Source organism: Muntiacus reevesi, chromosome 8 (assembly GCF_963930625.1).
Source record: "Muntiacus reevesi chromosome 8, mMunRee1.1, whole genome shotgun sequence".
In the NCBI taxonomy this organism is placed as follows: domain Eukaryota; kingdom Metazoa; phylum Chordata; class Mammalia; order Artiodactyla; family Cervidae; genus Muntiacus; species Muntiacus reevesi.
Window position 1 is genome coordinate 14104819 of NC_089256.1, and position 576716 is coordinate 14681534.

Sequence of the window (576716 nt, forward strand, 5' to 3'; positions counted from 1 at the left end):
GTGCTGGCTACAGAGATGAACAGGATGTGCCTCTGTGTCCACTCTCACTTTGGGGGTCACTGGAAGGTTCTACCTGGGGACATTGGTGTGCCAGCCATGACTCCTGGCAACATGGGGCCCATCAAGAGCTTGTGATAACATGGTCAACCCAAGAGGGATGCAAATGTTGTGGGAAAGGAGAGGAAGCATCTTCTTTTCTCTCAGGTGAGTGATACAGGTCTATCTGCTACTGCCCATGGGTTGTCCAGCCCACCCACCCTGAGGTCTGCAGAATGTGTTGCCCCCACCCACCCCCAACTCCCATGCCTGATGCTCTCTGAGGACTGAGAGTTTGTTCTTAGATCTCCGTGCTCCTGTTCTGTTCTGTATATGAAACTGCTGATCTCTAGAGACACTTGGTGGTGAATAATTCAACATTTGATCTCAATCAACTTGAATGACTTCCTTTGATAACCTTTCTGTGACCTCAGTGACTCCCCTGTACCACCACCAGCCCCTAGTACTATTGGTATTTTGGACAATACAAAAAGTCTGACTCCTTTTGAAAATGACCCTGTGACGTCTTTATGAACTGCAAGGTGTGGCAGTGAACACAGGGCTCACTCTGACAGGTATCTTCTTTGAGCCTTCTTGGTGGCAGTGAACCCTGGGTGATACCTGTCTGCTACTGGTACCCCATCACGCTATGCTTCTCCCTTTATTCACTTTCACAGTAGGAATTAATCATGCTTAGTCAGTTGGTGCCCCAGCCATTATTATTTCAGAAATGATAATGAGGTTCCCAGGCCAGCCCATAAAGGCCTCAGGAACGAAACATAGCATTAGCATCTTTGTTAACTGATGCCTTATAGATTCTCACCCTCCTGCCTGTCTCCCCTTCCAGCTCTGCCCATGCCCCTTGATATTCCTGGAGTCCTAGTCCTCAGTCCTCATTGGTTTCTATTCTCTTCACAGATGGATGATCAAAGGTAAGTTCTAATGCTCATTGGATTTAAATTATCCTACATGTCCTTAGTGCACTTCCCTGCTGGCTCAGACAGTAAAGAATCTGCCTGCAACGCAGGAGACCTGGGTTTGATCCTTGAGTCAGGGAGATCCCAGGAGATGGGATTGCATGGCAACCCACTCCAGTATTCTTGCCTGTGGAATTCCATGGACAGAGGAGCCTGGAAGGCTACAATCCAGGGGGTCGCAAAGAGTCAGACATGACTGAGCAACTGCTAGTACTACTACTAGGGGTCCTTGGTGTGAGCCCAGGGAACTGGTTCTACAATTAACCTGGTGAGGGGTGGGTACAGGGAAGTAGAAGGAGGTGTGTGATCTCAGGAGTATGTGTACCTGCTCAACATCTAAGAACTTCACCATTTTTCAGATGGTGCAGTAAGTACGTGTCTGTAGATTTATCTATTCTATCCTTCATTCCTATCTTTGAGTACTGGAGAGGAGCAAGCAGAAAACACAGGGAGGTGAGTCATAATCTTCAAGGCTTTCCCACAACTCACTTCCATTCCAATAACTCCTGATCCAGGAACATCATGGATTAAGCATCTCCCACCTGCCTCCCATGTCACCCCCCCACCCCTGTGACCCTTCGTGGTTCAGGTGGCTCCCCTGGGAGCTACACCCTGGGCTGAGCAGCACAGCTACAGATTTCATTTCTTTAAGCTGGTTCTTAGGGCCACAGACCACTGACTACTGTGCAAAGTGTGTTTTTAAGGAAGGATGTGAATTAGAATTAATCCTCCTCCATAGGGTGATGAGGCAGCCTAACTGAAATTCATAAGACTGGGGTCTTACTGTCACCAGCCTTCTCCCCAGGGACTCTTTCGACAGTGTGAGTGGAGTCACCTACCGCCAGTGGGCACAGATGCCCCGTGCAGGAGACCAGCCTCTCCCATCCCTCTCGCCAAGAGTGACAGGCTTCATTCCCCTCTTTCTGAGTAACTCAAGAACCTCGATGTCTATCAACCCCCGAGTCAAGGGCTTTACATCCACTGTCACTAATTGTTAGGAAGTCAAGTTATTGCAGTGGTTCTCACAGTGTGGTCCCCAAATCAATGGCATCAGCACGACCTGGCAACTTATGAGAAGTACACATTCTAGGGTTCCCCTCCTGAGATCTGCTGAATCAGAAAACTTGGAGGTGGGGCCCAGAGATGTGTGTTTTATTGACTACACCCTCCAGGTGATGCTGGTGCAGGCTCAGGTGTAAGTCCTGCTGGGATGGCAGGTGAGAGTGCGGGGTCAGAGGCTGAGCCACAGCCAGCCTCCACCATTCTGCGATCTAGGTAAGGTCTCTGTCCTTCAGTTTCCTCCCCTGAAATGGGGGACAGTAAGGCATCTGCTAAAGGTTAATACAGGTAAAGCACTTAGGAACATGCCTGGCAGGGAGAGCCTGCCCCAGAGTGTTAGCTAGGCTTCTTCCAAGGCATTAATAGTGATCACCAGCTGACTATTCACTTGAGGAGACTGAGGTCAGAGAGGTTAGTGACCTGCCCCATGCTCAGAGGGAGGGCACGGGGTCTCACTCTCCAGAGACGCTCAGCATCATTGTAGACAGTTGTGTTCAGGCTTGGCCACGCCCCTCCTACTGGGAACTAGGCAGGGGGTGCCTGAGCCTCGATTCTGTTTTCCCCTTGGGCATGTTGGATTCTTTCTTTCTTTAGTGGGATCTTATGGACACACCTAACCAAAGGGCTTGCCGTGACCCTCACCTTGATCATGCATTGTTCACAGCCAGGAGGTGGAGGTGAACTGGCTTTGGTGGAGTCACAGTGAGGATGTTGGGTTCAGAAGGCTGCTTGAGAAATGTGGTGACAAATTAGAATTCATTCCTGTGGAAAACTGAGAATAGATTAGCCAAATTGCCTAGGCTCATGAGACATGGCATGGATTGAGGTCTTTGGGGATAATTCACAAATTATGCATGGAATTAGTGAGCTATTAATGAGGGAGGTTCTCTCCTCTACCTGCTGTATGGCTGGATGGGGCCCTTTGCAGCCATATGCCAGTCTGCTGAGACAGTTTGGATCATCTTCTCCCAGTAGCCTGCGAAGCAAAGGATGGAGCTTTCAGATGGGCCCCCCCTGCATCAGAGCCATATCCCCAGGCCCATGAACCTCTCTAAAGGGACTTGAAGGTAAGTGTCTCTGCAGGTAAAGTTCCCTAAGAATAGGTAAAAAGGCTAATCTCACCTTAAATATGTTTGAAATTACCTAAGTGGGAAACCTAGCTTCTTTCACTGCCTCACCGCACCACCGCCCACCCCCCACCAACTGCATGTTCACAGACCCCACAAGGAAGCGCCTGGATTAGCCTTCAGTGGCTTTCACAAAATTCACTTGGATGTGAAATTCTCCAGTGCAGTGTGTAAACTGAGCTGAGGGCAGAGTCTGTGTTGCTGGTGATGGTTTATGTTAATTTGCCAGTGACTTCTTGTGCTGTATGTTGGAGGCTTTGGAGTCTCCCGTTTATTTGGCTCTTCTTCACACCAGTGACGCTAGCTTCCCTGGTGACTCAGAGGTTAAAGCATCTGCCTGCGTCTGCCTGCAATACGGGAGACCTGAGTTCGATCCCTTGCTCAGGAAGATCCCCTGGAGAAGGAAACGGCAACCCACTCCAGTGTTCTTGCCTGGAGAATCCCGTGGACAGAAGAGCCTGGTGGGTTACAGTCCACGGGGTCGCAAAGAGTCGGACACGACTTGAGCAAATGTCTGTATGTCTGTGTGTGTCACACCAGTGAGAGTGGTTCTCACACATTCTGCTTCTTGGGTGTCGTGGGGTCTGGGATGTGCCCCCCACCCCTTATTAGGGGAAGAAAGGCAGTTATTAAGGATTCTCCCATACCACAGGGAGGGACCCACTGGCGTCTGGGAATACACACTCTGACACCATTCTATGTAAACCCGGACATGCTTCTGCTCATTTTAATTAGACAGATAAAATTAGCAAGGAGATTAAGGTAAAAGGAGAAATTAAAAATATTTAAATGTTAGGTGGAATTTACAAAAGTGAATTGAACAATGAGGTACAGGAAGGAATGCAGAGAAACACAGACACATCTGAAACGTTCCTCGGATGCCACACAGCTCAAGCCAGTCCCCAGACGAGGGGAAGAACTCTCTTCCTCACCGTCTTGAATTAGGTTCGGGGGATGTGGAAGAACATTCTCCAGAAACACCTTCCTTCTCCTTCTCTTCAGATGTCACCAAGAATAACGAATCAGTCAGTATCATTCTCAAATGGCCCACACTGCATCCAATTCAAACCACTCACCTGTTTCCTGTCTGAATTTGCAAGCCCTCCGGAGATTTTTTTTCCCCTTTTCATTTTATTTCTCCCTACTCTCTCTCCCCACTGAGCCAACAGGCCAACGGGGCCAATCAGAAAACCAGACCGACAACATGCTCCAGCCCCTGTGGATTTTCCAGGGGCAAAGACTTCCCAGTTCTTTCTTGTTTGCATCTGTTACGAACAAGCAGTTACTTGATAACACAGACATACATAGGTGTGCCTTTGCACACGGAAACAGGTTTTTTTTTTTTTTTTTTTCCAATCTGTGGTTTCTTTTTCCTTTTTGCAGAAAATGCAAACAAAAGAAAAACAAGGTTTTCAATTGAAGGTACATCTCTTCTTCAATATGAAGACATTAGTTGAATTGGTCGGATCCCCCATGCAGTGGTCAGCAAGGTCCTTTGGCAACTGACAGAACAACTGGAGTCTCAGGAGCTGGGGTTTGTTTGAAGAAACTTCCCTACACGATCATGAGCAAAGGGAGATGGATGTGCGGGGAGGGAGAGGGCTCGTGGGGAGGAGGACGAAAGGAGAAAAGAAAAGAACGTCATTGGTGAGGAAGAAAATGGGAAATTACTTCTGTTTCTTCCCTCGACCTCCTTCCCTTTCTTCTTGTCGGTGGATGACTCCAGCCCACCCAGGGTGCGAGCTGAGTTCACTCTTGGGGTCTTTGATGCTTACTGTTTTGTCTTCACTTCCACTGAACATCACCTTTATGTACTTTTATCCTTACATATTTGGTTCCCCACGGCACCTTGAACGTGCACCAGTCACTGAGAAATGAAGGTTGCCTATTAGGAACAGGTCCAGCATATGCTTCATTATGAGAACGCATTTCTCAGGTGAGAAGCCAGTCTCTCCAGATCATTCCACAGTGGTCAACCTCTGGTTCCCCTTGAGTCTAGTCCTTCTCCTTCCTCTCCTCCCCACAGAAAACAAGAGCTGTCATGCCATTGCCGTTGGTGACTGACTCATCTGGACCCTCATAGACAGAATGCTGTTCAGGATCTTCTTCTGATGACCTGCCAAGGTGACCCCTATTCTCAGGAGGTCTCTAGGAGGGAAAAAGCCACAAAGAAGGGACATTAGTGCTTTCTACTGGCCAAAATTCATCGCAGAAGGCAAGCTTCTAATAATAGTGGGGTAGGCAAGGAAATGTGTTTAGAATCCAATGTGCCCAAGTTTATCCGAGGCTGGCAAACATCTAACTTAATATTCCCTTTCTCAATCTCAATTTCTCCATGCAGTGGCCCCTGCTTCCAATGCCCCCTCCAGCTTAGAAGACCCTGAAAGCGCTGTGCATTCTTCTTCACCTGCAGGTTCTGGAGCAGCCCTTTCATTGTGTCCATGACCCTAGGCAGACTAGAACTTTCCTCTGCTATTTTCTGTTTAACACTCCAAGCACACGCTGTATGGGGCTTCGGTTATTCGGTGAGGTTTCTGCCTAAATTAGTGATTGCCCATTGTGATTGAAAAGATGTAGGGCTTGCCTGGTTTTCTGATGTTTTCCCCTGAGTTTCCATTTTCTGCTTCTGTTAGAATTTTAATGTCATGAATTTTTAAGAAGGGTGATCTCAAAATAACTTTCAAATATCTGCCCAAGCAGGAATCCAAGGAAGATGTTTAGGATAGGGATTTGGACTGGATTCATCTTTGAGCTGTGAGTCTTAATATGAACAAGTTTGTGGCTTATATTTGACTTTGGGGAGACCATGCATCTTCCTTTAGCTAATAATATTACATTATTTGAGTGCTTCCCATGTGCCATATACTAATTCATTTATACCCATGGAAGCATTTCATAAAAACTGCCAAACCACTCAGAGTCGATGATAATAATTTACCAGCGATCATTTCTCACTTGTGTCCTGCGGGTAGACAATAGACAAGTGCCTTATATATACTATTCCACTTACCTCTCACCACAAACCAATGAGGTGGGTACTATTATTATTTGCACATTTATAGACAGGGCAAGCAGGGCTCAAAGAAGTTAAGTAACATGTTCAAGATCACACAGCAGGTAAGCAGTGGTGGAGCTGGGATTCAAACTCGGGATGGCCTGGCTCTCAGTTACCCTACACAGCTGTTCTCAGAATTCTTCTAACATCCTGACTGTATTCCCTGAAGACCTCCCTGGCCCAGCAGAGCAGATGGCTCTGAACACTGTACATGAGACTCATGAGGAGGCCCCTGTGCTGGCTTCCTGTCCACACCTGGGCCCTCCCAACCCCTCCTTTCAGCTGGTGGTCAGCTCCCCTTGGGTTGTAGCTGGCCTAGATTGTCAAATTGTCTATGTCTTTTCAGCAAATACTTTTGAGGGGTATGCTTGAATTCTGAATTCACAAATTGTCCTGAAATCTACTTTATTTAGTTACTCATGTTCTTTTTCTGCCTTTTATCACTCAAGAAGCAAAGGAAATTGCTCCAATAGTGTGTGAACATTCTTAACTTTGAACTAAATCCTTTTATTTTCGGTTTCACTTTCCTTTTATTTTTCCCCTAGCTCTTTATCATGTGGCTGTTCCCAGACTGAAGGAATGACTCCACTTGATTCCTTAGGCTTGTGGAGGATCAGGGGATGCAGGTCCTCATACTCATCCCATGACAGTGGCAAATCAGATACAGTCCTGCGTTCACAGACACACACTCCACCCCTAAACTCGGGCATCCTTTTTAGCTCTGTAAGATGGGGAAGCTGGTTTTCCACTGGGAAGGGCTTATTTTTTGTTTTTGGTGTCTGATGACAATTCATGATGGCAAGGGCTTTTTAAGGCATCACCGGGAATTGAACTCAAGTGTGAAAAAATGAATTCTGGTGTTTAGTGGATCCAAGGCTAGAGGGACATCCAAGCCATTTCCCAGGAGAAAGTGGAGGTTTCATCATTTCTGGAGGGAATAAACCTGAGAGACATGAAGCTAGACTCTAGGAAAATTTATTGCAGACTAGGAGTCTGGGACAGAAGGCTGAGGGTCAATAAGCTGTCCCCCTGACACCCAACTGCTAGAGTTGGAAGACCCCCATCTCTCCCCAGGGACTCAGTAACTGGCCTGCCCCAGGATGGAATCCCAGCCCAGAGCACTGTGTCTGAAACAGCACAGGTGATCAATCAGTGTTTGTCCATTACCTGGCAGACTGACCAGGGGAAATATGTGTCACAGGCCACCAACCCCAGCTGTAGCAGGGCAGCTGGTCAGGTCCCTGCCGGTGTGTGTGTGTGTATGCATGTGTGTTCAGAATTTGACTCTTGCCCACTGTAATTCAGATGCAGATTAGAGCCAATGCACATTAGAATTAATCCGGATGCCCAGGTGTCACCATGTACCAAATCAATCAGAAGAGCTGGGTGTAGAAATCAGGCATCAGTAGTTAAAAGGCTCTCAGAAGACTCAGTGTAAGTGCAGCAAAGTGCAGCCCCGTGTGTCCCCGGGTGGACAGATGGGAGCATATGGAGCTGGCAGTCAGGAAAGCAGGCTTCAGTTCCCTCTGTCACTCCTGACAGCCCAGTCTCCAGGCACTAACGCCATCGCCTTTCTGAATCTCTGAATGGAAGGGGTGGAACTAGATACAGATTTCCCAAACTGTAGGGCCACAAAACCCTGCCTTCTGAAATACAGTTCCACGGTATTTAATAATTTTCCATGGGCTTCTTTATCTCAGGATTTTTCATGGCCTTTACAGTGCTAATATGTGGAGTGAATCTCCAGGAGAGTGATAAAGTACTCAGTATTTCCTAAATTTATTTGACCATGGGACCTTTTTTCCAAGGAGAACCTATTAACATTTCCCAGAACGGGTGCTGCTCAGAACATTCTTGGGGAAATGATGGACTGCATGGGTCTTTAAGATCCTTTCTGGCTCTCATCTTATTTGAATAATTTTAGTTTTTGTATTCCTTCACACTCCTGTGGGGGCTACAGTTGGAAAATAATTTGTGGGGGCTGGAAACGTCTGCTTATTTACAAGCGCTATCTGAGGATGAAGACAGGCTCCGGGCGCATGGGCAATTGCTGCTGAATCAGTGCTCTGCCTCTTCCTGCTCTGATGTTTAAAGTGCTGGCTGGCTGTGTTCTTTCCATCTGGATGCTCTCTTTGATGGGCTGAGTTTAAAAACTTAAACGAAGGAAGGGCTCTTGGTGATTAGGCAAATGACATATGGCAGTGGCTTGGAGGAACTCTCATTTGGGACCTGGAATAAATCTCAGCCTCCCCGCCTCACCCCTCCATCTTTCCCAGGCTCTTCTCTGCCAGGCCTGGTTCTATCCCGATGTGGGGCTCTGAGGATGAGGCCAGACCCGCACCACAAGGGACAGCAGCGAGGGAGCCTTGACCGCCACCCTCAGGCAGGACAGAGGCGATGCCCACCACTTACTCTGACGTCATCTGGGTGACCAGCTGGAGGGACGTGAAGCCGGCAGTGAGGAAGCTGTCTCTGTACTGGACCATCTTGATGGCGCTGAGCCAGTCATCCACGGTGGTGAAGGCCGTGAAGTCTGGGATGGAGCGGTCGAGGAGGGGCTGGGAAGGCCTGCGAGACAGAGGCGAGCAGTGACCCTACAGCTGCAGGGGGTGTGGGCAGAGCCACACTCTGAGCGGATGGTGGACTTCATGGAGGTTCAGTGCCCCTGGTGGGATGAAGATTAGTGGAGGAGACCGGGGCTGACCCTTCCTTCTCTACACAGTTCTGGGCTGGCACAGCTCCTTAAGGCCAGGTGGCCCATCTCCCTGTCCATGGACTCCACCCCAGGCCAGTCAGCCCAGACCTGCAGACTGACACAGCATGGAGTCTGAAGGGAAGAGAAGGATCACAATTCCTTTGTAAACTGAAATCTAAGAGCTTCACCAACCAAAGACATGGTTCTTTTACAAATATATGAAGTTCACTGCAACCTCCCCAATATTGGTAACATTCTTTTCTCCTGATTCCGTCCTCCACTGATTGAAAGGAATGGAATAGACCAGCCCACCACTGACCTTCTCTTGCATCCTCTCAGAGCAGACCCTCAGGTACCACATCCAGAAATCAGGGTGCCATCTTCACATCGCCCTCACCTTCAGCATCCACGCCCAACCCCTCACCAAGTCATAAAGATTTGACTTTCAAAACCTCTCAAACTCATTTGCTTCTTTCTACACAATTAGCCTGATTCAAGATGCTATCTCTACCATGGTTACTGCCATGTCTTCCTATCAAATCTGTCTTCATGCTCCCCTCAACATCAAGTCCACACTAGCCTGTACTCTTTAAAAAAGGTGTATGTGATCATGACAGGAACCCCCATCCCACCCCTGATTCATGTCAAACTTGACCCACTTCGGTGGGTAATCATTGCTATGAAAACTCAGAGGCCTTAACAGGGCCTCAAGGCTCTGAGCATCTGGCCCTTGTCTATCTTGCCAGCCTCAGTGTCGTCTCCTCACAATTAGCACTCCCAACACACCGGCCCTGTCCTTCACATGCTCGGGCCTCTGCACGGGCTGGAACCCTGACCCTCTACTCCTACCTCGCTTTCACTCAGCTAATGCATCCTCGCCCTTCAGCTCTCAACTGAAAAAGAGGCATCAGGGTCACCTCCCTCATGCAAGACCAAGGTGTATACTCTCCAAGTATCACACACTTCCCTGCCACATTGGCCAGCGAAGCATCAATTGGAGTATCTTTGGGCAATCATCTGATTAATGTGTACTGCTCCTAAATGATTCTGAGCTCCATGGGGGCATGTCCATCTTGTTCATTCTATACGGCCAGCAAGGTCATGGCAATTAGCACATAAGCACCCAATACACTCTGGTCCAAAGGATGAATTAAAAAACAAGTTAACTCTGAAAATTAGATGAGTGATATACAGCTGACAGTTGCTGACAGTAGCTGACAGTTCTGTGCATTTGCTCGTAACAAACCCAACTGCTCTAAATTTCTCTGTCCCATTGCCGTCAGGTTGGCCAAGGTTCCAAATCGGCAGCTCCCCCTGCCTCATACACTGAAAGGTGTCTTCTGGAAACAGAATTGCCCAGAAGTGGGGTCTCATATCAGTCAGATAAGATAAGCCTAATAATTACAGAGTCTGTGCCCAGTCTATCTGAGGCCAATGGACATAGAGAGCCAGATAGCTATTTGATCATCTGTTTACAGCCCGTGCTGGGGACAGGGGATATGTCAGAAAAGTAGAGGGGGAAAAGGAAGGGAAGAGTTTTGGAACTGCTTCTATCTGTGGATAAGCTCAGCCATCTCTCCTTGCTCGCAGTGGATGGAAGGCTAGCAGCCTTGCTCAGGGCTCTGCCCAACTCTGAGACCCCACCCTCACCCCCACCCCCACCCCGAGGCACCACCCTGCTCCAATGGACTCACACGGCGGTGATGGTAGCCACAGTCTTGAGACTTGCCGGGTTCCGGATCATCTTGTCCAAGGTGTTGACAATTTCTGCGAATCGGGGCCGGCTGTTACGGTCCTTCTGCCAACAGTCCAGCATGAGCTGGTGTAGAGCAGCTGGGCAGTCCATGGGAGGGGGCAGCCGGTAGTCCTGCTCAATGGCATTGATGACCTGCAGCGACACACACGAGAACAGGCATGACTGCCAGTGAGTCACTAGCCAGTCATTCACAAGTGAGCCTCTGAGGGTGGAGCCTCCTTGCCCCAGGAGTCCCCATTCTGTGCCCCTATGCCTCCCACTATAATAGACTTTATGGGCACTTGGCTTCTGCCCCTAGACCATGAGTTCCCAGAAACCAGGGCCTGCATCTTATTGTGTCTTTGTGTCCCCAGCTACTGGGACAGGGCCTGACATATACTAGATGGCTATGAAATGTTTGCTAAAGGACGGTTGGAGATTCTCCTTTGAGAGGATACCAGGCGCAGTCTTGCCTTCCCGGCAGCTGGTGGCACCAGGACAGATGAAACAATGCATGTAGAAATGCAGTGAACCCACTATGTGCAAAGCATGGTGGGCCTCATCCTGCTACTGCTATGGGAAGGGGGGGGTGGGGCGCGGAGACCACAGTGTGATGGAGAACCTGCTTCATGCCAGGGACCCTCTAGATGCTTTCTAGACATTATCTGCCTTAATCTTGTCTAGATGCTTTCTAGACATTATCTGCCTTAATCTTGTCTAGATGCTTTCTAGACATTATCTGCCTTAATCTTCATGAGGCAGCAATAGGAATTCGATAGAAGATAACTTAAACAAACTGGTTCAGTACAATGACAATGATAGAAATAACAAGGGGATCCAACATGAATATCTTCAGTCAGGTTTTGTTAATTTTCACAGATTCCAGAGGATAACTTTGTAAAGATTTTAGGATCTGTAAGCACCCTTTACTTCTCAGCTTCCAATTCATTTAAATTAATTACACCTGCTCTCTGGTTTTGGAAATAGTAAAAATAATTATAAGCGACCCAGTGCTAAACATACAAATTTATTATGGCACACTCATAGCACAATGGAAGGAATGGAATACAGTGCAGGCCTTAAGATGTTGCAAAAATGTACCTATTGAAATGGAAATATACTCCCATTATAATATTAGGCAAAAGAGCAGGCTGCCTAAGTACTTAAGATCATACATATGGTATGATCTCACTTTTTTAGAAAAACAAGAATTAAAACAAACCAAAGACTAATAATTATACACATACATAGAAAAGTCCTTGGAAGCTAAGGGTGGACGCCTCTGGGCGGGTAGAAATATGAATGCCCTTTGTGTTTGTCTTTTTGTTTCTTTATATGTTTATACCCTATAATAATTAAGCATTGATTTTACATTAACATAAACAGCTAAAGACCTTTAACAACATAGGAAATAATTTGGAGCTCAGGAATTTTCAGGTATTTTTGCTTCTACTTTAAAAAATGTCAGATTCATCTCAACTGATTATTCTTTTTTTTTTTTTTACTTTGTAAATTGGTCAGAAAGTGAATATTCTTGATTAGTTTATACTGTTACAAATTCTATGCATGGTATTCAGGGCATGAGGGGGAATGAGATAATATAATAACCTGAAGTCAATCGAGATAATCAAGGTGTATTATTACTTCTATTCAATGTGGCAAAAAAAAATCCACAATGTTTCAGAAAAACAAGCACACAAACCATACCAACATGATCACTTTATAAAAAACCAGCAACTTTTGAATAATACGTTATACCACCAACAAATGTTTATCTCGGCCAGACTGTTGTCAATGAGATTACCTGTTACCTTCTCAGGAGTCCGTTTTAGCCCTATTTCCCCCATGAGGAAATGAACATGCAATCAGGGAAGTCATTTACCTGAGGGCATGCAGCTAGGGAGGGACAGGGCTGGGAATAGAGGTATCTGAGTTTAAGTTCTGAACACCTTGAAGCCCACTCTTTCAGACTCCGTGGGAATGCCACAGTGATCTCAGCCTGGAGAACAGTCCTTGGAGCTGTTTGATGTCTTCATGGTAGGAAATGGGGGTATGCAGGCAGCTAAACCAAGTAACCCAAGAGGGTGAGTAATGGGGCATCCTTTCTAGCTCCTTCCAGGCAGTCAGGTGGAGGGGCTCAGTCACAGAGTTCCCACTCAGCGTGGGGACAAGAGGGAATACCCGCTGAATGGCTCCATAAGCTCTGGATTGCCTAATTTACAAGCTGGTGGGGCCGGTAGGAGGGGTTTGTGTCCAGATTCAACTTCTTTGAGGGGGTTGGGCCCCCCAAAGTCTTCCAATGCAAGGCAGCTCATGTTCCCCTAAACTGCTGGCCTCGTTGCTCAAATTATCTCATGGCCAGATTCCCATACACCAATGCTCCCCAAAACAAGATTCCTCTTCTGTCTGCCCAAAGGCAGAAGGGGCACTGGAGGCAAAGCCCTTCTGTGGGCACAGCTCAGAGGTGCGACCAGCTGACCTAAGCGCTCCTGGCACAGCATCGAGAGACTGGCATGCTCTGACTCTTCTGTCTGGGAGCTTTAGACCGGATGCCATGTAGCCGCTTTGCCCTTGTCTCCTCTACACACCACCTCTTTAGAATCTTCGGAAGACTGTTCTGGTGTTTGATTTTGTGTTTCCTCTCTTTGTTTGATGTGCTGACTTTCTTTGCAAGGGGACATCAAAGAGTCACTGATTCCTCCTCCCTGCAGGTCTGAAGGCCCACGCATGGTGTTGGTAATGGTGTGGCATTGCCATTGAGCACACAGACCTTGGAGATCTGGGTTAAAATACTAACTCCAATTCTTATTAGCTCCAGAAACATGGGAGAGTCACTTGACTTCCTGAAACTGCACAGATACAAGGAGGCGGTGTGCGTTGAGTGCCAAACATGAGAGTCATGGAGAGGATCCCATCATCACATGGAGGCCGTCACTGTGGCCATGGCTATTACAGTGGAGGTCTTCTCTGCAGAGAGTGTTGCTGTTCTGCTACCAGCCATCTGGAGGTTTAGGAAGATGGTGTTTGGAAAGCACCAAGAATGTGTGGGGACTTGTTAAATAGTACCTCTCTCCCAGTGTCTCACCTTCTTTTGCTTACAAAACTGGACTTGATTCCATCTGCTATTTCTTCTGGACAACTTTGCTGTTATTGCTCGAGTAGATACTTTGGGAGCAGTGATGCCTCTTACACATACAAAAAATTAATAAATAAAAGCTTTACTCTCTGCTCCAAAGAAAAAATATCAAATCATTAGTTGGTATATGGGTAACATTAATCTATGATTTTTCCCAAGTGGTAAAGAATCCACCTGCCAATGCAGGAGACCTGGGTTTGATTCCTGGGTCGGGAAGATCCCCTGGAGAATGAAATAGCAACTCACTCCAGTATTCTTGCCTGGGAAATCACAAGGACAGAGGAGCCTGGTGGGCTACAGTCCATGGGGTTTCAAAAGAGTCTGACATGACTGAGCTACTAAACAAAAACATTCATCTACTTATGTCCTTCCTTGAAGCACTATACATGTGAAGATTTTTATTCTCTTTTTAAGGATTGGTGTTTTCTAAATTATCTGAGTACATATAAGTTATATTCAAATTAAAGCATCATTATTTCAAAAAAGTACTTGTGGTCCTCTAATGGGGCTTTGGGATCACTCCTTGTCACACCTGTCTCACTGGCAGCTGTGGAGAAAGCCAAGAGGAGGCAGGAGAATTGGGATTTATAGTCCCAATACCAGTGACTGCATCCGACTGCGTCTGACTTGTGAACAAAGATGTGACCCAAACCTGGGGTCAGAGGGCATCCTGCTGAGCAGACTTGAAAATCAGAGTAAGTCCTGGGCCCCTTGGGCTTCCCTGATGGCTCAGACTGTTAAAAATCCACTTGCAATGTGGGAGACCTGAGTTCTATCCTTGGGTTGGGAAGATCCCCTGGAGAAGGGGACAGCTACCCACTCCCATATTCTCGCCTGGAGAATTCCATGGACAGAGGAGCCTGGCAGGCTATAGTCGTTGGCGTTGCAAAGAGCCGAACAGGACTGAGTGACTTTCACTTCACTTCTGCCTGGGCCCCTCTCCTTGATCCACGCAGGATGAGATAAATGGATGTTGAAAGACTGGCGACTGAGATGAGATCAGATGGTATTTCCAGAGAGAAGCTGATGGTGAGTGCGGCAGTGAGAGCATCTCGGGAGCTGTTACGGAGCAGGCCTGACTCACTTTGAATGGTCTACAGCAACAGGTGCGGTGGGCTGCCTTTGCTCACCTGTACCCTGGGATGGCAGGTGCGGGGCTGGGTGGGGACGAGGGGCAGGTAGTCTGGACCAGGGGCCCAGGGCTGGTGCTCCTCTGTGAAAGGAGCAGGACCCCTCCCCTTGCCCTCCTGTCCCCAGCGGGCCTCCCAACTGCCCCCAGACATGCACTTTTCATTAGTGAGTTGGGTGGTGGGCGGGCTTCCTCGACCTTCCATGTGGAGAGTGAAGTGGAGGAGCTCAGAGCAGTGGAGGATCCAGGGCAGAGGGGGTTAAGTTGAGCTCTGATGTTTCAATAAAACCGCAGCTCCTCTCCACAGACACTGCCACTCTCATTATCTCTGTCAATCAGATCCAAGCAGTAGAACTTCCAAGTTCTCTCTCTGGCTGACAAACTCTCTGTACATGTTCAAAGAACTTCCTGGGCTCTGGAAGCCCAATTACCAGCACTCCGACTTGCCTCTGCAATTCTCTTTCTTAAAGCCTTTCAATTGTCATCTGTAAAATCCTTTACTGCCACCACCTCAGTGGTTTCTGATGAGTCGGGCTGCAGCCGGGAGCCCCTCCTGGTCTCTCTCAGGCCGGGTCGGGGGATGCTTCTGAATGGGCAAAAGTCACTCTCTGCCTTCCACAGAGAGTAGACTGGTACTTGGCAAAATAGTGAAAGGCTTTATTTTAGGGAAAAAAAACAAAAAACGAAAGGAGAATAAAACTGCTCCTTTGCAGATGTTCCAATTCCCTTTGAGGCCCAGCTCAAGCATTAAATATCTGGAAACCTTCTTTACCTACCCCCAAATGTTCCCAGAGCCCTATGTATATGGTGTTGGACTGTAAACCCCCAAAGAATAGAGCCAGTGAGCACAATGCTTAGTCACAGTTAGCAAACTCTGAGTGTCTGTTGAGTGAATAATTTGGGATTTCTGAAAGTCTAATATCAGAAACTCCATTTGTTTTCAGCAGAGGTGAATACATTTGCTGAGAACATCCTGAATGTCAAATCTTGCCTGTCAGAGTTCCCTAATCCATTCCACATGTGCTGAATTGTTCTTAATCGGATTACAGTCTCTGGGCAGGGCAAAATGGGTCTGCTTTTTCTGGCTAACATTTATTACTCATCTAGCTGACAGTGTGGACGGAACCAGGGTGCAGCTGATTTCATGAAAGCAGCCTCGGCATCAACCCCGACACTTATTGATTCGACAGGCTACGGGAGCAGAGGCAAAGCATGGAGAATCAGAGATAATAGAGGATCTAGATACCACCCATGATCGGCAGTAGAACCTGGCTGAGGAGACAGCTGTTTTGCCTGCTCTGGGCTGAAGTCACTCTACCCTCCCGAGCAGGGGGCATTATCACTAAGCACCCAGATCCTCTTCTGTCTCATTAGAAAGTGTTTTCTGGGTGCCCAGGTCACCACCTTTCTCAACCTTCTGAGCAACAGCCAACCTCTGACTGCACAGAGGACTGGTTGGGGGCCAACTTCTCCAGTTTACCAGAGCCTTGGGAGCCCCCGCCCATGATGGAAGTGCTTCTGGGGTGGCTGTTTTCCCCATCTGGACTGGGCCAGCCCTGTCTCTTTTTCCTTGGAAGTTGGGGAAGATAATAACTGCTCCCCAGTGATGGGAAGAGCAAGTGAGAACAGAGGTAATGCAGATATTGCAGACTTCGATCCCCTTAGCCCCAAAGGAACTGTATATATTTAGAACACAAGAAGGAGCGGTCCCAGGGATGGGGTGGGGGGAATCAAGGTAGGATTTTGATTGTGACCTTATCGAAGCAAGTCATCCACAAAAGGTTATCCACTTTTTGGTAATTATGGAGCAAAGGGTCCCATCTGGAACACCCCTAAAATGCTTCTGCTAAAAGTATCTCAGATGATGCTTCTCTTTCCTGTCTCCCTATCCCTTGGGGGTCAGGGAGGGGTGTTGCTGACCACTCAGCTTGGTCCCCTCCCAAGACCCATATGGAGATGACCAGATCTGGGACTCTTGATCAGCACCTCCTTCACCGACAGGTGCCAAGGATTCAGAAGAGCAGATTCTCAGGAAAGAAGGACCTTTACAACGAACTCCTCCGTTTAGAGCTGAGACACAGAAGTCACAGACAAAAGCTGCCGCTGGCTCAACACAGCGCATCTGTCAGAGCAGAGCAGCTGGAAGCCAGGTCCTGCCAGGCAACCAGCACTGCTTCCTCTCCATCACACATGGTGACAGAGGGCACACAGGCAAGAGCTTGGCAGAAGGGTACAATTCCATGGTCAACTTTGGACCTAATCTATTCATGATTCAGGCCATTCAGAACCAGCCCATCATCTCTCAGATTGGTCAGGTCACATTTACAGGCTTTGGGGTCATAGGAACCATCACATCTCTGTGCTGGGTTCTTGATTAGTTCAAACATTGGTGCAAAGGAGGTCCCTGCATCCCCTGCACCAGACACTTCACATTCAGGACCCGAGGCCCAGTGAGAAACCAGGTGGGCCTGGCATGCCAGAGCCCTGGGACCCCTGGGGTGAGGGTGGCAGCAGCCAGGAGCGGCTGACACTTACATCTTGGTTGGACATGTCCCAGTAGGGCCTCTCTCCAAATGACATGACTTCCCACATGACAATCCCGTAGCTCCAGACATCACTGGCAGACGTGAACTTGCGGTAGGCGATGGCCTCTGGAGCTGTCCATCTCACGGGGATCTTGCCTCCCTGGGGGAAGGAGAAGCCTGGTCAGTCCAACCACTGAGTCCCCAGTTGAAAGTCAGTAACAATAAACTGGGCACACACGTCCATCCTTCCACCCCTACCCCGATGTCTTGCGAACTAGGACAGCGGGGTTCCTAGGCAGAGGAATCACACCACGTGTGGGCACGCCACATTGCTCCACACCAGAGGTGGTGACTGGGCCTGCGGTTGCATTCACCCCTCAGTTCCCTATGTCCTGATTCTACCGTCACCGCGGGTGAGAGGAACAGTGAAACTAACATAGAGGCATTACCATAACACACTGTGTGAGATCATCTACGGGAGCCGTGACAGGTGCGGCTCTGCTGACCCACAGTATTGTACGTACGAGTCACAACACTTGGGTCAGAAGGGAGCTAAGCAAGCAAAACAGGAAGACAGTGAAGGTAATACCTCCAGACACTCCCGACCACAAGATCACCCCCTGCCCCCCGCACCCTGTGCTCCAGCCCCGGGGGACAGGCCGTCCTCACTCTGCAGTCTACAGGCGGCCCCGGCTGCCCCTGGTTTTCCCCGCCCGGCACTGAAAGATGCTGGCTCTCCTCCCTGCCCTTCTGTGAGGCTGACACCCAGAGCTGCAGACACTTTCCCAACCGGCCACTCTTAGGTTTGTTTCCCGGTCTTACCCTCCAGCCACGCCACCCCGCCCCCCTCCCACAGGAAGTTTCCAGCTTGGCTCTCGGCTTCATCCTCAGGTTGTCTGCCAGATCTCAGCCTATTTTACCAGCTCAGCCACAAAGTCATGTCCGACTCCTCGCGACCCCATGGACTGTAGCCCTCCAGGCTCCTCTGTCCATTAGATTTCCCAGGCAAGAATATTGGAGTGGTTGCTATTTCCTCCTGCAGGGACTGTTTCTGACCCAGGGATCAAGTCTGCATCTCCTCCATTGGAAGGCAAGTTTCTCACCACTGAGCCACCTGAGAAGCAAGGGATTGCTATCCATCCATTTGTACATGCGCCCTGTCAACAGATAGGCAGTGGGCACTGTTGTGCCAGGCCCTTCCTGAGGAGCTGGTGTCCCAGAGCTGAGCCAGCTAGGAGCTCTGCCCTGAAGCTGCAGGGGGCATGGGAAGGCAGACAAGAAATGGAAACTCCATACGTACTGTTAACAAGATGGAAAGTGATGAGGGGGAGGCGGAGGGGGGTACAGGGTGTGAGAACTGGAGGAGACTCCCTAACACAGGAAGGGTTCTGGGAAGCTGGCCAGGAACAGTCAGAGGGCCAGTTCTCTGGAGCCTTTGGCCAGATGTGGATACCAGTACCGTTCCTTTCTACCTGTGTGACTTAGGGAAAGTTACCTAACCTCTCTGTGCCTCTGTTTCTTGTTACCAAAATGGAGGTAATGACCACACTTACATAGTCAGGTTGTCATGAGGAAAATGGGGTTACTATCCATCCATCCAGTGCTGGGGCAGGGCCAGGCATAGAGGGTCCATGCTATCCACTTGGTAACTAGTTAATCAGGCAGAGCATGTGGAGGAGGGAAGTCCAGGCAGAGAGGAGCACAGGCGGATGTTGTGGGTAGCAGGTAGCAGGGAGGAAGGTAACTGCCAGTAATGTAGGGTGGTCAGAGAATGGTATTCTGAAGGGGGATATATAGAGAGGGCAGCTCTCTCGGGCACTGATGCCACTCACGGGGGCAGAGTTCATCATCCTCTAGGGAAAAAAACGATCCTCATTTTTAAGTCTTCACGCCAAACACTGGACTTCACTGCCCCAGCTCCGTTGAGATACCTGGGCTCTGCCTCCATAATACATGAGGCCTACAGCTCCCTCCAACCCCTTCTCATCTGCCCCCTGCCTTGACTGAAGGAGGCTATTTTTATACTGACCATTCTCATGATCTGTTCAAATCACCAGAGATACACATTGGACTTCAGCAAAAAATACCTTAAAATTGCATAAGTGGTTAATCTGAGCACTAGTGAGAGAAAAAGGAGCAAACTGCAAAGTGTATTTTTATCTGGCTTCCTCGCTGGGGTCTGGGAGGAACGAAGGCATTCTGGCCCCAACCTCCCCAGGCACACATCCAGCTTTCCGCAACGAAGACAGTCCTGATTTCCCCCAGGACTGTGGCAGGCTTTTGTGGTGGGAGAGTCCTCAACTCAAATGCCAGCAACGTGACAAATGCCTGGAGGGCTGGCTCAGGCTGCGGAGGCAACAGGATGCTCTGTTTTCACCATCCCCCCAAACATGAATGAATTTATTGGTTTTATCTCCTCGGTACCATGGTTGGGAAGAGAGGTGGAAAATCCAGCCAGTGAACCAGGAGTTGTCAAACACAGTGTCTGACAACTCAGAGATCCCATGCTGAGCGCCCCCTTTGGGTGGGGGATGTTGCCACAGCCAGAGAGGACCTGGGGCACCCCTGGAGCAGAGGGTCTCTCAATACAATACACCCAGGTTACTTAATGTAGGAGAGAGCAGGATTTAATTAGTGTCAGGCTGTGTGTGTGAGAGAGGGAGAGGCAATGAGACTCTGAGTGAAAACTTACCAGTGTGTGTGAGAGAGAGTGAGAAGCAGAGAAAATCTGGTCATGTGGGTCTGTGGATAGGAGTCAGGGCTTATCTTTTGTGCCTGTTTGTGTAAGGGAACGGAGAAGGGAGACGAAAGCGTGCTTCTCCTGAATTTCAAAGAGGCGATTTGGGAGTCTGAAGGTGTCCTCTCTGCCAAGTCTGGGGCAGACCCCAGGGCCCGCTGTGACAGCTGTTGCACCTCCCTCCTGCATGTGAGTTGGCAGTACCAGGCCCGCTGGCGAGGTGCCTCAGCCCTCCTGCCACCTTGCACTCTTGGGCCTCACTGAACACAGAGTTCGGCCTGTCACCACCCTGCCTCCACCCCAGAAGGTGGCAGAGCCTTTGAGAAGAGTGACCCTGGACAGGCAGGTGACAGTTTTGTCACAAAGGTCCCCCCACCAAGAGAGCAGGGGCCGCTGACCTCCAGGCAGGTAGGCGGTAGGGAAGGGGCTGGGTGGTTTCTTCCCCGGGGGTTTTAGAGTTCCCTCTCGGCTTTGCAAACATCACATCATCAGCATTGCCTTCAGATGCTCAGAGGTAATTATGATGGATTATTTAACTCATCTTCAATTACATGAAAGAAAATCTATTAATGTAGAGGATGGTGACCAGCCCCACGCAAGGGATTAGGTGAAAAGGAAGCAGAATGTCACTGCAGCTGTCGGGCCTTCTTCACATGAGGAAGGTCCTTCTCCCAGAAGAGAAGCCTGGACCAGAAAGACCAAGGTCAAGGTGCCCCTGTGATGGCCAAGTGCTCTGAAGGTCCTGGTTCTTGCCAATGGAGGCATGAGGAAGAGGGATAAGGAAGGAGTGATCTGCTCTGCTGGATGGGAGGAAGCACAAGGGATGAATTCTCAGGGGGCAGACAACAGCTGAGGCCCACTGGAAGGATTCTGCACCCTTGTGGGCCCGAGGGGCTGACACTGGGCTTGAAGAGAGCATTGTCCCCTGCATGGGTTCCTCCAAGCACCAGATGCCTCGATGTCCCCCAGGGATGCTGAAGGCACAGGTGTGCATTCTGCAGGGACCAGGGACTAGGTTCCCTAGAGCTGCTATAGGAGTCACTGTTGGGACATGGGGGAGAGAGAAGAGAAAAGGGTAGGAAGGCAGCTCGCCATCATCGGTGTACTTCATACACTGACCTTCCAGGGAAGGCTCGGCATTCTTCACAAGTATGACACTTCCAGAAGTTTGTTTCAGAATAATCATGCCTTAACTCAGGTATGAGACCAACTACAAAGACTGTGTGTGTGATTTGATAAACTAGAAAGTGACGTCTGGCAGCAGATTAGTTATAACCCAGCCATTCAGGGGCACCTGCTAAAAACACACAGCCACACCTACAACTAACAGTGATGCCAGTAGGTAGAAGGTTTCAGCCTAGAGGTACTGTAGTCCTCAGGCTCAGCCAGCCTGCAATAAACATCTATGCAGCACAGGGCAAGCACCCTGCCGGGAACCTGACAGGAATGACACTCTGCCCCACTCTCGGGTGATAGAGATCCCCAAGGCCGCCCAGCCAGCTCGCTGCCTTGCTGCAGAGACATTAGAGAGGTATAGCTCATATCTCTGGTTCTAGCACCCAACCGACTGTGGAGTTTTTCAGATTACAGTGTGAAAACTACAGGTTTCTCTTCCTAGCTATTCAGTGTAGAGATGCCCAGAAAGGCAATGTTTCTAGCTGTCTGGGCACTGCTACAGTACTTTTCTCCACCATCAGGTGTGGACAAAGTCTTAGTGGAGATATTACAGGAATCCAGACACTGATGAATATTGAGTATTGTCAGTCATAGAATCATTGGAATCATATTGCAGAAGGCATCCCCTTGAAGTGATAGGTTTATGACTGAGACGTCATGTAGTGGCTCTGAATTTCATAATGCCCACTCTCAAATAGGTTTATAACATCTAAAACATACTGGGGTTGTTTTGAAGATCCAACATGATATATATATATATATATATATATATATATATATATATATATATATATATATATATATGTGTAAACCACTAAGAATATTATTGTTACCATTAAACAAGAATTTATGGAGTGTTGTGAGTTGAGTTTGCCTCCCCACCAAACCCAAAAATGATACATTCAACTTCTAAATTCTTGTACCAGTACACGTAACCTTATTTGGAAATCTGGTCTTTGGGGATGGAACTGTAACCACAGAACCAGCTACAATCTGGCCCTATCTGTTTCTAACAAGATACTGAGTCATTTTTCAGAGGCAATAGGAGCAAAACTGAAAGTCATACAACGGAATTGTATGCAGAGAATTTATTGATCTCAAATAACACCCAGAACCAAAGTTTCTCCACCCCACAGAACCAAAGGACCAGGACATGATGGAACCTGAATGCTGAAACCCTTTCAGAAGCTAAGGGTTCACTGTTCATGAAGACCAGTTCTGCAGCTCCTTTACCATACCATAAACGGCCACGTTCCAAAACCCTCTAATCAAAACCTGCCCCACCAGTGGTCCATGTACCAACCCTCCTCCCCTAATTTGTAAAACTATGACCCAACCCTGGATCTATCAGGGAGATAGATCTAAGAGCCCTGTCTCCTGTCTCTTTGCTGGTCGACCTCACGATAAAACTTCCTGTTCTCAAATGCTAGTGCCATAGTATTGGCTTCTATGCACATCAGCCCTTTGCTGGGTAACAGGAAGTAAAAGGTGAGGTCATACTGGATTAGAGCAGGCCCTAAATCCAGTCCCTGGTGTCCTTACAGGAAGGCCATGTGAAAACACAGAGATGGAAGAGGGCATGCGAAGTGAAGACAGAGACAGCAAAGGGAGTGACACATCTACAAGCCAAGGAATGGCAAGAGTTAACAGCAGCCACCAGAAATGAGGGGAGAGGCCTGGGTCACATTCCTCTCTGGAGGTTCTGGAGGGAACATGACCCAGCCAAAACCTTGATTTTGGACTTTTAGCCTCCAGAACTGGGAGAGAAAAAAATTGTTTGCTGTTTCAGATCAGTACAGTAGTTCAGTCATGTCCGACTCTTTGCAACCCCATGGACTGCAGCATGCCAGGCTTCCCTGTCCATCACCAACTCCAAGAGCTTGCTCAAACTTATGTCCATCGAGTCAGTGATGCCATCTAATCATCTCATCCTCTGTCGTCCCCTTCTCCTCCAGACTTCAATCTTTCCTAGTATCAGGGTATTTTCCAATGAGTCAGTTCTTTGCATCAGGTGGCCAAAGTATTGGGGTTTCAGCTTCAACATTAGTCCTTCCAATGAATATTCAGGACTGATTTCCTTTAGGACTGACTGGTTTGGTCTCCTTGCAGTCCAAGGGACTCCCAAGAGTCTTCTCCAATACCACAGTTCAAAAGCATCAATTCTTCTGTGCTCAGCTTTCTTTATAGTCCAACTCTTACATCCGTACATGACTACTGGAAAAACCATAGCTTTGACTAGACAGACCTTTGTTGGCAAAGTAATGTCTTTAATTTTTAATACGCTGTCTAGGTTGGTCATAGCTTTTCTTCTAAGGAGTAAGCATCTTTTAATTTCATGACAGCAGTCACCATCTGCAGTGACTTGGGAGCCCAAAATAATAAAAAGTCGGTCACTGTTTCCATCGTTTCTCCATCTATTTGCCATGGAGTGATGGGACCAGATGCCATGATCTTAGTTTTTTGAATGTTGAGTTTTAAGCCAAATTTTTCACTCTCCTCTTTCACTTTCACCAAGAGGCTCTTTAGGTCCTCTTCACTTTTTGCTATAAGGGTGGTGTCATCTATGTATATGAGGTTATTGATATTTCTCCCAGCAATTTTGATTCCACCTTCTGCTTCATTCAGCCCAGTGTTTCTCATGATGTACTCTGCATATAAGACAATATACAGCCTTGACGTACTCCTTTCCTGATTTGGAACCAGTGTGTTGTTGCATGTCCAGTTCTAACTGTTGCTTCTTGACCTGCATACAGATTTCTCAGGAGGCAGGGCAGGTGGTCTGGTATTCCCATCTCTTTAAGAATTTTCCATAGTTTGTTGTGATCCACACAGTCAAAGGCTTTGGCATAGTCAATAAAGCAGACATAGATGTTTTTCTGGCCTCTCTTGCTTTTTTGATGATCCAATGGATGTTGGCAATTTGATCTCTGGTTCCTCTGCCTTTTCTAAATCCAGTTTGAACATCTAAAAGTTCACAGTTCACATACTGCTGAAGCCTGGCTTGGAGAATTTTGAGCATTACTTTGCTGGTATGTGAGAGGAGTGCAATTGTGCGGTAGTTTGAACATTCTTTGGCATTGACCTTCTTTGGGACTGGAATGAAAATGGACCTTTTCCAGTCCTGTGGCACTGCTGGGTTTTCCAGATTTGCTGGCATATTGAGGGCAGCACTTTAACACCAACATCTTTTAGGATTTGAAATAGCTCAACTGGAATTCCATCACCTTCACTAGCTTTGTTCGTAGTGATGCTTCCTAAGACCCACTTGACTTCACATTCCAGGATGTCTGGCTCTAGGTGACTGATCACACCATCATGGTTATCTAGATCATGAAGATCTTTTCTGTATAGTTCTTCTGGGTATTCTTGCCACCTCTTCTTAATACTGAATTTGTGGTATTTTGTTACAGCAGCCCAAGGAAATGGATACACTGAGTATATGCCATTTTATCAGGCACTATTTAAAAATATTGCTGTTAAATTCCCAGGTCCACCACGGGCTACTACTGGGGGGGTGGACGGGTGATGGTAGTGGGATTTGGGGGTGAGGGAACTTTCTAACATTAAGGCGGAAGCCCAGCAGATAAACCACAGGGCCTTCTGTAATATCTCCTCGGTGCTGTTGATCAGCCCACTTCCTGAAGGACTGCCCTTTGCCTAGCAACATGAGCGCTGTAGGGTGGGGACTTCAAGGACAGGTCCTTGGTGCTTCCACTGATGTGGTTCGGAGGACCACAGTCAGAAGGCAGCTCTGATGATGATGGTGACACGCCCAAGGGAGAACCCACCCTCACTCTGCTAGCAGTGTCTGCAGACCCAGGTGGTCAGTCCAGGCCTGCGTAGCTGCATCTTAATCACATAGCACTAGCTGAAGACCGGGTCAATATCTTTTCCTGACATACCCAGTAAACCTAGCACTGCTTCTGGGATCACTCTGGGGAAGGTCATTACTATTATTATTTTAAAATGCCAATAGGTGATCCAATTTCTTCAGAATCTCTGGGAATGGTGCCCAAGCACTGGTGAGTTTTAACATGCTTCAGGTGATTCTAATGAGTGGTCATTGAGCACACGCATTGGTCTGCAGCTGTGGTTCTCAAATTCGAATGTGCATCAGAATCGGTCCTGTTAAAACACACATCACACGGCCCTAACCTGGACTTTCGATTGTACTAGCTCTGGGGCTGGCTTTGAGAATTTACATTTCAAACAAATTTTCAATGTGGCTCCTACACTTTAAGAATCACTAGCATAGACCAATCAAGCGTTAAGTCATGGATTGAGTGAAGTCTTATCTCAAATACCAACTCTGGTCATTGTTAACAGTTGGGTTGAGAAGGATTCTAAGGCTTCATCTGGACTCAGCAAGGAAAAGTGCCATGACTGCTGAGCGAAGCCTGCCACAAGTGAGGGAATGGTAGCCTATATATGGCAAGTATTTGCCTTACTGCACGGAACCTCAAAAGATCTTAAAATGGTGGGGGGAAAGGCCAATAAGCTGGCTTCATCAAAGTTTCCATTAAGTGTTTTTAAGGCCCGAGGGAAACAGAGGGTTAACTGAGGTGAAGTTTACATCATCTATAACAAGCAGCCCTCTGGAGTGGCAAGTGGAACACTGCCAGCAGCAGTGACTGTCCTGAACATGTCGTTGAGCAGCTTTGATGAGGCATCTGTCCAGAAGGGGCTCCTTGCAGCCCTCAGTAGACACTTCAGAACCCGATGCCCCTGCCCTCAGGGTACATCCACGGGACACGCTCTCCTGCTCCCCTGTTCCTGTCCACTGCATGGTGTCCAGAGACCTAACATGATTCTAAGTGTTAAATTAAGAAGGCATTTTAGAATGAATGTCTCTATTTAAAGCACTCTGAAAGTACACTGACCCATTTTTCCCAACCTAATCAGCAAAGTGATTTTTTCTCCAGATAAGACCCATATCAGCCTAGAAGGAAAAGAAGTTTACGCTGAAAAGGTTATCTTTCTCTTAGCGTTACCGGCTTCTAACAGCCAGTGGAAATGGCTTCTGGCTGCTGGATTGCAACTGAGTCTATATTATAAAGAGGCTGTTCCTAGTTCCCTAGGATGCCAGGAATTTGCATGAAAACACTCTCCATCTCTCCATCTTCTGAGAGAGTTCATCTGGCCCCACTGCTTATTTCTTTCCAGAAGCCACAATCTTGATGGTGACACTGTAATTTATTACCATGCTAAGGATTATGATGCAACATACAGAGAATTAGAACTTTAGGTGGGAAACCGGCTGCGGGAACAGGTGAGCTTTTGGAGAGGATGCTCTTATTTGTCATGCAAATGGCACACAGAACAGAGAAAAGGGCTGGGAGAAAAGACAACCCAAAAAGACACACTGCGTTGGCTGCAGACAAAATTGTTTCTAAATAGAATGTTTTTCAAAGCTTTTCTTGAAGCATTAGCTGCTCCTCTGAAATGAATGACACAATGTATTTCGTACTAGTAATAAAATATGTGATTTGAATAGCTACAAATGGAGAGATTTACAGTCGGTGGGGTCCTGGCTGCCTCTCCCCTGAGCTTTGTGAGCGTTGAAACCCTTCTGTGAGATGCTGCGAAAGGTAATTGCAGCCCAAACATCATTTTCCAGCAGCGAGAGAAAGGCCTATTTGGACATAAATTAACTAAAAATATGCGGATGATAGTGTGTGTTTCATGTGTGAAGAACAGAAAGGCCATTTGGTGACGTTTCCCAGCTGGAAAACACACACACACACACATACACACCCTGTTTTCAACCACACAGGCGTTGTTTCCCTGTACTGTACTGTCAGGGTAAACAGCTGTCTTTTACTAGCCACCCCCAAAGTAGCCCCTGATGGCTGAGATGTGGGCATTTAGTTGATACATATATATATACATATACATATATATATATGTATCACAGATTTCTCGAGTTTATAATTTAAAAGAAAGGGTAGAGAGACAAGGGCTAAAAATTCGCTGGCTGCCTTCATTCATTGGACATGCAGGCTGTCTGTACCCTCCGGGCAAGGGCAGGGGCGGCAGAGGGACAGAGGGCAATACCACTTCTGCCCTGAGGAGGGCGCTTCGCGGGGAGTCCAGCAGTGATGATCAGCAGGGATGGCGGGGCTTGGTCTCTGCTGGTGCAACCCCCAAGCCTGGGCCTCGCTATCAGTGCTCCTGAAAAGTCTGCGCCTTGAGAGCACTTGGGTTAAGCGGTCTAATCTGCTTCAGATTCTTCACACCGTGCCTACCCAGAGGCGGACTGCTGGTCACCCAGGGAGGGACCCGTACCCCTCAAGGACCTGCTGAGCAAGGATGTGTCTGCCCAGCTGTGAAGCAAAAATACCCCCGCCCCAAGGAGGTCGGGTGGGAAGTGAGCCTCTTCGCCCTCCATCCAGGGATGAGCAGGGCTGACGGGGAGGCCAGCCAGTCACCCTGCTCTCTACCCTTCCCTTCCTGGGCCGATCCGGTGCGCAGGGCAGGAACTGAGCTTCTTCCTGGAGCCGCCATCGTCACGGCTTCACTGCTGCCGGTCAGCCTCAGCCCCACCCTTAGAGACCACAGCTCTCCTCTCCTTTTCGAGGCAACCTGCTTGCGCTGCCGGTGACCCCGGACCGGGTCTCTGTGGCTCCTGTCTCTGCCAACAGGCTGTGCTGGTGCCCCGCCTTTGCCCCAGGGGTCTCCGCTGTGACCTTCAGGTAACCACACTCGCCCCCTCTCGTCCGGCCTCTGTCTGCGAGCTTCCCGCTGCTCTGGGGCGCGGCTGCACCGCCCGTGGCAACGCGGCGAGGCCTCCGACCGTGAGCCGCGAGAGGAGCGGCCGCAGGTCGCGTGGCTGCTCCATCTACGCGGCCATCCTGGGGACCTCTGTCCTGCTCTGGGAAGCCCGTGGGGTGTATTCCTCGACCTCACTGAGCTGACTAAGGCCTTCCATGTTTTCCTTCCTCTTCTGTAAGCATCGACAGACGGTAGCAACTCGTTTTCACAGGTATACTAGGTGTTTTCCTTTCTTTTTTTTTTTTTTCATTTATTTTTATTAGTTGGAGGCTAATTACTTTACAATATTGAAGTGGGTTGTGTCATACATTGACATGAATCAGCCATGGAGTTGCATGTATTCCCCATCCCGGTCCCCCCTCCCACCTCCCTCTCCACTAGGTCTTTTCCTTATGCACAGGGTAATATGCTGCCTCACCAATGTCCACTGGCCACGCTTCTAGCCTCTCTTCCTGTTCCCACCCTCCGGCAGCTATTTTAAAATAATCAGTCACATTAAATAGCTGAAGTTCCCCTGGCCTTCTGAACTGCCCTCCCTTCTTGGCACGGCTTCCCCCTCAAACAATCCCAGCAGTTATAACCAAGTCACTTAACCACTCTGTCTTACCGTCTCCACCTGCCAATAGGGATAATAATGCTTAATTATCTCAGAGGGGCGCACGAGGCGCTGCTGACTGATGCTGGCAGCGTGTGAGATGTGCCAGCGAGGCTGCTCTGCCTGCCTCCTGGCAGGAGCCCTGTTCTCCAGGCCGCCTGTCCTCTCCGGCAGCAGTGAGGGAGGGCAGGGCCAGCCCCAAAGACCATTCCGGGAGGCCAGCTCCTCCAGAGCCCCTTCTTAACCAGTTACATGAACCAGGGGAGGCGAGGATGGCGGCCATGGGTCCACACCTGATAGAAGGTGGAGGCGGCACTTGAAAGCGGCTTCAATTCCTAATCCCATGCAGCCTTTTCCTCATAGCAGATAATGAGAAAGAAGCAGGAAAGATAAATGGAGATAAATGTCCCTGAATATGGAGGACAGGATCTTTTCTATCCAAAATGGGGAAAAAAAGAACTGATTTCTGTTTCACTTTTACAGAGCACAGAGCCACTAGTTTCATCATCACCTCTAGACTGTCCAAGTCCCAGTGAGTTTAGGCCTACAAAAGACCATGTGACTCTATCGCATTTTTGATGTTTGGAGAGCCTTTGTTAAGATATAAGAATACTAAAGCATACCTCAAAGTAAAATGAGAAAAAAACACGTGTTGCTTTCTTTTTCAAATAAAGCATTAACAAGCAGAGTGTACTGACTAGACCTAAACTAAGAAGATTGGTGGTGGTCCCCACATAAGGAGGGGCATGGGGTGGTGGGGGGAATCTCACAAACTGTGGCAGGAGTATACACTGGCAAAAAAGTTTTAAGAAGTGAACTTTTTTCCTACCCGAATTTGAAATATGCAGTTCTTAACATCACCATGAGGGGCAGCTGAACATCATGTGCTCAAATGTGGTACCCTGAGAAGGACACACCATCATTTATGTAACGCATAAAGCATAGCCCAGTTCTAAGCATGAGGAGAGATCAGACAAACCCCAAAAGAGGAAGCTTCTATTCAAAGTAGGGGCAGCATTCTTTAATAATGACAATATCACAAAAAACAAAGAAAGGCTGTAAAAGTGTTCTCGATTAAAAGAGACTTTATCAACATGACAATGAAATGCAATATCTGATCCTGGACTAGATCTTGTACTAGAAGGAAAAACTGCTAAAAAGAACACTGGGGGTCAGTTAACAGTATTAGAATACAGACAGATTTAATAAAAGTACTTTATCCATGTTAAATTACTAAAGTTGACAACTGTACTTTTACAGTTATTAACTGAATATTTTCCTATTCTTAGGAAATACAGAAATATATACTGAAGTATGTGGGATACTTCATGGGGATAAAAGCCATGATATCTGCAGCAGGCCTTCCAAGAGTTTAGAAAAAAACTTTTTTGGTGGGGAGCAGACAAATAATAAAGAAATGGGGTGAAATGATAAGAACAAGTAAAAAATCTGGGCAGAGGTTATATGGATACTATTTGTATTATTCTTGGAACTTTTCTTTAAGTTTGACATTACTTTAAAAATTAAAAATGTGCAAATTCTTTGGCTCAGCAATTATTTTTCTTGAAGTTAATCATACAGAACTAGCTATGTAAGTGTGCAGAGTCATCTATATAAGAATATTTAGTAAAGCGCTGTTTGAAATAACACAACATCAGAAGCTGCCTAGATAGCCATCAAAGAGAGTTTGTTAAAAAAGGAAAGCTTGTTAGTTTCTACAGTTCATTCATATGAAGGATGCCTGATAAAAAATCTGAGAAACCTACAGAGGTAGCAGCAACAGGTTTCCAAAAGCAGGAAGTAATGCACTAAGCAGGGGAAAACTCATATCTATGATACATTGTCAAGTGACAAAGCAAGGCAATGAATGGATTGGTTTGTATATTGAGACTATTTTTGAGACCATAAAAAATAGAAACACAGACACACATACAAGCTGGGAAGGAAACACACCACACTATTCATGACAGTGACTTCTAGAGATTGGGAAGGGAGATTCTCCTTCACCGTTTAAACACAATTTTAAGTATTTATTTATTTTTTAAGCATTGCTTTTAAAAATAAACCAAAATATTTTAAAAACAAAGAGACTTCTTTGGGTCCCTTTGTTCAGATGAGCTGATGTTTCAAGTTGGACCCATGAGGCCCTTCTTCCTGCCTGCTCTGATCGGTCCTCCCCGGGTGTGGGGGCGGGTGGGCAGTGAGTTGGGGTGAGGACAGGCATAAGTCTGTGAGTGGGGCCTGTGATAACAACCACTCAGAGCCACAGGGGAAGGGTCAAGTCTGGGTTGGAACAGCAGGAACTGAAGGGTGTCTCCCTCCTGCTGTGAAGAGCCCAGCTGCACTGGGACAGCCATCTCACTCCCTGGGTTTATGGATTTCTACTCCGCTCAACACTGACCAGACTCCTACTTGGTATTTCAGATCTCTAGCAAGCATGTCACTCATTAATTCATTTCTTAAGTCACTCCGCAGTTACTGAGCAGCATGCGGAAGCTGAAGTAAACGAGGAAGCCAGGCCAACTGCGGGGAGAGACAGATGCAGGGCTGGCTGAGACAACGAGGCCTGTGGCAGAGGCTTTGAAGAGCCACTGATCAGCCTGGAGGAGGGCACTGATGTGAAGGCAGGTATAGGTTGTACAAGCAGTGTCGAGAGCACGGTGAGAGCGAGTCTGTAGGCTGAGCTGCCCACGGCTGTTCCCAGCCTCTCATGCTCCTTCCTGGCCTTGGATTACGCTGCCCCAACTGGGCTTGCATACAGAACCTGCTTGGGGTGTGCTGGGACCCCAGCCTGATTTAGACTTTAGTCAGTGCTGCTTGTATCTTGTCTGTTCTTTCCCTTGATTAATCTCTCTATTTTCTGATCTACTTTAGGATTGATAGTTTTCTCATTTCTTAGAAAATCGACTCCTGGAGAGCCTCACACATTCCCAGGCTCAGCTTTCTCCCAACTTGCTGGGTCTAAACCCCCGGTTTGCCTCCCTGCCTATCCTGCTTGAGCCCATAGGAGCCCAGGGCTGGGTGGTTTGGGACCACCTGGATTCTTCACAGTAGGAAGGAGAAACCCATCAGTGTCTGCACCCTGAACTTGACCTTTTCACTGTGGCACTTAGTGGCCTCCCTAATCTCGCCAGAGCCTTGAAACTCTGTCTGGAATTGCAAGGTCAATTCCATTCCAAATTTTCTGTAATTGTGAGAGTCATGGGAACATTCCCTGCTGAAGTCCAAGGCTCTTTCTCTTCAGAGTTTAGAACCCATTTTATTTGGAGCTGGTAAACTGTGCGCACCTCCAAAACAATTCCCAGATCCATAGTCTCCTGAGGCCTGGGAACCCACTGTTTTATAGGAGCCCAAAAAGTTCAGGAGACAGTCTTCAACCACAAGACAAGAGAAACTCTGGCAACTTCCCAAGACCTGTGGCCTCTGCACATGGTAAGCAGAGCCTGCTCATCTGGGCTTGGTGGACAGCTTCCCAGTGGTTCTACATCCTGTAGGAAACATTTCAGTATCTCTGGAGGCCTCTCAGACTTTCACATTTCTGGGCCTTCCAGTGTTGTGTTTTACTACCTGGGACCAAGGATGGGTAAGATCAGAACAGGGCAGGGTGGAGTGGGGGGAGGGAGGGCATCCTAGCTCTGGAACAAAGTAGGCATGAGGCAGAGAAGCAGGAATTAATGAGCCAGCATATTTGTGGGACAGATTGGAGTTTGTCTGCTTCTCCCCTCTTCTACCCTCCCCTCAAGTAAACCAAGTAGATCAGAAGTGTGGGCACCTTTGAAAGGTCATAGCCTAAAACAGGAATTGGTAACCTGGGGACAGATGAGAATGTTAATGTTTCTGGCCAAAGACCATTCCAAAAGTTCTCAGGCAAAAATCATAGAGTGTGATCTTCAGAATGTTATTAGGTTGAGATTCCAAGCATGACAAAAGAGCATTTATCGGTTTATGGAACCAGCATTGAAAATATTCCCTTTGTCAATGACAAGTGCGGTCTGGTGCCTAGAGTTGGAAAAGGTAATTTTGCAGCTGTGGTAGTACAGACAGGTTAAGACAAAAATCATCAGTGAACGCTAAAGCTGAGGAAGAGAGAGTGGGTATTTTGATGAAGAACAGGGTATTTTCATAGCCTCACTGTCTTCCCACAGACTGCGCATCAGTTACAAGAGGAAAAATATGTAACATATATTGCATGTAAATATACACTGGAGAAATTGGAGAAAACCTTGAATGGGTAACCAAATTAGTAAGTCCAGCGAGGGGGCACATAGGCATGATGTGTCTTGAGATATGATACTTTAGGAAGAACACACATCACTTACATAGGCTGTGGCCAAGAATGTAGAAACTGAATCTAATTGTGATGAATACCAGAAAAAACTCAAAGGAATAACGTTCTATTAATGAGAAAAAAGTGACTGTACTCTTTAAAAAAAGTCAATGTCAACACAGACAAAGAAAGACAATGGAAATATTCCAGATTGAAGGAGACTGAAGAGATATGAGGGCTAAGCTCTGATTCTGGACTGCAGGTCCTGGAAGGCAGTCCCTCTTCATAGAGACTGATTTGGAGAAAATTAAAAATCTTATCCATAGTGTAGGTGTCTTCATCAAATTATCCAAATAAAAATTTCTCTGAAATATCATTTTCAAATGATCAGGTATCTAAAGAAATTCTCTGACCAAATAATGGCATTACCTTTTGAAATTGTTCCTACAGAAAAGCCAGTGATGAGTGCCTCCAAGCATTTTTATCATGACTTCAAATGTAGGCAGTAAAGAAAATACAACATGGATAATAACCTGGCTTTGATGCTCCCAAAATGTAATAAAACTTCCCTGAATCTTCCTTAAAGACTGATGGTGGGCATGATCTGAAGAGTTTCTTTTAGGCCTGAAAAAATATTGATATGATTGGTGGAATAAAAATATGGAACACATAAAATGACCCACTGTCATCAAATTGGATGATCTATTGTCTTCAGGTACTGTACTAGTAGTGGCCAATCCCTTGTCTGCAAGGAAACCTTGGTAAGAGTTCAATCTAAAACAGAGTAGAGTAGGTGTGTGGTTGAAGCTGGGTGGTAGTCTAAACCTAGCTAGGTTTCCCCATCTCCCTGGCAGGGCCCCAACCCAACCCAGTTCCTATAAATTCTAGGATACGGAGCTGACATTATTGACCACGTGAGTTGAAAGGCATTCTAGTGATTCACATTTTTTTCTTTCCTTTGATTCACATGTATATTCTAACATAATTGCTTCTATTTTGATCTTATTAAGAATTGCAAAAATATTATTTGTTGCAAATGGTTGGGCCCAGTGATGGTTCAACTATTTCTTAAGCCTAAATGAAGGATATGCTTCCTGTAGGTGACTGAATGAACTCTAATATCTTAATACAGGCTTTTTTTTTTTCTATAATGCCCTATATATTTTTTGAAAAAACCTTACACTCTGCAAAATTGCACAATAAAACAAAAGAGACTATGGGGAAAAAATTGCATTTGGAGAAGACCACTCAAAATATAACAAAAACACAACAGTCCTAGTAAAAATAGCAAATAGGTAAAGTAAAATCTGCATTTGCACCAGTCAGTTGATCCTTTGCAATCAAAACCTGGATTTTGTGCTTCTTCTTTGAATATGTAGGTCCTGGGAGGCATTCCCATCCCACAGAGATCAGTTTCATTAAAATTAAAAATCTGACACACAGTATAGACTTATTTATCCAAAATATTATAATTTAACATAAAGGGCATTCTTCCATAGTCTCCTCACCTTTTTGTCTCAGCTTTATCAGGTAGCGGAGTAGAAAATATAGTGGTTCTAAAAACTACTAAACCAGCCACTACTTGCACTACAGAAAGACTTTTCTGTTAATTTCAACTTTTTTCTTAAGGTCTTCTTATGATGCTAAGGTTTTTAATATTAAGAAATCTTGCCCCTCATTGCTTTATGACATGAGTATCCCAGGAAAGGCTCATACGAGAGCCATTATACTGACATTGTTCCCCCATTAACCAACCACATATTGAGTGAGTTTGCATTGAAGAAACATATGCTATAAGAGAACAGCTATATCTCCATTTCTGTTTTTATGAGGAATCTCAGAGGAGGTGAGAGCAAATGAACATTTATCAAGGATCCACTGGGTACTCTGCTGGACACTTGGTATATTTAAAACCGTTTGATTTTCACAGTCATACCTTATTAGAAGTAGGTTCTTACCCTTGTTTTATAGATTAGAAAACAGGTTCATGAAGCAAAAATCTCACCTGGTTTACATAATATATTAGTAGCAGATCCTGGATTTGTACTTCAATCTCACTGCCATTCAAGTTTGTACTCTTTATATTACATCAGTCAGATTTTAATGCAAGGATCCCACCATTTGCATTATTAACTGAGTGTAACTTTATTGGAACAGATTTTCTCCCCAAATCAGGTAAAAATATTTCACTAAGATTCAAAATAATTGATTCTATTTCATCGACTTTTATAGTAATCTGTATTTTGTTACATTTTACAGGACTTTAGAAATTTATTAAAACACTTTCAACACAATATTTTTCCTTTGATTTCTACAATCAATAGTTATGTGATATAGAAGGAGTAAAATATCCTATTCCCATATGACAAATAACAGCCTCAGAGAGGTAAAGTGACTTTTACCATAAGTTAATAATTTGGCCAGGACTCACCATGTTTTCTGGCTAAAAATTCAGCCTTGTTCTTATAAATGCTGAGGGGATCACCCTTCAGAATTATCTACTGTGAAGCTCTATGCTTTGAATTGTTTGTCATTAGAGCTATTGGACCGAGTTATGCTACACGTTTTGAAATGTAATGAAAACATTGAAAAATAAAGCAAGGAAAAATAATTTTAGTGTGTGTGTCATTTAAGATAATGATTACTGGTAGAATGATGCATATCAAAAGCCAATACAAATAAACAACAAAAAAACCCTGAATAATGGATTTCAAATGATGATGTATTCTAATTTACTAAAATAATTTTCTGATACTGAGAACTATTGTGGAAAACTAATCACTATTTTAGAATAATAGAACCATAGCACGTGTAATAGCAAGTAATTTAGGAGGAACATATGCTCCCTTAAAGTGATACTAAGGAACCAGCCCTTCCCCTTGCCCAGGCTTTTGCTCCCACCTTTCACCCCATTCCATCCACTCCTGTCCCAGTGTTTCCTGGCCAAATCTCTGCCCTTCTAATTTCTCCAGGTAGAATATCTAACTACAAAGCCATTTCATACTATTTTATCAGTGATGATGGTTTAAAAGCATATGAACTCCCATTGCTGGGCAATAGAGAATGGAGCCTCCCTGGATTTTCTGCCATCCTCTACCATCCTTGTGCATGCTCAGTTGCTCAGTCATGTCTGACTCTTTGCAATCCCATGAACTGTGGCCTGCCAGGCTTCTCTGTCCATAAAATTTCCCAGTCAAGAATACTGGCGTGGGTTGCCATTTCCTTTTCCAAGGGATCTTCCCAACCCAGGGATCAAACCTGCATCTCCTGCACTGGCAGGAGGATTTTATTTTTTACCACTGAGCCACTGGGAGAGATCCTTCAAGTGTGCAAAATCGCTTCCAAAGAAGTTAAAAAAAAAAAAAAATGATGGTGCCTAAAGTCAAGGCCCCATGGCCACTCCTGGCTAAGGCATGGGCCAGAGCCCTGGGGCGTGTTCTCAAAACATACACCTCTAATGGTCAAGAAGTAAAAAGATGTGTGCAGACAAGGCAAGTATCTTGTCCCATCTGGCATGGAGTAGCAAGATGTGAAGCTGCTGGGTCAGGCCCAGGCAGAATTGGGCTGAGGCTTTGCATGTTAATAGAAAACTCTCAGAAGGTTAATGAATAGAAGGTCAGCCTTGTTCTTGTCACTTGGGTCACCTTCTCTCATTTCTCCCCACTGCTCAGTTCCTTGGCCAACAAGAGAAGAAAGGAACGAAGATCTGACAGGTTACTTTGAAAAGCCAGTCACTGCTGACCAAGAAAAAAAAAAAAATCCACCTCCAAGAAAGAAAGGGCTGGCCAGGAGGAGAGGCAAGCAGCTTGTAACTTACAAGCTGAATCCATGGGCTTTGAACTTTTCTTTATGCCTTTTTCCCTTTTTTTTATCAAACACCCATATGGCATGTGTTCTCTAAGTGAGCAGTATTAGTAGAAGTCTCCACGGATCTTTTCACCAGAGTCTTCTTTTTCCGTTTTGTACTCTCTTGCTTTCTCACAGGAAAAGGGTTTCCTTGAATGCTTTTGTGGGAGGATTAAAATAAAATCTTCCCTCTGAAATCCTCCCCACATATTCCCCCGGAGCTAGAGTATATGCAGGATAAGGCAGCCAACTGACCTGTGATCAGCTCTCTGCCTGCTCTTTCCCCTTCTCAATTTGCTCTCTCTTCCTCTTACTTATACTCTGACTCACTCTTTCTTTTACCTCTGGATCTATAAACGACTCTAGAAGAGAGCTCCTTGACTTCCTTCAGATTTTTAAATTCAGTTTTCCCAGAGGAGATGTAATATGCTCAGCCTTGATGAAAATCACTCTTGTTTCCATGTGCTCTCAGAGGGCTAGATGGAAGGGCCTGGTTTTCCTTTCTTGGATAAACACCTTGCCTTCTAGAGATTCGCTAGTCCCAGAGGCCTCTCTGTGAGGAGACTCTGCCCTGCGCAGGGCTCATGAATCGAGCCCTCTCAGGTGCTAAATGCCCTACTAAACTGGGAGCAAGCACCTCGCTGTCCCCAGTACCAACTTCTCTAATGACACAGAGGAGGCCTGCAGAACTAGGGGGAGATTGCAAAGACTCCAGAACCTCCTTCTTAAAAGGACACAGGTCATTAGATTTAGGGCCCACCTTAATCCATCCCATCTTTACTTGGTTATATCTGCAAAAACCCTATTTCCAAATAAGATCACACTCACTGGTACTGAGGTTAAAACTTCAATGTGACTTCTTTTGGGGAAATACAATGCAACTAATAACAGGGTCCTTCCAGGGCTAACATGCCATGATTTTACTGGTCTGCACACCCTCTCCCCAAAACCAGCCTGTTTACAAGTTGGGAGCACACTGATACACACATTACTTTCTGACCTCTCCCATTCTGATCTGTTCCCCTTTCTGGAAAACCCTCAGCTTCTGAGCCCTTGTAACCTTATTCATTTACCCATCCATTCATCCATCCTTCCATCTATCCATCCTTTCATCCATCCATCCTGTAAACAGTTACTGAGTACCTTTTATGTGCCCAGTTTTACTGCTGAATTTGCCTCTAACTCATCCAGAAACTTACTCCACCCCTTCTCTCATATCAGCTGAAAGCCATCTCTCTTTTCTCTAAGCCATGGCTCCAACTTGTATTTACTAAGCATCCAATCAGGAAAGTAAGCTTATATCTTGGTGAATGATTTACAGATACTACTGCCAATCAACATATTAAATATAAATAACGTTTATTCTCCTTCCCTAGCAGAGGTCCTTGGCTCTTGCAAGGAATCAATGATCCTTGATTGACAGCTTCATTGACTTCTTGACTCACTCTTTGGGACTTCAACTGAGAAGGTGAAATCTGGCTCTCCACCCTGTGCTGGGTGTGCTTCAATCCAGGCGCCCTCAGGTTTCAAGCCTTCATTTCTGCATAGGGGCCTCCAGCCTATTCCCTGAGGGTCTGGGTCAGGGTCTCATTTACGGCTCCTCCTCTCTTCCTACCCCCAGTCCCACCCCTAGAGAGCAAAGGCTGGAGCAAAGCTACTGGGAGCCCACTTGTGTGGCTCATGGTCCTATCCCATGAAGCTGACTCACCTTTCCTCATCATTCCCACACCATCCCTTTTGAAAGTTTTTCTTCCTGTACAGCTGATTCTCCCCCAGCTGTGCTATGCACCAGCTTTCCCAGCACTCTCCTCCCCTCCACACCCTGACCTTGCTGAGATGGTCCTCATGGGGCCCTGGCTTCACTCTTTCCCTAATGAACACCTTTCCACCTCTGAGTTTCAAGCCAGACGTTCCTTCCTCAGAGTATGTAACACATGCTTGATATCTGTTTCATCATGGCACCTAACAATTGTAATTATAGCATGTAACTACTGTAATTACATGGTTAATTGCATTTGTTGTTTAATGCCCATCTTTTTTGCTAGGAAGGAAATTCAAGGAGCTCAGGAAGCATCTGTTTGTTTCATTGCTGTATTTTGTACACAATAGGTGCTTAATATGTGTTTGCTGAGAATGACTGGTGGAGGCATTGCAGGGGCCTGCACTTTCCTACAGGTGGCCGGCCCCTCCTGCATGAGGACAGGCATGATGACAGGCACATAGGGAGGAGGCTTTTCCTGGCTGAACCCACACATCAGGCTCAGAGCAGAGAGAAGTGCTGGCTGAGAAACCTGACCTGGGCCTCGCTCCACTCCCCAGGGTACGAGCTGGCTCAGGCTCTGAAATCCCATCCTGATTCCACTCATGCTAATAATACACTGGCCTTACTAATAATAATTATGCTGAGTCTTTTTCAAAAGGGCATTTCAGTCAGGGTCTAATATCCCTAACTGAGCATCTGGTGACAAAATGATCTTGGGAGAGAGAGCAGTGGAGCAGAAGCAGGGTTGCCGCTGGAAGAAGAGTGATGTCAGTGGCAGAGCAGGGGCTAGGGAGGCGGCATTTGAATGATTCAACCCTCAGCTTAATTAATGCAACTGGGGAAAGTCCAGGGGACCGGGATTCGGTTTTATTCTGGCTGCAATTAAAGCGGTTCCCCTCTTTTCTTTCCTTGTTTCTGTTCTTCTGCACTTTGTCATCCACCCAAGAGAGAACCTGTTACCCTAGTTCAATGATTGAAAGACGAGCAAGGAATCATAATTTGAAAATGGCCTCCTGAGGGAAGCCCGGGATCAGACCAGGAGGAGAAGTATGATTTAAATGCAAAAACCGCCGAGAAGGGTGAGGAGAAGGGAAACTGGACCTGAAGTCACTGGGCAGACAGCCAGCACACCTTTCTCATTTGGAAGGACTGAGCTCCTAGCCTGAACCCAAAACATTAGGCAGAGGGACAACCTTCTTAGCGGCAACTTCTGAAGGAGAGCCTGCAGAGTGCGGACGGAGGGGGCTCTCTCCTGGAGCCTGGGAGGAGTGATTGTCTCTGCGGTAATTTTCTGCTTTCCAGCATCTTTTAAGTATTAAGTGCACTATATGACAAACAAAACAACAGCAACAAAACAAACGAAATGACCCCCAAACAAAATAGAAGGCTTTAGCAGTATCACTGACTTCTCAGTGGTAAGGAAAGGAACAGCCTAGCCCTTGCCCGGCAGCAGCTGGGAGGGTCCCTGTCTGCATGAGCTGTCTCAAAGTAGCCCTGGGGGTCTGTGTGTTCCTCTGTGTCTTTGATTGTGCTAGGGTATCTATGTGTGTATACTGCACTATACCTGTGTAGGTGCCTGTCCACACGATGTGTGTGATGCTGATGGAAGTCACTCACCACAGGCTTTAAAAAAATTCACATATACATTCACACACACTATTGAGAAAAGAGGAAGCAAGGGAATTCCAGAAAAAAAAAAAAAAAAAACCAGCTACTTCTGTTTCATTGACTGCTCTAAACCTTTGACTATGTGGATCATAACAAACTGTAGAAACTCTTAAAGAGATGGGAATATCAGATCATCTTACCTGTTTCCTGAAAAACCTGTATACAGGTCAAGAAGCAACAATTAGAACTTTATATGGAACAATGGACTGGCTCAAAAGTGAGAAAGGAGTATGACAAGGCTATGTATTGTCACCCGGTTTATTTAGCTTATACACAGCTTACATCATGCGAAATGCTGGGCTGGATGAGTTACAAGCTGGAGTCAAGATTGCCAGGAGAAATATCAACAACCTCAGATACGCAGATGATACCACTCTAATGACAGAAAGTGAAGAGGAACTAAAGAACCTCTAGATGAGGGTGAAAGATGATTAAAACTCAATATTAAAAAACTAAGATCATGGTGTTGGGATTCACATCACTTCATGGCAAATAGAAGGGGAAAAGGTGGAAGCAGTGACAGATTTCCTCTTCTTGGGCTCTAAAACCACTGTGAATGATGACTGCTGCTAAGAAATTAGGAGATGATTGCTTCTTGGAAGGAAAGCTATGACAAACCTAGACAGTATATTAAAAAGCAAAGACATCACTTTGCCAACAAAAGTCCACATAGTCAAAGCTATGGTCTTTCAAGTAGTCATGCACGGATGTGACAGCTGGACCCTAAAGAAGGCAGGGCACCAAAGAATTGATGCTTTCAAACTGTGATACTGGAGAAGACTCTTGAGAGTCCCTTGGACATCAAGGAGAGCGAGCCAGTCAGTCCTAAAGGAAATCAACCCTGAATACTCATTGGAAGGACTGATGCTGAAGCTGAAGCTCCAATACTTTGACCACCTGATATGAAAAGCCAACTCAAAGGAAAAGACCCTGATCCTAGGAAAGATTGAAGGCAGAAGGAGAAGAGGGTGATGTAAGATGAGATGTTTGGACGTGAACTTGGGCAGGCTCCAGGAGATGGTGAGTGACAGGGAAGCCTGGCATGCTACTGTCCATTGAGTCACTAGGGGTCAGGCACAGCTTGGTGACTGAACAACAACAACACTATTGATACTATGGGGATCCCAGGTGGTGCTGGGTGATAAAGAACCTGCCTGCTAACGCAGAGGACATAGGAGATGTGGGTTCAAGTCCTGGGTCAGGAAGATCCCCTGGAGGAAGGTATGGAAACCCACTCCAGTATTCTTGCTTGGAGAATCCCATGGACAGAGAAGTCTGATAGGGTATGGTCCATAGGGTCATAAAGAGTCAGACATGACTGAAGTGACTTAGCATGCACATTGATACTATATATAAAATGTAAGCTACTGAGAACCTACTTATAACACAGGCAACTTTGCTCAGTGTTCTGTGGTGATTGACACAGCAAGTAAACCCCAAAATGATGGGATATATGCATATGTATGGCTGATTCACTTTACTGTACAATGGAAATTGACACAACATTGTAAAGCAACTATACTCCAACAAAAATTAATTTAATAAAATATTCACAGAGGCTTCCTATTTTCACCTAGAATTCCCCTAACAATTTGTCACCCATGAGGGCTGAAGATTGTACCACTGGCTCCTGGTGAACAGAAAGTCTGGGCAGCCTGGACGCAAGACGGCTGTGCTCCCAGCTTTGCCCTCAGTCCCCTGCTTGTTCAAGTACAGTGATACAGGTCTTCCACTCCTTCAGAGTATGTCCAAGCAAAGGCGGTCTCAGACTGGTTTGTGGTACCCGCTTCCCCTGTGCAGAGTGGGCTCAGGACCTGGCATGGGGAAGGGGGAGGGCCTCTAAGGCTGAGGCTCTGACCCCTCCATTGATTTTCTCTGTCAATTCCCTCTTTGAAAGTCTCCCAAGCAGGTTCCTAGAGAAAAAAGACTCTCCATCTCAGACATGCCCCTCAGGCACCCTGGACAACTTCCCTTCCTTAAGCACTTATTGGCTTAAAGAAGATGGAGGCTAAATAAGTGCAATGTATAAAACCTCTGCACGCTGAACTTCAGTGACTGGACAGTAACCATGTCAAAGAAAATGATGGAGGTGTTAAGTCGTGTAAGTTTGGTGCTATGGCATAGAAGAATCTCAAAGCTGAGGGTAATCATCAGTCGGTCTCCAACTCCTCAAAACCAACCTCAGGATCTTCAGGACTGATTCAATCAGTTACGCTTCTCACCCCCACCCCCATCCAAAAGAGAGCTGATGAATGGGGCTGGGGTGAGGCGTTCAGATCTGGGAAATGGGTTAATAGGTGGAGCAAAGTAGCAGGGTCAGATGGGGTGCTGAGACCTGGAGGCATATGCTGGTGTGGGGCTCTGTGGTGGGGACACTCACAGGTGCGGTGCCCTCTCTGCCTTCTCAGACACAGGTGATGCTGGACTAAGGCAGGGGGGCTCCAGTTCCTGCAAAGACACAGTGCCCAAGGGTGTCCCCAGGACCTGCATACTCCCCGAGGCTTGGGGAGAGAGGAAGAGGTCTAGGATGGCTGAAAACACATTTTCCTTCCTAGTTTAATTGGACAGGGGCTCAGTATCAGATTTACTCTGATTTTTGAAAAACAACTGACATGTCTTGCAACGTAGGTTTGTGGGGAAATTTATGCTTCCTCAAACAGTTTCAATGCAGACATTCTAAAAGTGAGGCCCAGCACTAGTGGTATCAGCATTATCTGGTTCTTGTATGAAATGCATATTCCTGGGCCCTATCTCAGGCCCACTGATCAGAAATTCTGAGTGCAAGACCCAGAAATCTATGCTTTCCTAGCCTTCTAGGGCATTCTGGGGCACAGGGAAGTGTGAGAACCATGGGTTTTATTTTTTAAGATTTTTCTTTTATGTGGACCATTTTTAAAGTTTTAATTAATTTGTTACAATATTGCTTCTGCTTTATGTTTTGATTCTTTTGGCCATGAGGCTGTACCCCCTGCCTTGGAAAGTGAAATCTTTCAAAATTCTTCCATGCCGATCCTGTCACGAGGGGCCTCAGTTTTCCTTTTGAATATCAGCTTTTCCTGGGTTTCTAGAAGCTCTCTGCTCTACTGTTTTCTGTTTTGGAATGACTCGGAAGAGGGAAAGTCACAATCTTTTTTACTAGCCAGCCCTGGCAACGTGTACCGGGGTGTCTTTCTGTGGGGTTTGGATTCTGAGAGCCTGGAAGCACTGGTGGCAGTTCCCACAATTATTGCAGACGCTGTAACCAGCGCAGGACTTGCATTAGGGGTTGTTTCCAGTTTATCACAGGGAGTTGTATGAATCTCATGATTCTTACAAATCCTGTCTTAGGGATGAGGAGACCAAAGGCTAAATTTATAGGGCATACTGCTAGTTGCTCAGTCATGTCCGACTCTTTATGACCCATGGACTGTAGCTTGCCAGGCTCCTCTGTCCATGGAATTCTCCAGGCAAAAATAGTGGACTTGGTTGCCATTCCCTTCTCCAGGGGATCTTCCCAACCCAGGGATTGAACCTGAGTCTCCTGTATTGCTGGCAGATTCTTCACTGTCTCAGCCACCAGTGAAGCCAAAGCATAGCTTGAATCCAAACCCTGCACATTCCTACCATGTTCAAAGAACCATTCTGCAACCCCAGAGTGGGAGAGAGTTCTAGAAAGATCTTTTGGTCACCTTCCCAGCCCACATTCCTGAAGACATGGGCAGCATATCATGGAATAAAGGCCAATTTTTTTTGTGAAAGGAGAGGCCCTAGAGACTTCAGCAGGAATTGATCATGGCTAGAATGGATGCTGTCTCCCAGAAACACAGTGAGGATGCAGGCTGTGGCTAAGGTGATAAGTCACGGGAATAATGGGAGAGGACAAGACAAGGGTCCTGCCTCCATGGTGATGGGTGACTGAAATTCATCACAGGGGAACAAGGGCCTCTGCAAAGCACACGTGGAGCAGATTCAGGAAGAGCCCTGGGGCGAGGTGCTCCAGAGATGGCTTCGGGGGACAGACTGACCCTTGTCCCATAGGGAGGGTGGACCCTCCATGTCCAGTGCCCCCGGGGTGGGGGGCACTGTGTCTGACACAGACGGAGCAGATTCTAGAGGAAGGGGCCCAGCTGAGCCATCCCAGAGTCCGACTTCATGGAAAGCAGGGGTGGCAGTAGGGAGTGCGGCATGTGAGGGAGAGCTGGGCAGCCCGGAGATCGGCTGGCTGATCACCTGAGAAGATGGATTCTACTTCCTGCCAGGAAGGGCAGATGCCCAAGAAGCAGCTCTGTTTGAGGTTCACAGATGGGGACAGAGCAGGCAAGGAACATCAGCTGACATTTGAACAGAAAAAGCCAGAAGGAGGGAGGCACAGGCAGGCTTGGACAGAAGGGAGTCTCAGAAAAGCAGAAACACCAGAAACACTGGGAGCCGAGGCTGAGACAAGAGGGCTGAGAGGCAGGCAGAGCAAAGGGGAAGGTGCTCTGGAAGATCAGAGGCACCTTGAAGACAGAGTTCACTTCACATGAAACAGGGAGGCCTGCAGGGAACAGCATTGAGGGAAGGCCTGGGCGGGGCCAGAGACTTCCTAGAGAGATAGCCTGGGGCTCTGAAGGATGCGCAAGTTGACACTGCTTTAGCAGAAGGAACCTGGCTGAATACTAAGGAGCTCACATACTCCGAATACTCTGAATACTAAGATTCTGACAAAGGGATGAGATGGGGCCTCTTCCTACTGATCAGAAAAGAAAGCCAGGCATGCTGGAGCAGAACTTTTGACTTACCCAGCAGAAAGCTGCCACACAGACAGGGTCCGTGGAGCCCTGTGAGGGCTCTACCAGTGTGGGCTGAGAAAGCGTGAAGGTCAGGTTTGTGAATTGTGTTTGTGAGCCCCAAATGCAAAGAGTTAACCAAAGATGTGGCACTTTCCTTGATATGAGTGCCTTTTTGTGCTACTAGTATGTGAACTGTGAAGTCAAACACAGAGTGGGTCTGTAACTCAATCATGGTGTCATGGACTAAATGTACATGTCCTCCCCAGATTCATATGAATTCATGTTTATATTTATCACATAACCTTCAATGTGATGGTATTTGCAGGTGGGGCCTTTGGGAGGTAATTGGGTCTAGAGGAGGTCATAAGGTTGGAGACCCCAAGATGGGATTAGTGTCCTTATAAGAAGAGGCAGCAGGAAGAGGAAGAGAAACCAGAGCTGCTTGCTTTCTCTGTCTCTTTCTCTGCCTCTGACTATCTCTGCCATGTGAGCATAGAGCAAGAAGGCTGCCAACTGCAAGCCAGTAAGAGGGCTCTTGTCAAGACTAAATTTGCCAGCATCTTGATCTTGGACTTCCCAGTCTCTAGTTTCTCCAAAACTGTGAGAAATAAATGTTTAATGTGTAAGCAACCTAGTCTATGATATTTTGTTATAGCTGCTTAAGCAAACTGAGACACATGGAAATGTTATTTTGAATACCCATAACAGCATTCAGACATATACCTGCCAAAAGGAAGATGGTGCAAATTGTTGCAGGTGTTGGAGTCCAGCTAAGCTCATTGATCTGTCTCTCTGGAATGTTAGGAGCAATTCAGAACTCCTCCCTGTTTTAGTGGGCTTATTTCAATCATAAGAGCACAAAGGAACAATTCTATCTGTTCATTATACCAGGAGCCTGATGGGAAGGAAATGCTCCTGGGGCTAGAAATAGCAATTTAAAACAGAGAAGGAAGACCTGGGGGGAAGCATGGTAGAGAATTAAGACAGAATAAGAGATGAAGGCTGAGGGCCTGGTAGGAAAAACTAGAAAACTTTAATAGCTATGACTGAGGTCTTCACTTATAAAGTAAAACAAGATGTGTTAGAAGCTGACAATGTTTAAAGATCTTGAAAGAATTGCATAAACAGGGAACTTAATATGGAGCAGAGCTGGCTTAAGGGCTATTTCATGGATCTGCTGATTAAGGGTTATTAATAAGCCGAAGGTTCCATTTCTAGTGTGGAGGAGTATGCCTCTGACAAACAGATACTCTGCAAATTAAAACAAAATACAAGAGAAGAGAAAAGGAAAGAAGAAAAAAAAAGAAAGGAAAAACTACCTGAAGGTTCCAGAAACTGAGCAGCACAAGGTAAGTCTTACTTTTTGCAGTTTTGCCCTGGGGCAGCTGTCCACCCAGTAGCTAAACCACAAATGGAAAAAACCTACCATCTTTCTGGCTGATGAAACCAAGGAAGGAGTCCTGGATAATCAGGGATGCTGGAGAGCTGGGGAAGAATCCCTCAACACAAGAGAGCCAGGGAAATGGAATTCCAAATTCTGGGTGTAAACTTTCCTCAATTCTATGGCTGACTCCTAAACCATGCAGGCATAAGATAGACTGAAAGCCACAGAAACTGAGCTGTTGCCCACTGCAGACATAATAGAGTCTGCAGGTTGAGTATAACATGTTAATTTCCTGCTATATCAAAAACATTAATACTCTTTGGGTCAATGTTACAGAATTCAAAGTCTCTATATCACATAATAACATTCATAACACATGTAATCCAAAACTACTAGACATACAAAGAGCCAGAGAAATGTGATCCATCTTCATGGGGAAAAAAGATGCCAACCCCAGGAAGACCTAGATTTATGATAGTGGTTACTATGGCTGTGCTCAATGGGGTAAAGAAAAATATAGTTATGATGAATAAAAAAGACAAGACATCTCGGTGAACAATTAGAAAGTATAAAAGAAAGATTCATAAGAAAGTATAGAGCTAAAAAAAATACAATATCAGAAAAAAATCTCTTGAGGGACATTTTCAGAAGAATGGAGATGGTAAATGAAAGAATCAATGAATTTAAATATGAGGAACGGAGAAGAAAACAAAGTGGAAAATAATGAACAGAGCCTTAGGAACCTGGGGTACAACCTACACATTGGTAATTACAGTCCTAGAAGAAGGGAAAAGGGGACAGGAAATAATATATGAAGAATTGTGGTTGAAAAATTTCCAAATAATAGTGAAAGACATAAATTTACAATTTAAGAAGCTTAGAGAATCTCAAAAAGATAAATTGAGGGGAGGTGGGAAACATTACCAGGCACATCATAGTCAAACAGAAAATAATGGGAAAATCTTAAAATCAACCAGAGAAATATATATCCATCCTAGGGTAACTATGAAAATTGTGAAGAAGTAGAGCTGAAAAAATATGTAGACAAATGAAAGTTAATAGCCTGCCCACCTCTGCCTAAAGATGGGGTAGTGACAGTGATGCAACATGGCCTGACCTCCACATCGCCCAAAGGCCAGCAGAGCCAGTTGGCAAACATGACACTTCTTTTCTGGATCTTTGGGAAGGAAAGGGGAAAGAAAGAAGGAGAAATAGGCTTTCTGGGACATCAGGAATGACCTAATATGAGTAGGGAGTCTGGCACACTGTGGGGCCAGGGAGAGAGCCAAGGTGTCCCAAGCACTGGGCTCACAGTCTAGAGACTAGACTGAAGGACCAAAGCTACATGAACAGGCTCTGTGACTGAGTAGCTCATTTGATCACTCTGGGCCTCAGATCCCTACTCTGCAAAGTGAGGGGGAAGGATTTACAGTAAATTCTTAGTAATTGCCTCTCTAGAGGAAAGGGACAGTTGAGCATTCATGCTCCTACTTCATTTTTGTGTGTTTGTGTTGTTCACTGTTGAGCTTCTTCATGCTCAGAATGAATCCCTTTGCCCTCTCTGTCCTCTCCTGAGTCAAATACATTTACACCCCCTGTTTTGATTCTTTATGCTGATGACTCCTCAATGCACATCTCATTTGGACTTCTCCCTCATGCTCCAAACCCATAACCAGCAGCCTATTCAGTAGCTCTACTTAGCCTACAAGCACATAAAAGTCAAAATTTTCTAAACAAGAGTCTCAAAATTTTGTATCAGAATCGTCCAGGAATCTGTGCCTCTGTGCTCCTTATTAACTCCAGGTAAACTTGATACCCACCAAAATTTGAGAAATACTTATTTAAACTAAACCCACAATTCACTCAAAACCTGCTATTCTCTAACCAGTTTCTTTCCAGCATCCCCATTCAATCAGAGAATGGCACCACCATCCACCCAGAGGCACAGTCCAAGATGCCAGGTGTCATCCTTGGACCTCTGTCACCCTCACACCCAAGTATCACCTACTATCAAGTCTTTTCCATGTTTCTCTCCTGATTCCTCTAGGTTTCATTCACCCCCACTGCCCTTAGCCTCCTAATACACATTGCTTCCACTTTTGCCATCTGTCCTCCACATTTGAGTCATGGTAAATGTTTTTTAAATATATTTTATTTTAAACAAGTTTCAATATCTAGAAAAGTTTCAAGATTACTACCAAAAATGCCTATACACTCTTCATCAAGATATTCCATTCAAATTCTTAAAAATTGTCACAGAAATGCCCTAGAGGGATCATATATATTACCCAGTTATCATGCCTCTTTAATGCCCTTCAATCTGGAACAGTTGTTGGCCTACTTAACTCTCATGACTTTGAAATTGCAAGATCATAGGTTAAGCATTTAATAAAGCATATCTCAATTTTAATTTTTCTGATGTTTCCTCATGATAAGACCCAAGTTATACATTTTGAACAGAGTATCTGAAATGCTATGTTCTTTCACTGCATCTTCTTAAGTGGCACAGTGTCTGTTATTGGTGGTGTGAACTCTAAACATTTGATTCAGATGGTGTTACCAGATTTCTCTGTAAAGTTACTTTCTACTCTTTTGTAATACATATTTTGGGGGAAATACTTTGAGGTTATGTAAGATCCCCATTTCTCTCTCCAGTTTCACCCCAAGTATAAGCATCCATTGATGTTTCTTAACTATTAATCTGATGGTCACCAAAGAGTGATTTTTCTACTAACATCATTCTTTCCACTCTTTCAAGAAATTCTTTTTATTCATTTATATTCATATCAGTGTTAACTACACAGTTCCTATCTTATTCAGTAGATTATAATCTGCTACCATCAGTATATATTAAGTTCTAAATTATCCTATATTTGGACACTGGGAAGTCCTTCAAGCTGAGTATTGTGTTGTTTTGACATATTACCATTATTCTTTGAGTACTTTCTTAATTTCTGGCACAAAACAATGTACATACTTCCTCTGTCTAGGCTCTGGAAGGGGCCATTTAGCTAGTGAGTCCTAGTTGCTGTTAGTATATAAGAGAATATAGAATCCAAGATCTGAGTGCCAGGTGTACTTTTTGCTACATGGGTGCCATTGCTTTGAGGCACTCTCAGCTCATATTTATTTATCTCTTTTTATATTGAAAACCACAAGTTTCACACTGATACCTCCAATTCCAGTTCAATTTTTTTAAACATGGAGAGGCTATTTATTCAACAGCAACTTTGAAGACAAAGCCTCAGAAGTCTGAGGGGATACATTTTCCCTATTTCTGCTTCAGTTCACATAATTCATTCTAGCTGAATTTCCATATTTGTACCTCCTTTTCCAAAAGCTTCCATTATCTCCAATATAATTTTCAATATACCTTATATATAGCTAATATCCCAATCATACTGGGTTTCCAGCTCCCTCACCTATGAGTCTCAATTCCTGCTAGGGTTTACTTCTCTAGGTCAGGACATCTACCTAAACTGGACCTGCCAAATGGCCTTTTGGAGAAAGAAAGAAGGAAGGAAGCCAAGAGAGGTTTTTTGTTTGTTTATAAAGAAGGGAGGGAAGATATTGGAAAGAAAAAGCAAGAGGAAACACCAGGCTATGTTTCTAAAATGGAAATTAATCACCTTTGGGTCATGTGTGTGCATCTGTGTACACGCCTCTCTCCCCCCACCCCTACCCCCATACACAGAAAGACCAACCGCTCATTGCTCTAAGGCAGTGAATTCCATCACAAATATCCAGGAGGCCCCATCTCGTGTAACTACTGCTGACCTCATTGGTCAGTTTCCCTTCTTTGTCCAAATGCCAAGTACAAATGTCCTCTCTCAGCTCTTCTAAAATTCCACCTTCCCTGTTGACACAAGCCCTTTGTATGTACTACTTATGTTTCTCAGTTCTCTGACCTACCTCATGCATTTGGTTGACTTATTCTTCAAATCTCTGCTGGAATCCATCTCCTCTGAAAGCTCTCCTTAATTCCCCTAGATCTAATAAGGCTGTTTTTCTTATGTATTATTTTCTTTATGCTGTCACAGAACACAGTGACTCTCATCTCAACTGTCAATTATGCACTTATTTGTGTATGCATCTGACTAAGCTTCCTTTCCTCATTCAGTTGTGAGTAATGTGAGAACAGTAATGCTGTCTCTTTTCAATCCTAATTGTGCCTCCAGATTGTAGCCCAGGATTGGCACATAGTAGATGATCAATAAACATTGTTCATGTGAATAAACTGCATTTTTAGAAACATAGTTTAGTCATCAAACATGATAATTTTCTATATTTTGAATAAAATGAAAAACATGGAAGAATAATATGGTAAAATGGATCCTGAAAGCTGTTAGTTTTAGGAGTTTATAAGCTTCATCATTTAGAAGAAACATATACAAAGTCACAACAGATGATCTAAATAATGTGTACAGGACAATAACATAGGAAGCTTTACATCCAAGAAACTTTCAATGTAAGGCATATACAGATTCTATGTTTGGCTCACATTATATGACTCAAGGTCATCAAGATGTCAGTCTTTCCAAATGTAGAATAGTGTTCCATTCAAAATTCATAAGTGAGTATATATGTATTACTAGGTAGTTTTAGGTAGATCACTAGACAAAAGTGATCTTAAGTTGAAAGAAAAGACATTTGAAAAGAGCCAAGATTTTTGAAAGAAGAATGAAGATACTTCAATTTATCCAAATAGTAAAACTCTTGCTAAAATTAATATAATCAGAATAATAATATCAAAGTAAAACTTGATAAAGCTACTATAATTAGAATAATATGGTTGGGCATAAGAGTAAATAAATTGACCAACAGAGGAGATTTTAGAATCAAAACATAGTTTATGTAAGGAACTTAACATATGATAAGAATGACATATGATCCAATAAAATATAGAAAATATCTTCAAATATGGTGTTGATATAATTTTCTATATTTACCTGCATAAAAACACAATAAAAATATATGTCCTAACATATTCAAGATCATATTTGAGAATAGCCCTGGTGTCTGCCAACAAGAGAATGGATAAATAAACATAGACTGTTACAGTAATTAAGAAAAAACTACTGCTTCACTCAGCAACAGGAAAGGATCTCCTACTCAGAATGCTAAAAGAAAGCAGTCAGGCATGAAGAGCATCCTGATTCCATTTATGAGGAGTTTTAGAAGAGACAAAAGAAACCTATAGTTGAGGGTTTATGAGCGGGTTGCAAGGCTGAGCCTAGGGGTGGAGGGAAAGGAAGAAGTGTAGGCAGCGGGTCGAGGGGGTAAGGTTTGGGGTTGCTGTGGCGGGGCTTGCTTCCTCACCCCGATATTGCTTTTTTCTCCAGGAAGGGCTTGTCCCAATCGGCTCTGCCCTACCGCCGCAGCGTCCCCACCTGGCTGAAGCTCACTTCTGATGACGTGAAGGAGCAGATCTACAAACTGGCCAAGAAAGGCCTGACTCCCTCTCAGATCGGTGTGATCCTGAGAGACTCTCATGGTGTTGCACAAGTACGTTTTGTGACAGGCAACAAAATCTTGAGAATTCTTAAGTCCAAAGGACTTGCTCCTGACCTGCCCGAGGATCTCTATCATTTAATTAAGAAAGCCGTTGCAGTTCGAAAGCATCTTGAGCGGAACAGAAAGGATAAAGATGCTAAATTCCGTCTGATTCTGATTGAGAGCCGTATTCACCGGTTGGCTAGATACTACAAGACCAAACGAGTCCTGCCCCCCAACTGGAAATACGAGTCATCCACAGCTTCTGCCCTGGTTGCATAAATTTGTCTATTGTACTAAAGCAATAAAAATCATTGTTTAACAGAAAAAAAAAAAAAAAAAAAAAGAAACCTATAGTTGAAAAAAGTCAGAACAGCAGGCACCTCTGTATTTGGGACAGGGGAAGGACATGAGGGAATTTTCTGGTATGATGACAAAGTTCTCTATTTTGATAGAATTTTGGGTCACATAGTTGTATGCATTTGTTAAAACTCTGTAAATGTACACTTAAGATCTGTGTACTTCTTTATATGCAAATTTTGCCTTAATCAAGGAAAGAAGTATAAAGAAATATATACATTCTAATTAAAAGACATATGCTAAAGTGTTTATGGGTGATGTGTACTAATGTCTACAACTTATCTGGAAATATATCAACAAAATAGGGTGGAGTGACAAATAGAAAGAGGAATGGATTAAATAAATAGTTACATGATAAATCAAACCTATCAAGATAATAAAACAGTATAGGAAATTTTAAAAGGCATTTTATAACCTTGGGATGGACAGAACTTTTAGAATAAGCCAAAAAAATCCAACAAGTAGAGAAAAAGATAGATATTTTTGACCAAATGAATATGAACCACTTTTGCAAGTGAAAAGGGTATCATAAATAATATTTTAAAAAGTGTATTCTTTTAAATACAAAAAAGAATTGTACTGGGACTTCCTTGGTGATTCAGTGGTTAAGAATTTGCCTTCTGATGCAGGGGACATGGTTTGATCCTTGGTCTGGTAACTAAGATCCCACGTACTGCAGGGCAACTAAGCCTGAGTGCTACAACGAAGACGCAGAACAGGCAAAAAGAAAAAAATAATAGAATAAAATAATCTTTATAAAAAAGAATTGTACTTTTTTGTACAGGAAAACATGAAGGAACTACTTGTATCATATACGGCAGAAAAAGGGTCAATATCTCTACTATAAAAAGAATTCCTATACATTTCTAAGAAACCAGAAAGTAACCCAATAGAGAAATAGGTAAAGACATGTGTATAGATAACTAGTGAAAGAAGAAACATGAATCCCAATAACTATGCAAAAAGATCTCTAGCAGTCAGTTGAAAATTCAATTAAAACAAAACAAGTTATCATTTTTCATCTTTGGATTAGCAAATTTTAAAAGATTGATTACTTCCAATGCTGGCGAGGATGTTGGAAGATGGGCACCATACATCTCTAGTGGAGTGTGAAGGTTTACAAACTTTCAAAGTAGCAACCTGGAGTAAGAATCTCCAAGAGACACACAAGACACAGAGAAACAGGCACAGTATGAGCCCATTTTTATAAAACAAAAAATTTCGTTTTGAGCAAAGATAAATGTGAAAGCAGACACATCTAACTGTTGAAACTGATGCTTCAGAACAGGAGTTGGTAAACCATTGCCTAAGTACCAAATCTGGCAGGTCACCTGCTTTTTTATAGCCCAGGGGCTAGGAATGGCATTCATACTTTTTTAAAGGGTTACATTTTAAATGGTTATATAATCATGTACATAATATCCTCATTTGGCCTCTTAGCCAGCAAAGTCTAAAATATTTTCTTTACGGCCCTTTAGGAAAAGTTCACCAAAGCCTGCTTTAAGGGAATTGTAGGTTCTTATTTATCCTCTTTTCTTCTCTGTATTATTCTGACTTTTATAATAATCAGGTATTGTTTTTGCAAGTTTAAGGGATATAGCTGGTGGGTAGATTAGGAAGATCAGTCACTTTTGATGCTGTTATGAATGGATGTATGAAGACAAAAGGAAACCAGGGAGACTCATTAGCAAGCTACGGTAACAGTCCAGGTGAGAGAGAATGGTGCTTTGGAATAGGTGGGGTCACAGTACAGATGTGAGAGTTGGACCATAAAGAGGGCTGAGCACTAAAGGATTGATGCTTTCAAACTGTGGTGTTGGAGAAGGCTCTTCAGAGTCCCGTGGACACCAAGGAGATCCAACCAGTCAATCCTAAACAAAATCAACCCTGAATGCTCATTGGAAGAACTGATGTTGAAGCTGAAGCTCCGATACTTTGGTCACCTGATGCAAAGAGCTGACTCATTGGAAAAGATCCTGATGCTGGGAAAGATTGAATGAAGGAGGAAAAGAGGACAACAGAGGATGAGATGGTTGGATGGCATCACTGACTCAATGGACATGAATTTAAGCAAACTCCAAGAAATGATGGACAGGGAAGCCTGGGGTGTTGCAGTCCATGTGGTAGCAAAGTCAGACACGTGACTGAATAACAGCAGAGATGAGAAGAAAGGAGCAGCCTTTATAGAAACCTATAGGAATAGGGTAGGGCTTCTCTGGTGGCTCGATGGTAAAGAATCTGCCTGCCAATACAAGTGACACAGATTTGATCCTTGGGTCGGGAAGATCCCCTGAAGAAGGAAACAGCAACCCACTCTGATATTCTTGCCTGGGAAATCTCATGGACAGAGGAGCCTGGTGGGCTACAGTCCACGGGGTCACAAAAGAGTCGGACACAACTTAATGACTAAACAACAACAACATGGTATTAGTGGAAGGACTGAACGTGGATGGAGAGGCACAGACAGAATTCAAAACTGATTCCTAGGTTTCACCATTAGCAATGGTGCAACCACTGTGTTGAAGAGATGGGGGAGAAGAGATTGGAGAGTAAATCAAGAGCTCCATTAAGTTCTAAAGGGAATTGTGTGAACTAGGCAGTTGGACACAAATGATTATAGCTGTTCAGGCTGTAGAGGAGGAGGCTGAAATAGAAATACAAATTTGAGAGTACGCATCATGTTGTTGTTCAATTATCAAGTTGTGAAACTTCTAGCTTTCTGGAAGTAATGGAGACAGAGAAGAGGACTAAGGCAGGACATAGATGGGCTCCAGGATAGGCATTTACAACTGGCCTCCTGTTTACAATTCATGGGCAGGAATAAAAGTGGGCTTCAGGCTGGACACTTACAACTAGCCTCCTGTTTGTACTGCCTGAGACAGAAGATAGGTGGGCCCCAGGTAGACTTTTTCAATCAGTCTCCTATTTGCTCTCCAAAATGGAAGTAACAACAGAAACAGGGAAAGAGCCAGGCTTTGTTTCTTGTGGACACCTTAAAATAACCATCATGGCAGGAACAGAGAAGGGCTAAATTTTATTTGAGTAAAAGATCAAGAGATCACATATTTCCTTCCTTGGGGCAAGGGAGACATTACACATGAGCAGAGAGATTCTTTGGGGGTCAAAAGTCAGGGGATGCCAGGTCATAATAAGTTTTGCTTCTATCCTCCCAGACACTTTTGTGTTGAAATCTATCTCAGCTGAGGAGTGCATGTGCACCTAGGGGAGGGTCACAGAGTTCGGCCATGTGTCTTACTGCATGTATTCTGCTTTTGCAAAAAATGTTTTACTTTTCTCTTTACCTTCTACCTCTTCATCAGAATTCTTTCTTGTCAGGGTAGGTAAGGACTGGAGATTTAGGCTCTAGTCACACTTCTGTGGTCTAGTGGTTAGGACGCCTGGTCAGCGAATTAAAGTCTCATTTCCAACTACCACTTACTGCTGCTGCTTACTGCAAGCTACCACCAGCTGCTGCATGTGCCCCAAATCAGGACCAGGAATCCACCTGATGACACAGTACTCAACCCAACTGGAGCCTGCTCCCTGTAGATGATGTCTTTCATGCCACTGACCAAATGTTTGGACTCCCCCAAATCATCCTTTTCAAAACATCCTCTTTCATTGGCCAGGAGCAGCACAGCTTCAGAGGAGACACCAACACTTCCTCACAGCCCATGCCCTAACATTTGCCTGAACAACCAGTGGCTATCATTTCTTCTGGATGAATGGTCCACCCGGCATTTGACTTCCCCAGAGGAGAAATGAGCTCTGGTCCCAGTCCCTCCCAGTATGCCCCACCATGGGTCCCCACTACGTGCAGCCACTTTTTACTCCTGTCATGCTTTGACCTGGAAAGACCCAGAAGGACTCACCAAGGAGCTGGTGTAGGTGGGATCTGAGGTGTCATCCTGGAGGTAGCGGGAGAGGCCAAAGTCGGATACCTTGCAAACCAAGTTACTGTTGACCAGAATGTTCCTTGCAGCCAGGTCCCGGTGCACGTAGTTCATCTCCGACAGGTACTTCATGCCCGCGGCGATGCCCCTTAGCATCCCCACCAGCTGGATCACCGTGAACTGTCCGTCATTTTGCTGTAATAAGACACCAAAGGCATCCAGATCAAGACTGGCTTCAGTGGTGACAAGGAAGCCAAGCTGCCGGGGTCCCACTGCTAGTCACTTCTGTCAGTGCTGGACTAAGCTGCTTCCACCTCCTCCCGGCCCTACTCCCATTCTCTTACCTCTCCTCCAATACTCTGCCTTCTTCTGGCCAAGCCTTGTGGATTTCATCTTCAAGTTACGTCTCAAAGCCATTCACTCCTCTCAACCTTCACTGCCACCATTCTAACCAAGTCATCTTCATCCATCACCTGTAACAGCCTCCCTCCACCTGCTCCCCTCTGAAATCCATTCTCTAAGGGAAGTTAGAGCCATCCTTGTAAGACATAAATCCATTCATGTCACTGGCTGGCTTAAAGCACTCTACTGGCCTCCTATTGCATTAAGGGAAAGTGCCAATCTCCTCAGTTAGGCCCACAGGGCCCCAGGGGATCACCTTATGCCACTTTCTCTTGTACTCCCACGCTGAAGGCACAGTGCCTGGTGATGTTTCAGTTCACTCCCTGGCCAAGCCCTTCCTGCCTCAGGGCCCTGATACAGGCTCTTCCCTCTGCTTCTCCCCCACAGTCAACACCCACTTGCCTCAGATTTCCACGTAAATGTCACCTCCTCAGAGAGGACGTCCCTATAATCAGTCCCCCCATGTACATAACTAGCACTTTCATGTTACTATCTTTCAGTGCATGCTCTTCCTTCCCTTCTTAGCACATATCAGGTGGTTTATGACATGTGTGTATGTATGTGTGTGTGTATGATATGTACGTGTGTATGGCTCTGTGTCTGCATGTCTCTGCTGCTCTGAGATAAGAAGTCTGTCTTCTGTAGTCACCACAGCACTCCCAGTGCTGACGACATTTGAGCAGACAGATGTAGCTCAACAAACATTTGCTGGATGAATGACTGGTACGTTACTTCCTGGCCCCAGAATTAAATGTTAAGATGTTTTTCTGGACACTGGGATAACACATGTGCCTCGGAGGGCTGGTTGGTCAGGAGAAGTGCATAAGCCATATCTGGCTATGGACCTTCCCAGCAAAGAAGAGCTATTGCTGCCCCACCTCCTGCCAACCTGAAGCAGTGTCTTCTTTCCAATAAGTTTCTTACCTGGCTGACCTCCCTCCTCCATGGTTACACGATAGCTTGTCAGTGAATGAATGTGTGTCTTCCTCTACCTCCCCAAAGCCACTGAGTTTGGACATTGCCCACCCGGGTTACATCAGTGGGCCCTGGACCGTGATGCCAAGAACACATTTTCCCAATCAGTCCAGCCCCAGCTGCTCCCTAAAGTGCTGTGGCTTATGTAAGTAGAGCACGGTCCAGGCACTGAGGTGCTCTGACTGGGGGAGAGGTGGGAGGAGGCAAGATACCCTGGGTTAGTCTAGTTACTGCTGAACACAAACCTTGGACAAAGCAGCCTCTCCCTCTGCCCCAGGGTCCTCCTGTGAAATACAGGAAGCATAAACAATGTGAGGAGCTCCCATTTATTGCACATTTAGTCTGTGAGATGGCATACAATACACTCACAAGCATTATCTCACTAATATGTATGGGACACATCATTTAGGCATGTGGTTCTGCAAAAGTAATTTTCTACACAAAAATAAGTAGGGAAAAATAAAACTGCTGTTATTAAAATGTTACACATTTTTTTCTTCAGGAAAAAAAAATCCAACAATTGAAAAGCTTAACAATGGTGGCATTAATTGTTGAAGACTCTGTTCCTCATGCAAGATTGCAAGGCCAGGGATGGTTATGCCCCTTGGTCAATTGAAGGAGTGAAGCAATCTGGCACTCCCTCTCCTCCTTCCTGAGCACACCTCCTCCACCAGAAGGAGGACCCCCCAAACACACTGAGTCTGACACACTCCAAGTTTCAATTTCTCACTCAAACCTTAACCACCTCCCAATCTGCCCAGAATGCTTTCCCTGCAATATCTGCTTCTAACCAACTCCAAAAGAAAGTGCAGGGCCGCTTTTTGGAAACTGATTGGTTTTCAGCACATGGTGCCCATCTGCCAGAGCTGGATGTGCTATGAGTGATGCAAATCTTCCTTACTAATGAACTTCACTCCACACCTCCTTAAGAAGCTAGCCCTGCTTTGCCCAGCACCATCATTCTCTAAGTGGGTCTCTGGGGATCTGCCTCCCCAGAAAGTTGTCATGCAACTTTCCTATATTAGACAATGTATTTCAGCCACAAGCCACAAGGGTCGATTTTTTTCAATTCAGTTTGTTACTTCTCCTCTGTAAGTGGAGACAACAATGTGGTTAAAAATAAATGTCTCCCTACAGAAGGCCACTTGCAGACAGATGTTGGGGAGGGCAATGATGGTGGCTGGAAGCAGTTCTGCCAAGAGCAGCGTTGAAAGCATTTGCAGATTTGTGTCTGTGTTTCCACTTTAAGTCATTAAAGACTTCAATGAGCTGCTTCATTTCTGATTTGAATATTCAGATCAGTCATCTTACAGATTCTGGTGTCAACAAAGGATAAGAAATGGTTAACAGTCCAGGCTTTGGAGCCAGACAAATCACGGTAGATCTGGGCTCCATCTCTTACTGGCTGCATGCCCTTGCCTAAGTTATTTAACCACCAGAGCAGTGATTACCACATTTGTAAAATAAGAGTACAGTGAATCTCTGTTCCTTAGATTTGAGATTGAAGGTTAAATGAGATAATACACACAGAGGGACTGGCTCAGTGCCTCATGAATACTAAGATAGCAGTCACTATTGCTGACATTATCAGTAAGGCCATAATGTCTTGATAACTAGCTCTCCCATGAACCCCAGGTGCCTGGCAAGAGAAACAGAAGACACCTCAGGCCAAGACTGTAGGTTCCTCCTGGCCTCTTGGGTGTGTGGGGCAGATATCTTAGAATCACTGTCTTCATAGAACCTAGTTCGCTGAGAATTCAGAGTTCAGCAGGTTGGCACACCCACCTGAACTGTCAGTCAGTCAGTCAGTTCAGTCGCTCAGTCATGTCTGACTCTTTGCAAGCCCATGGACTGCAGCACGCCAGGATTCCTTGTCTATCACCAACTCCTGGAGCTTGCTCAAACTCATGTCCATCAAGTTGGTGATACCATCCAACCACTGCATCCTCTGTCATCCACTTCTCCTCCTGCCTTCAATCATTACCAGCATCAGGGTCTCTTTCAATGAGCCAGTTCTTCACATCAGGTGGCCAAAATATTGAAGTTTCAGCTTCAGCATCAATGAATATTCAGGACTGATTTCCTTTAGGATGGACTGGTTGGATCTGCTTGCAGTCCAAGGGACTCTTAAGGGTCTTCTCCAACACCACAGTTCAAAAGCATCAATTCTTCAGTGCCTAGCTTTCTTTACAGTCCACTCACACATCCATACATGACTACTGGAAAAACGATAGCTTTGACCAGACTGACCTTTGTTGGCAAATTAATGTCTCTGCTTTTTAATATGCTGTCTAGGTTGGTCATAACTTTTCTTCAAAGGAGCAAGCATCTTTTAATTTCATGGTTGCAGACACCATCTACAGGGATTTTGGAACCCAAGAAAATAAAGTCTCTCACTGTTTCCACTGTTTCCCCATGTATTTGCCATGAACTGATGGGACCAGATGCCATGATCTTAGTTTTCTGAATGTTGAGTTTTAAGCCAACTTTCTCACACTCCTCTTTCACTTTCATCAAGAGGGTCTTTAGTTCTTCACTTTCTGCCATAAGGGTGGTGTCATCTGCATATCTGAGATTATTGATATTTTTCCCAGCAATCTTGATTCCAGCTTGTGCTTCATCAAGCCTGGCATTTCACATGATGTACACTGCATATAAGTTAAATAAGCAGGGTGACAATATACAGCCTTAACTTACTCCTTTCCTGATTTGGAACCCGTTTGTTGTTCCATGTCCAGTTCTAACTGTTGCTTGCTGACCTGTATACAGATTTCTCAGGAGGCAGGTCAGGTGGTCTGATATTCCCATTTCTTTAAGAATTTTCCACAGTTTGTTGTGATCCACACAGTCTAAGGCATAGTCAGTAAAGCAGATGTTTTTCTGGAACTCTCTTGCTTTTTCAATGATCCAATGGATGTTGGCAATTTGATCTCTGGTTCTTCTGCCTTTTCTAAATCCACCATCTTGAACATCTGGAAGTTCATGGTTCATGTACTGTTGAAGCCTGGCTTGGAGAATTTTGAGCATTACTTTGCTAGTGTGTGAGATGACTGCAATTGTGTGGTAATTTGAACATTCCTTGGCATTTAGGATTGGAATGAAAACTGACCTTTTCCAGTCCTGTGGCCACTGCTGAGTTTTCCAAATTTGCTGGCATATTGGGTGCAACACTTTCATAGCATCATCTTTTAGGATTTGAAACAGCTTAAATTTCCATCACCTCTACTAGCTTTGTTCATAGTGATGCTTCCTAAGGCCCACTTGACTTCACATTCCAGGATGTCTGGCTCTAGGTGAGTGATCACACCATTGTGGTTATCTGGGCCATGAAGATATTTTTTTAAATAGTTCTTCTGTGTATTCTTGCCACCTCTTCTTAATATCTTTTGCTTCTGTTAGGTCCATACCATTTCTGTCCTTTATTGAGTCCATCTTTGCATGAAATGTTCCCTTGGTATCTCTAATTTTCTTGAAGAGATCTCTAGTCTTTTATATTCTATTGCTTTCCTTTATTCCTTTGCATTGATCGCTAAGGAAGGCTTTCTTATCTGTCCTTGCTATTCTTTGGAACTCTGCATTCAAATGGGTATATCTTTCCTTTTCTCCTTTGTCTTTAGCTTGTCTTCTTTTTTCAGCTATTTGTAAGTCCTCCTCAGACAACCATTTTGCCTTTCTGCATTTCTTTTTCTTGGGGATGATCTTGATCACTGCTTCTTGTACAATGTCATGAACTTCTGTCCTCCAGGAACACTATCAAATCTAATTCCTTGAATCTATTTGTCACTTCCACTGTATCATAAGGGATTTGATCTAGGTCATACCTGAATAGTCTAGTGGTTTTCCTTACTTTCTTCAATGTAAGTCTCAATTTAGCAATAAGGAGTTCACGATCTGAGCCACAGTCAGCTCCCAGTCTTGTTTTTGCTGGCTGTACAGAGCATCTCCATCTTTGGCTGCAAAGAATATAACCAATGTGATTTTGGTATTGACCATCTGGTGATGTCCATGTGTAGAGTCTTCTCTTGTGTTGCTGGAAAAGGGTGTTTGCTATGACCAGTGCGTTCTCTTGGCAAAACTCTATTAGCCTTTGCCCTGCTTCTTTCCTTACTCCAAGGCCAAATTTGCTTGTTACTCCAGGTATCTCTTGACTTCCTACTTTTGCATTCCAGTCCCCTATAATAAAAAGGACCTTTTTTGGGGGTGTTAGTTCTAAAAGGTCTTGTAAGTCTTTGTAGAACTGTTCAATTTCAACTTCTTCAGCATTACTGGTCAGGGCATAGACTTGGATTACCATAATATTGAATGGTTTGCCTTAGCAACAAACAGAGATCATTCTGTCGTTTTTGAGATTGCATCCAAGTACTACATTTTGGACTCGTCTGTTGACTATGATGGCTACTCCGTTTCTTCTAAGGGATTCTTGTTCACAGTAGTAGATAAAATGGTCATCTGAGTTAAACTCACCCAATCCAGTCCATTTTAGTTCAGTGATTCCTAAAATGTCAATGTTCACTCTTGCCATCTCCTGTTTGACCACTTCCAATTTGCCTTGATTCATGGACCTAACATTCTAGGTTCCTATGAAATACTGTTCTTTACAGCATTGGACTTTACTTCCATCACCAGTCACATCCACAATTGGGTGTTGTTTTTGATTTGGCTCCGTCTCTTCCTTCTTTCTGGAGTTATTTCTTCACTGATCTCCCATAGCATATTGAGTACCTACCGACCTGGGAAGTTGATCTTTCAGTGTCCTATCAGCCTTTTCATGCTGTTCATTGTGTTCTCAAGGCAAGAATACTGAAGTGGTTTGCCATTCCCGTCTCCAGTGGACCATGTTTTGTCAGAACTCTCCACCATGACCCGTCCATCCTGGGTGGCCCTACATGGCACGGGTCACAGCTTCATTGAGTTAGACAAGGCTGTTGTCCATGTGATAGTTTGGTTAGTTTTCTGTGATTCTGGTTTTCATTCTGTGGCCCTCTGATGGATAAGGATAAGAGGCTTATGGAAGTTTCCTGATGGGAGAGACTGACTGAGGGGGAAACTGGGTCTTGTTCTGATGGGAGGGACCATGTTCAGTAAATCTTTAATCCAATTTTCTGTTGATGGGCAGGGCTGTGTTCCCTCCCTGTTGTTTGACCTGAGGCCAAACTATGGTGGAGGTAATGAAGTTAATGGTGACTTCCTTCTAAAGGTCCCATGCATGCACTTGGGCACTCAGTGCCCCCGACCCTGCAGCAGGCCACTGTCAACCCACACATCCCTGAACTGTAGCAGGACCTAATAACAGAGGCCTGAAGTTAGGATCAATTAATCTATAAACTCTGACTTCTTCCCTTCCTTGGTTTCTGTATGGCAAGTCATACTTCACGGAATATGTTTTCATCCTTAACACTGGTCCTGCGGAGTAGGCAAGGCAGGTGATATTACTTTGTTTTTATACAGAAGATAAAAGAAGTCCAGAAAGTTTAAGTGATCAGCCTTAAGTCATTCTGTGTGATATTCATTTATTAAAAAATCTAAGTCCAAACAACAAATTGCTTCTCCACTGACATTCCATCTTTGATCGATTGGGAATGACTGCCTGTGTGGAAAAGTCTGTGTATAAGCTTTGTCGGAAGAAGAGCTATGATTGATTAATGATGTTTGCCATGGCCATAGAAATAGAAAGGAGAGATGTGAACCACACATATGCTATGCTAATCTGAATCTTTTCTAATTCCTGTTCAGTGCCTTTTCTACCTAAAGAGAATTAGTCCTGAATATTCATTGGAAGGGCTGACGCTAAAGCTGAAACTCCAATACTTTGGTCACCTGATGCAAAGGACTGACTCTTTGGAAAAGATCCTGATGCTGGGAAAGATTGAAAGGAGGAGGAGGAGGGGACAACAGAGGATGGATGGTTGGATGGCATCACCAACTCAATGGACATGAGTTTGAGCAAGCTCCGGCAGTTGGTGATGAACAGGGAAGCCTGGCATGCAGTCCATGGGGTCACAAAGAATCAGACACGACTGAGCAACTGAACTGAACTGATGCTAACTCTGCAATACTTTTTCTTTAAGATCTACAGGGAAATCACATATCATGATAAGACAGTCACACTAGCTGAGTTCATAATCATGGTGAAACTAAGAGATATGAACATTAAGTTTTTCTGACATGTCCAACTGTTTTATATTCAGTTCATTGATATAAAATTCCACAAAAGAACTTCCAGAGATAATGAACATCAACATACAAAGATAAACAAGATAGAAAAAAAAAAAAAAAAGCCCAGATTTCTTAGAACTCTGGGAAAGGATCTGGTTCCATGCTGAGCACATGGTAAAAACAGTTTATAGAAGAAATACAGACTGGGTGAAGTGATTTAAACTTTCTTCCCTTCACAAAATGCTTTCTGCTGAAATTGCTTTTCTGCAAATTCACTGAAGCCACTTGCTGGCCCTTTTATTAGACAGGAAGGATTTAGGTATTTCAACTTTCATTGACAAACCCACTTCAGGAAATGAAACCCTTATTTGATTTGTTTGAAGAGAATGAATCATAGATTTTTTTTACCTGAAAGAGCCCTTTCAAGACCATCCAGCTCAATGCCTTTAGTTTATAGATTGGGAAATTGAGTTAACAGACTTGCTCAAGGCCACATGGTGACTCATAGCAGAGCCCAAAGCAGGGCCTTGGTCTCAGAACTTGCAATCTGGGATTCTCGTCCTGACAACTGGCTTGCTGTCGTCTAGCTCCAGCCTATGAATGAGCATCCCATGAATGATAAATGCCCCCAACTAACATTGCTCAGTGCTCATTGCTTTTAAGAGTTTCCCAGTTATAGCCATCTTTGAATGAACCAGCAATAATCACAAAGCCTTGCTTTAGCCATGAAGGCCTCACAAAGCAGGCCAACCTTCTTGGCTAGGGCATAAGGCATTGAGAAGGGCTTCAGCACTTGTGCCTAAGATGATGGAAGAGCTACCAGATTGAATCCCCTGAATCTGAGTGCCAAGAAGGAAATATTTAATTATAGATTTGCATGCTACCTAATCCATAGCACATTTTTTAAAAATATGGATAATTATGACCCTACTGAATGTATGGTTAAGCGATAACAATGTTTCCAATCCCTCCATAATGTGAAGGATTCTAAGTCCTGCAATGAGAGAGGAGCGCTGAGTGGACTGTGAGAAGTGGTGTCTGATGTCTTCACTGGACCCTTGAAGCCCAAAGTCTCTGAGACCCTGACTCAGAGCTGGAGGCATGGCCACAATCCAAAGCTACTACGTCTGGTGTGAAGGGGCCCCTTTGTGGGGTTGGGGGAGGAGAGAACAGGTGCACAAATTGAAGTCGGACCCTTTTCCTTTTTTCTCTGAATGGTGATCCTAAAATTATACTACCTCCCAGAAGATGGACCCTGCAGAACTGAACTGATGACCCACTTTTCAATTTTATCAAGCAGCAGATACATTAATTAATGCTGCTATGCTCCAGGGTCTGGTAGTAAGGCTGAAATTAGATTTATAGATTACCTGCCTCTACACCATGCAGGGAGTCGGACACGCTTCATTTCCCACCCCTCCTGGCGCTGCCTGCTCTGGCCGCTCCCTTTCTGCCATCTTTCCCCTCCATTTTCCTGTGCTCCTCTCTTACCTCGAGCTTTTCTCCCACTGCCTAGGCTGCATCATCATGAAAAATAACTGGCATCCAACTTGTCCCCATGTCCTGTGCCCCCAAATGCTGCTCTGTGTGCAGAGCAGCAGCGCAGAGTTCTGACTTTTTGCAGGCTCCTGAGAATGAATCACTTTGCTTGCCGGCATGTTCCAGGGAGAGAGTCTGATCTCAGTTCCCAGCTTGTGTTGAGAGTCTCTGAGAAGCACAGACAGGTGACTTGCAGGAAATAAATGACTCCTGAATGGGTCTGGAGGCTGGTTCCAGAAGATACTTCTTCTTCTAACATTACCGCCTATTCATGTTTATTGGACTGTCTTCATAAGCAACATGATCATGCCCCCAGGGGAGCATGGTCCATGTCCCACTGTGACACAAAAGGTCTGGTGACAAGGACAAGAGATCCATGCACACTCAGGATCCTCCTTCAATCCTGCCACACCCAAATGCTTTTGCTCCAGAAATGGTTTTTCATTCCACTACCCTCTACTCGGTGCTCACGGTGCTAGGTGCTGGGGTTACACAAACTATATCCCACACCCTCAAGGAGGCTGTACCATGCAAAGTTTACATGGTCCCCATCACTTATATCATCTGCCCCCCCCCCCACCCTGCCAAACAAAAGCCACTACTGACTATTGGCCCAGATGAGCATAAAGCATGTTCTCCCCCTGCGCAGGCAGCTTCAGTATGTACAAGTGCAGCTTCTAGACAAGTCCTCAGCTTCCCATCCACAGGGAAGCCCCTAAACTCTACTTCTGGGCTTCAGAGCCACCATGCAACTGCTGACAGATTATCAAACAGGCCACCCTGACTTCGGCCTCTAAATACACAGCCCTATTGTTCTGTCAGCCTATCTGCTGTCTGGCAAATTCCTCCTTCTTTAATACAAGAAAAGTTCTCTCTCCTCTTTGAAGCCATCCCTGGCTTTCTCAAGAAGGTTTCAGTTCTACTATATGTGATACCTCTGTCCTTCATGCGTGGAAACAAAAAGTCACCCCAGGGATTGGAGCCTGCCTGGCTCCTCCGTCCATGGCATTCTCCATGCAAGAATACTGGAGTGGGCTGCCATTTCCTTTTCCAGAGGATCTTCCCAACCCAGGGATGGAACCCAGGTCTCCTGTGTTGCAGGCAGATTCTTTACCATCTGAGCCACCAGGGAAGCCCATCATCACATATGTGAAACCTCTGTGATTCATGCATAGAAACAAAAAGTACAATCCAGGCAGATGATTACTAGAAGCTTTGGGCACGAAGGTCCTAGGGGGCAGGGGCATCTCTGCAGGTTGTATTCTCTATGATGGACATAGCAGGACTTCCCATCCATTATGTGTAAGAAGACATCAGGTTGCAGTACCCATTAAAATGTGGGGAGGGCTTCCTCTCCATGAATCTGGGTAGGCTCACCACCGTGGTTGAAGGATGCTACGTGACTGTTCAGGCTAGGTTACAGAACTGATACAGCTTCTACCTTCTGTGCTCAGGATGCTTGTTCTGAGGACCCAGCTTGCTGTGAGGAAGCCAGAGATGGCCAGGTGGAGAGATGCCAGCTGACACCCAGCATCAACTATGAGACAGATGAGTAAATGAGTCTTTGGGCGATTCCAGATCTTTGCCCTTGAGTTGCCCCTGCTGACAACACATGCAACAGAGAGGTGCCTACCCAAATTACAGATTTAAGAGCAAACTAAATTGTATTGTGCTAAGTCACTGAAGTTTGGGCTGATTTGTTCCATGGCATTAAAGCAATCTCTCTCTCATCAGTATGGGCCCAGTTCCCAGCACAGGGCATGGTCAGAGCAGTCACCTGGTGAATGCTTCAATGACTGACTCCTGGTGAATGTTTCAATGAATAGCCCTTTGATCTGCAGCCATAGCTACTGTTTGGTAGCTTTGGTGACATGCACAGCCAGCTACTTGGTATTACCCTGAAGCCCTTGCTCAGAAGGCCTTGCCCCTGTACCCTCTTGCTCCTAGGCTCCCCAGCTAAGCCTTTGGTCTGTGGTTAGACAGCTTCTATCCCCCAGACATGAGCACTATGGCCACACTCATGCAAGTCCTCTCTGAGTAGCTCTGAGATGCCCCATAGAAATGAAAGTGCTTCTACTGTGGCTGCATTTGGGCATTCTGACAATGGTCCTTTATGGGTCTCTCGGCCATAGGCCTTTGGGGCCCCCATCCCTGCTCCAGGCTGGGTGGGAGCCACAGCTCTCCATCAACCCCAGAAAAGACTTGTGGACACTTGGGACACATTGTTCCTGTGTCCTGCCCAGAAGCACCTCCTCAGAGGCCAGAGGGCCCAGGTATCAGATAAGGGCAAGGTGTTTTATCTCTGAATTGCAAATGAAGAGAGCTGAATGGGAGGGCGGCTGTGCTGGGGAGAAGGCAGAGATGGTCACTGATGTCTGCATGAATCACGCAGGACAGCATAGCAGCTGGAAATCTCTTCAATCTCCATGATTCATATGGATGCCGATGGCCATTCTCTGTCCTCTATTCATTCTTACTCATCGAGGCCTGGCTCTGTGCCATCCTTCTACGGAGGGGTCCATGTGCTCTGCTTTGTTCTTTCTTTTTAGCATAAAGTCTGTTAACCTTGTTAACATCTCCAATGCCTATCTGTATTTCATCAGGGATTCCTAAGTGGCAGATGGTCCTCATGTGGACACTTCTTCCCAGCCCACCACGGTCCCCCAGCTCCCACCAGGACCAGTATCATCTGTGCTGTTACTCTGAAGGGTAAAGGCAAGCTGAGCAGTTCTTACCCTGAGAAAAGAATCCAAAGCGCCATTCTCCATGAACTCCGTGATGATCATGACTGGCCGGCTCTTGGTGACCACACCCTCCAGGCGAATGATGTTGGGATGGTCAAACTGCCCCATGATGCTCGCCTCACTCAGAAAGTCCCGTCGCTGCTTCTCTGAGTACCCAGCCTTCAGCGTCTTGATGGCCACATAGATTTCCCTCTTGCCCGGAAGTTTCAAACGCCCCTTGTACACCTCTCCAAACTCTCCTGCAAAAAGAATGCAATTATAACCCGCTTTCTCCTCATCTTGTGCTGCCATGAGGGGAGGCAGCTTACCAGGAACAATGGTGCTCCAAGTGGAACAGTGATTAGAGTGGCAAAAAGCAAAGAGTGACCTCTCATTATAACTATGATGGCCTGGCTCTTAGCAGTTCATGGCAAACACAGAAGAAATACCCAAATACGTTCTTTACCTCGGATTTTAGACAGCTTGGATAACTGAAATGAAATTTCAGACTCTATACGGGTTTATTTTTCCTCACGTTTAGATTTTCATTTGTATCCCAGCTGAACAATTGAGATGAAATGGTCAGTTTCACTGTGGCAGAAACATAATTCATTTTTAGCAGAGCCTAGTATAAGAATATCCAGGGGCTAGGGACATGTTCAGGTCCTCCAATCCTCTGAATGAGATGTATAGTGTTTATGTTCCTACATTGCCCTGAAAGTGTTTGTGTCTATTGGGTCCCTGAGAAGCAGACACTGAGGAGTTAGGAAGGGAAGTTAGCAGACTCTGTGCAGGATAAAGGGGAGAGGAAGCGGGATTGCCCAAGCCCCAGATCACAATGCAGACCCGACATTATGAAAAGAGAGGAGGAAGGAGGAGAAAGCCAGGAGAGGCCCAAACTGCAATGCAGACCTGACAGTCTCATCCAACCCAATGAAGAGCTCCAGAATAAAGAGTGCCCATCCCAAAAGACCCTACCCTAGCATCCCACTGTGCTCTGTCACTGACTGGGGTTTTGCCAGAAAGAGTTGGGCCCTGCGGGAAAGCCAAGGTAGATCCTGAAGGCACTGAGGTGGGAAGCTGGCAGTTACCTGCACTCCCGGCAGCTGAACAGAAAGCAGCTTTTTCAAGTAGACACGAGCAGCACACCTCCATGGGTTCTGCAGCATTTAAACATTTCTGTAGTAAAATCACCAGGAGTAAAAACAATTCTGGTGACACTATTTCACAGCTGCTTAAAAAATCTGTTGAATCTTGTTCACGTGCTTTCAAAAGTCATGATTTAACTTGGTTTTATAACTTCAGTGCTTTCATGTGAAGCAGTTTAGAATCTACTTGTAAGTGCATCACAAAGATGGGTGTCAAAGGCCTGATAGGAGAAACATGTCTTTCTGCCAGGAGAAATTTCTTTGTCACTTTCAGCTTCTGGAAGACGATGATGGAGCAAACTGTGAGCAATCAGATAAATTACTGGCCGAATTACGAAAGCAAGTTAACATCTGTGATTTAGATGGGACTTTTTTTTTTTTTTTTTTTTTTTTTTGCTGCTGCATGGATTGGAAGGAAGCTGCATGAAAGGGCTTTGGATGTAAAGCTGCTCCAGAGTCAATGGGACTTCTTAGACTCTAAGTCTAGAGTAGAGGTTGTCTTAAGCACCATTAGGAAGATTTCAACATGAACTTAAGATAGACAGCATGTGTAATACTGGTTTTGATACATGATCATACTGTTCGAGGTCAGACCAAGTCCCATTCACATCCGCACCTTGCACCCACTGCACTGCCTGGTATATGGTAGGCATGCACTAGAAGTCGGGGTATCACATTTATTATTATTTGTTTGGCTTTGCACATCCTTGGGTTACAAACTGCTGGAGGCTCTTTCTCTGTCTTATCCAAAATAAGTAGAAGTACCAGTATTAACATTTTTAAAGAAGACTGTTTACTGCAGCATCTCCTTTAACGTAAAACACCATATGACCACAACCAGGGGAATGGTTCAAAAGAGAACCGTTAAAAATGGTTAAAAAGAGCATACTGCAGAATGCCATGAGCTACTGAAGACTAATAGATGAGTGAGATATACTGACTTCAGAAGATGTCCATATTATATTGCTAAGTGAAACAGAAAAGAAGAGAAAGTTAAGAATGTGGCCCATAGAATATGTCTGTGTGTGTATGCCAAAAAACATCATGGAAAAAATTCATAGCAAATTTATTTTAAATTTCAAATTGTTTAAAAAATTGGTTACACTGGAATGGTGGGATAGGGATGGGAGAGTATGGATTAGTAAACTTTATTTAGTTGTTTTTCTGTTATTTAAATTGTTACAATAAGCATTGATTTTGCAGTTTGAGTAAAATTTAAAGAAAAGTATTGAATAATTAACCACCTGTCATATATCTGTGTGCTTGCATATGTACATATTTGTGTGTATACATATGTATGCATATGTGTGTATACATATACGTATGTGTCTATGTATGGATATACATATATGTCTATATGCATGTTTGCATATATTGTATATATGGCTGTGTCTCTATATATGTGAATGTGAAAGTCACTCAGTTGTGTCCGACTCTTTGCAACCCCATGAACTATACAGTCCATGGAATTCTCCAGGTCAGACTACTGGAGTGGGTAGCCTTTCCCTTCTCCAGGGAATCTTCCCGACCCAGGGACTGAACCCAGGTCTCCTGCATTGTACACACAGATTCTTTACCAGCTGAGCCGTAAGTCAAGCCATGTGCAATTCCCCAGTAGAAGTGGAGAGACTGCCTTTTATATCAAGGTCAACAGTAAGGTGTGAGGGCTCTTGGAACTAAAACTCTGTGGTTTTCCTTTAGCTGAGTTTTTACCAGAAAAGAAGAGGTAACTTTTTTCTTGTTGGATTCAGAGATTGACCAAGGGCACGAGAACTCCCCTCCTGTTCACCGGGTTTTATTTAGTTGTACTTTCTCTTTCTTCTCCTCCTCCTCATGCTTATTTTAATTCTCTTACACTTTCCACTTTGATCAAGGGCTTCTGAGGTGGCACTAGTGGTAAAAAGCCTGCTAGTGATAAAGTCTCCTGCCAATGCAGGAGACTTAGGAGACAAAGTTTGTATGTATATACATGGGTGCCTGTCCATAGATATATATGCAATCAATTCTCTGACACCTTGACCTAGTAGGTATTCAATAACTAAGAACTGAATGACTATATATGCATATTTAATAAGTATACTAACTGAAGAATATCAGTATTTATTTCTTATTATTGCACTAATGAGTTCTATTTTCTTTCAGTAAAAAGACACAGTTCAGAGTGATGGGAAAACATGCTAATATTTCTTCTTGGGGGAGATAGTACACCGATATGTCTTGACCACCTATATGCCAGGCACTGTGCTGGGCTCTTTGCATGCCTTATCACATTAATTCTCACAACACCTTTATGAGTTGGGTATTATTATACCCATTTTACTAATAAAGAACCTGAGGCACAAAGGGAACATGCCTCAGACCCCACAGCTGTGAGGCAGAGTTAGGGATGCTGCCCATAGCTCACACCTTTTCCTGTCACATCACCTCTCAGAAGGCGTGTTCAGTTAGCAGCGCCACAGGGAGGAGAGCTGGGGGGAAGTTACCATGCAGGGACCACTGCGCCCCAACCGTGCAGGTCCTAACCACTCACATGCAGTTACTGTCACAGTGACGCAGTAACAAGGGGACAGCAAACACAGTGGGGCTATCTTCTAGACAAACGGCATACTCATGGGAAGCTCTTGCCTGGCTTGCTAGGTAAGATTAGAATATTTAGGAATCAGAATATTTATCAATTCCTACACATAAGTCTGGGAGTTTGTAAAAGCACCCTGGGTGAATTTACTATTCCCCACAACATACACATAAACCCCATAGTTGAGGACTTCTGTTTTATACAAGCCATTCTCAAGGATGGCTTCTCACAGCAACCCCCCAAAGAGCTTACAAAGCACAGGGGCCTGGATCCCACCTGCAGGAATTCTAATTAGTTGGTCTGGGTGCAGCCTGGGCATGGACATATTTAAAAGCAGCCCACAGGATCAGCTACATAATTTGTAGGGCCTGGTGCAAAATGAAAATGCAGGACTCACTGTTCAGAATTCATTAAGAACTTTAAGACTCTGGTGGCAGAGCATTAAACTGAGCGTGGGCCGTGTTGAGTATGGGGGCCTGTGCACAGGTCACAGGTCCACGAAGTCAGGCCTGGCTGCCCAGGTGGGTCTGAGGAGCAGCCAAAGTTGAGAGCCATGGCTCAAAACCACCCAAGCATATTCAAACAGATCCGAGAACTGCCAAAGGCCCTGGAGTACCTGGAATTCATCCCTACACCTTTGAATTCTTTTGAAAGCTGTGCTTGCATATAAGCTGCCTCTCACTGCACAGGGTCTAACACACAGGGTGGGCTTTGTAGCTGTGACCGGGGAGAAAGAAGAAGAGAAGGAAGGAAGATGTGGGTGAAGGTGTGGCATCGCAAAGTCCTATCTACCCAGAACAGTGTGGGCCACGTACATTCCTTTCCTAATCGACAAATGTCATGTTGTTCTTTAACCTTTGTGGCTGACTGGTCTTCAGGTGTAGCACTCCTAACACTTTAGCTCTAAATTATATCCTCTATAGGGGGTCTCATCATATAGTTTTTTGAAATTATAAAGTAAAAACGTGAGAGGATTTTTTGGGCAGTGAAATTTCTCTGTAAGAAATTAAATGGGGGGTGCCTACCATTATAAATCTGTCTAAACCCACAGCATCAAGAGTGATCCTGCACTAAGGACCTTGGTGATAATGATGTATCAGTGTAGGTTTGCCAGTTGTAATAAATGGAGCACTCTGCCTGGGGATGTTGACAACGGGAGAGACTGTATGTGTCAGGGGGAAGGGGTTATATGAGACATCTCTGTACCTTCCACTCTATTTTTCTGTGAACCTAAATTGCTCTAAAAAAAAAAAAATAGTGTTTTTAAAAAAGTGCTCTCCTTGGATAGGGAGAGATGGGTTCTGTATGGTTACCATATAGCAGTGTTACTGCTCTTGGAAAATCTGCTCCATAATCACTGGAAAGCAGTGACTTAAAGGATTGTGATTCTGTAAAAATAACTCCTTTCTGGTGTCTGACAAAGAAATGACTTCATATTCTCCAAGCCCAGAGGTTTTCAAACCAGCAAATGCAAAAGAAGTCACTTCATCCACCATTCTCACTCAGAGGCTGTCCTCCACCATGTAATGAAGTGGCCCCCAGAGCAGCTGGGGCAAACTCTGGCCAAAAGGAGAAAGTCTGGAGAAGGAAACTTGAGTCTACACCACTCCCCACCCCCTCATCCTGGCACCACCCCTGGACTTCAGGCAGGGTGCTTCCCTTGTTCAGCCTCAGATTTCTCAGCTCTGTTGGACAAAAAGAACTGATTAACTGTGGGCCCTCCCAGGTGTGGGGTCTATGAGAAAGTGCATTGCAAACTCCAGACTATTGAAGATACAGCTGGGTGGTGATTTTAAAAAGACAAACCAGGGGTGGGGAGTGGAGAATGGAAGAGAAAAGGGTTTCTGCAGCCAAGAAAGTAGGGCATCTTGCCAAGGGTGGTGAGAAGTCCCTCTGCCAGGTATCTGGGCATGGACAGTGTCTCCAGGAAAGCCCTGTGCACTAAAGTCTGCAGGTTCTGGCCCCTCTAGCACCCCCACAGGCTCGTAGGGAACTGGAGTTGATGCACCATTTTTAGTAATAAACAGAAAATTAAGGTCATCCGTCACTTACAATCTGACAGCTGTCACCTGTGGTCTTTGACTTCAGGTTCATGTACTATGTTCAGGGAACTATTTTTGGACAACTTTCCTGCCATTAGGGTCAGAACTTGAGGTTTGTGGTGCTTTGATTTGCCATGATCTGAATTCTAAACACAACTGAGCACACAGACACATCACAGGAACTCTAAAAAGCTTCCTTTCACACGAGCTCCAAATCATAGCCATCAATTTTCCATATTTTTAAGAAAAATTCTTAATCCCTAAAACCTATTTTCAACAAATTCAGTATTAGCATTATATGTATGCTAACATTATATGTGTGCTAACACACACATACTATACATAAACACACACACACACATTGTTGTTTAGTCGCTAAGTCATGTCTGACTCTTTGTGACCCTGTGGAATGTAGACCACTAGGCTCCTCTGTGCATGGGATTTCCCAGGCAAGAATACTGGGGTGGGTTGCATTTCCTTCTCCAGGGGATCTTCTGGACCCAGAGATAGAAACCACATCTCCTGCACTGGCAAGTGGATGCTTCACCACTGAGCCACCAGGGAAGCCTATATATATACACACACACATAGATATACACATAATTTTAATTTTGGCCATTCTGTGTGGCTTGAGGGATCTTAGTTCCCCAACCAGGGATTGAACCTGGGTCATGGCAATAAAATTGCTGAGTCCTAGTCACTGGACTGCCAGGGAAGTTCACAGAGTTATATTTAAAACAGATATTTATAGGAAATGACTGAGTAGTGGTTATGGCTAGTTCTTTCTATGCAGCTCCTTGACTGACAGTAACGGCAGCCAACCTAATTTTGGTCTGGCTGAACTGTGATGGGCACAGTTCTCTGCAGCTGACCTTGGATCCTCTCCTGGAACCAAATCTCCTCTTGGCTAAGACCCAACTTCAGCTTCAGGCCAGTTTAGTGCCAGTGGCTCTTAGCAGTGGTTCTCAAAATGTGGTCCCTGCCCAACAGCACCAGTGTCACCTGGAAACCTATTAGAAAAAGCAGCTTTGGAGCCCAACCTCTACCCACCTAGATCAGAAGTTCAGCAGGCAGGGCCAGTGACTTGGGTGTTAACTTGCCTCCAGCTGATTCTGATGCCTGGCTATAGTTTGAGAACTGCAGGCCTCAAAGCTGTCTGCTGAGGGTCATTTTGTCAGTTCCTGTCACTGCCCTCCCAGACAGCTGCTGAAATGATTCCCTACAAATTTCAACTCCTTGCCAGGTCTCTTCCCTATCTTCCTTGACAAAATGAGGCAGAGAGGAAAAAAAAAATGGTTTAGCAGCATTAAATGCCTCAACTATTATATATAAAATCAGAAGGAAAGAATTTTCAATTTCTGGAAATGAAACATCCAACCTGCCAGCAGGTATTTCAAGCACTAGCTGTTGGCTATGTGCTGCTCGGATCCACACACAATTGTACTCTTTTCTTTAGCATTTTGAAGTCACAAACTGCCTCAGGGAGGGAAAAAGGGAAGTAGAGCTTCATGTAACTAATTCAAGCTTCCACCAGAAAAGAAAGTTTTAAAGAATTCATTTAAACTACGTTTAAAAATATGATTTATAGCAAGTTTTATGACACTAGCCTGTGTAAGATAGGTATGGCTAAACTAGGGATAGTAAAACCATGGCAGGCATTCTACCACCTCCTGATCCTATACTCAGAACAGACATTACTAATTGATCACAATCCCACTTCTCCTTCTCAGCGGAGTTCCCCAGGTACCCATTACTAGGCTACTGGGGTTGGCAAATTAGATGACTCTAATTAGTAGCCATGATGCTCACAATACCTAATACCTAAATGGCGAGGGTAAATCTAGTTTTCTCTTTTCTCATAGCTTCTTGTAGTCATTAGACAACCATACACCCAGATATTATTATTTTTAGATTGAACCCAGGTCTCCTGCATTGCAGGCAGACTCGTCATCATCTGAGCCGCCAGGGAAGTACTTAACATAAGCAAGCACATACAATTAAAAATGCTAAATATTGCGGCACTCATTTTTAGCCTTCTTTTTTTTTTCCAATTTATTTTATTTATTTATTTTTTCCTATTTTTTCTTTTATTTATTTATTTTTTTCAGTGGGTTTTGTCATACATTGATATGAATTAGCCAGCTTTCTTAAGTCAATAACTGGTTATATTAAAATAGGAGGACCAGAGGATGGGACAAAGGTATTTTAGGAAGAACCTGCTCTTCACATCACCATATGAGCACACTGAATTCTAGGACAGTACTGCCATTCCCAGCCAGTGGCTTGGGCATTCCAAACTGCTAGGTAGAGTTTGACATGAAGCAATGTCTCTGTATACTTAGCTGCTCTTTTCCAGGACAGTGACAAAAGTGGAAGGTAGTGTGGGAGTTACATTCACTGGATTAAGATCAATCATGTCTGGGTTTCAATTTTTGCCCTGCTATTAACTCAACCAGTAACACAGCCTTTGGCCAGTTGTTCACTGAATATTGATATCCTTGAAAAGAGAAGTGAAAGTGTTAGTCGCTCAAGTCGTGTCTGATTCTTTGCAATCCCACGGACTGTAGCCCGCCAGGATCCTCTGTCCATGGAATTCTGCAGGCAAGAATATTGGCGTGGGTAGCCATTCCCTTCTCCAGGGGATCTTCCCAACCCAAGGATCAAACCTGGGTCTCCTGCATTGTAGGCAGATTCTTTAACGTATGAGCCACCATCCTTACCAGTTTACAAATGCATATGTAAACGCATGAGTGCTTGTGCGCATGTGCGCACACACACACATAGACACACACACTAACTCACAGGGCTAACAGGGTCATTATGAGGGCTGAATGAAGCATGCACATGGTGAGTGTTCAGGGCATGCCAGCTATATTAATTATAATTACTGACAACATCTATTTACTTTGCTCCTCGAGAGACCCTATAGTCAAAGCTATGGTTTTTCCAGTAGTCATGTATGGATGTGAGAGGTGGACTATAAAGAAAGCTGAGCACTGAAAAATTGAACTGTAGTGTTGGAGAAGACTCTTAAGAGTCCCTTGGACTGCAAGGAAATCCAAGCAGTCAATCCGATAGGAAATCAGTCCTAAATATTCATTGGAAGGATTGATGCTGAAGCTGAAGCTCCAATACTTTGGCCACCTGATGAGAAGAGCTGACTCATTGGAAAAGACCCTGATGCTGGGAAAGACTGAAGGTGGGAGGAGAAGGGGACGACAGAGGATGAGATGGTTGGATGACATCACAGACTCAATGGACATGAGTTTGAGTAAGCTCCGGGAGTTGTTGATGGACAGGGAAGCCTGGCGTGCTGCAGTCCGTGGGGTCACAAAGAGTCAGACATGACTGAGTGACTGAACTGTAATCTAGAAACCCTTCCTGCTGTGACTCCTATCCAGTATTGGTATTTTCTACCAAATCATCACCAAGAAACCCATTCTTTTCCTCACAAAGAAGAGATGGGTCTTTGCTGGCCCCATCCTATCCGTATACACCACAGATTCCCTCTTCCCAGCTCTCTTTATCCAGTCCTCTCACCTAAGCCATCTGTGGAAATGCTGGGTCAGCATCTGCTGGAGTAAGTTGGGGGGTGGGGGGTAGTTATTAATTGAAATACAATGGGCATGTCTCCCCTTTGATGATCCCTTCTGGTGACACCGTTACCTATATTTTCATTGTTGTGCTCAGGGCTGCTACAAACAGTTATGCAGGTTTATGTATCCCACTGTACAACCCAGGAACACCATGCATGCTTTAGGGCCCAAGTATATATGGAAGCCTTAGTTTATGTTCTGGGCATGTCTACAGCTCAAACTGATCAGAATCAAGCAGTGGATCAGAACTCCACAGGTCAATGGAAGGTGACCTGTGAGTGACTCCTATGAGTCAAGAGTCATGGTTTCAAAGAGTTGACACTCTCCAAAGATAGCAGATGCCCTCTCTGAAAGGACTTCAATAATTCCCATCACTGAAAGGAAAAGAGGAAAGATCAGTCTTCCTCATTCCACTAGGCTCCTTTCAAAGCACTGAATGACTCACAATCTCATGTGACCTCTCTCTGGTTTCTCTGCATACTCACAAACTATACCCAGTTCTTCAAAGTCTTATCCCTATTATGATTTTCCTCCAAGGACATTTTAAACTGAGCACCTTAGTGCCACAGCAGGCCAGGCTTGGGACTAACAGAGACACTCAAATTTCATCACTCCCATGGAACTTTGAGCATGGTGATAAAAGAGGAGCACTAAACAAATATTGGGACTTCCCTGGTGGTTCAATGTTAAAGAATCCCCCCGCCAATGCAGGAGACACAGGTTCGACCCCTGAGTTGGGAAGATCTCCTGGAGAAGGAAATGGCAACCCACTCTAGTATTCTTGCCTGGGAAATCCCATGAACAGAGGAACCTGGCAGACTATAATCCACAGGGTCACAGAAGAGTTGGAGATGACTGAATGGATAAACAACAACAAAACAAACATTACATAATGATAAATGAACTAATTATACAGTTGACTCTTGATCAACATCAAGAGTTTGAATTGCACAGGTTCACTAGCATAGAGACTTCTTTCAATGAATAGGTACTATAGTATTACTTAATCCATGGTTGGTTGAGTCCAGGGATGTGGACTCATGGATATAGAGGGCTGGCTGTCAAGTTATACACATCGATTTTCAACCATACAGAGAGGTCTGTGCCCCTAACCCCTGTGTTGTTCAAGGATCAAGTGTAATTCAGTCCTCTTGGTTGGTGTCACATCTGGCTCACAGTTATTTTGATTTCTTTGTTTATTATCCTCAACAATGGTAGAAGAAACTTTGGAGGTTGGTGGAGTTATTCAACCCCAAAGTTTTTAGATTTTATTCCATTGGCCTTTACTGGCAAGCATAACCACCAGTCCCCACACCCTGGTGGCCAGGCCGCCCCCTTTTCCCTTTAAGGTATTTAACCTGATGGCCATCACTTCTAGTCACAACCTCCATGCCATGTATCCCCGTCAGCTCCAGCCATCAAGCCCACTGGCCCCTCCATTCACCGTGTTTGGGTACTTTCTGGTTTAGTTTGGTTTATTTGCTGCAGAGCAGCCTTCCTTACCAAACTTGATTCCAGCATTGACCACCTCAAACTTCCTCCATGTTTCCCAGCCCCATAACTGGTCTACGTGCCTCTGAATTCTTACAAACCTTTCCCATCACCCTTTCAAGCTCAATCAACACAGGTTCATCAGGTTCTTCTCCCACCTCATTTCTACCGCCTACCCTGCTCCGAGACTACCTCACTCACCGTTTTATATAGGATAAAATCCATGCCCAACCTCCTGATCGCTAGATTCCAGACTTAATGCTTGATTAAGTCACCTGCGCTCAAGGATCCCCTTTGTAGGAGCCTCCTCTCAGCCTTGTTCTCAGAGTGTGCCACACAGAGCATAAGCCCATCCAGCAGCCCCAGGTTCTTAGGGGCCCCCTAGGTGCCTCTTCCCTGCCTTCTTCCTTTGGCTATCAAGCCTCTCCTCCTGCCTCCAGGGCTGTGTGTTCTCTGACCCCTTGTCTTACCTCTCAGTCCCATCCCCTCCTCCTGCAGAGTAGGACTTTGTGTCAACACATCAGCCGGGATTATTAGGCGCTGAGTGTGCTTTTCAGCATCCACCACAGTTTCAGGCATGGAATCAATGTTTAATGAATGAGGATCTCTTTAAATTCTCAATCTAATCCTTCCTGCAACAAACACAACCCTCTCCTCTGGATCTATATGCAGCAGGAATGGGCCAGTTCCTCTGCAACCTCTTTGAAATTATCTTGCACATTCTGGAAGGCCTGGGGTGTGCTAAACTATCAGCTTTCCAGGAAGTGAAGAAACAAAACCTTTGATTTGTAGCATTTGTCAATTATCATGGTGTAAATACTCCTCCCATGGCTGATGTCAGACTACCAAGATGTCACCAAACACAGGGCTGCAAAATGATGCATACAATTGGCTTCTGCGAAGTAGCACAAACTGGCTCAGCACACCACTGCTGCAAGGCCATGGTCATTTCCCTCCTTAAGTTATTTAATTTTCCTCTGCTGTCTCATTCTCCCATGAGTTTCCTCCAAACTTACTTTTCCTACTAGTTTTCAACCTTAAAAGCTCAGGCCAAAGATGACGTTCTTTGCAAACTCCTCCTGATCTCCCCACTCACTCCCAGAACAAGGAGCTGGATGCTGCTTTCTGTTGGCCCCAAACTTCACATTTGCCTGTGTTGTGGGATGTGTGAAACAGTGAACATGTTACTGGCCTGTTTCTCAACAAGACTATCAGCCTTCTGGGCAGGAGAGTGTCTGTTCATCTCTGGGACTCAACATATACAAGCAAAAAGTACTTAATAAGAGCATGTTGAGGGAAGGACACAGGAACAAAATGAAGGACAGGGAAAGGACTTCTGATTCTCCTTCTCATGTTGTATTACTATTTTGGAACCCAGATTTGGTCCCCTGAGCTGAATCTGCCAGGTGGCTAAGGGAAATATTGCCAACTACACTACAAATGTTACCTTACAAAATTCTTTTTTAAAAAACTTAACTCACACCAGTTCTTTTAGCATAAAGTGAAGTCAAGCTCAGTGAGGCAAGGAGTGGAGAAAGCAGGAGTGGTGACAGAGAGGAAGAATCGGAGGATAGAGAGAGACTGACTCCAGTCAGGAGTGTCTCCTGGTGAAACTGCATCAAGTTCCACATAGTAAATTCACATCCACAGGGATGAGCTGTGTGATTTCTGAACTGCAAGCAGATGGGTATCAGGTAGAAGGCAGTCAGCAGCAACTGGACAGAAGACTTTATCCCAAGCTGCTGGGCATCTTCTAAACTGCTCCATGTATTCATCCCTCCCCAGGACCAGATAAACCATGGCAGGGACTAAGTCTTCTCTGAGCAGAATGCACAAACATGGCAGCATCAGCAAAGGCCACCCAGAGATAGAAGGTAAGCGATGGAATAGGGCCATGGATTGTCCCTTTATAGGCATCCAGCAGTCGGTGAGCTCACTCCAAGCTGCACCTCCCCGCAGGGTCATAAAGTGAGAAGGCTCTTAACTCCTCCCCTGACAAAGATGGGAACGGGGCTGACATGGGCTCTCTGGGATGAAATGCAGTCCAGAATGCATTGCTCTAAGCACTCGACATAAATAACAACATTAAAATCACTAACACCATTGCCACATGACATAACAATAATGAACACAGAGGAGCAGGGTACGAGATCAAAAGCTTTCACTTTCAAGTTTACTGGAGAAATCTGAGTCCCTTCAAGTTATCCAGTTTATCTGGGATCCAGCCTTCTAAGGCATGATCCTTAGGTCTGTTGGTATCTAAGGGGGAAGAGAAAATTATCTGCACAGAAGTGAAAGTCATGGTTCAGTAACATATTTAATGAAAGTCAATGGGAAATATGTATAGACTCATGTGGATCAGATTATGGTCAGCTTGCTGGAACACGTGAGAGGTTGGTAGAAAGAGGGTCATGTGTCCTACAGGGAGGGTCCAGCACCCACCACAGGGATGCCATGAGGTTGGAGCTCTTTAAAAGGGAAATCAGAGCAGGAGAATGTGACTTAATGGGGCAAGCTTTCAAATATGACTTCCAATTTCACAGATGGCTTTTTGACCCCTCACCGCATTAAGAGAGGCAGTGAATGGGAGGAGGGTGACTTTCCCCCTAAAGATAATATATGGAGTGGCTGTCTGGAAGACTTTGACTAAACATATTTTATGGAGCTTAAACTATTGGAAGAGGCAACCCCATAGCTCTCCAAATATTGACATTAAAAAAAAGGCACTTTCAGACATAGGAGCTATGGGAGTACACAGCATATGAGTGAAGAGAGCCGGAACAATGTCTAATCTGATTTAAAGAAGAGACGACAAAGAATGCTGTATAAGGAACCACAAGTAGGAAAGAGGATGCAAAGCAAACACATCTTTTAAGAAGATTCAGAAAAGACCACAGAGGGGGCACTAAAGAGATTATTTCCAAAGGAATGATATTTTGGGATATTTTTCTCATTTATATCAATAAGGCTGGATCCATTATCCAACTGACTCAACTACTGATCTATTAAAGGAAGATGAAAATGCTAGACCAGCCTTTAGGTAGAATTTCCTGAGAGCATCTCACACAGTTATTCTCTGCTGGGCTGGGTTTGTATTCCAATGTAGGAAGATGGATAAGAACATGCATTTCTTGGGAGGGAAGTCTGTCTTATATTACCATCCATATCACGGATCTTTTGCAGAAAATATGGATATGGGTGAGTTTTCTTCTGGAAATAGTGGTCCTTCTTTAGCTCATCATAGTCTGTCTCCAAATCCATGTATATCAGAAAAGGAAATCTGAAAGTGTGGGAATAAACGTTGGCCCAAAGCCATGGAGATCAATTGGAGTCAGTGCTTGGGATACTAAGCTCAGCTTCTGAAAAGAGAAGTGCATTTCTCAACTTATCACCCTATTTCTCTCTCTTTATTTGCATTTGGTGTTCCATTTCCAGAGCTATTTCTGAATCTTTTAAAACCAAAGTTGACTTCTCTGCAACACCAAATAAGCTTGGACACCATGAACGAGGTCCCCAGAAGATCCTTAGACACACATTGTAGATGACTTACATGCACCCTTTGGGGAGAAAGATGATAGAGATCACCCAAAGTGGTGAAAGAGGATGTCTAAACACCAAGAGGGAAGAAAGGGAGGGAGGGAAGAGCCATACCTGCTCCGATGACCTCTTCGATTTTCACAAAAGAGACATCAATCTCCTTGGCAAACTCCCGGACAGCTTCATTGGGGTCCTCGTAAGTGAAGGGGTCAATGTAGATCTTCATCCCTGGGGAGCCTTTTTGGAGGAGATAAGCAGGGTTAACATCCCAAAGAGGACACAGCAGTCATTAAGCACTGGCTGGTGTCCCCAGCAGTAATGGTCTGGCTGGGTTGGGGGCGTCTCTCCTACACGTCCGGCTGCCTCACTTTTCCTTGTTGGACCTCCCTGTCTCCCTTCCCTCTGGGCCATGTTAGCCTGGTTCTCTGTCCTCTACTTCTCCTCCATATTTTCTGTGTTTGAGCTCTTGATGAAATGTGGAGCAGATTACTTATAAGTGACAGATCGGGACCAGTTCCCACACCAGGCGCTCATAGAAGGCAAAGAAGCTGATTGATGCCAACCAAATGCATTAGCAGAAAAGTGGTGGTAAAATGGCAGGGCAGATATCAATATTTATCAACTTGACAACTTTCCTGAGTGGAGGCCACCGTTAAGGTTATAACTGACAGCTGTGTCCAGGGTTGGAAGAGGTATGAGAATGGATTAAAAACAAAAAAGAAATGGCTATTAGAAAAACCTCAAGATAGGAGTGCCAAGCCAGTAACCAGAACAGAAAACGTGAAGAGAAGAGCATAGAAAATACTGAGAGAGAAAATTGTAAAGTCTACACAGAATAAATGAGGTGGAATGAAAGGAGAAATGGTAATTGAACCCCCATGCCTTCAGACACAGTGAAGTATGAAAAGTGAATAAAATGGTGAATGAGAAATACATAAAGGAATATGGACTTTGTCACTGATGTTTACAGTGGCAAGATAAATAGGTGCGCATGGGGACAAAATAGAGAATTGTCATTGCAGAAAAAATACATTCAAAAAGTGGAAGAGAGGGGACGAAAACAGGAAATGGAACCCAAGAAACAAATGGATTCATCACAACGTCGTTTTTCACCGTGTTGGACGTGTCATTAGGCAAGCATGGATAGGGATTTCCTGGGGGTGGTGAGATGGGAGGTGGGCTTCAAAGGCTGAACAGGACTTCTAGCATTGCAGCCTTGTGAAGAGCAGTCGTTTTCCCTTCCCGCCGCTGCTGTCTGGTTCCTGAAAGAGGCAGGTCAGCAGGGCAGGCAGGTGGGGAAAAGCCCCTGTGCTGTGGCTGTGGATAAGGTACCTTAGGTTCCCTGAGCTTTGCCCTCTCAGCACACACTCCCCACTGCAGCTCCTTCTCAGCAACTCCCAGCCTTGAAAACACAGTCTAGTTTATATGTGTATAAATATATATACATATAATTTCTATATTATAAATTATCACATAATGACATTTCCCATCCAAAAACTTCTGGTGGCTCTATGGTGACCCCAAATGAATGTTGCCCTAGTCACCAGTTCAGGCCAGTTTAATCCAGATGGAGAAGGAAGATGCAGCCAAGAACTCAAAGGGGAAATGTTTTTATTTTATTTTTTGGGGGGAAAATGTTTTTAAAGCCAGGTACCCCGCCCAGAGGAATTACTTTTTCTGAAATTTGGTTTATTCCCAGTCATGAAATAAAAGCACTCCAAGTGTGCTAGACATCAACCTAAAATGGTCTTTGAAAACTTGGGGATGACAATGTTGACTTTGGAATCTATTGATTGAACTTTGAACAAAGAAAATCCTCATCTTTATGATATAATGTCCTAATCCCTTGGGTAGGGGTGGAGAGAGAATGGAAATTTTACTTTAATAGCAGTGGACAAAGGGGAAAGTAGAACTAGAGGCTCATCTCTTTCTCCTTTGGTGTGGAGAGCAAGTAAAGAGCAAGAAGGAGTGAAAGCACATGGAAGTCTAACAACCCAGACCGGCATGTTTAGGCAGTCTCACTTTAGGTTTCTTCAGAAGCAACAACTTATAAGGCTGTGAAAGCAAGTAGGTGGTGATCCCTACTGGGATTATCTGGGAGGTGATCCCAAGAAGTACCTGCAGGTCAGCGGGCAGTAAGGTAGGACGGAAAGGCAGCCTAAGAAAAGTGTGCCCTCAAAGCACTTACCGCCATTGGCTGTGGGTAATCGACACAGGCTTAACTCCCACCCCAAGGAACCTCTGAGATCACAAGCTTCAGAGTCAGCTAGGGTGGCGTGAGCTGGAGTGGCAGCACACGACTCCCGTCAGTCATTGGTTGGGGCCTGCTCTGAAGGGTCCAGGGCCAGAGAGGCGCTTAGGTGAAGAAACACAGATGCATTAGGCGGAAATTGGCCCCTGTGTGCTGGAGGGCTGAGCACTGGAGACAAGGCCACAGCAAAAGACCCACTCAAAATGCTAAAGGGGTGGCAGGCCAGTGTCAACAACCTGTGACTTCTCCCCAGTTCTGGACTGAGATGAGAGAAGGCTGAGAGGCCAGAGGCGGGGATCTCAAGGTGAGGTCAGAACTCTGAAGCCTCGCACTAGCTGGGCATTTTGCAGCAAGACCACATACATCTCTTCTATCATTTGTTTCTTCTGCTGAAGGAGGAGAAACACCTTCCTCCCGGGGTGGCTGTAATGTTAAAGACCACATTGCAAGTGACATATCTAACATGCTGCTGGGTGTACAGGGAGGGCTCACAAGCTGAAACGCTCATGGTTGTTATCAGTAAATTGTTCTAGGAAGTGTATGGGGAGGTAGGAAGCTGGGCTGGTGGGGGTGGGCAGTGGGGATGAAAGCTGCTTAAGGTTATATTAGTTACTTTAAAAATACCACCATGCTATTTTGGATTAAGGGCTTTTAAATGATGTGTGCTAAGCTGTCCTACAGGAACTCTTCCACGAAAACTAATTAAACAATCTAGAATGTGCTGTAATGAATGGTTTGCAAGTAAAGACATATGTAAGGATGAATGAGAGAGGATTCTGAGTTAATGAGCTCCACAGATATTGGTCCTGATCAGTTCTGGGAAGGAACTATTCCCAGAAGGGAGAGGTTCATCTCTTAATGGCGCCAGGATTCATTCAGGCCAATTATGTCCAGGCAAGTGCATCTTCATGGGAGAAAGTCCACCTTCTAATCACTGTCTGGTTTATTCATGAACAGGTGTGCCACCTCACTGGCGTGTGGAATTAAGGTGTGTGTGCGTGTGTGTGTATGTATATGAGTGTGTGTATATATGGAGTGTGTGTGAGCAAACAAATGTATATGCATGTATGAATGTGTGTGTATGCGGGCATGCACACAAGTCTCATCTGCTGCTCTGGGCCAGGCATGGGCTTTGGCCATCACCAAAGTCTTTCACAAGAAAGCCTAGGAGAGCTGATGTAATGTCAGTTTAGAACATCCTGCACCTATGCAGGGTAGGAATCGGTCTTTGTTTTCCCTGAAACTGAGGGCATCGCTGTTAGATTGAGGAAGGAAAACTGAAATCAGAAGTCTAAAATTGATTCAAACCCAGTTCTTTTGCGATGACAAGGGTCTGATACAGCCAGCCTAGGAGTGGCCCTGGCTGGACTCCTCTGCTGGGGCGGTCCCTGTTCCTAAGTCTGGAGACCCATTTCGCTGAACATGTGCTCTAAAGGCTCTCCCTGCATCCATCTTATCCCGGGATGACACATCTCGCCAGACCTCTCTCCCGCATCACAGTTACCCTTTCCTAGTCCCAGAAGGAGACGTGGGGGAAAAAATGCCTTCAGCTACGCAGAACAGGTCATTTGTCTTTTGGCTCATTTTGTGTTTCTACATAAATCCTGCATCAGCCTGTTCCTGCTCCCACTTGCCAGTGAGCAGTTTTTAATTATCAGGGAAATGGTATTTAGTGCAATGAATCACCAGACAGTGAACAAGGAATTCACGTCAGCTGCGGAGTCGGGCATAGCCAAACATTTGGAGACAGGGCTCAGAAAATGTTCTCAGATTGTGAGTGTTGGGGAAATATTATTAACGGCAGTTATGATAATATCAGATGTAATATAGCTCTATAATGTAAGACATTTTATAAAGCTCCGTTCAATGCTTCTCATTATTATTAGTGTTAATATTGCAATATTTATAATATTTTATAGTTTCTGGTTATTTTCATTATTTTTAATATAGGTTATATACCTTTGGCACAAAAATGGTATGCACAGATCTAAACTGATTGATGGTGCCAAGAGAGAGAAAAGTCTTCAATTTTATGATATTCTAGTCTGCTAATTTCTATTAAAGGTATGATTTGCAGATATGTTTGCTCTTTGCTCTCAAAATTCATTTAGGCTATGACTAGGGTCACAGCCTGGATGGCCAAAGCTTTAAAGGACCATAGTCCCAGGAGATCTGCAAAATCTTAAACATGAACCAAGGCTTTAAAGATATTAAGTTTGGGGGAAAATGACTCAGCCACTATCCAGAGCCTTCCTACATGGTATGGAGCAGTCCGTGAAGCACAAGAAACTGCTGGCTATTGCTGGAGACTCTGGATCAGGAGATCAGGATGCTCTCAAAAGGGAAGAGACTGGGACAAATTTGGGGGATGCTGGCAGATTGTGGGGTGTATCTAAAAAGTCAGCTTGAAACATGTTTGCAAGTGCCAAGGTCTCAGGACAGGAGATCACAGGCTGGGAAAGGGCCAGTTCTAAACAGTTGGTAACATGTGGGTATTAACAGTGGAACGAGAAGATGCAATGCTGCCATCCACCCCTCTTGCACATTCAGAAAGTATAAAAACGGTACCATGAACATTTTGTGGGTCCCATGACAGAGGCTTCAGGGGTGTCAGGAAGAGCCCAGTGCCTTCCTGCTGGTGAAAGATTCCTGGAATCCCACAGCAGGGTCCAGAAAGCTAGTGTATTAATTAGGCCATTTTCAATCTTTGATATCTCGTGTCCCAGCAGATCTGATGGAGCCATGGGGAAGGTGGAAGGCTGCCCCTCCTTTCCCATTCTGGAGCCAAGGCAGACCTTGCCATACTCATAATTCACCTAAATTTAGTCCAGGTATCTAAGCACAAGAGGGAAGCTGTTTAGGGGTTCCTGGGAGGGACCTCAGCCAGTCCTCTGCCTCAGGATATTGATCGCTCCTCATTTTCTCAGTGCTAACCCATCACCCAGCTGTGCCAGGACCGTGGGAGCCACAGGGAGCTCTCAGGTCACTGAGACATGAACTAACCGAGGAGCAGTGCTGGAGAGCCTAGAGTCAGGAGTCCACAGCTGGAAACGAGCTGTGAGTGCAGCAGAAACCAGAAAAGGCTGTGGATGCCAGCCTCAAAGTCAGAGACCAAAAAGGACCAGTCACGTGGTCCTTCACTGACGACGGACAAGCTTGGAGTGTCAAAAGGCATAGCTCAGAGTGATACCTGCCACTGCACGAGTGAGGAGAGTGTGGCCAGCTTGAGTGTGGAAGGAAGTGGGGTCCGAGGTGGAACACTGCTGATACACTAGTGGGAGGGCCTTGACTACCATCAAAGGCATCCGATTGCTGCCACTGGACACACAAGCTGACAACTGTGCCAGCAGCAGGGGAGGGATGTACTGAGATCAAGACATCGGGGAGTTCATTTTGTTGGCAGCCCTCACCACTCCCATGCATTGTTATGAGGAAGGGGCTGGAAGCTGAGAAAACAGCTCCGAGGTTGTTGCAGTAATTAAGGTGCAAGATAACAGTTTTTAGCCAGAGCCTCACAGTGACAACAGCAGAATAAGCAAGAGAAATTTCAAAGGAAAAACTGACAGCACTTGGTGAGCAATTAAAGATGAGGAATGAAGGAAGGACCAGAAGAATCTGAACTAATATCAAGACTTCCAGAATCAAGTGATATTATTAACTATGTGATGCACTCTGGGAAGGAAACTTGACTGTCCAGGAAGCTTGCACACGTGGTTTTAGACTTTGAATGCACGGATGAAACATACGGGTGCCTAGAAGTCAGTCTGAAAACTCAGAATAGAAACAGAGCTGCAAGACTGGATGTGGAGTGGTGGATGTGGGGGACACGTGAATGACAGCTGAAGCTATTGGGATGAAGGCTAAGGACTGGGCAGTTTCCTAGACCAAATCTACCAGGAAAGGTGGATGGGCACTAGAAACTTTGCTCTACCTGCTTCTTGGGGCCAAGGCCAGGAAAAGTGGGTGGATGTCTTTTTCCATGAAAGAATGGAGGTCATAGGTACTCAGCCAAGGTCAGAGGAACAATCCAAGAGGTGGGGCCCCAGGGTGGGCAACAAGGCTGCGGGGAAAAGCACTGAATCTGAGGAGGCTCTTCCTTCAACCTTCTGTTTGGGGGTTTTACCACATTTCAAGATTTGTTCTTGAAAACACAGTCATTGCCTAATACCTGTCTCTAGGAGAAGGAAAGTGGATGACAGGCTACTTACTTCTTGATAGAGAAAGGTATTTCAGGAAAAACAGTTTAACATCTCTCTACTTCTTGGGTATCAATGACCAAGACAGGACTGTCCTTCCAGACAAGGCACCCTGTCTCTGGGCCACTGAAGTCCTGTTAGGAACCTGAGGGCAACGGCCCAGGAGCTGGGGACTCAAAGAGTTAACTTGGCTTCTAGAGCTCTGGCTGAGAGCCAACAGCAGCCACATGGGTGAAGCCAGCTCATTAAATTTATTTGGCACTTAATAAGCACCCACTGAACACTCAGCCACCTTTTGCACCGAAGGGCCTTTCCTCCTCTTCCCATAGGCCCTCATTTACTCCTGTCCAGGTACCTCCAGGAGAGGCAGTCAAATGCCCAGTCTGTCTCTCTCCTCCAGGTATACCTGACCTTCACCCTGGTGTCCAAGGTGATTTCCAGCACACTGGAGGCTGTGTTCTGTACGGTTGGGAAATCCCTCCCACCCAGAGTAGGGCAGGCTGGAGCTAGAGGAAATCTTGGAGCTAGATGTGCTTCTGGGATGAATCAAGTCCAATGTCTTACCTAAAGCAGAACTCCGCTCTACAGCATCTTTTACTGAGATCTGTGTCTGCGAGAGCAGAGAGCTCACTCCTCTCTTTACAAAGCAGCCTGTCTCTGCATGGACAGTTCCAGTTTGGGGGGTTATTCGTACACTGAATCAAAGTTGGCCTACTTGGATCTCTCACTGATGGTTCTGTTTATCCTCACAAAGCACAAGAGCCTCATCTTTCTTTGCCATGATGGTGTCATGCTTAGTGATAACTCCTAGTCCCTCCCTGCATGTGACAGTTGGACCATGAAGAAGACTGAACATCAAAGAATTGATGCTTTTGAACTGTGGTGCTGGAGAAGACTCTTGAGAGTCCCCTGTATAGCGAGAAGATCAAACCAGTCAATCTTAAAGGAAATTAACTCTGAATATTTATTGGAAGGACTGATGCTGATGCTGAAGCTCCAGTACTTTGGCTACCCAATGCGGAGAGCTGACTTATTAGAAAAGAACCTGACACTAGGAAAGATTGAGGGCAAGGGGAGAAGGGGGCAACAGAGGATGAGATGGTTGGATGGCATCACTATCTCAATGGACGTGAGTTTGAGCAAACTCCAGGAGACAGTGAAGGACAGAGGAGCCTGGCATGCTACAGTCCATGGGGTCACAAAGAGTTGGACATGACTGAGCAGTAGAAAAAAAAAAAACAAACAAACACAGGTCCCTGACTGCATTTCCCAAGCACCAAATCAGTTGGTGTCTCTTGAGGTCACGACTTGGCACCCTCCATGGGCCGGCTGCTTTGTTGACAATATCCTTCTTGACATGGGGTCCCCAGAACCAAGAATGTCCCTTTAGATGTTTCTCACCCGTGCAGAGGACAGCATGTCCATGTATTACCTCCTCTGATCCAAACTTTAATCTTGACCACAGAGTCGGATAGACCGAGTTTAAAACTTTATGTTGCAAATCACTAACTCCAAGACTCTGGACAGGCTACTGGATTTTTCTGAGGTTGTTTCCTCACATGTGAAATCTACCTCATGGGATGGTTATGAGGATTAAATTAGTTACTGTGTTTAATACAGTCAGTGCTCAAGGTGGAGGCTTTTGGCAGTATTTTTCTGCTTTAGTGGCAGTGCTTAGCCTTTTTTACTAGTTTTTTATCACTCCTAATAAGCATGTGATCAAATAAATATGTTAACTTTCTCATACAAACAAGTCAGCAAGTCAGGTCTCCTCCTTTTCTTACTACTTTATTTTTGTTTTAACCAACACTAGCTTCTAGATTTATCCCTCTAACATTTTTTCTTGCAGGTTTCAAATTAGCATTCAGAGCTGTTGGATAGTTCTGAATTTTTATTCTATCTTCTATGATGTTACTGATACCTCCCAACTGTTACCTACAAACTTGATAAGCATCCCTAGGCTTGCACCTGACTATGATTTTAAAAAACAATCAAACAAACAAGAGATTGAATTGGACAAGGACTAAGATAAAACTGATGACTCCCTCCCTGGCTGACAGACTCACTAACCTACTTTCTTTCTGTATGAAGACCAACTCTGTACCCACTTTACTGTACTTTTTCCCCTTAGGAGATCATCAAATATTTTGCCAAAATAAAAATCCACTACACATGCAATGTCTCACAAATGCACAACCCTAGTAAATGAGATGAGGGCCCCATGGTGGTGGTTTAGCCACTAAGTCATATCCGACTCTTGTGACCCCATGGACTGTGACCTGCCAGGCCTCCTCTGTCCATGGGATTCTCCAGGCAAGAATAGGAGAAGTTGGAGTGAGTTGCCATTTTCTTCTCCAGGGGATCTTCCCGACCCAGGAATCAAACCTGCAATGCAGGAATCTGCCTGCAATGCAGGAGACCCTTTACCCACTGAGCTATGAGGGAAGCCTATATAGCTTTTCTTAATAGTAACTTTTTAAATAATCCTGTATTTAATCTTTAACAATCCCCAATGATCACTGAACTTAGTTTTAAAGGCCCTGAACGTGTCTGCTTCCCAGTTTCCTGGGTGTTCGGCAGGGATTGAGCTCACACTTATGTTCTGAGGTCCCTGTGTTCAGTCCTCTTGCCCTGTGTGGAAATTAGTGTGTGCTAATCTTTCATTTTGGATACATATCTCATTTGTTTTCAGAATTTCTCAAAGCTTAATAAAAACAGCTCTGTGATTATAACTGCAGTTGCCTGTAACACGGACATGATTCTGTCAGGGCTGCTTTCTGAAAACCCTTGACCCCTTCCCAAGCCCTCATTTCTCCCCACTTCTGCTCACTCCATCCATCTTAGAATTCAGTGCAGTGTTAACTACCATCCAGTGTGTAGTTATCCAAGTCTAATAAGTGCCTGGTAGCATTTCCCAAATGTAGCATCAACTGGAACTTTTCTAAAGATAGACTCCCAAGCCCACCTGGATCATCCCATCCAGCAGGTTTTTAGTCAGCCACCACCTTCTGAGGACTGTCCCATGGAAACCATAAGAACTTACCATCTGTCTGCCTCTTTCTAGACATGGGAAACCCACACTTACCCACTCACCCTTGAACATGAACCACAGGCTCCCAGGCTCGTCAGCCCAGCATCTGGCACCATATACATGCACTTTCTCTTCCCTACGTGCCTTCCCTCTAGTCACTGTCACCCCAATCAAATCCTCCTTTATGAGTCCATTCTCTGTGCTGCAGGCTCAGAGCCTGCCCTGGAAAGCACTTAGTATTCTCAAATTGACAAGATCTGTTGCATCTCCACAGGCTAGAGAAGGCAATACATTTGCCAATATTTCTATTATGTCTCCTTCAGCCTTCGCATCAGCTTGAAAGGCAGGTCTGGGAGGACAGATGCCAGCAGACTCTGTATGAAGCCCTGTGCCCTGCCTGCAGGGAAGACGGGCAGGGGCCTTCTTGGGTACTGATGAGTGAGGCTGGGGAGCTATTGCAGGTTTCTTGTCCCTTCCAGGGCAGGAAGCGCTGAGACGTCTAGGTTAGCATCCACGTCCACCCAGTGAGGTGCATGCATATAGGAAGCCCAGGAATGGATGGGTGCATTTTCAGATCAAGGGCATCTGCATTTCCGCCTCCTACAGTGGGACCCAGAAGAGGAGCCAACAAACCACCAACTAGGACTCCTGAGACTGGGCCTCATATTTTGACTTGCTCCTGACCTCCAGCCACCTTAAGCCTCTGCAATATGGAGAGATGACGGGCTTTGCAGCAGGTTTAGAGAACCTGAGGTCCATCTCTGCCACCCATGAGCTGCGAGACCTGGCAAAGTCATGGAACCTCCCTAGATTAATGCCTGCCACCTAGAGTGGTTGTCAGGGTTGGAGGGAGTTGAAATGAGCTACCAGAACAAAGTTCCCCACGCATGGCACTGGGAAAGCTTTCTGTAACTAATTATTCCTGCCCTCCCCTGTCTCGGGCCAGGTCTGTCCTCCATCAGAGCCTTGAGTTTCCTCTTCTGCTGTGTGTGCACTGTCTTCCCCAGCTCCACATCCCTTTGGCTGATTCTCCAACAGTAATAGCATTAGTCAGAATGACGGATGTCCGTGGGAGAAGATGCACTGATGCAATTCAGTGCGTGAGGCTATGAGTTCAGAGAACCAGAGTGCAGAGAGGAGCCAGGTTTCAGGGACTGGATAAAAAGAGAAGGGTTATGAATAGAAAGAAAGAGCATTTATAAAAGGAGAACAGATTTAAAAAGAAGACAGACTTCTAAGGCAGCAGAGGGACTGAACTCTGGTGCAGGAAGAACTCCGTATGGCCAAGTCCTGGGGATGAAGAGTGCACAGCTTGTCAACACTGTGGCCTAAGCCATCCTCAGTGGTTTCTGCTACTGAGGACTGGGTGTTGGGTCTTCTGTGGACCCTGAGAACCAGGGAGGCTTGGTTCTCTTGGCCTTAGAGGTGAGAATTCCCCAGCAGGAGGCTGTGAGCACTTTGAAAGCCTATCTGTGCGTGTGGGTGACATGTGGTGGCCCAGGAAAGCCAGCCCCTCCAGAGAAGGAAGTCAGGTCTGAGGGCGAAGAGGCCAAAAGGCAGCATGACGCACCCCAGCTTGACGCTTGGGAACTCTCTGTACCCCAATGAAGGGTACAAGGTTTAACTCATGTGCCTTTAAAAGGAGGGGCTCCCTCCTAGGGTACCCCATTCTCACTCTGGGCATCTTTAGTTTTCAAAATGGCATTCCACCTTTTGAACCCAATTTTGTGTCCTCTGCTTTCAGGTGCACATGGCCATCTTTAAATGTTTCTTTCATCCAAAGAGTTCAAAGGATACCAAATCTGAAATCGACTGCATAGTGGCTGTCAAGGTGGCCAGGCATCAGCCCAGAGCAGGGAGGCGGGGTGATGTCAGAACCCCAGGAGGCAGAGGCCAGGAGGCGGGGTGGTGGAGAGAGCCCACCAGGTAATCCTGATGCACTCTGGAGGGAGCACCTCCATGTGAGAATCACAGACAAATCAAAGTCTCTGTCCTTAGGAAGCTAAAGACCTGCCTGGAAGGGAAATGCGTCAGTTTATGTTAAGTAAAAGTATCTGAAGATTTTGCTTTGAGGTGCAAAATCAGAATGTGAGCAAAGGAGAGAGATCACATTAGGATTTCCCTCTAAAACCAGTGACGTCTGGTTAAAATGGAGGCGCAGGTGGCCTGCTGGGGGAAAGAAAGAGGGATAGATGGACCTGGAGTGTTGCAGGAGCTGTGCCTGTAGCCTTAGAAGGGGGCTGCTCTCCCAACCTCCCTCCCCCGACCCCAGTTTGTGTTGCTGAACATGGGTGTGAGCTGGACCACCCTGATAGAGCCTCGGGGTCTCAGCCAGTGCCTAGTCCACAGCCCCATCCCCGCCATGACTTACAACAGCATCCCAGCTGCCAGGGGCTTAGTCCTTTACAGACCCTTGGTAGGTTCTTGGTCTTGGATTGAAAACCCTGGGAAACAAAGCCATATCCACAGAGTAACCTTTGCATAGCCCCAGCCTTGCTCTCACTCGAAGACGAACTCCTCCATAGTGAAACTGCCACGTGAGCACCCAGGCATCACTCTCTTGCCTGGGGTCACCTCGGGTGAGAACTTTTGTCTCAGATGCCATTTCCACTCCCAGAACCACCCAGAGAAAGCCTGCTTATGGTGCGTGTAGACAGAGCCTGTTTTCCAAGCTCACCACCCAGGGAGCAGGAAGAGGGGGCTGGTAATGAGGTGAGATGCAGCTCACGGAGGGAGCCAGAGGCAGAGAGGGCAGAGCATGCAGCGCCGGGGCAGGTTTCTGAGTGTGTCCATGGAATTTGAAAGGAGTTATTTAGAAACAGAGCATGTCTGCTGTAAGGATCTAAGCATTCTGCTTCCTGGAGGCAAGAAGTAGCCCAGCTGACCAGTGGGACCTTTGCAGACCCTGCAGTGTCGTCCTGACACACATCAAAGAAGAATTCTGACATAGGACTTAACGTTGCAAGTCGGTAAAAGGAAATTTTAGCTATAAAAATATTCTATATAGGTTTTGAAAAAAGAGAGTAGATAATGAGTGAAAAACTTTTGAAGGCACTGCTTAAAAGAAAACACTTGGGAGATATCCCAACACTTTGGCCTCTTGGGCTCTGCTATCTTTTTAATTCCCTCCGTTCAAGTTCTCTGGCTTATCTGTGAATTTGGTTAACACATTCCCCAGCCGCCCCATTGGATAAGATAAGGCAGAAGATGTTAATAGAGAACCCTCCATCTTTTTCCACTGAGTCTGATTTCAGGATTCATTGACTTGCTAAACCCAATCTCCCTGCATTCCGTGTCCTCTATGGGCTTATCAGTGAGGAAGATAATCTACCTGCTAGACATCCAATAAGTGCCCATGATGGGTAGACACAGATGGTGTGGACAGCCTTGGTCCCTGGGAAACCAGCCTCTGGGCACTGGTGGCTGGGAGGGGCTCGCAGTGGGGACGGGCCAGTCTACCTATGAGGAGCCCCCAAAACACTTGCTTCTCGACTCCGGAGCTCCGGCGGTGGGTGGCTCAGGCGTTCTACTCACCTCGGCCCGTGCTGTAATGCTGGAGCTTGTCACTGTACACAGCTTCTTTGCTGTAAGCACGCTTCCTGTGGACATAAGGGAGAGGAGCTCTCTCAGCCAGGGTATACCCACACCACTCTGCTCCCCAGACCTCCACCCAGGCCCCCTGTTCTGATGGGGGCTCACCCGGCTTCTCCCGGGGTTGGGAACTGCAACCGTCACTTAAGCGGAGCTCCTGTCGTGGCCAGCATTCTAGCTTGAACACCTCCGTGGGCAGTGGGGTCTGCTTTCAAGTCAAGGTCTTTCAGAGGTCAGGCAGGGCCAGAGTCTCTACAGAGCTTGGTGAGAGGCCCTAGAGGATGCCTGCTAGCACTCTGGTTGCGCTGTGGAACTTCTCGGGAGGGGCCAGCTGAATCTGGGCTAACCACTCAAGGCAGCAGCAGCAGCAGTATTAAAAATTCACAAGAACTTCCAGACCCACGCTCCTGTAGGACCCGCTCTTGCAGAACTCCTCTTTCCCTCCTTAGCTCCCTGCTGCCCACCTGCACCCTGGGGCCAGGCCCCAGGTCTGTAGCCAGAGGATGGGTTGAGGCACAGGGCGGGATGTTTCAAAGGGTCAAATGAAATTTTGTAACTGTCACTCCAGGAAGACCATGGTGTGCCGGGGGGGCTAAATGAGTGGGTGAAAAGGAGGTTGGGGGACGAATGCTCACAGCCTTGCCCAGCCCCTCTAGAGGATGTATCCCAAGCCCAGAGAAAATAAATAATCTGGAAAGTTCTAGGCTGCCCATGGACAGAAAAAGGGTGATGACTGGTGAGCCTGACAGTGTGTCCCTAAACGGTCAGGTCCTGTTCAGTCCACATGACCGGGGAGGGCCCATGAGCCAGCCTTCCTGGGTCTGAGGACAGCAGGCAGGAGTGGGGCCAGGGGTCCTACCTGCTGCAGACGATGGAGATGGCCACCAGGGACACCACGAACACCACCCCAGCCGCCGCTGAGCCAGCGATCAGGGGCAGCTGCTCCCGCAGCTCAGACTTGTAATCATCTAGCAGAGAGAGAGGTATTAGAAGCTTCCTGTCTGCCCTCTGCATGGGGCTGCTACTCAGCAATGCTACCAAGGACATCAGAATGTTTATAGAGTTTATAGAGTTTCTATATTTCAGAGCTGTAAGCCTGACCCAAACCAAGAGTAATCTTTAAGTCACACACACTCACAAAAACAACCCAAAACAAATAATAACAACAATAAAAGCAAGGTAACAGTGACAGAGGACCTCACAACTAAGAGCTGATGACATTGGTCCCAGAGCAGAGATAACTGTCTCTATGCCCTCATACGGAAGGCCTCTCAAAGGTCTGTCAACCATACTAAGGATATATCTAACAGGGGGTATGGAAACCACAGCTGAAGTACCTTCTAAGACACAAAGTTGCTGAGATGCAGCCAGTCAATAGATTGACAATAGAGGAGGCTTAAGAGCATCTGCAGCCACCCAGCACCACACCCAGTGCTGCAGAGAATGAAGACACGTCGAGAAGCAGCCCAGAACTCTCAAGTTCACACTCAAAAAGAATAGGGTCCCAGCTTCCGCCAGTGTTAGAAACACATGGGGGAGTGGCTGCCTGTGGGTCACAGAGGTGGACAGAGCTCTCTCAAACCCCAGCTTTACCATGGGGAAGCTTAGTGATCTTAGACAAAGCATCTAGTCTTTCTGACTCTCAGATTCCTTATCTGTTAAAATAAAAATTTAAATTAAGTCACGGGATACATATTTCAGTGTCTGATATATCACAGATGCCCCAAATACGAATTCTCTTCTCCTTAATCCATACAAACCACTCGACCCAGGGGCCTATTGTTATTATCGTGGTTCTTCTCTCACTTGGTATCAAGGAGCCATCACAAAATTTCAGGACTGAGGCAGGTGGGGGTCAAGCCATGTATATCCTATTACAATTGGGGCTGCCAGATACAGCAAATGAAAACACGGGATGATCAGTTACATATGAATTTCACGTAAACAACAAATAAGGTTTTAATCTAACTATGACCCAAATATTACAGGGGAGATACTTAGACAAACATTATTTGTTATTTACCTGAAATTCACATGTAACTGACCTGTATTTTATCTACCCCACTCCCATCATTCTGAGGTTCCCTGCTCTGCAGAATCACCCAAGCCCAATCATTAGACCCATTTCCAGGTCCCTCCTCAGATCTACTGAATCAGAACCTCTGAGTGAACAGTAGGGTATCTGTGTGTTTACCAAGCACTCTGTGTGGTTCTTATGCGCCCTGATGTTTGGGAACCATGGTTCAACTTTGTGGATAGGGAATGAGACTTGCAAAGACAAGGATATTGTTCTAGAAGTCTCCCACTCTCTAGAAATTAATTTTAAAGAGTGAAGGTGGAGTTTCAGTTTCCCTCTGCTGAGAACTTTTGTAACGTGTGTTTTTAAAAAAGTTAACTTGGCAAAAATAAAATAAATAAAAGGAACCACAGGGAGGAGTCCATGTAAATTAAAAACTTCCTAAGCCATGTGACCTTTGGCCCTTCAAATTGATGTCTAGGTGCTTCCAGAACCAATATCCTTGGGTTTAGAAGTCTCCTTTACCCACAGTGTAGAAGGATGGTTCTCAAACACTGGGGCATAAGAATCACCCAGAATGCTTGGAAAACATGTAGATACACAGTATATACTGTATCTATATATACAGTATATACTGATTTGTACTGCTGTATAAATCAGTTTTTAAAAAATTAGGCAGCCAAGTCAACGGCTGGCAGGTTGTAGCTAAGTGCAACCCAGAACCACAGCAGCTCTGATCCTTGTGGAGGTCACCAGTCTAAAGCATGGCCACTGACCCTGGGTGGGATCCCACAGGTACTCCTCGACCCAATGACCCTATCACTAACAACCTTCAGACTCACATTTGTGCTGCAGGGAGGCCTGAAGCCTCAGTGAACATAATTATTACTGATGTGTGAACCTCAGTCATTAAGACAAATACTCTCCAATTTGGCCACTTACCAGAACTCTCTTACATCCAGCCCCTCTTGGGTTTACAAAACTTAACTGCCAAATGTAAAAGGAATAGCCTTCTTGGGAGAAATTTGTTACTTCTTGATTTGTCTAGCAGAATTGCCAAGAGACCAGTGCTCACAGCTTTTTGAATTTTGGGCTTTTAATCCTGTGTACCTCTTGATGCCAAAGTGCCCATAAATCTAGATGTGAAGTGAGGTACAAAGAGAGGAACAGAGTCCTTAAGGAACTGAAGATGGACTGCGTTCTTTTCACACCAGCAGCATCATTAATCTGGATAAAGTGGCTCACCTTTCTACCCTAACTCACCATCCTCAAAATATGAGACCAAACTCACCTAAAATAAACTCAGAACTGACTGCAAACTCTAATCCTATAGAGGACAGATAGCTCACATTGAAACATCCAGGTACAGATCACTGGGAAGTGATAAGCCCTGCGTGGGGCAGCAAGCCTCTGTCTCAAGGCAAAGTCCTCATGCTAGGATGCCCACCAGCATTGCCTTCTCTTACAATTTTTCAAAAGAAAACAGATATTATAAGTTTTATATGAAGTCACTTGATTTTTAAATCTTTCCGATGACTTTACAGAAACTGTTGACCTAAATAAAATGTTTTTCAAGGGCATAGTGTTTTCTATATAATTTAAGTAATAAAGTAAAAAATTAAAGCCTTTCTATTTGAGAGGCTGGGAATAGACTGACACTTGGGAGCTACCAGGAAACAGCTCATCAGTGAATAAATATAGATAGATAGGTAGTAGAAAAATGAGTACATACACTATGGAAAGTAGCTAATGTAACAGACACCCATGCACAACTCTGAGGTTACAGGGAAACAATTTTCATAACAACTAAAGGGGGTGATCTCAGAGGAGTAGCAGAGATTGTGACAACAGGGAACTAATAAAGCCGAAAGGTGGAAGTATTTTCAGGGACAAGATTGTCTAGCCTTGGAGACAGCTTGGAAAACAGTGGCAGTTCTCTCTGGAGACACCTCAGCGGGACCTACTGGAGGTCACATGTGAAGCCGTTTTAAATATTCTGAGACGTGTGGGACAGCGACTCCTCCAGTGTGTGCCTCTGTTTTCTTCCCGGAGCCCTTGACTCATGGTGAGGCTGTGCACTCAGCTCCCAGCCCCGAGAGCCGAGGAGTGAAGTGCGAGTGAGGATGAAACAACACAGAAACCCAGAAGAGCATATTGTTTAATTTTGTGTTGGGCTCACTGCTGGGCAGACACAGGCGCACATGTGGGAGTCTCTGCGCGTGCGCGGTAGAGACCCGGGAAGGAAAGCCCTCTAGATATGGAAAACCCGGCCAGGCTGCAGACAGATGCTCTGCCTAGTGAATGCAGGTCCTCGTGGGGGCAAACCCTTCCAAGGCAATTCCACTGGAATCCAGTTAGCAGCTGGCATCTCGGCTGTGACCACTGCCTCCTGGGGGCTCCCTCTCCCCCGATGCCCGCCCAGATCCAGGTCGCCCGCCTGCCCCTTACCGTCCGTCAAGGTCTGGAAGCACATCTTGCCGCTGAACTTCCCGTAGCCGGCCACGGTGCGGGCGCGCACCTGCACCACGTACACCATGCCGGGCCGCAGGCCGTCAATCCGCGCCGTGTTGGTCTGGCTCCTGGCCATGGAGGAGTTGAACTCATTGTGTTCCTGCGGGAGAGCAAGGGAAAGGGGCTGGCAGCCTGCTCCTGAGCAGTGGGCTCCTCGGTTCTGGGTCCTGCAGATCTGCTAGAAGTTGTCCCCAGCCCCAGGCCATCCCTCCAAACCCCACAGACTGGGCTGGACTTAAAGAATAATAAACTGACTCTGGACTGTGGGGAGGTGATGCTCTGAAGAGAGGTCTGAGTAAATGGCTGAGCTCTCAGGGCCTGGCAAGGGGAGAGTCATTTTCTACCCTTTCCTCTCCAGGGATTAGAGACAGAATAACAAAGCACATGCAGCTTTGCAAACCCCCTCTCACCCCTGACCTCAGTAGAAGCAAATGGCCGCGTTTGCACCTGCCTGCCTCTCTTTGCGTTGCTCCTGCTGAGCCCTGGTCTTTCTTCTCCTGGTCACTCCTCACTATGGCTGTTCTAGATCACTCCTTAAGAGACCTCAAGTCCTTAGACAAATGACTTTGTGTTCACTCTGCTAAAAAGCTTGAGGCCATGCGGGACTACCTCCCACACCTGTTTCTGCTTTCATCTTGGCATGTGTCTGTCTGGGTCCCCACTGTCCGAGTTCCTCTCCATCAGCATCTGGGGAGGCACACCCCTTCTCCCAGGAGAACATGGCCTCTGTCCTCACTCCTCCCACTATTTAGGGGGTCAGTCCCACTCTTCCGTGTGTCATGCTCTTCAGCACCTTCTGTCCGGCCCGCTACAGGCCCTGTCACCTGCACATACGTATCCTCTGGTGCTCACAGACCTGCTTGCGTCTTCCTTCCTTCTGACTCTCCCACCCATCACGAGCACCTTACTGTGTCCCTGCTTGTGCTCTCTTTGCTGCTCATCTTGTATAACATATGGTTTGGCCTGAACTTTTGTAGCTTCCTATCTTATCTGCCACTCTCTTCCTACCCAATCCAAAGTTCTTTTGTAAAAAAGATCTCTGACTCCCTAAAGTTATTATCAGATAGACAAAACTCCTAACTCTCAGTTCAGGGGCCTTTCGTAATGAAGTCAATTCCAATCTCTCACATCCCCCTGAACCGCCACCGTGCTGCCTCTCTGGGTACCATAGCCCTGGCCTCCAGACCTTTGCTTAGGTTGTTTTCCCAGTCTGAAATGCCTCTCTCCAGGGGCTCCTCTGCATTCTCCAGTTTCCTTCAGCCTACACCCCTCAAGATCTCGTCTTCTAGGAAAGCGCCCCTCACTGTTCCAGCCCAAGGACTCTCTTCCATGCTGCCCATCATCTTTCTACCTCACCCACATGCACCAGCCCATCTCTAATCATTTCCATGTGACCACTGTGGAGATGGTAGCTGTTCAGAGTCTAGGTCTGCCCCTGTTTTGCACTGTGAATCTTAGAAAAAAATGGAGATTTTAGGTCACCAGGAAGGAGGCCTCAAGTCTCACATGCAGATCTAGGGCACTGTGATGAGTTCTAGGCATAGCAGTTCAAGAGGCAGGGTGATAAATGAGGGGAAAGTTGTTGACCAGTGTGGTCTGTGAGCCACATCCTTAGTCAAAGGACAGAAGAAATGTTGGGAGTTGAACCGGGACAAAAGAATACAGTACAGTGAAAAGAAATTACCATCGTCTTAAAATATGCAGAAATCTACTGTGCAAGGGCAGAGATGACCTGATACGTGATCATTCATTCATTTGGCCAGACAACACACTACCATGTGATGTATGCTACCAAGGACTGTGGGTATCAAGCCATGGTCCCTGCCTTTGGGTACACAACATCTTGTGGGGTGGGGCTGAGAACTGCAGTGCTGAGTGAGTGACAGGGCAGAGGGCAGCTCAAGGGGTTATGAGGAAGCAGTAGAGGGCCCTCCCAGCCCAGACTGATAAGGTGGTTGGGAGGGACTCAGAGAAAGGGTGGCATGAGTGAGTCCCGAAAGATGAAAGAAATTAGCCCCATGGACGAATGAGGAGGGTAAGAACTGAATAGAATATCCTTTGAGAACAGAATAAAGCATGCAAAGGTGAGGCCGAAAGGAGATTAGGCACCTGCAAGTAACTGGGAATCTCTGGAGGGTAAGTGGCATGGGGGTGGTGACGAGTGACTTGGAAGTGGTTGTAAAGGACCCCAGGTGAGAGGCCAGAGCAAATAGACAGTTGAAAGTTACAAAGAGGCCCATGCTCACCCTAAGCAAAGTGATATATCCACTGGCCTCTGGGCGAGATGGCCTGGGAAGGGATCACCCATACATCATTTGATTTATTTAAAAAGCAGGTGGATTCCTAACCCCACTCCACCCCCAATAAGGAATTCAGCAAGAAGAAGGCTGTCCACTCTAGAAGGGGTGCCATCTTTCATCATTACTATCTTGACATACTGAAAACATGGTCTGAGACTACGAAAACAGGGTCCTTGCAAATTAGAACAAAATCCCATTGCTCCAAAATCTAGGCAGCTGCCTGAATTCTCTGGTTTTACTGTATCGGATGCAAGTGTGCACTGCTTGAAATATGTGAAACATCTCCTGGGCAGCTCTTTTCCTGAAAAATGTGTGCTGGTGTATTGGCATTTGGATGGCGAGAACCCATAATCACTTTATTGTCCACACATCCTTCAAGAAGTTCAGTGATTAAAATGAGTATCAGTCCTTGTTCTCTCAAAACCATTCATCAACCTCAGGCAGATAAGAGTGAAGAGCAGAGTTGCTTTTCCTTTTCTTCTCCTTCTTCTTTTTTTGGTTGTTTATGATTTTGTAAGTGTGAGTGGGACAGATGCTGCAGCTGTTGAGGGCAGAGACCACATCTTTCTCCATCCCTAACATGTAGCATGGGGCTTGCCTTGCCTGGGTGTCCAACACCTCAGTGCTAAATGAGTAAATAAACAGTACACTTTGGACCAGTAATTTGAATCCATGAATGGGGCACAAGATATTGCCAAGGTCTGAGTGAGTTCCTGTGAGAAAATGAAGGGTAGAAATAAATTTGAAGGGTAGAAATACCCAAGGCCTAAAGCAGTACGTCCTCACCTAGTTAATATGAAGGGCAAGTCCATGTCTAAACGCTTAATCATTAAGACAGCCAAGAGCAGCTGTAGACGTTCTCCCTTGGTTTGCCTATAAGCACTGACGTCAGGAGTGAAAAGTGCTACAAGACAGTAAACAAGAGAGAATGATGAATGGAAGCATATTAAAATGGGGAAGATGAGCATGGGAGCGGCCCTGGGAGTGTCATCAGCTTGATGGCATCTGAGCTCTCTATTAATGAGCTACTGGAGGAGACGAAAGCCTCATTGATTCCACTCACAGTACTGAAGTTGACAGGTGTCCCAAGCACAAACCAAGAGAGTGATGTGGAGTGGGAGACCCAGACTTGGAAAACTACAGCCTATGACCAACTACCTGTTTTTGCAAATAAAGTTTTAGTGGATCCCAGCCATGGCCATATTCTATTGTCATCTATTGCCCATGGCTGCTTCCTGCTATAAAGGCACAGTTGAGTAGTTGCATTAGAGAGTATACCTGTAAGCCTAAAATATGTACTACCTGGTCCTCACAGAAAAATGATACTGATTCCTAGTTTAGAAAAAGTGGCATGGGAAGGAGGAATGATGAGTTCTATTTCTTTGGACTGAATCCAGGACATCTACTGGGCTGAGTTCTGTTTGTGTTTGCATCTTCTAAAGACCAGAATTCCACAGCCTTGTGGAACAGGCAGGCAAACTTCTGGCTGTAAGTATTTGGATTGAAAATTAAGATACACTCTCTTATTTCTGAGGCCACACTAATTTTGAGCAGCATCAACTCAATTGCATCTAGTCCTTCATTGAGCTCAGAAATATACTGAAATATAATAAAAATATCTACAGTTCCAATTCTGTGGTTCCCTAGCTGTGGCCTGTGAGGTTAAGGGTAGATCATTTGGCCTTTCTGTGACTTAGTTCTATCATCCATAAATTGCTTATACTCAACTTTCAAGTATCTTTTATTTCTTTTGAGGATCAGAACTAATGTATCTGTGAATATCTGGCATATAACTGGCACTCAATATGTGATGACTTATTGTCATTGTGATTATTATTTCAAAATACCCTCACAAGATAATGTCCTTTCTTTGGAAATTAGAAATGGTCAAGGCAATGTAACGGATTTTTATATTTGAGCACTTCATAAGCAAGTGAGAATTCTATCATAATATATTAAATGGTAACCAACGCTTAGGCAAAGAATCTTCTCTGTTCTGAAAGAAAGCATTCTATCCTCTGGGACAATGATCTGCCTCACTGAAGTGTGGAAGCCCCCTCTGGCATTGAACTGCTGTGCATGTGTTCTGTTAATAATTAGCATAAATTATTGAGAAGTAGGGACAGGATCTATAATGGGAGAATAAGCCTCCTTCACAGCATCAGAAGTCGAAGTTAATTGCAGTTTGTTTGGTGAGGAGGCTTGCATAGACAGGGAAAGTCTGTGGAGGAGTTGGGCGTGGGTTGGGGAATGAGGAGCGGGGGGACAGAGGCCTGAGCCTCATGGTTTCGGTTCTGAGGCTTTCGCCCCCTCCCTTGGTGACTGCCCTTGGCACAGCAGGAGAGGAGGAGGGCAGGTGGTTTCCCATACATCTCACCCCTTCCCAGCACCGCCACAGGCTACAGGACAAAGAACCCAGGCCAGAGACTCCCTTCCTAGCTGTGTGATCTGAGCAAGTTGGGCTTGTTTTTTTAAACTTCTTTATGTATTTGTTTCTTTACCCCAAACAATGTTATTAATATTTACCATATTGGGCTGTGAGGGGGAGAGATTATGTTTAAAAAGCCTCTGGCACCCAACAGGGGCACACAAAGGAGAAATTATGATTTATTTGAGATGAGCTACAAGGCTCAAGTTCATGTGTGTATGGGAAGGGGACTGGGTGTGACCTTACTGGTGGCTGACTCTGCATCACACCATATATGGTCAAGCATGATATTCTATTGAAGAAGGTCAACAGAACTAGGTATAGGTCAACTTGAACTTGGTCCAGGTCAACTTTGGTGATGAAATGAGATCATGAAATCAATAGGTCCAGATTGGTCCAAAACATTTTTGGATTTGTCCAACATTTACTTCATTAAATGATTTAAAAAAAATAGCAAATAAGGACCCTCAGTGCAAAGCTGAATGAAAATAATGGTGGCTTATGAATCCAGATCATGTGAATTACTCCCAGTGCCCTGAATTGTCAGAATCAACCGTCTGTGAAACTCAGAATCTTCTAAATGAGTAAAAATTTGCCTAACCGTCACCTTGCTTGCAAATTCGGCTGTAACAGCTGAAGGGCACACTTTCTTGCAGGCTAGACTGGTGATCCATCTGGGCTTCTGCTTTCAGGGAAGTAAACTGGTGAATTTTACAAATATGAAAACTGACCTAGAGTAAGTGGTTCAGTAACGGGACCACATCTGTGTGGTTGTCAGTTACGGACAGCTCTGGAAATGAAGGCTCCCTTCCCAATGCAGTCATGCTCCATTTCAACACTGCCTCCATGCTGGAGTCTGCAGGTCTTCATCCTAGAACCTCTTCTTATCTCCAATGACCCACTGGACAGTCTCACCTGGGCTCAGGACTTCTACACACTGACAACTTCCAAGTGGTCCTCTCCAGCCCAGTCCACGCCCCTGAACTCCAAATGTGCATATCTAGCTGCCTGCTGCTCATCCCCACTTGGCTATCTCAGAGGCATTTTAGACACGAAGCTGAGTTGGTCCCTTCCCTCAGCCCAGACATGCTCCAGCCACAAGTGACCCCTTTCTCATTCATCTTAGTGACTCAGGCCCAAACACTCCCAGTTGAAAATCCAACCTTTTGGAAATCCTGTTGGCTTTGGCTTTGGCCCCCATCCTTGTCTTAGATTATTATAATCAAGCAGGTCTATTTTCAGTGGAAAAGTTTGAATGGTCCTTTTAAAGTACAAGTCAGATTTTGTTTCTCTTCTGCTCCAAACCTGCTATGGATCCCAATCTCATTTGTGGGAATGCTCAGGTTCTTATAGCCCAACATGAGCTCCTGCTCTGATTACCTCTCCCCTAACTATTGTTTTCCTGTGCTCTTATGAGTCCAGTCATGCTGGTCTCCTTCCTGCTCCTTGAACCAGCAACATTATCTGGCTGCAGGGCCTTTATATAGGCTCTCTATCTCCCACATGCCTGCTATACAACACCCTTTCCTCCTTTGGGTCTTTACTTAGAACTTACCTTCTCCAAAAGCCCCACTTTTAACATTCTATTTATTTTTGCAACTACTCCTCCCCCAAACCTGACCATTCTGTTCCCATTTACCCTGATCTACTTCCCCCACTTTAAAGTCCTCATTTTCTAACATACTGTATGATACCCTTATTAATTATGCTCATTATTCATTTTCTGTCTACTTGCATTAGAAAGTAAGCTTCTTGAGGGCAGGAATCCTTGTTTGATCTCTAGTATATCCTAGAAGAGTACTTGTCAAATAGCAGGCACTCCAAAAAAAAAATACTTGCCAAACAAATATAAATGAATAAATGGTGTTTGCACAAATACTGTGTTGGGTCAGTATATAAGAAATACTGTATTTTCCTGGGATGTTGCAAGTGTTATAGTTCACCATGGTGGAAGGAAAGACCTGCTTCCCCCACAGACAGGTCAGGGGTCAATACCACAGGGCACCGTTTCCTTTTTCTTGGCAGAACATGCCCTGTTGTAGTCCCCAGCAAGACGTGTGAGAGAACAGTCAAAGAAGATAATGTACAAACTTCTATTTCTATTAATTTCTACCTCTCATTTTTTCATTTCCAGTTAGATATTTCAAACTATACATACATTAGTAAATACATGCATATGATTTATAGATAAAAGATCTTATATTTGAGGTACATGATCAAAAACTTTGAAAAACACGAATTTACAAAATCACAAAATCTTCAGAAAATTCAGGGGACACTGGTGGGTTTGTAGCACAGCAAACACATGTAGCAAGTGCGTGACTGGGAGAATGGAATTGGTCTTCCCCATCCACGACAGCCCAGTGAGTGGCCCAGACAGCGGGGTGGGGTGTTGGGAGGTTCTCTCTTGAGTTGGTGCAGAAAGTGCCTGGGTGCTGGAGGCCTTTGCTGAGGCAGAGCTGGGGAGTGCTCTCAGGGAGCCTCTGGCCTCTGTCACCAGATTCCTCCCCCCATCAGGACTCCCTCCAGCCTGTATCCCTGGGCCCTCAGCTGGCTACCACCCACACAACAGTGGCTGGCCCTGAATCTTGCAAGCCTGCAGGCAGGACTGGCTTACCTTCTCATAGTACCGGATCTCATAGTCCAGGATGATGCCGTTGGGTTGCTCCGGCTGTGGCCATGACAAGGTGATGCTCCTCATGGTAGCACTGACCTGGTGCATGATGGGAACAGTGGAAGGGGCTGCAGAGAGAGGAGGAGATGGGGCAGATGAAAAGACCCCTGATGATATGAGAAAGGTTGTCTTTCAGAGATAAATAGGCAGAGAAATGTTAGTGGGTTGGAACTCTGCCTTTTCTTTCTCATCAGCTCAGCTGGATCTACAGAATTTCCTGTAGGTTTTGCAGAATGAATTGAGTTTGGGTACCAAAGGAGAGAAAAGGTGACAACTAAAGACAGGAAAACATGTATGAGGGCAGTCTCTGGAGTGAACAAGCAGAAGAAAGGTTTAACCAAAACAAGAGATGGCTGGAAAAACCACAGGAGAACAGTATGAACTGACAAAGCCAGAGTTAGGCATGAAGGGCGTGACCAGAAGGAAAAATCTATGCTTCAGGTAGTGGATCACGAGGAGTGATGGACTGTTTTTGAGCAGATGGTGTTGAAGGAAGTCTTGCAGTAATGGGGTGAGCCATCACAGAGAAGAGAATGTGGAGGCAAAGTCTGTTAGCAAAAGAGTCAAGCTGGTCAGTGCTGAATTGCTGTGCAGTGGAAAACAGCATTCTAGCAAACATCTTCTGAGACTGCATGGGAGATTTTGCTGTGTTTCAAAAGGAAGAGAGGCGGCATCTCTCCAAAAGATATGAATACAGGCCAGCAACAGAGTTCCTTTTGACTTCTGTCAGAGTTTTCCAAATGAGGGCATTTGCTATTGAGTGCTCACAAATATAAATGAAGAAATGATACACAAACCAAACATTTGGAAACAGAATAATAATTTCAAAATCTGTGAAGTGCTTCCGAAATCTCTGTTTAAAAAGAATATTATTTATTTCCCAATTCAACATTTTTCACACAGTGTAAGTAAAATGAAAACAGTCTGGAAATAATAAATGAGGGCTGTCTGTCTAGGAAAGAAGCGGGTAATGGATGAGGCTGCAGTCTGCGCTCTGTTCAGGGGCTGTTCCGTTTAGTCCTGGCACTTCTGCAGTGATGAAGGTCGCTTCCTCACACGAACTCCACTTTACAAGGTTTTCTCTGGGGACTTTGGCTGAGTGGCATTTACTGTCCCGGATTTAAGTTAACAGATTCCCCTCTAGGACCTGAAATTACAGAGCACAGCTGCTGGGTCACAGGGCTCCCCCATTCTCCGTTTCTCCATGATCCTAAGACTCTCAGCAGACACCTACTGCATGAGGCCCGTGGGTGGGGTGGAGAAGCAGGGAAGATGCAGGGAAGATATTAGAAAGATGCTCATAGTCTGGGGGAGCCATAAAGAGAGCACAGAGTGAGAGGTGCTGTGATGAGCCCTTAGAATCACAGTGTTCATCTGGGACTTTGCCCACATCCCATTAGAGACCTTGTGATGTCTGTGAAAATGCACCCCTCAGAGCGCCTACTCCTGGGAGCATAACTGACTAATGGCCCCAGCTGCAGCATTCTGAGATATATCACTGCATCCATGTGGAGCTGTTTCCCACACGCTGCTCCCACCCAATGACTGAAAGTGATGGGGATGCTATGACAGGTCCATTCTTAACTCTTCTGATGGGTAACTTATGCTCAAACACGCCCCAGTGGACTTCCCAACACTTCCCTGCAACTCATGTCTGTCTAAGGCTCTTCCCACTCAATCCTTCTTCCTTCCCTCTCTCCTTTAGAGGGACCAGATCTTCACTGTGGTCTGATAGCTCTCCCAGCCTCCTCTGGCCTCCACGCCGCTTCCCCAATAAACCTTCGGTATATCTGGTTTCATCGGGGCATCTGTGAATGGAGGACCTGAATTGACGCAGTTCTGAATCCCCCTATCAATTATTCTCTGCCAGCCTTGCTGCATCCCTGGGAACAGGAGGCTCACTGACAACAGGAGTTGCTGCTCCAGGCCTGGGTATCTCTCACCAATGTGCATGTCTTCCTTATCCTTATCTGAAATATGTCTTGGAGCTTCCCACTGGTCTTGGTTCTGCCAACTGAATACAGAGTGTTCTCTCTTTCACAGAATGGCTTGTCAAATAGCTAAAGAAACTAGTTGGGTCTCCCCTGAGTTTTTCCTGCTGAAAAGAATGGCCAGATCCTATGGAAATTTCTCCCATGATATGCTGCCACCTGAGGTGGCTCTCTTCCAAATGAGGCTTGTTATCTAAATCTCTTTAGGCATAAGGCCCTGAGGTGAATCCAATTCTCTCACTGCTGTTCGAACAGCAAAGATTAGAGTAAAACTAATACCTACCATGACCCGTGTACTATGCATCTATTCATATGACCATAAGCCTTTGCTTCAAAAACACATACCTGCGATTTGATTTTGAAACCACTGTCAATATAACCTTTAGGTTTTCCCATGGTATGCTCCTCATCTTTTGTCTATAGAGTTGGCTTTTCGCTTGGACTACAGGGATTTACATGTACCTTCACGGTGTTGAATTTGGCCTATTTGTCAAGTAAGTGGAAATAATTTTTGATCCTGCCTCAACTATCACATGCATTTTCTCTTCCTCCCAACTTAGGATCATGGCCCAGATCCACTTAATTAACTATTTAAACAAGTATCTACTGAGCATCTGTCATGTGCCAGTAATCATTCTAGGTTCTAGAGAGTCCATGGTGAACAATTTAACATTTCCTGTCTTCACAGAGCTTATTTTCTAGTGGAGGGATTCAGAGACTAGACATAATAAATATACAAATTACAAGGTATGTTAAAAATATCAAGTACAGTGGGGGAAAATGGAGCAGAGGAGAAGGGATACAGAATGCTATAATGTAGGAGGCCAGCTGGGGAGAGGCTGCAATTCTGAATCAGGTGGTCAGTCAGGCCCTGCCTGAGGAGCAGGTGTAGGAGCAAGGGATGGAGGAGGGAAGAGAGGGAGGCAGGTGGATACTTGGGAGGAGAGCCCACGAGAGGGAAATGTTAGGGCAATGTTGTGATCTGGGAGCAGCCAGGCAACAGTAAAGAGCCAGTGGGACTGGTGCAGAGACGAGGCCACAGATGGTAGGGCCGCAGGGACACTGAACGAGGACCTTGGCTTCTACTGAGCGAGATGGGGACTCACGAGAAGGTCTTCAAACAGGGAAGTGGCATCATGTTTCATGTATCACCCTCTGTTGTGTTGCAAATGGAGCGCAGAGGCTGTGGGAAAGCTGAAAGAACTACCCTAACACAACTGCAATAGTCCAGCTAGAAGATCATGGTGATCTGGACCAGGCTCGGGGTGGTGGAGGCAGTGAGAATGGGGATGGTCAGATTCTGAATATACTTAAGACTATCTCAGTGGATGTGGGATGTGGAAGAAATGGAAGAGTCATCATGACTCCAGGGTTTCTGGTTTGAGCAGCTGGGAAGTTTTTGGGTAGGGGCATAAGGGAGATTAGGGAAGACACTGGTATAGGCAGTCTGGAAGGAAAGACCAGGTGCTCTACTTGGGACCTGCTTGCTTTGAGACATCTAGGGTGTACCAGACTAGTAGATGGCTGAGGACAGATGCATGTAGAAGAGGTCTGGGCTAAAGATATAAATTTGAAGTCACCAGTAGGTCATATCAAAAGTACTGGAAATGACAGAAATGACCAAGAGAAGGAACAGAAGAGGTTATATAGTCTAAGATTCAGGAGATGAGGGAAAGCTGCCAAGGGACCTGAAGAGAAACACCAGTGTTCTGGAAGGAGAACCAGAGAGTGTGATCGCCCAGAAGCCAAGCAGCAGTGTTCCTAGGAGGACAGGATGTGTGAGGTGCCGCTGTTGAGTTACTAAAGTAAAATTAGGCACCGAGTATGGATTTGGCACAGGCTGGATTGTTAATGGTGGGGGGCGGGTGGGGGTGGGGGTTTACTGTCTCTCCAACACCTGTGTTCACTGTGTGCAGAGCCCCAGGAGAGGATGAAGCTGCTTCAGGGAGAGTGAGGCTGTGTTCTGGAGTTTGTAGAGATGGTCTGAGATCCTGCTGGGTCCACCAGGATGGGTGGGAATGGCCTCTTTGAATCTTCTCCCCACCATCCCAACCCCTGCCCCCACCCACCACACTGAAGGGGCTACTCTTTCAGTCCTCTGTGGAAACAGGCTCATTTGACATGATGTTACTCATATCAGGGCCACCTAGCTTTTCAGGATCCTTCTGCCTCAAAGCTGAAGCATTATGTATTAAAAATTGGAAAGATTAATCCCAATGACCAGAGGATTTTGATGGGCTTGGTTCTTTTCTTTGCCTCGAATCCCTGGAAAGCCATCATTCAAAACTTAGCATATTTGCCACCCAAGGTGCCAGGCCCCTGCTCTAACCACTCAGGACAGAAGGACAAGTCAAGTCACAGTCCTGCTTGAAGGTCCCGGTTGGGGTTAAATGACAAAGAGACCCTCATAGGGTGGGTTGATCCAGAATCAAAGGATTCAAATCCACAGACAGGAATGCCCCTGTTACATAGGTGGCAAGGGCCTCCTGGTAGCCCATCTGCAGCACACAGACCCAGGAGAAACTGCCAGAGGGTGACAGCCATCACGGCCAGCATTTCTCAGGTTTATGGTGATGACGCTGTGGTCACAGACCCCATGGCAGGCTGCTTATCCTCATATAAGTCATTCTAAGTGTCCTACCTTTTAATTGAGATGGGATTTTGCATAGGGGAGAAAGTGAGAAAGTATTACTCCACTTCCCTGAAGATCAGGGGCAGTGTACATTTGGTACTCTGTCATCAGTCATTACCTACGGTGACAACTTCTTTTTCCTTCAAGTGCAAATGCCACCTCTAAATCCAATGTTTCACATGCAAGAAAATCTTCAGACCAAACAAAACTAAAAAGTGCTCAGGTATTCATTAAAATACCAACTGCTTTTAGCAAAACTAAATCAGAGTAAGATAGGAGGGAAAATTAATTCAAAGAAGCAGTTCCTGGAACTCCAAATACAGTGGTTTGAACAGTATACCCTGGCCAGCTGTCTTTTCTCATAAACCTGCATCCTCAGATGAAGGGCTAGTTTCACTGAACCCTTGAAAGAATTTCTTCTTTGCAAGCACACAGATCACTTTTGACTAAACTAAACATTCTACAGAGAGAAAGAAATGAACATTATTAAAATTTAGCAAGTAAGCAAATATAGACCTTTCTTTAGAAAAAGCAAGGACAAAGAATTAATTTAGGGGCTATTTGGAAAGAAGGTACTGATCAAGAAAGATGTATTTGCAGACACAGAAACCAGATTGGTGGTTGGCAAGGGAGAAGAGTGCTGGGCAGGGATGGACCAGGAGTTCAGGATTAGTAGCTGTGAATGATTATATATAGGATGGATAAACAACAAGGTCCTACTGTATAGCACAAGAAATTATATTCAATATTTTGTGATAAATCATTATAAAATATATATATATATATATATATATATATACACGTGAAAGCAAAAGTCACACAGTCGTGTCCAGCTCTTTGCAACCCCACGGACTATACAGTCCATGTAATTCTCTAGGCCAGAATACTGGAGTGGATAGCTTTTATTCTTCTCCAGGGGATCTTCCCAACCCACGAATTGAACCCAGGTCTTCCGCATTGCAGGTGGATTCTTTACCATCTGAGCCACAAGGGAAGCCCAAGAATACTGGAGTGGGTAGCCTATCCCTTCTCCAGCAGATCTTCCTGACACAGGAATTGAACCAGGGTCTCCTGCATTGCAGGCAGATTCTTTACCAAGTGAGCTATCAGGGAAGCCATGCTGAGTCATTTTGCTGTACAGCAGAAATTAACACAACACTGTAGATCAACTATACTTCAATACAATTTAAAAAAAAAAAAAAAGAAAGATATGTTCAGCCTAAAGAGCCAGTGCTCAAAAAATCCAAACATACTCAAAATTGCCCTGAACTTCTTCTCAGTAAAATAAAGAGGCCAACCCAATAGGAAGCCAGGATCCAAAGAGGAGAGTGGAGAAGCAATGACAAGTGTTCTGTCAGGCACTGAGGAAAATCTGTGTGAAGGTTCAAACAGAATCAGAACCAGGAGTGTCTGAAAGAGTGTCTAGAGCCAATAATAAAAAGCCCTTTAACTGTGTCAGAAGCAGAAAGAGACTTAAACGTCATTGGTCCAGGGGCTCGGGGATGGAGAACATGCAAAGGCAGGTGGGCTGAGTCCTTTGTCTCTGTTGTTGTGAAGGCAGACCTTAGGGAGACCTTCCTCCCAAACTTCTTTTGAAGCAGACAGATCTAAGCTGGTATATCACATTCAGCAGCAAGTTTGCACAGAATGTTCCTGCCTGAACTGACAAATGAGATGTGGATAAATTGCAGGGATGTAATGGTCCCAGTTGCAAGTTATGAAAGAACTCACAGGTGACGTGGGACAAGTGTCAGCCCAATCTGGTCATAGGTCACTGCCGGTGGCATCATGGATGGGGCCAGGTAGACCACCTACTAGCCCTCCATTTGTAAGGAAGGGCTCCAATGGAGATTGGAGGGCCTGCAGCCCTCTGAGACTCCAGCTGTGTCTTCGGAGGGTGGCGTGATTCTGTCTGGAATTAATAACCCCAAATCTGGACCATGGAGTCTTACTGTGGAACCTGATTTCCTATCTTGGGTTCTCCTGGACCAAACATTTTATGTTTAAAATATTCCTTGCTTGACCTTTTAATCAAGTTACAGACTCCAGTCATGTTCAAAGTTTTCTCTTACTCCTTATTTTCTCTATTTAATAGGGGCAGTTTTCTCCCAATGATTAGGCATCTCAGATTCCAAATGCTAGAACAGATTGATATTTTTTTCCCTAGGACAATTACTAAATTCTAAAGCATTATCTTTCCTTATTAAAAATTACTTCCTAATGTCTTCATTGACTTTTACGTTCAAAGAATTCTTTCAACATTTATCACCATAATCCACTTGGGGATATAATAAATGATGTTAAAATATTTTATTTAAGATAACCAAAGTATTTATCAGTAGTTTTGAAGAAAAATAATAGCAAAACATGCATGCATTTAAAATTAAGCTGATCTATTATATCAACCCTGAATGTTCACTGGAAGGACTCATGCTGAAGCTGAAGCTCTAATACTTTGGCCACCTGCTGCAAAGAACCAACTCACTGGAAAAGACCCTGTTGCTGGGAGAGATAGGGGGCAGGAGGAGAAGGGGGTGACAGAGGATGAGATGGTTGGATGGCACCATCAACTCAATGGGCATGAGTTTGAGCAAACTCTAGGACAGTGAAGGACAGGGAAGGCTGGCATGCTGCTGTCCATGGGGTCACAAAGAGTCAGACATGACTTAGTAACTGAACAACAACAATAATTGGAGTGAGATGTTTGAAGAGGTTATGAAAATATGGAACTTGAATTGTCAGAGTTCAGGAAATCTCTTCTAAAGGGGAAAACAGTGTTTCTTCTGCAGGTAGAAAGCATGCCAGGGGCAGCCTTGCTGTGAGGCCCTAGAGGGTCACTGCTGAGTCCCCTCTGCTTGGCCTCAGGTAACAAATTTAGCAAATGTCCTGGAAGACACATGGCCTCTCCAGTTAGGGGTTCTCCTGTCTGAACTTCTCAAGGAGGCCCATGGATAGGAGCGTCCATTGCCTCCCTCACAAAAACTCATGCTGGGCTGGCTGGTGCAGCTTTCCTCAGTCTTCCCATGAAGAAATGCTTGCACAGTGGGGGGCGGTCCTCAGAGTGACCCCTCAGAGTGATACAGCTGCCTCAGCCTGAACAGTGTCCATCTGAGATTTATCACCACTTCCATCATCCTGGGCATTGCTGTTTCTGGGACAGACATCCATCACTTGATGAACATTTGGGTTGTTTCCACATTTTGACTGTTGTGAATAATGTTGCTAAGAACATTCATGTGTAAGTTTCTGTGTGGACCTATATTTGCATTTCTCTTGGGTACATGCCAAGGAGTGGAACTGCTGGATCACATGGTAATGCTAACCTCTCTTATTCTTTCTAGAGTAGCATTTCCCAGCTAAATCATCCCTACATTAGTCACCTGCAATCTATACCATAGAACCCAGCTGTGAGGAAAACAAAGAGGGTGGTAAGGAATGGTAAGGAGCCAAAGTCCCAGCCCAGAGCAGCAGGAGTTAACAAAAATGCAGATGGATCATGCTCAGGGCTCTAGAAATGCTACTGAGAGAGGGGGGCCCCTATTCTGGCTTTGCCATCTGCTTGCTGTGTGGTCATGGGTTAAGGTTACTTAACTTCTTTGGACCTTAAATTCTTCAACTATAAAATAGGAATATTAGCCCTGATATTATGAGGTTTTCAAATATCCTGAGGATGTGCCCTGTGTGGTCCATTGTTTCTTCCAACTTGATCCAGTCTGCCAACACTGGGGACTTGGCAACGAGCCCAAAGTCTCCTTCTGGGTCCACCACTGTTCACAGATGCAAATCAATCCCTGGGCATAGGTCCTCAAGGTAAATGTGAAAAGCACAACTCTGTGACAGGTCTTGGGTATTTGTATGATAAATATCTTTGAGGGGATAAATAAACATGTCAACCCAGTCAGAGTGGAGCGATGAATAAGAATGGGCTTAGAGAACAGGAAGGCTAACAGCAGGGTTCCCCGGAGGTTGGTGTGACAAATGCTCCGGAAGAAAGATGGTTTCCTGTAACATCTCGAGATGACCTGCAGTTTTGCTGGGAAGTAATCTAGGAAATAAACGATGGGGTGCCTTGTCCTTGAGGACAAGGAGAGCTTGTGACTGTGGGGAGGGAATGAGGCAGGACCCAATCATCCGGTGGTGTGAGTCAGGCCCAGGAGTCATGGAGGGTCCCTTGGCTCTGTGCCCACATTTCTTCTGGTCTGGTCACCCACATTGACTGACACGTAACACCCTGTCCCTGATCCTTGTCTCCCTCTGGGCCTCTTCATATTATAGTACAGCCAGATTAACCATCCCAAAGCTCATTTTACCTACTTCCTCTGATGTTCCAAAACATTCACTGGATCCCCACTGGAAAGAGATCTCTAACATTTCACAATGTGGCAGCCTCTGGCCAGTCCAGGCTGCCTCCCACCCTTGGAGGATGCGCTGCTCTCATCATCTCACTGCTCTACTCACTGATCCCAGCAGAACTCAGCTTTGGGGATCTCTGCCTGGAGAACCACCCCCTCTGCCCACCTCTCTTCATAACCCCACCAAGGCCCAGATCACTGCCCTGATTTAGCTGTGTCAGACCACGCCTAGCAGAGTGTTCCTTCCTCCCAACTCAGTCCTTATTTTCAATAAAGCTCATTGGACTGTAATTACCACCTTGGGACACAATGCACTGGGACCTAACTTCCAGGTGATCAGCTCTGCTCTCCATCACTGGAGTAAATTCTTTAGGGTAGAGGGTAAATTCTTTACCCTCTTCCCACTGTGTTAGCACATAACAGATGCTCAGGAAAAGTTTGCCTTTACTGGAATGATCAGGGGCTCTTCTCCAAAGGCACTAGAAGTGAAAGGGGTCAAAATCCCAGGTTTAAAGGCTAAACTTGGAGAATGACCTACAAAGGAGAAAGATGTGGGGTGGGAAGGCAGAATTGTGATTCTGCAGCCTGTACCTGGGAAGGAATATGGAGTGAGTCTGAGTATAAAGGTCTCAGGGGAATGGGGACAGGAGTGCTTCTAGATCACGGAGGCAGAAACTGGGGAGGCTGGGACCATTCCCATCTCACTGGAATGTTTCAGCTGAAATGTTAGCCTAACATGAATGGTTTTCTAACTTCTTTTCTTTTTAAACTGTGGAATTCTTTCTCCCAAGAAAAGATTCCCTGAAGCATAAAATGTGAAACAGAACCATGCAGTGCTGCTCTGGGTGATTCAAAAACAGGGGTCCCAGAACCTTGAGGCCAGTTCACTTTCTATCTCCTCAGCCCAGACTCTAAAGTGTTTGTGGAAGGAACCAAAACTGCTGGGCAGCCCCCATCAGTCCCCTTGAGACCTCAGATTAACTTTTGTGAGTTCCTAAAAGGCACTAGTGATGAGGTTGAACCTAAGGAGTTGGAGGTGGTTGGTTATCTTTTTCTTTACATGAAACACACCCTTAGAAAAAACCCCAAATCTATAAATGTCAGCTAAAGACATCAGACCCAATAGTACTGATGACAAAGAATAATTTGCATACGGAAGAATTGTGCAAGTGATGAACTGTGTGCAGAGGAATCTGTTTCTTCTGACATCCCTATTCTAGGAGCGAATTTTGTTGAGAAGGTAATGCTTAGATAACAGGTTCCTCTTCTGTTGATGAAAACTCATTTCATTGCACAAATAGGCTTGAATTTTACATTAGGAAACCTGACTCATTAAATATTTTTGGTGCAGTAACATTTCTGGTCAAACTAGATTAAACAAATAAGCAATTAGTTTGGAGACTGGGTATGAATACAAAAGCAGAATTCATTGTTTTTCTAATTGTTTTTCCCTAATGTGGACATTGGTGTCTTTGCTTTCACTCTGAGCCCTGCCTTGAGATGCCCCAGACAATCCGTTCCAATCTCCCTCTGTACCTTGACTCCCCTGGGGACAGAGGACTGCTCTGGGTGGGTGGCATCACTTCCATGCTGTTGTAGAGTATTACCTGAGTCTCATCACGGGCTCAACCAAGTGTGAGTCAGGGAGAAAGTGACGGTTTGCAGCCTGGGTACCTGAGTCAGCCCCACACCCACAGGGAGGCACCTCCTTCACTGGTCCACCCGCTAAGGGTTTGGTTCTAAGCCAAGGGGGCATGTGACAGTGGGGGCTGGGGCCTGGGGGCTGCTCTGGGGGTGTGGGTTTACAGCAGAGGCCTTTGTTTTTGATAATTACCCCCGAGGCAATTATCTGAAATAACCCGAGAATTCTCTGGTTCTCTCCTGGAATCCTCTACCTGCTAGTTCTCAAATATATTCCCAGATCAGCATCACCTGAGAACTGGGAAGAAATGCAGCATTTTGAGCCCCACCCCAGACCTACTGAATCAGAAACCCTGCAGGTGGAGCCCAACAGCCTGAGTTTTAACAAGCCCTCCAGGGTATTCTGGGGCAAGCTCAACTTTGAAAACTGTTTGTCTAGAAATCAGAATGTTACATTTTAAAAGGACATCTGGGGTTATTCAGTTTTCTGTCAATTCTTACAATTTATGGATTATAGCACTGAGGGAGAGAGGGAAAGCTGACTTCCTTGTCCCTAGCAAGCTAGAGCAGAGTCTGAAACAGCGTGGTTCCTGACCCTGAGATGGACTCTCTCCCCTCCCCATATACTCAAGCTCCTAGCATCTTCAGAACCCCTGGAGGATGCACAGCATGGGCAGGGTCACATAATTCATGGCTGCAGAGACCAGGGGCTCCACAGAGGTGAACGTGCGCAGATCCCTATGCTAGGAGGATGAGACAGCCTAGTGAGTGTGTCCTGGGGCCGCTCTGCCTGCTGGGCCATCCCTCCTGGCAATTTCTGTCTCCTGGGGCAGCCAGAAGGTGCGCTGGTAAAAGGAAGTGACCCTGAATGCTGTGCCCCATGGCAGCAGGAGGCTGTGAAGAGAAGTGTGAGCGATGGGGATTCGTGTCAGGTGATGTCCGTCCTAGGCAGGGCCCCCAGGGTGGCTTGTAGGGCGGCTGGGGCAGGCCGTTCAGCTCCACCTCCTACTGGCCTGTCAGCCTTTGTCCTATGGGACCAGAGCAATGGTAGCCTTGGTTTGCTGAATGCTTGATCACAGGAGGCACCAAAGAGGCCGCAGGGGAGAGCAGATGACACCCCGTGGCCCTCTCACTCCGTGATTCTCACCCACACACCTGCAGCAGGGCACCACCCAAAGCCTGTCGTCACCACGCTGACACCAGAGGGGAGCCATGCCTGCAGCCGCTGTGACTCTCCTCCCTGGGCCTGGAGGTCAAAGTCTTCCGGCCTCAGGCCCAAGATGTCCCCTGCAAGCAGGATTCCATGGGCACTGCCCAGCGGTGAGCCATCCCCACACTCCGTCCCCACCATATTCAGGGCCTCCATCCCCTTGGCCTTGACTTCCTCCTTCACCACCCTGCACACCTCTGCCCCAGGCCCTCCAAAATGACTGCTCAAGAACCAGAAAACTCCCCACGGCCTCCACCGGGCTCTTTCCAGAACATTCCCTCCATGTCTTCCTTAGGGAACAGTAGCTCTTCCTGCAGACCCCTCCATCCTGCGGCTCTCCCCAGCATAGTGGTTATGACTGCATGCCCAGCACACCTCAGGGTCAGGAGGTGGGCCGTGTCCTCCTTGTGCCCCATCCATCTGCACCCTCTGCACAAATGCCCTTGGGCTGGACCACTTCCCCGAGCCTGGGACGGCGGTGCACTCCCTTCCACGTCACTCCCTGACTCACTGAAGCCTTGGGCTTCCCTCTCTGTCATCTTCTCAGTCTGTGCCTCGCCCTCCTGTGGGTATCTCCAAGGTCCACCTGAACAACGCACACTCACTCCCCAACCCCCACAACTCCTCCAAGTCTGCCCCTTCCTGACATTCACTTGGACCTGGCCAAGCCTGAAGTTGCTCCAATTTCAAAGCCACACATCAAGTATACTTTTTGAATGCAAGCAGCCTGCCCACCCGGGGCAACCTCTGATAACTCCACCCACACCCCCCAGCCCACCCCCCCCACAGCCTTAACTGTTTCTGCATAGCCCTATCCTAATTCCTATCCTGCTTCATACAGCTTGGGTTCCATTTTGCAATAGCGTAATTGACAATACTCCCCTAGGCAACAGGAGTGAGTTGCCTTCATCTTTCCATAGCGCACAACCAGTAAAACTCAACCTGAGACCCACCATCCTCTTTCTATAGGGCCTGCTCTGAGCAGCCAGACACTGCTGAGAAAGCCACACAACAGGGCAAATGGGCAGCTTTGTAAATGGAAGATCACCAACTTCAAATGAGCCTTCAAAATACTTTCTAGAAATGCTGAATTTCTCTGGTCAATTCCATCTCCCCTTCTCTGGAGTGCACTGCCTAACATTTTTCATTCTCCTTCAACCCCAAAGCCTCCTCTTTTATTCTCAGCAACCAAGCTTATCTCCCACCTACAGAGAAAATAGAAGACTGAATGTCCAACTGCATACATAATATCTCTGCTTGGGCACTCAGAATCTCCACAAGTGACACATGCACAGAACCCAGTCCACCATCCCTGGGCCCTTCTGGGAGCCCCTCTGCGGCTCCCACATATTTGCAAATCAGCCCTTCATTCTCCTGCTTTGGTTTCTTTGTTTTCCATGTAGGCTGCCTGAGGAGCCCATAGAAAAGCTGCTCACTGAGCCAGACTTCCAGCACCCTCCCTGGGGAGCCGTGGCCTATGAGAACTCAGTTTCCCTGTGTTCCCTCAGGCGGCACCCACTCAGCCTTCCGGAGCCTGTCTCCCTGCTGAGCTGCAGCGCCTCCTCGGAGCCTCGGGGCTACTTGTTTGAGCCTTGAACCTCAGTGACCCTTCGAGGCCTCCTTCTTTGCACTCCTTGTCTTCTCCCCCTTCTAGGGCATCAGATGAGCCGACAGACACCAGAAAGCCCTGTCTCCACCCAGCACCCGCAACACCCACCTCCTCACAAGCTTCCCTCCCCACATGCAAACCCATTCCTGCAAACAAATGGCAGTGCACTGGGTCAGGAGATGCCACCAAACTGTGAACATTATGTCAGGCCCAAGAGGACTTCCTGGGACACGGGACACTGCACAGAGGTACCGGGATTACTGGAGCCGTGAGACCTGGTCTTTTCCCTTAGGGGCCCTGGTCCATCAGGAGAAATACAGTTCATGTGCACAAACGACTCGTGCATATCTAAGAACTCGGGCATTGTCCTTACAACTAGGACAGCTCAGATGACAACACATGCATGGGGGTTTCTATGGGGCTCCCAGGGTCATGAATGGGTGCTTGTTCCCCTGAGCTTTTCTGGATACAGAAAGCATTTATTCTGTCCAGAAAAAAAGACAGAAAGGAAGAAACACAAGCACATATTCAAATCTCCAGGGTTCAATACTACAGCTGATGTTGCCCTGCAGCTCTGCTCTCAGAGGAAACTGAGCCCCAGACCTGGGATGCTGGCAAAAAGTGCCCCTTGCACTAGAATAAATCTGGGGTCCAGCATTGCCTTTATTTACCCAGAATGCGTAATGTGTCTTTTTTCCCCATCTTTCATATCCGCTCAGAGAAGATGTTAATTTTCTGAAATTAAACACTTAGCTTGATTACTGTTTTGTTAATTGCTGCATTCAAAAACCCCTGGTGCTTCTGCCTGTTTAACATGGATAGTGCTGTGAAAATGATAGGCGCGGAGCCGGCATGCAGGTGGACAGACAGCAGCCCTGGAATGCCACCCTGACATCCCCGCTGGTGCCTGCTGGAGCAGCTGGGGCCCTGACTGTGGAGGAAGGGGCAATCCAACCCCCGCCCAGCGTGGCTGAGTGTCTCCCACACAGGGCCGTGTTTTGGAAGAACATTGTACCCAGGAAGTCCAGGTCTCAGCAACATCTGGGAGAATGTGGGGTCTCAACTCTAATCACAGTGCCTGCCAAGAGATGCCAGAGGAAGGAAAGACCACAGAGAGAATGCAAGCTACACCGTTTGTTGATGTCTGAGATGAATTTAAGAATGACTGAGGCATCCATTCATATGTTCATTTGATAATTTATTAATTCATTCAATGAACATTTCTCAAATGCTATTATTTTAGGCACCTAGCTAGACACGGGGAAACCATAGCCACACAGATGGATATAGGACCCAACTCTCCTGGAGGTGACATTGTTCAAGGAACTGACATTTACCAGAGGACCAAGGAGCCGGCTCATTTGCCTGGGCCACCCTCTTTGTCTGGGCTACAAAGCAGACAGAAACTATCTCTTGATCCAACTGGAGGCTCCCTCTGTAAAGAGGGTGATAACAATCTCATTCGGACTTTGAACAGGAGAGGATCTTACTACAGTTCACTGCCGGCAATCTCCTCTTCACCTAACAAACTCTGTACCTAGAGCGCTTGGCCCAAGAGCTAGTAAAATGAGCAAATAGGTCCCCAGGGCCCATGGGGCCCTCCAGTCATCCTCAGAGCAATGCAACTGCTCTCAAGCTGTTAGCAGCATCCCTAGGCATGGCTCAGGACTGGAACAGGGAGCATACCTATGCCCAACCACTGAGTGGCCCAGCACGTGAAATCTGTCCACAAGAAGTTCCAACTGCTCAGATAATGAATAATATAATATTCCACCCAGTATTGTCTCTGTGTGGGTTTCCCAGATGGTACTAGTGGTAAAGAGAATGCTGGAGATGCAAGACATGAGGATTTGATTCCTGGGTCAGGAAGAGCCCCTGAAGAAGGAAATGGCACCCCACTCCAGCATTCTTGCCTGGAGGATACCATGGACAGAGGAGCCTGGTGGGACACAGTCCCTGGGGCTGCACAGTCGGACACGACTGAGCAACCGAGTACACACACTGTGTGGCCAACAGCCTCCCCAGACTGAGAGCTCTTGAGCAGCAGCATGTGATCACATCCTAACTCTCACAAAGTGTGAGCTGGCACTTAGGCTGTGGAACCCAGCGCCCAGCTGAGATCCCCCTCGGTGCCCTTCTGGGCCTCTGAGCCCAGTTTCAATGAATGCTGGGGACTAGAACGCGAGCTCTCCAAGACACAGACTCCTGTCTGTGCTGTTTGTTCCTGTGTTCTTCGTGCTTGGAACCATGAATGACACAGAGAAGACCTCAATAAATATTTGTCTAGTCAGTGAATGAGAGCCCCTAGAAGCAGAAGGCAAGCAATCGGCAAGTGGAAGGCAGTCGCAAAGACTGTGGTGAGTACATTTCCAAAGTTAACATGCTTAAACAAACAAACAAATCCCCCTCTGAATGTGGCTGAATCTCACTATGTTCCTTTGAGAGCACTGGGGCTCCTGGTAATACCTGACAATCAGTCCCTTACATTTTCCCTCTAGGATCTATAGTGGAGGAAGGGACATGGTTCCCTGCTGACCTAGAAAGATCACTTGCCCACCTGTGGATCACCAGGACATATTACAATCATTGCACATCAACCAAACATATGTCATATGCAGGGACTAACGAAGCATGGCAAATATTTATCAAGACTTTGTGCCTAGTGCTGTGTGGTCCTTCTCTCATGAAGCTGGAGTGGGGTGGGAAGTCTGAGTCTCTGCAGAGGTCACCATCTAGTGCAGAACCTAAGGCTGCCAGTAGTGGAAGCCCATGACTTTGGTCAAGGGCAATGCTACATGCTGACCTGCTCAGCTCAAAAGACAAGAAACTCTATTTGCTAATGGCAGGACCTCTCTGAGGCTGCTTGGACGTTCCTTCTCAATAGCAGGGCTTCAGAAACAATAAAAACAACCTTTTTATGATAAGAAAGCAATGAAATGAACTATGAAATTGAATTGAGAACAGTAAAATTTTCATTGACTTTAGGTTTTTAAAAAACTTTTCCTTATTAACTTCAATGAAAATTTTCCTTAAAGTCATTCCCATCTTTTTGAAGTTTCGACTCAATCTTCTCTCTGCTCTAGAGCAAATTTCACCTGCTAATTTCCAATGAGACCAGCCCTTAAAAACAGACTAGATTCAGCATATGGATCGTAACACTCTAAATTTTCACAGGCAGGAGTGTAATATTGTTTTAATATTTAATTTTGAGATTTACATAATATCTTTCCTCCAAAGAGCTCGATATATTGCAATATCATAAAATTCCTTTTCATATTCAAAGATTATTCTTTATGCATGCAAATACTATATTTAACCAAGGAATAATGCAAATTAGGTGATGTGTTCAGAGGAATTGGTGGGCTGGGTAATTCATGTATGGGAAAAGTAGCATCTCTGAGTGACTTTAATTGTTTGGGAACTTCAAAAATGCCTTAAAATGGACAAACTAGGGGCTTGTGGCGATTGACAGAGTGGTATAGAATTTTTTAAATAAAATTAAGTAACAGGTTGTGTCTGTGTTGCAGGCTCAGGGGATATGTTAGTATTTTACATGCAGTCAGCACAGCAGGCCATATATGAACTGTGTGTAATATAAATGTCAGATAGAAATGCTGCTGATGCGTAGTGCAAGGGAAAAGTGCTGCTTCTCCAAACACAATGAGGAGAGACAGTCAGGCTCCTTGGAGCCACAGAAGGAACCTGTTCTGGATACACACATCCCATTCCAATCTCACCCTCTCCATTAACCCCCTGGGACACAGATTTCCCTGCTCTCCTTTCTGGTACCTACTCCTTTCGTGAAGAATGGCCACACTGACATCTGTCATTTATCTTATCTAGATGACATCAGTCCCAAACAAAGGGACTCGGGGCTTTGGAAAGAGAAAGACTGGGGGGAAAAGGCCCAGAAAATTGCTATCTGGCTCAGGATACATTCTCAGAAATGATGCTCATCTCCCAGTCCATCACACGGTTTGCAAAGTGATTTTCTATCCCCTGTGTCATTTGCTCGTCACACAGCACTAGGAAGCAGGTGTCATTACTCCCATCTTACTGGGGAGAAAGGAGGGATTGTGGCAATTCAATGGATTTGCGTGAGTGACGTGAGGAGCAGACAGAGTGACCAAGCCCAGGACTCTCCCACCCACTGCACAGCCACCACCATGAGCCCAGGAATCAGGGAAGGTGACTTCCCCATGGCGGGATGAGATGGTACATCGCAGCACACTCACCATTTAGGCCTGGGTAAATCAGATTAGCTCTTTAAGTCTATGGGTAAGTCACAGCCAAAAAGTCACATCCAGAATTGGATTTGTCTGCCTCTCAAGTGTTTTACGATTTTCTAGTTATTTGTCAACATTTTTAATCTGGATTTTCAGTTTCTAGGATCTGGCAGCACTGGGTATGGCACGACTTGCTGGAGCTGAGTACGGGCTGCTCCCTTATCCCCGTCAGTTCTCTGTGGTCCCCACCCCTCTCTCCTGTCTGGCCCTGGGTTGCTCCTCTCTGTTACCTGCCTGGCCTCATGGGTCTTTGAGCGTAATCTCTCTGGCTTAAATGCTCCCAAATTTACTGACTTTATGTTACCACACTACAAGTTGATTTTATGGATGTGCTGGTCTGGTTTGTCTTATTTTTTCCAACATTTCCTCTAAGGTCCTTGTCCCCAACTCTGACACTCTGAGTCTAGTTGGCAGAAAAGATAAGTAAAGTTTGTCATTCACTTTAATTTTGTCTGACAGCTGGATGATCCAGCCATCATTATGAACCTGGGGCCAGGCGCCAGAGAGTGACTGCAGGAGTTAGTGGTGATAACAACCTCTCTGCAGATCGCTGGGCCACTGCAAGAGAGAGAGTTCCACCTGATCTGGTCTATTTTAAACTCAAGGCAGCTGTATTCAGTGCAAGGCTGCATCCCTAAAGACCTCACGTAAATCTAAGCTTGCATAATTCATGACCAACCCTGACCAAAGATGATGGACATTTTTTTGACAGCTAAAGTGGCCCAGCTATGTGGCAATAGCTTAGAGGGAGCTTACAACTTACATGGCTCACCATAATGCGATTTTTGATTTGTCCGAGAATAAAATGGATACAAACCTGAGTATGAAACCTAGAAACATCATTTGCTGGCTGTGAGAGGCTGAGCAAATTTCAAAAGCACTCTGAACCCAGTTTCTTCATCTGACCCACCTCATTTTAATAAAGAACTTGATAGGGACTTGACACATTGGAGTTGCTCAAAAGTGGTAGTTCTCTGCCACTGTCTATGAGCTGGATGAAGATCCTAACCCTGATACCCTCCAAGTGATTCAAGATCCTTGAGTAGTCTGACTATATACCTGACTGGGGTCATAGCAGGAGGAGGTGGAGCTCTCTGGATCTCAGGATTCAATAGACCCTTTGGTGTCCCCAGTCATGCTTGTTTCTGAGGGAAGAACTATTAATATATCTAATGTGTACCGAATGGACCAAAACATAACTATAAAATCTCCTTAGATCACAACCTTAGAAGCAAAAGAAGTGTACTGGTGACTTTCTTAGATAGAATGATGTCAACCATAACCCTTTTTGTCAGGTACAAAAAAAAAAAAAGTCAGCTAAGATGAGCTGTCTGCCTCCATTGGGTAGGGCTTATGAGGGTGACACAATGCAACATCAATGCGGTGTACCTAGGAAGCCCAGGAAAGAACAGAATGACAAAGACTGACTCTGCTGGAGAGGAAGGATGGCTCACCCAGCCACCTGTGGTCCATAGCTCCTAAACAAAGGAGGAACCACCCCAGAGGAGTGCACAGTAACCAAAAATAGATAATGATGTTCAGATCAAGTTCAAAATACTTGCGGCCATACTTGCGGCCAACTTGTCCAAACTCTTCCCTCATGTGACCCAAACATCCATTGTCAGGATCCAACTCACCTTGGGAATGATTGGTACCCCTTAACAATTGCACGCCTATCTCACATCTCCATCCAGAGGCAGGGGGAAGCCTTTAATGGTTCTGCTGCTGCTGCTAAGGGGCTTCAGTCGTGTCCGACTCTGTGCGACCCCATAGACGGCAGCCCACCAGGCTCCCCCGTCCCTGGGATTCTCCAGGCAAGAACACTGGGGTGGGCTGCCATTTCCTTCTCCAATGCATGAAAGTGAAAAGTCAAAGTGAAGTTGCTCAGTCATGTCTGACTCTTAGCAACCCCATGAACTGCAGCCTACCAGGCTCCTCCATCCATGGGATTTTCCAGGCAAGAGTACTGGAGTGGGGTGCCATTGCCTTCTCCGTTTAACGGTTCAGTGTCACAGAAGAAGTTGTGGAAGGTAACCGGGTTGCACACTGAGGTCCCCTGCCCTCAGCAGGATGGCACTGTCTGGCTCTGGATAGCCCCTCTGTGCCTGTAAGCTCTGACATGGGGAGCCCAGAGGCACCATCCACCTTTCAGGGCAGGAAACTGAAGGCAGAGGCAGAATGGATAGCCTGCTGACCCTTCTAATCCTAGATTCCTCACGCCATTTGAAGCCTCTGTTTCCTTACTGGAAAAATTGGGAACAATAACACACAAGCCATAGAGTAATTATGAAGATCAGATGAGTCCATGTATTCCAAAACTGTAACTCAAAAGAGACACGAACATGAATAATAACTATCACTCACCTACTCCTTAATCAGGACCCACTTAGTAGTCTTCTGTCATTTCAGTTCGGGCTGTTCCATGAAGGGAACAGATGCTCAACGAACACTTAGCAGGTGACTTAATGATTGATCCCAGGACTACTCCTGGTCAAATTCTTTACCTGCCATCTATCTGAAAGTGAACGTGTTAGTTGCTCAGTTGTGTCCGACTCTTTGCAGCCCCATGGACTGTAGCCCATGAGGCTCCTCTGTTCATGGAATTCTCCAGGCAAGAATACTGGAGTGGGTAGCCCTTCTCCCAACCTTCTTCCCAGCCCAGGGATTGAACCCATCTCTCCTGTAGATTTTTTACCATCTGAGCCATCAAATGAGCCATCAGGAAAGATGTGGCCACAGGTACTGATAAGGGGTCACAACACACCCAGAGATGAGGATAGGGAGGCTGACCCGGATCTTGCCAGAGTGGAAGAGCTCTGAGGGTGCCCTGAAAAGGGGACAGATATGACTTCTTGGTGATACAGGGGTTCATCTACCTCATCCCTTAACAGATTTGAGTGAGTCACTAGGAATCTTTTGATGGTATTAATCTCTCTTTCATCTTTTATAAAATCTGGAGCTTCCATTCATGTTCTTAACGTCCTCTTGCAGAGGTATAGGTGCTTATTTTGAAAGTTCTCATCCTTTTAGACAAATTATCTCTTGGTTGAAAATAATTTACATTCACATGTGGATTCACCAAAGCAGCACATTGTTCCTCAGTACATTGTTTCTTATCCAATGGATAAGAAATCACTGGTTAACCTGATCTTTATTTTATAATAACCATATGCCATGAAGAAGAAGTTGCAGCTTTACCTCATCCATCATAAACTTTCTGACACCCTAATTCCAGAATTCTCCAAGAGAAGTCATTGCTTGGATGGTGACAGTGGGGCTAGGACTACAAAGTCAGGAAAAGTTAAGAATAAAGAGCCCATCAGAGGCGGAACAAAGGACATGAGAAATGCTTCTGGAAGGGCCAGTGGGTAAGGATAAAAATAAATATTTTGAACATTGGTGATGCAGGGTCCCTTGCAGGAGCCCTGGTCTCTCGGCCCCACACAGCCCAGGAAGGTGCAGATGGCAAGCCAAGCAGATGGGCAGGTTCGGGAATAGCAGGGTAAGGGAAGGGAGGGGCAGAATCAAAGCAAACCAGTGTAAGTGGCAGGTTTGTTCACACATGCTTAGAGAGAGAAAAGACAGCCAAGCCCAGCGTAACATGACAGCCTGGCAGGATTATTATTCCCAGAAGCTGGGACACTAAAATATTTCAGCCAGTTTTCTGCCTTAAACTCTCCAAGGGAAATACTGCTAACAAAGGCTGCCCATGTTACGTGCTCATCATGATGCAGAAATTACCATTTCCTTCTCTTTGGGTAAGACAGGCTGTCACACAACCTTTGTCTCCATGGCATTGGGGCTGTGGTCACCAGCTGGAGGCTTCCACACTTCCACTCTTATTTTCTCACTACACACGTATGCATGTAAACACGTGACCACACGCATACATACAAACACGCACACACGAACACACACATGCTCTCAGCAACAACGCAGCCATCTGGAGAGCCATGCTCTCTGATGACACCTTTTTTTCTTCTCTGTTCTGACAGCTTAAACCCAAGAATCATCTGCCATCAAAGATGCCTGGTATTAAAAGAGGCAGAACGAGTCTCAGGACTGGGGGAGGGAGCAATGAGGAGTAGGAGAGGATGGAGAAGGATAGAAGAGGTCAAGAATTGCGAGCTATGTGGAAGGAGAGAGAGCTCAGCTCCTGCTATTCCACTAACAAGCTGTCCTTTTAGAATTTGCTGATTGAGAAAAATCCATAATTCCAAGTAAGATCATGGTCCACTGCCTATGATTCTCATCATTGTGTATAAGAGGTGATCTAAACATCCCCTTTGAACCTTCCCCCCAGGGGGGACATTGCTCATTTCTATCTCCTTTGGTGTTTACTGCATGAATACAGCATATGATGCTTGGGACAGACCACCTTGCAGCTCTGCACTTTGTGTCTATGCCCTGGAAATTTTTCAGTTAATGAGTTTCATGGGAGGAACAATGGTGTCCAAGTGTCACTGTATCCCTCACAGTGTCTAATCCACAGCTTGGCACACAGTAGATGCTGAATAACTGTCTCAATAATGAGGGAATAAATAAATAAATGAGTGAGTACATGAATGGACTGATTAAATGGATTTTAAAAAGGGATTGTTGCAAGAGGTGTGAAATGTAATAAAAGGAAAAGGTCAGAAGAGCAAAAGACAAGGAAATAGAGAAGAGAAGAAAATGTGTTCTGAGCTATGCAGTACAAGGATGTACTGGCCATCAGGATCGATCTATTACAAACTGTCTGAAGTCACTATAACAGCGTAGCACTCATCTGAGCAAGCTGAAAAGGAGAGTGCACTCTTGAATTGCATGGGTTTAATTGAAAAATAATCTATGAAGGCAATACTAACACGATTTCTAGGAAGTTGCTTTCATTGGGTTTTCTAAGAAAGCAACACTGGTGTTCTCAAGATTGTACATTGCTTCTGCCCATCCACCCACCTACCCATCCATCCATCTGTCCATCCATCCTTCCAAGGATGTTCCTTGAGCCCTAGCTGAAGGTGCAGAGCACTGGGTCCCACCTGGCCTGAATATACATCTGTGCTTTTGTACCAGGCACAGGAAAATCCCTCAGAATCCAGTTCACTCGCAGAGGTGAAACCCTACCTCGCCATGGTCTCAAATGTCCGTCGCCTGATACCTTCACTCCTGGGAGGAGGCCTGAGGACAGACTAACGGGTTGGGTGTGGCTGCAGCTTTGTTCCTGCACGAGGTGGCAAAGTGTCAGCCCCACAGGTGGACAAAAGGAGCACAGACCCCTCAGACTTACCAGCTTGGTTTGTGGTGATGTTGACAGAGACGTGCTGTGGGGGAAAGGGACTCTTGCTGGACACCCCATTGACAGCCTGGATGTCAAAGGTATACGGGGTATGGGCCCACAGGCTGCTGATGGAAACGCGGCACTCAGTCAGGCCCAGCTGCCTGGGCACGAACTCCACGTTGTCATCACAGCGGGAGCAGCTCCGGCGGTCTGCCCGGCACTTCTTACAGATGATGTTGTAGGTCACGTCATCCCGCCCACCCGTCTCCCGAGGAGGGTGCCACTCCAGAATGATGGACGTCTCATTGACGATGGAGATGACATTGCGGGGACCTGATGGGACACCTGTGGGGAGACAAAGAAAGGCCCAGTGAGGTCGGGTGGAAGCTTGGCCAGCTTCTCTCCATCCCTCTTTGGTGTGATCCCACCCTCCTCACATACATACATCCCCTCTCCTCCCTCAACTCTAAACAACCATGTCCCAATCCTTTCTGAGAAAAAATGACAGATGGAGATGACAACCTGTTGCCAGCTCCCCTTTGAGTCATCCCAGTGAGGCTTTACTTCTTTGAATCATGTCTGCCAAGGGAGAGGAGGATACAAGCCCTTTTGTTCTCAGGACTAAGCTGCATCCTCCAGGCAGCTTTAGCATCAGTGACATGTATGTATACTAGACTCTTATTGGATTCCATGTCTCTTCTTAACTTGTGTAGAACTCAAGGTTTGGAGGACAGGAGTGACCTCTCCTGGGACTCAACATATTCAGGCATCTTGCATACAGTCTCACACAACCTGGGATCTATGTGGTATGTGCATGGCAGCGGGAGTGTTTCTCTGCAGGATGGGCTTCCAGAACACCTGGAGAAATGAATATTCACATTGTACAAGCATTGGTGCACAAAGCCATGTTGGGTAGAAGATTCACACAGCCACTATTTCTTACCCCACGATACAAGAAGAGCATAGGGGTCTGTCCCAAACACTCTGCTAGCTACCAGAGCTTGTCTTAAGCTGATATGGCACTCAAAATGTTGGTGGTCAGATCTATTCATGGAAAACAAGAGATCTGAACAGACTATCTCTCTTACAAACCAGTCAGGCTCACCGGGACTCAAGGAAGGCAGCCTCTTTTCTCCAGACAGTTCCATCCCTGGCTGCTGTTCACACGCCTCAGCCTTTGCTGAGATGCCTTGTTGCAAAACTCTAGAAAGCTTGGTCCCTAGAAAGAGGGCAGAATGCTGCTAAATTCATGGCTGCAGTCCCGAGCATTTTGAGATCCAGTTGGAGAATCTCCTGCCCAAGAACAGAATGGATCATAGCCTCCGGTTCCCAGGATGGGCTCTGCTTATCCTCAGTATCCACCTGATGGAAACAGACTCTGCCTGGAAGCCCCCCCTTCTGAATGGAAGGCCTGCGGGAGCCACTGCTCTGGATAGTAACGCATTCATAATTCACGCACGTGACTGTCGCCAGCTGAACGGAGACATGTGTAAAGCGGTTCATGCTGGAGACAGGAATCAAATGCCAACACACAGAATGAGGGAATAACAACAAGGTCGGGGGGCACCAGGGAAGGATTCTGTGTTGAATCAGTCAACAGCAAGCAGAGAGAGCAGAAAGCAAATATTAAATCGGATTCTATTAAAACATGAAAGAAAATCAGTACTGTACTATATAAAGCCTATTAGACCTGAGCTAAAGCATAGTTTTCATGCATGCTTGTAACAGGGCAGGATTCATGAAGCATTTTTACTGAGGTCTTGCAAACAGCATTCAAGAATCTCCCACCCATCTGGCCAGGGATAAACATCTATCTCTTTTGAAATCAGTGCACAGGTAGTAATGGGCAGGCACTGGGGATTGCCCTAGGTGAACTTCTATTGGGCATGGCCAGCCTTGTCTCACACCACATTCATCATTAACGTCCATATTGGCCAGTGCCTGTCTTAGACATGTCTGTTTGCTCAGATGGATGAGACTCAGACCACAAGCTCCCGGTGGTGAATGCCATCGCTGTCTGACTCATTGTCACAGCAGACAGCCTAGCCTCAGCCACAGGCCACTGTTTCTCATAGTCATAAAAATTACATTCACCAAGCACTTGTTCCACGCCAGGCATGGGGTAAATCCTTTAACCATATTATCTTTCTGCATCCCATGGCATCCTCTGGTTATCACTCAGAAAGCAGCCTTGGGCAGAGGGGCAGAGACAGTACTGTTAGTGAGAGTGACCATTTACCCCTTCCATCCATTGGAGACGCCTCCCCCCCCAATTCCAGTTACCTCCTCTTGTCCTTGAACTTCAACTTCATCCTCTCCCCTGACTCTACTCTCTCCACTTAAATTTGCATAAGTCATTGCCATTTAAAACCCAAACATGGTCACCTGGAATATCTTTTTCTATGTTGAATGTCCTCTCTTCACTCTCCAGCCAAACTTTCCCAAAGTGGAGTCACACATCATACAGGCTATCCTCTCTCCCTGCTCAACCACCTGCAGTCTGGTTTCTCTCCCACTCCTCTATCATGCCTGCCTTTTTTTTTTTTGTTTTTTTGGTCAGGGGTAGATCCAACCAGTCCATCCTAGAGGAGATCAGTCCTGAGTGTTCATTGGAAGGAAGGATGTTGAAGCTGAAATTCCAATACTTTGGCTACCTGATGCAAAAAACTGACTCACTGGAAAAGACCCTGATGCTGGGAAAGATTGAGGACAGGAGAAGAAGGGGACAACAGAGGATAAGATGGTTGGATGGCATCACTGATTCAATGGACATGGGTTTGGGTGGACTCTGGGAGTTGGTGATGGACAGGGTGGCCTGGTGTGCTGTGGTTCATGGGGTCACAAAGAGTCGGACACGACTGAGCGACTGGACTGAACTGAAAAGGTAGTGTGGGGGGTTCCCTACTTGACAAATCCAGAGAATTTGGTCCTTACATTCCTAACATACTGTGTGGTCACTGGCCAGAACATGGGGACCCAACACACAGTTCATCAGTGGCATCTCCTTTCCTCAAATCTTTTCCTTCCTCTGTATCTCTATCACCTCACAAAAATGGGTTTCACCAATTTTCCTGCCCTAAAGCAAAGCCTCTAATCATTTCTTCAACACCGCTTTCCATCTCTCCCATCCATTCTCATCCACCAGGGTGTGAGTTTCAAAATGTACATGGGATCATACCATTCTCTGCTCAAATACCAGTTATTTAAAAGTTTGCCCTCCTTTCCATGTCCTTCAAGTCCCCATATGGACTTGCTGCTCTTGATTTCACCTCTGGGTGAAATTTTGACCAACAGGAAGCTCCCGCCACATCCTGTGTGCACTGAACTCGCTTCACATCCCTAAGCCTCTGCACTGCATTTCTCTCCTTCATCTGGAATTCTTCCCCTTCTGTCTACTTGAGGAACACTTGCTCACCCTTCCAGATCCAGCACATTTCACTAGGAGACTTCCCTGATGTTCACAGCCATGCATCTCCCCTCTGGGCTTCCATAAGTCCATTTCTAGCTGTGTAACTCAGAATCGTATGGAGGTGAGAGCTGGACCATGAAGAAAGCTGAGTGCCGAAGAATTGATGCTTTTGAACTGTGGTGTTGGAGAAGACGCTTGAGAGTCCCTTGGACAGCAAGGGAATCAAACCAGTGAATCCTAAAGGAAATCAACCCTGGCTATTCATTGGAAGAACTGATGCTGAAACTGAAGCTCCAATACTTCGGCCTGATGCAAACAGCTAGTTCACTGGAAAAGACCCTGATGATGGGAAAGATTGAAGGCAAAAGGAGAAGAGGGAGGCAGAGGATGAGATGGTTGGATGGCATCACCAATTCAGTGGATGTGAACTTGGACAAATTCCAGGAGATGGTGAGATACAGGGAAGCCTGGCATGCTGCAGTTCGTGGAGTCAGACACGACTTAGTAACTGAACAAAAACAACTTAGAATCTACCATCACACTGTGATGGGCTCTTCCTCTGCATTCTCACTACACTATGGCCTCCTGGTGAGCAGGGGCTGGTAGCTGGCTTGTCTCCATGATTCCCATGTCCAGCACTCTGCCTGGTGGGGGGCGGGGGGGCATTCTACCAGTTTTCGACCTCTGGTCAGTGTGCAAGGCTGTAGGTCACACGTGTGCACACGTGTGGGGTTGGGGGAAGATGCAGGAGCAGTGAGGACCTGTTGTGCCCCTGAGTGGTAGAGTGAAATGAAAGTCACTCAGTCGTGTCTGACTCTTTGTGATCTCATGGACTATACAGTCCTTGAATTCTCTAGGCCAGAATACTGAAGTGGGCAGCCTTTCCCTTCTCCAGGGGATCTTCCCGACCCAGGAACTGAACCAGGGTCTCCTGCATTGCAGGCAGATTCTTTACCAACTGAGCTATCAGGGAAGCCCAAGTGGTAGAGGGTTTGGTAAAATACAAGTGGCAGAAGAGAAGCTGAACCATCCCTGATCCATCTATGTCCCTGGGAGCTGAGGAGACCCACCCTGGTCGATATTTTTTCTATGTTCATTTGCTTCCCATTCAAGAAGAAAAGCAGTGGGTTTCCGTGAATGATGAATTTTTCATGTCTATTTAAAACAGCCTTCATATGAAGCAAGCACGTCTCATCCATGGTTGCGCTCCAGAGCACATGCATCTGTGGACCATGAACGGGGGTCTCTGGGAGCCATGGTTGCTGAGTCCAGGGCTACATAAATCTGAATCATTTCCTTCCAAGGTCAGGAGCAGACTTTAATGGCTCTCCCTGGAGAGCAGACTCAGACAGCCAGGAGAACCTGAACACCTATCTTGTGATCTCAGAAGCCAGCATGGTGCCTGGGTTCACAGCGTACCCTTGTGGAGGTGAGGTCTGGGCCACAAACAACTTCTAGAACCTCATTCACTATTTATTTGTTCACTCACTCACTCTTTAAATAAATACTCCTGCACTATTTGGGGCACTTGGGAGATAGGATAAAGCAAACCAGATGAGCTTCTGCTCCCATGGAGTTTACATGGTGGGGAGGGTGGGGAAGTGACAGAAAAGAATAAATAAAGAGATAAAGGAGATGAATCCAGATAACAAAAAGTGCCAGGAAATAAAGCTGCCCCTAGGCTCAGATTGCCTCCCTGCAAAGCTTAGCTCCTGACCCTTTTCCTATGAGGTCCCTTCCAGGACAGGCAAACCAGGTCCAGTATCTGGGCAGCTAAAACTTTGATGGTTCCCAACTCCTGTATGGTCCTGATGACAAGGACGCATTTTTCCAAGTAGGCAGCTTGGACCCTCCTGCGTCTGGACAGTGTGACCACAACAGAGTTGGCCTCCAAATAAATATTCCTAAAGGAAGTGTCAGGGCCACTTCCTACTCATCTAGGCTGTAGCCCCATGTTTGGAGTCCTCCCCCTACAGAGAGAATTTGTCTAGCACCAGGTCCCCAGCAACATCCTTAGGAAGGAGGCCAACTGAGACCAGTAAAAAAAAAAAGAAAGAAAGAAAGAAAGAAAACCACCTTTAAAAGGCAGAGTGGAGAGGGAACCAGAGAGAGAAGAAAATTTGCTTTATCCGTCCTCAGAAGCCCTCAGAAGTGTGCTGGCAGGGCTCAGAGCCAGGGTCTCCTTGTCTAAGCTCCCTGCTCTCTCGTCCGCGTCCTCGTTTTTCTTAATTACATACAGACAGGCTTTTTGAAGCCTCTCTGATCTGTTGCCACGGTTACTACTGATGAAAGCTTCCTGCTAAAAGGGCTAGGAAAACTCAGTCCTTTTAAAGGATGGGAAAACTGCTGAGCTGTGATTCTCTGGGTGGGAGGAACACGGTGGATTCTGGACTATGGGGGTGGGTCTCCAGGGTCTTCCAGGATGTGCCTGAGAGGTTAGCTCAGCCCACATGAAGCATGGATGGCACTGGGAATTCAGAAAGTTAGGCAGAATTTATCCTTCTAGAGTCATGAGCTACCCCAAGTGTTGTCACACTGAGATGGAATCTCTTGCTTCTTAATGTGTTTTGAGCCAGATGAATTTTTTTTTAAAGAATTGAGAGACAGAGTGGGTGGGAAAGAGTCTGTGAGTTTATTTGTATAAAGCTGGAAATAAGAGCACTCTTGAATAATCAGAGGGGAAATAAGCTTAAGACAGGTAAGCCTCAGAAGCCAATTTTATCGGGAATCTTAAAAAAGCCAACATCCTAGTTTCAGAATTTAGATGTGAATTTCTGGCTGGTCCAAAGTACAGAGCAGGCAATGTCCAGCTAACTGTGCATTGCTGTTGCCAGGGTCTGTGTCCTTGTATCCCTCAGCATGGAGAGCAGGTGAAGATGACAATCATAGGAAGGTGATATACTCCTGGGAGCCCCCTTGTGCAGGCTGGAATTGGACTCCTCTGTCTACGGCCAGGTCCTCCCTTGTTTGTGAATGACCCCTTGAGGAATCTGATGAAAGTAACAAAGCTTTTCCTGAGAAAAATGAACATGTACTTGAACATATATGCATGTTTTCAGAGACTCAGGGATCTCTGAAAACAACCGACAAACCTCTTAAATGCTTTCAGCAACAAAATTTAAAAAAATATTCTCTTGTTGGCAAAGCTTAGGAATGTGAACCTCTAAGCCTTAATTTTCTACCCCCATGCCCAGACCTGTGTGGAGAGCCCATAAAGATATAGAGGTTACAGGCTATAGTGTTGGGGAACCCATATGTTTATTAATGAGACAAGATCCCTTACCTATGGATTATTGGGAATTGTGGACACATTTAGCTAAGGATCAGAGCAAGTGATCCAGACAGAAAGAGTTACAGACAGATGTTTGAGGAATGGTAGTAAGATCAATGAAGGACAAAATTTTTCGAGATGGTGTCTGGGCATCTTGCCCACAAGATTGGAGCTGTACTTGGGGAGAGGCACCTTGAAAGCTATTTGCTCTAATCTATGCCCTCTGGGCCACCTAACCCTTCCTTGCAAGTACCCCCTAGGCAGAGGCCTAGTCTTGGGTGTAGGGCTGCGTCTCCAGCATGGTTCCACACGTTCTGTCTTTTTGGCTTAAAATTTCTGTGTGCACTTAGACATCTGCTTTCTGGGCTCCCAAAAGGCAGTCTGACTTTGGCACAGTATCTGGTCTTGCTTGTTCTCCTTCCTCCTATGGACAGGGAAATCCCTCTTTTATACTTTTAGAGCAAACTGTGTCCTCTACTCAATATTCTCTTAGGAGAAAGGGTTGAAATAGGGTCTGTGAATGAGCCAGAAAGGAGATGGGATACTCAAGACTCTGGGATGCAGAGGTAGTGTTCTCATGGCTAAGAAGAGTCAAGATTGTAGTTTGGAAAACTAACTGCATATTTTAATGTGAGTTGGGGGTTAAGAAGGGATAGAAATGGAGATCAGAAAATAACATCATAGACAGAGGTGGCAGAAAAAAAAGTGAGGGGTCAGGAAGACATGTGAGAAGCGGGACCAAATGGGTTATCAAAAATGACAGTACTATCAGGACATCTCTACTCATGGCCCACTGTGATATACCTACTTTAAGAAATTGTGTCTGAGTGATTAGAAGGCTTCCTAGAGAAGAATAAAGGTCTTTGAGATTTTATGGAGAAACAGAAGTCAAGGAGAAAAAGCATACGTGGAACTGGGGGCTGTGGAGATCTAAAGAGGTCTTATATCAAAGCAAAATATGCAGGACTCTAAGTTAGGCTGGTGGTTATGCCTTTGTCCTCTGTACAGAACATAGGGCTAAAAGCGGAATGGGCTGGAGTGTAACATAAGCCAAAAAAGGGAAAGTTTGCAGCTGTCAGAAAGGTAGTAGAGTTACCAAGTAAACATGAGGTCAGCCTCATGTTCAGTTTTGGTTCCTTCTTTGGGTAACTTGTTATTTGAAAACACTGTCAAACCAAAAGCCCTCTCTGGCTGCCATGTGTAGCTTTGACACACTTCAGCCAAAGTTCAGCTTGGTCTTTCTCTTGCACTTCTCTTTTCCTCCTGAGGCACCAGTTCCTCTTCCACCATTCCTTCACTTAGGTGCAGCTTTCCTGGGGAAGACTAGACAAGAATGACCACTATGCTAGAGGAAAGTGCTGGGATGCAGTGGACCATGCTGGTTCAGCACCTTGGAGAGGGCATGAGTCAACTTGCTCTCACTCCTTTCACTGGGATTCCCTGGATAGCAGTGGGCAGTTTCTAAAGATCCTCTCTCGGGTACCAATAACACCACAATAACAGGAGTCTGTGACAGCAGGGGTTGGAAGGTCTTGTCTTTGGAGGTGGGATGGGTATATTACTATTTGAGGCCATATCAGGGGACCAAGAGTAAGCTATCAGGAATCTGATGAAAAGCAGTGGCATCAGTGGACAGACTGCTGAGGCACACTCCATTCAATAAAGAAGCTAAGAGGGGCTTAGGATCTTTGGAAAAAGCAGACCAAGTGTTGGCTATAATTCATGAGTGACAAAGACTAGACAATTGGAACACTGTTTTGCTCAAGGTGAAGATGGTAATATCTCAAATCCTAAAGTGGCTTTTCCTCAAAGGAAGTTAGTTGTCCTGGGGGCTGGAGGCACAGAACTGGAAAGCTGAGTCAGATCTGTCTCTTTGCAAGCTCAGGTACACTGGTTACTCCCCTAAGAACGTAGGCTGTCTCTCCTGAGGCAAAGAGGAGAGGACATTGAAACCTGGAACAATCATGTTGCTTTACTTTTCTTAATTGCCCCAGGGGCAATTTTATATCACTTTGAATGAGTTTAAACTAGACCCCAGGGACATGCCTTCCTGTGAACAGACACCTATGCCATCTGCAAGGACATAAGAAGGACAAGGCTTTGATTTGGTTACATGTGTTTGTTTCATACCATTGGGTAAGTGATTAATTTTGGTAGTTCGTCTAGAAGATCTCTACAAGGATCATCTGAAAGATCAGAGAGGTGGCTGTGGTTTCCATTTTAATAGAGTTCTGCATGGAGTTGTGAATTTCATATCAACAACAAACCCTACATGCAAAGTACTATCATAGGCATTTTGGTACATAAGTTAATGAAGCCTCATTTTCCCAACATCCCATGAGGTAGGAACTATTATCCCCATTTTACCTATAAGGAAACTGTAGCTCAGAGACATTAAATAACTTGCCTAAATTATGTGGCGGGTGAGTGCTGGAATCAAGACTTGAGTACAAGTCTGGATGTTCCCAAAGCTCATCCTTAACAACTCTTCCCCCCAGGGTGGAGGAACCTAAGAGTGCAAGGTGCAGGTGTGATGCAAATACAGCCAGGTGCTGGGGGTAGGGGTAGGAGGAGTCTTGATGCCTCCTCTCATGAAGGCAGGAAGCTCTTGTTTCTGAACCATTTTAGTAGCTTTCCTGTAGAAACAGAGCAACCGTGGTTCCAGGGCTGTGCTGAGCATGTCTGCATGTGTTGCTCATTAGGGTCTTGGAAACACTGGGCCTGTACTCAGGCAATTCCCCTAATCATAACAGTTAGTAATAAGAAGAAACGACTAGTCAAAACAAGGAGGGACCCTGCTGAGAGGGATTTCAGGAGCATTAAAGAACCCAGTGTTATACATTTCTCCAAACACCAATGTTTGCAGAAAGTATTTTTTGTTTCACCGGCTTCGATGGAGCTAATTGTGTGGGAGAGAGGGGGTGGATTCACTTTCTGGGAAAAAAAGCCCCCTCTCCCTGGCCCAAATTAAAGCCTGAGCATCTAGGTTTGCCCAGGGTTGCAGAAGCCCTTGGAGGATGGCTGAGGCCCCTGCCTTCGTGAGGCAGTGCATCCCAGCAGAAAGGGCTTACGACCATCTGTGTCACTGCCTGTGGGGACAGGAGGCTGAATCTTCTATTTGTGGCCCCAAGTGAGGCCAGAGAGAGGGAAACTTAGATAGGATGCCCCCTGCAGATTCCCTGGGGACACTTCAATCAAGGAGAGAGAGTGGTTATGTCATCTTATAGACTTTGTCTTCAAGACCTCCTTCCTGGCCCTGAAGTGAGGCCTCAGGGCTTTCTGAAATGGTGAAAGGTGCACTGGAAAATTGGGCTGAGTGCCAGCTTTGTGACTTCGGGCAGGTCACTTGCATACTCTGAGCCTAATCTTTCACTCTTGGCTGATCCATCCATGTTCCTGAGACTCTACATTGCACTAAGACCCATGCATAAGATTATGGTATGAAAAGTTCCCTGGTGTCTACCTGGAGGAGCTCAAAGTGTGCAGGGAAGGCAGGCACGTGCATGGCAGTCACACAAACCACTGGCTGACAATGCTGGTGGACACACGCCCCCTGGGCCTGGAGACGGCCGCGCACTGTGCTGCAAGGGGACAAGCAGGGTCCCTGCTCTCTTCTCACTGATGACAGACTCAAACAGCTGCATATATGTTGAAGCTGTCAGTGTATCTTAGTGTGTTCCACATGCACTAAAGACTATCTGGTAGTTACCCAGAAATCCCTGTCCATCCATCCACCTTCCAGCAGAGAAACAGTGACCATATACACACCTGTGCAGTCAACAGAAGACACTGTCTGGCACATTTGACATGAAGGCCCTCTGAAGACATCTTCCTGCTTACGACTTCTGAGGCCCCAGACAGACTTTCTCTATGGAATTTACCAGATTTAAAACTAAATATGCAAAAAACTAAGATCATGGCGTGTGGTCCCATCACTTCCTGGCAAATTGGTGGGGGAAGAATGGAAACAGTGACCGATTTTATTTTCTTGGGCTCCAAAATCACTACATGGTGACTGCAGCCATGAAATTAATTTCCTTGGAAGGAAAGTTATGACAAATTTAGATAACATATAAAAAGCAGAGATATCACTCTGCCAACAAAGGTCCATATAGTCAAGGCTATGGTTATTCCAGTAGTGAAAGTTATTACAGATGTGAGTGTTGAACCATTAAGAAGGCTGAGCACTGAAGAATTGATGCTTTCGAATTGTGTTGGAGAAGACTCTTGAGAGTCCTTTGGGTAGCAAGGAGATCAAATCAGTCAATCCTAAAGGAAATCAACCCTGAATATTCACTGGAAGGACTGATGCTGAAGCTTAAGCTCCAATACTTTGGTCACCTGATGCATAGAGGTGGCTTACTGGAAAAGACCCTGATGCTGGGAAAGAGGAGGGCAAGAGGAGGGGCAAGAGGAGAAGGGGACGTGACAGACAATGAGATGGTTGGATGTCATCACTGACTCAATGGACATGAGTTTGAGCAAGCTCTGGGAGATAGTGAAGGACAGGGAAGCCTGGCATGTTGTAGTTCCTGGGGTGGCATGATTTAGCGACTGAACCACAAAGCTTGTCTACAGGGCTCCTACCCAGGTTAGGGAAGGCTGGACACACCTAGACCCTGCTCATGGCATCTTTGACTCAAGTATCCCCATATGGTCCCCACAGATCTTCCCCCTGAAAGATCCATACACTAGGCCAGATCCTGCTAGGCATGCTCCAAGGTGTTTGCTGTCACCAGAGGCAACAGTCTAAGCCAGAGTCTTCTTGAAGTCAAAAGACTTTGGGACATACATCAGTCTCTGGCACAACAGAAAGATAGACCCTACTTTGGCAGAGCCTCCCACAGAGCAACATGTTTTAGAACATCATTTCTAATTGATACCAACTCAGACCCTGAACCACTTATTTGATTTAGCATGTCCTGACTCAGCCCAGAGCTTGGTAATTGCCCCCGTGCTGGTGCAAGTGTGGAGGCTGAGATCAGGAAAGAAATCCAGAACAAGAAAATGGATGCTATGGGTCTTGAGATACGGTTGGTAGCCACTGGGTCAAGGTCTGTCAAGGATGAGGGTCACGCACATGATGGAAACCTTAAAGGTAAAGCACCTCAGCTCCCTCAAACTCCTTATAGGTCACAGCCTACTGTGAACTCTCAAATACTAGGTACTAAATGGAGAAGGGCATGGATTTTCCAAGGTAGTTTTTAAAATACTATATCCATCTGGGCCAGACTGGACAAGCCCCTGCTGCATGTGGGGAGCTGTAGAGGGAGGCAGTAGCTGGGATGAGGTCTCAAGGCTACTGCATGATTAGCAGTCATCTCCTCACCATCCCCAGAGAGAGGGTGGTGACCATGAAGGAGTCTTGCATCTCCACAGTTCTTCACAAATAACCAAAAGCCCCTTCACTGTGTGACAGAATTTTTCCAGTTGTCATAATTCTTTATCATTTTTAGAGACTGTGCAACAGAAAGGCATCAGAACAATAGCTGGGAAGAGACTATGGGTTACATAGTAATGGGTTATTCATTTAGTTTTCTCTAGGAAAACACAGAAGATAAAGAAGAGTTTTCAAAACAAACTTCAGATTTGCTATCATCCCCCTGGGGCTTCCCAGATGGCACAGTGGTAAAGAATCCTAGCTTGCTCTCTCCCCTTTTGATTCCCCCTCTTCTCCTGGTCACCTCTATCTCCTTCCTCCCTCTTCTCTTCTGCATGTAACTCTGTGTACCTCTCCAGGTGTCCCTTATGTGGAGGAGCTTTTCATCATTAACCTAGATGTTTTTATCATCAGTGCTGTATAGATGGAGAAGTCTTGAGGCTGTAAGAATAAAACTGAAAACCAGAAGCAGAAGGCTTAAGTCCAAATCCTGAGAACACCAGAGAACTCCTGAATCCAGGGGACATTAATCAATAGGAGTTCATCAAATGTCTCCATACCTACACTGAAACCAAGCACCACCCAAGGGCCAACCAGCTCCAGAGCAAGACATACCACGCAAATTCTCCAGCAACACAGGAACATAAACCTGAGCCTCATAATCAGACTGACCAAAGTCACACCAAACCCAATGAGATCTCAAAACTCATTACTGGACACTTCATTGCACTCCAGAGAGAAGAAATCCAGCTCCACCCACCAGAACACCAACACAAGCTTCCCTAATCAGGAAACCTTGACAAGCCACTTGTCCAACCCCACCCACCCACATTGAGGAACCTCCACAATAAAGAGGAACCACAAACTGCCAGAATATGGAAAGGCCACCCCAAACACAGCAACATAAACAAGATGAAAAGGCAGAGAAATACCCAGCAGGTAAAGAAATGGGATAAATGCCCACCAAACCAAACAAGAGAGGAGGAGATAGGGAATCTACCTGAAAAAGAATTCAGAATAATGATAGTGAAAATGATCCAAAATCTTGAAAACAAAATGGAGTTACAGATAAACAGCCAGGAGACAAGGATCGAGAAGATGCAAGAAAGGTTTAACAAGGACTTAGAAGAAATAAAAAAGAGTCAACATACAATGAATAATGCAATAAATGAGATCAAAAACACTCTGGAGGGAACCAACAGTAGAATAACGGAGGCAGAAGATAGGATAAATGAGGTAGAAGATAGAATGGTAGAAATAAATGAAACAGAGAGGGGGAAAAAAGTTAAAAGAAATGAGGACAACCTCAGAGACCTCTGGGACAATGTTAAACGCCCCGACATTTGAATCATAGGAGTCCCAGAAGAAGAAGGCAAAAAGAAAGGTCGTGAGAAAATACTCGAGGAGATAATAGTTGAAAACTTCCCTAAAATGGGAAAGGAAATAGCCACCCAAGTCCAAGAAACCCAGAGAGTCCCAAACAGGATAAACCCAAGGTGAAACACCCCAAGACACATATTAATCAAATTAACAAAGATCAAACACAAAGAACAAATATTAAAAGCAGCAAGGGAAAAACAACAAGTAACACACAAGGGGATTCCCATAAGGATAACAGCTAATCTTTCAATAGAAACTCTTCAGATCAGAAGGGAACGGCAGGACATACTTAAAGTGATGAAAGAAAATAACCTACAGCCCAGATTACTGTACCCAGCAAGGATCTCATTCACATACGAAGGAGAAATCAAAAGCTTTACAGACAAGCAAAAGTTGAGAGAACTCAGCATCACCAAACCAACTCTCCAACAAATGCTAAAGGATCTTCTCTAGACAGGAAACACAGAAAGGGTGTATAAACTTGAACCCAAAATAATAAAGTAAATGGTAACAGGATCATACTTATCAATAATCATCTTAAATGTAAATGGGTTGAATGCCCCAACCAAAAGGCAAAGACTGAATGAATGGATACAAAAACAAGACCCTTATATATGTTGTCTACAAGAGACCCATCTCGAAACAAGGGTCACATATAGACTGAAAGTGAAGGGCTGGAAAAAGATATTTCACACAAATAGAGACCAAAGGAAAGCAGGAGTAGCACTACTCATATCGGATAAAATAAACTTTAAAACAAAGGCTGTGAAAAGAGACAAAGATGGACACTACATAATGATCAAAGGATCAATCCAAGAAGAAGATATAACAATCATAAATATATATGCACCCAACATAGGAACACTATAATATGTAAGACAAATGCTAACAAGTATGAAAGGGGAAATTAACAATAACACAATAATAGTGGGAGACTTTAATACCTCACTCACATCTATGGATAGATCAACTAAACAGAAAATTAACAAGGAAACACAAGCTTTAAATGATATAATAGACCAGTTAGACCTAATTGATATCTATAGGACATTTCACCCCAAAACAGTGAATTTCACCTTTTTCTCAAGTGTACATGGAACCTTCTCCAAGATAGATCACATCCTGGGCCATAAATCTAGTCTTGGTAAATTCAAAAAAATTGAAATCATTCCAAGTATCTTTTCTGACCACAATGGAATAAGATTAGATGTCAATTACAGGAGAAAAACTATTAAAAATTCCAACATATGGAGGCTGAACAACACGCTACTGAATAAACAACAAGTCACAGAAGAAATCAAAAAAGAAATCAAAATATGCATAAAAACAAATGAAAATGAAAACACAACAACCCAAAACCTACGGGATACTGTAAAAGCAGTGCTAAGGGGAAGGTTCATAGCAATACAGGCTTACCTCAAGAAACAAGAAAAAAGTCAAATAAATAACCTAACTCAACATCTAAAGCAACTTGAAAAGGAAGGAAATATGAACCTCAGGGTTAGTGGAAGGGAAGAAATCTTAAAAATTAGGGCAGAAATAAATGCAAAAGAAACAAAAGAGACCATAGCAAAAACCAACAAAATCAAAAGCTGGTTATTTGATAAGATAAATAAAATTGACAAACCATTAGCCAGACTTATCAAGAAACAAAGGGAGAAAAATCAAATCAACAAAATTAGAAATGAAAATGGAGAGATCACAACAGACAACATAGAAATACAAAGGATCATAAGAGACTATTATCAGCAACTATATACAAATAAAATGTACAACTTGGAAGAAATGGACAAATTCTTAGAAGAGTACAACTTTCCAAAATTGAACCAGGAAGAAATAGAAAATCTTAACAGACCCATCACAAGCATGGAAATCGAAACTCTAATCAGAAATCTTCCAACAAACAAAAGCCCAGGACCAGACGGCTTCACAGCTGAATTCTACCAAAAATTTAGAGAAGAACTAACACCTATCCTACTCAAACTCCTCTAGAAAATTTCAGAGGAAGGTAAACTTCCAAACTCATTCTATGAGGCCACAATCACCCTAATACTAAAACCTGACAAAGATGCCACAAAAAAATAAAACTACAGGCCAATATCACTGATGAACATAGATGCAAAAATCCTTAACGAAATTCTAGAACACAGAAACCAACAATATATTAAAAAGATCATATATCATGACCAAGTGGACTTTATCCCAGGGATGCAAGGATTCTTCAATATCCGCAAATCAATCAATGTAATACACCACATTAACGAATTGAAAAATAAAAACCATATGATTATCTCAACAGATGCAGAGAAAGCCTTTGACAAAATGCAACATCCATTTATGATGAAAACCCTTCAAAAGCAGGAATAGAAGGAACATACCTCAACATAATAAAAGCTATATATGACAAACCCTCAGCAAACATTATCCTCAATGGTGAAAAATTGAAAGCATTTCCCCTAAAGTCAGGAAAAAGACAAGGGTGCCCACTCTCACCACTACTATTTAACATAGTTTTGGAAGTTTTGGCCACAGCAATCAGAGCAGAAAAAGCAATAAAAGGAATCCAGATAGGAAAAGAAGAAGTAAAACTCTTACTGTTTGCAGATGACATGATCCTCTACACAGAAAACCCTAAAGACTCCACCAGAAAATTGCTAAAGCTAATCAATGAATATAGCAAAGTTGCAGGATATAAAATTAACACACAGAAATCCCTTGCATTCCTATACACTAACAATGAGAAAATAGAAAAAGAAATTAAGGAAACAATTCCATTCATCACTGCAACAAAAAGAATAAAATGCTTAGGAATATATCTACCTAAAGAAACAAAAGACCTATATATAGAAAACTATAAAACACTGGTGAAAGAAATCAAAGAGGACACAAATAGATGGAGAAATATACCGTGTTCATGGATCAGAAGAATCAATATAGTGAACATAAGTATACTTATAAGATTCAATGCAATCCCCATCAAGCTACCAATGGTATTTTTCAGAGAACTAGAACAAATAATTTCACAATTTGTATGGAAATACAAAAAACCTCGAATAGCCAAAGCAACCCTGAGAAACAAGAATGGAACTGGAGGAATCAACCTGCCTGACTTCAGTCTCTACTACAAAGCCACAGTCATCAAGACAGTGTGGTGCTGGCACAAAGACAGAAATATAGATCAATGGAACAAAATAGAAAGTCATGAGATAAATCCACGCACCTATGGACACCTTATCTTTGACAAAGGAGGCAAGAATATACAATGGAAAGAAAAGACAATCTCTTTAACAAGTGGGACTGGGAAAACTGGTCAACCACTTGTAAAAGAATGAAACTAGAACACTTTCTGACACCATACACAAAAATAAACTCAAAATGGATTAATATCTAAATGTAAGACCAGAAACTATTAAACTCCTAGAGGAAAACATAGGCAAAACACTCTCCGACATAAACCACAGCAGGATCCTCTATGACCCACTTCCCAGAACATTGGAAATAAAAGCAAAAATAAACAAATGGGACCTAATTAAAATTAAAAGCTTCTGCACAACAAAGGAAACTATAAGTAAGGTGAAAAGACAGCCTTCAGAATGGGAGAAAATAATAGCAAATGAAGCAACAGACAAAGGATTAATCTCAAAAATATACAAGCAACTCCTGCAGCTCAATTCCAGAAAAATAAATGACCCAATCAAAAAATGGACCAAAGAACTAAACAGACATTTCTCCAAAGAAGACATACAGACGGCTAACAAACACATGAAAAGATGCTCCACATCACTCATTATCAGAGAATGCAAATCAAAACCACAATGAGGTACCACTTCACGCCAGTCAGAATGGCTGCTATCCAAAAGTCTACACGCAATAAATGCTGGAGAGGGTGTGGAGAAAAGGAAACCCTCTTACACTGTTGGTGGGAATGCAAACTAGTACAGCCACTATGGAGAACAGTGTGGAGATTCCTTAAAAAACTGGAAATAAAACTGCCATATGACTCAGCAATCCCACTCCTGGGCATACAGACAGAGGAAACCAGAATTGAAAGAGATACGTGTACCCCAGTGTTCATCACAGCACTGTTTATAATAGCTAGGACATGGAAGCAATCTAGATGTCCATCCAGCAGATGAATGGATAAGAAAGCTGTGGTACATATACTCAATGGAATATTACTCAGCCATTAAAAAGAATACATTTGAATCAGTTCTAATGAGGTGGATGAAACTGGAGCCTATTATACAGAGTGAAGTAAGCCAGAAAGAAAAACACCAATACAGCATACTAATGCATATATATGGAATTTAGAAAGATGGTAATGATAACCCTATATGTGAGACAGCAAAAGAGACACAGATGTATTGAACAGTCTTTTGGACTCTGTGGGAGAGGGCGAGGGCGGGATGATATGGGAGAATGGCATTGAAACATGTAAATTATCATACGTGAAACGAATCTCCAGTCCAGGTTTGATGCATGATACAGGGTGCTCAGAGCTGGTGCACTGGGATGACCCAGAGGGATGGGATGGGGAGGGAGGTGGGATGGGGGTACAGGATGGGGAACACATGTACACCCATGGAGGATTCAAGTCAACGTATGGCAAAACCAATACAATATTGTAAAATAAAATAAATAAACAAATAAATGGGAAAAAAAAAAAAAAAAGAATCCACCTGCCAATGCAGGAGACACAGGAGATGCAAGTTCAACCCCTGGGTCAGGAAGATCCCCTGTGTCAGGAAATGGCAACCCACTCCAGTACTTTTCCCTGGAGAACCCCATGGGCAGAAGAGCTTGATGGGCTACAGCCCATGGGGTCACAAAGAATCTGACATGACTGAGTGACTGAATCCCAGCACCGCCCTATGTGGTTCTAAAAGAGACTTGTGTTGCCTCTTTCTGGGTGTAAAAAAAGGCCCAGGATCCTAAGACAACAATTCAAGGTCAAGAGAACAAAAAGAAAAGTTGAAAAAGGCAGGTATACCTCCCAGGAAGGTATGGGTCATCCAAAATCAAGTCCTGATTCTGACATGTCATAGACACACTCATTTTTGGCATGGGAAGGAATCCTGGAGGTTAGAGTGTGTCCATGGCGGTGAATGCCCTCTACTGTCCCTACCTGGTTGACCAACTTCTATTTGATTTCTCCAGTGATGGGAAGCTCACTATTCCCACCACCAGGAAGTCCTTTGCTAATGGTAATCATAACCTCTTTGAAAAATATAATGAAAAAAAAATTACCTATTCACAATAGCCACAAATCCCATAAAATTCATATGATTAAATCTCACAAGGCTTGTAGAATGCTTGTATGAAGACAACTATAAAATTTTACTTAAGGACCTAAAAGAAGACTTGAACACATGCTCCTGGAAGAAGGGATGTAGATCTAAAGATAACAGTCATCTCCAAAGTAACCCATATATTCAGTGCTTTCCCAGTCCCAATGTAATAGGATTGATTAATGAGTTGTGCCAAGCTGATTTCAAAGTTCATCTTGCAGATAAAAATGTTTAAGAGTTGGCAAGACATTTTGAAAATGAATAATATGTACAGACTTCTTTTACCAGTTATTGAAATATACAACAAAGCTACTATCTTCAGAACAGCTTAGAACTGGCGCCAGAAAAGACTAAACAATCAATGGTAAGGAATATAGATGAGTAGAGACAGGCACTTAGTCTGTAACAAAAGAGGCATTTCACTAACATTTTGGATAATTCAGATGGAGCTGATGGGATGCTATTTTTAATAAGAGAAATAAGAATACCAATATCAGGTCTTACACAAACTAAGTTTTAGATGAAGGAAGGAGCTAAAACTAAACACCATATAAAGAACTAAAATAAAATGAGAGTGTTTTTATATATTAAAGTGGGGAAGACATACACAAAACCCAGGCAAAAAGTCAAGACTGAAATCCCCCAAATCAGAAATAAAAAAAGGTCAAGTTTAAGCTCAAAAATTAAAAATCTCAAAAATGCCAAAAATGTATTCATAGAGTTAAAAATAAGTAGAGGACTGCACAATCCCAAGTGGCTCAAGAGGTAAAGAACCACCTGCAGTGAAGGAAATGCGGGAGACATGGGTTCAATCCTGGGGTTAGGAAGATCTAATGGAGGAGGAAATGGCAACCCACTCCAGTTGCCTAGAAAATCCCATGGACAGAGGATCCTGGAAGGCTATGGTCCATAGGGTCACAAAGAGTTGGACATGATTGGGCACATACACAGAAGAGGGCTGGGAGACAAGATGTCACATTTAATTGACAGGCATCTAGAAGTCAATTTTTAAAAACAGAAAAAGGGCAAGAACAGTCAATTTCCAGGAGACAAAATAAATTTGTCAATAAATGTATGAAAAAGACAGTGATTTATACTAAGGGAAACACTGTCAAAATTTTTAGGAGGTCAGTCAAACTGGCTAAAGCCTGAGTCTTGATAACACCCAGTTGAGCCCGTGGGTGTAGAAGCAAGATGTACACCACTGGTGGGGGTGTCACTTGGTCAAGTCCTAGTCCTCTGGGACAGCACTTTGATTGGCTTTCTGAGTATATGTGCCCAGCAACCCAGCAATTCTATTTCTAGGTTAATTTCCTCCACAAATATAGGCTTGTGTGCCCTCAGGCTATGCTGAGCATTTTCATTTTTATTTATATTAGTGAAACGCTGTGCTGACCACCTATGGGGGACTATATAACACAGCAGAGGTGACAGTGCCTCCATCCTCTCCCCTCTCCCCGACTGTCCCCCCTCCCTCATCTTCTGCTTTCCCCACCCACCAATTCTCCTCTCTTCCCCAGTCTTGCTGAAGGTCATTTCCAAGCCACTTCCTTAGAGCTCACAAGATGACACTAGACCAATCACACACACAGTCCTTCACTGTCTCAAATGGGCAGCAGCATTAGTTTGGGGTCAGGCCATCTCAGAGGCAATGGAGCGCCCTCCTAAGGATTGAAGCCTAGCCCTGAGGGTAAGGAGCTCTACCTGGTCAGGTCTGGGCAGAAATCAGGCCCTGCCACCCACGAACAAATGCATGAGCTAGGGCACTAGCCATGCTGGACGTCAGTTCTCTCATCTATACATTGGGAATAACAGTAGTACCACTTTATATTCTGTGAGGGTAACTGAGAAAATCCACATCAGGGCTTAATCAGCACCAGCTATCATGTTAGACGTACTGTTACTTGCTTGTGCTCTTGATCCAGTTGGTTGTGGCCAGGGGTACCAGGCACATGGTACTTGGGATCCACTCAGAAAGGGCCTTAGCCATAGGCTATGGTGGTGCACAGCCTTCACCATGCTTGGGGTGCAGGCATGGGTGTGATTGACCTTAACAGAGCTGCCTGCAGCCCTTTCACTGGAATGACCACAAAGCCTACCCTTTGCTCACAGTACAGTGACTTTTCACCTCATGTGAAAGTTCCTCTGTGCTGGCTAGCAAATAGCATCCTTGAGGGGAATAGAGTGGCTTTCTAACTTTCCTCACTGAGCACTGGCAGGTCTTGGTGGTGACCTGGCTTCCCACTGCCCCCTCCCCCAACCGCCCACCTTCTCGGCATGTCTGATGCAGCACAGCCAGCCTGGATCTGCAGCCAGCTGCAGCCAGCTGCATCTCAATCTGATCTGCAGCCAGCTGCATCTCAATCTCACTACACAGGTGCCATGCTGGTCTCTTTCCACTCAACAGCACTGAGCATCCTTTACTGCCACTTACAAGGTGAGCAGAGCTTGGTGATAATCCAGAGGATCTGCTCAAAAACCCCCTTAGACATCTTCTTGCAAGTCTAAGCCCATAGCCATGAGGAGATGGGGGAAACAAAACATCATGACCACCATTGCCTCAACCTTCTCTCTACAGAATGGGAAGGGAGGACAGAGGGACCTTTGTGTCCAAGTGGCATTTGGCCCTATACCCATCAACCCCTGAGACCATTCACTCTTCTTAATGTGGTCTCAGAGTCAGAGCACCTTGGTTGTGCTTGGCAGAGGTAGTTTCTGGCATAATTTGGAGGGAATACTGGTCCTTCCACAGTTGACTTAAGACTGGAGCCTGCTCTGTCTGCGCAAAATCATCCATGATCATTTACCCACTGGGGAGTCTAGACTTTAAGCCCACAGCCAACCCCTTTTCAACCCCAAATGTGTACTTTACAGCCAATTGCATGGAAATTTTCTCAGAAGACCAACACAGAGTTTCAAAATAAATCGCTACGAAATGCTAGTGTCCTGGTCCTATGCCACACATAATTCAAAGAGTATGGACAAGCTCACACTGACTACAAGACTCATTTCTTTCTACTTACCCAATTTCCCATACAATTGAGAAATCTTCCTGGCAGGAATACCTCTTCGTACAATTCCAGTCAGTGTACTTCACTAATTACACAGGTAGCTTTGCTCACTTGGACAGTGTTCAGAATACATCCTTATGCTAACTGAGACTGGCTTCCTTCTAGGAGAGTCAAAGACGCCTGGAGCCCCTGGTCTTGGTCACACCCAAGCAAAGCCATCAGTGACATCTGTGGGTCTCTGGCTCTAACTGCTTTGTTTCATTCACATGTTTTTACCAGTCAGGGGATATAGAAGATCACGCTCATGATTTGAGAAAGGGTTGGCTAGTGCCAGGTTTCTAAAATGGCAGCTAGAAGGTCAGAGAATGAAAAAGAGGGTGGAGCCAGGAACCCCACCCAGTGTAATGGAGTTGAGGGTGGGTTCTGAGTCCAGCCCTCAGGGAAGCTTAATGATCAGTAACAGAGAGGTGTAGTAGGCTCGTATGGTACCAGGACTGATTGGCAGTGGTGAAATTGAAAGCTGATTGCAAAGAGAAAATTGGCTGAAAGTCTAGGAGTGAGTCCCAGACTTAACCCCCCTAGGGGACTTGGGCTTGGCCTCTGGTGTCAGAATTGGATCAGGATCTGATTCTGGGTTACATGGATGGAAGAAGGAGGGAGTAGGGGAACCAGGACCCTAGTCACATCTGGGGATCACCTGTGAGTGGCTGGGGACCAAGATGGTCTACACCAGCAATATATGGACTTGTGATCACATCATGATGGGGTCAAGATGGGCATGATGGTATAAGATTCCAGTCAACCTAGGATAACTCTCCAGAAGTGATTGCTCTAAAATGCCCATTCCCCCCACCCACCCCACATTTTCTGTTCTGATTTTGGAATGTGCAATCCAGATATGACTCAAACCATATTCATAATAACCAAAACACAGACAAGTTTTTGAGACCTTACAATACATCTGATGCTGAGTTAGGTATATACATCACCACAACTTGGCACAATGATAAACAATATCTTCATTTTATGGAAAAGAAATGGAGTTTGAGAGAGGTTAAGGAACCACAGCAACAGAGGGGTAGAGTCAAGAGTGAAGTCTGGTCTGCCTGATCCCAACAGCAGGCCTCTTACCACTTGGCTATGTTGGGCACCTACCATGTAAGTCCTCAGAGGGGATTAAAAAAATCAGATCATCATGTCAACAGCATCCAGTCCAGTGGACGGAGAAAGCCCTACACCTGAACAGATCTGAATAGAAGATTCAGAGCATGCACCTTCTTTCCTGGGGATGAAGATGCTGGCAGAAGAGAGACGATGTACAGCCACATGCCTCTGACTGTCTCCTCTTTTGAGGAGGAGAATTAGAGCAGGGAAGATTTAAGAACCCTGAGCCACAGCTGCCATCCAATTCAAGCGTCCATCCCAGGCCAGCCCCGCCTGGGACCAAAACCTGCAAATTAGACATCAAAGCCATTGCCTGAAGGCCACCAAGGAGCATTCAGGGCAACAGTGAATCCTACAGCCATGCATTAGACAACTTTGTTCTGATTTTCAAAATAGAAAAGAGAGTAGATTAAATGAATAAATTTTGCCTCAATCCCCTCCTACTTCTGAAACTTCATAGTTAAATCAATGCTTTCTGAGTCTTAAGGAAACAGTGACAAAACCCAGAATGGGCCTCTAAGTATTCAGTTCAGTTCAGCCACTCAGTCATGTCCGACTGTTTGGGACCCCAAGAATCGCAGCACGCCAGGCCTCCCTGTCCATCACCAACTCTCGGAGTTTATTCAAACTCATGTCCATCAAGTTGGTGATGCCATCCAGCTTTCTCATCCTCTGTTGTCCCCTTCTCCTCCTGCCCCCAATCCCTCCCAGCATCAGGGTCTTTTCGAATGAGTCAACTCTTTGCATGAGGTGGCCAAAGTATTGGAGTTTCAGCTTCAGCATCAGTCCTTCCAATGAACACCCAGGACTGATCTCCTTTAGGATGGACTGGTTGGATCTTCTTGCAGTCCAAGGGACTCTCAAGAGTCTTCTCCAACACCACAATTTAAAAGCATCAATTTTTTGGTGCTCCTCTAAGTATAAGTCTGGACAAATGACATTGTTTCTTTGTCTAAAAGTTTATGAGCCTTTAGAGAAAAAGAATATAGACAATGTACCTAGATTTCAAGGACAGTAACTGAAAAAAGTACACAGATACTTGTGTACCAAAGGAAGAAATGTTAGCTAAATGATAATTCCAGTGCTTGGATTCAAGCTGCTTTGAAAATAGCACAAAAGCAGAGTGTACAACTCCAATAATAGTAGTAAAACAAAATAGCTTACTTTCATTGACTGCATCCTGTATGCCAAACACTGTTTTAAATAGTGTTCTAAATATTACTCCATTTATACCCTTGACAACACAGTGAGGCAGATGCTAACACTACACCCACTTTATGAATGAGAAAATGGAGACAGAGAGCTATGTCACTTGCCCCACATCACACAGCTGGAAAGTGTCAGAGCAGTGCTTGAACTCAACTCTAGAGCACAGACCGCAAAGCCCACACTCTCAACCAATTATGCTAATATTTGTCAGTTGAAATCAGTTTTCAAAATGGTGTATACTTGAAAGAGCACAGTGCCCAAACCCTTAAGGCTGAAAGGTCTGAAGTTATACATGTAAGTGCGGGAAAGAAAAGACCCAGATGGGCAGTATCTCCCGAAGAGACAAACAAAAACTTTGAATGTTTGGAAGTAAAAATATCTGATCAGAGCCCATGGTTTGAGAGGCTGCACCGAAGTGAACAATCAACAGGATCTCAGTCTCAGAAGAGCCACCAAATTTCTTTGGACCCTTCTTGGAGGTCAGGGTCATACGTTTCATTCTGGCTGCCATATTTTAAGAGTTGGATTGATAAATGTGAGAGATTCAGAATAGGCAGCCAGGACACTGAGGCTCAGGAAATCATGCACATTAGGGAGCAGATGATGTTTGGCCTACAGTAGGTGATTGAGGAAGGATGAGAAAGTTGTTCATAAGCAATGGAACCAAAGGTTCCACTTGCAGGACACTGCTCCTCTGTGATGGACCAGGGGTGAGGAGGGGAGGAAGGCAGTGCCTGATCCAAGGTGCAGAAGCTCTCTCTTACAGTGATAGGTGATGGCTGCCTAGCAATGGAGTAGAGCCACCCTGCAAAAAAAAATTCAGCTGTTTGTCATCACAAACACTCAGAAAGCTAAAAATGAAATGACCACTTCTCAGGGTTGTTGGACAGATGAGGCTGACACCAGGGAGAAGTTTGAGAGGCAGGGTCTAGAAGGCCACTCAAAGTGTTAATAATCTGTGACTCCAAATGCCCATAAGACGAAATGTTCTTAAGATGAAAAACTGAAACAGAAATGTCAGCGCTTATGCCCAGCTATTAGCTTAAAACTTAGAGCTACATGATGCCTCCTAAGGGTTATATTCACTTGGGCCCAACAACTGTGAAAAGAAATTGTAGACTATAGAAGTGTGAAAGCCCAAATACACAGGCAATGCTGACCCTTCTTGAAACAGCAGTGACAGCTATAAATAGCTTTCAGCTCACTGTCACATGCCCTCAATTCTACATCCAGGTGTATACACTATCCGAATCCAGGTGCTCAGAGAAACAGCTTACCCCATGACACTTGTTCCTCCATGACCCTTGTTGGAATTTCACCTCAAGGAAAACACACATTACCTCCACTTCAAAAGTACAAATGATATGTTTTTACGTGGATCACATACCAGGGTAAATCAAGGAGCTCCTTTACCTACAGAAAGGGGCACACTGTGGAACTTTTCCTAAAGCCCTGATCAGTAATGAATGAGTAAAACTAACCTTGAGTAAAGTAGCCCTCTTTTAATAGGTTGCAACTCCTAGATGAAGAGAAACGTGTTTTTGAAAAGGTTGGCTTTGGGGAAGTATTTAACATCATCCCCAATGTGTTGGCATGTGAGCAAGCAGTTCCCAGTTTATAACACTGGATTCCTGTGCCCTGTGGAGTGCTGTCGCCCTAGGGGAAGCTTCCTGCTCTATTGGACTAAAGGGTCCCTCCCTGAAATGATGGCACCCAGAGGCTACCTCTGGACCTTCTCACTAGGTGATGAGAAGGACCATCTGAGGGGTGAGACCCATCACCCCATCACTCTGCTCACCTGATCCTCCATCTGAGCTCAGGATACCGGTCCCCACCAGTCACCAGTCACTTTGCTTCTGCTTCAGTTTCCCCTCCATCCTCCCTGAGCCTGCTCCAGCAAGGCGGTGCTCTCTCATCTCTACTCTCTCTCCTCCATCACTGCTCCCACCACCCAAGACAGAGAATGGAATGGAAACTGAGCCAGAGCAGGTGAGGGTGGTTCTGAGAACTAGTGAGATCCTCCCCTGAAACACTCAACGCAGACACACACTCACATCACACCCACTCCTCTTCTCTTCTTCCTCGGGTATGTATTCATACCCTCCCAACCCCCCATCTCTCCAGTCTGCTATACAAGACACTGGTGGGGAGGAGCAGGTGCTTTGATTCCACTCGGCAGGAATTCACTCAGTGGCCTTTTTCCCCAGGAGTCATAAAGCAGAGGACAGAGAAACATGACCTAATTCTAAAGCAATGTTCTCAAACTTTAGTGAGCTTCAGAATCACCTGGAGGGCTTGTTAACACTCAGATCTCTGCCTCCTCTTCTCCCTACTCCCCCTCCCCAGAGTACCTCATTCAGGAGGTCTAGAGACAGGTGAGAATTTGTATTTCTAACAAGTTCCCTAGTGACACTGAGGCTGCTTGTCCAAGCACTGCATCTAAAAACAACTGCTATAAAGGAAACCATTACTGGCCATCTTGTCAAGCATAAGCCAGCAGGACCCAGGATCGGTGGAAGAAGGTTATGATCTGATGGCCTTACAGACTTTTCACAGAGGCATGAAGACTATCAGAACTGGCTGCAGAGGAGTTCCTTCTTTCTCTGTCATCTCAAGGCCCTTTCCATCCCCTGAGTCCTGCTCCCCTCTTCTTTATCCTGCCTAGAAAGACCAAGTTTGGGCAATGCCACACTCCTGGGCAGTCCATCCAAGGACTATGTTCCCTCTATCATAGGGACCACTCTGCTGCCCTGGGACAGTTGGGATGAAAGAGGTTAACAGCTGCCAACAAAGAATGAAACATGAGCTTAATAGAGAGAAATGGGGATAGGCAGAGATGAGAGAAGGAAGAGTGGACTCAATTCCTTTGCTATGGGAGACAGATTCAAGAGCAAGAGTAACAGCAAATCTCCATCACCCCATGGCCATCTCCAACATCCTCCTAAGAGCTACCAAAGTGTAGTTCTCAATTTGTGTGACATCGTGGCACTGGAGGCAGACAGTCGTGAATGTTCATCCTGGGGCTGCCATGACATCCTGTCATTAATTCCCACAACCTCCTAATCTGAGTTCCATCATGCCCAATTCAGCCAATAAGAAGCCCCAGTTCACAGAAGATGTCACATGTCCCAGGCCACACACTTTAGGATCTACACCCAACATGCCTGCCTTGCTGCTCAGCCTCTCTGAGTCAGGAGGAAAGTCAAAGGTGGTCACCGGAGGACCACAGGGACTGGCCCGCCAACATGTCTCCCAGAGAGAGGACAGCGGTATAGGATGATAATTTCTGGAGCCCCTTCTAACACTCCACCTCTATGATCAAAACTTCAGAGGTAACCCAGTGCATTTGAAGAAGAAATAAAGAAACAAGACAAGCACTAGCTTGTCTCTGTGATCCATCAAAGTTTCTCCCATGTGGGTGATGGAGAAAAAAAGGGTTTTTGTGGTCAGAAATGTAACAAGGCAATTATTTTTACACCAATCCTTTCACATAGTTTTTCACAGACAGCAATTTTATAAGACATAATTATCTATTTTCACCTGCTTCATAAATTCCTCCTTTCCATTTCTTCCCCCATAAATAGAAATTACTTAAAACTGAAGACATGTATTTTGGTGCTCACAGGGCTGCATACTTCCTCATGCATTCCTGGCTCCCACCTCTTTCCTGCTGGCCCACCCATCACACTTCCAGGACCATGAGACCCTCCTGCGAAAGAAGTGGGTCTGACCCTGAGGAGTCATGGAGTCCCTGCTCCCTGAGAACTGAGAGCCCAGTTCCTCAGCCACCGCTCCTGCCCAGTTTCTCAGCATCTCTCAGTTCTGGAGGTGAGCTGCACCTGGAATCCTCAGATGCTCTGTCTGCGGCTCCCTCCTCCGACGGCCTGTCCACTCCCAGTGGCCGTCACCTTCTCATTTGTTTTCATTGAGAGTTCCAGGCCAAGGTGAATGGTGACTGTGATCTGAACTGCATGATAGATCCTGTTGTGACACTTGGGGCTGGCATCAAACCTGTTCTCCCCCTGAGGACATCATTTTTATTTTTAGATCTCCAATCATGCTGGAAGCTTCCATATCTGCTGCAATCTTCACACTTTCCAGGGATGTAACCAAAGCAAGTTCTAACACTGATTGACAGTTTACTATGAACCAGGCACTGAGCCAAAGACTGCATAATATGATTTTGTTTAATCCTCATAACAACCCAGAGAAGCATGCATTATTATGAGGTCATGAGAAGAAAACAACAGAACGTAAGAAAGGTAAGAGATTAGTTCAATTCACAGAAACAGTAAGAGACAGAGATAAGATTCAAACTTCTGTCTGTGAAGTGCCAAGCCCACCTTCCCAATGCTACATGCAAATCAGTGATTCAATCAGCTTTTCCAGGACCTATTTAAGGAGATTGGGGCAATTTGGGGTGCCAAGACTGCCCAGGGGGCTTCAGGAGGAGGAAGCAGAAGGAGAAAGGTGAGCAACTTCCTCAGTTGAAGTCAGTAATCTTGATGTTCAGAGTTCCAGCTCCCCAGCCTAGAGTCTTTGCAACCCTTCCTGGCTGGTGGGGCTGGACATTCCCTTTGACCTCTCCTCCTGCCCACTTCTCTAAGTAGCCTACTGATAATTCCTCCTCATTAAAGGTGGTCCTCACTGAGCACTTCATATAGCCTAGCTTCTTTCAAGGGGTTCTGCTAGCAGGGGTTGGGGTGGGGGTGGTGTCGCCTGTGATCTGTGACCTGCCTCTAGCCATGCCTCAGCTCTCAGCTGACCCCATCATGGCTTAGGTTGTCCTTCTGTCTGAGGGTAGCCCTGACATGCTGCAGCACTGGACCCTAAACCCTTACATCAGTCTTCTCGGTCCTCCCTTCCTTCCCACCAAACTCTGCTGAGAACAAGGCTTCTTCCTGAAAATGAGCACATGGGGCCATGGCAGAACAAGGAGACAGCTGGCCAGGTATGATGCAGCAGATCCAGAATGCCAGGACTGGCAGAGACTCGAGGAGGATGGAGAAGAAGGAAGAAGGGAGCTGGGTGTCCAAGATCAGCAGCAATAACATCATCACAGACTCATTCACACAGCTCCCTATGCCCCTCTTCTCTGACTTCACTAAAAGCCCACTCCAGCCCTTTGACACAGCCTTGGGGTGCATCCAAGATCCTGCTGAATCCATGAACTTTGTCAAGCAGGGCTGGACACTTAGGGCTGCTGGGGCAGTCAAGGAGATCCCAGGTTCTCCCCGGAGATTAGAAAGAAAATAAAGAAATGCCCGCACAGGGCTATGAACGTTGTCATGCATTTTAAATGTTTAGATTAATTTAGAATAAATTAAAACTTTGAACACTATAAAAAATACAATAAATATATATGAATATATATGTGGTGCTTGTTTCACAAGATTAGCAAGAGTCATAAAAACATCAATTTTTTAGCAAACTACAGATATTTTTAGCCTTGTAAAAGAGTACATTTTAAATCACAAAATTTTGTGTAAAATGTCCAGTATTGTCAGTGAACAACTATTGATACAACCTCATTAAACGACAGTGGCAACAGACCATGCCTGAGGCCTAGGCTCTTGGAGGCTTCCCACACTGTGTCCCTTTCCCCCATCACATCCCAGACCTGAACACTGTAGACACCTGCCGTCCTATATATTTTAGAAAGACAGAGCTCCCCTTTGCCTGGTTCCTCCCAGCACCTCATTGGGCCATCACCATCCTTTGTTTGCCTGGACAGAGGTATGCACTTGTGAAGTGAACAAGCACCTGGGCCCTGCCCACCCACACCACCTTCTATCAGTTGGCTGGGCCCATGCTGACTGCCTTGCTCCACCTGGGCCCTGCCCACCCCCACCACCCTCTATCAGTTGGCTGGGCCCATGCTGACTGCCTTGCTCCACCTGCAGAACCAGCTGAGACCCTAGGCCATGGGGCAGCACTGTGCCTGGCCTCCACAGCTCCAGATATACTCCTTGTATCTGAAAAATTATTTACACTGGTGATGTGCGATGCCTTTTTAAGAGAACAGATGGCACCTCCAATTAGAATGCTTTAAAAGGAAACCCTAATGAGATTATAAAAGCCAACAAATTGACTTTTTCATACAGTACTTCCCTGGCACACAATAAATCAAATATATAATGAGGCTCAATAAAATAATAGGTTTATTTACACTTGTTTTGCCTAGCATTGTGTGCCAGCCAGCCCAGCCTCTGGGTCCTCTTACCCACTGCTGGCCCCTGCCAACCAGAGCCTGGAGCTGGACAATGCGTCCTTGAGCTGCTCTTGGCCAGACCTCTACAGGCAACTGGGACTCTGATTTGGTGACATTCCTCCACACCCTGACATCCTGACAAGCCCTGCATTCACCTCCCCACTCTGGGTAAGATGCGGAGATTGTGGTGGGACATAGGGGCTAGAAAGGTGTGCCTAACTTAGAGCCAGCTATACCGGTGCAAGAGAGAAAAGCTTGAGAGGTCTGAGTTTAATGAGCTGGACTCAGGACAGGGGTGAGCAGTGGGCAGTGAAAGTCTACAGTGTGCAGAGTGAAGGCTCTTGGACGCTCCTGTTTATACGAGGAATCAGCTCTGTTGGCTCAAGCACATCAGGTCAGGTGACGGAGAGAGAAAAGGGAGATGTCAAGTGAGAGGTAGAAGAGAGAGGTGCTATATAGCAATGAGCTTCACATCTGTCATCGCCCTACCTTCTCTCGAGGTGGCCTTCTTCGGGGGCTGGATGGATTTATAGTGTGTGTACGCTGGAGTTGGAAGCTGGGGTCCCAGACTTTTATTTCCATGAGTTTATCTGCAGAGGGAGGCTGGCCAGTGAGAGAGGGTCCATGAGAGTGGAGGGGAATGTTTTCAGGATGGAAGCTGTGAGAACCTGGATTTTGGCAATCATGGAGACTGGTCCTTAGTCTGGATATCCAGGAAGCAGAGATTGGGCCTAAGTGGCTTCTAAAGAAGTACATGAAACCATGCTTATCAGGTTCACAGGGACACACAGAGGAACCTCAGAAATCAGTACAGGGGTACCACAAAAGGAAGATTGGGACTCCAGTCAGCAGAAATGGAACCATTTCTGTTCATATCAACCCAGAGAGATCTGGGAAAAAATCAATTTACAAAAGGATGAGCTTTTTCTCAGTTCAAATCTATAAGCATTGATTGACCTCAGAACTTTGATCTAGAAGACACTTTCATTCTTCTTCTTTATCCAGCAAAGGTTATATATACTGCAAGGCCAGAATTCAGAAATTCTACCTGGAGTTCAGTCATTTTTTTCTGCCCATCAAACTGCAAATATGTATGAAATGTTTCCTCCATGTCTTTCTATACTGGGGTGGGCGGAAGGAGTTTGGTCAGAGGAGGGGAAGGAAAGGTCCTTACTCGGAGCAATCTGGGCAACATTACCCAACACAGAAGAAAGTTCCAGCATAATTAGAGGTTAACCTGGAGCACTGACTCCTGAATGCAACAAGAATACTGAAAGGGAAAAGTATCCCTGTTTTAGGCCTGCCACACTTAGGAGAGGAGTTCTTGAAAGTGCTGTGCAGGGATAAACATGCTTCTGATCTCCGCCTGAGGGCGAATTATGAGGGAGAACAGGGTGGGGAAACTCTCCCCTCCTCCAGCCCTCCGCAGGGAGCAGAGCTGCCCCACTCCAGCTTTGGCAAGATGACTGCCCCTCCCTCTACAGCAGAGAGTGGGAGAGTGGTGGGGCTGATGCACAGACCCCAGCCCCTGGAATTTCTGCCTCAGGCATCCATGCTAGACTCTGGTCCTGTCATTTGACAGAGGCGTGGATGTACCATACAGGCACCTGGCACACGAGGACCTTCACTGGGTAACCAAAAAGACGAGTGAAGGATAACCGGACACTCGGCTGTACAGTAGAAACTCACAAACATTGTAAAGCAACTGTGGCTGCTAAGTCAAGTCCAACTCTTTGGAGCCCGCCAGGCTCCTCTGACCGTGGGATTTCCCAGGCAAGAATACTGGAGTGAATTGCCATTTCCTTCTCCAGGGGAATCTTTCCATCCCAGGGATCAAACCCGCATCTCCTGCATGGCCAAGTGGGTTCTTTACCACTTAGCCAATACTCCCGGATAAAGTTTAAAAAGCAGAAATACTTAGAGGCAGACGAAGGTTTCTTGAGCCTGGCTGGGTGGGGAACAGTTTAGATACCTTACGAGAAAAAAGTTGAAACAGAGAAAAATCAGCAGCTGGCAGACAAAGTGGGAAGCAATGGTTGGGATCAATGGCTACTGCTAAATAGGAATTTTTGTTTAAAAGTGTTAATCACGTTAGAGTCTCTTTTCACTTCTCCATTGAATGTTCAGTAGAATCTACTCCATTGCCACAATAAGTTATCAGTGGTTACCTCTCGATATAGATAATATGGTTGCATTTATTTTCATATTTACTCTTTTCTGCTCAAATTCTCTCCAGTCAACATGCATTAACCTTGTAATCTGAAACTATAACAAATGTTGTTTTATAAAAATCTATGTTTAAAAAAAAAGAAAATTTTTACTACACAATTAGTAAAATCATGAGAGCTCTAAGGGGAGCCTGGTCACAGAGATACAGGAAGCCAAGTGAAAAGACAGGATATTCTCAGCTGTGAAGACCAAGTGATCTTCTCGGAGGAGGTGACTGGAGGTTACAAGCAATTGTTCCAACATCTTGGTGTACCTTGATTTTGCACTCAAAGAACTCTCCATTTGACATTTTTAACCATCTGATGGACAGAAATTGTCTTGCTCAGGTAGGAGGAAGGCCCTCTCATCTGGGAGGAGGGGACAAAGAAAGAACATAGTCTTGACCAGTACTACTGATAGAGGGGCCCTGCTTGCTCAGCAAGGAGCTGTCCATTTCAGCACCACAGTCAGTATTTCTGCTTTGTACCTTGCAATTAGAGAAAGGTGTCTTAAGTCTTCCCTGCCCCAGGCCCACCACTTGCACTATCAGACAATCAAACTCCCCAGCCCAGAGCCCCTACTATACACTTACTAGTGCATGCCACTTCTGGGGGGTCAAAATCCGCTCGGTAGTAGCCGGTCCGGCAGGTGCAGATGGGAGACGCCTCTGAAGGGGATCGGCTATTGGAAGGGCAGTGAGAGCAGACCTCAGCTTCCTGGCTGGCCTTGAACATCCCTGCAGGACAAGCTGGAAAATAAAGATGCCTTCTTAGAATTAACGGAAGAGGGGCCACAGAGGCCTTTCCCCGGAACTGGAAAATGAACCATTCTGCCCCCTTAAAGGACACTGAGATATCCCATTGCTCAAAGTGAGCATTTCAGATAGAGGAAACCCCTATTTAAAACTTCCAAGTCTTCAAACATCCTTAGTGAAATATATTTTCCAAGTACCAATGGCCTCTCTCACTTGAACAATATGAGTAATGATTCTTCCCTTTCAGATGTGTCGAGAGATTTAATTGAGAAAATGAATATAATGTGTAGCTCAGTGTCTGAGGCATAAGTGCTCTATAAATGGTTATCCCCTCCCTCTTCCACCTGGTTAACAGTCAGGGCCTTACCCTGATCCACTCAGTGAAGGAATTCCACTGGCACTCAGATGGAACGATGCCCTGGTTGACAATGGGCTGGACCTATGGTTCTTAAATGTCACATTGCAACACACATGAGGGACACTGTGAGCTGTGTTAACACTTATTATGAATGATGGTAAAGTGCTGAAATTCATGAGTGATTCTTTAAGAAGAAATTAAAGTGATTTCAAGGTTACTGACTTAACAACATCATTCTTCCTTAATTGCATTTTGAAACGCTTGGAGGTGGGGGTGGGGCAAAGAAGGATGGCTTTACAGGCAGTGCACCAGGGAATGTGTTATGCACTTGGTGTCATTTATCATGTACATGTCAGTGGGGAAGTTTGGGAACGCCTGGTACAACCCAATGCCCACTAGAGCTGTCCACATACATAAGGCACTTATTCTCTTTTCTCCATGGGTCAGCCTGTGAAAAGCCATGCCCCCAGAAGTCCGGTTCTAGGCCATTCCTCAAGCTTTTACCATGCCTCATCTCCAGAGACCTTTGACTCCAGACATCTGGTTCCTGCCTTGCTGATTCCTCAGAAAATTGGCCCTGCCTCTCTGCTTCCCTCAAGCGCTTTCTCACTGTCTCAGCTCCTGACTCTTCTGGTCCCCAGGAAACCTGCTCTGGCTTATCCTCCTTTGAGACCAAGCAAAACTAATTTCATGGTCAACTGGTTCTCTTACATACTTCACTAATTCATTCAACAGACACTTAATATGATCCTGCTAAGAACTTGATCCAGGGAATTCTGAGAACAGAACCTGCCCTCAAGGAGTTCCTGATCCAGTGTAGTCACACACCACAATACTGTCTGATCACTGCCAGGGGGCTTCCCAGGTGGCACTAACGCTAAAGAACTTGCTTGCCAATGCAGGAGACACAAAAGATGTGCATTCAATCCCTGGGTCAGGAAGATCCCCTGGAGTAGGAAATGGCAACCCACTCCAGTATTCTTGGCTGGAGAATCCCATGGATGGAGGAGCCTGGCAGGCTACAGTCCATAGCGCTGCAAAGAGTCAGATACAACTGAAGCGACTTAGCATGCACGCATGTGATCATCGCCATAGCAGAAGTTCCACTACTAAGGTTTCTGCTTATACAAAGCTCATCTTCCCAAATAAACTGTTCCCTCCTGGAAAGTGCAGAATATTTTTTAACAGTAGCAGTAGCCACCATCTGTTAACATTCTTGTTAAGTGCTTACATGCGTTCCTCTATGGGATAGCTATTATTAGCTCCATTTTGTTAATAAGGAAATTGGGACACGGAAAGGTTAAAAAAAAAGTTGCCTAGAATCACACAGCGGGAGAAGTAACAGTGATGATATACATATAAACTATTTGGAAAATATCCACATCTCTTCTACAAAGACAAGAAAGAACTGTTTCCTATGCTGGATAAGTTTTCTCACCCCTTTATTTGAAGAGAGCTAAAGGGTTTTGGCCACTCTGGAAGTGCCTGGGGCAGGAGCTCATCTTGAATGGGAGGAAATTTTTGTCATGGAATGTTCTGGAATGACGTAACTCAAGCGTGTTCCAAGGAGTCCATGTCCTTTGGGTTGTTAACACCTGCTACTCACAAAAGGGGTCTGCAGTCAGACACTTTGAATCTGTGGATTTAAAAAGGTCATCTCATGTTTTAGTAAGAATTTTCCAGAAGTTCCAAAAATGGGATATAAAATGCTGTATTTTCTCACCAAGAAACCCTACTTTGAAGCACATCTCCTGGGATTCAAGTTCCATGGAACACACTGGGGTAAACACTGTCTAGATGCTTCAGTAACCTTATCTTAAAGATTTCTGTTGTAACTCATGTAAAAACGGGCCACTCGCTACAAATCTCAGCACATTCAAAAGAAACCTCTGGGTAGAAAGCAAAAAGAAAAAAAAAACCTGAAATCTCTACTAAAGGCTTAATAAATAAAACACCAAAGGAAAACTGAACGGTACACCCAAAGCGTCCTAGAATTTGACTTGCAGATTTATCCTTTCAGGCCCACACAGTAGTCTCTCCCTCTCTTTCCTCATCTTTCCCTTTCTCCTTTCCACTTCTCTTCCTTCTCACCCGTGAGAAGCACTTGGCCTTTTCTACTGTGGATCACCCAGCATTACTGCCTCATCCAATTCTGGGGGTAGAGAACATGTAAATCCCAGGCCTGTGCTGCCCAAACACAGCAGAAGCTCTTCGCCTGGAAAGTGGGGCAGGGGAGCATGGTGACTCATGCATTCACTGGAGCCCTGCCACAAGTAATTTTCTTAATGTATCAGTCCAAGAGAAACAAGGTGTTTTCACTTTCTTTCCAGCATTTAAAAGCCTTCTTTCTTTACATTTAATACATTAACAGCATAAACAGCCATCCTAATGTCCACAAGTAACAAGGGAGTTAGAAAGTGTCTTCCTCTGAGATCTCTGCTGAAGGAAGGCAGAACCAGAATGAGGTGACTCCAGAACGAGGTGATTCCACAGAGGGGGGCAATGACAGAGAAGGAGCCAAGCTGAACTTCAAAAGAGAGAAGTTCAGAGAAGGGCTGGGGTGAAAGGCCTTGGGAGGGGGCAAGACTCCATCCCCACTTAGCAACAGTCCTGGGTCCAATTCCTGGCTCAGCTGGATACTACCTGGGTGATCACTAGCAAGTTATGCCATCCTCATCTTGTTTATCTGTATAAAGAATCCATAAAAAAGAAATTTAACACTTCTCACAAAAACTCCCACAGGTCATTAGAATTTATTAAACTCAAATATGAAAATTTACCTAGGCTGAGTAAGAGTTAAACAGTGCTAATTCTTCTTTGCCTTCATTTTTCCTGTTCCTTTTAAAAACAAGCTTTCTTTTAAGATTGAAAAGCTTAGAGTCCCAAAGTGGGCAAATCAATCCTGGGACCAAATGGAAAAATGTGTTTCTGCACAGATTACTTCTGTTTTGTATAATGGGAGAATCATTATATCTGTAACATATATGTTATCGATAATCACAAAATAGATGAATCTCATTAATATTCAGATTTCATAAGTTAATATTGTTTTAAAATCTATGTCTAGGCGTTCCCTAATTTATAAAGAAGCTGTATTCCTAGGTTCATTTATTGAACATTTAGACTAACTTGTCAGCATACTTGGGCTATATTTTCTCATAGAATTAATGCTTTAAATAATGCTTAGAGTGCTAGGCTAGTCCACAAAACCTTTTTCAACTCATCTTGTATCAGACATCACTGAAAAGAAATAGAAGTTAATAAGATTGTTACTTTACTAGAAATTTAACATAGAAAAATAAATAAGAAATTTGTGCTACCCCTTGAGGAAAAGCATGGAGCTGCTGTTAAAGTCTAATAAAAAAAATTTAGACCAAGGGAAGCAGAAGCAATGGCCTCAGCCCAGAGAAGTCATCTGAGTACATAAAGTGGCTGAGAGTAACACAGTGGAGAATGGTAGGGGCTCTGGCCGCTACACACACCTGACTGAAGGCTCAAAAAAATAATAATTAAATGATGTGATCACCTAATCAAGCACATATCCAAAATTGTCAAGCAATTTTGAAGTTGATAACACAGTTACTTGCATTAATATCATTTCAAAACTCAGGGGTTGCCTTTCTCTTGATTAAAATATGATCAGCACTATTTCTACAATCATGAACTTCTCATTCAACTAAATTTTACAGATCTAGGTGAGCAGGCCCAGAGGGTAGGGGACAGACTGCGGGAAGGGCCCTTCCTTGGGGGATGAGAGAGCAGGCAAAGGAATGCGGGCTTATTCCCACACAACACCATCAGTGTGTGTGCACAAGCTTGGGGGTGGGGGGACCGGTCAGGCAGGAAGTGCTTGACTTGCAGGATCCCCCACTATGAGATGAGGACCAGAAGAAGCATTTTCCGGTGGCAACTAACAGGTGAAATTCAAGGAGGCTACGACAAAACTCGAAGGGCAGAGGTGGAAGAACAGGAGAGGTAGAAAGGGAAATTAGGTCAGAGAGTGCCCAGGCCCATCTCCACCGGGAGCATTTCATCACTATTCCGGGAGGTGTGTGGGAAAGGAGGAGCCGCAGGGCCTTGCTGTGTATTCCCACAAGACCTCTGTCCGAGGGACACCTGTGACTTGGAGGGCTGTACGTTTCTGACACTAGCACAGCCCAGATTGCTTTGTTTCCTTAAGAAAAGGGGTGTTGACTTCCATTGACTCCATTGCAGAGGATCACGGTTCAGACAGGTAAATGCAGCTTTCAGGTGGTACCCCCGCCCCCACCACGCACACACATCTTTCCCCGCCCCTGACTCTGGCAGAGAGCAGCAGACAAGACATGAGTACCAGGTCCCTAAGCCTGTGTGTATTTTCCATCCCCCAAGCAAAGTACGCAGCATTTCTCTACCCCTGCAAGCAACAAGGGACTGGTACATGTGACCTCCAGCGGATATCCAGAAGGGCACCTTGAAACACCCACCCAACTTCTCAGAGCCTCAGGATGTAAGGAATCATCTAGAGCTTACAATGCTCTCAAGAACCCCCGCCCCTCCCCTCTCTGCACGCAGCCTCCCCGTGACACTAAATCCATCACCAACAGTACTATTACTTTATAAAGAAACAGATTAAGTGTCTCATAAACAGTGCAGTGATTGAGATAATGGAAAGCGCCTCTCGTCCCCATCTGCAGCATCAGGTTATGAAGCATTTCCAAGCAGCCAGGAAGAGGAAATTAATAGAAGCAAGAGGGAATAACCACTTTTATGCAATTTCCTCAGGAGATAGTGGACCATCTAATCTTTATTGGAGCCCTTTAACCTGTCACTCAGCACTCACCAGAGCCTCTTTAGCTCTCACAATTTTTCTTGATATCCAAGAGAGATAAAATGAAAACCTCATAACATTATTTTATAATTTTTGTACTTGGAGGGTGCACATTGCTTCTACCCCTCCCCCTCTACTGAGGCCTCACGAAACATTTTTATGCAGCAGGAATGTGGGAGAGCTTAACTATTCCCGGTGCATGGTCCAGGGGGTCACAGCTTCTCTGCAGAAAAGGAAATCTCTCCGTGCATTTTAAATGCGATGCTTCCCTCCACCGCCGCCTTCTGTCCTTGGTTTTTCTTTTTAATAATCTGATTACTTCCCCTGATCTAATTTTTTTCCCCAAATGAGTTTGCAAAGGTTCATGCCAATGAATATTCATCCCCTGTTTAAGAACCGGGTGCCTTTTTCTCAAGGCAGGTGCAGCTCAGCAGCTGGCTGGGGAGGTGTGCCTGCCTCTCGGGGTGACAGTGAGAGGGGCGAGGCTCCTGCTCCTGGTGAAGAAGAAAGAGGTTCACAGCCCTGAGCTCACTGCCTCTCAACCTCCCCTTTCCTCTCGAAACTGCTCCTGCTCTTGAGGAGCCCGCTGGGGTGGGCAGTGGCTGAGACACACCTCTGCAGCCCCAGGATGGGCGTGGTGGGCGGGACAGGGGGCGGGGACAAGCCCTTTCTGCAGGGCCTGGGCACAGCTCTGCAAGGCTCTTCTCTGAGGTCTTTTGGCCTCAGGTGAGCCCTGTTTGTACACTCATGCCTGCGACCCAATGCCTCCCTCATCTTCACTTTACAGAGGCTGACCCCAGGGGTTCTTGACTCTGGACCTCCAGGCGTGAAGCTCTGGGGAAGGAGGTGTGCTGGGGTTTCTTGTTTGTGTCATCAGCAGTCTGTTCGTTTCCCAGACATGGGTCTCCCTGAACAATCTCAGGACAGCCCAGCGGGATCCAGGCCTTGTGAAACCCCCACATTCCCTCATAGTGAGGGCAACACATTGCCCAGAGAATTGGTTTCTGGGCATCCACCCGTCGGATCATCCAAATACTGCACTAGATGGCAAGATCTCTAAAGCTTGATGCCAGGTGTTTCCCTCTTTGCATTTTCCTCTCCCTGGTACTGAGCACAGGCCTTCCACGTAGACACATGCATTGGCTTTGTGGTGGCACAAAGGTGGTGGCACATGCACAGGCCTTGAAGGATAGGCAAAAGTTGATGCAGAAATGCAAAGGGAAAAGGCAAAGGGAAAAGAGTACCCCACGCCTCGGAGAAAACAGGGACAGCACTTGCCTGGGGAGCTTGGAGGGAGAGGGAACCTGGCAGTAGGGGCTGCCCGGCACACACAGCATTCATGGGGCCACAACGGGAAGTGGGCTGGGGCATGCAGGTGTGTCGACCTGCATACATAGGGCCAAATGGGTCACCAGCCCCTGCCTTCACGGGCCCAGTGCCAGCAGTAATAGCCTGTGCAGAGGGAACACTTAGCTGTGTCATACACTCGTATCACTCTTAGTGACACTTGCTGAAATTGATGAATGCTGCAGGCACCATGACATAGGCGAGACTGTAACTTCCAGTGCTATTAAGCGGCTCAGGCAGTAGCAGCAGCAAGCCTAGAACACGTCAATCAGCAGGGAAGTTGTTAAAGATGTGGGGTCAGGGTCAGGGGCGCTTAGCCTTGGTGAAATGGGGACATCACTGGTCAGAACTGAAGGATGACAAACAGGAGCGCAGTGTCCCAAGGAGGAGGGGCAGAAATCAGATCCTTGTCATCGATGGTGCCTTATTCCTAGGGAACAGCAGGGCACAGCACAGCCAAGACCAGGTTTGGGGAGGGACTGGACTGGGGATCAGAGCCTCTCAGCAGGGAATTCAGGGCTGCAAACACTGGCCCAAGTCAGTGTTTGGGTAGTGGGAGAGTGTAAAGCAAACCCAGGGGTTTTCTATGACCTAGGCCAGCGATTCTCAACCTGTGGTCTCTAGACCAGCGCCATCAGCAGCAGCACCTGGGAACTTGCAGAACTTCAGAATCCAAGACCCCACTCCAAATCTACTGAACCAGAAATGCTGGGGTGGGGCCCAGTGATCTGAGTGTTCGAAAGCCCTCCAGGAGATTCTGACACAGCTCCAGTTTGAGAACTGCTGCTCTAGGATCTCCAAGTAGAGGAGAAACATCCTGGCCTTGGGGTCTGTGAAAACTGCCACTCCCTGGTTATGCGATCTTTTGCAAGGTACTTAACCCTCAACCTCAGCCCCTAACCCTGTATACAGGGACATTAGAGTAACTTCCTTCTTACAGTTCTGTGATGATCAGTATAATATATGCAAACATACTGGAATGTAGCATCTCCTCAATAAATAGCAGCTAGGTGTTTTCTACAAGGAGCCAGACTGAATGTTTTCAACTATCATTCATTTTAGAGTATTTAAATTGGCCACTTAATATAAACTTGGAGCCATGGTAGGCACTGAGATCTACCAGTGGATGAAACACACAAAGAGCCCTCCACTATGAAGCTGACTTCCTAGTGGAGGAAGATAGACTCTAAACTGGAAATTCCAACAGAGGGAATCAGTGTAGGAGGCCAGATCAGGTACTAACTGAGGCTGGGAGGGTCTCAGACATCTGACACCTAAGTAAAGATATAAAGAATTAATAGAAGCTGAATAGGTTGCAGAGGTAAAGTGGGTTAGTGAGGGGAGACAGAATACCCTTCATGTGGAGAAAGCAGCATGTGCAAAGGCCCTGGAGAAAAAAATATGACTCAGTCCATAAACTGTGAGCAATGTTTCTATGATCCATTGTTGTATATGGAGTGGGCAGGGGTCAGTTGATGAGGAGGCTGAGTCTCATGTCAGCCCCTAGATTTGATCCTTAGGTCATGGGCCACTGTTGAGTTTAACACTGGGGGAAAAACACAATCAGATTTTTTGTGTCTGAAAGTTCACACTGGCTGCTGGGAAGAGAATGGGTCAGAGGAGTGGGGGACAGTTAAAGAGAAACACAAAAGCCCAGAAAGAGTGATAATCACTGGGGTAGTGGGAACAGGGTCAAAAGTCATTAGAAGAGGAGGAGCTGGTAATTAACTGGGCCTCCCTTATTTACCAACGGTATGCACAGAGGCCCCACTGGATGTCAGGCACTGGGCTAAGTGACCTGGTGATGGCTTGTACCCATACTTTTCCTACCAATGCCAGAAAGCCTGCCCTCCACACTTCATCTACTTGGACCAGGCATTTTCCTCTTCCCGGAGTTCTCTTTTAAAAACCCTATACCCTGGCATTGAGTTCACTTTCCCTATGACTTTGAGGGGGTTGAGAGTGACATTAGGAAAGGGAAGAATGGGGAAGGTGGGGTGGGAGCTCCTCCTGGAGCTGGCTGGGTCTGCTCCCCACCACCAGCCAGCAAACAGGGCCCTTCACCCTGTGAAGGAGGAGCCTTCACCCAGGAATCTTTCAGGACCTTGGACAGGGTTGGGGAGGGGCCTCTAGCTGGAGACCCAGCACCCAGCTACTCGATGTCACTGGACCCTGAACGTTGCAATGCTACCCGAGTGCCTTCCCAACAGGCCACCTGGACAGCCAGTAGCTGCTGGGGGCCCCATGGAACTGCTTCTTAAGCTTTAGCCTGACAGCGCCCTTCCCCTTTTATAAGCTTGATTCATTTGAGGGGTACTTCCTGTGTGCCCTGAGTTAGACATAAGAGAGTCACTTTCTTTACACTGGGAGAGGAGAGGGCTGTTGTTGAGGAGTGAGGGCAGACATGCAGGGAATCAGATGTAGAAGGGGGCCTGGAGGAGCCCTTGATCCATAGGCAGCAGATGGCCAGTGAAGACGGAATTCTTCAGATGTGGGGCTCCAGGGGCAAAGCAAGGCCTCCTGGAGAAAAGCTAATGTCACAGCCAGGTGGTGAAGGAGGTGGGTGAGCACATGCTAGGGGTGGAGCAGGGGAAGGAGGGATCTGTCCTTGAGCAGAGAGCAGAAGCATGCTGCCAGCAGCAGGACAGATTCATTGAAGGGAATACGGCCTCCCCACTTCCCTCCCCATCACCCGAGATGCTCCTCAGGGTCCCCGGGACTCGACAAAGCAGAAATGAGGGTCAGATCACTTCAGATCTTCCAATGGGCCTCTCCTGATCAGACACTCTGGGCAACAGGGCTGCCAGGCCTAGGCTCCCACTGCTGTGTCAGGGGAGGGGGTGGGCAGGGAATCCCCAGATGCCCCATCTCTAGGCCCTGTCCCCACCCACGTCAGAGCCTGCCTGCCAACGCTCTGAAAGCACTGTCAATCTGGTTTCTCTGGGCAGCAGGCAACGGGGACATATGCTTGCAGTCAGGTGGCTTCCCACATTTTCCAACTGAAGTGTTTATTTTACCCTTTGAGAAAAGCCTTATTTTTAAGTATTCCCTAACACAGACCTTGATGGATTCCCTTAAAAAAATAATTTATGACCAAGTTTTAAGATAAACGAAGGTGACTTCTTACTGCATTTCTCAAGGCTGGACAATGACGAGAAGCCACCCTCGCTCTTTCTGTGGCTGGGGCAGGGCTGGCCACCTGCACGCACACAGACAGCCAGACCTGGTGAGTCATCACACCCAGAAAAAAACATCGCTGTCCCCTGTTCTCTCTGTTTCTCCCAGTGACAATGTAGGAAAAGAAAAATGAAAAAACCACATTTAGATGCATCACACAAATTGCATTTCCTCTCCAAAACCTGACAAGGCAAATAGCACTCGTCTCTTAGGGAAGGTTATTGTTTCTCCTTTTATAAGCTTCCTCGTTCCAGGGTTTTGGTGAGTCCGCAAATCACATGCAGTCAGGGTGGAGAAGGACCTTAGAAACACCCTAGAAGAAGGTCAGCCAGTATAGCTATGATCACCACCTCCCATGTTGTCCATGGCAGACATCACTAATCAATCATGGCACTCATTCCCACTCAACCCAGATCAGAGCTCAGAATCTTTAACACAATGCCTGCCCCACCCCACCACCCCCCCGGGCAGTTGCTACCGATGGATCAGAGTTGGCCCATCCCAGATCTATGATGGAGAAACTAAGGCCAGGAGAAGGCAAGGGACAACTTGGTCAGAGATGCACCAGAACAAGCCTCAGGGAACCAGAACAAGCCTCAGAGTCTGCTCCACCAACCTCATCGGGATGAGCCCGCTGCAGCCCTGGGGGATCTTACCCCACCCCTGCCTCTGCCTGCCTCGACTCCTTTTCTTTTTCGTCTTTGAGGTCAGCCCCACTGCACAGCCTCCTCTCCAGCTGGGATGCCAGGGAACCTAATTATTCTCTCTGTGTGCATCCGAGGAAGAGTTGCATTATGTTTAAGTAAGTGTAGCTAAGAGGTGCCGCATCTCACGAGAAGGTCAAGTGCTGCATATGTATAATATAAGATTAAGATTTTCCCCTTCTGCAGTGTACTTGATAAAATAATTTTGCTGTGACCTTTACAGAAATGCAGGAGTAGAAATGGGCACAGTGGAACTTCCAGCTTCTCCCCTGGTCACAAAGTCATAAACACCATCAATCTATAACACTATTACACACCATTCAGGTGGGACGAGTGAGCAAAAGAAATGATTTTTATTTTTATTTTTTGGTAATGACAGGACAAAAGCATTGGAAGCTGAAATTCTTAAGATGGATTACCAGAGCCGTGTTGACAGATAAAGGACAAGAGTCCTTTCCTCACGCTGCCCTGGCCTAGCCTGGTGGCACAAAGAGTGTGGCAGGGGTCTCCTGCAGAGTGTCAGAGGAAAGGGGCCTGTCCAAGGTCACAGAGGAATCAGTAGGGTCTGACCGGCTCTCCCCTGCCCTTGTCAAGAGGGTGTGGGGGACTGGTCTCAGCTCCTAAACTGCGGTGACAGTGGGTATACCACTCTGCAAGACAGGGAGTCAACTCTAACAAAAAGAGAAAGAGCTGTGAGTAATAATCAATATTGAAATAATAAGGTTATATGCATCCCAAAAGATTCTCCAAGTAGGATTGAACATGACATTTATCCAAAAGGCTGAAGGCAGACAAAGTTGGCAGAATATTTTGGTCTGACCCATGACTTTCGCTCGAGAACCTCACCAAATATGAACAGGGAAACAGGGCTTGCAGATTCTAGAATAGGGAGGACACCCTCCTTCTGTGCAGCTGAGCAGAGTCATCAGAGGCGCTGGACCCCTGGAGGCTGTGTGAATGGCCCAGCAGCTGCTGTAACTCAGAGCAGCTGGAAAAGGGCTCCTGCTGAGGGAAGGGCAGAAAAGGGGTGAAGAGCTATATTCTCTATGGTGACCATTTATTCCCAGGTGCTGAGAAGTCATTTCCAGCATGCTCTGCGTCCTCCCTATCTGCAGTTCCCGGATGTAATGATATAGTAGCATCACCAGCTACCTTCAGGTCTGTCAATTAAACATGATTGAGGGGGAAGCTTGCAGTAAAGATCAGAGGTGAGAGGGTGGCACTTAGAACTTAGCTCTCAGTGCCCACCTAGGAGAGACCAAAAGAGCCATCCTTCTGAAGGCACCAGATGAGGGAGGGCTTGGGAAGGAGCAACAGGTGCAGATGCCCAAGGAGGACCATGATGTAGGAGTGGGGAGAGCTGGCATGTTTCCAAATGAAACAAGTCCCGGGCTGACGGGTTCATAGGAGTCTAGAGGGACAGGAGACCACTACCTGAACCCTCCGCTGGGATCAGTGGAGACTAGCTGGATAGAAGATCACTACCTGAATCCTCCACTGCAGAGGATGGGGCCTGCTCTTCCTTGCCTACCCTCTCCCTGCAGCAGAGGCCTCATATTAAATGAGAGACCAGCCTTTCTTGCAGAGCACAGTCAGGGGGTGATGCTGAGTGCTCTCCTCCCACCCTGTGCAACCTTCTAAGGCAAAGGTTGTGAGTGTCAAACTGATCTCCATTGGCTAAAACTGGTTACAAAGTTGTATTAATAGTAATAAAAATAACATAATTAATAATAACAATCAGTGCTTAAATAGCACATTTATCAAGCACCAGGTACTCAGGTGCTCAGCATGACTTCATTTCATACTCATAACAGTCCTAAGAGACATAAGCTACAATTATTCCCATTTTGCACATCAGGAAACTGAGGCTCAACACAGTCAGCGGCTTGTCCAACGCCGCAAGTCAGTGATGGAGGCAGGCACTGAACACAGGCTACCTGACTCTAGAGACTTCAGAGCTCATTGGTTGGAATGTTTTAAAATCAGGTAAATTTCCTTGCAACCAATAAAAACCAGCGTGTATCACATTAAATATAAATTATGGCAATGTGACTTCCTGGGGAAGGGGTGTCAGCTTCTAAGTTACAAACGCTACTACTCCAAAGTCATAAGAAACAAGTTCTATCTTTTTTTTTTTTTTTTTGAGGCTTGTTTTCTTCATCTGTAAAAATGGAATTAATTGGCCCTATCTCATAGAGTTGTTTTGATCATTAAATGAGATAATGAATATAAATATTTGGTGCAGTACCTAGCATATGAGAACTACTCAGTTAAAAGTAGCTGCTTCAATTCTATTCTCTCAAATCATCCTACCCTCACCTTCTCCCACAGAGTCCAAAAGACTAGAAAAATAAAATAAAATAAAAGTAGCTGTTAATATTATTGTTATAAAATTATTATTGTTCACTATAAGTAGTGTGGGCTTCCCAGATGGGTCAGTGATGACGTCAGAGATGCATGGGTTCAATTCCTGGCTTGGGAAGATCCCCTGGAGGAGGAAATGGGCACCCATTCCAGTACTCGTGCCTGGAAAATCCCACGGAGAGAGGAGCCTGGCAGGTTACAGTCCACGGGGACACGACTGAGCACCTAGCACCGTAAGTGGTGTGCCGATGTTACACTTTTAAAAATCCAACATTTGTCCCACTCTATGGAACATTCCCATCAAGGTTTAATAATCCATAGGCCTTGGCTTGAATTGCTAAGATTTAGGAATATAAACCGAAGCAGATGTAACTTCTGGGCAGTGACTGTCAAGGGATAAAGTTAGTTGGAAAGTAGATATTATGGCTGAACTCAGGCAGCCATCTTGGGCCATGAGGATTTCAGAGCAACAAGTTTAAATATATCTGGGTCTCTAGTACCAGGTTACAGAGTACCCTACCAGCCTGGATATATTTTACATGACAGAAAATAAATCTCTATATTTTAAAAAAATTATCTTACATATTTTTCTTTCTCATCGGTCACTGGAATCCTAACACATCATTTCCTTTCAATTAAATTTTATAAGGAGGATGGTATCATTTCCATTTCACCGGTAATGACATTCGGGATCAGAGAGGTAGAACAACTTGCCTGATATTTCACAGCTAGTCTGTGGAAGAGGCAGAATTCAAAACCAGATCTGCTTGGCTTCAAAGCTGATACCCTTCCCAGATATTGGGTTGGCCGAAAAGTTTATTTGGGTTTTTCAATAAGACTTGAGAATGACATGTTCAAATGCACTTAAGTTCTGATGAGAGGCTTGGGAGATGGATAAGGTGTATTGCTTGTCTGCTCAATGCAGGCATCTTGCCCTACTCTCCCTGCTTCCAAAGGGAGGAGGGAAAACCATCTATGGTCCATGTCATATGCTGGCTCTGATCCCTCTGAGTCCCTGCCTGCCTTCATTCCTGACCAGATGTAAAAGTGTGATGTATGGATGTAGTTTCTGGGCATTCTGCAGAGGCCTGCTCTGAAAGGCAAATTCATCCTTCCTGTGGCTTCTGCTAGGCGGAAGGAAGTGAAGGCAGTGTCAACGGTAAGTCTGGCTGATTTTCCAGAAGACAGGAGATGAGCAGCCCAGCAGCAGGTAGCGGGTGGTAAGCATTCACTAGTACTACCTACTCCCACCTCTAGTAGGCGCCACCTTCCTAAAACATAAGATGTTTGCTATGAACATGACATATGGGTACCTAGAATTATTATTGTTTATTATACCCCAGTCCAAATATGGCAAAGGAGGCCACCACATTTATGCCCGCTTCCTGAATAACTTCAGGATGGGACAGTGGTACAGAAGTAGACAGCCTGTGGTCCACCAGCATCGGGGGCATAGAGCAGTGAGTGCCTAGGAAATGGCATGCATTGAAATCTGGATTTCACCATCATCGGGCTAATAATCATTATAATCCTATGAAACTTCATTACTGAATTCCCCCTTTACCATTTCTACATGTAACACTCATTTGTTAATAACCAAGATAAAGGTCCATAAAACAATATTGCTCCCATGTAACATGTCTTTCTCCTTGCTCTCAGTAAGACTCCAGAATTTCATCAGAGGAATGCAAGTGCCTTCCTAAGATGTGTCAATTATTTCAAGATGACAGGTATTCGATTCCCAAATTCATCAGTAGGGGCTGAGAATGTATTGGTTCATCAAGCAGAGCACATTTCTGGAAGCACTCTCACCATTTGGGAATCAAATAATAATTGCAATACCAACACCTTGACTTTCTAATGCATTTTTTCAAGCTAAAGGATTTCGACACATTCCCCCACCAAACCCATTCTTAGATTCATCTTCTTTGTAGGTTTCTGAAATAGTGAAGGCACTAGTTTTATTTCTTCCATTTTGCAGAGGAAGAAATTCAGATTCGCAACTCAGAAACTGAGTGATTTACATAAACAAAGCATATTGGAGGCAAAGGAGAGATAGCAGATCTTTCACTCTGGGGCTCCAATCACTTGACTACACAGCTTCAGAAACATCACTTCTTGGATTCAGGCCCTGAGCTGGATGCTGGATATACAGCACAGAGTAAGTCAGAGCCCCCATTCTTAAGGAACATAAGCGTAATGAAAGATGCTGATAGTAATGACAAATTAACATGACTAATGGGAAAATAGAGGCATGTATAGAAATGGGGAGAAAAGAGACAGTCCCCTCTCATATTAGTTGGAAGAGAGGACAGGTCTTTTGGAGATGACAGTTCTTAAGCATGAATAGGAGTTTACTAGGTAGATAAAATGAAAGAAGGCATTCAGACAAAGAAAATGGCATGTGTAAAGGCATGGTGTTTGGGAAAGAGTCAAGGATGTTTAGTCCCTTGTTGGTGCCCTTTGAGAAGACTTCCTCTTCAACGGAAGAGATATCAGCTGTTCCAAATGGGCTGAAATTAGTCTTGGAGCAGGTCAGAATGCTGTACTGAGTCTTGAAATAAGTAGGAATCATGGATGTTTCAGAACACTCATCTCCATCCCCCATTGCTGACACTCTCCTGATGAGTGTCTGCCTCACTCTCTCATACAGTCCTCTTGCCCGCCTCCTTCTGACCTCCCAGAGCTAATCAAAGAATCTTTTGGACTTGGCTGGTTCTGGATAGTTGGGTATGGGTATTGCAGCTCTTGATGGGGCTGCCCAGACTTCTGAACCCTGAGATAAGCACCTTTCTGATGTCCTGAACACACCTGAATGCATTCTCTGGGATACATTCATCTTTTGCCCAGAGCAGAACGACACGAGTGCAAAAGGGCCCATCTGGAGAAAGAGAGAGAGAAAGTGCCACGGACGGAATGTTTGTCCACCACCCTCCCCAACAAGGGTTTTCCTGGTGGCTCAGATGGTAAAGAATATGCTTGCAATGGAGGAGACCCAGGTTCCATCCCTGCATCTGGAAGATTCCCTGGCGAAGGGAATGGCTACCCACTCCAGTATTCTTGCCTGGAGAATCCCATGGACAGAGGAGCCTGACGGTCTTCAGTCAATGGGGTCACAAAGAGTCAAACATGACTGAATGACTCTGTCTGTCTCCCCACAAATCTATACACTGAAGGCCCAACCCCCAGTGTGATAGGTATTGGGAAGCCGTGCCTTTGGGAAGTAATGGGGGTTAGACTAGGTCATGAGAGTGGGGCCTCCATGATGTCTCTCTCTCCACCCTCCTTCCAGGGAACAAAGAAAGAGCACGTGAGGACTTAATCGGAAAACAACGCACTGTCCAGGAAACGGAACTTCCCCAGAGACCGAATCTTCTAGTACCTTGATCTTTGACTTCCCAGCCTCCAGACTTGTGAGAAATACATATGTGTTATTCAGACCCCTCTGTCTGTGGAATTTTGTTAGAGCAGTGCCGGCTCAGATGGTAGGATGAGTTTCCCTTTTCGCCAAGGCCCTGGTCTTCCCTCCAGGCGCAGACTGATTCCTGTCTCCTGCGGAGGCCTCCTCTCTGCTCCAAATCAGGCTATACTTCCGTCCTACCCAGGCAAGGCCCAGTGTGGATTTATGATTTAATTTGTGTGTATGGCACTAAGAAATGATTTCTGGGCTGGTCACTTAAGAAATGATTAAAGACCATCATTTCAAAGCCGCAGCACTCCCTGGGGGAAGGGAAGCGGCGCGTGAGTCAGAAGGAGGTGTCAGCAGAGCACGGGTTAGATGGACGCATGACAGGGGAGGCCAGTCACCTGGGGGAGAGGAGGCAGGAGGGCAGGGCCTGGATGCCTCGTTTCTGCGGCTGGGAGGGGTGGGCATGCCGGAGCCCTGGCCACGCCCCAAGACGGGGTGAGCAGGGTCTCCCATCACACATTCATGATGCTATCTTTGTCCAGATCAGCAGGTACCATCTGAGGCAAGTGCAGGCAAAGCCCAGCCCAGGCTCCCTTCCTTGGCATCTTTACAACCTCAGAGCAGTAAACCTGGGCCTGAAGGGGGCGGAGTGTGAAGGCAGAAAACAACTCATAAAGGCCTCCACCCTCCAGAAGCTCTCTGCGCACTGACATAGACCGGAAACCTGCATGCGGCAGCTCTAAATCACCTCGCCTTCTCTTCCCCGCGGACAGCCAAATGTCACACTGTGCCAATTTATGAGGTGTGGCTGTAAAGTTCTGAGACCAGCTAATAAGCTTGGGAAGACGCACTCGGCTCCCCTCGAGGAATTCCTCAAAGTCAGGGCTGTTCTCAGCACCTCCTGTGTTAATCAACCCACTCAGGCACAGGAAAACACAGCTGAGTCCTGGATCCGCCTACTCCGGGCTGCACATTCAACACGCCGCCCAGGTGTCACCAGAGGTGGCCATGGGCCAGCAAAATTCACCCTAAGAGTTGACCCCAAACACCAGGGTTCCAGAACCAGTTCCTAAATCCTTGCTGCCTGTGAGGTCATGGGTGAGACCCACTGTCGCCTCTTTGGGCCACAGTGGGCTCATCTGTGAAATGGGATGGGTGGGGAGTAAGACCAGCTCTGCACCTTCACTGTTGACTGGGGTGGTGAACACATAAGACTTGATTTTCACATGAATTACACCTCCCACAGGTGCTAACCTGAGCCTCTGAAACATTCGTCATGGTAAATGACACTCTGATTTTTGTAAACTCCTTTTATTCTGAATAGCAAAATATTAGCTGCAGGAGCACATTCTAGTTTGTTTTACAACTTCTGCCAGCAGAGTGACAGAGTGGTTCCTGGGAAGAAAGGGGCTGAGCCCCAAGCCAGCTCTGCTGCTGAGGAGTGTGAGCCCCTCTCTGGACCACACTCACCCTTTTGGTGAAAGGAATGGTTAAAATGGAGTCAGTGACCCACCTATTCCTCTAACACATACTTGCCCTTACAGTCATCCACCTATCTTCCCCCTACTTGGCACGCTCCTTTATTAAGCAGGGGCCCAACAATACACACAGGCAAGCAAGAAGCAGTCCCAACTACCAGGCCCTCACACCCTGGCCTGAAGGACTGATCCCACGTGGGTGCAGCCAGTCCAACCACCACCACTATTCTTTCCAGCTGTACCCGTGGGTCAGCTGGGGCTACCCAGAAATTAAAGGCCGTGTTCACCCAGCAGGTCTAAGGCAAGGTGGAGACTCGGTGCATTCAGGCCTCCTAGAGAGATTTTCCCATTAGTCTGTACGGCTTCTTCATCAATAATGATATCAACCATAATGAAGACAAATATTTTGCAATGAACTGTCGCTTTTTCACATGGGAAACAGCTATTCAAATTAAAGGCACTTTGGTCTCTCTCTCTCTTCCCCTTTACTACATTTCATTTTCTTGGCATATTTCTGAGCTTAAAGAAAAAAAAAAAAAAGGAAAGAAAAATCTATCCTGAAAAGGGAGAGAGAGGATCATGGATTATCCAGCAAAGAGTTTACTCACTGCCTAAATTCACTATTTCACAGTTCTGCTGCCACAAACATGTGCCTGTGTGGGTACTCACTGAACTGCCATCATAACCTGCTCCTTAGAGGTGGGGGGGCCGGGATGGGACTGGGGACCATGGGGACCTGGACTGCAAGGGGTGTTCTGGGCTTCCAAAGAAGCTAGGGATGGGGCCAGGTGATACATGTGATGGATACACTTGGCCTTTATTATCATTATTATTGTGCAGGCATTAATTAACTTGACCCATGTAGCACTAACTTGTCTACTACACACAATTAAAAGCTTCAGTTATAGAGATGGGAGAACAGCAGGAGGGACCCTCACCACCTCCCCTTCCCGTTCCCCAAGCTTTAGAGAAGATGCCCCTTGTGGTGCAGATGAAGCAACCCACCCTCCACTCACTTTCAGCCCATTTCATGCCATTGCTGCTGGGATCGGGGCCTTGCTCAGACGGTCCCACACTCTCTCTGTGTTTTCAGCCTCTGTCTCCAGGACGCAGCCTATGAACTGTCCACCAGCAGATGTCCCACCACCTGTAACTTCTCTAACCTCCTTCCCCTCCCTGCATCCACTTGTCACCACATCCTGTCATCTCTGCATTCCGAGCTATCGTCAAATTCCCCAATTTCTGTCCCTACTGTGGTTCAGGCCCTTGTCTTGTCACCAGCTCCTTTATCTCCCTGACTGTGGCTCACCTCCCCCACACACCTGCCAGAGAAATCTGCCAGTAAGCCTCCAAGGGCACCTCTGACTTGGCAATGACGTCCTGTGCCTAGTTTTGGCTGATTGCAAGCCCCTGAGGCTCAATGGCCCTGCTCACCCTTCTAGTCTCTTTGTCAGCCTCTCCCTGCCCTAAATACCCACGCCCGCCCAGCTGCTGAGGCGCTCAGGGCCCTCCTCCTGGAAGTACTGGGTCCTCTGCACCTGTTCTTGACTTCTGTGTGCCCAAACCAGGGGGGTCTGTTTACCTGCATGTCCCCCACCTCCACCAAGCTGCTCCCAGTAGCTGATGCATCCTGCCAGCACCTAGATAGCACTCACATACTCATGTTGACTGAGTGAGAAAGTGGGTACAAGCAAGACAAACTTTGATAAGCCCAGACCTCTTCTTAGCTTTTCCCACCTCCCAAGACGTCACTAACACGAACCCTACTCTCTGCAGGCTCTTTTCACTCATCTCTGTACCTGAAATGTGACCACTGTCTCCGGTTTAGCTTACATGCCACCTACCCATCTGAGTGCCCCTCATTTCCTGGTTGGCATGAATATCTCCTCCCAGAACTGCCCCCACTGCCCCACCCTGGCCCCACTTAGCCCTGTCTGTGCATTTGTGTCCTGTCTGCGTTACACTGTAGGATATGGAGCCAGGGGCCCAGGGAGGGAGCCTGGCCCCACCTCCTACCCGCTGTGTGACCACACCAGCCACTAACCTCTCTAAGCCTCAGGCTCCCCACCTGCAAATTAGGAATAAAAGTAGTTCCTATCTGCTCGATATGAAAGTGTTAGTGGCTCAGTTGTGTCCGATTCTTTGCGACCGCATGGACTGTAGCCTGCCAGGCTCCTCTGTCCTTGGAATGTTCCAGGCAAGAATACCGGAGAGGGTTGCTATTCCCTTCTCCAGGGGATCTTTCTGACCCAGGGATTGAACTCACATCTCTTATGTCTCCTGCACTGCAGGCAGATTCTTTACTGCCTAAGTCATCAGCGCTTAATAATAGTATATAATGGTAGTGCCTAGAGTAAAAGTGATAATCTATGTAAAATGATTTGTAAATGAAGCAGTCACTGCCATCCTCCTCCTCTTCCTCCTCACCACCACCACCACCACCTGTCGGTCTCCCTCACTCGTCAGTATACTTCTGAGGGCACAGCCTGCGTCCAGGTCCCGTGTGTGCTTCTGTGCCAAGATGCTGCCCAGCCCAGGTGATGGCTTCAGGCATTTGTTGAACTGAACTCACTATGAGACTGCGCTCTTACTCCATTGGCTCTCGGGCTCCCACATCTGTCCATGGTGGTCCGGCCGTCCTCCCACGAAACCCCTGGCTTTCTCCCAAGCTCTTCTCTTGGCCCTGAACCAGTTTTAGGGGTCCTCTGAGTGACCTAGGATGCCCTGTAGCTCTGAGTTTACCCCACCTACCCATGCTGGGGAGAGCCGGCATTTAGCGCCCCTGAGACTGGGCCGCCCGCTCAGATCTCCCTACTCCTGCTGCTGCTCCACCTGCCTCGGAGGGAGGCGCTCAGGCCTAACCTCCCCTTCCCCTTCCTCCCCCAGAAGTTGTGCAGCTCTGGACTCTGCCCACAGCAAATCCTCTGTGCCCTCTGTACCCTCCTGCCTCCCTGATGTTGGCCCCACCTCTGCACATGTGACCCCTGCCTTTCGGATCTTAAAGGGATCATATCCCACCTCATCAGATTGTCTGTTAGACAATCAGCCCCCCACACATCTCCAACCTTTTCAGATCCCCTTAGGCTCCCAGGGGCTGGAAGCAGGCGAACTACATTTCCCAGCATGCTGTCCTATGGGGGTTGGATTAAGCCCACCAGTGAGTGACCTTCCAGCAGAGGGGTGGAGGCAGAGGTGGGGAACAGCCCATGGGTTTGGTAGGAGTGAAGTTTCACCTGACCTCCACCTGTTGTCCCTGCGCTTGCTTCTGTGCTAAAGGCAACAGTGACTGTTGCCAATGCCATCTTCTGGCTACTGACTCCCTGAATGTTAGGGGCCAACCTGAAAGTGCTCATGGGTCTGCCTGACCTCTGTCTCCTGTCTCTTTCAAGAGTTTTGTAGGCATCTGTGTGCACGTGTACATGTTCAGCTGTGTCCGACTCTTTGCGACCCCATGGACAGTAGCCCACTAGGCTCCTCTGTCCATGGAACTTTCCAGGCAAGAATACAAGAGATTAGGTTGCCATTTCCTCTCCCAGGGGTCTTCCTGACTCAGGAATTGAACCCATGTCTCCTGTATCTCCTGCATTGGTAGGCGGGCTCTTTACCCCTTGAGCCATTGGAGAAGACTTCCCCTATGTCAAACTGATTCTACTTGAAATACCTGGAATATTTCTATATCAACTCTCTTTATCCTCCCCATTCACAGCTTTTAATAAAATATTTAATAGGTTGAAATAATTCTTCCCAAAGCCCCCCTTTTATGCCATACACTCTGAGAAGGTGTGAGGAGTATATTCAAAGGTACCAGGAACACGAAATTCCTCAAAGACTTTATGTGCTTTGCTGATGATGGAGGGGGTGGGGTGAAACTCTGGGCATCCCTCCTCCTACCTCTCCTCCCCTCTTATCCACATGATTCTCCCCCTCACTACACTGGAGAGAGAGAGGATGGAGATTTTGCAGTGGAAGATATCTGACTGAAACAGAAAAGGTTAGATGTAAAGGCAACAATCAACACTGAATACAGTGTGCTATACAGAAATCATGTAATTATGCCAGTTAATCCTCAAAACAGCACCACAGCCATGCACAATAACAACAGGAAATGGCCAGTGTGGGCAAGGACTTGCTCTGGGTGAGTGATGCACTCAGGCTCAGCTACCTTGTCATGTTCAATTCTCCACCTGGCCCACAAAGGAGGTGCTGTCATGACATCTTTTAACAGATGTGGAAACACCAAGATACAAGAGATTAAATAGTTTAACCCAGGTCCTACAGCTGCCTGTGGCAGAATCAAAATTCAACCCAGGTCTGTGTCACTCGTGCACCTGTTTCAAGTTAAGGGAATGTGGGGTTTGAAGCTTTAAACCACAACCTACAGCTGTTTTCACTGGCTCTCAAATCCTAAAGATGCCAAGTTGTCCTGCCAGCACCCCCTCTCTGAATCCATCTCACACATGTTTCCCCCCTTTCCTTCCCCAAAACCACTCTCTTCAGATGGTCCAAACAGTACCCTCTGGGAGTTTCCTGGCAATCCAGTGGTTAGATTTGACACTTTCACTGCCACGGGGCCAGGTTCAATCCCTGGTTGAGGAACTAGGATCCCACAAGAAAAACAAAAACAAAAAAAACAAAAAACCACATAGCCCTCTGAAGATTCTGCCTTAGCCCCACCCCAGGTGTTCCCAGGGTAATTTAATTAAAGAAATTTACCCTGTTTTGCAAAGGAAGTTTGAGTTTCCCCAGAAACAATTTCTTAGAAAGAATCTGATTAACCTTGTAAGTCAAGCAACAGAAATTTGGGGTTGGGGACAGGTTGTTCCTGCTCATCTCTCCCCTGCCCTCTCTGCTTTCTTCCCTGGCCCCAACTTTCCCCTTCTGAAATCCTCCTCCAGGAAGTCCTCCCCTGAGCCCAAGATCTCGTCCTACCAGGGCAGTAATCACCTTTTCTGCATGACCTTCCTCTCTCTCTCTCCAACCCTGCAAGTCACTCCCCAACCTGCAAGGATGGTGCAGACCAGGAGGTGGGGCTGCTACAAGGCCAGTGCCAGGAGACAGGGTGCCTCTTGAGCCCCATCAGCCCCCCAGAGCCACCCCAAAGAAACAGGGTATCTATTAAAACAGTGCACATACTTTATAGATCTAGAAGCCAGGGCATACCGCTATGCCCTTTTGTACCCTGGGTCCCCTCTAGACATATGTAGGTGGGCCTGGGGTGGCCATTTCTACTCAGACACTCCTGTGGTCCCTACATCTTGAGCAAGGGAGGTAGCCGGGTGCTGGTTGACAGGAGAGGAAGGCAAAGCTGCAGTGAAGAGTGATTCCTGTCGGATGCCACCACAGTGCCTCCGAGAGCATACACGGGGGATGGCAATTAGCGTACATACAGCCACACACGCACAAATTGCAGAACCATTATTTTGTAATTTCCATAACGAGGCCTTTGGAATAACAATCAAACTGAAAGGAAATGGAAGAAGAACTGCCTAGAGGGAGCTCAGGACTGTCTGCCAAGGGCCTCTCCCGCCCGGCTCTCCACCATCACCATCTCAATGGATGGCTGGTCTCCAGGAGGTGGGAAGCAGATTGAGGCCTCCTCTCTCATGGGGTTGGTAGGCAGAGTCTTTCAGATCACTTGCTTTAATGGAGTCAGGGAATTTGTGGCAGCAGAAGCAGGTGTAAATCTCACATAGCACCAATTAATTGGAGGCATGGACCCATTGCAATGGAGGCATGAGTGCCCTATGGAGAGAGCTATGGGCCTCTGGATGGAAGTTTGGGTCCCAACTGGATGGAGGCATGAGTCTGAACTGGATGGAGGTCTGGTTCCCAATTGGTTGGAAGAATGGGTCCCAACTGAATGGAAGCCTGGGTCCCAACTGGATGGAGGGGTGTATGAGTTTCATTTGGATGGAGGCATATGTACCATCTAGATGGATGTACAGGTCACAGTTGGATGGACACATAGGCCCATAAGCAGATTATCATCTTTTTGCAGGCTGAGAGCTCCTATGATCAATTCACTCTAGCCTTCTGGGCCATCACTGCCCAAGTCCAAGAGACATATTAATTATTTAAGAAGAAATTATGGAGGGTAACTCTTTAGTGGTTGGCTGGTTGGTTTTTCAGTTTATGTCTGCTCCCCACCTACTTTCTAACACAGGCACTATTTGGGGCTCAGAATTGTGGAACTGGATGCTGGATATCTGTGGCACCTGCTCACAAGTACTGTTACCCCCAAGGATCTTCTCTGTGGGTGGAGAAATCAGAGAAAAGGAAACGGGGTCCAGAGAAGGGAATGAACCTGCCAAAATCTATGAGAAGGCCTCTGTTCTAGACGCTGAGCACATGGTAAGTGCTCAGAAACTACAGGCTGAATCTGAAGCCACACCAGAAGTTCTCTTGAATTTCAAGACTCTTCTGCTACTGGATTCAAGGGTTATGCCCTTGTTGCTGTGAGCCCTTACCCTCCCTAAGAAAGAGGCAAGATTAGGTTTCTCTGGGTACAGCACATTCCAACTCTCAAACTCCCTCTGCTTCCCTCTACCTTCCTCTTATAGGCGGTGTCTTCTCTGTCCACACTGGCCTTACAGGCTGCTCTTTTGGAAGACCTCAGCTGGCTGTGGCCGAAGAAGGTGATGGCTTTGCAGTATGCAGTCCATGGGGTGGAAAGCTGCTGGCCCAGGCTTCTTCTACCTGCCTGCACATTGCAGATGTAGGCGATCATCTTGCGAATGGCTGGTCTTTCCTGCCACCTGTGGCCAGGGAGCTGGGGTGAGGGTGCATTGCCCAACCAGTCCCTCTCTCTCTAGGAGACAGGCAGCCTCAGGCCCCATGGGCCTCCAGGACACCTCCCTGGCAGGACCCAGGCTCTCCTCCGTTCTAGAGTATGTCAGCTGCTTCTCCCACTCTTTTTCTTTCTCCCTTGCTGGGCTCAGGAGATGAGCTGGTCTTGAAGGCCTCCAGCCTTTTCACACAGGACCTTTAAGAGTCTGACTTCTGACACCATCAAGCCCACTCTTGGCAAGGACCCTGGCGGGGGGGGGGGGGGCGATGCAGGAAGTAGAGACTCGTTGTTCAAGCTCCAATCCAGGCTCTGCTGCCAGTTACTTTCCAAACCCTGGATAACCTGTTTTACCCTCTGGACCTTAGTTCCATTCATCTGCAAAATGGAGTGATAACAACAGCACCTACTTCAAAGATTTTTGTGGGGATTAAATGAATGGTTACTGATTGCATACTTCTAACAGAATCTACCAGGTATTAAGCGCTCCAAAACTGGCTCAAAGTTCTGACAGGCTAGTCCACACTGAATGTCTAAACCAATGGCAAGGTTGACCCTCCAGGGGGGTCTCAACTCCTGAAATTCAGCAAAGTCAAGTCCAGAAGGCCCTAGCTGCTCCTGACTGCCAGTTTCCTGGTTATACCCCCAAGTTGGGCCTCCCGGGCTGTCCATTCCCTCCCGTGTATGAATATCTGATGGTTTTATGTTTGCACACATCCCATGCAATGTTCCTTCAGCACCCTCTCAATCCACCAGCTCCTGCTACTATGTCTTCCCCTTCCCTAGGTTTGGGACCATTTCCCAACAAGTTTACACCCAGCCATCTCATGGCCGCTCACTGACACAAGCTAGAAAGCAAGTATGCCTGTCAGAGGAAACACCTTCCAAAGACAACGGAGAAGGCAGGAGGGATGGCAGCCACTGTGACGGGGTGGAGGGGGAGAGCTGTGATGGATGAGGAGGTGCAGAGAGCAGGAAGGCACCCGTTTTGTCTGCGGGAGGGAGAACAAGCTGAGGAGAAGGGATGGTGAACAGATGCCTCAGGGTTGAGCTGCAGAGCTACCAAGGGCTGCCTCTCCTGCAGGGGGCAGTAGAAGGTAGGCAGGACTCAGCTCAGTGGGCTGGACCAGGTGAGGTCTGCACCCTCCTTCGAGGCTGCACCCACTCTCCCCTTCTCTCTGTCAAATGAAGTGATCCCTTTGCCAAAGCATATTGTGGAGTCTAACTCCCTCCCTTCTTCCAGTAGCACAACTGATAAAGAATCCGCCTGCAATGCAGGAGACCCCAGTTCAATTCTTGGGTCGGGAAGATCCCCTGGGGAAGGGACAGGCTGCCCACTCCTATATTCTTGGGCTCCCTGGCAGCTCAGATGGTAAAGAATCCACCTGTAATGCAGGAGACTTGGGTTCAGTCCCTGGGTGGGTAAGATCCTCTGGAGAAGGGCATGGCAACCCATTCTTCAACCCATTGTATTCTTGCCTGGAGAATCCCCACATACAGAGGAGTCCATGGGGTTGCAAAGAGTTGGACATAACTGAGCGACTAAGCAGAGCAGAAAAAACAACTTTATGGAGATATAATTAACAAACCATAGCATTCATTGCAATTATACAGTTCAATGATTTTTAGTAAATTTATAGAACTGTGCAAAAATCACCCCAATTCATTTTGGAACACTTCCATCATCCCTGAAAGTTCCCTCATGCCCTCATGTTAATAAGTCCCCTTATGTCAATAGCTTCTCCTATCTCAACTGTGGGCAACCATTGACCTATTTTTCATCTATAGGTTCCCTTTTCTAGATATTTCAAGGACTTGCTTTATATGTTCTTTGCATCTGGCTTCTGGTGTTCTTTCACCTGGCATAATATTTTTGAAGTTCACACACAATGTAGCATATATGAGTACTTCATTCCCTTTTACTGATGAATAATGCTCCATTGTATGGATGTATCACATTGTGTTTACCCATTCACCAGTAACAAACATTTATATAATTTCCACTTCTGGCTGTTATAAATAATGCTGCTGTGAACATGTATAGCCAAGTCATTGCGTGGACATATGTTTCCATTTTCTTCCATAGAAAAACCTAGGAAAGGAATTTTTGGGTCATATGGTAAATTTATGTTTAAGAAATGACCAAATTGTTTTCCAAAGGGGCTGTGTAATTTACATTCCCACCACCAGTAATGTACAAGGGACCCATTCTTTAAATTTAAAATTTAGAATTATAGCCATGCTAGTGGGCGTGTGAAATGGTTGCTCATTGTGTTTTTGATTCGCATTTCCCTGCTGACTGATGATGCTGAGCATCTTTTCATGTACATATTAGTCATTTTTATATCTTCTTTGCTGAAATGCTTATTCAAATCTTTTGCTCATTTTTAAATGAGTTGTTTGGATTCTCACTATTGAATTTTTAAATATTTTTATTTACTTATTTATTTAGCTGCGTTGGGTCTTAGTTGCGGCACACGGAATCTTCCGTCTTCATTGTGGCAGGCAGGATCTTTCAGTGGCGACATGTGGGATCCATATTCTGAATATAAGTCACTTATCAGACAGATGATATACACATATTTTCACCCAGTATGTGCCATGTCTTATAATTTTCTTCATGAGTCTTCTGAAGAGCAAAAGTTTTAATTTTGATGACATACAACTTACCAATTTTCTCTTCTGTGGACTGTGTTTTTAGAGTCATATAAAAGAAATGACCTTTGCCCTAAGGTCACAAAATACTCTCCTAAAAGTTTTATAGTTTTGATTCTACCATTTAGGTCCCTGACCCATTTTGAGTTGTTATTTGTGTATGGTGTGAGATAAGGTTCTAAGAGTTTGTGTTGAGTATGGAAACCCAACTGTCCCACCACTGTGCCTTCTTTCTAAATGGATACCCAGCCCACTTCTTGAGATGCTTTCCGATCACCAGTGTGACTCTGACTATCCATTCATCCCCAGATGCCTCAGATGGGAGGAAACAAACACTGCATATCTGGTGCTGAGGAGAAAGGCCCAGGGATCCTCCTTGCAGGGTGCAGAGCGTACCTCTTCCCTCTGAGACTGACCTGCTCACTGTTTACACTCAGGCTGATTCAATGATGGAGGAGAACCATGAGGTGATGGAGGCGGGGGCTGGAGAGCAGCCTTCGTACCAGAAAGAGAAGGAATACACCAAGTCCCCTTATCAGCCAAACCCTTATCCTTGGCTACTAAAAAGCCCCGCCAGCCCCTAGCTATTGTGGCTAGAATTGGGAAGCAGGAGAGACAGATATCACAAGACACTTCATCTCTAGACACTTCATCAGATCCACATGAGCATACACCGATCTCTCTGGGGACCAGCGTCGCATGCTGCTGACCGAGATGGGAAAACGTGGGCCCTGTGATTGGAGGGTGGGGACAGAGACGACAACTCAGCAGCAGGCTTCCTCTTCAGAAAGCTCCCAGAAGACAGGCTCTGGAGGCCAACGCAGAGGAACCCGGTGACAGACAAAAGGAAAATGCGAGCAGACCCTCTGGCACTCCAAGTGTCTGAATTCCCAGATGGGCAGAGCTGCCAGGGCGGCAGGGACAGGGAGATGGGCGAGGGTGTGGCTCAGCTCCAGAAGAAATGCAGCGAATGCAGAGGTGGGGAAGGGGGGTCGTGGCTCAGGCATCAGATGCCCCTGCTCCAGGGACCACACTTTGGAAGCAGCCTCCTGCATCCAGCACCTAGCCTCTCTTCCTCAAGAGACCACCAGACATTCCCAGAAATCTACCCTCATCTGGTGGGTACTCACTGCTCCCACCACATGCCAGAGCTTTCAAAGAAGACAGCACACTGGATGGCCCATGTGTTTCAGCCGTGGCACTTTCTGCGCCATGAGTAGGGGCTCTTCCTCCTGGTCTCTGAGTCCCACCTCTCCCTTCCCACCCTGCCTCGCTCAACCCCTCTGATGCCATTCACAGGGCCTTTACCAAAGGTCACATGCTCTGAGGAGAAGGGAGAGCTCCCCAAAATGTAAGAACTGGAAACAGCCTTGGTAATGACATGGTACCAACCCTACATGTTCAGATGCAGAAACTGAAACCCAGAGGGGAGGTGACTGGCTCAAGCCCACAGTACAGGAGCCTGGACCAGGCTTGATCAGTGCCACTGCCTCTGGGCCAGGGGACCAGTACTTTCCCAGGTGATAAACACATCAGTGGGTTTTGAAAATGAAGTCACTCAAGATCTAACTGAAGGCATTTTGTTCAGAAGCAGATGGATAAGCATATTTCTAAAAGCAGGGACTATGTCAGACTTATTTAGTTAAACCCTAGAGGACTACATAAATCATTAAGAAACAGAATTAACCCTAAAGGAAAATCTTCCAGTGGTTTTGCATATAAAATCTGGGACTATAAAGTCTGGAAAGAGAGACCTGAGAGTCTATAGGACATTCTAAACTTGCATTCACTCAAGTATTCATGCATTAATTCAACAAATATCTGTTGACAGAAATGCATCACTTTTGTTTAAATCTAAGAGCTCATGATGATACTGAAAATGAAAATCCTCTCTGATAAACTTTGGAGGATGTAGGGACCAAATCATTATTTTAGAAACTGACAAAGAATCAAGCATGTATCTGCCTTTCCTATATAAATTATACCTCAAGGTAACCAAGTCATAATGAGGGTGAGTTTCTCCTTATAAAAGTATTTCAGCTAATATATGCAGAAGGATACACAGAAGAATATTAACACTTTGTCAAGTCTAATGAAATACTGGATCTGGGCAATGATAACGCCCACCTTTAACATCATGGGGAGACCAGCAGACACCATATGCCTCCTGATGGAACAATGAGACAGAAGCATCCTTTCCAAAGAAACACATCCAAATCTTATCAAGTCTCTTAAGTCCAATTTACAGAAAATGCAGGGGACAGAGGAACATCTTAAACAACATCACTGGAATGCAATTAGCAAACCTAGAATATGGGACACTTTACTGAACAAACTACCTGGTTTTTTCAACAAACAGATCACAAGAACAAAGCAAGAGAGTTTGAGGGATTAAACAGAGTAAAAGACATTATAACAATTGCAATGTAAAGACTTTCTTTAGATCCTTATGTAAACAACAACAACCTGTTTTTTTTAAAAAAAAAAGTGAGACACAGAGAGAACTCTGAAAACTCACAGGATATTTGATGATATTAAGGGATTATTGTAAATTTCTTTAGATTATGATAATAGTATTGTGGTTATTTTTTCTGAAGAACCCTTATCTTTCAGACTTACACACTGAAATATTTATAGATAAACTTACATGATTTCTCGGATTTGCTTCAACATAGGGCAAGAGTTGGAAACAGACTGACCTTGCGTTGATAACAGTTGAAGCTGAGCGATGAGCAGAAGTGGGTTCATTATTTTATTCTCTCTACTTTTGTGCATGTTAAAACCTCCCATTATAAATAAGTTAAAAACCTATCTTTGAGTTCTTACTAGGTGATGGTGCAGAGGATGCCACAGTGAAACCAGATGGGAAATATAACTATTTTCGTGAGTCTCATGAGGCTTCCATTCTAGCAAGGGGAGAGAGAGAGGAAGAGACACACAATAATTAAACAAATGCATAAGACAACATCATGCAACGGTAAGTGCCTTGAAGACAACAGAAGAGGGAAAATGACAGTGATAGGCTTCTGTGGTGGCTCAGACGATAAAGAATCTGCCTGCAATGTGGGGGATCCAGGTTTGACTCCTGTGTTGGGAGGATCCCCTGAATAAGGAACTGGCAACCCACTCCAGTATTCTTGCCTGGAAAATCCCACAGACAGAGGAGCTTGGCAGGCTACAGTTCATGGGGTCACAAAGAGTCAGACATAACCAAGTGACTAACAAACAGGCACAGAGCATGAAAAATGCTTTAGACTTCAAGGTCAGAATCAGACACACAAAAGATCTGGGAAGTACCTTTCTAGGCAGGTGTGGCAGGTATAAAAGAACCTGGAATGACCATGAGCTGTCTGAGAGGCAAGAAGGCTTGCATGGCTGCAGCTCAGTGGGCCTAGATGAATCATAAGGAGGAGTGTCAGAGAGGAGAGAGAGGTCAGGTCACAGAAGGCTGGTAAGGAATTTAGTTTTCTTAACAAATACAATGATGATTCTATTAAGGGAAAGAAGATGGCAGTCCTGGCTGGGCTCTGTGCCTGAGATGGAGCAAAGACTGGAACATATTTTCAAGATGAAGCTGACAGAACCTAGTGGTGGATAGAAAGCTGGGTTGGGGAAGAAACTGAGGAGCGGAATTAAGAATGACCTAACTTATTCAATTCAACAGCTGGATCTGTGCTGATGCTATTTATTGAGATGTTGAAAAGTGGGGAGCAATTAATGTGAAGGAGAAACGCAAGAGTTCTGCATGGGTGGTATTGAGTTTGAAATGTCCGCTAGCCATCCAGAGGGAGATGTCAAGTCGGCAGGTGAATATATGACTCTGGAGCTCAGATCTGGCTGGAGATGTAAATTTTGGGGTCATTAGCATATAGATGGTATTCAGAGGTAGGAGCTTTTGCACTCACTACCAAAACAAAGAACTAAGGGGACGCCCCACTTCCTTTCCAAAGACATCTCTGAAATTTCAAATAAAATGGTGTTGGAACAGAAAGAGGGGTCAAATTGCTTTAAATTGTCAACCCCTGTGTGTGTGTGTGTGTGTGTGTGTGTGTGTGTGTTAGTCGCTCAGTTTATGAAACACCATGGACTGTAGCCCTTCAGGATCCTCTGTCCATGGAATTCTCCAGGCAAGAAAACTGGAGTGGGTTGCCATTCCCTTCTCCAGGGGATCTTCTTGGCTCTGGGACTGAACCCAAGTCTCCTGCATTGCAGGCAGATTCTTTACCATCTGAGCCACCAGGAAAGCCCATCAACCCCCAGAGCCCATGTATGTAAGACTCCATAGATTCTGGTCCAGCATATTCTCTCTTCATATCCTGCAGTTCCCCTTCATGAACTCTTCAAGAGTCACACAAACCCTTCCTCTGACTCAGCATATGCAACTCCTACCCTCTTTGAGGACTCTTAAAAAGTCATGTTATTCTCTTGAAGGCTTCCTGTCCCTCACACTGGGTGGAAATAACCTTTCTTTCTCTGACTCACACTGACCTGCATCTGCCTTCCTCTGAGATCTGCCTGCTCTCAACCTAGTGCGGTGACTGTGCGCAGTCAGCCTCAGACAGACTGTGATGTCCCCGGGAGCAGAGGTTCTGTTAGTCTCACTTTTGTGTTCCGACACAAAGGGGAAGGGCGTTTGCAACCAGCATCTCCTTAGTGGTTGTTCCAGTGAAGGGTCCTCCGTTGTGGAAGGTTTATAAACCTTGTGCCAAGGCAGAGCCAGATCGGGTCAACAGAGGAAATCGGGCAGGAAGCAAGTCTCCTTGGCTTTTGAGGAGGATCCTATGTAAGGAAGTGGCCTTGCTCACTCCCCAAGGCCTCTAGTTGTGTGGGAAGAAAGAAGACAAGACCAGGCAGACCCCCTCTGACCCTACGGGCCACACTTCTGCAGTGGTACAATGAACACTTGGCCTCAGGCATCATTTTTGATTATATGTAGAGTCAGAGCTTACCACCTGGGGTCCCCGTCTATCTACCTGTCTCAGGTGTAGAATTCCCCCTTTCATGCCCCAAACCTATGTCACACCCTGCCATCCATCCCACAACTCTCAAGGTATATTTTAAGGGTGCAGAATAAAGCAAACATTTGTCTAAAACTGCAAAACCAGGGAGTTAAATAGAATGCAGAAAGTATCAGACATACAATTATTGAATAAATTAATTACTTGACTGTACATCATTTTTACTTTATTACTATCTCTACCCACTCCATCCCAAAATCCTCACAGTAATAAGCAAGTGACCCAGGCTGATGAAAAGAGGAAGGTCACCAGAAACAGTGGCCCTGCCAGTCCATTCCTAACCTCCCTGGGCCCAGTACTCTTGCCCAAACTCTAGGGCTCAGCCTCCTGTTAGCCTGGTCAGTTCTACTGACAGTAATGCTGGTCGATGAGCCCAGAGACACCTGGCTTTCCACCTTGGACATAATCAAAGGTCAAGTCCCACTGATCCAGAACAGCTCAGGTGAGTTATGGTTCCTTGGCTACCCAATGCCAAGAGGAATGTAGGAAGCCCTGAACATCAGACCAGCCGAGAGTGAAGACCTGAATGCTTTACAGGCTGCCCAGCGTCCCTTTCTATAACCAGGCCAGCTTGATGGACTGTTTCAGGCGCACAGAGGGTGAAGCATACTCTGGGAGGCAAAGCACTCTGTGCCAGGTTGGACAGAGTGGCACCTGACCCAACAGTATCACACACAGACAGAGGTCCAGCTCTATGACTGTCATTTCATTTACATGATGTGAAACTGGCATTCCATTTTTTCCATAGCTCTTTCATAGTTAAACTAATTTGGGAAATCCTGCACAGCACATCTCCCTCCTACAGATTCAAGCTAGATGTTCCCAGAAAGACTCCAGAAAGTGTCGTAGTAAAGAGACCTATTTGTGTTTAATTTAGTGGTTCTCAGTCATTCACGCACATGACCATCTTCTCTCACACTGCTACAGGATGCACTTGAGGAAATGCTACCTCAACAGCTCCACAATCAAACCATTCTAACTTTCTCTTTTTTTTTTTTTCAAACATGACATGTCAGTGGGACTCAAGTGGTCATCAGTGTCTTTAATACAAGGTCACCAATGTCACATTTCAGAGCAAACACTGGAGGCTCAGAGTGGTTCAGTGAGTGGCCTAGGATCACACAGCAGGTTATGGGAGAACTAGCAAGGGGACCTAGGGCTCCAGAAACCAGACCAGTGCTTGAGCTCTGGGAGGATGCGTGTGAGCAGGCACACCAGGCCTCAGTCTGCAGAACTTGGGTCAGCCTCAATCCAACCTGGTAAAGCCTGACCCAGCTCTGAGGCCTGCTCACTAGCACATCTGTATCTTCCTCATCAGAAGACCAAACAAACTTCCCTGCCCCAGGACAGCCCCACTGGCCTCTACTGCTTCTGGAAGTCCTGCTCTAAATTGTCTTCTGTGGGGTTCGAGGTTCTCCTCCATTAACTCATAAAAGGCAGGCAGCCTGACAAAGCAGCAGCAGAGATCCCTTAGAAAACCCTTGCTGAGAACTTGCAAAACTGATGACCCACAAGAAGGCTTGGCTTGATCCAATAGAACACAAGAAGGTTTTGTTTTCAATTGAACTGATTGTCTTAAAAAGAGTGTGCTACAAAAATTTCTTCAAAAGGATGAAAGGCCTAAATTAAGACCTAAAACTATTTATAAAATTCTCAGAAGAAAACAGATATAAATCAAGTTCTTGGATTTAGGTAATGATTTCTTAACTGTGACATCATCAAAATTAAACTTGTGCTTCCAGGGATACTATCAACAAAAAGGTGAAAGAACAACCCACAGAATGGGAGGAAATATTTGCAAATTATATATCTGAGAAGGGACTAGTATCCACAATATGTGAAAACTTTACAAATCAACAATAAAAAGGCAAATAACCTAGTTTAAAAATGGGCAAATTGGTTGAACAGACATTTGTCTGGAAATGTATGAATAACCACAATAAGCATATGAAAAGACATGCAATAACATTAGTCATTAGGGAAATGCAAGTTAAAACTACAGTGAGGTACTACTTCATATCCACCGGGATGGTTGTAATCAAAAAATGGACAATAACAAATACTGGTGAGGATGTGGGGAAACTGGAATCCTTATGTATTGTTAGTGGGGGTGTAAAATGGTGTACATGCCCTGTAAAACAGTTCTGCAGTTCTTCAAAAGGTTAAACATAGAGTTAGCATATGTACTAGAATGCCCAATCTCAAACCCAGGAGAACTGAAAACTTATGTCCATGTAATAGCTTGTGCACAAATGTTTATCATTATTATTATTTATGCACAAATGTTTATTATTATTCATAACAGCTAACCCAATGCCCATCAACTGGTGAACAGATTAACAAAGTGTGGGATATCTACAATGGAATATTGCTCAGTTATAAAAAGAAAAGTGACAACATGGAGGACCTGGAAAACATTATGCTGAGTGAAATAAGCCAGTTACAAAAGACCACATACTGCATGATTGCATTTACATGAAATGTTCAGAATATGCAAATCCAGAGAGACAGAAAGTAGGTGAGTAGGCAGAAGGGACAGAGGAGAGAGGAATGGGGAGTGACTGTAATGGGTGTGGACTTACTTTGGGGGTGATGAAAATGTTATGGAGTAAGATCATGGTGATGGTTGTACAACTTTGTGAATGCACTAAAAACCACTCTAAAGGGTGAATTTTATAACATGTGAACTATCTCAATATTAAGAGAGAGAAAGAGAGGACAAGCACACAGGTGTTCCCGTCTTTCCCCATGGCCTTCCCCCTGGCTTGGGTCTTTTTGGTACTGCCTCTGGGAATTGTGGCCCAAACTGGTTTTTATCCTATGCACTAGCTCCCTGAGGCCCAAAGACCATATGAACTTGTCCAAGGTCACATGTTAGCAGTGGTAGGGCTGGAACCAGAGCCCATGTCCCCATACCTGAGAGCCCCTGAGGGCCTATTCAGCTGCCCTAGGAATTTGAGGCTGTGGAATGCTATTTGGAGTAAAACAGATGGTTTGCTCTTTTATGTCTACATTATCACCACCTCCATCCACTCCCATCAGGAAGCAAGTATCTGTCACTCTTCAAACAGGTAAAAATCCCATGCCCCCATCATGCAACAAACACTGATAGTGAACCTAAGAGGCTTGGGAACTTTTGTTCCCCTAGGGTGCAAGGCACTTCCTGGGCCTCACCTCCTTCTCCATTGAAAATTCCCTTCTCTCCTCTTTTCTCCATCCCCCTCCTCTCTCTTCGCTCTGCTTTTTGAGTTGTTTCAAGTAGGTGAGAGTTCACTTCTCAAGTAATGGCAAATTGGGAGACCTCCCTGTAATGGGGTGAGCGGCCAGGGATCAGCCTATAGCAGAAAAGTGACCTATGTCATAATATCCAGAGAACCCGCTACTTCAGACGCTCTCAGGTGACACCTAAATTCTAAATGTCAGCTTAGGAACTATGAAGCAGGAAATGATTGTGTTCACTCCGAGAGGGCTCCTTCTGTCATAAAACTCTTCCTGTTTCAGAAGTAAACCTTGTGGAGGAGTTGAGCCCACGTCCCCGGGTTTTACCATGGAACAGAATTTGGACAGAGAATCTGCTGCCATAGGGACCAACCTGATGCCCTGTACACGGAAGAGGCAGGAGAAATCTTTGTTGATTTGAGTTGTTGGATAATATCCATAAGGATTGCTTCAGGAATTTGAACAAGGAGTTGATCTTAAAAATAAATTGCTTCTTCCCAACTGTATTCTGGGAGGTGTCATTACATGTTCTGAGCAGAAAAGCTTCCTGGGCTCAAATACGTTTAGTAGAAGGTTTATATTACAACTCCCTACTGGAATCTTTAGGAAGCACTCCAGAATATGAAAGAGTATGAAAATTCTTGAGCCTGCAGAGAACATTCGCCCACATTCCCTGCATCATCTGACCACAGACCCTTTTCTACAGAGCCCCCTTGTCTGCTGAAGAAACAGGAGCTCTGCAGTCTAAGTAGGAGAGGCCATGGCTGGGCCAAGAGTGCTGCAGGACAGCCAGGGCTGAAGGAGCAGGTTGAGCTCCTGATGCTGGGGCTGGGCAATCAGCAGCAGCAGGTAAGGTGGAGTTTGGGCTGAGACACACAGATCGGATGAGGGGGTTGGTGAGAGGACCCCCAGGGCCACAGACTGATGCACACCCTCAGAAGCTTTATGGCGGCAGATGTCCAGAGATGCTGCTGGGACTACGTTTATACATCACCAGGAGAGCTGTGTCCAGGAGATCTGGACAACGGTGAAGACAAGCTAGCAAGGAATCCCCTGTTGTAGCTGGGCCCTCCTCCTCTCCAGGTCGTGGAGTGGCCACAGTCAATGGGGTAGGGGTCAGGAGGGGAGGAGAGCGGAGCCCACTCTCCAGCCAGGTGGGCCACCCCACCATTCCTGTTCATGGCACCCCCAGCAGCAGAGGAGTAGACGTCGGTGCTGCCGTGAGGGCACTTTAGTCACCTTCTGCCACGTTCATCAAGCGAGATTGACAGCAGAGGGATGAGGGAGACAGCGAGGCAGACAGAACACACTGGCCCAAACCCATAAGCTCGGCTCCAGCACTCAGCACACACTAGCTTTTTGGTGGCCTTATTTCTCTTTCTTCCAGCCTGTACCCCTCCACCAGTTGCCTGACTGCTCCCGGGGCTTGGGTGCATTTCCTTGAGTCCTGCCTCGCCCCAGAGAATGCGTACCAGCTTCGGAGGGGCCGCCTCCTGGGCAAAATCCCAATGTTTCAGTATCTGATTGCTCTCTGCAGCCGATCAAATGTGATTTTCCAGTTGAGAGAGAAAAATAAACTCACTAAAGGAAGGGAGCTCAAAGTGAAGCATCCTAAAAGACAAAGCCCGAGCACAATGCCCGAGCAGCCCACAGCCAAGGTCGTCCCTGGCTTTCAGGAAAGGCAGCAGAGGAAAAAATTTAGGGCATCCCTGCCAACACATGTGTATGACACACACAGTATAGGTGTGTGTACGAGCACATACATCCGTCCAACATGGTGCACATATGTCAAGGGATCTGATTTTTGAGATTGGAAAATGTGGCCACTACACTCAGAAAACCTGCAGAGAAGAAAGTGTGACCAGAACGCTGTGGGCTTGGGGTAGAACTCCTCTGAAGACCTAGACAAGGGAGACTCACGCCCAGCCTGCCCTGCCCTAAGGACAGAAGGCAGAATGGGGGTTGCCGAGAAGAATCACAGGTGAAATGACCCGGTGGGGACCTCGGTCCTCCGGGAGTCTAGAAGGATGGTTCAAGGAATGCATGAGGTTGGGGAGTGGGGGATTCCAGCTCTGGTGGACTTGCTAACCCCATCAGTAGGTCACACCAGAACCTCCCCAAAGAGGAAGAGAATAATAGAATAGGAAGAGAGGAAGGAGGAAGATTTTGGGAGAGAAAAACATCACTGTCCCTGGGGCAGGATGGGAATGAATTGGGTGGCCTCAGCTCTGGACACTGGAGGCTCAGAGGCTACCCCTAAATTTCCTGCTCTCCATACCGTTCATCTGCTCCCAAACCCCTCCAGCCTCTGACCTCTTGCTCTTTCGCCCCCTCTCCTCTAAGCCTTCCTCATCCAGGGACTTCTGCTGGGAAGGATTCTCCCAAGAAATCCTGGGCTGAACGTGGCCCTGGAGCCCATCTGTGTTGGCAGAACACCTCTGACCCTGCGCCAGCTCCTGCCCCAACTCCCACCTCACCTGCTCCTGGGACCACAGGCAACAGGAGGGATGTGTCTTTGACATATGTGGGGTCTCCTTTCCTGGGGGTCACTGAGCTGGTACAGAGGGGACTCCCAATTTCACCGCTCTGCACATGGACGTCCTTCTCTCAGTCCATGTATGAGGGGCAGGTCCCCCTGAGTCTGATACTTTGGCAGGAATCTTCTCCCAGCATGGCGGTGGCCCATGTTGCTCACAACCTCTATCCTGCCCGCTCATACTCCTCAGATCCCCTGCTTGCCAGCAGCCCTGCTCCCAGGGCCCAGGCTCTTCCCTCCATGCCTGCCTGTCTGCAAGGCCTCTGAGAAACCTCAGATATCTGTGAGGCAAATGCATTTGGAAGCATGAAATCTGTTGGAAATCTAATGAGACCAGGAGAAGAGAAAGACAGAATTTAACTTCTTTTTCCCAGTCCTGGATTTGATGCTGCCATCTCCTGTCTGCCCAGATGTGGCCCTCTCTTTGCTCAGACATGCCAGGGGTGCCATCAGCACACCTGAGCTCATCCCCACGTTCTCTGCTGCCTCGGGGAAGAGAACACAGAGCATCTCATTGGTTTTGCTTATGACGGGTCCTGCCAGAGGCTCCAGGAAGTCCACAGGCCTGCGGAGGGGTGCATTCTGGGAAGAGCCTAGCAGGACTGCTCCGTTTGAAGAGGACAAGGAGTGTGTGAAGTGTCTGTGGAGCCTCTACAGCCTGAGGGTGAGCATCAGCTCTGCAGGACGGAGCCTCACCCTTACTGTGTGCAGAGTGCCCTGTGCGAGCTTGGAAGGCAGAAGGCTCCAGCCCGATGTTCCATGGTGATGTGCCAGCTTTATGGTACTGCAGTCACCAGTCCTGGTCTTGGAAGTGAGTGGCACTCTTTCTCCGGGGAGTAAACAGCTGATGGGTGGGTGATCAGTGCCAGGACAGAGGATACAGGGCAGAGTGCTGTCCCAGGAAACCCTGGGCAGAAAGGCCCTGGGGAAATGCTGTGTTTCCTGCTTCCTATCCTCTAGGCCACAGGTCTAGGTACATGGATGGAGAGAGTAGGAGCCTCCCCACAGATGGAGAAGAGGGGCCCGACTACATCTGTGCTGTGGGGGCCTCACCATAGAGATGAGGCAGCCATCTCTGTGGACACCAACCAAGTAAGTACAGGATGGTGCCAACCTTGACTGCATGACCCCCTTCACTCTCAAAGAGAATTCTGCCGCTTGCAAACTGAGCAAAAATCATGCACAGGTCCCAGTCACCTCATCTCCTTGTACCTCAGTGTTCTTATCTTTAAAAAATGAGGCTCACGGCAGCAATTCCATAAAGCTGCTTCACAAGCAACCAGGCAGCATCGAGCACAGGGCGGGCCCATGGGGGTGCGCGGGACATGCGAGCCAGCAGTCGGATGGAATGTCCCTTAAATATGGACCCCAAAAGACAGACGGAGAGCGAGGTACAATATGTTCTCTGAAGTGTTATGCGTCATCATTTTCTGAAAAGCAGACACAAACCAAATGTCCGACATTATGGAAATTCACTTTCTGTATGATATTATACCCAAAGGTAGACAGCCAAATGGACAGTCATTAAAAAGAAGGTTCATGATGTTTTACATCAAATGTTTGGACTACATTGTTAGGTACCTAATGCTAATAAACCAGATAATGAGGCTACAAGCTAAAGTAAACATACCAAAATATTAACAGAATTACGGATACTTTGTTGCCTACTTCTTTATTATGTTAACTTTTCAAATTTTTGACAATAGACATCTGTTAATTGCATAGTTATCTTTCAATATCCGTAGGGGGTTGGTTCCAGGACCCCTGCAGATATTAAACTCTGCAGACTTTCAAGTTCTTTATACAAAACAATGCAGTATTTGCAAATAACCAATGAGTATCCTCCCCTATATTTTAACTTACCTCTAGATTACATAAAACACCTAGTACAATGCAAATGATAGGTAAATAGCTGTAAATACTATGTAAATATTATGTAAATATTTGCCAGTGCATGGAAAATTCAAGTTTTGCTTTTTGGAACTTTCTGGAATTTTTTGGGGGGGATATTTTTGATCCATGGTTGATTGAATCCATGGAGGTGGAACCTGCAGATACAAAGGGCCAACTGTACATTAAAAATATTTAATTTACTTGGTCAAAAATCAAAAGTGAGGCCAGGGGAATATTCTCGAGGCATCAGGACACACAAAGGAATGAGGTGCAACAGGACAAATGGATGCTTTTGAAAGAAGCAGCTCTAAAATCAGGAAAATACCCAGAAAGGAAAGGATGAAACCCATGTGGAGAAAAAGAAAATTGAGCCTATAATAAATTTGAGTTTATAAGGAATAAATATGCAGTGTTTGTGGAAATTGTGTTGCATCTGGCCAAAAATACAATAAATATGTATATAATGTAAGTCTTTTATAATAAATCCGGGAAGATCCAATGAACCAATGTCAAAGCCAGCAAGCACTGCGAGGAGTCTCAGGCCCCCCATGGACAATCAAGGTTCTTAGTACAACAATGGTGGGTTTAGGTGGCCATGCTCTGAGGCCATTGCCCTCTTCTCTTCCGTGGGAGGCCATCTGTGCCCCTCAGGGTAGGGGGACGCAAGATGCACAGCATGCCCACCCAGGCCCTTCCCTTCCTTCCACAGAGCTCTGTGGATTTTCCCCTCTGCACCTGGCTTCCCAGGGCTCCGAAGACTGCATTCCATCTTTCGATCCGCTTTCGTTCTGCTCCACTTTCAAGCCAACCTCCACTCCTCTGGAATGAACCCAAAATTTAAGGGCTCAAAAAGAAAAAGAATGATCATTTAAGAGGGACATAATGTGTGCTAGGTGTCACGACGGGAACTGGGGGCCTAGCAGCAGATGAGACAGTTGTCGTCTCCCAGAGGTTAAACTAAAATCAAGGTACCTTGTGCCAGGTCAGACACAGAGTAGAGCCTTCGAGCCTTGAATGAATGAGTGCGATAGCTTAAAAATTACTTTATCTGCTCCATTAGTCAGAATTGTCTAGAGAAACAGAACCAATGAGGGGTGTGTATATGTTTGGAGAGAGAGAAAGAGAGAGAGAGGCAGAGGCAGAGACAGAGATTTTAAGGAGTTGGCTGACACAATTGTGGATCTAAATATGCAGGAGAGATCAGCGTTCTAAAACACAGAAAGAGTTACAATTCAAGTCCAAAGCCTACTGACAAAATTCACTCTTCCTAGGGGGGGTGTCAGTCTTTTTTTTTTCTTTTTCAAATGTAGGCTTTCAATTGATTAGATGAGGGCCACTCCTTTCCAACAACACAAGAGATGACTCTACACGTGAACATCACCAGATAGTCAATACTGAAATCAGATTGATTATATTCTTCGCAGTCAAAGATGGAGAAGCTCTATCCAGTCAGCAAAAATAAGACCTGCTGCTGACTGTGGCTCAGCTCATGCACTCCTAAATTGTAAAATTCAGGCTTAAATTGAAGAAAGTAGGAAAACCATTAGGCCATTCAAGCATGACCTAAATCAAATCCCTTATGATTATACAGTGGAGGTGACAAATAGATTCAAAGGATTAGATTTGGTAGACAGAGTGCCTGAAAAACTACAGACAAAGGTTCGTAAAATTGTATAGGAGGCAGTGACCAAAACCATCCCTAAGAAAAATAAATGCAAGAAGGCAAAGTTGTTGTCTGTGGAGACTTTACAAATAGCTGAAAAAAGAAGAAAAGCAAAAGGCAAAGGAGAAGGGGAAAGATATACCTAAGTAAATGCAGAGTTCCAAAGAATAGCAACAAAAGATTAAAAAAAAAAGGTCTCCTTAAATTAACAATGCAAAGAAATAGAGGAAAACAATAGAATGGGAAAGACTAGAGATCTCTTCAAGAAAATTGGAGATATCAAGGGAACATTTCACAAAAGGATGGGCACAATAAAGGTCAGAAACAGTAAGAACCTAACAGAAGCATAAACAATTACGAAGAGGTGACAAGAATACACAGAAGAACTATACAAAAAAAGTTTTAATAACCTGGATAACCATGATGGTGTGGTCACTCACTTAGAGCCAGACATCCTGGAGTGTGAAGTCAAGTGGGCCTCTGGAAGCATTACTATAAACAATACTAGTGGAGGTGATGGAATTTCAGCTGAGCTACTTCAAATCCTAAAAGATGATGCTGTTAAAGTGCTGCACACAGTATGTCAGCAAATTTGGAAAATGCAGCAGTGGCCACACGACTAGAAAAGGTCAGTTTTTATCCTAACCCTGAAGAAGGGCAATGTCAAAGAATGTTCAAACTACTGTACAATTGTGCTCATTTCACATGCTAGTAAGTTTATGCTCAAAATCCTTCAGGCTAGGCTTCAGCAGTACATGAACCAAGAACCTCCAGATGTATAGTCTGGGTTTAGAAAAGGCAGAGGAACCAGAGATCAAATTGCCAGCATTTGTTGGATCATAGAGAAAGCTTCATTGAGTACTCTACAGCCTTTTACTGTGTAGATCACAACAAACTGTGGAAAATTCTTAAAGAGATAGGAATACCAGACCACCTTGCCTGTCTCCTGAGAAACCTGTATGCAGGTCAAGAAGCAACAGTTAGAACCGGACATGGAACAATGGACTGGTTCAAAATCGGGAAAGGAGTACAGTAAGGGTGTATATTGTCACTCTGCTTATTTCACTTATACGCAGAGTACATCACGTGAAATGCCAGCATGGATGAATCACAAGCTGGAATCAAGACTGCTAGGAGAAATATCAATAACCTTGGATATGCAGATGAGACTATTCTAATGGCAGAAAGTAAAGAGGAACTAAAGAGCCTCTTGATTAAGGTGAAAGAGGAGAGTGAAAAAGTTGGCTTAAAACTCAACATTCAGAGAACTAAGATGGCATCCTGTCCTATCATTTCACGGAAAATAGAAGAGAAAAAAGTGGAAGCAGTGACAGATTTTATTTTCTTGGGCTCCAAAATCACCATAGATGGTGGCTGCAGCTATGAAATTAAAAGACACTTGCTCCTTGGAAGGGAAGTTATGACAAAGCTAGACAGCATATTAAAAAGCAGAGCCATCACTTTGCCCACAAATGTCTGTCTAGTCAAAGCTATGGTTTTTCCGTATTCATTTATGAATGTGAACAACTGGACCATAAAAAAGGCTGAGTGCCAAAGAATTGATGCTTTCTAATTGTGGTGCTGAAGAAGACTCTTGAGAGTCTTGTGGTCTGCAACGAGATCAAACCAGTCAATCCCAAGGGAAATCAACTCTGAATATTTACTGGAAGGACTGATGCTGAAGCTGAAGCTCCAGTACTTTGGTCACCTGATGTGAAGAGTCAACTCATTGGAAAAGACCCTGCTGCTGATAAAGTAGAAGGCAAAAGGAGAAGGGGTGGCAGAAGATGAGATGGTTAGATAGCATCATTGACTCAACTGACATGAATTTGAGCAAACTCCAAGAGATAGTGAAGGACAGGAGAGTCTGGTGTGATGTAATCCAATGAGGTTGCCAAGAGTTGGACACGACTTGGTGACTGACCCACAACCCACATTATGGAGGGTAATATGTTTTATTCAAAGCCTACTGATTTAAATGCTAATATCATCTAAAAAAATCTTCACAGAGACATCTGAGAAACATTTGACCAAATCCTTGGATACCATGGCCTACTTAAGCTGACAGAGTAAATTAACTATCACACTAATCTTATAGATAAGAAAAAAGCCAGTCCTTGGAGACACCAAGACCTGGCTATTGAGCTGACAGAGCCTAAATTCATAGTCCACCTAATGTCTAAGCTACTTTCCTCCTTCACTCTGCATCTCCTAAATCAAAAGTTTTCTTTTCATTTTTTCTTTTTCTACCCAGCCTTTCCCTCAAATCCAGAAGCTAATTCAAACTTCAAATTTCAACATTTATTCAAACTCAGAGATCATATTGAAGGTACTATCTATCCTTCTGGTCAATTTTCCAGAACTTCCAAAATATTTAATCAATATATACCAGAGATTCATACACTGTTCCATCAAGCCCATCCATGGGTTCTGTTTACCTCTGACCAGCAATCTTTTTACATAAACCCAGTTTGATGTCTGCTGTGACTAGGGCTGAATACTGCCTCTGCAAGGACTGGAAATCTCTTCCTAAATGCTCACATACAACCTGTTTCTCTTCTCCCAGTACAGATTAACTCTGTATTGGCAAAGACACGTGTTAAACTGTTAGGTTGATCGGTATGAAATTGCTGATATTTGACCTAGGAAACAGCATTTTCATAGAGTTCAAGGAAAAATGAGCTCATCTTTCCCTGGTCGGACCTCACCTTCCTGGCATCCTGTTCTCTGTAGAGAGAAACTCTCCCCTCTCGCTGTGGACAGGAATGAAAGATGCTGTTGTTAAAAACAATCTAAAGTGATTTGCGAAGTGACAGCATCTCTTAGAGCAATGAGGTAATGCATCCAGTTTGCCTTCTTCACCATTTAACTTCCTGACAGGAGGCACAGAATGTGAACAAATTGATTGTCCTGTACAAAGTCAAGTAAATAAATAGCAATGCTTAATGCAATCATTTTCCATATTGCCTCATCAAAACCCATACAGTCAAAGCCATTTATGAATTACGTAGGTCCCTACCATGGTCGTCATTTCAGTGTGTTGCTCTCAAAGATGCCTGTAGGTAAGGAGAAATAGGAGAGCAGGTGCTAATCAATCTTGAAGCTATGATCAGAAACGATTTAGCAAGATGACAGCTTTTGCTTGAGCCATTCCTAAATTTCCAAGAGGAAACCTCCAAGGGACTAAGTCATTACTGGAATGATAGGAAGGGGACTGGTGGGGGGAAGGACAGTTATTATTAGATAATAAACACCTTGCTGCCTTTGTCTACCATATTTTTCAAAGCAAAAATGAAAAAACTTTGGGAAGAAGAGAAAGTGGTTGAGATCCAAGCCCAGAGTAAGTGTGGGCTAGAATGAAATGGCCACCCCCACACACACTCTAGCTTGCTGGATTTCTTATTTCCCCTTCTTTTGGCCATTCTCAAAGTTACCAGGAAATCAAGAATAAAAAGATCTATATATGGCTGGCAGTTGGATATTGGAGTTATTCCATCAGCAGCTAAAAGTGGATCAGAGGTTCTGAAGCAGATACTCATGAATGAGATGAGGCCCAAACTTCAGGAAGCAGAAACCATGGCCTAAAAATCCAAGGCCACTCACTTTCCCATGCAGAAAGGATGGGCCCCAGGAAGACAGTGCTCACAATATTAATTAATAACCTGCAGTATGATGACAAAAGTATGAAAAATTCAATATGCTCTAATAAAGATACATTCATTTGAATTAAAAGGATTGCCCTTTATTATTATGTCCTTGCCACTTTGGGAGGTTGGAGTTAAGATGTCTTCTCTTTTATAGAATTAGCAACGGCTGTAGATGGTCATTACATTTTCGGTGGTTTCCCAGGAGAATCACATCTAACTCAAAGGTTAGGCTATAAAGTAAGCATGTAAGACAAAAGCCTTAAAGTTTAATCCTCAAAAGCCTCCTCATTAGCCTTCCATGGCAGTCATACATTCATCCTCGTATCATTCCCTCCAATTCATTCATAGTAAACACTTTGTATCAGTTTGAATGCTAGTAACAGAATACCTGGGCTTCCCAGGTGGCTCAGTGGTAAAAGAATCCACCTGCCAAGCAGGAGCCTGGAGTTTGATCCCTGAATCGGGAAGATCCCCTGGAGGAGGAAATGGCAACCCACCCCAGTATTCTTGCCTGGATAATCCCATGGACAGAGGAACCTGGCAGGCTCCACCCCATAGGGTCACACAGAGTCAGACACAACTTGGCAACAGAGTGCGTACAAGAGAACACCCACTGCACATGAACTTAAATTACAAAGGGAACACACTGACTGTGAAGACTAAAATGGAAGAGAAAAGCAGCCTTCACTCCCTAGGGGGAGTCTCCTTGGGGAAGCTTGTCCTGGGGTTACCACTGGAAGCTCACAGCAGAAGGACACTGTGAACTTTTGTTCCAGCCAGCTTTTGTTCCAATTCAGGTTTTCAAGCACAAAGAACAATCACAGCACAGAGTTCAAAGGTCCAGAAGTTAGCCCAAGAGTACTGAATTACTCAAAGGCAGGAAGCATGACTTTGCCTCTGTCCTCACAGAGAACCTGACACAAAACTAGGGCTCAGGACTATATGGTCAATGAATGAATGGATGAAGAGCCTGTTTGCTCTTCTCTAATCACATGCTTGTTGTGAAGGATTTTTTAAAATTAATCAGTTTATTTTAATTGGAGGCTAATTACTTTACAATATTGTAGTGGTTTTTGCCATACATTGACATGAATCAGCCATGAGTGTACATGTATCCCCCATCCTGAACCAACCCCCCACCTCTCTCCCCATCCCATCCTTCAGGGTTGTCCCAGTGCACTGGCTCTGAGTGCCCTGTTTCATGCGTTGAACTTGGACTGCTGATCTATTTCACATATGGTAATATACATGTTTCAATACTATTCTCTCAGATCATCCTACCCATGCCTTCTCTCACAGAGTCCAAAAGTCTGTTCTTTATATCTGGGTCTCTTTTGCTGTCTCACATATAGGGTCATCATTACCATCTTTCTAAATTCCATATATATTCATTAATATGCTGTATTGGTGTTTTTCTTTCTGACTTACTTTACTCTGTATGATAGGCTCCAGTTTCATCCACCTCATTAGAACTGATTCAAATGTGTGCTTTTTAATAGCTGAGTAATATTCCATTGTGTATATGTACCACAGCTTTCTTATCCATTCGTCTGCCGATGGACATCTAGGTTGCTTCCATGTCCATGGCCCCCAAAGAACCAGACATTCTACCCATTCACAGGTGTTATTTATGGCTCCACCCTTATCAGCTCTGAGCTCCTGTCACTGTTAGAGGTGTTGACAATGATGGAAGCTCTGCTATGTCAGTTTCCAAACAGTAGCATTAGGAAACTCTAGGCAGTTTTCAATTCCTGTCTCCTGGGACACTCCCTCTTGGAACCCAGGCATCATACTGTGCAGAAGCCCAAGGCACATGGAGAAGAAAGGTGTTCTCTGGATGACAGTCCCAGCTGAGTTCTCAGTTGACAGCTTCCATTGACCACCAGGCCTGCAAGTGCAGAAGCCGTGTCAACGATCCCAACCCAGTGCCATCTGATCATAACGGCACAAGAGAAAGTGAAGAAGATGTGCCCAGCTAAGTCCAGAAACTCTTAGCATTGTGAGAAATATTAATGAAATGATTGTTGTTGTTGTTAGCCAAAGCATTTGTCACACAGCAGACAAAGCACATGAAGCAACTTAAAGATGTAGTCTCAGAGACTTAAGTAAGGAGATGCTTCTCAATGAGGAGGCTCCTCTCTTGCTCAGCTGCTGGAAGCTGAGTGCAGTCCTGTGATGGCGTAGGAGTAATAAGAAGGCAGGGCTTGTAGACCAGGCTGCTCCATTTAGCTCCCCAAACAGCCAGTGGAACAAGATGGCCAGAGGCACCTTCTTCAGAAGAATAGAAGACGGCCCACTTCTGAGCCTATAAGGAAGCACCCACAGGGCTAAAACTCTAGCTCAACCTGTCCCCACACCTTCTAGAAATGTGTGCTTAGCAACCAAGCCCACAGAGGAAGGAAACAGGAGTGGACTGGCTATTGACTGGGCATTCAAGCTACTTCATCATCTCCTGAGACAGACACTCATGTGAAGAGGCACAAAGCTGGAAGGAGCAGAAGTCAGAGTGGCCTCATGATCGAGGTCCCTGGTGTAGAGGCCATGGTGCCAGGAACACAGTGCTCACTGCCCAGCAAGTGTGACTAGATCCTCCATGTGTTCGGAGTGGTGGATGCACTGACAACATAGCTACTCAGCTCCCCTGTAGTTCATGACACCAGTTTCAAACCTAAGGCTGTGGGCCCTGGGCAAGAGGAGAGACTTGCTAAGACTCAAAGGGAGATTCAGTTCAGTCAGTTCAGTTCAGTCACTCAGTCATGTCCGACTCTTTGAGACCCCATGAATCGCAGCACGCCAGGCCTCCCTGTCCATCACCAACTCCCGGAGTTTATTCAAACTCATGCCCATCGAGTCGGTGATGCCATCCAGCCATCTCATCCTCTGTTGTCCCCTTCTCCTCCTGCCCCCAATTCCTCCCAGCATCAGGGTCTTTTCCAATAAGTCAACTCTTCGCATGAGGTGGCCAAAGTATTGGAGTTTCAGCTTCAGCATCAGTCCTTCCAATGAACACCCAGGACTGATCTCCTGGGTGGACTGGCTGGATCTCCTTGCAGTCCAAGGGACTCTCAAGAGTCTTCTCCAACACCACAGTTCAAAAGCATCAATTTTTCGGTGTTCAGCTCTCTTCACAGTCCAACTCTCACATCCATACATGACCACTGGAAAAACCATAGCCTTGACTAGACGGACCTTTGTTGGCAAAGTAATGTCTCTGCTTTTTAATATGCTAAGGGAGACTCAGGAGAGACTAAAGAAGGCTTCTTTTTCCTCTCTCCCTGAGACCTCAATCTGGTCATGCCACGCTCCCTAGCACCCCTGCCCTTGCTCTCCACTGACCCCCGGAGAGAATAGCTTCCCCAGGCTCCCTCTCCAAGTCATCACTCCATTGTATAGTTCCTTACCTTGACATCATAGGTTGCCAGCTACTGTTTCCACTGCCTATTCTCTCTCTGGGTAACCGCTGCATATTCACCTTCCATCTAGCTCAGAGGTCTTGATCTCAGTGTTCTTGACTTTGCTGTTGTTATTTAGTCGCTAAGACACATCTGACTCTTTGTGACCCCATGGACTGTAATCCGTCAGGCTCCTGTGTCCGTGGAATTTTCCAGGCAAAAATACGGGAGTGGGTTGCCATTTCCTTCTCCAGGGGATCTGCCCAACTCAGGAATCAAACCCACACCTCCTGCTTGGCAGGTGGATTCTTTACAATGAGCCACCTGGGAAGCCAGCACTACTGACATCAGGGGCCAAATAATTCTTGGTTTTAGGAAGCGGTCCTATGCATTACGGGCTTCCCAGATGGCACTAGTGGTAAAGAACCCACCTGCCAATGCAGGAGACTTAAGAGACATGGGTTCAATCCCCGGGTCAAGAAGATCCCCTGGAGAAGGAAATGGTAACTCACTCCAGAATTTTTGCCTAGAGAATCCAGATAGGCAGAGATGCTTGGTGGGCTACAGTCCACAGGGTCACAAAGAGTCAGACAGGACTGAAGCGACTTAGCATGCACTCATGCCTGTGCATTACAGCATCCTCTTTACCCACTATTTGCCCGTACACCCCCCAACTTTGACAATCACAAGTCAAATCATAGGAAAAACCATGCCTCTTCAGTTTAAGCACCCCTGAGGCCACCACACGGGTGTGAGTAAATGTTTGTTAAGGGAAGGAACAAAGAAAATGAATGAATGAATGAGTCAGTGTATTGGACAGGAAGCATTCTGCCCCTGGAAAGCCTTTGGGTACAGAAAGCTGAGAGCTGCAGGCAGAGAAGAGTTAATGGGTCTGTCAGTCCTACTGATGCCCTGCATCCTCAATGGGCTTTTGCGGGCTGTGCAGTTCAATGCGTTTCCAATTAACGAGAAGATGTGCAGACACCAATGGACCTTTAATAGGGCCACAGGAATGGGGCCTCTGATAAGCCAGGCTGAATTCAGCATGTGACAGGAGAAGCTCAGGAACCTGTCTGCCAAGGCGCTGATTCACTTCCTTTGTCAAGTCGTACTTTGGAATGACAGCTTCTCAACTTCTGCTTCCCCAGCTGCCATCTACAAAGGTTACCTGCTCTACTTTGTCAAGCATTTCTCCTCTCTCAGCCTCTCGCAGCTGTCACTTCTCTCCCACTCCTTCAGGGCCTCTTTTGGAGTTCACAGGACCGCCGTGTGCTGTCCCTTGCTGAGGTAGGACCAGGGAGCCTGTGGGGTTAAAGGCTGGCAGGCGTTCATCAAGGAGGGAGGAGACAGAAGGCTCAGGGGCTTGGCTGCATCCCACTCTTCCTTGACCTCCTGGGCCTCTGTGCTCCCTCTCCAATTCAGTCACCCTCTTTACCCTGAGCTCAGGGCCCCCAAATATGAGCAATGGCAGGGTGATGGGCAAGGAAACAGTCCAATAAGATGTAAGATATAAAACAGTCGAGGCATTCTTATCCTTTAAAATGAGAATAGGTACTGATTCTCAAAGGTTTAGGTACTGCTACTAAGCATCTGATGAGTGTCATCTCATGATGTGTCAGCAGCCTCAGGAGGGAGACTTCTAATTTCCATTTTATAGGAGAATAAAAAGTGTTTAGAAGATCTCTAATTTTAAGGTACATCAGAACTACCTGGAAGACCTGTGAAAACCCAGAGGATGGCTGGCCCCAATTCCAGAGTTTCTGAGTCAGCAGGTCTGGATGGGGGCTGAGGAAATCTTATTTCCTATTTCTCAATTGGAGGATGAATGCCTCAGACTAGAAAGCAATTAACATACTCAAGTTACTACACAGATGCCAAGGGGGCATTTCAGGTTACTCTGTGGACCAACAGATCCCATTTTTATAGATGGACAAATAATCCAACAACCATCACTCCACTCATGAAATATTTGCCAGACATCTACCATGTGCCCTGCTGGGGATGCAAACAAAAATAAGTTGTTCGCTAAGCTTATATGCCCAGCAAAAAAGGGAGGCACACACAACAATGTGTACATGCTTAGTCACTCAGCTGTGTCCCACTCTCTGAGACCCCATGGACTGTAGCCCCTCAGGCCCCTCTGTCCATGGGATTCTCTAGGCAAGAATACTGGTGTGGACTGCCATGCCCTCTTCCAGTGGATCTTCCCGACCCAAGGATTGAACCCAGGTCTCCCGCACTGCAGGTGGATTCTTTACTGGCAGAGGCACCAGGGAAGCCACAATGATTACAATAAAATGCAGGAAGAGTACGGTTCAGACAGAACAAAGCATTTACTGGAGCAGCAGTTCCCAAACTTTTTTGGTCTCAGTGTCCCTTGATAATCTTAAAAATTATTGAGAACCCCAATAATAAACTCATTATATGCAAACACAAATAACATATTTTATGAAAAATTGCTGTATTCTCAATAAAACTATATTTTCTATAAAAGTGAGAATATTAGCACTGTTTTACAGTTTTTCAAATCTCTTTACTTTTGGTTCAACATTCAGCATTTGATTCATCATTTAACATCAGCTGCCACAGTCATGTTATATGTTATTTTGGTTGAAGTATACAAAATATACAAAGAAAATCAGTCTCACTCAGATATGTAGTTGGAAAAAAGAAAGGCATTGTAGTAACCTTTTCAGATAACTGAGGCTATTCTTTAATATTACACCAAAAATCAGTAAGTTTGGTTACAATGTGGAATTTACACCTAAACAACAACAATTTTGCATTAATGTTTCATTAAAAATGTATTCTTCTATTTTGAATTTTTCATGGACATTTTACTTATGCTTGATTTAGTCACATCATATATTGGTCATTTGGCAAATATCAATATAATGAGTTATGCAGGTGTTTCAAATTTTGACATATCATATGGTATAAAGACTACAGTCATTAAAATAAAATCTTTGAAATAACAGGAAACTGTCAAGGTTCCCCAAACTCTAATTTTCACTTGAAATTTCACATTTTATTGTTATCATTAGCAAACAATACTTTCGGTGGTTTTCCCAGGAATGAGGAGAAGGAAATGGCAACCCACTCTACTATCCTGGCCTGGAGAATCCCCATAGACAGAGGAACCTGGTGGGTTACAGTCCATGGGGTCACAAAGAGACAGACATGACTAAGTGATTTTCACTTCACCTCACTTCACTTCCCTGGAATGAAAGGCTCACTCCTTTTATTTTCAAGTAAATATGTGCCAAACGTCCAAGTCTGAATAGCCATAATTTGTATGTCTATTGTTCTTTCAAGTAAAAAAAAGTTCCATTTAAAAAATGGCTAGTTCAGCTTGCAACTCAAATAAATATGTACTTTTCCTTGAGACAACCATGATACTTCAGTGTACAGCAAAAGTTTTTTATTTGAACTCAGTATTCCATCATCCAGAATCTTAAAAGGACATGTACTCAAGGACCAAAACTTTTAAAAAATGTTAACTTCTACTGCTTCATCAAGGGTATTCTTAAGTGAAACTGACCTTTTCTGTTTGTTTCTTTGAGAGATTGTTAGTAAAGGACAGAACAAGCACTTGGACACTTTGGTGCTACTGCTTTTAAGCCTTGCTAAGGCGGCAAGAAGTAGGAATACTAGCTTCACAGGCAGTTAGATCCAAGCTTTACCCTCTATCTGTGCAAACATCAATGCAGTGAAATAGGCAAATGGCATGTAAGTTTTATTAAGAAAACAGTTCTGACCTTGAAGACCCCCTAAAAGGATCCCCTGGGTCCATGGAGCACACATGAAGGTCCTATGTACCACTGTAGCACTAAATTCCATTTCTGAGGCGCCTCCTGAACAACTACCTACCCAGTTCACACTCAGCTTCACTTCTGAGATGCCTCAGGAGACATCAAGAAAAGAAAACACAAAAGGTGAAAATGTAGGGGGAAACATTTCAGGAAAGATAATAGTCTCTACTGCGAAGCTAAGAATAAAGCTGAATTAAGCAGGCAGCTTAATTTAGCCTAAAAGGCATCACTTTAAAAACAACCAAATGTGTTAAGACACTACAGACCTAATTAATATGTTTTCTCATAATAATCAGTACCATTTATTAAACATTCACTAAGGGACAGACATTGTGTTGAGACCTTTGCCTATGTTATTTTGTTTGCTCTTTCCAACAACCCTATGTAGTAAGTATAACTACCTCCATTTACAGGCCAGGAAACGAAGACTCAGAGAGGTGAAGTAACCTGCCCCACACAGTGAAGTAAGTCAGAAAGATAAAAACAAATATTGTAGGTATATTAATGCATATATATGGAATCTAGAAAAATAGTACTGATGAACCTATTTGCAGGCAGGAATAGAGATGAAGATGTAGGAAGGAGAGGCTGGGATGAACTGAGAGGGTAGCACTGAGACACACACTATCATGTGTAAAACAGAGAGCTAGTGGGGAGCTCCTGTAACATAGGGAGCCCAGCCTGGTACTCTCTGATGACCTAGAGGGGTGGAATGGGGCAGGGGGGTGGGAGGGAGGCTCACGAGAGAGGGGATACAGACACACACCACACACACACACACACAGCTACGGTACGTCAGAAACCAACACAACATTGTAAAGCAATTATCCTCCAGTTAAAAAATTGAAATATGAGAAGCAAACAGAACTACGATGATGACTGACCAGGAAGCTGGTGGTCTCAGCCTCTCTGCTCTGCAGCATCTTGGGCAGGACTGCCCGCAGACTAGGACGGTGTCACTCCAGTGCTTGCCGAGGGCCAGGTGCCAGCCCGAGCCCACAGGGACCAGTCCCTCAGGGCAGGTGTGGGCACAATTGCTGTCCTCCAGGAAGGCACAGCTCTGCCGCATTTGCAAACTCCCAGGAGGTCCTCTAGCCACCCCATCATCTCTATTGTCTTTATTACAGTGGCCATGGCAGTGCCAAGTCCCCACACACACTTGTGACACGTACAGAAACATCTGTCCCTCCACTCCAATGTCCTGGAGAGCTGCCACAACTATAGTCAGAAACCCCCTTTTTATAAAAACAAAACAAAACAAAACACAGTGATTTGAAGATGAGACACATTCCATTTTAATTAGAATCTACTTCCTGAAAAATCCACTTCTCAGGACACATTATAATCTACCTGCTAATCTGTGACTGTCCTACTTGCTCTTGGATAAGCCCCACCCTGACAGCCTTGGAAAAGTGTAATGCTGGGGAGAGTGCAGGGCAGGGCTGACGCGGGCTCAGCCAACATGGCCTGTCCTCAGTGTTCCATCCTCACTTTCCCCCCACCCACCTCCCACCTTTGGGGAACACTCAGGTCAGCCTCCCCTGCTTCCTCCTCCCCCAGCACAATCTCAGGAAAGGGCCTATGGACCACAGTCCAAGGTACTAGGGACCAATCAGCCTCAAGGCATCATTGGTGCCAGAAGCAACTGCATCTCTACGGATGCAAAAGGCTTCCACTCAAGGAATGCATCTTGGGAATTCCCGGTATAGAGATGGAGTAGGACCTTTCATGGGGAGATGGGGGTTAGGGGGGAGACAAGGGACATGGGAAGGAGGCCTCGCCAGACCAGGAGGTCAGCAAGGCCTTCTCCTAGTCAGGGGAACTGGTGTGGAGAGGCAGGGGAGGAAGACTGGAGAACTGGTGCTGGGGAGAGTCTGTACTCCCAGCTTTGGCCTCAGGGAGGGGCTTATGCTCTGGGATGGATCTCTGGGCCCAAGAGAGCCCCATTCTAGCCTTGATTAAGCCTGAGTCTGGTTTACTAACAGTTAAAAAAGGTTAGAGTTTAAGGGCTCAGATAGTCTACATTCTTTTTGATATGAGAACAGGATATAAACAAGAAAATAAAATCCTAGGAGTTAACCTCTTTAACTCGGATTCAATGGTCGAGCACTTGCTGCTTGGTATGGGGAGCTGTTTATATGCCTAAAGAAAGGGCATGAGGGGATGAGTCATGAGGCTTCTCTAGATCAGTTGAAGAATGCACTTGCTGTTTGGACAAACCAGATAAGAAGGCAGCACCGTGCTACCTGGGGCCACCGACCTTGGAGCAAGTGAATTCCTCAAGAGGAAACAATCAGCTGAAGCTGACTTGCAAATTCAGCCAACTCAGCAAAATTCAGCTTGGTTCTCAAGACCCAGCCACCACTGACACGGGGGGCTGCGTCCTCAGGAGGGGCTGCGTCCTCAGGCTGGCCTGCAGGATTTATTAAATGAAACACTAGGTGCCCACTCAACTGGCTCTGAATTTCAGACAAACAAGTAATTTTTTTTTTAGCATAAATAGGTCCCAAATATTACATGGGATATATTTAATCTGAAAATTCACTTTTTGTGAGAAGTTCTTCAAGGATATACTTACGCTAAAAAGTTATTTACTGTTTATCTGAAATATGAATTTAACTGGGCATTCTGTATCTTACCTGGCCACCTCATCCTCATGGTCTCAAATCTTGGGCTTCAAATATTCACCTCCTGCCCATGAAGTCTGGAACTGTCTTTTTCTTTGCAGAGGGTGGGCCTGCTCAGGCTGTGAGGTGGAGATAAGGCGTGGCATTCCAGATGAAAGGCTAGTTGGAATGCATTTGAGAAACCCTACTTGAGGGAGTAGCTCTACAGGAAGGCAAAGAACCTCAGCATCACAGCTAGTACTTCTGCACCCACAGAAGGCTCCCCGGGCATTTCCTGCTTCTCAACAAGCCAGCAGCTCTGGGCCATACAAGTAAACTCCAGGGGACCACATAATGGTGTGTGGGGTACGGGGATAAGTGAAAGTGAAAGTTGCTCAGTCGTGTCCGACTCTTTGCGACCCCATGGACTATACAGTCCATGTAACTCTCCAGGCCAGAATACTGGAGTGGGTAGCCTTTCTCCAGGGGATCTTCCCAACCCAGGGATCGAAACCAGGTCTCCCACATTACAGGTGGATTATTTACCAACTGAGTCACAAGAGAAGCCCTGGGAGATATTCTCTTCATGGCAGAGACAAGGAGGGAGGACATTCGAATTGTGGCTACAGAGTTCTAAGTACTCCAATCAATATATCCACTACCACATTCTGGACAGTGAGCATAACCCTGCCCTACTGGTTCACAGATACCCTGGGAAGGGGCCCCAGGCAATGGAATTACATCCCTTACCAGCAGGGAATGTATCCACACAACAGAAAATACTCTCTGAGGGGATTCATTAGATAAAGTCCTGGTTGAGCCTTTCCTCAGGGGCTCTGGGCCTCTGCAGCTGGACGCTCACTAATCCCCATAACATTCCAATGAGGTAAGAAGGCGAAGGAATTATAGATGTACAATTGCTATCAGGAGGATTCAGGCGGATTTCTCCTTGCCCACTTTCTCTATCTCCTCCTCCTTGTCATGCTATTAAGAATAATGCCTTGCACACAGAGAGCGCTTTACAGTTTAGGAGGAACTTTCCTGGCATTATCTCCAGTGACCCTCCTGGGTTGCCACATGATGCCCAGAGCCGTCACAGCTCCTGCTTCAGTCCTCACACCACACTCGCTGGACTGAGCAACTTTAACCTCAGTCCCTTCTCCTCTTTGGCCCACGCACACACATGTGCACGGGCACATGGGCACACCTTGCAGATACAGGTGTGTCTCATTCATAAACCCAATGCCTGCATTCCTGGCAGGTCAGGACAGGGGCCTACAGCTCACCAAATGTCTCCCAGATGGAGGGCATCTTTGGGTGGCCCTTCCCTACCAATACCATAGGTCCCCAAGAAGACAAGCCAGGAAGTTCTTGGGACATCACACCATGTATAGAGGAACTATTGCCAAAACCACCCTGCCTGAGGGAATTTCAGCTTGCTGGCAAAATGTTCAAAGGCTAGCTTGGATTTCTTGCACACCTCCTATAGGCCAGGTCCTTTATATCATACTACACTGTATGCTGAGCTTCCCTGGTGGCTCAGAGGTTAAAGCGTCTGCCTGCAATGCAGCAGACCTGGGTCGGGAAGATCCCCTGGAGAAGGAAATGGCAACCCACTCCAGTATTCTTGCCTGGAGAATCCCATGGATGGAGGAGCCTGGTGGGCTACAGTCCACGGGGTCGCAAAGAGTTGGACATGACTGAGCGACTTAAGTTTAACTTTTCACAGTGTATGGTATTCTTCTGAAAGGAAAGCTGTTTTACCCAGTTTTATAAATGTTCGAACTAAGGTTTCAGAAAATGAAAGTGAAAGTCGCTCAGTCGTGTGTGACTCTTTGCAACCCTATGGACTACACAGTCCATGGAATTCTCCAGGCCAGAATACTGGAGTGGGTAGCCTTTCCCTTCTTCAGGGGATCTTTCCAACCTAGGGATCAAACCCAGGTCTCCCACATTACAGGTGGATTCTTTACCAGCTGAGCCCCAAGGAAGACCAGGGAATAGTGGAGTATTCTGGAGTAAGGCTTCAGAGAGAATCAATATTCACTTCTAGTCCCAGCCAGAAAGTGGCAGAACTGAGATTCAAACCCAGGAACCCAAACTCATATTTTTATTATCTGTAGAGTTTGTGGGGGTCAGAAATTCAGACAGTGGTGTGTGGGGTAATTCTTAGGCTCCAAGTGGCATTAAGCAGGGTCCCTTGGTTAGTGGCTGGGCAGGGCAAGAGGGTTCTAGATAGCCTGTCTCACCTGCCTGGCACAGCGACAGGGCCAGTTAGCTCAGCAGGGCCCATCTCCCTTGCCCTCATCCTGCAATGTCAAGGTTTCCTCATATCCTCCCTCCCTCTAGCCAGGAGGCTGGACTATTACATGGCAGCCCAGGGCACCAACAGAGGAGGAGAGACTCCTGGTAGCAAAGTGTAACTCTTTGCACATTCTATTGGTCAAAGTAGTCACAGGCCAGGGCAGATTAAAGGGAGAGGAAACGGGTCCTATCTCTCCATGGAGCGAGTGCCAAAGAGATTGCTGTCATCTCTGTTTTCCCCACAGGAGAGAGGTAAACACACAGATGAACTTGGCCAGCCTGCCCCATTGGAGCTACACATGGCCAGCCTGCCCCTCACACCTAATTCTGGGAATGGTGATGAGCAGAGCATGCTTACAGGAAGGGGCACCCCAGAACTCTGCAACAGGAGCAAAGGTTCTGGGGCTCATAGGCTGGGAGATCTTAGGCTGGTGGGCAGAAACAATGATGATGAATTTTTTTTAAGGATAGGGACTGATAAGGGGCATATCAGAAAAGCATTCTAACACTCACAGAATTCCTACAACTTTTCTTCATAAATCACCCAAACAGTCAAAGGTCAAGGAGGAAGGACACATGTGGCCTGATGAAACCCACCACTCAAGCGGCACAGATGAATCAGTACCTGTTCCATGAAGACATCATGGAACCTCCAGGAAATATGAAAACCATGTGGCAACCTTGCACTTCTTGGCTTGTTCTGTAAAGAGACTGTTATTCCAAGTGGACCTCAGGTGCAATGCAAATTTTAGTTCGTTCATTCACTCTTTTTCAACCAACAAGTACAAACCCCGGCCCCCTCTACAGAAATCAGCATTGATAGGTTTGAGGACAGAACAAAAACAGATGCTGTCCCTGGCCACAGGCAAGTCACCTAAACTCTCTGAAGCTCAGTCACCCTTTATGTAAAATGGACATGGTTTACTTGATTTCTAAATCTCTTCCAAAATTTTTATGTTGAGAACTAGTGTCAATGCCTTTTAAAAGTGAAATCCATGCAAAACTAGCCATTTTCTCTCTTATATTAATATACCTAATGGAGTACCTTCTGCACAAAACATTTATCCTCAAGGGCCTCCACCCTGAGGCTTTGAACTCTCTCCAGTTTTCAAGTTCAAAACCACACAGAACTCTATCAAATTCTCAGAGACCAGAGACTCATCCCAGTAGGCCTCCTCTCTCAAGGAGATTTGAAGCAGAGGACAGACTTTTCATTTTCAGTGTTCATCTGGGGTAGAGAGATTGAGTTTAGAGTGATGTGCTGAACAACCAAAAACCCAAATTTTGCTTCTGGGCCTGAGCAGTGACTCTGGGTCCTTGGCACATGCTAATTCTCTAGTTTGAGGCCTGCTATGAGGATGGCATGTCTCAGGTCAGGATGCTGCCCATATCTTAGAATGTCTGATTCCAGAAAAACAATCCATTCATTTCTCCTCAGTCCAGTCACCATCCTAGCCTCTGGTCCTGCCCACTTTGCCTGGCATTCCACTCCCAGAATCAACCAGGGCAGCAGATTGCTGTCCTTATGGCTACTGCTCATCAAGCCCTGAGGCCCACCCTGTAAGCCTCCACAGCTCTGGATCCTGGCCATGTCAGCCCCTTGCTGTACCCTGGGCAGATCCTAACCGTGGCTTCCAAACCTCAGTTTCCTAACCCGGCTGCCTGTCATCAGCACAACCTGCTATTTTCGAAGGTTCCTAAACAGACGCAGGGACCCTCCTGACCAGAGAGGTAAAGGCAACAATGCCAAGTTCAGAAAGGTTTCCAGGGGAAGGTGAGGGCTGGGACAACCCCATAGCTAAACTATCAAGGTGGCTGAGTTAGCTGCACCCTTCACAGGCCTGAAGGTGAAAATAATGGTGAAGATTACGTTGCCTAAGATGTGAAAGGCTGCAGGACACACACCTCTTGCGGCCTCAGGGCATGGTCATCTGTGCACTGCAAGTCCCCATGTGGGAGGGATGGCAGAGAGGGTAAAGTAGTGAGGGGCCTGCTGACCTCACAGGCCACTGAGGCCTGGCCCCTCCATCCTGAGTTGGGCCAGGTGTGTGCCGATTCCACCACTGCCTTGATTAAGACATTCTGTGTCCTACTGGCCCCGGCCCACCTGGGTATGATATGGTCTGAGGCTCTGGTTCTTCAGGAACCATGCTCCGTCAGCCTCATCACGCTGTTTATGCTGCTGGCTTTGTCTGCCCCCCCCCACCCTGCTGTGGGCTCCCAGGGTCAGGAGCAGCTTCTCACCTGTCCTCAGCCTTTTGCCCAGAGCCTGGCAGCCACTGGGGGGTAGTCACTGGGTGTACGTGGCATCAGTGAATGGATGGAGACATGAGTGGATGGAAGGGAGGACAGATGGAGAGGGAGGTAAGTGAATGTTTGCACCCAAGGGGGTTCCCACAGCCTCATGCTCCTCTTTTCCTCATACCTATGAACCCGCCCACACCAGAAACATTGACAAGTCCCATGAGCCAACCTCCCCATGGACCAATTTTCTCTTCTTGGTGGTAAGGCAGAGCGCTGGCACGTTACACACAGGCCTCCGGTGCACCAGTCATCTGAAACCTGCCGCAGGCTCATAGGCTCTGGATGGCCTATGACTCATGCATCAGGCGAGGTGGCCTGTGGTGGCAGGAGATGCTGAAATAGTATCTCAAGGCCGACAGACACCAGGCCTCCAGGCGGCCCAGCCTTCCCCAGCAACAGGAGTCAGATCCATGTGAATGGTGTGAGAGGAGTTGTGCGGCTGAGTGGAGGGCGGGTCCTGAGTAGGAGGCTGTGTCCCAAACACAGGACCTGCTGGATTTCAACCTCCTTCTCCAATTACCCAAAGATGTGCTCCCTAGGATGTACTTTAAGAATAAAAGACCCTTTAATTAAAGCTAATCCACTTTTCCCAATTCCATTTATCACCACGTGTAATTATCATAAATACTGGCCTGGAATAGGAAACAGTTCTTTTTTCCCTGTGCAGTTCTAGCTCAGCATCTGTGGAAACAGGGAGCAAAATCCCCAGTCTGTGGATAAGAAGCCAGGCCCTGTCAGTGGGAAGGGATAGGAGACAAGGCCTGTGGATAAGAGAAACCTCAGACTCCCGCCAGGGGTGACGCAGACATCTCTGTAGCAGTCTCCCCGGGGAGACACAGATGCAGGAGGGCAGGGGCTGGATGCCATCAGGGCGGTTGGCACAGGGCATGCCCACTCCTCTTGAGCGGCAGAAGCCTAGGGCTCAGACCACATGGCTCCAAACCCCAATGGGATTAGAAGAATGAGCTCAGAATGTGGCCATGGCAAAATCTGTGAGGCAGCAGCAGGTGGGGCGGGTAAAGATTGCTCCAGCCTGAGAAGTGTGTGAGCGCTCAGCCTCCTTCTCAGCTTCTGATACTCAGGGGGCCTCTCTGTCCCTCCAGGCTCTGCTCAGCAGCCTCCCCATCCACTCTCCCCTTTCCTTCCGATCCTAAGTCCTACTCAGGACTTCAAGGCAGCATCCATCCTACAGGGCCTCCACCATGAGGGGTTCTGACAGCTCCCAGGTGATGACAGGTTGCACTTACACACCAGCTACAGGGCCAGCCCCTCCCCCATCTGCTTGTATATTCACAAGCCCCCCTTCTAGTGACCCTCAAACGTACCTGCTGCCAGGAGTCCCATCAGCTTCCTTGACTGGATCACCTGAGCTGGCACGCAGGGATTTTCTAGGCAAAGCCACTTGGCAGGACCAGCCCAGGGGCCCTGTGGCTGTGACTGGAGGCTGAGCCTTGTCCAGGCACTAAAGATATTGCTTCACCACAACCCCAGCTCCCCAGGGTCCCACATGGGGTTCCAGCCTCCAGCTCTCCTCCAGACAATGCCTGCCTCTTACAGCCTCTGGACTGGGCTACAAACGCACAGTCAGGAACCTGAACTCCGTCCACAGGACTCCCTTCTGTGCCACCCAGGACCCTTCCAGGTAGACGTGCCCACACTTCTCAGCCTGCCTGCCCCCACCCTCCCCAGACAGGAGGTGCATATTTTATCTCCAGTGGACCATGAAGGTCTGTAGGAGGTAGGCTGATTTATCAAAGACATAACCATACAGTTGAAATTGTGTCAATATATCTTTGCATAGTGGATTCTGAAGGATGCCCCCTATTTCTCTGGTAAATCATATACATTTAAAGTTCCCAAATGCCTAAATATATATTTATCCAGTAAATCAACTCTGCTTTGAAGTGGTTCATTTCTTTCCTGCAGAAATACAGGATACAGTTGCTAATCTTGTTTTTCTTTCCTTCTCCAAGTTAAAAAAAAAAAAGGAGCAGACAAATGAAATTCTGAATAATGAATGTTTAAATATTGACGAAGGTTTGACACTAATGGTGTGAGGGAGTGAGCTGCACAACAGCTTCGCTGCAGCAGGATCTACAGAGGGAGGTGTTTTGCGGGAACCTCTTGAGCCCCTTCCAGCAACTGGACTCTGAGTCTGTGACACCCTGCTGAGCATGCTCCAGGGGCCAAGGCAGAGCGTACTGGACTTGGATTGAAATTTCCTGATGCACCAGGAAAGGGCTGGTGATTTATTTGTCTTCATTTCCCGATTCCCTCTCTCAATCTACTAGCAAACAATTTATTCAGAAACAGTGATTTCTTATGTTTTAAGGATATAACTCTGACTCTAGCTAGCTCCCATCTTTCTAGGAGGACGTGTGTGAAATCCCTAACACTGGCCCTGGCGCAAAGCAAGTTCTCAAGCCATGGTGGTTCCCTTTTCTACAACCTCCAGACACTTGCGTAGGTTGTGATTTCACAGCCATAGGCCCCAGAGTTCCACACGGGGTTCCAGGAGGCTGGAAACAATCCCTTCACTTTGGAGTCAAGAGGGTGGAGGCCTAGTCAATGTAACAGAGAGAGCAGCTGTCCTGCATAATTCCTGCAGGGTTAGGCTGGCCTTGATTATGGGAAGCCTAGTAGCTATAAAGATGGGAGACCCCAAGGGGAACTGACCTTCCACGCAGGAAACAGTTGCCCTGTCCCTAAGATGAGCTTTGGTCTACAGTCCTCTGAGTCTACTCCTCTATCTTTAAGCGAAACTCATAGTAAACGATGCCAGAATTGACTGATTGCCAGACCGCAGAAAAGGAAGTCCCCTGCAATATTCTATCCCAACACAGACTGAATCCTGCATCGAAGCCCAGAGGCCCCTATTCCTTCCTGGTGGCCCTTCAGGGACTTCTTGTCTACCCTACTGTGCCAGTCAGTCACGAGAACTTTGCCACCTATGTCATCATCACAGTCACATCTCTAATTCCAACACATGCTTTGCTCTGCTTCCTCCTGGAACTCCAGAAATGACAATAAGTAGTAGAAAAGGTGTAACCTCCCCATGCACAGGGAGTACTACGGAGACTCAGCGCACAAAGGTCTGTGTAAAATATTGGAGGGAGGAATGTACACTGACTTGGAGAAATGGCCACAATGCCCGGACCGTGAGTGGGGTCATGTGAGCTGCAAGGTCACAGGAACTGCTCGGAGGCATGGTCCTCCAAGGGTAGAAGTGGAGTTGCAGGCAGAGATGCCTCTGCTGGAAACAAACATAAATAACAGATCAGGAGACTGAATAAAGCATCTCTTGAGAAACTGAAGGGCATCTGAGAAAAGACCTCTACATAACGACCCCAGTGAATTGATCACCTTGCCATCTGACTACTAGACAGTTTTATCTATCCATCAACAAGCCCCAGGCGCTCACCTTGAAGAATGAACATCTTTCAGTGCTACACACTAAAATATGAATAGATGGCCTAGAATCTCAGAAATGATTTTTTTAAGCCAGCAAATGAGATAGTAAACTTACAAACAGGAAGAGCATCCAGAAGAAAAAGAAGCAAAGCAGAGAACTGAAGGAAATGTCTAAAATTAAAGTAAATACCCTCAGGGAGATGGCAAGGTATTATACTCATGAAAAAAGAATAGGATGCTATGAAAAGAAACAGGTTTTAGAAAATAAAAATAAAAGAAAAAAATCAGTAAAATGATTGTGTGATGAAATTAAAGAAATCACCTACACAGGAGAACAACAACAAAAATATAGAGATGAAAAATAGGAAAAATATTATTTTAAAAACAAAAAAGAAGATCCATCCAGGAGGTCTCATTCATATTTGACTAATGAGTGTTTAAGAAAAAAGATAACTAATAAAACGGACTGAAAGAAATGATTAAAAAATAAAAACACTAGGATAAATTTCACCAGAATACTCAGGCAATGAGTGTTAAGAAAAACAAAAGCATGAAATTTCAGAATCCCAGGATGTAAGAAGATATTAAAAGCTTCCAATGAGGGAAATCAAACAAAAGAGAATACAAAATAAGGAAACTCAGGATGTCATTGGAACACTCCAACAGCAGCAATGACATGTAGAAGAAGTCAAATCAATGTCTTCAAGTGATTTTTAACCGAGAACTCATACCCAGTCAATCAATCAAGTACAAGAGCAGAATGATCTTCTTAGACATGGAATGGATACAAAACACTTACCTCCCAAGCACACTTTAAAAAAAAATGGAATTTCTGAAGGATGCACTGAAGTTAAAAAAGACAGTAAACCAATACAGGGAAGACATAAGACTCAGGAAGCGATGGATGAAAGCAGTGAAGTCCTAAGACAGACGCCAACTGTGCAGCAGGGCTGAAGAGCAAGGTTTCAGCAGGAGAACAGAGGATCTCAGGAAGGATGCGGGAAATATTTGAATCTTGTGAGCTTAGGAAAAATAATACTCATTATTACAGGATCAATTTTATTTTGTGAAAACACATAGATACTCTATAGAAAATTAAATGAAAAAAATGAGGAAACCATTAATCCCAAATTTTATAAAAAGCAAACAAGAGAGAAAATAACCATGTAACTTGATACAGCACTGAAAAATGATTGCATAGATAGAATAATGTAAATATAATATGGATTTAGCCAAAGTTATCAATCCAGGTTAACAAAATATATGAACTTATTCTGCATTACACTCAGATAGATATCCTCAAATCAGATATATATATATATATATATATATATATATAACAAAAACATTATATAGTTATATATAAGAAGATAGAGTGATGGATATTAACGAAAGAAGAGAAGAGGATGGCTGTGGGGAGGAATGAAATAGGAGAAATCCTCAGCAACCATTGGATGGAGTCAAAAGACAATGTTCAAATATCAATAAATATCAATTAAACGTATATAATTCAAAAAATGGAAGTAAATATATAAGAAACAAACCCAAGTGTTAGGGAATAGGAGGGAGTGGGGGAGGTGGTCGGGAAACTGATATTTTTTCACTTTGGTACTAGCTGAATTTTTTAACCTATTTACTTTGATAAAAATTAACATTAATAAAAAATGAAAAGCTGCTATTCCCACAGATGAACCCTCTACAGCATGGGGGAGAGGGTGTTGGTCCACCCCCTGGTGTGGGGTGGGGAGGGGACAAATGACACGGGAACACCTGAAACATGTTCCGCTCTGGCTGGGACTGACACTCTTCTTAAACTCTGGTGACATCCATTCTTGTTTCTAAACCACGAGCTGAAAGGTTTCAAAGGAGGTGGCTTTAGCAGATTAGTTGGAATTTTCCCTCTCTGGGATTAAAATAGAAGTAAAAGTCATCTTTTCACAACTAGAGCCACACTGGGGCCCTATTTTCATTCCACCACACAGTGTGTGACATGAAAACAAACAACCCTGGAGTGGAGGTGCGTCTGTGTTTTCGAGTCTCTTGAGATGGAGTTGGGCAGAGGGGATGCAGTCAGACTATTTTCACACCAACCCTTGACTGAGTCTCACACGTCTTTGCATTTAGAGGGGATTTTCGTCACTGCCTCGTTTCAGAACCGACTAGTTGTAGATGGCAAGCTGATGGCTCAGCCCAGAGATCTAAGTCAGCGCATGTAGCCTGAACAAGTTGTCTGTGGATCTGAAATGACTGACCAAGTATTGAAGCTTGCCGAGGGGCCATTCTTCAGTGTGGCCCAGAATAAAACGACTTCACTGGGCATCCCAAATTACAGCCTGAACCAATGACATATTTGCTCAAAACACCAACATGTGCAGTCAAAACAAATCCCCTTGGAATCAAGAATTATTTTTTAAAGAGTCTGAGTATAAAAACGTGGAGTGAGAAAATTCACAAGGGAGAACAGTGTAAAATATTCACTGGCCAGCAATGCCTGGCAGTTTCCGCCAAATTTCCACGAAAACATTGGTAAAAACTAGACAAGTAAAAACTCAAAAGACACTATGTAAACTACATTTGAGAGGGTGCTAAAACCTTGAGGGATTTTCGCCAATTATAAAGCCATGGGCTCAGGACTGAAAAACACAAACAGAGGTACATAAGTATTTTTTTTCTTGACTTACCACCCAATTAAAGTAAGATGGGGAAGACGTTCTATTCCTTTCTATTCCTCATTCAAGTTCAAAACACAAGTTCATGCCACCCTCTATCCAAAAGCATCTCACACAGGTGACTGGGCCCCCAAGGAAACATTTCACAAGGTCTGGGGACATCTGAGGCTGTTGCAATTTGAGGGGAGGGGATGTTCTGGCATTTAGTGAGTAGAGGCCAGGGAGACTCCTAACACCTTACAACGTACTGGATGGCTCCCCAAACAATGATCTGTACAAAAATGTTGATAGTTTTCAAGGATGAGAAAAGCTGCTATGCCACGTGGGGGAATATGTGTGTATATACATATGTTTTGGGCAGCTCCTCATGGTTTATGGGATCTCAGTTCCCTTACCAAGGATCAAATCTGGGCCCAGGGCAGTGAAAGCACAAAGTCTTAACTGTAGGACCACCAGGGAACTCCTGTGTGGGATATATGTTGTAAGGCAATGAGAGCATCTATTTCCCCATCACATCAAACCTCACCAACACACACACACTCTCTCACAGTACACCTTAATACATCAAGCCTGAAGGCCTTAATGTTATCTAACAGGACTTTTTAAAAATTCACAAGTATTCAGGCAGGAGAAAAAGCAAAAATGAAATAACAATAAACAACTAGCCTCAGACCACCTCTGCAATATCACAAAGGCAAGAACAGAAGACTTCAGACAACAACACTCATTGAGTTTTGCAGAAAATGGTTGTGACCATGAAGTTTTAATACTCAACTGATACATCATCTAAATGTGGAGCCACAGACATTTCAAGATAAAGCCTGAACTCTGAAATTTAAGTATTGTGTAGAAAAGAAAATATTACTTGAAAATGCACTTCATCCAACTGAGTGATGAATCAAAATGAAGAATGGGAAAACTGGAGGTGAGTGATAAAACCCACTTCAATGTATAGTTCTCTGTATCATTACTGTAAATTAGAATTTAAAAAAACAAATAATGTAGTAAGAAAGGGGATACACAACAGACACAGTGGTTTCCTGTAGTTCAAAAAATCTTTCTATATAGCACTGTGCTAAAGAATTGAAAAAAATCTCAACATTTGAACGGTTTCCCTGAAAAATGTAAATTATTATAATGTCACACAGGGAAACATAAAAAACCTAAGGGATTAATTATCAAGGTAGAATGAAAGAACTACTGAAGTTTACATCAGAGAAATATTCCAAGACCAAAGACTTTTACGGAGGGGAGTGGGTCCTTTTAAACTTACAAGAAAAAGATACCATCATGTTGTATTATCTGTCCCATGCATTGAAAATACATAAAACTCTGTCTAGTTCATTTATGAAGTTAGTAGTAGTAAAACCTTCTGCCAAAATGTGCCAATACAACAACAACAAAAAAATCACTTATGAATACAGATGTGAGCATCTGAATAAAAACACTACAAATGAAACACAACATTCACTATGGTCAACTAATGTTTATTCTAAACATTGAAAATATAGTTTTATATTTTTTATTGACATTAATCAAAACTTAGCGTCAATTGAGGAACCAGGGAAACACTATACTGATCTATTCTCCTATACTTTTCTTTCAAGTAAATAATGCTATTTTTCTTTCTAGTTTTCTACTCTAAACCTATTCTATTTTAGTAACGAAACAATTAAAGTCAGTTCCAATAAAATTAGAAAGAAAACGAGCTTGTTAATGCTTTACACTTTTCTGGAAGATCAGTCCAAGGTAATAAGAAATGAAACAGAAATTAGAGATGTAACTACTAGAAAGGAAGAAAGAAATCATCATGGCTTTGGACAGTGTGATTAGAGACAAAGAAATTGCAAAGAAACAACTGGAAAATATTCTGTAATTAGAAAAGAGAGTTCAGAAAAGTAGATCATTACAAAGGGGGCAGGGGGAAGAGCCTTCTTTAACACTAGAAATAACCAGTTTTTAAAATCCACTCACAACAGCAGTAAAAAAATATCAAAAGCAAAGACATCAGAATAGTCCTAAATAGTGACACCAAAATGAAGAAAATTAAAACCATTACTAACATATATAAAATAAAATTTGACAAAATGGGGAAGCATGCTCCTGGATAAAGACTGAATGCAATCAATTCTCAAAATAACACAGAAGTTTAAAACATGACCAATCAAATTACCCGCACCTGATGGTGGGAAAAAGGCACTGTTCCAGAGAAGGGAAGGAAACCTGACCAAAATATTCTAAGATCTTCTGGTAAAATGAATAGGCAAAGGAATGAAGACAGCCTGTATAAAGAAGAATAAAGAGAGGTGAACTCATCTAAGAAGACCGTACCCTATTTTATAACTGTTAGGAAGCCCAGTGCTGGTGCGATCGTGGATCAAGAGAACACAGAGCAACACTACTGAAACAGACCCAAGTACATTTAAGAACTTAATAAATTACAAAGGAAGCAGCACAAGTAAATGGGGTAGAAATGTACTAGGACAATTGGCTATTGGAAAAAAAATTAAATTAAACTCTCACTCTATTACTATTTACTTAAAATATATGCTAGGTGGATTGAAGAGTTGATATTAAAAACTAAAACCTCTTAAAACAGGACTATATCCATATATTACTTTTGAGATTTAATTATTCTAATGTTTTAATGAAGCAGTTAAAAAAAAAACTAACAGAAAATACAACTGTAAATTTAACTGAAGGGCATTTTAAGCATAAAAGCCCTGGAGAGAGAGAAGGTAGATTACAGCAGGAAAGCTCAAAACATTCATTACATAAAAATTTTAAATTTCTGCTATTAAAAATCATAAGCAAAATTTAATTGCACACTGAGGTACTGAGACATGCTATAACCTTGAAAACATCCTGTTAAATGAAAGAAGCTGGTTACAAAAGCCCATGTATTGTGCGCTTTCCTTTATATGAAATGTCCAGAAAAGGCAAATCCATAGAAACAGAAAGCAGATTAGTGGTTTCCAGGAACTGGGGACACGGGGAGGGGAAATGAAATGGGGAGACACTGCTGGTGGGTACTAGGTTTCTTTTCAGGATGGTGAAAATATTCTAAAACTGATCATGGTGATGGTTGTATAACGCTATGAATATCCTAAAAACCAATGAATTGTACACTTTGATGGGGTGAATTGTATGGCATGTGAATTATATCTCAGTAAAGCTGTTATAAAAAGCGTAATGGCAAATAACCAATTGGGAGAAACATTTGTAACATATTTGAAGAAAGATTAGTAATCTTGCTACATAGGGGACCCTTTAGTAAGTAAAACAGTGACACCCTATTGGAAAATTGGGCAAAATCAATGAACAGACAATAAATGGCTAAGAAACTAATGTGTCTATTCTATCAAGTTAGCAGAAATTTAAGGAACTGTAATGCTCAATGCAGAAGAAGATGCCAGAGCAAGGACAGTCTCATCTATGGTGGCAAAGCCTTCACCTGGAGACCGTGCTGGACAGAAACCTATAAATAAGCACCTAGACCCATCACCAAATCACACACCCTTTATCCCATGTCTAGAAATCTGTCCTTAAGAAATAAGCACGGAGTGCCCAAGGATTTATGTATGAGGATGCTCACAGCATCATTATTTGTGGATAATACCCACAAATTAGGATGAGCGTAAGTGCTCAAAAAGGGAGAAATGGTTAAATAAATTATGGATCAGCCACAAGACTGAATATTATGCAGCCATTAAAAATGATGTTTTCAAATAAATTTAATGACAAGGAAATGATCACAATGTAATGTTCAGTGGATGAAGGATATAAAATTGCTTACAATATGACCCCATCCACACAAAATGCTAGAATGAAATATGCCAAAAGGCTGCAGAAATGATCTGTAGATGGTGGCATTCTGGGTGATTTTCATTTTTCTTTTTATTTCCCATATCTTCCATGTTTCCTACAATAGGCATATTTATTACTGTAATTCAAAAACAAAAAAAAAAGATATTTTCCTGGAATATTCATCTACAGGCAAGTATTTGGCCAGAAGAATGAATAACTGCAATGTAATTTCTTTGAAAGCTGGTATCTGCTTTGCACCCCCTCCCCATTGCCTTGCCCCCTCCCAGAGTCCCAGGGTGGAATCAGTTTTAAAGGCCCACCCCCATACTGAAGGCAGCTCCATCCTGCTCAGCCAGCCTAGCTGTCTTAGACTGTACAGGCTGCTATAACAGAACACCATGGACGGGGTGGCTTATAAACCCATTTGTGTCTCACAGTTCTGGAGCCTAGAATCCTGAGATCAAGGTACCAGCATGGTTGGATAAGAGCCTTCTTCCAGGCTGCAGACTTCTCAGTGTATGCCAAGGAGCACAAGAACTCTCTGGACCCATTTTTATAAAGCCACTAATTCCATCTGTGAGGGTCCCACCCTCATGATCCAATCTCCTCCCAAAGGCCCCACCTCCTAGTTTCATTACCTTAGGGGTTAGAATTTCAACATATGCACCTGGGGAGGACACATTTAGACCACAGCCTTGGCTATGGAGCACTCCTATGCTCCAGCTCACTTAGGCTCTTATCTCTGGGGGTTGCGTCTCTCTGAGAATAATATAGCTGACAACATTAATGCATCTAAAGGTTTTTCTACTCAAAGTATTAATAGAATGGAGTGCCCAAAAATTTCATTTGGGTTTTTCCAAATGGGTTGCAGAAAAATCTGAATGAACTTTTTGGCCAACCCAATATTTTTTTCTAATAAGGAACATATAAAAGACTAAAGAACCTTTAAAATTCAGTGAAAAGAATGTGCCATAATTAAATCACCATTTGGGACAACATGGATGAACCTGGAGGACATTATCCTAAGTGAAATAAGCCAGACACAGAAAGATAAATATTACATGATCTCACTTATACATAGTGGAATAATAGATATAAAAGCCAAACTCATAGTAATAGAGAGCAGAATGGTAGCCACAGACTGAGGTATGGGGGAGATCTAAAGATAAAAGCAAAATGGTAGCTACCAAGGGCTCAGGCTGGGGTTCATGGGGACCAATTGGTTAATGGGAAAGAGGTTAATTGTGCAAAAGATGAAGGAAGAGAGCTGTGGAATGCAGGATGGTGATGGTTGCATAGCAATACGAATGAACTTAGTACCACTGAACCATACACTTAAACATAGCTAAGATGGTAAGATTTAAGTTAAGAGTAGTTTACCAAAATTTTTAAAAAGGATGTGTCAGGGTGGAATCTCAGTCCTGTGGAAGAGATGGGGAGGAATCCCCCCTAAGCCCCAAAACTAGCTGCTGTGGGCAGCCCCTTCTCTGCTGGAGCCAAAGGCAGGAGTGCGGGGAAAGGTTTATGGGGCCCGCAGGAAGTCTGCAGCAGTGCTCATAGAGCTCCACTGGCATGGAGTGGAGCCTGGCATGGCTAAAGCTTGGTAGAAAGGCAAGAGCACTGTGAACACATAAGTTTCCAGCAGACTTGCCCCGGCCCCACGGCCTCAGCCTCTCCAGGGGGAGAGATTCAGCCTGGAATCCTGTCAGTTCCCATCCGCTGGCACAACTCACTCCTGTCCAGTGCTGAGGAGGAAACGAGATCACACAAAGCCCACGTACAACCCCTATCACACAGCATCATCAGAGAGCATTAAGAAATAGGCCTGTCAAGGAAATAAGCCCTGTGTTTATTCAGCAGCTGCTAGGCAACCTGAATGGGATGCTATGAGTGTCCTGGGCTGCTCGTGGACGGGCACCCCATAGGAAAAGGCAGAACAACAGTAGCCAAGACACAGGGGAAATGGTGGTCACGGCGTAAGCAGAAGTTTCAAGAATCTGCTGAAGGGAGGAAGGTGACATCTGAGCTGGTCACCGAAGAAGGGAAGGAAGGCTGTTACAGAGGGAGCTCAGAGGCTCAGCAAGGGCCTCTAGGCAGGAGGAGTGTCAGATGTGCTAAAAGCCTCAGAGAGCCTCCCGAAGAGGTCGGTCCTTGCTCAGCACCGCATCAAAGCAGCTGACAGGCCTCGCTCGTTACTCACTGGCAGTGTTTCTTAGAGGACTCATACCTCCACGGGTCTAAGTTGGGCAGAGTGTGGGGAGGATGGCAGACTGCTGCTTGCCTGGAAGTGCCAGCACCCTTCATGATCAGGGATTCACAGAACCTGTCCATCTGTCCAGACCCAGTTTAAGCACCACCTTCTGCCTCATAGCTTCTCTTCTCTCCACTATCCTCCCCAGGGCTCTCATCACATCCCATCAACTCACACCCCAGGCCCAGTGGACAAAGCTGGCAGTGAGATGACCTCAGTGTGTCTGAATGTATGAAGGTCCCTTCTGTGCCCAGGCATTTACTCAGTCATCTATTCATTCAGCGAACACATACTGACCGACCACAGGAGGCCAGGCCCTACTGTGGGCTCGTGGGAATGCCGCAATAGAAGACCGTGCAAGACTCACTCCTTGACCCCAACCTATTCAGCGTCTAGTAGATGAGACAAAGGAAAAGCCCAGGGCCCCTGAGCTCAGACATGGAAGGTAGGGAGAGCAGAATGCTGCTGGAAAGGCAGTGATGGTGGTCTTCCACCAGGGTGCTGTGAGGCAGCCCAGGAGCTGATGGCATCCGTGCGGGTGCTGGAACACCTGAGCAGGTGGCCTCCCCGGCCGATGCCGCACAGGCACCTGAATCTAAGGTTAATCAGAAGGCTCTGGCTGCCTGGGAAATACTGATTTATCCTCTCATTGTTACACACACACACTCTATTTGCAATCCTTTTGTTCTGGGTTTTCTACACATTTAATTACCTCAGGATAAATCTGATTTCTCCTTGTGGAAAATCTCTCTTTTGTTTTCTTTTAATTTCCCTCCTTTTCACATTATATTTGACAACGTTGGGAGAGACACCAAGACTGATGAGCGATGGGGACAGCGGGGAACGGGGCGGGGAACGTTGAAAAGCCATGAAGACCGCGAAGGGGGCGCCCGGTGATGCAGGCCGCCTCAGCGCTGCACCCAGAGCCATAAATTAGGAGAAGTGCCCTGGACTTATATTTAATTCAATAACAAATACTTCCTCACATAAAAATAACTTATTTTCATTCTGGGAGGGTAAGGCCTAAATTTAAGCAATCTTTCGCAGGCTGCCTGAGGAAAGTCTGCCAGTTCTGACTCCTCCGCCCCCTCAAGCTCCAGGCCTTCAGCCGCCACTCGAGCGGCGGGAAGGGAGTCTCGCGCTGGCCACAGCCCAGCCAGAGGAGGGCTGTCTGGGCATCTCTGCGGTGAGCACAGTCCTGGCCAGAGTCCTGAGAACTAAACACACAGACTTTCTGAAGGGAAACACGTCCAGTGGATGGAATGACGGCTGTGCTTATGGAATAAAGTTTCTATTTCAAGCTTCAGGGAAGACAAGAAAAGCTATTGGTTTCCCTGGGAGAGAGGACACCGCCCCCAGGATTCTGGGCCTGGGGAGGGAGGTACTGCCCCCTACCTGGCTGTCAGACCCTGGGTGGGGCAGGACTCTGGACTTGGTTCTGCCTTCAATGGTTACCCCAGGACAAAAGACCTCAAACAATTCTTTTAAACCCTGGCACCTCTTTTAAACCATGGAATCACCTGGGAAGATTTTAAAAATACTACAGCCCACTCTCATGGGGACCAATTCAGTCAGAAGGACAGGGGCAGAGGCTGGCATCAGTGTTGGTTTAAAAGTTCCCCAGGCCTTTCACAAGTTCAGCCAGATTGAGAAGCCCTGGGTCAGCACGTAGGGATGTGTGTTATCTGCTCTCGGAGGTATGCAAAGGCCACTGGGTCAGTGGTAAGTGGCCAGAAGTCCATTCCTCTAGCTGTGGGCACTGAGAAGGCTAGTGACACCAGGAGTGGAGAAGCAGGCAGAGGGCAGCAGCAAGAACAGCAAAGGAACCGGCAGATGGGAGCTACGAGTCTGCCCTCGGAAGGATGCAGACTCCTGGCCCAAATGGGATGGTTATACAAAGGGGGAGTCAGGATCAGAGCCTGGGGTGCTGCCTGGGAGTTCTTAACACCCCCAAACACATACACACCTGGTAATGCAGTACCCCTCATCCCTAAAGACAGAGGGTGAATCTGATTGGCGGTGACCAGCAATTCTCTCCCTCCATTAAATAAGAAGAAAGAAAAATAAAACCAGAAAGCAAACACTAGAAGAAACAGTGGGTGATTTGTGCCTCTGTGAATGCTGGGTTCTGGGTGAGTTGTCACTGTTCAATGTCAAGACCTTACCTGACCCTTCACACAGGCCCGCAGGGCACCCCCCACTTGGAGCAGTGATCTGGAAGCTGGACGGGCATGTCTCCTCTACTGGTGAGAAAGCGCCATGAGAACACGTTTCCTAGTGTTCAGCACAGGGCTTCCCGCCAGCACTATGAATGTGAATTATGAGTAACCCTTTACTGAATTATGAATGGGCATTTCTCCATCTCTGCCACAGATATAGTCTTCCTGCTAGAAGCAGCCTTCCTCTAAGAAACACCTGGTAAACTCAAAACTCAGCACCGCTCTTTTGAGTGGTGGAGGATTCCTGGTTGCAAGCAATAGAAATTGTGGTTAAACCAAAGAAACAGAAAAGGGGATGGAACAGTGGTCTGAACCCTCAGAAAGACTGGGCAGGAGACAAGGCAGCCTGGGCCACACCTGGAATGCATCTGGAGCTGCCTAGACATTCCTGATGACCCCTCGGCCCTGCCCACCGGCCAAACACCCGACTGCATCTGCTGGGACTTCATACTACTGCAAATGTTCCAAGTCACCTAAACCTTTGAGACCCTCCCTCAGAAGTCAAAGCCTCAGTGAGTGGCACCTAGGCGGCTGACCTGAAGTCCATCCAGTGCCCATGCACTAGCTCCCTGAGGAGGGAGGAAGACCTTGAGGTCCCTAAGAGTTCCTGAGGCTCTGCAGGTGAACATCCCCAGCCCTGCTTCAAGCAGGAAGGAATCTTCCATTTCTAAGTGGCTCCCCTAGGCCCCTTCACCAGGCATGTGTCCCTGCAACATGGAATCCCGTCTTGGAATTCCAGAATGACTTCATTCCCTCTGACTTTTAAAACTAGCTGAACTGAAGCAGGCATAAGCTCTCTTGCTTGATGTGAAACTGAGGCAGTTCTACAATCTAGTGTTTACAACACACTTCATCCCTAGCCAGAAGGAAATGGTGGTAGCTGTAACATTAGCCTCTGGTTACCAAGAGAGGCTGGGGATACTGTCTGGGGGAGACACTTGGGAAGAAGATAAAGCACCCTTAGAGAAATAGGTTGTTTCTAAGCTGTGGGCTGGGGGTGGAGAAGAGTGGTCGCAGCCTTGGCTGGAGCAGTGGTCTGGACAAATTACTTTTCTTTCTTCATGGAGCTTAGCCCCAGGCTTCTCAGCCCAATGGCTGACACCTCCTCCTTTCCCCGTCCCTGCTCTCACCCTAAGGGTATCAGCCCAAATCTGCTGCCAGCCGGAGGTGTCCCCTGACACACCGACTCCGCAGCATGCTGTGGTGATGCAACGGGTCAGGCTCTGCTACCAGTGCTTACAAATCGCCCATCGCCCATCCTCCCGAAGGCAGCTGATTTCACAGGTGTCCCAGTAAGGAGAGTGATCATCAATCACATCACTAGGCAGGGGGCGGGGTAGGGGAACCACGGGAATGGACCACACGTGAGTTTGCATCACAGGTAAACCTTGGCACATTCCTCAGTCCCCTAATAACTGCTACTGAGGTCCTGAGATGGGGGTTTATCATCATCTGTTCATAGTTTTAGGTAGAAACAAGGTTGGGTCTGTGACTCCCACTTCTGTTTCCTCAACGTTCCTTTCTCAGAAGTGGAGATGACAGCCTTCCTGACTGGCAGGGTCCTAAATGTGTAAAAGTGGGAATGATTTGGGAGACATAGGGTTTTCACTCTGAAGTGGTCAGGTGCCACATCTACTATGATGCCATGCTGGAAACTACACTGGAGAAGGGAGGTTTTGGTCACCCTGAAGTACCTCCAGCCAGCCTTTCTTGCTTCTCAATAAAGCCCAGATATGCAAATAATTGTGCAGGTAATGATGGTGCACATGGCTTTCACCTAGGAAGCTGAATCAGTGGGTTTGGTGGTTTCAGAATTTCTCCTGGCTCGCCACTTGCCAATAAAAGAGCTTCAGCAGAAAAATGAGGTGAGGCTGCCCCTGGGCTGAAGTGTATTCCCCCTAAGAGGGAGTAGGCTTGGGGTGGCCACAGCACTGAGCAGCCTCAGCTCCAGGAACCTAGGCCCCAGGGACAGTGAGCCAGGTGTCCCCATTAGACTTGTCAATTGCAAAAGAAAAAGAAGAAGAAGAAAGCTGAACCTCATCCTGCCCTTGGCTTAAGACAGAAAAATGGAGAAAAGCAAAGTTGTAGCTAAAGCTTTCTATCTCTAGCTAAATGCACAAAAGAAAAAGGTTTTTCCCTATAGGAAGGGAAGAAAGATCAACTTTTACTAAAATAAACAGCCATCACAACAAAAGAACCTGCCAGCCAATGCAGGAGACAGACATGGGCTTGAACCCTGGATCAGGAAGATCCTCTGGAAGAGGAAACAGCAACTGCTCCAGTATTCTTGGCTGGAAAACCCCCATGGACAGAGGAGACTGGCGGGCTAAAGTCGAAGGTCACAAAGAGTTGGACAAGACTGAAGTGACTTAACACATACACACTCACTACAAACTGCAGAGTAGAAAATGCATAGAAATTTGGAATAATATTGAAAGCTGACACAAACCTCCTCAGACTTTGGGCAAGATCTGGATTTCTCCAAAGGAAAAGCTGCCTCCTGAAATGCCCTCCGGCATTCTGAGAGCCAAGGTGCAGGAGAAGGTGTGGGAAGCTGGGAAAACAGCCCGAAATTGTTCGTCTCTCTCTCCTCTGTCTCTACCTCCTCCTGCCCCCATTTCCAGTGCTACCAGGCTAAGGGGTCCTGGCTGGGAGAAACTTCGAGAAGAGAGTGTGGAGGAGGCAAGGAAACAGCCTCAGTGGGTCCCAGCGCACATTCCCAGTGACAGCAGGCTGGGCCCCGTGCACCCACCAACAAAGCTTCATTAGTACTCTGCAGACTCCAGGAGCAGAGCACCTGGAGCAGGCAGGACAAAGGCTTCCTGAATTAATGGCTTGACACTGCCATCTGAAAAAGCCAAAATACATCCCAAGATCAAATCAAGACACATCCTGGTGAATAAACAAACCTCAAGGATAAAAGAGGAATCCTCTGGACATCCATGTGGAAAAAGGCGAAAAAGGTAAAAATCTTAAAAAGGTAAAAATCAGGCTCGCCCTAAACTGACCACAGCCATGTACAATGCCAGAAGACACTGAAAAAGGTCTACAATTCTGAGGAAGGAATGTATGTCACCCATGCACACAATAGGCAAGAGGCAAGTGAACCCAAGTATTCTCAAGAATGCCACATTTCAGGGAGCACAGCAACAGTGAGCTATGGGGGGAGGGCTGGGAAGGGGTCAGAGGACAGAATGTGATCAGCTAAGAAGTAGAACAGTTTAGAACCTGTCCATCAAAGGGTGGTTCTTGTAGCAGCAGCATGAGTATCCTTAAGGAGCTGGTTAGAAATACAGATTCCCCCCACCTCAGATCTAGAGCCCCCAAATCTGCATTTTAACCAAATCCCAAGGGGTTCATATGTACTTTAATGCTTGAGAACGTTGCCCTGGAATATAGGAACGCCTGCTGGTGACGCTCAGGCAAACAGCAGGTGAGCAGAGGGGAGTACTGTACTGTAAACAGCTTGGCCTGACAGCATAGAACAGGATGCAAATGCTACAAACTTCATTGATGTAAAAATAGTAGCAAGAGAAATCCAGAGTTGGAGCAAGGGGGGAAGGTGGCAGGAGACACTGTGAAATTTTAAAACTGGGACTAAGTCTCCTCTTCGTCCCCCAAAATAACTAACTACAGAAGATTCTCTCGGAAATTGAAATAACTTGGAGGGAAGAAAACTATTTCTGAACTTCAGCAATTTTTGAAGTTTCAGTTTAATTTTTCTGTCTATTAAATTCAAATCAAACTAAACATATTGCTTTTAATTTAAAAATGTGTACAGTAAAATTCTATTTTTGTAAAAGTGTTTCAATTTACCTAATTAGCTATCACTCTATCAGAGAGAGAGAGAGCTGTGATAATGTTCACCAAATGTTAATTTCTTTTCCATGGTGGAATTTGAAGTAATTTCTTCTTTTTATTTTTTTTGGGGGGTACTTTTGTATGTTACTTGATTGAAAAAACAAATAATGGGTTTGAATCAATTTCACAAAAGAGAAAGCTCTTAAAAACAGAAACATAATCAGAAAGGTCTATCTTTGTTTGAAATAACAGATTTATGTGATATTCTAATCAGCTCTAAGGTTGTATAAATCCTAAAAAAAAAAAAAAAAAAAAATTAAAATGAGGCTAAAAGAAGTCATATTGGGAAATAAGCTGGCTAAAAAATGTAACTGCTCTAGATCCACTTAACACTGTTTTTTCATTACCAGGATATTAGAAAAACCTTACAATGTTTCTCTAAAAAGAAGCAGCTTCTCTAACAGTTTGCACATGCTCTGGATCTCTCCAGGGCCCCTTCCCTCTCCCGGGCTCTGTCCCTCCACGCCATGCCTGTAGCTGCAGCTCCAGCTTGGCCAGTCCTGCCTGTCATCAGTCCGGCCTGAGTTCACTGAGACCTGCCTTTGATTCCCTGTCCTATGCTGCTCTCTGCACCTCTCAAAGCCAAACACAGGAGAGCCCGCAGACTGCCTCACCTTGTCTGCACAATGGAACACCCATAGCTCTCAGAAATTACTGAGCCACACCTCAGACCATTTGTTCTTCATTTTGATGATGATCAAAATCAGTCCAGAAAAACTTAGTGAAAATATAACAGCCTGGGCCCTATCCTCCTTCCAGGCTCCCAGGGGACATGCATGCTTCAGTGGCTGATCCTGATCCCCACCAAGCTAAGAAGACCGATTGAGGCTCTTCACACAGGCCGGGGTATCAGTGAATGTCCAGCCTTCCCAGATTCTGACTTGTGCAGTGGGGCTGAGGCCCACTGCCCTCACCTCTGCTCCTAGATCTAATGAAGGATGGGGGTTCATGCTGCTTCCCCTCCCCAGGCAACATGGGGCTCTCTGAGTCTTCAAGAATGTGATGGAAGACAAGCCCATCCCCATGTTGACCCCAGCTGTTCAGTGAACAGGCTGCCTGCACTGAATGCCGTCATCCAGGTGTGTGACCTAGGTTCCCCCATCCCAAAACATACTGAACTTTTACATAAGAAAGTAACTACACTAGTTGTCTTTTAGATCAGCCTTGTCTATTTACAAATGAAACAACAGAAGACCAAGGGGTCAGGTGATAGCAAAGCCCCCCCTTGACCCAGACCTTCTCCACTGTCCCTGCACTATTCAGATGGGGAACATGATGAGGAACATAATGTTCAGATAGAAGCATGATGAGACAACTTTTGAGGCAGATTATTTAACAGCTCGTCATAGTAATCACTTTCACCTCTCCCACTTGGCTGAGAAGATTCCATAGGAACTGAGGCCCTGGAGAGATTTACCTGAGGTCTGGAGTCCCTCGGATTAGCCAAGTCCTCTTTCTAAAAGCAGAACATGCCAGTGGACTCTTTGAAATCTATTCAGTAATACGATGGAGGGACTTCCCTGTTGGTCCAGTGGCTCAGACTCTGTGCTCCCAATGCAGGGCCCTGGGTTTGATCCCTGGTCAGGGAACTAGATCCCACATGTTGCAACTAAGACCCAGTGCAGCCAAATAAATAATAATAATAGTAATATGATGGAGGCTGAGCTTTCCAAGGTCACAGAGTGCAGTAAAGGGCACACACCCTGGAGCCAACACGCTTGGCTTTCAACCCTGCAGGTATGACTCAGGGTAAATTACTTAACCATTCTCTGTGCTTCCGTGTCCTCATCTGTAAGATGGGAATAATAACTACACTGCACCTGCCTCCTAGGATGTGTGAGAATGAAATGATTTCATATTTGCATAGGACAGTGTCCGACACACAGTAAGCACTATATATAGTTCTGTTATTCCTAAACTTGAATTATACCTACATGTCTGTATGCAACCACCCTTCTATCCTTTTGCAGTTCCACATACCAGGTCAATACTTCTGCCCAAGTGCCCCCTTCCACTGCACACCCTACTTGTTCCTTGGTAGTCAGAACTTAGGCACTAGTAGCAGCTTTCCTGTTTTGTCCCCCAGCTCTCCCCACAGGCCCCATCATCCTGATATCAGCAGAGTCCCTGAGCCCCTCATAATTTCATCATAGGCATGATACTTGGCTGAGACCTCAGCCGTTGCATCAGTAATAATTCTGTTAAATAACTGTATCCTGTCAGCCTTGAGAAATGGGATGTCACCACCTGACACTGCCCTTGGTCCTGACCTAATCAACACTGTAATCCATAGAGTGGAGGGAAAATATTTAATGGAATGTATATCAAATTGGGAAGTGACAGAAAGCTGGAAGAAATCACGTAAAATGCTGGTGAGTGAGTTAAGATTCACTCAGACTGATCATGGGGGTTTGGAACTCTGGATTGAAGCCAAGAGAAGGTGATCTTTAGACAGGACAAATGTATGTTATAAATCAAGGTGCCTTGGCTCTGGAGCTTACTGTTTGAAGAAGACCAAACCATGCTAGGTGGTACATGCTTCCTGCATGGACCCAGGGCAGGCTGCATCCTGGAAAGGGCCAGCCCACTGTCCTCTGAACTGAGAAGGTGTCTTCCTAAGAATTCTATACTGTTGAAGAAGCCACAGGGTAATAAGAATATTAGTGATGCCAATTGGTAAGTAATTCATGTATTCTTGGAGTCATTCACCAGCATTTATTTCAGGCTTTATCTTTGCAAGTAACTGACCCAAAAGCTACTCAAAGAGGAACTACATTTGTTCTGGTTCTTCAGAGGACCCTAGATTACAGGTCAGAAAACCAGGAGGTACATTTGATGGAAAGTAAGTTTCCCAGGAATCAGGAAGGACTGAGCTTGCTGTCAGGAGCTGTGTGCAGACTCTCCAGGTTGGGAAGGGAGCATACCAAGGGCTTGCTGTACTGGGCAGCTGGACCTGGTAGGTCCTCTTCCGAGGTGCATTCTGTGGCCCATGAGTCACATAAGAAAGCTAAAGCAGAGGGTAGAGGGAGGCTGGGGAGGGGTAAAGGAGCCAGAAGTTCTCCTTTCACACTAGCCAGCCACCATTGTGCCTCCAGGCTGCTCCTGGTCTATTTCCATCTTGACCTGGGACTCCTGATCCAGGGAGTCTTTGACACTCACCCCACATGTGGCATAACCAACTCAGAGAAATGCAAATTAAATTCACATGGGGTACCATGTTTCAGCTGTCAGGGTGGCAAAGATCAAACTGTTTGACATCATAATGTGGCTGGTATCAAACCAACCACATATCTCATGAGTCACAGCATTACCTAATCCAATCTTCTGAAAGAAAATTTGACATCATATATCAAAATGCAGGCTAAAATTGAAGAAAGTAGGGGAAACCACTAGACAATTCATGTAAGACCTAAATCAAATCCCTTATGATTATACACTGGTGGTGACACACAGATTCAAGGGATTAGATCTGATAGAGTGCCTGAAGAACTATGGACGGAGGCTTGTGACACTGTACAGGAGGTGGTGACTAAAACCATTCCCAAGAAAAAGAAACACATGAAGGCAAAGCATTTGTCTGAGGAAGCTTTACAAATAGCTGAGGGAAGAAGAGAAGTGAAAGGCAAAGGAGAAAGGGAAAGATACACCCAACCTAAAGCAGAGTTCCAGAGAATAGCAAAGAGAGATAAGTCTTCTTAAGTTAACAGTGAAAAGAAAAGAGGAAAACAATAGAAAGGGAAAGACTAAAGATCTATTCAAGGAAATTGGAGATACCAAGGGAATATTTCATGCAAGTTCAGTATAGTCACTCAGTTGTGTCTGACTCTTTGCAACCCCATGGACTGCAGCACGCCAGGCTTCCCTGTCCATCAAAAACTCCCAGACAACTTGCTTCCAGACAACAACTTACTCAAACTCATGTCCATCGAGTCGGTGATGCCATCCAACCATTTCATCCTCTGTTGTCCCCTTCTCCTCCCACCTTCAGTCTTTACCAGCATCAGGGTCTTTTCCAATGAGTTAGTTCTTTGCATCAGGTGGTCAAACTATTGAAGCTTCAGCTTCAGCATCAGTCCTTCCAATGAACATTCAGGACTGATTTCCTTTAGGATTGACTGGTTGGATCTCCTTGCAGTCCAAGGGACTCTCAAGAGTTTTCTCCAACACCACAGTTCAAAAGCATCAGCTCTTTGTCTCTCAGCTTTCTTTATGGTCCAACTCTCAGATTCATACGTGACTCCTGGAAAAACCATAGCTTTGACTAGACAGACCTTTGTTAGCAAAATAATGTTTCTGCTTTTTAATGTGCTAAGTTGGTCATAGCTTTTCTTCCAAGGAGCAAGCATTTTTTAATTTCATGGCTGCAGTCACCATCTGCAGTGATTTTGAAGTCCACGAAAATAAAAGCTTGTCACTGTTTCCATTGTTTCCCCATCTATTTGCCATGAAATGATGGGAGCAGATGCCATGATCTTGGTTGTTTGAATGTTGAGTTTTAAGCCAGCTTTGTCATGCAGAGATAGGCACAGTAAAGGACAGAAATGGCAAGGACCTAACAAAAGCAGATTAAGAAGAGATTAAGAAGAGGTGGCAAGAATACACAGAAGAACTGTACAAAAAAGGTCTTAATGACCCAGATAATCATGATGATGTGGTTACTCACCTAGAACCTGACATCATGTAATATGAAGTCAAGTGGGCCTTAATAAGCATTGCTATGAACAAAACTAGTGGAAGGGATGGAATTTCAGCTGAGTTATTTCAAATCTTAAAAGATGATACTGTAAGGGCTGCACCTAATATACCAGCCAATATGGAAAACTCAGCAGTAGCCACAGGACTGGAAAAGGTCAGTTTTTATTCCAATACCAAAGAAAGGCAATACCAAAAAATGTTCAAACTATTGCATAACTGCACTCATTTCACACACTAGAAAGGTAATGCTCAAAATCCTTAAAGCTAGGCTTCAACAGTTCATGAACTGAGAACTTCCAGATGTATAAACTAGATTTAGAAAAGTCAGAGGAACCAGAGATCAAATTGCCAACATCTACTGGATCATAGAAAAAGCAAGAGAATTCCAAAAAAACCCACCTATTTCTGCTTCACTGACTACACTAAAGCCTTTGACTGTGTGGATTACAACAAACATGGAAAATTCTTAAAGAGATTGGAGTACCAGACCGCCTTACCTGTTTCCTGAGAAAACTGTATGTGGGTCAAGAAGCAACAGTTAAAACCAGACATGGAACAATGGACTGGTTCAAAATTGAGAAAGGCGTACATCAAGGATGTATATTATCACCTTGTTTTTTTAACTTATATGCAGAGTACATCATGCGAAATGCTGGGCTGGAAGACCCACAGGCTGAAATCAAGATTGCTGGGAGGAATATCAGCAACTTCGCAGATATGCAGATGATACTACATTAATGGCAGAAAGTGAAGAGGAACTAAGGACTTTCTTGGTGAGTGTGAAAGAAGAAAGTGAAAAGGCTGGCTTAAAACTCAACATTCAAAAAACTAAAGTCATGGCATCCAGTCCCATGACTTCATGGCAAATGAATGGAGAAAATATGGAAACAGTGCCAGAATTTCTTTTCTCGGGCTCCAAAATCACTGTGGATGGTAACTGCAGCCATGAAATTAAGACACTTGCTTCTTGGAAGAAAAACTATGACAAACCTAGACAGCATATTAAAAACAGATGTCACTTTGCCAATAAGGGTCCACAGAATCAAAACTATAGTTTTTCCACTAGTCATGTATGGATTGGTGCTGAAGTTCCAATACTTTGGCCACCTGATGCTTAGAGCCAACTCATTGGAAAAGACCCTGATGCTGGGAAAAATTGGAGGTACGAGGAGAAGGCGGTGTCAGAGGATGAGATGGTTGGATGGCATCACTGACTCAATGGACATGAGTTTGAGCAAACTTCAGGAGATAGTGAAGGACAAGGAAGCCTGGTGTGCTGCAGTTCATGGGGTCACAAAGTTGGAGGACATGACTTAGCAACTGAACAACAAGAATCAAAATTTTACATGCACACACTCCCTCTCTGTAACTCCATTTTGGGGAACGTATCATACAGTATACTATGTTCCTACAGAGTGCTCTATTGTAAAAGGATGTTCCCTGCAGCATTCTTTTCCTTTGAAGACTTCAGCAACATATTACTATCTTCCCTATCTTTCTATTGTCATTTCTTTTTATTATGATAAAATATACATGGCATGAAAATTTTCATTTTTAACTATTTGCAAGTATATTATTCAGTGGCATTAAATACATTCACCAAAACACACACATACATACACACACACACACAAACATAGCAAATACAAATACATTCTCAATATTGCACAACTATCCCTACTATCTATACCTGAAACATTTTCATCATCCCCAAAATAAAACAGGGTTCCAAGGTGCTGCTACTTGTAAAGAATCTGCCTGCCAATGCCGGAAGCACAAGAGACATGGGTTTGATCCCTGGGTTGGGACAATCCCCTGGAGCAGAAAATGGCAACCCACTCCAATATTCTTGCCTGGAGAATTCCACGGACAGAGGAGCCCAGCAGGTTACCCCATGGGATTGCAAAAAGTTGGACACAACTGAGGAACTGAGCACACACACACACAAACAGTACATATTAACACAAGCTAGTGGTTCTCTGAAGTTAAGACCACAGGAGGTGCTAGTTCAGGTCCTGCCTACACAAACTTTAGGTCAGTAGCTCTGGGATAATAAACAACAAAAAATTTTGTATCCATTAAACAATACCTCCTCATTCCCCTTTCCCTACCCTCCCAAACCTCTATTCTCTTTTATCTCTATGAATTTGCCTATTCTACATAATTCACACAAATGGAATCATAAACATGTGTCCTTCACTCAACATGCTGTTTTCAAGGTCCATCCATGTTGTCGTATGTAGCAACATTTCATTCCTTTTTATGACTGAATTATTATCCATTTTATGGATATACCATATTTGTTTATCTATTCATCTCCTGATGGACATGTGGGTTGTTTCTGCCTTTTGGCTCCTGTACAGGTGAATAAATACTGTTATAAACATTTTTGAATGAATATCTGTTTGAGTCTCTGCTTTCAAATCTTTTGCGCAGCATTTTTTAACAGTAAAATAAAAATGAGTAGAAACAACCAAAGAAACTATTAATAGGGTATTAGTTAAATAAGTTATTATACATCCACACAATAGAATTCTATGCAACCCTTTAGAATGAGGCAGGTTTATGAGTCTTGGTATGGAGCCACCTACAAGATAAATTATCTCAAAGAAGAAGAAGGGGGCGGGGCAGAGGACAAGGAGGGGAGGAGGAGAAGTGGAGGAGGGGAGAGGAAACAGAGAAGACCAGCAGCACCGTGGACAGTGAGATGGCAGGAGGAACTGATGGCATGCCTGATTCGTAGACTGTTTCTAGAAGGCTCCATGGAGCCAGTAAGAGCAGTACCCTGAGAGGCCCTGAGACCCAGGGTTAGCAGTGAAGGAAGGCTTACTCTTTCTTATAGGCCCTTTATCCTGTTGGAAATATCTTAATGAACTGAATGGTTTGCCGTCTGAAAATCTAATCAATAGTTTTTTAATTGCTATGTGATCTCTTCAGATCTTGAGTCTGGTCACGGGTCCAGCAGAAGGTGGGGACGTGTGACAGCAGCCCTGACAGCGGAAGGAAGGGGCCCTCTTTACATCTACCATTTCCGGTCCTGGAAACATGGCGGCTGCAGCCCCATCGTCCAGCACTGAGCTCACTACCAAAGCCTCCCCAGGGCCTGTGGCCTCTCACTTCTACGCCCCCTGCTTCTCCTTTTCTTCCTCCTCTCCCTGGAAGAGTAACTTTGAGAGCTGCAAGGTGAAAGGTGTGGCCTCATCCCACCAGAGAGGGAGGCTGTGCAGTGAGGCTTCAAAGCTGCAGGGACACCCTGCGCTGAGGAGGTCACGCCCCACAAGGAGAGGTCTCCTCACCCTCTTCTGGGCTGCACAGGTCAAAAAGGTGCCAACAGAACAGACCTCACAGGATGATAATCAAATCATATTTGGAAATGAGATAAGGAGGGGAGTCAGAACAAAAGCCGGTGAAAAGAAAAATAAGGTGAAAGTTGCCGAAATTGGTGCTCTGTATTCTAAGGCCTGCCTGGCTCCTAGCAGGGTTTGAGATTAGTGTTGATAATAGCCTCACCATAGGACCACAAAAAATCAATGGAACTGGGACTGAGGCAGGATCCATTTATCTTCTTGGGGTGAAATAGAAGGTGTGATTTTAAAAAGACAAATTATACTGAATGCGTGTAATTGATGTGCATACACAGAACCAGGCAAGGAAGGCCAACTGCACACAATTGCACAATATCAGACATTATTCTCATCAAGAGTTCCTTGTAACAATGCCAACCCCAGGCCATGGTTCAAGTGCTCTGGAGAGTGGTACTCAGAATTGAGTTCTAGAATATGCTGCATTATTTTTGCATGGTTAATTATTTGTTTGAAAGGGCACTGAAGAATACCGAAAGGAAAAGTTAATTTGCAAGTCCTGGTTTATAATGAAATGGCTTGGTTGAGACAAGACTCCAGACTCACTCCATCCATCCCTCCACCTCTCCTTTCAGTGGGCTGTCTGCCCCCCTTGGATGAACTGTCCCCCTTAGTTTAAAGGCTTTATTTCTGTGAGTTTCCTTCACTGAGCTATATGTACAGTCTCATGGGCACGGATGAGTGCCTGATCGCCTCCAGGGTATCAGATAAATGTTTTATTTATTAATTTATTAATTGGTTAATAGAGATCTTGTTTCTCAACTCAAGAAGACTATCATAAGCACAAGTTCAGAGCTGAATATGTCACAACCACACTGTCAACTGGGTCCAGCTGACAGTGGTAAGCCTGTCCAGTTGAAGGGCTCAAGTTAGTCCTTGGAGAGGTAAATTAGCAGAGAGGAGTGGGCAGGGGCACAGGGGCTGTGAGGGGAACCGCTGCACGGTGTCTGGAGATCAGCGAACCCAGGACAGGGACATCTCCATGGAGGTATACTGTGTGTCCTCCACCCACATACTTCACATCTCTGGAGACAAGTATGGAGCCATACCCCACAACACCTGAAAGGTGAGGAAAAGGGCAGTGGTCCAAGGAGCGCCTCCCTCCTGACTTAAAGCCACTTCCTGCAAGCTTTCCTCAAGTCTCCTTCCTGGAAAGGCAATCAATGTTAGCATTGGGCACAAGGCCACCTGAAGTGAGATGCTTTCAAGGCTCTCTTGTGGTGCCACCCAAGGTTGCCTCTAGAGGCTCCTTTTGACCCCAGGCTGGGCTGGCAGGCTGCCGGCAACACTTTCATCTTCATTATTTTTACACCAGACCTTCTGTGCCCCGCTCCTCCCGCTTCCCTGCAGCCTACCGCTCCTCCTGCAGTAGGAAGGCGGAGAAGAGGGCCCCCTCCCCTCTCTCCTTGCCCCGCAAGGCCTCTCTGTCACAGCCCCATCTCCTTCCACCCCCCCCCCCACACACACACGCACACACACGCACACGGGTGCGCCCCTGCACCTCCCTCGCCCTGGGCGCCTCCTGCACAGAGACAGCAGTTCTCACCTTCCAGGGGTTCTCAGACTAGCCTCCCCTCCACTCCTCTGATTCCCCTCCTCAGGCCAGGCTCACACTGGCTTTGGATCCTACTCCTCCTGTCTTGCAATTGCTCTTTCTAGTCACAGTCTCCTTCCCCCAGGATATAAAGCTGATCAGATCTTCCCCGTTCCAACAACAGCAACAACAGTCACCAAAACAAAAAACCCTTCCGGCATGCTGATTTCCCCTCAAGCCCTCGTTTCTCTCTTTTTCACTTTTCCTTTTAAAATCTGTTCAGAACTGCTTCCACTTCATCAATCTACACCGCCATTCAACTACGGAAGGGACTGTTTCCTTCGGGCTTCTGAAACTAAAGGTCACCAGTGACTGACCGCTTCACTCATCGCCCTTCTCAGCCCCGTGGACCAGTTGGCCGGCCCAGCCCCCTCCCACCCAGCCATCCTCCTTCCGTCTCCCCTTCGCTGGCTTATCTTCCTCCTGCTTCTGTCTTGTCCCTCAAAGCTTAGCATTCTCTCTCTCTGGTCTCTACCTTAGCAATCATATCCCAGTTTAATTAAAAAAAAAATTTTCTATTAAACATGATGAACAAGACTCTGTTAGACACTGTTGATGCTGTGCGGAATTATAATTCTTTCCGAGAGCTGACAGACAAATGCTGGCAGGGTGGGGTGGGGAGAAGGGTGTAGACAGATAAATAAATGATTTGACACACTACATTTAAGAAGCCTTTCTGGCTCAAAATGTGGATGACAGCCCAAGGCATGCACAATTTTTCAGGAAAACTTTATGATGTCAGAGAAATGTTGAAAACTTACAACAACCTTTCTTCAAGCTAATACTAGCAGATAATCTGGTGTGAGGATGGGGGAGGGGATCCTCTGCATCAGGGCGGTATTGAGAAAACACACCTGGGCTTTGAACAGATTCACCTGACTCGGCTGCCTGAAACAGGATTGCCCCAGAAAAAAGGTAATAAGATCCACCTGCTGTCCCTCCCCTGAGACCCAGGACTATTGCCAGTGAGGAGCTGGGCTATGCTGGCAGTGAAGAAAGTTTCCATTTCTTGCCCCCTGCCTGCAGTCTCTTCCCTAACCCAGAAAACAACCAGATAGAACACAGCTATCTAAGGTCTACAAGTGACATCATGCATCTGAGAGCCTTGGGCTGAGGGGAAGAGCACTTCTGGGAACAGGTAAGGAGAATAACCCAGAAGTGAAGCAGGCTGGGAACTGTAGTTTTCATACATAACATCAGACTAGAAGAACCAGAGAACCAGATGCTGCAGGTCAAAGGAATGTGCCACTGGGGCAGAGATGCACCACGGGGAGCATTTTAGATGTGAGAAAGTGGACAGGGACCTGTGCACATCCATCTTCCCAGCTGGTGCAGACACGAGAGGGGAATGGAGTCCCCCTGGTAGTGGGCTGACATGGAGTCCCAAGATGGGCATCCCTCGGAATTGAATGGGCACAGGTTCTCAGGACAGGCCTCTCACCCAGTTTGCAGAACCTCACTAAGCCTCACCAAAGTCTATCATGCTTTCAATTACAAGGGGAAAACCACACAGCCCAAGAATGAGCACATCATTCTGTACAGCCAGAGGAAGAGCACACCTCTAAAAATGAGATACTGCAGAATTCAGAAGAAAAATTCAGGAAACCATTTACTTTTTCCAGAGAGTATAAGAAGCTTGGTTTCTAAGATAGAGGAACAAAAGGAATGATCAACAAGATGAAGTTAAAGGGAAGATGCATTCAAAATGAGAGGATAGCAATAGCAGGAACAATGCCACTTTGCAGGCAGGGAAACGTAGCAATCAAGCTTCAAGATATCAAGTCAGTAACACAGAAAACAAATGTGACAGAAATTCAGACAACATGGCAGAAGGTGAAAGATTTGGCAAATGGAGAATGAAGAACCACATGTAGATAATGAAGAATCCTAAAATAGAATCCACAACAAATGAAGCAGAAGAGAAATGAGAAATATAATGTAATAAAATGTTACTGAGCTGAAGATAAAGGCCTGTGTGTACAGACAGATGGGCTCACCAGGCAAAGTCAGCAAAAAAGAGATCCTAGACGCATCACGGAAAATAATAAAGATAATATCGAAGAGAGAAAGCAGGCTGATTGCAGGTTGAAAAGGTGGCTTCAGATATCTCGGTGACACAGAGCAGATCTGAGAGCAGAAAAGAATGTGGGCCATGGTGAAGAGGGTCTTTCCAGTTGGGGGAAAGAGTGAATTACTCAGGCTATGAGGAAAAGACACAAGTCAGCTACTGGAAAACAAATTAAATCCCTACTTTATACCAAATCCCCAAAATGAATCCCTACTAAACTAAATATTTAAATGAAAAATTGAGCCATAAAAGTAATATGTAAAACACAGATGAATATTTATATAACTTTAGAGTGAGGAAGAACTTTCAAAGGAGGAACTGAAGGGAAAAGCACTTAAGAGAAAACCTGATAGACTGAACTACATAAAAATTTTAAGGTTTGCTGCAAAAATACTGTTCTAAATCTAATTACAAATTTAGGAAAATCAAATATATATGACAAAGGTTCATATCCTTCAAATCAATAGAAAAATGGATGAAGTATAAAAACCGGCAATTCACAACAGAAGAAATACAAACGAATATTTAGTCCAACTTGCAATCAAGTTTAAAAATCTAAAATAAATAAGACATCATTTTCTGCTGTCAGAATGATACAGATTAAAAAGAATTACAATGAGCATTGCTGGAATCAGTCGAGGTCACTCATGGGCAGCCAGGAATATGAAGGGTACTCCAGTATAGCATGCCTGAATGGCAACTGGAAATTTTACCAGAAACCTTAAAAATGGAAAAAAGTTTAATCCAAAAATTCTATATACTGAAATTTATCTTGAGAATATCCTCCATTAAGTTATCAAAAATATGTGAACAAGAAACTTCATTAGGTATTGTTTATAACAGCAGGAGAAAAGAATAAAAATGTCTAAAGTCTCAGCTTAGTGAAATAAGTCAGCAAATTTAATATAAGACAAATGCTAACATTATAACATAGGTACTCATTGATATGAAGGGGGCAAACACTATACTATGAAAAAAAGTCAGAAAAGTATATGGCACCATTTTTGATGAAAGAAATATACACAACACACATACACAAAATATTCCAAAATATTAGCAGTAATTATGTCAAGAAGTTATGGCAAGATGGCAGGAAATGATATCCTTTATGTTTATTCATATTTCTATTTTTGCATTATGGATATGAATTATTTTTTTCAAATTTGCTTTAATATACAATGAAAAAATGCCCAAGAGTGTAATTACTGGTTCATATAAGGACATGTATAGTTTTGTAAGAAACAGTGATAATCTTTTCCAAAGGGACTGTACCGTTTTACATCCCACTGGCAATGTATGAATGATTCAGTCTTTCCACATCCTTCCCGCATGTGGTGTTCATTTTTAATTTTAGCTATTTTGAGAGGTGTGTAGTGACATCTCATTGTGATTTTTATTGGTATGTCCCTAATGGCTAATGATGTTAAGCACCTTTTCATATGCTTGTTGGCTATCTGTAGAAAACTTATGCTTACAAAAAAGCCTGACAATGAATGTTCATAGCACCTTTATTTGTAATTGCCCCAAACTGGAAATAACCCACATGTCCTGCAACAGGTGAATGTTTAAACAAACTACAGTATAGTCACCTCTCAGAGGATTGGTTCCAGGACCCCCAAGGATAGCAAAATGCGTGAATGCTCAAGTCTCTCACATAAAATGGCCTAGCATTTGCATATAACCTACACACACCCTCTTGTGTACTTTAAATTATCGCTAGGTTACTTTTAATACCTCAGTTCAGTTCAGTTCAGTTGCTCAGTCGTGTCTGACTCTTTGCGACCCCATGGACTGCAGCACACCAGGCTTCCCTGTCCATCATCAACTCCCAGAGTTTACTCGAACTCACGTCCATTGAGTTGGTGATGCCATCCAACCATCTCATCCTCTGTTGTCACCTTCTCCTCTCACCTTCAATCTCTCCCAGCATCAGGGTTTTTTCAAATGAGTCAGTTCTTCTCATCAGGTGGCCAAAGTACTAGAGTTTCAGCTTCAGCATCAGTCCTTCCAATGAATATTCAGGACTGATCTCCTTTAGGATGGACTGGTTGGATCCCCTTGCAGTCCAAGGGACTCTCAAGAGTCTTCTCCAGCACCACAGTTCAAAAGCATCAATTCTTCGGCACTCAGCTTTCTTTATAGTCTAATTCTCACATCCATACATGACCACTGGAAAAACCAGAGCCCTAACTAGATGGACCTTTATTAGCAAAGTAATGTCTCTGCTTTTTTACTACGCTATCTAGGTTGGTCATAACTTTTCTTCCAAGGAGCAAGCGTCTTTTAATTTCATGGCTGCAGTCACCATCTGCAGTGATTTTGGAGACCGAAAAAACAAAGTCTGTCACTGCTTCCACTGTTTCCCCATCTATTTGCCATAATCTTAGTTTTCTGATCTTATAGTACTTAATATAATGTAAATGTTAAATAAATTGTTGCCAGTGCATGGACAATTCAAGTTTTACTTTGGGGGACTTTCTGAAATTTTTTCCCTAATATTTTTTTATTTAATATGATTATTGAGAGAATTAATAAAACTGAACATTGATACAAAGATGAAAAGGATAACACCCATAATAAAACTGTAGGTCCAGTTCATCTGTGAATATATTAATAGATATAATATTGGAAATAAAGTATTACCAAGACAAATCTAGCAGTCTAACAAAAGAATACTATATCATGTTTAAGATGCATTTACTCTATGACTAATAAGAATGACAACACTAGGAATCCTAAGAAGAAAAATTGTATAATTTTTTCTCCCAATACTTTTCAGCCACTGCTGGTTGAACCTGCATATATGAAATCCATAGATACAAAGAGCTGACCATACATCAACACCATGGAACACTCACTAATCAGGAATAATAAGGAATATTTGATACACACATTGGATAAGTCTCAGTGGAAGCTTGTGCTAGACTCTTCTGTATCTTGACTATGGTGACGGTCATCCAATTCTACACATGTGATTAAAATAAACAGATCCAATTACACACACAAGTGAGTGCATGTAAAACTGGTGAAATCTGAATAAGGTTAATGGATTGCATCAATGTCAACTTCTTCCCTGTGATATTGCAGTACAGGTTGGGTAATGGGATGAAGGGCACATGGGTCTCTCTGGTCTCCGTATTGCTTCTTACAACTGTAAAGAATCTATGATTATCTCAAAATTTTTAAAAAAATGTAACCATGGGACAGAAAGATATACAATGAAAATGTAAAAAGATATAGCCTAAGACAGCTATGTAAAGAGCAATGTAAATAGGAGTGCTTGGGGGAGGCCCACAAGGAATTCAAGGAGGCCTTCCTGGAGGAAGTTGATTGTGAGTAGCAAGCAAATTCCCAGGAAGGAAACAATACGAGTTGAAGACGCAGCCTGAGATGACTAACTCTGAGGCCCCAGAAGCCTGCTGTAGAAGGGTTAGAAGCAGAACAGTCAGTCACAGAGAGGATCCCCCTAGGTGGGCCAATTTTTTCCCCCGCTTAGTGATTTTATTCATTTATTTTCATATCATCCCTTTATTTATTCATTACTCATTTGTCCAACAAATATCCTCCATGTGCCAAACACTGCATCACACCCTAGAAATAAAATTATGAATAAGAAACCATCTTTGTCCAACCCACCCCAATCAAGGTTTTGGTGGTGAGATGAGCAAGTAAACAGAAAAAAATGCAAAAACCTTATTCTGTGAGAAGTGCTACGACAGAATATGCACAGACTGCATATGGAAGGGGTATCTCACCCTGGAGGGCTTCATGGAGGAGGTGGCATCTAGTACAAAACCTGAAGCATTAGTGACAGATATCCAAATGAGCAGAAGGTGGGGGAAGAACAGCCTTCAAGGTAAAAGGCATCCATGGCTTGCACAAAGGCCCAGAGATGTAAATATGTGCCACAGATGGGGAGACCCAAGGCATTAAATGTGGCTAGAGAGCTCATCAAACCCAGGATCTCACAGCTCCCCGAATGCCATGCTAAGGAGTCTGACCAACACTTGAGGGTGGGGGCGGAGGAGCCGTTGTAGTCTTTTTTTTAAGAAGAGATCAGAATGAGCTGGAGGAAGCCCATGCTGTGAGCAGTGAGGGGAGAAAACGGGGGTGGCGCAGGGAACCCAAGCCCGTCTGTGCTCCAGGTCCCCACTGCTCAGCTGTTCAGAGCTCTCACGTGGCTCCCAGACCCCTGTGCTGTGGTCAGTGCATGTCCCCTTGGGAAGCACTGAACTCCGTGGTTTATGGAGTTCTGAGCTCTGGGGCCAAGCTCTCTCCTATCCCCGATCAATTGCTCCCTGTCACGAGCTGATCTTGTTCCAGTTCTTTACTTTCTGGATCATAAAGTTGTCCTCTGTGTGACTTAGGAGGCTCTCTGGTGCTGGGCATTTATAACCCAGAGATACCTGTGCAGTCAGCAGCCCCCATTAGTGTGCTGCTTGACAATTTAGCTGTCCCCTCCGAGGCCAGGATTAGATCTATCTGTTTCCCCAGGTCTCACTTGCCTGGCATCCGGATAAGACTGGATGGCTTCCCAGCAAGTGCTCTGGCAGCAAGGGCAGCCAGTGGCCTGTGCTGCTGTAGCTTCCAGAGACACAGAGCAAGAACTGCAGATGGACACGCTGGCTGTGGGTGGCAGGGGACAGCGCCCCTTCTGGCCAGGCAGGCAACCTTCTGGGCCTTGAGGTGGAGAGGCTTTCAGAAAAGGACATGGGACCAGGAGCAGGGAACCCACCATCAGCTCCAAATTGGGGTGAGAAACAAGAGACAGAAATCCCCAGATGGGGCTGGGAGCACACTCTCAACACAATAGCACAACAGAAGGCCGGGGTGATGTAGGCCAGGAGGGATGGGATTTGAGTGTCCAGGGAATAGAGAGGGAAGAAGAGGGTCTTTGAGATTCCCTTTCATCTGCTGTCTCATTGCAGCTGGGGGGGATAATAAGACGGGTCTTTCCAGGGACTTCCCTGGAGACCCAGTGGTTAAGACTCGACTCTGCGCTCCCAGTGAAGAGGGTACGGGTATAATCCCTGGCTGGGGAACGAAGGTCCTGCATGCCACAAGGGGCAGCCAAAAAGAAAAAAAGACAAGACAGGTCTTTCCTCCAGGAGCTCACAGCACAGAGGGGGAGGAACAAGGCTCCACGCTGTCCCCAGCTGCTCTAGACAGTCTCTTTCCTGTAGGGAGCCACTGCTGAGACTGCGGGCACAAGGAATTTTGAGGACGTTGGCAGTCTTAATGCTGGTGAAGATCCCTCCACTAGAGCAGGACCATTCTGTTCTTGTGTTCAAAGCCTCACACAGTGCCCAGAAGCAAGCTGATGCTCAGTCAACACTCAGGCAATGTCTGTCTTGATTTAACTAGGAACACAAAGTTTTGATTCCGAGCACTGACCAGAAGCTTGGTCAACATCATCCTCAAACCAGAGGGAAGTCTGGAGGCCCATGAGTTGCACAGGATTGCCTCCCTCAGAGGCATCACCAAGCTCCCCCAAGCTAACAGTTCAAAAAGAGAGATTCCTGTGGAGCCAGGTCTCAAGAGCAGATTCCAATCTTCATCTTCACAGCAGGGCAGCCCCTTCACTCCCTGAAGCAGCCCTCAGATCCCTGCAGCATAAATCACAAGCTTCTAAGGTGTCTCAGATGAGGTCCCAATATTGACTCATTTACTGTATGACCTTTTCTAAAAAATGAAAAGAAAAGGCAGTTTTCCCTTGTAAGTGACCTGGGATTAAAGTTTCCAAATTGCAGCTAGAGAAAGTGGAAGCTAAGGAAGCCTAGGAAGAAATGGATGACTAAAACGAACAGCTCTGGAAAGGGGCTGGCTTCCAGACTTAGCCATCAGTGGAAAGTCCTGAAGGAGTTTAACTGCACATCTCAACTCAAGACGTATTCTTACCAAGGGGAGTGGACAGCTGTGCAAATCGTGATGGGCATGGCCTGTGTGAGTGGTCCCTGAACGCTCCTTGAGGTTGGGACATCTGAGCTGAGGTCTGACTTAAATGCAGTGGGAAGAAAGGAAGCAGTGATCCGCGCAGAGAGATCAATATTGGAAAGGCTGCAGATTGGAAGAGAGCATGAGGCAGGGCGAGGAACAAAAGCAGGCAGGCAGGAGGGGGTCTCTGGCGAGGGGAATGGGGTTTACATCCACCAGGGTGAGGGTAAGGCAGGCAGACCACGAAGGTCTCTAGGGGCAGTTCAGTGCAGCTGGTGAGTAGGGGTTCTGAAAATTCTCTCCAGACTTCTTCGTGTGCAGTTAGAAAGGAATAGGCTAAACGGGTACATTTTCCCTTTACAGGGCTAATACCCTTACAGAAACAGAAGTTCTTGGGGTCCCACCTTGAAGCAGGGAAACAATTCAGATGCCAAGGCTTTACCCCAAACTCGAGGAGAACAAGCCCTAGTTGGAAACACTGATGGAGCGTAGATAGATTGCCTCCATCAAAGATGGTGCACAGATCCGGCTGAGCTTTCCTCCTCCCCTGTGGACAGAAGAGCTTTCCGCCTCCTCTAGGGACAGAAAGGCGGAGGGAGGAATAACTGGGTGCTTTAGCTGGGGCTCAGGTGTGAAGACAAGTGGCCGACAGACCAGGCCTGCAGAAAGTCAAAGAGGGAAGAGAAATGGCAGGTGTGCCCAGAGCTGCCCTTGGGAAGTGTGAACAATATGAAAAGAAACAAAGGGCGGGGCAGATCACTACCAACTGTATAAAAAATAAAAAGAAATACAGAAACATAGCATGAAAAGAAAACAGGAAAAGAACTCAGTATGAAAGAAAATATAGTCTAAGAAATAGAAAAAAAAAATCCATAAGGATTTATTTTCAGAAGAATTCATAATACAAAAGCTCAAAACCAGACGATAAAACAAACAACCCCCTCCACAAAAAAAAAAAAAAAAAAAAAGTTTTAGAGATTACAGTTAAAGACACAAGTTATGATGAAAATGGACTTCCCTGGTGGCTCAGCGGTAAAGAATCTGCCTGCCAATGCAGGAGATGTAGGAGACCCAGGTTCGATTCCCGGGTTGGGAAGATCCCCTGCAGAAGGGAATGGCAACCCACCCCAGTATTCTTGCCTGGATAATCCCATGGGCAGAGGAGCCTGATGGGCTGCAGTCCATGAAGTCACAAAGAGTCAGACATGCCTGAAGCAAATGAGCATGCATATGACGAAACTAACAATATTATAAAGCAAAGCAGCAAAGGCTACAGAGTTGGTAGGGTTTAAGACTGAACTACTGACAGAGTAAATACATAAAAAATAAGTGGTGAGCAAAGAAAAGGCTCAGAATCTATGGATGACAACTGGTATTCCTAAATGAAAGCCCCCAGTCAAAAAACAAAAAAAGGATTCAGTATTCAGAGACCCAACAAAGAAATTTCCTAAAAATGAAGGAATTATAGGCAGAGTCACAAGCATTCAAACATTGCCCAGTGAAGGTGTTGAATTTCAAAGGTAAGGAGGTGCTCAGCAGGCAGAGGACAGCCAGGCACCCCTCATGGGAGGCACAGGTGAGGCTCAGCTTGTCTACAGTGACCCTGCATCCCAGGCAGATGTTCTCATGGATGTAGAACCTCAGGTAACAGAGAATCCTTCTAGCAGAAAAGAGTACTTAATAATCAAGTTCAGTCAATCAAGAGATAAATCAAAATGGTGAATTCAATGGACATGGGTTTGGGTGAACTCCAGGAGCTGGTGATGGACAGGGAGGCCTGGCGTACTGCGGTTCATGGAGTCACAAAGAGTCGGACACAGCTGAGTGACTGAACTGAACTGAATACAGAGTAACCGAAAAAGCAATTGGGAATTGTTATAGTATTTTAAATAGAGAAATAAAATGAAAACATTTTGAAGTTGTTATAAACCCTAAAATTTTTTAAAAATTAATTAATGAAAATTAGGAGGTAGGGGAAGGTAAAGAAATAGAAGAAACAGAAATATACCTACTTCCTCATCTTTAATAGAAAGGGGTTAATAGTTACTATTTAAAACTGAAATATGAAGTTTAGAATAACAATTCAAATCACCCAGTTTTTTATAAAATATTCTTTCTTATCATTACAGAATCTTTCAGAAAATATATTTTCTGATGAAGAAACATTATCAAATGTAGCAATATCCTCCACTGTATATTAGTTTCTTTTTCTTCAGTTACATTTAAATAAAATTAAATTAATATTTTCACGATTGCCATTATCACATTTTTCTAAAATTATTTCTGATTCTCCCTCTATCTTTCTAAAGCTATAAGGAAGACAGATTACAGAGACATATCTATGTTGACCTAAAGTTAACAACTATAATTTCTTGATTTTTTTAGTTGTTTTTTACCTTCCTCATTATACTTTTGTTTTACTTCTGTGAAATGTTAATAGAAATGTGTAACTCTAATAAAAAAAACAAAAAAGTCACGTTCCTTAAAATAAAAATGTCAGAAACAAAAAGAATATCAATAAAATGTTCCACAAATTAAAGTAATATTTTATGACTTCCATGCTTAGTAATACCCATTCACTGGTTCCTGTTTGCTATAAAACACTTTCAGAATCTCCCTCTACACAGTTTCAAAAAGCTATTTGTAATTTTCTCACTCTGATGCAGTAAATAAACACACCAATTCACTTTTTTTTGGCCCTGTCTAATCCTCTAATCAAATATTCAGAACCTTTCTGATTGACATGACTTACGTCACTTGCCCCTTAGACCTTGATTCATTGCGTCCACTGAGATGCCAGAGACACAAGCATTGGGAAGTTTGAAACATTTGCAGGAATCTATTTAATTCACCCCAGAAGTCCTCTGGAGGTGTCTAATTCCTCAGCCTGCTAACAAATACGGTAGGAGAGACAACCAGAGTTCCCCAGCCCCGGCCTTGAGCTCTGACCCCAGGTTAGCACGTCCCGTTCCCACCGGGTCTTCCTCCAGGACTGCCTTGTGACCACTGACTAATGCACTACCTTCCACTACAATCCTTTCTCCTGCTACAAGACTGTAAAGTGTCCCCAGCAGCAGGGACTCAAAATCTGGGTAGTCTGGAACTGAAATTCTCAAAGTGTACAGAAGTAAATCCAGGGATACCAGAATTCATAAAAAAAGAATCTGTGTTTGGGGAGGGATTACTGTATACACAAACCCCTGTAAGTGATACAAGTATAAATCAGGTGGATCTGGACACCTGAGTCTTTATACCACGTATCTGTCATGGTCACCCTAGCCAGGATCCATCAACAATAAGAGGGGTGGGGGCGGGCATCTTCTGGTGTGATTGGTCCTGTTTTCAGCCTAAGGGCACATTCATTTACTGTGAAAAGTGAAAGTGAAAGTCACTGAGTCGTGTCTGACTCTTTGCGACCCCATAGACTAATCCATGGAATTCTCCAGGCCAGAATACTGGAATGGGTAGCCTTTCTCCTCTCCAGGGGATCTTCCCAATCCAGGGATCTAACCCAGGTCTCCCACATTGCAGGCAGATTCTTTACCAGCTGAGCCACAAGGGAAGCCCTTCATTTACTGTGGTTGCTCTTATTAGGGCCGTTAGCCCTTCAAGACACAATTTATAGAACCTCACAGTGATTCACTCTGCTCATGTTTACTCATTTGATTAGGCTAACTGCTCCTCTTAGAAAAAAAAATACTTAAGCTGTTCTAGAAACATGGTTACACATTAAGCTGAAGACAAAGAGATGCCAACATATTCAGCTTGCACATGTGTTTATTTATCAGATCCCATTAGTGCTCTTGAGCTCTTGCCTACTGGTGCCCAGCTCGGAGCCTGGGACTTTATATTCATTCTCTTTCTACCATAATAGCTCCTCTTGGCTGGCAAGCATTTCTCAATACAGAGCCTTGCACCCTGGCTCGGAGGGACGGAGCTCCTGGCTTAGATTGAAGAGTTAGGACTTGGGACTCCCTCCAATCTCAGTGCAAGGCAGGTGCCTTAACGGATTCTAGTTCAGGCTCTGGAACACAGCCAAACACCACGATTTCTGCTCAGCCTTGGACAAGCTGCTCATAATTCCGGGATTTCAAGGCCCTCCTTGGCAAAAAGGAGCTGACAAAAGTACATATCCCATAAGGTTGTTGTTGTATTAGTATGCTCGGCTGACAAAACAGAATATCACAAACTGGTCACCTACGCATCAGGAATTTATTTGCTCACAGTCCTGGAGGCTGGAAGGCTAAGTCAAGGTGCCAGCATGACTGGTTTCTGGTGAGATCTCGCTCCTCAGCTTGCAGATGGCACTTTCTGATTGTGCCTCACGTGGCTGGTGTCTCTCCCTCTTCTTATCAGAGCCCCACTCTTATGACTTCTTTTAACCTTCATCACCTTGTCAAAGGCCCTACCTCCAAATACAGTCACCATGGAGGTTACAGCTTCAATACTGGAATCCTGTGGGGACACAGTTCAGTCCCTAAGACTTGTGGGGATGATTAGATGAGTTAATGCATCTAATTCACTTAGGTAGAACAGTGCCTGTACATACCACATGCTTAATAAATGTTAGCAAGTATTATTATTGATATTGTTGTTAGCAAAAGATTGCATCATCACAGACTAACAGTTGAAGAGTAAGCGTCCAATGTTTCACAGTTCTCTCTAGGTGAGCATCTTGATGAGTTGTATGAGGTAAGAAATGGAATGAATGTCCTTCACCTTTAGAGCAGGTAAGATCAGCTATTCCCACATGTGAATTAGTCAAAGATGAGAAAGCCATATGAGCACAAGAGGGATAATGTAATGAGAGTTTCACAAAGATGAAATTTTCATAAAGATTAAATTCTTAGATGTATAAATTCTGAGATTATAACCCTTTTTTTTTTTTTTTTGAAAACTTAAGCTGTTCCCAGACAGTGATGACACACAAGTTGAAGAGAAGTTGTTCTTTTTTTTGGTGTTAAACTGACCTCCCTTTAAGAAATGATGCATCTGTGATAGAAAGCAGTTCTCTTGTTTTTGTTCAAGCAGTGGTGTGTGTTTGTGTAATATTATTTAATAGGGATCTTATATTAGTAACCTGTATTTTGGAGAGCATTTTTGGTCCAAAAGTCTGGACCACTCATTGGACTGTGGTCCAATGTGAACTGAAAAATCAGAGTTCTCTGTCCCAGGCCCCACTTTTCAGATGGGTAAGTTGGATTATGACCTTACTTGACTTCCAAGTGCCCTGGCTGACGCTGAACTTCAGCTGGTCCCTCAGGCTACCTACTGTCTGGAATCAGCCACAGGTTAGCCAGGATGCTAACTGCCACACACACAGATGTTTATAAATGCACATGCTTATTTGTGAGGATTGGCAATTAAGAAAGCTCATTTAAGCTGTACTGCATCCGATAGGAATGAGTTAAAAAAGAACCATCCAAGAAATAAAGTACCCTGACTGAACTCTCGCTAAATTCACTGAACACTGTCACTGCTTTTCTCAAATGAAAAAGATGGTTCCATGGAATAATCATGAGGGATTCTCCCAGCACTCACATTCTTTAATTATCTGGAAAACAGTCACTCCCCAGAAAAGTGGGATGAAGCTAAGGAGTCGGCAGCTGAATGATCACATCATGACCTGATGTGTTAAGCCTCAATTTATAATCTAAAGGAATGGGGGAAAGTCAGATGCTTTTATTTGTGCCTCACTTCTGAACTACTACAAGTGAACCCTCTGTCCAAGCGGGGTTCATGATCTGGGCGAGCACATTTTCTGCTGACTAGAACCCAGCTTGACTTCTGATCAGTCACTGCCCAGCAGCTCATGGCCACTGGCTGTCAGGATCAAGCCAATGATTCAGGCTTGAACCACAGCGGTCTCAGAGTTGTGGGGTCCTGCCAAACAAAGCCAACAGGTAACATGGACTAAGCCATCCTGTGTGGGGGGCAGGTGTTCTGGGAAGAAAGTAGCCTCCCTAAAGTAAAAGAGAATAATGATAATAACATGAGTAACTTGAGTACTAATACTTAATGAAGATTTGCTCTGTTCTACCTAACATGATGAACATTTCACTCATCTCATTTACTCCTCCCTACAATCCTAATACACTCTAATATTATTTCATTCTTAAGAATGAAATAATGTCATCTGCAGCAATACGGACAGACCTAGAGATTACCATACTAAGTGAAGTAAGTCAGACAGAGAAAGACAAATATATGATATCATGTAAATGTGGAATCTGAAAAATACGAACTTATTTATACAACAGAAACAGACTCAGACAGAAAACAAATTTATGGTCACCAAGGGGAAAGGTGTTAGGGGAGGGATAAATTAGGAGCCTTGGGATTAATATATACACACTATATTTAAAACAGATTACCAACAAAGGTTCACTATACAGCACAGGAAGCTGTGCTCAATACTCTATAACAGCCTAAATGGGAAAATAATTTGAAAAAGAACAGATACATGTACATGTATAACTGACTTTGCTGGACACCTAGAACTAATACAACATTGTTAATCAGCTATGCTCTAATATAAAATAAAAAATTTAAAAATATCATCTCATTTTATAAACAAGAAATCTGAGGCACAAGTAGCAAGTGGTAAAGATGGTCATTGAACCCCTCCAAGTGCATGCCCCTGAAACCCTCCAAGGGGCAGGAAGATCCCAGGGTCAAGCTCAGTCCTGTGGGGTAGTTACTGAAAGTGGCCCACAGTCAGAACCCAAGGATCTGGACTCGGAAGCCAGGTTTAATCATGCAATAAAAAGGACTCAACTGAAAATGTGATGCCAGGGTGGTGGCCCTCCAATCCAGCTTCCCTGTGGAGCGACCTCTGGGAATCGCAAACTCCATGAGGTCTCCATGAGGTCATGTTCGAGGTTCCATGCCTTTCACTGAGGCCACTCAAGACTCTGGTCACAAAGTGGAGTATGACACGACTCTTCTCCCTCTGTGCTGCCCGTCTCTTCTCTGGCCTCGGGCCCCACCCTCACACGCTCCACTCTGACCTGCGGTAGCACGTCAACAGGGTTTCCCTGGTGGCTCAGCGATAAAAAAAATCTGTCTGCAGTGCAGGAGACCCAGGTTTGATCCCTTAGTTGGGAAGATCCCCTGGAGGAGGGCATGGCAACCCACTCCAGTATGCTTGCCTAGAGAATCCCATGGACAGAGGAACCTGGGGGCTGCAGTCCAGGGGGTCACAAAGAGTGGACATGACTGGGGGACTCAGCAGTGGCGCATCAACCCCTCAGGATGCTAAGCTGGCACTTTCTGGGGCTTTCTCCCCACAGCCCCTTGGGCCCCCTCACCCCAGGGATGCAGGCCTGGATCTGTGGTGAGACGTTTAACATAGCAAGAAGGGCTCCATGCAGACCCTTGGGCTCGACGCTCTAGAGCTCCCAAGGTGAGGGCCCTTCTCTCTCCACTGCTTACCCCCTGCCCCTCAACTTTCCAGAGAGGCTTCTTGGAGAGTTAACACTGCACCTTGCTGCCTGCTTGCTGTGTGGCGCTGCCCCAGCTGGCTCCTGGCCTCTCTGGGGCTTCTTCCCTGGAGCTCTGCCTCCACTCCCTGAAGCCCCATCCCACCCAGGCCTGGACTATGGAGGGGGGCTCCCTGAAGGCCACTGTCTACAAGGTAGGTGCGCCTCAGTGGGGGTAGAAGGAAGAACCCCCACCGGGAGGACCACCCGTGCCCCGAGAAGGGTCATCTCAGGCTGTTCTCAGGCCCTCACTTTCAATGAGTGTTGAGACAGAGGCCAGGACGCAGGCCACAGAGCTGAGGACCAAGAGTTCCTGCTTCTTCAGCCCTTGACCCACTTGGAGGTTTTTATTATGAACACATTACAGGTAAGAAAGTGCCCATGGCCACCCAAGAGTCACCTGCTCCGTTGCAGGGCACAGAAAAGGCAAGACCACAACTGAAGTCACAGTAGCCTAACCCTCAGGACAGCCTGGGGCCTACCAAGAAGGTGAGGGAGGGGGTCACCCCCACTTTACAGGTGAATTGCTGAGGCCACAGTGTAGCTGTCACATGGGGGCAGGGGCGACACTGCAGAGGGGCCCCAACTGCCAGAACAATAGTCCAGACTTCCACCAGCCACTTCTGTCCTTGAAGGTTTGGGTCACTGCTTGGACAAAAGGTCCGGGAGAGGGAGTCACTCTCTGCAGAAAACCAAAGCCCTTCACAGGCCGGGAGATGCCAGGCCCTGGATGTGAGGTTCTATCACAGCACCCACTAAGCTTCTGACTCCCTGGAGAGGTTTCAGGAGCTCCGCCCTTCATCTCCCTTCCCCTTCTTGCTCTGAAGCAGCTTTCCCTCTTCTCCCTGGACCCCTCTCCTGAGGATATGCTCTGACCAGAGGAGATGCCCAAACCCAGATGGTGGGGAGATTGAGCACTGAGCCCCACTGAGCCATGAAGGGAACTCAAGAGGCGAGTACTTGACACCTGCAATTAGTCACACACAGAGAACTGTGCTCACAACTAGTTGCACCTGCAAGTGGTTAATTGCTAAAGAGCAAACGCAATTAGGCACTTATACATCAGCTCCAGGCCACAAGCTGCCAACACAGTTGTCACTAGTACATGCATGGTCACACACGGGTGCATGCACACACACGCACACAGAGTACACACAGGGATGCACACACCGATACAAGGGCACGCCCACATACACAGAGGTGCACACACGAGAAGAACTAAACACAGGAGAAAGCAATTTGACCCTTGAGGTTGGAGCCTTAAAGACACCAAGGGGGGAAGCCTTTTTATTAAATGTCAACAAGCTCCACTAGAAAAATCTAGGTTAACCGAAGCCATGTATTGATATATAGGACACAGTCTGAGGCTCTGGCACCAGACAAGAGCAGCCTAGGGCTGCAGATAGTTCTTTTGATAAAGCCTGAGCAATCGTGGAAAACAAATTGGACCTAGCACACATGGCCAGGCTGCAGAAAGGCGGATGCTTTCAGGCCTCACAGACTGTTGTTGGTCCCAATGTAAACCATTATTTAACTGCAGAGGATGGAGGTGAGCCATAATTGTTATATATATTTTTTAAATCTCAAAATACTGCTCTGGAAAGTAACACACAAAATCAGAGAATGACCTTTAAAAATTCTGTTTAATGCCTCCTTTGTAGCCCTTTCTCCCTTCCTCCAGTTTCTCCAACTTGTGATACTGACTTGTCATATTTTTCAAAATATTTCCTTTCCAGCAGCTGAGTGAGGAGGAATACATCTGTGCATATAATTGTAGACCATTCAGACGTGGTCGACTGGAGAACCTCTTCAGCGGTAACGAGACACACGAGGCACGGAACTGGGAGACGGATGGACAGAGCTGAGGACCAGCGATAAGCAGGTTGTAAGAGCTGCCCCGCCGACTTCCAGGGCACCCTCCTACCGGGTTAGCACCCTCGCCTGCCTTCCGCACCAAGTCCCGCCACCTCCGTCAAGGCTTTCACTCTATGTCAAGAGCATCAACACACCCCTCCTCCCCCTCCTGTGTTCCTTTCCTCCCTTCTCTTCCTTTCCTTTCTTCTTTCCCTCCCTCCTCCCCTCCCTCCTTCATTCATTCACCAAAAAGAACTTGAATGATCAGAAATCGCTGGAAATGATCCTTCTAAGTGTTCATAGTACAACTGCAGAAAATACTCTTTGCTGTTTTCAGGTCTCTGATTCAGAGAGAAAAAAAAATCATGAGTGTTAAAAATAAGTGTAATGTAGCTGTTGAAGAGTAAGAACTTGGACTTGGCCCAAATTTAAACCTCAACTCTGCTACTAGGTAGCTGTGGGATTTTGGACAACTGATTTAACCCCTCAGAGGCTGAATTTACTCATTTGTAAATGAGCATCATCTAGCCAATCACTCAAAATTGTAGTCAGAGTTAAACTGAACTCTGAGCAAAGTGTCTGGCCTGCTGCAAGGGCTCAATAGTAATGAAGTGATGGTTATTATTATCTTTAACCACTGAAGACGTAGTTTTGAGGAAAGATCCATTAACACTTGCTATCTTTATGGAAAGTCTGGTTACAGTCTGAAAAAGTTGCATAGATTTTGAACAATCTAGTAAGATTAGGTACTTCTCCAGGGAACCTTTTCATCTCCACATGCTTAGCACCTGGAGCCATACCTGGCACAGAACAGGTGCTCACTAAACATCAGATGAACAGATGGATGGTTGCTTGCAGGCATGCATGCCTCAGTGAAAATGTGAAGAGGGAAAGGACATTGTGAAGACAGCAAAGACACGGGTTTGTAGAGACCACTGTGGTATTCGTGTAGCGGTTAAGGCAATTTGCCATTTTCCCCAGCTCTCTGTGTCCCAGGGACATGGCAGGATTGTGCTTCTGGCCACTAAGTTGGAAATGGAAGTGATGTGTGTCTCTTCTAAGTCAGGGCATAACTATCAATGTAAGACCCACCAAAGTCCCCTTTCCCTCTCACAGATGGCTTTCAATGGCATGAAACACAACCCTTGTCAACCTATGATGAACATAAACTATGAAGGGGGAATAAACATGTGTTGTTGTAAGCCACTAAGACTTGGAGGGTATTTGTTACTGCAATATAACCAAGTCTCTTGCTGACTGGAACAGGCGTAATGGCTCATGAAAATTTAATGACAGAATCTAGAGTGGCTGGAGTGCTGGTAAGAAAACCACCATGTGGGAAATAAGGTACAAAAGCTCACTGGGGCCACCTTTGACTGCCAGGAATGAAGCAGTTGGTCAACATGTGTCCCAGGAGACTCTGATGTGCCAGAGGTGTCTTGGCAGGACACGGATGACCCGGGAGAGCCCCATGTCCTGCCAGTCCTTTGCTTATCTCCTTGCTCCAGCCTTGAGTGGGGGAACCTTTGGAGCTCATGGATAAAGTACCTTGAATTTCCAGGAAGTCAACTCTTTACTCCTATCTCAGAAGGGTTCTCATTCCCTTCACCCCTAAAGATTATGCCAGATGAAATCTCTTCCCTTCAAGGAGATACATGGTCATGGCTTAGGAGCAGCAGACAGAGAAACCTCAAACCACACAATACTTAAGCCCTGGCCGGGCAGGATGCTTGGCGATCCACCTGACATGCGTTGAGAGTTTACCCCAGCAGAATGTGGCAAGGGCCACCTCTTCTCTGGCCTGGTCCTGCCCATGAGAACCAGATGGGACAATCTAGAAACCCTGTCTTCTTCTCATGAGAATGGAGAAATCAAATGTGTCACCCAAGTCCACCACTAGCAAGTGTCTCTAGAGGTGAACTTCTTCCTCTCCTGTCATCTAGATAACACTGAACCCAGATCAATCCAGAAGAGAAATGGCCTGTGTGGTTTTAAAAACATGACTGTGAATTCCTAACACCCTTCCCATTGAGATCTACATTTACTGGGATCTACATATCCTTGCCTTGAATCTGGGTGGGCTTATGACTCCTTTGACCATCAGGGTGGCACAGAAATGATGATGCATGACTCCTGAAAGTAGGTCCTAAAAGCCAAGGAACTTCTACCTTCTTCACACAAATACTCTAAGAACATGGAAATACTCTATGAATTCAAATACTCTAAGAATTCAAGGGATTAGATCTGGTAGACAGAGTGCCTGAAGAACTATGGGATGGAGATTCACAACATTGTACAGGAGGCAGTGACCAAAACTATCCCAAAGAAAAAGAAATGCAAGAAGGCCAAGTGGTTGTCTAAGGGGGCCTTACAAACAGCTGAGAAAAGAGAAGCAAAAGGCAAGGGAGAAAGAGAAAGATATATCCAACTGAATGCAGAGTCCCAGAGAATAGCAAGGAGAAATAAGAAAGCCTTCTTAAGTGAACAATGCAATGAAAGAAAGTGAAACTTGCTCAGTCGTGTCCAACTCTTTGCGACCCCATGGACTGTAGCCCAGTCTCCTGTCTCCCACACTCCTCTGTCCATGGGATTCTCCAGGCAAGAATACTGGAGTGGGTTGCCATTCCCTCCTCCAGGGGATCTTCCAGACCAAGGGATCAAACCCAGGTCTCCAGGACTGCAGGCAGATTCTGTACCATCTGAGCCACCAGGGAAGCCTAAATGCAACAAAATAGAAGAAAACAATATGATGGTAAAGACTAGAGATTTCTTTGAGAAGAACCTCAAACCACCTCATGTGAAAGTCGAATTGCCCTGAGGCCACCATGCTATGAGGAAGCCCCAGCGACATGGAGAGGACATCTGGAAGGGTGCAGTCCAGTTCCAGAACTCTCAGCTGAGTTCTGCCTTTTAGTCATCCCAGCTCAGGTGCCAGACATGTGAGTGAGGAAGCCTCTAGAAGATTCCATCTCTCAGTTGTTCAAGTCTCCCAGCTGAGGCCCAGTCACAGTGGAACAGAGGCAACCCAGCCCTGTCCAAATTCCTGATCCAGAGAATCTGAGAGCATGATTATAGCAGTTACTAGTTTATCCAACCATTGAAGTGGTTTGTTATGCAGCAAGAGGTAAACAAAAACACAGTTCTACCTGTTAAGTTTCCAGCAGTGCAATGTAGGGACAACCCAAATAACTCTGGCATTCAGACATCAAAATAGCCATGAAAAAATATATGATTTAGAGAAACAGGGTCTGGGCTCAAACACCACCTATAACCATGCATTGACAGAATGGTCTTGTGCTGGTCATTCAAATACTCTCCTTTGCATTTTTTCCTTCTGCAAAATGGGAACAATGTTCACAGTAATAACCTCCTCACAAGCACTCCCTGCTGCTGTCAACAGAGTGAAAAAGGCCCTTTCTGAAATATTTTCTTGAGGTGAAGAGAATAATTTTAAGCAACGTACAGAGACTGGTGTGAGTTACACACACACACACACACACACACAGCCAGTTCCCCTTTTCTGAAGACAATGGATGCCTTTTATACAAGTTACAGAGAGAACTGAAACCCATCAATCTGGTTGGATTTTTTTTTTCTTTCTTTCTTTAAACATACTCCTTTACTAAAGTTTTAAAATTACACAATAGCTTCCAAAGATCTAATCACTAGATTTCTTCTGAAGATTTCAGGTTAAAAATACCTTAAACACACTTTTTCTGTCAGTCAAATCATAGTGCAGAAGATACTGTACCATTCTAAATTTAAGCTGAGAATATTTATTTCCCTAAGGAAAAATCCTCCGACATCTTGATTTTGTTTCCTTGGGGGCTTTGACAAGCTATATCGTGGAGCCAGAAATCCTGAGTGTCTTCCTAGCTTCCAGATCCCAGGACCAAGGCCCTCAGTCCTGCCCTCCATGGGACAACATGCTGGGGGAGGAACCCCAAGAAGGCTGGTCCTATCATACTTTGAAGCTGGGTGGCAGCAGCATCCACCACCTGTCACATCACTGTGAAGCTCTCACACATTCATTCAGCACATGTGCAATGAGTCCTTGCAATAACTACACTGGGCCAGGTGAGGAGCCACAGAAGTGACTTGGAGACTGTCCTGCCTGCAGGGAGGTCACCATCTCATGAGAGGACTGGGAGAGAGAACACACTGTCAGTACCGCGTGATGCATGCCACCAGAGTTAATGCTTACAAAGCACTGGAGATGCAGAAGCAAGAATTGCTGACAAGCTTTTGTGGAGGAGACAGGGAAGGCTTTGTAAAGAAGAGCCACATGAGCAGACCTGAGCTGTACCAATGAAAGAGAGAGGAAAGGCAAATCCAGGAAGAGGAAAGAGTGTGTAAGTTACATTGAAGACAAGATTCAATTCTGGGAACCTCTTGGCCAGAAGCTTGAGGTGGGGCCACAGGAGACAGGTCTGGAGTAAGTCAAGGACCAGATTACTAAACGCCCTGGTGCCATGGGGGATGGGTTGCATAAGATTTTATCCATCAGAAGTCATGAAGGAACCTAAAGAGTTTTGCATATGTGGTCAAGACCAGCTTTACTTTTTGGGAAGACCCCTGCGGCAGTTGTGTGGAAGATGCACTGAGGGGCCAGGACCAGAGCCAGTGTGATCAGGCAGGCCCAACTGCAGTAGAATAGGGGCAATCAAAAGGAAGGGAAGGTTCCAGAGATCTCATGTAGTAGAAGGTACAGAAATTGGCAACTCAATGACTTGGGGAGACGGAAGATTCTGTGAGAGGAGGGAAAAGTTTGGATCTCCAATTTTTGATGTTCTGGAAGCAGCCCCCTGGGCCCTCAGAGGGGGCTAAGTCAGCCACAAGCTGATGTGTAAGCATGGCAGAGATGCCAGGCTCCTTCAGTATCCGTCACAGTCCCACGGATCCTCCACACTGGCCTGGACACTGTGGGAAGAAAAATGGAGGATGGAGAAGACACGGGAAAGTCTCCTTTGATTTCTTCCTCCACAGGTAGAGTCGTCCCTCCAGCCTGGCTCAGGGAGGCTGGAGGCTCTGTTCCTACTCTGAAGATCTCCCACGTTCACTGGGCTCAGGCCTCCACCCTTCCACCTTCTGTGGACGACCCAGGCGGCATCTTGGGAGAGTGGAAAACTCATCCCACCCATGGTAGGGATGGGAGCGGAAGCAGCTGGGAAGGTCAAGTCAGGGTTGGGGTGGGTGAGGGTGAGCAGAGAGAGTCACAGAGGATGACCCTAGTGTGGAGCACCCCTTCCCCCCATTCAAACTGGCCCCTCTCACCCCAGGAGCAAATTGGGAACTCCTAACTTCAGGATGGAGAAGGGAATGGCACCCCACTCCAGTATTCTTGCCGGGAGAATTCCATGGACAGAGGAGCCTGGCGGGCCACAGTCCCTGCAGTCACAAAGAGTCAAATACGACTGAACGACTAACACAACACAACTTCACGAAGACTGAACATCCTCAGGGTGATGTTGAGAAACTGAAGTGGGGGACGTGGGAAGGAGAGGGACCAGAGGGTATCCTGGTCCCTGAGAGAGAAATTTTGAGACTTGCTATCTTTCCTGAAAGGAAAGCGTAGGTTTTGGGGGGTGTCGGCATGGTGTGGGCCACAGAAGGACAATGAATGGGGTGCAGGACAGGGCATCCACTGTTCCTTGAATGAATTTCCTGCAGCTCCCGCCCCTCTTCCGGCCAGGAACTGGGGATTTTTCTGAGGTTCTCACACTGCAGGCCCCTCTGTGACATGCAGCATGGGCTGACAGTCTGCACACATGCTTCCTTTAGTATAAGTTGTGGCCGTTTAGCAGCTTCAAGTACCTTGGCTCCTCCCCTCTGTTGAGCCATAAAGGTGGGAATGGAGGCAGCCTCAAAGACATGGCTGCTTATCTTAACACAGTCATAAGGAAGCTTCATATTTTTAATTTGGACAAGTTGGATCTCAACAAGCAGTGAATGCCTTCCAGGGACCTTACATTTCCAAGAAGAAGGCAGGGCCCCAGGGTTCAAGGCTACAAAGCCTTCACTCACGGGGAGACAGAGATTTATCTTGGCTACTGGTTTTGTTCAGTAGGATTATTGTTTTTCTTAGGACTTTGGCTACAGAGTGCCCAAGTGATGAAGGACAAGCCCTGACCTTTCTTTCCCTGGCACTGGCACTGTCGGATGCAAATTTAGGGAACCGCATGTGGTATTACAAAAGTATGCCTAGGTCATGGAGAGTAGCATAGGCACACAGGAGGTGATGGCATGGCCTCTGAATAAACTGACCCCTAAGTTGAAATTCAAAAACTGGCAAGGAGTTAACCAGGGAGAGAAAAAGGGCAAAACTGTTCCACAATTAAGCCTAGATGATATCTAAAAGTTGGCAAACAGGCCAAGGGTTCTGTGTCATTTCAGGATGGTTTGATCTCTTTTCAACTATTCTAAAAGTTATTCTTGCCCCATACTGCTTTTACTGAGCATGGTGATGAAGCTGTTCTACATCTGCCAGGGGCTGCAGGCTGCAGTGCCCAGAGGGGCTGCTGCGTGGACCCAGCATGTCCTTAACCCCTCCTCCCTGCCCCTGCCCAGGAGCCCAGGTCAGATGAGATGTGGTTAGGCTACTGCTCTCCAGGCTGTTTCCATAGAGCTCTGAACTCACGTGGGTAGGGCTGGTCACAACTCATGGCTGCAGAACCCAAGCAGGGAGTGGTAGGGAGAAGCAGAACTGGTGACAATCAAGCAGTCCATGTAGAAGGATCCACCTCTGACTATGGGCATCAGGACTTTCAGCTAGAAATCATCTTATGCCCCTGCCTTTATTTTCCCTTCATCTGTTATCTTCATCTATTCTCCTGATTCTGCTGGTTTATTTATATATATCCAACGTCACTCCCAAAAAGATGTCATGCAGCCCACATGCGTGAACACAGGCACCCTCCAGGAGGCAGGATTCTGCCTTTTCCCTCATCACTCTGCCCACTTAGCTCTTTCTACTACTTCATCTTTACGGATCATATTTTTGAACCTACTGCCCTTCCCTAACTTTATTCCTGTAATGTCATCTTACCCACAAAGCAAAATGTAAATGACACGACCGGCTCCCTAAGGTTACTGAAGGGTTAGATGAGATGAGGCAGGCAGGGCCCTCAGCACAGGCGCTGGATCACCATGTGCTCTGTGGGGGAAAGATGAGACCAACCTGTCTGATGCCAGAGCAGCAAGAGCCTCATCAGCGAACCCCACCATGGTCCTTCACCCTGCCTGCCCCCACCCCAGGGGCTGACAGTCATCTGCTTGGTCTTCAGCCAGCTCTACACCTGCTCTTTACCCTTATCCTCAAGGCTAGTCAGGGTGCAAGGCCTCTCCTGCCCAATGCTTTCTGCCCCCAGACTCTCACCCTGATCCCAGCTCATGAGATGTGTCATCTGAACTCCCCAAGTTCTCTGAGTCTCCAGAAGAATCTCCAACCTCTAAAGAAGATGTGGTACATATATGCAATGGGATATTACTCAGCCATTAAAAAGAAATAATGCCCTTTGCAGCAACATGGATGGACCCAGAGATTGTCACACTGAGTGAAGTAAGTCAGAAGGAGAAGAAGAAATATCATATGACATTTATCAAATGTGGAATCTAAAAAGAAATGATGCAAATGAACTTACAAAACAGAAAGAGAATGAACTTATAGTTGCCTATAGTTAGGGAGTTTGGGATGGACAGGTACACACTGTTGTATTTTAAATGAATAACCAATAAGGACCTACCTATAGCATAGGGAGCTCTGCTCAATGTTATGTAGCAGCCTGGATGGGAGAGGAGTTTGGGGGAGAATGGATACATGTATGTATGGCTGAGACCCCTTGCTGTTCTCCTGAAACTATCACATTGTTAACTGGCTAATCCCAATACAAAATAAAAATTAAAAAAAAAAAAAAAGAGTTTGCAACTTCGACTAGTAACTCAACAGAACAAAGTCACTGGCTTCTGAAACAGCTTTCTTCCTACATGTAAATATAAGATTATGAAAAGTGCCCCCAGAAAAATCAATGCTGGCTTTTTAAAACTCCAAATCAATACGACGTGCGAAAGTTCTCATTAAGAGCGAGGTGGGGTAGGTCAGAGAAACAAGGAGAATCTAGAAGGACAAGGTGGTTGAGAGGGGAGGACAAATAGAGGAACAGAGGGAGCCAGGTGAGGCTGGGAGAGGAGGAACATGGGGAGAACGGGGAAGGCAGAGAAGGAGGCGCCAGCACTGAAACTGCTCACTTGGGAGAAGCACTGAGAGCCCGTCCTCTGCAAGAAACGGAGACAGAACAACAAGGAACAGGTCTGGGACCCCTCAATGGCTTCCGGTCTGTCTCTGGTACTTGAGGGGCAGGACGACAGCAGGCAATGTGCTGGGAGACAGGTGTGGACAGAAAAGTCAGTTACGTCCCGTTGGCGATGGGAGCAAGAAATCAAAAACTGCTTATAGAAGAGGCAGAAGTTCAGGCAGGCCTTGGAGGGTTGATGAGATTTAAAATGTGGATTGCTGGCCTTGAAGGAGGAGGGGGACCAGCAGGCCACCTGTGAGAGCTGGAAAACAATAACGATGATTCATTTGTACTGACCACTCTCTGCGAGCCAGCAGTGCCCTGAGCGCTTTGCAAGCATTAATTCGTTCAGTCCTCCCAATCATCCTAGGAAATAGGTTACTCTCATGCCCATTTTACAGCCGAGAAAACCAAGTAACCAAAGTAACCTACCCAGGGTCATATAACTAGTAGGTGGTGGTGACAGAGTTCAAAGCCAGAGAGTGTGGCCCCAGAGTCTATTCTCTCAACAGAGCTTTGGGTTCTGCAGTAGTCATGGGTATTGTGGTGCCCCAAGTACAAAAGAACAAGGTGAACGAAAAGGGTCTTAGAATACAGCAACAGGAAAAAAAAAACAAAACCCTTATTGCCCATCCCCCCATGTTGTAACTATTGAGGAATTTTTGGACCCTCCTGAGCAGTATGGCCTATCTTCCCTCCTATCCCATATAAGCAAGAGGTATTTGCCTTACTCTCCTGCCTCATATAGGTACCTCATCCAACTAGCAAATAACTCATAAGACCTCTACCCCACTCCTCGCCCTCTGGCTATAAAAACAAACCAAGGACCCACGTCCAAGGTCAGTTTTCCCTGACTCTAAGGAAGCCAGCCCAGGGTATGGCAGTGACCCTCCCTCCCCTACACTAATAAACTTTACTCTTCTTTCATCCTGCCTCGTATCTCGAAATTCTTTTCCAACCTGGGCCTGGACCATGACAGGTACATGTGCACTTTTAAAAGCTTGCCTGAGACATGTGCTTAGAGCAGTGAGGAGATGTAAGAGTCTGTGAGCAGAGAGATGAATGAGCAAGTGTGAGATTTAGGAAGATGAATCTGGAGATGGGCTGAACCTGGAGTACTGGGGTGGAGTTTGGTTAGAGGCCATTGCAGGGTTTCCAACAAAAACGCAGGGGGACAGGACACACTCTCCATTCGGAGGCAACTCTAAATCACTCCACAGCATTCTCTGAAGTCTGTCGCCTCCACCACATCACTAACTCCCCGCTGGTCTATGGATTATCCCTCCTGCAAAAACGTGTCTCTGTTTTTCCAGGTCAGACACATCTCAGTGTTTCCCCAAAGAGATGGGGCATGCTCTCCTACTCGAGCCTTGCAGTGTTTCCTCTAGGATGAACTGTACCACAAATATCTTCTCCCCAGGTTCCTTAACTACCCCTTCTCAACCCACCCCATCACTCCTGAGCATTTTAGTTCTGCTTGGTTGATTCTTTTGGGGAGACTAGAATACAGACAAGGAGAGCTTCCTCTTCTCAACTTTATGTTTTTCCCAGACCTGTAGTGGGCTTCCCCAGAATAAAGAAGAGGAGAGCATCCCCATCACGCTGAGTCAGGCCTGGCCTGAACCTTGGCCAGACCTTATTTTCGCCATAAGGCCCCCCTGTCCTGCTCCCCAGGAAAGGCAAGGGGCCCTGCTTCTCAGCACAGCCAGAGAAGTAGCCCCTTTGGGTGCCTGCCCCTGGACCAGGCTGCAGACCTGGGTGTCAGGGCACAGAGGTGCCCACAAGCATCTAGCCCACAGGGGGTGCCACAAGGCAAAGCTCCTATAGGAAGACTCATTCTCCACACCCAGGAAAGGAGAGTGACTGGGTCAGCAAGCTCCCAGCTCATCAGATCACCGGTCCTCTGAATCAGACTCCAAATGACTCTGTTCATGGAGCACCCAACAGGGCTATAAACAGAGCAAGAAGAGGACTCGGATCCTCAGGGAGAGATGCTGCTGAGGACCAGCTAGAGGCACGGGTGGGCAAGTGACCCCTCAGTCAGAGCTGCCCGGCCCCTAGACTCAGGGGCCAAGCCAGGCTGTCGCGAGCAAGGTAGGAGGGCCACCTGGGCTTGCTCCCATTCAGGAAATACCTCAAATTCACACTTAGTGAAGGGTCACAGGACTGGCATGAGGAGTCCATCACAATTTCACACATACCCCATACAAGCCACCCTGCCTCTAAGGGACTGCATGTGTACACATCTCATAAACCCTGCAAGTACCTTCTGGTAGCATAACATCAAGTATTGCAGTTTTTGTGTTAACAGCATTTATTTGTTGAATGTAAACACTTAAATCAGGCTTCCCAAGTGGTGCTAGCAGGAAAGAACCTGCTTGCCAATGCAGGAGACATGAGATGTGGGTTCAATCCCTGGGTTGGGAAGATCGCCTGGAGGAGGGCATGGCAACCCACTCCAGTATTCTTACCTGGAGAATCCTCATGGACAGAGAAGCCTGGTGGGCTACAGTCCACAGAGTTGAAGAGAGTTGGACATGACTGAAGCAATTTAGCACACGCGCACGCAAACACTTAAATCACACCACAATGTCTGTAACCCTGTTGTGACATTATCACACATAGATTCTCAGAGAAAGACGGAAAGATCCCAGCACTCTGCACAGCTAAGGAGCCCTGCACCAAGAGCTGGCTCACAGCAAGGATGCTTTGGAGGGAAGGGGACCCAAGAGGGAGAGACGGCTCTTCCTGGGCAGGTCTTGCCCCAGAGGAACCACAGGAGACATGTGTGCCCAAAGGAACAGGCTTCAGGCAATTCTCAGACACTGCAAGTTTCTGTCTCTGATCTGTAATTAAGACCTCCATTTAAGCTAGTAACACTTCTTTAAAAAAAAAAGAGAAAGGAAGACATTTAAACCAGATCTGCTCGGACTTCCTTTCTGTGAATTATTACAAGTGTTAATAGGTGTCTTCATTAAAGTTTAACTTCAGAAATTTTACAAGTTAGGTTCCCCCATCCTCACAGGTCTGATAACTCAAAATCAGCAGCGCCTCCCACTGAACTGAAGCAAATTTATCAGAAAGCAAAATTAGCTGATTTGGTCTATCCAGTGGTGGAAATGAGACAGAAATAGGAGACAAAGTGGGTTTGCTTTTCTGAGAACAAACATAGTATGTGACCAGATTACAAACAGGTCAGGAGCCTTAGCTGTCTAGAGATCATCAGAAAGCAGGGCCTGCTGAACCGTCGGCTGCTGTCATGATCCATGGGCCCTGACAGGTTCCACCTGGGGCGGGAGGTGGGGTTGGATCTAGGGAACCAGTTCTCGTGCAGTGAGGAAGGGCAAGGGCCAGCTCCTCCTGTACCCAGATCCCAACAGACACTGCCTCCCCTCTGGTTCCCATCAGCACCCCACACCCTAAATTATCCTTCCCTTTAAGAGAAGTGGGGACTTCCCTGGTGGTCCAGTGGTTAAAAATCTACCTGCCAATGTAGGGGACACAGGTTCGATCCCTGGTCCAGGAAGATTTCCCATGTTGTGGGGCAACTGGGCCTGTGGGTAACAACTACTGAGCCCGTGCTTCGCCACAAGAGAAGCTACCTCAATGAGAAGCTTGCCCACTGCAACTGGAGAGTAGCCCTGCTCACCATGACCAGAGAAAGCCCGAGCCCAGCAATGAAGAACTAGCACAGCCAAAAATAAATAAATAATAATTGAAAAAAGAACAGCGGGCTTGCTTTACAAATGCAGCCTTCAAGTGCCCAGTCAGGCCTTCCCCACCCACCCCAGCATGAAGTGGCCCCAAGCTCCCTCTATACAGAACTTCCAGAGCAGATCCCAGGGGAGACACAAAGTCATACATTTTGTCCACCTGCCACTGGAGAGAGTGACGCCAGGACTCAGGGTAGGGACAGCATGCAGAAGGTCCCATTTCAGACAACAGGATCTAAGCCCCCCATTGCAGTTTACCTAACTTGCCCTCTTTTCTTCTGGCCTCTCCATATCCTCTCCTCGTAACGCTTGTTTCTCAGATTCCCTGGGCCTCTCCCTCGATAAGTTAAGCCTCATTGCTGGAGCAGAAGCACTGTCAGCCAGGGGAAACCTGCATGCTAGCTGACTTCGCCTCCTAAACAACCCTCCCTGCACATCCTCTACCCTGACAACACCTCATCTCTGAGAGCCTTCCAACACCCAGGGCTGGTTAGAATTTAAGATGATTTTCCCGGAGTGTTAGAGTACTTTCTTTCTTTCAAGGGGCCTAAGGGGGGGAGGGGGATAAAGCTTAAGTTTCGAGGAACAAATACTTTAGACGTAGAGGAAAACTTTAATTGCTTAAGTTCTTACTAGCCTCAAATAATACGGTAGGCGGGTGAGGAAGAGGAGAGCTGGGGTGGAGTGTTTGACAAACCTGTTTTGCCTGATGAACGAGCAAGGCAGAGCTCTATACAATTCACTTCTAATCTGACCTGGCCTGGGAGTTTCTACTAGCCACCCCTGTACCTTCTCGTTCTGCAGCCCTGTGCCTGGAGGACCCCAGCCTCTCCATGAATCTAGTTCTTGTCAATCACTCAGGACACATGAGTTAACAGGAAGACCCCCTCCCCACACACCCTCAAATATCCCAGCTTTCAGGCAGTGCACATTCTAGTGTGAAGAGACAGACAATACACACAAAAAGTTACACACTACGCTAGGGATGATAAGTGCCACGGGAAAAATAAAGCGAGGTAGGGTAGACAGGAGAGTTGTTAAGGGTGGTCTACACTGTAAGTAGGGTGGTCAGGGCGGGGGGCACTGAGGAGGTAACAATCAACTAAAGGCTTGGAGGAGAAGGAATCATCTCTGGTGTTGGAACAACTAGACATCACAGGCACAATAATAACAAGATGACCTTCATTCTGAACCTCATACTTTCAACAAATGCTAACTCAAAACGGATCACAGACCTGAATATAAAACACAAAACTATAAAAGTTTTAGAAGGTAACATTCAGAGAAAACCTTTGTGACCTGGGGTTGGGCAAAGAGTTATTGGACATGAAACCAAAAATATGATTCTTATCCTGGAATAACTGAAAAAATAACTGGTTGGATAAATTGGAAAAATGGATAAATGCTCCAGACAATGGAGTATTATTCAGCTCTCAAAAGAAATGAGCTGTCAAACTATGAAAAGGACATGGCGAAACCTTAAATGTATATCACCAAGTGAAAGAAGGAGATTTGAAAAGGCTACACACCGCACACTTACCACTGTAGGACATTCTAGAAAAGGCAAAATTATGGAGACAGTGAAAGGATCAGTGGTTAGCAGGCGCTGATGTGGGAAGGGATGAACAGGCAAAGCAAGATGATTTTCAGAGTAGTGAAAGTACCCTATATGGTACTATAATGATGGACATACATGACATACATTTGTCCAAATCCACAGAATGTACAACCTTGAGAGTGAACTCTAATGTAAACTGAGTGACCATGATGTGTTAGGGTAGATTCATCAATTGCAACAAATGTGCTACTCTGGGGGGGATGTTGATAATGGGGGAGGCTATGCATGCGTGGAAGCAGCAGGTATATGGGAAAGGTATGTAATATACATACTTGCCACTCAATTTTGCTCTGAACTTAAAATTTCTCTAAAAAGTAAAATCTTCCATAAAAAATTAATGGATAAATTGGATTTCATCAAAATAAAAAAATGTGAGTCCCTTGGACTGCAAAGAGATCAAATCAGTCAATCCTAAAGGAAATCAATTCTGACTACTCATTGGAAGGACTGATGCTGAAGCTGAAGCTCCAATACTTTGGCCACCTGATGTGAAGACCCGACTCATTGGAAAAGACCCTGATGCTGGGAAAGATTGAAGGCAGAAGGAGAGGGGATAGATGAAATCACTGACTGAATGGATATGAGTTTCAGCTAGCTCTCAGGAGACGGTGAAGGACAGAGAAGCCTGGAATGCTGCAGTCCATGGAGTCACAAATTGTCAGACATGACTGAGCAACTTAACAATGCTTTGTAAAAGACACGGTTAAGAGATACAAGAGACAAGTTACAAACTGGAAAATATTTTCAAATCACATGTTCAACAGATCAACTTGCATCCAAAATATGCAAAGAAATCTCAAAACTCAATAGTAAAGAAACAAACAGCCTAATTAAAGTGTGGGCAAAAATGTTGAATAGACACTTCACCAAAGAGTATAAACAGATGGCAAATAAGCACATGAAAGATATTCAACTTCATTATTTGCTAGAGAATGCAAATTAAAACCACCATGAGATATCATATACCAATTAGAATGACTAACATAAAAATACTTACAATACCAAGAGCTGACAAGGATTCAGGGCAAGTGCTGGTGGTAATGCAAAATGGTATAACCATTCTGAAAAATCAGCCTGGCAGTTAAAAGTACAATTTCCATATGACCAAGCAATCCCTCTCCTGCGTATTAACCCTAGAGAAATGACGTATACACAAAACTCCGTGCCTGAATGTTTATAGAAACTATTTATAATCACTCAAAATTGGAAATAATTCAAATGTTTGTCAGCAGGTGAACAAACTACGGTGCATCCATACAATGGAATATTACTAGCAATAAAAAGGAACAAACTACTGACACAAATCAACTTTGATGATGCTCACAGCATTATGGCGAAGCCAGTCTCAAAAGTTGGCACAGTGTATCATTCAATGTTAAAAGGCAATATGATGGTGATGAACAGATCATGGATCAACAGAGGCGGGGGATGGGAGGAGGGCACGGAGAGAAAGGGAAGGTATAAGACAGCTCTTCTGTTTCCTAATTTTTATGATGGTTGCACAAATCTACACATGTGTTAAAGTTCATAAAACTGTCCACCAAAATAAGTTTAATTTTCTGTATGACAATTTTTTCAATAAAATTTAAAGTTACTACAAAATGCAAAAAGAATTTTTAAAAATTAATTTTTCAGTGATAAACCGGACAAACTCATATCCACTGATGACTAGATGAGTGGCTTCTCCCATCTTCGGAGACTCAAATACTTTCTGTACCCCTGACTCAGATCATGTTATCTAAGCCTTCCTAATACTCACTGGATCTCTGTAAACATATCACATTCTTTCCACAATTCTCCTATGCCTCAAGAGAACCAGCCCCATAGATAGAAAATTATGCTCTGGTTTATTTAATATGAATTGTTAATAACCTCAAACCCAGTTTTAACCCTTGCAATGTGCCAAGATCTCAGCCGAACTCTACGTGGCCAGATCCTTGTGGTGTCTTCACAGAACCCTCCTCCTCTGAATTGCAAGGCAAATTCTTAACCATTGGACCATTAGGGAAGTCCTCTGTCTCCAGCACTTGACAACTACCTGTCAGTGGCCATTTTCTCAATGGCTTTGTGGCCTGGCTAATTGCATAGAATATGGACTCAAGCCCTTGTTTTCTAGAGGAGTCCTTGGGCAGGGTTAAGACAATATGCACAGAGCTTTGGGAAGTACATTATGTACTAGACAGTCCATACAGACTCCAGAAAAATTCAGATCTCACCCCAGAATTGGGGGATTTTCCCAGCAGATTCCAGTGGGGTCTCTTTTGTCACATGTAGCCATTACCCTAAACAGCTACCAGTGGAAAAGAAGGAGCTAGTTATAATCTTTGCTTTCCAGATTCTATTTCCTTTTCCTTCCTTCCTCCCTGACTAGTTAGTACCAACATGCATCACGCTGATACACTCTTCTCCTTTTCAGTTGTTTACATTCACAAGAAATCAGAAAACCACCTCATGTTTTCAACGCCCAGGCACTGACGTCAAAGCTTTGGCATATCTGCGTCATCAGTTTGTTCACCATATGCTGGGAGAAACTGCATCTCTAGACAGGCCGAGTTACCAGGTAACCCTCTCTGCTCATGACTTCCAGCTGTCCACACCGGTCCCCCTGTCACCTCCAGGCCTTCAGAGTGACCCTGGCCCAGTGAAGCACGGGCCACTCCATTCTAAGCCACAAGAGAACGGCCAGGAAGGTGCTGACTGCTCTGGTATCTGGAACCTTCTGCGAGCCTGCAGTGCGCTCAAAGACCTTGGGTCGGAGCTGGGCTCTGTCCTGACACTGGCTGCTGTTGCCCTGGTCACACACCAGGCAACCGGGCTGCCTTCAGCGAACCTAGTGACACAGGGTTGGGAACAGAAATTGCCTGGCGAACCAAGAATAGGACTGGGTGAGAAAAAAGCCCTAGGAGAGCGCCTTGATTTGTCAGAGGAGGTTTCCTAAGTTGGGGCAGCCTGATGACTCAGCAGCTCCTCCATAAGGAAGGCCCCCTCACACCAGTGATTCCCCACCTATCAGCCAGAACAAAATTACCAGTAAAAGGATAGACTTAAGTGACCCCCAAAAAGAGGCTATTGTTTATAGGGCTATTGAGAGACGGACAAAGATAAGAAGAGACGCCAGCAGTGGGAGTTTACAAGAAACTCTGTCATTTCTTCTTTCCTCTCTCTTACGATGGGAGGTTAAGACAAAGCCCCTCTTTGCCATTCTGAAGACGCTTTGTTGCTTATTTTGTCAAACTCTCCCTCCCAAGCCTCTCCAAGGTCCCCCCGCCCTTCCCTCAATGGCTGACTTGCAGGGGAGTTGGCCCCTCCACTGCCCCCCTCTTCCAGGCTCACGCTCATTCTCTGGCTCTAATTAGCAACTGCTTTTTTATTTTTGTATGCATGTTCAAAGACAGAGAGCGGGGGGCGGGTGGGGGGGAGACTGAAAGGGAGAAAGCAAAGGTCTGTGTGAAAGGAGAGAGCAGCTGGCTTCTCCCTCGCCCCCTCCATGTACCCGGGCCCCCGTGTTGGCAAACAGCACACAATGTCTGTCTACAGAGCCCTTTGTGGCCCAGAAGGAAGGGTCTGCACGCAGCTAGGAGTGGGAAAGGAGACTGGGGCGGAGGCAGGGGTTGGAGGGGGTGGGCCGGCAAGGAGAAGGCTAGAAGAGGCCTGGCCTTCCGGGGGAACCAGGGCAGAGAGAGGACTCAGGGGACCAGGATGTCCCGCCACCTCTGTCTCCTCCTCCTGGGTCAGGAAGACGTGGGCTATGGATGTCCATCTGGCTTGTGTGTTGATGCTATCAGCTGTCTGGAGAGCAGAAAGGGCTCAGAGGGAAGGGGGCCTGCTGCTTGCGTTGGGACTGTGAGTTCACATTTTGACTCCACAGAGGTGCAAGGAGGGGGCACTGAGTGCACCTTGATGGGGTTCAAAGCAAAGGGCCATGGAAAGGCGAGTCCCCAAAGGTGAAACACTCTCCCAAATAGTTGAGTTTTCATTGAGGAAATTCTGAGGTAAGGAGGCTGGGTAGGTGGGTAGAGAGACCTGCCAAAGGGGAGGTGCACTACTAGCCTGAAAGGTTAAATCTGTCACCCTGATTGGGTATGTTTAAACCACAAACAGCTATGGTTACTAGTTCTTAATCAGTACCTGGACTGAAAGATTTAAAAGATGATAAGAAAAAATAAAGTCTGAAAGAATTCTCATAAGCCAAGAATCATCACGAGTGAGGCTGAGGAAGCTGAAAGAAGCAGAGTATGTTCCAGAAAAATTAAGAAATGAGCATGGAGAAGCAGGGCATCCTACAAAGATATTGTTTTAAAAAAGCAACTGTTCTTTTAAATAACTGACCTTATTATCAATATGTGTGATTATACATTAATAATTTTATGACAAAAATTACTCATAATATTTACAATTAATTTCACTGACAAACATTGATTTCCTTTATTTCCCTCTAGGAAAAAAGGAACTTTTTCTTGCAATTTGCATCTAAACAGCATTCTAGAGGGAAAACAATAAAAACAATGAATGGAACTAGCCATTCACTCATTAAAATTCTACCAATGGAATGTGTCTTCTCATTTCTCTTTTTTCAAATCAAGTCCAGAGAGAAGACAGACAAGAGAATAGAATAAATGGAGGAAAAGAAAACAGCAGACAGAGGAAATTGGCCAAAGATGCAGAGGGGAAGACAAACAGAGCCAGTGAGGAAAGAGAAGCCCAAGTCGCAAGGGCCTCCACATTCGGATCAACACAGGCATGTGTGTGACAGACCCAGAAACCAAATAGAAACCCTCCAATTGCCTAACTCCCAGAACAGGCACATTTTTGCCAAGTTCATGATTTGGCAGAGTTCTTGCATATTCCATACAATTTCATTGAGAATCTCTATCCATCTTGTGCAAAGAGCAGATTGTCATTTTCCACTTGAAACGCACACGTTGCGCTGACCTTATGTCCTCTGTCAAACTGACACATTATCATCAGCTTTTAGTGAAAGGGTTTCAAGATGTATGGGCTTGCTATCATTCTGTTGATTTTCTCCTGTGTGTGCTGTGTGTGCACAACGTGTCACTCTATTGGACAACAGACAGACAAAGCCTCTGCCATGACTGGTTACGTCCTCCATCTGGTTCTGCCATTGTCACCTCTCCAAGTACATGGCTTGTCATTGGACTCGCACTCTCTGCCTGCCTGGTTTTCCTGGAGTTTATGCTACAAATGCTCCTGAGATGTTTTCTTACACATCTTTTTTTTAATTTTTATTTTATTTTGGATTAGTTGACCAATAAGGTTGTGTTAGTTTCAGGTATCCCGCAAAGTGATTCAGTTATACATATACATGTATCTATTATTTTTCAAATCCTTTTCCCATCTACGCTGTTACAGAATATTGATCAGAGTTCCCTGTGCTGTACAGTGGATCTTTGTTGGTTATCTATTTTAAATATGCTGCTACTGCTAAGTCGCTTCAGTCGTGTCCGACCCTGTGCGACCCCACAGACGACAGTCCACCAGGCTCCCCTGTCCCTGGGATTCTCCAGGCAAGAATACTGGAGAGGGTTGCCATTTCCTTCTCCAATTTTAAATATAGTAGTGTATATATGTCAATCCCAAACTCCCAATTTATCTCTCCCCCCATCACTCTGCTGGCATCTTTCCTCTTCGGTAACCATTAGCTTGTTTTCTAAGTCTGTGAGTCTGTTCCTATTTTATAAATAAATTCATTTGTATCATTTTTTTAGATTCCACATATAAGGGTCATCATATGATATTCATCTTTCTCTGTCTGACTTACTTGCAAAGCCTATCTTCCTCCTCAGCTCACATTCTGCTTCCACCAGTTTTGCTTTCAATGTGTTTTGTTTGGTTTTCATTTCACAGATGGCACAGAGAAGGCATTCAGGATAAAGAGGCACATCAGGGGTGGCCCTGCCCCTGGGGAGCTGGGGGAGGAGAAGAGGGAGAGCTGCGCTGACCATGGAGGCAGAGGCGTGTGTCTTGATTCATATGTACCACGCGTGTGGTCACTCCATGAACCTCCTGGTTCATCCCCAGCCAATGGGAAATCCTAATCAGACTCTGATGGCTTTTCTTTGGGTACCTTAGCGAAGGCTTCTATCTCAATCCACATGGGACACTGAAACCCCAGCTCCCATCACACATCACAAATCTGCCCCTAACAGACTCTTGTTCTTCTTCCTTCTGGGGAGAAATACAGAAGAGCGGCTATTAGCCAGGCCTCAGAATCCTATGCTGTATCACCTCAGCAAAGCTACTTGGCTTTTTTGCACCTCAGTATCTTCAACTGAAAACTGAGCATGATGATTGTGTATACTTCACGGGGCTATCCGAGGATGTAAGAGATAATGCAGAAAAAGAATTTGGCAGAGAAATCGGGACATAGTGAGTGCTCTATAAACGATAGCCATGCCACATTAGTGCCTCCATGCAAGCTGGAAGCTGATCCAGAGAAGTTTGCTCCATACCTGAATCAGAACCATCACTGTGATCTGACAATGGAACACGGGACTGCCCAGCAGAGCCTATAAGCTGCTCTCTTAGCCCAGATAGACAAGCCAAGTCAGCAGTCTTTTAAACATCAGTCATTTGCATATTATCTTTATTGCTTTTTGCCCTATTTTCATGCCAGGTTTTTAATTTATTATTTAACTTATTCTTTTTTTTAGGCTGACTCATCTTTCAACCTGAATATATTCAAACAGAAAAGTAGTGAGGAAGGGAGGGAGGGAGGGAGGGAAGAAGAAAAACAGGGGAAGAGGAGAAGATGAGAAGGTGAGGGACAAGGAAGAGGGGGGCTGAGGCCAGGAAGAGAGGTGGGAAGTCCCCGGCCCCAGAGAGAAAGTATTGCTGCAGAGTTGAAGACAAAAACCAAGAAGAGAAGGAGGCAATGAGCAATAGCCTGGGGCTAAGACAAAGCCCACTGGCACAAGCAGACCTGAGGCATCAGCAGGCTGGACTAGACACGTGGTCAGGGAATGGACTGAGGCAGATTCAGGGCTGCTGGGGAAGGGGTGGCAGGTCTGATGAGAGTGGGATGCTGCAGAAGAAATGAAGAGGAGCTGGAGGAGGCCAGGGCTGAGGGCTGCTGACTTTTCAGGGGTGGTGGAGTGGGAGGCACCAGAGTGGACTGAGCCCCAAGGCCCCAGAGGTGAGCTGGGAGAGTAAGAGGAAGGGATGTGGATTGGAGAGACTGGGCCAAGGAGGGAGAGCTGAGAGATGCACGCGAGAGGGGAAGCAAGGAACTCAGAAGAGGCAACGGGCAGGAGAAAAAGGATGGGAAAATCAAGGCTTTGTGCTTCCCACCAAACTGGCTGGAGTGGCCTTCCTGAGACTGGCCAGAGGACAGCATGGCCCTTCCACACCAGCACCGGCTCTTGTCCTGTCCCACCCCAATGCGCCTTTCCCCACCACAGTCAGGGAAACACTTAAACAGGTGTATAGCATGCACCAAAATGTCCTGAGGCTAGAGATGGGCAAAGAATGTGTGAAGGGTGCGATGCAGGGCAGAAGGGAAAGGACTAGAAAGCGAAGGGTAGACCACGTCATCGAGTGAGCATACTCCAAACTGACTACCGTGTGCAAACTTACCTGATGTAATGATGCGTTACATAAGAATATTCGTGTTTCAGCTCCCCACAAGGCAATTTATGGAACTTTGCCAAGTTCAACACCCCTCATAGTAAGAGAAATGCAAATGGAAACCACAGTGGGATGCCAGTTTCATCTATCAGATTGGCAAAGATAAAAACAATTGATATTTTATTATCTTAGCAAAGGCATAAGGAACAGGAACTCTAAAACTTGTTGGTCAGAGCAAAAATCGGTAGAAAATGTCTTTTTTGAAGGACTGTTTGAGAATATCTATCAAAATTAAAAATGTATATACTCTGATTCAGCAATTTTATTTCAAAGAATCTGCTGCATTCTTAGCTCTTAGAAAAGTGCTTGGCACACAGAAAGTCCTCAATAAATATTCATTGAATAAATTAATTAATGAATTTGTCTCACAGATATGCTCACACCTAAGTGCAAAAATGAATGCACAAGGATGTTTGCCGAAACATTGTTTAGAAATATCAAAACACAGGAAGCAACCTACATGTATATAAATGAAGGGCCAATTAAATAAAGGTACATTGATTCAATGGAATATTACATAGTCATTGGAAAGTAAGAGGCAGATCTCTACATAAGTATACAACCAAACCACTCCTAACTTTCACTGTTAAGTAAGAAAGGGAGTTTAGGGTATGGGGGTGGGTGGATGGAACTCAGAGAAAAACCCCGGGCAGTAAGCCCCGTGCAAATGAAGAAAGGATGTGTCTGTATTCTGGATGTGCAAATGCATGGACCCTGTTAACAAGAGAATATCAGAAACCAAAACAGTGAGGGATCTGATGAAGACAAGAGTCAGGGTAACTTAATTTCATGTCCTACCTGCTCAAAATATTTAAAAAATAACAACAAAAAGTAACCTGAGATAAGGGAGATTTGCATAAAAGTTCCACCCCAGGGTCTAGAGCAATGAGCCTCTGATTCCTTTCAGTCCTACGAAGGGCTCTGAGATGAACCAGGCTGCCTCTGGAAGTCTGAGTGTCAGATCACTGGAGGTGTCCAGGAGCAGGCGGGGGACCACAGTGGGAAAGCAGACTACGTGTCATCTGGTGGGCTGGACTCTGTCCTCAGAGGCCTTACCTAGCTGAGAGGGGCCACCCTCCATAGGCCACTCGTGACCCTGCCCTTTGGACATGGCAAGCACTTTCTAAGAGCTAAGATTCTAGTAGATTCTCAGGAGTAAAATCGTTCCATCTGAATGCTTAAGTGTAAAGGGCCTGGCCTCAGTAGGTGCTCAATAAGAACCTATACAAAGAAGTGAGCATAGAGACACTGTATCCGCAGGAACACACAAGAGGAATCCAACCAGACTGAGGAACTGGAGGCCACAAGTGCCAAGGCCTGCAAGGGGTGACCTGAGCAGGCCCCAAGGGTCATATCCACCTCATTAGCTGGCCCTTAAAACAAGAGTGGAGGGCTCAGCTGCAGCCACCAGACCAGGTAACTGGTACTCCAGCTCTTAGCTCAGCCAGCAAGGACAGAGCAGATGGTGCCTGCAGGCACAGACCCCTCCCCTAGGGAAAGGCCAGGGTGCCCCTCTCTCAACATCCCTGCCACAGTTCCATTGGCAAAATAAGGCTTGCTCCTGGCGGTGTGCAAATGGGATGTATCACTTCCCCTTTTGCAGCTGCCCTGAGCTCTTCCTCCACTGACTTGAAAGAGAACTAAGGCCCAGGAGCATTAGGGGACTGTCAACACAGCTTGTCCACAGGCCAAAGCATGGAAACCAAACTCACACCATCAGAGCTCCTGGGACCCAGAATCGCGGGACCACCCTCCAGGCAAGTTAAGATTCACTGGGAGTTTTCTCCATACTTCAAATTCAAAAGTGTTGAGGAAGTTTGTGCTGAGATATGTGTGTTCAGGTTCTGTACACAAGACCATCCAGCTCCAGAGAGAGGCAGGACCAGGGAGAAAAGGGGGTAAGTCTGACAACAGCCCTGCCTCAGGGGCCCATGTTGGTCCTTGAGGCCAATTACAGAGCCATAACCAGGATTCCATCCCGCAGCCCTGCCACCCTCCCTGCCCTTTTCTAGAAGCACAAAGCCTTTAGACCTCATCCTTCCCAGGGAGCTTTGTGTCAATCACCCCCCCCCACCCCCGACTGATGCCATGACCCTCTGGATGGTCCAGAAGCAGGTCAACATGTCAGAGCATCTGACATAGTACTGAGAGATGGTACTGCTTCCAGAGAGATTAAAAAGAAGATGGGGTAGTCAACATGAAGCTCTGTGCTGTATAGTGTGGAAACATAAAACCACAGAGCACAGTTCCACGGAGCACCCGGACCCAAGAAAACACAAAGGGTGACACAGATACAGAGAAAGTGTCCATAGAAGAGCTGAGAGGGGGTTGCTATTCCTGAACACAGACATTGCGTATCCAAGGATGGTTAATCTTAAGAAAAACCAGTCTCAGAAGCAGAGGCACACAGTGGCCTCCCAGACTTGAGTTCTGATCCCACTCTGACATCACCCAGCAGGGCTCCCCAGACTGGTGCCCAGTGATGTTCTCTGTCTGCCCGCTCTCCATGGATAAATAAGGCAGTCAGAATAGTTGGCCTCTTGGTATCCTGCCCACTTCCACCCCAGCTTGGGTTGTTTCAGACTCCATAGTTCTACATGGGCCCAAACTGGACTGCTCACGCTGTGATGTACCCAACCACCTCAGTAATGATCCTGTGGCGCCTTTGTCATCATCTCTGATAATGTTTACTAAGTCATGGACTTCTAGCCAGGACAGCTATCATGTCCAGAACATTCTCAGCAACTTCAGGACTGACCTGGGAGAATCATGACTGTTTGTTCAACACCAGTGGAATCTGGGTACTGCTAACCTGTCCTTTAAAGGCAGAAAGGGCGGTGCAGAGCACAAGGGGGTTTGGAACTCAGAGCCGCCCCTCCCCTGTTCCCTGGCTGTCCCCTGCAGCCCCCAGATCTGGGCTGTGCACCCCCGCACAATGTGCTAGAGTCGGTGAGGCAGACGGCATTCTTCCAGCTGTTTGCTGTTGCTCATGCTGGGGTCACAGCCCATTACATGCAGCCTATTACATCAGAGTCCTCTCTGGAGGGCACTGGGCAGGGCCACCGTGGAGGCCCTAGAGGTTTCTAAATGAAGTAGCCTATTGGGAAATCCTATTATGAAGCTCATCTTTCAGGGCTGTGGTGTTAATGACTCTGGCCTTCCCCAGCCCTGAGCTGAGAGGGTCTCCTGGGGCCTAGGAGGAGGCATCTAGGCTATGGCCTTCCTCTCAGTCACCAGCCAACAGCTGACGAGCCAGAGAGCAGAGCAGAAAGACTTCTTCAGTACCCCTGAATGTGGTCACCTGCACGTGCACACACACACATACACACACACACACACACACACCCAGGATGAGGAGGCAGGAGGAGACCTAGAGCTGGGACCAGCAACCCTAAGGGAGGTAGAAATAGGCCCCACAAACTTCTCTTTCCCAGGAGGAGCTAAACTAGATACATTTTTCTTCCCTTTCGAATTCTGCAGATTTTTTTGTCTTAGCTCCCCAGGTTTATAAACTGGTTCTCTCTCTGGCTGCTCACGTGGACAAAGGCACTAAAATTACTGAAAGGTTCAAAATGTCTCTTGGATTTTCAGGCATGAAAGAATTTATATGTAGGTGGAAAATCACCACAGAAAACAGTCCCTCCCAAGGAAAACAGGGGAGGAAGGAAGGAAAAAGAGAACTGGGGGAGGGGCAGGGAAGTGTGGGTGAAGGTGGGGGACACTGCACAGACAAGCACCCATGAGGTCTCAGGATCCAAGGCAGGGCCCTGATGGATACCAGCGAACAGGAGAGACATGAAACAGGGGATAGAAGAACCAAGAACAGAGCTGTTCATTAGGAACTGCCAAGGCCCTGCCAAAATCAAGAGGTGGAATGATCTTAGCTGACCTCCGAGACCAGCGCAACATTTTGGGGGCCGCAACACAGAGGGAGTTTGCCAAGCACCAGTTCCTGGTCTCCCTGGCCCAATGACAGTCAGGCTACAGGGACTCACATGGAGGATCGACTCAGCCATCAACCTGAGCAGGGAAGGCTTGAGGGTGTATAAAGACAGAGCCATGATTTCTCATTAATCAGCTATACTATCAGCATAAAACTTGAAGCTGGGGTAGATAGATCATTTTACTAGTAATCAACAGTTTCACGGAGATAAATGCATGATGGTTTAGAGTCAGTGGTGGGGTCAACAGGCTTCTGGGATTCTGCCTGATTGGTCTAACCTGTGTGTACAGAAAGGATGAGGCCAGAACAGGCCTTGGGCCATGGAGCCTCTAAAAAGTGTGTGAGCTGCTTGCTGCACATTCTGATGTGCAAGTTCCCCAGTGGCTTCCTCTGCTTGCCACCCCCTCCCTCCTCACAATAGGAATAGCTCTAGGCCAAGACCATTCTTTGCTGGCTGGGCCACCTAATTGGTCCCCAGGTGCTTCTGCAAAACCAAGCAACTGGTCACCATGACTCTGACAGGCACGGGTTTAACAGAGGCAAAATGAAAGTCATAATAAGATTCTTGCCCATGATCAAAGTCTCTCCTGCCAGAAAAACAATAGAAAGAATATGCTTTCTGCCACCCCATAGATTCAACACATGCAAAAGCTCAGATTCAAATATCCAGAAAAGAAAATTGATCAGCTGGACACAACTGTGTGAATCATGAAACCATCCCGGCCTCTCCCAGCCGGGTTCCGGGGCATCAATTCTCAGGGCTGTGCTGAGAGAGAGCAGCTCGCCTTCCTTCTCAGGTCTTACCAGGACCACTGATGGAGACTCGCTCTTTCTCACCCACAAGTCTCTACTGCATCCACCGATCTCCAAGCCCTCAGTAGTAGGCTGTACTAGGCAGGCAACTGTGGAGGATCATGGTGCCCACCTGACAGACCAGATAAGAATCCAAAATGAATTGAGCATGTTGCCTTGAAGATACATCCCAGGAACCAGTTACAAATACCTCCCCAAGCACTGTCCATCCCTATCAAAAAAGTGCAGAATCTGCCCAAGGCCCTTCACCTCCCTGGGCATCCCATTGCTGTGAGCCATGGAGAAGGGGAGGTTGGTCTCAGTCATCAAGCCCAGGTTACTAGCAGAGCCAAGAGCAAAGAATTCAGAGGATTCAGCTTAAAATTCTTGAGACAGAATAAAAGGTGCCTTTCTAGAGTACTGAGCCCAGCCAGGCTGCTGGGCTGCAGGACCTATGGTACTGCCTGGCTAGCTACTCTCTGCTCTTGGAACTGCCACCACAATGTGGCTTCCTGTGTCTCTGAAATGGCAAAATCATGGTGCCTGGGGCTCCCTATCTCCTCCAGCTTCCAATGAGTTTGCAGCAAGCAGAGTGTGAAGTCAAGTCAGGTTCCTAACAGCTCTAGATTAGGAACATCCACCAAACGTCAGGAGGAGGCTGAGGCTAGGTAGACAGAATGGAAAGCAGCCACTTGGTTTTACATATTTTCCCCCCTAGGCCCTCCCAGGACAACCACAGGAGGTGACCAAGAAGCAGCAAGCACTGTAGAACCCCCCCCAAAAGAGAAAAGTTCCGATTAGCCCAGAGAAATGAGAGCCTGTTCCCAGAGTCCCAATTAAATCAGAACCAATCAATACTTGCTCTGGTTCCTGCTGTTCTGCTCAGGAAATAATGAGAAAAACAAGGGCCCCAGCCAGCAAGCGTGGGATGGCAGCCCTTTGAAGTCAGGAGAAATCACCCCTGCTATCAAGAGTGTGGCACCTGCAACTAAACTCAGCCTGGCCTGGGTCCCCACTCAGACCCGACACATGCTCACGAGGGCACTGCCCTCCCACCCCCAACCAATTGGCCCGGGGAGCATGGTGGGACCAGGCCGGCTGGGATTAAACCAGTCTGTGTTGATTCATCACTTGATCTGGCACTCTCTCCCCTGTTTCCACATCATCCATCATGGGCACCATAACCAAGAAATCCAATAAAGACACAGAGGCGCAGCTCCCCGCTCTCAGCAGGCCTCAGAAAGGCTGTGAATGCCCCAGCCCAGGCAATTAGCTGAGTCCAAAGGATCGCAGAGCTGGTGCGCAATAGCAATACTGTGCCTGGTGCTTCACCTGCAGGTGGTGGGTGAGTAAAAGTGCAGAAGGAGACACACAAAGGATGTTCCATTGCTCAGGCAGGGTGGGGAGGGCAACAGGGGACAGCTGGCATGAAGCTCATGATGGAGAAAATGGAGCAACTATAGCTCCCCCCAGGCTTCCCTGGTGGCTCAACGCTAAAGAATCCACCTTCCGGTGTAGAAGACATGAGTTCAGTCCTTGGGTCTGGAAGATCCCTTGGAGAAGGAAATGGCAATCCACTCTAGTATTCTTGCCTGGGAAATCCCATGGACAGAGAAGCCTAGTGAGCTACGGTCCACAGAGTTGCTAAGAGTCAGACAACTTAATGACTGAGCACGCATGCATGCACAGCTCCCCCTATCTCCAAGTGGTCCCCAAAGGACTGGGGGCAACCCAAGTAAGGAGTCAGGGTCAAGGTGGTCATTTCTGAGGTCTGTGTGGGAAACCTTGCTTTTGAAAGACTCTGAAACTTTGAAGGCCACAAGGAAAAGATAAAAATAAAGGAAAATAGTCTTCTCTTCTGCAACTTTGGGTTCCCCCCTGTTTGGCCTCCATGTACTCAGGAAACAGATGAGCCATGGACCCTCTTGACCCTTCTATTAACTCCCAGAGAAGGCCGAGTCTCCAGCCAGTTCAGCATGTTTATTGCCATAGACTGGACATGTGCTCTCCTGGACCAAAGAGGGCCAGTATGAGGACAAGTTACCCTGAGATCCCCAACTGCAAAGTCACCATCACTCTGTAGCATCCTGAAGCAAAGCTAACAGAAAATATGGTACTATCCCACCCCCATTCCAACACATTCATCTCCTTTCAGGACCTGCTAATGCTAGGCCCCATCCCTGCCCCGTGGCCTGGCACTAAGTCCCTGGAGGAAGACAGCCAAGCCAGGAGGCTTTGAGTTGATGAGCTGCATGGGTTCAGTACCAAGCTGAGTGATATGGGATCTGGACTGAAATGAACGAAAATATTTTCCAAGTTCAGTCGCTTCTCAATTACCCTTGAGTGACTTATCCATGACAACCCAAATAATCCATGCCTCAGAGCACAGGGCTAGACAGGATGCAGGGGTGTGTGTGTCTGTGTCTGTGTCTAAAAGAGGGAGAAAGAGAGATAGAATATAAGTGTCAGTGTTCCCAAAACTAAATATACATGAGTGGTTATTAAGTTATGATTCCCGTTTGGAATTCTTCCCATCTCTTTCCCCCACTCTGAATACAGAAATTCTGGTTGAACACAACTGGAAAACCATCAGGCCTAGCACTGGAGATGGAGGTTCTCCAGAGCTTTAGAAGAAGCCATCAGGTTCTTCTGTCCCTATCTGATCAGAGCTGGACGTGGGGACTCCTGACTCCTGACTTCTTTGCTGCAGGAAGGAGAGGCCTCGAGAGCCTCAGGGCTTACCCTTGCAGGCCACGCTGTTCTCAGGCTCATAGCCAGGCTTACAGGTGCAGCGGCCGATGGGCACCATCCACTCCCCGTCCCCGTTGCAGTAGAGTTTAATGGGCACATCCACTTCCTCTGCGTTGGGGATGCACGTGCCCCGAGCAATGACCAGAGATGTGCTCTCCGCCCCAGTCATGGTCTCTGGGAACACTGCAAAGTTTTGCACAATGCTGGGACACTTTTTGAAGAAGACGCGGACAGAAAGGAGAGACATACAGGCTCCATAATCCTGGAAGGCGAGGTAAAAACCATTCCGTGTAAGAGGCCCAAAGCTCCTGACTTCTGTGTTGACCTTCATCAATCTTCCCCCAAAGTCCACCTGGGAGAAGCTCTCATCTGCCGCAATGGTGTCCACTTTGAGGTAGGGGGCCTCGGACCAGAAGGCCGACTTCTTGGTGGCGATGACGGAGTCGGTCTCATAGTAGTACAAGTTGAAGGTCTCCTTGCAGGAGCCGGGGACGTTGGGGAGGCTGCTGCAGTCTCTCACAGTGAAGCGCATCTCCGTGTAGATGCGATGGGCCCCCCGCCGATTGATGAAGGTGGTGAGCAGCCAGTTGTTCTGGTTGGGCTCGAAGACATTGCACACCTGGTAGGTACGGATGGTGTTCAGATTTTCATCGTAGCCACTGACTTCTTCCCACTGTACCGAGCAGGGCAGGCACACACATGAAAAACACAAAACAGAGAGTAAGAAGGCAAGGAGAGGCAGAGCAGAAGAGAAGTCTGGCACTGAGGGGGCCTTATGAGCTCACCAGTGTAACGGCTTGACTTGAGAAATGAACACACTTAACCCTAACTTGCGTTTAAAGATCTCCTTATGAGCACACTTCAGGAGATTCCTATGTAGTCCATCCCAAAATATAACAGACCTCACTGTACAAAGCTTCCCATCACCTAACCCACAGCTCTCATGCTGTGACAATGACTCATTATGTCCACAAAGAACATTATGTCCACCTGCAGCTTGGAGTCCCATGTGATGGCAGGGACTTTCATCCTTAATGCCATAGCTTCCACTGTCTATAGTCACTCTGGGGATCAGGGGTCTGACCACATGTCACCTCCATCCACCTAGGAAATCCTCATTTCTGAACCTAATTTCTTTAGTGCGGTACAACTCCTTTATATCTCCAAAAATAATATGAACATAAAACTGTTCCGAATATTTCAACAAACACAGATTCGCAAAAACTTTTGTTTTATAACATCAATCTCTTTGAAAGAGCTAGACTGTGAAACTGGGGAGAGCAGAATTGCTGAGAGATCCTAAATGAAGCAAATTAAGCTTCCTTGTGTGCATACTTTGAGCAAAGATGTGGTGGAAGAGAATGTTGGAAGGTGTTACTTAGGGAGTAAAGAAAGCTTCAGAATAAGGGAAATACAACTGTGACTCTTGTTGGAAAAGAGTTCTCTTATATTCAGCAGTCCTGGGGATCAGAAGGAAAATAATGTCTCACAATCATACCAACAGTTCCCCAAAGACCTAGCTTACCATCACCAATTTATAGGTGCAATTCTTCATTCACTTCAACTCACCCATGCTCACATGGCCATAAAGGATATGGGGAAGAGAGGAAACAGAAACAAATGCTTTGAATGAAGAAATTCACCTAGTAACTTATTTTAGTAATAGGCAATAAGGAAAGAGGGTCGATCCATAAAGACATGGCTCCCTTCATGAGCTACCCTGGGGGCCAAAGAAAAGTTGCTGGATCGTTCTTTCTTCCTTGTTCTGAGAGAGGAAGCAGCTGCCCATACTGGGGAGTGCTCAGAACCCTGACCTCAAGAACTGGGGGTCTTCCCAGGAGGTTCCAGTGTGTTTGCTAAAAAAGCAAATAAGGGGCAGAAGAAATTCCACTTCCTAAAGTGAAAAGAGAAAATAGATGAAGATCCTTGACTAACTAGCAGTGATGACAAAATAAATCAAACAGTACCATGTCTTTAAATATTGTATTCAGTTCAGTTGCTCAGTCGTGTCCAACTCTTTGCAACCCCATGAATTGCAGCACGCCAGGCCTCCCTGTCCATCACCAACTCCCGGAATCTACCCAAACCCATGTCCATCGAGTTGGTGATGCCATCCAGCCATCTTACCCTCTATCGTCCCCTTCTCCTCCTGCCCTCAATCCTTCCCAGCATTAGGGTCTTTTCCAATGAGTGTTAGTTGATTATTATTCACAGTGTACAGTTGAAATATATAAATGAGAATTCTTCATTAAAAGAGCCAAAAACTAATCAAGTGTTACATGGGAAATAAATACACTAGGATTTCTTCCTGCACAGAATTAATTCTCTGTCGGAGCAAGAGGCAAGGCAGAGGCGAGGCTGTCCTTCAAAACTGTACCAGGGCTTCTGAACACCAGGCATGGAGCAAAGGAAAGAGCACCTGGGGACCTGGCCCTGCCCACTCAGGCCAGTACAGCGACCCCCAGTGACACTCCTCCCCAGATCCCTCCCAGCACTCTCAGGAGGCCCAGTTCCCTCCCCAGTCTGGAGTTTCAGTGGGCTCCTTCCAGGATCCTTGCACACAGCCAACCTCACCTGCACTTTGCTTAATTTCTTATCCAATCTCTAGATGTTAAGCTACATTTTTTATTCCTTCTTTAGACTTTATTTTTTTTTTTTTTTGGTGTTATATTCTATTTAAATGTGTTTGTTAAAGTTACATTCTGCTTACCTGGTTATTTGGAACCAGAAAGTAAATACAGTAGGAAGAAGTCATTGCTAGCAGTTTTTTTAGTTCAACTTTTCAAACCTCCCTCCCTTTTCATGGCTGTTTTGAAATTACATTTTCCCAGTTGACCCTACACGACTTTAGATGGAAGGACAGGATTTTTTTTTCTTTGCTATTCTGCAATTGTTTAAACATAGCAGGTCTCACGATACATCATTTCAGTGGGCTGTATGAGGTTTCAGCATGAACATGGGGCTCCTTTGTCAATGCAGAGGTGAAGCCTGAGGCCCACTTAGGGTGGGGACCTTGAGCCACCCAAGACAATGCAGCTCTGCTATGTGAGAGCAGGACAGGAAGCCCACCATTTGGGGCTCATCTTAACACTAACGCTGTCACCACCAGCATGTCTCTAAATAGACTGAATGAGGATTTACACTCTTGTGGAGCTGGGATATTGAGAACATTTATCTTAGAAAATGACACTGATTGGTATTATAAGACCCAATAGAGGTAATTGTTTCCAACATTAACCTCTCTGGGCCTCAGTTTTCTCATCTGTAAAATGAGGAATCATACTGGGTGACCTGGAGTCATAAAAGTCTACAGATCTAATTGATTCCATGACAGCTCCTAAGGGAGTGATCAAAGCAAATTAGGGGGAATACAGCTGTATATTCAAAGGGAAAGAGCAGCAAGAAATTGAGAGAAAGAAAAATAATTCCTCGTTGTTTGGGGAAAGGATGTGATGGAGTCTCTTTCCCTTTTTTGTTCTTTTGCCTGCTAGAGCTACAGGGGTTAGAAATATAGCAATCAGAGTGGGCTGGAGGAAACACAAATACTCTCTGAGCAAGTGGCAATTAGGATTGTGGGCCTTGAAAGAGAAGATTTGAGTAAATCAAGATGAGGGTGGAACAGCATTCCCAGCAGGGAGGACAAACATTATTATTTGTTTGTGATACTTGGAATCAGTGTCATTGCTTTATAGTTCTACTTCATGCATCTATCAGTGAAAAAAATACTTATGGAAGGCCAACTTTATGCCAGGCATTCCATTAGTCACTGGGGATGCAGAAATATGAAGCTTATAATCTAGCAAGAGAAACAGAAATTACACAAATGATTATTAAAATAACTAAATTATTACAATTGTGCTAACTGCTGTGAGGGAAATTTCAGGATGCCAAGAGGCCTGGCAGAGATGACCCTCCAAGCTGAGAGGGATGGGTGGATAGAAGTCAGCCAGGAGAAATGTGTGTCTGCTGCCAGCAGAGAGGGGCAGAGAAGGGACAGAGCACTGAGGCCCAAGAACAGCAAGTGCAAAGGCCCTGTGGTGGAGAGAAATGTCCTGGCACCACTGAGGAAGGAAGAATCATTAAAAAAAAACTAGAGGTAGCAGGAAGAAGACAGCAGAGAGGGTGAGTCTGATGGAGAACTTGGAATTTCACCCTGAGAGTAGAAGGCATTGATCAGTTTTAGGGAGGAAAATATAGGTGACCAGAGCTGAGTTTTTAAGAGTTCTCTGATGCAAAGCAGAGACTGGGTTGGATGAGTACATGAGCAGGGCAACCAGCCTTCTTTTCCTGCTTCAGGTGAGAGATGACAGAGGGTTGGACCAGACCAGTGGAAAATGAAAGTGTATCTTGGTGCAGAAATTCTAGGTTCTCATCACGTTGAGGTGGGGTGATGGGGTGAGGGACAGAGAGAGGGTGCTTTAACCAGACCTAGGGCTTCCCTGGTGGCTCAGACGGTAAAGTGTCTGCCTGCAATGCAGGAGACTCAGGTTCGATCCCTGGGTCGGGAAGATCCCTGGAGAAGGAAATGGCAACCCATTCCAGTATCTTTGCCTGGAGAATCCCATGGATGGAGGAGCCTGGTAGGCTACAGTCCACGGGGTCGCAAAGAGTCAGACACAACTAAGTGACTTGACTTTCACTTTCACGTGTCCCCTTAATACTCTTTCATGCACCAGGTCTGACCCACTAACCAAGCTTTGAGGTACTCTGTGTCTCTAGGTGCACAGCTTCACAAATCCTTAAAAAAAATGGGTTTCACCAGTCCTGGATACACAATCCCATTGGTATTCAGACCTAAGACCTGTGCTGGTTCCAGCCTCTGGGGGGCGCTCTCACCACCCTTCCCAAAGCCAATCTCCTACTAAAGGTTTCTCAGCCTCCACTTCTAGGCATTTGACATGCTGCCTCCTGTGTTTCTTTCTGTAATTATCTCCTCCCATTAAAACAACAAAACATCTCCATTTGCTTATCAGATTGGCAAAAAATTAAAAGGATAAAATATCAAGTCTCTGTAAGAATATAGCAAAAAGGCCACTCCTGAGCCTACACATGGCAGAGTAACTGGTGGGATGTTCTAAATGTCAAATCAATAGGTCTCACCATTTGGAAGGTTGGCCACAACTCAAATCAGTGGGGAAAAGGTGAACCATTTTTAAAAATTGTTGTAATAGCTGGGTATCCATCTGGAAAAAACACATAATTCTGCATCCATACTTCTTACCTTACTCCAGGAAAAATGTCCAGTGAATCAAAGATTTAAATATTAAAAATGAAACCATAAAAATACTAAAAGAAACCATAGAGACAATGTATGTATAGTAATGATGACCTGAAACTCAGAAGCCATAAATGAACAGACTGATCAAGTCAGTGTCATGTAATTTTTTTTTTTTAAATTAACATGACGGAAATAGCCATGGTAAAATCAAAAGGAAGAGAAAAGAAAACATGCTAGGAAAAGACATATTGCAATTTGTCACAGATAAAGTGTTAATTTCCCCTAATAGACTTTTTAAAAATCTATACATTAAAAAAAAAAAAAACCGGAAAAATGGGCAAAGCATATTAACACTGTTTACTAAAAGAAAGATATAGCTCATAAACATATGAAAAGGTGCTAAACCTCATTCAATAGAACCAAAATGGTAATTAGCCACATTGGGATACTTTTGACACTTTTTTCTTTGTGGTCAGACAAATGTTTGATAATACCCCATGTTGGAAAGGGTGTCAGAGATAAGCATTCTAATAAATAGCTGGATGAAGGGTGAAGTGGTAAAATCTCTATGAAAATTTTGGTTTTATTTATCAAAATTAGAAATGTATACATCATTTGACCCAGCAATTCCACTTCTAGGATCAACCCTGAGCTTGATGCCAATCTGACTATAGTCCTCGATCCTTGGAGCTCTCAACTGGACTTTAATATGACACCTGAGACCAAGTCTTCCCCCATGTTAATGTGCATAGTAAACACATAAACTACTAAACACATAATTAGTAAACACATAAACTACTAAAAATATGAAATGGGATATAGCTATATGATGGAGTACTATTTGGAAATAAAAAAGAAGGAAATACTGGTACATGCAACCTCTAAACCACGACTGCCCAGAGAAAGAAGCCAGACACAAAAGACCACATATTGCATGGTTCTCTATTTACATGAAGAGTCCAGAAAAGGCAAATCTATAGACATAAAAGTGTTAGTATTTCCCTGACTGAGACCATAGATGGGAAAGGAGAGTGAGTACAAATAGACATGAAGAGTCTTTTGGAGCTGATGGAAATGTTCTAAAATGGAATTGTGGTGGTGATTACACAACTCTGTAAACTGACAGTCATTGAATTGTACACTTAAAATGAGTAAATTTTATATGTAACTAACATCTCAATACAGCTTTTTCTGAAAAGCACTCTTGGTTATCGGGTACACCCAACAATGACGGCCTGGTCTCTGTCATCCACCAACAGTGTGCCCCTGCCAACTTCATGCCCCATTTGCCACTTCTTCCAGGACAATGTTCCTCCTGTCTGGCCTCTCTGTTGCTTTCCACTGCCGTGCACTAGGGCTGGCATTACCTCACTCCTGGACTCATGCCCTGGCTTCCTGTTTGGTCAGAGAGCAATCACAGCAGACCAGGCAAGAGATGGCCACGGCTCAAGCCAGGGCCACATCCTCTCCCATCACTCAGAGCCAGTGCCTATTTCTGCCCCTGATGTTGTTGCTGAAGTTCCGGCACCTTTCTTCTACACCATCCTCATCTCATCTCAACTCCTCCAAGACACAGGACCAGAGAATAACAACCAGGTAGGAAGCCACGATAGGTCACGTTGACCAAGACCTTTTGTTGACCAATGGGCACACTGGCTCTCAGAGACACTCAACAGTAGCCAGGAGTCAGGCCACTGATGGGTGGCAGAGCTGAGCGCTCTCTGCAGACACTGCCTTGAGGGGTCTAGGTCTTATATAGGGCTTCCTGGGTGGTGCAGAGGTAAAGAAACTGCTTGCCAATTCAGGATACTCCAGTTTGATCCCTGGGTTGGGAAGATCCCCTGGAGAAGGGAATGGCTACCCACTCCAGTATTCTTGCCTGGAGAATCCCATGGAAAGAGGAGGCTGGCAGGCTACACAGTCCATGGGGTTGCAAAGAGTCGACATGACTGAGCTACTGAGCACAGGTCTTATTTCCCCCATGATGTCTTTCCAGCTTCTATTCAGCTACCATGTTCCCAAATGCTTTAAGTACGATTGAGCTTATTCCACACAATTTAGCATTGGATAATACAGTGTTTTGAACGATTCGTTAATTGCTTTGGTTTCTGCTTCCAGGCTGTGAGCTCCTTGAGGACAGGGAATTATGTTTTGACTAATTTATTAGTTCCTGTTGACAGTGAAGTAATTCTGTGCATTTAGCCTTGCAACACTGGTATTACATGACAATGTTTTTATCTGGGATGTCTGGGACCAGTGGAATCCACAGGTTTCTCAGGGCTCCACCCTTCCTCCCTTCTCCTCTCACTTTTCATCCTGGGTGATCTCAGCCACACAGAAGGCTGTAACGACCTTGGGGACCATCACTGACCTCCTCCCAGTGTCCAGAGTTATTTATCCAGCTGCTACCCAGACATCTCCAGGTAATGTCCTGGAAGTCACCACCTTGCTCTCTCTAGTCCTGCTGCAGTCTCAGAAATTCACCCCCACCCCAACACCACCTGTTCCTGCTGTGTACTTGCCCCTCGGAAGGTTGCATCAGAGACTTCCTGGTATTCCCAGTGCCTAGCCCTCAATAAATACAGACAAACTGAGGCGAGCGAGGTCCTGGTCTGTTCCTCAGCCCCTGGTCCTTGGCTGGGGACTTACAGTGGGTGTCACCAGGCTAAGTTGTCCCTGGGAGAAGAAGAAACAAAGCAGACTGCACAACCAGCAGAATGCTAACAGCCTTGGAAAGGGCATTATTATTGATGCCAACAGACCATCTGTCCTTGAGATAAACCTAATAAAGAAAACAATGCACCCATCAGAAAGCACTTGTTCAGGCTTTCAGATCAGCACTGTGATGTATGATAAAGATGCCTCTAGGTTCCTCCAAGATCTCAGTTTCTCAGACTGACCTGCTTGTTGGAATCAGAACCAGCAGGTCTGTTGGTCTGGAGGAGGCCGGAGTGACTGTTGACATTTGCTATTTTGGCAACTGCATGAGTGTAAAATACACTGTTCTTCAAAACTACTGCCATGAACCCTAACTACTGGTCCATCGACACCATCTTCTAGAACATCCTTCATAAACACTAACATATTCTTCAACCTCCAAGGATGGAGTTGGATTTCAGAAACAGACAAAGGTCATCTGGACCCCAATCTGATGAGTCAGATAGATGGATGAGCAAGCTAGGAAATATTACATCTTGATCAAAAATTAAGAACCACTATAAAATGAAGCTAAGAGGTTCTGATTCTACTTATACCTCTGAAGACAGTTCCAGGCATGGAGCTCTGGAGAGATCTATGATTGATAGCCCTTCCTTGGAGGCTGCATCTTCCTGGGCCAACCAGCCCCTCCCAGAATGCCCAGTGTCTGCCAGGGTGCGGTACTGAAGCAACCGCTGAGAATAAGCCATTTCTACAGGGCCTGTCCTAGACACAGGCTCTTCTAGACACAGAAATCGCTGAAACTGGCTTTTTGGGCTCTCTCAGTCTAACAAGAGGCTATTCTGATGTGTTTCCAACCCTGCTCATTTAACTCATTTTTAAAATAAAGAGCTGAACACCTAACACATCCCCAAGTAGTGATCTAGGTGTTAGTGTGACACAGCAGGGACTAAGAGACAAAGTCCTGCCCCATGGGCCTGATAATCTAATAGAGCAAACCAGAGGATGAATGAGCAAACGAATTAGTAATATAAAGTTGAACAGTGTTCAATACTATTGAGCAGGAAGGGGCTTGCAAGTGACAGCTGACAGTTGGGTTGTCAGAGGTCTACTTTCGGGCAGAGATTTGAACGACTCTCAGGAGTCCGCAGCTTAGGGGGAAGATGAGGGAGGAGCATTCCAGGCTCAGGGAATAAGAATAGACTCTCTGGAGCAAGAGTGTTCTTGGCACATAGCCGAGAAAGCCAGGATGCCAGAGTGGCTGCCAAGTGGCACAGGGTAGGGGGAAGGTGCGAGGAGGGAAGGTGGGAGAGGTTGGAGGGGGCAGGCGAGCCCCACCTTTGCCAGTTACAGCTCTGTGACCACACACAATTTTCTGAGCTTCAGTTTCCTCAACTGCAAAATGCTCTTTGCCCTGCAGGGTGTCAGGAAGATTGAAAGATCATCACCTAGATAAAAAACCATGTAGCACTGAGCTTGCACGTAACTACCATTCACTAAGTACCAACTATCATCATTACTATCAGCAGCAGCATGGCTGTTATGTTAACCTCAGCATCCGCTTCTGACTCATACATGAAGGTATATAAATCGTCTTCTCCATCTTAGATAAATAATCCTGCATTCAGTCAGCAGGAAACACTGAGACTAAAGAGCTGAACTCAGTCTCTGTGCAGACCCAGAGGGCCAGCCAGGAGCCTTCTCTCCACCTCTCCCGGAATCTCCAGCACTGCCTCTGGCCAGGTTTCAGCTGGGTCCCCTTCTCTCATCAGGCAGTCCCTGGGTCACTGTCAGCCACCAGTTCAGACCACAAGGAGACAAAATTCAACACAACTCACAGACTTTGGTCCCATGTCTGCATTTGGGCACAAACTTGTGTTTGAAGGAATCTGCTGTTTTGCAAATGGTTGCCATCACTATGCCCCACAGGATCCTAACTCCCCTGGCACTGCCCAATTGAAACGAAGGAAGGGGGCAGGGCGCAATCTTTGAAAGAACGATACAGGCCCTGCATGTGTGCTCAGTCGCTCAGTTGTGCCTGACCTTCTGCAGTACCAAGGACTGTAGCCCAGCAGGCTCCTCTGTCCATGGGATTTCCCAGGTAAGAATACTGGAATGAGTTGCCATTTCCTTCTCCAGGAGGTCTCCCCACAGAGGGATGGAACCCACATCTCCTGAGTCTCCTGCATTGGCAGGCAGATTATGTACCACTGAGCTATCTGGGACCTCGATTAGAACCAAACAGGTTTAAGATGACCACAAGTCGACTTCCACTAGATCTTGAGCCTCAGTATACACTCACTGTAACACGCCAGCAAGCTAAACATGACATTTCCAAGGCCGACCATCCAAGACCAAAAAGTAGGCAGTGCCCCAATTCCTGGAAATCTCCGCCCTTTCCCCAAAATTACTGGACTAATCCTCCCACTCATTAGCCTGTGAAATTATCCAGCCTATAAAAACTAACCACATCATTTGGGGGGACTGCTCTCACCTTCTGAGATGGCCCACACTCTTGTCTGTGGAGTGGGTTTCTCTCTAAATAAATTCACTTCTTACCTATCACTTTGTCTCTCACTGAATTCTTTCTACAATGAGACATCAAAAACCTGAGTCTCATTAAGATCTGAGACCAGGTGTGTGACTTCAGTTAAAAGACTGTGGATTCACGTCCCACAGATTCACGGATTCACAATCAGGGAAAATTCAAAGTTCTGCTTTCAGGTTCCCAGTAAAAGATGGCTGTCCTCTGAACAGGAAGAGAAGCCCACCGGGGCCTGGGAAGCACATGTTCTCATAGAACACGCAGGAGGCCAGACTCCTCAGGGCTGCAGCTTGCTCTAACAGGACTAGAGCCAGCATCACCGGTCGCCCTGGATCCCAAGGACACAGGTCCTGTGTAGACAGTAAACTAAGCCTGAAAGAGCCTGGATATTAGACAAGCTCGAGGGCTAATTAAAATGTAAAATGTAGTCCGTGGGGCATAAATTCCTACAAGCCCAGAGGGATCTACCATTTAGTGCACCAACCAAGCAAGGCAGCCATTTACCCAGGGGCTCCCTCGAGGACTGTCAGCACCACCTCACCTCCCAACATGCTCCATTTACCTCCCAGATGTGCTGGGCCGGTGGGGGGACATGGAGGGCCCCTATTCATTACCATGGCCCTATGTAATGTGCCAAGGAACTGGGCACCTGGCTTGGGGTGGGCACTGCTTCTGAGAGCCCAGACCTTTGAAAGGGCACAAAGCAATGAATTTCCCAAAGGGTGCATAAGATGCAGAAGAGCAGGGGATGGGGACAAAGAATACAATTAGCATATGGAAAGAAGAGTCTGGAAAACATAGCCATTGTTTCCCAAGGCAATCTCAACAAAATTCTTCTGGAAGTTTGGATGGTGGAAAAATGCAAGAAATACTGTGCTGAGGTGAGAGCGAGAGAAATGAGCCCAAACACGATCTATCCAGACTGCCTGGAAGTGCCTGTGTCGATCGACAGTGGGTTGGGATGAAGCAGCACTGCTGTCATCCTGCCAAACCCTGACCCTCAGGAGTTCAATGCACAGGCTCTGGAGTCAGTGAGACCCAGTCCTGTGACCATGGCATGCCCCTAAACCTCCCTGAGCCTCAGCCTCCACCTCGGACACAGGGGTACTCAGAGTATGGAACTACTTCGCCAGATGGCTGTGAAGATTAAATGGAAAATGCACGTGAAATGCCTCAGCCTGATCCGAGACCCCTGTGAGTTGTGGCTATCAGCCACAGTCTTAGGTTTAGCCTCTCTCTGAGCTCCTGGCATTTCTCCTAGAGAGACTGCTCTCCCTCCATGATGTGTATGATCTACGATTCTCTCTTGCCCCTCTAGCTGCCTGTACCTATGCATCATCTTTGATGTGTGCACACTTGCATGTGTGTGCATGCATGCCTGTGGGTACTGTCTGAAGTTGGGGACACTGACTATGGCCTAAGCAGGGCCTGTGTGCCCTCCCTTGGCTATATGCCCACCCATCAAAGGCCACAGGAGCCCTGGTCAGCTCAGACCACTCCCAGCCAGTGAGTGCCCCGCACTGCTCAGAGACGCCATGGCTATGGGCCATAGGAGCCACATTCATAGAAGGCAAGGCCAGCCAGCCCAAGGTCCAGATGGTTTGCATCTCGGCATCTGGGCACATTTCACACCCTGGGCTCTGCCAGTGCGCCAAGGGAAACACTGCAGGCTTGTGCCTCGGGAGGAGGCTCCTTGTCCACAGGGCCCGGGTTGCTGTAACTTCCACGAGGCATCAGCATTTGGTACCAGGCCCTGCCTGGAGTGGGGTCCTCGGCCATTATGACAGCTGCTGCTGCTGTTGACACTGAAACAGTGACAAATTCATCCTTCTGACAAGATCCCTTTAAATAATTCACAGGGAGCTGGGGATTAAGACACTGTTTCTCTCTGTCTCTGTTGAGATTTAAAACACCTCCAGCTGGGGTATTTAAAGAGCATATAATGGGCTACCCCTCTTGGGTCTCCCCTCCCCCTTTTCCTCCTCTTTCCCATTTCCCAAACTCACCCGGCCCCCACCCCACCAGCTAGCCCTGTAACAAGGAGGCCCAGAAAACAAGAAAGAAAAAAAAGGAGGGAACCAGTGCTTGGCTGGTCACTATGGCAACGGCGGCAGGGTATTCAGCTGTCATTATCCCAGCGCCTCACACATGTGATTATCTTAAGCTGTCGATTGAATGTGGTCCTCACTGCTACCCAACAAGGCCTTGTCGAACAAGGCAGGGGCGGGAGCTGCCGGCCCTGGGCCCCACCAACCTGGTGTTGCTCTGCCCAGGCCTGAGCTCCATCAACACTGAGGAGCAGTTACCCCTGGGAGAGACCAATGGCATTTCCCTTCAGCTTGGACGGATTTCCACTCAGAACACAGAGCCGAGGCCAGCACGCTAGGTTACAGGGCAAGGAGATGAGGTCTCCATTCCATGAGTGCCGAGTTTTGAGAGTGGGTCAGGCTAGCCGTGGCCCGTGGGAAGCGTCCCGGAAACAAGGGAGCAAGGCACAGAGAGGGGGGAGAGACTGGCCTTCCTCGAGGAGCTCCTGGCGTCATGCCCATTCTCAGGGTGCAGGAAACTCAAATCTGGCCTTAGAAGGGGACACACTCCCCCCATCCTGCCCCCTCCCCAATGGTGGGAATGTGGCCACTGTGTGTAATCCACTTCAGAAACCATGGCTGCTAGAGCTTGGTTGGATAAGCCTGGGGAGGGCTTTGATCTCATGCCCTTGCCTCCTGGACTTTGCTTCTGATTGTTTCCAGGCTGAGGTTCCCAGGTCTAACCAACATTCTCTGAAAGACACATTCACTGGTCACCCCCCACCAGGCACCATCCTCCACCAGGCACCACCCCCACCAGGCATCACTCCAGGTCTTCCATTGTTCCTTTCAAAACTGGTCTCCCAGAATAAGCCCATTTCTGCAGACACACTCAGGCTGGAACAGCATGCAATGAGGCCACCATCACCTGTGACTTGCACCTGCCCTTCCTGCACCTGCATTGTGTAGTTGGTCCCCATGAATAGGAAACCAGCCACTCAGAAGACCCCACCTGAGCCACTGCCCACCAGGCTCACAGTGACTCGTTTGCACCTAAATGAAAGTGTGGACCACTAACACAGACCATGACATTTTGAAGGCAGAGCTCTCACTCGGCAAGATGAGCCTGAATCTTGACTCCAAAGTCGTTCACGTTGGTTGTCCTCTGTGACACTGGGAAACGTGTTGGGCATCCCTGTCTTCAGCAGGGAGAGAGGTGAGTGGGACAGTATGTATGGAGAGGAGGGTGTGCCACAACTAGGACCCCCCCCAATCTATCAGCAGAGGAGCACCTCGAATGCAAAAGGGCCGGTTCAGCCCAACTGAGAAGGGGTCACTGGATGGAAAACAACAGCTCACCTCTCTCCCTTCCCAGGAGTCCTCACTTCCTCAGCATTCGCCAAGACCTGGGGGCGGGAGCTAGCCACATGCTCCTTCATCATCACTTGGAACCACCCGTTGCAGGGACCACCTGCATCCTCCTCCAGCTTCCTGGCCAGTCCTCACCTGCCCTGGGAATGGGGTCACACCCTCAAGGCTCCCCCTGGACTTGCCACTACTCTGCCTCTAAACCCCACACATTACACTGCACCTGCTCCACACCTCTCCAAACAGCTTGCTTTAAAAAGCGACCCATGGGTACTTAATAAGTGTATGTTTCAGTGGCCCTTGGCTTTCAAACCTGCCCTTTCCCTTTGTAGAAAATGGAGATTTTGCCTTTCCTCACCCTCTGTTCCCTTGTTTCTTGATGATGTATGACTCGCCCTTCCTCACTCTCATTCAGGGGCAGAAGCACCACAGTGAGCTTCACAGTCAGACAGATCTGGGGTCAGTCTCAGCAAAACCCCTCATCAGTTCTGCGACTTTGGATCCTTGCCCTCGAGCTCAGTGTCTGCTCTGCAAATCTGCAAAGTGGGAGAAACACTCCCTGGCATGCAGGGTCCTGGTGAGAATTCCATGAGGTGGTACCGTTGATGTCCAGTGCCCAGGACACAGCTGGAACTTAACTGGCAGTAACTAGCAGTAGCAGCAGTTATCACTGTTCTCAATAACAGCTCTGTGAGTAATAACAAGGTGCACCCTCTGATGGTATTCTCACAAGAGCCACAACCTAACAGAAAGGCTGGGAAGCTGATCTTGCATCTCAGGCCTCCCAACCCCCATCAGTCCCCACCCTCGTCCCAGGCAAGTTAAGTATCTCAGACAAGAGTCACTGCAGCCACTAGCACTAGTCAGGGCAAGTGGTATTGACTGAGCCTTGGAGTCTACAAGGAAGCTAAACACAATTTATGCTGCCAACCACTCTCTAAATAAGATCTTACATTAGCCATGTGACAGAGGCAGAAGATAGACTCAGAAGTTAAAGAACTCAAAGGGAAATGGCAATAGACCCAGCACATCAGACTCCAAATCCTGGCTGGGCTTGTTCCTTGATGCTACCAGAAATACAGTGGAATTCAGGCCAAATGATTCTTTCACTTTTGGCTGTACCTGGAGGTCAAGTCAAAGGTGTATCCCAGGGCCGCCCTGTTTCCGCACAGATGAGGCGCCTTTTTCCAGAGCCAGGCTAGACTCCCCATCTGGCTGCTGCCAACCCTGAGCCTCCCATCTGTCTTACTCTGATCCATCTTCTACAGGTCTCTTAACTCTGCCTCACCTTTCTTCTCATGCTTTATCCTCTCCTGTAACAGATTTCTTCTTTCACCAAGGAGACCAGTGAGGAGCTGTGAGTCAGGGCTGTCAAGGCAACGAGACCCTGTGAACCCCCCCCTCAGCTCCATCCTGCTGCCTGTGTCAGGAGCCCTGTCTCCTTCCAGAGCCCTGAGGGCCTCTCTGACCTTCACCAGGCAGGTGGTCCTCAGCCTGACATACCGGTGGGAGAAAGGTTCCCAGGGCTGGGACAAGGGGCATGGCAGGGGTCAGCCTTCCTGGAAAAGATTTTAGAGAAAAGACATCTGTCTGTCTGGACAAATGAGGGTTAAGCCTGCCTCTGAGAGGGGGAGGGGGAACGGGTGACCTCTGGGGTTCCCTCCCGGAGTCTTATGGACAGAAATATCTCCTGCTCCATTGACGAATGAGTCTGTGAGCCATTTTCAAGAGCAAGAAAATAAATCTGTCAGGCAGCCAGGTTCTGGTGAACCACCACAACTCCCAGAGTTCTTTAACACAGCGAGTCAAGAAGCATTTCTCCCTTAATCCATCCCTCCCTCCACACACATGCATGCAGTCATACTCCATGTACTTCTGTTGCAGGAAAGGGGAACCCTTCCAGGGCTGGAGAGTGGGCTCTTATCTAATACTCAGAAATGCATTGTCTCAGGAGACATACATGCTGACAAAGCAAAAAATGTTCTTGGGAGGGGGCACCCGGGTGGACAGCAGTAGGGTAAGGGAAACCAGGACAATTGCTCTGCCACAATCTCAGGTTTTACGGTAACAGGGTTAGTGTCCTGGTTGCTTCTGGCCAATCTTGCATGTGCCCATATGTGATGTGACTTGGGTCCTTCCGGGTGGCACTCACATCTCTCAGCCAAGATGGACTCCAGTGCAAAGGATTCTGGGAGGTTGTTGGGACATATCATGGGTTGGAGTCTCCTTCCTCCTTTGGGCCCCTTCCAAATTACCCCAGTTAGTTTTCAGTGGCAGCATCCTGTTCCTTATCGGGACCTCTTGTTGTAAGACAACTCATGCAAGTGGTTATCATCTTGCCTGACCAAGGTGAGCAGTTTCGGTCAATGGTTCCCTAACATTTCTGCAACCAGTGCAATAATTAATATTCTACTCAATGTAATAATTCATATTCTACCCAATGACATTGCTCATCTGTAACACTCTAGTCACCTCTCTGTCAAAGGCACACACATGCCCACAAAAAAGAGCTCATGTAAAAACCCAGTGACAGCAACCACACATGATGAAGTCAGGCAGAACAGTGCCTTTGTCTGGCCCACCTTTCATCCCAGGGGATCCACCAGCCTTGGCCAACCCACCCCAGGGCCGTCATTCTTTTCAGAGCAGTGTCTGAACCCCGTGGACCCCTGGGCCCCTGGCTCTGTCCTGAGCCCCCAGCCTTTGTCAATCACGGTCTCTGTCAAGCAGGTGATTTTAAACTTCCATTCCTAAAAGACATGTATTATATATTTTAAAAAAATGTTTTAAGTGCCTCGGGGTGTTTTGTTCCTCATTGCTTCATAAAAGTGACATTAATAGCCAGAGAAGAGCACTGCTGAGTGCAATTACAGAGGATGTTTCAGGTATGAAAGCTGTTTTGAGCCTGCTAATGTTTCCTAATTACAGGCCTTTTGGTAGTGAGAGAAAAAGATAAAGAGTGGGTGGGAGGCGCAGGGTGGGAGCTCTGACTTATCTCAGGGGTTTACCTGAGGAGGGCGGGGGGGGGGGGGGTGGGAAGGGGAGAGGTAGCAGGCAGTTGGAGGCCCACCGGCTGGGAGGCAGGGCCCCTCCCAGGGGAGAAAGCAGCACTTACTCCTTGGTAACAGCTCAGGGAAAAGATCCAACTGTGTCCTAAACTGGGAGAAAATCTTTTAGACACTGAGCCTGAACTCGACGGACCTCCAGCAACTGAAATCTGGAAATTCCTTTTCCAACTCTCTGGAAATTCCAGAGAGAAGCCACTCTCTGGAGACACTGCAGCATTTTACTAGGAGAGAGGGTACAGTGTGGTTTTCAGCAGGCCAGCAGGCAGCAGGAGGTTAGATGGCACTCTCCAGCCATGTGATCAGAAGCAATTTAACAGTTGTTCTGCGCTTCAGTTTCCTCTTCTGTAAAATGGGGCTGTTGTGAGGACTGACGTACACCTGGCCGTAAAGCACATGGGGCCTTGTGACGTAGTATTAAATTTCCTCTTTCTGTGCCCAGCAACTGTTCAGCTTTCTCGTACCCACATCCCAATTCCTTCCGGAGAGGTACTCCCTCCAGCCCTTCAGCCCAAGGCTTCTGGTGGGCTCAGCACAGCACGGGGTTGGAACACAGGGCCTGGGAGTACCACTCAGTACTTCCTGAATGCAGGGACTGGATCAGGGCAGGTGTGGGAGCCAAACTGATATAGTCAGGCCCATTCAGAGCTAATTCCAGGGCTTCTGCTGGGGGATCCCAGAGGAGGCACTGGCTCTTCCCCAGGGGATGATGGATGAGGTTGTAGGAGCTGAAGCGGCTGCAGACTTCTTATGACCAAGAGGAAGTTCAGCAAGGAGCCAACACCAGGGGAGCAGAGAGAGGAGAAAGGTGGTGGGGAAGAGACAGACTGATCCTAAGGATTTGTACGCAGCCACACATGAAGCCACATTAGCCCCTGGACCATTCATTCACATGAGCCAAGATATCTTTCTTAAGACTACTTGTGTTTTTCTGTCCCTGACCTCCAAGAAACCCTGACTGACCCTGAAGCGTGGCTCCCAGCAATCAGTGACCAGTTCCAATGCTCCTGAGTCCCAGGCAGGGGTACCAATCTGAAAATGGATTACCAATTCTGTTCCCCTCTGCTCGCCTGCCCCTGGCATGGCCGGAAATTCAAATACCATACAACTCCATTCACAAAATCATTTTGCCCAGAGCTAAATGTCTCCTGGATTTGCCTAATTTAGCTCAGGCTTTTCTGTCTTAATTAGCATGATTGAGTCATCAAAAGAAGAAAAGAGAAAATCCAGGCCTCCAGAGGGTGAGTACTATGCTAACACTTTCTGAGTGTTTACCCAGGAAAACTTTTTGTCGACGCGGTTGCATATACGGAATCGTTCCCATCCTCGCCCTGTTGAGCAGAGGAGACCCTGGGACTAAAGAAGTCTGGGTGATGGGCCAAGATCACACAGCCAGGGAACTGCAGAGCAGGAATGGGAGCCAGATTATTTAATGCCAGGGCCTGAAGCCTTCACTGCTGCACCATAACCTTCACACCTATCAGGCCAACTAAATTTCAATTGATTTTGCTTGGCCTTGGAACGAATGAGGTGCTATTAGAGTGGATTTCTCTTCTAAGTGTGCTGTCCTTACTCCCAGGATGTGGCAGCCAGTGAGGGTGCCTGGAACTGGTAGATGGGGAAAGGGAACAGCCAGGAGGGTCCCCAGGAGAACAAGGAGTGTGGTGGGGAAGGACAGCCCCCATGTGCCAGTCTCATGGGCGTGCATCCTGTTTGAGGAGTTAATTTATCAGACATATACACAGGTATTCAAATGAGGGTTGTGCCCTACACACTGGCCTCTCCAGAAGCTCTCCACTTAGTCCAATAATACTCTCATCACTTAAGATCTTTCCAGAACTCTGGAAACTACCTGTAGAGGCATAAGGTGAAATCAGCTCATTTAACTTCATACACCCACAGCCACAAACACACACACTCACACATGTATCACATAGGAATACACACACACACATCACACAGAAATACTCAGATGCACATATACACACAGGCACATACACATAGACATACATATAACTGGATATGGGCTCCCCAGGGGGCACTAGTGCTAAAGAACCCACCTGCCAAGATTGGAGACATAAGAGACATGGGTTCAATCCCTGGGTCAGGAAGATCCCCTGGAGGAGGGCATGGCAACCCACTCCAGTATTCTTGCCTGGAGAATCCCACAGACAGAAGAGCCTGGCGGGCCACAGTCCATAGGGTTGCAAAGAGTCGGACATGACTGAAGGACTCAGCAAAGCACAGCACACGTACCTGGATACACACACACATGAACACACATTTCACATATTTATACACAGATGCACAGACACACACACACATGAACACACATTTCACATATTTATACACAGATGCACAGACACACACACATGAACACACATTTCACATATTTATACACAGATGCACAGACACACACACACACATGAACACATATTTCACATATTTATACACAGATGCACAGACACACACACACACGAACACATATTTCACATATTTATACACAGATGCACAGACACACACACATGAACACACATTTCACATATTTATACACAGATGCACAGACACACACACACATGAATACACATTTCACATATCTATACACAGATGCACAGACACACACACATTTCACATATTTATACACAGATGCACAGACACACACACATTTCACATATTTATACACAGATGCACAGACACACACATACATGAACATACATTTCACATGTTTATACACAGATGCACAGACACACACACATGAACACACATTTCACATATTTATACACAGATGCACAGACACACACACACACATGAACACATATTTCACATATTTATACACAGATGCACAGACACACACACATGAACACACATTTCACATATTTATACACAGATGCACAGACACACACACACATGAACACACATTTCACATATCTATACACAGATGCACAGACACACACACACACATTTCACATATTTATACACAGATGCACAGACACACACACACATGAATACACATTTCACATATCTATACACAGATGCACAGACACACACACATTTCACATATTTATACACAGATGCACAGACACACACATACATGAACATACATTTCACATGTTTATACACAGATGCACAGACACACACACATACATGAACACACATTTCACATATTTATACACAGATGCACAGACACACACACACACATGAATACACATTTCACATATCTATACACAGATGCACAGACACACACACATTTCACATGTTTATACACAGATGCACAGACACACACACATACATGAACACACATTTCACATATTTATACACAGATGCACACACACACACACATGAACACACATTTCACATATTTATACACAGATGCACAGACACACATACACATGAACACACATTTCACATATTTATACAAGATGCACAGACACACACACACATGAACACATATTTCACATATTTATACAACATGCACAGACACACACATACATGAACACACATTTCACATATTTATACACAGATGCACAGACACACATACACATGAACACACATTTCACATATTTATACACAGATGCACAGACACACACACATACACAGACATACACACATGGAGCACAGGCATGCACACACCCAGCCTGCTCAACCTGAAGGTTCGTCAGGCTTGACTCCAGACTCTTTTGCATCTTTCCTCTATCAACCTTCCCACCTTCCCATGATGAAGATTTGCCAATATTAATGTGGTAAACAGAACATGTCACAGGTTGTGAGGAGGTGGTTCCACAGAGTAGCACAGATGGAGGTGGAGTCTGGAAGCCCGTGAAGTGCTCTTTCAAGGTAACTCAGATCTGTAGATGTTCACACGGCGGCCACATGTTACACAGTCACAGACTCCCACACAGAGGCTACTGGCTTCCCACGTGCAAACAGCCAAGGAGCCCTGACAATACTCTGCAAAAGTAAAAGGCCTTGCTTGGATTTCCAACAAGCAAGCTGAATAAGCCTCACTGTCAGAGGGGCCCAGTTTGCCTTCCTTATCCATCAGAGCCAGTATGTGAAAGCAGCTGGACCTTCTGGCTAGCGTCCTGGTCTTCTCCGTCATGCTCATCATAGGAGAGGTAGCTCTATCTTTGTCACTGATTAAGTTTCTTTAAAAGATACTGACAATCAATTGGGTATTGAGAGGCCTACAAAAATCATTTTATTAGGCTACAATAAACCTAAACCAAGCATCTCCCCAGTTCAGAACCCTGGGTGGAAGATGCAGTAAGTATCATGAATGCACTGCTCCTTCCTCATTTTATGTGGCCGACAAACATTTACTGAAGCCTGTCCCCTGCTAGACCGGGGACAGAAGGGAAGCCACTCCTTTCTCTGTCCAGTGGGAGGAAGCACCCATCAACGCAGGTTTAGCTCACAGAGTGACAGACAGTTAGGGGTTGGCACCAAGCCTTCTGCTTTAGGAAAAGGGCCCCTACTGTGGAGTCCTGGTGGGGAGGGGCACCCAGGAGGGCTCCCTGAGGGGACGGGAATGGAACTGACACTTGAGGGACAGACAGGGATGCAAGGGGGAAAGGGAAAAGGAAAAGAGGGGAGACGGCCAGGCAGCATCTAGGAACAGTGGTTGTCGTTCAGTCACTCAGTCTTGTCTGACTCTTTGTGATCCCACTGACTCTAGTTCGCCAGGTTCCTCTGTCCATGGGATTTCCCAGGCAAGAATACTGAAGTGACTTGCCATTTCCTTCTCCAGGGGATCTTCCCAACCCAGGGATCAAATCTACATCTCCTGCATTAGCAGGCGGATTCTTTACCACTGAGCCACCCAGGAAACCCCTCTAGGAATGGGGACGACTGCTAAGGTGGACCACGAAACCACGAGAACTAGCACTTACTGAGCCCTGTGGCAGCCAAGCACTGCCCTAAGTGTTGACCATGGAACCTCTCAACGCACCCTCCCGCCCAGAGCTCCTGACATGTGAAGGTCAGGACCCTTTTGGAGCAAGACTGTAAAGAAGGGTTTGGGAGAGGTAACTGAAGGCAGCCCAAGGGAGGAGGGTGGAGTTCACAGGGTCATGGGTGAGGGTCCTGGGGTGCCCTCTGATGGGAGCTCAGCCCCCCATCCCTCCAGCATCTGTTACTTCATAAATATATTTGTTATTTTCTCCCTCTGCTCACCAGGTGGCCTCTGATTCGGGTTAAACCTAAAGGCTTTAAATTAAAGCTGCAATTAGATTATAAAGCAACATTTTGCCATTTGAGCAGAAATACTTTCTGGTTTTGACATGCAATATTATAATCCATTTTCCAGCGATATAACTGAGAACAATTTGCAGGCTATGTGTGGGTGGGCAGTCCAAATCCTTCCCACATCTGGCAGTCCTTGAATACAAGGGTGAAGATACCCAGGGAAACCATAAAAGGAAGTCTCCTGGCCAGTCTCTGGGGAGCCTTCCTCACAGGCCATGCACCGTGGATAGGGTTCACTGCAATGCCAGCTGGGCCCCCCTGGTAGAATCATGGTACCCCTTCCGGACCAGGCCAACTAGTTCCCTGGAGACCCACAGGCTACCAGAACAATGCCTACCCACCCATCAACATCTTCAGCTGCATTGCATCCTGACTGCAGGGGCCATCTGAAGGACAATTTGCTCTCTTTCTGGGTTGCTGGGGTGGGGCTCATCTCCTCCCCTACTGGATCCCAGGAAAATGTGGACCATTCACCCAGCCTCCTGGTTTCTCAAATGCCGGACCCTGGCCCCACTCCCCAGACCCCTTTATCACCCAGAAGTACTCTGTGTGTCTTAAAGTTAAGCCCTGATCCAAGGCCATGGCCTCCAGTCCTCCTTCAGTCTCCTTGAGACCCCCAGCTGGGCCTCTGTACTTTGTCACAATGGTCCTGGCTTCACTCTTCTTCTTCATGGGACGATGTCACGCTACAAGATGCTGAACCCCTCCTGCCAACATCCTCAGCTCCTGACCCCTCAGGCCCACCATTCTTGCATAAGCACAAGTGAGGATAACTCCAATGCCACACAGCCTCCAGGCACGCCGGATTGGGGCCGTCACACACACACAGCCTGGACCTCAACTAGGTCCTCATTCCAGCCACCTTCCTTCCAAAGAGCCCAGACTTTCCCAACTCACCAGCAGTGGCAGTTACCCCACACCTTTTCCTCCCTCCTAAGACCTGCTACTTAAGGCTCCCCACCTCCATTCTCCCAACCACCCCTCCAACCTCAGAGAGAAGATGGGAAACTAAAAGACTTCTTATTTTATGGCTTCCATACCAATCCTGAGTCCTCCCGTCTCTCTGTCCTGCCATTTCAACCACAGAGGAATCCCGTTTCCTGAGAGGCACCTGCCTCCACCTCCTGGGCTCTGTATTCCCTCAACTCCCTCAGCTCCATCGCCTCAACTCCCATCAACCCTTCAACGCCCTGCTTTCTGGCTTCTGACCCTGGTCCCTTCTGAAACCATCAGCATGTGGCACCAATAGGGTCCTTGTAACCAAGCCCAGTGCACCATCCAAAGCCCAGCAGCACCTGCCACCTTTGCCCCCTTCCTCCTTGACCCCTGCCCCCTGCGCTTCTGTAAGAAGACCACCTCTTGGTTTTCTCCTGCCTCTCACTCCTTCTCATCCCCTTCCAGGCATCTCTTGACTTTGAATATTCCCAAAAGGGCCACCTGCCTTGGGAAGGAGTTCAGAAGCTTAAAGAAGACAGGCGGTGTGTACAAAAATCAAGGAGAAAATGAACCATACGTCACATCAATGACTTAAGTCACAGGAGAAAACATGCAAACCTTCTGCTAACAATGTAACTTGTAGAAGAGGGGCAAATCCTTAATGTCTGGGCCACTTGAAGAGCTGATGCATCATCAGCTTTCACGAGGTCCCCAGTGGGAGTGGGAGGTGTTCCCTGGTGGCCTGCAGTGTTCCCAGCAGGATTTGGACTTGTCAGTGTGGGCAGGATTGACCCCTGCTCCTGGCCCCACTTTGGGAAACACAGCTCACCCCAGACCTTGCCCTCCTACCGCAAGGTTTGATGCCTGCACCCAGAAGTGAGATCCTGGAGAGAAAGCACAGGTGAGGCCACAGTCTGCCTTGGGACCTGAATCCCAATGTCCCTAAGACATAAGTGGGAGTCTTAGGACTGGCTGTGACTCACACCCTGAGGTGCAGAGTGGCCTGAGGCCCCAGGCTGGAGGTGACCAAAGGCAGGGAGGAGAGAGGAGGAGTGAGATTGAAGAGAAGATCCAGCTAACCCTGCCCCTGCCTCACCCCCTCGCCGGGATGAAGAGTCCATGCATTCCTCCTGTCCTCTCCTTTCATGATTAAGCTCCACAGAGAGCCAGCCACTTGAGCCTGAGATGGGAATCCCATTCCACCTCCTCCCTCTGCCTCTCGCCTCCCCAGTGTTTTTACCCACAGCCAAATGCGGCCAAGGCCTCCTGCTTAGCTTTGCTCCAACTGTCCTGAGTACCCCATTTTAATCTGATGCTTCTGACCCATCCAAGACAGCTAAAAGAGCCTTCTCTCAACTGTTCCCTACAATCATGTCAGCAAGTGTGACAAGATCCATAAAGCCAAATGCCTAACTCAGCAGGGCAGTCCCAGTTCCCCACACTATGCACTGCCCAATCCACAGCCCAGCCCCACCTCAGCACTATCCACAGCCTCCCAAGGTCCAGACACACAGACTCTTGTTCTTACATCGTTTCATGACCCCATCCCTTTTAACCAGCTATTCCTCCTACTTGGAATATCTTTCCAGACTCCCTACTTACTGCCTGTCAAACTCCTACTCACTCTCCAAAGCCCAGCTTGCATGTACTTCTTTTGTAAAGGCTTCTTGTCTCCCTCTGAAGTGTCTCACTCCCAATTCTGTGCCCACACCCGGCTGTCAGTCGCCCCACTGCCACCCAGGAGGGATACATTTCAGCTCATTCATGCATGTGGTGGATCCCAGAGGAAGCCATGAGCTCCTCAAGGCTATTCATCTTTGCAGCTACAGATTCTGACCAGGTGCATGAACACTGAACAAATGAATCCAGAACATTGCTCTAAGGCAGCGCCAGGTGAAAGACAGCCTCAGCCCTTCTGAACTCGAGCTCCTCCTCATGCCCTGGCCCCTCTTCAGCCCCACGGACATCCGGATCTCTGTCCTCCCCATCACCACTGACTTGAACACCCAACTACTGGCAGCCACTGGCCCCAGTCCCACACAGGCCTTGGCCACCTGCTGCTGGCTCTCTGTGGATGGGCCATGGACAAAGCCATTCACACCTGTAATCCACATCCCACAGGGGCAAGTCAGGTTCTGCTCCCATGACTACTCATCAGGACAGGAGGACGGACGGTCTGACACTCACCCCTGATGCGGGATTGGCGGTCCAGCCCAGCTCTGCAGTAGCCGTCCTGGTGTCCATTAAAGTTTCTGAAGGTCAAAAAAAGGAAAAAATAGTGAGTCAGAAGAATTACTGGACAGTGAAGTTACTTAGGACTGTAAATGTCAGTGCTAGGAACCCTGGGCTCCTCTGCCAAGCCTACGGCTGACGGGAAGAGGTCTGCTAGGAGGAGCAGCTCGTGGCAGAGTTAGGTACAGACCTCAGGTGTCCTGATGCTAAGGCTCTACTGAATGACCCCAGGCCACCTGGGGGATGGTGTGTGACATCATCTGCCTACTCATCACTTTAACCCTGAGACATGGCATCCTCTCACATCACTCAACCTATGTGTTGACCAAGTACTCAAATCGAATTCCCCCCTCAAGTCTTTCTCAGCCACCCCCTTCTGATCTCCGACTCCCTACTCCTTTCTCCCCACTCCTGTCTTCTGCTTCCCCTTGGGCCTCCATGTTGACACTCTCAGCTGATTTCCCTTCAACTTCTCTGGCCCCAACACTCAGTCCTCCTGCAGGTTGGGGGCCCAGATTCACGGCCGCCGCCTTCCCAAGACTCTGCTGAAAGCTCATGCGGCTTTGGCAAAGGCCTCACCCAAACACAAACACACATCTCAGACCCCAGGGGCCTGCTTCCTGGTCACCAATCCCTCTGGCCAGGAAGCGAAAGACGGACACCCTGGCTTGGCTACAAGCCCCCAGGGGCACCAGGGTGGCTACAGCACATACACCCAGATCACCAGGCACCACGTAGCAATTACAGAGCTGATATTTACTACAACTGTTTTTGGGCAGGTAGCAGTGAAGTGTCCTGAAAACGGGGCACCTTTTTCTTTTTTCTGTCTTTCCTTTTCAATCTATTATTGACTGCTGTCAGCCCTACCTCTCGATGGAAACTTCTGCCCAAAACCTGACTAGAGCTTTGGTCAGCAAGTCCAAAAGCCCTTTTGTTTGCAGGGGGGTTTGTTTGTTGTGTATGGGGGTTAGTGCGTTTTGGCTGTACTACACGGCATGTGGGATCTTTGTTCCCCAACCAGGGATTGAACCCGTGCCCTCTGCACTGGAAGCAGAGTCTCAACCACCAGACCACCAGAGAAATCCTTTTTGTTTTTTAACAGCAGCTTTACTGAGGTAGAAATGGCATGCAATAAACTGCATATAATTAAAGCATACAATTTGATAAGTTTTGACATATACTGATACCCATGAAACCATCACCACGATCAAGAAACAGAGCCATCATTCCCAGAAGCTTCCTGTCCCTTTAAAATCCCCTGCCCCACCCCGTTACTGTTCCCAGGCAATAACTAATCTGTTTTTTCTCACTGTAGGCTAACTGGCATTTTCCAGAAATTTATATAAATGAAATCATATAGTATACTTTCTTAATCTGGCTTAGCTCAGCATAATTAAGATTCACCATATTTGTGTGTATCAATAGTTCATTCCTTTACATTGCTAAGTAGTATTTCACTGTATGGAGAGATTGCATTTTGTCTACCAATTCACCTGCCATTTTCATTTTGGGGCTATTACATGAGAGTATATGAGAGTTCCAGTTCATCCACATCCTTGCCAACACTTGGCATGGTCAGTCATTTTTAATTTTGGCCACTTTAACCGAGTGCAGTGGTATCTCATTGTGGTTGGAATTTTCATTTCCTTAATGAAGAGTGATGTTAAGCATCTTGTCACATGATTTCTTGTCATCTGTATATCTTTCGGTGAAGTGTCTGTTTGATATTTTTCCATTTTTAAATTGGGTTGTTTCCTTATTGTTGAGTTTGGTAGGTTCTTTATTCTGGATACAAGTCCTTTATCAGACCAGATGGTCTACAAATATTTTATCCCACTTTATGATTTATCTTTTCATTCCTTTAATAGCATCTTTCAAAGAGCAGAAGTTTTAAATTTTGGAGAAATCTAATTTATCAACTTTTTTCTTTTATGGTTTGATATCATACCTAAGAAATCTTTGCCTAACCCAAAACTACAAAGGTTTTTCTCCTACCTAGATCTATGATCTATTTTGAGTTAAGTTTTACCTAAGTTGGAAGCTATGAGTCAAATACACAATTGTGAGGGGCTTTTTTTTTTTTTTTTTGGCATGGGAGTCCAGAGTTCCAAAAGGGCACCTTTCAAAATCAGACAGTGGTGCTCTTTAGGTTAGCAGAGGTGTCTTATGCACTTGAACTTCCCAAGGCATGTATCAAAGCACCAGGCACAGTACACCCTAACTGAACAGGTGGGTCAGCAAACATGGGTACAGGACATAGACTTGATGTGCTGTTTTGGTTTCTCCCTACTGTTTCCTTTTCTCCTGAACATCCCTCCTTCTCCTGTGAACAGTTATTCTCTGTTTTCTATTCCAGGCAGGAGATGGGAAGTATGAATGCAGAAATTTGGGCTCCTTAAGAAACAAAAGAACTCCTGGCATAAACCAAAGGATTAGGAAGAAACCTACCCTGTGGGCAGGACTGAGGCAGTGAAAATAAAGTGATAAATGAGGAGCCGTGCTGAGTCAAGGGGTGTCCTATGCCCTTGTCTCTCAGTGCTCAATCCCAGAGGAGGGATGGTGGGAGTCTGCCCAGGTGACAGGGCCTTGGACACCCAGCATCCCAGCCTGGAGTGACCCCACCAGGTGGACATGGCATAGACGGAGCAGACAGAGTCTCTGGGCCAGAACAGGTCTAGTGAAGGGACCCCAGAACCACCCCATGGTGACTGGCATGGACTATACCCATGGCTCAGATGGGATCCAGGGTATCTCAATGGGACCAGTATGGACAGGGGCTAACAGGTCAGTGAGGCACCTCCTCACAACCTGCCTCCCAGTGGAGTGGGGGCTCTCACTGCAAACAGGGGAATAAAGCAAATACAGGGAGTTGGGTTTACTAGCCCATCCAAGCTCACTTGGAGTTGGATCAAGAGTGGTGCCCCTTGAATAACTGAAGGAACGCAAGCACAGGAACAGACTGTTTGAGTTTGTTTTCTCCGCCGATTCTTCCGACAGCTGGGGAGGCCGGTTCCTGCAAGGAGCAGCCCTCCTTCTCCCCCGCGTCTCCACTTCACAGCACTAATAATGATCATAATGACACACCAGATTTACATAATACATGTCTCCAAAGGCACTCCATGAGGCCCTGGAGAAATTCATCTCCATGATTAAATGCCTTCGCCAGGTGGGCCTGAATCAGGAGTCACTGAACCCACTTTGCAGAGTTGGGGACCAGGGTACAGAATAGTGTAGTGCCTCCTTCAGGGTCACACAGCCTCCCATCCTGAAGCTGATAGCCTCAAATCTCAGCCTGCTGCCTACTGGGCAGACATGGGTGTCTGTGGACTCTGCAGTTCCCTGGAATGGAGGGTCTTGTTCAAAAAGCTAAGAAGCCACAAAAGCCCCCCAGAACAGCACATATTGCAATAAAAATGTATATGGAGGCACTCCCCAACTTCAGGATCATGCTGAAGTTCAGTGAAGAGCAGAGGACATGAGCAGGGAGGGAACTAGAGTCCAGAACCAATAGTAAGAAACAGCCTTCACTCCTAAATCTTCCAAGGACTGGTTTGTTCTGTTAACCCCAGGAATACAATCTAAGAGTTCATTATATTCATAGTTACCTGCTCAAGGGCTATAATTGAATCTGTTTCTAAATAATGTTTTCCATCCACCTTCTTGGACAGAACTTGCAACGAGAAGAATCCATTTCTCTGCATCCTGCCCGCCGTGGAGATGGAAGGCCACAAAACCATAAACCATCCACTCGATATGATTAAGGGCAGTTTCTTTTCTGGCACAGAGCACTCCTGATTATGGCATTACACTCTGGTGGGGGCTGAATTAAAGTGATTTGAGGAGGTTTACATCTCCCTGGAGATGAAGAGAGTACTCATTTGCATTTATAAAGCATATTGAGAGTTCTGGCAGAAAGTTATGGTGGAAGCACAATTAAATATTTACCATCACTTCTGCTCTCAAACAGCGGCATGGGGACCAAACCAGCTGGAGGTGCATGTGTTGCTGTCAGATCACATGCCTACAGGGGCATGACTCTGGGACCCATACCCACCAGCAGCCTCTGCTCTCTGGGCGTGCGTGCTCACTGCCCAAGGGGGAAAAGCTGAGGAGGGCACATGGAGGGCAGAGGAGGCGCTGGGGTAGGCAGGTGGGGTTCAGGCCCCACTTCCACCACATAATGACCATCTCTCCCCCCTCCCTCCTCACCTGCAGAACGGAGGAGGACTCGTTAGAGCTTAGGGCCAAGAGTGGACTGCATGACACAGATCACCGCAAACAAATGCTTTTATTATTATAACTGAACCACTCCAAGCTTCAGTTCCTTAGCTATGAAAAGGATCTAAAGATGGTATCTGTAAAATACCTCTAAGATTTCTATAAGAATTAATGATCACAGATACCTACTGATCATCTGCCTCCTTCCTTTAAAGACCCAGGAGTGACACAAGCAGAGAATACAGCAGCGAATCGGAGTAGTGGGTCCCCTGGAGGGACTCTTGGTCCAGTGGAGAGACAAGAAGCAAAGTCTCCCTCGTCATTCTGTTCTGGCTGAGCCCATGAGAAGGAAACCGAGAAACTCAAGGGAATGGACGTGTGGGGAGTAAGTGGGTCCATCCCCAAAGACACATGCCACTGTCTCTGGGCAAAGGCAACACTGGCCTCCTGGGCAGGGGTGGGCTATGGTGGGAGCGAGGAGCAGAGACATCTGCCTCAGCTGGGAGAGATGACAGAGTGACCAGGAGAAGCAGAGACAGGTCGACGTGGATGAACTGGGAGTCATCCCAAACCTAACAGCGGGGTGAGGAAGACTGAGCCAGAGAGGAGGGGAGGCCGCAAGGGGAGACAGAAGGGGGTCTCTGGCAGGAGCCAGTCAGGCTGGCAAGAACCCGAGAAGCCTGGGGCACATGAGCAGCCTGGTAGAGAGACCCCATTTTCCCAGGGAACAATTTCCCTTCAGTGGTTCTGGTAGGGAAACCCTCAGGGTCCCCCATCCAACCACGGGGGTCAGCCACCTGAGGGTCGGGGTGGTGGGGGCAGGTCTGAGCCCCCTGCACAGAGGAAAAGGCAGCTGCCACCCAGCTCTGCAGACGGTTCCCCTTTCTGTCTGGATTGGCACCTTGGGATGTATTGACATTTGGGATGAATTAGATGCCCATCATGGTGAAAGAGAGCTAAATAAACCCTCTCCTTACAGTTCTGCCACTCTTTCTGGAGAGACATTAATCAGACATTCAGCTGAAAATATTTACAACGCCCTTCCATGGTGGTAACAATATACAACAACATACACAGATGGAATGGGGGCTTCCGGGCCTCCACTGAGCAGAGCCTCATGTGTATTTGATAAGGCAAATCCAAGGACCTTCCAAGCAGGGAAGAACCAGCGCGGCCGTGCAGTCACTGCCCGGTGCAGCCTTCTATGGCTCACGGAGCTCACGAAACCCAGGAGCCACAGCCCAGAGTCGCTCCACGAATCCAGGTCCTCTCAGGTCAAGGCCAGGAGTTGGAGGTCAGCCCACTGCAGCCCCAGCCTCTCCCTCAGCCTTCACGAGGGGTTGGGATCCCTGGAAGAAGGCTGAGATGCATGGCATCAGGGGGTGACGGTACCCATGCAGCAAAGGTTGTCTGAATCGCTCCCACAGGCAGGTGGGCGCTGTGCAGGAACCAGAGACAGAGCAGAAGAAAAGAGACACCCTGGCCCTCGAGGACTTTGCAGACAAGTGAGAAGACAGAAATTAATCAAATAACCACGCAGCTAAATCTGCAATTACGGCCTCACTGAGCGGCAGGAAGGGGGAATCCCAGGGACAGTTGTGAACACTGAATAAAATGACAGGTGTGAGGAGCCTGGTGTGCAGCTGGCACTTCCTCCTGCCTTACCCAGGAGGCACAGTGACCAGCCCCTTCACACACACACACACACACACACATTGTTCCAGGACTGAGTCTACACCAGCAGGAACAAGACATGTAGTGAGCAGTCTCCCCCACTCCCAAATCCAGAGTGTGCCAGCGCTCACAGTGTGCTGGGCAGCTCTGATCACAGTGAGGCCCTCAGCCTCTCCATGGGACCCCTACGTTGCCCTCCAGACCTGAACTCATCACAAGAACCTGAGCATTTCCAGGAGATCACTCCTCCAGCCACCATCCCAGGCTCCTTGGTGCCCCCACTCATGGCCTTGCTCCATCCATCACCATGGCCTGCCAAAGATGCAACCCAGGCTCACTGCAGGGGCCTCGTGGAGCTCTTTCTCCAGGTCTTCCCTGGGGGGTGTGTCCTATCTTCATACATCCCGTTCACTGGGCAAAGAACTCCTGATGATGCCTACAAGATTCCTCAGGTGTCTGCCACTCTCGCAAACCTCAGCCCCGACACAGGGTCCCGCAACCAACAGCTGCTCATCTGCAACTTCACACTTGCCCAGACTTCCTATTGCCAGTTCAGTCCAGTCTCCAGGTAATCTCATCGCCAACCTTCTGAATAGACTTCAGCTTGCCCCCCAGGACAGAGGAGCGAGAGCTGTGCCCGCTCTGGGTTTGGAGATGGCTCTGGTTGAGTGTGAACTGGGAAAGGCACCAGCTAGCCTCAGGGGCTTGTGTTCTGGTGTAACTGGGCCCTGGGCCCAACACAGCTAGTAAAAAAATGTTCCAAGCAAGCCTTTCACATCTCATCCCATGTGTCCACCCAGGCAAAGGTTCTTCACACGTACCCCGCTCCACATTTTCCCACTGCCGTTCCCTGGAGCCCTGGTGGGAAACCTCAGGCGCCTTTAGCTTTGACTCCTTGTTCTCCCCAGTCCATCATCAGATCACTCACCACGCCACAGTGACTCCTGTACCTTCTTCACTGTGTGTTCCTTTCCAATATCAGCAACTATGAGTCCAGTCCTACACAGTGGGACCACAGCAACCACCTCCTAGCTGGTGTCTCAGCAGAGGCTCCATCTGTACCATTCTCCACACAGCTGCTCAGTTTAGCTCCTGCTGTCCATGTAACTAGTTCAAAGGCAATACGGCCACACTCAGCAAAGGCTTATAGAATCTCGGTTCCTCTGATCACCCAGTGATGTCACCCCCAAGACACTGGCCAAAGGAAAACAGAAGGCTCTATATCCTGAAGATATTCATTACAGCATTATTTAGAACGTGAGAACACTAGAACCAGCCTATCCAGAGGGGAAGGAAATGTAGGACTGCACACCCACATTCACACTCCTGGACTGTTACAATGTCACAGCATCAGGATGTCAGCAACTAAACACGGAGCAGGGCACAGAACCGTGTTGGCCCAACAGATGCAACTCGGGCAACAGCGCTTCAATGGAGTACAAAGACCAGAAAGCCAAGTGCAAGAGCTCATAGGTCAGGGACACCAGTTTACCATCACTCACATTCTTCTATTTCACATGCTGTTTTAGAAGACACACGTTCAGAAACAGAAATTTAGCCCACCTTCTAAAAACCCCTATTTCATCCAATCTTACTCCCCTACTTTATGATTTCCAAAGTCTCTTCACTAATACAAGATATGCCACAAACTTCCGGCCTCCATGAAGCTTCTGCTCCAAGCCCAACTTTTCCAAATTGATCTTCAATTTCCCAAAGGAGACCCATCATCCCCCACACCCTGTGCCCAGGCAGGGCCTCCTGCCTGGAATGGCTTTTTCCTCTTCTCTACCTGAATTCTGTTCTGAATCTTTCTTGCCCAAGTGCACTGTAAATACTTTGAGAAGGCATAGCTGTGACTTACATCCCATAGACTTTAATCAGATGCCTTATGTAGCAGAAATACTCCATCAGCTCTGGAGACCTGGATTCAAGTCCCAGCTCCAAGACTAACAAGCAAATCAACATCTGAACATCAAAATCTGATTTTCCAGAAAGAGGTATCTCTCTTGCATCCCTGAGCCAGTGAGACCAGGCCCAGAAAGATGCTCTGTATATTCTTAAGAACACTCATTGGAATAACATTTATTTACTGTCTCTGCCAAGTGTAAAGTGTAAGGTGAAGAGGAACTGTTATTACATAAGTCTCCATTGACTGGTGTGTAAGAGTGGTCGGTGCAGAAGAGAAGCAAGCCTGAGTAAATGGAATGAGCCAGTCCAGCCCATCTGCTGAATGACTGACTGACTGAATGAGGCAGAAGAGACACTTAAACCACAAATACGAACTGTGAAATTTGCTCTTTTATAGAACGCAGATTAGTGCAGTCCTCCCCACCACACCCTTCTCCTTCTGTTTCTTTCATTTCTTAAGGTGCAATTAATTATCATAAATAGAAAGAAGTCACAGTTTAGATGGGTCAGAGCCCAGAAATGTGCCTCTAGGAGGTGGGAGGGGCTCTGGGTCTGGTCCTGGTTTCCACGTGGCAGAACTGGTCAACAAGCCAGAGGCACAACTCTGATTTCCCTCCCTCCCAGAGCTCTACCAAGTGAGGCTCCCTGGGAAGCAAACCAGAGCAGGGGGACCTGCCATGGGCTGTTCAGCTGGGGAGCTGGAGAGGGCTGGGGACAAGCCTCAGAAGGGCTGCCTTCTCTGCCCAGCCCAGCCCAGCTCAGACACAATCTAGGTAGCTTCAAACAACAGAAATGCAATGTCTCACTGCCCTGGGGGGCTAAAAGTCCAAAATCAGGGTGTCAGCAGGGCCATGCTCCCCCTGAAACCTGCAGGGGGGAATCCTTCCTGGCCTCTTCTAGTTGCTGGGGTCTTCCTGGCAATCTTTGGTGTTCTTTGCCTTGAAATTGAATCATTCTGATAAAAAGCAGAGACATTACTTTACCAACAAAGGTCCTATGGTTTTTCCAGCAGCCATGTATGGACGTGACAGTTGGACTGTAAAGAAGGCTGAGCACCAAAGAATTGATGCTTTTGAACTGTGGTGTTGGAGAAGACGCAAGAGTCCCTTGGACTGCAAGGAGATCCAACCAGTCCATCCTAAAGGAGATCAGTCCTGGGTGTTCATTGGAAGGACCGATGTTGAAGCTGAAACTCCAATATTTGGCCACCTGTTATGAAGAGCTGACTCATTTGAAAAGACCCTGATCCTGGGAAAGACTGAAGGCAGGAAGAGAAGGGGACAACAGAGGATGAGATGGTTGGATGGCATCACCAACTCAATGGACATGAGTTTGAGTAAACTTCGGGAATCGGTGATGGACAGGGAGGCGTGGTGTGCTGCGGTCCATGGGGTTGCAAAGAGTCGGACATAACCGAGTAACTGAACTGAACTGAACTGATCTCTGCCTTCAGGGTCACGAGTGACCCCAAGTGCCTCTTTCTTCACATGGCCATCTTATAAGATATCAGTCATATTGGGTTAGGCGTCCAACCTACTTTAGTATGACCTCATGGTAACTAATCATATCCACAGTGACCCTATTCCAAATAAGGTCATATCATAAGGTACTGAGGTTAGGGCATCAACCTAGGCGATCATTTGGAGCCAAGGAAGTGTCACCAGACACTCACTGTGAAAGTGCTTAACAAATCAGAGTTGGTCCCCTAACAGCAAGCACTGTCATGCCCTGGTGTGGGCAGTGGAGTATCTTAAGGGCCTAAGCTCCCAGCTAGGTCCTAAGGCCCCCTCTGAAGGGTGGGCTTTGGTCCCCCAACCCCAGCCCGCCCTGGCAGTCTTGATTGAAAAGCCTCGGCCCTCCAGCTGCCCTCTAATTCCTCCTCAGCCCTCCTTGTCCAACCACCAAGGGATGCTGTCACAGTCTCCTTCAGCCATGCACACCATGCACGGGGGATCTGGGATGGGGCTGCAGCCTCGGCATGAGTGTACCGAAGGCCTCTCCTGCAGGCTGCCCGCGTAGACACACTGGACCCTATGTGGTCTCACCCGGGCCTAAAGGGAAGACTGACGATGTAGCCCAAATAGCCAAGCGGCTCCCCTGATCCCACATACACTCTGAGGCCCAGGAAACACCAACACGCCAGGCCTCTTCCCATGTTATTCTCAGTGCCCTGGTGCTGGTGCAAAGCTGGTGAAGCTGGCATGCAGGGGTGCCAGCCACAGCTCTACAGCCACATCCCAAACCCAGTGACCCCAATACTGCCCTCTTCAGCACATGCCTCCCCATCCCAAGGTGGGGCATGGGCTCTGCAGCCAGAGGGCAGCAGCCTCCAGCAGCCAGGCCTGGGGGCCACAGCGCCTCTGCTGGGCTGGACACAGGGACATTCTGGGTTAACCAACAACAAATGTCTATATAAGGGCTCTGGTCAGGGATGGGGACCCACAGTGGCCTGTGGAGTTGGGGGTGGGGGGAGGGTTATGGACTCATGCACACGCATGCCCCACAGCCTGTTCATGAGTGTAGCTCCAGCAGCCTCTGCTATGGAGAATACAGGTTCTCTTGGTCCAGAGTGTCAGGCTTCATTCTTCAAAACTATGGCTGAAGAATCACTGGTTTGAGAACAATGGTGCTGGGCAGTGGTCTTCTCTCTCATCAACAGTCTCATGTGCCACCAGGGAGGGTCCCCTCTTGCAAGGCCACCAAGAACTAAAGGCAAGAGTCTCTCCTCACATCCAGAGATGCTTGGGAAGAGGTCAACAAGCAGCTCAAACATGACTGAGCGGCTTTCACTTTCACCCTTTGAGTTTTCCCAAGGGCCAAGGTCAGGGACAGAACTTCAGAACAAAGGCAGGGCGCCCACACGCCTGTCCTGTTACCTACTCATCGTCCTGATGGATCAGCACCACCCGGTCCACCTTTCAGAGTGAAAGGATTTCAACAGTGTTCTTGCCCAAGCAGAGGCGGAGGCTCTGTGCCGGGCCCGCCCCTGGGAGACTAGGCCCTTGTGGAGCCCTGCCTGTCCCCTCCCCACGCCCCTACACTTACCCTGCATGGCATGCCACCCCCATCTGGCTCCTCGATGGAGGAGGGGACTTGGAATTCAAGGACTGACAGCTGCTCTGCAACAAAAGAGAAGCCCTGAGCAAGTGAGACTATACACAGGCGCAAGGAAAAAGGGAGACTGAAAGTCTTCATTTTAGGCACAAGATGCCCAACAGCCCCTCTGTCTTCTGCCTGATTCCTTATCTACATTCTTTTCCTTTTATCTCAGCTCCCTTTCCCATTCTAACGTCTATATTTCCCGATCCTTCAAGCTGGTCAGACACCCTCTCAAATCCACTTGCACCTCTCCTACATCTGAAAATACCCCAGAGCCAGAGAAATGAGAAGAAAAGACGGTCTCACCCATCCTGGCTGGGGATCTCTGACCCTCCGCAGCATCAAACATCTGTAGGCAGAACCCAAACCAGCCAGATGGTGTCAGTGGGCACAGACAAGGTAGACCTTGGAGGCTCCTCTACGCCCAGGCACGATGGTCAGCAGCCCTGGGCACACCCAGGCCATCAGGGACTGGGGGGCCTTTAACCAGACCTGCAGCAGAACTCCTGCCCAAGCCCTCACATCCTCGTGACCCAGCTTCCCACCCTAGCACCAACACGGGTGCCTTTCAGCAGCAAGGAGAGAAAGTAGACTCTCCAGGAGTGTTGTGGTCCAGGGGCATCCTTTATCTCTCTGCTCCAGCACGCTGATGGTGCCGGCCTGGCCAGGAGCCCACTGCTCAGTGCCTCACCTATTTGCATTTTTGTAGGGAGAGTCAAAGACCCATTAAGATGGAGAAGCCTGGCATTTTGCAGTCTCCCAGGACTGTGAATTCTAAGGGAGATTAGATCCGCTTGCCCTGGCCATTTTGACAGCCCTGTGAGTTGGCGCCAATGGCACACAGGTAAGAATCATGCATAATAAGCCGGCTGCCTCCGCTCCTCATCCACAGGAGGAGAGAGGGCTTCTCACTTGCTGGGGGATGCAGGCACCTGGGGGCATCAATCACCCGGGAGAAGAGAGGGGAGGAGAGGCCACACGCCCATGCAAAATGACTCTCTGCAGCCCTAATGAAGGCCGGCGATGGATGGTGGCCTGGGCTCGTTAATCACAGGGAACATGCTGCCGTCTGCCTCTCCTTCCAGCCCTTCTGTGCCCGCATCCTGGGTTGATCTGTGGCACAGTAACTCTCAGATGTCACTGCCACCTCCCAGGGGCACCAGGGGGAGGGCTCTAGTAGGGTTTTGGGGGATGTGCCAGGGAAGGAAGAAGTGGGGCCTGGAAGGCAGGCCCTGGCCTTCTCCTGGACATATCCTGGACCAGCCTGGGGCTGATGACTCCCGAGGGGCCACCAGAGCTGACACACCCCCTTGGGGCCTCTTCAGAGAGTGCCTCCCACCAGATACACAGACATCCTCTTCCAGGGGTCTGTATCCTTGGCATGGCCATGGAGGGGCGCTGCCCCATGGCACCACTCTCCTGGCCTCCAGCCTTCATGCCCAGCCCACCCTCCTCTCTCCAGAGAGCCAGACTCTGTCCAGAAAAATGCCCGGAGTGGTCAGTTGTCCACGTTACTGTTGTCCATCCCAGGAGTGTGGGCAGAGAGGCTCCAGGCTCTCATCACATGCTGGCAGCAGGGCCAGGCCTACTCTGCAGGTCTGCCGTCTCCTGGTCTGTTCCCTCTGACAAACTGATGTGGAGTTGGCCACCCTTCTGCTCATCTCACTTTAGTTGCTTGTTACATGGAAACATCTGCATAAAATGCCTCCTCTGCAGCTGACGGCACTGTCCTAAGGCCTGGGTGTGGGGGGGGGGGGGGGCATCTGGGTTGTGATATGGCATTTGTCCAGTCCCCAAAGCCTGACAGCTCTCAGAGGGTGACAGTTCCTGCCCTGGGAGGGTTCAGGCCCCAGACTACCCCTGCCCTCCCTTCCTGGGGCAGAGGGCAGCTCAGGCATTCCTGACCAGAGCAGGTGGGGAGCAGGACTCTGGCTACCAGGCCTGCCAGCCCCCAGCTGGGGGAAGCCAGCAGGACTCCTCTAAGGCTAACAAGGGAGCCTCAAATTCTCTGGAGATATTTCTGTAAGAAGGCATTCACTGTGGGGAGGACACTAATAGCCTCGAGAGTGTTTGGGGTCTCAGGAAATGCTGGGTGCCAGGGGCCAGTCAAGTCTATTGATTGGAAAACACAAATATAATAGAAGCATTCCCGGGGTGCTCCTCGGCTATCTTGGTGATCATAGAGACTTCTTAGGAGCAGGACTGACAGGCAGGGCGGACGGGCTTCTTGACAAGGAGAGGCACAATGCCAAAAGGTCAATTCCCAATGCCAGGAGGCATCATGGAGTTACAAGGGCAGCACCAGAGGGGCTGTGGGCATCACCCCACTGGCCACCACACCCACTCAGCTAGAGGAGGCCAGAATTACGATCTCACAGGCCAGAGGGAGCCATTCTCCTGGCAGGCTCCTCTCTGGGTCTGCTACTGGTGCTCCTATCACCACCTCACAGATGACGGTGGTCATGCAGCACAGGAGGGTGGGTTCAGAGCCCAGGACAGGCAGACCATCACAAGCACTCAAAATCCATCCAACAGAACAGGGGAAATGACGAAAGGCAGAGAGTGACAGAGGCTGCCTTGAGGGTGCAAGGGGAGAGGTGGGATAGAATGCGGGCTTCAGTCACCAGGGAGGCTCCTGCAGGAAGCATGACGGGGCCTCCACCTTGCAGCCGGCAGCCTGTGAACTCGGGGCCTGATTCATAGAGCGGGGCTGGCACATGGGTGAGGCACAGAAGGTCCACAGAGGAGACTCCCATCACTCACAGAGCCTATAGGACATGGGTCAGGGACTCGCCGGAGGAGGAGCCCAGAATGCAGGCCCCACAGAGCTGGGGTACCAGTGGCATGTGGGCTACACCCTCAGGGCGGGAGGAGAGCATGACTGGGGGCTCAGGCAGGCTTCCACAGAGGGTGCTAGGGACGGTGGCCAAGCCTCAGAGAAATGGACAGATGTGGTGGGGTGAAGGGTCGGTGTGATGAGGACAGACTCTCAGAGGCTCCGCCTGAGAGGAAGCAGAAGCACAGCCCCTGTCTCTCCTGACCGAGGGCCATGGGGGCCCCTGGGAATCGCCTCCTCCTCCTCAGGGCCAGAAGCTTACAAGGAAGGCTGTTCATGCACTTGGCCTTGCATGAACAAGGCCTCCACGATGGCGTGAGGCAAAAGTATTGTGACTCTCCACTGTGGTTTTTTGGACAAAACAACAGACTGAAAAATCAGATCTGCATCTCTCCTCCTTTTGAACTGAAAAAAGATTAAGTTCAGTGACACAGGATCTGGAGCTCTGTTCCCTGTCCTCCAGCCTGCACCTGACGACCAGTCCAGACTTCACCTGCCCACTCACTTCACTTCCTGCCTACCCAAAGGCAATCAGAGACTAGGCCCAAATCTAGGTGCCACTCTCAATTCAGAACCTCTCAAAGTGGCTCAGATGGCTTGATGACTCAGATGGTAAAAAAATCTGCCTGCAATGCAGGAGCCACAAGTTCGACCCCTGGGTCAGGAAGATCCCCTGCAGAAGGGAATGGCTACATATTCCAGTATTCTTGCCTGGAGAATTCCATGGACAGAGGAGCCTGGCAGGCTACAATTCATCAGGAAGATCCCCTGCAGAAGGGAATGGCTACATATTCCAGTATTCTTGCCTGGAGAATTCCATGGACAGAGGAGCCTGGCAGGCTACAATTCATGTGGTCACAAAGCGTTGGGCATGACTGAGCAACTAACACACACAAACGCGCACACACACGGTATACAAAGCTCCAGAGACTGGGTGCACTCCTCCTCCCAGCTTCGGGCTCTGATCCAGCACCCTCACCAGCTGGTCACTCAATCTTTGCTTGCATACCACCCAAGATGCACTCACTACCTGCCCAGCTGGACCATTTTCTCATCAGAAGTCTGCCTCCTGGGATTTCCTTTCTTCAACACTTGCTGTGCCCTAAAAGGGTCCCCAAAGAACCAATTGCTCCCTTTCTCCATGGCAGCCCTTCCGAGTTTTCTGTCTCCCAGTCCCATGCTCTTGGCTCCATCAGCTCTCCTGCCAGCCCCTATCACCTCTGACAGATCTGAACATCACATGAGAGGGAAGGGGGCTGTCACATGCTGCTGGGCACACCCTACTTCCCTCTTCATCTCCCTGTAGATCCCTTACCACGCATGAGGATGCAGGTCCCACCCTCCCCTGCCAAGCACGCCAGGGTCTCCTTAGGAGAACCAAGGCTCCTTGGAGCTCTGAATCCATTGCCAGCGCCCCTTTCGAATCCCTTCTTCCTGGCCCTCACCTCCCTCCTCCTATTCCCTCTACCCACTCCCTTTTTGTGCTGTTGTTGCTGCTTAATAGGGTGTTTCTGGGATGAATAGTGTTTTCAGCTCCAGCTGGGAATACATCCGGCCTTTACCAGCCACACCCCTGTCCTCATGGAGCTGGTGAAGGTCTAAGGAGAGCTGGGCCCAGACAATGGGCCAGCAGACTCACTTGAGAACTCACAAAAGCCCCATTTCCCTCCACGTAGCAGAGTGACAGGCACAGAGAACAAACCTCTGCCTGCATGCTGCCCACATGGGATGCCGTGGGGGCTTGGGGCCCCTGAACAGAGAGGCTGGCGCTCTTGGGCTCTGGTCCCAAGAGAGAGCTGACATGAAGCATTGGAATTCACAGAGCTGCAGATTCCCAGGGGTTTGGCATAGTCCCCACCCACACGGTCATCGGGAACACCAGCACCTCCAACCCTGACACGCTGGAGCCTCTGGGTGCACATACAGAAGGGCCCATATCATGTGTTTAGATTCTGAGAGACAAGGGCTTGTGAAAAGGAAGATAGGATATGAAGCTCCCTGCACTCCAGGCTTCCTGAGGGTGGGCAAAGTGCCTGGAGAGGCAGACATGGAACACTGGCCCCTACGCATCTGCTGTGAGGACAGGTGAATGGATCAGTGACTGAATCAGTGAGGAGATGAGACGCTAGTGGGGGTGCCAGCTCTGGCCTCCAGCATCTCAGGGGAGGAAGCTTACCTGGAACACACTGGTCCCTAACTCTGCACCAGGATGCCCTAACTTTAAGGTCAGCAACATGTAAATCCTGGCATTTAGGAGGGGAGAGCACAGGTGAGGCAGATTTGCACATGGACGACTACGCATCGCCTCCCATGTACACTGGACTGGTGAAATGTGGACCGAGTCCAAGACTTCTGTTAATTTTTAAGTTGAGTAATGCAACCAAGGATACATTCTTTATTGTAAAATGCCCATTCTCTTTGCCTTCTCTTGATATCCATCACCAGTACTACTGGCTGGCTTTCATGGGAAGGAGGCAGGAGCCACCTTCTCCCTGCTTCGTCAGAGTTACTCTAATGGACATAACATAACATAACATAATATAATGATGATAAATGGCAAATAGCAAGCAACTGTGTCCCTTTGGCAGGTCCACTGCTGCTGTGATTCAAATTCACATCTCAGAAAAATGACCTGGAACTTCATTCTACAATAGTCACAACTCAGTGTTAACTTTGGGAATGGCTAGAGACAACAAGCCATGTCTTCTTTATGCTTCACTAAGATCCTTGGGCTTGCCTCCCCAAACTTCAGAGAAATGATGCCCAGCATTATTTACCAGCAGAGGAAAACACACGCCTACCTCCTTCAGAGGCCCCTTACCTTGTCAGCCATGCTGTAGCTAGGAGATCACTGGAGTTGAAGTCACAGGACATGGGTTCTAACCCAGGCTGTGTACCTAAGACCAGTGTGGCCTGGGCAACCCACAAATTCTGAGCCCCATATTTCTCACAGGGAACATGGGGGCAAATACCTGTTTCTCAAGGAAATAGGAAGATCAAATGAAATATGAATTGTAAAGTGTCTATTATTGTACCTAATCTATAATGACCACTCATCGATATTACCTATTATTATTTCTAAACAGTTGGATAAAAATTATGCTTTTTATGAAGGATATAAGTCAAGACTTCTTTTTTTTTTTAGCATGTGGATGGCTGGTTGGTTATTTTAGCACCATTTGTGGAAGACACTATCTTTTGTTCCATTGTATTACTTTCACTCCTTACTTACAAATCCTAAAAGATGATGCTGCTAAAGTGATGCACTCAAAATGACAGCAAACTTGGAAAACTTAGCAGTGGCCACAAGACTGGAAAAGGTTAGTTTTCATTCCAATCCCAAAGAATGTTCAATTCATTTCAGTCCCAAAGAATGTTCAAACTACAGCACAATTGCACTTATTTCACATGCTAGCTCAAAACCTTTGGAAGCTGGGCTTCGACAGTATGTGAACTGAGAACTTCCAGATGTTCAAGCTGGATTTGGAAAAGACAGAAGAACCAGAGATCAAATTACCAACATTTGCTGGATCACAGAAAAATTAAGAGAATACCAGAAAAACTTCTACTTCATTGACTACACGAAAGCCTTTGACTCTGTGGATCACAACAAACTGGAAAATCCTTAAAGGGACGGTAATACCAGACCACCTTACCTGCCTCTTGAGAAACCTGTATGCAGGTCAAGAAGCAATAGAACCAGACATGGAACAACTGACTGGTTCAAAATTGGGAAAGGAGTATGTCAAGACTGCATATTGTCACCCTACTTATTCAACTTATATGCAGAGTACATCATGAGAAATGCTGGGCTGGATGAAGCTCAAGGTGGAATCAAGATTGCCGGGAGAAATATTAATAACCTCAGATATGCAAATGACACCACCCTAATGGCAGAAAGTGAAGAGGAACTAAAAGAGCCTCTTGATGAAGGTGAAAGAGGAAAGTGAAAAAGCTGGCTTAAAACCCAACATGCAAAGAACAAAGGTCATGGCATCTGATCCCATCACTTCATGACAAATAGATGGGGAAACAATCGAAACAGTGAGAAACTTTATTTTCTTGGGCTCCAAAATCACTGAAGATGGTGACTACAACCATGAAATCAAAAGATGTTTGCACCTTGGAAGAAAAGCTATGACAAACCTAGACAGCATATTAAAAAGCAGAGCCATCATTTTATTCACAAAGATCCATCTAGTCAAAGCTATGCTTTTTCCAATAGTCATGCACAGATGTGAGAGTTGGACCATAAAGAAGGCTGAGTCCCGAAGAATTGATGCTTTCAGACTGTGGTGCTGGTGAAGACTCTTGAGAGTCCTTTAGACAGAAAGGAGATCCAACCAGTCAATCCTAAAGGAAATCAACACTGAATATTCATTGTAAAGATTGATGCTGACACTGAAGCTCCAGTACTTTGACCACCTGATGCAGAGCTGACTCATTGGAAAAGACCCCTATGCTGGGAATGATTGAAGGCAGAATGAGAAGGGGACAGGAGAGGACGAGATGGTTGGGGTTGCAAAGAATCGGACACAACTGAGCAACTGAACAACAAAATTATTTTCACTCTTTATCAAAGATCAGTTGACCAGCGTTATGTGGGTCTACTTCTAGGCTCTCTATTCTTTTGGTAAATATCACACTGTCTTGATTACTGTAGCTTCACAGTAAGTCTTGAAGTTAGGTAGAGTCAATCCTCCAATTTTGTTCTCCTTCAATATTGTGTTGGCTATTCTGGGTATTTTGTCTCTCCCTATAAACTTTAGAATAAGTTTGTCAATATCCACAAAATCTTTGCTGAAATTTTGATTGTGATTACACTGACTCTATGATCAAGTTGCGAAGACATCTCAGAAATATAGTCTTCCTATCCATGAACATGGAATATCTCTCCATTTATTTAGTTCTTTAGTCCTGCCTTGAATTGATTCATCAGTTTTATAGTTTTCCTTCTACAGATCTTATACATATTTTGTTGGATTTATAATTAACTACTGCATTTTGGGGAGTGCCAATGTACTTTGGCCACCTGATGTGAAGAACTGACTCATTGGAAAAGACCCTGATGCTGGAAAAGATTGAGGGCAGGAGGAGAAGGGGACGACAGAGGATAAGATGGTTGGATGGCATCACCAACTCAATGGACATGGGTTTGGGTGGGCTCCAGGAGTTGGTGATGGACCGGGAGGCCTGGTGTGCCACAGTTCATGGGGTCGCAAAGAGTTGGACATGACTGAGCGACTGAACTGAACTGAATATATGTATTTTACTAGTAGTCCTTGGCTAGCCCTTGCTTTTGTTGTTGTTCAGTCACTCAGTTGTGTCTGACTCTTTGTGACCTCATGGACTATAGCACACCAAGCTTCCCTGTCCTTCACCATCTCCCGGAATTTGCTCAAACTCATGTCCATTGAGTCGGTGATGCCATCCAACCATCTCATCCTCTGTTGTTCCCTTCTCCTGCCGTCAATCTTTCCCAGCATCAGGGTTTTTCCCAATGAGTTGGCTCTTCACATCAGGTGGCCAAAGTATTGGAGCTTCAGCTCCAGCATCAGTCCTTCCAATGAATATTCAGGGTTGATTTCCTTTAGGATGAACTGGTTTGATCTCCTTGCAGTCCAAGGGACTCTCAAAAGTCTTCTCCAACACCACTTAGAGTCTATGTGAAAGTTTTCAAAGATATCATTATATTTCAGAAGACCACTATAAGAGAAGCATTAGACCTACCCAAACTCTCTGAGCCCCAGCTTGAGATCTTATTACACAAACTGGACATAATATCATCAGTCAAATGAGTCTTGGCTTGCATTCTCCTAGACCTTTACAGATAATAAACATCTTTGTTAGGAGAAGCACAGCTCAAGGAGCAGTCTTCCAGCCCAGCCCAGGCATACACCCTCCCAGTTGGCCTTAGTTTATCACTGGCCCTCTGGAGTGGGGGTGCTAGGATGTGCACTGCATAGCCTACATTGGCAGCTGGCAAACTTCCTATAAAAGTCCAGATAGTAACTATGTTTGGCTTCATGGGCTATAAGGTCTCTGTTATAGCTGTTCAACTTTGCCTGAAAATAGGCTACAGGCTATTGCTTGCCCACTCCTTGTCTAGACAGGCAAGGGCTCTGGCATGGACAAATGTGCTGACAACACTTGTTCAGTGATATTTAAATTTTTCTTGTTAATTTTCATCAACAAATCCATTATTTAGCATATAATAATAACATATCCTTCCAGTCAACGGTATACCTACAAACTTCCCCATTCAGAACACCAGAAAGACACCAGCTGGGGCCTTGAGAATGTTTGTAAATGAAAACAAAATAAATAAGCTTTATATTCACAGGTAATTTTAGCAAAGTGTACCTGTGGAAGATGACTGGCCCAATTCTGGCTTGTGATGCTGTCCTCTTGAGCTAACTGGTTTCTACCAGATTTGGGAAGGTATTTGAGTCCTTCCTGGGCTTCGCAGGTAGCAGCAGTGGTAAAGAATTCATCTGCCAAGGCAGGAGGCATGAGAGATGCAGGTTCAATCCCTGGGTCAGGAAGATCCCCTGGAGGAGGGCATGGCAATCCACTCCAGTATTCCTGGCTGGAGAATCCCATGGACAAAGAAGCCTGGTGGACTACAGTCCATTGGGTCGCAAAGAGTCAGATATGACTGAAGTGACTTAGCACGCAGGCACATTGAGTCCTTCCTAGAAGATCTAAAGGAAAACTGGAGAAACATGAGCAGCATAATCCTCATTTACCACTAATGAATTTGCAGAGGAATGTGAAAAATTAGTGTGTTTGTCGGTGGGGAGTCTGCGGACCTGGCACATAATGAAAATTTGTCATCCCAGGAGTACTCTTAAGGGCCCTGAGCTCAGGGGAGAGTCTCCCCTGGTCTGATGGGGCCACAATCAGAGGAATGATGCAGGAGGGGAGAAAACTCAGCACAGGTCAACCAGGTGGCGGATGCAGAGAAGCCAGCAGGTGGTCAATAGGGACTTCAGAAGGGAAGACAACAGCAAGATGCTCTTCTCAAAAGAGGCCAAGATCTACCTGCCCAGGAATGATGGAAGGGTGGCAGGGCTCCAAAGCCTTGAGGGCAGTTAGAGGGAAATGGACACAGCAAAGCCCCGGTCACCATCCAGCATAAACATGACTGAGGCCAGGTTTGGCCAGACCTTACAAACAGACCTTACAAGCAAAGGAGTACTGGGATCATCACAGTCACTCCTCAGAGCCTCCACCGTAAGACACAGCTGTAACTAGCACTGTGATGGCAGATTCCCAGGGCTACCTTCAAACTCCTCCCGCAGTGAAGGGAAACTGGGGAGTCCACAAAGGTCAGATAACAGCCAGCGAGATGCTAAGGCCGAGGCTGTGCTCTCCCCACACCTGGCTCACGTTATTGTGAATGGCTGTCGTGCATGATGGCAGAGGCTCCTGGGTGAGAAGGCTGGACCCCCAACCACACCTCCAGTGTGAGGAGCAAGGGTCAGCACAGTGCATTGAGCTGTGTTCCCCGAAAGATACATCCAAGTCCCATCCCACAGCACCTGTGAATGGGACCCTACTTACTGATGTAATTAAGGATCTCAAGCTGAGATCATTCTGGATTTAGGATGAGCCTTAAATCCAGTAACTTATGTTCTTAGAAAAGAAAGAGGCCTGACACACAGAGATACACGTGAGGACAGATGGAGACCCTGAATTTCTGCAGCTGTAAGTAAGGAACACCAAGGATCGGCACCGACAGAAGCTGGGAGAGTCTTTAATCAGTTTCTCCCCAGAACCTCCAGAAGGAAGTACCCCGCAGACACTGTGGTTTCGGACTTCTGGCCTCCAGAACAGCGAGAGAACAAATTTGTATTGTATTTTAAGTTCCTCAGTTTTTGGTTTTGTGTGTTTGCTTTTTTTTCTTCTGTTGCTTTTTTTTCTTTCACAGCAGTTGCTGTGGTTCAGTTGCTCAGTCGTGTCCGACTCTTTGCGACCCCATGGACTATAACACACCAGGCTAACTGTCCCTCATGCTTCTGGAGTTTGCTCAAATTCATGTCTATTGAGTCAAGGACACCATCCAACTATCTCGTCCTCTGTCATCCCCTTCTCCTCCTGCCTTCAATCTTTCCCAGCACCAGTGTCTTTTCCAATGAGTCGGCTCTTCGAATCAGGTGGGCAAAGTATTGGAGTTTCAGTGTCAGCATCAGTCCTTCCAATGAATATTCATGGTTGATTTCCTTTAGGATTGATTGGTTTGATCACTTTGGTGTCCAAGGGACTCTCAAGAATCTTCTCCAACACCACAGTCCAAAAGCATCAATTCTTCGGTACTCAGCCTTCTTTATGGTCCAACTCTCACATCCATACATGACTACTGGAAAAACCATAGCTTTGACTAGATGGACCTTTGTGGGCAAAGTAATGCCTCTGCTTTTTAATATACTATCTAGGTCAGTCATAGCTTTCCTTCCAAGGAGCAAGCATCTTTTAATTTCACAACTGCGGTCACCATCTTCAGTGATTTTGGAGCCCAAGAAAATAAAGTGAGTCACTGTTTTCATTTTTTCCCCATCTATTTGTCATGAAGTGATGGGACCAGACGCCATGATCTCTGTTTTTTGAATGCTGAAGTTTAAGCCTGCTTTGTCATTCTCCTTTTTGACCTTCATCAAGAGGCTCTTAGTTCCTCTTGGCTTTCTGCCACAGGGTGGTGTCATCTGCATATTGAGGTTATTGATATTTCTCCCTGCAATCTTGATTCCAGCTTGAACTTCATCAAGCTCGGCATTTCACATGATGTACTCTGCATATAAGTTGAATAAGCAGGGTGACAATATACAGCCTTGACAAACTCCTTTCCCAATTTGGAACCTGTCTGTTGTTCCATGTGCGGTTCTATGTTGCTTCTTGACCTGCATACAGGTTTCTCAGGAGGCAGGTAAGGTGGTTTGGTATTCTCAGCCCTTTAAGAATTTTCCACAGTTTGTTACATTTGTGTGTGTGTGTGTTTTCTTTCATAGCAGTTTCTAGGAAGCTAATTCAGCTGGGGATGGCATGTCCCTCTGTGATCCCAGGGGCATGGTCTGTCTTATCTGTCCTCTGTCCTCAGCCCCAGGCTCACTGTAAATATACTGCCTGCTCTGGGCTTGAATGGTCAGGACCACTGAGGCCCTGAGCTGGCTGACAGGTGATCCTTAGGCTGAGACAAGGAGTGAATGGTCAGCCACCGAGATGAAGGCCTGAAGACTGTGAGCTTCTTTGCCTTGGCTTGGGAGGTACTGAGCTCAAGGGTGCTGGGGCAGTGGAGGAAACGTGGCAGAGGGTCAAGGGGCTGTTGGGCTCTGGCCAGGAGAAAAGAGCCCTGGGTGGTCAGGAAAGCTTCCTGCAAGAGGCAGACGATAGGCAGCTTGGATTATGCAAAGGATTTGGATGGGAAGAGACATGAGAGGATGGAGGATTTGGAGCCGTTTCCCAAAGGGTCATGTTTGGAACTGGGGAAAGAGAATACATGTTCCAGGAGGAAACAGGTAGTGTGGTCAAAGCAGGGAGGTTAGTGAGGCAGCCGGCATTGTTACTGCAAGACTCTTCAGAGTGAGGGTGAAGGGGCGAGCTGAGAAGGGGGCCCCAGAGACAAAATCAATCCTCAAAGCTGCCCCTGGACAAGCACTCTGGCCACCTAGGTGAGGGACAATAAATGGAGATGCGAGTGTGGCCATGTCAGGGCCAGGCTGGAGTTGCCTGGCAGGACTACCCTCTCCATCCTCGGCCTCCCTCCCACATCACTCAGGAGCTGGGCATGATGCCAGAGATGAGGGGAGCCCAGGTCTAGGATGGAGGCATCTCTAATAAGACCCTGGGGTAGCAAAGGACCCCTCCCAAATGAACACAAGCAACTCCATCTTTTCTAGTCAGGAGGAAAACTTCCTAATTAGGAAAGACGGCAAGATAATGGGCACAGACTGTGTTTATCTTCATTTTATATCCTTTACGATGAGCTTAATGACAATGTTTCACTTAGGCACAACTACCATGCCCCTGAAGAGTACACTGATCCTGATTTGGTTCATTCACAGCTCACTCCTGGGTGGAATCCCCGCCCCAGCTCCCCAAACTGTGCTCATTTCAAAAAGGGGCCGCAGGAAGTGGAGAGCGAGGGAAGCAGCCCCAGCCTGAGGCAGCCCCCTCACTACCCCTGAGCCCACCCCGACCCAGCTTGCCACTCATCCCGCAGTAAGTACACAGCTCAATGTGGCCCCCAGGCCATTCTAACTGGTCCTGTAAATCCACCCACCACACACTTTGCATCCTCTTTGCATCCACCTATGACCAACCTAGACCGCATATTAAAAAGCAGAGACATTACTTTGTCAACAAAGGTCCGTCTAGTCAAAGTTTTGTTTTTTCCAGTAGTCATGTATGGATGTTGAGAGTTGGACTATAAAGAAAGCTGAGCGCCAAAGAATTGATGCTTTTGAACTGTGGTGTTGGAGAAGACTCTTGAGAGTCCCTTGGACTGCAACGAGGTCCAACCCGTCCAACCTAAAGGAAATCAGTCCTGAATATTCATTGGAAGGACTGATGCTGAAGCTGAAACTCCAGTACTTTGGCCACCTGATGGGAAAAACTGACTCATTTGAAAAGACCCTGATGCTGGGAAAGTTACAAGGTGGGAAAAGGAGACGACAGAGGATGGGATGGTTGGATGGCATCACTGACTCAATGGATATGAGTTTGAGTAAGCTCCGGGAGTTGGTAATGAACAGGAAAGCCTGGCATACTACAGTCCATGGGGTCGCAAAGAGTCGGACACGACTGAGTGACTGAACTGAAGCATCTTTACCCAGCAGCAGTCTCTATAGCCAGGCTGAAAAAAAGTGAAAGTGTAGTCACTCAGTCATGTCTGACTCTTTGAGACCCTCTTTGTGAGCCCTGCCGGGCTCCTCTGTCCATGGAATTCTCCAGGCAAGATTATTAGAGTGGGTTGCCATTCCCTTCTTCCGGGGATCTTTCCAACCCAGGGATCAAACCCGGATCTCTGGCACTGCAGGCAGATTCTTTACCACTGAGCCACCTGGGAAGCATGTGAGCTGATGGATAAAGCTTGTGTGCTTCCCAAAGCAGAACTTCACCCTCCTACCTGGGTCTGCAGTGGCTAGGCAGTCAGGAATACACAGGGTGACAGAAGGCATGTTAGATGCCATGGAGGGTGGAGGGTGACTGGAAGACCATGTGGAACGTGAAGTGGGCCAATGCCCGCGGTGGGCACAACCACTCTGGGAAGGCCACAGACGGCACAAACTTGCAGATGAAAAGTGTTCGCTTGCAGGAGAGGCTCGTGGGCCCCCTCCATCCACTGCTGTAAAGAGGAGACTGATTCCTGGGGGCTTCTCAACCTCCTCCCATCTCAACTTACCAGAGGATCTGAAAAGGTGCCCTCCCGAGGGAGGCACCTTTCTGCAGCAATTGAGGGCAAGGCAGACCCTTCTGATGGACCAGCCCACACACCCACCACCCAGCCACCACCACCCAACTTCATGTGGCCTGAGGGACTGCCTGGTGACCAAAATACCTAGCTGCTCCCCCACCCTACCCCCGTTACCCTTGCAGATTCGGCTGCTGTGGAGATCATTTGTCTCTCAAAGTGCAGCTCTGTGACAGGCGATCCAGTACCTGCTGCCAGGTACAAAGCCTCCCGCCCGCCCCGAAGTCCCAGGTTAAAACAGAGAGGAGCCAGAGAGAGGCTCAGCTGACCAAAACAAGCAACTTTTTGTCAAAAATAAATCTCCTTCAGGCTAGGAAAACTTGAGCAACTTACACAAACACTATATTTAGATACTTTAAGGCAATTTTTCAAGTCTGTGCTCCCTAAGTCACATCCGATGTCATCCCTAACTACCTCACAATGGTGATCAGCCACAAAATTCGTTTCCTCCCTCCCACGCTTGGGACCCACAGATGCTAGCTTCATTTTGTACCCTCAAATCTCTCTGCCACAGCCCCTCCATCCGGAGGGACTTCTCCAACCATGAACTCCCCTCCCGCCTCCTGCAAAGACAGTCTGAAACAACCCCTAGCAAGTGTAAAGGCCTGACAACCTGGACTCTCCTCCAGACAATTTCTGGGGGGATGTTACCCAACAGAGCTCACGCACTTCCTGAAGCCCTGCCTTCCCACCCCCTCCCCACCCCTGCAGCTGCCTTCTTGCACAAACTGCCTCAGTAAGATGAAAAGGACTGCGTCCCTCAAACAGAAGAGAATATTTTGAACAGAGAATTAACAGCAAATTAAATTGGCTTCATTGTACTCATTCATGCACAAAATGAGTGTGGGTGTTAAACAGAGAAAAGCCAAACAGGCGATGCATCGCAATAATCAGGGGCAGAATCCTGCTGCAGAGGCAGTGACAGTCAGGGGAGGCGACCAGGCAGGCGGAAGGGCTCCTGACCAGTCTGGAGCCGGGCCGTCCCTCTTCCTGTGCTGGGATGCTTCCTCTCCAAGGTGGAGGTGGGAGGTCTGTGAGGCCCCTTCCAGCTGCAGTCAGTCCACCACAGGTGGACACAGCCTCCTGAAAATGGTTGCTCTGACTGCCCCTCCTTGGAGAACTGTGCTGGCTCCCTGAGCAGGAACACTGCCTCTGCACTCAATCCAAAATGGTCCAGCAGCAACCAATTAGGGCCCTGGTTCTCCCATCCTTTTCTCCTCAGGCACGTCTGGCCGCCCTGGGGTGGAGGTGGAACTGCTCAGCACAGGAGTAACGGGCAAGCCCATCGGTCTCCTGGGGATTCTTCAGGACCCGGGGTGAGCAGCAACACAATGATAACTAGCTTCAGAACATGGAACAATTTTAAACAACCCCACAAATCTCTTTCCTGTCAACTCTACTGGTTAATCTATCATCTGACTTTCCCATCTCTGGTGGGTACCCAGCCTCCCCTCCCCCCTCCCCCCCCCCACTTTACAGAGACCTCATCCACCCACTCCTTAGAAATAAACCTGGTAAAAGTGCATGCTGCCTGGGCTGGGTGGGAGCGCAGTGCCCTGAAACGGGCAAGTGGGGGACCCTGGCCTCCAGCCCCCAGGGCCTTCTGAGAAGGGAATTCTCAGAATGGGCAGCCATGGTCCCAGGCAAATTCGCTTTTAATCACAAGGGATGCTGCTAAATGTGCCAATATTCGCCTGCAAGCTGATGCACACCAGGTCCTGGGGCAAGCTGCTGTTTCTCTCTGGCCAGACTGCTGTAGAGGCCAGAGTGGGGTACAAGAAGCCCCCACCATCTCCCCTCCCCTCCCAGTGCCAATAGGACCTACCTCGATAGCCAGATCCATGAGCTGCAGGGGTACCTGGGATTCAGGACCCCAGACTGTAGCCCTGAACCAGTTCAGCGCCTCACCTGCCTTAACCACTCCCACAAGGCATGTTGTTACCCCACCTTGGCACAGAGCAGCCCAGAACTCAGGTGGAGTGCCTGTACTTCTATCCTTTCTTAATACATAAAAGAAGATGAAAGAAAGAATTAAGTTTTAGTCATACGGAATATAAGACAGACCCTGATGCTTGGGTCATGGTCAGGGTCCCATGGAGGGTGCAGCTTCTGAGGTGTCCTGGGAGCCTCACGGGAGGGCAGCACATGGGAGGGGTCCCAGGCACCCTAACTGTGCATTTTCAGAGTGATGTACTGGCAAAGAGCACTTAGAGCTTATGTGATCTGATTTAAACCAAATCAACCCCAACAAAGGTGGAATAAGTGACTTCAAAAGATTCCTGCAAAGAATACACAAGTTGAACCCTTCCAACATCATAAGTGATGTAAGTCCACGAGCCTAAGAGTGCTGACACTCGCCCCACCCCTAGTAAGAACTCTTCATCAGCTGCACCAAGAGCTAAAAGCTATGACAGTCTAATCAGATCTGACAAGAAATCGGCCAAAAACATCAGATAATCATGAAGACTATTTGAAATATGGATATGCATCTACTACCATGAATGATGAACCTCTCCCAGACTGTATATTTTGCCTTGCTGTACCAGTTAATGAGACTAAGAAGCCATTTTAATCATAGCAAGTTAGTTTAAAATATTGCTTATTTCATCTTTATCTGATTTTTAATAATTTTTATTTTATTGCATATATTAAATATGCACAAAATATATTAGTATAGTAGCACACGCGTTCACTAAATACATGAATATATAAGCACTGGAGTGGGGGCTTGGTCTGGGATCTTGGAAGTTTGGAAACTACTCCCGCCCCATCTCCAAGGGTGGCACCACCCTCCTGCCAGACTCAACCCCAACTCCTGACCTCCCAGATCTCTGGCTCCCCTATATCTCCTGCAGGGTCGATCATTTGTCTCTGTGCTTATTTTCTGAATACTTCCCAATTAGTCCCCACTGCCATGACCCCACCCAGGCCAACCCCTTCTCTTCTGGACAACACCATCAGCCTACTACAACTGCTATCTCGCACCTTTTCTTGCACCTCCCAATTTCATTCTCCATCTTGCAAGACAAGTCAAGCTTCCTAAAATGCAAATCTGATCATATTACACTGACCCCTGAAGCTTTCAATCACTTCCCATGGATCTCAGTTGGAAATGTCCAAGTCCCTTTCCTCCTCCTCCACATTGTCATCATCAACATCATAATCACCAATAGCACCAATTGATTCCTTTCTGCCAAGCGCTGTTGCTAAAGGTTTTTCATCCACTGTCTTTTAATCTCCACTCTACAGACAAGGCTTAAAGGGGCTGAGGGACCACCCAAGTTCCCACAGCTCTGCTCTGCCTCTGCTTCCGGCCCAGTCCTCTTTTCCCATGGTGCTGACCTTGCCACTCACATCCCAGCCTCTCAGAGCTGCTCAGTTCTAACATGTCCTCTCTGACGCTCAAGCCTCAATTCATGATCCCCTCTCCTCCCCCTCCCATCCCTGGGTGACTCTTCTGACCCAACTGGCTTTAGCTCAGATGCTGCAATCAATGACATTTCCTCCCCAGGGAGGCCACAGCCACCAAGAGCTGCCAAGCCAGCCTGGAAAAGCCTGTGCAGAAACCAAATTAAACCTGAGCCTGTCCAGACCAATAGCTTTGACCCTCAGTTTGTTTACAGGATGTCCAGGGGAACAAGCGACATGCTAAGCAACACCATGGGGGTTGGACCAGCAAAATCCAGACTCTGCAGAACTCTATAGGACATGTAATCTGGTTCATTCAACAAATAATTCATGGGAAAATGAAAAGGATTAGAAGAGACCTGAGAGATGAGTCAACCAGACATAACGTGTGAATCTTGTTTAGATCCTGATTTGAATAAACCAACTGTAAAAACATTTATGAGACATACAGGTACTCTGAACACTGACTGGCCATCCAGTAACACTAAGGAAACCAGTGCTGATTTTTTAGGGGTGATAATGGTGTTATGGTTATGCTTCGGAATGAACACACGCACTATTTATGTAAAAATGTAAATTATGTTTATATTAAAACTACGATAAATAAGATGAAAAGATGAAGGCGTTTTAAAAAGCAGATTGTCTTCCAAGCCCACACTGATGAATGAGGTACCTGTATGAGCTTTCAAAGAATTCTGGAAATTGCCCATCAGACTAGTCATCATACTTTCAAGGAATGATTTCATTTAAGTCATTACAGTCCTTCTTCCCCATGTCACTACAGTCGCGAGCTTTGCGAGGGTGGAAAAGTGTCTTTTGGTTAGTGTTGGGCAGACACATCCCCCCAACACCTACACACTGGCAAGTACCTCTACCTACACACAAACACACCTGCTCTCACATGCCGGCCCAAGTCTGCCCCCACCCCCCAGGCCCCATGAGCCCAGGCCCTTCACCTAGAGGCTCCAGGACATCCTGGTGGCCCCCAGTCCAGGTCACATCAGGATGGGCTTGAAATGTCCTGATTTCTCAGGTTCCCCTGCAAACACCCCTGCTTCCCATAACCCACCACACACACACCCCAGCCAAAGTCTTTTCCTTAACTGCCACTTTCACCCTGACTCTTCCGGCTCAAAATTATTAGGGTTTTATCTTTTTTTTTTTTCCAATTCTATGTATTTTTAGATTTTTTTTTCTTATTTATTTATTTTTTATTATATATATATATATTTACTTTATGATATTGTAGTGATTTTGCCATACATTGACAGGGATCCGCCATGGGTGTACATGTGTTCCCCATCCTGAACCCCCCTCCCCCCTCCCTCCCCATCCCATCCCTCAGGGTCATCCCAGTGCACCAGCCCTGAGCACTTGTCTCATGCATTGAATCTGGACTGGCGATCTGTTTCACATATGATAATATACATGTTTCAATGCTCTTCTCTCAAATCATCCCACCCTCGCCGTCTCCCACAGAGCCCAAAAGACTATTCCATACATCTGTGTCTCTTTTGCTGTCTCACATATAGGGTTATCATTACCATCTTTCTAAATTCTAAATATATGCGTTAGTATACTGTATTGGTGTTTTTCTTTCTGACTTACTTCACTCTGTATAATAGGCTTAGGGTATTATCTTCACTCTACGTTAAAAAGTGAGCAGCCAGGAAGTACATGCACTATGCGAGACCAACTGGCAGACCTAAAGATGCAAGAGGTATGATGCCTGCTCCCAAAGGCCTCAACTTCTCAGCCCAGATGAGTTCAGTTATGTCCACCACATCTGAGCACCTGCTTCACACTATACCTGCATCACCTGACGTGATTCTCACAGTAGTTTATGCAACAGGCTCTATTATCACGTCTACAGAAAGAGAAACTGAGGCTCAAAGAAGATGAAACCTCATAATATACTGCACCCAAAATCTTATCCCAACCAAGGTTCTGTCTTACTGCCCTGTCCATTCACCTAGATGGTTTTATCAGCTTAGACACCAACCATCTCCACGACCCATCCAGTCTATGTCCTGCCACTCCATGCACTCCTGCCCTGGGGGCCCCAAGCTCTGGGTCCACTAGTCTCCCCACCACCTCGCAAATTCACCAGGAGTGGTTGTGAGTCCTGCCATTGTCTCACTGTGCCCCTCCCTAGAAAGTCCTTTCCCTCAATAAGCTCAAAGTCTAGTGTGTGTTTTGAATGGTCAAAACATGGGGATGAGATCAATTTTAGCATGAGATAAACACTGTCCTTGGAAAGATATTTATTCTGTCTGACAGAAGAGGGGCTTAAACTGAGGCTTAGCACAAGAACAGGAGTGTGCTAGTCCAAGAAGTGTGGAAGGACACTCTCAGCATGCAAGAGTCAAGTGCTTTGGGAGAAGGGGGACGTCAGCAAGCTGTCTAGTGCAGAATCTCAGATAGATGGACAAGAGTGAAAGATTGCCAGGCCAACCTCAGAAGCAGTCTTGCTCTCTGCCTAGAACATCCAACAAAAATGTCCCATAAAAAGAATCCAAAAGAGAAAACGTGTGTGTGTGTATATGTAACTGAATCACTTTGCTGTGCATCTGAAACTAACACAACATTGTAAATCAACTATACTTCAATTAAAAAAAAAAAAAAAAAAAAGAGTTCCTTAGTCCCTGGGCCCCCATGGCTGAGGATGATGATAAAAATGATGCTGCTGACACTCATGTACCAGGGGTCCACAGTGACGCACCCTCCCTATTAACTCCTAGGAAGTTTCCTGGATGCACCCCAGGTGATGTGAAGCACCCATGGCCCACCTCTGTCCTCCGCTCTACTGACCAGCACCCTGGGAATTAAGAAAACCTCTGCCCTATATATGGCCCCTCCGTCCCACTCCCTTGGGGGACCAGCACAAATCAGAATTCTGTGCATTGCTAGACCTGAGCTCCCCGCCTGTGTGTAGCATACCCAGCACTGCAGGGATTCATTCCAGCCAGGAAGGGAATCGTCAAGGTGCTCCCAGGCCTGGAGGCAGCACTCCCGAGGGTCAGAACCCCCTCCAGGGCTTCGCAGTTGGGAAACAAAATGGCACACGCAAGGGGGTGGGCATTTCCAGCCCCGAGCAGCAGTTGTTTCCTCAACAAGCAAGCAGACCCCGCACAGACCCCGCTCTCCTCCACAGATGGGCGCCTGGAAAACACAGAGCCGCTTCCAGACTACAGATTGTGCCGAAGCCCCGTATCACCTGCTACATGCAGACTCCACCGTCACTTGTCTGGAGTCTCCTGGGAGTTGGAACATCAGGGCTGGCCTGCCACCAAGTACAGAGAGAAGTCAGATCAGTGCCATGAAGTGAGGCTGACGGCTAGATGCTGGGGTCCGAGGGAAGGGGGGACCTGTGGAAATGGGCTGGCAAATCCCACCCTGCCAGCTTCTCCCCCAGCCCTGCCATCAGCACTCCTGCCACCTGATCAAGTCGTTTTTTTCCATCTGAAAACGGGGCTGTTAATGAAGCCCATTTGCAGGATGACACTTGGAGTTGTGAGATGGTAACTATGAAAATGTAACTGAGAGGAGCTGGACATGCCGTCAAGAAGCTGGGATGACCAACGCACAGCCTGATTGCAGCCACACCTCTCCCCTTGCACAACACACACGGCCAAGACCCAGGATGCTCGTCCACCAGGCCACTGTCTTCCTCACCCTAGCCCACCCGGAGATGCCCCACAGGATGCCAGCCGGCACACAGGGCAACATCGATTTGCCTACTTGCGACTAAATCAGCAAAGCCTTAAGCCAGGAATCCCTGAGGGATGTTTAATGGTGACATATATGAGTGTCACAGCCTCAGGCCACAGTCCCCAAGCGGTTTGGGTTCTATGAGAAGAGAAGCTGCCAGCAGAAGGGGCTCGAAAACCCCTCCCTTCCTCATGGCATTGAGAGCCAGCTCCCAGAGCAGAAAGATGTTTTAGCTCGGGCTGTGGAGGGTGGGGTGGGGATGAGCAACACACACTTGTGCTGGACCCAACCCAGCCCCGGGTGTCACAGCCGACCGATCATCCATCATCTCTCTGGTGCATCAGTCAACAGTGCAATGGAAGGACAGGGGCTGGAAATTTGAGAGCCGGTGGTCAGGGGAGGCCACTCAGAGGATGTCCCTCTGAGTTCTGGATGAGTTGCCCCGAAGAGACCAGCGGGGAAGGCATTCCAGGCAAAGGAAACAGACAGTGCCCAAGCCTGGCAGCCCCATGAACAGAAACCATGCGGGGCACACTGCTTTGCAGGCCTGCACTCCCAGGGTGCCCACACTCTCCCGCGGGGCTGCTGTTGTTCCGATCCTCCTCCCTTTCTGCGCCCCTGGACTAAGTCCCAGGGGGTCAGAGAGTGACTGGGATCGGGGCACTATCCCTTGAAGATGCTGCGCTCACCACTCCCCAGACCAAAGAGAGGTGGGCATCTTCCAGGCTCCTAAGGATCAGGAACAAAACTGACCAAGAAGAAACCTCCTCTTTAGGAATAAACCTGATGAGGGGGCTGGGTGTGCCCTGAGTCTGTCAATTCCAAGCTGGTTGTGAGAAAGGATCGGGGAGAACCTCTTCCCTCACTCTTTCAGGGAAGTTCTCTGGGGTACAGTCTCCCAGCCAAGAACTGGAGCCTGCCTCCTGCCACCTGGGTGGTCTCAGGACCCCACTCGCACAGCCCAGATGTGTCCCAGGTGATGGGACAGGTACCACGTGAGGAGGGTGACATTCACCAGTGAGAACTTCCCACCAAGGCTGAGCCTTCCCCATCCTCCCTGTCACTGAATCAAGAAAGCAGGGGCTCTGGTGGGGCCTGCATCCAGATCAGCACCTCTGTCCACACCAAACCCACGGTGCTTTCTACTTCTCGTAAGTCTGCCTTAGTGGGGCTGCCCCTGAGCCTGACACCCAGTGGAACTGCTCTCAACGAGCAAAGCAATGATGGCAGAGAGTACGGGGTGGACGAGGCTGACTCCACAGAGATCTGCAGTAGAGACCAGGCTGCATGGGCTGTGATGGAAGGAAACCAGCAAGTCCACTGGCAAGAAGAAAGGTGGCCGGTGGCATGCCAGTGGAGACTGTAATAATGGCTGCCACCAGGAGATCCAACCAGTCCATCCTAAAGGAGATCAGTTCTGGGTGTTCACTGGAAGGACTGATGCTGAAGCTGAAACTCCAACACTCTGGCCACCTGATGTGAAGAACTGACTCATTGGAAAAGACCCTGATCCTGGGAAAGATTGAGGGCAGGAGGAGAAGGGGACAATAAGGGATGAGACGGTTGGAGGGCATCACCAACTCAATGGACATGAGACTGGGTAAACTCCGGGAGTTGGTGATAGACAGGTGCTGTGGTTCATGGGGTCGCAGAGTCGGACATGAGCAACTGAACAACTGAACTGAACTGAACATCACCATTATCATCATAACAGCCACCACAACAACATCAACTGTTGTCAGGCACTTGCGATGTGTCAGGTGTGGTCCTGGCACCTATGCTGGTCCTCACTGACTCTGAGGGAGGCTCCATGATTGTCTCCCTTTACTGACAGGACAAATCGCATCCAGTGGACCAGGTTATGGGAGGGAGAGCTGAAGAGAACTGGCTGAAACCAAGAGAACTGGCAGATGCTAACCAAACCCAGACCTAGCATCTCTGAGATGACTTCTGTGGGGGACAGGCGGACACAGAGAGCCCTCTGAGGTCTGGGTGCTCTGCATGGCATCTCAGTGCTTCTTCCCTGGCCTCAACACACCACATACCTGACCTGGTGAGCCTCTCAGATGCTGCTCTTTCCACATTTCCCCAGTGGTCCCAGAAAGATCCCAGGAAGCCTACAACTCCCTGTTACTGGCTACATGGAACACAGGAGTCGAAGAGAAGATTCCAGTTCCTTATTTCTTCCCAACCCGTCCCCCGCCCCCCGCCATTTTTAAGCCCTGCATGCCCATCCTGAAGATGGTTGGCAAAGGCTGCAGAATTTGGAACTTCCTTGGTGGCACAGTGGATAAGAATCTGCTTGCCAATGCAAGGGACATAGGTTCGATCCCTGGTCTGGGAAGATTCCACATGCCGCGGGGCAGCTAAGCTTGTGTGCTGCAACTACTGAGCCTGGGCTCTAAGGCCCTCAAGCTGCAACTACCAAGCCCTCGTGCCAGTACTACTGAAGACTAGAGCCTGTGCTCCGTAATGAGAAGCCACCGCAGTGAGAAGCCTGTGCACCACAATGAAGAGTAGACCCTGCTCATTGAAACTAGAGAAAGCGCCTGTAAAACAACAAAGACCCAGTGCAGCCAAAAATTAATTAAAAGAAAAAAACAAACACTGCAGAATGTGGGGGCAAAAAGAAAGGTAGAGGGTGACTTCACGGAGGGACCCATGCACCTTTCATCTGGGGTCTGAACTGTACCCACGTCCCCGCGCCAGCCCATCTGTTCACAGTGCAAAAGATAAATGTGGTGTGCTTTCCTATGATTACACAACTTCTCCAGTAGTTTAAACCTCAACAGAAACTTCAGCTGCCCTCTTAACATTCGGTGGCTTTTCCTCTTAGAGCTTATAAACAGCGAGTTCACTTTTGCTTACAAGAGTACTAGAAAGATATTTGAGCCTGTACAATAGGAAACGTGCATGTTTGCAGATTCCATATCTGCACACAAAAGGTCCTGGCACCAAAGCCTTCTTTTCAGCTTCTTCCAAGCCTAGAAAATTTCCACTTCAGAGCTGCGACTTTCTTATTTCCTTTGTGGAAAAAATGCATTGGTAACAGTCAGAGATGAGTCGCTCCAAGTTCAGCCTCTGCCACACATGATCACAGTTTCCAGTCACCAACATGCCCCTTCTGCGCTGGGCACCACAGCCAGGCCTGTGTCCACTCAGACTCTGATTCTCTGTCACTGGGCAAAGCGTTTAATTCACCAGCCACCCAGCAGGCCATCAAATGCAGAGTGAGAAGACAAGATAGCAGTGGTTTTGATCTCTGTGGATGTCAATTCCCAGGGGGCAAGCTTGGCAGGAAGAAGCAAGGCTGCCCCACAGGGCCACAGGGAAGGAGCAGGGCAAGCAGAGGGCTTTAGAGCTTTCCCAACACAGACTCCTATTTTGTAATAATTTCTTTTAAATGATATCTTTTAAGCTACAAATCTCCAGAAGAAAGGGGAATGGTTATTAAAGCAAAAGATCTGGCCACACATTAAAGAGTGGAAAGCCTGTTTCCGCGCCCAAGGCTGGAGGCTGTCACTCCCTTCAGATGCTGAAGATTTACTGAACTCCAACAAGAAAGAGAAGCGCTCGCATAACAGTTCCTCATTTCCAGAGACAAAGAGAAAATGAAAAAATAAGAGAGGAAAAACACCAGTTAGGGGAAGAGAACCATCAGAAGGGGACGTCTTCCAGGAACAAAGCACTTGGCTTGTCAACCTACCTCTGCAGATGGGAGGTGACCACAGAAGGTGGAGGAAGTGCCCTTTCTATGAGTGAAAGTGAAAGTCGCTCAGTCGTGTCCAACTCTTGGCAACCCCATGGACTATATAGTCCATGGAGTTCTCTAGGCCAGAATACTGGAGTGGGTAGCCTTTCCCTTCTCCAGGGGATCTTCCCAACCCAGGGATTCTTTACTAGCTGAGCCACAAGGGGAAGTCCTTTCTATGAATGGTGTATCCTCAAATACTGAACAAAGGAGTGAATCTCCAGGAGTCCAAAGCAGAGAGTCTGGGGACAGAGGCTGGCTGGTCTGCCACCAAAGCCCTTGTTCCAAACAGAACTCTTCATCATCCTTCCAGAACTTTATTTCATTTGCCTGAACCCAAGGAAATATCCAGTCCAAAAATATTGGGCTTCAGAAACAGTGGGCAGGCAGTAAAAACGACAATACAAAAAAACAGACACTCGGAGAGGAAACGTTATCTTTCCTGGAGGCTGGCAGTGGCTTTGACAACCTCTTGAAAGGCTTCTAAGCTGAGAAGCTTTAGTCTTTACATTCCTGCTTCAAAAAGTTCAAACTGCATTAACAGAAGGGCCCTCAGATGAGGAAACTGAGGCTCAAGAGAGGAAAGTGAGACAGGAAGCACAGCCTCAAGACAGCACGTTGAGTCCGGTCCTTCCTAAGCCAAGAACTTGCTGCCAGTCCACCCCTCCCTCCACCAGCCACATGATGATGCTCAGCTCAGACATGGTGACAAGGGGTGCCCTGGGCGGGGACACCTCAGGATGAAATCACCAATCAGTCCAATGTATACAGAGTAAGACTCACGTGTATGGGCTATGGGAGTCCACATGGGAGGAAGCTTAGCCCCTCCTCCCTGAGGCTCTGGCTTTCAGAGGGGAGAAACCAGCATGGGGTCAACTCAAAAATAAACAGGAATAAAGGAGGGTGGGAAGCAAATACAGGAGAAAATGCACATTCCAAAGCCAACATCTCCCAACAGCAGAGGGAAGAAAGCTGCTGTAGCTCTTGGTATTCTTTCCTCCCCTCCTCCCCTCCTTCTCTCCCCCTCCTTCTTTCCTTCCTTCCTTCCTTCCTCTCTTCCATCCTTTCTTCCTCAGCTCAGCCCACAGGTTCTTAAGGAGCAGTGCCCAGTCTGCAGCTAAAGCCCAGAACACAACAGGCAGGAGCCCAACCCCCAGGGAGCCTACGATCTGGAGAGCACAGACATCCCACAAGGAGTGGACCAAATACTCACATCATGACCTCTGCACTGACACATGGAGGAGGATGCCAGTGGACAGATAAGGGGAGCTCGCTCAACACAGGGGCCTGGGGGCTGTGGACGTTTCCTGGAAGCAGCAGCTTTGGGACAGAGACAGAGGGATGGGTAGAGGGACCTGCTGAAGGAGGCAGGGCTGCTGCCTGGTAGGAAGCAGCAGGGAGAGCCAGGCTGGTCCAGATCCGGCACTTCTGAGCAAGTGAAAGGCTCCCATGGGCATCTGCAAGTGTGTTGTACGTGGCAGGGGCGGGGGAGCGTGCACTTGGACTTGAGCGAGTTGGGAGGAGACAGGGCAGACAGGGCCTCCTGGGGCACATTATGATGTTCTTTGTTTGAATTTATGGTTTGTTTGCTTGTTTTTCTACTGTATTCTCAGTGTCGGGGGATTCTGCTGAAGTGTGTTTGAGGCCAAGCAGCCCATGAATGGATTCTTTCACTCCTCCTTTCCGCTACCACAGTTTAGGTTTACACTCTTTATGTGTATTCTGGATGCAAACCACAAAGGTATTACAGGCCTACACTTGCTAATGACACAACTAATTAGGTCTGTAATCAGGACAATCTCTAGGCTCCTGAGACCACTGGCACCCAGAACCACATGATGGGGAGGGTAGACAAGTCAGGGACATCTCTTCCTACATTCTCGCAACTTAATTGGGTCTCAGATGGATGACTTGAGATTTTTCATTATATTTGGCTAGGGAAAGATGTAGAGGGCTGATAAGCGCGTGTGAGCACGTGCCTTTGTGAAGGCTGCAGGCGTCCTGTTTGCAAGGGGCTTGACCCAGGCTACACAAGGGTGGTGAGCTAGCCGGGATGCAGCAAAGCAATCCATTTATTATAATTCTGCTGAGAAGAGGCCCAGTAAATCAAAGAGACAACCTGACTGCAAACAAATTACACACCAAGAGATTCGAAGGAGGGAGAAAGGGAGGGCAGAGGAGAGCAGCAGCCAACTGGGAAAAATGGGGGAAAAAAAGGGAGGGGAAAGGGAAAGCCAGGGAATAGGGACCTACAGGGATGCCTGGAGTCTGAAAGACAGAAAAAACGGAGCCTAATTTGTCCATCTGGAAGAAAAGGAAAAAGAAAAGCATCCACAGAGAGAGATCCCATTTGCTGGTTACCCCCAATTTACAAATCCTTGACTTAAAAAAACAATTGCCCTTTGTTCTCCCAAGGGGTCACCTAGGGAGTGATTGATGGGCAGTTACTTTCTCTGGAACAAGGGCCCTGAGTTCTCTTTTCTCATGCAAATAAAAGGGGCCTCTTCTTAAAATAGAGTTAACCTGTTCCTGGTACCCCTGCTGTAAGCACGAAGCCCAGCCTAAGTATCCTCCAGAAGCCACTGCCCTTCTGGAGATGAAGACACTCTCCCTGGGCCAAGGGTAGAAAGGATGGGCTTCTGGGGAGGGAACTTGGCCCAGGTTCCTGAAACCAGAATGTGACAACTGGAGAGCAGCTGTGGCTGGGAATGCCACCCCAAACTCCTGGGAGGGACATGAAGCAGCAAACGGGCTTCGAGGCCAGGAAGACGTGTTAGTTCGACTACGACTTAAAACATCTTTTTTTCTGGGAAAATAAACTCCTAGATCCACATGTCTCCTTTACAAATTCAACTCTGAAAAAAGAACCTGCTTGGAAAGCTGTGAAGTGCTTCCGCTGAAGCAGTAAACAGAGCAGACAAGAGGTTGGGAAATCTGCTTAGACAATGAGTTATATCTTGTTCTCCAAAATGCACTTCTACGGGAAAAAACCCAACTAGAGAGAGAAAAGTATGAGCTATTATAGGAGGTTGTGGTCCATGGTTATTTCCAGGGAATCTGACAGGCCCCTCCTATTTGAGGGGGCCATCCTTTTCTGTGACAAGATTATGAAGGAGACCACCTCTAGAATGTTGAAGGTCTGTGAATATTTGCAGACCAGATAATCATGAGAACTAACTGACTCTTAATATAAATGCTGAGGCTGTAAGGGGGACTCTAATACACCCAAATCCCACAGGGTGGGTACTTCACTGCCACCCAGGTAAGCTTTTTGAAATCAATCTTTCTTATGAATATCTGTGCACATGTCTTAAATAATTAGCCAAAAATCCAGTAACACCATGAAGGACCCCAAGTTGGGTTGACTGCAAAGCAAGAATGCTTCAATAACATAATTTAACCAGACTTCTCAGGAGACAGGTAAGTTGGCCTGGTATTCCCATCTCTTTAATAATTTTCCACAGTTTGTTGTGATCCACACAGACTGAGGCTGTTGCATAGTCAATGAAGCAGAAGTAGATGTTTTTCTGGAATTCTCTTGCTTTTTCTATGATCAAACGAATGTTGGCAATTTGATCTCTGGTTCTCCTGTCTTTTCTAAACCCAGCTTGTACATCTGGAAGTTCTCGGTTCATGGACTGTTGAAGCACTGCAGACAGTGGCTACAGTCATGAAATTAAAAGACACTTGCTCCTTGGAAGAAAAGCTATGACAAACCTAGACAGCATATTAAAAAGCAGAGACATAACTTTGCTGACAAAGGTCCATATAGTCAAAGTTATGGTTTTTATAGCAGGCGTGTACAGAATGTGAGAGTTGGACTATAAAGAAGGCTGAGTGCTAAAGAACTGATGACCGGGATGGGGAATTCTTGTAACTCTATGGCTGATTCATATCAATGTATGACAAAACCCACTGAAAAATAGAAAAATAAATAAATAAATTAATTAATTAAAAAAAAAAAAAAAAAGAACTGATGCTCTCAAACTGTGGTGCTGGAAAAGACTCTTGAGAGTCCCTTGGACAGAAAGGCTATCAAACCAGTCAATCCTAAAGGAAATCAACCCTGAATACTCATTGGAAGGACTGGTGCTGAAGCTGAAGCTCCAACACTTTGGCCACCTGATTCAAAGAGTCAATTCATTTGAAAAGACCCCGATGCTGGGAAAGACTGACGTCATAAGGAGAAGGGGACAACAGAGGATGAGATGGTTGGATGGCATCACCAACTCAATGGGACATGAGTTTCAGCAAACTCAGGGAGATAGTGAAGGACAGGGAAGCCTGGTGTGCTGCAGTCCATGGGGTCTCAGAGTCGGACACAACTGAGTGATTGAACAACAGACAATAAGAAAAACCAGATTACTAGATCCAAACATTGTCTAAGCATCTCAATAGACACTTAAGAGGCAATAAATAAAAAAACAGTCATTCTTAATTTTTTGAAAACTGAAAATAATATCAAGATAGATGGCTGTATTTCTGCCACGATGATACATGCTTTTCTCAACACAGAATGCTTAATGGAAAAACAGACTTCTCACCATCAAAATTAGAAACAAGGCAAAATGTCTAGATTTATCATATTGAGCAGTGTTGTGGGGCAGTGGACAAAACAATTTGTAGAGGAAATCAGGTATATAAATTGGAAAGGAAGAGACAAACACAGACAATGTTGGTAGATAACATGATTGCATGCCTGGAAAACCCAAGACAATAAACGTGCAACCTACTCTAAATGGTAAAAAGACAGGCTATAAAAGCAATATCTGGAAAGCAATTTTTTAAAATTTACCACCACCCAACTGGAAGACACATTGGAAGAGAAAATTCTCCTTTATAATAGTACAAAAATGACAAAATACCTGGAAATGTACTTAGTATGAAAAAAAGATAAGTCCAAATTCTTGGATAAGAATTCTAAACATCATAAAATGTTAATTATTCATGAGTTAATGTATAAATTCAATTCAATGAAGCTGTTTATTTATATGTTCATTCTCAAGTAGTTGAGCTAATTCTAAAGTGCTTTTTTTTTTTTTTAAATAGCAAAACAAACAAGTATTCTCACTTCAAAGAGGAGTCTGACTCTATCTAAGATGCCTGAACAAGTATATATCTGATGAACAACTACTCCATTTCTAGGTATAGATCCAAAAGATCCACAGGAAATTCTTAGAAATGCACAAGAATGTCAATAGAAGTACTGCTTATAATGGCAGAAAATTGTATACAAGTTCAATGCACAACAACAGGAAAACGAACAAATTGTGGTATTTTCATACAACAAAATACCGCCCAGCTGTGGCAATAATAGACTAGAGCAAGTTGTCTCAACTTGGAATAATCTTTCAAATATAATGTTGAGTTGGGGGGAAAGGAGCAAGATTCAGAAGAACACAAAGTATAATACTATTTATATAAACTTCAGAAACATCTAGGTTACTGTTAGGCTTCCCTGGGGGCTCAGTAGTAAAGAATTCACCCTGCTAATACAGGAGATGAGGGTTTGATCCCTGATCCAGGAAGATACTCTGGAGAAGAAAATGGCAACCAACTCCAATATTCTTGCCTAGGCAATCCCATGAACAGAGGAGTCTCATGGGTTACACTCCATGGGCTTGCAAAGAGTCGGACATCACTTAGCAACTAAAAAACAATGTTTCTATTGTGTCTAGGTCCACAAACATAGGCATTAAATGTGAATAAACTTCATAGAAACAAAATCTACCAAATTCAGTGGCAAGGAGGATCCACCCTCGTGGGTGTTCTCAGGACACATGAGAGGTGAATCCTTCCCCACCAGTCCTCCCCCAGTACTGCCAGCAAAAAGAGCCGATTTCCCAGTCTCCTCCCAGGTGAGCTCATTGTTTGGAAAGGAGCATCACTTCCAAGCTGTGTGACTTTGTCTCTCTCATGCTACCCACACACAACCATCCCATAGATTCAGTTCTGTTTCCAGTCAAGCCACCATCTCCCATTTTTTGGCAGAGCAGCATCTCCCAAGAGACTCTGGAAGCACTTGCTTGTGCCAGGACACACCCTGCCCTGAACAAGCATTTCTGGATCCAAGACCAGGAAATAACTGCTCCGTCTCCTTCACCAGGAGTCCGACGGTCTACCAAGTTGGCCACATCTAGGTCTGCTCACTTGACTTTGCTTGTCCAAGGCTTCCCAAACTCTCTAAGCCACAAAACCCTCCTTTCTCATAATATCAATTATGTCCCACAAAATTCCCTGAAAGAATGTAAGAAGTTTGGTCAGGGTGTCCTAGAGGTATAGAACTGGAGAAGGCAATCTGCCCGTTGCTGGCTAGTTCCCGTTCAGTCGCTCAGTCGTGTCCGACTCTGCGACTCCATGAACTGCAGCATGCCAGCCCTCCCTATCCATCACCAACTCCTGGAGTCTACCCAAATCCATGTCCATTGAGTCACTGATGCCATCCAACCATGTCATCCTGGCTAGTTAACTGTCCTCAAATCTGGGACTGCTTATCAGATTATAAATACAAATAGATGATTAATGGTATATTTATTTTTCTGAAGGAATCACAAGAAACTGTTATCAGTGATAATCAATGGGGAAAGACTGGGGGAAGAATGGGGCCACAGATTGGGGGAAGAAGCTATCACTTTCATTCTGTACTTTCTCCGCTGTTTGTACTTTCTAACATATTTTACATGGTACTACTTTTTTTTGGCTGCACTGGATCTTCTTAGTTGCTGCTCAGGCTTTCCCTAGCGTGGTGAACTGTGGCATGAAGGCTTCTCATTGTGGTGGCTTCTTTTGCTACAGAGCACAGGCTCCAGGAGCGTGGGCTTCAGCAGTTTTGGCGATGGGCTTAGCTGCTCCATAGCATGTGCAATCTACCTGGACCAGGGATCAAACCCATGTCTCCTGCATTGGCAGGCAGATTCTTATCTACTGTACCACCAGGAAAGTCCAGTACTACTTGTTTTAAATACCAGTTCACTGATGCTCTGTTCATTATTCTTCAATCATCTATCCCTCATCTTGGATTAGGTCTTCAAGTTCACTCATCTTTCCTGCAGTGCCTCATCATCCTTCAATTCCATCCAGTGTATTTCTCATCTCAGATGTTCATCTCTAGATGTTTAATCTGGACCTTTCTTTTTTTAATAGCATCTCATTTGTCCCTCCTTATCATGCTCATACATTCCTCTACCTTCTCATAAAGCAGGGATGACTTTGCACCATTAGAATCCGAACTTTTTCTTCAGTTACTTGAGGGAATTCCAAACAAAGCCATCCTTTCAGAATCACTGTATCCGTTCCTAGTGTTTCCTCAAAGGGCTGATGTCAATTCCAGCATGCCTTTATTTGTATGTGTTCAATAAATGCATGCTGATTGATTGACTGCAGTTCCAAAGATCAGGTCTAAATAGCTGGATTGCTCAATTTCTGTTCATTGGCCCACAGGTGCCTCCCTTGTGCCCGCACATGTCAGGTGTGGGTATGGCACAGCTCAACACGCACAGTGGAGAAAACTGAGAGGCTTTCTCACTTAGATTATTCCAGTGCCCCAGTACCTTGGCTTATTAAAATGCAAAGATTCAAATTAGCCAAAGGAAATATGGTCTGGGTAATTCAGGTCTTTTGAAAGAAAAAAGTATTGTTAACTTGCATCCTGTTGCTTGTTTATGCTGACTTTTGATATTTTATTTAACTAACAGAACAGTGGCCAGTGCTCACTCAGTCTTTGAACCCCAGCTAATTAGAACCCACCATACTTTCTGGCAAGAACAGACCACCTCCTGATCAAATGAACTTCTGAAACCCCAGGAACAGCATCTGAGCAGCTTTGGCTTCCAGCATGTATTTTAGAGTTAAAAGAAAGCTTACACTCATTTATTTATAATAAGCATATGCATACAAAAGGCTTCTATGAGCCTTCAGAAAGTGATAGAATTGTGATTGCTCATGGACTCAGAATTCTTCCATCTGTGCCCTGCCCAATAAGGAACTTTTACATTCCAGCTTCCCCACACCCCTGTTCTCCAATATGCTGTGGGGGACCACAGCCTCTAACACATGGGGTTCAACCAATGGAACACTGCTTAGACATTCAGACATTCTGGCCCAGAAGTCCGACCACAGTCACAGGGCCTGACACATAGAGATCAGAATGAAAGGCAGCACAGGGCAGTGCTCCCGGCTCTACAATGGATGGATGGACCTGGGCTCAAATCCCATCCTTCGCCCACCTACCCGCAGTGTGACCCTTAAATTCACAGCGACTACATTTCGCTACCTCTTAAACCAGGGGAAACAGTCTGTGATTCATACGGTTGCCATGAGATGATGCATAAAATGCATTGAGCACAGTGCCCAGCAAAGGGGAGGTCCATAAGAGACCTTACTCTCCCTGACCACTGCCCTCACCCTCCAAGGCAGGGCAACGCCTGCCCTCTGAGCACCTCAGCCCTGCTGGGAGCTGCTACAGAGGCTCCATGGTAATCAGAGATCACTCGGGAAGGTCCAGTCTCAGAACAAGCAGTGATCTCCTTGGCTGCCTCCCCACACACACCCATTTCTCTCCGTGAGAGAAGCAACACCCTTTATTTATTCATGGCTAACTCAGGGTTAGCCAATCAGAGGACGAGACAGTTGGATGGCATCAATGGACATGAGTTTGAGCAGATGCCTGGAGGTAGTGAAGAACAGGGAAGCTGGCGTGCTGCAGTCGACACGGTTACAAAGAGTCAGCACAACTGAGCGACTGAACAACAACCACTCAGTGTTCATTAAAAGCTAGCCAAGGAACCTTCTCTTCCTCCCCAAATCTTAAATCTATCACTCATCCTTTCTAGGAGAGTTTAAAGTTGGTCCTGCTTGCAATCTCAGAATTTCATAGCACAAGGATTAAAAAGGCCATTTCAAACTCAGAACTCAAATCCCCCACAACATTTTTGGCTGTACAACCCCTGCATGGGATGGAGGGCTCACTGTCCCCCAAGGCCGGACACTTCTTTCTAAGACAGCCAGGGCCCAAATCAGAGACTCAGTGTCAGCTATGTATTAAGGGCCCTTTTCCTTGCAGTGACTCTCACATCTGCTTTTGAGATTTTTCCCTCACAAGCCTGCCCTCATTGCTTCAGTGGTTCTGCTTAGGACAGGATTCCAGAGCCTATTCTACAGAACAGACTGTGGCTTGTTTCCCCTCCTCCTGAGTGGAGTGCAAACAAGGGTGGAATATTTCCTTCCAGTCCCAAGAAGTCCTACTGCAGGAGGAAAGAAAAGTTCTTACATCATTCTCCAGGTCACCAACTCCATCATGTTTGAGATACCCCTTCACACACACACACACACACACACACACACACACACACACACACACACAAGCTGATTCTTCATGGTGAGTCTGTTATAGCCATCTGGACTCTGATGCTTTGTAATTAGGAATTTTTTTTATAGCTTTAATTATTTCCTCTGTTCTCTTTTCTTTTTTATATACAATGAATCATTCTGCTCCTGAGAGAGGAAAAATAAAAAGATTTTTGAAAGTTATAGCTCTAATTTCAATAGAAAGAGACTGGGCTTTGAGGAATATGAGCATTTGTTGTTTTCTGAGTCCATTTTTCATCCCCACTGGTTAATGAAGATGTTATTTCTCTCTTGCATTTCTGTTGCTAATTTCTGACAAGTGTGTTTTTCAGTTATAGCTGGTTGTATGCCTCTTGGTTCATCCCTCCTTTGTATACTTTATGAAATATTCAGTTCTTCTTGATAGGATGAGGTTTGATTCTCCCCTGGCTGTGATTAATTGTGTTCGCATTTTGGGACCTAATTTATGTTTATACGATTCCTCTAGTGTTTCCATTTTCTTTTCTAATTATCCATTTTCCTCCATCTTTTTCCCTGAAATTAGTACTGAATTAGCTTGCCTCTGATTACAGTCTTGGACGCATCCCAAAGAATATTGTTGGACAGCTCCCCATTATCATTTCATTCCATGAATTCTTTGTTTTGTTTTTGCAATAAAGCTTTATTAACTCTCCGTGAACCCTCCTTTTCATTTGCTCAGTCATTTCTGATGGGAAGTCACACCAGGCTATGGCCGGGTGTTAAGGCAGTCACTCCCACATTCTCTGCTGTCTGCCAAGTCAAGCTCTTTCTAAAAAGTCAGAATTCTAGGGATTAAAAATAAGATCTATGCCTGTGTTGAGGGGCCCATTTCAATTATTTATTTACTATTCTGGTGTGGACATCTGTTGAGGTAGCTCTGCTGATGGACAAGAACCCATCACTACCCTTTGCCAGATCTCCTGGCCTGTATGTCTTTCCTGGTTTATGACAGATTCCTTCTGACCCGGCTCTGTAGATGACTGGTGCTCAATCTCTGCCAGTAAGTCCCTCCAGTGGCCCCATTAGTCTGAGGCAGGTGGGGCCTTAGGTGAAGCTGCTCTGGAATGAGGTACCTCTCATCATCCACCAAGACACCTTTATCTCAAGTCAGCCTATTTACAGACTAGGGTCTGTAATTTGCTTCTTGGTAGGCTCTCTTTTCTGACAATTCATCACCCCTATCTGCCTGCACACCTCTACATGCCTCTCCCACCACATGCACACTATATACACCATTCTACTATGTACATGCTACACACCCAATATGCCCATGTACCTGTGAAACACATGCCCACTGCCTCTTCCCATGAACCTGTGGGGCCTCTGCCACCCCGGGAGATGCTACTTTCTGCATTAGGGATCTTGGCACAAGGGCTCTGGATGACTGTTAACAAAAGATCCTCCCACAGCCAGCAAAGTCTCAGCTACCCTCAAACTGTTTCAACCAGGGTCCCTCTGCAACCCTTGACCTGCCAAGGTGAGTGCAGAAATGGTGCTGTTCCAGTGATGAACAACTCTACACCTGTTAACTGCACCCCAAGTCCAGAACCCTTGGCCATGGAATTCTCACACCACCCGTTCCTCTCACAGATAAAGCAATAACATCTCTTCTTTCTTGAAAGCAGGACCCAGAAGCCCAATTCCAATCTGCCTAACCTTCCTATGAGGACACCACAGGGATTCTCCACAGCACTGTGAGCCTCACTGTTGGATCCTGCAGCCCAGATGCTCATCGCTGCAGTCTCGGCCTGTGAGCGCCGGCTGGTGCTCCAAGGGCCCGGGAAGATGAATCTTGGCTGAGCAGCGATGTGAACCTTGATGTCTGGTCTTGTGGGCCTTGGGGATGGGCCCTCAATGCTGTGTCCTCTGAAGTGATGGAGACTTGGCTGTGTGGAGGGCAACTGTAGCCTCCAGGAAGACCCTCTGGTGGGGTGGACGGCATGCTGCCCCCCTGAGCAGCCCTGCCGGGAACCTTTCCGGCCAGTGGCGAGAGGAACGGACAAAGAAGAAAGCAGAACCAGCCTTTACCGCCCATGGGCTGCACCTGGCCAGCGCCGCTGCTGAGCGGACAAATCAGCCCTGCTGGCCTTCTCACCAAAGTCCCTCTGTAGGCCTAAGAGACTGTTCATGATGCTAAAATGTCACTGAGGCGTCCTGAAGAAACACGCTACCACAGAAGGCTGGAGCAAAGCAGCCAGGTCTGTCTGCACACTCCCCTCCCTGCCCCCCAACTTTCCCTAGTCAGCCCTTCAGCGGCTGGAGGGCAGCAACGTCCTTGTCACCTCTGCTTCTGGGTTTACTGTCTGGCCAGCTACAAAGGGACCAGTTCAGACCAAAGCAAAATGTTTCCCCCCACAAGGCCTCTTCCAGCCCTGGAGCTCCAGCACAGTTGCAAAAAGCTGAGAACAAAGCGTGGAGCATGGTGTCTGGGAAGGCCCAGTGATGGATATAAAGGGACAAGATCCCAGGATGCCCAGAGATGTCCTTTGGTGTACGCGGACTTTTTCCACCCTCGTTTATATCACTTCCCTACCAACTGGATCCTCTGTGTGTGTGTGGTAAGTCACTTCAGTCGTGTCTGACTCTTTGTGACCCCATGGACTGTAGCCCACCAGGCTCCTCTGTCCATGGGATTCTCCAGGCAAGAATACTAGAGTGAGTTGCCATGCCCTCCTCAAGGAGATCCTCCTGACCCAGGGATCAAACCCAGGTCTCATGTCTCCTGCATTGGTAAGCGGGTTCTGTACCACTAGAGCCATCTGGGAAGCCCCAAATGGGTCCTACCAATACCCATCTTGGATTGGATTTTGCCTGTTACTATGGCATCAGTCTAGATTTGGATATAAATCATTCTACAACAATTCTGCAGACCCGTCTTTTCTCTTCCACAATTTTGTCCAAACTAGGCTCCCTTCCCCTAAAGCTCAGGAAATGGAACCAATCTCCCCATACTGAATCTCCATCTTTTATATTTCTTGATGGAATCACTGTTTGGTAAATGCTTTTGGGTTGGCACTAGGATCAGATGTCGGTTTTCCAGGCTGAGGAGTGACCCAAAGATACCAGTTTCCCAGAAAGTCTTAAAACCTGGGCTCTGCTTTCTGGCCAGCTTTGGGCACCTTGGATATATTACTCTATTTATGAGCCTCAGTCAAGTTTTCTGAAAAATGGGAGAGAGGACTGAAAGGAGCAGGGTTTTCTAGGTGAGGGGGAGAAGGAGGTACCATTGTGACATTAAAAGAAATTTTAGGGTAGCACCAGACACCTCACTAAATCATACTGAATGACTTAGAAAGAAAGGCGGGCCTCTATAACTTCCTTTCCATCCTTTTGATTACCTTAAAGAAGAAAGTCTTAGTTTGTGTCTGGCATTTCAATAACACCTCTTTAAACCTTGATACCCAGAAACAAGAAAACCAACTTTAGATTTTAGGTAAAGCTTACTATTTTTTTTCATTCAATTCATTTTAACAGTTGCCTTCCATTGACTGTATATTTTCCATGTACTAGACTGACTTAAACTTTCTTTTACAAATGAGTGCGCTTAGGCTTTTAAAAGGTGAATCAACAATGATACAATGGTGAACCAACAATAGTAAACTCCTGGCAAAAATTCATCATGGTGGTTGGTATGTAAACGACAGAAATGGAGGAGATGCTGGACTCTGTGGCCCTCTGCATCTGGACTCCTGGCTAGGAAACCCGATCACGACCATAGTCACAGCTATCACAAGGGGATAAGGTCCTCCCTTTCCACCAGCTCTTTGGAAACCAGAGAAAATCACAGCAGGGAGACAGCCCTGTCTCCAGCGCTCAGCCCCCTCAGTGGACTCACCTGGAGCATGGCAAGCAGATCGCCCCCTGATGGCCGGGGATGACAATGCCAGCTCCAGGGTTCGTTACTCCCACTGATACAGTGATTTTTAATTCCTAAGGTTTCCAGCCTCTATTTGTTCTTTAATAACTTTACTGCCAGCTACCAACTATCCCCACCCCACTATCTGGCTGATTCTCCATTAAGAGAAGAGCAAATTTAAATTTGGAAGAAGGAAAATGAATTATTCAAAACAGCTAATTTCACCTGGGCCATTGTCTTAAGAAATTGCTTGAAGAGCAGCCTGAAGATTGTTCTTAACTCATGATATACAAATATCCCACAGAAAGATCAATGGAGACAGAAGGTTCTCCAGGAAGCCCCAGCCTTCCCAAAGCCATCCTCAGCTGGGGTGTGAGCAGCTGACCCACCCAATGCTGCCCTCACCTGCGCTGGGAGGACCAGTGCTGACATCCACGCAAGGGCAGAGATGGGGAGGGGCTGGCCTTCCCTCGGCCGCCACCCCACCCCGGACTCAACTGCACCCTGGCAGCACTGAGAGCTGAGGCATGGGTGAGGGGTACTCCTACTGCTGAAGGGAGGGGGAAAGGCCTAGAGCGGTGGGTCCTGCCTGAACCCCCGCCTGGTTGGGTGACACGGTGAGGCTGGGAACAGCCTCCCCAGGGTCCCCAGGTGAGGCGGAGACTGCAGACCCCCCTACAATAGAGCCACACCTCCTCTCCACACAGGAAAGTACATGTGAGTGAGGGGCAAGTTGTTATACGGAATAATCTTGAATCCCAGCAGTTTGTTAAAGAAGCAAACAGATTATTCACAAACTTGGATTTTTTTTTTGTCATCAATTACAATTTTCTTATGATCTATCCTGGTTGATGGAGACCTCGTTTCTGCAGTTGGTGCCTTGGGGAACAGAGTGTCCTGGGTGTGGCTCAGGGAACCACTGAAGTGGCTAGCAGAACGTGGGAGCCTGAGGGACAGAGGAGGACAAGGAGAGGTGTTCAACAAGGAAGGGACAGTTTCAGGGCCAGCCCTGCTCCTGGGGGCTGAGGTGCTGGCAGCTGCATGGATTCCTCCCCAATAAGGAAAGGACCAGCTCCTGTGACACTGTACCACTCATCACCATCCTTGCGGGGCAGCATCCCCATCAGAATCTAAGGTTCTCCAGGTATCCTGTCTGTGACAGGACATCTCAGCCCACGATGGAGTGGCCCCAGTGATAGATCTTAACAGAGCACAAGACCAGCAGGATCTGGACTGCTATACTCAGCAAGGGTCCACATCCACTACCATTAGCATTGCCCAGAACCATGACCCCAGTTCTGCCATCTGACTCCAGACTTCTTAGTGGGGCTCTGCTTGTGCATGAGCTGAGGTTGGAGGTCAGTGGGCTCACAGGTACCGAGCCCCCATGGGGTGCAGGCCTGGGGTCAGGCAGCGAGGACTCAGTGCTGAAGGCAACACCCACCTGGCCTCAGGCAGCTCACAGTGTAGTGGCAGAGACAGGTGCATGAGCAAAAATTCCTCCCCTTGTATAGAGAGCAGCAAGGCACGTGGGCGGCACACAACCCCCAAGGTAGCAGGAACAGTCAGGGAGTGTGCTGGAAACTTCTGTGCCTGCCACCCAGTGTTTACACGCTTTTCTTTCGTAAGAGCACTCAATTCTGCTCCAATAAACCAGTCCCTTCCACTCTCAGTCCAGGAGAGTCAGAGACTCCCCATCCTGCCCCGACCATCCGCCCCATCCTAGCCCATCACCCCCAACCACAACGGAGGGTCAGTCATATGAGTCAAAGCAGCCGACAAAGGCCCTGCCTAAGGCCTTGTGTGGCATCCCTATGGAGATGCATCGCTGTTTGCATTTTAAGCCTGAACTGGTGACTGGCCATCTTTGCCACCATTTTGGGGGCCTAAGAATGAAGCTTCCAGGGAAGACAAGAGAGCCCCGAGATGGGAGAGATCAGGTCCGGCACTGTCTGGGCACCTGCACAAAGCTCTTCGGCTTTTTGAATCAATACACTTCCTTTTCCTTGAAGCTCTTTTGAGTGGCATTTCTCTCTCTTGCAAGCTTCCAAAGGCTGAGTCGTGAAGGCTGGGCAGGAAACTGGCAAATGAAGAGGAAGGGAGGAAGAAGAAAGCACAGGGAACCCAGCACCAGCCTGGGTGTGTCTGAGAACTGCACCTGCTGGGAGTTTCACCTGGAGCCTGGGGAGGCAGGGGGGTGAGGAGGATGGGCAGGAGAAGTGGGCAGGGGTCAGCACCAGAAGACTTGGGAGCCAAGATCCTTTCCATCAGGGGCAGAGAAGCGCCAGACTGTGAGCCTGGGGACAGGACTGTGCCCCACCCTTCTCCCACCTAGCTCCTTGCCTTGTACAGAATTCAGCCTACATATCTTATGTGAGTTATGACCTGAAAGGTTTGAAGCAGAAAGATGATAAGACCACAGGAGCAGCTTCCCAATGCTCCTTCCAGAGGCTGTGTGGAGGACGGCACAGAGGAGGCCAGGCCTGGTGGTGGGAGGCTAGTTAGAGGGCGGAGGCAATGGTCTGCTTTGCAGCAGGAAATGACAAAGACTCAAAAGAAGCCCTGTGGTCACTTGCTTGACCTGTTCCATTTGGAAGTCTTTAAAAAAAATAATTGCATTAAAGACCTGGATGAAAATAAGTACTTGAGAAGTGGAATAAAAATAAGTAAACATAATAATCTTCTCACTTAGGTGTAGCGATCTATGGTGTTTCAAGCCCTCTCAGCAACATGAGCTCGTCACCACGTTGAGAGGTGGTTATTATCCACATCTTATAAGATGTGGAAATGAGAGCTCAGAGGTGCTGAGGAGCGTCCTGTGACCATGGCAGCATCCGCACAGGAGCTCAGGGAATAATAGGTCTGCCAGGCCACGTGCCCAGGCCCCCCAGGGTACCACAGAGGCCACTAGTCCCCCTTCTCCCTGGAGCTCTGCACGTGAGACCCAGGCCAAGACCTCTCCTTACTGCCCACATGCGCCCTCCCCGGTGCCAGTAACACCTCCATCTGCCCACTATCTCCCTCCCAGCTGGCCTTCTGCTCCCCTCTCCCTGCCAACACAAGCCCTAGTGAGGGACCAGGCGGGCAGGTCAGCTATTCCTGGCTGATTCAAATGGAAAAGGATCAGGACAAGGCCCAGCATCTCCCCAGGAGCCAGGAGAGCCACCTGCTGGAGGATGAACCGGGCTGCCCCCTTCCTCACCTGGTATCACTGTGCAGGGTCTCCACCCCGAAGACTGTCCAGGTGCCACAGCCCCGTGGCAGGCCGATCCCTTGGGAGGTGAGTTCCTAAGGTCACCAGGAGCCAAACTCTGGGCCGGACCCCAGAAGGGATGCAAAAGCCTGGCCCACTGGCCTCCCAGGTCAGACAGGAAGGGGAGGGAGATGAACTGATTCCCTCAGACAGGGGCCCACCCCAAGTTCTCAGGAACTTGATGCAGTTCTCATCACTGCATCATCGCAGTGATGCAGGCTCAGATGCTACGGAGCAGGGAAGAGACTCCAGTAGTGGCAGAGCGGGGGCCCACGCTCCACAAACTCTATAAAGAACACGTGCATGGATGTTTGTGCTAAGTCACTTCAATAGTGTCTGACTCTTTGTGAACCCATGGACTGTAGCCCACCAGGCTCCTCTGTCCATGGAATTCTCCAGGCAAGAATACTGGAGCGGGTTGCCATGCCCTTCTCCAGGGGATCTTCCTGACCCAGGGAACGAACCCGGGTCTCCCGCATTTTAGGATTCTCTAGGCAAGAATACTGGAGTGACTTGCCATGCCCTCCTCCATAATTAACACAGATACAGGCAAATGTGTAGGTAAACCCTATAATGAACGCAGCCCCCACACTGGGGTCCTGCTGAAAACTCTCCAGCAAGAAAGAAAGAAGAGGAATGTGTCTCCTCATTAGGAGTCATTTCTGCCTGTGCTTTTCAGATGGGCAGTGGAGAATCACCACATCCCCACCACACATTCAACCCAAAGACCCTGCCAGGCCATCCTGGCCAGCCTGCTGCCGTCAGAGGTCAACCCCCATAATTCCAGGCTGCCCACAGACTTTCTGGGGAGGTGGGGGCAGGGAACAGTGCATAATGTTTTCAAAATCTGTTGTTAATGTTTAAAAGTGAAGATTTCACACAGAAATCCCTGGACTGCATTAAGGAACATGTGAACACCTAGCTGTGCCTGCTCCCATTGGAGGCGAGGGCAGGGCCGAGGCCATCAGCCTGAGCCCGCAGGCTGCATGCCCGTCTGCCAGCATTGTCTGCCAAGGCCTGCTGAGTTCAAGTTTCCACCCAGAAACAGCCCGCGGAAGCTGCCGGACTTCTGTTCCTATCAAAGTTTCTCTAGAGAGGAGGGCTAGCCAGCCTCCTCACTCAGCCTCTCCTGGAAACCTCTCAGCTTAAGTGACAGACCTCTGTCCATAGGCTTCCCAGTAAAGGCTACTCTGCCAGAACTGGAGCCTGAAGTTGAGTGAGATCGCCTCCCTGTTCTTGTTTATTTCTGTTCTTCGGTCCACACTGGAGGCCCTTCCATTGCCCATAAACTCACCTCAACCGTCCCTCCTCAGGGATTCGAGGGACATAGTCTGCCACCACCTGCTGGCCCAAATGCATGAAGGGGTCATTGTTTAATGGCCATTCGGTGCCAGTCCAGTTTCTCCAGAAGAGCGGAAGGTGGGGTAGGGCAGAACCATTCCTGGTTTCAGGATAGGCAGCTCTGAACAGAATCTTGTGAACTGACAACTGCAGTCCCCACTGCCATTTCACGATAAACATATACACTCTTATGGTTGACATGCAAACTAGAGGAAAAACAATTACTGTGGCTGACTATTAGAATACAAATAAATTCATTATGAAGCTCAAAGCCATCTGGGTGGCTCAGATGTGGCAAATACACCCCAGAAAAATTTTCTCTGATGTGGGATAAGGATGACCTGAGTTAAGGTTTAAAGGGCCAAATCCTTTCTCACGCTCAGAGCAGCAGGATGTCCAAGTCACACAGGCGAGAGGAAAAGCCCCTGCCCCACCCGCACTGGCTCTGGGGCCTGCCCTCATCTCTCTCCCTCCCCGGGGCCTCTCTCTCTCCCCTCCCTCCATGAGGGCATGAGTTGGCTTGCGTTCTCTCCACCTTTGTCACAGCATGGGGAGTTAAGTTGGCAGGATTCTAATTTAATGGTTCAGGGTAGGCTGAGACAGAAAATTCCAGGTGATGTGTCAAACATCCAGAAATGGCACTGTGAATTACGGCTGAAACACGAGCCACGTCACATTCGGAAGGCATTCCCGCATCCATCCCCAACAGCCAAGGTCCCCAGGATCTTGGGCTGATCATTTGCTCATCCACCCCCTTAGTTAGCTTCTGCAGCACTCTCTCTGGATACCAGGTTCTGTGCTGGTCAAGGGACATAGAAAATAGCACGGTCCCTGTCTCAAGGGAACCCAGTCTGGTGGCAGAGGCCCGTGGAATGGTCTTATACGGTGTTCTGATGCCAGGGTGGAGGGGAGCTGCGTGGTATTCACCGTCGTCCTAATTTATGGGAAGTCACTGAAGGAGCTTAAGCAGGAAATTACATGATCACTCATGTAATTGAGTAAATTAGCTGTCAAGAAAAAAATCGCTCTGCCCACGATATTGTTCGCTGGATTGTAATACAACTGGCAGGCCCCGTTCTAGCTCCCCTTTATTTATTGGATATCTGTGGTGTGTAATGTGATAGGTTGGTAATAAAAATGTCTAATCACTACGTGTGAAATAGCCATGTCTTTCAGCTTTGCATGAAAATAGCAAATTCGGCTTAATGTTCCTGGACTCTTTTACAATCTGATTAATTGCTGTTGTTGTTTGTTGCTGTCTAGTTGCTAAGTTGCATCTAACTCTTTGGTGACCCCATGTACTGTAGCCCACCAGGCTCCTCTGTCCATGGGATTTCCCAGGCAAGAATAACAGAGTGGGTTGCCATTTCCTCCTCCAGGGGATCTTCCCGAGCCAGGGATCAAACCCATGTGTGCTGCATTGGCAGGTGGATTTTTTTTACCACTGAGATGCCTGGGAAGCCCCTGACTAATTACATATGATCCAAATTATAAGGAATAGAAGAGGCGACGGGAAAGAGAACTAAATCTATGAGCACAGGGCCTTTTCCGTGAGTGGGAGTTCTTTTCCAATGTGCTTATAAAGGCCCAGGCAAACCACATCAAGGCTCCTCTGTGAGGGGTTCTAGAGACCCCTCCATGGGGGAGTCATTAGTTCCCTCCTAGAGAGACAGTTGTTACCCCGAATCTAACCATTCTTTGTCAATTTGTTGTAAGAAGTTTTCTTTATTCTAAGGGACCAGCCCAGAACAAACAGAATGTCCCCAAGGGAAGAGAGCAGTGGGAGAGGACCAGAAAGCCAAAGATTTTATCGCAGACGGGGTCCCTGCCACATGGCCACGGCAGCAGATGCAGTATCGGAGGTGAGACAAGGGCAATCCGGCAGCCCCTGTGGCACCTCATGGTGACACAGCATCTGGGGCTTGCTGCCAAGCAGCTCCACCCACATGGCTTCACTCTGGTCTGGGCTTTCTGCTGACACTACCCTTGGTTGCATTAATAGCCTGATACCATAAACTCCATTAAGGCCCCTTAGCAGGCTGGTCACCAGCCATCACAGGCCATACCAGTATGGTCCCTGGGGTTATAACCCAGAGATTTAGAGCAGCCACTACGAATTCCACTCCCCCTCCCCACATACACACACACTCACACTTGCTCCCTACCTGCAGCTTCTAGGATGATGAAGATGGTATTGCAAAGACTCCAGGAGTGACCGTGAGTCCACTAAGGAACATCTTCCCAGGAGATACCTCAGACTTTCTCTTTTGGGAGCAGCACCCAAGCAGGCTTGTCTTGGCAAGGTAGCAAGGTTTTAGAGAAGACTGTTGGAACAGATAAAACTGGATTTCAACTTCATCTCTGCTACTTACAAGCTTGGATGACCTTAGGCAAGCTATGACTTCTTTGAACTGCATCTTCCTTAAAAACTGAACAAAGGAAACCTACTTTGCTAGATTATTTCTGAAATCAGAAAAACATCTGTTCATGGATTCAATCAATATTCAATCTTATAAGTATTTACTGAGAGCCTACAATGTCCCAGGCACTGTAGTAGGCCCTGTTCAGAGCAGAACCTGCACATTAAGGGTTCCTGCTCCAGTGCACGTAGACTCCAGCGCATGCAGACTGTACATCTGCAAACAAAGGAGTAAGATAATTTCAGGTAATTACAAGTGCTGCATATACAATGAAGCAGGATGCCATGATAAGGGGGGTTATCATTAATATTTAAACTAAGGTGAGCTGAGAAGGCCTCTCTGGAACCTGCCAATGAGAAAGAGTCAGTCTAGGAATCCCAGAGGGAAAGGGAACAGCAACTTCAAAGACCCTGAGACGGGGCAAGCTTGCTCTGTTAAAGGACCAGAGAGGTCAGTGCAGCGTGAAGAATACTGCAGAGTAAGAGGTGGCAGGGTTGCAGCTTCCCAGGGGTGCTGGTGGTAAAGAACCTGCCTGCCAATGCAGGAGACATAAGCGATATGGGTTTGATCCCTGGGTCTGGAAGATCCCCTGGAGGAGGGCATGGCAATCCACTCCACCATTCTGGCCTGGAGAAACCCCATGGAGAGAGGAACTTGGTGGCTACAGTCCAGAGGGTCGCAAAGAGTCAGATGTGGCTGAGCATGCATGCATGCAAGAGGCGGGGTTGCAGAGGTAGCCAAGGGTCAAAGCACGTGGGGACCTAAAGGCCATGGCACCAAGTTGGGGTCTTATCTTACATGTGGTTGGAAGACAGCAGGATGTTTGAGGTGGAGATGGGACTCACTTGACTCAGACTTAGAAGGACAGGGAGGGAGGACCCTGGAGGCAAAAGATGCTGCGGGCTAGGACCAGGTAGAGAGAAACAGATTCAGGAGGTACTCTGGAAAGAGAGCCAGCAGGGTGTGTGGGTGACTGGAAGAGGGCCACAAGGGAAAGAAGGGATCGAAGGGGACCCCTGCTTTGGGACTGTGACAACCAGACAGATCAGAGCGCCATTCACTCGGGTGTAAAGCCTGGCAGAGGGGCAGTTCCATTTTGGACTCGCTGCGGCTAAGGTGGCTGAGACAGCCCAGCAGAAAGGGCAGGAACAGAGGAGAATCATGTGTTTGCAGTGAGCAGAGAAACTGGGCTGGAAGTAAATTTGGGGGTCATTAGCATCGTGGTGGTGTTTCACGTCCCAGGCTCGGCTGAGCTCACCTAGGGAGCACCGCATGCAATAAAGGCAATAATAATAATGATCATAAATAATGAACACAGCGAGGTGGCAGACCCCAAAGCCCACATCTAGTGATACTTGATTTTCCACTGACAACTGCATCTACTTTGAACAAGAGACTCAGAACTGCAGAGCTCTGCATTCTGCCCCTCACCCCAGTACCAGGGTATAAGGACCTCACCTGCTGAATTCCTCACCCCTCAGCCCAGCCAATCCCTCACCCAGAGAATTGGCCAAAGTGACTCATTTGTTGCTCAGATTATGAAAGGGACCTACCTGCCTAGACCCAGGGGCATGCACACAGTAACAGCCAGAAAGCGGCAGCATTATAAATAAGTGATGGGCTCCTTGTTAGGCCCCGAGCTGTAATCATTACCCAGCTCCATTCATTCCCTGAGTTGCAGCTGGTTTAAAAGGTCGTTATCTGAAATGGTTTTAGTAACCAGGTATTTCCAAGGCCTCACTCTGGCCCATGTTTTTTCTCATCTCTGCTACATTATTAAACAGAGGCCCTCCTCACCATGTGGAACCCATGGTAATGGGTCACAGGCCACCCATCCCAGGGCAACAGTGGGTCTGAGCTGTAAGAAGACAGCGACCTGCCTGGTATATGGACTGCAGACAGCTGTAAGGGGGAGGCAGGGAAGAGCGAGCTTCGGGGGCCCCGTTCAGCCCCTCTTGTGTCATAATAAACAGAGCAAGTGATCGTCCATGAAATCAGTTTCCACAGCAGAAAACAGGGAGATGCGGCTAAGGGGGAGCTGAGACTTACTAAGTACTTACTCTGTACTGGGAACCCAGTGATTCTCAACTCATTCAGTTGTGACAACAGTCTGTGAGGCCCATATCCGTGTCCTCGTCTTATTGATAAGGCTCCTGAGACCGGCTCTGTGTGTGGCTGGGGTTTTCCGGGGCACAGTGCAGCTGGTGTCAGGCTGTCTAGGGCAGCATTAAATGCTGCCAATCTCTGCCAAGACCTGGAATCCAGTGGGACTGAACGTTTTTGTGACTACCTGGGTCCCTGTGCCAAGGGGTCAGTGCCTTTCTGGCCTTTCTGGGCGGGCCGCCCCTTCTGAATACTCCTCAAGTGACCCAAGGGACCACTTCTGAATGTGAGCCAAGCTACTGCCTGCTTTGTTCTGCCACTTGGGACCGCCCTGAGGGAATGCGCTCAAAGTGGGCAGGATGCTCTCCAAATACCCTCAACTCCACTCCTGCCAACTCTACCCTGGGTATCTTCCTTGCTCAGATCAGATGCCCACAGACTCTGGACATCAGGTCTGCAGGTGAGTAAAGTCACTGTGTCTCTCTCTGGACTGCTGGCTCTACTTAGGCAGGCCAGAGCTGCCCTCCTCTCTCACTCATTCCATATGGCCCAGCTTACCCTCTCAACATCCTCTGCAACTGGCCCCAGCATGCCAGTGATCCAGGAGCAAACCTGGGCATTGGAAACTCTCTTTAATGACCTTATCTGATCTGCCTGCCTTACCTACTCTTTCTCTTCACTCTGTCAAATGCACGGACCTGATATCCACAGTATTGTGACTGCTCAAGGAGACACATGGTCTTGTGCCTACAAGGTAATTAGAATGTTTGCCCAGGGTCTTCTGTGTTGTCCCCATACCTGTTTGCCAGTTGTGTTTGTGATTATAAATATTTAATTTAATCAAATATTAATAGACCTGTGACGTATAAAAGAACCCACCTGCCCATGCAGGAGATGCAGGTTCAATCCCTGGGTTGGGAAGATCCCCTGGAGAAGGGAATGGCAACCCACTCCAGTATTCTTGCCTGGAGAATTCCATGGACAGAGGAACCTGGAGGGCTACAGTCCATGGGGTCACAAAGAGTCGGACACGACTGAGCAACGGAGCATGAGCATGATGAAGTATAACTGTGAAGAAGAACAGCTGTTGCCTCTATAGCACTAAGTTAAATGCTTTAGGTTAAGACACAACAAGCTGCTAAAAAAAAAAAAAAAGTCCACTTTTTGGACAGGGTAAAACAAAGCTAAAAGATCAGAAACAAAATTTGCAGTCAACATGCTTTAGGCTCTTAAAGACCTTATTCCATTACAGGAAGCTGGACAGTGGACATTGCAGACGATGTGTCTTAGAATGTCAGAGTGGAATGGTCTCTGAGCACTCAGCCAACCTCAGTGAGTCATTCAAGGTCAGGACAGGCTTAACCAGTCCGGGTCCATTCAAGGGCTCTTCCAAGAAATGCAGGAACAAACACTCTTGCTATTACTGCCCACTGAGTTCGTCCTGGAAGGCTACGGTCCCAGCAGCTGCCTGCAGCCACCTTGGTGAGGTTGTTCTGAGAGTCTGTGAGGATAGTATCAGTCCAGCAGAAGTGGCTAATGAGCGGAGAGAGAAGCCAGGTCCATGGTGCTGACTGACCTTCCTGGTCCACTGAGAAAGCCGATAAATTTACCATTCACTTAAGCCAGGTTGGGCTGGGCTCTCAGTCACCTGCCTAGCTTTTTCTCTTTGACAACACTCATCTAGTTCTCCTTTCCAGACCTCCCCTTCCCCTTCTTCTCCATCATTAAACCTCTATATAACACAACTAGTCCTTCCAACAACCCTGCGAAGTAAGTACCAATGTGAGGAAGCCCAGGCACGTGGGTGTTAAATGACTCCCTCAAGGCTATGCAACTTGTAAGAGGCAAGACCTGAACCCACCTAATCATCCTTCCAATGACAGTTCCTTAAACCCTGGAGGCCCATGGCCTCCGTTGCACCAAGTGGCCGCCCAGAGGGCACAGCGTGAGTGCAGACCTGTCTGTAGCTTCATTACTTTCCCATCAGGAGGTCTAACACAAATGTCTGTTATTGAACAAGCCATAGGTATATCACATCCAATGTTTAGCAGTCCATTTACCTTACAACCTGGTAAACAACTTAAAGCCAGGGACATATCTTATTCCCCAGAACCTGACATACAGTATGTGCTCAATAAATGTCTAGTGAACTAAACTGTGCAAGTCAGGCCTATCCTGGGTATTTCACTTTCCAAGTCCTGCACCCTACCTTCTCTTTCAAGGATGAAGTCTCCGTGGACTTTGCCTGGAGTGTCTGGAGATAAAACCACCCCTGCCCTGGGCATCAGACTGTGCTCTCCCCGTGTCCTCTACATCCATTTCCCTTCCTGGCAAAACACACAATCTCTGCATTCCTCGTGACCCTCATCACACATTACAGCCGCAACACTCAGGAGGCAGTTTACTTTCACCAGAATACTCTGCTGCCTTTGTACATGGCCTGAGGGTCCAAACAGCTGAGTTTCACACGCGGGTGATTAATTGATGAAAAATGGCAAGAGTCTCCACTAAGTTATGCGTTTTAAGTTAAAATAGAAGTCTTTGTTAAAACAGCCAAACCGGAGATCCTAATAGCATTAATCATGTCCACATTTAAAAATCTGATACATAATTTAAGAGTAAGAGGCAAAGAAAGATAAGCACTTAAGTACAATTTAGTATCTTTTCATTAAACCTTAACTCATCAATCAATGACTCATCTAAACCTAGTCTTCTCCCCTGGCTAAAGCAGAATCCCTCCTTCAAATCTCTCTGAATTTCACATTTAGAGACAGTCTTTACTTACTGTCCTCAGGGTGCACCCTTTGCTGGTTTCACTTCTCCCCCAACGCCCCCAGCTCCATTTCCACTGCAGGCTGAAGGAACTACTTGGGGCAGAGCCCACAGGAAGGGGCCTCCAGCACATGATTCCCATAGTATTTCCCTCAGAAGCCCTGGGAGACCAACCTCCTCTGCACTCAACCCCTAACCCCACCCCATCACTCTTAGCCCAGAACCCATTGAGAAGCAACGCAATACAAAGCTCCCCAAAGAAGCAGGCCCCTCTGGTCACCTATTTCCTCTGTATTACCTGCTAAATGAGTTCATTCATCCCTTCATGTGAGTGAGTCACCACCGTTGGCTTCTACGAAGTTTAGGTCAAAATCTTGAACTCAGTCTCAAGCTTGAGATTAACTACCAGGGAATCAGGGCAAAGGAAGCTGGGACTCTCCATCACCATCACCAAGTCAAACCTGAAAGTCCAATCTTAAACTAATTAAGCATCTTTCCCCCTCAAGACTCCTCTCCATCACACTTCCCACCACCAGGCTTAAAGCAGAGTCATGTCATGTCTGTCTTCTTACCTCTGATATTGAGTCAGTTTCTGAGGCCTATCATTTCCTCCTTCCCAAGACAGATGACACCACTCACCTGCCTGCTCCTCCCAGCCCATGCCCTCGGGCTGCTCATTGGAGTTCCTGCAGCAGCTTCCTACCTGGCCCTGCCCAGCTCCTGCTCACTCTGTCTACCTGGTTAATTTCTGGTTAATTTCACAGAGCCCTACTTCCTGGTTAATTTCACAGAGCCCCACTGGGGTCCCTCTATTCTCTCTACCCACCACTATCCAAGGCTGTCTCTGTTATCTGAGCAGAGGAGTGTTGGTTTAAAGGTAGGCAGAAAATGAGAGGGAGCATAAGATCCTCTCCTGCCAAAATACATACATACATATAAGACTTGGATAAATGTATACACGTGGTGTTTTCCAAAGATCGCTGTCCAGACAGAACCAACTATAATTGGAATAAAGGTATATAAGGCTAATGAAGGAATGTGCCCCACAAAGGAGACTGGTTGCACCAAGAGAATAAAAAGAAACTTCTAAGAGATGATTAAGCCATGGCTCTGCCAGCACTGCCCCTACGCCAGTCCACGTTCTAGCCACACATTCTCAATGGAAAGGATCAGCCCCCAGGTTATTCATCAGGGCTGGTGCTCCTAACCCTAGGCTGGCCTGTGTAACTCAGATTCCTGCCTACCAAAGCCTTTGATGCTAGTTTTCTGCCCTTCTGGAGCTGCCTGAAGGAGAAGGTATACTGGTCAGAGGGCTTCTGTATCCATTTCCCTTGGTGGTTCTGCTCCCAAGGTAACGAACACACCAGGCTAGGTCCACATATGAGTCGCTGGGAGCCTGAAGAACATCCACAACTGATGAAAACAAATTTCCACATCTGCAGCACTAAGACGGTGGTGGTGAAGGGCCAGGTAATGGTTGCCCTATGAGGTCCTAGCTGAATACCTTGCCAGCTGCCCAGGATCCTTCTCAGTCCTAAAAACTTGAACTAAGTCAGCATGGGCTGTGGAGTGAATAGACCAGACCCCGCTTCCACCTCAACTCTACCCCCACCCCTATCCCAAGAGTGGCCAACCCCTCAAGACACCTGATCAGATGACTCTAGGATCTAAGAAGCCTTGCCAAGGCTGAACAGATTTCAAGCTTGACCTTCAAGCTTGGCATCAGGCCCGGGCAAGAGGAAAAATGGTCTGTGTCTGTGGGCAGTGCTCCTAAGTCCTAGGCCCTCCCCAGCCCAGGCCTGAGAAGTAAGAAGTCCCACTTGGTACAGTCTACAGCAATCAATATTCCTTGTTGCTGTGGTTCAGTAGCGAAGTCATGTCCAACTCTTTGTGACCCCATGGACTGTGCCACACCAGGCTCCTCTATCCTCCACTATCTCCCAGAGTTTGCTCAAATTCACGTCCATTGAGTCTGTGATGCTATCTAACCATCTCATCTTCTGCCACACCATTCTCCTATGGCCTTCAATCCTTCCCAGCATCAGGGTCCTTTCCAATGAGTCAGCTCCTCATATCAGGTGGCCAAAGGATTGGAGTTTGAGCTTTAGCATCAGTCCTTCCAATATTCAGAGTTGATTTCCTTTAGGATTAACTGTTTGATCTCCTTGCAGCCCAAGGGACTCTCAAGAGTTTTCCCCAGCACCACAATTCGAAAACATCAATTATTTAGCACTCAGCCTTCTTTATGGTTCAACTCTCACATCCATACATGACTACTGGAAAAACTATACCTTTCACTATACCAACCTTTGTCAGCAAAGTGGTATCTTTACTTTTTAATACACTGTCTAGGTTTGTCATAGCTTTTCTTCCAAGGAACAAGTGTCTTTCAATTTCGTGGCTGCAGTCACCATCTGCAGTGTTTTTGGAGCCCAAGAAAATAAAGTCTGTCACTGTTTCCACTGTGGTTTTCCTTACTTCGATTTAAGCTTGAATTTTGCAGTAAGGGGTTGGTGATCTGAGTCACAGTTAGTTCCAGGTCTTGTTTTTGCTGACTGTATAGAGCTTCTCCATCTTCAGCTGCAAAGAATATAATCAATCTGATTTCGGTATTGACCAATTGACGGTTCTTGGGTGATGCTTTTTTGACACAGGCAATTGCATTCAAAATTTTAAGTTTTGAAAGTTAATCTCTAACCATGCCATTCACACTTGATATCTAGAAAGAGGGAAGGAAAAAGAAGGGAGCCAGAGGCATTCTCCAGCTGCTAGTCCACTCTATCCCAGTCGCTACCCCCTGTCTGGGCTGGTCTTGCCTGGGTGTCAGGCATGAAGACAGGGACCAGTGGCCTCTGCTTGTTCTCCACTTGGGCATGGGGCTGTCCTTGGTTCTGCCATAGCTCAGAGTGAGCCCCATTAATCAATGTGATTCCTTATTCTAACAGGTCCTAGTGAGAAATCTCCTCCCACCTTACCCTTCCTTTATGCATATTATATTGACTCATGTGAAATTGCCAATATTCAGTTATTCTGACCTTTCAAAATAGTATTTCATACTATTCAACCCAATATAAACAGGGATGAATATAGACTCTAATTACCCCTTTTTTACTCAAGAGGTAACATATTAAGCACACTGTTTTGCATCCTGTTGTCTGAGTTAATATATCTTGGCAATCTTTCCAACTGAGGTCATTGTGAGCTTCCATTCTCTTAACATCTGCAGTGTTCTATTGTGTGGATGTTCCATTAGTTATCCAACCAGTCCCATCATGATGCACGCTTGAGTTGTTTCCAATCTTTTGCTATTATAAACAACAGAGCAAAGAATGATCTTGAACATCATTGTGCACAAGTATATCTATATAATAAATTCCTAGAAATGGAATTTCCAGAAATTCCTAAAAGTGGAATATCACTGTATGAACATCAGGGTCAGTGGGTGTATGTATTCATAAACTGACAGATATTGCCAAAAGGCCCTTATTAAGGATATGCTAACTTACACTCACTGTCTTCCCAGGTGGCTCAGTGGTAAAAAATCTGCCTGCCAATGCAGGAAATGTAAATTTGATCCCTGGGTCAGGAAGATCTCCTGGAGAAGGAAATGGCAAACTACTCAAGTATTCTTGCCTGAAAAACCCCATGGGCAGAGGAGCATGGCGGGCCATAGTCCACAGGGTTGCAAAGGGTCCAACACGACTGAGCAACTGAGCCAAAAAAAAAGAAAAAGAAAAAGACAACCCACACTCCCACAAGTGATAAACAAGCAGTCCCACATCAGTGATCCTTAACATTTTCCTTTAAAGTGCAGGTTGTGACTCATTACTGGGTCATGAAATCAGTTTCGTGGGCTGTAGTCAGTATTTTTTAATGAAACAGAAGAGTATAGCTTATTATAGAATCAAGAAGAGTAAAACAGAAAATATCATATTGAAGTACATGTAGAATGGTAAGTACTGTTTGGGGAACTTTTGCTTCAGACATGATATAGACAAACATGGATATAGAAATAGATACAGACACCCACACAACTAACACACTGTCTCTCTCTCTCTCACTCACACACACATACACATAGATACATAATTTGTGAAACAAAGTCTAGACAGGTCTTTTTAACTACAGGTCATGGTCAAAGAAATAGGAGAGTCTTAGATCTTGAATCTTTTCAAGAATCCAAGGAAAAAATGTAGAAACTCTTCCCAGCAAATGAAACTATAAGATCTCACATGTCTGACCTCTCCGAGGCCCATGCAGGGACGATAACTGTGGGTCACTCAAGGACAGGCTGGTGCGTCCTGCACCCCTGGGCGGCCCCACTGACAGCAGGGTGCTCTGAAATCACACGCTGCCCTGAAGAAATTAAACCACTGACCCAGTCGCTCCGCGTGCCTCCCACTGCTCCCTCTCGTTCTCAGCCATGGGGACACTATCCTTGACCTGCTGCTTTGGTTCTTATGAAAAGAGTGCGCAGAGGTTTCAGAGAGAGAGAACAACGATTTCTCTCCTTTGAGTTCACTCATTTCTTTTTCACTCTGAGCTTGTGGCTCTGGAGAGAAACAGAGCCATGAGAGGAAGGGATGGGTGGGGAAGAGGAGGAGGAGGGAAAGAGGACAAATTAGAAGGAGAGAGGCAGTCAGTGGGGGCCTGAGACAAGGTTTAGAAAAGGCCAGGGAAACAAGGAGGGTGGCAGGGACTTTCCAGGACAGGAGCATGTGTGCACAGGTCTCTGAACAACCTGAGGAAAGGTGAACAAGCAAGGGCTCAAGGGAAGAAAATAGCCAGCCTGACAGCTGGGGACGGGGGCCCAGGTCATTACTAGCCCTTTCCTGCCCCAAGGACTGCCCAGCCGGGTCCAGAACACATTGATCAGGGGATTTAAAACAGGGGGTGAAGGAACCTGACCCAGAAGCATCTAGCTGCAGCAGGACTCAGAAGAGGGCAGATAGAGGCAAACAGACACAAAAAGGTCCAGTGCAGGATGCGAGGTCACAGCTGAGCCATCTTCTCTGCTGTTCTCGAGAAAACAGAGGACAGGATGCACCACTTCCCTGCATCATCTCTCCAGCGAGGCAGTCTTCATCCTGTCCCCAGCAGAGATGCTGTGACCTCCTGCAGCACTGTTCCTGAGCCCCACTTCCCACCACCTGCCTCCCCAGTGAAAGCTGGCGCATGACTGGAGAAGGGCAGGCAACAGAGACGCCCACTTCCATCACCTGTTTTCCCTCCCAGAGGATGCAGTCTGGACACAATAGGATGTCAACACAGCAGGACTGCCTCTCCTGATCTCTGCCTTAAATATTGCAAAGGATGCCACACCTGTTGTATTTCCAGGCTCCAAGGTGAAAGAGCAAATTCCAAACGTGAATTTTCTATCCCCAGGCTCGCTCCAGGAGCCTGGCAATAACAGCTACTATTCCCCGGAACCAAGAATAGTAAAAGACTGTTAAGTCTTTAAAAACCCAACACAAATATCGATTCTCCCTTTACCTAATTTCTTCCTTCTTTTGTTCCTGGTAGAGCTCGCTGCCACTTAAGAGCATTGGGCTTAAAAGATGAGCGCACATGAGGTTATTGATTTCCTCCTAAGAACTTGCCTGCTCTTGAAGAGAGCTCACATCAGGCAGGTGGGGGTTCAGGTTATGGCTCGGTGGTCCAGCCTCCGCAGGTGGGGGAATGCTGGCCAGATGCTGGAGGGGCCCTTCCACACTCACTTTGTTCCTGTCAAACTAGAACGTCTCCTTAGAAGAGTAAAATGCAATTCAAAAAGTTTGAGTTGATGACTATAAAAATTAGTGGATGATAAAAAGATACGGAGTCTCCTACACAAGAAAGATGTGACTTAATGCTGCATATTAATCTGTACCATAACTTATACACAAGCATACAGATGGCTGTGTACATAATGATGCAAGACAGGCCAGTGGAGGTCAAGTGACCGACTTGGAGGAGCAGCAAAAGGTGTATCCCGCTGGGCTTTGAGGACTGGGTAGCAAGGGACAGTTTAGAGGAACATCTTACTTCCAGAAACCTGCCAGTTAGCTTGGAGGCTGGAGTGGCTGAACAGAGGGCCTCTGTACACACAGGCAGGGTGGGAGACGAGGCAGATGGGGCAGAGTGCTCGGGGGCACGAGGCCATGAACGCCAGGTCCACCAGGTCAGGGGAGTCTGGGGTCCACTCCACCTGCTATCCAGGGACTCCTGGACAGCAAAGCTACACACAGGGAGTTGTTCTCAGAGCCTCACTAGAAAAAGGAAGGAAAACAGTACCCCCAAATTCACTGTGGCTTGAGTCCAGGTGACTCTCTCGGGTGTGGCCTAGGAAGCCCCCTGCGTGACCTAGCCCTAGCCCCACAGGGACAGGCTCTACTCTGCTCCATATGCCAGCCATGAGCGCCTCTGTCTCCAGGAGAAGGAGCAGGAGGGCCACCACCTGTGGACAGGTCGAAGGACTCAACAAGAGGGATGTCCTGTTCCCAGGACCCTAAGCCAGCCTTCCGTTTCCTGCTCCCCAAGCCAGCAGCATGTCCAGCTGGCCCTCCAGCCACCCCCTGAGCAAGGCTAGTGCTTTCAGGCCACTGGGCCTTTCTGGTCGCTGCTTGTTGGAAGCACTTTAATTAGTGCTCCATTATAATTGATGATATGTTTCAATTGGTGTTTTGAGTTAATTAAAGGTTTATTCTAATTTGGCTGTCTTCTTTTTTTAAGTTCACAAGATTTGAACAAAAGAAAGAAAAAGACCTTGTCCAAATAATAATAATAAATCTAAGACCAGCATCCCCAGGGGAAGAACTGTGGTTACAAGAAGTATAAGTCTTTAAGGGATCCAGGGATACTAAGGATACCCATGGAGTACACACCTCTGACCTCTTTGGGCTCAACTTAAACCATTTCCCACTGCAGTCCTCCACCTCAAATCCTGCGCCAAGTCCTCCTCCCCCAGAGGGCTGGGTGCCTCTCCCAGACATCAGCCCCATGCTAGATACCCAAGTGGCTTTGCCCATGAGCCCCAATACCCTCTACATTAGACTACATGCTCCCGGCAGGCAGGGAACACCCAGGGCAAGGCCATGATTCCTTGCTCTTCACAGCATCTCACCTTCACCCAGGCTGCTCAGGGGAATCTGAGAACTGACTCTGCAGTCAGTGAGGCCACTATGGACACTCCCTATGGAGCAGAGCCCCCCACCTGGGATGCACTGAGAGGTGTACAAGATCTTATTCCTTCACTCCTTCAAAATGAATGCTCAGGTCAGACACCAGGCGGAAGCCCAGGGACTGTATTATACATGGGCTGCTCTTTCAGCAGTGGCTGAGCACATCTTTCCTACCTCTGAGTGAGTCGGTTTCTCCTCCTATCTCCCTTCACCCCCCATTCCTTCCCTGACTCCTTCACACACTTTCTTTCCAGGACGGTTTCCTTTTCTGGAAGCTGCCATGACTTCCCTCACTCTGAAATCTCCTTGCCTCTTCTAGCTAGTATTATAAATTCTCTAATTGTGGTTGCTGAAACTGTCAGGTCTACATCCTAAGGCTCACTGTCTGCAATCGCCTTCTTATCCCCCTCATGGGGGTTCCTCCCCACCATGCCAGGAAACAAGCTTGCCAAAGTCTGCTCTTCTATCCATGCCCTTAGCCAGTCATCTTGGCCACATCCCATGCACGCAGTTTAAGGACTTCGTACTCCTTAAACGCCCTGGCCCTTGACAACTCCAGAATGACACTACCATCCTTCTATTCCGTCTGTTTCTTTTTCCTGTTCCTAGGGATTCCCTCTGCTCCTGGGACCCCAGTGAGTCCTGCATACACTTTCTTTCCCCACCCCAGCCCCATTCCCCTCCCTTTAAACCCCACAATTTCAACACCTGCAAACCTGGCTCATCCCTCTCATGACATTCAAGTCACCGATTCCCTCCACACCCTCTCCAACTCATCCCGTGCATAACCAGGGAAGTTCTTCTCAAGGAAACACAGAAAGGAAAACAAAACATGGAGCATACACATGCACACTGGGCAGTGAGCCCTTTTTACTTATTCACTTATTTCACTTAATCTGGGGATGAGCTGGGGTGCTTGGGGGTGCAATGACTGGGAGAGGATCTACAGTTTCACTTCAGAAAGCATTAAGTGAGCTTGCTTCCTATACTGAGGTTAACTTGAAAAGTCCATATAGTCAAAACCGCCCTTGAGAGTCCCTGAGGAAGGCACCACGCTGGACACCGCCACATCCTCTTTTCTGGGAACAGATGGCCCTTCCTTTGGCTGGGTACCAGAAGAAGCAGTTGGTGCACTTAGGTGCCAGAGAACACGAAAACCACGCATCTTTAACATCGGAGTCTTTAACGAGGGTGTGGCTTCCAGAGCGGGAGGCTTGAGGGAGGGAAGTTCGTCTAGGGGTCAGCAGAGCCCTGCCCCCCTTCCACTCATGTGTATGTGGGTCTCTACCCCTTCTCTTTTCGTTAAAGTCTTGTCACTTAAATGTGCCTGTGATGCAACTCTGCATTTTCAACAGCTGTGTTAAAAATAATCCATTCTTCAGAGTTTATCAAAGGGAAAAAAAAGCAGTATTAAAAAAAGCTAAATACATGATATACTTTGCTGTATGCCTGAAACTAACACATTGTAAATCAACTATACTCCAATATAAAATAAAATGAATACATGATATACTTATTCCCAGTTTCATAAAACAGGTGAATGCTTAAATGCTATACAATCACTTGATGAACTGTTACAAAGCCATTGAAAATTGACAATTATAGAGATTATGTAAAGCAAAGAAAATGCATCTGGACACAGACTGGAGACACCAGAAAAATGCACTCACTGATTTTGTAAAGCATTATTTCAAAAAAGGGACAGTTTGCAAATAAATGCTTGTTAATTGAATGAATGATTGCATTTGGAGAGCAGAAATTTCAAGTCCTAATGGTTCAGCTGGCAGACTCCAGAAGACCAAAGTCAGTGTCTTGAGGGTCAGAGGGAGATGGTTTAAAAGCTGTGATGCCCACCACCACCTCTAGCAGAATACTCAGGGCAGGGGGGTTCCACCAGGGCATTGGGGGTGTCAGGTTTCACAGAGCAGCACCCTGGGGTGGGCCCCTCTAGAAACTGCAAGTCTGGGACCACTAGATCAGATCAGGGCCCAGACCTGCCACACACCTTGACCAGCATGGCCTAGAATGGGCTGGATACCTCCTTCCCTCCAAGTTCACTCCTCGCAGGAAACTTGGGCAGAGAAGGCAGTCCAAGGCCACTTCCCTCATGCCTCCTGGTTGCTACCACCCAGGGCTGCGTTGGAGAATTTTTACTGCTGGGTGGCAACCATCATTTGATGAGGTACAGAGGGGGGCAACTAGGAAGTGAGGGAGGAGAGAAGCTATTACACCATGCATCCTGGGGCAGAGCCTAGAACAGTTAACTAGTAGCTGCTAACAAAAAGAGAGGCACCAGAGCCTGGGAGATACAGGGTGTTCTCTGCCCTCAGACGTGGATGGGGAAAGGAACACCCCTCCAGACCAAAGATGAAACCTCCCCCACTTCCTCCTGCCCTTAGTCCATGGGTCCCAGCCCATGTGACCATGCAACAGAGAGGATGAGGGCTGAGAAGCTCACCCCAACTCGTGGCCAGCGGCAGGATGAGCTGGAACCCATGCCAGGATTCCCACTCCCCTGGTGGGAAGGGCACCAAGGGCTATCATAAGTGCCTCTGAGGGATCTGTCAGGGCAAGCTGGGCTTGTAGGGACCCACTGAGGGCATGTCCTGGCCAGAGGGTGTGGCTGGCCAGCCCTGGCTCTCTCACTAACTCTGTGGTCACTTCTCCTTCCTATGCTGCCTCGGTTTTCTCAAGTCAGATGTGTGGGCTCGATCAACTCCCAGGGGTCCTTTCTCAGTCAAGAGTCCATCATTTCATGCTATTTCTAGCAGAAGAGCTTTCCTGTGCCCTCTTCTGGAAGTGATTTTGGGGTCAAGCTACATAAGCTCCAGGCTTCCTTAATTTATGTTGGGGCTGCTCCGGGGGCCGCCAATGGGAACAGATTTAAATCATCCCTTTGCCATGCTGAGCACAAACACACCATCCCTTTCGTGCCGAACAATGCCGGCCATCAATGAAGCTCCACATTTAGCAGATGTTCAGCAGTAATTACGTGGACATCAGACACATTCTCCTGTTTAATTACTCGGCTGCAGTGGTCCCACATGCCCTCCCACGTGCCGCCCCAAGTGCTCACATAGACACACTCAAAGCATTGTCCTTGATTCTGACCCAGAAGGGGACCAAATATGCATCTGGGAAAGTAAAAGAGCAGGCTTGGGGGACCCCCAGCATGGAGAACATATCACCCCATCTACAGTGACACCCGGAGGTGACAACAGTGATGACAATCTTGATGGGACCATATGCTTGCCATTGAGAGCAAGAGAAGGTTATCAGCCTGCAGCCGTTCTGTAAAAGTTAGGTGGGGGGATGGCACGAGCTAAGACCCCCTGGGTGGCTTCCAGGAAGCCTGCCTAAATGGTACCATCTTTCGTGAAATTATGTCACACCAGGTCAGATCCACGACTGTGGTAACTGCAGGTCGGCTCATGCTACCGATATCTACGGAGTAATGCATAACCAGGACGCCAATGTGTTGCTTTCAAATGAAATAAGTACCTCTCCAGGAGCCAGATCATCTATGTTGGCTCACCTGTGCACTCTTGCCCACGGACAAGCTACACAGAGATTCACATGATCCACAGGTACGGGGGGACTCATGATAGAACTTAGATATTTGGTAGCATCAGGCTCGCAGGCTCTGCCTTCACCTCCACCCTGGGGATGTACAGGCATCGCTCCTGGACAGATGCCTGGGGCCGACACTGCCCTTCAGCCTGCACGGGGATGGACACTGCCAGTCTTCGCTTCTGTTCTCCTGACTGACCCCTCCCCCCATCATCACAGTGCCTGCCAGGCTCAGCATCCCTGCCCTCTGCTCAGGGACACACACCAAGCTGGCATCTACACAGAGGCGGTCACAGAGTAGATCCAGGCCGGCTCTGACCCCAGGGCTGACATCCTCAGGTGGTCGGTGGCCAGCACATGGCCCCCTGCTGTGGAAAGGTGACTCTCATGGACCAGAATGCCTGCTCAGGGTGAGGGAGCAAGGGGGAGCTGAGGCTTTGAGGGGACAGGAGGCAGGGCTGGGCAAGCCCAGAGGAAGTAGGGAAAAGTACTGATAGAAGAAGGAGACCATATGCCAAGGGGGAGCAGACAGGGGACAGGGCCAGGAACCTCGGCTATGCAGCCGGCTCTCCCAGGAGGCACACCCTCGTGGAGTCACTGCTCCCCACCCTACTGGGGCTGGCTCACTTGGCTGCTTCCCTGGTTTCCTAGCATCACATGCCCACCACACTACCCTGCCCAGGAACCCGACCTAACACTACCTCTGAAAGAATACATTCCTTCTTTAGATGCATTTCACACCACAGAAATTCACAGTTTCATAAAATGTGCAAAAATCACAACTTCCCTTTTCGTTTTTTTTAACAATTTTCCACCTTGTCTAAAACAGTGCTGTCCAGCAGAAATATAATGTTGTGGATGTAATTTTAAATTTCACACTAATGAAAGTAAATGCTAATAATTTATGGATCCCCAATATGTCCAAAATAGTACCATTTAACATGCAATCAATACACAACTTCTTGAGATAGTTTATTCTTTCTTTCACACAAAGTATTCATAATCCAGGGTGTCTTCGACATGGACAGAACTTCTCAGGAAGGAGCCACATGCCAACAGCTCAGTTGCCACAGGTGGTTAGTAGCCACCACATTGAACAAAATAAGGCTATGCGAGCAGACAAAAACACAAAGTGAAAGAAAACTCCATGTCTTCTGGTTTAAAAGAATCTCCTTTCAGACGTACTCAGGCTCATCTGCCTCCCACCCCATCTGTGGGGTGAGGTGCAGAGAGGCTGAGCTAACCTCACTGGGGGCACATGAGATGTGGCTGTCTGCTCCTGCCCCCCTCAAACACACAAGTACCCAGGCCCCCCACTCCTGCATGGAAGGAGCACGGCTGGCGTGTTGTGGAGGCCCTGGGTGCCCGCCCGGGTCACTCCCACCATGGCACAGCCCCTCTCCAGGCCTGTTCCCATCTGCTTATATACTCCAAACATCCATCCTTCCCCCAAACCTGCCTAAGGATCACTAGGTTCACAGTACCCTCCCACCACCCCACCCCAAAGCTGGGGGCTGAAGCACCGGCACTCAGTTCCACCCTTCCACTCTTGCTTCCTATCTTCCTCCAGGAACAAGAAGGGCTTTCCTATTTGTATTTCTGTGTGGACCCTGGAGTCTCGTGGCTTAAGGGTGACATCTGTAGTCAGGCCACTTGACTTTGGACCTGTCTCCACCCAGGCCACTTGACTTTGGACCCCTCTCCACCTGTTAGCAGCTTCATGACCCTAGGTTACTTGATTCTTCTTTTCCTCTATTTCGCCACCTGTAAAATGGGTATAATCTTAATTCTACCATCTAATCAAGTCTCTTTGTGGATCCAATGCTGAACACACAAACCATTCAGAGGGTACCAGATCAGGGCTCACAATAAGAGCTATTCCAGTGGAGCAGAAACGTTTCTAGGTCCTGGCTTCCTTCTTCCCTGTGCTTTGGTATATTCCCTTCCTCCTTCCCCCAGCATCATTGGTGAGAAAGCTACAGGGAAATAAAGCAGCCTCCTGATAGAGAAAAATGTTTCAGGAGTTATTTCTACATCTCAGCCCCATCTCAGTCTGTACACTCAGGTCACAGCCCCATCTGCCAGCAGGAGTCATTCTGCTGCTTTAAGGTCATGTCCACCGTGTCTGCTCAGAGCAAGGGCAGGCCGCTCAGAAGGCGCACACGCCCCCCATTTCTAACACTTTCTAGCAGCCCCAGCGTTCTGTCTGCAGGTTCCACGGGTGAGTTTCCTCCAGTCTGACTGTGGGATCCAATGGGCACCTGGGAACTTCTTCCAGTGTGTTCAAAATCCTCTCAAGAACCTGAGGCAGCCTTCCCAGGGCAACTCCATCCACAGGGCAGCTCTCGCTGTGAGACTGTCGGTCCAGAGCCTCCAGCTGTGGACCCCCGAGCCCCTGATTTGCAGTAGGCCTTTGCTTCGCTCTGGGTTCCAAAGCTTCCCTGGAAGATTCTGCCTTAAATCTTACATGTTACTTTATTTATAACCCACTCTATTTTAGAAGATTTAAGATGGCTTGCAAGGATTATGTAAAATACTCTAAGATATATATGTAACCAAGTAAAAAAATTATGATAAGTACTGCTATTTTTTTTAAAGTTACCAAACACTATGTATAACATGGCAAAAGTGTTGTTTGAATATTATGCATGTGTGCACATGTATGTGTCATGTCCTCATGTATGTACAGGACAGAGACAGGTAAGCTGAACACAAAATTTAACAGAATGCCACAAGGAAGGGGTGGGGATTACAACTGACTCAATTTTCTTCTTTATAGTTTTCTACGCTTTTTTTTTTAACTTTTGTAGAGCATCTATATTTGTTTTATATTAAGAAAAAAAGCAACAGAAAATCTCTAAAGAAAAGTAGGTGAGAAGAAAAAAACAGGAGTAAAGGCATAAACTGGAGCCCACAGTAAGGCTAAAACAACTCACTTTCTTTGGCCAAGCCACCCATGAAACCTGGATTTCCCAGCAGTAGATGGATGAAGAAAACCTGATCAGTTACACAAGTCATGGGGTCCATAGGATGTAAACAAAATGATTGTCAGCAAAGTCCGCTGTTCTTGCTATGGAGCCTGAAGCCAGTGCCTCCCACGGGCCCCCACAAGGACACCGAGGAATACAACCAATGATCCCTTCACGATAAACACCACCAGGACTTTCCCAGGGCTGTTCCTCCAAAGCTCCTCAGTGCAGGCTTACAGCACCTCGGCCAACCATAGCTCAGGAAGGCGATTTCTCAAGGAGAAGAAACCAAGAGGCCAGGCTCATGGGGGGTCTGAGTTAGTCCAGAGGGAGACGTTAGGAGATCACGATTAGGACACACATCACTGTTCAGTGACCACCTCTGGGGCTCCGTGCAGCTCACTCAGCCCCTGGGATCATCAGGCTATTCCTTATGCCTCTACCCCCAAAAGGCTGCAGGCATCCACTCACCCAGACATTTGTTCATCTCTCAAGAGTTCACTGAGCACCTACTAAGTGCTCCAACTGCATAATTCCTCTCGATAAATCCAGATCCATCACTCACATGGAGACCCAAGCCAAACCCCTGTGACATCAGCTCTGCACTTGCAGCAAGATAAACATCATTTCTGTGCATGGGAGCCCTGGGTAAACTCCCAGGACATGAGAGGAACAGGTGTGCCCGCTTGCACAAGAAGAGGATTTCACAGCCACTGGAGGAAAGGATGTTGAGGCTGAGCACAGGATCAGCACAAGGACTCCGTGACGGACACAGTCCTGGTCGAGAAGAATGGGATTTGCTAAGATGTGTTGTCATTCTTGTACGAAACCCACGCCTCATATTTTCCATGGAATCCGTGTCTTACGTTGCTTGAGCTCTGGGCAGGGCCGGGGCTCAAAACTGTCTCTTCCTCCCAAAGCCTTCCCTTTCTCTACCCATATAAGAAGAGATCAAGAGCACCACCAGGCCATGGTATTTCCGGCGGGGAATTTACCATCTGTGTATACCCATGGTCAACAACTTTCCACCTCGATCTCAGTCCACAGGCTTCTCGGAGTCCCAGATGCACACATCCTATCTCCTTCACCATGTCCAATTGGAATTCTCACCAGTGTCTCAAAGTCATTACATGCAAGTCTCCCAAATTCAGTTGGCTCCCCATCTTTCCCAGCTCACCAAGAAGATCCACTATGCATTGACGGTAAAAACCAGAAACCTAGATGCTGCCTTCGACCACTCCCTCTCACCTACCTCCTTCCCCAAAGCATGCCTGCCGTTTCCTCCTATTTCCAGCCCCACTGTGAGAGACTGCCCAGCCCCCACATGAACCGGGGGTACTCAGAGGCCCCGTGGCCCCCCAGGCTGGGTCTTCAGACTGATCCAGGGAGGATGTGCGCCATGAGTCACACGGGGCTCAGCACACGTGCCTCCTGGAGTTCTGCCGTGCGCTTCCCTCCTCTCTCCTCCTCCAACACTACCAGCTCCCAGACAAGCGCTCACCTTTTCTTTCTCACTCCTTTTCTCCTCTGGCTTCTGTCTCAGCTTCTCTTTTGCTTCTTTCACTTTTACTCCTTGGCCCTGTCTATTTCTTTCCTCTCTCTTCCTCTCCCTCTTTCTTCCTCCCCTGTCTCTCCCACTCTGCACCCTGCCCCACTTCTCCTATCCTCCCCTTTTCAGATGACAATCTTCCCTGTGACAATCACAGAAAACTGGAGCTGGGAGCGACCTCCCTGGCCTTCCTGACTTGATGGGTGGGGAACTTGGGGCTCAGATGGTGAAACCACACGCCCACATCCTCACAACAGCGGCAGCGGGGCCAGCCCTATAGAACTCAGATGTCCTGGCTCCGGCCCAGGGTTCTCCGCTACTCACACTCCCTAATCCACTGATTCTCCTGGTCCCTGCTCCTTACCCCAGGACTGTGGTCCTCTACTCAAGACACCAGGGCTGGTCACCCTCCACACAACACAAATCAACAATTAGGGTGCTGGGGTGTGTCTCTTTGTCTGTCTCTCCATATTTACTGCATACCCAGACACTTGCACCCAAGACTCCGAGGGGAGTGGTTTCGCCATCTCCATAGGTGACTCCACAGCTTTTCAGGCCTTCAGTTTTCCTCCTGGTGAGGCGGACGCTTTCTGTTACACTTGGATGCACCTATAAAAGTCCTCTTCAAAATCCCATCACTTCACCACAAAGGACAAACTAAAGTACCATGAAGAAAGTGTCTGAAGGAGATGTAGGGGCTACGGGTTGGGGATTAAGTAAGTTTCTGACCCTCTGTCCTTTTCTCCTGTAGCCCCATATGGCCTTGGCACTCAGGGCTGCAGAAACCAATAATGCCTTCAGATTTAACAGAGCCATCTGCGAAAATGTGGCTCGCCAGGGCAGGACTGGCAGGACCCACTGTGGCTGCAGACAGAGGGTTGAGGCAGACCATCAGCGGGGTGGGGCCACCTGAAGAAGGGGACCCCTGAGGCGGACAGTGGTGCGGGGTGGGGACAGGTGGATGACACGAGATGGCAGCGTGCTGTCCTGGCATGTCCACTAAAAACAGGCGCGGAAACACCCCCGAGGAGGGTTAAGTACAAGGCGCCAGCTCAGGATGGGGGCCGGGCATGTCATCTGAACTTGAATAGATGCTTGCAACCTTGAGGGTTTACTGGAAACCCACCCTTGGGCAGAATTTCAAGACAAACATTGGTCCAAGAAGGCTGGTGAAGATCCAAGCTCATCCCGAGGTCCACAGACGCGCATCAGTCCTCCAGAGCCTGACAAAGGACGACAGCTCAGCTCTGAGCACAGACAGAGCTACAAAAAGGTAAGTGCACTGACAGTTTATTTTCCAGACTGTCAAGATTTAAACCATTTTATGATTTGCAGCCAATGTAATTCATTAAATGTGTAACAAAGGGGAGTCCATATTCATACCTTCCTTTGTAAGGATTGACATGTAAACAAATCTCAGATGTGAAACAAAGTGCCCTTTGTCAGGCAGTGAAGAGTGACCGCAGTGCCCATGGGTCAAGGCGCTGAGGACAACGGGCACGGTCTGGCCCTCTGAACTGGCAGGAGCCCAAAAGGCAAGACTGCAAAAGCCAAGACAGCCCGTGTGTACCCAGCCATGCACACAAATGTGCACACAAATGTCCATTCACCAGGGAGGGGGCGCCTGTTGTCAGGCAGAAGGTGACTGCAGAAGGAAGGAATTTACAAGAGGAGGAGGGAAGGGACTGAAGAACGAGGAGGGAGAGAAAGATGGGGAGAGAAAGGGAAGGGAAAAGAGGGAAAAGAAATAACCAGTGCGGGGCAAGGGGGGCTCAGGGGAACCAAGGGGCGGTGGGGAGACGAAGGGGGCTGCCAGGAGGAGAAGTAGGAAGGCAGAGCACCAGGGATCTATGTGGAATGGACTGCGAGGAGTGGACAGTGGCGGAAACCCCAGAAGAGACCCGGGAAAGGCCTCTCTTCAGAGACCTTAGCCATTTTTGCAAACCTGTCACTTCTCAGCACTTAATGCTGAGAAGCAGCGTTAAGGACCTATGTGTGTGCCCTGCTTGGTCATCTACCTGCAGCCAGACAAGGGCTGCTCAGCCCTGGGGACCCCAGCGTTCCCAGCTCTCTTCACTGGACCCTGGAAGGACACAGAACCAGCACTTTACGCCCCAAACACATTCGGGCCTTCAGCCAGGAGGAAACAGGGTAATGATTCAACAGAGACGAGGGAAGAAGGGCAGCTCCTGATCCAGGCCCAGGCCACGACCCGTTCTTCCACTCTGATGCAATTTCCCTCCCAGCTGCTTCTGCAGGGCTGCCCCAGGACAGGGGACACACACAAACACCCTCCTGGCTCTACAGCAACCAGCCAAAGGGTCTGCTGCAGCTGGCCCTGCTCCATCCATGAGGAGACTGTCTGCGCCCCACCTCATGCCCACAAGGAGATCAAACTAGTCAATCCTAAAGGAAATCAATCCTGAATATTCATCGGAAGGACTGATGCTGAAGCTGAAGCTCCAATACTTTGGCCACATGATGCAAAGAGCTAACTCACTGGAAAAGACCCTGATGCTGGAAAAGATCAAAGGCAGGAGAAGGGGACAACAGAGGATGAGATGGTTGGATGGCATCACCGACTCAATGCACATGAGTTAGAGCAAACCCTGGGAGATGGTGAAGGACAGGGAAGTCCAGTGAGTTGCAGTCCATGGAATCACAAAGAGTTGGACATGACTTAGTGACTGAACAATAACAACATGCCCAAGGGGGCAACCATGGGATTGCCCAGGGAATGAGGAGTGGGATGGATCATGACCCCCAACACCATCAGACAAATTAAGAATCCCAGCTGTGTGGGCCCAGCAAGGTGGGCGGCCCTCCCTGCTCGGGCACAACTCCCCGACTCCTAAGCCATCCCCCAGGCCCCACAGACCCTTCTCACCTCTGTGTCCAGGACACAGCCTTTCCCTGCCATGAGCTCCCCATCTCCCAGCCCTAGAGAGCACTCGGTGAAAGCAAGCCCAGAGAACCCCAAGAAGACTGAGGGGTCCTCACCCCTGAAGGCCTCCCAGCCTCATTTCTCCAAGCCCCAAACCAGGGTGGTCTCGCCAGGGGTCAATGTGGAGGGTGCCCCTCTTTCAGAGAAGGTCTCAGCAGCGGGCTGGCCCCTGTGGCCCTGGGGGAACCGAGACCAGCATTCCTCCTGTTCTCTCGGGAGCTCCACGTGGCTTTGATGTGGAACAGCCGTGACATGGCAGTAACTGGGGGGAAGGAGCTTTAAAGCTGCTGTTTTAAATGACAGTCATTGTTCCTTGGCAATTTTATGATGAAGGAAAAGAAAGAGGCCTTTTAAGCTACGATGTAGCATGTTAAAGAAGCCCTAGAGGATTGGGGAAGGTGGGAGGCTCCGAGGGGAGGCAGCTCCACACTGGCGTCTCGGCAGTCCCCTCCCCAGCGCCCCAGAGCTCAGCCACCGGGAGCAGCCTCCCAGCCGGCCGTAGAGAGCAGCCAGCAGCCAAGGCCGCCCCGCTGCTGGGCATGGGCAGAGGGCAGGCCCCTTCCCAAGGCAGCGGCCCTTTTCCCCACAGAAGGGGCTCTGTGGAGCAGAGTTCCAGGGGGCACATTCCTCCTCTCCCCTCCCCCACCCAGCAGAGGCAGCACTAACACCCCCAACAGGAGGCAGGGGTCATGCGCCATGAACCACAGGTGTCTTTGGTTGTGGTCCCGCTGGGCTGCATCTCAGGAGGGAGCTGTCCAGCTGGGGTGAATGGCTTCTGACCCCAAATCTCCCAACTCTGCCCTCAGGATACTCTTGCATCCTCCCTGTGCCACCCACCCCTCTCCAGTGATGGGGAGAGCGAGTTCTCCATCTCCAACCCCCAGATCCACCTGCTGTCCACCTCCAAGTCTGCTGCAAAGACTCTGCAGCATTCTCCCTGGGCTGGCTGCCCTTAAACTTCCCACCTCCATCGCTGGCCCCATCACTTTCCAGGATTTCTCCTCTTCTCTGCTTGGTGAGGTTCTAGGATTCCTACAAAGGACAAAATGACCATTCTCTGTGAAGCCTCCTGGTTTATTCATAGCAGCCTGTCGACTAAAGAAAACAGGCATAACCTAAAAGTTGAGAGTTAGTTGTGTGTTATTTGTTGGGAGTTTTTAGGACTCCAAGGTGGGTGGGGGTGGCAGGAGTCAAGTTATATAGAAGTTTGCAACTAGTGGTAATCTGAACATCAAAAGATTACTGTTAATTAAGGAAAACCAGATGTCTCAAGTTAAGGAATTTAGCACTTTTCTATGAATGGGAAGATATAAGAGTCTTCGCTCACTGACTCACTGATGTTATTCTTTTCATATGCATTTCAGCTATCTGGGGCCAGCATCCTGTGATTTGATTTTTCGCATCCTCAGTTCCTCGCTCACCACAGGGAGTGGCATTGGGAGTGGTTGTTGCTGTTTTTGCTCAGTTGTTAGTCATGTTCAACCCTTTGCAACCCCGTGGACTGCAACACCAGGCTTTCCTGACCCTCACCATCTCCTGGAGCTTGCTCAAACTCACGTCCATTGAGTCAGTGATGCCATCCAATCATCTCATCCTCTGTTGTCCCCATCGCCTCCTGCCTTCAATCTTTCCCAGCATCAGGGTCTTTTCTAATGAGTCAGCTCTTCACATCAGGTGGCCAAAGTATTGAAGTTTCAGCTTCAGCATCAGTCCTTCCAATGAATCTTCAGGATTGATTTCCTTTAGGATTGACTGCTTTGATCCCTTTGCAGTCCAAGGGACTCTCAAGAGTCTTCTCCAACACCACAGTAGGAAGACATCGATTCTTTGGCGCACAGCCTTCTTTATGGTCCAACTGTCACATCCATACATGATTACTGGAAAAACCACAGCTTTGACTAGATGGACCTTTGTCAGCAAAGTAATATCTCTGTTTTTTTTTAATATGCTATCTAGGTTTGTCATAGCTTTTCATCCAAGGAGCAAGCATCTTTTACTTTGGGAGTGGTGGCAACCTGGTAAGCTACCAGAATCACGGGTATTGTTTTCCCTGGGTGCCCTCTGGGCTCCAAAATTCACATTTGGAGGGCCAAAATCACTTATGACTGTGATATCCTTGTTTACTGATATGGTAGGAAATGCTCCATTTCTCAAGCCTTAGTCTAAATCAATGGTTCTCTAAGTGTGGTCATCAGATCAGCTCTGTTTATCCTCTGAGTGCTTCTGTCTGCACTGCTCATCTGAGACTCATGCCTCCTATCTTACGTGTGGTATGGCCTCCAAGAGCAGGCTGAGTCTTGCCTCTTTTGGCATCTGCCCTGTATCTTGTAGACACTCAACAATGACCTCTCATACTGGACTGAAAAATAGAAACCTATGACTCCTGGACACACTTCCATCACAAAGAGACAACCCCAAGCCACCAACGGTCCTTCTGCTTTCTCAAGGAAGAACATACGAGACTTAAGGATTAGAGATCATGGTGGAGCTTCCAGCGAGAGAAGCCTCACTCCCGAGTGGCTGGTGCCTTCTTGAGGTTTGGGTTGGAGAGTGGCAGCCGACTGCAGCAGGGAAAGAAGCATGACAGCTTGTGACAATTTCCTCAAAGTCTACAGCACCATCATTGTATCAGCATCAAAATAGCAAGAAAAAGTTAGTTCTATTTTAAATTGTCAATATTAACCTAATGCTCGTGATGAATGGAGTGTTGATGACAAATGAGGTGTTTAATAAAGATGAAAGCTCCGGCAGCCTAAGAGAAAACCTCCTTTGACTTAAAGTTATCGTCTTGATTAAAATTTCCATTTTATTATCCTAATCAGGAATCTTTGTTCAATGTGCTACAATCTGTATTTTCTCCACTTAGATAATTAACAACATCGTAAACATATTAAAAGTAAAATGTTTATTAAAATTGCTCCGATATCCATATTTAACTTATGTTTAGTAATGCCCCTGCCTCAAGACATGCCCCTCCCTGCAGGAGGACTTCTGGGAACTTCCCATTGCTGGGAGGCTCATCCTATTCCCAAGGCCCCCAGGGAACAGACAGCCCCTTGTCCTAGTCACATGTTCCTGCATTCACAGCTTTGTCAGTTTAACTCAGCTTAATTTCATTTCATTTGTTCTGACACCTCTTTACACGGAGGCTAAGAAATTTACTCTCCATGGCGAATGTGCGGCTGGGGTTGCATGCAGACACAGATGAGAAACTGAGGGAAGGAAAATACACAAATCTCTCCAAATAAATCACCTCTGCATCTCTCTGCAAAAGCAAAGGTTTCTTTTAATGGAAGCTACTTAATGAGCAAGCAGCCCACTAGGCATCAGTGGGAAGAGGCCCAGCTCCTCACAGGCCAGAGCCTGACTCCAGGCAGCACACCAGGACACACAATGTCTCCAGGCCACAGTGAAAAATTGTTTAAGTCCGATTTTTTTTTTAACGCAACTCTGATCCTTATCCAGACACAGAATCTGACTCCCCATATGGGATATCTGCTCCACACAATATGAAACACCAGGTCGCAATGGCCATCTTGGTCACTGAGGGACATTCTTGGGAGGAATGCCCAGGCAAGGACCTTCTGGGTCCCTAGTCCTGCCTTCCCCTTGACCTCCTCATCTCAGGGCAGATCACCAGCCGCAGTCCAGCCACCTCACCTTGTTGTCTACACAGGGCTGATTCTGCCTCAGGAGTCCAGAGGGACTGCAAGAGGCCACCCTCCTGCAAAGGACTCTGGTTTAAAAGCATACCTCTCATTTAACCTCTCCGAGGCCTGGTGATGTAAGTGTATCTCTGCAGTTTATAGATGAGGAAGCCGGGCTCAGGGAGGCTGGGCACCTTGCTCCACACCACACAGCTGATGAGCAAGTAGCAGCGCTGGTGGAGTCCTGGTCCCAGCTGTCTCCTGGGGGGTCAACGAGCCAGCCTGCTCCTAGGACAAGTGGCTACATCCGAAGCAGGAGGGGACCCAGCCTCGCGCCACTTCTGTTGGCAGCTTGCAGAGGTTCTTGGGGATGGCCTCTCTCTGCCTGGGATGTGTTTTTCCATGACGTGTGGGTTTTAACGCAGGTCACTCCCAGGTATCCTGGAGCCTTCCACAGGGAAGGCTACATTCCCTTAATCAGGGTGAATCGGCACATGCCCCCTGACCCCAGCATAGTGGCGCTGACGACACCCGGGGAAACGCAGGAAACGGCTATCCGTACAGGCCGGGAAGGGCCATTAATCTCCCTCCCCTGAAGGAAATGAAATCATTATGTCTGCAGCTCCAGAATCCAAAAGAACAAATTTCCTGCCAGGATAATAAATGGATTCTTTTGTACTCGCCTCGACTCCCGTCACATGACCCTCCTGGCCCATTCCTCATCCAGGTGACTTGGCTGGATAAATACCCAGAGGTTTCAGTTTCAACTTCCAAAGCGGACCAGGGAGTGGCCCACCAGAGTCCTTAGCTGTCTTCTCTTTCTGCCCCTAACCTTCCCTTCCCCAAACACTGCCCGCCAAGGTAAGCAACCCCTTTACAAACAGGAACACTCCTGCCTTCAGCCAGGAGCAGGGTTTGAAGTAACTCTGTGGAGAAGACAGACAAAGAACCATTTTTCACTGACCAGGCATCACGTAAGATGTACTTGGGAAACAACAATGAATAGTAAATCTGGGCTGTAAAGCTCCCAGGGCCAGCAAAGAGCGTAGAGCGATGCTCTGGAGGAAGCAAGTGCAGGGAACAGGGCTGGGATCAGGAGGGCTCCTGAGGGCAGCATGATAGGCAGGCAGCACGGGGCTGCACCAGCATTCTGCTGAACAGGGCCCCGGAGTCCTGTCCTGGCAGGTGGCAACGTGAAAGCAATGAACCGCTTCATAATGGGCTTCTGTTCTGACATAACACTCAGCACCAGGCTTCAGAAATGGGTCTGTATTTGCAGAGAAAAATTGTTCCTGGCTTAACACAACAGGAGCCATGATGCCTGGTGAACAGACGCAGGGACAACCTGTCCGCAGCTCCTTGCCCTCCTGCCCCTAGATCCCCCAGAAGAGGCAGGACTGAAGCAGAGAAGAAAAAGCGAGTCTGGGGCACGGGCTGGCAGCACCTCTTCCCCAAGGAGGTGGCTACCGCAGAAAATCTCTGCAGATGTGAAACTACCACAATCTTCTCTCTAACCTGCACACGAAAGCTCTGCCTCCTAAGTATGGGCATGTTGAGGGCGGGAGGCAGAAGTAGGGAGATGGACTAGCCCCAGTCATCTAACAGAGGCAAGAATGTCTCCTCTGTGACAAAAAATGAGAGCTTGCTAGGCACTCCTGGACTCCATGAAAAACTGTGACATGTACGTGCTTTGCGGTAAAACAGTGGATAGAAATGACACATGTCTTGGCAGGAAAAGTAAAACTGTCCTCCTACAGAGGCAGTGTGAGCACACGCATGACTGCTACAGCCTGAGATCCACTGGATTACCTCCCTTGGGCTGGCATGGGATGAAGAAAGTGCTAGCTGACCTTGTCGCTACCCACCTCAGCTTTCTGCCCCAACCAGAGAGCCTCAAAGCCACAGCAGAGGGTGAGGGACACTTCAGTATCACTCCTCTGGCCCCTGTACTGGCAGTTCATCACTCATACCTGCCATAGCGCTTGTTCACAGGATGGTAAACTATCTGTGTTTGTCTTCTTCATTAAAGGTGGTTCTCCAGAGCACATTTTCTGTCTCATCTATCTCTGCATCTGTAGAAAGATGGCTGGCTGGATGAATGGATGGATGGATGGATAAGCCAGATTACTGAAGGCATATTATCTTCATCATGAGGTTGCTCTCACAAGAAGAAATGAAAGCAATAATTATAAAGCACTACTCCATGCTGGGATTGTTCTAGGTAACTTCTACCTTTTCTCTTATTTAATTCACACAGCTTATCCTAAAGTGAGTTTTACTTTGACACTTCACAGATGAGAAACTAAGGAGTAGTAAGGCAAGGCACTGTACTTGAGAACCAAAGCCAGGTCTTTCTGAGTCCATATACAGCATTCAAATGGATTACCCCATCTGTCAGCCACCCTTAAGATCGTTAAGTGCAACCAGCATGTGCTGGGCACCCACTGTGTGCCAGGCATGAGGCCATTCATTGAGGATCCAAAGACAACTCCAAAGTGGATTCAGACAGAGCTCTAGAGTAAGTAGGGAAGGAAACCCATGCTCTCCAGTGACTCTGCAGCCAGGAAAAAGCTGATCACGTTAAAAAATACACAACCTGGTAGAGGCTCAGGGCTGGGCAGAGGAAGGAGGTAAGGAAATACTCCTTTTTTAAAAAACAACTATCAGTTCCATTCAGTTCAGTCACTCAGTCGTGTCCGACTCCTTGCAACCCCATAGACTGCAGCACGCCAGGCTTCCTGTCCATCACCAACTCCCGGAGCTTGTTCAAATTCATGTCCATAGGGTTGGTGATGCCATCCAACCATCTCATCCTGTCATCCCCATCTCCTCCTGCCTCCAATCTTTCCCAGCATCAGGGTCTTTTCCAACGAGTCAGTTCTTCACATCAGGTGGCCAAAGTATTGGAGCTTCAGCTTCAGCATCAGTCCTTCCAATGGTATTCAGGACTGATTACCATTAGGATGGATTGATTGGATCTCCTTGCAGTCCAAGGGACTCTCAAGAGTCTTCTCCAACACCACAGTTCAAAAGCATCAATTCTTCAGTGCTCAGCTTTCTTTATAGTCCAACTCTCACATCCATACATGACTACTGGAAAAACCATAGCCTTGACTAGATGGACCTTTGTTGGCAAAGTAATGTCTCTGCTTTTTAATATGATATCTAGGTTGGTCATAGCTTTTTCTCCAAGGAGCAAGTGTCTTTTAATTTCATGGCTGCAGTCACCATCTGCAGTGATTTTGAAGCCCAAGAAAATAAAGTTTGTCACTGTTTCCACTGTTTCCCCATCTATTTGCCATGAAGGGATGGGACCAAATGCCATGATCTTAGTTTTCTGAATGTTGAGTTTTAAGCCAACTTTTTCACTCTGCTTTTTCACTTTCATCATGAGGTTCTTTAGTTCTTCTTCTCTTTCTACCATAAGGGTGGTGTCATCTGCATATCTGAGGTTACTGATAATTATCCCAGCAATCTTGATTCCAGCTTGTGCTTCATCCAGCCCAGCGTTTCTCATGATGTACTCTGCATAGAAGGTAAATAAGCGGGATGACAATATACAGCCTTGACGTACTCCTTTCTTTATTTGGAACCAGTCTGTTGTTCCATGTCCAGTTCTAACTGTTGCTTCCTGACCTGCATACAGATTTCTCAAGAGGCAGGTCAGGTGGTCTGGTATTCCCAACTCTTTAAGAATTTTCCACAGCTTGAAAACTGGTCAGCCACTTGTAAAAGAATGAAACTAGAACATTTCCTAACACCATACACAAAAATAAACTCAAAATGGATTAAAGATCTAAATGTAAGACCAGAAACTATAAAACTCCTAGAGGAGAACATAGGCAAAACACTCTCCAACATAAATCTCAGCAAGATCCTCTATGACCCACCTCCCAGAATATTGGAAATAAAAGCAAAAATAAACAAATGGGACCTAATGAAAATTAAAAGCTTTTGCACAACAAAGGAAACTATAAGTAAGGTGAAAAGACAGCCCTCAGATTGGGAGAAAATAATAGCAAATGAGGAAACAGACAAAGGATTAATCTCAAAAATATACAAGCAACTCCTGCAGCTCAATTCCAGAAAAATAAATGACCCAATCAAAAAATGGACCAAAGAACTAAACAGACATTTCTCCAAAGAAGACATACAGATGGCTAACAAACACATGAAAAGATGCTCCACATCACTCATTATCAGAGAAATGCAAATCAAAACCACAGTGAGGTACCATTACACGCCAGTCAGGATGGCTGCTATCCAAAAGTCTACAAGCAATAAATGCTGGAGAGGGTGTGGAGAAAAGGGAACCCTGTTACACTGTTGGTGGGAATGCAAACTAGTACAGCTGATATGGAGAATAGTGTGGAGATTTCTTAAAAAACTGGAAATAGAACTGCCATATGACCCAGCAATACCACTTCTGGGCATACACACTGAGGAAACCAGATCTGAAAGAGACACGTGCACCCCAATGTTCATTGCAGCACTGTTTATAATAGCCAGGACATGGAAGCAACCTAGATGCCCATCAGCAGACGAATGGATAAGGAAGCTGTGGTACATATACACCATGGAATATTACTCAGCCATTAAAAAGAATTCATTTGAATCAGTTCTAATGAGATGGATGAAACTGGAGCCCATTATACAGAGTGAAGTAAACCAGAAAGATAAAGAACATTACAGCATACTAACACATATATATGGAATTTAGAAAGATGATAACCCTATATGCAAAACAGAAAAAGAGAGACAGATGTACAGAACAGACTTTTGGACTCTGTGGGAGAAGGTGAGGGTGGGATGTTTCGAAAGAACAGCATGTATATTATCTATAGTGAAATAGATCACCAGCCCAGGTGGGATGCATGAGACAAATACTTGGGCCTGGTGCACTGGGAAGACCCAGAAGAATCGGGTGGAGAGGGAGGTGGGAGGGGGGATCGGGATGGGGAATACGTGTAACTCTATGGCTGATTCATGTCAATGTATGACAAAACCCACTGAAATGTTGTGAAGTAATTAGCCTCCAACTAATAAAAAAAAGAAAGAAAGAAAGAAACAAAAAAATAAATAAATAAAATCAAAAATAATATGGTCCTAAGTGGGCTTTATCCCAGGAATGCAAGGATTCTTTAATATCCGCAAATCGATCAACGTAATACACCACATTAACAAATTGGAAGATAAAAACCATATGATTATCTCAATAGATGCAGAGAAAGCCTTTGACAAAATTCAACACCCATTTATGATTAAAACTCTCCAGAAAGCAGGAATAGAAGGAACATACCTCAACATAATAAAAGCTATATATGACAAACCCACAGCAAGCATCACCCTCAATGGTGAAAAATTGAAAGCATTTCCTCTGAAATCAGGAACAAGACAAGGGTGCCCACTCTCACCACTGCTACTCAACATAGTGTTGGAAGTTTTGGCCACAGCAATCAGAGCAGAAAAAGACGTAAAAGGAATCCAGATAGGAAAAGAAGAATTGAAACTCTCGCTGTTTGCAGATGACATGATCCTCTACATAGAAAACCCTAAAGACTCTTCCAGAAAATTACTAGAGCTAATCAATGAATATAGTAGAGTTGCAGGATATAAAATTAACACACAGAAATCCCTTGCATTCCTATATACTAACAATGAAAAAACAGAAAGAGAAATTAAGGAAACAATACCATTCACCATTGCAACAAAAAGAATAAAATACTTAGGAGTATATCTACCTAAAGAAACAAAAGACCTATACACAGAAAACTATAAAACATTGATGAAAGAAATCAAAGAGGACACAAACAGATGGAGAAACATACCATGTTCATGGATTGGAAGAATCAATATTGTCAAAATGGCTATTCTACCCAAAGCAATCTATAGATTCAATGCAATCCCTATCAAGCTACCAACGGTATTTTTCACAGAACTAGAACAAATAATTTCACAATTTGTATGGAAATACAAAAAACCTCGAATAGCCAAAGCAATCTTGAGAAAGAAGAATGGAACTGGAGGAATCAACCTGCCTGACTTCAGACTCTACTACAAAGCCACAGTCATCAAGACAGTACTGGCACAAAGACAGAAATATAGATCAATGGAACAGAATAGAAAGCCCAGAGATAAATCCATGAACCTATGGACACCTTATCTTTGACAAAGGAGGCAAGGATATACAATGGAAAAAAGACAATCTCTTTAACAAGTGGTGCTGGGAAAACTGGTCAACCACTTGTAAAAGAATGAAATTAGAACACTTTCTAACACCATACACAAAAATAAACTCAAAATGGATTAAAGATCTAAATGTAAGACCAGAAACTATAAAACTCCTAGAGGAGAACATAGGCAAAACACTCTCTGACATAAATCACAGCAAGATCCTCTATGACCCACCTCCCAGAATATTGGAAATAAAAGCAAAAATAAACAAATGGGACCTAATGAAAATTAAAAGCTTTTGCACAACAAAGGAAACTATAAGTAAGGTGAAAAGACAGCCCTCAGATTGGGAGAAAATAATAGCAAATGAGGAAACAGACAAAGGATTAATCTCAAAAATATACAAGCAACTCCTGCAGCTCAATTCCAGAAAAATAAATGACCCAATCAAAAAATGGACCAAAGAACTAAACAGACATTTCTCCAAAGAAGACATACAGATGGCTAACAAACACATGAAAAGATGCTCCACATCACTCATTATCAGAGAAATGCAAATCAAAACCACAATGAGGTACCATTACATGCCAGTCAGGATGGCTGCTATCCAAAAGTCTACAAGCAATAAATGCTGGAGAGGGTGTGGAGAAAAGGGAACCCTCTTACACTGTTGGTGGGAATGCAAATTAGTACAGCCACTATGGAAAACAGTGTGGAGATTTCTTAAAAAACTGGAAATAGAACTACCATATGACCCAGCAATACCACTTCTGGGCATACACACTGAGGAATCCAGATCTGAAAGAGACACGTGCACCCCAATGTTCATCGCAGCACTGTTTATAATAGCCAGGACATGGAAGCAGCCTAGATGCCCATCCGCAGATGAATGGATAAGGAAGCTGTGGTACATATACACCATGGAATATTACTCAGCCATTAAAAAGAATTCATTTGAATCAGTTCTAATGAGATGGATGAAACTGGAGCCCATTATACAGAGTGAGGTGAGCCAGAAAGATAAAGACCAATACAGTATACTAACACATATATACGGAATTTAGAAAGATGGTGATGATAACCCTATATGCAAAACAGAAAAAGAGACACAGAAGTACAGAACAGACTTTTGAACTCTGTGGGAGAAGGGGAGGGTGGGATGTTTCGAAAGAACAGCATGTATATTATCTGTGGTGAAACAGACCACCAGCCCAGGTGGGAGGCATGAGTCAAGTGCTCGGGCCTGTTGGGCTGGGAAGATCCAGAGGAATCGGGTGGAGAGGGAGGTGGGATGGGAGACCGGGATGGGGAATTCGTATAACTCTATGGCTGATTCACATCAATGTATGACAAAACCCACTGAAAAAAAATAAATAAATAAATAAAATAAAATTAAAAAAATAAATAAATAAAATAAAATAAAATAAAAAAAATAATATGGTCCTATGTGGTCCACATAGGCTTTGGCATAGTCAATAAAGCAGAAGTAGATGTTTTTCTGGAACTCTCTTGATTTTTCGATGATCCAGCAGATGTTGGCAACTTAATCTCTGGTTCCTCTGCCTTTTTTAAATCTAGCTTGAACATCTAGAAGTTCACAGTTCACTGTTGAAACCTGTCCTGGAGAATTCTGAGTATTACTTTGCTAGCATGTGAAATGAGTGCAATTGTGTGGTAGTTTGAATATTCTTTGGCATCGCCTTTCTTTGGGATTGAAATGAAAACTGATCTTTTCCAGTCCTGTAGCCACTGCTGAGCTTCCCAAATTTTCTGGAATATTGAGAGCAGCAGTTTCACAGCATCATCTTTTAGGATTTGAAATAGCTCAGCTGGAATTCCATCACATCCACCAGTTTTGTTCATAGTGGTGCTTCCTAAGGCCCACTTGACTTCACACTCCAGGATGTCTGGCTCTAGGTGAGTGATCACACCATCGTGGTCATCTGGGTCATGAAGATCCTTTTTGTATAGTTCTTCTGTAACTATAAAGCAACTATAAAGCTGGGCAAAAGTGATGAAGACAAGCATCTCAACACCCTGGACCTTTACCAAGGCAACTTGAGAAGCATTTATGTCTCAAAGGCTGAACTTTGGGTAATAATGGGGGAATCTGTGGTATTCTTGCCTAGGGCCACTCCCTGCTCTCCATTCTCCTCTGGGCTGGACTGATAAGGAGGTTCTGCCAGAGAAGGAAGAGGCATGAGAACAGCAGATCTTTGAGGTACCAGAAGACTTGGATTTGGAGTCATTTGTGATGCCCAGGTCTAGCAGCACTGTCACCAGAAATGAGGATCTTGGCAGGCAAGGCTGTAGCAATGGCTGGGGCAAGCATACTCTGGCTGAGGCTGCACACTTGTCCAGTGAAAACCAGAGAGAGTCCAAGATAGCCACACACTAGCCCTAAGACTGTGCCCATACACAGGAGATGCAAAAGGTCCCAGTGGAAAGTTGAAGCTGAAGTAGGTTTCAAAACGGCCTGAACTTTTTCACCCACACACAGATCCATCAGCAGAGAATGGAAGATAGGCTGGCTCAAAGTGTTTGAGCACAACTTCTGTCTAATCACTGGACGGCCCCTAAGCTACACAGATGGAGGAGCTATCCTTAAGCAATGAGACTTAAACTTAAAAACAAAAGTCAAAAAATAAAACCTGAACCAACACATTGGTGGCCACACAACCCAGGGGAGACAGATTTCACAGATTTAACCCAGGCAAGTTACAAAGCAGACATAGAAACAAAACTAGTAACAACAGCCTTCAAGGGGGGAAAGAGATACTATAATACATTGACTTAAACATCTAGTTTTCAATTTTTCTAAAAAATATGACACATCAAAAAACTGGGAAACTGTCACCCATATGCAAGGGAAAAAAACACAACAGTCTCCCAATGTTGGAATTAGCAAAAACTTCAAAGTAGTTATTATAAATATGTTAAAAATAAAGGAAATCATGTTTAAAAGTAGTATGATAACTATGAATCAACAGATATTTTCACTAAAGAGACAGAAATTATAAAGAATGAATCAAATGGTAATTCTGGAGATGAAAAATGCAATAACTGAAATGAGAAACTTCCTGGAGGAGCTTGACAGAAGATTCTTCAAACTGGAAAAAAGAAAAAATTCGGTGAACTTGAAGACAGGAAATTATACCTAAGAACAAAGAAATAAGATGAAAATAAAAAGCAACAGAGCCTCAGAAATCTGGATAACATTTAGCACACCAACATGCATTTGATGAGCATTCCAGAAGAAGAGTACAAAGGACAAAAATTTTGAAAAATAATGGCTTAAAACTTCCTGAATTGATGAAAAACATTGATCTACACACAGTCAGGAAGCTCACTGTGCCCAAAGTAGAACTCAAACATAGATATATCATAGTCAAATGTTTAAACATCATAGTCAAATGTTTAAAAGACAAAGAGAAGATTTTTAATCCAGCAAGAGAAAAATGATTTATCACATACAAAGGAACATCAATATGATTAATACCAGATTCTTTTCTGAAACGATGGAGACCCAAAGGCAGTGGAATGACATACTCAGAGTATCAAAAGAAAAAAAGAAAAAAACTGTCAAGCAAGAATTCTATATCCAGCAAAAGCAAAACTACCCTACAAAATCCCAAAGGCAAAATAAAGACATTCCCAGATAAACAAAGACAGAATTCACTGCTGGCAAACCTGCCTCAAAAAGTTAGTAAAGGATGTCATTCAGAATGGAAGGAAATGACATCAGAAGTAACATGGAAATGGAGGAAGAAATAGAAAGTGTTGGATATGGTAAATGTGTGGGTTATAATAAAAGACTCTATAAATATATTTTTCCTCATGTATTTGTTCAGTGTCTTTTAAAAGCATAAGATTATACAATCATTATAACACTGTGCTGTTGAGTTTGTCACATCTGTAGCTGGAACAGATAAAACATTAACAGCATAAAGAAGATCAGGACACTACTTCTAGCAGCCTTTCAAAGATGGGGGATGGTAAAAGATGGAGACAGCGGGAGACAGCCCTGCAGGCAGAGAAAACTAAACAGCCCAAAGTGGGCAGCCAGGAATACCATGTCTGAGGAAGAGCCAGCTGTCTGGCTAGAGGGCTTAGAGCATAGAGTTGGAAAAGTCAGCTGCAGATAACACCTAAGGAGGCCCAGGGAAAGCAAGTGGCTTGCGGATCTTAGTTCCCCAACTAGGAATTGAACCCAAGTCAGGGCAATAAAAGTGCCAAGTCCTAAACACAGGACCACCAGGGAACTCCTGGGTTTTGTTTTTAAATTAGAATAACTGATCTTTCCAATCTGTGCCTTTGGAAGGGTCTTCTGGAGCTGAGGCGGCATAGGTCCTGGGTGGAGTGAGCCTTGACAGGGTGGGCTCTAGATGGCGTGGCATGGGGGAGTGAGGCTCGGATCAGGGAGGTCTCTTAAGAGCCCACCCTAATGGTATGAGGTGATGTCCATGACATCCTCTTAATTTACTCTTACTCTGAGTCTCAAAGTCCCTGGAAATAAGCACAGCAAGGCATAAAGCAGTGAGGGAAACCCTGTGGGGTGGACAGCTCAAGTGAATACGCAAGTAGGAGAATTTAAATCAATCTATGCATATACACAATGCTAAACACTCCAATAAGCACCTGAAATTCTCTAATTTAAGCCTAAAAAGGAGATTTTATTAAACCCATTTTACAGAAGAAGAAACAGGACATACTGGCCCACAGCCACACAGAGAGTTCAGGGCAGAGCAGGATTCAGATGCTCATGTGCCTGACTCCCGACGCACACTGCTCCCAGACTCAGTCACTCTGGTGAGAAGGTACCCACGCCAGAGTCAGCTTTTTCAACCAAACAAATGGGGGAACTAAGGAGAGGAGAGCTCTTTAAGCCAGAGTTGCCCCATTTCCTCCAAGGAATCGCTCCTCCCACAGCCCATAAGCCTGTTCAGATTCCCCAGGAAGCAAAACATCTGGACTGAGCATTTCTCCCAGGCACCCACCCCGACACTGACCTGCCTGAAAAGTAGCCCCCATAAGAATGTAGCCCAAGGGACCAGCACTGCAAGGAACTGGGACAGGATACCCACTCCTTCAAGGTGTTCAAGCTGGATCTGAACATAGCCAGGGCCGGCAGAGCACCTAACAGGGTTTTAGAGATGTCCTGACCACTTCTCACATCAGAGATCTTCCCAGAAACCATGAAAAGGCCCCAGGACAGCCAGGAGCCACAGCCATGCTGCAGAGCCATGAGTTCTGCCCCTTCTCAGCACACACGTCCTCTCTTGGCCAGGTGGGAAGAGACACAGCCAGAAAGGGGAGCTCTGAGAGCGTGGGAGACCAGGGAGGGGGCCTGTCCTCTGGAGGGAGCCCCAAGATGGGGTTTGAACGCACACTTCCCCCCCATAACACCTGCAATCAGCAGCCTGATGACCATCACCACAGTAATGAGCTCATCAGAAATGAACCTAAGGACCGTGAGCTGCCAGGGCCAAGAAAGTTCATCCTGTTCCAGGAGCTTTGAGGGGGGACTCTTAAAGGGAGGTAGCTTCACATCTGTCACCAAAGTAGTGGTCAAGGAGGAGGTCAGCTGGCATTTACAACGTGGATCAGTTCTGCACCCTGTAAAACAGCATCCAGATTACAACTCTCTCACCAACTTCATAAAATACATTTTATTGGTATTGTTATGGTTCTGAACCAAACAACTGCATCAAATTTTTCCTTCTCATAAAGTAGATGTTCTGACACACTCACTTGAAAGACAGAAGCTCAACTGCCAAGGCCCATTTAATTAGGCAAATATATTAAGAAACTATATTTTAAAGGACAAGGGCATATGTGGGTTATTTGTGGGGCTTTAATTTAGAGGTTTTTAATGCATCCGAGAGCCAAATTGATTTTATTTGGCCTGCACACCAGTGTAAAGTGAAAAAAAGGCATTTTTTGTCAACATTTAAAAATTGGAGATTACCCTAGAAAATCCAGAAGACAAGGCAATAATCATACAGCTAGAAAGGGCACTCAGATGGTAAAGAATCTACCAGCAATTCAGGAGAGCTGGGTTCTATCCCTAGGTCAGGAAGATCCCCTGGAGAAGGGAATAGCTACCATTCCAGTATTCCTGCCTGGAGAACTCCATGGACAGAGGAGCCTGGTGACCTGCAGTCCATGGGGTCACAAACAGTCGAACATGACTGAGTGACTGTCACCCACACGGGGCAGGAGCTCATCAATTCCCACGGCCACACCAGGCAACTTCAGCTCATGAAGCCGGTGTGTCTCGGGCTGGCTTTTGGGCCCCTGCTTTTAGATGAACCTCAAACACTTACAGCATGGTCTACCATAGGCAAAGTCCTGTTCCAGGCACCATGGGAAACAGTAAGACCTTGTCCCTGAGCGCTAGTGACTGAGAGACAGACAGATAGGCAGACATACAGAAATAACTGATCCAAAAATGAATGAGTTCCAAGCAATAAGGCAGACACCAAGTGGAGATAAAGAGATTTCTGAGGGAGAGACGAAGGACTGATGGGGTTCCCTAAAGAAAGGCCACTCTTCTCCTTTGCGCCAGGACCTCCTGGTGGGAAGCCCCAGGGTCCCCAGTGAGCTATCAGCCCAAACCTTTCCTGAGCAAATCCTCAATGAAGCAGAAGCACATTCAACCTTTCACTTGTTTCTTCACCAAAGGGTAGCCCAGGACATATAGCAGAGTCACTGGGAAGCTTTTTCACTCCCACACAAACAGTTCCCACCAACTATGGAGTCAAGCTCCCTTCCTTTGGGGGGGTGTCTGGTCATGCGGACATGGAAAAGATTCACCAGATATCACATTACTCACTGCTACCCATCAATGCCAGGCCCTGCCCCAGGACACAGCCTATCTCTCCAGGGCCACCTACTATATTGGTCATCCTACTTGGGCTAGCCTGACATGAGGTCACAGCTCAGTCAGGGGCCCAGGATCTGGCAGCCTAAGCCTTGTGCCTGGGTGTCTATGAGAAGAGCTGTTTTCAGGACATGCTCCACCCCTCTGCCTTGTCACTTAAGCTTCCATCACATTCTCTTCCCCAGGACTCACCTCCTTCCACTCCAGCCCCACAGCAGCAGAAGCTGGCAACACAGTCTGAACGGCCAACAACAAAGGAACAGACTCTACAAGTACAGGGGAAACTCAGATCGGAAGTCCTATCTACGACGCAGAATTAGTTATCAGCCAGTGGCTCTGCTCCGTCGGTAGAGAATCTGCCTGCAACGCAGGAGATCAGGGTTTGATCCCTGGGTTGGTACAATCCCCTGGAAAAGGAAATGGCAACCACTCCAGTATCCTCGCCTGGGAAATCCCATGGACAGAGGAACCTGGTGGGCTACAGTCCATAGCGTCACGAAGAGTCAGACACAACTTAGCGGCTAAACCACCACCAATAACAAAAAGCTGACGTCAGGGAGGAGCCCACTGAACACTGATGCCATCAGCACACACAAGGCTGCAGAATCAGGAGGCAGGAAAGACAAGTAATGTCTTGAGCCTGAAAACTCGAGTTCACAGCCTAATCCTGTGAGTTCCAGAGTCTAACTCTGCCTGTTAACCTCTCTGCATCTGTATAAAAGTAATATCCTGGGGTTGTATACTGAGAAGCGGGGCTTCCCAGATGACTCAGTAGTAAAGAATCCGCCTGCCAATGCAGGAGATGCAAGAAAGGCAGGTTCAACCCCTGGGTCAGGAAGATCCCCTGGAGAAGGAAATGGCAACCCACTCCAGTACTCTTGCCTGGAAAATTCCATGGACAGAGAAACCTGGCAGGCTACAGTCCATGTGGTTGCAGAGACAGACACGGCTGAGCAACTGAGCACGCATACTGAGAAGCAAAGAAGATAACAGGTATAAAGCACTTAACACACTTAGGCACCCAGCATACAATATGCACTACATAAATATTCCTTCTCTTTTACCTGAACATTAAGTGATGATTAATGGATGAATACGTAGTTTAAAAACTGATCCACTTGAACATTTTCCAGACTACATCTAATTATTTTGTTCTTACTGTTTTTTAATAGAATCTGCCTAGAAGTAGAGAGTTTCCCTTTATTTTCTAGCTTCAAAGTTGCACGCGAGAAAGCGGCCCTCTTTTTAAATATATACTTATCTTGTAATTAGGGTTCATTGCCACCAGGTGGCGGTGACTGGTTGCTCAGGCCTCATTAAGCTGGAAGACACATGATTTGTCTTAGACCCAGCTACGACCATAAATTCTCCAAATATTAAATTTCAAAGAGCCAAAAAGGCTACATGTGATTGATTAGAAGATTCTATTAAATGAAGATTTTTTTTTTTTGAGAAGAGAGCTAAGCAATTATTCTCCCATGACTTTCAAATATACCATGAAGTTTTAAATGTGGGCAACACTAGATGACAGACACTAGGAAGAATTGACTGACCAACAGGGTAACAACATTTTAGCATAAACTTTTAGGAGAGTCTTAGGAAGAAGCATCCAGGTGATGTCCCCAAGAGCCAAAATAAGCCCAGGAAAACTATGAGAGGGCAAAAAGGCTGGGGCAGGAAGGAAGCCACGATTTCCTTTTGGCTCTGCTCCTAATACTCTTGAGACTCTGGCCAGATCACCTAACTTTCCAGTTTCCTCAACTGTAAAAGGAGGAAATGATCTACTGTGGCTCCCCTGATCTCAGCCCCAACAAATCTTCCATCTTTTTCTGTGACATCTCCCTATTCCTAGTCTGGGTCCTACATGGTGCTAACAACTTTCTCCACATGAAGGCAGAACTCAGACCAGATTCTCAGGAGGACAGCTGCATTCTCAAGCTACAAGAAACCTGGGCATGAGGGTGCTAGAGACAAGAGCAAGGCCAAAGCACAGTCCAGCACCAAGGATTCCCTAAAACCTAAAGCAAAATCCCACTCAATCAAAGCCCTTGGTCTATGTTCCCCATCACATGAATGAGCTACTCATGTTCCCCACTTTCTTTCTAAATTTTCTTTGTATGGAAACTGGTAAAAAGTTCCACCAAACAGCCCTAAACACCCAAGTCGTATCGGCTAATTCTCAATCTTCAGAGACCAGAGGAGAGCTTTCTTTAGTATTTTGTTCCTTTGATAAAGCGATGCTTTTATAGATTCAAGCTACCCTGGGTTGGGAAGATCCCTTGGAGGAGAGCATGACAACCCACTCCAGTATTCTTGCCTGGAGAATCCCCATGGACAGAGGAGCCTGGCGGGCTACAGTCCATAGGGTCACAAAGAATCAGACACGACTGAGTAATTAAGCACAGCATGGCCTAAACAAGCTCCAGGCCAAAATACTCGCTCTACTCACCATGAGGGGCCAGCCCTGAGGGCATCAGGTCCCACCAGCCCCACTCCATGGGGGTTCCAGCAAGGTCTGCACAGGAAGACTGGTTACCCACTCCTCTGCCACATCCCAGGGCAGCCAGAGTCATTCTGCAAAGCGACCTGAGGCCTCGGTGTTCATCCTTAAGTTTATATCAACAACGTCTGCATCCATGTGAACCAATGATGACAATTGGAGATCCTTTATAAGTAAATTAGATTTTTAAAACATCTGCCTCTGAAAAAATTAACCCCAATTTTTAAAACATTCATTCGCTTTCTATAACAAAAAAGATATGCTAAAGCTCAAACACATAATCACAGAATAGATAACATGCCTTTTAGTTATGGGGTGTTTGAGAGAATAGATTATTTTAATCTTTTTTAAAAAATGTTTTACAAATAAGTCTCAATATGCCCCTGACACATTGGTTCCTAGTATTCCCATAGGTGAGCTGGGGTCACTATTTCTTTGCAGGGACACCCTGACATCCAGCCATGTACACAATTAGCTACTCTCCCTTTTCAACATCAGCTTTATGAGTCAGAGCTAAGGGTGGATGAGTTAAGAGAGAGATATTCGCTGATGAGTAATTTCAACTAGTTAAAGTCGTTTACCTCAAGTCATCAGAATATTAAATTGATAAACCAAGTTTTTAATAACAGTACCCTCTTCTATAGCTGAAGAAACAATATTTTCTTTCTTTAGACAAATCAATTCAAGATTAGTCACTTGAGAATTGGAAAAGCAGGCGAGCTCAGATTTCTTTTCCGGCCAATGAATTAACAGGAAGAAGAAGGTAAGCGGCTGCATAATGAAGACATTAACTTTCCTATCTTGATTAAACTTAGGCTGATTCATATTTACAGTTTTTTTAAAGCCCATGTTTAATATTTATAACCAAAATACTAACAATGCATGTACATGTTTTTGTTAAAATGTGCTTTTGTTGAAAGTAAATATTCATAAATATGCAGTTTTAATCAAGGAAAATAGTTTGACGGTCTGTTATTTTGGCTGTACTTTATTTGCCTAATAAAGTATCATTTTAAAAAATGCACCAAATGTATATCATACCCCTGTTAGATTGGAGATGGTTTGCCTCTTAATTTACAAAGATCTGCTTCAATTTGTGTTTAATGAAAATACTGAAAGACTACTACATTTTCAAATGCAAAATTAAAAATAGAAAAATGAAGTAATTCTTTAAATGCACCTTTTTAAAAAGCTGCATCTAATTGATGAGAGACAAGGAGCTAAAATCCATTAGTAAAATTTACTTTTTAATTGAAAAGAGTGAGTATAATAGATGTTGAAATCAAGCTTTGCATTGACCATTGCTGTCAAATCAACCTGAGAACAAAGGGAGACCATGCTATAGGGGGTGTTCAACGTGGCCAGTGTGCCTGAGGGGCCCGGGCGCTGGGCCGGGCAGGGCCCAGTGGACAGCTCTCCCTGGGGCTTGGGAGGGGGTGTCCCACCCCTTCTGTCTCCAGCCAGCCTATGCATCAACTTCTGCCTTCAGACGAAATCCCCACAGAAGCTCCAAACTCTTGACTCTAACCCAACCTTTCACGAAAACCTTATTTATGGAGAAGCTTGCCAACTCCTGGCAGAGTACCTGTCATTTCTGTGTTTGGACCAACACAGCTCCCATGAAGCAGCCTCTAACCTGTGGTCAAAGGAGCCCACAGAACAGGGCGACAGCAACCTCAAAGTTCTGATGAAAGAGATGATGGTGCGGGGGCAAAGAATGGCTGGAGCCCTGGGGAGACCGGGAAACCCTGACACCACTTTGCCGTCCTCCTTCCGCAGACAAGCCCTTCCCCTTACAGAGCCATCCATGAGGCTCAGGGGCCTGGCACAGTCAGCCTCATGGTCCCTCCCGCCTGACTGGATGAATTAGGTGCAAGGACAAAAAGAACACAGGCTTTGAAGCTAGACAGTCCAGGACTGGATTCAGCTCTCACCATTTCCACTCACCTTGGTCATGTGGCCTCACCTCCCCGGGCCTCCAGGACCTCATCTGTAGAGACTTGTGGTCAAAATTCAAGGCAACGCAGGTAAAGACACCAGCCCAGCGTCTGGCTGCACTGTCAGCATCAGTAATGTGAAGTTTACACATACACTCATGTGTTCTCATGAGCCACCCTCCACAGAGCTGGAAGCAGCCATCACCAGGGCTGGAATCTGAAACCTACCAGCATTCAATGCTGTCCGGCCTGGAGAAGGGAGGGGTCTCCGATGTGCTGGCCCCAGCCCCTCGGGGATGGACCTGGGTTCTCCAGGGTCCCCCGCACCTCCTAGCTCAAGCAGGGGCCCAGCCAAGGCACCGCCACCAGGACTGACACCTGCACAGGTGTCAGCTCGGCTTCTCCCACAGTCACCTGGCCTCTGACAGAATCAAGAAACGGATGCCCAGACACCTTGTGGAAGCCAAGAGAGCAGGCTGCCAACCCACTCTGCATGTGTCCAGCCAGCCAACCGTGAGAGAGCATCTCTAAATTACCCCCTGCTCACTTGACTGAGGAAGTAGCATTTGTTTTTATTTTCTAGGACAGACAGTCAATCAGTCGTATGTGACAGAAATAAAGATAAATACCACCCATTGAACTTTAAATCAAAATGCTAATCCCAAGCTGACTTCTCTGTCAAGGTCTGACACTGAAGTAATTCAGCGGGCTTTGATTATGCCCAAAATTAATGCTCTGTTGGAGACTATGTCTATTAATCACAGATTCTGATGGCATGTTCATGTTTCTGCACTGGGTGACATCCCAAACTGTCCTGATGGCTAGGAGACCTTTAGCTGGGTGTCCTTAGCTCACATATTATAGGGCAACATCCAAACAGGAAGATCCAGAAAGACCACTTGATGTTTACATAGTGAAAAGGCTCAAAGGTAGGGTCATCCCTAAGAAGAAGCTAGAAGGTGACATGTTCTGAGCATAAAATGACGGCAAAGCATTATTCTGTCTTCACTAAGGACCAAGGTAAAGAGGTTTAGGGTGGTCAAACTGAGTTCAGTAGAAAAGAACCCAGAGATGAGCTCACACACAGATTCCCAAATAACCAGCAAGCACATCCCAAACAACCATCTTAAGTCAAGAGCTTGGTTTGTGTGAGAAAAACAGAGCTCTTGTCTCCAGAGTTCTGTGAGAAGGGACAGTTAGGGATCCAGGTTGTAGCACCAAATGCTCATTTCATCTCCATAAAACCCAATCCCTAAATCTCGCATCAGTCTGAACCTCTCACTCCACACGTGTCTATTTATCACTTACTATGTATCAGGCTCTCCTCCAGGCATTTGGGATATGTCTGAACAAAACAATAAGATTTGCATTCTAGGGGATGAGGTGAGCCCTCGGGCCAGGCCTTCTCATCCCTGCCTGGAATGACATGGAAGCCTTCAAGTTGGCCTTTTCCTTCTGTCTTAGCAGCCTCCCATCCATCACCCACACAACAGCAAGAGCAACTTTCTTAAATGTAAACTTGACCCAAATCCTTCAGTGGTTCCCCTGCTTAAGACTGAGAGTCCATACTTCTTAACAGGCTCTTGGGCAGGCCTCCATAAACCTCCTCTGCTTATCCCTCCAAATTCAACTCACTTTTTTAAAAAATTGTATTTTTTATTGCTGCGCTGGGTCTTTGTTGTAGTGCATGGGCTTCTCACTGCAGTGGGTTCTCTTGTTGCAGAGCACGGGCTCAGCAGTTGTGGCCTCAGGCTCGGCTGCCCAATGGCATGCGGAAGCTTCCTGAGCCAGGAATTAGACCTGTGTCCTCCTGAAACCACTGGACCAGTGCAGAAGTCCTCAACTCCCTTGAGAAACACAGGTGGATGGGAGCAGCTCAGCACACACAGCGCTGGTCAGCCCTGGCCAGCTGTTGGCTGTCCATCTCACTCCACATCCCTACTCTTCACCCATCAAAAACCTCCTTCTGCTTCAAGACTCAGCTTCAGGGCAGCTCCTCCCGATGCCCTCAGGCTTAGCCAGCCCCAGTGCTCGACCTTCCAGCACACTGGGCCTCCATCAGTCCTGCACCCACTGCCTGGAGCAGCTGCTCTCTGCTCATCTCTCCCACAAGACTGAATTCCATTTAGCCCGAAACAGTGCATTCTACATTTTGTAGTCCCAGCACAGTGTCCGGAACATATTAGGTGCTCAATGAAAATTTACTATCCTGAACCAATCATACCATAAAACCTAACCACCCTTTAGTACATTGTTTCCATGGAAAAATTGTGTTCCAAGTCCTGCCTGGCCTGTTGAGGACAGGGCTTGCCTGCTCGGCCTCAGGGACAACCACACAGGTCCATTCAGCACACTCTGTAATGCGCTGGCCTTGCCATCAAATTAGAGGGCCTGGGTGGGGATCATGGGGCAGTATGGGACTTCTGACGGATAAAAGCTGGAGAGTCTAGCTGGGTTTGCCTCTGTGGCCTCATGGGGGGATGAGGGACCCAAAGAACCCCAAGGTGGTTTCTGCTGGATGCTGGCTCACGGCCCTGGCACAAAGGACGTGGGATCAGGTCACCCTGAGTGTGCATGTGGTACCTCGACTCCAAACTGTAAAAAGTCAAACCTCTCTCCAAGAAAGAAAAACTCATTTATTAGGGATTTAAAACAAACTATCATTAGTGGTCATTACTAAGACATACCCAACACCAGTATCTTCTAGAAGCCAGAGCCACAATAGCCATCAAATACACTGGCCTGCAGGTCTAGGAAGCTCGTCCCTTGCAGTTCTTCTGTGGCCCTTCTGATTATGTCAAGAAGAAAGTTTCAAGCAGAGACTAGCGTCTCATTAGCACCTCTCCACCACTTATTAAGTTCACTTTTTAAGGAATCACAAACAGGTTTCAGAATTCAAAGTCAAAGACTGGAGTTCGATAACAACAGTGTCATGGTCCTTACGTTGAGGTCACCTACAATTTGTGAAAAGTGAGACTGTTTTACCCCTGAGATTGATGGAATCAACTTTCCTTCTTGAAATACATTTATTCAACGTTTTAAGTGAATGGATTTAGGAAAAACATTAAGTCTACACAGGCACATAAGGGGTAAGAGGGGAATCACAGTGGTGACCTCAGATGGCTGGAGCTGGAAACAGAAGGGACCTCAGATAACAGCGCAAATTCTCAGGAGCTAGGATGACTCAGGGGCTTCCCAGGTGGCGCTAGTAGTAAAGAACACGCCTGCCAAAATAGGAGACATAAGAGACATGGGTTCGATCCCTGAGTCAGGAAAATCCCCTGGAGGAGGGCATGGCAACCCACTCCAGTATTCTTGCCTGAGAATGGACAGAGGAGCCTGGCGGGCTACAGTCCATGGGGTCGCAAAGAATTGGACACAAATGAGCAACTGAGTGCATACACACACACAAAGGTTAGCTTGGGGATGAAGAATCAATTCTGTGTAGGGAAAATATCCTTGTGGAAATGGAGGCAGCCCACAGGACCTACTTTGGAGACCTTGGAAGGGAAGGAAGAAGCATCTGATGGGTAGGATAGGCCAGAAGCAAACTTCTGCTGCTTGTTTTGAAGAGACCTGAACAAGCTTGTTAATGTGGGGGAATAAAACAAGAAAAGGAGGGTGGGATGCAGTGGGACATGATCCCAGAGCATTTTCTGGATCCTGAATCTTTCTGCTCAGCCATGGGGTCAGGCAGTTGGCCTAGAACTGCAGGGTCAGGTTCCAGCTCAATAGGCCACAGCGTCTCCCATTAGAACCTAAAACCTTGCCGGCCCATTCCTGGTCTCCCAACTGCTCCTGCAACCTCGAGGGAAGAATGGAAGTCACTCTGGTCAGTGCTTTCAGAGCTCTGAGAAGCTGCCTGTCTGCACAGAACACTCAATCTCAGTTATGCCAGTGAGGAGCTCTTGTGTGACACATCCTCTTCCCAGAGGAATTTCTCTATCAGAAAGTGTTAGGAGCAGTACTCTGGTTGTGGATGCCATTCACTTGACATTAATAGGAAGTCTCTATCCATTTCAGGAAAGCAGGGAGAGCTGATGGAAGTTATGAGGATGTATGCCCACTGCCCACGTCCCCACCTTTGCTGTCTAAGTCCTTGCTGACTTCTGTGGGGAGGGAGGATATATTCCACGCCTCTCCCCTTGCTTCTGGTGGGCCGCTGGCAATCTTTAGTGTTGCTCAGTTCACAGATGCCTCACCCTGATCCAGGCCCTCAGGTTCACACAAAACTGTCCCCATGCACATGGATCATCCAGACTTCCCCTCTTGATAAGGACACCAGTCATACTAGATTAGGGCCGCATGGCCACCCTCCTCCATATGACCTCAACTCAATTTAATTATACCTGTAACTGCCCATTTCCAATAAGAGCACACTCTGGGGTACTGGGGGTTAGGAATTCAACATGTCTTCGAGGTGGGGGATGTAATTCAACCCATAATGAATGTATAATGCAGTTCTTTATACTGAAGATGGTTCCTATAGGTCTAAAGTCATTTCATAATTAAAGTCTGTTTTTTTAAAAGAGAAATGTAAAGGAGTTCTGAGAAGGATTGAAGAGCAGGTATATTGGAGAGGACAACACTGCTGGGGAGCCTCTCAGACCCCAGAGTTATAACAGCCCAGCTGGGAGACTGCTGCCACGAGGCACGTGAGGGAGGCAACCTTCCCGAGGCCCACTGTCCCCCGGAAAAAGAGAGCCTCCAACTCCCCACCCCTGAGGGGAAAGACTCACTCAGGACCGGGGTCAAGAGTACAAAGTAATTTTTTTTTCCTATTGAAACAAGCATGCAGCAGGCGTGCTTGCCCAGCATCTCAATAGATCCTCGTGGTGGCTAATTAGGAGAATGTTGCTGAACAAAGACAACTAAATAATTGTGTGTTTCATAGAATTTTATTCCATAGCTGGTATCTCTTAAAAATAGCACCCACCATATGAGAGTTTTTCATTCATTCAAATCATGTCGGAGAAACAGCACATCTCTACGGCAATACTTCATTGACTGCAGGAAGAAAGGGGCTCTGGGAGATGGTAGGTGTTCCCCAAACAGAGGACGAGCTGGGTGATGGAGATTCCTGCTCAGACCTCCCCCTTTAAGCCTCCAGAGAAGGGACAAGGGCCATCCTGCATGGCCCACCCCAGGGTTCTGTCACCTGTCATACTATTCCTCTGCAGTATGGAAAATATTGAGGTGGCACCATCCTAACCAGAAATTTCCCATCCCAGAGAAGATCTTTAACCAATCTGGGGACCACACACTGACTCAGCATCCACCATGCCCAGGACCGTGCTGACCAGTCTCTAGGAAGGTCCATCAGATCCTGTCCATGACCCTCAGCCTCTTCCTGGCCAGGGACAGCCTGTGGTCCCCCAGTCATTCCCCAGCATAAATGCCTTGTTGGACCACCCCGGAAAACCACAGAGAGTGGAAACAGCACAAGAGAGGGCACAAGAGAGATTCTCTACTTCTAGCTATGCCTCTAACCCACCGCACGACCCTAATTCAGCCCCTCAGGGTCTCAGAGTCCTGCTATAACATAATTAGACTGAGTCAGACGCTGGGAATTAATGCATTTTCAGGTACAGTGGTCCAACTGGAGACTAAGCCTCCAAAAGGTTCTAATGGACCAGGAACAGAACAAGAGGACAACCACCTCCCAGGCCAAAACACCCCATTTGTTTGTATTCCAAGTGGCTGGCTGTCTACCAGACTTCTCACGATGGCACTGCATTCAGACTCAGAGTCATCACTGGTCTATTAATACCCCAGGATCTTTTTTGTTCCCATTCATACACCATTGATTTTGCCTCTATTTCTTTGCTGCAGTGATTTTTTACCAACTATTCACGGAAAACCCCAAATGCCACAGACAAATGAATTTGGCACATTTATTCCAACTTGGACATTATCTCTTTTCTTGAAAACTATACAAAGTGGCAACCAGATGGCTTTCCTCAGTGGGTTATCAAGGAAGAGACAGCAGGAATCCAGATCACAGGCCCTCAAGGGAGGAAGCTTCTGGAAGCCAGGCAGTCAAGGAGGCTTCCTCGGTCCCAGAAGGCAGGAAACAGGCCAACCTCCCGGAGATTCAAATGGGAAGGGCAAAAAACAGGATCAGGAAACAGCGTCAGCAAAGACATGCTGGCAGAACAGGCACTGCCCATCTGAGGAGCAGCCCAGATGAGCACAATGGCTATTTTCTGCCAGTCAGCACCCACTCATGCTACTTTTCACAACTGTCCATGGTCTCTGTTTGCAATTTCACCCACCTTTTAGAGGGCCCCAACTTGTACCCTTTCAGTTGCCCAAGGGAAAGCGTGATCTAGGCCCAACAGTGAACTGCAGCCCCTGGGTATGGTGACCAGTTCAGGGATGAACATGTGACCTAGGCTGGCATCAACCAGAATGACTCCCAGGACTTGTGCAGGAACTTCCAAGAAGTGAATCTCCCTATTTGTGTTGTATCAGGACAATGGACCTACTGATGGTGACAGGAGAACATGCAGCCAACCCAGAGGAAGTGGGGCCGAAAGACAGACAGACACTGAGTCACGCATCCAGCCCACTGCATCCAGTCACGCCTGAAACCAGCACCACAACACGCTTGAACTGCATGGGTAAGGCATGTGTATGTATGTCTGTCTGTATTCATTTTGCTTCCTGTCACTCAAAACTGAAATTGTTGAAATGGACATAGCCATCAGCTCAGGCTGGAGAGAAGAGAAAGTACTAGACTAGAGTGTTAGATTAACCTGGTCTCTGATCCCAGCACTGCCACATGTTAGCTGGGTGAGTCTGAATAAGCCACTGACCTTCGACAAGCCTATCTCCTCATCTACAAAATGGACATAACAATTCATGGACTGATGCATGTGAAAGCACAGGCTCCTTGAATATTGGTAGAATCTGTGGCATTTGTGGAAGACACTGAAGCACTCTGGACAGAGAATGCACTCTAAGGGAAAAGTGCTTCATGGTCATTATCCTGGGCTCTGGACCAGCAGACGTACAGAGGGAAGGGGCACGGGAAGCCCACTGTGAGACAGTGGGGAAGAGGCAGCACTGGCCTCTTCCCACTGGCCCGTGTTGGATACTGAGAGCCGAGGCCTCTCCCACATGAACCACACTGCCCAGTGCCGAAAAAGAAGTTACTTGCAGCTCCACGGCCTATTCCCTGTAAAATAAATGACCCCTGCCCCTTTTCTCCAGGAAGATGTTGAGAATTAATGATGAGCTCTACAAACTACTTGGTAGCCCCTGCAGAAAGCCGCTGTATGGCTATAAGGGGGTGATTAATTTCTTCTCTTAAACGTTCCAGTATCATTTGCCAAAATGATGATTTATTATTTAGACAACCTGTATATTTCCAAGGGGCTTTAAAATCATTTATAGTGGAGAAGAAAATAAAAATGATTAGGACCCTGAAAAACAGGGGTAGTGAGGAAACACAGAAGCAAGTGGGGGTTATTCATCCAGGAGCAGAGAAGGCAGCTGAAGGACAGCAGGAACTATCAACTATGTGGAGAGCATAAGGAGAGGCCTGACTCTCCTCCCTGCACGATGAGGGGGAAAGACACGGGAAGAGAGATGCACTGTACCCCAGCTTCCAGAGGCTGGACATTACGGTGACAACGGGAAGCTAGAGAGGGTGTGGAGAAAAGGGAGCCCTCCTACACTCTCGGTGGGAATGCAAGCTGAGGCACCACTATGGAGAACAAGATGGAGGTTTCTCAGAAAATCAAAAATAGAACTACCATGTGATTGAGCAATTCGACTCCTGGGTAAATACCCAAACAAAAATACACATCAAAAAGATACATGCATCCCTGTGTTTATAGCAGCATTAGTCACAATAGCCGAGACATGGAAGCAACCTAATTTCCACAGAGAGATGAATAGATACAGATATGGCACATATATACAATGGAAAACTACTCAGCCATAAAGAAGAATGAAATAATTCCATCTGCAGCAATGTGGATGCAATTAGAGATTGCATACTAAGGGAAGTAAGTTAGAAAGAGACAATTATTCATGTCAATGTATGGCAAAAACCACTACAATACTGTAAAGTAATTAGCCTCCAACTAATAAAAATAATTGGGGGGAAAAAAGAGAGAGACAATTACCATATGATATCACCTGTACGTGGAATCTAAAATATGACACAAATGAACCTATCTATGAAATGGAAACAGATTCACAGACATAGAAAACAAACCTGTGGTTCCCAAGGAGGAGTGGGTTGCAGGAGGAGTGGAGCTTGCAGTGCAAGAGACTGGGGTTAGCAGATGTGAGTTTTTATATAGAGAGAGTGGATAAACAACATGGTCCTACTACACAGCACAGAGAACTATATTCAATATTCTATGATAAGCCATAATGGAAAATAGTATTTTAAAAGAATATTTATTATATAATACATATAAATCTGAATCACTTTGCTGTATAGCAGAAATTAACACAATATTTTAATCAACTATACGTCAATAAAAAAATATTTGAACAATGACAATAGGAAGAACTTCCTAAATATATACTCGTTCTAAGCACCACATCTAAAAATGTTTTCATAGCCTTTTATGATACAATATTATCTGTGGGGAAATACGATATGGAAAGTTCCTACAGATACAGTCAAAGAAAGGCGTCTTCAGGGAATGAGAGGACGAATAAAGGGGGAGTAAACAGAGTGATAAGGCAAAATGTGATTCTTCTTTAAGGAAGAAAAAGGTAAAAACAGTGAACACTGTATCCCATGGGCCAACCCATGGGGGAAGGTGGGGAGCAGAGGCTATTCATACACAGAGGAAGCATGGAGGTCTACTGGAGAGTGATGGATTGAGTAAGAACCACCAACTTGAACTCCTTTCCTGATGAAAGTTTTCCTAAGCCACTAAATCATGCTGTGTGTCGATTTCAGTAAGGCACTTCATGAAATGGAGCATCAGATGGAGAAGCGGAGGCCAAGACAAGTACAAATTGGTGGATTCACAGCTGGCAGAATACTACTACCCAAAGAGGGCCCCCTGGAAGCAGCATCTCCTGTGAGACTTCACAGGCTCAGTGCTCTCTGGCATTTTTATCAACCGCTTGGATGAAACTCTGCAAAGGGACATTCATCCAACCTCAATTGCTGGGAGACTCAGCCAAAACCAACCAGATAAAATGAACGGTCCTGCATGCCGAGGTTCAAAACCATCCCATCGGAGCTGGAGCAGATCCGGCCTCACTGGCATGTTAAACTGCAGATGAACGGCCAGGCTCCTGGAGCTGACTGACAGCAGATCCCGTTTCCCAGACACTCTCCTTACATCAGGATTCACCCACAGGCTGGCCACTGACTATCTTCTGGTTTTGAAGGTCAGAGGCCTTGCACGTTAGGGCCCACCACAGGGCCAGACACCTGCCATGACTGTCATCTCTGACCCTGGACTGTCTGAGTTTCATCTCACACGACAAATTCAAGTCATTGTGTGTGTCTCTGTGAGTACTGTGGGTAACAGTTGCCCTGGAAATGGAGCAGCTGGTGATGATGATGCTTCATTTTATGCCACAATTCTGCAGGTTGGCTGGGCTCAGCGGGGTAGTTCTCACTGAGGGTCACTCAGGAGCTGCAGTCTAATGTTGGCAGGGTCTACGGTCACCTCTACCAAGCTTGACACTCAAATGGCTGGAAGTACAGCTGGAACCCCTCCACGTGGCTTCCCCATGTGGCTTGGGCATCTTACAACATAGCAACTGGGTTCCCAGCATGAGCATCCTACCAGCTAGAGTTCCCAGACATCCAGGTGGAAGCTGCGAGATGCTGATGATCTAGCTTTAGAAGGTCCATCACTTCTGCCATATTTTATTGGTGGTGCAACTCACTGAGACCAGTCAGACTCCAGGAAAGGGGAATTTGATTCTGTGCTGGTGCAGTCCCACTGCCAAAGAGCATGTGGGATGGAAGATGTTGTTGTAGCCCTCTCTGAACAACATAATCAGCTACAGCTTTTAACAACATGGAGCACTGCAATGAGAATGATTCCAACTGGCAAGAGGATCCAGGGCTCTCAGGTCACACGGTTGGAACTCCAGACCTAGTCTTTCAGCTCCAGCATATTCAGCATCTGGACTCAACCTCCCAGTCTCCTTCCAGAAACCCACTTGCCTCCCAGTACTTGACCCCTGATTGGCCCTTCTCCACTGTCATCCCCAGCCTGCTATGCCGTTTCGGCAGGAATTAATCCCCTCCCTATGCTAGGCACACAAGGAACCAACCATCACTCAGCCAACTGCAATATCCCAGGATTACAAAACAAAAAACAAGAAAAGAAAAATTAAAAAGTATTGTCCTTTTAGCAAACAGTCAAAGAAAACTTTTAGAGAAATCAAATTTGCTTTTGATAATTCTGTGACTTTGCAAGCAGAAGTATTCAGTGGTTATCAAGCCCCTGTATTTGCTTGTATTTGCTCTGAATATCAGTGTATCGCCTTTGGAGAAAGCTGATGCTGGGGGAGGGTGGGTGGCAGGCCTGCACAGCTGTGCTAATGGATCGTGTTTTACACCCTCTCTGCCGTGGCTTCCCATGTTCCTGCCTGCTTGTCTCTCTGCTGAGCCAGGCATCTGTCTGTGACAGCACAGCCTGTTGTCACAAAAGCTGACGCTATCCCCAACTTCTGACTTCGGGCTATAAAATGTCTTTGGATTTACAATTTCCCTGCAAGGGCCTCAATGTGGGTCTTCCTGTGTAAGGTGGTCAATGGGAAACTTACTAGCTTCTAGAATATTCATCAGATTCCTTATCACCAATGGTCTCAGGGTAGTAGTAGAAAGAATCCTACCTGCGAGAGTGCCAAGAAGTGTCTCTGGTGTTACCTTAGCCAAGTTGGGCCTTAGTTTCTCTAGCTGTAAAACAAAGAGGAGGATGCTTAGCCTTTGGGGCAACCTATCGCAGAGCCTGCACGAAGGCAGACACTGAACAGGCAAGCCCTCTCTTCCCCAAGACCTCAGAGCTCTGGTTTTTTTTTTTTCAGTGTGAATTATCTGATTTATTTGAATTTGATTTTTTTTCATTTATTTTTATTAGTTGGAGGCTAATTACTTTACAATATTGTAGTGGTTTTTCGCCATACATTGACATGAATCAGCCATGGATTTACATGTGTTCCCCATCCCTATCCCCCCTCCCACCTCCCTCCCCATCTCATCCCTCTGGGTCTTCCCAGTGCACCAGCCCTGAGCACTTGTCTCATGAATCCAACCTGGGCTGGTGATCTGTTTCACCCTTGATAGTATACTTGTTTCAATGCTATTCTCTCAGAACATCCCACCCTCGCCTTTTCCCACAGAGTCCCAAAGTCTGTTCTGTACATCTGTCTCTCTTTTTCTGTTTTGCACATAGGGTTATCATTACCATCTTTCTAAATTCCATATATATGTATTAGTATACTGTAATATTCTTTATCTTTCTGGCTTACTTCACTCTGTATAATGGGCTCCAGGTTCATCCATCTCATTAGAACTGATTCAAATGTATTCTTTTTAATGGCTGAGTAATATTCCATTGTGTATATGTACCACAGCTTCCTTATCCATTCGTCTGCTGATGGGCATCTACGTTGCTTCCATGTCCTGGCTATTATAAACAGTGCTGTGATGAACATTGGGGTGCATGTGTCTCTTTCAAATCTGGTTCCCTCGGTGTGTATTCCCAGGAGTGGGATTGCTGGGTCATATGGCAGTTCTATTTCCAGTGTTTTAAGGAATCTCCACACTGTTCTCCAAAGTGGCTGTACTAGTTTGCATTCCCACCAACAGTGTAAGAGGGTTCCCTTTTCTCCACACCCTCTCCAGTGTTTATTGCTTGTAGACTTTTGGATAGCAGCCATCCTGACTGGCGTGTAATGGTACCTCATTGTGGTTTTGATTTGCATTTCTCTGATAATGAGTGATGTTGAGCATCTTTTCATGTGTTTGTTAGCCATCTGTATGTCTTCTTTGGAGGAATGTCTGTTTAGTTCTTTGGCCCATTTTTTGATTGGGTCATTTATTTTTCTGGAATTGAGCTGCAGGAGTTGCTTGTATATTTTTGAGATTAATCCTTTGTCTTTTGCTTCGTTTGCTATTATTTTCTCCCATTCTGAAGGCTGTCCTTTCACCTTGCTTATAGTTTCCTTTGTTGTGCAAAAGCTTTTAAATTTCACTAGGTACCATTTGCTTATTTTTGCTTTTATTTCCAATATTCTGGGAGGTGGGTCATAGAGGATCCTGCTGTAATTTATGTCAGAGAGTGTTTTGCCTATGTTCTCCTCTAGGAGTTTTATAGTTTCTGGTCTTACATTTAGATCTTTAATCCGTTTTGAGTTTATTTTTGTGTATGGTGTTAGAAAGTGTTCTAGTTTCATTCTTTTACAAGTGGTTGACCAGTTTTCCCAGCACCACTTGTTAAAGAGGTTGTCTTTTTTCCATTGTATATCCTTGCCTCCTTTGTCAAAGATAAGGTGTCCATAGGTATGTGGATTTATCTCTGGGCTTTTTATTCTGTTCCATTGATCTATATTTCTGTCTTTGTGCCAGTACCATACTGTCTTGATGACTGTGGTTTTGTAGTAGAGCCTGAAGTCAGGCAGGTTGATTCCTCCAATTCCATTCTTCTTTCTCAAGATTGCTTTGGCTATTCGAGGTTTTTTGTATTTCCATACAAATTGTGAAATTATTTGTTCTAGTTCTGTGAAAAAATACCGTTGGTAGTTTGATAGGTATTGCATTGAATCTATAGATTGCTTTGGGTAGTATAGTTATTTTCACAATATTGAACACAGTATATTTCTCCATCTATTTGTGTCCTCTTTGATTTCTTTCATCAGTGTTTTATAGTTTTCTATATATAGGTCTTTCATTTCTTTAGGTAGATATACTCCTAAGTATTTTATTCTTTTTGTTGCAATGGTGAATGGTATTGTTTCCTTAATTTCTCTTTCTGTTTTCTCATTGTTAGTGTATAGGAATGCAAGGGATTTCTGTTCTAAAGAACCTGTGTGGCCTGAATCAGTAGGAATCCTGGCAGATACTGGGGGCTGGCAATGGGGGCTAGAAATTCTGAGCATCTGAGAGGACCAAAATGCCACTAACTCCAAGTCCCTTTTCCCTCTCTCCCTTTTTTCTTCCTCACTCTCTGCTTCCCCAGGGTTCTGCAAGGTGTTTCTGCCCAGAAGGGGCCAAGTGAAGCAGGAGAAGCTTATCCTCGGCCACACCCATCTCCTCCTCTTCCTCACTCCTTTCCTCCTCCACCACTTCCTTCCCTTCCACACTCCATAATCCAGAGCCTGACCCTCCTTTAGTCCGGAAAGATCTGCCTCCCACCATCCCAGGGCACTCACCTGTCAGCCTGGGCAGTCCCATCTGGGAAGAACCCACCCTGCAGGCAGCTTTGAATGGAGGCACAGGCTCTGCTCAGGGCTCCCTTATGCCCCCCAGCAGGCATGACCTGGTTTCCCTGGGACACCTTGCTCCTTCCAATCCCCAAGTCCAGGGCGACCTCCTGCTCCCTTTCGATTCTCCCTTGTGCAAGCTCCTTTCATTAAGCCCACTGCTCACAGAAGACACCTCTCATCTGGGAGAGCTTTGTCTGCAGTTGTATTCTGGAAGCTTCTCTCTGAATTCACTTCCTCCATCAAGGAGGCAGGTGAGTTATTTGCATCAGTTCATCATTTCTCCTGAGAGACTTAATGACTTTTAAGCAAAAACAATTATCTGAGAGGCCACAGGCCCAGGGGCAAGCTAGTGGAGCCTTTCAACCCAGTACTGGGTGCTCGGGGGTACAGGGAATTGGGAAGCTGGGTGGTCCCACTGGGGGGCAAGGAATAGCCCAGTGCACCCCATCAAGGGCACTTCTGTGTCCTCCCTAGCTGGATGGGAGGCCAGGGTGCAGGTCTTGCTGAGTCTGGCCCCGAGGTAGACAGTCTAGCTGCCTTTTTGCCAAGTCAACCCCCCCCACAGCTCACCGATCGCCATGCACTCTGCCAGCAATTCTGAGAAGGACACAAATCTCTTCCAAGGTGATTGGAAAACAGTCTTTTTTTTTTCTTTTTTTTTTGAAAACAGCAAAATCTGCTATGTAGAAACAGAAGGGTCCCTGATGTAACTAATCTGTCATCTTTGCAAAATGAGGCAAAATAAAAAAGGAACATGCTTTGGTGAGGGGCGACTCACTAGAGCAAGTCGGGGAGAAAGTGGAAGGGTTCTGCTCACACACACTATGGAATATCTTACAATTTTAAATAAGAATCACAGGTGTTCCTGAAGTGTCAGGACCAGGTCCTGACTTTAGTGGGCAAATTCTTTTGCAAGAGGAATGAGAAAGGGAAGCATGTATGCTGGCTACTGCCCCCACCCCACCAGCCTGCACACACCATCAGTCTGACATTTCAGCTCACCTGTAGCCAGGTGAGTGAAGGATGACCAGGATCAAGGGTGAGAGACACCAGTGGTCTGGGAAGTCCAGGCTAGGAGGGTGTCTGTGGAGTTTGCCCATGTCTGGGGACAGCCCTGAAGTCTCCTGTGTGGGGACATGGCTGGTGGGGACCAGGAGTTATGCGGCCAGGAGACTGGTTCCAGGCAGGAGGGGAGTGGGGGGGAAAGGGGGTGTGTCTGCTAGCTAAAGCAATCCTTTATTACAGGGACCCAAGTACCCAGCGAAGCACGAATACCCCCCAGCTCCCACACCAGTTCCCAAACTGGTAACACCTTTTAGCCCTACCTGTCCCATTTTAACACTGTTTTTACCTTTCCATTTACTCTATGTTCTCCTGGAGATGCTGCCTTAGAGGGGGATGCTCTATTTTTAGCTTGTGGCCCCCCAATTCTGACTGCCAGAGATCAATCCTTGTGTTGTGAAGATCTCCTGGAGAAGGAAATGGCAACCAACTCCAATATTCTTGCCAGGAAAATCCCACAGACAGAGGGGCCAGGTAGACTAAATACAGTCCACAGGGTCACAAAGGGTCGGACACAACTGAGCGACTAAGGACACACAACCTGCTTGCCTCCAACTGTCCCAGACACACGAGAAAAAGGACACTCAGAAAGGCCGGCCCCCAGGGGCAGGACAGTGTCAGCTGCCCCCGGCCCCCAGCCCCACCATCCCCACCCCAGCCTCGTTCTCATAAAGAGAAGCACTGTTTCTATCTACATTAGAACTTCTCCTGCCCAAGAATTCTTAGAGAAAGAGAGACAGATGCCCACCTTGGAACTCTCACAGGGCTGTGCCCCCATCACCTCTGGTTTGGGAATGTTTGCCTCCTTCTGAATTTAGTCTTCAAGTAATTTAGGTTTTTTAATTTCACATTTTATCTTGTCCACTTGGGCTTTTACCATTTTTTTTTCACAATTATTTTTATCACTATCTTTTATCTTTACTTAAACTTTTTTCACTTGCACTAATTCTTTCCGGCAATTAGTTCCCTGGTTTTACCATTTTATTATCATTTTTAAAATTCCATATCTTCTTAATTCTAATACCTTTTCTTCATTTTAAAAATCAGTCCTCCCTCTCAAGGCTTATCTGATCTCTCTGCTCCTATTTCCCAGCAGCGGGAGCAGCCGGTGCCGACGTTCAGAGGCGGGCAGGCCGGGAGTGCCAGAAGAGAAGGCAACTGGGGGAGGGGAGGCACACTGCAGGTGGTCAGACATACATAAATAAAGAAAAGCAACTACCAAGAAGTGCTGTTGAAGAAGCGCTTGGGCCCTGGTCTCCTGTCTCTAAGTGAAATAACCTGGATCACTTTTTGCCTGTGATCAGAGAGCTCAGCCCCCATGATCTGAAAAGTTACCCCTGAGCATCTCTCCCTCCAATGCATAAAGGCAGCCAGTTGCCACTCTAAGGGGAGGCTCACTGGAAGGATGGAGGGAAGGAAAGAAAGGAAGGCGGAGAGACAAAGGGAGGGAGGAGTATTCCGAGCCCTCCTGGTGGATAAGCCTCCCCGGAACAGGGAGGTGTTGCCCCTGTCCCCAGACTGTAGAAAGGCCATGGTACAGTGGCAGGCACATGGCCACCTGCTCTCTACATCTGAGCCCTCTTCCCAGATGGATGCTCACTCCATTTCCCAGATCCGGTCCAGCTGGGACCACGAGAGGAGAGGCAGTGAGGTGTCACCTCCAGGCTGGGTAGATAAGAATGGGTGGACTCCTCCAAAAGCACCAGTCCTGCCACTGGCCTCCGGGGACTGTGATGTGAGGAGGAAACACACATTTATCTCATCAGGTAACAGGTTTGGAGTCAGCTGTTACGGCAATTAGCTGACACCGGCCAAATCAGACATTGTCACCGGAGGTGTCCATCTGTCCTCGAGCTGTGCCCACCCCGGTGAGGCTCCGAGCAGGAAGTGGGGAAGGCAAGGCCGGGCTGGAGACAGAGGTGAGAGTGTCTGTTACACGGAAGCCCCCATTAGGGCAGAGAGGACAGAACGGGGCTGCAGGAGCTCGGGGCAGGGCAGCCGCCTTGCCCACAAGCAGGAGGGTCTGAGCCACTGTGGGAGGCAGGATATGGGTGGGAAGGGAAACCCAGCTTCCCCAAGCAGAACCCCCAGGCTGCAGCCTTGAAGGAGGAGGGGAAAAAAGGATGCATCTACTGAGTACCCACTACTCACCCAGCACTGGACATGTATCATCTGACTCCCTACTGAAGCTCCTACAAGGCGGTCTTATTCATTACCATTTTACAGAGGAGCTGACTGTCCAAGGCTTTCTGGAACAGAGCATCTCACATGCAGCAGCTCCAATTCCTACTCAATAACCTCTTACTGGTTAGAGGGCAAGAGCTCACGAGCAGCAGCTCCAATTCCTACACAATAACTCTGCTTAGAGGGAAGGAGGTTGGACCCCATCAACCCCAAATGAAGACAGGGACCCAGTCTTTGAGACCACCCAGCACACACCACTGCACCTCCCTCTGGGCAGGAATCCTGTCTGCTGACCCCCTGTGCAGAGCACCGAGGCACAGACAGGAGGACCCAGCCCCAGCCCTCAACTGTCCAGGAAAAAGAGGGACACACACCCAAGGGAAAACCCCAATTTACCATGGAAATGGTAAGACAGAAGTGTGTTTCTGCCTCCCCACCCTGCATTTACCTTGTTCAGTTAGGAGCTCACCACTGCCACCTCTCCTGTTTGGTACCCCACATACAGACCCATTTCTGTCCTGCTCAGACAGCCCCCTCTGTGCCAATGCTGGCCCCTAAGCATCCTTTGGTGTCTGAATTTTCCCTAAAACACAGTCGTGTGAGAGGAGAGGCCAGATGGGTGGAAGACTCCTGGGGGACCACATCACTGTCCCCAGTCGCAAGGGCCCACCACGGTCAGGTCACACATCAGAAGCCAAGGCACCCCCTGCATCTTCTGCTACTGCCTGTCAGGATCTTAGGGCACCAGGAGCTTCTGATCTCATGACTCCAGAGTTGAACACAAGTTTCACACTTATGGAGTGACATTCAAAGAAAAGTAAAATCTACCACAATGGTCTTAGAATCATCCAGAAATGTGAGATGGTCACCTGGGGGTACATGCTGTGCCTAGTTATGCCTTTCCTTTCCACATTCTTCTTCCCCATGTGGCCTTTGGCACAGCCAGGGGCACAGACAGCCCCAGAAGCTCAGGTGAGCCAGGACTGGGGCAGAGAGGGACACTTGAGGGACACCTGTTTGAGGAGTAGATGGGTGGGAGCTCAGCTATGGGACCTTGAGAGGTATCTGTGAACCAGGCTAGATGTGAAGGCAAGCCCCCGCCTGTAACCCTGCCCTCCCACCCTGTGCTAAGTGGTGGGGTCTTAGACGTGGTCCCCACTATAGGGATGACCACTTGGCCCCCAGAATCAATTGCACCCACTGTTATGGTAGAGGTGGCTTGCATCTCCAGAGTGCAGGCCAGTTCTGGCAAGAGCATCTCATGCGCAACGGCTCCAATTCCTACTCAATAGCTTCTTACTGGAGACCTCAGAGGGCAGGAGGGTGGACCCCATCAACCCCATTAGATGGGCTAAGGTGACTGTCCAAGGTCACGGCAGCCAGTCCTCTGCCTCCAGTACCACACCTCTGCTGTGGAATCACACCTTCAGTGTGAGGCTAAGGAGGGGCCCTGTGTGGACCCTCCACCAAGACAGGGCAATGAGTGCCACCCAGTACCACTAGAGCCCACCACACACATCCACCTCCAGCGTTCTTTCTAGCTGAGCCAAGAGCCACACTGGCCGTAAGCCCAGGAGGAGAGCATCAGGGCATCCGGCCTTTAAGGGATGAGACCACTGTGCAAACTCCAGAGTGGCTGGATGGACATTCCACCCTAAGGACAGCAAGTGCAGGAGCACGCTCTCCAGCATCCCCAGGGGCCACAGAGAGAGAGGGCGAGGCAGAATGAGGCCCTCAAACTTCATTTTAAAACTTTTTTATTTACAGAAATAGGCAGCCAGCCCACAGGCTAGAGTTTGAAGATTTGATTTTTTTTTAATTGCATTAAAATATTTATCTTGGTTCCTGAGTTTTTGGTGCACCCTTGAATTTTGCGTGCCTCAGTTCTCTAGCCCCAGTACTGTGCTTTCCTTCCCCAACAAACATGAATCCTGGTCTAGCAGAAAGAAATCCCGGAGACAGGATGGGCAAGGCAACAGTGAGCCACAGGCTCCCTCCTTACTCCGCTGGGGCTGCAGCCCCTTCACCCTGATGCGCTCACTGGGGTTAGTGACACCAGAGGCCCTGCGACTGTGATTCCATTTGGTCGTGACATCAGCTACTTAACCTCACCCCAGCACACACACCCGTGTAGCAAGTTTCCAGAGACAACGGGAGCCGACAGGACAGGACCACACACCCGCCACGTAAGGTCCAGACAAGGTCTTAGCCGGCAGGGTAAAGACTCAGGGATTAGCTTCCTGGAGGAGGCGGTCTGGAGGTCTGCACTAGACAAAAAGAGATACTCCGAAGAAGTGACAAGACTAACAGCTAAGCAGGTCACCTCATTTATCTTTCACCACAATCTGAAGAGGTAAGTGGTGTCATCCCCACTTACCAGATGAGCACATGGAGGTAAGCAGCCCAGGGTCAGAGACGGAATTCCAATTCAGGCTTGTCTGGCTACAGCATTCTCCTAAAGTGCTCCAGAAAACAAAACGAAATAATTCCACCTGTTAAGGAAGCAATTTGGGGGAAAACCTGAGAGACAAGAGATCAAGGACCAGCTGCAGAAGGTACGGTGGCTCCAGCACTTACCTGTTACTGAATTGGGCTGAGTCTCAACTCCCAACCTCCCCTACCCCTCAAAAAACACGTGCTGATAAATAAACATGGTAAAATACTCAACAATTGTTGAAACTGGGTGGTCAGCTACGGATGCTCACTGCACTATGATTTTTCTTTACTTTCAGAAATATTCATAATAAATTGGGAAAAAATAAAATGTCCGCAGGTCAAAACTGATATATGACCCCATCAAAAAAGTCCCTGGCATGAAAATAGCTGAATTAAAAATAGCTACATCAGACAGCTGCAGCAACCCTCTCGTGGTGTTGTGAGAATATAAATTGGTTCAGCCTTTTTGGAGGGTAACTTGCAACATCCATCAAACTTTTAAACAAGACACACTCTATAAAAACTTTTTATTTTCAAATAATAGCAATTACACAAGAAAGTACCATGAACAGATCCCCATGTGGCCTGACCCTGAGATACCAATTTTTAATGTTTTGCCACATTTGTTTTTTATTCTCTCTACACATGTATTTTAGAGTATGAAAATATAATCTATTCCATATATGCTTTTGCATTACGTATACATTTATTATAGGACATACACACACTTGTTTGCTTGTTTTCTTCCCAGGCCATCTGAGAACAAGGTGCATATTGAAGAGAAAAAGGATATTCTCTTAACTTGGCCACAATGTGCACGTGTATGCAAAGCCGCTCAGTTGTGTCCAACCCTTTGCAGCCCTATGGACCGTAGCCCACCAGGCTCCTCTATCCATGGGATTCACCAGGCAAGAATAAGAATACTGGAGTGGGTTGCCATGCCCTCCTCCAGGGGATTGTCCCGCTCCAGGGATTGAACCCATGACTCCTGTAGCTCCTGCATCACAGGTAGGTTCTTTACCGCTAAGCCACCGGGGAAGGCCGCCTGACCACAATACAGTTGCTAAATTTGGAAATTTTAACACTGTGATGATATTTTTTATCTAATGAGACCCTTTCCCTTAATTTGAGGAGTTCATTGTCAATTGTCCAAATACCATGATTTACAACGATTTCTTTGCCAGGGTGTAGTAAAGGATCATGTGTTCTATTTACGTGTCATGTCTCTTTGGTCTTCAGCAATCTGGAGAAATTCCTTTTTTAAAAAATGCTCAAAGAAGTATTTGTTAAATTGTTTAAAGAGGCTACTTCCCTGATGCAAGAGTCTTAAAGCCTAGGGCTCGAGTTGAGGCAAATCTGAATTCAGTCCTTTCGAGGCAGGGCCTGAGATTCTGCATTTCCAATAAGTTCCCAGGTAAGGCCCACGCTCTGGCTCCCATACCACATGCTGAGTATGAGGTCAGAAAAGACAGCTGTGAGAACTGCTCCAGATCATTGCAAAAAGCACCCTGGATTCCCCGAGATAAAGCCATGTTGGCAGTGTCAGCTAGGCCCTGGGATTCAGAATGTAGCATAGATGGGAAGCCCTTCCCCAGGAACATCTCTTGGGCTTTCTGGAGCCAGGAAAGCCAAGACAGAGGGGCACAAGTCACAGAAATGGGCTTCTCTGAGGTTCTCCAGCCCAGATGATTTTGGCCCAGGGAAGGGCAAGCCTAGCTAGAAGGGAGTCTTATATATAAATCCCTGCTTCTTCTACAAGCACAAACCCTCTATTTCCTTCAAGGGGTCTCCCTCCTTCAGGAAGCAATCCTGGTTACCCTGGCCACTCCATCTTTCTGTCCTCTGACCTCCAACAGCACCAGTCACGTGGCTGAGCCGCTGAGCACTCACTTGGCTGTACTGCTGTTTCACGCACTTGCCTTTCCTTTCCCCATGCTATGCCTCCACCTCTGCCACTTCTCCCATGACATGCACCACACCACTCTATCTCCACATGTTAAGGTACAGTTTACCCCTAAGCTTCCTGTAATACCGGTCCTGTCAATGGTGGCTCCTTGTCTGAACCATCTTTGGTCTCTCCATCCAGCCCCAGACGTGTCAGTCTTGTCTTCACAATTAGATCTGGGTTCCTACGCTGCTGTTGCTTTGTGCTTGATGAGTCTGGTTTTATGTCCCGGTGGCACCAGCATCAGCCTCTCCCTGAGTGACCCTGAGCAGTGTGATAGGGACACAGTCCATCAACCATTCATCCATCCATCATGTACCAAGTGCCTCCCCTGTGCCAGGTCCTGGGCTGGATTCTGGGGGACCCTCAGAGACCCTCACCCTGCCCAGAGTCAGAAGTGATTCAGTATCAGTTGCATCCTTGCTCATGGGCACAAGAGGTGCTTGTGCAATGTGACACGGGACCCAGCGGTGCCTATCAATTCTTGATGACACCGCGGCAGGCTTCTACATCCTTGTCATGTGTCACCACCCCCGTGATTACTGTGATCACTGATCATCATCATGCAAATAACAGCAAACGTGGCTGAAGCACCTACATCATCTCCGGTGTTGAGAAGCCTGAGGAATCCTGCGTCTGTCATCTACAGTTCAGAAATGAGCCAGTCATGACCTATGCCTTGAATGCAGCACAAACCAGTGGATCTGGGAAGCCTTTCAAGAGCCGGACCAGGAGAGAGGTGATGGACCGCCTGGGTGCCCTATTGCTGGGCCCAGCCTGAGACCAGGTATCCTGAGCAGCACCACGCCAGCCTTCAGAGGATAGCCTGTGATGAAGAATCACACCTTTCTGCTTAGGAAGGAAACTCCAAAAGATGCCTGTAATAAGACCACCCTGGAGAAGCAGGATACTTGGGGGTCTCTGCCTGATTTCTGCCGCCACCACAACAGAAGCCCAGGTCCTTCTACAATGCTGGCAGGGGCAGGGCACGGACTCTCCCTTCAAACCCAGGAGTATGGCAGAGACAGGCTTGGCACTTACAGACGACACACGGGAAATAAGCCCAGGGTGACACAATCCTGGATCACCTAGACTGTGGTTTCCTGCAGAGGCTCACACATTCTCACGGCAGGAACACTCTCCAAGGTTCTGGCTCTGATCTAGGAATGCACTTCTTCCCTGATAACTGACAGCCATCCTTGTCGAGAAGGTCGTGGCCCCCTGCTCCACCTCCAGGAATAAGACCCAGCAGGTACCAACCTTATCTGCATACCACAGCAACCTCAGTGGACAGGGGAGAGTGGGGGAGAAGCTCCCCTGGATCCTCCAATCCACCATACACATGGAAAGGGACCCAAAACAGAAAACCCAATCACACACACACACACACACACACACAAAACAGACTAAAGGTCTGAACATCATTTCACCCAAGAGTATGTATGAATGACCAAGAAGCATGTGACAAGCACAACATTAATAAATAGTGCAAATGAAAACCATGGGATGCTGTCATATACTCCCCACAATGGTTAAAATTTAAAAGATTGACAATAACAACTGCTGGTGAGGATGCTGGTGAGGAACTCTTATACATAGCTGATGGAATGCAGAACGTTTGAAAAACACACTGGCAGTATCTTACAAAGATAAATTCACACTTATCATATCATCCAGCAATTCCATGCTGCAGTATCTACACAAGAGAAACAAAAACCTATTTTTCATTTTGTGTCTTCACAAAGACACACAATCCGTGGTCCAGAGGACCTCCTAGACCAGTAGCTTTATTCATAAAAGCCAAAAACTAGAAACTAGAAGAAAATAGAGATCAACCATTAAATGCATACACCAGGTATATACATAAACCAAGTCTATATATACACACATACACACACACACATATGTATATGCCCATGGGGTCACAAAGAATCGGACACGACTGAGTGACTAGGCACAGCACATAAATATATATTCATTCAGTGGAACACTACTCAGCAATAAAAAGGAAGGAACCGCAGATATGTGACCACAGGGATGAAACTGAAATGCAAGCACTGGGTGAAAGAAACCAGACAGAAAAAGACAACATATTCTGTGACTCCATTTGTATGAACATCTAGAAAAGGCAGAACTGCAAAGACAGAAATCAGATCAGTGCTTGCCAAAGGCCACGGAGAGGGGAACAGAGGCAGGGGATGGCAGCAAGGGCACAGCAAGGTGATGAAAATACTCTATATCATGTCTGTATGGGGGCTACGTGCCCCCATTCATTAGTCAAGTCTCATGGCATCATACACTCAAACTTGGTGAACGTTACTGTGTGGAAATCATATCTCAAGAAAGCTTATTTATCTAAAAAATGGACCCAAACTCGAGAAACCATTTTCAAATCTGGAGAACTCAGGACTGACATTCACTAAGCATGGGCTGGCACAGCCATGCTTGTTAAAATACTGAAAGCCTTCCACACTTACTGGCAAATCACCACTGCTTGAGGTTTCCAGTTACCCTTCTGCTCCCAGGCCTTCACTGGGCCCCTGAGAACACCCAGGACCTGACAACTCAAGGTAACACCAGACAGCGGAGGATCTCCTAGACCAGCTAAGGTGGACACCACTTGGACTGGCCAGTGCCACTCCTGCTAAAACTTACGTGGAAAAACAAAAGATGTACTCTAACTCAGCAGAAGGCTGGCTAATTTCCTGCCAGGCTTATTTTGTTTAGGTCGTGCTTTCCGAACAAGGGTGCCAAGTGATTCTTGGGGGAAGGTGCAGAATGAAAAATCTTAGATATGACAATCATTGGTGGCCCCTCGAAGGGCCTCAGTGTGTAAAGAGATGGACAGTCTCTCCAGGTATGAATATCCCACAGGGTATGGTACGGGGTGGTCGGGAAAAATTATCCACAAAGGCTTCTGGGGAGTGAAGGGTGGGAGGACAATGAGAATAAGGCTAAGAAACACTGGTTCAGATGCAGAACAGAGACTGCCGTGACACCCCAGAGGCAGCCCCAGCGCTGGCATGGAACTCCCATCTGATGGTTTTCCCTGTGCAATGGGTGCCCATCCTTGGTACAGTGAGGCGGCGTCCTGAGCCGGAGGATACGTCCCATCATGGCAAAGCCAGTCACTCATTCTCCATCCTCTGAAAGGCTTTAAACCAACACAACTCAGCAAACTCTCCCTAGAACCCTGGCCTCCAGCACCCAGCCTAGCCCATTAGGATGCCCTCAACCACGACCGCACACAAAACTCTACAGGGAGCCAAGCACAAATCCAAGGATTCCCAGCCCTTTCCTCTGGACAGTTTTGCTTCTGGAGCCCCTAATGGCAGAACTGCATGCAGCACTTGGGGCGCTTTCTGTGGCATGAAATGATGAAGACCACCTCCACGTGAGCAGAAATTAAGCGCAGTCTCTGAGTCCTGCTTCGTCAGGCTCAGCTGAGCCCCAGACTCCCTGTACAAGGCTGGCTTGTGCACTTAGACGTTATGACAATACTATAATTGTTCTTTCAGTCTTTTCCGGATATTTAATAACAACGTGAAGTGGGAGTCGCAAAGGTCAGCCCTGCTGTAGAACGAGCTTTGTTCTCATTGTCCTTTTCTGAATAGCATCTTCCATTTCCCAGCTGTTCCGTGCCAGTGAGCCCTGGTGGTGGAGGCCTGGTGCTGCTAAATAGTAGCGCCACTGGCTGGCGCAGAATATTCTGATTTGCTAACCGGTCCCCGGGCCACAGTCTATCCACATTATCTGCATAAATACACACACAAGCGCATGCATGCACAGACACACCAACACACATGCACACGGGGCTTCCCCTCACTCCTCCAGCGTGACCCACAGTTACAAGCCCAAGAATGGAAAGAATGCCGATCACCAAGATCAGAGAAACGAGGTGATGTATACATGTGGCATATTCATTTGGGCAATTATTCTTTCTGGTTAGGTGAGAAATAAAAAGCTCCTAGGATTTCAGAAGAGTCATATATCTATGTTTTTGTTTTTTATATTTCTTTTTTTATTCTTTCTTTCAGTTTATTCCTAAAGCTCACAATAGTTGGCAAATGGGAGTCACTCTTACAGTCTGTGACAGCAATGCCCCGAGCTCCCGTCCCACCTCGGCATGCCCAGATTCCTGTCCCATCCTGTCATTTCACCTCTCTGAGCCTCAGCAGCCAGGTCTACAAAATGCAACAGACCCACTACCTGTCTGAAGACAGGACACTCATCCAACGTTGAGATCTGTGACTCTCTCCCCAAAGACCTTCATCGGAGGGCAGTTTTCAGGAACGAATAGACTATTGGGAGCCTTTCAAGAACCAGGGTCTTCTTAGAAGTCTACGTGTCAGATAGGGTAAGGAGAACTGCATTGTAATTCAGAACCCATGTAATGTTGTCAGTGACTGTGTCTTGCGTCTGGGCAGGGCTCCTTTTGGGAACTCAGGTACCATAAAAGAGGGCGATGGAGCCCTGACAGCCTGTGTCAGAGAGCAGCTTTGTACCTAATCCGGAGAGTATGATAGTTGCTAAGGAACCATTCAGATGCAAATGAACTGGCAAATACTTAGCAGCAAGATATCAGAAAAGGGTGGGGAGGGGATGCTTTGAACAAGTTAGTCAGGTGAGTGAAAGGAAAATTACTTTCTTCTGATTGGAAAAAGAAAACCACGGGTTTTCCTGTGGAGCGGCAGCACTGTGCTACTGTGTTTAAAAAGAAAAAAACCAAACTGTTCTTGTTCTACTTGGCTGGGAGTAGAGGAAAGTTAGAGCGAAGAGCAGGGAACCTGGAAGGGCAAATGGAGTCTTCCTCTGGTGAACTCTAAGCATATTTCAGATGCCTCGCTCCCAAAAGAGAAAGAGACATCTAAGGTGTGACGAAGGGAAGTCTACAAAGGACACTGAAGACCTGCCATAGAAGTCTCAAAACCTAGACAAAAAGTACACAGAAAACTGACTAAATGTGCTACTGACACAAAATGGAAATTTCTGGTGAAACTAAGCCGTGATTGGGAGTGGGGGAAAGTAAGGGGAAATGAGCCATCTTACCAGGTACCTATGAGTTCACATTTCTTTCCTTCTTGCTCTGCACTGAGCATTCAATTTAAATGCAATGGTTAGGTTAAGATGTTGTGGCATCTATGTTGGAACCCAGAGATACAGTGAGAAGCATGGCTCCTCACTCGTCATTTTTTTCATCTTGTCCCCAAAAGGAGCCCTCCTTTTTCAGAGTCTAACTGAGATGCTCTAGTCTTAAACTCAGTTTGCCTTCAGTCAAATACCCCTGCTGTCTGCCTGTTCATCACTTTGAGTTTGATCTTAATGCTCAGGGATATAGAAAACATCCTCAGCCAGAAAGAAACTGTTGGCCCAGCCATCTCCAGGTTGCCCTTCCTGGGTTCTCACTTTTCTATCACCTACAGTTTCCCCAGCTTCTCCTACAACTTCACCCAGAACCATCACATCTACAGCCACCTCCTTCTGCCCCCAAAGTCTATGTTCTTTCCTTTCCTGCACACCAGCTCTCTTATGTTCCAATGATGCAAGAAGGTTGAATGGCTATGGAAGACGGCTGCCCTGTCCAACACCCATTCCCACTACTTCCAGTAACAGCACCCTGACATTTCTGGGGGGAGCCAGCCCCCCCCATCTCTGGCCTGGTGGCTCAGGTGGGTCTGGGCTACCCCTCTCCCCCCAGCTCTGGGGATGGGTAGTCAAGCGCACCACAGCTGGCCAATGAGTGCATTTCAACATGCTGGTGACAGAGCCTGGTTCATGGAGAGGCTTAGGACCCAAGGAGGCAAAACTTCCAGGGCTTCTGCTAGAGCTACTGGGAGTGAGAATTCACCACTCTGCCAAAATTTCCAGAGGACATGAGCTTGAGCTGCCAGTAGTCATGTGAGCATCTGGTAGGAGAGCTGTCGGAGAATGAAGTCAAGGTAAATGGCTGAGCTGATTATTCTCTATAGCCCCTCCTGGCCCATTCTCCAGCTTGTTTTGCACTTTTCTGAGACCCAGGAGACTAACTTCCATGGATCAGGCCAGCTTGTCCTCTGCCTTCTTGTTGGGTTCACCCAACAGGAGGTACTGGCAGGCGATGAGAAAGTGGAGGAGAAAGAGTTCCAGGACTCCATCGCCCCTCTCCACCCCCACGCGCTCCTGTGTCTCGGACTACAGCTCCTGCCCCAGGGCCCTCTCCCAGTACAGCCATGACCAGGTCCTGATGGCACCTCCCATTGCCCTTTCTGGCCTTAGGGAGCTATCGCTTCCCACCACCGCCAGATCCTGGGTACACCCAGTCCTGTTTGGTTCCCTTGCTGGGCTGTGCTTAGTTGCTTAGTCATGTCCGACTCTTTGTTGACCCCATGGGCCGTAGCCCAGCAGGCTCCTCTATCCAAAGGGATTCCAAGAATACTGGAGTGGGTTGCCATGCCCTCGTCCAGGGAATCTTCCCAACCCAGGGATCGAACCCAGGTCTCCTGCATTGCAGGCGGATTCTTTACTATCTGAGCCACCAGGGAAGCAAATCCCTTCTCGAGGGGATCTTCCCAACCCAGGAATCGAGTCGGGGTCTCCTGCATGGCAGGTGGCTTACTCACCAGCTGAGATATCAGGGGAAGCCCATTTAATTCCCTTAGCCCTGTTCACACCTCTGGAAAAGAGTCTCTTCACTGAACTCTCCTCAACTAACCCTTTGAGAATACCATCTGTGTTCTGCCCAGAACTTGGCTGACACAAACACAAAGCTAAGGAATGAATAAAGGGAGACTGAGCCTAAGACAGCATTGGTGCCCCAGATACAGTCACAACCCGAGTCCCAAAATACCCAAGAAAACAAAGGCCAGTAATCGCTCCTTAACCTTTGCTCTCCTCCAGTTTAAGCTGTACATCCATCTCTACAACCGAAGATATGGCTAATGAAACAGGCAAAGCCCTTCACGAGAGCCCTAGGGTCCACCAGCATGAGAAAGGAGACAGGAATGATGATCAGTTTTGGTTTCTCATCCCAACCCACTCCCATCTCTGTCTGACAAAGTCTACCTGTCCCCCAAGGAGGACGTGTCTCTATCTGTCTCTTACGCACACAATCCTGCCTCAGATCCTTCCCACTGGAAGTATGATCCTCTCCTTTGGTTTCTCCTAGCAGCTGACGTGTAACTGTTACACCACAGCTAGCTAGCAGACTCCATCACACCTCCTGCGACAGCCTGTAGTCTGCACAGCTTTGTCTCCCCCACCAATGTGTTAATCAGGGAGCTCCTGGAAAGAAAGGCTGTGTCTTCTTGAACTTCATGTTTTCCGCTTCAAATACATTTCTCATGTAGATGCTCAGTAAATGTGCTCTGTATCAGCATTTATGAAGCTGGCGGCTCCCAAGCCAAGCTGTCAGTTCTGTCCTGCAGCTCCCAGTCCCCATTTGCCTCTTGTAGAATTTGGGCTCTCACCTCTGGGAGCAGCTCAGTCCTCCTTGGACCCTCTGGGATGGGGCTGTATCATCCCTCAAGGCAACCTATCCCAGTTTGGTTCAGCCTGGCTGGAAAGAATTGCATAATCAAGCCAAAACCCATCTCCCATGCAGAGTAAAGTCTAGCCTGCTTGGCAAGACCACCCTTCATGTATTCACAAAGAGAGGCCTTCCCTCCCCTCCCTTCTCCTCTTATTCTTAGTTGCCCAAGCCTGCATCCATAATATCACCCAGTTTATTTCTTTCATAGTACTTTCCTGAAATTATTTCTTCATTATTTTTCTTCTTAACGACCATCTGTCCCACCACTAGGATGCCCCCAAGGGCTGTGTTCCCCTTCATTACTCCCTGTTTTGTGCATACTGCCTGGCACATAGTAGGAAGCTGACAAATATTTGCTAGAAGTTGAATGACCGAGGTATTTCTTCTCCCCATCCCTAACCTCCCTCAAGTTCTCTCTAGTCTTCTCTATACATTTTTCCTTTACTACTTCTCCTAGGATATTTTGGCTATCAATGGCAACACAACAGACCAATCCAAAACTCAGTAATTTTAAACATGACAAGATCTATTTTGTTCACAAATCTATAATTTGGACAGGGTTCAATGAGGAAAGCCTGTCTCTTCCCACTCAGAGTCAGCAGGAATGACTGGAAAGATGGGGGCTGCAACCATCTGAACACTCCCCTGCTCAGATATCTGGCATGTTATGCTGGTAGTGGGCTGGAATATGAGCTAGGGCTGTGGCTAGAACATCTACAAGTGATCTCTCCAAGTTGCTTGGGCTTCCTCACAATATGGTGGCTGAGTCACAAGAGCAAGCATCCCTCATGTAAAAGAGAGCCAAAGAAAAGTTGCAGTATCTTCTCTGAACTCACCTCCAAAGTCATGCAAGATCACTTCTGCCATAGTCTATTCATTAGAGTCAGAAGGCCAACCCATATTTAAAAAGGAGAAGAATTAGGTTTCACATTTTGATGAAAAGAGTAGAACAATTTGCAGACATTTTAAACTCCCACAAAGGACATGATTTCAGGTTTTTGTGTGTGTGTGTTCTGCTGATCTTCATTTCTTTGTATTCATTAATATGACACATATTTACTGCTGCTACCTATGTGCCATATGGTGGGTATACCATGACAGTTAAGCCAGAGCCCCACCCTGCAGAGGCTCGCAGAGCTATGGGGTACCCAGACAAATCAACACATAATTACGGACCAGTGTGGACTGGGCTCTCACTGAGGGAAGCAGAGATAGGTGTGGTGGGAACCAGCCGGCTACCTCATCCAGCCCAGGGCTGGGATGAAGGCTTCCCAGAGGAGGTGAATTGTGGCAAATTCAAAAGAATAAATTAAAGTTATCCAAGAAAAGATCAGCGGCAAACACAACACAGACACACCAAGAAGGTAAAGATTCAGAGGTGCACAGCAGCAGAAGGCTCAGTCAGGCCTCTGCACATATGGGGGGAAAGAAATGGGGGTCCCAGGGTGTGTGTGCCTGTGCAGTGGGTGTGCACCTGTGCCGGCAGGCAGCAGGGAAGATGGAGCAGCAGGACGTGATGCTAGCGGAAAAAGGTGGGGAAAGGAGGACCCAGATTGTAAAAGGTCTCACATCATGAAGGTGCTGGAAGAGACTCACGCATGTCCCAGCCAGGATAAACCCAAACAGCAGGGTATGTGGTCTGACACCCAAAGTATGGTCTGACAGCGCCCAATGTGGGCCCCTGGGTGCCTGCCCACAACTCACGTGAATGTTCTGATACTAACACCCTCTTCCTTGCCCTGAGGCTTACAGCCTGCCCCCTCACCCCCAGTTCACCCAGACCACTTGGATGCACTGCCGAAGGGCTGAGAGCATCCCTGGATGGGCTCCCCTCCAGCCCCTCCCAGAGAGGTTCCTCCCTTCGTTCTCACTCTTCCAAGCTCACCACCCGGCTCAGGCCTCAGCATCAATGAGAAAGCCAAGGGCAAAGGTCCCACCTTGAAGTGCTGGAAAAATAGTGAGAGGAAAACAACAGAACAATTAACCGCAGGGCCCAGCTGCCTCTCCCAGATAAGGCATTCCCTCTGTCACCCCTGTCGATGAAGCTGCCTGCTATTATTCCCAGTCCTTCTGCTCAGCCCTGTCCACAGGCGCGGCCCTGGGGGGACTGAGCACTGTCCAATGAGACTAGGACGCTCAGGGGTTTCTCTGCCCCCTCCTCCTACACATCCATCCACGCTCAGACCTGATGCTAAACCCCTGCGTCCTCCCCTGAAGTGAGTCTGCACCTGTCCAGATGGGCAGGAGCGGCCAGAGCTCCGGCAGTGACACGGCCCCAAGCAGGGTGGGGTGTGCACTGCAGAAACCAGGGCGGCTCCCAAAGGAGAACCCGGGCAGCTGGCCCTCCGTCTAGAAGGCAGGCCTGTGGTGGGAGCTCCAGGAGGTCCACAGCAGCCCAGCCCCCCCACACACCCCCACCCCCACAGCCCGGCACAGATGCCAAGCAGCCACCATCCAAGCGGCACATCAAAGACGTGAGCCAGACGGATACGCGGCAAAGAGAAAACCACTAATGACCACAGCAGGGGTCTGACTGGTGGGAGAACATGGAAAAGGCCATGTACAAACAGGAAAATGCAAACGGAGCAGGGAAACGGTTTTCCTCTAGCTGGAGCACAGGTCAGCAGGTCCAGAGAGCAAGAGGGAAGCCTGGCCACAGGGACCAGGATACTCTCTGGTACTTTGGACAGCACCTGGCAAGACCCTGAGTAAACAGCTGGTGCTTAATAAGTGCTCCCTGCTTCCATTCATGAGTAAGCAACGTTCAATGGAAAAGGCACTGAACTAGGAGGCAGTGGCCTGAAGAGCTGTCCAACTTCAATTTGCTAAAACTTCAGTTTGAATCTTAGTTCTTGTGTCTGTAACTTGAGGGAGCCTCAGCTTCCTCACCTGTAAAACGGGTCAACAGATGCTTGAATATTAAGAGTATGGGATCAATCAGCACACGGTAAATGGGAAAACAAAAGCTTAGTCCAGTCCTGGCTCTAGTGCTTTTGGGCTGTAGGATTTCTAGAAAGTCTCTTCATATCCCTAAAATCTGCCTCCAGCCCCACTCCCAATATGCCAGGGCCCTGGGAACAAGCCCTGTGGGCTCCCACGTGCTGCAGCGGCCCCTGGATCAGTCCCAGGGACCTCAGACACTAGTGCTAGGCTAGGCCTGGGGCCCCCTGCTCCCTCACTTGCCCCTCCCCTCCTGGCCGCCTGCCTCTGCCCATTTCTCTGCTCATTATCACCTCCATGGGTGGGGGGGGGGATAGAGAAGCAGGGCAAGGAGGTTAAATTCAAATCAGTCATTTTGTCACTTTGCTGCTAGGAAGCAGGTGGAGCGAGAGGAGAGACTAGGGCCTCAGGTGCAACCTGCGGGCAGAAATGAGCCCTGGTAAATCTCGGGAAATTTCCTATATGTTTCCATGTTGGCCCAACTCTGCTACCGAGAACTCTGGGAACCTTCAGCAGCTGCTAATCGTGTTGTCTCTGGGTGATGGAGTTTCCCTGCCCTGGAGGAACACCTCTGCTGGGGAGGGAGTGAGAGGGCCTTTTTCACCACCTCTTCAATGTCTCTAGTAGCTGAGCATCCTCAAGACTCCATTATGGGGGGCATTACGATATAGCGAAGGGCCCCAAATTTTCAGCTCTGAGGCTCAGTAACACTCCAAGCTGCCTGGGGACCCAGAGAGTGAGTGAGTAAGACACTCTTCCCAGGCTGTGGAAATGACGCCTTCTCTTTCACAAAGCTAGTGGCAAAAGTAAAGCCAAATTTCACTGAGAGGCACCTGGCAGATGATGCTCCGTGGGACCAGTGCAGACTGCGGTCCCCGTGCTGGACCAGGCCAACAGGGAGTCCCAGGAGCAAAGTCTCCTCGTGGAGGCACCAGGCTAATGCCCTTCCTGACGTCAGCCAAGCTCACCTCACTCATCTCTGAGCTGCTGTTGCAGAACCCCCGCCAGTCTATGAGGATCCACACCCCACCCACAACTAGTCAGGGGGTCACCATGCCCCAGACTTCACAGTACCTACTACTGTTATCCCAAACCTCCTAATTCTATCACTGCTTCTCCCCTGGGGTTTGCCCCCACCCTAAGCCCTTGCTATCCTCTCCATCATGATGGCCCTTCCTCTAGTTTTTCAACAATGAAAAAACTGGGACACAGAGAGGGAGAGCGTGAACTAGACATCCAGTTGCTTCTCGTGTCTTAGGTCAGATGGAAAGCAGGTTTCCATTAGCAAAGAAGAACCGAGTCCACCATCCTCCAGGCCCCCCAGCACAGCACGTTCCCATCTCTCTGACCCCCAGAAGAGTCATCAACAAAAGTTAGTGAGGTAACTCAGATGTCAGGCGTTTGATGGAGCAGGTGGCCTTGACCTGGTCACTCAACACCCCCCTCTGAGCACAAACACACACCTGGGGGCCCTGATTTATCGCTGCAATTTAAATGGAATCTACAGAAGGGACTGAGAAATTTCTCAGCAAAATTGTACTTTGAAATATGGAATCTCTCCCAGGGTGTTACTTTATTATTATAGTCATTTCCTCAGAAGGGCAGGCATCCAATGCTCTGTTTCTGCACCACCTTTGGAGACATGGAAATCTAACAGAAATATTCAGGTTGCTTTAGTGGCTAATGCAGAAGAGGGAGACATAAAGGGAGCTCTTCAAAGGAATGCAGACTCCTAGAATCCAGGTGTAGGGATGTGTTCTAGAAGACTGGGGGAGGGGATGAGACAGCTAAGGGTCCAGTGTGCTCCCTCCACTGCCCCCAATATGCCTAGGGAGCCCAGGCCCATCTCCTTTGGGGCCCTTGTCTGCAATCGTTTCTTCCTTGGGAAAGCTGGCCAGGGCAAGAGGAGAACAGAGACGCTCCCAGTCCTGCTACTAAATTCCATACCAGAAGCCATGCCACGGTGCAGGTCCCCAGCTGTGCATCTACACGTGTGCAGGGTGGGGTAGGTGGCTCGTGGGAAAAGGAGGGCAGGAAACCTGCTTCAGCTAAAGTGTCGAGACTGTCTGAGCATTTCACTCATCTCTTCTCCTGTGACCATGGAAACATGGAGTCCCTAGTAATCAACAGAGTACCCAATGACCAGTGGCTGAATCAGCATTAGAATTTTTCCCATCCATGAATTCAGGCAGATCTGAACCTTTCTTCTTGCAAAGTTCACCAAAGTGGTGAAGTGAGGTGGAGTGGTTAAGAACACTGACTGCCTGAGTTCAAACACAAGCCTCTTACCAGTTTTGTGACCTTATCAAATTATTGAACCACCCTGTACCTCAATCTTCTCATCTGAAAAATGGGAGAGGAAGGTTGATAATAATACCAATCCACCAGGGTTGTCTAAAAAATAAGCAAATTAATTTATATAAAGTACCTAGAATAACATCGAGCATTAAGTGTGAGCTATTATCAGCAGTTTTCAAATATACCAATGCCAGGCTGTCTGCATCTGCATCACTGGGGGCCTTTATAATCCATAAAAATGAAGATGCCCAGGCTGTTCAGTAAGGGCGAAGTGGAGCAAGACCTGCCCAGGATTTGTGACTGCAGCTATGTTAGGGTGATTCCCCTGGGCAGAGTTTCCAGGAAGAAGGATCTTCAGCAGCATCTTTTGGGAGGCCAGAATACAGTCTTTCAGAATCCATCCAGACCTGCTGAACTTTGGCAGAAAGGGCCCAAGAGTCTACAGCAAATTGCCCAGGTGGCATGAAGCTGCCTAAAGCCAAAAACCCTGCCTGAAATGACATTCCCCTCTGTGGCTTCCAAAACTGCCTCCGCCCTTTGCCCACGCTGGAAACCCTACATTCAAAACCATAGGGTTTCTAAGAACTCTTGAGGATTAACTAAGATGACTGTTTTAGTTTAATAATGTGACTGTATCTTTGACTTTAACAGCATCTTTATTTTTAAACTAGTTCAGGGATAACCTCATAATGTGTGTGTTACCTGTCTGACTTCCTAGGCTGGAAAGCGTGAGCATCACCAGCCACTGGCAGCTTTGTTCTGCCAAGCCAGAAGGTTCGGAACTGGCCAGGGCTGGGCCCGACCCCTGCAGCTGTCTACACTGCCAAGAGTCTTCTCGAGAAATAGCCCAGGGCTGCATTACCCTATCTCACCAGCATTCCACTCAATGACTTCGGGTGGCCCTCCACAATCACTGAGTAATGGCAACCATTTTACAATGCACAGAAAATAAAGTCAGCTAATGGATAGAATTCTCTCAAATTTACTTTTCTCTCCAGATATATATTTTTTTAAAACTTTCGGTGCCTGCTACCGCTTGCAGGCTCAGGATACCCAAACCGGAGGCACACATAACAAAGAAACACTAATCGAAAACGCAGAAACAGTCAATTGCTGCCTGCCCTAGTGGCCTGTTGTCAGCATCCAAACTGAGGTTGAGGGTTTTTGCCACCAACCTGTGATAGACTTAACTGTGGATGGTGAACTTAGGGCCCTTGCATTTCCAGGTACGGTATGTGTGTTCATCCATTAGCGATTCCTTCGGAGAATCCACTATTTGCTAAGTCCTGAGAAATCTACCACCAAATCAAACATGTGCACACTCAAGGGTGGCAAGTCCAGGATTTCTCTTTGGGCCACATCAAAGAGCAGTTCTCCTGGGAGTGCTCTGGCCAGGCAGCGTGGCAAGCAGAGGCCACCTGCATTTGTTATGGTCTTTCATGGACACTGGTGCTGAGGCTAGGAGGATGCTACAAGCTGTCAGTCATTCCAGAGCACTGCCTCCCAGCAGGGCCACCACGCTTAGCTCAGGAATACTCTACTCCAAGGGAGAAGTGTCTGCTTCCAGCCCGACACCACAGAAGTCCAGGTCTCCAGACTCCACCATGAGGGGCATGGGCCAAAGGGCAGCTCAGAGAATGCAGCCTGCAGACACCAGCAGCCCATCGACAAGCGCTCAGATCCAATGTGAAAAGATATGAGCTTCAAGAGGCAGCTGTTTTTCTGGAGACAGAGAAAAGAGGCCTGGTTCTCGGTGGTCCAGGGTATGTCAGCATCCCTGCCCTCGCCCCCACCCCCGCAAGCCTGCCTGCTCCTCTCTGAAAGCCTTTGCCCGGCAGGCCATCTCTCTCCCGAGCAGAGCCAGGGGCTAGATGGAAGTGGGAGGAGAGGGCGAAAAGCAGGGGCGGTGTCCCTCAGCGTGGGCCTACCCCTCTCTGCAGGGTAGCCAGCTCCCTCTTCCTTCCATCAAGGCAGAGGCTCTCATAGGACACTGCCTGCTTCTGGCTAAGTGTCCCCACCTGGCCCATGGTTTCTGCTAACGCTTTGGTCCGGCCCTGGCCGTGCTGAGGACCTGCCTGGTCTTGGAGCCGCTTGCCCTGGGCGACAAGGCCCTATTGAAATTCCACCAGAGACCCAGGAAAGATGACAGGCAGACACACAAGTGGCCAAACCCACCAGGAGGGGCGCCCCCTGGCCACGGCAGTTTGAGAGGGATCTGCGATCTGCCTAGGCAGCTCATTGATCCACTTTTCTGATAATTATTCCTCACTCATCACAAACGAATGACGCTGGCCCCAGCCCAGCCAGGCAGGCGGGAAGGCACCTCCGCGTGTGCAGAGGAGAAAATGAGCTTGCCTGCGCTCACCCGGGAGAGGCAGGAGTGAATGGTGTGTACTATCTCTGTGCGCTGAGCAGGAGGCCGGGGCTGCTTTAATATTCTGCTGAATGTGGCATTTCTTTTAACCCTTACTGGAGAGACGTTCAGTCCAGAAAGCCAAGCTCTTCTGGTCAGGCTAAAGGTAAAGTTTCTGGGTTGCGCACAGAGAAAGGCCACAGGCCCGACTCTGGGTCGCTCCAGAACCCACGGGTGACCGGCCAGGTACAGGGGGCTGGGTACCGGCACCACAGCACCCTCCTTGGGGCAGCTCCAGTCCAGCAGACAGGTCAAGAGAGGGTCTAGGGCGGCACCAGCGCGCCGCCAGACGCCTGGGGACTTCCCATACATTTGCTCCCCAATTTCGTTCGAATGCAAAATTGCAAGTGCCTTCCTTCAACGTGGAAACCCAACCCTGAGACCAGGTTCCTAAAGTGGGCACCTATCAGGTCTCCGAGACCGAGCCGCTGACCCTTCAGCGGACGGCAAGAGAGGCGGGCAGGATGCGCCGCCCCAGCGCTAGAAAGTCCAGTGTGCCCTCGACCACTGCAAATGCCCGCTCTCCCAGGTCTTCCTGACCGCTTTGGAAGTGCGCCTCGCCCACCCGGCCCTAATTCAACCGCTCCCGCGCTTGTCCCTCAAGAAGCCAAACCAGAGCAGCCCTTGCGCGGGGCGTCTATCGCGCCCCACAACGCTCCAGTCCCTGCACGACCCCAAAAGCAACCCACGAGCACAAAGACCCGGCAGCCGGAAAGGGCAGCGGCAGGCGCAGGGCAGACAAAACAACCACCTTCAGAAAAGCAAGAGCGAGCTTTCGAGGCGTTAATCGCCGCACCCCCGCGCCGCCACCAGAACGAACGCGGGATGTGGTTGGTGGTCTTCACCACCAGGCCGGGGAATCCTAGCCCCGCCCGGGGCCAAAAGGCCCCAGTTTGGCTTGGAGAAGGGCAGCGCTTTTCGGAGGGGTCGGGGCGCTGAACCACGAGGCTGTGGGGCGGATGGAGGGTTCCTCTGGGCAACCAGTAGCAGTAGGACAAGGACCCGGGCAGCCCAGCGGAGCGAGCTCCCAGCTCGGAAGGCGGCGCCGGCGCTGGGGGCCGCGCGCGAAGTCCTTCGAAGGAGTTTCCCCCGCGCCGGACGCGGGGACTGCGAGCGGGGCTGAGGTGCGCATTTCCCCCAGAGTTGCTTTCATCCCGGCACTAAACTCCGCTCCCGGCCGGGCTGTGTTTCCGAAGTGGGGTGCGACCGCCGCTCAGCTGCGAGGGATGGGGCGGGAGAGGAGGGCGGGTGGCGGGAGGCGGGAGTGGGGCAGGGATTTCCCACAGGGATTCGCGGGCGCCGCCGAGCGCGGAGCTCCCTGCTGCGCCAGGCTCGGTGCCCGCCGAGCGCGCTTTCCCCGCCGCGACGGCGGCGGAGGCACAGTCAAGGCTGAAGTAGCGGTTGAGAGCAACGCTGCGCATAGGCTACCTTCCCCAGCCAAAGGGTAGACCGGGGGAGTTTCGGCAGGACCAACCACCCACCCCACCCCACCCCACCCCACCCTCGTTTCCAGGTGCAAGAGGCGACAAAGGTGTCCACTTGTCCCCGACTGACTCGGGAAGAATGCACCCCGCAGGATCCCGGACCACTAAGCTGTCCCCCGAGAGTCGGGCCATCTAACTCACCCCCCCTCATTCGGCAGCCACTTGCAGGGTACCGGGGCAGAGCTTCTCCGGTCCCCGCGCGCAGCGCCAGCCTGCCGAGCCGAATCCCGGAGTCTGCGGACCCGGAGCAGGGGAAAAGGAGAGGTGGCCCTCGGCCGCCTAAGGGCGTCGGTGCCAGGGATAGGAAGGGAGCGGACAGACACCCGCACTCCAGCGGCCGGACGGCCAGAGGCGCCCCTTCTTCCCCAACGCCCAGTTGCGCCGGAGCTAAGGAGCCTGCACCGCAATGCAGCGGGCTCCGTGCTCTCCGAGGCTGAGGGAGACCAGGGCTGCTAGGGAGCGCCGGAGCGCGGGAGCCACGGGGCTCCGCGAACCAGCTGCGGGCGCCGAGAGCCAGCCGGGGGCGCGCGGGTGGGTGCCGCCCCAGCCCGGCGCTCAGTCGTGGCCGACGCTCTCCCACAAGCTGGCCCTCGGGTCTCGGGATGAGGGCGACGCGTAGCATCCAGAGAAGCCCCGGGGATACAGCCGCCAACTTGCTCCGCGGAGGCTACGTTACCTTCCATTGCGGCCACTGCGGATGCCAGGAGGAGCAGCAGCAGGAAATCCAGGGCCATCGCCGGCCGGCGGCCCCCAGGCCGAGCCCGAGCCGAGGCGGCCGCGCGGGGAGGGCGCCGCGTCCCGGGGCGCCGCTGCGCTCCCCGCCGGTGGCTTCTCCGTATCCTTTCGCGCTCGGGCCGGGACCGGACTTCCCGGAGCGCGGCGTGGGCGTGGGCGGGAGTGTGCGCGCGTGGGGCGGTGCGGGCGCGCGTGGTTGTGGGTGTGCATGTGTGTGTGTGTGTTTATGGGAGAGGTGGGTGTGTGCGTGCCTGTGTGTAAGAGAGAGAGGGCGAGGGAGTGCGAGCCGGGTAGAGCGCGCGAGTGCGTGTGCGTCCTGGTGTCACATTGCGAGCTACATCCGAGCCTACGAGAGGACGGAGCCGGCCAGACTGACGGGGGAGGGAGCGGGATCCCCCACCATCAGCTCTCTCCCCACCCCTAACACCTCCTGTCCAATCAAGGAATCAAACCTGCAAAATTCCCCCATCCAATCAGGCGCGAGCACCTCCTTACACTGGCATTGTTAGTTTAAGAAAAACTTTTGCTTGCAAGGCTGTGCGGGAGGGCTCGGAAGGCGCTAGGAGGGGTCGGGGCTCCCCCTGGTGGTGCTCTCTGAGAACCGCCGCAGCCGGCCCTGGCTCTCCACGCCCTGATCTAAGGGGGCCAAAGGAAGAAACGGACTCAGGCCCTTCCCCTTACAGTCCACCACGTTTAGGTGAGTTTTAAATAATCAAATTTTTCTTCTTTCATCTTCTCAGCAAGACTGCGCTGACTACCCTATTTTGTGCAACCCCGATGGCACACCTTCACCTAACATGTGGTTTCATACTTATCCTGTTTATTGTGGGTCTCTCCTTACTGGAGTGGGGTCTTCATTCTTGGGATTCGTGTGTGGGCTTTGCTCACTGCGGAATGGCCAGGGCCTAGAACAGTGCCTGGCCCGTCGAAGGTCATGGCGTGCATCTGCTGACTGAATAAACGAGGTTCAGAGAATCTGCGGGCATCAGCCCAGTGTGCAGAGCAACGGAAATGCTTCCTATCCAGCTCCCTGCCGCTCTCCTCCCCCGCAAGAAGTCCCTGACTTCCTTTGGTGTGTCCTTCCGCATGTGTTCTGTGAACATCCGCTGAGGACCCCAATCCCAGAAAACAGGTCAGGTGGGAATGAGCGGTGGTCACATAACCCCATAGAGGGGCGTAATGCAATAGGGACAGTGGAGAGCTCTGCAAGGAGTGGGCAGGGAAAGGCACCCGTACTCTGTGGGAAGTATTAGAAGGACTGCAGAGGGGGGCAGGGCATTGGAGACAGGAGTGGTTCTCCCTAGCCCAGCTTCCCCAGCTCTGCTTTCTTTAGCCGGATGGTTTAAGATCAAGGACCTGCCTTGAGGCCGTAACGCTATGCTGGAGAAGTGTCCTCACTGTCCCACCCCCTCCCCAAACCTGATGATGCTCTCCTTCTTCAGGATCAGGGAAGACCTGTTAGGTCACCCCTCCCCCCAGCAGCCACCTCTTTCCCACCAAGCCTTTCCCAGATTTGTCAGTGACTTGACAGCGGGCAAATGTGATGGCCTCTTCCATGCTCCCTGTTCTCTTACCGCGTTGCCAAATCAAGTTCCCACCCTGAAATGTCTAGTCTCTCCTCTGCTTGGGACTGCCCCCACTCAGCCCTAGCCAGACTCCTATCTCCATTCTGACATTGTTTTGCTTCCCCTCTCTGACTCAGGCTACCTCCCTCTTCACTGCCCTCCATCCCAGCTGCCTCGGCATCTGCCTTCACTCCCTCCTCCTCCTCAACACCGCGCCAGCTGCCCTCTGCCCCATCACGCTGCACCAAGTACATCCCAACATTTCTGAAGCCATCATCCCAGGAAGAATGCGCTCCCATTACCCATAGTCCTCCAAAGGCCTCAGCACTCCTGACATTAGGGACCAGTTCTCCTGGAGCTCTTGCCTCGGTTTCCATGGTGCCCACTTTCCTCCTCCCTGTCTTAGCACTTCTTACTGTTCCCTTTTCAGTTGTCAGAGAGGTTCCCCTGACCAGGCTCCATCCTTGGAACCTCTGCTTGCTGAGTTCCTCAGCAGCTTCACCTGCTCTTCTGCCTCCAGCCCTCCCCCTGTGGATGAACAGATAGATGAGGCTCAGACTCTTTTCTGTCCTTTGTTACATCAGTCTTAGGAGAGACATATCAGGCAGAGTCCCCTCTGCCACAGCTTGCTCCCTTGTCCCAAGCCCATGAGGCTTCCTAGTGCCAGCCCAATGCCTTGGCCACTCAGCTTCCAACCCCTCCCTTCCCCAATCCTGCTGCTGCCAAACCAGTCCTCCTCCAGCCAAGCTTGATCTTATCTCTTCTCAGTACAGAAACCTAGTGGCTCCTCATTGTCTACTAAAGAAAGACTGACCACTTTGGGCTGGCATCCAGACTCTTCCACAAGCTCCCTGCAACCTGCCGTCTCAGCCCAGACTCCACCAGCCTCCCTGTGGGCTGGGCTGTTCAAACAGCTTGATCCCCTAAACACAGCCCAGGCTTTCCTCCCCTTGCACCTGGCTAGCATGCACTCACCCACTTATTCCAGGGAAATGTATTGGGTAATGACTACTAGCCAGGCAGACCTGCTCAAGGCTATAGGGACGCAGACACAGGAGAGCTTATGGAGTAGTGGAAAAGGATGACTATAAAGAGGAAAGAGATGTCAGGTAACAGGAAGGACTGGAGAGTCAGCAAGGTACCAGCTAAAGGGTGATGGTGGGTAGTGAGAACAGGTGTTTATTGAGCACCTGCTGCATACAGGCATTGCACCAGATGTTTTTGTGCAAACTGAAATGAAATAAATTTCCTGCCTTCAACTTCCTCCCAAAGCCCACCTTTCTCAGGAAGCCTTAGTGTCCCCTAACTGTCTCTCTCACTCACAATCTTGTGCTACATCTCCTTGTGTGGGTACAGAGTAGCTCTTCCAGACCTGGATGAAGGCATTATCCAACAGCAAACCTCCCTTCTGGGAGGAGCCTGGGACATCACAAGTACAGGAATGCCAAGAACTATGCCAGGCACTCTGAACCTGTGCCAGGATCACAAGGATCACCAACCTAATATCTTCTGGCCCCTATGGCTCACCCTGAAGATTTTAAGTCTGTAGGGATAGGGCCACAAATGTTTTTTACAGTCCACACCCTGATGGGTTCTACTGCTCAGAGAGGCTTGGGGGCCACTGTCTAGGAGTTTCAAGCTGTGCTCCGAGGATCTCTCAGGGGACATGCAGGTAGGGAAGTACAGATGCAGTCAGAGGATGGGGCTTCAGACCTCACCTCTGTTCAGACAGACTTTTGTTTTACTGGGCATCTATATCAGGGTTTTGTTTAAAGGAAGGGTTCTCTGACAAGAAGAGAAGGAGGCAATTGGATTGAGGTGGGGATGGGCACATCAGTTCACAAGGGTCTGAGGGAATGACACTGATGACTTTTAGAACACACTGGTGGCTCAGGTAAAAACAGCTTCAGTTTAGGGCGTTTGCTAATTTCCCTAATAGCCCAGGGGATTGACTTTTCCTGAGCAAGTTAAATATTAATTTAGCTGTTCAGCAGATTGATCTCTCTCGAAACACGTTATGCTCTGTAAATATCCCCGAAAGCGCCATTGGTTGGTATTCCAAGCCTGGGTGCCCATTTCCCCCAAAGCATCTCCTAGGCTGGGTTTTTTTTTTTTTTTTTTTTTCTGATGTCAAATGCTCACTTGTTTTCTTGATTAATCACCCCTCTATTTGATATCACTAAATCACTCCTTCAAAGTGACAGATGTTTGCCTCTAAGCCAGCAGCTGAGCACTCTCAGGCACCCAAGGGTGACTTGACCCTTTTGCTAAGACTCAGAGGCCCTTCTGGTTGGAAGGTTTGGGGGCAGCTAACTGGGACACCCCCACCTCTAAACAGTTTTGTGTCTAAAAGATTGAAAAGCACTTCTAGTGAAAGCAACTGCCCAACTTCCCTTCTATACATTATGAAGCTACTCTACTAGAAAGTTCTTGCTCACCTCCAACCTGTATCCCTTTTGTTGTAGTTTTAGCCTGGCTTCTTCATTCTACTTAGCAGTGGGAGCATAGGTAAATAGTAACCAGTCTGAGAATGATCATATGGGTGTCTTGTACATGAGACCTTAAGTTGCTCCTTTATCCCATCGTTTTCTTTCCAGGCATTACTTAACTGCACAAATGAAAGGTTTTGTTACACAGTCCATGACCCAAGCTACTTTTAAGTAGACTCTTAAACTGCAAGACACATTTTCATCAATTCTTTTTGGAGAAGCAGGCGAATCATGCGTGCTTCTTTAAGACATTTTAACAATGGATTATAAGCAAAGAACAAAACTTTTAGTGTTTATTGAGCAGGAATTCCATGTTGGTGACCAACAAGGTGCTAGGGACCCGGTGATGTCTGTGACCCGAGCCCCCCGTTAAGGTTCTCGGGGTCTTCCTGGGAAGACAGACACTGAAATGCATTGTGGGACTTTCTGTACAAAATGGCCTCTGGCTAGTAGCTTCAACAAAGCTGCTCCTCATTTCTCAGGAAAACGCCTCAGCAAATACAGACAAATATGAAGACTCAGAGTAACAAGGTGAATGAACACTGACAGACAACCTAATTGCCAGGATGTAGGAGGAACTGACAATCCTTGTAAGGCCGATGAAGCTGGGTGGAGAAAAACCTATCAGGCACATGTCTGACATATGCCAAATTCTCTTCTATAAAGAGAACTTGCTTTAAAGAAATAGGTAGGAAGATACGTGGTAATTCCTACCCTGTCAATACCTGACTCAGACACCCAGGATCTCTGCTAACCCGAGAATGGAGTAAATATCCGTTACCGTTACTGATTCAGCTCCAAAGCAAAAGAAAAGCAGTTTCCCTGAGTCATCTTCCTCCCTTTCCTAAGATCTTCTCATACGCAAGAGAGTCTGAAAACAAGCAAGACAACCGTGCAAACAGATGAGCTGATGGAGACGCAATGTATTGCAGAGGGGATGAGAAGTCAAGAGGCTGCAGCAGACATGGTAATAATCGTGGCAGCAGTGAACCTACTGAGTGTAGTTTTTCCTGTGACTTATCAGGTCAGAACACTAGACAATCAACATGGTATTTAGGCAGAGATGTCACTTCAGTTTGGCAGATGAAGCCTATTGGCAACTGGCAATTGAACACTGGCTCATCCTCTAGATGTAGGTCTAAAAAGAGGATTCAGCCATCAAGCAAGCAAGGAGAAGGAGAGCCCAAGACCAATCCACTCCTCCTGCCTAGCATAAAACAGGACTCTGGTCTTCCCTTCTCAGGCAGGAGTGAAAAGGGGTCAAGAGAGCCCAGGGACCTGTAGGAAATACTGCAAGGCAAGGAGCAGGGATGGTACCTCCAAGACCCAGAAGGGGAGCATCCCTTTGAAAATGATGTTCTGCCCAGCCAAGAGACATTTCAGGAAGCTTCTTGGTATGCATGAAGAAAAATTCCATGGCTAAGGAAGAACCTGACAAGAAAACAGACTAAGAAAAAGAGGGCAACCAGATGAGAGAAGGGAGGAGAAAGAGAGAACAGGGTTTTGAGGAAATAAAAATGCAGGGCAGAATTAAACTCTACACATGTGTGTCAGGAAAGAATAGATTTGTTGCTGCTGAGCATTGAATAGGTAGTGTGTAAGACAAACTGGGGAATCTGTCCAAGAATGCATACAAAATGGACAGAAAAGGAAAAACCCTGAAAAAGAATACAAAACATATGGAAGACAGAAGATGGAGGACCGACATATGTAAAATTGTGTTCATACTTGCAAGGGAATGGGAACTGTAAAGGGTCCCCAGGAGCATTTCTGAAAGAGTTTAGAGTTCCTAAAAGAAATAGCAGTACAAATGTCATCAAAGTAATTGCAAGGCTATAAAAAAACAAAACTTTTCTTAGCTGAATAAAGACCTGATACTCACATGTCAGTGATGTTTTTGAACCATATGGATATTTTAAAGAAATCTTATATCTACCCGAGGACGCACACAAACAGACACATAGAAAAAGAGACTAAATTGCCTATAGTTGGAATAAATATCATTAACTTCATGACACTGAATTCCAAAAGAAAACGGAGCCAGAGCTGTAGACTTTGAGGAGCGAAAAATTTGTGACACGGATAATATATTTCCAGCAGACTGAGAGCAACAGACATTTTCAGTTACATTTTAAAGTCTCAGAAAATTTGCAGCAGTTTGGAAAAAAAGTTACTTGAAAATATATTCCAAATGACAGAGATGAGATTTGGTGGCAGACGTAAAATCAATTAAAAATAGAAGTCTAAATGTTTGCAAACCACTTTTAAATTTAATTAAAATGTCAAAAGTAGTCTGAATATAGAATGTTGTCAAAATTCAGGTTACAAAAACCTAAATCTAATAGCTCAAATTGTATTAAGGTCAAGCAGAAGGGGAATGTTAGGTGGGGAAAAAAAACTATATGAAATTCCTTGTTCACATAGGAGGGATTCAGAAGTTTTTTGTTTTTTTTTTAACGCTTACCTTACAAATACTGAAATTGGCTTAAAATAGTTGAAATTAGTTTTTAAGAGGTTTAAATATCAAGTCTTTCTATAAATATAATTTAAAGACATATATAGGCCTTTAAAAAAACTGGAGAAGATAAAAATAAAATATAACTTGTATATTTTTAAAGGAATTGAAAAATTATTAAATGGAAGGTAAATTATTGTTGAATAATAAAAATGCAAAAGAAATAACAGAAATAACTTCCAATAACAAATATGAATGAATTAAATATTGATTAAAAACCCTTTGGCTAGAAAAATAACATTATATAGCATACATAAAGAAAAAATAAATCATGAAAGAATAACTTACATTCACATTAATAATATAGGTTAACACACAAAATTGTTGCTAAACACATCTAGAAAAGCCCAATAATATGTAAAATATTTTCTTTTCAATGTGCTGCAGAGTCCGTAAGAAGTATCCCCAAGAGCCTAGAAACAAAGTTCTGAAATCCAGAGTGATAATGTGGGTGCTTACACTGCAGACTGGGTAAGGATTAGTCCCCAGTCAGGAAACCTAATGGCTTAAATTTTAATGTGCATCGGTAGAAAACAAGAGTTTGAATGAATGCAAGACACAAAGTTAGAACTGAAACCATTGCATAAAGCTGAGGCCTCAAACTGCAACACCTTCATTGAAAGCATGGACTGAGAGAAAAGTTTATCCTCTGTCAGAGAGGAGGACAAGAAAGTTTGCCTCTCAACCTGGGCTCAGGGTACGAGAGAAAATAACCTCCCCATAGAAATCCTATCATAGGCCTTCACTCACATGGGCTTCAGTTTAAATTTTACTACTTAATCTCAAAACTTGCAAGCCAAAATCTCAATTAGAAATATTCAATACTTTTTAATAAATGGATTGGTAGAAGGAAATACAAAAAGCACAAACCCTCCATAAGATTCCCACAAATAATGCCATGCCAAGTGTGAACTGACAATCCAGAATCACAGAACACATGAATTAATCTACTGTGAGCAAAATTCAGCCAACAAAACTGATTTCGCGGGCTAGCGAGGTTATGCTCAAAATCCTTCAAGATAGCCTTCAGCAGTACGTGAACCAAGAATTTCCAGATGTACAAGTTAGGTTTTGAAGAGGCAGAGGAACCAGAGATCAAATTGCCAAAATGTGTTGGATCTTGGAAAAAGCAAAGGGGTTCTAGAAAAACATCTACCCCTGCTTCATTGACTGCATGAAAGCCTTTGACTGTGTGGATCACAACAAAATGTGGGAGATTCTCAAAGAGATGGGAGTGCCAGACCACCTTACCTGTCTCCTGAGAAACCTGTATGTACGTCAATAAGCAACAATTAGAACTGGACGTAGAATAACTGACTGGTTCAAAATTGGGAATCGATTTTTATTATTGTCTCCCTGCTTATTTAATTTATATGCAGAGTACATCACGGGAAGTGCCAGGCTGGATGAATCACAAGCTGGAATCAGGATTGCCAAGAGAAATATCAACAGCCTCAGATATGCAGATGATACCACTTTAATAGCACAAAATGAAGAGGAACTAAAGAGCCTCTTGATGAGGGTCAGAGAAGAAGGTGAAAAAGCTTGCTTAAAACTCAACATTTAAAAAACCAAGATCATGGCATCTGATCCCATCACTTCATGGCAAATAGATGGGGAAAAATGGAAACAGTGACAGGTTTTCTTTTCTTGCACTCAAAAGCCACTGCAGACAATGACTGCAGGCATAAAATTAAAAGAACCTTGCTCTTGGAAGGAAAGCTATGACAAACCTAAAAGCAGAGACATCATTTTGCTGACAAAGCAAGCTCTGGGAGATAGTGAAGGATAGAGGAGACTGGCATGCTTCAGTCCATGGGGTTGCAGAGTTGGACATAGCTTAGTGACTAAACGACAACAATTATAGATCTTTCAGAGAAAGATTTAAATGTCAATATTTAAAATGAAACACTAAAAAAATTATACATTTGAGAGAGAAGCACATAGAATAGGAAAAAATTAAAAACATTGGAATAAAAACCTAAATGGACAGTCTTAAGAGAAAAAATATGCTTGAGGAGATGTTTACAGGAACTTCAAGTTAAATCTGAGGAAACTGGCTATAATGTAATACAGAACAGTAAAGAAATGTAGGATATTACAAGAGGTTGAGAAATATGGATGATGCAAAGAGAAGGCTACCATATATTTTTAAAATATTTTGTTGTGTTGTTCAGTTAGTCATATCTGACCCTTTGCAATCCCGTGGACTATAGCACACCAGACATCCCTGTTCTCCACTATTTCCTGGATTTTGCTCTAACTCATGTCCATTGAGTCAATAATGCCATCCAACCATCTCATCCTCTATTGCCCACTTCTCCTCCTGTCCTCAGTCTTTCCCAGCATCAGGGGCTTTTCCAATGAGTCAGCTCTTCGCATCAGGTGGCCAAAGTATTGGAGCTTCAGCTTCAGCATCAGCCCTTTCAATGAATATTCAGGATTGATTTCCTTTCAGATTAATTGGTTTGATCTTCTTGCTGTCAAAGGGACTCTCAAGAGTCTTCTCCAGCACTACAGACAAAAAGCATCAATTCTTTGGTGCTCAGCTTTCTTTATGGTCCAACTTTCACATTCATACATGACTACTGGAAGAACCACAACTTGGACTAGATGAACCTTTGTTGACAAAGTGATGTTTCTGCTTTTTAAAACACTGTCTAAATTTGTCATAGCTTTTCTTCCAAGGAGCAAGCATCTTTTAATTTCATGGTTGCAGTCACTGTTTGCAGTGATTTTGGAGCCCAGGAAATGAAATCTGACACTGTTTCTATTTTTTTCCCCATCTATTTGCCATGAAGTGATGGAACTGAAGGCCATGATCTTCATTTTTGGAATGTTGAGTTTCTTTCACCTTCATCAAGAGGCACTTTAGTTCTTCTTCTTAAAATACTCGAGGAAATAATTGAAGTAATGGGTTCTCCAGGGGAGAATACTGGAGTGGGTGCCATGCCCTCTTCCAGGGGATCTTCCCAAGCCAGGGAACCCACATCTCCTGCATTGAAAGGCAGATTCTTTACCACTGAGCCACGAGGAAAGTCGAACCTAAAATCTGCTAAAGTTGTGCTCAAAATTGAACACAAAATAAAGGAATTTTGAAGTAAGGTTTAGGGCATTTATCACCAAGATACTATCTCCAAGATCTACTAAAAGAAATAGTTCACAAATAAAAGAAATGAACTCAGAAGAGCAAAATAAGATGAAAGAAACAATAATGTGGGCAAATGTTTGAAGTTTATAAAAGCAGGATAACACTAAAATACTGAGTATAAACAGCATCAAAGATGAGAGTTAAAAACCTACATATTTTTTTGTTGTTTAAAAAGCAGAAATTTATTTTCTCACAGTTATAGAGGCTATAAATTGTGGAATCAAGGTATTGTCAAGGTTGGTTTCTTCTGAGGCTTCTGTCCTTTGCTTGTAGATGACTCTCTTCTCCCTGGGTTTTTACATGGCCTTCCCTCTGTATGTATATGTGTTTAAATTTCCTCTTCTCATAAGGACACCAGTTAGATTGGATTAAGTTCCGTTCTAATAACCACATTTTAAACTAATTACTTTCTAAGACCCTGTCTCCAAATCCAGTCACATTCTGAGGTAGTCAGGGGTGGGTAGGACTTCAGCATAGAGATTTAGGAAAGACACAGGTCAGTCCCTAAGAGGAGACAGATGAAACTCCTGGAGTCTGTATGACCTTCAAGCATCTTGAGTTCCAGATTCCCTCAGACATCATTAAACCATCTGATTTGTAATCATCGTAATGTTTATATCTTTCAAAATTCCCTAATTCCTTGGTATTCTTTTTTTTTTTTCTTAGTTGGAGGCTAATTACTTTACAATATTGCAGTGGTTTTTGCCATACATGGACATGAATCAGCCATGGATTTACATGTGTTCCCCATCCCCATCCCCCCTCCCGCCTCCCTCTCCATCCCATCCCTCTGGGTCTTCCTAGTGCACCAGCCCTGAGCACTTGTCTCATGCATCCAACCTGGGCTGGTGATCTGTTTCACACTTGATAATATACGTGTTTCCATGCTGTTCTCTCAGATCATCTCACCCTCGCCCTCTCCCATAGAGTCCAAAAGTCTGTTCTGTACATCTGTGTCTCTTTCTATCTTGCATATAGGGTTATCGTTACCATCTTTTTAAATTCCATATATATGTGTTAGTATGCTGTAATGTTCTTTATCTTTCTGGCTTACTTCACTCTGTATAATGGGCTCCAGTTTCATCCATCTCATTAGAACTGATTCCAATGTATTCTTTGTAATGACTGAGTAATATTCCATGGTGTATATGTACCACAGCTTTCTTATCCATTCGTCTGCTGATGGGCATCTAGGTTGCTTCCATGTCCTGGCTATTATAAACAGTGCTGCGACGAACATTGTGGTGCACATGTCTCTTTCAGATCTGGTTCCCTCGGTGTGTATGCCCAGGAGTGGGATTGCTGGGTCATATGGCTGTTCTATTTCCAGTTTTTTAAGAAATCTCCACACTGTTCTCCATAGTGGCTGTACTAGTTTGCATTCCCACCAACAGTGTAACAGGGTTCCCTTTTCTCCACACCCTCTCCAGCATTTATTGCTTGTAGACCTTTGGATAGCAGCCATCCTGACTGGCGTGTAATTGTACCTCATTGTGGTTTTGATTTGCATTTCTCTGATAATGAGTGATGTTGAGCATCTTTTCATGTGTTTGTTAGCCATCTGTATGTCTTCTTTGGAGAAATGTCTGTTTAGATCTTTGGCCCATTTTTTGATTGGGTCATTTGTTTTTTCTGGAATTGAGCTGCAGGAAAGAGTTGCTTATATATTTTTGAGACTAATCCTTTGTCTGTTTCTTCATTTGCTATTATTTTCTCCCATTCTGAAGGCTGTCTTTTCACCTTGCTTATAGTTTCCTTTGTTGTGCAAAAGCTGAAAACCTAAATATTTTTTAAAACCCTGGTGCCAGTTTGGAGACAGGCAGAGATATTGAATAATTTTAGATCTTGTCTAGTTAGCCATGCTTTAGAATGTTAAGGGTAATCACTTCCCAGATAAGTAGTATGGGAAAGCAGGAATAATGAAACTTAATTAAAACAATGGGGAGTAGGAAAAAAGAAAAACAAGAAAAGAAAAGCGTAGCTTACTATAGTCTGATAAAAATTAATATAAGAAAGAAAGCATAGCATAAATAAAGTATAAAATAAACTGGTAGAAATAAATCCAAGGATACTAGCAATCATATTAAATGTATCTGTAACATAATAAATATAAATGAAACAAACTAATTTAAAAGATGAACATCAGATTGGTTAAGAAGAAAATCCAGTTATATATTGTTCAAAGAAACACCTTAAAAATAAGGATTCAAAATGTTCAAAATAAATGGATAAGAAAAAAATATGCCAGGAAAATATTGATTTTAGAAATCTGTTCTAGGTAGATTAACACAAAAAATAAGCAGCAAACAGTAATAAAAGAGGCATTACACAATAATAAAATGAATAATTTTTTAGGAAGATATATGGATTCTGGACTTTTATGCACCTAAGGCATGGCCTCAAATTATTAAAAGAAAAACACAAAATTTTAAGGAAAAGTTGACATATCAACAATAATTGAGATTTTAAAATAACCTCATTTAGTTATTTATAGATCAAGCAGAGGAAAATTGATATTAGAAGACTGTGAAAACATAACTACTCAACTTAAAAGAGAGTCCTATCTAATAACTAGTGATTACCTCTTGTTCTCAAGTATATATAGAACAATTGCCACAAAGTACATCTCAGCAAAGGCCAAACAACTGGCCATACAAATCACATTGTACATACGTGATAAATGGCTTCATTCGTGTCCGACTCTTTGTGACCCTATGGATCATAGCCCACCAGGCTCCTCTGTCCATGGAATTCTCCAGGCAAGAATACTGAAGCGGGTTGCCATGACCTCCTCCAGGGGCTCTTCCAAACTCAGGGATCAAACTTGCATCTCTAATTTCTCCTGCATTGGCAGTCAGGTTCTTTACCACTAGCACCACCTAGGAAGCCCCGCAAATCATATTATCTGGCCTCCAAGTAATTCAATTAGAAATTAATAATAAAAGAAACTTTGAAACACACTTCAATGAGCTTTAAATAAGAAATTGCTCTCTCTCTTTTAATTTATTTGGTTGCATCAGGCCTTAGTTGAGGCACGCAGTGTTCCCGTTGCGTCACATGAGAACTTTTGATGCAGTGCATGGGCACTCTGATTGTGGCCACAGGCTGGTAGTTGTGGCATGCATACCATCTAGTTGCGGTGCGGGCTTAGTTGCTCCTTGGCATGCGGGATCTTAGTTCCCTAGCCAGGGATTGAACCCATGTCCCCTGCTTTCAAGGCAAATTCTTTACCACTGGACCACCTGGCAAGTCCCCTAATTAAGAAATCTCAATGGGAGATGGAAAATATTTCAAATTGAATGATACTTAAAACTCGACCTCTCAGAATTTTGACATGCAGCTAAAATGATATTTAAAGGTAATTTTGTATCTTGGAATATTATAAAGTTGAGAAGAATAGAAGTTCCTAAGTAAAACTTCTCCCTCAAGAAGGTTAAAAAAAAAAAAAAAAGCAATAAAACTGAGAATAACTCAAAGGAAAGAAACACAACAGAAAGAGAAACACAAATATACAGGAATGGAAAATACAGAAATTATTAACAAGACACCATATCTCAAAGCTCACTGTCTGAAAAAAAGGAACAAGATGGAAAAGCTTCTGACAAGATTGAGCTAGTTTGCAAGGAATCTGTAATGAGATAAAGTGTTAGGGATGAAAAGAGGGACATACGTATGTTAAAAAAAAAACTTTGACGTTTTAGAGAATACTGTGAACCATTTGAATGAAATAGAAAAAATATAACATATGCAGTCTAATTCACAAAAAGTACAATATTTGAGTAGACTCATTACCATGAAATAGCTTGAATCAGTAATATTTATGCAATGAAAAGGTAACAATATTAAATCCAGATGATTTTGCTAGTGAGTTCTACTCCAAATACTCAAAGATGTTTCTAAAATCATGTTAGGAACAGTACAGGAAAATAAAGGACCAAATAAATGCACAAATAAACAATAAAATATTATCAAACTGAACCCAGAAATGTACTGTATTCTTTTTTTTTAAATAGGACTTTGAGCTATTCCTATTTTAATAGGAATTTGGGCTTTCCTAGGATTGTAAGGATGGTCTAACTTTAGGTGAATCTATTTACTTCATTAACTGATTAAAAGACAAAATGTATATACTCATCTCAACAGACACATAAAACCTCTGATAAAAATTCAGAACTTTTTCACAATTTAAAAAGTATTTAACAAAGAAATGGAAAAGAACTTTCTAATCTGAAACATGGTATATACCAAAACCCCAGAGCAAATAATACACTGGATGATCAAATATCAGAAGCATTCTCTTTGAAGTTGGGGAATAGAAAAGGATAACTGCTCTCTTTGTCTCTATTAAACATTTTACTGCAGGTCCTAGCCAGCACTCTAAAACATGAAAAAGAAATGAAAGTTATAAAGAAAAGAAAGGGGGGAAAAAGAACATATTGGGTCATAAATAGTAAGATTATCTAGAAAACCCAAGAGACTATACAAAAAAATCATTAGACCAAACGTGAGAGATGAGCAAGTTTGCTGATAAAAAGTCAATATATAAAAATCTACTGGGAGGGGGGATCGGGATGGGAAATATATGTAAATCCATGGCTGATTCATGTCAATGTATGACAAAAACCACTACAATATTGTAAAGTAATTAGCCTCCAACTAATAAAAATAAATGGGAAAAAAAAATCTACTGCTTTCCTAACAAGGGTGGACCTAGATATTGCCATGCTGAGGGAAGTAAGTCAAAGAAGGAGAAATAATGTATGACACCCCTTACATGTGGAATCTAAAAAGAAATGATACAAATGAACTTATCTAGAAAATAGAAACAGGCTCACAGACTTAGAAAACAAACTTGGGGTTGCCAGGGGGAAGAATGAAGGGAAATGGATAGTTAGGGGAGTTTAGGATCAACATGTACACATCGCTATATTTAAAATGGATAATCAACAAGAACCTACTATACAGCACAGGGAACTCTGCTCAGTGTTTGGAGGCAGCCTGGATGGGAGGGGAGTCTGGGGAAGAATGGATACATGGACGTGTATGACTGAGACCTTTTGCTGTCAGCCGGAAACTATCACATTATTAACCAGCTATACGTCAATAGAAAATAAAAAGTTTTTTAAAAAGAGAAAAAAATTTACTGTTTTCCTAAACATCAACAAAAAAATTTTTTCAATATCATAGCATTTAATAGCAACAAAAATGGAAGTATTTTACAAAAAATTTAAAGAAAGTTTTAAAAGACTTGTATGGAAAAAAAGTATAAGACTCTATTAAAGAGTACTTAAGTAATCAGAGAGATACACCATTTTCATGGATAAGAAAATTGATATCAATTATCCCTGACTTTAAATATAACTTTAATACAAACACAAGAAAAGCATTCACACTATTTTTGAAGAATTTGATTGTTTGACCCCAAATTCAAAGGCAAAAAGACAAGAACAACTAAGACAATTTTGAAGACAAAAGAATAAAAGGCCTTGCCTAATCAACTTTTCATACTTATTATAAAGCTACTATAAATAGAACAGTGTGGAATTGATATAGTAATTTAGGACCAATATATAGGTGGAAAAATCCATGTCAAAAAAGAATTACAAAGTACTGGGGACGGGATAAACCATGCTTTAAATGATGCTGGGAAATTTGAAAAAATTAAAATTAGATATTTTTCTCACACCAAATAAAATCAATTTCAAGTGGATTAAAAATAAACATAAAAGGTAAAACTCTAAAAATATTTTTGAAGAAAATATAGAATGCCTTAATGAAGAGCAGTGGGTGGTGTAGGGTTTCATAAATAAGACACAAAAAGCCCAAATTACAAAGGAAAATATAGGTACATTTGACTACATATGAGAAGCTTTAGTGCAGAAAAGCACTATAAACATAGTTAAGCCAAACACTGGGAGAAAATGTTTGCAAGCCATTTAATGAAGAAAGTATTCATATCTAGAATACATAAGGAATTCTCCAAACCAAAAGGAAACATTTTAAAAATGCCCAAGTGCTTGCTTTGACAGTGTGTTGGAACTAAAATTGGAATGACACAGAAATTAGCATAGCCCTTGAAACAAAAATTCATGAAGTGTTCCATATTTTTCCACCAGACACAAAAGGCCAAATACTGTATGATTCCACTTGTATGAAATGTCTAAAATGGCAAATTCATAAAGACAGGAAGTAGATTAGAGGTTAACAGTGGGTATGGAAAGGAGGTGCGGGGAGTTACTGTCTAATGGGTCGAGTTTCTGTTTGAGGTGATGAAAGGGTTTTGGAAATGGTGGCGATGCACAACATTGTGAATGTAATTAACATCACTGAATCATACACTGAAAATGATTAAAATGCAAATTTTATATTGTATATTTTTGACTATAATATTAAAAGCATTCAATATTAAAGAGGGCTAAAAATTCAAATAGACATTTCAGATAAAGGGAAATGTGAATGAGCTAGTCATATTTGCAAAGATGCACAACCTCATTTGCAAGTGAAAATAACAGCAAGATAATACTTCTCACACCACTAGGCAAAAATAATACAGTCAGGCAATAGCAGGGTTGGTTTGATGTGGAGCAACAGGAACTTTCACATGTTGTTAATGAGGGTATCAGTTGTTTCAAACATTTGGGGCAGGAGTATAGCATCAGTGAGGTTTAACTTGTGCTTCCTTATGTAGTAATTGAGGTACAGGCTGCTATAATAAAGACACTAACAATAAAATGCTAACAGTAAAATGGCTTAAAGGTAAAGAAATATATTTTTCTGACTTCTTTCATTCTTGAAGTTTATATCCTGATTAGTGAGACAGCTCTGATCCTCATGGTCAACTTTGATCAAGTTCTTTGATCCTTTTCAGGTCATTGCTCTGCCATCCTCTAGGATTCTGTCATTTTCTGCAAAGTTGAAGTTGGGTCACCACCACCTGCGGATTTGGGTTAGGGGGAAGAGAGATGAGAGCATGGAAGTGGTGTGTCCATTGCCTTAAGGCTCTGATCTCAAAGCAGCAGAATGGAAAGCTGCTTAGATTTTATTGGGAAAAACTTAGTCACGCAGCCACATCCAACTAGAAGGAAAGCTGGGGAAGATGGCTATCTGAATACCTTGCATGAAGGTGGGGAGAATGGATTCGGATGGATTCGGTAGTCTCCACTGTACCCTAGGACTCAGCAATTTCACAGCTAGGCCTACCTTAGCAACACTCATGCACATGTGATCCAGGAGACATGCACAAGAAAGCTCAGATTTCAGACAATTCATCAGAGGAAATAGTGCAAATGTTCATCAGTGTAGAACAGAAACATTAATTGTGGTATATTCATATACAGGAGAAAAAAAGGAATGAATTACTGCTGCATAATTAGAAAGGTGCTCCTAAAGACAATATAATCAGCTGAGTGGTAGGCATTAATATTTAAATTGCATATGCATACATATACATACATGTGCATCTATTCATTACATAGAAGTATATATGTTTGTGCTTATAATAACAAAGTTACTTCCTCAAAATTAAGTAGATACTATATTTCACCCAGCAGAGTGGTAAAAACTAATGTTTGCTAACATTAAATGTAGGCAAGGAAGTGTGGGCAGATGGACAGTAAAAATATAAATTGCAGTTTTACTCTTTAGGGCACTTTGGTAGTATCTAAACACCTTAAACTGGGCTTTTCTATGAACTCCAGTTTCACTGCTTAACACGAACATAAAGAAATAGTCATGGAGGCACATAAGCAGGCAATGTGCAAAAATGTTTGATGCAGCAAACTTTAAAATAGGAAAAAATAGAGAATAACATTTTTTCAGTCGCTAAGTCATGCCCAACCCTGCAATGCCATGGACGTCAGGCTCCTCTGTCCTCCACTATCTTCTGGAGTTTACCCAAATTCATGTCCATTGAATCAGTGATACTATTTAACCATTTCATTATCTGATATCCCCTTCTCCTTTTACCTTCAATCTTTCCAAGTATCAGCATCTTTTCCTATTGAAAAAAAAGTCGGCTCTTTGCATCAGGTGGCCAAAATATTGGTGCTTCAGCTTCAGCATCAATCCTTCCAATGAATATTCAGGGTTTATTTCCTTTAGGGTTGACTGGTTTGATCACCTTACAGTCCAAGGGACACTTAAAAGTCTTCTCTAGCACCACAATTTGGAAGCATCAATTCTCTGGCACTCATCCTTCATTATGGTCCAACTCTCATATCCCTACGTGACTACTGGAAAAGCCATAACTTTGACTTTAAGGACCTTTGTGGGCAAAGTGATGTCTCTCCTTTTTAATATACTGTCTAGGTTTATCATAGCTTTCCTTCCAAGGAGCAAGTGTCTTAATTTCAAGGCTGCAGTCACTGTCTGCCGTGATTTTGGAGCCCAAGAAAATCTGTCACTGCTTCCACTCCCACCCCCCACCTTTTTTTTTTTTTTTTTTTTTTTTTTTTGGCCATAAAGTGATGGGACCAGGTCCCGTGATTTTAGTTTTTTTTAATTAATGTTGAGTTTCAAGCCAGCTTTTTTACTCTCCTCTTTGACCCTCAGCAAGAGGCTCTTTAGTTCCTCTTTACTTTCTGCCATTAAAGTGGTATCGTCTGGATATCTGAGGTTACTGATATTTTTCCTGGCAATCTTGATTCCAACCTGTGCTTCATCTAGACAGCATTTTGCATGATGTACTCTACAGATAAGTTAAATAAGCAGGGAGACAATATACAGCCTTGTCATACTCCTTTTCCAATTTTGAACCAGGCAGTTGTTCCATGTCCAGTTCAAAACTGAGAATAGTGTAGATGCCATTAATTAAGGAAGTAACTGAGTAAACTATGATTCAGCCATACTACTGATGCCAGAGTTAGAGGGATATGGAACTATCTGTGCTTAATGTACATGGATCTTTAAGACCCAATGTTCTGTGAAAAGGCAAGTTGCAAAATAAGTGAAAGTAAACAGTATTATGTCTCCCAGAAGGGTGTGTATATGTATTTTTATTTTTTTGAATTATCTCCCAAAAGAATTTGCTGTTTTTAAAAAGCTGTATGAGTAACTATTGTTTTAAAATATTAAGCTTGAAAATGTTTTAAAACCAATGAAAGACACTTGACCATCTAAATAAAACTAAATGAAGAGATGATACAACTTATCCATTCATTTAAAAATATTTCTTGAATGCATACAATGTGTCAGATTCCGGGCCACAGCAGTGAGTTACAAAGTCTCTTCTTTGCAAAATTCAATCATTTGAAGGATTGAATCTCACCAAAAATAAAACTTAGAAACCATAGTTGCTAACCATTTCCATGTATTTTCTTTTTTTTTTTTTTCTATTTATTTTTATTAGTTGGAGGCTAATTACTTTGCAATATTGTAGTGGTTTTTGCCATATATTGACATGAATCAGCCATGGATTTACATATATTCCCCATCCTGATCCCCCCTCCCACCTCCCTCCCCACCCCATCCCTCTGGGTCTTCCCAGTGCACCAGCCCTGAGCACTTGTCTCATGCATCCAACCTGGGCTGGTGTCCATGTATTTTCATTAAGCAAATGCTCTGGGTTTTTTGTTTGTTTTTTTTTAAATTGAGTCATTTGGAAAAGTCCAGTAATTGTTCAGAACCTTGGTTTATACATCTAAAAAAATGAGGTGAGTATATATTCTGCTCAAAAGTCAGCTAAAAGGCACTTGAGAGTGCAAAATCTGATCATTCTCTTTATGAAGTGCTAAGTGTGGTTGATCAACAAGAAGAAATGAAGGCAATTTATCTTGCTCTTCACAGAATCTAAGGTATGAAGTTCTAATCATTATAACAAGAAATACAGTTCAGATCAAAATTCTGTGAGATGATCACACAGTTAATTGGAGAGTGAGAACCAAAGGGGACTTATTAATGGTAAAATCCACAAGTATTTTTCAAGGAGGTCAATGTGAAACGTGTGCTTTCTTCAACACCTACACCAAAGACTCAATAATGCAATATAATGCATGCTGGTTAAATTTGCATTTGTCACTTCTCACCTTTGGAAATCTTTCTTTTGAAAAATTAGAGTTAAGAATTGACTTAAAAGTCAACAAAAGGTTGACTACCATGGATGGTTGCAAAGACCTTAAAAACAGTGGCCTGGAAGTTCCTCCAGTTCCTCAAGCAAGTGGTCCCTATCTGCACCTGCTCTTTACAGCCACAGCATCAGCCACTGCCCAACTTCTGTGATCTCCAACTCTGGAAATTGCCCTCTTGGATCAGGACCTCCCAGGCTTCCAGCCCATCCCTCCTCTTCTCCCACTCATCATTACCCTTCAGCCTCATCGTGAATCTCAGTCCTCAACTGCAATCCAGCCACCCCACACCATCAAGAACATCAGGTCCTTCTGGCTTCACCTGCCTTGTAGTCCAGGCTAGATAGCACAGTTTGGCCATTTCAACAAAACCAGGCTTACTACCAGACACCATGGAATTGAGCTCTCCAACATGGTACCCATTAGCTACGTGTGGTTAGTGAGTACTTGATATGTGACTAGTCCAAATTGAAATTTTTTTTGGTACAAAATATACTGAAATGTATGCCATTCTTCAAGAATTAAGGATAAAAAATGTAAAAATATCTTGTAATTTTTATATTGATTGCATGTTGAAATGATAGTTTAATATATTGTGTTAAATTATATTAAAGTGAATGTACCCTGCTTCTTTTACTTTTTGGGTGTATTTATTAGAAAATATGTAGCTTGTATTATATTTCTACCTTAACCAGCTGATGACCGGTATTGTGAAACTGAATCTGGCTCTCTAGGGCCAGCGGTTGGTGAGGATTAGGTGAGCATCAGGACCACACAGAGGCGTGTTATGGTACAGGGCACCTGGAGGGACTAGGCTTCCATACACGGGAGGAGCCCCACAACACCACAGATGCCTCTGCCCACAGGCTACTGGGCGGGGACTTGGCTTCCTGAGGAAGCAGCTGGCCGTATAGGTAACACCTGGCCCTTTGGCCATTTCAGCTGTTAGCGCTCACTGTGTAGATCTGATACAAGAAGGGGGGACTGGGCAGGCTGAAAACCCCACATCCCCAACTGAATGATAGTAAGAAGATGGCTGAAAAAAAGGGGGGCCAGGTCAGTTCAGGAGGAGCGATATCATTCCGCACAGAATGAGTGATGGAGAGAGAAGAGGTCACTCTCTAAATAACTCCACCCGTTTTCCAAGAACCAAATGGACAAATGAGTGCTTGAAAATACTACCCAGGGATTTGATGCCTCCCTTCTCCTGGAGATGTAGGTAAATGGTAAACCTGTCTTTCATCCACACCCAGAATCAGACCCTGAGACAGATCAGAACGCCAGCCTATATGGCCCCTTCCCTCCACTGGCCGGTGCACCCTTTCTCCAGCTATGGGCACTAGTGGCAAGCAGGTCACAGCTGAGCCCTTTTCCGGAGCATTGCCTTTGGCCAAATGGGTACCACCTCAGCTAGGAGGATATGCCTACCCACCCCCACCCTTCAGGGCAATCTTCAGGAAGTGACTAACTGAAATAGGGGTTCCAAAGTTCAGCTTCCTCAACTCCAGGGGGACTAACTTTCTGGTAAAGTCTGTGCTCCAGAGTTCCCCAAAGGATCAGGCTGAAGCCATCTCCAGTGAATACCACAGCTTTGCTCAGCTCTTTGCCCTGCCCCATGACGGTTCTCTTACTCCTTGCCTGAGAGCACTCCCCACTAAGTCATCTGGCCAATCTTCAGGCTGGGCTTCTAAGGATCTCACTTAGACAGGAGGGGAAGGAAACACGGAGAGGTGAGTGAGGAAGTGAGATAATGGAGGAGAAGTAGCCATAGAGTGTACTACCAAGCCAGCACCACCATGGGTGACCCAAGATGAATTCTGTGGGGAAGCTGATGCCAGTGTAGAGCATAGGCCTACAAGTTATCCCACCCAAGGGGCAAGGAAGTGGGGGTATTTATATATCAGTTTCCAGCAGACATAGGTTCAGACTGCAAAGTGGAGAACATCCACTCCACAGCACTCCCACCTGCGTGAGTATGGTCGACAGCCCTCCGAGGCCCAGAGAAAGCCCTTGGGCCCCAAAGCTGGCAGCTGGATGTCAGGCCTCTGTGACCACAGTGGCTGAAGGGATGTGATCAGGGCATAAGAGTTTTCAACTGTAGTCTCAAACTTGTCTCTTCTTCGTGAGTTCAATGCATGGACGTCCACTACCTCTCCTCTAGGCACCAAACTAACCCAGACACACACTCACCACTCTCTATCAGAATCGTGTGTGTGAGGTTGACTTCACTGAGGACTCAGCAGTGATGACAGAGATGTTTACTTTGCAAAAATGCAAATAGACTCAGAGTACATTACATGTTCCTGTTCATCAAGGTCCTCCAGCAGCCCCACCCAGGGAATCCTCACTGCTGCCTTGCTCTAGGCTATCCATATGGACAGGAGCCCAAGAGGGGACTGGGCAGAACAATAGGGTAATTCATTTTATAGGACTCACTCTCCTGAAGTCAAGTGGGCCTTAGGAAGCATTTGTATGAACAAAGCTAATGGAAGTGATGGAATTCCAGCTGAACTATTTTGAATCCTAAAAGATGATGCTGTTAAAGTGCTGTACTCTCTATGCCAGCAAATATGGAAAGCTCAGCAGTGATCACAGGACTGGAAAAGGGCATTTTTCATTCCAATCCCAAAGAAAGGCAATGCCAAAGAATGTTCAAATTACTGTACAATTGCACTCATTTCACATGCCAGCAAGATTATGCTCAAAATCCTTCAAGGTAGGCTTCAGCAATGTGTGGACTGAGAACTTTCAGATGTACAAGCTGAATTTAGAAAAGTCAGAGGAACCAGAGATCAAATTGCCATCATATTCTGGATCATAGAAAAAGCAAAGGAATTCCAAAAAAAAAGTACGTGGACTTCCTTGGTGACTCAGGTAGTAAAGACTCAGCCTGAAAAGCAGGAGACCCGGGTTCAGTCCCTGAGTTGGGCAGATCCCCTGGAGAAGGGAATTGCAGTCCATTCCAGTATTCTTGCCTTGAGAATTCCATGGACAGAGAAGCCTGGTGGGCCACAGTTCATGGGATCACAAAGAGTTGGACAGGACTGAGTGAATAACACTTTCACTTTCTGCTTCATTGACTATGCTGAAGACTTTGACTGTGTGGATCAACCAGGGATGGAAGAGAGCAAGGAAGCCGTGCAGGGTCTCCCCACTCGGCCAGTGTGTGTTCCTGCTCTCTCTCTCTCTGAGCGCACGGCACTGGTGGGAGGCTTGGGCTGGCAAGCACACTCTGAGGGGCTCCGGGCTTCAGGGGGCTCTGGGCACCTCTGGGCAGACCCTAGGGTATGTGTAAGAGGAGCCCATAGCTGCCTCCCATGCTTCAGAATCTGGGGACCCCTTCCCAGGAGAGGTGCCTTGGCAGCACCAGCCTGGATAGCTATCTGCACCCACCAGAAGCCAAATTCCCTTCCTCTCACCCCAGAAGGCTGCAAGGGGCATAAACTGAATCACAGTCAAGCTGAGCTCCTGGAAACGACCCTTCAGAGCCCGAGAGGGCCAAGCTTCCCAGTCCCTCTTGCGAGCAGTCAGACTTCACAAACCAGTGCTTGCACTCTACCCATGAGACTGGGGGGTCTGGGAATCACTGGGCCACAGGGGGAGCCTGTTGCTATGGCGCTGCAGAGGCCTGAGCTCGGGGGCTTCCTTGGTAGGGACACAATGGGGAGAATCTAGGGAGCCAAGCACCCTTCAAGCAAAGTCAAGATTGGCTCTGAGTCCCTCCTACATGTATCATTTCCAGACCATGAGGGAGAGCATGGGAATGAACGAGGGAGGATAAGAGAGGAGGGGAAGGGGAGAGAAAGTTATAGCCACGCTTTCCGGGAAACAAACTCACACAGAAGGACAATGCAGATAGTGGAGTACAGTTTATTACATCGGTGGGTCCAAGGCAGAGTCTTCTCTTAGACAAGGACCCCGACCAGCATTTGTGAAAATCTTTTATACCCCATGTGTGAAGGAGTCTTTTGGGCCTAGAAAAGAGAACTACAGTCTCAAAGGCCTCTTGCTGAATCATCTAACTTTGGAGAAAACAAAGCATAACTTTAGTTCCATCCTGATGCTCCAGGCCAGTTACATCTATCTGGGACTTATCACCCCCTGTCCGGAAACCTTCCACCCCCTACACCCGCCCAGAAGACTTATCACCCCCTGCCCAACTACAAGTGTCATCTCAACAAAAGAATACTCAAAGTATCCCACTTGATTGACGTTTCCGTTATCGCTTCCACAAACCTCCCTATAAGTATGAAGCCTCCCTGATCCCTTTCGGCGCTCAACCTGGTCATTAGGCCGACTGTCGCCCCTACTTCTGTTGAGGTCGTCTTTCCTTTTCTGCCTCGCCGGAACTATGCCTTACAATGTGTACGTGTCCAAACCCACCACCCCAATTCCCTTGAGACTTACATAAACAAAGGAAGGGTAAATACAACTACAATAACCCCATCATTCACATGTTATGTGTTCAAACAGTCAATAATCAATAAGCCCGCAGTTACATTCCAAACGGTTAATAATCGATAAGCTTGTGGCCACGTTCCAACCAGTTAATAATCGATAAGCCTGTGATTACATCCTGATAGATACGGAAAATATTTATGACCTGTCCGGAGACAGGGGTGATTACGGTATGTTTCCTCTTAGGTAATGAGCAACCTGGATGTGATCTTCAAGATTCCTCTGTCCAGCGGGGGTCTTATCCTTCCATTGTCGTTCCCACAGGCACTAAGCAGAGAGTTCAGAGTCCACTGGAGAGGCAGCTGAGCATGATCAGCACAGATAGGCCTGAGATGGAGTCCTGGCTCTATGAATTCCTTCTTCAAGAACAGAACAACAAGAACCTGAAGAGGAGCCTCACCTGGGTCCCTGTGAAGTGCTCTCCACCGAAGCGACTGACACGCATATAAGGTGTCCACAAGTCAAGTGTCTCCCTCACAGCCATTACAGCCTCTCATTATAGCTGGCTAACAGAAATCCATCTTCTTAACGCTGCTTCGAACAGAGAGGGAACCTAGCCAAGTCTGGCAAGAGGATCCCGCCATGCATCAGCTGCACCGGGCGTCTGGCATTAGAGGGTCAGGTTTCTCCCATCCACCTCTTCTACCGGCATGAAAAGAGCACAAGGCCCACCGTGCCTCCAGCGGGGGTGGGTGGTGGGGATCAGGCAGCCAAGTGTGATGTTTCAGACAGGCCCCGCCAGGATGCCTCTGCTCAGGGCCCCCATGTCTACTTCCACCCCACCCACCCTGGAGGGCTGGATCCAGTTTCCCTGTGTCGATGTCTGCAATTCGATCTCACCAGCACGTAACCCCTCATCCCTCAAATGTTCTCCCCTAAGTCAGGGATCCGGAGTGCGCAGGGTTTTAAGAGCATTCCAGCTATTTCTCAGTGTCAGTGGACAAGAGCTAGAAGAGAGAAGAGGTCTTCTGGATCCGGTGCCTTCTAAGGGTGGAGACTGGCATAGATTGCTCTTTGCTGGACCTACAGTCTGCCCACCTAGCTCAGCCTGGAGAAAGGACAGTAAAGCCTCTCTTGGCTGGTCTCAGGAAGCTGGCAACGTTGGTGGTGTGAAAGCAGGAGGCAGAGTTGCCCCGCCTTCAGAACCTGTGAGGCTCAGCACCCAGGAGTGGAAGTGAGGTTGCAGGCTCCCCTGATTAGCATCTGTCCAAACAAATTCTTACAGTTACTTCCTGGCCAAAATGGGTTGATAATTTTGTATGGAGTTTGGGAATGGTTGCTAAGGGAATCAGGAGAAATGTGTTTGGTATGTAAATCTTACCATTGTTTTCCAAATTAACATCCATACAATCTGTAACTTTGGAAGACTTGGAAGCTAATTAGCCCATGTTCTAATGAATAAGACAAACAGACACAAGAGGAGAGAACTCCGGAGTGAGCCTGATGATGCTATGATACTATTAACTATTTATGGTTTTTCCTTTGCCACTTCATAAGGAAAGTGGAAGTTAAGAGGGAAAATGGCAAAGACCCCATGGCTAGGGACCCCTCATCAATTATGATACCGTTAACCAATGTTTGCAGCTAGGAAGGGGGAAAAGTAAAAGCATCTTGAATGGTGTTTGATGACAAACTAGTTCAATGCCTTAAAATCACAAGGGGAGGATTAAATTCAGAAATCAGTCTAGGATGAGAAGTACCAGTAAATCTTAAGAAAAGAATCAGGTTAGTGGGGGGAAAAGAAGGTCAGTAGACAGAACTCTGTAATGAAGTATTGATAATTCTTTAACTTTTACTCTAATTCCCCTTTATTGATACAACCTTTTTGCTAAAGCTAGTTTACATTTAACAATGCTGGGATCTTTTTATATAAAGAACATTTCTTTGTGAATAGAGTATGTTAGGATGCAATGGACTCACATGGGCTGGAGACATCAGACTCTCCTGGGGTTTCTATTATAAGCTCAGCTATTGAACATCATGATCTAGTGGTTCCACACTGAACCTAACAATATGAATTGTCACTTGCCAGGAGATTTTGATGGGCAATTATATTTGAGAATGGTCTGGTGTTTCTGCTATCCGTGTGCTAGAGAAGACTAGCTATTTGGACTAAAAAGCCAAGGACCTGTCACACACTTGCTTACCTTAATGGAGAAACCAATTCCACAAGAAGATAAGTAGCCATGACCTGCTGCCTCTGCACATCAGTGAAGTGATGGGGAGGAAGCTCTGAGGAGTTGCTGTAATATGGTTCCCCCATGCCTCTGAAATGAACTCGTTTACCCTCCACAGACTGATGTGATGTAAGAGGAAATAGAAATAACTGTAGGCTCTCAACCTACACCTGCGTCTCATCTCCATGCCTTTTGGGTAAACTTAAGTAGGATGAATTAGAGGTCAGAAAAGTGTTCAAAGAAGAAGATATGACAACCAGGACCAAGGCTGATTTGTCCCTCCCTCTCCCACAGCTCCTGAGGCCCTTAGGGCCTGGCTTCAGGGTTGCTCCTCTGGCAAAGCTATCCCTAATATCAAGGATCTTTCAAAGTATATTATTAACCATCCATCTGGTTAGGAAATATTTCAGTTCAGTTCACTTCAGTCGCTCAGTCGTGTCTGACTCTTTGCAACCCCATGAACTGCAGCACGCCAGGCCTCCCTGTCCATCACCAACTCCCAGAGTCCACCCAAACCCATGTCCATTGTGTCGATGAGGCAATCCAACCATCATTTCCTCTGTCATCCCCTTCTCCTCCTGCCCTCAATCTTTCCCAGCATCAAGGTCTTTTCAAATGAGTCAGCTCTCTGCATCAGGTGACCACAGTATTGGAGTTTCAGCTTCAACATCAGTCCCTTCAATGAACACCCAGGACTGATCTCCTTTAGGATGGACTGACTGGATCTCTTTGCAGTCCAAGGGACTCTCAAGAGTCTTCTCCAACACCACAGTTCAAAAGCATCAATTCTTCTGCACTCAGATTTCTTTATAGTCCAACTCTCACATCCATACATGACTACCTAAATTGAAGAAAGTGGGGAAAATCACCAGACCATTCAGGTATGACCTAAATCACTCAGAAAATATTTAGCAAGCTTCAATTACATGCCAAGCATCTGGGTAGCAATTTTTAAATATTTATTTCATTTTATTTTATTATTTTTGGCCACACCACATGGCATGTGGGATCTTAGTTTTTCAACCAACTAGGGATTGAACCTATGCCCCCTGCATTGAAAGTCTGGAATCTTAACCACTGGATCACCAGTAAAATCTCTGGGTAGCAATTCTTATTGTACATTACAGGTGCTGAGGAAACTTAATTACAAATGTCTAGCCCCACCTTAGGCTTCCCTGGTGCCTCAACAGTAAAGAATCCACTGCAATGCTGGAGATGCAGGTTCCATCCCTGGGTTGGGAAGATACCCTGGAGAAGGAAATGGCAACACACACCAATATTCTTGCCTGGAGAATTCCATGGACAGAGGAGCCTGGTGGACTACGGTCCATAGGGTCACAAAGAGACACGACTGAAGCGACTGAGCAGAAACGTGAGCCCCACCCCAGAAATTTTTAGTAAATTGGCCTGACGTAGGGTCTGCTGCTGCTGCTAAGTCGTTTCAGTCGTGTCCGACTCTGTGTGACCCCATAGACGGCAGCCCACCAGTCTCCTCTGTCCCTGGGATTCTCCAGGCAAGAATACTGGAGTGGGTTGCCATTTCCTGCTCCAATGCATGAAAGTGAAAAGTGAAAGTGAAGTCACTCAGTCATATCCAACTCTTCACGACCCCATGGACTGCAGCGTACCAAGCCCCTCCGTTCATGGGATTTTCCAGGCAAGAGCCCTGGAGTGGGCTGCAACGTAGGATCTAGGCAACTGTAATTTTTTAGAGCACCCCAACTTCTCCCAGTCAATAGCCAAGATTGAGACTTGAATTGTTCTAGTTGAGACTAGATTGTTCTAGTGTTACTACAGTGATCCTCAAACATGAACTAGCAGCAGGACCACCTGGAGAGCTCAGTGAGACAGACTTTTGCCTTCACTCTGAGATATTCTGACTCAGCTAGGCTGAGGTGGGCCCAAGAATTTGCTTTTCTCTGGGAGTCCAAGTAATGCTGATCCTGCTTGTCCTGGTTCAGGACCACACTCAGAGCTACTAGGGTACTTAGGGCCTGAGTCTCATGAAACTTACAGTCAGTTAAAACTACATCCTCATGCCTGTTTCTTAGCTAGCCTCAGAGTCCACCTAAAGTCACATCTCCCTCACCACAGAGCAATCCACAGCTGTTCTACCTTGTGAATCTCCAAGCCCAAGCCTCTGGCCTGCCTTGAAGGCTGTTTTGATTAGAAAAGCACAAACAGCTGCATTCCTATGGGAGGATGGTGGTGGGGTGCAGAGGTCTGCTCCTAAGCTCAGTCAGGTTGCTACTAGAATCCAGTTCCTTGAAGTTGTAGGACTGAGTTCCCCAAGACTTTGCTGGCTGTCAACTGGTGCTGCTCTAGAAACCTCTCTGGTCCTTACAGTCCATCCCCTCTACCCTAGAGCCAGCAACAGCACATCAAACCCCTCTCATGCTGGTGCTCTCTTCTGGGACCCTCTTCTGCTTTTAAAGCTCATGTGATTGTGTGGGACCCCCCTGGACAGCCTGGGCTAACCTCCCTATCTTAAACCCCACTGAGTAGCAACCTTAATGTCTCTTCAGAGTCCCCTCACAGTTGCAAATAGGTTAGTGTTGATTGAATAACCAGGGTCAGGGATTTTGGGAGACATCTTTAGACGCCTGCCTACCACGCCACTCTGGGGCTTCCCAGGTGGCCCTAGTGGTAAAGAACCCGACTGCCAATGCAGAAGACAAAAGGGATTCAGGTTTGATCCCTGGGTCGAGAAGATCCCCTGGAGGAGGGCATGGCGATCCGCTCCAGTGTTCTTGCCTGGAGACTCCCATGGGCAGAGAAGCCTGGTGGGATACACTCCATAGGTCGCAAAGAGTTGGATACGACTGAACTGACTTAGCACTCACACACACATGCCCCAGGGCACTCTGCCTATGTAGTGGTGCGTTCCAACGAGCAAGCACTTGGGGAAGCTATGCCTTCCTAGTGTCGGCCGTGTAAATAGCACCTGGCTAACCAGAATCCCAGGGCTTCCAGCACCTGGGCCGGCCCACAGTTAGGAAGGGGTGCCAGTGCCAACTGAGAAGAAAGAAGGGTTCTCAGCTCCTTCTGGCACCGTGTGAAGAGGAAGAGAAGGAAAAATGCCTCTGGTCACTGTTAAAGTCTTTCATGACCTTAATTAGAGCTCCAGTAACTTCTAAGCAGGGCTTGCAAAACTCAGATCTGTAGGCAAAGTCTGTAGCAGGACAAATGAAGTCCTGTTCCTGGGAAACTCAGATCTGTCTAGCTAAAGATAATCCTCAGTAACGGGGCAGCTTGTGTTAGACACCTTCCAGGCTCACTGCCTGTAATCCATTGGCCACAGCACAGCCCCCAGAGGGTTGTCCAACATGCAGATCTGATCGTGCTCCTGCCTGTTTCTGATCCTTCCATGGCTCCCCATTTGATTCCAAAGGTTTCGAGTTCCTTGAGTATAGGCCTTCCAGAGAAGGCCCTCTGGTCTGGTCCCTGTCAGTCCCTCCACCTTCACATCCTGCCACACTCCTGGCCTCACACTCTCCTCCCTAATTGTTTCAGCTCCCTGCACACATTATGACACTCTCTTCTCCAGATCTCTGCCCAGGCTGAACTGCCTGGAGTCTTTGACTAATCTTTAATCACCCATCACTCAATTCATGTGTCTGCTCTTTCAGGAAGGCTTTTCCCTTTCCATTACTAGATCAGATTCATTGCCCGTGCGTGTCCAGTTTCCAACAAAACATCTATCTCCTCCTTGAATGAGCTCCCTAGGCAGTGTGCGGTGCCTGGCACAGTACATGCTCTCAAAAAGGTTGGCTCACAAGCAGCAAGAACAACACCTGTGGCAAGAACTTAGTGCAATCAGACCCAGATTTGTGCATGTGAAGGTGAGTTGGAGTAATCAGTGTGGAGTCAGGAAAGGACCAGAACAGGGCCCCCACCTGCTGGACTTGTCTCTTACCTACAGTGCCCTTTGCAAAATAAAAATGCAGATCTCCTTGTTAAGAAGTTATTAAGAATCTCAAAATGACAGAGCATTAAACCAGATGTTTCTGAGTATGGAGCCCTGTGGCTCCATAGGTTACACACCTGTCAGCCCAGCCTTCCTGCCTGGAATCTTGACATGAGCTTAAAAGGGTGAAGACAGCAAGGCCAGGACACTCACCTCCATTTCTCCCAATCCTCAAGTGTCTATGACGTTAACCTATTGAGGTAGTCCTTATGAAGGGGTCTGTGATCCAGCATCCAGTTGAGGCCTCTTGGGCAAAGAAAGGAGATACCACATGCCCAACACCCTTGACCACATGGTATAAAGCCTAGCTCTGTTGCTGCCTAGGGCCTGAGCACCTGAGAGACCTTTTCCCATGTAGTGGTTGTGATGGCCAAGTTACTCCAACCTACACATGTCCATAGCGAGCCTTTTCCCAGCGCTAGGCCTAGAGGGCTCCCAGTAGCAAGATGGAGCAAATGGGAGGCCTGGGCTGCAGACCAAATGGTCCTCCAGAGCAGAGCACAGTCCCCGGGGGTGAGCTGGGCATCCACATGGCAGGAAGCTTCTGGACAGAACCTGTCAATCCCAGGCACACCACCAACACCAGGGAGTCCATTGAGAGTCAGGGAGCTACAAAGAACACAGACTTCGCAAGCCAGTTTTTCAATTCCACTGGGTATAGTGGAGAAGTTGCCAGATATCATGGAGGGAGACTGGGGGACACCAGGTCATGGGCAAATTGGAACTTAAGGTGATGGGTGAGGGGGCAAGGAAACTGTGAGGGCGAGCTTCTCCCCAGGAGCCTCTGCTCTCCCTTGCCCCTGCACCATCTTGCCTCCCCTCTCCTATCACCAGCTCCTGCCAACGGGTGGTTTCTGGCCCTACATGCCTTGGACTGCTCAAGCCCCCAAGGCTGTCCTGGCCTTCTCCCCTACACCATGGCTCTCTCTCCTGACCAGGCAGGTAGTGATGGTCAGATGACCACCCTAGGTCCAGCTGGTGTGACTCTGATTACAGGTCATGTGCTACAGCCCCCAAGTTGGCCCACTCAGCCTCCACCAGAAGAGTGTGGTCAGAGCAGGTGGAAGGGCCTTTTCTTGTACAAGACAGAGCAGACCCTGTAGGGTAGCCTTACTTGTAAAAGATCCAGAGAAAGTAGTATAGCAGGCACTAGAATGTGATTTGTGCTGGAGGAAGCAGGGTCCCAAGAATCTGAGGAAGGCTCTCAAATCAGGACGCAGGCACCTGAAGTAGAGGCAGGACAAGGAAGAGCAAGACCTGGCTCAGAGCCATGGAGACTCCTGGGGCTGCTTGGATTCACATCTCTGGGTCTCCACCATCAGAGCAGTCAGCAGCAGAAAACCACAGGAGAGGTAGATTCTAATGCACACACACAGCTGGGCCCTGAGTCCAAGGACTTTCATGGTATGAGCGTGTCCAACCTCAGTTCTCGGCATCCTTTCTTCCCACACAAGTTGATTGAGCTGATTCTGTTGTAGGTGTGTGCTATATTCATAAGTGTATTGGAAAGTCATGGGGAGCCAGGCTCAGCCAATACCTCCACCTTCTGACCCCTGTGAATAGGACCCCAAGGCCTTACTTCAATAAAATGGTAACTAACCATAAGAATAAAGTTATGCACAGAAATGATGTTGTAGACAGTCTCCACATGGGCCAAAGAGATGCCTTGAAAATACAAGTAGGTCACATTACCATTTCATTTAAATTCTTTCACTTGTTCAATCAAGCAACAACTACCTGTTTACTGAGAGATGGTTCTGTGCTGTGGGTGCTGTGGGATCAAATCCAGATGCCCTGACAGGACTTATGTGGCCTCTATCCAATCTCTGCCCACTTCTCTAATTGAGTAGCTCTCAAATATGAGCCACATCAGATCCCTGGGGGGCTTGTGAAACCATAGATGACTGGGCCCCACCTCCAGAGTTTCTGACTCAGCAGGTCTCTATGGTGCCCAAGTTCCAGCATTTCCAAGAAGTTCCCTATTCATGCTGATGTTGCTGGTGCAAGGACTGTTTGGAGAGCCCTTGCCCCAGCATCACCAGTTACCATGGCCAGCTCCAGCTTCCAGTCTCTCTGTCTACTTCCCATCCTCCTCTCACACACAGACACCCTCCCCATTACCTGAACTTCCGGGTTCCATATCACACCATGCCATTACTCTCCCCAGATCTTTACAGCTGATTTCTCCTTTACCTGGAACACACTCCCTCCCTGACTTCCTGTGGCTCACCCTTATTTCTATTTGAAGATCCAGTTTAGATGCCACTTCTTCCAGGAAGCCTTACAAGACTTCTTCCTTACTCACACAACAGACTGGTCTGGAGCTCCTTCAGCAGCAGACTGTACTTTCCCTCCTATTATTCTGAGCCCACTATTTCTTCAGAGCTGGTCTGTAAGGAGAATTTGCATTTCTAAGAAGTTCTCAGGTGATGTTGGTGTTGCCAGTCCAAGAACCACACTTAAAGAAACAGTGTAGTACCATATGCATAAAATATTAAAATTCTGCCTGATTTGAAAGTAGACTAATATCCTAATAAGATAATGATCAGTTCATGTTGTTCATTCATTCATTCAGCAAATATTTTCTGATGGGTTACTGGTCACTGGTATGTGTGTGTGTGTTTCCATCTGTTGATGGGCACCTAGTTTGTTTCTATGTTTGGCTATTGTAAATAGTGCATCAGGGCTAGTGTGTCTTGTGCTCTGAGAGGGCAGGAGTTAGAGCAATTCTAGTCACTATTTCATCCTTAAGGCCTGGCTAGTGACCAGTAGCCAGTCAGAAAATATTTGCTAAATAAATGAATGAATGAATGAACATGAACTTGATCATTGTTTCATTAGAATATTAGTCTGCATACAAATCAGGCAGAATTTTAATACTTAATCATACACTACCACAGTGGTTCTTAAGGAGTAATTCTTGGACTAGCAATACCAACATCACCTGAAAACATTTTAGAGATGCAAATTCTCCTTGCAGACCATCTCTGATGATACTGTGGGCTGTATGGGCTTCCTTCGTGGCTCAGTGGTAAAGAATCCATCTGCGATGCCGGAGATACAGGAGATGCAGGTCCCACCTCTGGGTCAGGAAGATCCCCTGGAGGAGGGCATGGCAACCCACTCCAGTGTGCTTGCCTGGAGAATCCCATAGACTGAGGAGCCTGGCAGGCTACAGTCCATGGGGTTACAGCATTTGCAGCAACATGGATGGACTTGGAGAGTATTAACCTTAGTGAAATGTCAGGCAGAGAATGACAATACTATATAACATCATTTATGAAAGTGAAAGTGAAGTCGCTCAGTTGTGTCCAACTCTTTGCAACCCCATGGACTGTAGCCCACCAGGCTCCTCCATCCGCGGGATTCTCCAGGCAAGAGTACTGGAGTCGGTTGCCATTTCCTTCTCCAGGAGATCTTCAAGAAAAACAAACTAGTGAATAAAAAAAAAAAAAAAAAAAAAGACTCACAGACACAGAGGGCAAACTAGTGGTTACCAAAGGGGAGCAGGAAGGGAGGAAGGTCTTAAGCAAGTAGGGGTAGGGGATTAAGAGGTATAAACTACTCTGTATAAAATAAGTTATCTACAAGGATATATCATACAGCACAGGGAATATAGCCAATATTTTATAATAACTGTAAATGGAGGATAACTTTAAAAATTGTGAACTGCTATGTTGTATACCTGAAACTTATGCAATATTGTGCATCAACTATACCTCAAGTTAAAAAATTAAAATAAAATAGAAATGTAAATTCCCCAGCCCAAACTAGTTCATCAGAAACTCTGGGGCTGGGGCCTAGTCATCTGGCTTTACTAAACCCCAAGTGGCTCCCTCAAGTTTGAGAACCACTGCCCAACACACAATGAGTCTTCAAAGGAGTGGAAGCGGAGGAGTATTTTGTGGGTGATAGCACGCTCAGGTACCATGAGGTCAGCTGTATGTGAACACTGCTTGGAGGATGCTGGACACAAGTCTTGGTGGGGAGGGTTTGCATTCAGCAGAGCTGTCTGCTCCAAGCAGTCGAGCTCAGTTTATCCTCCAAGTTATTGGTATGTATGAAGCAATGCCTCTGGGGATGGAGGTACCACTACAGACGAAGAGAGTTCGGAGGGGAGATCATTTCTCTGTCGGGTGAATAATTTGGAGACTAAATTGAAAAGTGACAAGGAAAACCCAGGGAGCTGAAGGCTAACTCTGTGGCTGGAGTGAGTAGCTTTGGGAGGGGGGACGTGTTCCATCCACAGCAGGTTTCAGGGAGCAAGTCCTTTCCAAATTCTGCTTGCTGCCCCTTTGAGAGAAATGAATCATGGTCTGAGTATCCAGGTGTGAGAGTCAAATGCTGCAGAAGTGACAACCACATGGCTGTGGGCGTCTCGGGGCTCAGGAGGAAGCCTGAGCCTCATCCTCACAATAAGGGTCAGGATGGTGAAGGGACCTGGAGCAAAGAAGTATGTTAGTGCCACACAACGAGGCAGGTATTGCCAAGTACTCACTATGAAAAAAGGTACAATCTGTAGGACATATAGTAAGTTAACCTTAAAAATGCATTCCAATATACATTGCTGCTGCTGCTGCTAAGTCACATCAGTTGTGTCCGACTCTGTGTGACCCCACAAACGGCAGCTCACCAGACTCCTGTGTCCCTGGGATTCTCCAGGCAAGAACACTGGAGTGGGTTGCCATTTCCTTCTCCAATATACATTAAGTGTGGGCAAATATTGATCCACTTATACGAGATACCTGGAATAGTCAAATTCATAGAGTCAGAAAGTACATTGGCAGATGTCAAGGACTAGGGGTGTGGGGGACAGGGAGTGGGGAGTTAGTGCTTCATGGGGACAGAGTTTCAGTTTAAGAAGGTGAGAAATTCAGGAGATGGGTGATGGTGAAATTTGCACAATGTGAATGTACTTCGTGCCACTGAACTGTATAGTTAAATATGGTTAAAATAGTATTTTTATATCATCTGACTTTTACCACAATGAAAACACATTTTTTAAAAAAGGTAAATGAAAAGACCCAGGGCTGTGCTCAAGGGATGAGTTGACCAAGGTGGCTCAGAAGGCTGTGGAAAGAGGAACCCCAACCTGAACTTGGGACTTGTCCCTAAAGGCCCACCAAAAAGAGCTCATTTTCCTTTAAAGACTTGGAATATGGGACCTCGTGCATTGAAACTAACTTAAACTTGGCATTGAAGCCGACTGGAAATAGAGCTGACTTATTTGTTGAACTGTGCCCGCGGCAGGCTATGGTTCTACGATGTGCTTCTGGATGGCCCGGCTCCCAGCAGCATGCTTTCAGACGGCCTTCGTGTGCCAGCAAAATATATTCCACCCAGTAAATGAAGTCGACCTTGGGCTACCCTGATGACCCAGAAAGTAAAAAGGGGAGAATTGTCACCTTACCTGGTGCCCACAACATGGGACCCTAAGAAATGAGAAATCAGTGGTGGAGACCTCCACAAGAAGCAGACTTGCCACGTGGAGTCAGAAAAGCATTCACCAGGTCACTAAAAATAAGGCATTATTTTAAATGGTTGGGTCAAAGGTCAGAGCTAAGGACACCAAGCTCAACATCTCAGATAACCTAGGGGAGACACTTGACCCACAAGGAACTGATTGCTCTAAGAGTATGTGTTTTGGTGGTAAACACTCCTCTAATACACAGCTAACTGTGTATCTTGAGCAAGGGACTTAGTTCTTCTGATTCTCAGTATAATCTCAAAACAGGGGTATAGCACAGGGACCTTTATCAACATCTTGTGATAATCATAGGTTATGGAAAAAAACCTGAAAAAGAATACACGCACGCACACACACACACATATATATATATAACTGAATCACTTTGCTGTAAACCTGGAACATTGTAAATTAATTATATTTCAATGATAAAAAGGGGAATGAAATATCTACTAGGTAGGATTTTTTGAGCATTAAACAAGATCTCAGTGTCTCTTAACATACACCCGTAACTGTTAGAGGTACTCATCTCAGACTTCTAGGTTGCAGAGTCTGGGCCAGTCTGAATCCCGGTTCATAAAAAGAAAGAAGATATGGGACACATTCCTGAACTATAGAAAAGCTGTGCTTTCTAATGAGTCTTATAAATTACCGTCAAAAATCAATGATGAAGCTGCTGCTACCCCCTACCCCCACCAACCCCAGTCTGGCTCTGCAAACTGTCTTCTTATTTACAGTGGGAAGAGTTGCTAGCACAAACCCTAGAAATTGCATTCACCCACTTTCTGGAACCCGAGGGGAACTCTCATACCCACTTATTCACTAAGTCCTGGCATCTGTAGTTGTTGCTTATTGTTCAGTCACTAAGGGGTGTCCAAGTCTTTGTGACCCCATGAACTGCAGCACACCAGGCTTCCCTGTCCTTCACTATCTCCTGGAGTTTGCTCAAACTCATGTCCATTGAGTTGATGATGCCATCTAACCATCTTATCCTCTGTTTCCCCCTTCTCCTCCTGCCCTTAATCTTTCCCAGCATTTGTAGCTAGAGGTGCTTTTTGTTTGTTTTGTTTTGTTTTGGCTGATAAAGTCCTCTTTACAAGTTTGCAAGAGCTGCCCACGGCAAACTGCTAAATCCACAGAAACGTATTGAACCACCATTCTCTGAAATTCAAGTGCTGGCACGATCTCACACGCACCGGGGGCTGTATGGGAAGGACCTGCCCAGACCTTGCTCTGTGGCTTGAAGATGGCCATCTGCTCCCAGTGCCTTCACATCATCTTCCCTTCAGGCAGGTCTCTGCCCTGATTTTTCCTTCTTCTCAGGACACCAGCCCCATCGAATTCAGTTCAGTTCAGTCACTCAGTCATGTCTTTGCAACCCCATGAATCGCAGCACACCAGACCTCCCTGTCCATCACCAACTCCCGGAGTCTACTCAAACTCATGTCCATCGAGTCGGTGATGCCATCCAGCCACCTCATCCTCTGTCGTCCCCTTCTCCTGCCTCCAATCCCTCCCAGCATCAGGGTCTTTTCCAATGAGTCAACTCTTTGCATGAGGTGGCCAAAGTATTGGAGTTTCAGCTTCAGCATCAGTCCTTCCAATGAACACCCAGGACTGATCTCCTTTAGGATGGACTGGTTGGATCTCCTTGCAGTCAAGGGACTCTCAAGAGTCTTCGCCAACACCACACTTCAAAAGCATCAATTCTTCAGTGCTCAGCTTTCTTCACAGTCCAACTCTCACATCCGTACATGACCACTGGAAAAACCATAGCCTTGACTAGATGGATGTTTGTTGGCAAAGTAATATCTCTGCTTTTTAATATGCTATCTAGGTTGGTCATAACTTTCCTTCCAAGGAGTAAGTGTCTTTTAATTTCATGGCTGCAATCACCATCTGCAGTGATTTTGAAGCCCCCCAAAATAAAGTCTGACACTGTTTCCACTGTTTCCCCATCTATTTGCCGTGAAGTGATGGGACCAGATGCCATGCCTATCAAATTAGAAATAGCCTAATCACCTCACTTTCACTTGATGAACTCCACGGATCCCTGTCTCCAAATAAGGTCACATTCTGAGGGACTAGGGGTTAAAGCCTCAACACAGGCACTGGGAGGGACATAATTCGATCCTTGAGATCCCCCAACCACACTTATGTGCACTTGTGCCAAATGGGGGATGTGAGTGCAAAGTGACCTGGTTCAGATCACCAGAGAATGGCACATTCCCACAGTGCAGGGGAGAAATCAATATAACAATCATTCTCAGCAGAGCCCAACCAGGTTAGCTAATCAGCAAGACACGCACTTGGCCTGGCTCAGGCTGACTTCCCATAGGCCTGCCAAACTTTTCAGAGTCTGGATGAACCTATTGCAGTGATACACATGTGTCTATGGGTCTCACACATGAGAAACTATGCAGAGTGGTCAACACCAAGGTTTCTCACCTCTCCTCCCCAGCTAGCTACAGAATGTGACAACTCCATTAAAACTCAGGATAAGAACCGCTAGAAGGTTCTGCTCCTCGGGAAGCATCAGGAGCTGGTGGAGAGGTAAAGGAAATCCAGTGTCGTCTATAGAATGTGGAGAGAAGATGCCCAGGGCTCCTTCTGTTTGCTGTCAGGTTGGGTGACTGGCAGCTTTGGAGGCGCCTCCTCAGCAGCACCTCCATCCACATCAAGGACAGAAGAGGAGGAGGAGTCAGGGGCTCAGGTGCGTTCAAGGGTTACACACAGATAAAATAAAAGAGCTGAGTCAGGTCTTTGCAAATCCTGCTCTGAATCTCTTAGACAAATCTGAAGCACTAATATCACAGTGAGGGGACAGAGTGCCCAGGAGGCCACGGGACCCCTGCCCAGAGCATCTCACAGCCTTGCTGCCCAGGGTGGGCGTGACACTTCCTCCAATGGCCGTCTCAGCCAAAGCAGGAAGTTTCCGCTGTCATTTTGGACAAAATGAATGTTTTCTTGTCTCAGCTTTAAAATGAATCCAGGGAACACCTCCTAAGAGCCGTCCTATCTGAAGACTCAGCCCAAGGGCTGCACAGTGGCCAGGAGGTGCCCTAGGGAGCCCTGACCTTCCCCGTCCAGGCAGCAACAAGCCTCTCTCCACACCAGGTCCTCTCCTGGCCCCCTTCCTTTTCCATATACATGCTTATAAAAATGAAAAACCCTGAAGATCTGATTGGGGGACTGAGGTGGGAGAACAAGTGGCTGAGCTTGATAAGCAGTCACAGAAAGCTGGTGGGCTCTGGGCGAGGTGCTGTCTGGGCCTTGAGATAGAAGAGTTCCATGGATGAGCCGAGGAGTGACCCCAGGGACAATAGAAGCTGGATCCACGTTCTTTCTCAGAGGCAAAGCTGAAGGGCTTTTGCTATAGAAAGTTATCATTTAAGAGCAAAAAGAACCCTCAGCCTTTTCTTAGAGCAGCATTTTGAGCAACAGGCTCAGTCATTCCAAAGAATTAAAATTCCAAATACTCAGAAGGATCCCAGCATGAGAATTCAGTGGAGCGCTGCTGAAAAAAAGCACTCTATAGGCACTGAGGCGTGAAATAAGCGTGATTCCTTGTTACCTTGCAAAAGTGCCTCCCAACAAGATGGCACAATCCATCAAGGCCTGCAGGTGGTGAGGAGCTACTTGATTGGACTCTGAGTTCTTCTCACACCAAGAGCATGTGAGCATTTCAAGCTCTGGCTTGACACTGACAATTAGCTGTGTTTACCTCACAGTTTCCTTAACCTCTCTGGTCTTCACCTCATGGCACTATTATGAGATTGAATGTGCACATGATAATGGATTAACACCATTCCTGGAAGGCATGAGTAATTGCTCATTAACCCTTCCAGTTATGCTATGGGGCTCTGCTGTGTGGATATACCAGACACACACTGAATAGGGATGGCAGTGGTCACTTTTCCTTGGACTGGTCTCCTGACCTCAGTTTTCTTTACCTGAAGAATGGACAGAAGGGCTTCTGCCTGCTGCTCTGGGGACCAAAATGAAACCATCAGTGGGAAGATGCTTTGGGATCTGAGATGGTGCAAGTTAATATTTTTACATTTGGTTCGAGAGTGCATTCCCTAGAGTCAGACTCAATCAGTTGATCTCTCTGTGCTCCAGTTTTCCGTCAGCGAAACAGGGATAATAAAGGCAAACATCTTGTAGGTTACTGCAAAGATTAAAAACCATGTGCTAAATGCTTAGGAGAGAGCCTGGCACGTGGTAAACACTCATTAGTCTTCTTGTTGTTTCAGTTACTGGCCTCACTGTTATGAACAGGAGTATATGTAATACTCGTGGCCATATTTCTGCTTTTAGCATTGCCTGCTTCCTAAGTGTTCTGTGCTTACACTTCACTGCCAGAGACCCCTGCCCATTTTATAAAAGTCTGAACATCAGAAAAATGACTTGGTTTCCCTTCTTCCCAGTAACCACCACTGTAACTAGGGTGCTTTCTACACCACGGTCCTATAAATCAGGCTTTGCTAGTTCCCAGTTTTAAAATCCAGGTGCTGTGAGTCAAAGCCAGGGCCCGCCTGTTTCCAGCCCATTTGGGCTAATTCCCTGCTCTGAGGATGCTGATGGTCTCCTGCAGGCAACTGGGAGGAGGGGAAGGTTTCCCTTGTCAGGATTATCTTGTGATGACACCAGAGGCAAAGGTGCAACCTCTGTACAAGACCAGTTTGTGGGAAACAGCAGTGAACTGGCAAGTAAAGGCTTTGATTTCTAAGAAGTCATGGCTGTAGCCATAAAGGGCTGCCCCTCTAACAGTGGAGAAAGACCCATTTGGCCACAGACTGTATTTGTTTATGACTGCTGTAAAAAATAACCACAAACTTAGTGGCTTAAATGCACACAAATTTATTATCTTATGGTTCTGCAGGTCAGAAGTCTCAAATAAAAGGCATCAGCAGGGCTGTAATCCTTCTGGAAGTTCTAGTTTCCTAGAAATCTGTTCCCTTGCCTCTCCCAGCTCCTGGAGGCTCCAGGCTGTCCTTGGCTTGTGGCAGAATCTCTCCCAACTTCTGAATCATCTTCACAAGGCCTTCCCTTCCTCTCCTCTGTGTATTTTCCTCTTATGTCTCTTATAAGGATAAATATCACTGGATTTAGGGCCTGCCAGGTTAATCCAAGGGAGTCCCTTGGATTGCAAGGTGATCAAAGCCAATTCTAAAGGAAATCAGTCCTGATGGAAATCAGTCCATTGGAAGGACTGATGCTGAAGCTGAATACTTTGGCCACCTGATGTGAAAGAATTGACTCATTGGAAACGACCCTGATGCTGGGAAAGATTGAAGGCAGGAGAAGGGGACGACAGAGGATGAGATGATTGGATGGCATCACCGACTTGATGGACATGAGTTTGAGCAAGCTCCAGGAGTTGGTGATAGACAGGTAAACCTGGAGTGCTGCAGTCCATGGGGTCTCAAAAAGCTGGACACGACTGAGCAACTGAACTGAACTGGTTAATCCAGAATGATCTCATCTCAATATTAATAACTTAATTTCATCTGCAAAAATCCTTTCAATAAACAAGGTCATATGTAGAGGGACTGGGGGTTTGGACCCCCTCTTTTGGGGTGCAGAAGGAATGATTGGATAAATGGATGAACAAATGAATGGGGTACTTGCCTGTTCTGTATCCAGAATCCCATTCTGTGGGCAAGTTCATACGGGGATGGTCTATGAACTGGAGGGACCCCAGGGCACCCCCAGCTCAGTCCTAAAGTTGAAGATGAGCCCCCAGAGAAGAAGGTGAAACCTGTTGAGTGTCAAAACAACGCATACACTGGGAAGTTCTGGGTCTGGGTGTAGGTGACAATTCAAGCGAAATGGAGTTGCCATTGACTGGGGCATCCCAAAGTTAGGGTGACAAAGAGCAAAAAGAGAATAACGCTGAGGAAGTGTCCCAGGCTGGCTTGGGAGTGGGCTCACACTGACCGGGAGGCCAAGGTAGCCATGTCTAGGGGGCCAGGGTGTGGTTGCAATGGAATAAATGGGCCCAGAAGTGGGCCGAGATGGGCCCAGCAAGCCCATCTTGTTAGGGAAGGGCAGTTGGCATCCCCTAGATCTGCTCCTTAGGCTGACCACTGGGGAGAAATGGCCTGTCCGAGTTCCTGGACAAGCCTCACCTGACAGATGAGGAAATTGAGGCCCTGGGAGATGGGAGCATCCCCCACAATGATCAGTGGTACAGCCACAGCCACAGCCTGGGCTCGGCTCCTGGCCCTGTTGCTCTTCTCTGCATGCACAGCTAGAAAGCATGGCTGTGTCTTGTGAGGGGAGTCGAGCCCGTGTGACCACACCTCCCAGAGAGTCATCAGGCCCATGGTGGTAGAGAACAGATATGATAGGAGTTCAGTGTGAAGCTGGAGTGTTGCCTGAAATCAAGCAAACCTGAAATGTGCACAATAGTGGGTGGTGAAAAATGCATCCCACACAACCTTCTGATGGAACATGCCGCCCTTTTGGGGGAAATATTTGCTGCACGTCTGATGGAGCCAAAACTTCAGAGTCGGGGTGCCTGCCTGGGAAGACTCTAAAAGCCAGGGAGTGGGGAAGGAGGAATAGGGGAGAGCTGGGGCCAGGGGGTGAGCTGAGGAGGGGACAAAAATGGAGCAGGTGGGTGTGACGTGCCCACAGGGGACAATAAATGCTGTGAGAGAAGAGGCGGCTGACGGCTGCCCTGACACACACCCAGCCTGACTATCTCCTCCATGACCCTTCAGAGAAGTCTGCACAGCCCAGAGATGGGTGGGGGCAGGCATTTGGAGTCTCTGAGCAGCCCCCAGGGAGGCTTGCTTTGTGTGATGTAGAGAGCAGCAGTGTAGAGACCAGAGGCAGAGAAGGTGTGAGAGGCTTGTGTCCAGATGTCTGCAGACACACAAGGGAGCCTTGGACTCCCACACACCATGCAGTTGGGGTGGACTTGGGCCCATCTCACGCAACTGACCCTTGAGTTACATCTTTTAATGACAGCGGTCCATAAATGGTCAATAATGTCACAACAGTTGTGATCAGAGGTGACTTGGTCTCGCACAAGATGTGCTTTGAACTGCTTTTCTTACTTAATCCCACCTCTAAGCAATTTCTCTGGCCAGGCCATTTGGGCTTAGCCCCCGCCTGTTCGCAGTCACACACGAGGGCCACATGCATGCTCATGTCCAGGTTCACTCCCAGACCAAGCCCTCACTGACTCCCCACTCTCCTGGCCCCTCATCAGGGCTGGGGCTGAAGTCCCCACATCAGCCCCCTTCTCTCACCCACTGCCAAAACTGCCTCCTACCCTCCCCCCCACTTCTGCTCTTTCCTCTGACTTTCCCACCAAATCCCCAAATTCTATCAAGTTCTCCTCAGGCTTGAAAACTGGTCCTTTCCTGACCCTCCTATGACTCATGACACCATTCTGCTTCCCTCCTTCTTGTCCCTCCACAGGGATATTCATGCCCTGGGCACCCACTCTTGGTGTCCCCCCAGCTGCGTCCAGCTCCCCTCCAGGGTCACCCTCCTTTGCCTCTTTCTCCCCAGGCCTTGGCCCTGCTGACACAGGTGATAACAGGAGGTCTCGTCCTGGTCTCAGGGACTCTGCCTCCCGGTTCCCTCTCTCCTCCTGGCGCTGGCCTGTCAGTGTTCATCCCCTCACACATCTGACTTTAATAAGTCATTGCTCTTCGGTCTAGAAAAGAGTGAACATCTGTACGCGTGTATGCATGCTCAGTCACTTCAGTCAAATCTGACTCTTTGCGACCCCGTGGACGATGACCCTCCAGGCTCTTCTGTCCATGGGATTCTCCAGGCAAGAATACTGGAGTGGGGTTGCCATGCCGTGCTCCAGGGGCTCTTCCTGCCTCAAAGATTGAACCCGTGTCTCTTACATCTCCTGCACTGGCAGGTGGGTTCTTTACCACTAGCACCACATGGGAATCCCGAATATATGAAAACATATGGCCAATTCACTTCGCTGCACAGCAGAAACTAACTTTGTAGATCAACTATTCTCCAACAATAAGAAAAATTTTTTTAAAAGAATGTCATTGCTTATCTCTTCCCTAATTTCTACCTTCTTTCTCTCTTTAGGACTGAAAATTTTGAAATAATTCTTGATTTTTCTTTTTCTATGCCCACTCTCGATATTCTGCCAGTTACCAAATCCTGTGCATATTTTAAAAAATATTGTTGAATTGGATTGAAGAATTGATAAAACAGCCTAGTTGTGGGAGAGCAGAAGTTTCAGTCCAAAGTCTAACACGGGCTTTATTATGGATATGTTTGCTTATCCGTGAAAACGGATTGCTTTTCAGACATTGCTCAAAAATTCTCTCTGCCATTGAGTGCACTCTAGGCACATAAGGAAGTTTGTCCTACCGGCGCCATCTCCCCTCCAGTGCTGGATGGACAGAATGTGGGGCAGAGGTGCTCTGTCCACTGGGTCTCCTCTTTTCCAGATCTTCTACTGTCAGGAGTAGACTACTGACCTTCTACTGGACCTTCTACTTCAGGACAGGACTGGTTTCCAGACCCCACATCATACTGGTCCCTGAAATGTACCAGACATCTCAGCCCTCCATCCTGCACACAGCAGGACCTGACTCCCCTCACAAGGCTCTAGATAAGGACACTCTTCTCAACTATTTAGGGCCCCCCTGGCACTTTGTCAAGTGTTCATTGCTGAGATGAGGGTTTCCCAGCTGTCCAAGGGGCATGGGCCTTCTACTCTGATCTAAACCTGAGCCCAAGAAGGCTAGAATGTGTAAGTTAGAAAGTACTACTAAGAGATGGCACCCAGACCAGGAACACTTGAAACTGTCCTGTGGGTGCTGAGAGGGGGCCATCCCCTTGGACTGGGCAAGTGCCCCCACACAAGGGGCTCAGTGACTGTCAGGAGCCTCTCTGTCCCTCCTGCCTCCAGCCCCACTGACTCCAGCTCATCAGCAGGACCCAAAGCTCCGCCTGCTCCAGCATGGGGCTCAGGCCACTGTGGATCACACGTGCAAGCCTTTTTCCAAAGCAGGGGCGAGTCCCTCGCATTGTCCGTCAGAGGCAAAGCAGGACCCCACTTTGTGCTGTTTCTTTCTTTTTTTTTTCAATTGGAGGCCAATTACTTTACAATATTGTGGTGGTTTTTGCCATGCATTCACATGAATGTTGCATCTGGGGACACGTGAAGCACCAGCTCAGTTCTCATAGCTCTTCTGGCATCAAGCACTCAGCTGGCCAGCGGGCATTCCACACACAGCGCATCGGCGACAGGTATCGGCTGTGTGGGAAAGTGACCAAAGTTGGGGTTCCTCTCGGGATCTGCTCCTCAGTGGGAGCCCAGGCTGAGGGAGGCGAGGGGCAGAGGCTGAGATGTGGCCTCAGCCACAGAAGAGGCATGTTGAGAGGGGCTGGGGGAATCTACTGTGCAGAGAGGTCCCGGCTCCAAGCTGTCTGCATAGGAGACTGAAGAAAGAAAGAGTGAGCTCTCCCCACTGAGAGGCTGAGTCACCCGTGGGGCAGCCCCGCAGCTGCCTTCAAGCCAGACTGTTCTGTGCCTCCCGTGTCCTGGGTCCTACCCCTCGTCTCCAGCCTCCTGGAGATGCCCTCTTGGGGCTGAGAGGCTGACCACCTGAAGGCCTCCATTCACAGACTCTCCACTAGAGGGCAGCCCCGGGTGAGGGTAAGGCTCTGCCCCTCCTGGGAGCTCCCCGGCTCTCCAGGCTCAGGGCCCTGATAGGAGCTCCCAGATGGTGGAGGATAAGGCACTCCGCTCCCCCACCCCCTTTTGTACCTGCTGGGTCCTCCATAAATCTGCTCTCACAGGCCACATGGCCCGGCACCCTTCCTCCGAGCTCAGAATAAGCTGACCTCACACCCAGCTGCCCAGGAGGCCCCACGTGTCCTGGCGAAGGGATTCGTGGTGAACAGGGAGCCCGGGTGCAGCTGAGCTCTGGAGAGGGATGTCAGAACCACATGGGCAGCCCACTCAGGTCTGCTTTCCCCGGACCCACGGGGCAGGCAGAGAGGATTTGAGGGACTGAAAGCTTGCCTGGCGCTGGTTAAAAGTCAGTGTGAAGGGTGGCCTGGAGACCTTTTAATGAAGACATACAGAAATGTGGCAGGAGTCAGGGTGCTGCCTAGCCAAGCTCTCAGAAGGAAGCCCAGTTTGCAGAACGTAAAATCAGGAGTGCCCTGGTCAGTGGAGGATTAATAGACTCCCGTCCCCTGAGTATCCGTAACTACCCACCTTCTCCACCCTGGCATTGATCGTCACTGAAGCACCTCATTGAGAGGCTAAAAATCTTGAGGATACAGCTTGAAACAGCCAAGCTAGGCTGCATGCAGCCTTGGATGGCCAGAGCATGTGGGAGGGTGACCTACTTTCGGAGGAGCCCCTCCCTACACTGGGGCAGCTCTTCTATTGACAAGATGAGCTGTGTCCTTCACCAGAACCCTGGAAGAGAATTTTGGCCTCTGAGTGTGTTCCTGATGGGCGACATGGGAGCTGGGGCGCTCTGTATGTCCACCCGCTCTCAAGGCAGTCACAGGGTCACGGACCCAGCAGGGGCAGCCCCGGGGTAACCAAAGACAAGGCCTCAAGGCATCCTGGAGGCCAAGACATGATGTCGCCTGTCTGGCCCAGGCCCAGTCACCACGCAAGTGGTGCAGGATGCCAAGGCAGACAGCAGTGTGCTTCGGTCCGGAAGGGGTCTTGCACCTGGCAAGTCCTTTAGGCTCAGAGACCCTGTTTTGTCAAATGTTCAGTAAAGCTTAAAAGGGGTGCGTGAGCAGCACACATAGAGACACCTCCCAATATGTTTGCACACACAGCCTCTCAGATACTCACATCCAAGCATGCACACCAGTGTGTGGCTGGCACACATTTGTGGCCCTCATATAGGGCCCTGAGGGAGTATTGCAAAGTGGTTAGGAGAAAGGACTGGGGGCCAAGAGTGCTGCTGTCTAGCTCTGTGTCCTCTGATCGGTTACCATACCTCTCTGAGCCTTTTCAGGTGTCGGAACCGTCTGCTTCCACAGCTCACTCTGAGGGCAGGAAGGGGAACTGGCTCCCAGAGCCCTGGCCTGAGAAGTGTCCCTGAACGTGGGGATGCTGGCGAGGTGTGGTCATCAGGGACAACAGTGCTGAGTCAGGGCTCTCGAAACCAGGAGGACTGGCTCCCCGTCCACGAGGTGGACTGTGGACTAGGGGGCTATTGCTGTTTTTAGGCCAGTCTTCCAACTCCAGTGATCCATGGGGGAGGGTCCTTAGCCAGCCTCAGGAGACCTGCCACATGTGGCCCATCAGAGGGATGGAGTTTGGGGAATTTCAGGCTACAAGCACTTTTCTGGAAGACCTAAGTGTTAATAAGTCTGCACAGAGGGAGGCACTGACCCAGGGAGACAATGAGGGGAAGGAGAGCTGGGATAAATATAGAGAAAGAGAAACTGTAAATAGAGCGGTGACGGATGCTAACGGAACGAGAGAGGGCCAGGATACAGGGCTCAGCTGAGGAAGACCACACAGACACAGCCAGCCGGAGACCCACTGACAGATGGACTCAAGCACTGTTCTTCCCGGTTCACGGGCTTGAGTCATCTCAGATGCCCAGACCCCACAGTTGGGGAGGGGAACAAAGGATGGAAACACAGACTGCCGTCTGCCGGTGACCTTGGCGCCCAATTCGCGCTTGGACTCCCCAAACGCTCTTCTCTCCCAGCAGCTGAGTCCCTGCCAGGCTGCTGGCCATCAGGCCCATGTCGTGCCTGGGCAGTGGCAGAGCCTGCAGGGAGGGGGCGCGGGGGCAGCGCAGGTCACCCGCTAACCCAGGCATCAGGAGACGGCGGAGCTTCAAAGAGCTCTGTCCCTCCCACAGCCATAGGCAATCGCCCAAGACCTTCACACTCAGCCCTGCATTTTCATGACATTAATGAGACTTGCTGCAAATTTCTCCCTGGAGGAGTTGCCTGCCTTCTGAGTCCTGACCCTGTGAGCCTGCCCCCTCTCCCCTGGCTTCACCTGCTTTGTGAAGGAGTGTGCAGAAATTCTTTCTGTCCTCTTTTTATGCTTGTAGTTAATTCTATCCAAGAGGGATAAATGACAGGCTGTCCATGGACCTAATCATCTGCCGGCCCTCTGCTAATTCACCCCGGAGAGGAGTTGGCTGCCATTCCACCACTAGGGAATGTGGGGCGGGAGGGGCCGGGCCATGCCTGGCAGGCAGAGCAAAAGACCCCAGGCTAGAGCGTGCCCAGTAGGGTGCAGTCTTACTTCCCCTTGGTGGGAGGATTCGGGTCACGTCACAGGCTCTTGGCCCCGTATGCTGAGCCCTTACCTCCTGCAAGGGTGCTGGCTGCAGTGATGGTCACATCTGATATGACCTCTGCCCTAAGAGCTTTCGCCCACATGTCCACACACAAGGTGTTCTTGGGATGGACTGACTCATCTTAAAATACCTCCTTTGTGGGTCCCTCTGGTTCCTTCCTATCTCTCAGCGATTTTCTTGATCCCTTTGCATGATTACTCTTTTCCCACCCGCCCTTAACTGCCGAAGTTCCCCAGGTGCCACTCTGGGCCCTCTCACTTCTCACTCCATCACCCTCGGGGACCCACTGGACAAGCAGGCCCTGAGCCAGGCCCAGGGGAGCAGAGGGGACAGAGTGTCCCCTGCCCTCAGGAGCACAGTCTTCCAGGACAACAGCAAGAAACAAGTGAAGGTAACGTCCAGGAGCCCCATGCCTGCAGGCTATAGAGGTGCCTAGGTAGCCCAGTGTTTTTTTTTCCTTATATGGAAAATGAGAATTTTCTCAGAGGTTGTTGGAATGATGGAAAAGTAGAAAGTGCTCAGAGCAGTGCCTGGGAAGATAAGCGCTCAGGTGGTTAAGATGAATCTGATGGCCTAAGACACTGATGAGACCCACTTCAGCCTCAGCCCAGACTTTCCCCTGTGGATGCAGGTGAACACACCCAGCCCTTCCCCCAGGCATGCCCACATGGGCACTCAATGGCATTTCAAATCTAGCAGGTCTCAATGGAACTCATCTCCCTACAAGTGTGTTGGTTCACAGCCTCGGGAGTTCCCCAGGTGAAATCTGAAACTGAAATCCTCTTTTCTCCTTGCCCCAAGAAGAGGAAGAGGACACCCACTCCAGTTTGGTAGGCAGCAGGTTTCGTCAGGAAGGGAACTCACATGAGGGGCTTGTCTTGGTTGAGTAGATGAGTAGACCTCCATACTCACCTGCCAGAAACTTAAAACTTTATGTAGAGGCCTTAAAGAGGTTCAGTCTAGATGTTCTCTGTGACTTTGCTCTCTCAGGTCTGTGTCCTTAATACAGCTCCTAGTGCAGGAACAGTGGACAGAATCCCAAGGACAGGAAGGGGGAAGGAACCTCTGATTGCTTGGGTCCAGCTTTCAGTCAGCTGGCAACGGTCATGTCCTCCTGATAACTTGCTCCTATGATGTGCTCCATAGTGATGGAACCACTGTTCATCCCTTGGTCCAGTTGCATGAGCGGGACCCTAGGAGCCATCTCCTATACACACCAAGCAGTCACAGTGTCCTGGGAACTGTGAGGAATTGGTTCGGATGATATTGGAAAACCCTTGAACTGCAAATAAGTCTCCTGAAAAGATAAACAATGAATTATCACATTATGAACCCATTCCTACATGTCATTCCAACTCATAGGTACATATCCAAATAATTGAAACAGGTACTCAAACAAATCTTTGTACACAAGTATTTGTGGCAGCAATATTCACAAGAGCCAAAATGTGGTAGCAACCCAGATGTCCATCAGTGGATGAATGGATAAATGAAATGTGGTATATCCACACAATGGAACACTATTCAGCCATAAAAGGAAGCACTGATCTATGTGGATGAACTTTGAAATAATTATGCTGAGTTAAAGAAGCCAGCCACAGCAAGTAATATTCTGTGTGATCCCTAATTTTAACTTCAGTTCCAAAATGTGAGGGTTTCCCCCCATGCTTCTAAGCAATCCTCTGACCCCAACAATTCAACTCAATTCTGACACTGTCACCTGGAGATAGCACCCGGCTCCACAGGTTAAGGGCTCAGTGCCACAAGACTGACTCCACTTCAGATGTCAGTCCCAAGTCCAGGTTATTACCTATGCTTCTGACTGACTGGCTATAAATCAGAGGTTCTCCTGACTCCTTCCTTGGGTTGGATTTATCTGCTATTAATAGAAAGGCTCACAGAACTCAGGAAACCAATTTACCCACTAGATTTATCAGTTTATTCCAAATAATATCAAAGGGTGAAAATCAAAAACCAGAGGAAGAGATACCTAAAGTAAGGTTCTGAACAAAGGAGTTTCTACCCCCTGGAGTTTGGGCCCTGCAAGGTGGCATGTGGAAGAGTTCTGATCCACTAGCCTGGAAGCTCTCTGAATCCCTTCCTTTTGGGTTTTTATGGAGGCTACGTTACACAGGGGCTTCCGTGGTGGCTCAGATGGTGACGAATCTGCCTGCAAAGCAGGAAACACAGGAGAAGTGGGTTTGACCCCTAGATGGGGAAGATTCCCTGGAGAAGGGAATGGTAACTCACTCCAGTATTCTTCTGTGGAGAATCCCATAGACAGAAGAGCCTGGCTGGCTATAGTCCATAGGGTCGTAAAGGGTTGGACACGGCTGAGCAGCTAACAAACACACTACTTAGGCATGAGTGATGACGTCATTGGCCATTGGTGATTGAACTCAACCTCTAGTGCCTTTCCCCTCCCCGGAGCTGGGGGGTTGAGGATGGGACTGAAAGTTCCAAACTTCTAATCATGTGGTTGGACCCCTGGCAGCCTTAGGTGACCAAGGAGCTTTCCAATCACCTCATTGATGAAGCAAAAGACACATTTATCAGTCTCATCACTTAGGAAATTCCAAACGTTTTAGGAACTCTGTGTCGGGAACAGGGGAATGCTGCTGCCCTGGACTTGGGGGCATCTCCCTGGACTGCTGGGGAGCCCTGCTCTGGAAGTTCCCGGAGTCAGAAGCAGGCAGGATAGGATCTGTGGGGCAGATCCTCCAGGAGGAGCCTACAGGGGCAGGGACATTTATTAGCAGAGAGGGAGGGGCTCTGACCCAAATTACAGCAGAGGCCCTGCTCCATCACACTATTCAACCCTGGTCAATAGCTTGCCTACACTTGGATAAAAATTCTGTTCTTGAAGGAGTCCAGAAGAGCTCACAGTGGGACTTCTATCCAGGGGCTGCTAATGGTGATTCAGTCCAGAGCCTTGCAGGGTCTAGGGAGAGCAGCCCAGTCACAGCAGGTGAGGTAGTAAAGTGTTACTTGGCTGAATGGATCCCTTGCTTGTACGTGCCCCCTCCCTCCAACACCCCAGCTAGTGTCCTGGAGTGCCTGGAAGCCAGGGCTTAATCAACCACTGGGAGACTAGACCTGCCACAAAACACCCATTAGCATCTTGGAGACCCACCCCTCCCCCCGAAAGGCCCAGGGCTGGAAGCGCTGGTCTGTCTGTTCATCCTCTCTCCCCACCTCTCTGTCTGCCTGGCTCTCCTGTTCGCTAGCTTCCAGCTGGCGATCGATTCGTTGCTTGTCTCTCCTTTTGTTTTATCATCCCACTTTATCTTCTTTGTGGCATTTTTCCTTTCTTTGAACAGTTTCTGTCGCTCTTCTAATCAGGAGGGGGAAGCGGTGGAAGGAATAAAGGGAAGGGGGGATTGTCTGCCTCTCTCTACAGGTCCCTCCATTGGACACCCTGACCCCCAGTCTGGATGTGTTGAGATGGTGATAAGATCCACTTGCATTCTTATATATCCTTTTCCCAAAGCACAGAAGCCCTATTGATTCTCCTTAACATTTCTGCTTCCCATACTACTCTCTCCATCCCCACACACCCGGCTCAGTTTCTTTCAGCTCCCTGCTGAATCACTGCAGCAGCCAACAGCCTTCTAACCTTCTCCAGTCTTTCCCAGCACAAAGCTGAGCCCTTCACTTTGCCTCAGTGGTTCTCGAAATGTGGTTCCCAGACCACCAGCATCAGCATCCTCTGGGAACTAGATAAAAATGCAAATTCTTAGGACACATCCCAGACCTACTGATTCAGCAACTCCAGTGCAGGGCCCAAAGCTTTGTGTTTTAACAAGCTCTCCAAGTGATTATGATGACTGCTAAAGCTGAAAACCACTGATCTACTTAAAAGCCTTCAGTGGCTCCCACCTTCTTCAACTCCCACCTCACAACGGTGCCCTGAGCAGGGCTGGTCCAGGCCTCTGTGCCATGGGCTCCTCATTTCAGAGCAGACTGGCCATTTCCTTTCGTGGTGTCCCCTCTGGCCCTGACTAGCATTGTCCCTCCTGCCCTTAGCTGTCAGCCTGTTCCCTCACTCTCTCTAGACTAGGAACTCTCAGAGGGCAGGACCATGCCTTGGTTTGTGTGAACCCCAAATCCATGCACATATGTGGCACCTAATTCAAAGCCGTGACTTACGTACTGTCGCTGGGTCATCACAAGATCCCTAGACACATGCTGGCACAGATTCATGGTTATTTCATTTTACTATTGAGCTTACTATTAATGCAGAGGGATTGGTGGGCCCCTGGATGATGCACAGCAAGGCCCTGCAGCTCTCCCAGACTGTGCTCTTGAAACATAGCTTCTGGAAATACCTAGACTGTGTGGGAAGAACAAGGGAGTTGGGGACCTATGAGCTATGCTGGTACCCTGGCTCTGCCATTTTTCAGCCCTATGGCCTCAGAAAGCTCCAAGACTCATTTTTCTCATTTGTGAAATGGAATTGTTGTATTAAGGTTAGATAAGTGTTGTCCTAATTTGAGTGCCCCTGAGAGCAGAGCCTGACACAAAGCTTTGGATGCAGGGAATTTATTCCAGAAAGGATCCCAGAGAGTAGGAGGGGAGATTTGGGAAGGGCAAGTCAGAAAAGAGGAAACACTAATGTAATTATTACTAAAGGTGGTGGGAGGGTCCATCCTGCTGAAACTTCTGAGAAGCACACCATCCAAAAGACAGGGTCGTTTATCACATTTCCCACATCCCATTGGCTCAGAGCTGCCAAGGCCCTCCCTCTTGCAGACTGTTGCTGAGGTTCTCCAGCCTACAGTCATGTGGGTGCTGAACCTCCAGGGAAGGCCAGAGGCAGACAGACACAGAGGTGGAAGGTGTACTTGAGGGGGGACTGGTTTGTGACCTGCTGCTGAAAGGAGACGTGGGCCGAGGGGCTTCACAAGGGGCCCTGGGCGCACCCCCTCCAGTCTGAGAACACACCCCCCCATCTGCCAATGATGCATCTGCACTCAGTATGCCAGCAGATTTGGAAAACTCAGCGGTGGCCACAGGACTGGAAAAGGTCAATTTTCATCCCAATCCCAAAGAAGGACAATGCCAAAGAATGTTCAAACTACCACACAATTGCACTCATCTCACACGCTATTAAGTAAAGCTCAAAATTCTCCAAGCCAGGCTTCAACAGTACATGAACCGTGAACTTGCAGATGTTCAGGCTGGATTTCGAAAAGGTAGAGGGACCAGAGATCAAATTGCCAACATCCGCTGGATTATCGAAAAAGCAAGAGAGTTCCAGAAAAACATCTATTTCTGCTTTATTGACTTTGCCAAAGTCTTTGACTGTGTGGATCACAACAAACTGTGGAAAATTCTTCAAGAGATGGCAATACCAGACCACTTTACCTGCCTCCTGAGAAGTCTTTATGCAGGTCAAGAAGCAACAGTTAGAACTGGACATGGAACAACGGACTGGTTCACTGTATATTGTCACCCTGCTTGTTTAACTTATTGCAGAGTACATTATGTGAAATGCTGGGTTGGATGAAGCACAAGCTGGAATGAAGATTGACAGGAGAAATATCAATAACCTCAGATATGCAGATGGCACCACCCTAATGGCAGAATGTGAAGAAGAACTAAAGAACTTCTTGATGAAAGTGAAAGAGGAGAGTGAAAAAACTGGCTTAAAACTCAACATTCGGAAAACTAAGATCATGGCATCCAGTCCCATCACTTCATGGCAAATAGATGGGGAAACAGTGGAAATAGTGAAAGACTTTATTTTGGGGGGCTCCAAAATGACTGAAGATGATGACTGCAGCCATGAAACTAAAAGAGGCTTGCTCCTTGAAAGAAAAGCTATAACTAACCTAGACAGCATAGTAAAAAGCAGAGACATTACTTTGCCAACAAAGGTCTGTCTAGTCAAAGCTATGGTTTTTCCAGTAGTCATGTATGGATATGAGAGTTGGACTATAAAGAAAGCTGAGTACCGAAGAATTGATGCTTTTGAACTGTGATGTTGGTGAAGACTCTTGAGAGTCCCAGGGACTGCAAGGAGATCCAACCAGTCTATCCTAAAGCAAATCAGTCCAGAATAGCCATTGGAAGGACTGATGCTAAAGCTGAAACTCCAAGAGTTGGCCACCTGATGCGAAGAACTGACTCATTTGAAAAGACCCTGATGCTGGGAAAGATTGAAGGTGGGAAGAAAAGGGGATGACAGAGGATGAGATGGTTGGATGGCATCATCGACTCAATGGACATGAGTTTGAGTAAACTCTGGGAGTTGGTGATGAATAGGGAAGCCTGGCATACTGCACTCCATGGGATCGCAAAGAGTCGGACACAACTGAATGACTGAACTAAACTGATCTGCCAAGACTGCCTCTCACATGACTTTGCTGCTCTGATCTGAGGTGGCCTGTTAAACTGTCTGTATCTGCCTTGACATGAGTTTTCTAGATACCCATCACTATATCTTCAATGCCAAAGTAAGAACAGTGTACAGACCACATCCTCAGAAATATCTTTTGAGTGTGAATGAACAAAAGCACTCTTCATGTAATAGAGACTCAGGACCATCCATTGTGGCACTAATCAGACTTCTGAACTGAGAGAGAGAATGCACTGCTTTATCATCAAGTTGCAAAGAATCATCTGAGGTGGCACAGTGGTAAAGAATCCAGCTGTCGATGCAAGAGATGCAAGAGATGCAGGTTCGATTCCTGGGTCAGGAAGATCCCCTGCAGTAGTAAATAGCAATCCACTCCAGTATTCTTGCCTGAGAAATCCCATGGAGAGGAGCCTGGCAGGCTACAGTCCATGGGGTTGCGAAGAGTCAGACATGACGGAGCACACACAGAAAGAAAAGAAATCCATTATGAGTGGGTTGGAATTCCTTTCTATTCAAGATGGAATAACAGAGAACAGGTTTACCTCTGCCCTGAAACTACTACAAGCCCAGATAAAACATAGGAAACAATGATGTTCAAGAGGTTGGGCTCAGAGCAAAAAAGAAGGCTCATCTTTGAGAGGAAATGAATGAGGTGAGCCGTGTGACTGCCCCAGCTTAATGGCTGGAGAAAGTTTCAGGCAGGGATGGGAGTAAAGGATGGAGGGACATACTGCAAAGAGGCATGAGCAAACATGTCTGGGTGATGATAAGTTCACTGTCTTTATTGTAGAGATTGTTTCACAAGTATATACAGAACATGTCAAAACCTATCAAACTATACACTTTAAACTATGCCATTTAATTGTATGTAATCATACTTGGATGAAGTTGTTTTTAAAAATAATAAATTAGAGAATTGATATTTCTGCTAGGTAATGGAGAATACTCTATGTTAGTAAAAACATATGCAGAAACTCAACTAATCAATATCTTTCTGGTAAGATCCTTATCTCTCTGGCATTTGACAAATAATCTTTGTCTAAAATTTGGATCCAGTTTTCAAAGTGAAAGTGAAGTTGCTCAGTCGTGTCCAACTCTGTGATCCCATGGACTATAGCCCACCAGGCTCCTCCGTCCATGGGATTCTCCAGGCAAGAATACTAGAGTGGGTTGCCATTTCCTTCTCCAGGGGATCTTCCCGACCCAGGGATTGAACCCAGGTCTCTCGCATTGCAGGCAGACGCTTTAACCTCTGAGCCACCAGGGAAGCCCCCAAGTTTTCAAAGGGGGGTTCAGAATCTTGTCCAGCAGGCAGGCAGATAGAAAACATTTGTAAATTTCACCTGAGTTGCTCTCTCCTCATATCAGAGCCTGCTGCCTTGGGAGGGGCACACCTACTTCACTAGGCCACAGGCCAGGTTATCTCCTCTGGGAGATTCACACGTGTCTTTCACATCCACTGCTTCCACCAGTGAAGCCCCAGGGGCTCCTTCTCACAGCTTCCCTGCCACACCTGGATCACTGTCAGCCATCTTTGAGATCTCTGTCCTTAGATGCCCTCTACACGTGCCCACTACCAAGAGGTTCAGGGACCTCTCAGGCTCCCACCTGGAGACTGGAGCTGCTGGCTCCTCCACTGACCACTCCCCTACTGGCTTCCTGGGCCCCTAGAGGAATAATTCTCTCAATGCACCACCCATCTCCCCAGCAGAATAGCTTCAATTGTTAAAGCCACAAAGCTTTTAGTCTGATCTCGTAACCAGCTCCTCCCAAGAAGCAAAGGACATCTCCAGGGGACGGTGCTGGAGTGTATTCTCTTCGGGACCTTAGGCTAAGTTTGGCCACTGCACCAAACCCTGTATGTACTAATGTGAGCATTTTTTCCTCAGAGTTCTGTGGTCCTTCTTGACAACTTGACATCATTCTGACAATACATTCCTCCTGCACACATATAATCTTCCATCAAACTATGTGCAACTGAATTTTCAGTGTGGACAGGGCTCTGGTTATTTTCTGTTGGGTTGCTGAGCCCAGGGAAAGTCAGTCTAGGTGGGTGGGGTGACCATTACACTTCCCAAGGACCCCCAGGCTGGACCACACAAAGCTCTGCAAAAGGACCCTGCCTTCTAGGTTCTGCCTCCTGCCTCCTGTCCATAAAGCTCTTCTAAATAGTTAGGTGTAGGGTTTTTTTGTGAATGCAAGCTTTCATTTATCTGGGATAAATGTCCAGGAATGTGATTTCTGAGTCTTGTGGTACAATGCAAATGCATGCATGCATGCTAAGTTGATTCAGTCGTGTCAGACTCTTTGAAACCCTATGGGTTGTAGCCAGCCAGGCTCCTCTGTCCATGGGATTCTCCAGGCAAGTATACTAAGCAGGTTGCCTTGCCCTCTTCCAGAGGATCTTCCTGACCCAGGGATCAAACTCATGTCTCTCACATCTCCTGCATTGGCAGGTGGGTTCTTTACCACTAATGCCACCTGTATAGTGTATAGTAGAAATAGTTTTAACCTCTTTTCCTATTGTTATACCTTTATATATATATGTTCTTATCCAATTGCATTGGCTAATACCTCAAAGGCAACGTTAAAGCATACTAAAGGTAATGAACAACTTTGCCTTAGTCAGAGTAGCTCTAGTGTTTCCCCATCAAGTAGGATTCTGGCTTTAGGATTTGTGGCTTATATATTTTGACATGCTAAGGAAGTATCCATCTGCATTAGTGTCCCAGGGCTGCTTTGACAAAATACCACAGACTGGCTAGCTTCAAGCAACAAAATTCATTTGGGGGTTAGAAGCCTGAAATCAAATTGCTGGCAGGGCCACCATCCCTCTGAAACTTGTAAGGGAGAACCTGTCCTTTCCTCCCAATAGCTTCTGGTGCTTTGCCCACAGTCTTTGACCTTCCTTGGCTGGCAACTATAGCACTTCAACTTTGCCTCTGTCATCACGTGGTGACCCCTTCTGTGTCTATGTCTCTGTGTCTCTTCTGTTCTTATAGGGACACTGGTCATAGTACTCCAGTGTGGCCTCATCTTAACATTACTAATTATATCTGCACTGACTTGTTCACCCACCCACACACAACAAAACATTCAATTCCTGCCTTCCTTTATATGTTGTTCTTGAGAAAACTGCTGAAAGCTTAATTTTCTTATGCATCCAATTAATTTTATAGTTGGACCTGGAATTCCTGAGGATTTTTTTTTTTTTTTGTCTTTAAAGTCTAGTAGTTTATGTCTCAAATTTGAGATCTGAACATTCTTGGACAATATTCAAAGTATATGTGCTGGGAGACAATTCTCTGAGTTACTCACAGCTCTGTATACATTGCAAATATATTGTATAGCAAATACATTGTATAGCAAACAGCCTCAGAAGATAGAGATAGTTTTGTCCTCCAGGACAAAAAGAAAACATGCTTAGTGTTCAGCACAGTGAAGCAAAAGGAAGGGATGATATCTACTCATTATGAAAGACTCAGGTTCCCTGAGCTAAGGGTTCCTCCCCTGTTATATTGTATGTGCAGATATCCTCTAGCCCTCTGTACATCACCCTTGAATATTAAGGCTGAGAGGATCAATGTTAAAAAGACAGTACATTGGGTACTAATATTTCTGTGAATAATAAGCTATCTTTACTCTCTGACCCAGGAGTCTCATGTTTTCTACTGGCAACCGTAAAACTGTGGCAAGCTAACTTATTAGCTTATAAGCAGGATAAAATATGAGACTCTTCATAGTTCTTGACAACATGATGGGGCGTTTTAAAAAGGTTATTTACTTTTTCTGGAAAGTCTTCTTGAATACAGTTTTAAATATTTGTTGTTTCTGTGTTTGGTCATTTCAACCCAGGACTCCTGTTATATGTAGGCTGAATCTTCTTTGCCCATCTTCCATTTCAATCACTTTCAGAACCATTTTACTTCTTTGTTTTTATTATTTTTGTTGTTTTCTTTGTTTTCTGCCTTTTTTCAGTGTTCCTTTTCTAATTTTCACTTTGACATATTCCTCCTTATACAGCTTGTAATTTATTCTTTATTTCTGAAATTGTGTTTCCTTTTTTTCAGTTTCTTTCCTGAGTTCAGTCAACTCATTGCATTTCTTTTGCTTTGCTCATCTTTGTTTTTAGATTTTTAATTTCTGATTCTAATGTTTTAATTTACAAATGCTTTTTAATGTATGTTCAATTCATAATGCAACGTGTATTATCAGTGTCTTCTATTTTGAACAAAGGGAGACTTTTGATCAGCTACTAGTCTTGTATGGACTTGGTTTATTTTCTATTTTTCCTATTCCTGAGCACTGTGTGGACACAGTTCATAGTTTATGAGTACCTTTTTCTGCAGTTTTTTTTCTTAAATGGATAATGGTGAGGGGAATGAAAATGATTGAGGTATCTTATTCCTTTTTAAATTTCTGCAGAATCAATATTTTTCCTCTCTTACTTAAACTTTTCCTTCACGGTCAATTCACAAAGGACATAACTCATCTCTTTATTTTATTATCTCCTAGAAGTTCTGCATCTCTGAGGCACCAATTCCAGTCCTGTTCACTTTCAAGACATTTCTCTTTGGCTGTTGCTGTGAGCTGCTATGTCCTAGACCTATGTTCAATTTTTTGACATTTACTATTGTACTTTCTTTTTCTGGAAGTAATTCTGTGTGTGTGTGATCTATGCCCTCTTCCTCTAATTTCCCTTTTTGCAGATTTTCATAACCCTCTCATCCTCTGCTCTCCTACCTCTAGCAGCAAAGATGCTCTATTGAAACACAGTGCTTCCTTCCTAAGTTGTAGTTAGTTCAAAGTTTGTGGTAGTCTCTATATCCTAGAGATGTAGAGATGTAAAGACCAAGGATGAACTTATTGATTTTTTTTCTTAACTTAACTGATTTTTGGATATGATGTAGAAAACTAAATGGATGCAGAAAGCTGCCATTATTTTTCAGACCATTCCAAATATTTTAAATGCTTGTTTTTTTTTTTCATTTGATCTATAGTTACTTAGAGCTTGTTTTTAAATTTCATAATGTATAGGTTCCTAAAATTTTTTATCTATTTACTTTTACCTTAGTTGCATGGGAATCAGATATGTGGTCTCTATATTATTTTTGATTCTTTACAATGTACAGAAACCCAATTAACAGCCTACTTTTGGGTTAGTTTTATACATGATCCTTATGTGTCTGAGAAGATTTTACATGCTCTAATTTCTTACTACAGGGTTCTTCCTCTCTCTGTGTGTGTATATATATGTGTGTGTGTGCGCATATATATGTATATATATACAAATACACATATATGTGTGTGTGTATATATACACATACATACATATATAGGATCAAGTTTGTCAATCATATTGTTCAAATACCGTAAAAGATTTGTTGTCTGCTTGATCTAATTACTGAGAAAGGCATATCAAAAATTTCCCAATGTGATGTATGTTTATCAATTTATCCTTGTTGGTCTGTCAAGTTTTGCTTTATATGGTTTGAAACTATGCTATTAAGTATATTTTTTAAATATACTTAATTGAAGATTTTATCATTATATCTTGATTGACATTCATCTTTTTAAAAAACATGATATTGATACAGCTATACAAGCTTTGTTTTGGCAAATATACAATTTCCACCCTTTTATTTTCAGCCTTTTCATGTCCCTTTGTTTTAGTGTGGCTCTTGCAAGCAGGATGTTTGGATTTTTCAACTTAATCTGATAATTTTATATGTTAACTAGAGAGTCTGGTACACTTATATCATGCTATAGACATACAAAATAATGTATGTTAATGTTATTTTTTACATTTACTCTACTTTTATTATTTTTTTAAATTTAGATTTCCTTTAAGGAACAGATTTATCTTTCTGTAAAATTATATTTATCTGGAATTTAGTAATTCTTTCACTTACATTTTTGTATTCTTCTGTCAAATTCAAGTAAAATTAAATGTATTGTTACATACTTATGTGTATGTATACATACACATTTATCTAATTATCTATATTTTCCTACAATGTATATATATATTGCTTTTATAATCCAAAAGTTATTTAGAGATAGTTTAATACATAAATGAATAGATAAATGAAATCATATCTTTCTTTCTCTATTTATTTTTAACATAGAAATAATGCTGTTATAACTGGGTAGACTTATCAACAGCCATAAAATGGAAGTCACCTGAAGGCAGAATCTCCTCAACCTCTCCTGCCCTGAGTATTCTCAGCTGAGATTAGTAAATACCTGCAGAAAAATAAAGGATGCTGTCAGGAGGTCGTGAGCTGAGTTGCTATAGTGGTGTTACCAGATTTAGCAAATAAAAACCTTATGCAGGATATATTTTTACTAACAATTTACACACTGTTTATCTAATATTCAGATATAACCAGATGTCCTATATTTTATCTGGCAACCCTAGCCTATGGATCGCCCTTGTCCATGCATTTCACTAGAAAGTAGAGCAAAGCAGGTGTCTCTTCCTTATAAGCCCGTGACCTGTCTCTGCGGAATGGATCTGGGAAGAAGTAAAAATGTCCACTCTCTATTTGGACACCCACACTCCTTGTCTCTTATTTGCTAGCAATCTCTCAGAGACCCCCTTAGCACTTAATCTAGGGAATGAGGACACTATGCCTTTGGTTTTCAGCCTGCTAGAATTTCCATCTGACCCCTTGCCAACAACCCCAACACTGGCCCTACCACACACAAATACACATCCAGACTTTCTGCCAATGTCAGACCTCAGGAGCTAGAACCAATCAGGGAAACCCCACACTGAAGGATTATGGCCAGGTTCTGCCTCCTCTCTGAGCTCAGGAAAAGACTGCTAACCAGTTGCCCACTCAGGACTTCCTTATTGAAAAACAACAAATTTATTGATCCCAACAGGTATGGGTTCCTCAAAATCACTGCAGTGTCCTCCTGGATCTTCTGATCACCCCCTCTCCAATCCTTATCCAGGAGTTTTCCTGCTCACAATTATTCAGAAGTTTCTGTTTTTCCTTCTGCTATGCCTAAATAATTACAATAAGCTAATAATTAACTTTTGTACAAAACTCTAAGTTCCCTGTGTATTCTTTTATTTGTGATAATTAGTTCTCGGTCCAGCTCTGACTGAAAAAGCATGGGCTCTGACCCTGACAGGCTTGAGTCTGAGGCCGAGATCACTCCCTAACTCGCTTGTGGCTTTGACCAATTCACCGAGCCTCTCTGAGGCCTCTACTCCTCAGCTATAAAATGGGACTCGGACAAGTGACTTTGACCCAATCCTTATTCTATTAGACACCATTCAGACTCACAAGGGAAAAGAATTTGCAAACTCCATCTTTGAACTAGATCGTACTCTTTTAGAAGCACACAGGAAAAAATGCAAACTTCATTGGCAGCAGAACTAATTAGACAGATTTCAATATATCTTTCGCGGCAGTCAGAATGCTGATTGGAAAGGATTGCAGAAAGCAGTGAGTTTATTAAGATCTAAGGGCAGAGATAATGTGGAACACGGTGTTCCAAACTCCTGAGAGACCAAGAAAAGTCAACAGGACCCTGTTAGAAGAGCGGGTCGGCTCACGGGAGAGCCGACTGATGGGAGAATAGTGAGGGGCACTAAAAATACAGTGGGCCAAATTCCTGAAAAACCAAGGAGTTAGTAGCCAGTTTTTATTCAAGACAAAGAAAATTCCTGCTAGAAGGGTGGCATTTAGGTAATTGGTTAGGGCGCTATAGGATGAGTACCAAGGTGAGCATTTTTGCCTAACTTGGCATCAGAAAGCTGGCCAGTAAGGGTCGGGGGTCTTTTGGCAGCAGTTACAATGGGACTCAGTCAGTTCCGGAGATGGCCTCAGTTCTGGGCTCCACTTCTATGGCCCCGATGCAAGACCACACACCTGTGGCCTTGGGATAGGACTCCACAATGTCCAGGGTAGATTAAAAATGAAGAAGTTCTTTAATCCTCACAACAATAAGAAGTAGACTTATTTTAGTGACAAAAGCAAGATGGGAAATAATATGTATAATATGTAACATTTTGTATAAGAAAGAAGGAATATAAAAATATGTTTATTGTATTTGCTTATTTTATGTAAATAATACATAGAACTTAATGAAAATAGTTAAATCCAGTGTGAAGATTGGGGATGGTGATGAAAGCACAGTGGTTTAGGGCAGGGATATTCTTTCACTATATATCATTTTATATTTTTTGGATTTTGGGACCATAGGATTTGTATTTTGGAATCCATTCAAAAATAAAGATAGGAAGTTGAATACTTTTAAAAATTAAAAGTAAAGTCAACCTCTAAAAGTTGTCAGCTAAATGAGACTATATATGTAGCATGTGTGTGTGTGTAGAGTTATAGAATTATGTATTTTGAAAGAGAAAATTTTGCAAGTTAACTTCTAAGGAAAAAATAATCATGCATTTTCCCAATGCTCAGAGGCAAATTTGTTAATATTTTTCATATTGTTTACCAATATTTATATTGTTAAATATTTTTACATAGGGAGTATGTACAATTTTTTATCCTGCATTTATCTTAAAGCAAAGCCATCCTTTGTAACTTCTGTTTTTGGTATCTGTAGTATACTTCATTATATAAATGACCTTTGTCACCTGTTTACTTGTCCCTGTTCCCATGGCCCTGTCAACTCCCCAAGGACAGGGGCTGTGCCTTATTCATCTTTGTGTTCCCCGGATGTGATTTGTGGAGGAATCTTGATAAGTATCTATTGAATAAAAGCACACATTATTTGACCAAAATTATCTAAGGAGTCACTTATTGTTGGGTGTTTGGGTCATTTCCAATTGTTTTCACTCCTCTAAATAATGCTAGCACAGTCATCTGTATCTATGAATCACAAATCACTATGCACATCTTTACTTGTTTCCTTAGGCAAAATTCCTAGAAGTGGAATTACTGGCTCAATGGATAGGAAAAATTTAAGGTTGTTGAAATCACACTGCTAATTTGCCTTCCAAAATGTTGTCCCAATATGCACTCTCAGCAGCTGCCACAGGAGGCCTGGTCCTGACATTCACTGAAATCAGGAGCTCCTTTTCCTAAAATCTTTGCTTATTGCAGGGGAAGAGAATGGCATCCCATAAGAAATCCTATTGCACTGAAGTTTCTTTAACTTTTTTATTGAGTTTGAAACAGGTTTTCAAATTTTCTCAGACATAATTTTTTTTAAATTTTGTTTGCTCAAGCACTTCATACATCTATCTACTTGGGCTTTCATGTTTTTCATTTGTATGTTCTCATTTTAAATTGCGAATCTCTCTGCTTGTCTCTTTCCTCATAGGTTACCTAATTGTCTCCAAGAAATTTTTTAAAGGTTTAGGGGAGATGCATATTATGGAAAATTTCCAATATACAAAACAGTAGAGAGAAGAGTACAACAAAGTCCCAAATTCCTGTCACCCAACTTCAACAACCTTAAGCACTTTGACAGTTTTATCTGTTTATATGTTTCTTCCCCAACATACACAGACATTTGAAAAACATTTTTTTCTAGAGTATTTTAGGCAAATCCTAGACATCACAGCATTTTCCCCATAAATAGCCAAAGAATTTTTAAGCTGCCATATGAGTATTTCTATTTAAGAAGTGCACGGATTGACTCCACAATAAGGAATTTATTTATAACAGATTGGAATCCTGCCCTCTATCATTTCTCCACATTCAATGACTCTTTCTTTATGTAAAACGTGGCCTTTGTCTTTCTTCAGCCTACTTGCATGTACTCCATGGGAGGCCGCTGAAATATTGCAGCCATGCATTTAGGCCAAATGAATGGCCAAGGCCTTGTCAGAGTCACCCAGGTCTGCAGGAGAGGAGAACCATCAATTTGCATTTGCTGAGCATATAAACAACTCATCTCCAATGTTTGCTAACTGATTGCCCACCTTCATCAGACTCACAATTCAACAATGTTAACACTGTTAAGTCTTAATTCATCTTCATTAAATAGCAGCTTGCGTTGAGAAGGGTTGATTTCCATCCCCTCCCCATGAAATGGCAGCTTCTTTGTCAGTCTGGAAACAACGAATTCCTCTGCAGACTGGGCTTCATGTTTTAAGCAGAGCTCAAGACGGTGGCAGTATTTTTATTTCTTCTCTTGGGACCATTTTACCCAATTTCAAATATCTATAGAAACCAGAGTCCAAAGAAACTTTCTCAAATGGGAGGACTCTAGGTGTGCAGGGTGGAAGGAGAGGGAGAGAGAGCATGAGAGCGCATCTGCAAGACAGCAAAAGTCGTTTTTAAAAAATAAGTGCTTGCAAAGACAGAACTGCAGCCAGGCTGGAAGAAGAGAAGGCCACGCACCCCCGTGCTCCGGCCTGCCGTTCCCTGTGCTAATCCCGGTGACAGCAACAGGAGCTACTGGAATCTGAGCCGCCGGCCTGACTTCAGCACCTGGCGCTGGAGGCCCGGGCTGGGGATCTGGGGAAGTTATGCTGTGGGAGCGAAGAAATCCCAGCTTATTGAGGCCCAGACCCACCATGCTGGGGATCCTGAGTCCTCTCCAGAGATGTCGACATGCCTTTCATGAACCAGCACTTGCCTGCGTTCTGAGCCAGCCCCTTTGCCTCTCCTGGCCTGGCGGGCTGCAAGGAGAGGAGCCCGTCCCTAAGATCAGGGAGCATTCTTGCGTGTGCATGCTTGTGTTTGCATGAGTGCATATGTGTGAGAGTGTGTGTGTGCGTGTGCACGCATGTGAGTGCGCCTGTGTCTTGCTCTTGCTTCAGGAGCTGGAAGTTACAAAGCATCACCTTCAAAATGAAGCCTGCTGTCAAGTGGTAAACAAGGCGGATTCTGGGGATTAGAATGTCAAGCCAGGTCTTTGCTAACATGCACGGTGGCCGGGTGGTGCCCAGAAAGGTTTTTAAAGGCTGGAGGCGGCACGAGGTGTGTGAAACCAGAGCTTTCCCTTTCCGTGGAAAAAGCAAGGGGGAACAGGAGGAGACAGGCTCTCTCACACTGAAACGTGTTTAAAGAAGAATCATTTGAATTAAAATAGATGCGCTCCCGAAATAATCTTGTTTTGAAAGCTCAGAAATCTTAGGGAGAGAAAAAGGCTAACAGTACACTTACCCTTTGAATCCGTTATGGCCCTTGCTATTTATAATTTATTTTTCCTCCATGTGGCTTAAAATAATCAACAGACATTATCACATTAACTCTTGCAATCCCCCTCGCCCTTCCACAAAGTCCCGTCCTTCAGGCCACAAAGGACACAGTCGCAGCCCTGTGGATGTGGCCTCCCCGACCCTGGCTCCTCGGAGCCCCCTGGCCGGCCCGGGCCCGGGAGAACATTCTGGCCACCACAGTTCACAGTCCTTCCTCATCTGCCCCGACGCCAGGTGGCGGGGAGCCTGCAGGAGGGAGACGTCAGCGCAGGAGAGCCGTGAGGACCCCAGAGATGCCCCGGGCCATGTCCTGCCGCAGTGTCCTCGCTGGGGTCACTGCAAGGCCCACCGCAAGTTACTGTTAACAATAAAGCCCTGGTGCTTACAAGTTGTTTACTTTTTTAAAAAAGCAAATTAGAGAAGGGTAAAGCTGTCTCAAGAGAGGGTGGAAAATAGCAGCTCACACAGTAGGTATGTGTTCACTTTAAAGAATTCATATAAAAATTCATATGATCAGTTTCGTTTGGAAAACCCAGGGCTGCGGTTAGTCCTTGATGGGAGCTAAGTGTCCCTGTCCCTTCAGTCGGAAGCAGGGCTCTCTCTTCGAGTGACACCGAGTCCCTGAGTGGGCACACCACTTCCCCAGGAGAGATACTGCTGGCCCCCTGCAGGCTTCTGGGTGTGACCTCTGGAAGGCAGGAGTGGAAACAGTTTTCCTGGGGGCCAAAACCTGTAAAATTTCTGGCTTCCCAGATGGCGCTAGTGGTAAAGAACCCATCTGCCAATGCAGGAGACATAAGAAACACGAGTTCGATGGCTTGGTCAGGAGAAAGAAATAGCAGCCCACCCCAGTATTGTTGCCTGGAGAATCCCACGGACAGAGGAGCCTGGTGAGTTATAGTCCATAGGGTCGCACAGAGTTGGACACAAGGGAAGCGACTTAGCACACGCACACACACATTTTAAGAAAAAAATACAAAGTTGGAGATACAAAGTTAAATGTAAAACAAATATTTATTTAGAATGAGAAAAGAAATGATAGAAAATTACAAATTTGATGACAAATATCAATGATGACAATTACAAGCTACACAATGATAACAATACCCTTACCACAAAATCCTGAAAAATAATATAATTTAAAAAAATAATACTTTAGGCATAATAAACCTCTTTAATACTCTTTTTTAATATTGTTTTTTGACTGCATACTCTTTGATTAGGTCTTCTTATGAAAATGATTGTGTAATATTTTCTCTAGAAAGAATAGATAAAAAGTCACTCTTTCTCTTAGATCAGCTTTTTGAAATTTGGTTTAAGTTATTGATAGCATAAAAGAGTTTCTTCCAGCTTCACCTCTCATTACTGGTAGTGTCACATGAATTTTTAGGACTGCTGTCAAATTTAAGAAAACTTTTATCAAATTTTTTTCATATCTGAGCTGCTGCAACTGTGCTTGATGTTTGAAATACTGTTACAGGCCTGTGCCTGTAACATAGCAATTCTAATCAGTTCTATTTCACATGATTCCCACTGAAAAAGGAAAAAGGACATACAGTACAATTATAATTGTCTGTTCTGCCTTACTGAGCATATTCTTGCATAAGTGAACTTCAGTTTTGACTAGGCATTGATGAGAATTGAATCCATTGCTTACAATTTTATTTGCTGAATAATCAGAAGATTGTCTTATGTGTATGGTTCAAGCCTTATGTCTCCTGCATTACTCACATATTTCAGGAGCTGGATGCCTCGGGTGCTGAGAGAGTTTGCAGAATGGGCAGTAGGCACATTCTTGGAAGTCATTCCTATACTAGCATGGCCAGCAATGATTTATCATTGACAGTGATGCAAACCACAGAAATACATCCCACTAAACCCAAACTCAATCCATCCAACTCAAACCGCTGTAATAGACACAGAAAAACCCTTAGCCACTCCAATGCCACCAAGGACAGAGAGCAAACAAGAGAATGGAGAGTGACAGTGGTTGCACTGTTGCCATTCAAACCCCTCAGCTTTGCAAACTTTGCAAAAATGTGGATCCATCTGCTTATATTGTGAAGGCCCCTCCCCCAGAATCTTGAAGGGAACTAGAAAGTGAGAGGCCCAAAGTCAAAGCTTCACTCACTTATGGGTGAATTGGCCTCTGATGAATAATAACAATCTCACTCCCCACTTTCCTGAATGGAAAAGAAAGATGTTAAGTAACTTGCAGAGATGCTGGACTTTCACATCACCCACAGCCCCTGAGACCTGAGCCAGAACCCGGGGTGAGTGCCCTTTACTGCTTCATCATGAGTTGTGGTGCTTGCTAATTGTTGAAGAGACTTACTTCTCCACAACTGTCTTTTGGAGTTTTGTCAAAATCTGTAGCTTGTGGAGGAAATGCATCTTTGCATTTCAACTCAGACTCATCCATTCAGATGGCCTTGCCCACCAGATGCCCCATCACAGAAACATGGCAGAGGACTGCTGTGCTGGTGGGAGGCCCTTATTTGCAGGTAGGGAGTTGTGAGAACTGCCTGAGCATATTCGGCCCAAGATTAGATGCCTCCTGAATCACCCTTAGCCCAAAGTTCTTTCCACTGGGACTCAGCAGAGTCTCAGCTTTAAGGTAGCTCTGTAGTTTCCTCTCACACCTGGTGAAACATCACATGTGCAGATGTATCTTACTTAATGTTTTGGCCAGGTATTGTGCCAACGTTGTATAACCACCCACCTCAAAACCCTATGGCTTGAAACAATCATCATTTATTCTTGGGAATCTGAAAGGTTGGCTGGAGAGGCTCTTTTTCCTGCCATAGGATTGTGAGCCTAATGTGGTTTGCTCCACACATTTCTCATCTTCCTTGGACCAGAGGACTAGCCTAGACATGCTCTTCTCTGAGTGATGGCAGAGGTTCAAGGTGATGAGCAGAAACATGTGAGGTCTCTTAAGACACGCTTGGAACTGGCACACTACAGCTTTCATCCACATGCCTTTGGTCAAAACAAATCCTGTGGTCAAAATCCAAATAGAGGAGGTAAAGTGTACTTCACTCTTAAGGCTATGGCAAGGGTGTAAATGCAAGGAAGGGTGAAAACTTGGGTCAATAATTCAATCTTCCACACCTGGGAATGAACACAGATGACAGATGGGCAAGTCCAGTAGCCCACTGTAGAGATGAGAGAATTGGGGAGTGCCACAGACAACACAGCTTTAGCAGGGCATTTGGCAGGGGCCAACGTGGACAGCTGGGTAGATTTATTGCTAAACCACTGTGCCCAAAGAGCATTGACTAATGGATTGATGTCCATCTGGAAGAGGTTTGCAGTGGCATACCATTAACTTCTGCCCTGCTCCACTGTTTTCATCCACATTTTGGATGTAGGTATTGGAATCATGTCTTACCAGATCTGCAGGTAATAATAGCCTGACTATCAGTGAGGAGCATGACTAATATGTTTTGACGGAAATTTCAAAATTCTCATTGGTATTAACAGGCTGAATTTATGGGTCCAAAGCAAGAATGAATAAATAAAAAGGGAATTAACATTTATTGAACATCTACTATATGCCAGGCGCATGTTTTACTTAATCCTTGCAACAACACTTTGAAGCAAATATGCTTTTCTTTTTCAAATTAAAAAACTATATACGGAATTTAGATAGATGGTAGCGATAACCCTATATGCAAAACAGGAAAAGAGACACAGAAGTACAGAACAGACTTTTGAACTCTGGGGGAGAACGTGAGGGTGGGATGTTTTGAAAGAACAGCATGTATATTATCTATGGTGAAACAGACCACCAGCCCAGGTGGGATGCATGAGTCAAGTGCTGGGGCCTGGTGCACTGGGAGGACCCTGAGGAGTCGGGTGGAGAGGGAGGTGGGAGGGGGGATCGGGATGGGGAATACGTGTAACTATATGGCTGATTCATGTCAATGTATGACAAAACCCACTGAAATGTTGTGAAGTGATTGGCCCCCAACTAATAAAATAATATTAAAAAAAATAATAATAAAATAAAATAAAAAACTATATCCTAGAAAAAGAAGGATAAACTACATCCAAAGAAAGCAAAAGGAAGGAAATAAAAAGAAGTATGAAAATAAATAAAAACAGATACTAGAAAAACAGCAGGGAAAATCAATAAAACTAAAGTTGGCTCTTTAAATAAAGATCAACAAAAGGGATGAAACTTTAGCTAAGCTGATCAAGGAAAAACGGAGGAAACTCAAGTCATTAAAATCACAAATGAGAGGACAATATTACTGACCTTACATAAATAAGAAGTATTATAAGGGAACACTATAAACAACTTTATATCACTAAATTTGATAACTTAGATAAAATGGACAATTTTTAGAAAGATACAAGATACTGTCTGAGGAAGAAACAGAAAATCTTAATAGGTCTATGACAAGAAATCAAACAAGTAATTTAAAAATTTCTTGTAAAGATAAGCAGTCCCGGTCCAGAGGGATTCACTGGTGAATTCTACTGAACGTTAAAGAAGAATTAATAGCAATCCTCACAAATTCTTAGGAAAATTAGAAGAAGAGGAAATATTTCTCAACCCATTTTATTAAGTCAATATTACCCTAATATCAAAACCAGATAAGGACATCACACTCGTACACACCAAAAGAATCCTACACAGATTCATGACTAAAGATATAAAAATCCTCAACAAAATATTAGCAAACCAAAACCAGCAACATAAAAAAAAAATTATATGCCATGAAAAAATGCATTATCCCAAGAATACAAAGTTGGCTTAACCTTCAAAAATCAATTAATATAATACACCATATTGGGCTTCCCTGATAGCTCAGTGGTAAAGAATCCGCTTGCAATGCAGGAGATCTAAGAGAAGTAGATTCGGTCCCTAGGTTGGGGAGATTCCCTGGAGAAGAGCCTGGCAACTCACTCCAGAATTCTTGCCTGGAGAATCCCATGGATAGAGGAGCCTGGCAGGCTATAGTCCATAGGGTCTCAAAGAGCCGGACATGACTGAAGTGACTTAGCACAAGCACAAGCAATACACCATGTTAATGGAATAAAGACAGAAACCATGAGATAATTTCAACAAATGCAGAAAATGTACTTGACAAAAATCAATACACTTTCATGATACAAGCACTCAACAAACTAGAAAGAAAAAGGAACTTCCTCTATCTGCTACAGGGCATCTATGAAAAACTCACAACTAGCTTCATACTAATGGGTGAAAGATTAAACACTGTCTCCTAAGGTTAGGAACAAGATAAAGTTGTCCATTCTCACAAATTTTTTAAAACATGTACAGGAGTTTCTAGTCAAGACAATTACGTATGAGAAAGAAATAAAAGGCATCAAGATTGGAAAGGAAGAAGTGAAAGTCCATTTTCAGATGCCATGGTCTTGGTTATAGAAATGCTAAACAATCCACTAAAACACTATTAGAACTAAAAGTGAATTCAATAATGTGGTAATATACAATATCAGTATTAAAAAATCAACTATATTTTTATACACTAACAATTCAAAAGTAAACAGTTTTAAACTGGAATTAATAAAGCAATTCCATTTACCAATTTCATAGCATCCAAAAGATTAAATACTTAGGTTTAAATTTAACAAAATTAAAAAAAAAAGAAATGTAAGACTTGACTTGTTGAAAGAAAATAAAGAAGAGCTAAATAAATGAGAAGACATACCACATTCATTTTTTGGAAGACTTAATGTTATTAAGATGGCGACCAGAAGTAGGAGTTGGGGACAAACTCGGCAGGGACGTGAAGCCCTCACGTGACCAAGAGCTGCAGAGTGACACAGCCTTCAGTGTAGCAGTCACTCCTGTCTGGGTACCAGCTCTCCGCTGCTCCCTCACACCAGGCTTGCTTCAGACCTGAGGCAAGCAGGTCAGGTCTGTGGGACGAAGCATGGCGGTGTGGTACTTGTGGCAAGAATCAAAAGGAGAAGGAGACAGCAAGGATAGGCCCAGAAAAAATGACCAGGGAAAAAATCTCATCATGGTGAATATCCACTAGGAAAAGAAAGAAAAGGAGTAGCCCATGCAGAATGGACAGGAAGACTGCCCTTTGAGGAGGGGGGGGGGGGTGAATGCCACCAGTCAGCAGGAAATCATAGAGGGTGACAGGCTCACAGACTTGCCCCTAATTTCCCATGGGCCATATCCAGTAGACAGGACAATGATGGGATCAGTGGAGATGGAGATGATATGGAAATTTCCATAGAGGAGTTGAGAGAAATTAGGAGAAAACAGGGAGCTGCAATTGAGGAACTGTCTTCCTATTCTTATGGGGGAGGTGTCTAATCACCAGGACCATCATGACAAACTTTGCCTTTAAGCCTTGACTCCTGCCATTTTCCATGAGATTACTACTGTGATTCCCACTGTTGTCCCCTTTATCCTTGCATTTTCTTGTTAATGCCTTTATTGGTCCATTTGCTGTGAACCTTATGTAATTTCCACGTGTCAGGTGAGTTCTGTGTTACCAGCTACTAACTGGAGATTGCCTTGGCACTCAATCTAAGTTTCCGTCAACAGTAGAGTTTCACCCATTTGCATAGAAAAATGTAAAGTTAATAAAGCAGCTAAAAAAGCAGGAAAAAATATATATATAGTTGAGATGGCAATACCTCCTCAATTTAATCTACAGATTCAATGCAATGCCTATTAAAATGTCAGCTGCCAATTCCTTCAGAAATTGAATAACTAATCCTAAAATTCATGTAGAAATTTAACATATACAGAAAAGTCAAAACAACCTTAAAAATGAAGAACTAAGTTGAAAGACCTACACTTCCCAATTTCAAAACTTACTACAATGCTACAGTAATCAATACTGTGTGGTGCTGGCATAAGACAGACATACAGATCAATGAAATAGAATTGCGAGTCCAGAAATAAAATCAATGGTTGATTGAGTTTTACCAAGGATGCCAAGTCCATTCAAAGGGGAAAGAAGAGTTCCTTCAACTCGTGGTCTTAGGAAAACTGAAATCTTCATGACCTAAGATTTGGCAATAGACCCTTAAATATGACACCAGAAGTGTGAGCAACAAAAGAGAAAATTGATAAACTGAATACCAGCAAAATTAAAAACTTTTGTTCTTTCAAGGATATTAGCAAGAAAGTAAAAAGACAATATACAGAATGGGAGAAAATAGTTTCAAATCATATATCTGATATGGGACTTTTATCTGTAACAAATAAAGAATTCTAGAGCTAAATACTTTAAAAAAAAATAAATAACCCAATGCAAACATGACAAGGATTTGAAAAGACATTTCTCCACAGAAGATACGTGGCCAATATGTACATGAAAAAATGCTCAAAATTGTTAGTCATTGCTACTACTAAGTCACTTCAGTCGTATCCAACCCATAGACGGAAGCCCACCAGGCTCCCCCGTCCCTGGGATTCTCCAGGCAAGAACACTGGAGTGGGTTGCCATTGCCTTCTCCAACACATGAAAGTGAAAAGTGAAAGTGAACTCGCTCAGTCGTGTCCGACTCTTCGCGACCCCATGGACTGCAGCCAACCAGGCTCCTCTGTCCATGGGATTTTCCAGGCAAGAGTATTGGAGTTGGGTGCCATTGCCTTCTCCGTTGTTAGTCATTAGGGAAATGTAAATCAAAACTATTAGGAGACACTACTTTACACCCACTAAGAACATATAATAATAATAATAAAAAGACAAGTTGTGTTTGTGAGGAGTTGAAGAAAGTGGAAGTCCCACATGCTGTTAGTGACAATGTAAAATGGTGCAGCCATTTTGGAAAACAGTTTGGCAGTTTCCCAGAAGGTAAATGTATGATCACCACAAGAAACTAGCCATTCCACTCAGAAGTATATACCCAAGAGAAATGAAAACATACATCCACACAAAGACTTATACACAAATGTTCATGGCAGCATTATTCACAATAGCTAAAACGTGAGAACAACCCAAATGTTTGTCAACTGATGAATGGATACACAAATATGGTACATCAGACAGTGTGATATTATTTAGCAATAAGACAGAATGAAGTACTGATATATGCTATTAAAAAAATCATGAATTTTGAAAGCATTATACTAAGTGAAAGAAGCCACACACAAAAGACCACGTATTGCATGATTCCATTTACAGGAAATGTCCAGAGTAAGCAAATACATAGGCAAAAGTAGACTAGTAATTGCTCAAGTCTAGGGCTTGGGAGTAGGAGGGGAATGCAAATTGACTGTAAATAGGTATGGGAATATTTTTATTAAAAGGGGACAAAAATTATCTGAAATTAGGTTGTGGTAATGGTTGTACAGGGCTTCACAAGTGGCGCTAATGGTAAAGAACCTCCCTGCTAATGCAGGAGATGTTAAAAGACACGGGTTAGATCCCTGGGTCAGGAAGATCCCCTGAAGGAGGGCATGGTAATTCATTCCAGTATTGTTGACTGGAGAATCCCATAGACAGAGGAGCCTGGCAGGCTACAGTCCATAGGATGGCAAAGAGTCAGACATGGTTAAAGTGACTTACCACTCATGAATGCATGCAATGGCTGCACAATCCTGTGAAGAGAGTAAAAAACAGTGAATTGGACGCTTAAATGGGTGAATTATGTGATATGTAACATATCACAATAGAGCTCTTTTTTAAAAGTGCACAGGTGAAAACAAAGCTCTATTCCAGGAAATGTTTGTCATACTTAAAGGGGCATGCAGCTCCCCTGGGGACTTGTGAAATGCAGATGCTGATTTGTAGGTCTGGGAAAGAGCTTAAGATTCTGTGTTTCTAAAATCTGTCTGTAGTACACCTTGGAGAGCAAGACTCTAAGATAGCTACACAGTTTTCTCAGGGCTAGGCAGCTAGTAAATGGGGAAAACCAGGTTTCCATTTTGTGTGACAACAGAAGTCATATCTAATGGTTAAGTGCAGAGTAGATTACCCAGCTTCTCATCACCTGTTGCAAAAAAAAAACAGTCAGAGGCTTTATTACCATAACCTCAATGTATCAAGAGTTCATCCCAGTCACTGAAACTCTGAATAAAATCTTTTTAAAAAAAAGATTCATTTCTTTTTTTTTCTTTCTTTAAAAATTGTTTTGACTGTGGTGTGTCTTTGTTGCTTCATGCAGCTTTCTCTAGTTGCAGCGAGCAGGGATTACTCCTCTCTGCAGTGTGCGGGCTTCTCTTGTTGTGGAGCACAGGCCCTAGGCACACGGGCTGAGTAGTTGTAGCCCACTGGCTCCAGAGCATAGGCTCAGTAGATGTGGAGCATGGGCTGAGTTGCACTGCAGCATGTGGGATCTTCCAGGAGTAGGAATTAAACCCACGCCCTCTGCATTGGCAGGAGGATTCTTAACCATTGGCCCACCAGGGAAGTCCTGTAATATACTTAAAAAAAAAATACCTTCTTCTTTTAAAAATACTTTCAGAATCAAGCCAAGCTGAATTAATTACAGTAGAGGGTCCATCCTAGTAAGGAACAGGTAGTCTCCCCTGGAATCTCAGGTTCAGATGTGAGAGCCACATTTAAGAGGAACACTAGAAAACTATAGTTTATCTAGAAAAAGCTAACCTGCATAGTGAGGGGATTCGAAATCTTGCCAAATGGAGAATAGACAAAATGATTGATGAGGTTTATACTCCAGAAGTAAAGATTCAGGCAAGCTATAATGTCTTTAAATAAAGTCTACTTTAAAAGAAGAAATTGATGTTTTCTATGTGACATAGAGGGCAGAATAAAGATTAAGAAAGGAATATTATAGGGAAGTCACTCCAATAAATTTAAAAAGTAATAAAACTCTAATAATTAAAACCTTCCTATATCATTCAGAACTCAGAAACTAAACACAAGTTGGCTTAACCCATGTGGAAAGTCTATTTTTCACATAACATAAAAGTCTAGAAATAGGTTTCAGGCACTCTATCATTCCATAGTTTTTTTCTATGTTGGCTTCAGTTTTGGACATACTCTCTTTCAAGGGTGGTAAAGTGGTCAACAGAAGCACCAGACTTAGATTCTATCAGTTTGACAACCAAGAGAATGAATGTGGCTCCTTCTCAGGGGCTCCATCAAAACTCTCAGGGTTGACTTTTACTGGACAGCTTGAATCACATGCCCATTTATGAACCAATCATTACAGTCACAGTGTGAAACAGGATGATTCACCAGGCTTGGATCACTGGCCCACCACTGATGCTGAGAGCTGGGCTCAGTCCTCCCCAAACCACAAGGACTGAAATTGGAGGAGGGGTGGTTCTCCAAAAGAAAATAGCCTGGGTGCTCCCTCCAGAAGAAGGGAGACTAGGAGTTTGTCAGGAAAACCAACAGATTTCCACAAACTGTCTGCTTTGATTAAAGAAGCTTCTTCAGGAAGGATGGAGGGAGAGCGCTCTCTACCTCTGGAGACATCCAAACAGGCTGGATGACCCCCATGAACTCTGCCCAGTAGGGAGCTGTGGATGGGAGTCACGTCTTAGATGATCACCTCTCTTCCAAGGACTACGGCTCTCCATTGCATTCACTCTTGATCTCAGGCACTCATTTCTGCCTCAAAATATTTAACTCCTTTGATCATAAAGCAGCTTCTCAATTCATAGCACAAAAACCTTTCCAGGCTCTTTTGGAAATAGACTTATTTCCTTTTGTCTTTCCTCCTAAACCAACCTTGTGGCCTTGATGTACACTCATTCTCTGCCATTGGCCTTGGCTTTCTGTCTTTGCCCTAATTAAAGATGTTCTTTCCAAGGACCATTGGAGTGAAGCTTCAGAAGAGTGTTATCATGTCTTCTGTAGATAGTACTCTTTGGGAAGTCACTTCTTATTCAAGGTGACTTGTTATTTTGTTTTGCAAGAAAATAATATCACTCAAGCTAACTAAAGAAAGGGGTGTGTGTGTGTGTGTGTGTGTGTGTGTGTGTGTGTAGCAGGACTGACATTGTGAGGATATGGAAGTGCTTGGGGGTGTCTAGGACAGGAATCACTGCCAACCAGAAGGCCTCACAGAAGCTGAAAATCTTCTGAGTTCCCGCTTCAGAATAGCCTGGGACTTGGGCAGCAAGTGTTCACACAGCCTTCCCCAGCACTCAGCCACATTTCCCTGGTTAACCACTGGTCACATGTTTGGAACTTCATACTCCACCAACCAACTTGTTTTTCACTGTCTGTTCTGGAGTCCTGGAAGAGGAAAATCACTGGGCCAGCTCTCATTTTGCTTCAGACAATTAGTTCAGTTCGTGTGCTTCAGTTGTTCAGTCATGTCCAACTCTTTGTGACCCGATGGACTGTAGCACGCCAGGCCTCCCTGTCCATCACCAATTCCCAGAGTTTACTCAAATTCATGTCCATCGAGTCGATGATGCCATCCAACCTTCTCATCCTCTGTCGTCCCCTTCTCCTCCTGCCCTCAATCTTTCCCAGCATCAGGGTCTTTTCCAATGTGTCAGTTCTTCACATCAGGTGGCCATAGTATTGGAGTTTCAGCTTTAACATCAGTTCGTCCAATGAATATTCAGGACTGATTTCTCTTAGGTTGGATCTCCTTGCAGTCCACGGGACTCTCAAGAGTCTTCTCCAGCACCACAGTGGTCAGCCCTTACCTGAATCTCATCGCTTATCCAAATACTCATGGGTGAGGCGAGGCAGGGGGAGGCATAGACACAGCAGTCTGCAGTCAGTGAGTCTGCAGGTGGCACCTTGGGGACATGGTACTCACCTAACCCACACTCGGAACTTGTCAAGTTCAAGTGTTGCAGAGAAGACTTGGGTGCTCAATCTCCTGTTTTCCCTGTAAACAAGCAGCCAGCTGGAAAGGATGTAAAGCAACCAGACCGTCAGGCAACACAGAATAACCATCTCAATGGCAGAGGCAGAGGAGGCTGGGGGCTGTCACCTATGCTCTGAACGCAGTGCCAAGAGAGGAGTTCAGATTAAGGAAAAGGAGGGAATTCACTAAAACTCAGGTGACCTCCTCACCTCTGGCCAATGGCACAGGGAGGGAGGCTCCAGCCTGTGTGCCCATGCTCTACTCGGGGCTGGGGCTACATGGACGGCAGACGGGACCAAACTTGGGGAGACCCAGCTGAGTATGAAAGAGACTGGCACCTGAGTCCCATGTGCCCCTACACAGAGACTGACCCCACTCTGAACCTCCACCCCCTTCTCTGCAGGGAGGGGTTTCCAGGGGATTCACCAGGGGAGCAGTCAGACCTAGAGGACCAAGGTATCAGGTAGCCCCTCTGTGACTCCACCCCCTGCAGCTTATTGGGAATAAGGCAGAAAACATCTGATAGTATAAGCATGTGAGGGCTCACCAGCCTACACTGAAGACACCATTGCCATGAAAATACACAGCCACAGAGCCTGGAGGGAATTCAGAGAGATTGAAGGGATGCGCGGGCTGCAGGCACTGAAAGGAATTGGACACAGTAATTAATGGAATCTTATAAAACAAATTCAAATTGATCGGTCAGTAAATGAGAGTATTGCCACCCAGACCGAAACCGATTTAAAGGAACATAAATTGAGTCAATAACAAATGTGGAAGGAGACAAGAGTCAGGGGAAAGTATCTAGTGTAGCATTATTGGAATTGATGTTATTTATTATAGAGGATTAGTAGTAATAAAAAAAAAAAAAAAAAGCTCCCATGACAAAGCCTTTGGAAGAACCTACAATATAAAATTTAGACCTATAAGTAAGATCTGGTTTTAGGAGCTTAATTGGAAATATTAAATAGGGGACAGCAATTTAATTAAAAATAAAGATGATGATAAATTGCTGGGATTATATCTAGTCAGGGGAGGAAGGATCCTGATCAAAGGGCCCTGGTGGGAATCAGAGGGTTGGGAAACGCAGAGCATTTTTTTTTTTTGTAAAGAGGAAATTTGCAGAGCATCAATTGTGAGCTTCCTTCCACCCTACCTCACAGGGTTCCCTGTAAGATATGTGCCAGGGACGCTTTAAGTGGTCAAGCCCCTCTGGGGTTGATCAGTCTCCCATACCGTCCAGAGAGAGAAGTCCCCCCTTTTCTGACTGCCCAGCCTTCCTGGCAGGGCACACACACAACCCTGAATATAGCTGTGGCTCCCATAAGGTTCCAATATGGTTCCTACAGCAGCCCTGAATATGCACACGGGCAGACAATCCCAGAATTGCCTCTGTTCTACCATTAACCTGGAGAAGGGGAAACTCCTGGAGCCAAAGAGGTGTGATTTATCACCAATGACTGATTAACAAGGGAGGAAATTCAGGATAGAGAACTGTGACGCTGCTTATCCCAGAGCAGCTGACCTCTAGTCCTTTCCCAGAATACTGCCCCAGCCCCAGCTGTGTGCACACAAGAGAGGCCAAAGCTGGGCTCAGACTCGGTGTGGAGAGCGAAGGACCCTGCTGTCCTCATGGGTACACAGAGAGGAACCGTGAGCTCAGAAGTGTGGGAGGACTCTAACAACAAGAGACAGACAGCCCATCAACAAGTGTGCTCGGGTCTTCTCTGAGTCCTGAAGAGCTGCTGCAGCAGTGACATGACAAGAGGGCCTCCCTAGATTTCCTGCTCCCCAGCTGGTGTTGGGCATCCTCCTCCTGGGACATCGTCTGCAAAGCTTCTTCCCAGCCACTCAGCCTGTTGTCTGTGCAGGCGTCTCTCCCCACTGCAGTGGGTCAGGTTCACTGCAGCTTCCTTAGCAAACAACAGAGTCAGGCACAGTGCAGTGGATGGAATGATTGACTGGCAGGGGACCACCTCAGCTGCCCACCTATGGTGGGGGCGGAAATGTTCAATGCTGATGGCAGGTATCAAGAAATGTCCATCCATGACTTTCCCCAGAATCAATCTGACTAACTCATCCCTCCATGCTGTTGGACCCCAAAGATGTGGTCTCTTTCTGAACCCTGGGAGCCGACCTGAGATGTGACCAGGGCTCCTGTTTTTGCTGTGGGGAGAGAAAAGGAGCACTCAAAAAGCTTTTGGAATTAACATACACTCACTGCTATATGTAAAATAGATACCCAACAAGGACCTACTGTACAGTACAGGGAACTCTGTACCCTGTTAGAATCTAAAGGGAAAAGAATCTGAAAAAGAACAGATACATGTATATGTATAACTGAACCACTCTGCCATATACCTTAAACTAACACATCATTGCAAATCAACCATAATCCAATATAAAATCAAAATTTTAAAGAAAACATCTGTGGACGTAAAATGGACACAAGTTGAAGCTGAGTAATGGTTACACGAGGGCTCACTATAAACCTCTCTCCTTTTATATATGTTTACATTTTTCCCATAATAACATAATTTTTACTAAATTATATTTTTAAAAGACATCAACCTCAGATGATTTTCCCTCATGCTGTTTCTGCCTCCCCACCCCCAGCTTCCTCTATCACACTGGTCCCCAAACTGTTGTCCCCAGACTAGCAGTACTGACATCATCTAGGAACGTCCTAGACATGCAAATCTACAAGTTCACCCAAACTGACTGAGAAAGAAACCTGGGGTTCGGACTGGCAAACTATGCTTAGCAAGCCATCTAGATGGTTCTGATGCATGCACAGGTTTGAGAATGGCTGGTCTAATGTATTTTATTGATAATCTTCAAAATTATGACTTCTGCAGGTTGATGATACTTCAAATTGTTGGGGATCCCTTCCTACCACCTTTGGGAGAAAGGTGCATGTATGCTTAGTCGCTCAGTTGTGTCTGACTCTTTCAATCCCATGGACTGTAGCCCACCAGGCTCCTTTGACCATGGAATTCTCCTCTCCTGTGTGACAGGTAGTTTCTTTACTATCTGACATCCCCTGGTCCTGCCCTAATCACTGGGCATCCCTTATGCAGAGGACATAATGGCTCCACACTCAGGGGATCCTGACAGTCATGGGCACAACTCTGAGTTCTCAATGGGTGTTTCTCATTTGACAATCTCAACAACCCTAGAAGGAATTTACTGTGATCACTTTCATTTCACAAATGAAGAAACAGGGTATGAAGCAGCTCAGCAAGTTCACCTAACAAGCAAGTGGCAAAGCTCAAATTCCAGAACATGAGCCCTAACCACTAGGACCACCACCTCACACTCCTGTCCCTTGTCTGGCTCTAACCTTGTGGCCCAGGATGTATCATTCCCCAGATCAAGATTGTACCCAGTTTGGACCCTAAGCCTGCCTCCCTGTTTTAATTATACACCCAGACCTGGAAGCTGAGGCTACAGTTTACTCACTCTCAAGGATACTTACCTAGTTATGAGGCTTCCAGGTGCAAGGAACAAATTAATGACCCTAGGCAACAGGTAAAATCTATCACTTCATCTCACAAGAGGCTTCCATGTAAGGTAGTTGTCTGGTGGGTTAATGCAGGGGTTCTATGGTGTAATCAAGGTCCCAAGTTCTTTCATTCTCCCCTCTCAGACATTCTCAGCATATACCTCTCTCCTCGGAGACCAGCTCCCCTCATGGTCACAAGGTGACTGCTGTGGTTCCCGGCTTCCTGATCAGATAAGAAAAAGAACCGTTTCTTCCAGGTATCTCCTATTTCAGTGAGGAGTCCTTTTCCAGCAGACCTCCTCTCATGTCTTATTTGCTGAAAATAGGTGACAGACATATTCCTAAATCATCCTTAAACCAATTGCTGGCAAGGGGAAAAGAGAATGACTTGATGAGATCAGCTTAGTTGGATGGATGCCTGAGCTACCTGGTATAGTACACATGCCAATACAACTGCAATTCGACCAAAAGGAAGAGGATGGAATGGCTGCTCCAAGTCTTTCCCCAGGAGTCCATGCCTGGACTCTGGGGGAGAAGGAACTGTCCCAGTGTAAGACTCCAGAGACTGAGACGCAAACATTAAAGTCACTGAGATTTCAGTGTTGTTATCAAAACCTATCCTGACTGATAAGGACATAGAGTCCCTCCTCATGCTGCACAGACATGAAACTGAATAGGTTTGGTCCAAAGAGATTGAGTCAGATTTGCTTTGGATGGGGAGACACCAAGGGATGGTGATGAGTAGGAGTGAAACTTCATTATGAAATTCCCAGCCCTCTCTCCACCCCGATTTGGCTCCCAGGCTGCTAATGGCTGGGTTATATCCAGGCAGGAAGCTGGAGAATATTCTGGAAATGGAAAAACTGACTCAAGAGAAGGCTCTCTATAGTTTAAGTTCCCCCAACAAGACATACAAATCCCTGCCTGACCTTCTAAAAAAAAAAACAGTCCAACCACCAAGCCTTACACATCATCTTAAATATGTGCAAACATTTAAGGATGCTCAGAATGGCAAGAGTTGAGATCAGGTTAAATAATCCCAAACAAACTGAAGCAGAAAAGATTTAACAACCTGAAAGAAACAGAATTCAGAGAGAAGAAAAAAGTTTTAAATAAATATTTAGAAAGATGGTACCGATAACCCTATATGCGAGACAGCAAAAGAGACACATATAGAACAGTCTTTTGGACTCTTTGGGAGAAGGCGGGGGTGGGATGATCTAAGAGAATAGCATTGAAACATGCACTTATCATATGTGAAACAGATCACCAGTCCAGGTTCTATGTGTGAGACAGGGTGCTCAGGGCTGGTGCACTGGGATGACCCAGAGGGATGGGATGGGGAGGGAGGTGGGAAGGAGATTCAGGATGGGGAACACATGTACATACATGGCTGAGTCATGTCAATATATGGCCAAAACCACTACAATATTGTAAAGTAATTAGCCTCCAATTAAAATAAATAAATTTAAAAAAATAATAATACATTTTAAAAATTATTCAATAAAAAAAGAAAAAATATTTAGAGAGATGAAATACCTCACACAACAATATAAGAAAAAATGTCAAATTTGAAGAAGGAATAGAGAATGAGTTTTATGAAGTTTATAAAATTAATAGACAGAAATCTTTTGCATTCCTATACACTAAAAATGAAAAGTCAGATAGAGAAATTAAGGAAACAATCCCATTCACCACTGCAACAAAAAGAGCACAATACCTAGGAATAAACCTACCTAAACAGACAGAAAATGTGCATTCAGAAAACCATGAGATACTGATGAAAGAAATCAAAGAAGACACAGCTGTAGAAATATACTATGTTCTCAGATTGGAAGAATCAATATTGTGAAAACACTGTAACATCCAGAGCAATCAATAGATTCAAGGCAATCCCTATCAAACTACCACTGGTATTTTTCACAAAACTAGAACAAAAAATTTCACAATTTGTATAGAATCACAAAAGAACCCAGATAGCCTAATCAACCTTGGGAAAGAAAAACGGAGCTGGAGGAATCAACCTTCCTAATTTCAGACTATACTATAAAACTACAGTCAAAAAGACACTATGGTACTGGCACAAAAACAGAAATATAGACCAATGGAACAAGATAGAAAGCCCAGAGATAAACCCATGCACCTATAGTCACTTATCTTTGACAAAGGAGGCAAGACTATACACTGGAGAAAAGATAATCTTTTCAATAAGTGATGCTGGAAAAACTGGACAGCTATGTGTAAAAGAATGAAACTAGGACGCTTCCTAATACCATACACAAAAATCAATTCAAAATGAATAAAAGACTTAAATTAAGGACAGAAACTATAAAGCTTTTAGAGGAAAACATAGGCAATACACTCTGATATAAACCACAGCAAGATCCTCTTTGACCCACCTCTCAGAGTAATGGAAATAAAAACAAAAATAAACAAATGGGGCCTAATTAAGTTTAAAAGCTTTTGCACAACAAAGGAAACAATAAACAAGATTAAAAGACAACTCTCAGAATGGGGGACAATAATTGCAAGAGAAAAAAACTGACAAAGGGTTAATCTCCAAAATTTATAAGTAGCTCATACAACTCAATATCAGAAAAACAAACAGCCTAATCAAAAAATGGGCAGAAGATCTAAACAGACACTTCTTCAAAGAAGACATCTAGATAGTCAATAAACACACGAGAAGATGCTCAACATCACTAATTATTAGAGACATGCCAATCAAAACTACGATGAGGTATCATGTAAAACATTACCAGCAATCAAGAGTCTCTCTAATAGCTACTCCAGTCACTGCCCCTCACGGGTAACCACTCTACTTCTAACAACATAACTTGTAGTATGTAGTACGTGTTCAGTCACTCAGTTGTGTCCAACTCTTTGTGACCGCATGGACTGTAGCCTGCCAGGCTCCTCTGCCCAAGGGATTTTCCAGGCAGGAGTACTGGAGTAGGGTGCCATTTCCTACTCTAGGGATATTCCCGACCCGGGGATCGAACATGTGCCTCTTGCATCTCCTGCATTGACAGGCAGATTCTTTACCATTAGTATCACAGTACACAGCTGTTATGTCAATAAAGGAGCATTCACATAGAGACTGGTTCAAGATGGTGGAGTAGAAGGATGTGTGATCATCTTCTGTGAGTGTTTGGGGGTCTCCTGCACAGGCGTGCGTCGGCAGTGTCCCACCATGGAGACAGGGACACCAGTAGTAGCCTGTTTGTAGATTTTTTGTTGAAGGCCATTCTGACTGGTGTGAGGTGATACCTCTTGCTTAGTATGGATGTTCTTCACATGGATATACTCAGGTTCAGAAAATAATTAAGCTTTATAGACTTTGTTCTGTAAAAAAAGAAAAATCTACCAACAATAAATGCTGGAGAGGGTGTGGAGAAAAGGGAATTCTATTGCACTGTTGGTGGGAATGTAAACTGAGACTGCCACTATGGAGAACACTATAGAGATTCCTTAAAAAACTAGCAATAAAACTACCATATGACCCAGCAATCCCACTGCTGAGCATATACCCTGAGAAAGCCACAATTCTAAAAGACACACGTACCCTGATGTTCACAGCGGCATTATTTACAATAGCTAGGACGTGGAAGCAACCTAGATGTCCGTCTACAAGTGAATGGATAAAGAAGATGTAGTATACACATATAAACATGCAATATGTACATATATATAATGGAATATTACTCAGCTATAAAAATGAACAAATTTGCATCAGTTCTAGTGAGGTAGATGAACTTAGAGTGAAATAAGTTAGAAAAATAAATATTGTATATTAACACATATATATGAAATCTAGAAAAATGGTATTGGTGAGTCTATTTGCAGAGAAGGAAAGGAGAGGAAGTTATAGCATCTCCAATTAAAAAATAAATTTAAAAAATTAAAATTTAAAATTTGAATGAAAAAATAGAAGATAATTTGCCAGAAGTTGAAAATATTAGAAAGATGACAGTTAGGTAGAAGAGGTAAGGAATAAAATAGCAAATTCAGAAGTTCCAAAGTCCAACAAAGGAGTTACAGAAAGATCAAACAAGGGAAACAGAGGGGGAGGGGACGACCAAAGAAATGACACAAGAAGATTTCCTAGGACTGAAGGACATGAGTTTCTCCATGGAAAGCGCCTACCACATATCTACCAAAAAGGAAGGATGAAAAACCTTCACTAGGGCATGTGATCATCAAGTTTCAGAACACTGGAGCAAAAATTTCCATGCAGAAACAAGCAAACAGAAATCACATATAATGATTAGGGATGAGTGGCATTGGACTGCTAAACAGGAACTTCTAATAGTGCATCAGAAGACAATAATGCAGCTCCTTCAAAATGATGGGGAAAATGATGTTTAAACGAGAACTCCAAAAATGGTCAAATTATTAATCAGGTGCCAATAAAGACGTTTCTGAAATTCAACAAACATTCAAGGTCCTGGAATCATGTGCCCTTTCTCAGAAAGCCACAGGCGATCATGATTCAGCAAACTAGGAAATAAACTAAGAAAGAAGGAGATGGGACCCAAGACATGGAAGCTGCCAGAACAACAGAAAAGGGAAAGCCTAGGGTGACGGTCACGGGTATGCAGGAAGCCTGGAGAGGACCCAGGAAGGATGAAAAAGCCAGGTTTGGTGTCCTCAAGCAAACATGAAGCTGATAGATACCAGCTGGTTTGGGAAAGAGCACTGGGAAATTGATAGAGACATGAAGTTAAAGAAAATAAAAAATGAGGCAATTTTCCTACTTCCCAAACCTTCTGGGGAAAAATAAGCAATAAGTTGTTAAAGAAAGAAAATGTAATCAGAGAAAAATAGGTTGCTTGTCAACTATTTTTATAGTAATACTCTGGCAAACATGAAACATTTTATTTACTCAAATTTTGTAGCATAAACAGATTGGGAGAAGGGAGAAGTAAAAGTGTGTGTGTGTGTGTGTGTGTGTGTGTGTGTGTGTGTGTAAAAGGGTTAAATCCTAGTCTTGAAAGAATATGTCAAGAGATAATATTAAAACTGGAAAATTAAGAAACTGAAGTACAATTGTATACCACTGGGAGATATAGATAAATAGAAGAAACAAGCTAAAGGCCCTCTTAAGGATAGTACCCGGGGAAGGCAGGAACAAGGCAGGGACCTCTGACTCTTGTCTGAGCCAGCCTAACTGGACTGTTTGAATGAATATTAAACACACAGTTCAGTCAATCACTCATGTCCAACTCTTTGTGATCCCATGCACTGCAGCATGCCAGGCTTCGCTGTCCATCACCAACTCCCAGAGCTTACTCAAACTCATGTCCATTGAGTCAGACATCCACCCATCTCATCCTCGGTCGTCCCCTTCTCCTCCTGCCTTAAATCTTTCCCAGCATCAGGCTATTTTGCAAGGAGTCAGTTCTTCACATCAGATGGCCAAAGTATTGGAGTTTCAGCTTCAGCATCAGTACTTCCAAAGAATATTCAAGACTGACTTCCTTTAGGATTGACTGATCTGCTCTCCTTGCAGTCCAAAGGACTCTCAAGAGTCTTCTCGAACACTACAGTTCAAAAGCCTCAATTCTTTGGCGCTCAGCTTTCTCTATAGTCCAACTCTCACATCCATACATGACTACTGGAAAAAACACAGCTTTGATTAGACAGAGCCTTGTTGGCAAAGTAATGTCTCTGCTTTTTACTGTGCTGTCTAGGTTAGTCATAGCTTTTCTTCCAAGGAGCAAACCTTTTTAATTTCATGGCTGCAGTCACCATCTGCAGTGATTTTGGAGCTCCCCAAAATAAAGTCTGTCACTGTTTCCATTGTTTCCCCATCTATTTGCCATGAAGTGATGGGACTGGATGCCATGATCTTAGTTTTCTGAATGCTGAGTCTTAAGCTGTTTTTCACTCTCCTCTTTCACTTTCATCAAGAAGCTCTTTAGTTCTTCTTCACTTTCTGCCATAAGGGTGGTGTCATCTGCATATCTGAGGTTATTGATATTTCTCCTTGATTCCAGCTTGTGCTTCATCCAGCCCAGCATTTCTCATGATGTACTCTGCATATAAGTTAAATAAGCAGGGTGACAATATAGCCTTGATGTACTCCTTTCCAGATTTGTTTCATGTCCAGTTCTAACTGTTGCTTCTTGATCTGCATACAGATTTCTCAGGAGGCAGGTTCCTTGGAAGAAAAGTTATGACCAACCTAGACACCATATTTAAAAGCAGAGATATTACTTTGCCAACAAAGGTTCATCTAGTCAAAGCTATGATTTTTCCAGTAGTTGTGTATGGATGTGAGAGTTGGACTATAAAGAAAGCTGAGCACTGAAGAATTCATGCTGTTGAACTGTGGTGTTGGAAAAGACTCTTGAGAGTCCCTTGGACTCCAAGGAAAGCAAACCAGTCCATCCTAAAGGAGATCAGTCCTGAGTGTTCATTGGAAGAACAGATGCTGAAGCTGAAACTCCAATACTTCGGCCACCTGATGCAAAGAACTGACTCATTGGAAAAGACCCTGATGCTGGGAACGATTGAAGGCAAGAGAAGGGGACAACAGAGGATGAGATGGTTGGATGGCATCACCTACTCAATGGACATGAGTTTGAGTAAGCTCTAGGAGTTGGTGATGAACAGGGAGGCCTGCTGTGCTGCATTCTAAGGCGTAACAAAGAGTCAGACATGATTGAGCAACCTGTCTGAGCTGAAAGGATCTTGGCAATTTGATCTCTGGTTCCTCTGCTTTTTCTAAATCCAGCTTGAACATCTAGAGGTTCACGGTTCACGTACTGCTGAAAACTGGCTTGGAGAATTTTGAGCATTACTTTGCTAGCATGTGAGATGAGTGCAATTGTGTGGTAGTTTGAACATTCTTTGGCATTGTCTTTCTTTGGGGTTGGAATGAAAACTGACTTTTTCCTATCCTTTGGCCACTGCTGAGTTTTCCAAATTTGCTGGCATATTGAGTGCAGCACTTTCACAGCATCATCTTTTAGAATTTGAAATAGCCCTACTGGAATTCCATTACCTCATAGGGGCTTCCCTCACAGCTCAGTTGGTAAAGAATCCTCCTGCAATGTGGGAGACCCTGGTTTGGTTCCTGGGTCGGGAAATTCCACTGGAGAAGGGATAGGCTACCCACTCCAGTATTCTTGGGCTTTCCTTGTGGCTCAGCTGGTAAAGAGTCTGCCTGCAATGCAGAAGACCTGGGTTCAATCCCTGGGTTGGGAATACCCCCTAGAGAAGGGGAGGGCTACCCACTCCAGTATTCTGGCCTAGAGAATTCTGCTCATGATGTTTTTGTAAACATGTCTTTTGAAGATATAAATGATTGTCAGTTGTTCCAAGAGAACCCCCATAGCCTGGCCCTCTTGTGGTGACCCTGCTGGTGACTCTGAAGAATTCCAGGCCAAGAGTGGATGTGTCCTCATTGGAAACAGTGTGGCCTCAGCTCAGTTGCTGCAGAGCTCTTCATTTTTAGCAAACAACATGACTGAAGCTTTGAAAAGCTTCCAGGGAGAAACCAACCAGCCAACTTTGAGGTTGCCCTCAAACCTCCAGCAGGAACTTTTCATGTCCCTGGGCCCACTGGGTTGAGTTTCAGTGTTGTGAGGTCAATCATGGGACTTCAAACAGCCCAGGAGCCTTCCAACTGACACTGGATAGCACGATTGCCACCATCATACCAGCCCCAGACCCCTTCACCCTACCCGCCACAAATGAATTTCAGCATCATACCTACTTATCCCAACTATCCTTCTCATTCTGAATCATCATACAGTCAGGGTAGCAGAGTGGAATAAAAATGAATTTAGAAGCAAAAGATCCCATGTTCAAATTCATACCCAAAACCAACTAGTTGTATCTAGTATCTGTTTTTTTTTTCCTAGTATCTATTTTTCTGCCATCAATTGGTCACCAATCATAGTTCAATAATGCTGGGTGCATTTGTGCTCAGCCACTTTAGTCATGTCCAACTCTTCGAAACCCTATGGACTGTAACTTGCCAGGCTCCTCTGTCCATGGGATTCTCCAGGCGAGAATACTGGAGTGGGTTGCCATGCTGTCCTCCAGGGGATCTTCCTGACCCAGGGATTGAACTAGTGTCTCCTATGTCTCTTGCATTGCAGGCAGATTCTTAATCATTGAGCTACTGGGGAAGCCCAACAATGTTGGGTAGAGCATGCCAAATACCTAAACTTTCTTCTTTTAAACATTTTTTTGTGTCTTTATTTTTAAAGTCTTTATTGAATTTGTTGCAATATGGCTTCTGTTTTATGTGGGTTTTTTGCTGGAAGGCATGTAGGATCTTAGCTCCCCAGCCAGGGATTGAACCCGTACCCCCATGCATTAGAAGGTAAACTCCCAACCCACTGGACCACTAGTGAAGTCCCTTCTTAGAGTTTCTTAATCAGGGAGGCTAAAGGACTTAACCAGGGCCACACAGGAAGTAATTAACTGAGAGTCTAGCTCTATGGGCTCCAAAGCCTGAATTCTTTCCCTTTTTCCAGACTGTCTCTATAAGTGAGGCAGTTTGCATTTTATTTTCAGGAGGGATGTGAAGTCACACTGGGAGAGTATTAATATTTACAAACAAGTCCAGCACGACACAAGTGTTTACTCATTAACTCAAGAATTGTGTGTGCCAGGTGTGATGCTAGGTGCAGTCTCTGTTCTCACAAATGGTGCAGTCCAGTGTGGGAGGAAGACACCAGAACAAACAGCCACAGCTCTATGGTGAGAGCCTCCTACCCCTCCCCCACTCATTTCTGAGATACCTGTCTCTCAGAAACCTGTCATAAACCTGTGGATGCGTCCACTGACTGACCGTTTAGGAGCTGTCATTGTCCTTCTCTCCAGCCCTTTATTTCCCAGGGCTATTTTTCTGCTGAGGCTCTGGCTGTCACCAAGCACCCCAGTGCCCACGACACAGTCACCCTCACCATGTACCATCTTCACCACCATAGCAAGAAGGCTCTGGAGCCCTGAGCTGCCAAACTGGGGCCCTGGCTGCTGGAGCCAGAAGGCTGAGGCTGGAAGCAAGAGGATGCGTCCCTTCCCCTTCCCCTCTTCCCTTGGGAAGCTCCACCACCTGGTGCCAAAGCAAGGTTGCTCCTGCACCCGAAGTTCTTTCAAAGTCACCACTGAAAAATCTTTCATCTATACCCTGGGTCTTACATGTGTCCTGGGGACACTGAGCTGGGGACAGATCCAAGTGATAATTCCTCTACAAGCGGAGGGTTTGTTCCTGAGGCTGACTGCTGCCTGACTCCCTCTTCTCAGGAAGCCTCAATTCTTCACGAATATAGTCTACCCCACCTCAGTTGCTTGTCCAGACACACGCTGACATGGCTGAGGGTCTGTGATTGGCCCCCTCCCCAGCACACACATGCACACACACATGTGTAGCTGTCCCCAAGTCCACCTTGAATCATCTGCCTGGGTGCCCTTTTGTAATCAAGGTCTAACACTCTTAAACTTTGTCATCTGGGGACAGAGACAGCAGGAGGGAGTATGTCTTCCCACATTTCAGGGCAATGTCCTGAAATTTCAAAGGATACATATGTTCAGCAATTGATAGCTATGTAGTAGAGAATAGAACCTGGCCATCTGGGAATAAGATGTACAAATGAGACATATTTGCCAGAACTTTGTGCTGCCATGGGGCAAAAGGCACGAAGTTGTAAACCATCCAGACACTGCAGAACAGGGAAAAGAGGAGGGCTGTCCTAAGCCTGGAGGGGCCTCACTCACACAGCTCTCCTAAACCACATTCACACTGAGCCTTGGAGTCCCCAGACTGCTTGATCATTCCCTCAGTGACCCATCAACATAATGAAAACTTCCTTTTCTGTGGCCTATTTCCTTGGGACCCTAGCCTCTGCAGACCAAATTTTGTTGCTATTGGAAATCCCTGGCCAATCAGACAAGTTAATCTCTGATAAAAGATTAATGCAAGGATGGCAAATGGATTCCATTTCTGCTGCCAACTGTGATTGATGATAGTGCTACCCAGAAGGCTCATTTGAGAGGAACCATGGCCAGAGTTTAGCTCAGCAAGCAAGAGTGCAGGCATCAATTCAGGATGTCTGCCCTGAGCCCTCTAAGGACAAGGGCATTATAGGGGCTGCTTGTCTGCCATCCAAGTGAAACTTGGATGTCAGTTTCACTGACCGCCCTCAGTGAAACTATCCTTCCTTCTCTGGGTACACATATTTATTCTTGGGGAAAGGAAGGCTTATTCCAGATACTTGAGCTTATGAGGAGGTCTATGGAATAGACCAGCCCTCTTGTGGCAGCCCTTTTCATGTGCCAGGAGGACCTGACCTTGCCAGCAGCATCTCTGAGGACTCTCGGCACTGCTCCAAACCAGAGTGAGAGAGGGCTGAACAGCCATCAATTCTAGTTAATCTCTCTGAGCATCATTAACCTGTACCCTCCAGGGCAGTTTCAACCACCAGTGTGACTATCTCGAGCTGCTCATTGGTGGTCAGACCTAGGTACAGATGACTAGCCACCTGCTCTAGCGACTCAGGTCCCTAGGAAGAGGGTCAGAGTCTGGTCAGGCCCTTCCAAGGTGAAGAGAAAGTGGATCAATTTTGTAAATAAACCCTGGGCACATTAAGAACCTGCTCATTTAGGCCTCAAAATATATCCAAAAGGAATGGGGGAATCCCAGCCTCTGAGAGGTTATTTTTGTTCAATTTTGTTTGCCTTTCTAGGGCTTCACAAGCACTGGCTAAAGTGTTTAATATAAAAGGGCCTGAAAAGTTAGGCAGACCCTGGAGTAGTTGTGTGGCAGCTGTGATTCGTAGAGACGGGACATGAGACCTAGGATGTTAGAGGAGAACCAAGCTGATTCTTCTCTGCTTCTTGTGTCTGGCAGACCCTGGGCTGTCTCCCTCCAAAGAGTTCAGAAACTCCAGCCAGGCCTCACATCTCCAGCGAGCCACGGTCCTGCCATTCTGGGATTCATACTCTATTTACAGAGGTTTCCAGCTCACAAACAAGTCCCAGCTTGTCTAGCTAGTCCAAATAAAGCACAAAGGGGCTATGATGGCAGATTGGCTCATCAGAGTTGCACTAGGAAGAGACTCCTGAAAATAGCAGACCTGAGCTAGTCCTGGCTCCAGAGTAGAGACATTTCTGGTAAAAATGTCTTCCTATGGGCAGAGCTTGGGTTGGAAGGACTTGTAATCACAAAGTTCTATGGATTCAACATGGTCACACTTCTTAGTTGGGCTTTCATCATTTTCTCTCTCTCTCTCTTTGTTTTTCTTTTTAATGTCATTCTTTCTTTCTATCTGTCTTCTTTTTCTCTTTCCATTTTCATTCTCCTCTCATTCTACAAGTGTAGAAGTCTACCAAATATCAGGTATGGCCCTGGGCGCTAGGGACACAGACATGAACAAAGCCCAATCCCTCTTCCAGGAATTCATAGGCTAGAAAGGAAGATGATAAAGCTATCCACACAGAAATACAAGGCAGCATGGAAGCACAGGAGAAAGAGCACTCAAATCTGCATAATATTTAGCATCAAAGTCAGAATTTGCCAGATTAATTGATGTTTATTAAGTTGGTACTCAGATAAGAACGCTTCAGACAAAGACACTCCAAGAGACAAAAGCAGCTAGGCCTGAAAGAATATGCAGTGTTTGGGAAAGTGCAAGCAGCAAGGTATTACCCAAGTCAGTGAATAGCAACACTGCATAAGATACAACAACCTTCCATGGTCTTCCCCACCTGTTCCCACAAATGAATAAGGTCTAATCCACATAATTATTATTCCAGGTCATTCAGACTGTTCTGATCAAACCCTAACTGATACACCAAAGGTCAGCAAACTTTTAATGTGAACTTTTCATTATAGGGGACTGGAATGCAAAATTAGGAACAAGAAACACCTGGAGTAACAGGCAAATTTGGCCTTGGGGTACAGAATGAAGCAGGGCAAAAGTTAATAGAGTTTTGCCAAGAGAATGCACTTGCAAATGTCATTGCAAACACCCATTTCCAACAACACAAGAGAAGACTCTACACATGGACATCACCAGATGATCAATACCAAAATGAGATTGATTACATCCTTTGCCGCCAAAGATGGACCTTAGGAAGCATCACTATGAACAAAACTGGTGGAGATGATGAAATTTCAGTTGAGCTATTTCAAATCCTAAAAGATGATCCTATCAAAGTGCTGCACTCTATATGCCAGCAAATTTGGAAAACTCAGCGGTGGCCACAAGACTGGAAAAGGTCTGTTTTCATTCCAATCCCAAAGAAAGGCAATGCCAAAGAATGCTCAAATACTGCACAATTGCACTTATCTCACAAGCTAGTAAAGTAATGCTCAAAATTCTCCAAGCCAGGCTTCAACAGTACGTGAACTGTGAACTTCGAGATGTTCAAACTGGATTTAGAAAAGGCAGAGGAACCAGAAAGCAAATTGCCAACATCCATTGCATCATTGAAAAAGCAAGAGAGTTCCGTAAAAACATCTAACTCTGCTTTATTGACTATGCCAAAGCCTTTGACTTTTCTACAACAAACTGTGGAAAATTCTTCAAAAGATAGGAATACCAGACCACCTGACCCGCCTTCTGAGAAATCTTTATGCAAGTCAGGAAGAAACAGTTAGAACTGGACATGGAACAACAGACTGGTTCCAAATCGGGAAAGAAGTATATCAAGGCTGTATATTGTCACCCTGCTTATTTAACTTATATGCAGAGTACATCATGAGACACACTGGGCTGGATGAAACACAAACTGGAAACAAGATTGCTGGGAGAAATATCAATAACCTCAGATATGCAGATGATACCACCTTTATGGCAGAAAGTGAAGAGGAACTGAAGAGCCTCTTGATGAAAGTGAAAGAGGAGGCTGAAAAAGTTGATTGAAAACTCAACATTCAGAAAACTAACATCATGGCATCTGATCCCATCACTTCATGGAAAATAGGTGGGGAAATGTTGGAAATAGTGAGAGATTTTATTTTGGGGGGCTTCAAAACTGCTGCAGATGGTGACTGCAGCCATGAAATTAAAAGACACTTGCTCCTTGGATGAAAAGCTATGACCAACCTAGACAGCATAGTAAAAGGCGGAGACATTACTTTGTCAACAAAGTTCCACCTAGTCAAAGCTGTGGTTTTTCCAGTAGTCATGTATGGATGTGAGAGTTGGACTATAAAGAAACTTGAGTGCCAAAGAATTGATGCTTTTGAACTGTGGTGTTGGAGAAGACTCTTGAGAGTCACTTGGACTGCAAGGAGATCCAACCAGTCAATCCTAAAGGAAATCAGCCCTGAATATTCATTGGAAGGACTGATGCTGAAGCTGAAGCTCCAATACTTTGGCCACCTGATGCAAAGAACTGACTCATTTGAAAAGACCCTGATGCTGGGAATGATTGAAGGTGGGAGGAGAAGGGGATGACAGAGGATGAGATGGTTGGATGGCATCACCGACTCAATGCACATGAATTTGAGTAAGCTCTGGGAGTTGGTGATGGACAGGGAGGCCCGGCATGCTGCAATCCATGGGGTTGCAATGAGTCAGACATACCTGAGGGACTAAATTGAACTTTATTTTCTTTTTTTTAATTACTTTACAATATTGTAGTGGTTTTTGCCATACATTGATATGAATTAGCCATGGATTTACATGTGTTCCCTATCCTTAGCCCCCCTCCCACCTCCCTCCCCATCCCATCCCTCTGGGTCATCCTAGTGCACCAGCCCTGAGCCCTTGTCCCATTCATCAAACCTGGACTGGCGATCTGTTTCACAATTGATCATATACGTGCTTCAATGCTGTTCTTTCAGATCATCCCACCCTCGCCTTCTCCCACAGAGTCCAAAAGTCTGTTCTACACATCTGTGTCTCTTTTTCTGTCTTGCATATTAGGTTATCGTTACCATCTTTCTAAATTCTATATGTATGCGTTAGTATACTGTATTGGTGTTTTTCTTTCTGGCTTACTTCACTCTGTATAATGGGCTCCAGTTTCATCCACCTCATTAGAATTGATTCAAATGAACTTCATTTTCTATTTATTATAAATAACTATACATTTTAGTCTTAAATTAAATATTTACATACTTGCCTTGAAAGCCAAGAGGCAAACTGAGGATATCATAAAGGTACTTGAATAACAAAAGAGAAAATAGGTTTTCACAATTTTTTTTACCACATTCAAAGTGTAATAATAATAAATACGACTCTTTTGGTAATACAAGTCTACTTTGGGGAAACACAGAATTCTTTTGGACAAGATATTGTTACTGTGTTATTGTTGTTCAGTTGCTATGTCATGTGCAACTGTCTGCAACCCAGACACTGCAGCATGCCAGGCTCCTCTGTCCTCCACTATCTCCTGGGGTTTGGACAAGATAACATTTCACTTAACAGCAATTCATCTTCAAATAGATATCAAAATTTCATTTACAAAAACCATTCTTAACTTATGACTTATACAAAAACAAACAATAGACACGACTTGGTCTTGGATCTGTGGTTTGCTAGTCCTGTGATAGGGAATGGGAATAACTTTCAGAGCTCCAAATGGGAAGAACTTTCAGAGCTAAGGAGATAGACTGCAAGCTCTTAATCAAAACTTCAGAAAGATTTCACTCAGGGAACAAAGCAGTTTTAAGCCTTATTAAAACTGCAACCCATTTCTAACCCAGCTCAATCTTTGGCCAGATTGCAATGATAGTTTACCTAACAGGAATCCTTGATAGCTGAAGGAATCCTTGATAGCTGAAGATATCACTCAAAGCCTCTGAATTCTGTTACATAATGACCAACATGTAACGAAAAATTACTAGATATGCAAAAAGACAAGAAAACATGATTGATAAGAAAAATGAGTAATAGAGATGCTAGAAGACTTTAAAATAGCTGTGTCTCATGTATCCCAATGTTCATTGCAGCACTATTTACAAGAGCAAGGGACATGGAAGCAATCTAGACGTTCATTTATGGTTGATTAGATAAAGAAGCTATGGCACATATACACAGTGGAATATTCAGTTCAGTTCAGTCACTCAGTCATGTCTGACTCTTTGTGACCCCATGGACTTCAGCACACCAGGCTTCCCTGTCCATCACCAACTCCCAGAGTTTACTCAAACTCATGTCCATTGAGTAGGTGATGCCATCCAACCATCTCATCCTCTGTCATCCCCTTCTCCTCTCACCTTCAACTTTCCCAGCATCAGGGTCTTTTCCAGTAAGTCAGGTCTTTGCATCAGGGGACCAAAGTATTGGAGCTTCAGCTTCAGCATCAGTCCTTCCAATGAATATTCAGGGCTGATTTCCTTTAGGATTGACTGGTTGGATCTCCTTGCAGTTCAAGGGACTCTCACGAGTCTTCTCCAACACCACAGTTCAAAAGCACCAATTCTTCAGTTCTCAGCTTTCTTTATAGTCCAACTCTCACATCCATACATGACTACTGCAAAAACCATAGATTTGACTAGACAGCAAAGTAATGCCTTTGTTAGCAAAGTAACGTCTCTGCTTTTTACTATGCTGTCTAGGTTGGTCATAGCTTTTCATCCAAGGAGCAAGTGTCTTTTAATTTCATGGCTGCAGTCACCATCTGCAATGATTTTGGACCCCCCCCCCAAATTAAAAGACTCTCACTGTTTCCACCATTTCCCCATCTATTTGCCACGAAGTGATGGGACTGGATGTCATGACCTTAGTTTTCTGAATGTTGAGTCTTAAGCCAAGTTTGTCACTCTCCTCTTTCACTTTCATTAAGAGGCTCTTTTGTTCTTCTTCCCTTTCTGCCATAAGGGTGGTATCATCTGCATATCTGAGGTTATTGATATTTCTCCCAGCAATCTTGATTCCAGTTTGTACTTCATCCAGCCCAGAATTTCTTATGATGTACTCTGCATATAAGTTAAATAAGCAGGGTGACAATATACAACCTTGACATAATCCTTTCCTGATTTGGAACCAGTCTGTTGTCCCATGTCCAGTTCTAACTGTTGATTCTTGACCTTCACACAGATTTCTCAGGAGGAAGGTAAGGTGGTCTGGTATCCCCATCTCTTGCAGAATTTTCCACAATTTGTTGTGATCCACACAGTCAGAAGTGGATATTTTTCTGGAACTCTCTTGCTTTTTTGATGATTCAACAGATGTTGGCAATTTGATCTCTGGTTCCTCTGCCTTTTCTAATGGACTATTTCTTGACCATAAAAAAGTACAAATTCTCATTATTCTATTGAGGTGGATCAACCTAGAGGCTGTTAATTCAGAAAGAGAAAAACAAATATAGTATATTAATGCATATATATGGAATCTAGAAAAATGATCTTGATGAACTTGTTTACAGAGAAGGAATGGAGATGCAGATATAGAGAACAAACTTGTGGACACAATGAGGGAAGGAGAGAGTGGGATGAGTGGAGAAAGTAGCATCAACATATACACACTATTGTGTGTAAAATAGATAGTGCAAAGTTGCTATATAACACAGGGAGCCCAGCTTGGCGCTCTGTTATGACCTACAGGGGTGGGATGGGGGAGGGGAAGGAGGCTCAGGAGGAGCAGATATATGTATAATTACAGCTGACTCAAGTTGTTGTACAGCCGAAACCAACACAACATTGTAAAGCAATCTTCCAATTAAAAAATTTTAAAAATAGTTAATATGTTAAAGAAAAGTGGACACAGCTGAAGAAAGGATTAGTGAACCCAAAGGCAAGTCACTAGAAAATATCCAAAGTAAAGCACAGAAAGATTTCTCTGAAAAAAAGATCATTGGGGATGCAGAGTACAGGATGCTGGAAACAAAAATTAAAAGCAAAATACCTTGAGGAGAAGAGTAGAGATTTCCTCTTTGAAGTCATCTAAAAGCCGTCAGTGAGGCACACACAGCACCCAAAGCATCCTTCTCCACTCCCTTAAGGAGAAAGGGAACTTTTTCACATCTCTCTCCCTCTCTATGAATTTTACCTGAATTTAAATAAAATCAGAGGAATTTTATATCATAGGGTCAAACCAGGTCTCTACATTTCCCTTCAGTAATGGTATTTCAGTTTTGACTGAGACTGGAGGAAAAGAGAAGGAAGAAAACCTTAAGAATTCCCAGATTCCTGACTCTTCCTTGGGCAGGGGAGGGAAAGACTTCAGGCTGCAATCCAGCCTGCCAACTCTCTCCTCTCTGACTGGTTCCCAGAAGGTGAGCAGAGATTCTGCAACCATCAACAACCCTCCTGGGAAACCAGAAGTTTCTAGCTGATCAGAAATTATGACTTGCAACCAATCCAGACCTTGGCAGGAAACCACTTTACATGAAAACCAAATAGTGAGCTTGGGGTAAAAGTGGGGGAGTGGGCAGGGAAATTCCCCTTCAGGGGGAAAGCTCTATGTGATGCTCCTTCATTCAGTAACAAGAAACCTCTACTGTGTGCCAGGTACAGGTCTAGGCCTGGGAACACAGTGTAAACAAGACAGGCAAGGCTACTGCTCACAGAACTGTAAATTTCTAATAGATTAAAGGCAGTTTAAAGAGTGGAAATTAAAAGCAGGAAATTAAATCAGGATGATGTAATATGAAGTGGTAATTTGGGTGGTCAAGGAAGGCTTCTCTGAGTTGGTGACGTTTAAACTAAGATGTGAATGATAAGAAGGAGACGACCCTGTGGAAAGCGGGGTTAAGAGTGTATCAGCCAGAGGGTTTAGCCCAGGCAGATATCCCAAAGGCCTGGACAGCTAGAGGGCAGCGGGTGCTAGGGAGCGGGATGAACGGTAGGGCGGTGAAGGCGGAGGAAGGCAGTTATGTAAGTCCTTAATCATTCTGACACAGAGCTTTATTTTATGTGCAATGAAAATCACTGGGGATTTAACTGCAGAGAAGAGCCCTCTGTGTGTGTCCACCTATGCTTGGGCTTGATTTCGTGGCTCCAATTCACTGGCCACTCATGAGTCTTATCCCCTAAATTCCTCTACTCCTCAGCCTTTGGAAAAGGCTCAGGCCCAAACTCGTGGAGTCATTCTTGACACTTCTGTTTCACTCACACTCTACTTGAAACCTGAAGAAAATTCTACAGGTTTTAGCTTTGCTGTGTGTCCACCCCCTCTCTGCATCCACCCTCATCTAAGTCTTGCCATCTGACAGCTTGGTGGTTGAAACTGTCAGTTTCTCCTCTTGCCCCTGCAATCTATTTGCTACACAGAGTGAGCCTCTTAAACATCCAACCACATCAGATCACATCTCTGCTCTGAGCCTCCATCTTCCTCAGGGTAAAACCCAAAGTTCTTGCAAGTGCTTGCAAGTTCTCCCTTACAAGGACAGATGCAAGTGCATCTGTCCCTCAGCACATTTCTGCCCTCACCAGCTCCCACTGCCCCTGACTCCCCTCCTCCTTGGGACAGTGGCATCTTGACCACCAGCACACTTACTCCCTCTCCTCCAGGGGTTCCCTGCTCCAAATCCCACCTCCTTGGGAAACCCTGCCTGCCTACACCATTGAGTAAAGAAACCTGCCCCCACCCCTGGCCCACTGGATCCTCTTTTCCCAGCTTCACTTTGCATTTTTGTCGGTCTCATAACTTTCTAAAACATTCTAAAATTTACACATTTATTATGGTCACCATTTACCATCTGACTCTCCCCCACATGGATGAATTTCCTGAGGGCAAGCATCATGTCTGTGTTTTTCTCTTTATGCCAAACTCCTAAAGCAGTGTCTAGCATGTAGTCGGTGCTCAATATTTTGATTAAATATTGTTGAGTGTATTGATCATTTTTTAAATTTTGTACTAGCCCCTCGATTACCACAGAGATCATGACAATTTTTACATCCATATTATTTCACTCAATCATCCAAGAAAGAAATGTGCTGAGTGCTCAGTCACGTCAGTGGTGCCCAACTCTTTGCGGCCCTATGGACTATAGCCTGCCCGACCCCTCTGCCCACAGGTTTCTCCAGGCAAGAATACTGAAGTGGGTTGCCATGCCCTCCTCCAGAGGACCTTCTTGATCCAGGGATCAAACCTGAGTCTCTTGTGTCTCCTGCATGCAGGCAGATTCTCTATCCACTGAGCTGCCTGGAAGTCTTATTGAAAGAACAAAATTGAACACTGAAAGTTGAGTACAAATGTGCCACTTTGGCTTCAATTGGACATGGCAGATTGAACACATGTATCCTCCTCAAACCCCAACAAAACAGTTAAAAAGATGTAAAAGCCGAATTAACCAATAAAGATAAAAAGAACAAGAGGGAGATGACTCCAAACAAGACATGCCAGCAGAGTGTAATGTGGAAAGCCAATGGACAAGGGCAACCACATTGACAGGCCAGCTGAGGGTAAAGGAGGCTGGTCCTAAGAGAGAGAGCCAGGAGGCAAGCTGGTTCCTTCTGCACCATCCAGAACTGCAAGAAGGGAGGCTGCTCTGAAGACTTGAGGGCAGGTGGGTTGGATACAGAAGAGTGGGTAGAAGATTAGTGTAAGAGACAGTGAGACTCCCACACCCCTTCCCTCTACGTGAACTGCGACTGCACAGGCACTGCTGATTTAATCCAACTTGTGTTAGAACCAAATTGGAAAGATGCTATCAGGAAGTGTTTGTGTGGTGGGAGTGGGGCAGGGGATGAGAGAGAGAAGTCTTGGTCCGTGTTTGGAATTCAATAGCAAATAAGTAAAAGCTAAAACTCAAAAGCCAGCAGCCTAAGGATGGTGGAAACTGCCAAAAGAGTTGAAAGTGGTCACCTCTGGGAAGTGTGAATTGTGACCAAGGAGGGACAGGAGCCCGCTGTTTCTCATTATAAGCTTTCTAGGAGGATTTGTCTTTTTAAACTATGCCTCTCTGTTACTTTTATAAAAACTAAAAATTGAATTTCTGGCTGCTGTGTGAAGAATAGATTGGAGGAGAGCAAGAATGGAAGCAGGGAAACCCATTAAGTGGTCCAGGGAAGAGATGATGACGCCTGGAGCCAATGTGGCAGGATTAGAAGAGGAGAGAATAGGACATGTTGGCATGACATGAAACAAAGTTTCAGAGAGAGACAGAGTCCACAGGACTTTGCGAAGGATTGAACATGGGCAAGGAAAAAATGAAGGGAACCGAATGTAATTTGCAGGCATGTGGCTGGAGGGGCTGGTGCAGGCAGGGTGGAAAACAGCGTGCTTTCTGTCCTCTAACCTGCCTCAGCTCAGCCCCTTACCAGGCTTCCTGGGACTTCAGATTGCCCACGCTCCTCCCCACCTGTGTTGCCGCCTCACTGTCCATTCTGCTCCCTCCCACTCCCCAGCCACCCCTGCAGCCTGCAGCTTCCCTCTTCCCAGGACCTCACAAGCTCGACAGTGACACTGGTCATGGCCCTAGCTGCCTTCTAAGGACTGGGCTTGGGCCATTCTTTTTTAACCATCTGATATGGCAACAAAATCTAAGTTCTGTTGCACGTCTTGAGTTTGGGATGGTGGTAGCAGGGGCCAGAGTAGGATTACCATCCTTGCTGGATCTCTGCACTGTACCTTGGAATTACCCCCTTAGATTTGCTATGTGTGTTGGTCACTCAGTTGTGCTGACTCTTTGTGACCTCAAGGATTATAGCCCGCCAGGCTCTTCTGTCCGTGGAATTCTCCAGGCAAGAATATTGGAGTGGGTTCCCATTCCCTTCTCCAGGGGATCTTCCCAACCTAGGGATCGAACCCGGGTCCCCTGCATTGCGGGCAGATTTTTTACTGTCTGAGCCACCAGGGAAGCCCCAATGGGCCCTTTCATTTAGATTTTCTAGCACTTGACAATTTACTTAGTGCTCGGTAACTCATGCATTGTCTCATCTGGTCTCAGAACCATCCCCTAACCAGCCTGGGGTCTCATTATATGCCCTTTATAGATGGGGAAACAGATTCCCTGAGTTGGGGTACTTGCCTGGTTCTGTGATTATAGCTGGGACAAAGCCAGGTCCTGGGACTCTAGTCGAGGTCTTCAGAAACTCTGCCCCTTTCTTCCTCATCCATGAATTCCCAGTGTCTGTCATTGACATGCCATCCCCACCATTGCCACATCCACGAGCCTCCTCTCTATTGTCTACTTTATATTTTCAAAATCAACAATTTTTCATTAAATCCTTACATCTTAAAAGGAAGCACAGTGGAGCTCTAAAGTTATGTGGTAGACACACAACTTCAAAATGACACAAAACTGTTAACAAAAAAAGTTATTCAGGATTAGAACTCACGCTGTGGCACCTGACCGGGTCCAAGCCCCAGCTCTGACACAGTAGCACATGCAGCTGGTCTCTCCCCAGAGCCCCGAGAACCTGACATTCTAGGACGCAGCAGCCTGCTTTCCAGGCTTTGCCAGATAGCTGTTCTCGGGTCATTCTCTTAACAATTGTTTCTGAAACTCCTAAGACCAGGAATGGTGCTAGACACGGTGAACAAAGGGGTGCTCAGGGCAAGTGCTTTTACTCAGAGGGACTCACACGCCCATGATACTTCTTGCTCAGGGCCGCTTCAGATAGAACAGCCCACCCACCCAAGTCTGAATTCTGGCCCCAAGCCCACTGGCCAAACCTCCAAGCAAGCCCGTTGAGCCTCCATAGGTGGTGAGGGTCCTGACCATTCCTTCTCCTATGAGGTGCAGCCTCATTAAAGCATAGAATCACCCACTTTAGAGAAAGGTATACTAGGGTAGGGCATGGAAGAGTTGGCTGGTCATCATCTCACTATATGAGCAAGGCAGAGAACAATGGCAGGAGGGCCAGGGAGGAGTGCAGTGAGATGGCAAAAATCCCAGTGGCACTTGCTAGCCATGTGACTCTGGGCAAGTTACCAATATAAAACAGATATAGTACTAGGACTCCGTCCCCTCATGGTCATGAAGATTCACTGAGTTTATTACTTAGAAGGGCTTAGAAGAGAAACTATCAGGTGCCAGTGGTCACAGGTCACATGTAGCAGACCAGGGAGGTCAAGACCTGGGCTGCCTGACCCTGTGTTGAGTGCTCAGCCCACTGGGTCTGCCACCCTCTCGTTTTCTCCATCCTTTAATGTTTCCAATGTGTGGACTGGCTGCAGCAGCAGAAGGGCGTGTGGACCATCAGCCTCTGCATTGATCTAGGGGAGGGGTCCGGAGCCCCTTCTTGCCCTCTGGGACTCCTCTGCCCTGCAGTAACTCATGCCCCGCTTCACCACCTGCCAGGACTCACATCTGTCTGTTCACACAAGCCAGATGGATCCCAGCCTCCTCCTGTGAGCTGAGTGTCTTGTCCATGGAAGCAAGAAAGGTCATTGCCGTGTGTGGACAGGATCTCTCTGTCCTGTAAACTCATCACTCAGTAAACAATGAGTGTTGCCTCCTCTAGCTCGAGAAGCCAGAACAATGCATACTCAACTTTCCAATCAGAACTGTTTCCACAAGCCTTTGGCTTCTGTGGGGGAACGTTTGGTTTACAAAGAAATGGAATTTCCCCTCCAATATTCTTCTTGGATGACAGGTCTGTGATTGGAATCAGGGCTTGAAAAATCATGCCCCGGTGGTTATTTCCATTAGTGGCTCTTGACTTTGCAGAGACACCTGGAGCACAGAACGCCCAGCCTCTCCCACCCCTACAGCTCAGGCAATGCCTGACCCACTGTCCCTGGAGCGTCCTGGGACCACAGAGCCCTGTGCTGTCTGGCCAGGAGCTCCGATAACTGGCTCTGCAAGAACAGGGCCACTGTCCCTCCTCACACCGTTGTCCCACAAGCCCAAGCTCTGGGCCAGCCTCTTTCACATCACAGTGTGATGGGACACATGCACATGCGCGCACACACACAGATACACAACGTGTGCACACACAGCACATCCTTGCTTCTCTGCCTAAAACAAACCATCTCTGAGCACTATGAATTGTCATACATGGCAATCAGGTAAAAAAAAAAATTGTTCATCGTCTAGACTGCAAGGTACCAAAACCCAGGGGACCTCCAGTGAAAGAAACAGACAGGGCTTGAAAACACAAAAGAAGAGCAAATCGAGACCACATTCAAGGAGTTCTCGAGGAAGACTCAGTGAGAAACAGTGCCGCGGAGGCAGCAGGCGCATTACACTGGGCTTGTGGGTCTATCCTCCGGTAGCCGGGAGCCCTGGGGGCAGCCACACATCTCAGCATCCCTCACACCCAGCACATGTCCAGACATAAAGAGGCGCCCAGGAAATGCTTGTTGATGATGAAAGGAAAGAAGAAACAAGGGGAGCAGGGAGACAGCTTCTGCTCATAGGCTGGGTGCTGCTTTCCTTAACCTGGGGCAGGGTCTGCAGGGCAACCGTGTCAGCTGACCAGGATGGAAACAAAGGAGCAGGGTGGTCTGCCGGCCGAGGAGGAAGCTGGTCTGAGGACTGGAGGGGTGGGCGCCAGCCGCGCAGTTCTCACTGGCCCGCCGGTGCACCAGGAGGGCGGGTGGGCGGATGCAACAGGGTGCACGGTGACTGCACCGCCCTGCCATCTGCGTGGAGCCCACCCGGACTCCAGCCACACGGGGGAAACACGGAGAATCCTCTGCCCTTCCTAGCACATGACGGCCATGCTCAGGAACGGAGGATTGACTTCAGGGTGGGGGCCAGAAGCCAGTGGACAGATGGAGCAGGTTAGCATCCGGGCCTGGGAGAGGAGCGCTCCCCACGTGCCCGCAGGGCGGCTGCCAACATTCCTGCAGGATGCCCTTGCCTTCCTCCCAGGGCCCCGAGCCTGAGCTCCTGCCTCCAGGGCGCGGCAGCTAGTGGCCATGCGGGGGGCGGGGGGCGGTGTGTGTTTCTGACCCACTGCCGGGAGCACGAGGACTCTGAACTCAGCATCAGCCCCTGAGAATCAGGCCGGCATCCGTGCAGCTGAGGTGACGGTACCTGCAGACAGCAGCCGGTCGGGAGCCCTCTCCCTGTGTCCCCCTCCACCCCTGTGTCCCTCAGGTCTTTAGTGGTGAGGGTTCCGGGAGACCGGTGACAGTGGGCAGAGACCCACAGCCATTGAATCTAGCCCAGAGATGGAGGACCTTTCTCCGAGGAGACTCGCCTCCTGGGAATGTCTGAGTCCCAAGTGCAGCTGTCAACCAGCGGTGAATTAGCCCACTTCCCCTGCTTCCTGTGATTTTATGTAAAGAAGCTGTCTAACCAGTAAAGAAAACAACCCCTTGCACTCTTTAAGAATTGTATTTGGCAACAGAAATCGGGGAAACAGTGACTTAAACACAGTTGGGGTTTTAGTTATTAGTTAGTCTTGCTTACAGCTGGACTCTGGGAATAATGAACCCCAGTCTTTTACAGCAGTTCCATGAAGCCAGTTAGGAACCCAGTCTCCTGGTCTTCAGCCTTACGAACTCCTGCTCCTCGTATCTGCAAGCTGAGTCTGGAGCTCCAGCCATCCCAGCTGAGATCCAGGCACGGAGGTGAAAAAGGGCAAGGGCAAGACATATGTGCTATGAAGCTACTCCGTTTTAAATGACTTTTTTCTAGAAGCTCCACCTGACAATGTTCTTGAATATCTCATAGGCCAGAACTGTATCATGTAACCAGTCCATCTGCAAGGCAGGCTGGGACTTTTTTCCTGGGCACATTGCTATACCAACAAAATGGGGTTTCTGATAATAAGGAGGGATGGGGAGAAAGGCCATGGAGTGGGCATCTGGTGGTTTCTGCCACAGAGCTCTGTATCTGTCCTTGTCTCTGTCAGTTCATTGAAGGGTCTGGGAAATGGACCAGAGAGAGGAGGAAGAGAGAGGGAGAGGAGACAGGAGAGGAGCAGAGCCCACGACCACAGCCCAGAGCCAGTGTCCAAGTGTGTATCTGTGTGTGTTAGAGTGGAAATAGCCACAATTTGTCTAGCACGTAGGACTTTCAGTGTTAAAATTAGGACAGTCCCGGGCAAACAGGGGCACTTGGTCAACTTAAATGTGCACAAGTGTTTGCGTGTGAACCAGGTGTTGTTAGGCTAGAGATCCCAGACCAGTGCTCCTTAAGGTGTTTTCCAAGGACACCTGGAGATCCCCAAGACCCTCTAGGGGATCTGTGAGTTCAGGCTATTTTTCCAGTAGACTAAAGCAGATGAACCAGAGATCAGATTGCCAACATCCACTGGATCATTGAAAAAGCTAGAGCGTTCCAGAAAAACATCTATTTCTGCTTTATTGACTATGCCGAAGCCTTTGACTTTTCTACAACAAACTGTGGAAAATTCTTCAAAAGATAGGAATACCAGACCACCTTACCTGCCTCTTGAGAAACCTGTATGCAGGTCAGGAAGCAACAGTTAGAAATGGACATGGAACAACAGACTGGTTCCAAATAGGAAAAGGAGTAGGTCAAGGCTGTATATTGTCACCCTGCTTATTTAACTAATATGCAGAGTACATCATGAGAAATGCTGGGCTGGAGGAAGCACAAACTGGAATCAAGATTGCCGGGAGAAATATCAATAACCTCAGATATGCAGATGACACCACCCTTATGGCAGAAAGTGAAGAAGAGCTAAAGAGCTTCTTGATGAAAGTGAGAGGAAAGTCAAAGTGTTGGCTTAAAGCTCAACATTCAGAAAACTAAGATCATGGCATCCAGTCCCATCACTTCGTGGCAAATAGATGCGGAAACAGTGGAAACAGTGGCTGACTTTATTTTTCTGGGCTCCAAAATCACTGCAGACGGTGATTGCAGCCATGAAATTAAAAGATGCTTACTCCTTGAAAGGAAAGTTATGACCAACCTAGACAGCATATTAAAAAGTAGAGACATTACTTTGTCAACAAAGGTCTGTCCAGTCAAGGCTATGGTTTTTGCAGTAGTCATGTATGTGTGTGAAAGTTGGACTATAAAGAAAGCTGAGCACTGAAGAATTGATGCTTTTGAACTGTGGTGTTGGAGAAGACTCTTGAGAGTCCCTTGGACTGCAAGGAGATCCAACCAGTCCATTCTAAAGGATATCAGTCCTGGGTGTTTGTTGGAAGGACTGATGTTGAAGCTGAAACTCCAATACTTTGGCCACCTGATGTGAAGAGCTGACTCATTTGAAAAGACCCTGATGCTGGGAAAGATTGAGGGCAGGAGAAGGGGACGACAGAGGATGAGATGGTTGGATGGCATCACCAACTCAATGGACATGGGTTTGGATGAACTCTGGGGGTTGGTGATGGTCAGGGAGACCTGGCGTGCTCCGGTTCATCGAGTCACAAAGAGTCAGACACGACTGAGTGATTGAACTGAACTGAACTGAAAGTGTTGTTTGCCTGTTTCACTCTTTTCTCTCATAGGTATACAAAGGAGTTTTCCAGAGGTTATACAATGTGTGACACTGCAACCGATTGGGTTCAAAAGCAGATATGAGGATCCAGCTGTCTTCTATTCTGTTAGAGAAAGGAAATTCTGAGTGGCTCTGCTCTGGGACATTTATTCACACCCACAGCTACCTTCTGACGCCCAGCCACGAGGTCCAGCCTCCATCCTGTTCCCATGATTTAATTCCCAGGAGACTCTCCACGCTTATTGGTCTAGTCTAGGACAGAGTCTAGTCTAGGAAGAGTTGGAGATGTGCTGTCCTGGACTAGACCAGTAAGTGTGGAGAGTCTCCTGGGAATTAAATCATGGGAATAGGATGGAGGCTGGACCTCGTGGCTGGGCGTCAGAAGGCAGCTGTGGGTATGAATTAATGTCCCAGGGCAGTGCCACTCAGATTGTGCTCCAGGAATAAGACCAGACTGAGAAATATTCCCCACTAGTCACTGTTGAACTCAGTACAGAAATCGAGAGAAGCTTCTAGAAACTTCCATAGCAACTTAACAGAGTAACTTTATGTCTGTTGAAACTAATAATAAGAAAAGCTGGGCTTGTATTTTTCATGTCTATTCTCTTTCCTTTTCTTTTCCTAGCAATTTATTTTTACCATACTTCATAAAATTTTCCATAATACATTGGAAATTTTCAAAATATGGCCCTTTCATACTTGAGATGACTCTTAAAGGATAAATATTGGTTACCCAAGCAAAGAAGGGGACAAAGTGTTCCATAGTAAATTTTGTACTTCAAGGGCAAACTGTACATTGTTGAAAGCGCACTTGTCCTGCCTGATTCTAGACTTTCACTGAGCAATTTTACAATTTTATAAGCTGTAAATAACTAATATCAACATGAAATAATTTCTGCCTATAGATACAAAAAAAGCTCCTGTTATGCCACTGACTTCCTCCCTGACTGAGGCTGACAGTTTAGGCTCCACTTACTCATTCATTGTTATATTCTACAATGTAATTATGTCTGTTCTTTGGATTCCCATTTGAACTTGTTGTAGCATCTCACTAGTATCCTCATTAGTGAGGTACATAAAATTATTAATTAGTGTTCATAAGAAAGTAATATGCTCCTTCACATTATTCACAAACCACAGGGTTTTCAGAGCTTTGCTCTTGGACTCCACCACTGAAGTGATTCAGTCACCTTCTAGCAATCTTTTCCATTCTCATCTTGCCTTCTGTACCCTCTCCTCTGTCTATTTTTTCTGGCTTATAGTCATTCTTTCTAGTTTGGGCTTCCTCATTATCTTATTTGTGAGGGCTGAGGGAGACAGATAGAGAGTGAAACCAACAGGAGATTGAATAGATGGGGCAAGGGGATCAGTCCATGTTTACTTTTGTGTATGTATAGCTGGAAATAACTGTGTCCTGCACACCAGTCACTATTCCTGATCAAAACCACACCTATTTTGGTTTTGTGAGCAAAACCACACCTCTGTGAACCCCTGGCTTACTGCCTGTCCTGGGAAGGCATCCCTTCTCCATGCCAGAACCCAATCCCAGCCTCCGTTGCTAAGTCCCTGGCAGAAGAAAGCCTTTGTGAAGAGGATCCAGATGCTGGCAGAGGGTGTCATAAGCCCGACCTCAGCTGCAGAGGAGTGGAGTTCAGTGCCCAATGACTCTGACACTTGGGGAAGACAAAATGATGGTCCTAGCCACCTGCCACCCTGAAGGCAGAACAGGGTGCCTGAGGCTCCTGTCGGCAGCCTTTTTCCCACTCTAGCTGCCTGTGGAGCAGCAGCCTGAGTGTCTCCGGTTCCTTGCCATATTCCTGGTGGGCCTGTTGAGCATGGTGCCCAAGGGGCAGCACATGAGTGAGGCACACGCTTTTCTGGAAATCCAAATCTTTTCCTTTTAACAGTTTCATTGAGGTATACTTTACATACCACAAAATTCAGTTATTTTAAGTATACAATTCAGTAACTTTCAGAAAATATATAGAATTGTGCTACCATCAACACAATCCAATTCTGAAACCTCTCCTTGAGCCCAAGAAGTAAACTTCTGCCCATTTGCAGCCACTTTCTATGCTCAACACAACCACGGCTCTACTTTCTGTCTATAGATTTGCTGTTTCTGGACATTTCATATATATGGCATGGTACAATACATACAAAGTTTTGGGGTTTCATCCATCACAGCATGTAACAGTACTTTATTCCTTTGTAGCTAAATCGTATCCCATTGTATGCATACGTCACATTTTGTTTATCCATCCACCAGTTAATTGGCATTTGGTTCTTTCTACCTTTTGGCTATTAACATCACTAGGAACTTTTGTGTACAAGTCTTTGGATGGATTTATGTTTTCATTGCTGAGGTGAATTTCATTCCATTCTATGGTGAATTCAATGGTGAATACATTGTTGTTCAGCTACTAAGTCATGTCCAACTCTTTGCAATCCCATGAACTGCAACACACCAGGCTTCCCTGTTCTTCACTATCTATCTCCCAGAATTTGCTCAAACTCATGTCCATCAAGTCGGTGATGCCATCAAACCATCTCATCCTTTGTTGCCCCCTTCTCCTCCTGCCCTCAATCTTTGACATCATCAGGGTCTTTTTGAATGAGTCAGCTCTTCACATCAGGTGGTCAAAGTATTGGAGCTGGAGTTTCAGCTTCCAGCATCAGTCCTTCCAGTGAATATTTAGGGTTAATTTCTGTTAGCATTGACTTTGATTTTCTTGCTTTCCAAATCATTCTCAAGAGTCTTCTCCAGCACCACAATTCGAATGCATCAGTTCTTTGGAGCTCAGCTTTCTTTATGGTCCAACTCTCACATCCATACATGAGTACTGGAAAAACCATAGCTTTGACTAGATGGGCCTTTGTCAGCAAAGTGATGTCTCTGCTTTTTAATATGCTGTCTAGGTTTGTCATAGATTTTCTTTCCAGGAGCAAACCTCTTTTAATTTCATGGCTGCAGTCACCATCTGCAGTGATTTTGGAGCCCAAGAAAATTAAATCTGTCTCTGTTTCCACTTTTTCCCCCATCTATTTGCCATGAAATGATGGGACCAGATGCCGTGATCTTAGTTTTTTGAATGTTGAGTTTTAAGCCAGTTTTTTCACTTTTCTTTTTTATCCTCATCAACAGGTTCTTTAGTTCCTCTTCACTTCTGCTATTAGAGTGCACATCTAGGTTGCTGGTATTTCTCCCAAAAATCTTGATTCCAGCTTGTGCTTCTTCCAGCCTATTAGTTCACATGATATACTCTGCATATAAATTAAATAAGCAGGGTGACAATATACAGCCTTGATGTACTCCTTTCCTAATTTTGAACCAGTCCATTGTTTCATGTCCAGTTCTAACTGTTGCTTCTTGTCCTCCATATAGGTTTCTCAAGAGATGAGTAAAGTGGTCTGGTATTCCTCTCTCTTTAGGAATTCTCCATAGTCTGTTAGGATCCACACAGTCAAAGGCTTTAGTGTAGTCAATGGAGCAGAAGTAGATTTTCTTTCAAATTCCTGTACTTTTTTATTGATCCAACAGATGTTGGCAATTTGATCTCTTGTTCCTCTGCCTTTTCTAAATCCAGGTTGTACATCTGGAATTTCTGGGTCATATGGTAAATTTATGCTTAACTTTTTGAGAAAGTGTCAAATTGTTTTCCAAAGTAACTGTGTCAGTTTACATTCCCACTAACAATGTAGGAGAATTCCAGTTGCTCCACATTCTCGCCAACACTTGCTGTTGTCTGCCTTTTTGATTATAGGCATTTGTGGGTTTGGAGTTTGAAACTTGAGCCACAAGAAATGAGGGCAGGCCACAGCTGTGACTGACCCATCCTGGGCAGCACACCAAGAAAGCTGCCACTCATCCTGCAGCAGTTCCCAGACATCCTGGATTCCTGTCTTTCTTGAGGCCTGATTATTCTGCTCTCTTTGTGGATCTGTATATTACCTTCAAGTCTTCTCAATAAAATGCTTTAAAAAAAAAAAAAAAAAAAAAGAACTTCCTAGAGTTCATGGGGTTCTGTCACTTGCAACAACACCTATCTGAATTGCATACTTCCCATGGTGCACCATTCCTGACCCCGGATGGAGCCACATTGCCTATTGGTATAAGCCCAACAAGCACAAGGAAGTCAGGACTTATTTTTGGTGTAAGGAACCCTGGGAAATTCCTTCAGTGATAGTGCCATCTCTCAGCTCTCGAGGTACCTGGGTGACAAAGCCCATTCATTAAGGCTCATTTTTCTGGGCCTGCTACAGGCTCAGCTGAGTCAAAGTTAGAGCATCCTCAGAGAATCACAGCAAATGGTGAGAAGGGTCAGTAGCTTTTGAGAAGGGCCAAATCTTTGAGCAATTTGACAAAGATGAAGGGTGTCAGAAACTGAATCCTCATGCTCCTTGAGAACTTCTCCTGGGTTACCAAAGTTGGTTCTGTGGAAGCATAAAGAGCTGTGTGACCTGGGGTGAGTCACCTGACCTCTCTGAGCGGTAGTCTTCAGGACTGTAATGAGACTTGGTGATAAGGAGAGCACCAGAATAGTATCCAGTTGGTTGCACATGGTTGACACTTTTCCCAACATTGGTGTGGTATCATCGTTTACTGAAGGGAAGTAAAATAAAACAGACTTGCCCCAATTCTTTACTTTGGGGGAGGCAGCACTTCAGTGTCATGGCTGAGAAAATGAACTTCCTGCTAGATGTAGCAAGCAAGACATGCTGGGCCAGCTGTGTGCAGATTGTCAAGTCACCCCATTCTCTCACAGCTTCGGTTTTTTCCAACCCTAAAATGATGTGCATGACAGTGCTTCACTCACTCAGCGTGAAGTCACCAGAGACAGTGAAGAGGGAGCCCTGAGTAGGGATCCTGGCACCTAAGAAGTGCTCACCAGCATTGGCAGCTTCTGCAGCTGCTGTTCCTTGCACTGGTCTAAACTTTCCCGGTGCTGGGAGCTGCCCTCACCGCTGCTGGGGTGGAGCCGTCTCAGGGAGGAGCCTGTGCTCTGTCTTGGGTGGGCGGTGGGAGCCAGGAGGACACGAGGGGAAGCTTGAGGGCCCAGAGCCACCCCCACTGCCCCCGTCCGGACTCTGGCCAAGGGGGCCTGCTGGCGCCCCTGACTGTAAGGCTCCCGGCTGGCCAGCCCCTCAGCCTGCCAAGGACACTGCTGACCCCAGCCCAGGTCAGGCGTGTGCTGGGTCACCTGAGCTCTCCAGCCCCCCCCCCGGCCCAGGACAACAGGTGGATGTGCTTGGTAATTCGAGCCTACCTTCTGAGGGCCTGAAAGAGTGAGAGAGGACAGACAACTCTTTCTTCAGACAACCACATGGGCAATAAACAAGTTTTCAGGGAGACCATGCCCAGCTCAAGCTTCTGTAGGGCCGGCTGTCAGGCTGGGGGTTGTCCAGGACCTTGGCTTTTCATAACAACCACCACGGCGGTAAGCACCGGCCCCGTCTGCAAACACCCCAGGGATGGACACAGACCCTGGACCATCGTCTTTCTGGGCTCTTTCCTGTTTCTGCATGTCTACAGCCCGTGGGGGAGTGAGTCATAGGAGCAGAGGCACTGCAGACAGACCAGGCTTGAGCCCCAGTATCTTGACCTCGAGCAAGGCAGTTAACCTCCTGTAGCCTCAGTTTTCTTATCAGTAAAATATGGATGATAATACCTGCCTGCCACAATTGGAATTAGATGAGGTGAAGTAGGGAAACTTGGGAACCCAGAGCCTGGCATAGAGTAAGCCCTCAGTGTACAGCGGCCAGATGTATTATCGAAACAGTGTCCCTTCTTGAAGTATGAGGACAGCGAAGTCCATTTGGCCAGAATCTGAAGTGATCCAGCCCCTGGATCAGCTCTAGCTCCAGAGAGGGTCCTGATTAGTGGAGCCAGCATGATAATCACGTCTCTTGTGTGCAGGCATCCAGTCACCACTTGGTACCTTTCTGGGGACTGTCATGGGTCCAGGGAAAGAGGGGAGACCTAAGCTGGCTCAGGTGAACTGAAGGAACATTCTTCCACCCTGTGAGCAAAGCGTCCCAGCTCTCTTGCTGAACATGAACACACAACATGCGTCCCAGTTGCTGTTGGCAGCCACCGTGCCAGCACAAGCGAGGCTGCAGAGAAGCAACAGAGGAGCCCAGGGCCAGAGAACCTGGGGACACCAGGCCTGGACTTCACTGCAGCCACCACAGCCTGACTCTGGACTTCCTGTTTTGCAGGAATTTCGCTGAAGTAGAGGGACTTTTCTATTCTTCGAAGCGGTAAAGCATCTTTGTGCAGGCAGGAGGTATGTCTGGAGATAAATGAAAAGGGAGGGACTCTCTTGAGCTAATGAGGCAAAAGTGGAAAGAGATAGTGGAAGAAAATGAGGGCTTAATGAAGGAATCTGTGCTTAAGCAGTAAAGACACTCCCCGCATGGATTATTTGGCCAGAGAGTCATAGCAAGAGATGAAAAGGAAGACTTGGACCCCAACCCCCGAGGGAGAAGAATGGCTAAAATGGAGAGATTTCTTTGTAGTTGGAATGTCCAAGCAGTCAAGAATAGCATAGACCCCAGTTATTCAGGGAAGAGTGGGGGCAGGGACAGCCACATAGGAGTGGCCCTGAGGGGACATGCAATCAGCTGCCCACAGTCACAAGTCAGCACTGAGCTCATGTTCCCGGGACATGGGCACACTTCTAGGGGCTCTGAGCAACTTCACACCTAAAGTTCTTCCCTGCACGGGGCTTACTTCTGGGCCCTGATCTCCACGAGAGTATGCTTTTTACTTTTCTCTCAGTCTAAAAGATGTTCCTAACTCCTCTCATGGCCTCAGTTAACACACTACATTTCCTTCCATGGGAAAAGCCAAGTGAGAATGAAAACCGTCTTAGAGCAATTTGCTCTCATGAAAACTTGTAGCACACATCTGTTGTTTTGCCTGCCTTGCATTCATTTCTTCTGGGTCTGCTAACCCCATGGCCCTGAGGCAGTGTGGTTTGCGGCGGATCTGAGTCCCCCCCAAATGTCAGTGTGAGCATGCCAGCCAAAGAGAACATTGCACTCCCTGCTGGCGCTAAGTCAAGTGAGGGTAGGTGACCCCAGCCCAGCCAATCTAAGTGAATGTGGTGGAACAGTTGATGTTGGGAAGTGGGGAGGGGGTTCCTTATATGCTAAGCCTATAAGGATGTAAGTCATTGTGGAGGTGCTGGGACCATTTTAGTAGCTTGTGAGAAGAACCTGCCTGAAAATGAAGTAAACATAGAAAGAGAAAAGCAAGATGAGAGCCAGATTGAGTCCTGATGACATCATTTGACCCCCATGTCTAAAGCCAGAGTCCAGGACTTCTCATTTACATGAGCAAAGGATATATTCTCTGTTTTTGTTTGCTCACTTGAGTTGGTTTTTATAGCACTTGTAACTGATGCAGTTTGGGTTGATAATATACCTGAATGTCAAAAAAGAATGATTTCCCTTCTCTTTTTATTTAACACTTGGCCTTACATAAAAGACCGAGGTTATTTCTAATGCACATCAAATTCTTGCTGTCTGATTTTGAACAAGTCCTATCCATGTGTGCTCATGAAAAGAGGGCATGGGACCCCATCACCCAGGTCCTTTCCTGCCCTGAAATTGTATACTTTTGCTAGTATACGATTCTACCTTCATACTCAGATACAAAGCTATTTTCCTCAAGAGTGTGGATTGAAATGTTAAAATAACACTTTCAAAAGTTTAATCAAATTTTAGCTGAGGAAAACCACACAAGGTCTCTTTTCTTTAGCAAAATATAGAACCGCAATCATGATGGAGATGTGTCCTCAGCTAGTTTCTGGTGCCAGAAAACTTCTATTCCCTTCCCCCCTTCTAATGAGTACCACTTAGCCTCTTAATCCATGAAATCTGTCAGAGGTGGGAGAGATGTAACAGTTAAATAATCTTCAGAGGTTTAAAAACAGAACTGTAGTCACTTTATCTGTAGACTTTAGGGACCCCATTCAAAGCCCTTAGGTGACTCTCTGTCACCGCAGATGCCAAGTCAGACAACTGCCCACCAGTTCCCATCCTTCCTCCCACTCCTGCCTACTTGAGCATCCTAGGTGTATCACTTAATCTCTCTTCCCTCAGTTTCCTCATCTGTAAAATGGAGATAATAGTAGTACCTCTTTCCAAGTGCTGTCATAAAGACTGAATGAGTAAACAATGCCCCGCAATGCAGTCCATGCATGAGTCCTCAGTCGTGTCCAACTCTTTGAGATGCCATGGACTGCCCTCCAGGCTCCTCTGTCCATAGAATTTTCCA

The 576716-nt window shown here is 46.2% G+C and overlaps 2 protein-coding genes and 1 pseudogene across 2 annotated transcripts; 2 read left to right on the forward strand and 1 right to left on the reverse strand.

Annotated features, from left to right (window-relative positions):
* Nucleotides 1-3949: 3949 nt before the first annotated feature.
* Nucleotides 3950-322369, reverse strand: EPHB1 (EPH receptor B1). Its single transcript, XM_065942387.1, has 15 exons — nt 322313-322369; nt 297056-297737; nt 163465-163620; nt 130351-130686; nt 107304-107428; nt 99896-100058; nt 96290-96398; nt 95374-95438; nt 82476-82598; nt 67985-68232; nt 56157-56372; nt 17485-17634; nt 10644-10837; nt 8667-8822; nt 3950-5347 (listed from the first exon to the last, which is right to left on the reverse strand). Exons 1-15 carry the CDS (start codon nt 322367-322369, stop codon nt 5239-5241), a joined length of 2889 nt encoding a protein of 962 aa, XP_065798459.1. The 3' UTR covers nt 3950-5238.
* Nucleotides 27782-52274, forward strand: LOC136173509 (uncharacterized). Its single transcript, XM_065943195.1, has 3 exons — nt 27782-27913; nt 28029-28269; nt 51716-52274. The coding sequence occupies exons 1-3, from the start codon at nt 27782-27784 to the stop codon at nt 52204-52206; spliced, it is 864 nt and encodes a 287-aa protein (XP_065799267.1). The 3' UTR covers nt 52207-52274.
* A 210294-nt stretch (nt 322370-532663) lies between the features above and the next one.
* LOC136173013 (protein BEX3-like) lies at nt 532664-533293 on the forward strand (annotated as a pseudogene).
* Nucleotides 533294-576716: the final 43423 nt, after the last annotated feature.

Coding starts and splice junctions, on each gene's coding strand:
- LOC136173509 (XM_065943195.1), top strand. CDS start 27,782: ATGAGCAGGGCTGACGGGGAGGCCAGCCAGTCACCCTGCTCTCTACCC. Junction 27,914..28,028: donor TCACGGCTTCACTGCTGCCG/GTCAGCCTCAGC, acceptor CTCTGCCAACAG/GCTGTGCTGGTGCCCCGCCT. Junction 28,270..51,715: donor TGTCCTGCTCTGGGAAGCCC/GTGGGGTGTATT, acceptor CGAGGGGGTAAG/GTTTGGGGTTGCTGTGGCGG.
- EPHB1 (XM_065942387.1), bottom strand. CDS start 322,369: ATGGACACCAGGACGGCTACTGCAGAGCTGGGCTGGACCGCCAATCCC. Junction 297,738..322,312: donor CCGCCAATCCCGCATCAGGG/GTGAGTGTCAGA, acceptor TGCTCGGTACAG/TGGGAAGAAGTCAGTGGCTA. Junction 100,059..107,303: donor AGATCCGGTACTATGAGAAG/GTAAGCCAGTCC, acceptor GCTCTCCCGCAG/GAACACAATGAGTTCAACTC.